The sequence below is a fragment of the Eschrichtius robustus genome, chromosome 5, assembly GCF_028021215.1.
Source record: "Eschrichtius robustus isolate mEscRob2 chromosome 5, mEscRob2.pri, whole genome shotgun sequence".
Taxonomy (NCBI): Eukaryota; Metazoa; Chordata; class Mammalia; order Artiodactyla; family Eschrichtiidae; genus Eschrichtius; species Eschrichtius robustus.
The window spans coordinates 45,076,859-45,505,146 of NC_090828.1; the positions used below are offsets into that span (position 1 = coordinate 45,076,859).

The 428,288-nt window shown below is 37.1% G+C and overlaps 3 protein-coding genes, 2 long non-coding RNA genes and 2 pseudogenes across 6 annotated transcripts; 3 read left to right on the forward strand and 4 right to left on the reverse strand.

The window, feature by feature from the left end:
* Positions 1 to 22,047: 22,047 nt before the first annotated feature.
* On the reverse strand, positions 22,048 to 24,917 carry LOC137764617 (mitotic-spindle organizing protein 1 pseudogene; annotated as a pseudogene).
* A 74-nt stretch (positions 24,918 to 24,991) lies between these two features.
* LOC137764618 (non-histone chromosomal protein HMG-14 pseudogene) lies at positions 24,992 to 26,922 on the forward strand (annotated as a pseudogene).
* A 24,160-nt stretch (positions 26,923 to 51,082) lies between these two features.
* SLC40A1 (solute carrier family 40 member 1) lies at positions 51,083 to 75,321 on the forward strand. The gene is made up of 8 exons (XM_068544800.1): positions 51,083 to 51,464; positions 51,953 to 52,020; positions 57,456 to 57,615; positions 59,846 to 59,961; positions 65,184 to 65,310; positions 72,042 to 72,284; positions 73,094 to 73,747; positions 74,912 to 75,321. The coding sequence occupies exons 1-8, from the start codon at positions 51,422 to 51,424 to the stop codon at positions 75,223 to 75,225; spliced, it is 1,725 nt and encodes a 574-aa protein (XP_068400901.1). The 5' UTR covers positions 51,083 to 51,421; the 3' UTR covers positions 75,226 to 75,321.
* A 16,306-nt stretch (positions 75,322 to 91,627) lies between these two features.
* On the reverse strand, positions 91,628 to 110,745 carry LOC137764818 (uncharacterized). The gene is made up of 3 exons (XR_011074070.1): positions 110,586 to 110,745; positions 101,276 to 101,338; positions 91,628 to 91,909 (listed from the first exon to the last, which is right to left on the reverse strand). It is a non-coding gene; the product is annotated as an uncharacterized lncRNA (long non-coding RNA).
* An 11,104-nt stretch (positions 110,746 to 121,849) lies between these two features.
* On the reverse strand, positions 121,850 to 122,952 carry LOC137764819 (nucleophosmin-like). 2 transcript variants are annotated; one of them, XM_068543857.1, is made up of 3 exons: positions 122,895 to 122,952; positions 122,387 to 122,600; positions 121,858 to 122,308 (listed from the first exon to the last, which is right to left on the reverse strand). In XM_068543857.1, exons 1-3 carry the CDS (start codon positions 122,950 to 122,952, stop codon positions 122,086 to 122,088), a joined length of 495 nt encoding a protein of 164 aa, XP_068399958.1. In that variant the 3' UTR covers positions 121,858 to 122,085. The 2 variants fall into 2 exon arrangements, with proteins under 2 accessions (XP_068399957.1, XP_068399958.1); XM_068543856.1 differs by having other exon boundaries at positions 121,850 to 122,308; positions 122,387 to 122,952.
* A 42,348-nt stretch (positions 122,953 to 165,300) lies between these two features.
* WDR75 (WD repeat domain 75) lies at positions 165,301 to 208,521 on the reverse strand. The gene is made up of 21 exons (XM_068544801.1): positions 208,395 to 208,521; positions 202,792 to 202,921; positions 197,017 to 197,082; positions 196,033 to 196,120; positions 191,827 to 191,951; positions 190,011 to 190,081; positions 188,957 to 189,076; positions 188,424 to 188,512; positions 185,599 to 185,757; positions 184,680 to 184,739; positions 184,472 to 184,587; positions 183,209 to 183,384; positions 182,020 to 182,177; positions 181,374 to 181,554; positions 180,472 to 180,566; positions 179,358 to 179,453; positions 178,584 to 178,753; positions 177,949 to 178,008; positions 175,190 to 175,339; positions 168,989 to 169,080; positions 165,301 to 168,591 (listed from the first exon to the last, which is right to left on the reverse strand). Exons 1-21 carry the CDS (start codon positions 208,478 to 208,480, stop codon positions 168,387 to 168,389), a joined length of 2,493 nt encoding a protein of 830 aa, XP_068400902.1. The 5' UTR covers positions 208,481 to 208,521; the 3' UTR covers positions 165,301 to 168,386.
* A 149-nt stretch (positions 208,522 to 208,670) lies between these two features.
* LOC137765253 (uncharacterized) lies at positions 208,671 to 407,175 on the forward strand. The gene is made up of 3 exons (XR_011074136.1): positions 208,671 to 208,969; positions 211,070 to 211,250; positions 406,993 to 407,175. It is a non-coding gene; the product is annotated as an uncharacterized lncRNA (long non-coding RNA).
* The last annotated feature ends 21,113 nt before the right edge of the window (positions 407,176 to 428,288 follow it).

Here is a 428,288-nt window from a genome sequence, read left to right on the forward strand (position 1 = left end):
TATAGGAATTTTAAAAAATTGAAGTATAATTGATTTACAGTGTTGTGTTAGTTTCAGGTATATAGCACAGTGATTCAGTGATATATATATATATTCTTTTTCAGGTTCTTTTCCCTTATAGGTTATTATAAAATATTGAGTAGAGTTCCCTGTGCTATACAGTAGGTCCTTGTTCGTTATCTATTTTATGTATAATAGTGTGTATATGTTAATCCCAACCTCCTAATTTATCCCTCCCCCTACCCTTTCACCTTCGGTAACTGTAAGTTTGTTTTCTATGTCTGTGGGTCTCTACTTTGAGGTATGGGTCATTAAGGACTTAATAAATCTCAGCACCAATTACACTAGTACAACTGAATTCTAAAAATTGGTAGAGTCAAGTATTTGTATATTGTTTCTTGGGAAATTCATCAGTATGTGCCCCGAGAGCTAAGTTATTTTTAAAACTATTCTATAATTAATGTCTTCTTACCAGAAGAAATACATTTTACTTAATTTAGTTTTTCTTTGCTCAGTGACTATTATTTCAACTTAAGATTTCCAAAGGAAGGAAGAAGAGGAAACTATCACATTTATTGAGCATATTGTGCCAGATATTATCATGTGCATTATGTCATTAGTCTCAGAATACTTCGGAAGGGTGTGTATTAGTACACCACTTTACAGATGATCAAAATGAGGCTCTGAAGGTTTAAGCAACTTGCTCAGACTTAAACAACCACTAAGTGGCTGAGCTGAATTGAGGCCCCATCTGATGTCAAATTTAGTCCAACTCTTTCCATTGAGTTTCAATAGATTTAAAGAGAGACCTGAGATAGTTTACTACAGTAGTTTATTCTCAGTTTACTACACGTATTAGAAGAGCAATTGGATTTGCTACTGCTAACCCCATAATTCAAACAAATCTTAACCAAGTAACTCGAGATTTTTCTCACTCAGACATACCCTAATTTTGCCTGAATAACTCTCAAATATGGAATTTATATAGAATTATTTAGCTATACCCTGTGTGACATTTTATGCCATATTATGGTCTTATATTATTAAAATGGCTCATGTGAAGCTATTTACTATATGAGGGACAATATTTGATTACGGGAAAGCAGACTCAAAGCAGTTATCTTTTGTGGTTAGACGAGTTCTTGATTAAATTATCATAGCTCGTCTATCTTATAAATACCTATACTTTTCTGTGCTTTGACATGCCACTTTCTCGTCTGTCTTGGATCTTTTCACTTGCTATTCTCAGTGCATGAAATCCTGCTTCATTGACTTAGCATATGGCTGGCTTCTTAAGCTTTCAGCTTAAATCTCACCTCCTTATAGAGGCATCTGTTGTTCTGCACCCAACATCCATCCATCCCTCTTTTGGTAAAAGAGTGACCCAATTTTCCTCTGGAGTTCCACCCTTACCCCACTTTTAAGCTTGTGGTTTAGGTGGGATGGACCCCATGTCCAGCTCCAGGTGTGGTCCCAATTGGCTTAAGTCAGTAAACATATTCCATTACCCTGGCCACAGTGATGGGTTTAAGAATGGGCCTGTAACCCACTCAGAGCCAAGGAGATGTGAGAAGACATTTATTAGGGTTTCTGAGAAAGAAAAGTTCCTTTTTATTGACTGAGAGCTTCTCGAAGAGACCTCCCTCTTTCCCTAGATTCTTGAACGGTAGTTATGCTCATGAATGGGGGCATATTTGTGTATTCGTGAGGGAGGGGGGTGCTGGGGTAAGGAGTGTAGAGCAACGACTGTGTGGAACCTCTGGATGACTTCATCAGTGAGGAAAGCATAGATGGGTGGCAGGCTGAAAATCTCCTGGAAGGACTTTGAGCTGCTAGACCAAACCCTGCAGGAAATTAGACCTTTTCCCAGACAAGTCATTACATTCTTTTTATTGTTTAAGCCAGTTTTTTGTGTTGTTTTGTTTTTTGGTTTGTTTGTTTGTTTTTGGAGTTGTTATTTAGAACACACAGAGTTCTGATCAATATAGCTGTCCAGAGAGGATTTTCCTGATGAACCTATCTAAAGTGGTTCCCTCTCCCTAGTACTACTTATCATGAACCCGTTTATTTCCTTCACGTTACTTACCACAATCTGTAATTATATTTTTGATTTATTTGTTTACTTGTTTATTGTCTGTCTCAGCTATGAGACTATAAAGTCTTCAGGGCTGGGAACTTGTGTGTATCTAGTTCACTAATTATCACCAGCACCTGGAACAGTGTCTAAGAAGATGGAAATAGCATTTATTGGATGAATGGATTAGGAACTTTTCTGTAGATCCAAAAATGTATTTTTTTCCAATTTCATGCTCTATGACCCCTTGCAAAAGCAAGAAAAGAGATAGTTACAATTATACTGCCTGAGCCCATCAGTATGAATTCTGACAGTGTTTTCCAAACAAAATGGAATCATTTTCCTGAAAGTCAGCTTTTAACATGAAATGTTATTATTTTACCTAACCGCAGTTAGATTTCCAGCAGTTTTATAGTTTGGTCTCAGGCAAACAACTTTTTTCACCATCTGCTTTTCATTTTGAAAGGGCTCTCCAAAAGACACACATTTGAAAACACATTGAAACAGAACTTAGATAGCTTTAGAAGAAGAGAATAATGTTTTCCCCAAAAACTGTGACCCAGAAGGTTGGAAATTAATTATTTACTGCTTTTTGGCAAAAAACCAACAAAACAGAAAAACAAAAAGCTTCATCATTTTGTGATAGTTGCAGATAATGATCAGAAGGAAATGAGATACGAACACAGCAAAAAATAATTTAGATGCTCCGAAAGATGCTGAAGAAACATCTTGGAGAAGATTACTATATAGACTTCTGATCTTATCAGTATTTTTAAAGTTAATTTATTTATTGAAGTATAGTTAGTTTACAATATTGTGTTAGTTTCTGGTGTATAGCAGAAACTAACACAATATTGTGTTAGTTTTTTCATGTTCTTTTCCATTATAGGTTATTACAAGATATTGAATATAGTTCCCCATGCTATACAGTAGGACCTTGCTGTTTATCTATTTTATTTTATTTTTTTCTTTTAAAAATTTTTATTGAAATATAGTTAATTTCAATGTTGTGTTAGTTTCAGATGTACAGCAAAGTGATTCAGTTACATACATATAGATAATATTTGAGTCGTTGCTTTACCTGTGATGTAGCAATTAATAGCAAAGGATTCTATTTTCTGTCTTTTCTTTTACATATTCTAAAATATAAACTATTCTTGAATGGGAGAAGATAATTTTTTTTTTAATTTTATTTACTTATTTATTTATTTATTTATTTATGGCTGTGTTGGATCTTCGTTTCTGTGCGAGGGCTTTCTCTAGTTGCGGCAAGTGGGGGCCACTCTTCATCGCGGTGCGCGGGCCTCTTATTATCGCGGGCCTCTTATTATCGCGGCCTCTCTTGCTGCGGAGCACAGACTCCAGATGCGCAGGCTCAGTAATTGTGGCTCACGGGCCTAGTCGCTCCGTGGCATGTGAGATCTTCCCAGACCAGGGCTCGAACCCGTGTCCCCTGCATTGGCAGGCAGATTCTCAACCACTGCGCCACCACGGAAGCCCAAAAGATAATTTTTTAAATGTGCAGTTTGTCGATATTCTCACAGAGTGATTTTCAATTTTTGATTTTCAATTATTGTGTTGGAGACCAACACAATAATTTTACTAATTTTTCTAATCAGAATCTCTACCTCTGGATATTTAACTTAACAATATTCATTGATTCACTTAAAAATAATTATTGAGCATCTGTGATATGCTAAGCACCATGTTAGACTTATATTAGCACAAGATGACAGGATCCCAGCTCTTAAGGTACCTGTAATTTAGTTGGCAAAGTATGGTGAATGTTCTTAGCACATATTTTATATTTTAAATGTGTTGATATCAGGAAATTTAAAAGATGAATTGTTAGAATCTGCCACAATGTATAGTTTTAGTAATCTGGCACTGAAATGTGTTATATGACTATTGGGAAATCTAGTAACTATAGAATCCTGGGACTGCAATAATATAAAGGGATACTAGAGGTCATCTAATCCATTCCCTGTGTCAGATAGTAGCAGAAGAAAGCAATTCTAGAAAATAAAAATCCATTCCATTTTGATGTCCTGAGAAATATGACTTCCTAAAAATGAAGACATTTCCATTCTAGGATAATAAACTTATAATGGTAGTTTTAAAACAGATATTGTTGGAATTCTGCTGCTTTGTCCTTCAGTTATAGGACTTAAAAGACAAAAGATTGATTTTTAGGAATTTCAGAAACTAAAGAGCTAAGAAAGAAAAATGCTTTCGACATCCAGAAAGGAACAGAAGCTTAAATAATTAATTAGTAGACAGTAAAAATTTGTGTAGCATCAGACAGACAACAAGGGTATTTAATCAAACAAAACATTTTAATAATACAATTATTCTAATATGTAATCCACACAAGCCTTGTGGTGGTCTTCTTTATTCATGCAGTACCCACCATGACTTGTCACCACTGTCAGTGTTAATTATGGTTTTTTTCTTCAAGAACACCTGACATGGGAACTCCTTGTGTAAAGCAAGGCCTCGCCTCTTATTCCCTGATGCTGGGCAGAGACCTCTTCTACCTGTGATACCCTTGCAGTCAGAGCACTTTCCTTGCCACTGAATTCTTGCTTTCCCTGCTGACATCCCCTTGTTTAAAAAAAAACTATCCAGGGCTTGGAAACAAAGCCAAGAGAGTGCAGCATGTCTCCTCCTCCAGCCCTTGTCCACATCAAGGATTCTTCAGTTATCTTTGAGGCATGCACCTGTATTTGAGGCTCACTATTCTATTGATTAAAGGCTCAGACTTTAGGAAGTTACATGATAATTTATAGATTTGTTTCCAGTAGAGATGCAAATGATTTTTGTCTGGTGTAAAAGGCAATCCAATGATTATGGTGATTATAATGTCATTTTTCAGTAAAATATTCACCAGTTTAATATTTAATGTAGAAATCATATTCTAATCCTCAAAGTGCTCTGTGTACCAGTTTTACCATTTTCCTGGTTCTCTCATTAATTAATGCATTGAATAAAACCTTTGAAACATATTTATTTTTTATTTGTATGAGTCAAGTTTCAACTTTTTGAAAACTTTATATCCCTTTGGAAGCATCTATTGCTATTTCCAATGAGGCACAGAATCCAGGCCCTGCCCACCCCTTTTTTGGGGTATTATTTCCTCGCTACATCAATATGGAATTAATATGGCTAGCCCCCAGGACCTTCAGATGGTCCATGTGCTCCTAAGCCTGTTTTCCTCCGTACTTACACAGGTTTGAAAGGGAAGGGCTTAGATTTTAAGGTCAGGCTTAAGAATCCTTGGGGAGCTTTGACTAAAGAATATTATTAATGTTTCTGGCACATTGTAAGTTAAACTGGCTTCCTTTGGGGGCTAGCCAGAGGACTTCATCACGCATATCTTGGTATCTGTTGCAAAATGTAGGCAGATGCCAACTAACCATTGTATAAAAGACTTTTGAATATAACCAGATGGTAAAATGATGGATATCCGTCCTCTTTGCCTGCCCAGCATGCATCTCTCCACCTGGTAACAGTACTCTGATTTTACTTACTTTCCCTTGGAGTCTTAATGGGAGTCTTAATTAGAATGTCCCATTGTTTCCTAGGCAGGGGATGGCACATGATCCCAACTGGGCCAATAGTTGCTCTAGAATCTGAATCTTAAACGAGTAACACACCCTCTGAAATAATGACTTGTGATTCATTCATCCCAAGGGCCCTGAAGAGACTGTCACCTGGTTCCCGGCACCTTAATCTCCATAACAGTGTGAGTCTGTCCTTCTTGAGACCTGGTTCTTCAACTTTCCTTCTATTTTGTGAGCTCTCCTGTGACTTCCAATTTGTTCCAAGTTCCAAAAAACTTCCTTTTGTTAGCCAGAGTAGATTTATAGTGTTTGTACCCAGAGAACACTGATAGATTTGGTGATTATATATGTCTCATTAAAATTGAAATAACAAATACTCTATTGTTTTTTCATTGCCTGTTAAAACTAAGCACAGTAATTGTACTAGCTAATAAATAACATTTACTAAGTCCCTGTCTTTGTTCTAGGCTAATAGATTAGCCTATTTAATCCTCACAGTAACCCTATGACATGAAGAAACTGAAGGTCAGAGGGGTAAAGTAACTCAATCTAGTTTACACACTATTAAGTCATGGTGCTGGGATTTGAACCCAGGCAGTTTGGCGCCAAGTTCCTTGTTGTTCATCAAATTTCTCCTTGGGACAATAGACACCCTGCTAATTGATGGAAAAAGCCACCCTGCAGGTGATTTCCTGCTGTTGAGTGCCTTTTATTCTGCGGATAATCTTTACATTTCACATCTAACACAATCCAACAGATGGTTTATAGTTATATGTTTATTAAAACATTGGCATGAAGAAGAACATTCTGTGCTTTCCAGACACTTAAGTGGCTCTGCAGTGAATTGAAGGAGGGATTTCAGTCCTCCAAGGTGACTCTCTGGGTTTCTGGAAGCACTTTCCCCCAGGTTTTCTATACTAGCTCTGTTTGAGGGATCGACATAGTCAGCAGCAAGTCTGGACTCCTTCCTTTGGTGTGCTGGGGGAATCTGAATCAATGTTTTGTATAGATAGGATTCTAGACTATGAATTTGGAGTTAATCTTCCGTTTTCTGCTCTTTTCTCAAATCTGGATTCTCTGCTTTCTTTATATCTCTATCCTACCCTCTCGAGCTCTGCTCTGTTGAAGACCCCATCCAATTGAACACAGAGCTGATTGCGGAGATGATTGCCTGAGACACCATGCTATGTCACCATTTCCTCTCCTTACCTGCCTGCTTATTATTGCCTCATTAGGGTTAACCTGTCTGAGCACCAGAATCACTGGGGAACCCTTTGCCATCATGCAGATTCCCGGGCCTATTCCAGACCTCTTAGAGGTGGGATCCAGGAATCTGATTCCGATATTATGTTTGGGACCCACTGGTACAGAGGAAAGAATTCTGAGAATACTAGGGTTCTTTGACGCTTACCATGGTCCTCAGTTTCTCTGGACATTGATTTCCCAATCTGTAGAATGGGGAAGCAAGGCCCACTCTGTCCACCTTACAGGCTGTTGTGAGGCTGATGAGAATGAAAGCATTTTGGTGAAATGCTTTACTGTTACTGTTTTCAAGAAAAGACAGTTTACAAAAGGTGTTTTTACTCTGCCAGGGAAATGGAGCTTGCAAAGTACCAGTGTCACAAAACACACACAATTCTCTCAAATGCAGATGGTATGAGACATGTTTATGTAGACTCATTGCCGTTGCTGGGCCTGGATCCACCTAAGCACAGCAGTCAGTCTGGAGAGAAGTATAGGGAGTTGTCTGCCCGCACCTCCACCACAATCCCAAACCTGGACAATGAGGCCTAAAGTTCTTTTAACAAAGAAAAGTCTTTTATTCCGTAATTAAATTAGATATGACTCTTCTTACCTTCAAAACACACTTCACGAGATTAACAACTTTACTCAAACTGACCCACTGGTGAAACACTGACTGAAACCTTCTTCCATGGTCCCTGCTTGAGTGTAGCTCTGGAGAGGGCTGGGTGGTGTGCAGGAAACTGGTGCATACCACGCAGCAGCTGGGCAGGGGGGAAGGGCTGCTATTAAGAGGGTGGAAATTGCAGACCGGAAACTCTAGGGAAATAAGCACACAAAATATGCACACTTCAAAATCTTTTCTAGGGCCAGCTCCTGGTTTAATACCTTATTTTATTTCTAAGTGGGCAGCAGCCTCATCTTTCTCACATCAGATTTGTCTGCCTTTTCTGGTGAAAGTTTAAACTATCCTTGAGATTTTGCTTGAAGTGATAAACATTTGTAAGTTTCTCATTTTATAATTGGCTCATATATTGGCTCATATTTTATTATTGGGGGAGAGGGGAAGGGAAGGTAGAAATCTAATTTCTAATTCAGCCTAGAAGTTGTGAACTTGATATCTGTCAGTTGGTTGGTTTAACTGGGTCTTATTCAAATTATAATTATCTGACTCCCCAGTAAAACGTAACATTTTTTGTTGAGTTGTTCTTTCAAGATAGCTCTGATTCCCTGGGAGGAAAAGACTGTATAAAAAAGTTTGCCATCAATGCTACCATTCCCCTTTTAGAAATCATGTATGTTCTGTTTAAGGTCATGGATATTTTGGGATTTGAGATAGCAAACAGTCTTGACAGTATTGGTCGGCACTTACAAAACAACAAAGAAGCACATTAGAAAAGAATTGCAGGAAGTGGAGCTGGCTGGTGGAGAGCAGAGAGGAGATCCCAGCCTTGCATGCTTCAGCCTTCTACAGGCTCGGGACTCTCACTATCTAACACCTCCAGTGACGTGTGCCAGATATCAGTCCTAAAGACTGCAGACTCACACTGGTCAAAAGCAAACACGCCCCGAACGGAAAACAACTCAGTCACTGACTGGAGTTCAGTATTTAGGGGAAAAAAACGTTTTGTCAGTTTCATCTTTCTTAACTAACTTAATAGCCAATACATGGGTGCTGGAAAACAAATTTATTGTTTGGGTCCCTGTTTGTTAAGAAGAAAGAAAGAAAGAAGGGAAGGAAGAAATGAGGGAAGGAGGGAAGGGAAGAAAGAAACCTATTAGCTATGCTTTTTTTTTGGTAAATTGCTCTGCCAGCGTTTAAAACAAGAGATGAAATGTCATATAGGACTGATTTACTGTTTATTCTTTTCCCTAGATAGAGGTCAAAGAATCATGTATAATCCAAACTCTTTTTTTCAGTTTAAATCATTTAGGGAGGTTTCCAGTATTAACGTGGGAATCAATGCAACTTGAAAGCACGATGGCCTCTGCAGGCCTATGTGAACCTTGGCACCAGTCCTTCTCTCCCACACACTTGCTTCCAATTCCCCTGCCCAAGTGGGCACATGAGAACAGCTGGCTCAGCTCTTAATAGTAAGAGGAAAAAAATAGACAGTTTGGATTTCGTTTTCTGCTGACACCATGAATTGAACCCGTATGTCTTGACATTTTAGATGGAAAAGACGTCCGAAGTCAGAAAGTCAATCCTTCGGTAATGCAGGGAAAGCAACTGAAAACATACTCTTGGGTGGCATGAACCACAGTTCCCCTTTTGCCATGAAAACCTCATGTCTCTACAGTTTCATGACCAGCTCTTTCCTTTAGGAAAAATGCAGTTTAGACTTTCCCCTACCTCCTTTTTTTTAAGTAATCACATGTATTTTTAGCATGTGCATTCACCCCTGCAGTTACCTGAGATGCAGGGTGAATCCTTCCTCCTGCAGTGCTGGTTCTCACTGTCTTCACAAGGCGGCAGTACTAGAAGCAGGTCAGTCTGGAGGACTGGGGAGGGGGCCGCTGAGTCCTTCCACACCACTGTCGGCCACCTCTCCCAACTACAGCAACTAAATATCCAATCTAGACACAGTGTGCTTGCTGTGTAGTTCCAAGACAATTTCATAAATTCCCCTATGTTGTGCCTCCCAAGGCCACATAGACAGATTCCAGAGGCCCCACTGCCCTGCGGTATTTGGTTGTCTAGGTGAAAGGGAGATTTTAGGATTGCGCAGTAATAGCTACCTCACACAGCTACTGAGGATTCAATGAGATAAGTAGGTAAAGCATCCAGCCTAGTCCCTGACCGGCCATAAGTTCGCATTAAAAATGTTAGTTCTGGGCTTCCCTGGTGGCGCAGTGGTTGAGAATCTGCCTGCCAATGCAGGGGACATGGGTTCGAGCCCTGGTCTGGGAAGATTCCACATGCCGCGAGCAGCTAGGCCCGTGAGCCACAATTACTGAGCCTGCGCGTCTGGAGCTTGTGCTCCGCAACAAGAGAGGCCGCGATAGTGAGAGGCCCGCGCACCGCGATGAAGAGTAGCCCCCACTTGCCGCAACTAGAGAAAGCCCTCGCACAGAAACGAAGACCCAACACAGCCATAAATAAATAAATTAATTTAAAAAAAAAAGTTAGTTCTGTAGGTTAGTTCACCTAGTTTCTCTGTAATTCAAATATCCACTAATAGATCAGGTCCTTGAATCCACTAGAATTAGTTGTGTTATCTAAAAGGGGAGCAAATGAAATCCCAAGTGGAAAAGGGTCCGGGGTTCCCAACTAGAAATAATTCTCCCTTTGTGATGTCTAATGGGATTTAACATCTAGGTAACATAGATCTTTTTAAAAAATTATATCTAGAAGAGAGATTCAAGAAGATGATAAAGTCTGAATTCCTAAGAAGGAGGCATTGATCTGGTGCTTCTTTTACACAATGTATTTTCCATCTATACTTGTAGATCTTTTGCTTTTAGCTGGAATATCTGTCTCTAGCAGTGCAAAGAGGGCTCGTATTGGAGCCCTGGAAGACTGCCAGATCACATCTTTGTTGAGGTGGTTGACGCAGTTTCTGGGATAAAGGAAATTCCTGCTTGAAGGGTCCCATTTGTTCTTTTTTTTTTTTTTTCCCGTTTGTTCTTAGACTTAGCTTGCATCATGTGTGTTGAACCCTGGAATTTGTATATGTAGTTGCTCTTGAAGGGTAGGATATATAGAGAGCCAGTTGTAACTGGTTTGTTCAAATTGAGCCTAGAGCAAGGCAGATCTGTGAAGGGAGGGGCAGAAAGGCCAGATCAACTTGGTAACAAGAGTCTCAGCCTGTTCAAAGCTGTTGAACATGCTCACGGGAGCAGGATACACCCTGGGGGAAACCAGGTCCAAAAATAATGGCCTTATACAGCATGAGGGTGTCATGACTTTGATCTTCTGAGGCTGACTCATTTTGACAAAGCTTTGCAAAGATGCAAGTATACATTGTAGAAGTTTGTATGCAAATTAGAAATCAGGAATATGGATTTTTATGTCTAGTGGCAGACTGTAAGCTTAAAAATTAGTTCTAATGATCAAACATTCTACTTATTATGATATAGAGCACTGTCCAGTCCTTTTATTGATACCTGAAATGATGAGAGTATGGTAGAAGAGTAATGTTTCTCAAGAATCTGTGGACACCTAGGGGTGTGAAGACATTATTTTCAGGTCCTTGTATTTTGAAGTGTGTGTTTTCAGTTCAATGGTGATATTTTAAATTATTGTTTACCCTTACATGAGTAAAAGGTTTTTTTTTTTAGTTACAATTTATAACCAAAAGATCCTTTAAAAACATATCTTGGATCAATATGTTTTAAACCAGGGACTTGGCATATTCTTGATGATTCTTATAAAAGGGGTCTATTCTTTACTCAAGCATGAGAAACACAGTAATCTCAGGTAGGTGAGTTAACCATGACCCTAATTTCTTGATCTATAAAATAGGATTTATAAGGACTCCTTCAGAAGGTTGCTGTGGATTAAATGAGGACAATGTTTGTAAAGCACTTGGGACTTAGTAGGTGCTCAGTAAATGTTAGTTCTCTTCTCTCTCTGGGCTCCTTTCCCTCATTCCCTGAGGTTACACAGAGGTACAAAAGATGTAAGGACCCCAATTACAAATAGTTATCTTCTCTTCCTCAAGTAAAGAAAGTAGACTGGTTTTAGCAAGTTGTCAGGCTTTTAGTAAGTTAACTTAGTCATGATGTAACTCCAGAGTCATTGAGAAGGAATCTAGTTGTGAGTAGAATGTTCTAGATAATCCAAGGGTAACTGGAGTGCCTTATATTTTCTGGCATTCTGCAATTGTCCTTTCTATTAATATCCAAATAAAAATTATGCGAACTCCCATTTGCTTCCTCACGTGAAACTCATTTCCCTTATGGGTATTTCTGAGAGTTCCTTGGAGTCTTGCCTGTTGTGTTGTCATTTGTCACTTTTTATTTAACTACTCTCTCAGTTCTTGATTGTCACTGGTCATCTGGTCACCATACTCCATGTCGAGCTTTCTCCCTGTTCTTCATAGGAGAGAGCCACTCCCTTCATGTTCTAAGCAACTGTTAGGCAGATACTACATAAAAAAAGAATGAAAATTTGCCATTTGCAACAACATGGATGGACTTAGAGAATATTATGCTGAGTGAAATAAGTCAGAGAAAGACAAATACAGTATGTTATCACTTATATGCGGAATCTACCAAATTTTAAAAAACCTAGTGAATATAACAAAATAGAAACACACTCACAGATATAGAGAACAAACTGGTGGTTACCAGTGGGGTGAGGGAAGGGGGGGCAAGATAGAGTAAGGGATTAAGAGGTAAAAACTACTGTATATAAAATAAATAAGCTACAAAGATATATTGTAGAGCACAGAGAATATAGCCAATATTTTATAACTATAAATGGAGTGCAATCTATAAAAATTTTGAATCCCTATGTTGTACACCTGAAACTAATATAATATTGTAAATCAACTATACTTCAGTTAAAAAAAGGGCAGATGTTAGATTACAGTTGTTAATAAGAAGAGTTAAAGGACTTGAAAGCTGTCTGTCAAAAATCCCTGCCCCTAGGTTCCCTGCCCATGTTTCATCAGGAGGTCTTCCAGTTGGCTCTCTCTCCTTGGGTGCCAGCTGCTGGGCTCAGCTTCCCTTCAGATTTGATACATTTTCCCCTGCTTTCTTTCCCCCAAGTCCCTGGGCCTCAGTCCCCCATTACTCTACCCAAAAATCTCAAACAAAATAGTTAGATCTCTATAAAGACTGTTGTAATAAAGCAAAACAAAAAATAAATAAACCCCCCAAAGACTGTTATAGTGTTCTTCTCTTTCCTTTAAAGCTGAAACATCCCCAAACTAAATATCAATGACACAAATCTGGGTCCCAATTCTGTTAATGCCAATTAGTTGACAGATTTTAGTCACTGATTATTTCTATACTGTAATTTCATTGAATTGGGGCTTGATTGGCAGGAATAGAGGTGAGGGTTGTAGGAGATGCAAGTATGTGTGGGGGAATATAAAATGATCTCCACTTATATAAGGAATCTAAAATAGTCAAAATCCTAGAAGCAGAGGGTAGAATGGTAGATGCCAGGGGCTGGGGGCAGGGGAAAACAGGGAGGTATTAGTCAAAAGGTACAAAGTTTCAGTTATAAAAGATCCATCTAGAGATTTACTGCACAACACAGTGCCTGTAGTTAACAATACCGTACTGAATACTTAAATTTTTGCTGAAAGGGTAGAGTTGAGAGCCAGGAGATAGTTAAGTGTTTTTTTTTATCATAATAAAGAAATAAATAGGGCAGTAGGAAACTTTTGGTGGTGCTGGATATGTTTATGGCATAGGTTATAATGATGGTTTCTTGGGTATACACTTAACTCCAAACTCATCGAATTGTATACATTAAATATGTACAACTTTTTGCATGCTGACCATACCTCAATAAAGTGGTTTTAAAAAATATACAAAATGATCTCCATGATTCCTGCAAGTTGAGATTCTATTTTATTCTAAAACCACCTTTTTGGTATTAAAAATCACATACATTACAATGAAATTATCTTCATGTACTTTTATGTAAGCTTAATAATAAAATTACTAAAAATTACAAAAATTTAAGTATAGCTACAGTAATTTCATCTCTAATTTTACATGGAAAGTTTGGCACATACCAATAAAATTAATTGTACTGTTTTCCCACTGTAGGAGATATTTTACTTCTGAAAAAAATTATTTTGGAAGGGGCAAGGAAGGGAGGTATATATGTTACTATAGTAAGTATATAAATTTCAGTACCATATTTGATGTAAAAATAACTGATTTGATTTCTAATACATTTGTAATGAGTTGATTTTAAATTAGATTTCCATGATATCTCCCCATCAAAAAAAAAAAAAAAAAAAAAGAAAAAGATCAGGTTGTCTTTGTTTGGGTGTGTGGATCATAATACTTTACCCAGAATTGATATTATGTAAGGTTTGAAGTTATAAGAAAGAATTTGAATAAAATACCTGGATCATAACCTAAGTCACCCTGTTGACACACCTGATGGGCCTTTTCACGTTTAAGTTATAAAGGAGAATTTAGTGGAGCACCAGGTCTCACCTCACACTCCAGGTGGGTCAGGGAGGTGCCCCAAACACAGATATTTCCCTCTAGCTCCAAGCTATGTAGCTTCTCCGAGCCAACAGGCACACTCTCTGGGTTTGGGATGGTGGGGTACATCCCACCCCAGTACTGTGTAGAGTGCATAAAGTATCGGGGAGAACTGTGGGGCGGAGGAAAGGCTGCATTGCCCCAAATATAGTAATGAGTGATTTTACTCGGATTCATTTATAAGTTTGATTATTGATTATGCAGATTGTGTTTATATGAGCAATTTTATTTGAAAAACCTCAGTTATTACTGGTCATAGGTAATGACTAAAATATCAGTTAGTATTTTATATATGTGTTTATACACACACACACACATTTTAAACATAACAGGCTTTAAAAACAAAGACACATCAAATCATCTCTTTAAATCCTGCATATTGTCCCCTCATCTTCCTCCAAGTATTGGTGATTCTCATCTCTTTTAAACCCCATCATTTAGAAAGAATTGTAAAGTTAATATTAATGTGTCCTGTATATTTCTTGCTTACAGTGGTGGGGACAGCAATCATGTCAGCCACAGAGGAGGAACAAATACATATATTCAAGACAAACCCTATAGTAACATCGCTCTCACCCTCTCGCAAGCCTTTCTGTGTCCTTGAGTGGGAGGAGGGGTGGAGCTGCTGCCTACCACTCTGGGCACGTCCAGGGGACCGTGAGGTGCATGGCAATGCCATCTTGTGCTTTAAGGTGAAAAAGTGCTTAAGAACCACTGCTTTAAAATAGAGGATTTTGAACTTTTAAAGCAACAGAATCTTTTTCTCAAAAGAAATTTTACAGGGCCCTGAAATAGGTAAAATAGGTAAAGCACAGGTGCTCTGGGCGAAATGGTGAGGGGTGGGAATGGGAAAGTTACAGAACCCCAATGGCTGGGTTTCCTTTTTGGGTTTCCTTACCCTGGAGAGCCCTGCAGCAGCAGGAAGAACATAGTCTGTATTGCTCTGTAGTTGTCTCTGTTGCAACATAATAACTGCATCACCAAAGAGGGTGCAAGGGCACATCAAATATTAGAGATTTCCTGGAGGAATAGCTGAGAGGTCACAGTTATCCTCAAACTCTGCGATAGCAGAAGGACGAGGGGATCGGTGGAAGAGGTTCTGTTCCCTTTCACCCCAACATCCCTACACATATGCAGGTACTCCTGTATCAGTTTACCCGGCTGGGTTTCACACATAAGATTTTTTTTTTTTTGAAGAAAAGATTCAATTTCTGAAAAATAAAAACAAAAGTTTTGTTTAATTTTCTTATTTTATAGGTGAGGAATCTGAGTACTGGAGAAGTTGTGATTCTTGTCTAGGTTGATTCAGTTAGTAAATAGCAGAGTCAAGACCACAACCAGGATCAGCTGAGCAACTCACCCCACGTTGGATGAGTGTGTGCTCTGTGGCCAGCACTGTCCCAGCCAGGAGTGACCTCATAAGCCCAGTCTTTCTTTGATACCAATGTTCTCCCTTTCCTATTTTGGCTCTACTTAGGTGACTACTAAGTTTCTTCCAGAATGACAACGGCATGGAGATGATTCTCCCACTCAGTATAAACACAGTGAGGAATTGCCACTAGGAGCCCTTGATCCACATCCATTTTTTTTTTGGCTGTGTTGGGTCTTTGTTGCCGCGTGCAGGCTTTTTCTAGTTGCGGCGAGCGGGGGCTACTCTTCACTGTGGTGCACGGGCTTCTCGTTGTAGTGGCTTCTCTTATTGCGGAGCACGGGGTCTAGGCACGCGGGCTTCAGTAGTTGTGGCTCATGGGCTCTAGAGCGCAGGCTCAGTAGCTGTGGCTCATGGGCTTAGTTGCTCCGCGGCATGTGGGATCTTCCCGGACCAGGGCTCGAACCCGTGTCCCCTGCATTGGCAGGCGGATTCTTAACCACTGCACCACCAGGGAAGTCCCCACATCCATTTTTGACCAACACTTTGGAGAATTAGACTAGTTTGGTGCCGGCTTATACATGGTGTGGTTTTCTATATATTATGACATAGGGGAAATACATATGGTTGTAGTTTAATAGAATTTAGATAATCTGGGTGTTTTTGAGGAGAGGTGGGCAGGGTAGTGTAGAGAGGAGAGAGACTGGAAGCCAGCATTTCTAACTGAATGTATGACAGGAGATCAAGGGGGTGGAGCAGGGCCAGGGCAGACCCTGTGTCACATCAGCCTTGCTCAACCCTGCTGTTATAGGTAGGAACAGGACACCACCTTTCCACAGAGCACTCAGAGGAATGGCGGTGGACAAGAGGAAGGTAGTCTGTTTTTGCCTTGCTATGTACGTGAGCCTGAGCCACCATCTTGTCTCCCACTAGCTGCCTCCTCGGGGCCATGTCAAAAGCTGGAAACACAGGCATGCCCCAGTGAGAGGCCCAGCCGGGCCTTCTGATCTGGGGTGACCTGCGGCTACTCATGTTGCACGGCTGCTGTCAGTCATGTAGTATTTGTGGATGTAAGAACTAAAGTGTTAAGTGTCAACAGCTAAAATAGGGGTGGATTTATGTGTGTCATATGGAGTTGTTTTATTTACATGGGTACTTTCTGTACTATTTCTCTAAGAACACTCCCCTGCATATTTAGGGATTCTCATTGTTCTCTAGACACATCAGGGGAATATTTGCTTGTTCATGCAGTCATTCTTTCTTTCTTCTTCCGTCCCTCCATCCCTCTCTTTTCTTTCTCTTTTTCTTTCTCTCTCCCTCCCTCCCTTTCTTCCTTCTCTCCTGGGGGGTAAATATATAAATTTGTACACTATTACTTATTTCTTGATCTCTTATGGCCAGATACTTAATGATTTTTATATCTGTGTAATTTAATTTCATATAGAAGTATCTTATATAATATAAATTTTATATAAATATATAATAAACACAGTAATATATAAATATAACAAATTTATATATGATACAAATATAAAACTATATTTGTATAAATTATACATGAATTTAATCCTCAAACCCAACTTTTACCCATATTTTTAGATAAACTAAGCCACAGAGACCTCTGCCCTCAAGGAGCTTATATAGATGTTGGAGTGTATGTCCCTGGTCTCTGTAGCCTATGACTAAAATAAGGTCACAATTCCCCCTTTATATCCAAATTATTATGACACAAACTTCCAGCCTATGTGACTGCCCCAAGTCCAACCTTCACCTGGTTTCTTTCTTCAGATACCACTGGGAGAGTCTCAAAGCACCACATCAAATGTGCCTGAGAGCAAGAACTCAGGTTCTCACACGTCAGCCTTTTGGTATCACAGTCTGTTGCTGCCTTGCCACCAGTGGCCTTTGTGAAGGTCACTGCTCCAGCAGCCTCAGATGTCCTTTGGAATCACTGCTCACACCATTGCTGTGGCCTTGGAAAGGAACACTACTGTCCCTTCCTTCAGCTCTTCTCTTAGAAACACAGTCAAGCTGTCAGGTCACTGATCTAAGCATGAACCCAAAGTTGATTAAATGACTGGATCTCAGATATGCTTCACAGAGCAGGGGCCTGTTCACCCTTGCCCCTTGGCATCTCCATGCCTTGGAATCCAGGCCCCAGAGAAAGATGAAGGAAATTTCTTCAGCTATGTGAGTAAAAGACTCTTGGGAGTGGTTCTTTTTGGACAAAAACAATTCTAGGTCTTCAATCTAGAAGGCGGAAATTGATTGAGAGTGTTACAATAGCACGTTCTAGAGCTTTCAAAATAATCTTAACACCCAGACACTTTGGGGCACATGATCACAGTGAATTCCTACAGTCTTAAATTAACCACATCATCACAGTGTGGTCCCCCACCTCCAGCGTTATCATTGTTGCCATAGCAACAGTGCTTGATGCCCTTATGAGAGAGCTGAGGCATTTTAATTTGATGAACACCTTTTAGAGTGTTCTAGAATCATTCCATGTGACAAATTCCATGTGATTTGTAAATGATCCTCTGGAAGAGAACATCTGTCTTGCACTTTCAGTTACCAATCTGTGAACACACAGGTAAAATGAACAAGAAGATGGAGGCTGTTATCTACTCACCTGATAGTGATTAAAGCACACACACTTCACATCACTTCTCACTGCCAACACAGGTCTTTCTGACCTGGTCAGTTCACATTTATGCCTTCTTGCCACATCCATCCCCTTCTCTTTCTTTCTCTGTTGTCTGAATTACATGGGAAAGTGTTATATTTGTAACTTTTCTTGCATTTTTCTCTCAGGCCTCATATACTTTGTTTTAGTTATTCATTAGCATGTGGATGGCAGACTGAAGCAGCCTGCAGGGAAGTGTGGTGTTCCCAACTTCAACGTCAACTCTGCCTGGGTGGTCTGTACACATTTTGAAGCCTTTCAAAATGAGGGCAAAGGCAGAGGAAGATGGTCATTGGAATGAATCAGAACTCCAATGGTGCGGTCATGAAACATTTGAAGATTGTGAAATAAAATATTTGCCTTTTTGTTTCTTATTTTAGAATTGCTTTCAAGGGCTTTTTTAAAAGCAAGTTTATTCTTTTTTTCCAAGGGGCATTATTTTTGCATTGTCTGCCAGATTTTGTAAGTCTTTTTGTGTCAGTTGCTCCTGTGTGTTTTTCAAATGTCCATTATTTATGTCAAACCACAGTGCTATCTTCAACTAGAAGGCCAAATTTGATAGTTTTATCTTTGAGGAACCTACCTTAGGCTGTCTTTATAACTGGTCTAACCTCGAGCAAATTAAGCATAAGCAAATTGAAGGTTAATTTCTTTAGGAGAGCATTTGTTTAATTCACATGGATACTAGGCAACCCATAAAAGCTAAAAAATGGGGCTTCCCTGGTGGCGCAGTGGTTAAGAATCTGCCTGCCAATGCAAGGGACACGGCTCCGAGCCCTGGCCCGGGAAGATCCCACATGCCGTGGAACAACTAAGCGCATGCGCCACAACTACTGAGCCTGAGCTCTAGAGCCCGCAAGCCACAACTACTGAAGTCTGTGCGCCGAGAGCCCATGCTCCGCAACAGAGTAGCCCCAGCTCACCGCAACTAGAGAAAGCCCGTGCGCAGCAACAAAGACCCAACACAGCCAAAAAAAAAAAAAAAATGATGAATTTCCTCTTAAGTAACTTTAACCTTTTACTATTGCTTTAATTAGAATATCATGCAATGTCTTAGTATGGACTACAAATGAGCTTAAATAGTACAATTTTATGAAAGGAAAGACAAAAATGACATGGCATGTGGAATCACTTTGAAGTGTTATGTATATAGGCCACATATCATTACTAGAAAATTAAGATTCCCAAAGCTTTCTAGAAAGCCATGTCTACGTCATCCAACTAGTTTGTTTTGGCCCTCAAATTGGTAAATCTTTTTTCTGTCTTAATACATTATTTCTGTGGACTAGATAAAAGAAAGTTTTCCTCTGTGCTGCCAGAATTCCAGACTGGGTAGCTGGAGTATAAGGAGCTTTTAGAATATGATACGGATAACTGAAACAACTACTAGTCCTTTGGCTCAGGTGTTTATTGTTGAGATGGTACCATATGACTAGGCTGAAAGACAAGTGTCAGCAACTGTAATAGGACTGTTAATGGAAAGACAGTGTGACTAATTTCTGAGGAACAGAATGAACCATCTTTGCTGTTGCTGTTATTGTTAATGTTACTGTTGTCATTGTTGGTCATTTTTCTTCCTTTCTACAGGTGCTGTAATTAGTTGGTCAGACTTTTTGCTCAATAACTCAACTCAGCAGCTACCCTTTTATAGAATCTTATAGATTGGTGGAACTCATAGATTTCAAAAAAAGTTTTAATATTCAAGAGGATCTTGGAAGTCATCTAGCTGAACTCTGTCTTTTTATAGATGAGGAAAATGAGGCTCGGGGCAAATACATGACATTCTAAATTGCTTTTTGTTGCTACAGAATCAGGTCTAGAATTCAGGTCTCCTGGCTCCTGGACCAGTGTTCTTTTCACCATATCATCCTTCCTCCTTTGTATATCAGTTGCTCACTAAAGATAGAAATGACTGATTTTAGGAGTTTCTCCTAAATGAGGAAGAGGTGTCTCTTCCTAATGCCTGGGTCATTGCCTCCTGTACGTCTTTTTTTTTTTTTTTTTAACCACCAAAATGGTTTTATTTTTGACACTGCCAACATGCACAACAATGCATTACTTTGGTTTCCTTAAACATTACTTAAGTACGCATTAGAAATATATGTTTACATTTAAGAAATGTAACACATTAAAAAAGTCCTCTATAAACATAACTCCTTTTCAATATATTTTCCTGCTTTATTTCACACATAAAAAACATAATCCACAAAGTCATAAATAAAACTATTAACTCTTATGACCTAAAAGTATACACAAATTTTGGAACTTGACAAGAATGTCCTTTTTCTGATTTTATATAAATAACAACATGCAGTATTTGCAATGTTTTTTAATTAAACGAATGACTTACAATCAAAACTTTTATTGTCTCCCAACCAGTTCTCCCTATAATAGACCTTCAGTGCATTTGGTAAAGATGTCATGTATTTAAAAAGTCAAAGTGGTCAAAAGACTAGATTTTTAAAATAGAACAGAAGGTTGCCATTAAATATTATTAAGCCTTATTAAAATCACTTCGGTTTGTCTGAAGAACAAAAAATGCTACCAAAGTGTATATGCTTGTGCTCTCATTTTTTTTTTTTTTAATTTTTGGCTGCACCCCACGGCACGTGGGATCTTAGTTCCCCGACCAGGGATCAAACCTGCACCCCCTACATTGGAAGGTGGAATCTTAACCATTGGACTGGATTTCCGGGGAAGTCCCTATACTATCATTTAAATGGAAGCTAACAAAGTCTTAAAAAACCAGATTAAATTTGTATTAGTCTTGGGAAAAATATTCCACTGAGATTCTGTTATAGGAACAGAATCCATGCTAAGTTTTCTAAAATTTATTTTGAACCATCACTTCGATTAGTTAAAACTTTCAGGGTAAAAATAATGACACATAAAAATGATCTTAGAAAGGCACATTTAGAATTCCTGATACAGAACACTTGATTATTTCGTTTTTGTTTAATGACTGGAAATCTTTATTCCTTCAGAAAATAATAACATTCTTTGTTGAGTGACACCATCTATTTAGTGATTTACTAGATAACCACTCAAGGTATATTAAGTTAGCACTCAAATTATTTTTATGTAACAAAAGTGAAAAAGACTTTTCATGTTGGAATTGTTTCATTATGCATTATTATTTTTAAGGCCGTGATTTACAGAGTATAAAAATTAGAAAGCAAAACATTCTCAATTAATATTCTCACTAAATTTAAATGATTCAAATGATAAATAATGGTAAGCTAAGCACTGTCATTACTTTTAAAATCTAAGTTTCTAAGTTTCATTCTTCAATCAATACAAATATGATCTGCTTCACACTATTAACTGCCAGTCAAACTTTATGTTTAAAAAAACTAAATATTCTTTGTTAAAGAGCAGTTTACAACAAATGTTTTTCCCTGCTCTTATAAAAAACAAGATTCTGATATGCATACTGAACCTAAGTCAAAATCCACAACTGGTAGCCGAAATTGTCAACTTCCAGCCTAATACAACATAAATCCAGTTATTTTGCATAAACAATTCAAAATTAAAGTTTATAATGGAAATGTCAACAAGTCATAACTACAACATTACTACCGATGGGTTTCACTATACTTCAACCAGGCACAGCAGATGTGCACATCTGATAGACAGACTGCTTAGAAAATTAAAGCTATCAGAGCTATAAATAAGGAATACATAAATATGAACACAGCAGTGCCAAAGCATTAGAACTGTTAAAAAAAAAAAGATGTGGTGTAAACACAACTGATAGTTTTCTCCGTAAGCCACTTTCCACTGATTTATAAAGCTATGGTTTTATCATTCTTTTAAAAAGGACAATGTTTCCACATTGCTACATGCAGTGATTTCATTGTACATTCTTAACTACAATGCAATCTTCAATCCTCCTGCAAAGCTTAACATATCTCATCAGGATTTCTTCAGAAAGTCAGCTCGTCATATTTTCAGCAGCCTTTAATGCTTCGGCGGCCTTGCGAAGTTCCTTAATAACTGATGATAAAGCTTCTGGGTTAATTCCTTGTTCACAGAGCCGTACACATATAGACAGAGTTTCCATATCTAATCCAGTATTCAAAATTCTTGAAATCTCAAGCAGAGATTTCTCCATGGTCTCCCTCACCGCATTCAGATTCGCCGCCGCCGCCCCGGCGCCGCTGCTACTCGCCCTGCCGGAGGCCGGAGGCTGGAGGCCGAGGGAGGAGGGCGAAGGGCCTGACCCGGAACTGGAGCGCCTTCCTTTCTCCTGGGCAGTCACACCGCGCGTCCCCCGCTCTCGCCGGGCAGGCTCCGCCCCTCGCGCTCGCCTCCTGTGCGTCGTGATCGAAAGCTTGTGAGTCCGTCACTCAAGATATCTATTTCCCAAGCACTCACCAGATATTTAGACTCAGTACAGGGGCTCCCTCATGGAAACAATTGCTATGGAATTGATAAAATAAGGTAATGGTCTTAAAAAAGCTGGGCAGGAACAGGTGGCAGTTACTGATAAACCTGTCATTGGTCCATGGCAAACTGAAAAAATTAAGGACAATATAGTAAATTTCCAGATAACCAATATTATTCAATTAATTTGAAAAATTTGAGTTTGGTTTTTCTATGTTTTCTTCATTCAGTATTTGTGATACTGGGCACTGTTGGAGATACAGTGACTTGTCCTCATGGACATTACATTCTAAGTGGAGGACACAAATTTTGAACAATAAAACACATATTTCACATACCAGTAACTTCTATGCAGAAAATAAATCAGAGTATCAGGACAGAGAATGCCTGGAATAGGGCAAGGGTTGGTTAACTCACGTAGAGTGGTTAGGGAGGTCTGTGAGGAAGCAGCATTTGAGTGAGGAATGGATGAAGAGAAGGAACCACCAAGTAAAGATCTAAGGGAAGAACATTTCTGTCAGGAGAAAGCATGCGCAAAGGTCCTGAGGTGGGAATGGGCTTGGTGGTAGCAGACGTGGAGTGAGAAAAGGTGGAGAACAGAAGAGGTTGAGATCACAGAAGTGGTCAGGGGCCAGGTCATGCAAGTAAGGCATTTGGATTTTATTCCACATATAACAGGAAGTCCATTGGAAGGTTTTAAGCTAATAGGGCAAGAGAGAGGGAGACAATTTAAGAGATTTTAGCAGTAATTTTTTTTTTTTTGGTTGTATCAAGGTAAGTGTGTGTGCACATGTCTCTGTGTGTATGTGTGAGTGCGCGTGCACACAAGCATGTAGCAGTAATGTTAATGACAGAAAATGATGATGTAGACTAGGGAGGCTGGGTTGGAAATGGAGGCAATGAAAAGTGGCACATTTGGAGTATGTCTTGAATGTTGAACTGACAGAATCTGCTGAAGAACAGAGTGTGGGAAAAAATACAAAAGTGTGGCTGACATACTTTAAGGTGGTCCCCCTGACCACTGCGTCCTGGTGTTCATGTGCTTGTTTAATCCCGTCTCTTTGAGTGTGGCTGGGACCTGTGACTAACTTTTAACCAATAGAATATGGCAAAGGTGATGGGATGTTACTTCTGTGATTACATCATATAAGACTCCATCTGGCTAGTAGGCTTTCTCTCTTTCTCCCTTGCTAGCTTTGAAAAAGCAAGCTGCCATGCTATCAGAGGGCCTCTGGAGAAAGTCCTTTGGCAAAGAACTGTAGCTGGCTTCTAGATACTGACAGTGGCCTCCAGCTGACATCCAGCTAGAAGTCAGGACCCTCAGTCCTGCCACCACAGGAACTGAATGTTGCCAACAACCTCATGAGCTTGGAAGCAGATCACCAGCTGAGCTTCCATATGAGAACTAAGCTTCTAGATGAGAATTGAGCCCCAGTCCATACCTAGACTGCAGCCCTGTACAGCCTTGCTAAGCCCTGACTCCTGACCCGTGGAAACTATGAGATATTAAATGTGTGCTGTTTTAAGCTGCTAAATTTGTGGTAGTTTGTTATGCAGCAATAGAAATGTAATACACATAGGACGTTTAAATCAACTTTTCTAGTCTTAGTATCATGAAGTGTTTAAACAATAAAAAAGCCATGATCCTCGAACACAGCTCACTTGATTTGTAGTTGGCGAAACAGGGCCACAGAGTAAGCAACACATCTGAGGCTATACAGCTCACTAGCAATTAGAATCCCACCTCCTGTTTCCGCAGCCACTGCTTTTCCTGCTGCACTATGCTGCTTTCTATTAAACGTTGTTTTTGTTTGTTTCTGTTAGTCTGTGTGAAGCACATCCTACAACTTTATTCTGGTTTATTGAGGCTTGTCAGAAAAAAAGATGTCTTTCTTTAGCTCATCCAGGAGGTCTTCCCATGTGTGGTTCATCAGAATTCTTAACATGCAACCTGTGGTAGCCTCCATCATGGAAATGAAGTGGCATTGGGTTAGGGAGAACCCTTTAGACTCTCCCAGACACAGCTTATTTTTAAACTTCCTACCCATTCAAGGCAATGCTCCTCTTTCCCCATAAATTTTTGGGAGCTCTTGCCCTGTTTATGTGGCCTGTCCTGGAAAACAGAACCACAGTAGGGGTCACTGAAGGGCCACTGGGTTGAAGTGATAGGAAACAAGAAAATAGAAAATATTTTTAAAATAGAAGGAAAGAAGGAAGGAAGGGAAGGAAGGGAGGAAGGGAGGGAGGGAGGAAGGGAGGGAGGAAGGAAACTACATGGGAGGAATGCAGCCTAAAATGCCAGTGACCCTTGGTGCTCACAATTGAACATATATGATTAAACATAGCAAACATCTCTCATTAGCTGTACAGCTGCTGTCAAACCTGGTGGATGCATCTTACACTGTTTTCTATGTCCATTGCCGGAGACAAGAGACAGGAACTGGAATTCTGGCTAATGCTGCTCTGGAAGTTGCTCTGTCTTTATATAGTTCATGAAGCACTGGAAGGGTTTAGCTAACAGCCTCATCATATCAGGAGACTTCAGTACTTTCTTGGCAATTCTCCTAATTCTCACATGTTTTCGGCCCTTTGTCTCTCGACCTGTTCCTTGCTTAGCCTAGTAAAGTTACTGTTTTCGTTCTTTTAATGCTAGGATGAGAAAATGGAATTCTTCTCTTTCGTATATGAGCCAAGGCATTGGGGTTGACAGGGTAAAATAGGCAACAGGGATAGAGTGAAAGATGACAGATCAACATCGACACACAGTGGACAACCAAATATTTTTCTGTAGATTACAGTAATTTGTGGGGGGTGAGGGGGTGACTCAGGATGAAATGAGGCTTGTAAATAATTATGGTTTAAGTTATGAAGCTGTAGGTCAGACTCTTGTTCAGCTATTTGATATAAGCAAATACTAGCAGTCACATTTTATGGGGAAATGTTTCACCTGACCTAAGTACATAGGAATATTTACTGCAATTCTGAAAATAATTTGAGATTACTAAGCTTCCCCTATCCTTTTCGCTGAGAAGACACCCACCCCTCGCCCGCCCTGTTCCCACACCATCCTGCAAAAATACTTTTTTCACTTCCCAGGATCCTGAAATTTAAGAATTAAATATTTTATTCTTTGCATATTGTTTACCTAAAATTTATATAACTCAGGAATGATAACAAGTGAAGCTTTGTCAGCTATTTATACATGAAAGTGAGTCTATCCCATCATTTCCTGGAGCAGGTTTAGGTGAGGGGTGGGAGGCTGGTTTGACAGTGAGGGAAGTTATACGGTGGGAGGCACTAGGGAGGCACATGGGGGGATACACCTAGGGAAGGTCAGGCAAAGGGAAGGGGGCTCTGAAAACCAACGCAAGCTACTTGACGATTTGCCCGGCCAAGCATCAGCCTAACATGATCTTGGTCTGGCTTCTTTCCTGATCCTTGTAAGAAATGGTAGATGTCTGAACAAGCTAAAAACCTAAATAACGATTGATGTGGCACTCAAGAGCCACACATTGTTACACACTGTTTAGTAACATAAATATTATTCTGTATAGTTCCATTTATTCAAAGCTTTTAAAAGCGCACTGTATTGTCAGGTTACTTAAACGGCCCGCATGGCATTACCTTCTTGTCTGATGAGGGTATATTAATGATATGCAAATTTTGCTGTATACAGGCAATGCATATAGTTACATTTTCTGAATTTCCATATTTCGAGCAAGTTTAATTTTCAGTCAGGGCACTTTACACTGTATTTAATAACACTGTTATGATTAAAATTGGTCGATTAGTTCAACCAAACAAATGATTAATTTAGTAGAATATTATTTCAATTTGGCTATTTTATTCTGTTGCTTAAAAAAATGTAAACAAAATTAGCCAAAACAAAACCAAAATCCCAAACAAATACTAAGCCTTCCAGTTAACTCTGTCAAAAAAATTTGAGGCATTAGAAAACAGATTATTGGGGCGGCGGGAGGAGCGGCAGCGGCCAAGCCCCCCAGCTTCGCGAAGGCTCTCGGCGCGCCGCGGCCCCCAGGCACCCGGCACGCGCCCAAGAGGAAGGTCAGCTGCGCCGAGGGGGCGGCGAAGGAGGAGCCCGAGAGGAGGTCGGCGCGGTTGTCAGCTAAACCGGCTCCTGCAAAAGTGGAAACGAAGCCAAAAAAGGCGGCAGGAAAGGATAAATCTTCCGACAAACAAGTGCAAACAAAAGGGAAAAGGGGAGCAAAGGGAAAACAGGCTGAAGTGGCTAACCAAGAGACTAAAGAAGACTTACCTGCAGAAAATGGAGAAACTAAAAATGAGGAGAGCCCAGCTTCTGATGAAGCAGGAGAGAAAGAAGCCAAGTCTAATTAATATCACACACCTGGTCCTATCAGGGGTCCCTGTTTCCCTTCTTGTACAATCCAGAGGAATATTTTTATCAACTGTTTTGTAAATGCAAGTTTTTTAGTAGCTCTAGAAACATTTTTTAAAAGGAGGGAATCCCACCTCATTCCATTTTTTTAAGTGTAAATGCTTTTTTTTAAGAGATGAAATCATTTGCTGGTTGTTTATTTTTTGGTACAACGAGAAAATAGTGGGATATTGAATATGGGAGGCTTTGATTGTCTTGGGTGTCAGCTTAACATTCCACAAATGGAGGGTAGCTTTTATATCCTATAATACAAAGCATACTAAATGGCAGTTTGGAGTCAGTTGTGCATTTAATGTCTTAAACACTTTAAATTACTTCTCTTCCAATGTTGTTTTTGGTAGAATTGTTTCCTAAAGCAAACCACTCACCCCTTGATTTTGGCTCTCCTGGGTAGAATTTTGTGCACTCTGTAACATCTTTGGTCGTGGTAGTCCAGTTCTTCTAGTAACTGTTAATGTGCTGTGCACGATTGACAATTTGAGTATGTAGTGTATATGACATTAAATTGTGAATTAGTGGGACTTATGATGTAACAGCATATCAATATTTGAAGATATTGGTACTTGATATCCTGTGAAGGAAAATTTGCCCCTAAATTTTAAGCTGGAAAGTCACTGGAATAACTGTTCAGAAAAGAATGACAACTACATGATTTTTTAGATTTTTGGTACGTATGTTGAGAATTGTGTACAAATTGAAATGTCTGTGTACTGATCCTCAAAACAACCCATAAAATCTCAATTATGAAAGAAAAAAAAAAAGAAAACAGGTTATTGGCAACAGCAATGTGAATTTTTGTGAATCCACCAAGAGTTGAAGCAATTTGATTATGATAACTTGGCTTTAAAAATTAGTTCTTAAAAAATATATATATTTATAAAAATTTCCCTCTGTAATGGAGAATAACTTGTACAGTTACTGAGGATTAAAATGTCATTATACATTTGTCCAAATCCATAGAATGTACAACACCGAGCGTGAACCCTAATATAAACTATGGACTTTAGGTGATAATGTATTAATGTAAGTTCATCAGTTATAACAAATGTACCACTGTGGTGGGGAATGTAGATAATGGGGACCACTATGCATGTGTGAGGGCAGGAGGTATATGGGAAATCTTAATACCTTCTGCTTAATTTTGCTGTGAACCTAAAACTGCTCTAAAAAATAAAGTCTACTGAAAAGAAAAGAAAGAGAAGAAGCCTGGACTTCAGAGTGTGGACTTTTCACCAGGGAGGCAGTGATAATGGAAATCTCCCCATGCCCGCCAAAAGTGATGGTATGTGAAAGATTAGCATCCTTAGTTTGAGAGAAATAAAACAGAAAAGTAATGTTTGCAGTTGATGAGGAAAGCTTAGAAATGTCTGGCTAAACTCTTTAGGTATCAAAATAGAATTCATTGATTTACTAGTTTGTCCCTCATTTATCAGTTTTACCTCATGGTCCAGATTACTAAAGATAGATGGCCACACAGAAAAGAGAGAGAGAGAGAGAGAGAGAGAGAGGGACATGCATAGATTGTGGATCTGCTCTGTCTGGCTCTGCCTGGCCTCCCCCATACCTGTCAGCCTGGAGTGGACAGAAAAACCACTGCTTCTTTCATAGGGACAGGATACTCTCTTGCTGCTGGCTGCCTTGTTGGGAGGTTTGCCAGTTTCACTCCAGAACATGGACCATTTGTTTTTGTTGGTAAAGAAATTTTGAAAGAAACAAACTATGATTCCTTGATTTTGTTAAAAATAGGATGCTTGTGGTGGTAGTTAAGTTTGGCAGTCAGGGAGGTTTGAGAACGATATGTATGTCCTGTATGTCTGGGCTAGAACCTTGCTCTCAGCTGTGCAGTGTTTGCTGAATAGGATTCAATATGTAACTGATACAAGCAAATACAGATAATCTTCAGAAACTTAAACATGTTTTTAAAGTAAAATAAGTTAGTCTTTGACCCTAGGATACTATTGAGAGTCAGATCCCAAGACCAATGTGTTTTAGCTGCAAATAGATCAGGTCTCTGAAGCTATGAATGGACAATAAAACCAATACATGCATACACACATACATATGTGCATACACGCATATATACACATCTGTATATGTTCCAGGATTAAGGATTTTAAAATAAATATGAATTAAAGTGACAAATACATAGCTATTTCCTTGTTTAAATTCTTTTATATTCCCATTAGTTAACATAGTAAAATTGAGCATCTTTCCAGCAGGTACCCTTTTAGTACTTTAAAATAAAAATAGTTTGATTTATTAAAAATAATTTCACATAACATTTTCAGCTTTACTCTGCACAGGGAGTTTACGTTAGCATGTTTAATGTCATCCCTGTTTTGAACTCTTCAGAATTTAAAAAATACATATCTGTCTTAGAGGCCATTATGCATCAGTTTATTTGTCTTATATAACTCATCTTAATATTTAACTTGTACTAAAATAACTTATTAAGATTATTTAATTTGCTTGGGAAGACTGATACACAACAGACTTTTTGGTCTTGATGTCTTGGCACAAAGCATCCATAGTTATTACTATTGCATAATTAAGCATACTTCCAGAAATATGACAATGTACAAATTGGAGTAATGCCAAAATTATGTATTTAGAGATTGTCTCAGAGAATAAAAACCAATCTTTCCCTCTAACACCAATTATCCAGTGTTCTTACACACTGAATAAATAACCAAATTGATCATCCTCAACCTTGAATTAAATTTGGAGAACTCTCATTTTTACAGGCTCATCGGGCTTTCATTTTCGTCTTTCAATGAATTTGCCTATGCTGAGCAGAGACATTTGAATCTAATAAACAATTTGTCAAGTGCATTCCCTTGCACTGGGATAGGATTTTTGTTGTTATTTAATTTTTTCTTTTAATCAGCAGCTTTGTCCTGCGTTGGTTAGGATCAGAGCTTTGACCTACTGGTTTGACCTGAAGCCTGCACAGTTTTTATAATTATGATGCGCGTATCTATGCAGAGGCAAGGAGCTCATTATTGTATTTATTTTTAGAATGTATATGTAATAATCAGGTTTATGAAGAATGCAATGATTCATTGGCTACTGATAGTTTCTTTTTGTAATAAATAATAATTTATCATGATTAAATGGGATTAGGATGTTGTTGTTTCCCTAGTTTATAAAAACACAGTAAAGAAAGAAAAACAAAATAAATGTAAAATAAACTTTAATAAGTATAAGTTACTCAAAAAGCATTTTAAATAGTTCATGTGGAGTTTAAAATTGCAAAATGCTTCATTATTTATACTTTTGGGGACATTTTTTCACCAAATTGCCAAAATAAATCAGTTATTTTTGTGATATTGCAAGTATTATTGAGAATGTGTTAATATTTGGCAGCATTAAATATATAAATCAGTCTTTAGCCTTAAATAAAACTAAGCAAAATGACCTTGTGAACAGATGGCTTAATAAAAGAAGAATAATTTTTACATTTTCCTCAAATCTTTTGCCCATAGCATAATTTTTACCTGAAATTCACCCTACTTTCATATCCCAGCCTCTTATGCTTTTAACAAGTGCCAAGTCTTTTTCAAGGCCTTTCCTATATCTTTCTACTTTATGTAATTTCCTTCTTTGAACCTCTAGTCGTTATTTGTGTACTTAAAAAATACTTTCATTAACTCTTTATCAGTTACAAAGGCTTTCAATTTTAAGCAACAGAGACTCTGATAGTGGCTTAAAAAGATAGGGTTTTCTCTCACATGACACAAAATCTGGGAGGAGGTTGCTGAGGGCAATATGTCAGCATCTCAGTGATGTCAGCACCAGCATCACTGTGATTCTCTTATTCTTTCCCATTTGATTCCAAGATGGCTGCCACAGCTCCAGGCATCACTTCAGCTTTCAGTGCAGGAAGGAGGGGAAGGGCAGCTGCTAGTCATATCTGGCTTTCCTTATATTAGAAAAGGAAAAATTTCCTAAACACACCCTACATACTCCTTACATTTCATTGGCCAGAACCATGTCACATGGCTACATCTCCTTGTAAGGGACTTTGGGAAAGTGAGTCTTTAGCTCTTTTTATCTTTGTTGTAAAGGATAAGAGGGTTGGGAACCAAGAATAACTGTCATGGATGGTAATCTGTGTTTAGTCACTCTTGTTACTTCTGTATTGCTGATATATCTCCTACCTATAGACGTCACTCCACTATTATTTATTGAGATAAATTATTTTTGTATAAGAACCATGTACTTTTCAAAAACACTTTAAAGTTTATTAATTTATTTGGGATAAGTTAATCGAAGTTTAGGAAAAATTCATAGTATGTTGATTGAAGGTATTTAATCAATATTAATTGAATATCTATAAAACAAAAAATAGTTCTGGCAATGTTCTAAGGAATCACAAGGAAGACATAGCTTCCTATGAACATTCATATAAATATTCATAAATGTGGTATTCATAAGCGATTTTGATGAAGTACAGGCTATTTTTGCATTTGATCTTGTTAAGTTTCATCCTTTATGTTTCCCTCCTTTGGAAGGCCAAGAAAGAAGAAGCAATAATTAGAGGGGGTAAAGCATTCATCTCTTTTTTTCCTAAATTAATGTATGTGTAACAAAATTTTAATCCAGCAAAGTGCGTTTTAATCAATAAACAATGAACAACATAACAAAACATGTATTCAGTATTTTATTTGTAAATACAAATTTACAAATAGTCTGTATTTTGAAATAATTTATACTTTTGGGGGAATTTATTAATTTTGATGTATGAGACAGAGAAGGAAAAGAGAGGTTGATTTTTGTTTTTGTCAATCATGCAATTTAAAATTTTTTTACAACAGTTATGAAGATCTATATTTAGTCCTTTTCAAATTTCCAACAAAAGTTCCTTTCAACCTTTTTCTTTTCCAACTAATGTCCTCATGTTATATGCTCTAAATATAGGTGCTTCATTTTCAAAATGATCATTGTTTTATGTTAAATACAGAGCTGGGAAGACAATACTAATATATTTACATGTAAAGGGCCTGTTAGACATAACCATTTTTTGAATCTGTTATTGGTTCCTGCTTTCTGCTTTTTTTGGTTTTCACTTAACATTTTTCCTCTTTTCAGCACTGAAGACAGGTAGATTTGCACCAGTTGTGAAACTGGACCTCAGTGTGCTATCGTAACAAATGACCCTCAGTGGGATGCCGGGAAATGGCTGAAGTACCGGTAGCCAAGACTGGCCTGTATTTGAGCAGCAGAAGTACAAGGGGTCCTTGAGTGTGTCCTGTTGATGGACCCCCCTAACTTCTCAGGTGCTAGAAGAACTGAATGAGTTCAGTGATTCCCGAGGACTTGGGTTTCTTTCATTGAGTGTGGATGTCCCCTGGTGATTCTGAGCCACCTAAGTACTAGAATTGACCTATGTCCCCAGGGCTAGTAATGGTCCAGAGATTGAGAATCTCTGGATGATGGCAAAAGGTTTCTTCAGATTTATCTGAATCTGGATACAATGAACAGAGTTAAAGTCTTATTGACCTTGAACGTAATAGTGAGTGTAAGGGCCTCCACATTATTCCTTTTTATCTAGAACCCCTTTTGATGAAAATATTTTATTAATTCTGAAAAAGGTAAGAGACCAGAGAAAGGCTTTAAAAATTATTACAGTGAAGCCATCTGGAACTGGGTAAAGTAATAATTCCAAATGAGAGCTATAGATATATTTTTAGTCCTTAAAATGTGTCAAGGTTTTAGAAAAATATTAGGAGTAATTTGCCATTATTGGAAGTGCTTGCAAGATTAAAAGCACTTTGGTAAGTACAAAGAATGAGTTCTTTAGTTAATAAAGAGTAATTTGGTACTTTTATATGAAGACGTCAATGCACATTAGATACATTAAACATTCCAACAGGCAGCCTCTTTCCTAGATGACTGAATGGACAGAAGTTGACTCATGAAAGTTCACAGAACAAGTTGCCAACATAATTTGAATTTCAGTCTGTGACTTATTCCCAATCCAGGTAGCTACCTATGATTGTTCACCTATAAGGTACACATTTATTAATTGATCAGCCAACACTGATCCAGTAGTGACTGTGTATCAAGCACTGTAGTAGGTGCTGAGTTTCTAAAGATGAGTAATATCTAGTTCTGCCTACAAGAAGTTCATAGACGTTCTGTGTTCACCTGATCATCTTGCAGCCACCCACATGGTTATCATGGAAGGGGCAGTGGCCTCCTTGGTTTTACCCTGGCCTTCAGCCTGGGAATTTGTCATGAAATACACCTGAGAAATATGTTTTAGAGCTAGACTTGCTTAGACTATTTGTGTATTGTACATAAAAATACAATTGTGCATGGATATTTGGGTGAGACCATGACTTTTTTTGATGTGAATATGTAGAAATGCCCTTTTGGAAGTTTTCAAATATTAAATTATTGGCAGATCAAATATACTATCACCTTTCTTTTAAACTTTCTTTTCTTCTTTTCATTGAAATACGAACGTTCCTCTGCTCTTGAGCCAGTTAGTTCTAAGCCAGTTGGTTCTTGCCACTGGTATGCTCCCCAGGTTGGCTTCCTCTCATAAATTTATTTTATGTTTGCTTCTGACTTTGAAGATCAAACGTTCTTAGAAAACTTCTTTTTGCTGTTCTGTGTAATAGGTAATCCAGTGATCACCTGTTAACTTCTTTGTCTTCAAGACACAGATTCCTAAATGTTAGAATGAAAGAGACCCTAGAAATGGAAACCTCTCAACTTTCATATTCCCTCAGACCCAAATTTATTCCTAAGGATGCATTATGTCTCTTTAGTTTCCATTAAAACTGGGCATAAACTTCTCAAAAGAATGAGAGAAACAGCAACAAGCAACAATCCCAAGGTAGTAATTCTTATTGCTCATCAACTTTTCATATTATATGTTGATACTATACTATATTCATAGCCCAATTAATATGGTTTTTAAAGAGATATCTGGAATAGATTGGTAGTTGCTAGAGGCAGGGGTGAAGGGAATCAAAATATACAAACTTCCAGTTATAAAATAAGTAAGTCATAATATACAGCGTGGTGGCTGTAGTTAATAATACTCTATTGCATATTTAAAAGTTCTGAAGAGAGTAGATCTTAAAAGTTATCACCTCAAGAAAAAAATTCTGTAAGTATATATGGTGATGGATGTTAAATAGATTTATTGTGATGATCATTTCACAATATATACAAATATTGAATCATTATGTTGTACACCTGAAACTGGTATAACGTATGTCAATTATACCTCAAACCCCATTAAATCCACAGAAAAGTAGTGTTCAAACAAAGATATTTGGGGTGATCTTTACCACTATGTTTCCTATTAGCAAGGATAATTAAGAGAGATGATTATATAGTTACACATGTCTCTGGAATGTGTTTTGAACTTATATTTTATTGTGAGTATTTCTTGCTGAAAATCTACAACAATTCAGATAAAATAATAAAGCTTTACCATGAAGCTATGACTCCTAAAATACAGAAATTGCCCACTTTTCATGACATGGGCTTTTGCTTATTTCCTTGCTTTCTACCTCATGTTCAGGATGACCAGCATCTTCACTTGTTCTAAAGAAACATCAGCCTAAGCAGAGATGATTTCCTCCACTCCCATCCAGATGACTTGCTGTTGGTTCCCCCTTCCATGTTTGTTAGGAAGGTTAATTAAAATTTTTACTCTAAATAGTGGTAATTAAAATTTTTTCCCTTAGTTTTTGGTAGGCTGTAAAGAAGACTACTGAGGAAGCAATTAAGCAGGAATATAGTATCATGAAGCTGTGGAAAGAAAAAATGTGTACTGCTATCAAAAATAGGAACAGTTAACATTTATTCATATTCTTTAATCACAAATTTATGCTATATTTGAGTATTCTTCATGTTTGAACAGAGGATTTTGCAACTATATTTCTTTTCCTCAGTATTGAATTTCTTCCATTGAAATGATCTAACCAGTCAACAAACTTTTCTCTATAGCGTGCCTGTCTAGACATGGCTCACTTATTCCAGTGAGAAGGCAAATACACTGGACAATTTCATTTGTTTTCACTAAGCAAATGAAATTCTTCCCCTTTACGTCTCTTCAAAGTGTATATCCTTTGAGTTCAGAAAGGAGAACAATCCCCATTGTTTATTTCTTAGATTCTCAACATCATTCATTTTGAAGATAAGGGTCAGCTAGCCACCCCTGGAATCTACGCTGTGATAACTGATGCTGCTCAGGTGAAGGACCTCTTGTGACTTCATGTTGTTCGTTTATAAGGAATTCTCACGGATGTAAGAAACTGAAGTGTTTGCTTAAAATAGCCCCTTGGACTAAGTTCTCCAAGTGTTTTCTTTATTTAGGCAATATCTAGGTATTGTTCCCTTTAAGAGGGAACGACAAACAGTGTCTTTTATACAGTTTCAGATTACTTCATGTCATACAATAAATATCAATAGTAAATAACGAAGCTATTTGACAGTTTTAAAAATTATGATTAATAATGCATTCATTCTAAGAGTATTTATTAAATGTCTTCCATGTGCCCAGACTGCCTCAGTTTGAAGATTCTAAGTATTTCTATGATCGTTAATTTCATAGACTACTGATTATAGGCCATAGTGTAGTCTTTTCTATTTAGGATCCAAAGGAGGCAGGAGATCAGGATTTTTCTGGACTGAGGGTACAGTCCAGAGCCTCATACGTAGTGTGTGCTCAGTAGATGTTAGTTCTCTATCTCTATCCACCCCTCCACACTTTTCTTCTCCGGAAGTATAAGGGATCAACATCCCAAACCCTGAGTTTGTCATAGTGGATGTAAGCTTCATAGGGGTATAGAGCTTGTCTATTCTATTCACTTCTGTACTTCGGAACCTGGAGAATGCCTGCCACCAAGTAGGAGCTGCCTAAGTGAGTGTCCACAGGCAGCAAGGATGGCCCTCCGCAGTGCTGCTCAGGACCTGTGGAAGCAGCTCTCCACTCCCCTCCGCCCCACCTCAGTGTAAGCACCAGGTCCTCTTCTTTCTTCTCCCAGGTTCTTTGGTTGCCTCAAGGTTTACGAGGTAAAAACTACTCTTTATAGTGAGATTGGCAAGCCATGCCTCACGTTTTTCCTCAGTTTACCTCTTGTTTCATTGCTCTCTGTTTTTTTTTTTTTTTAATTTTTATTTATTTATGGCTGTGTTGAGTCTTCGTTTCTGTGCGAGGGCACTCTCCAGTTGTGGCAAGCGGGGGCCACTCTTGATCGCGGTGCGCGGGCCTCTCACTATCGCGGCCTCTCTTCTTGCGGAGCACAGGCTCCAGACGCGCAGGCTCAGTAATTGTGGCTCACGGGCCCAGTTGCTCCGCGGCATGTGGGATCTTCCCAGACCAGAGCTCGAACCCGTGTCCCCTGCATTGGCAGGCAGACTCTCAACCACTGCGCCACCAGGGAAGCCCTGTCTCTGTTTTGATTAATTTATGTTTATTTCTTTAACATTGATAATATAATGGAATACTCGAGGCCCCATTCCATAGTCTTAGCTCCTAAAAAATCTTCTTCTGACTGGAGTAACAAAATTTAAATGTCTTGTTGCTCAAAGATAAAAGTTAACCATAGGGAATTGTTCTGTGCTTACACTTTGTTGGTGTTTATTTTCAGTTCATCTATTAAAGATCAGGAGGATTATAAAAGAGAAGCAGGCACCTCAAATTTAACTTTTAATCATACATTCTGTGGAATTACAGTGGTTCCAAGGGATGCATGAAAACTCTTATTACACTGTGTGGTGAGTTTTAATTACTTGAAATCCAAATATGTAGTACTTGCAAAAGAAATTCACCCTTACAAAGCTGATATCTTGGGTATAAAACACTGCTTCTAACCCAGTAATATAATAGTGTGAGCACAAAATTGCACACAATCTGTGCACCCTGAATAGTTAAGCTATTTCATACTATCTGTACTCTGTGGATGCTAGGTAGATGACAGCTTGGAGAATCACTCACCCATAGGTGATCTGAGAAGATATAATAGATTCTGTTTGCAATTCTTTTTTGCTATCTTAATTCTCAAGAGAGAACTGCACTGTGTACAGAGTTGCTGAGATTGTGCAGGTACTACCTGTGTAGTGATATGATAGGTGAGAATGTCTATTTCAAGCCAGGTATAAGTAGGTAGAGCATATTAGGGGATCATTACTGGTCAAGCGTTTAGTTTCTTAGCGCTCAGGTCTAGAAACGTAGTAAAATGCTCCCCAAGAGATCTAAACCTCAATTTCCTTGTCTGTAAGATGGGTATAATCATCATGCTTACTTCATGGTTTACTGTGAGAATTAAATGAATTAGTATATGTAAAGTATTTAGAGGAGTGTCAGGTACTTAGCAAGTGCTCAGTGTTACCTATTATTATTGTTTATTATTATAAGTAGGTTATATTTGCTAAACTCAAGAGATGCTGGTTTCTACCACTGTTTTAATTTGCAGAGAGGCATATCATTTCTAGGGAAAAGAATACTCCCTATTACTCCCTCTGTCCAGCACTATGTGATCTGTGATATTAAATTAGTAAATTCTAGATTATGTGGTGAGAATTAAGTGAAAGGAAAGTGAATTGGATGGCTTTAAAGGATTTTTTGAGTAAATGTGGCAAAGGCAAATGATTCTCATATCTACTATTGTGATCTTTCTCGGGCTACCAGTCAGGTAGTTCTCTTTTCCTTGGATGGTGCTGACAATCAATCTCTCTTTTCCCTCCTTCCTTCCTTCCTCCCTTCTTTCCTTCCTTCCTTCCTTCCTCCCCTGAGTAGGGGCAACTCCTTTCCAAGGAAGGTGTAATCTCCCTCAACAGCCTTTCCACCCCTAAGACAGCCTCAGATATTTCTAATTAATTATGATTAAGTATTGTATTAGCTTGCTAGGATTGCTGTAGCAAAATACCACAAACTGGGTAGCTTAGAACAGCAGAAATTTGTTTGTCTCACAGTTCTGGAGGTTAGAAGTCTGAAATCAAAATGTCAACAGGGTTGCGGCCTTCTGAAGGCTGTGAAGGAGATTCTGTTCCATGCCTCTGTCCCAGCTTCTGGTGGTTTGCTAGCAATCTTTGGTGTTCCTTGGTTTGTAGATCTCTGCCTTCATCTTCAGGTGGCATTCTTCTTCTTGTGTGTCTATGTCCAAATTTACCCTTTTTATAAGGATACCAGTTATATTGGATTAAGGGCCTGCTCTACTCCAGTATGACCTCATCTTAATTACATTTGCAATAACCCTATTCCAAAAAAGGTCACATTTTGAGGTACTGGTGATTAGGACTTCAACATAGGAATTTTGCAGGGGCAGGGGTGCAGGGGAGGACGACAATTCAACCCATAGCAATCATGATCCTCAGATCCCATTTTTAAATGCTCACATGCAATGGAACCTGTTCCTTGGGTTTGTGCCTTACTTAAAAATTATGTAAAGAAAAATTCACCAACCAAAAATGAATAAATGAACCCACCCACTGCCAGCCAGGGATTTTAAAGCTCAGTTGACAAGTTGATTGAGATAGGCTTCATTTCATAAGCACAGGTTCAGAAATGACATTCTCTTACATTCTTACAAGGATCTAACACCCAGTAAGTTGTAGTGTGAAAAATAAGTTCTAAAAAAAGAATGAGTAAACAGATAAAAGAGAAAAGAACCAAATTTGAAAATTTTCAGATTTTATATAATCTACTTGCTAGGAAACTATAAGAGTGCCACCCATCCTGTATTCTGTGGAATTGTTCCAATCTTACCACGAAAATCTTACATTCTGTAAACTTAACTTTCATATCTGAAAAGTTTCTGATAACTTTCATATCTTAACTTTCATATGTAGTACATGCTTAGTATGTACTAGAGTGGTAAAACAAGTTAGTGGTTGATGATGACTTACATTACTACCTCTTTTTTGCCTGGCACATAGTATAAAAAGTGTGGAAGGTCTACTGATGAATAACTGAAGATATTTTTAGTAGTTGCCTTTTACAGCATATAACATTTAAAAGTAAATAACCTTTAATTGGCTATTTTTTAAAAGGTAGAGATGAGATGAGTGTTTTGGTTCGATAGCCAGGCTTCCTCTGATATATGTATGTTTTTAATAAAATTTAAATACAGATACCTTTGGAAGCACAGTTATAATGGGAAATTAACAAATTAAGTTTTTTATCCTTTTATCCAATTTATAATCTTTAACACTCATTAAAAATTACTGGAAACAAGTGCTTTTTTTTCCTGAGGAGACGTCTTACTCTGAGACATCTTACTATATAACACAGGCAAGTTTTAGTATTTTTGATGTTTGATACCTATCACCTAAAACAGTATATCTGAAAACTATGCAACATTTTTCTCACTAGTAATAATAGTCTGGAGAATCTCACAAAGCAGTAAAACCCTATTAAGTCATAGCTCCTACATGGACTACTAATTTCTAAACCTCTGTACTTTTTGGTTTAAACTGAAAACAGTATTTTGAGACCAAGCTTGTATTTTCATAAACAGTTTAACTAAATTAAATTTCAAAAGGTTGGATTCCACTTTTTTGAGGGCTTCTATGATACTGTATACTAGATGTAGTATCTAAGGCTTCTACGATACTAGAAAACTTTGAATTTTTCACCGTTTGATTCATGATTTTATTCTTGTGGTCACTGATTAGTAGGGCAAACACAAACTCAAGATATTCTTATGCTCACAATAAAAGACAAGTTTTCAGAATCAGTTCAGATCTTAATTTATTTCTATTTGTTGGAATAGATTTCATTCCTTTTATGGAGGCAAAAAGCCATCGAAATACACTTCTTCAGAAATGCTAGCAACATCACAGGTACTGATGAAAAATCCGAAGGATTATTAGTCCTTTTCTTTGAATTATACACAGCATTTTAATTAAATTATGTAATTAACATTAACAAATTAATTAACATTGCCTTAATTTTCCATTCAGCTCTATCAGTGGTAACTAAAAGCACCAATTTTATGTCTAGTTATAGCCAAGGAATATCAACAAAACACTGAGTTTTAACAAGCCCTGAAAATGGTTCTGATACAACAGTAATTTTGAGGATAGCAAAAGCCATTTTCACCCTATTTCTTTTTCCTTGCTCACAGAATCCCTATTTAGATATCAGTTGGAGATCCAATGATCTCAGGGAAAGTGGTTCTAGTTTCTGGCCTAGGAATGAGCAGGAAACCCAGTTCTGACCAATGGAGTATAAGGGGCAATTCCCTAGGGGTCTCCTGTGGAATATTTTCCTCTCTGATAAGAGACAGGGTACTCAGAGAAGCTCTCTGCCCTGTACCACTAGCTTCATCTGTTCTTGAACATGGTCATGGGAGGACATGATGCTTGGGACTCCTCCAACAATCTTGCCAGCCAGAAAAGTCCAAGAGACTCTCAGAGACTCTAAACCTGACATCATAGGGCTGCTGAGCCAACATACCTGCAACAACCTTTCTCCAAACTGTAGGGGGGAAAAAACCTCATTTATTTAAGCCACTATTGGGTAGTATTCTGAGTATTTTGACTTGGCAGCTGAAAGCATTACTAACTGATATAACCAGGCATTTGTAACATATAGTACATTACCAAAGCATACACATGGGATTCTTAATGGCATCCATTTGCCCATTCATTCATTCATTCCATCAACAAACATTTCTTAAGCAGCTGCCATGTGATAATCACTGTGCTAGACACCAGAAACACAATGTTAAGCAAGACAGACACGTCTTCCTGTAGTTTGGGTGAAATGGCATGAGTTATTCAACTCAGTGGCTAACGTATAAACCCCCCTTCTCACCCCTGCTTTTAGGACAGGTTGTGTGTATGTGTTTTACACCCCACTTCCTGTTTGTGAAGTTATCCAGGAAGTTTGGCCAGACAGCACTACCCAATTCCTTAAAAGATCAGGAGGAAGCTTGGTCCAAAATTTTTCAACAATTTCTAACCCCTAAATTAGGACTTTAATATGTAAACATGAAGATTTAAAGGAGGAATGATTGAAGACAATGAAATTATAGAGGATGGAGATCAAGTGAGCATGAACTTAAGAACGTTTGGGGACTCTAATCAGGGTTCTTTTCTGAAAGTTTGAAAATGAACTTTTAAGGCAAATAAAATACTGAGTGTAAGCAAATGGAATATTTTTTCAGATAGGGAGTGATGATAAATTCATGTTACAAAATCAAAACACAGATTGAGGAAATGTGGAGATCAGTGAAGAGATGGCTCTAACAGGTTTCTAAGGTGTCTGTCTCTAGGTTCTGATGAAGTAATTGACATTTGAGGCTCACCATGTACCAGGCACTATGTCTGTTGCATCTCATTTATGCCCTACATTGACTATGGAAAGAGACATTACTGTCTCCATTTTACCAAAAAGGAAGCTGAGGTCCAGAGAGTTAGGTAACCTCATCACATAGTTAATAAGAAGTAGAGTTGATTGAACTCAGGTTTGTCTAGTGTGGAACAGTGTGTCCTCCTGCTATGCCTTACTACTTCCTTAAAGACAAAGAGGCAAGCCACTATCATCTTCTACAAAATATCCTTTTGTCCCAAAGTTGGAGACTGAATCTTGGATCCATGGACCATTAGGTTAATTCCATCTGGCATTTAGAGTCTTGTTCTTGGGAATAGTTTAAAAAAGTGTCTAACTTCTTAACAGCAGAGCCAGCAATTAAAATTTAAGTTCAAAGGATCTGGACTAAATATCAGAAGGATCTTCTTTCCTCTTTTAATTTCAAAATAAATGGATTTCAGTAGAGACGTTTCCTTTCCCTTGAGGAGGTGATAGTTATACAGGGATAATTTGAACAGTAGTTATACCCAGAGTTGACCTGGACATATATAGACAAAGGGAAATTTATCAGAGAGATGTTTTGACCAGTAATCCTTATAAACACCCCAGAAATGGTTACCCACTCTTTTGTTTGTTGAGCCATCAGTTTATATATAAGGCTAGACTTTCAGCTTTAGTTGTGTAAGCCTAACTCTCTTTTTACAGACATGAAAGTATTTTGAACTGGAAGTATCAAAACAACTATTTTGATCTTTTTCTACATGAAGATAATAGCTACTTAATTTGACCAAAAGGCATAGTTAGGGAACTTCTGGGACTTTTGTCCCATGGGGGTCTTTATATACTATTATGGTTTGCAAAGCAGTTTGGAACAAATAGCATTGATGAGCCAAGCAGTCTCTGAAATAGTGAACAGGAGAAATCAGGAGAGTTGTCATATATTGGGTGGGCCAAAAAGTGCCTTCGGTTTTTTAAAGTAAAATAAAAGACACATTTTTCATTTTCACCAAGAACTTTATTTAACAACGTATTCACCCTTTTGTTCCACTACCTTCTGCCATTTTTCAGGTAACTTCATAATTCCTTCTTCCCAAAACTTTTTATCTTTTTGAGCAAAGAACTGTTCCAGGTGCCTTTTGCAGTCTTCCAGGGAATTGAAATTTTTTCCATTAATAGAATTTTGTAAAGACCGAAATAAATGGAAATGCGAAGGTGCAATGTCTGGTGAATACGGCGGATGAATCAGAACTTCCCAGCCAAACTGTGACAGTTTTTGCCTGGTCATCAAAGAAACATGCGGTCTTGCGTTATCCTGATGGAAGATTATGTGTTTTCTGTTGACTAATTCTGGATGCTTTTCGTCGAATGCCACTTTCAGTTGGTCTAACTGGGAGCAGTACTTGTTGGAATTAAACGTTTCGTTTTCCTGAAGGAGCTCGTAATAGAGGACTCCCGTCCAATCCCACCATATACACAGCATCACCTTCTTTGGATGAAAACCGGCCTTTGGTGTGGTTGGTGGTGGTTCATTTTGCTTGCCCATGATCTCTTCCGTTCCACATTATTGTCCAGTATCCACTTTTCATCTCCCGTCACAATTTGTTTTTAAAATGGAATGTTTTCATTACGTTTAAGTAGAGAATCGCATGCGGAAATACGGTCAAGAAGTTTTTTCTCGCTTAACTTATGTGGAACCCAAACATCAAAGCGATTCACATAACCAGGCTGGTGCAAATGATTTTCAAAGCTTGATATGGATGTTTTGAGTATGTCAGCTGTCTCCCGTGTGGTATAACGTTGATCGTTCTCAATTATTGTTTCGTTTGATCGCTGTCAACTTCAACTGGTCTACCCGACTGTGGAGCATCGTCCAGCGAGAACTCTCCAGCACGAAACTTCACAGACCACTTTTGACACGTTCCATCAGTCACAGCACCTTCTCCATACACTGCACAAATCCTTTTTTGCATTTCAGTTGTGTTTTTATCTTTCTTGAAACAATAAAGCATGATATGCCAAAAATGTTGCTTTTTTTCTTCCATCTTCAATATTAAAATGGCTACACAAAAATTCACCAATTTTGATGTCTTTTTTTAAAATGCACGCTGATATGACAGCTGTCACATACAATCTAACAAAATTGTTTCGAATGAAATTAACGACAACTAAGCGCTACTTTATCCATCTTACGGAAAAAAACCGAATGAACCTTTTGGCCCACCCAATACTTTTACTGTAAAAAGTGTGAACAGTTTGAGAGAGAAAATATGCCAGATTTTCCCTGGGGCCATATAGCACAATCAAATAAAGATAAATACCAATGTAATATAATTCATGAGATTTCAGTGAGGAATTATTTCCTAAGTATTTACTCACCAGCTTAGTATAAACTCACAATAGGTAAATGAATACACTTAATTTGCTATGATTACAGTCTTGTTTGAGCGGGTCAACTGCTTAATGAGGCTTTTTTTTTCAGTAGACTGAAGAGATTCCTATGACACAAATATGAACCTTTCCTAAACCATTTTATCCTTATTGTTTGACCTTAGCGTAGATGGTCCACCCTCTGAAGAGCTGACACAATTAATCATCATTCTATGTCAGTCCACTTTACCTTAAAGGGCAATCGATTGCTCATACGAAGAAAAACAAATTAGGCATGTCTAAGTAATCGGTACTAAGAAGAAACAACTAAACTCATTTAATGATACCTAGATCCTCATAAACTGATAATTGTAGCCTAGGTGTTTTTCATTTGCAGTTTTAAATTAGTCAAAACATTAGTGTCTTCTAATGTGACTTCTTAGGGATGCATCTTAATGCTAAGAACACAAAGTAAATTACTAAAAGTACATACCTTGTGACCACAAGAAATGGGATGCTGAGCTTGCCACAGCACAGTAATTGGCCATTAATGTCTATCAGAAGGAAAGGGTGGGGATGGAAAAGGGAAGACTCACAGTCAGTGTTGATGGAGGTTCAGGTGAAACTAAGAAAACAATCCTTGAAGAAGCTGAAGTCAGCCTAAGCTGGACTTCCAAAATCAAATGAAAACTAAAAGTTCAAGGACACGTTCTTTGAGAGTGATAGCCTTGAAAATATTTTTGTCCACCAGTTCTAGCAGCATATTTTATGTATTTTTGAAAACCAGTCTTCACATGTAAATGCAATGTTCTTCAGGAAGCAGAACTTCAAATACCCATTGTTACATTTCAGATAGCTGATGGACTAAACAATTCAAAAAAAAAATTAATTAAGTGCAGAGCACCAAAAGAGTTACCAAACCAAGGTCTCTTACTTGGTGATACTATTTTCTAGCTTATGAATATTTGGGCCTCGTAGATAAATAAAGTAGTCTAAAAATAAACAAGGATCATATGTTCCTTTAATGAATACCTCAAAATTCCCCAGAGGTATAATAATGAAAGCAATTCAAGTGTAGTATCAAAGATAGAAAACTATCATCCACTTTCCTCTTAAAAAATAATACCATATATGTGGCAGAAAAATTTATTGAGGTTTATTTTAAACGCGTTATTGCAACTCGGATTTTTTAAAAGCTTAATTAATTAGTATTTTATGGATCATTGTCCTTGAAGATAATTTACAGTTAGTCCTGTTCAAAGGTTGAAGTGGCATAAACTGATAAAAGGAAACCTTCCTGTGGTTGAAGGAATTAAACCACAGAAAGTTTGATCTTTTTGTTTCTGGATATATAGGAAATACATGCTCATTATAAAAGTATGTAAGTAATTACATGCTCATTATATGGAGAATTATTGAGAGGAAAATAAAAATCACTAAAGCTAACTACTGTTATTGAATCGCAGACAATTTTGATGAATTTGATCTCAGAGATCAACTAAAGCACTCATTTACAAATAAGAAAACAGACCTTAGATAGAGGTAAAGTAAGTTGCCCAAGGACACAAGGCTGCTTATTAGCAAAGATGGAACTTTGTCTCCTGATGTCTAATCTGAACCTTGTTTCTGATATACCACGCTGCCCACTCTCTTCCTCCCTGCTCTTTTGTTCACTTTTATCTTCAGCCCCTTAAGTTCTCCTTAACCCAGTCCCCTTTCCAAACCCATAATATCCTTCATTACAAGCCCCCATCACTCAAAACTTTTCCTGCTTCCAGAGGGACATGTACAGTGTGTGTGTGTGTGTACATAGGCAATGGACTTCTGGGATTGACTTGATGTATGACCTCCATGATCAAAAACCTTCTGCAGTTATTAGAGGATTAAGTAAGAAAACATCAAAGCACATTGTAGACTAAAGAGACCTATGCAAATATTAGTTATTATTCTCCTAGGTAGAACATTTTATAAATATGAAAAATTATTCTCAAAAATACATTTCTTCTGCCACTATAGAAAAACCCCAATCTCCTATACCTGATACTGAATCTGTATCTATGTTGCTTTCCAAGTAGCTTAAAAATAACCTCTTTAATCATGTAAAATCTATACTGATTAAGACCCCTTTTAAAATTCTATTTCCCTTTACAGTTCCAAGAAATTCCTTTAGACTATTTTTGAGATAACATTTTTATCAAGCCCTGACTTTCAATACTGATTACAAAATTCAGCAGTATGCAGTCTAAAAATAAAAACGGAAACCCCCCCCAAATATTTTATTTTTATTTTAGTCTCCCCTTTTCATACCTAAAAGTATAAAACTGAGCTTTTCACCAACCTATTTAATGTTATTTTATCCATCTTATAGCCACACAGTGCTCTGAAAGGGGGGCTGTACTCTCAGCTGGACTTGGGCAGTGGGCACCATGCGAAAGGAATCCAACAGCTCCTGGTATTAGGCGGTTCACACCCCACCAAAGAGATGGAATTACCAATTACCCCCAATTCACGGCCCCCCCCGCCACAGTTTTACAGTGGCCTCCACCATCAATGCTTAGTTCTAAGTCCCTACGGGTGCCCGAGTCCCTGTCATCTCTAAGGGAGCCAACAGGAAGAAAAAGCCCTATTTATGCTTATTGGCATCACCTGCGTTGTCCCAAGCTTATTAGGTGGTGATGGGAAGAATAACAAAGTGGAAAGAGCAAGGGCTTTACAATCAGTCGAGTCTAGGCTTGAACCCTAGCTCTACCCCTAACTGAGTGACCTTAGGTGAGTTATTTAACCTCTCCGAGTCTCCAGTTTCTTTATGTGTACAATGGGAATAATAATAGTATTACTTCATAGGGGTGTTGTGAAGATGAGACAAGATAATATCTCATAAGCCCCTTGTTTAATATCTGCCACGGTGCTCCACATACATGGTGCCTTTTCTTATACATGCAGCTCAATGCAGGTAACAATGCAGTAAAACTTCTGGCAGACATCCTTGGGAGGACCTTCTTATTGTATTTTTAATTATCCTTAAATGATGAAATACTAACTCTAGTCAGTATTTTCTAATTGCATCAAAGAAGAGGGCTGTGTCCAGGGCACATGATAAAGGTCTTCTTTATCATATTAGGGTCTTCCTTATTACGGGGTCTGTGTGTGCACAAATTCAAGGGACCCAAGATGAGGGATACCATTAGTCAGGATTTTATGGCTGTGAGACACCATTATCTTTTACTATGCTGCACTCATAATTGACATATTGTAACAATTGGGCATCTTATGAAACTCTTAAGGAACAAATTAACAGTATGGAAGTAGTATTTACTGAAATAAAAAACAAAATAGAAGAGCAGAAAAAAAAAATAGAAGAGCAGGACAACGATCACATCAGTAAAAGATTGGAGTGAGGAGGGAGCTGGAAAACAGGGACTCTTGCACTGGACACATGGACTATGTCACAAAGGGAACATTAAGGAACTCTGAAATTTTTGCTAAGAGTCCAGAATGCAAGCTTCATGCATAAGTGTATGGCCAGCTTAGTGGGAATCATCTTCAAGGTGCTGCTTAGAAACAGGGATGCAGTGTGGAGTGTCTGAGACAGATGATTAAGGATATGAGCGTGTGTGACCTGGGAACTCTGCTCAGATGGGTGAGGCCCTCTGTTCTGTGAGGGGCTTGCAAGCAAATGGTGCAATTGAAACGGGCACCAAGAAGATCAATTAAAATAACTGAATACCAGAGAAATCCATCCCTGTTTTTTTAGCCTGAGGAAGGCAAGGCTGGGTAAGGCCAATCAAGGTTTGGAGAATGTGAAGGGAATATTGTGGTGATGCTAAGTGTCTGTCTTCTGTTTCTAAAGACAGCATACAAGAGAACGGGCCTTACATTGTAACATGAGAGAATTAGATTAGACAGCAAAAGAAACTACCTATGGCAAAAGTTGAGAGACTGAAACATTTACTAAATGAAATTTGTATGTTTTTTCTGGCTGCGCATGGAGAAACTAAACAGTAAATTTGGTGCCATGATTTTTGAGTTTTCAGTGAGTGTCATGGACAAGATATCTCTTTTCCTCTTTCCAAATTCTCTTTCTTTTTTTAAGATTTTCTATCTACATTTATCCCAATGACTACTACTACTGAAAAATGGCAAACTTTCCATATATGAATACATTTATTTTTTTAAGAAATTGAGGTAAACTTCACATAACATAAAATTCACCATTTGAAAGTATACATTTCAGTAATTTTTAGTACGTGCACAATGTTGTACAACCATCACCACTGTCTAGTTCCAGAACATTTTCATCACCCCAGAAGGAAACCCCACACCCATTAAGCAGTCTCTACCCATTCTCCTCTTCCCCAAACCCCAGCGCCTGACAACCACTCATATGCTTTCTGTCTCTATGGATTTGCCTTAGGAATATATTTCTTTTGGAATCTTCTGATTCTGCATTTAATTTTACAACTAGAGGCTGCAGACTACTGAGTATATCTCTGTGTGTGTATGAGAGAGACAGAGAGAGAGGGAAATGGAGAGAAAGGGAGAGAGATGAGAGGTCAGCATTCATGAGAACCTTTGCAAGGTCAAATCTATTTGAAATATTCAAACAAAATGCAAACGTAGAAGGATACTTATTTTTTAATTAGATGTCCATAACTTAAATTAGATGTCTGAAGGTAAATTTCTCAAGGATCCAGTCAATTACAGGTTGGAGAATTGTCAAACAGTTCTTGAGATATGCCTGCAGCATTGAGAAAGGCTTTTGAATGGCAACGTGGCTTTATCACTCCTATGTTAGGCTAAAAACTTTCAAACCCGACAGAAGCTCTGTCCTGGATCTGAGCTCTTCCTGTAATAGCTGATGATAACCCGATTATTTTTCTTTAGAGCAGTGTAGTGGTGACCATTGCTTAATCCGCATTTATTTGTCCTGGTGAGCACATCAGATACAGCAGAGGAAACTTAGGATGCCTGACAGGTAAGTGAAAAAGCAACTTAAAAATAAAATAATAAACCTCTTTTATTTTGCAACCATAAATACTTATTAATTTTAAATTAAAATGCACATTTTGTTCTGGCTGGAATTTTTTAAAAGTTAGTTAACCTATTTAACTTAAAAACTTGGAGAATGGACTAGAAAATGGTTTTTAGGACATCTGTTTTTTTTGTAAACTGATTTAAAACTTGCATGGCTTCCTTAGTTATGATTACATTGACAGGAAGGTTGTGTTGTCTGAGTTCTGGAAAAAATACATATGACTTTTGAAAGTAATCTTAATTTTCAGCCAGTCAAGTAATTCCTCAGAAGGAAGAATAGCCAGTTGGGTCTTGTGATTTAAGAGGTGCTTTGTAATTTAGACTGTCAAGGCCAGGAGATTACTGTCATTTTGCATTTTGCGTGTATTTTGAGGATTTTTTATTCCATTTTCATTTTCAATTCCTTTCCATTTTATAAGCCCCAACAAATATATCTTGACTTTTCCCATTAATAAGGACTTAGGATTCCCCTGCCAAAGCACAAACAGATTACTAGTTTTGGTGTTATGGATTGTGCTTGTTTTCTTTCCAAATTTTCTTTTCCACAAGCTTCACTATAGTCTCCCACCTGTTCTTTTTGCCACCATTCTCTCAGTTTTGGCTTCTGAGGACTCTTTGGTGACAATGGAAAACAGAGTCTCCACATTACATTTCGAGATATGCATGACTTAGCTACTATTCCCACAAACATTTCTCAGACAGTGTGGACCGGAAGTAATTTTTTTTTAACCAACTGAATCTCCTTTAAGCTACCTGGAAGTTGGGGGCAGCACAGCACTCCCCTTATGGCAAGTAAAAATTAATGTAAAGCACTTGGAGGTCCTTGTTGCTGAGATATTCTGTGGCAAATATCATTATCTTTTGTGCCTTGCTTGAGGACCTATCCACAAAATTCATCTCCAGTAAGCGATTGCCATAAGGTGGAGGAGTTTGATTCCTCTGTTCCCTCCTTCTGCAGGTGCCTCATATGAGTGTGCCTTGGTTTACTTCTCAAGGACATGTGGATACATGACCCTGTCCTCCAACTTCAGACAACAAACCAAATTTCTCCAGGAGAGAAGAGAAAGGACTTGAAAGTGCTGTGAAAGAAAGGAAAAAAAAGAAGGCTTGAAAAGGATAAAGGCAGTTAACAGCAGTACCTAAACTGTAAATCCCCTATCTCTGACCTCCAGACCACATCCCAACTGAATCCAGCTGCACCCCGCCCCTCGAACTCTGTGGCTCCTGATTGCCAGTCTAGATACAGGGCATATATTCCCGTGTGTCTCCTTTCACTACTGGGTGTCAGTCCGGCCTGTGCTCAGCGTGTGGAATCTCGTTGGAGTTTCAATGTGTAGGATCCAGTCCCCCGGTTTTGAGGAGATTGAGAAGGGTAAGGTAACCAGGGGGGCTATAGGGACTCCAGAGGTTCTGGCACAGAGGTGGTAGGGGTGGAGGTGGAAAAGTCAAGTAAGGTTCAAGTCTGGTCTTCTTCACAGTCGTTCACTCGCCCCTCCAGGAGGCCACCGAATGGCTTTATCTGGACAGGGACACAACTGGGATAACCGGTATTCCTGGTAACTGCCTGTGCAATACTAAGCCACTTGGGAGGAGAGGTGGGGAAGGGACGCGTGGGTGCGGGCGAGGGCCAGAGAGCGCTGAGAGAGAAGGATGGTTGGTAAAGGAAACGCTTGGGCTGCTTCCTCCTGGTTGCATCTTCAGGAAGGATTTGGAGACCCTAGCTCTGGGCTAGAGCTGGGTGCCCGAGTCGCTGCGGGACTTAACCTTTCCAAGGCTCCGTTTACTCCTCTGAAGAGGGCTGAACTCTGATCTTTGCGCCCCTTCCTGCCCTTTGATTACGGCTCTTTGAGGGAAGCCCCGCTATGCAGTCCTGGGAAGAAAAGACATTCTCTGCCGCAGGCGGGCCGGATGGGAAGGCCAGGAAAGCGGCCACTGTGACACGGATTATATTTATTTAGATACCTATATTAAAAATGATTTTCGTTAACAAAACAAAAAGGATGTTCCCCCACCCCCAAGCCCGGGCTGGCGCTTTGCACGACGACCGTCGGCGACCGCCCTCTCCCCGACTGGCCAGGCAGCTGGTGCGAAGAAGAGCGGCTCGGCCCCAGGCTTGCCGCTCGCCTCTCCCCGCCGCCCCGCCGGCTCGGCGCGCGGTCCTGCCCTTCCCGGCCGCCCGACCTCCCCGATCTCTAATCGCGGCCTCCCGGAGGGCGGAAAACCCGGCGAGCAGAGTTCATCCGGCGACTGTCCCCGCAGGCCCGCGGGTTGCTCGCGGCCAGTCGGACCCTTGCGCCGCGGGCGGGTGGCGACTCCTGGGAAGGGCGTGGAGGGCGGCAAGGCCCCTGACCTCGCGCTGCGGGGACGCCCAGATGGCCCAAAGAGGGAGGGGCGGCCCGAGCGGCGGCGGCCGGAGCTCCGCCCCAGGCCTCGTATAAGGGCCGGCCTGAGCCGGGCCCGAGGCGGCGGCGGCGGCGGCGGCGGCGGCGGCGGCGGCAGTAGTGGCGGCAGCACACACAGGACACCCGACGCGGCTCGGCCGGCCTGTTGAGCCTCCCACCCGCTTCCATAAGGCTTTGCCTTTCCAACTTCAGCTACAGTGTTAGCTAAGTTTGGAAAGAAGACCAAAAGAAGACCCCCGGGCCGTTTTCCTTTTGTTTTTTTGTGTTTTTTTGCTATAGTCGTCGTCGGGGGCTTTTTGCACAGAGCTGTTGCGTTTTCAGCGGTGCTCTCTTCAGTTCCTTGCCCTCCTCTTAACAAGCACCTCAGCAGGAGCGGCAGCCGTAGCAGCAGAAGAGCAAGCGGGGGGCGCCTGGTGTCATGACCAGGGCAAGAGAGCAAAACCGCCTGGGAGGATGCTGTGGTGAGTGGACCGAACGCATGTGGTAGAAACAGGTTGCGCAGTGGAGACCGGCACCTCCACGCAGGTTTTGGAGGAATGTGGCTCAGCTGTTAACCAGTGTGATTAGTAGCTCGTTCGACTCATTTTGGTGGGGGTTAAGGAAGAAAGGCATTTCAAGGTATGGGAAAAGGGGCGTGCACACAGGCAAGGATGGACAAGTAGACTGGGTAGTTTGGATTATCTTGTCAAAAATAAAATGGAGTTAAAGAATGTTGAATCAAGAGCTTTCTTGACTGTATGTGAAGTTACACAGTTATTGACCAAGAGGTCATGCTGAATTTTTCATCGACCCATCAATTTCTAGGTGACTTGATGAAATGTACATGGTTTGCCCCACAAAGTAGTTTTTAATAATTATGTTTAATAAGGACAAATGAGTAAGCATTCCAATCTCAGCTCACTCAAGTGACTAAATACGCTTTTTATCTACCTACTGTGTGTCTTTGCAGGATCCTTAGCAAACTACCTGATCTCTGCAAAATTCCTTCTCTACCTTGGTCATTCTCTATCTACATGGGTAAGTGAAAATCTACAGTAATTCTTACAACATAGTTGCACAATTTCTTGTTTCTCTCATTTGGGCCAGTTGTATTAAGCCATCTTGCAGTTTTGTCATGCAGCTAAAGAAATAAATCAACCAAACACACATGCTCTAACGAAAAAGTTATTTTCACCAAAGATATTTTCCCATAGGTGTTAGTAAATGCTGTTAATTATTGAGCTATCATACTTTATGTAGACTGGCAGCTATCCAAAAACAGGATTAACAAAGACAGGACTATTTGCATTGTTTGTAAATTGTATTTTGCATTACAAGGGTTAATAAATGGTAATATCTGCTACTAAGAATGGATGGATGTCTCATGGACCTTCTATTTTTTCACATTTTAAGATATTTCTCTGTTTTCTTCTTTTGTTAAAATTATAAGTTCCAGCCTACTGCGCTATGAAAATACAGTAGAATAGTGGAGTGACTGAGTTAGGCTAAAAATAGCATTCTAAGGTTAATTTAAATATAACTGACCCCAAGAACAAAAATCTGAGTGATGAAAATTCTGGTCTTTTAAAATGTTATCTGTAGCTAGACATGTGTGGGGCATCTCAGTCTATCTTAAAAACCATCATCCAACAAAAATCAGCAACTGACTCATAATTCTCCCTCTGACTTCTTCCATGGTCTTGGAAGAGTCCCAGTGTTTCTGTGGGCCTGGATTCCTCCATCAACACTCCTCAACCCAAAAGAATAATCCCCAAAGGATGCTAGATGTGTATTTAATTTAATGATGATTAGAATCTTTTAAATTAAACAATTGGTCTTATTGTTTAAAAGCAATAAACCTGCGTAAATTCTATTCATGCCTCGTGTATGATATTTAATTTAAAAGAACCATAAGTAAGGGGAAAGAATTTTGAGAGTAAATTTTGTGAATGTTATTTTCTTTTTAAACTGGAAACTTCTTTTGGATCGTTCTTAAGACATGAATGCAAACTATTGTATGAGGAAATCTGTACCCATGCCCTTGGGAAATTATTAAGCTAAGTTATCAGCTCTTTAAGAAATAGCAGTTCAAAGATGGCTTTTTTAGAAAGGCCAGCTTCTTTCTCCCCAGAGGCTTAGACAGGGATGACTCTGCAAATACATGTAAACAAGGTGGAGTGGGCATGAGTTTCATTTCCAATAACTGATGATTCTAAGTAGAAATTGAGTGAAACTACCCTTAATTAATTTAAATACAATTAAATTGTTCTTCCAATTTAATTCAGTAAGTATTAAGTATTTAAAAAAACCCAATAAGTGATGGAGATAGTACCTGAAATTCTCACCTTGTGGTCTGGACCTATCTCTTAGGGGAAGAAGGTGCCTAACTTCCAAACACTGATTAAGTTTAAGGTTTATGCGACCTTTCGTTATTAGGTTGGCAGGTCAGATTTGCCAAAGGAGTGGAACTGTGATTGTTCCAGGAGGATCTTTTTTGTCATGAGTGAAAAACACAAGAAAAGTGACAGATGCTTACTCCAGTCTTACAGTAAATTGAGCAAAAGGAGTTCTAGTGGGAAACTTGGATTAAAACAAAACAAAACAAAACATAGCAATTGTAGTCATGTAAGTTTTAGTGGATTTTCACTTATTGCAGAGGAGTGCAAAAGAGGAATGCTCTCTAATTCTATCTTTTGAGTTTTGTCTCCTGTTTGACACTTTGCCTGATTTTATTACAACAAAAGATGTCTGCTTATTTATTATATATGTATATACATACGTATACATGCCTATCTATGCATTACCCTACTGACTCTGCCGAATCATGATTTCCTATACACTGAGTATAGAGGTGTTAGGGTAGAAGGTTATATTGCATTAGGTTTGTGTGAGGTTGAATGCTTTTTATTTCTGACTTCATTTCTTTCTGCCAGTGGATCAATATATTTTACTCTATACCACTGGAATACAAAGTATGGTAAGAAGTGGATCCTGTCATCAAGGAGCTTATAATTCAGGTTGGGCTTTAAAAAAATATATCTAATTACAAAAAGATAACTAACAGTGTAAGGCAGTGAAAAAGGGTGGCCAGTGCTAAAATCTTATGCATTATGCTATGGACTGTCTCCATTTATATGCCATATGTCTGCGTGGTGCCAGATCTTACTTCCTTGGGTTTCTGCTCATAGGTCTTTAACTACTTCATGCAAAATGCCACCTTCCTGCCCCACCCTACTGCATTTTTCCTCATAGCATTTATACCACCTGACCTATTCTAGATTTGTTTTTGGTCTCTGTTCACTGGGATGCAAGCAGCATGAAAGCATGAATCTTGATTTTGGCGCAGTGCTGAATTTCTAGTGCCTGCAGTATTGTTGGGTACATAGTAGCCTCTCAAAAAGTATTCAGTGCATTAATGACTGTGATCATTCATTCACAGACATTCATTTGGCCTTTGGCTCTCAGTGCACTGGAGATAGATGAACATGTAAACAAATCTTCAAAGGATGATGAGAGCTTGTGGGAGGACAGGAAATGGACGTTAGGAAGGAATGGGTGGGTGGGCCTGAGATTGCACTTGGTCAACCTTTACAGAGAGTTTACCTGATTCTTGGGCTTTGTGAGTGTAGAGTCTGTTACTTCTTAAAGCCTAAACCCTTTGGAAATTGGGGCAAGTGGAGCAGTTTTTGTTTGTTTGCTTATTTGTTTGTTTTTTAATTAATTAATTAATTTTATTTTTGGCTGCATTGGGTCTTTGTTGCTGCGCGTGGGCTTTCTCTAGTTGCGGCGAGGGGGTGCTACTCTTTGTTGCGATGCTCAGGCTTCTCATTGCAGTGGCTTCTCTTGTTGCAGAACACAGGCTCTAGGTGCGCGGGCTTCAGTAGTTGTGGCGTGTGGGCTCAGTAGTAGTGGCTTGCGGTAGCACGGGCTTAGTTGCTCTGTGGCATGTGGGATCTTCCCAGACCAGGGCTCAAACCTCTGTCCCCTGCATTGGCAGGTGGATTCTTAACCACTGAGCCACCAGGGAAGTCCCAAGTGGAGCAGTTTTATTCCTGTCCATCAAGGAGGAGGCGTGCCATACAGGAACAAGCAAGAGAGAAAACTTTCATTTCATAGCACTTGTTTCAAGTCCTGCTTTAGAGCGAAAAAATAAAACAACAAAGAAAGAAAGAAGCACCTACTATATAGCACAGGGAACTATATTCAATATCCTGTGATAAACCATAATGGAAAAGAATATGGAAAAGAGCACATAACTGAATCACTTTGCTGTACACCAGAAACTAACACAACATTGTAAATCAACTATACTTCAATAAAAATAAATTTTTTAAAAAAAGGAAGAAGCAATAGTAGTGGAGTAATATTTCTTATTCTTTATGTTAAGAAAGAGGAAGTTCACTCATGGAGGCAACCTATCATTTGAGGCATTTATATGTTTTTGTCTTTTCAGAGGAATAGAGATTAGGATAAAGTACCTCCCCTCGCCTCATGCCATTTTATTCTAATCAAATCTAAATTTGTTTCTCATGTTAAAGATTAAGAAAATAGCTTAATTTGTTATTCTTATTGACATTTTTATCTTAATGTATAAACTTGTCTTTTTATTGGTTTCAAGCAAATTGTATGTGAATATATATTTTTAGTCATTTAGTACAATGGTATTTGAAATGTAATTCCAACTTAAATGGAAAAGATTTCTGTTTTCAAAGCAAACTTTAAAAAGCTGTCCCAGAAATATGAATTATGGTACTGATTAAGCGTCAAACTTCTTGAACATTCATGGAACAAATCTAATGTACCAGAACAATATAGTTCATAAATAAGTCTTACTCTATATTCATTTACAGCCGGGATCCACTGCATATCCACTCCTTTGTTGGTTCCGCAGTTATTTGTTGTGTTTCTACTCTGGGCTGTGCACTGTGCTGAGGGTTGAGAGTGCAGAAGGTTCTAGAGCTCACATTCCAGACCATCGAGTGAGAATCAGTCTTTCAAGCATGGTATTTCCACTGGCTTCCAGTGTCTGTTTTAACGTTTACTTGACCATGTTCACCCTATCCCTCAAGGCCCTAATCTTATGTTAATTTTAAATTGTGGTTCTAAGCAATGTTCATAATCCTCTACACCAAAGTTTCTGTACCTTGGCGCTATTGACATCTTGGGTTGGATAATTCTTTGTTGTGGGGGACTGTAGATGCCAGTAGTAAATCCACCCTTGCAGATGTGACAACCCAAAATAGCTCCAGACATTGCTTAGTGATCCCTAGAGGGTAAAATCACCCCCACTTGAGAAATACTGGTCTACATGAAGTTTATTGTAAATGATTGCTACAGAATATGTGCATCAATTTAACTTTGGATGCATAAGATTGTTGTCTTGCCTTTATTAAATGTTTAAAAGCATTTGCCATACTAGGATAATACTTTGCTCCTTATACATTAAATTTTTCAGGAGGATGTTAAGAGACATTGGAAAGAACTAGGAGTGTAGTACTACTTCCAATCTATAAGGAGGCTAGCCTGGGAATTTAGTTTCCTGTAGTGATTTCTTACAGAGATAGGTTATGATAGAACATTGTTGTCCTGTTTTAGGTTAACCTTACAAGTCAGGGGTGGAGCCTAAAAGCTCATAACAAGGTCCATTATAGATTTCTTACACATTAATTTGCCTGACTCATTTAAAAGCTTCTGTTATTCCACATTTTGCAGCAATGAATTCCAAAATTCCCTGTATACTCTGGAGTGAAGAAATATTTTTTTTCCCCTTTTAAAACTCGTCTGTGTCGAAAATAACTACTGTGTCGAAAATAACTAAATAACTACTTATGTATTTATTTCTGACATCTTCATTCATATGGTACCAGAATTTGCACATATTAACTTCATCTTTCTGATTGTTCTGCTGTTTTATGACTTTGAAATTTATTTGTGAAAATAGAACATAGATTTTAGAATGTTAGGGGTAAAAGAAACTTGAGAGGTCATATAGTCCATTCTTACCATTTTACAAATTGGGAAACTGGCTCTTTCTTGACATTCAAGGCATAACTGACATTTGTAAACTATACTTGTTTCATTCTGGTTCAGTAGCCAACTCCTTTATGCCTTTCAAATCAGGATAGGTAAATCCCAGGCCCGGCTAGAAACCTGATACAAAAAGGAACAGGTTTTATCTCGAAAAAACCTCCTTGGGCTTGGAAACTGTATTTTTTTCTAGAATGATAATGTTTGTTTCATTAACATCATGCTTTTTTCGGGTTTACTTAGTATCTGGGCAAGAATATTTTCCATTGTGCCAGGACAAACAGTTTTAACACCTGACTACATTCAACCCATAGAGGAATTGTTGACTTTGAGAATCTCATAATGTAGCTGGAAAGTGCCCTTTTGTTAAGGAAGCAACTTCTTGAGTATAATTGACTAGCAACCTACAACATTTTATCAGAACCTTTTATTTTCTCTTATTCAAGGGGGATCGGATGTGGCACTTTGCAGTGTCTGTGTTTCTGGTAGAGCTCTATGGAAACAGCCTTCTCTTGACTGCAGTCTACGGGCTGGTGGTGGCAGGGTCTGTTCTCATCCTAGGAGCCATCATTGGTGATTGGGTGGATAAGAATGCCAGACTTAAAGGTGAGTGGTGTTATAAAAGCCTTTGTGTTTGTGAGACGAGTGCCTGAGCTAGAGAGAAACCTCTGTGACTAACCCACTTTGCGTCTGCAGCTGCCACCTGAGTGATGGAGTGCTCAGTGGTAGCACCTCTGCATGGAGGGTCCTGGGGCTCCTGCCCAAAGTTGGGATGCCAGGATACTGAGTTTATAGATTTTTGTGGGGTATCTTTTTTGGCTGTTCATAAATTACAAATGTTAATGATTAACACCATGGCACTTTTCTGCGAACCATGTTAAACATTAAGAGTTTACTTAACTCTGGCATCCTTTAACCATGATTTGCACTGGAGTTCATTTAATGTGACGTTCCTGGGACAGCTTTAACATCTATCCTCTGGGTTACTGTGTTTTATATAGGCAGGTGTGTAGGGGAAGTGAAAACAATGGATTCAGAAAAGAATACCTGAGTCTGGATCACAGAGAGCTGAATTATACATTTTTGAAGAAAAAAGAAGAAATGATAATATATTGACATTTATTCTAGAGCATTAATACTGAAATCATTAAGTATTGTATAGGAAAGAGAGAAAGTGAATGAACAGTTTAATTATTCAGAATATAAGGGCAATTTGGATAATAATTCAGGGCAAAATTTTCCTGAGTTCCTCCGTTGATAATGCTAAGACCTGGCCATGTCTATCCTAGACACGGGGGAAAGATTGAGGTATCTGTGTCTTTCAGTGCAGGATAACTGCCCCCGGATAGAGAGCAACTGGATTATCAAATTCTAGGACTTGATGCTATTAGTAAAATGGCCAAGATGGACATTTTTCTATTTTGAGAATCGATAGACCAAAACACATATAGAAAAGGGTTTTGTATCCTGGAAAAAAAATTCCTACTTACTTACATCATTATACATAGGAACGTGGGAATGTTATACATAGAGACCTTTAACCTTATGACTGTTGAGCACTGAAATTGTAGTTTAGGATAGAATGTTGAGTTGGATGAAGAAGAGTGTGGTGGGATAGCAATCTTGCACTTATCCTAGGTAATCAACTCATATGACAACCTCCATGAAAATCTTCTTTGATGTCTCTAGGCTGAGTTAACCAGAGACACTTTTTTTTCCTGCACTCCCATGAAGCTTTGTTAATACCTCTGCTATTGCACTTATGCTCTTATAATTATCCTTTCACATGTCTACCTTTCCTCTGGTCTGTGCGGTCCTGAAAGCCAAGAACCTCATTCGGTTGATATTTAATAGCCTTGTGCAATGAATGAACGAATTATATGTTGGGATTTTATTTCAAATTAATTTCAGAAAGCAGTTTGTTTTGTCTCAAGGCTTTGATATAATCTTCCAAGCCAGAATGAGCTTTACTGTCCTTAAAGGCAAGAGCTGTAATTATACCTTACATATACAACCCTCTGTATTTTTCAAAGTGCTTTCATAAGTATTTTATTTGAGCATCAAAATGACCCCGTAAAGTAAGGAAGGCAGGTATGTATTATATCCTCACCTTATAGACACAGACATAAGACATATTAAGTATTCTGCCCTAGATCGTCTTCCCTCTTGAGTGGTAGAGAAAAGACTACAAGGTGTCCTTACGTGGTATCCTAACCTGTCCTTATGCCAGCCCTTTATCTACATGGGTGCCTCAGTCTCAGAAAGTTGGCATTTTCTGTAAGAAAAGGTGTAGTTTAGAATTTCATAACAATGCAAATAGCTTTAGTAAAAGGAACACACTGCTGCTTTATTCTTGGCAGTTTTTTATATGTCCTTCCTATTTATCCATACGATCTTACCAAGTTCAGCCTGCCATCTAGGAGGTTATGGATTCCATGACCTCTTACTTAACCTCCTCCATAACCTCCTACATGTTCTTATTTTTGCCTAAGCTACAAAGGCCTGAGAGGTGGATCTTGTTTATGTAGTTAATATAGTTCTGTTTATGACAGTAAACTAAAGAGTATAAACTAAATGAAAATGTGGTCATTATGAATGGCTTCAACTAACAGGAAAAATGAGGGGTAGTTCTTTATTCTGTCTGCAAGTTTTACTGGTCTGATGTGATATGCTGGGCCCTACTGGAAATAGTTGAGGCAGGATTTACTTCAGGAATATTCTTATTTCTTGTAGTAATTTGCATATGCATTAATACAGTAGAACAGTGATGTATGGATAAAAACATCTCCTTTGAGATGTTTCGGTGTATGAACACTTTGTTTCTCTCTCTGTATAGTGGCCCAGACTTCACTGCTGATCCAGAATGTTTCAGTCATCCTGTGTGGAATCATCCTGATGATGGTTTTCTTACATAAAAAAGAGCTTCTGACCATGTACCATGGATGGGTTCTTGTAAGTTCTCAACAAGACTCTTGATGGTAGAAAATTGAATGTCTGTTAGTGGTAGAAGGTGAAAACTCTTTGAGGGAGTGTCTTTTCACAAATAGGGCCTGTTAATTTTTTTTTTTTTTTAATAACTGTATATTTACAAATTTAAAGATACCAGAAATACATGGAAGTCAGAGAAAAAACCAGCATGGAAATTAGAACATGTTCAGAATGGAAAGATAATTTTTTAAATTTAAACATAGCATGTCAAAACCAGTAGGATACTTCTTTTTTTTTTTTTTTGTAATACTTGAGAATAATTTTATTAGTAGTATTACTAAAGAACAGTGATTATTTTCAGTCTATAGTCAAAGTATTTCCTTCCCCTTTGTTGAATGATTATTGTGTATAAGTTGTATTAGATGCATTTGAATGATAGAAAAATGATTCAAGTGTGCATCCTGTAGGGAGATTAGATGTGACACATAATATCTATGATACATGGTACCATGGTTAAGTGCCTTCGAGAAAAATGGAGTTCTGGGTTGGCCATTTAGGTGGGCCTTGAAAATGGGATGTTATTCTCCCAAGATTTCATTATGAAATATTTCAAACATTCAGCAAAGTTGGAAGAACTCTCCACTGAACACCCATATACCTACCACTTAGTTTCTACTTCTGCCATTTTATTATACTTGCTTTATCATATATTTATCCATTGGCACATCCATCTTCCCATCAATCCCTCTTAGTTTTTAAAATTTATTTTTGGAATGATGGACTGGCATTCATAAAGGCATGAAAATAGGGGAAGCACAGTTTCTCTGAGTGATGGATGTATGCAACACACAGAGAAGTTTTGAAAAGTGTAGGAAGGAGAGTTTCTATTGTCAGACTGAACTTGGACTTTATATACATTATTAAAATAATATTGTGTTATAGACCAAGTTTTTCTATGAGAGTATATGTTTGTTTTTATCATATAAGAAATTATGAAAATAGTATTACATTTTTCATTTTTTAAATGCAATTTCTCAGAAACATGTTCATGTGTAAGTATAGAGCATGGAATGCAGTGTAAAGACAATGTGCTGCGTTTGATTTAAAACTGATGTACAGAATTTGGTAACGCAGGGAACAGATTACGTAATTGACTTCATGCGACTAGTAGACATTTATAAGATGTTTAGACTTTTGCTTGGTGTGTTTTTTTTTTTTTTTCTAATAGCAGGTTCTTATTAGTTATCCATTTTATACATATTATTGTATACATGTCAATCCCAATCTCCCAATTCATCACACCACCACCACCCACCCGCCGCCACTGCTTTCCCCCCTTGGTGTCCACGTTTGTTCTCTACATCTGTGTCTCAATTTCCGCCCTGCAAACCGGTTCATCTGTACCATTTTCTAGGTTCCACATATCTGTGTTAATATACGATATTTGTTTTTCTCTTTCTGACTTACTTCAGTCTGTATGACAGTCTCTAGATTCATCCATGTCTCTACAAATGACCCAATTTCGTACCTTTTTATGGCTGAGTAATATTCCATTGTATATATGTACCACAACTTCTTTATCCATTCGTTTGTCGATGGGCATTTAGGTTGCTTCCATGACCCGGCTATTGTAAATAGTGCTGCAATGCACATTGGGGTGCATGTGTCTTTTTGAATTATGGTTTTCTCTGGGTATATGCCCAGTAGTGGGATTGCTGGGTCATATGGCAATTCTATTTTTAGTTTTTTAAGGAACCTCCATACTGTTCTCCATAGTGGCTGTATCAATATACATTCCCACCAACAGTGCAAGAGGGTTCCCTTTTCTCCACACCCTCTCCAACATTTGTTTGTAGGTTTTCTGATGATGCCCATTCTAACTGGTGTGAGGTGATACCTCACTGTAGTTTTGATTTGCATTTCTCTAATAATTAGTGATGTTGAACAGCTTTTCATGTGCTTCTTGGCCATCTGTATGTCTTCTTTGGAGAAATGTCTATTTAGGTCTTCGGCCCATTTTTGGATTGGGTTGTTTTTTTTTTAATATTGAGCTGCCTGAGCTGTTTATATATTTTAGAGATTAATCCTTTGTCCGTTGATTCGTTTGCAAATATTTTCTCCCATTCTGAGGGTTGTCTTTTTGTCTTGTTTGTAGTTTCCTTTGCTTTGCAAAAGCTTGTAAGTTTCATTAGGTCCCATTTGTTTATTTTTGTTTTTATTTCCATTACTCTGGGAGGTGGATCAAAAAAGATCTTGCTGTGATTTATGTCATAGAGTGTTCTTCCTAAGTTTTCCTCTAAGAGTTTTATAGTGTCCGGTCTTACATACAGGTCTGTAATCCATTTTGAGTTTATTTTTGTGTATGGTGTTAGGGAGTGTTCTAATTTCATTCTTTTACATGTAGCTGTCCAGTTTTCCCAGCACCACTTATTGAAGAGACTGTCTTTTCTCCATTGTATATCCTTGCCTCCTTTGTCATGGATTAGTTGACCATAGGTGCATGGGTTTATCTCTGGGCTTTCTATCCTGTTCCATTGATCTGTGTTTCTGTTTTTGTGCCAGTACCATATTGTTTTGATTACTGTAGCTTTGTAGTGTAGTCTGAAGTCAGGGAGTCTGATTCCTCCAGCTCCGTTTTTTTCCCTCAAGACCGCTTTGGCTATTCGGGGTCTTTTGTGTCTCCATACAAATTTTAAGATTTTTTGTTCTAGTTCTGTAAAAAATGCCATTGGTAATTTGATAGGGATTGCATTGAATCTGTAGATTGCTTTGGGTAGTATAGTCATTTTCACAGTATTGATTCTTCCAATCCGAGAACATGGAATATCTCTCCATCTGTTAGTATCATCTTGAATTTCTTTCATCAGTGTCTTATAGTTTTCTGCATACAGGTCTTTTGTCTCCCTAGGTAGGTTTATTCCTAGGTATTTAATTCTTTTTGTTGCAATGGTAAATGGGAGTGTTTCCTTAATTTCTCTTTCAGGTTTTTCATCATTAGTGTATAGGAATGCAAGAGATTTCTGTGCATTAATTTTGTATCCTGCTACTTTACCAAATTCATTGATTAGCTCTAGTAGTTTTCTGGTAGCATCTTTAGGATTCTCTATGTACAGTATCATGTCATCTGCAAACAGTGACAGTTTTACTTCTTTTCCAATTTGTATTCCTTTTATTTCTTTTTCTTCTCTGATTGCCATGGCTGGGACTTTCAAAACTATGTTGAATAATAGTGGTGAGGGTGGACATCCTTGTCTTGTTCCTGTTCTTAGAGGAAATGCTTTCAGTTTTTCACCATTGAGAATGATGTTTGCTGTGGGTTTGTCATATATGGCCTTTATTATGTTGAGGTAGGTTCCCTCTATGCCCACTTTCTGGAGAGTTTTTATCATAAATGGATGTTGAATGTTGTCAAAAGCTTTTGCTGCATCTATTGAGATGATCATATGAGTTTTCTTCTTCAATTTGTTAATATGGTGTATCACATTGATTGATTTGCATATATTGAAGAATCCTTGCATCCCTGGGATAAATCCCACTTGATCATGGTGTACGATCCTTTTAATGTGTTGTTGGATTCTGTTTGTTAGTGTTTTGTTGAGGAGTTTTGAATCTATATTCATCAGTGATATTGGTCTGTAATTTTCTTTTTTTGTAGTATCTTTGTCTGGTTTTGGTATCAGGGTGATAGTGGCTTCAGAGAATGAGTTTGGGAGTGTTCCTTCCTCTGCAAATTTTGGGAAGAGTTTGAGAAGGATAGGTGTTAGCTCTTCTCTAAATGTTTGATAGAATTCACCTGTGAAGCCATCTGGTCCTGGATTTTGTTTGTTGGAAGATTTTTAGTCACAGTTTCAATTTCATTACTTGTGATTGGTCTGTTCATATTTTCTATTTCTTCCTAGTTCAGTCTTGGAAGGTTATACCTTTCTAAGAATTAGGGCCTGTTAATTTTGATCTCTGTGTCTACTTTAATATCCCCTACCATTTTTGTCTTGTTTTGTTTTTTGGCCCTTAACAGGCGTTCATTAAGTATTGTTTGAATTTAAATTTTGTTCTATTGGTTGTTTTCCTGTTTGTTTTGTTTTATTTTATTATGTATTTTTGGCTGCATTGGGTCTTTGTTGCTGTGTGCGGGCTTTCTCTAGTTGTGGAGAGTGGGGACTACTCTTTGTTGTGGTGCATGGGCTTCTCATTGCGGTGGCTTCTCTTGTTGCAGAGCACAGGCTCTAGAGCACAGGCTCAGTAGTTGTGGCACATGGGCTCAGTAGTTGTGGCTCATGGGCTCTAGAGCGCAGGCTCAGTAGTTGTGGCACATGGGCTTAGTTGCTTCGCGGCATGTGGGATCTTCCCGGATCAGAGCTCGAACCCATGTCCCCTGCACTGGCAGGCAACTTCTTAACCACTGAGCCACCAGGGAAACCCCTTCCTGTTTATTTTCTAATGGCAGTTCTAAGAGTATTACATAATTCAGTTGCTAGTTTTAAGCTCCTTATTATTAACCTGTAATTTTTCACACCATTTAAGAAATGGTATCCATATATACATATATATAAATCAGTCATGATTGTGTTCTTCTAATAATAAGTGATACTTCTGTTTGAGGACATGGACTAGATAGCTTCCCACACTCTGATTTCATGATAGCTTGATGGAAAAGAGGAGAGAGATGGGTGTAGTGGAAAGCAGTGAATTTGATGTTCCTATTAAATCTTCTTAGGTATGTTTGGATTGATATTGTAGAGGTTCAAAGCCAGGTAGGACAAGAAATCTTCTAGTCTATTGCCTTCATTTTGTTGATGAAAAAAGTAAGACAAAGTGATGTTAGCTGATTGCCCATTGTCATGCAACTGGAAAGTGTCAGAACTCTTATTTAAATTCAGGTCTTCTCACTTCCCCTTCACTGTTTTTTCCAAAGGACATATTTGTGGGGGAAATTAAAAACCACCCCTATGTTAACACTTTATGATAACTATGTCACATAAATGTGCATATGACTATTAAAATTTTTTGTATTATGCGTACCACAGATGATACAGATTAGAAAGACATTATGCCCTTTAAGTTGACCGCTGGTGTTTATTGTTTCATGTGTACAAAGTAGAATGATTTCTTATGATTTTATGAAATGAAATTAAAATAAAAATTTTATTATTATGTTACCAAAGACCATTTTAAACTATATTGTACAGTGAGGTAGGTACAGTGTGGTAAAACTGACATTTTAATAATTTTTTCCTGTAATTCCTTAGACTTCATGCTATATCCTGATCATCACTATTGCAAATATTGCAAACCTGGCCAGTACTGCTACTGCAATCACAATCCAAAGGGATTGGATTGTTGTTGTTGCAGGAGACGACAGAAGCAAACTAGCAGGTAATTTGCTTTTCTCTTTCCACCAAATGGGTTTTATCAGGATTCACTTTAAATCAGTGGTAGTAAATGAGGCTTAAGCCTTTTTCTCCGAGTATTTTTTAAGAATAATAAATTGAAGTCATAGTCTTTTTCTTACAACATTATCTGTCTCAGTGCAAAGATTTACCTCACTGTTATGAAGCTAATTTATAGGATAGTGACCTTCTCTTTTAACCTGGCAAATAGAAGAACATTTCTTTTGAGCTCTTTCTTTCAAATTCTGTTAACTGTTTCTAAATGTTTACTTAATACTTAGAACAGTGAAAATCTGACTTGTGATTTTATCAGTCATACTGTGGATATTATTACCAGTACTTACTGGTTATACTATGGATATTGTTTTTATCCAAACAAATGGAAACAACTTAATTCTAGGAGAGACTCTAGAAGTGAATTCCTTCAACTTTAAAACCATAATTGGTAACTTTTATTATATTATGTATGGTGTAATGTAACTGCTATTATGATACTAAAGAAATACAGGATAGAACATAGGTTTTTAAAAAGCTTGCATCTTAGTTGTCCATTGGAAACATATACAAGGGGAGCAAAGAAAGTCTGAAGAATGCTTACAAAGCAACACGTCCATTACATCAAGATTACTTGGGCTCAGAATAACCTACCTCACTCGATATTCCCCACCTGTCCCCCAATATAGCACCCAGACACAAATTGGATTGAAATTACACAGAGTAAAGGAGGAAGGGTACTCCTATCTACCGATCTGGTCAGCTGAGTCAACTCTGCTGGTCATTGAGATAATGGGTGTCACAAACACATTTCCCAACCATCCTGACTGACAAGGAAACCATTCCTGATGACTTCAGTGGCTTATCAGGACACAGAGGCAAGATTGAGTACTGGGGTCAGCAAGCAACTTTGTTTGACTAGACATGTGGTTTAAAAAAAAAAAAAAAAAGGTAGAAAGGAGGTTGAGAGAAAGGGTACAAAATCTGTGGAAGGTCTAAATGAAGAAAATGAAGGATTTGCTTAAGTCATCACTTTGTGGTAGCAGTAATAATACTGCTCCAGATAGAAATACCACAGTGATTTTAGAGGATGGTGAGTGTGGAAGATGAATTTAACACATGTGAGTCTGGATTGCAGGAAATTCTCTCTGGAGCTAAAGTAGTGATTCTCACTGATTTTTCTTCCTGTGATCATTTACTAATAGGAAATAATTCCATCTCTCTTTTTTGTCACATGGAATTAAAAGATAAGACTTTGTCCTTTTTTTTTTTTTTTTAAAGTTATTTACTTTCTGTTATTTACTTTCTCTTTTAGTGTGCAATTTTAAGGATGTAATACATGTCCATGTTTTAAAATTCAAAGGGCACAAAAAGGATATATTTTGAAAACATCACATATATATCTGTTGAAATGTATTTGGGGAAAAAAGTGGCTTTTAAGATGATTTTCTTTCTCTTACCTGAATTTCTTAACCCATGTTGACTCTGTGAAGTCTGTAGAGTCTGTAATTGAAAAAAAAAAAGCCCTGAGTAAAGAGAAAGTTACACTGAAGCTTTAATTTGTGCTAAATATCCAAGTAAATAAATAACAAAAACAAAGATCCCACATAACTTTCTGGGATCTTTCTGACTACAAAGTGATATTCCAGAAAAATAACAAAAATATGACTGGCCATTTCTCAGCTGTCCTTCTTTATTTGAGGAATTATTGCAGAGTGGAAAAATCCAGGCTAACCAGTCTATTTCCTAACCTTCTGGAGTTTCTCAAATTTAAGAAAGGAAGTAAGCTGCCTGTTGAACTCTTGTCCACTGTGAATTAGCTCAGGAAGCGGTGCTGTTTCAGATCCAGCCCCTGGAACGGGTTAGTAGCCTAATGAAGGAAAACCTCCATGTTGTTTTTCCTCAGGTTTCGACCTCCATGTTTGTTTTAAAATTAATTAAAAACCATGCTTCAAAACAGGAAACAGAAACTTCTTCCATCCTGAGGGTCAGCAAGGCTCTAACCATGGGTTTTTGGTACCATTCCTGCTAGAAGGCAGAGTTATAGAACAGAAAAAAAGGAGGAGGGTAAAGGAAAAGTAGAAGAGAAATTTTTGAGGTTGCCAGCAAAGACTTAGAAACCAAGCAGGAGACGGGCAGGGCCGGCTGAACCGGTTGTGTGCGTTGTGAGGGGGGGGTGTGTGTGTGTGTGTGTGTGTGTGTGAGATGGGGGAGGGGTGTGCCCATAAAGAGGGAAGGTTGTGAGCTGGATGCTAATTGCTCCCATTTCCTCATCCCAATGTTTCTTGATTTCAGAGTAGTTTTTAAAATTGGAAGTTGTATCACCGAGGGTAAAGAACAAGAGAAATTTTCCCTGGAAGGTTGAAAAGTTTTATAACTCCAGTGGCATCAGGTCAAAATATAGCTGTTACCATGTAATTTAGACAGCTCCAGGAAAGATGCTCTTTTTCCACATAAATACTGTTAATTAATCTGTTAACTAATTTGTCTAGGTACTTGATTTAGTGTTTTATTAAAACATTCTTTTGAGCCATGACCCTTAACCTGTCAAACCTTTTTGAAACTCATTTCCTTTGCCTGAGTTTTTATTCCATCTGTTGTTTTATTTCCTTCTTCATTTCCTTTGTTAATCACTTTTTATTAATAGCTTCTGAGGTTTTACTTGTCCACCATTCTAAAGAAACATCTGCTGGTTGGCTTGATCAAGTACGACAGATAACTTTCTTGTTTGAACTCTATTGACTGAAAATTGATTTCATATTTGAGGTAGACAAACCTGCTAGCTACTATGTGCTCAGCAAATCTGTTTTTTATTATTATTCTATGAGCTGTAATATACCTTTTATAATAGTAAGTAGTTACTGAATGTCATGCTCTGTGCCACAGCTGTAGCTGAAAACAGTTAAATTGGAATTAAATGAGCACAGATTTGTGTGTTTGCGTAAGAATAAATACAAATCTGCAAAAGGAATATGTTTGCACATTCAGAGGACCAATTATTCTCTAGCCTGTGAACAGTAAAATGAGTAGGTCTTTTTCAAAATTATTATTTCATTCATTCTGCTTCAGAAAAATAAAATCTGTTTTCTGACACTACATTACATCTAAACATTATTAGCTTCCTGAGATAGAAATTTCTAAATTCTAAATAAAAGATAGAAATTGGTGGCATTAGGAAGCTTCATGAGCACTTGAAAATGGAGGTAGTGAAAGATTAACAAATCATTTTAACTAAATTTTGTTCTTGTTCTGGGGCCTTCAGGTCCAAGAGTATATTTTCATTAGTACTTGATTTTTGGATTCAGATTATTGAGTTATTTGGATCAATTCTACACTTCCCTGTTAGGAACTTATTAGTAGGGGCAGATGGAAGTTAATGAGGCCATGGCAAAAAATGGCTGTGTGTAAGATCAATGAAAACTGCCTTTGCCTCTCAAGTGAAAGGTGAAATATGTCAAAGTTCTCCTGTTATCATATAAGCATTCTGCACACATAGGACTAATTGGAAGGCAGTTGAGGACCAGGAAGAACTAGAGAAAGAATAATGGCAGTTTTCTATTAATGTACTTATTAGTCACGTACTGCTTTTCCCTTAAAGTGCCCCACATAATTGATGAGGACTTGTCTCAATAATTTTCACTCTACTCCATGAGATAGAGAATGAGAAAGTAGGTTATTTTCTTGACTTCCTCTCCTTTATTCATCTTGTCCTCTACTCTGACTCAGCTACATTCCCATGGTCACATCCTAGACCTTGGTATCACCACTAAACCCTCCCTTTTCATAATCTCAATCTCCAGCATCCAAGACTTGAACTATACCTCCTATCTTTGAGCTCACTCCTCCTGGTACCCCAGCCATGCGCCAACCTGGTTGGCACCTACAAGCCATTAATTCCACTACCTTTTTACTGCTCATGACCTTTCTTGTCTCTCCTCCTTACCCAGCTTAAATTCCAAGGTCAGTTGTTCCAACCATATGAATACCTCCTAGTGTATACCCTCAGCTCACTTGGCCTCCTCTCCTTTTGTCACTTTCCTTTCATAAGACTCTGCTTAAATCCAATTCTCCACAGTAGCACATGGCTGGTAAAAAACGTACAACTTTGCTCTCTCTCAAAGCTCATGACCACTGGGTTCAAGTTGGCCCTTTCATGCTGCCAGATAGATGATCATTACTATTTTCTTTGGTCCCTTCCTTCTCCCACTTTCCTAAAGGACTGTTTCTCACTTTCTCCTTTCTCCTCATACATTCAGTACCTCCTCTCCCATCCTCACTTTCACTGATGACCTTGCTTTGTATTCTACTGAGAAAATGGAAAAATGAGAAGAGAACTTCCGTGTGCTCCCACCTTCGCATCACTCTTCCTACCTGTACCTGAGGCCGTTTACGTGACCTACACTGTTGAATTGCTTGCGTTCCTAAGAACAACTCTGCCACTTGTGCAGTAGATTCAGATTCCATCCCTTCTCATCTACTGTATCATTTGCATCAGCATATAAACATGCTATAACTTTTCTCATGTTTTTTTAAAAAATAAATTTATTTATTTATTTATTTATTTTTGGCTGTGTTGGGTCCTTGTTTCTGTGCGAGGGCTTTCTCCAGTTGAGGCGAGCGGGGGCCACTCCTCATCGCAGTGCGCGGGCCTCTCACTGTTGCGGCCTCACGTTGCGGAGCACGGCTCCAGATGCACAGGCTCAGTAGTTGTGGCTCACGGGCCCAGTTGCTCCGCGGCATGTGGGATCCTCCCAGACCAGGGCTCACATTCGTGTCCCCTGCGTCGGCAGGCAGACTGTCAACCACTGCGCCACCAGGGAAGCCCAACTTTTCTCATCTTAAAAATCCCTGTCTCTGTCACCCCATTTCTTTGTTCTTCTTTTGAACAAAACTTAACAAAAAGAAATATCTGTGCTCACTCTTTCCAATTTCTTTCCTTGGTCAGGGCCTTGCTTTCCATAATGCCACGGGGGGCAACATTCACATTGTGAATCCAGGGTGTGCCACTCACTTAAAATATAATAGAAATGGTGTCCCCTGGAGTTGGCACCAATCTCTTAAACCAACTTCAATCAGGCATTTGCCCTTACTGCTCCACCAGAACTATTCTTTATGAGGTCCTCAATACCTTCCATGTGACCTGTCTAGAGCTGATTGTCAGTGCTCATCTTTCTTGACTTACCAGCATCACTTGCCAGTTGATTACTCCCCTCTCTTTGAAACACTGTTACCTCTTGGCTTCTAGGACACCCTGCTCTCCTGTTTTTTCTCCTCTTTTGCTGATTCCTCCTCATCTTCCTGACCTCTGAACATTGGCATGCCCAGGACTCAGTCCTCAGACCTTGTCTCTTCTCATCTACCCTCACTCCCCTGGTGATCTCATCCAGTGTCATTGCTTCAAAAATCAAGCTGCCGATGACTCCCAAATCTGGCACATGCTTCTTCCCTAGACCCCAGACCTATATGACTAACTGTCTGCTTGACGGGGTCTCTTGTATCAACATCTCTAGAACCAGATGCTTATTCTTTTGTCCAAAACCTGATTCTTCTAAAGTCTTGCCTTTCTCAGTAAGTGGAAACTCTGTCCTTCCAATAGTTGCTCAGGGTAAAAACTTTAATTCCTCTCTTTCTGTCACATAGCATATCTAATCTGTTTTCAAGCCTTCTTGATTCTACTTTAAAGTACATCCAGTATCTATTTCTCCACTTCCATTGCTACTGTCCTGCACCATGCCACATCATCTCCCGCCTGTCTCCCTGCCTCTGCACATGTCTGCACCCCTCCCCCCCACACACACTTAGTTTACACTGTTTTCTCATCACAGCAGCCAAAATAAACCTTTAAAAATATGTCCCGTGATACCACCTCTCTGTACTTTAACTTCCAAAGGCTTCCTGAGTCATTCAGTGTAAAAACTGAAGTTTGAGTAATAGACTAAGACCTTACATGATTAGGCCAATCTTCCCTCCTCTCTGACTGCATCTCTTCCTATCCTCTCCCTTCCTCATTATGCTCCAGCCTACTGGCCTCCTCGCTGTTCCTCTGGGCAAGCTCCTCCTGCCCCAGGACTTTTGCACTTCCCTTGGTCTGGAATTGTCTTTTCCCTGATATCTGCATGACTCACTCTTCTGCCTCCTGCTGCTTCACGCCTCTGCTGTGATGCTCTCTTTTTTTCAGTGAGTTCTTCCCTGACCTTGCCATATATAAAACTGAAATTTCCCCCTTCCCTTGAGCACTCTCTATGCCCTTTTTTTCTGCTTTATTTTTCACTACAATATTTCATGAACATCTGACATGCTCTATATTTATATGCTTGTTGATTTATTATTTTTGTTTTCCCTTGGGAGTGTAAACTTCATGAAGACAGGGAAGGATATTCTTCATTTTTTGTTATGGTGCCAGAATGGTGCCTAGCTCATAATAGGCATTTAATAAATGCTTGTTGAAATAAATGAATGTAGAGTTACTATTGAATTCATTTTTTAAAAGCTGATGTCAGGCTCATTTATATAATCCCAATGGAATCACGATTTTTGAGGCAAATTTAATATGACTTGATCCAAACAACAAATGATTTTCTAACAAAATGGTTTGCTTGCAGAATGCTTTTAGAAGTTTACATCTTAGGAGTCTACACTCTTAGTTGAGTTGTATTATGTAAGTGGGCAGTCTCTCTTTGATAGATTTGCACACTTACCTGCCTCTTTCGCCTACCTCTGTAGATATGAATGCTACAATACGAAGGATTGACCAGTTAACCAATATCTTGGCCCCCATGGCTGTAGGCCAGATTATGACATTTGGCTCCCCAGTCATTGGCTGTGGATTCATTTCGGGATGGAATTTGGTATCCATGTGTGTGGAATACTTTCTGCTCTGGAAGGTTTATCAGAAAACCCCTGCTCTAGCTGTGAAAGCTGCTCCTAAAGAGGAAACTGAGTTGAAACAGCTGAATGTATACAAAGGTAAACTCAACAAAATGTTTAATCCCTTTATTCTTATTTTCAGACCTTAAATATTGGTTAAGACGGAAATAATTTTGAATTTATATCAGGTTTAGTTACCACTGAAGGTCTGCATGAGGTTAAATATATCAATGTGGTAGTAAGTCAGAACCCAGGCTGTTGAGGGTCGGAGGAGCAACTCTGGGTTGAACCTCAAGGGGTTGGAATGGGACCCCTGACCCTTTTCTTTAACAGGAACAGCAGACACAGAGGGGCAATTCATTGAGGGAGGGCTGGGCAAAGTTGAGCCATAGGAATGGGAAAAACAGTGGGAGAAAGAGAACAAGAGAATTCCTAGGAGTCTATAAAGAAGGGAGTTACATGCCATTTGTAAGACAGTGGAAGGGAGTGAGGACATGAGGTGGACATTTTTCAAGAAGAGAAGAGGAAGTTGGGCTTCTGAACAAATGTAATCTTAAAAGGGTCCCAGAAAATAAGATTCTGTGTTTCCCCAGATAATTATTATACATTATCTGATCTGTTTTCCTGCTATTTACTTTGGTGGGATTATAATTTCTGAGAGAGAGGGGAAGAGAGGAGGGGAGAAGTATCAATAGTATTTTGTTTCTTTAACATAAGTACTTGGAGATTGTTCCTTGCCTGGAATTCTTAGATGAGTAAAAGAAAATACATTTTATATTGTAGTAGCCAAGGGTATCCATGGGTGATACCCTCCGTGGGTGAGGGAAAGGAGAGAAGAAAAAATACTAAGATAGTTGGCTTTTTCCCCCATGTCCCCTCCCTCAAATAATAATGTCTTTTATTAACAGAAACTGAGCCAAAACCCCTGGAGGGAACTCATCTAATGGGTGAGAAAGACCCTGACGTCCATGAACTTGAACATGAGCAAGAGCTAAGTTGTGCCTCCCAGATGGCTGAGCCCTTCCGCACCTTCCGAGATGGATGGGTCTCCTATTACAACCAGCCGGTGTTTCTGGCGGGCATGGGTCTTGCTTTCCTCTATATGACTGTCCTGGGCTTTGATTGCATCACTACAGGGTACGCCTACACTCAGGGGCTGAGCGGGTCCATCCTCAGTATTTTGATGGGAGCATCAGCCGTAACTGGAATAATGGGAACTGTGGCTTTTACGTGGCTACGTCGAAAATGTGGCCTGGTTCGGACTGGTCTGATCTCAGGATTTGCACAGCTTTCCTGTTTGATCTTGTGTATGATCTCCGTGTTCATGCCTGGAAGCCCCTTGGACTTGTCTGTTTCTCCTTTTGAAGATATCCGTTCTAGGTTCATTCAAACAGAACCACTTTCAATCACACCTACAAAAATATCTGAAATCATCTCTACAACTGATATACACATGTCAAACGGATCTGATCCTGCTAATATTGTCCCAGAGATGAGTCCTAAATCTGTGCCTATAATCTCTGTCAGTCTGCTGTTTGCAGGCGTCATTGCTGCTAGAATCGGTAAGAAATCTCTTTTTGTATATTAATGAACTAAAGTGTCTTTTTGCAATGTGGTTTCAGATAATTCAGCAGTAAGTGGTCTAAAATATTCCCTGAATGTTAATTTAAGCAAGATCCACTATTTATCCTTATGTATAATCCAGTCACTTATTATGAAATTTTTATTTTATAGTTTAAAAAATCTATATTTGTGTGTGTGTGTGTGTGTATGTATGTATACCTTCTTAAAACATGGTTAGGGCTTGAAAATTTTTACTAAATGGATATCTTACTCTTTTAATGTAGTTTACTTAATTTTTCAAAAGATATTATCAGTAATAATTATACTTTTAGTAATTTAGAGTCTTTATATTGCTATAACTTTACCAAAAGGACTGTAATTTAGCAAATATTTCAGTGGGACAAGGTAAAAAAAAGCGTTTGAGGTTTAAATCAAAAAAAAAAAAAATAAGACAGTAGTTAGAAAAAAAAAATCCTTGAAAGGTCTTCTCTAGCTGATATTTGTTTATTGTATACTTTGCCAAACAAATGGATTTTATAGCTCTGGAAGGAAACATAATGTAAAGACCTCTTACAAAGTAAAATTTAAGTAATCATTAATAGAGTACTGATGAATTATCTCTGCCTGAATTCATTCTTGAAATGAAACCATATTTATCCTGTGATACAAAGCAGTTCATTAATTTATCAAAGACATTAATATTTAAGCAAGACAGCTTTATCGTAGGGGCTTTAGAACCCAAACAGTAAATGTATTAATGGTTTAAAGTTTCTTTACACTTTAACGATAACAATATATTAGGTCTACTCATTTTAAACTTTAAAAATACTAGTAATTTTAATAGGATTTATTATATCTCTGATTTCAGAGTTTTGCTTTCATAGTATGAATAATCACAGAAAAACAGAATTAAGAAGTTTGTAGATTAGACTTATTTTTGTCTTGTGGCTGTAAAAACAATTTCTTGAAGCTACTAATAACTCAGTGTTTATTAATGAAAAATAATTCTCTAAGGCTAGGCTATGATAAATATACATATGGTGACTTTAAGGTAATAGGGTTAAGTATGTATTTTGCACATGTCAACAGATTTTTAATCTATAAATCTGAAATGTACAGCTATAAGTTAAAATTAAGTTTCTAAAAAATATCTTTTGTTATAGGTCTTTGGTCCTTTGATTTAACTGTGACACAGTTGCTGCAAGAAAATGTAGTTGAATCTGAGAGAGGCATTATAAATGGTGTACAGAACTCCATGAACTATCTTCTTGATCTTCTGCATTTCATCATGGTCATCCTGGCTCCAAATCCTGAAGCTTTTGGCTTGCTCGTATTGATTTCAGTCTCCTTTGTGGCAATGGGCCACATCATGTATTTCCGATTTGCCCAGAAAAGTCTGGGCTCCCAACTTTTTGTCTGTGGTCATGGTGATAAAGAAGTTACAGATGCAAATCAAACTAATACATCGGATGTGTAAGACAGTTTAACTGTTGCTATCCCTGTTACTAGGTTATGTAGAGCACATGTGCCTATTTTGTACTTCAAAATTCCAATAAATGGCTCGGTGTCTGTCTCTGGTTTTACCACAGCTATACCTTCAGGGCTAAAAGCTAGTTAGGAAACTTGAGCCAGCAGAAATGAGCTGGTTAATTTCCCTTATATTTAAGGGCGGAAAAAAAAATAGAGAAAGAAAAACTCAGTTTAAATATGGAGACTAAAATAGTAACACTGATTTTCCCTATTTCTCACGAGTAGGTAAAATTTACATAAAAGAGTGATTAGTCATGTGAATTAAGTTATTCTTTGGCAGATTTTTATTACCTGTACTAGAATTCAGATATGTCAGTTTTCCCTAACACTCTTGTTCAAGTCTAGCTAATTTACTTTTTAAAAAAATCTTATTCTCAGTTATGTTATAAAAACAAATTCTCTTCCAAGTTTGAAGATTAAAATTTGATAACCAGTATTATCCTTATTGATCCTATTGATGTTAAGGGACTTTACCTCTACGTGGAAAAATGAAATACTTAACTAGAGTTCTCTAATAGGGTTTATGGTTTAACTTTAGAGACCACCTTTGTATTTTTCTTATCAGCTAGGGCAAAATATTATATTAAGCATATGTAACACTTCATAAAATGGCTATTGTGTAAGCTGAAGATAGAAGCAAAGCTGTAGAGTAGATTTATAACACAGTGAATGCATGAGGACTTCAAACACGCCAGTGGTTTGGCCATAGAAACTAGAAGTTAAAAGTCACACGAAGGGCAAGATCTGGATTTAACTCACGTTGCTATCCTTAATGATCTCTGTCGTGGAATATGAGGGAATTAGCCTCCAGCCTGGCAAGTTAAATGTAGAAAGCAAGCCCAAACTTGGAAAGGTTTTGTTTTATAAATATTTGATTTACTTTTAACATGCTTGGTAGAGCATTTTTACTTTTACTGTTTTGTACCCAGGAGTTATTTTTACCTAGTTGTAGAGCAAGACTGTTGATAAATGTATCCCTTTCAAACATCTTTGAGAAAAATGGAGGGAAAATAACCCCTTTTATATATATATTTTACAAGTAAAAACTGTTTTACAAGTCATTTTGCAACATGCCAGTACCAATGGGGTACTTTGCCTTAACTGTTCGTGCACTTTCATGGAGACTGCAATACGTTGCTCTGAGCACTTTCTTTATCCTTGAGGTTTAATCTTTTTCTCCTTTCTATAGTATGACATAATGATTTGCTATGTTGTAAAATCTTTGTAAAATATTTCTGTATAAAAACATTTTAAAAAATCTTGATTTCTTTTTCCTTAATTGCATTCCCCAGTTGTTTAATCTTTTGTTACAGAACATCTGTTTTGGGTAACATCTGCTTCTCTCTAAAGGCCTACAGTTTCATAATAATTCACAATTTTAGATTTATCTCCCTGCTTATATGTCTAGTTTATGGTGGCTTGGATAAAAGTATAGTAAACACGAGGCCCAGGACTCATTCTTTGACTTTGAAGAAGTCACTTTAAGCTCTCTTGAGTTCTGTTTTCTCTTCTGTAAATTGGAGATGATATTATAAAACCAACCCTACCTACCTCCCAACTACCCTGATTGAGTCAAGTGAGATAATTCTTGTAGAAGCACTTTGTGGACTCTAAGACAAGGTTGTAGTATTACTAGAAGTTGGATCTAACTAATGACAGAGAGTTAAAGACAGGTTCCTCATGATCGGCCAGAGAGAGTAGAGCCACATTCTGTGTTCAGCAAATGTTTGCTGAACACTTGATCTGTGTCCCAAACTGATTGGTCTTGGGGATGCAGATTTGACTCAAACACGGTTCATCAGAGGCTCCTTTTCTTTCCCCCCAAATTGGGAGCCTGAAAACTTTTGGCATCACCCTGTAGCTACTGATCTGCTGCTGACTTTTGAGCAGACAGTAGATGCCTCTGTTAGGTCTGGCTGCTGTCTTGAACAGGTCATCCGCTTCCTCCCGCAGGGGTCGAGCTAGGGTTGGAGATCTGCCCTGAGTGTTCGCAGCTATAATTGAAGGCCTGTGACCTTGTAAAATGAGTAGAACCATCTTAGCAAAGGAAGGTCTCAGCTCTTAATGTGGATGTTTTGCCAAACTGGGGGGCTACTGAGAGAGGCCCTGTGTGGAAGGAAGGAAAATGGAGTTAGTTAACAGAAATTTTTACAGGTGCTCCCCTTATCTTTGCAAAGTGCAGTTCAGAGCAGGAAGAGGAGGGAGATGGGGGAAAATCACTGCTGGACTGGACAGCCTTTGCTGTGTACTGCCCCAGGGCATAGTAGGGCTGGGTAGATGATGTGTGTCTGTCTGGGTGTGTTTCTAAATGGGGAAACAAACTCAAATACCTACAGGGTCAATAGGTAAAACAAATGAGTGAAGTGAATAGATGTAGGAAAACAGTCTTTCATTTAACGTGTAATTGCATTTCACAAAAGTATCACTTATTTGTTCCCACTTAAAAACAAATTATTACATTTTTTCATGTTCTCTATTCCTGTGCAGGTTTCTTGTGGTTATTAAAGTTGATTCTTTCCACATAGACATCCTTTGTCTGCACAGGAAAAGCTGTATTCATTTTTTAAAAAAAATTAATTAATTAATTATTTTTGGCTGCGTTGGGTCTTCGTTGCTGCACGCGGGCTTTCTTTTTAGTTGCAGCGAGGGGGGCTACTCTTCATTGCGGTGCGCAGGCCTCTCATTAAGGTGGCTTCTCTTGTTGCGGAGCACGGGCTCTAGCCACGTGGGCTTCAGTAATTGTGGCACACAGGCTCAGCAGTTGTGGCTCGCGGGCTCTAGAGTGCAGCATCAGTGGTTGTGGCACACGGGCTTAGTTGCTCCGCGGCATGTGGGATCTTCCCGGACCAGGGCTCGAACCCGTGTGCCCTGCATTGGCAGGCGGATTCTTAACCACTGTGCCACCAGGGAAGCCCTAAAGCTGTGTTCATTTCCATAAAGAAATATGCCTTCTCCCATTTTTTTTTTCCTCTGGCTTCCTTGATATTCTGGCTTCCTTGATATTTCTTTCATTGCCCGCCCCCCAACTTAAAAAAATAAAAGAAAAAGAAGGGTATAAGTAAGAAATAATTTTCCTGTTCACCATAAGACAAAAAAACAATGCAAGAGGTGAGCCAAATCCCTGGACGTGCTGTTGGGGAGGTCACAGGGTATGCGAGCTGGAGAGCACACACCCAGGCCAAAGGAACAGTTAAGCAACTCGGAATGTGGGTCTCTCTTGTCATGTCTTTTATCTTTCAAGAGAAGCTGGGAATCTGGAATTTTGTGTGACAAAATTGGCGTCACACAAAACTGGCAACTAGTTTGAAAATGCTGAAAACATTTTTCTAGTCAAACCAAATATATCTGTGGTCTACCTATAAGCCACCCATGGGCTGCCATTTTTTAAAGTTTTTCTGTAAGAGGATGGTTTGTGAGCAAGAAAATGGTATTTGAGAAAGTGTAGATAAAAGGAGGTATATATACAAAAGTGATGGAGTACAGAGAACAAGAAAGAACTCAGCAAACATTTATGGTGAAAAACATTAGGCGATTAGGCATCTTTTATTGGAGATCATTTAAGATCAAATAACCTATGCATTTATTACCTGCCATATTGATGTCAGTGAGAATTCTGCCCCATAGTTCCTTATTCCATGTGTTGTTTATACAGTTGGGTTAAAGGATAATGACAATTTAATTAAAAACCACTCTTAAAGTTTGTCTGAGGTATAAACATAATGTGCTCCTATTTTAAAAAAGAAAAAGCACAGAATTTTAAATTGTTCAAGTCCCCTCTTCCTACCCCACTCCCCAAATCCTCAGTGCCCACTGTGAACAGTTTAGTGTATACTTCCGGATAATTCTTTAATGAAATTTTCAAAAATAACTTCTTATATCATCATTTGGTTTGTTCACCAAGATTATATCATTATCTGTCTATATCTGTTGATTGATCAATCAATGTATATTTTTCCCCCAAGTTCAGAGGGTTATATTAAAGTCATGTTTGCATTAAGGATGTTGACATAGTAATTAAAAACTTTAAAAAGAGTGACATAGGTATACAAATTACAGAGTCTAATTTTATTGTGATTGAGAAGTAAATTTATCTGATATTTCTTTCAGCCAAGACAAAAGCCCACTGAATTTTACCTTTTTCTCCCCAAATGACACTTACTTGAAACTCTTTATTAGTGCATTTAAACATTGCTTCTCCTTTTATAATGTCTCCTTTTTCTTCTCTTGATCCACCATTCAGAGTAATCTTTGCTACCAGAACATTTTTGTTTTACAAGATAGCAATTCAAGAATAGAGTTGAAACATTAGAAGAACCTTGTGACAACACATATACTTTTATCACAAACAAGTCTGAACTGGCTGCATTTAGGCACACTTTGAAAGTTAAACGACTTTTAACCCTTGTATGGATACTTGTTTACATTTTCCAAGTCCAAAAGGGAGCAAGTATTTTATCTAAAGAATGGGCAAATGAGAGATCAAAGTTCAAGTACTTTTTTCCAGTTTCTTCACCCTGAGCTCTATGTAAGTTATTACATATTCTCCTGTTTGAACATTTTCCTTATTGCATTTTATTGGGATAAAAGTGCACTGCAAAGTTCCTGAAGTAGTTATTTTCAAAATTGTCTTAGAGAGTGGTTGTCCTTAACTTATGTATGCAGTTGTAGTGATGATAATACAAAAGTAATCTAATTAAACAAATCGAAGATGCAAGAGGATAAATATGTTTCATAGTGACTAAAACACTTCAGGAGAAATATATGTTTTGAAGAACTATAGACCTTATGATAAATGATCCCTAATAAACAGGACATAGTCACATAGTAAATCATACATAAAGGAATATTTGAGCTTAATGTACATATATATTCTAGAAAGAAGGGTTGTCCTATGATAGATTTACTTTTTATTTAGTACTATGTATTGACCAAATATATACATATCTTCTTATTTATTAATTCTAAGGTATTTAAGTAAAAGACACTATGGTGAAAAGAAATAATATTTAAACATCTGTTATTTGTCAGCATTTTATTCATTTAATCCTCACCATAACTCAGTGAAGAAGATATTATTATCGGTTTTATAGATGAGGAAACTGAGTCTTAGGATGTGTCATGCACCTACATAGCTAGTAAGTGTCAGAATAGAATCTAGAACCACTTCTGTCTGTCTCCAAAGGCTGTCTTCTTTCCTCCATACCACACAACCCTAGCACAAGCTTTTTTTTTTTTTTTTTCCTAATGGAAAAGGTCAGAAAATCCTTAATATCCTTAAGGGGGTCTATTTGTTTATGGCAAACAGATTTTAACTTACATAGTGAAGTGGGTATAACTGTTAACTGACTCACTGAACATGAAAATTTCTGATTGTGTTTACAGACAGCTAAAGTTTTTCCAATATTCACAGCTGCCACACCTGTTTTAAATGTCTTGGTTGGTCCTTTGGCAGCGCTTACAATACTTTGGGGCTTTGGGGCTTTCCTAATACCTATATGAGGTGAAACAGGGAAAGGGGTGGGAATTGCAGTGAGACCTGGGTTCAAATTTTCGCCTTGCTAATTACTAGATTCTGTGCTCTGGGCAAGTTTTTAAACTTCCCTGAACTTCTGTTCTTCATTTGCGTCATGGGAATATTAATACCTATCTTACAGGGGATTAGCACTCTTAGCCCAGTACCTAATATATAGCCCCAAACAAAGTGTTTCTTAAATTCATATGAGGAATAATTAAGGATATTCTCTGTTTTGACATAATTTATTGTTACATGAATTATTCTTATACAAATGTGTCATGTTGGATGAACTATTTAGTAAAATATACCAATTAATTTTACCTGTTAATTTTTTCTTCAAATGTGACATATTCTCTTTGATAGTAGGAGTCTACAAAGAGACCTGTTTAAGAGAAAAAAACCACTGAATTAAGTTTAGTTTCAGTTCTTTGGAAAATAGCCGAAGTTTCTATTGTGGACATTATAAAGAACCTCTATGAAAAAAGAGAGGAAAATTCCCATCACTGCTTTTTATTTTTATTAAAGTATAGTTGATTTACAATATAATATTAGTTTCAGGTGTATAATATAGTGATTCAATTTTTTTTTATAGATTAAACTCCATTTAAAGTTGTTATAAGGTATTGGCTATATTCTCTGTGTTGTACAATACATCCTTATATCTTATTTATTTTATTCATAATGGTTTGTACCTCTTAATCCTCTACCCCATCTTGCCCCTCACCTCATCCCTGTCCTCACTGGTAACCACTAGTTTGTTTTCTATATCCGTGAGTCTGTTTCTGTTTTGTTATATTCATTTATTTATTTTATTTTTTAGATTCCACATGTAAGTGAAAACATACAGTATTTGCCTTTCTCTATCTGACTTATTTCACTAAGCATAGTACCCTCCAGGTCCATCTGCATTGTGGCAAATGGCAAAATTTCATTCTTTTTTATGACTAAGATTCCATTGTATAGATGTACCACATCTTCTTTATCCATTCGTCTGTTGATGGACCTTAAGTTGCTTCCCTATCTTGGCTATTGTAAATAATGCTGCTGTGAACATTGGGGTGCATGTATCTTTAAGAATTAGTGTTTTCTTTTCCTTCAGATAAATACCCAAGAGCATAAACAGCTCATACAACTCAATATCAATAAAACAAACAACCTGATTAAAAAATGAGCAGAAGACCTGAATAGACATTTTTCCAAAGAAGACATAAAGATGACCAAACAAGCACATGAAAAGATGCATAACATCGCTAATTATCAGGGAAATGCAAATCAAAACCACAATGAGATATCACCTCACACCTGTCAGAATGGTTATTGTCAAAAAGACAGCAAATAACAAGTGTTGGTGAGGATTTGGAGAAAAGGGAACCCTCATACACTGTTGGTGGGAATGTAAAGTGGTGCAGCCACTATGGAGAACAGTATGGAGGTTCCTCAAAAAACTAAAAATAGAACTACCATATGATCCAGCAATTCCACTCCTGGGTATATATCTTATCATTGTTTTAAATTCTAATATCATTTCCTAGACTTCTAGATACTTACCTGTAAAAGAAAAGGATACAGGAAAAGATGGACAGAAGGATGGAGAGAAGGAATGAAGGGTGTTGGGGAGAGTGGGGAAGGAATTCACAGCACAAGTTTTTAGTCAAAGATAGTAAACAGGATAGTACATATATTTATCCATTCTTCCTCCTCAAATACCACTGAAATGACAGGAAAAGAGCACCAAAACACTTCAGCTTGTTCTTTTGAAAACAGGCTAGGCTGGAATCATTAGCAGATCAAAGGTAAATTTCCAACATAAGGAAAGCAAATGAGAACATACTGACAGATAAACCCTAGCACAAAAGGCTGCAGCACAGGTGCAAGCCACCTTTCCTAGAAGAGCTTGGGTTCCCAGTGAGGGGAATGGGCAGGAGGATTGTATATAAAACAGCTGCTCCTTCCCACCAACGCCGAGCTTGTATGCAGTGCTAATTAGCCCTGGAGAGAGCTCCTAGTGAGGGTGTGGGCTCCAGAAAAAAACCTCCTGCTCTTACACTGGGAGTGAAACCCTGATTGCCTTTGTGTTCTTGCCCACGTATCTTAAAGAAGCCTACCCATCAACATGGCGCCCACTTACCCTGAAATCTTCAGTCAGTGATATCTTTTGAGGAAAAACAACCTACTAACAGTGAAGGAAATCCACATAGGCTCCTTGAATTCGTCAACCTAGACTTTCTTTTGTAAGTATGAACAGATAGCCAATGATGATACAAGGGGGAAAGCAACAGCACCAAAAAAATAGAACTATGATGAATAAAGAAAGTGATGGACCAAAAAAGAATTAAAGAAAGTGATAATTCAGGTAAGAAAATGATTTTTTTCAATTCTAATTAATATCCTCAGAGATATTCAAAAAAGGATGATATCTATTAAGAAAGTACAAGGTTGACTTTACAGAGGGAAAAACCCTGTCGCTCTATTATCCAAAGCTATTCAGCCAGAGAGTATCAGTTCTGGGATTCAAACCTAGGCAGTCTGGCCCAGACTCTCCACTTTCATCTGCTAGGCTTTGTTGTCAATTGCCTAGCCGGCACTAGGGCTACAGCAATGAACAAGGCAGACAGGTCTCTGACCTCATGGAGCTTTAATTCTGGTGGGTAGATGAAGAGTAAGAGCAAAATATAAAACAACGCAAAACAAGAACAAAACCCACATAATTACACAACTAACTAGTAACTCACAAGTCGTGTTAATTGCCATGAAGGAAACTGACAGAATGAAGAGCGTAAGGAAGTCAGAAAACTCACCTAGCTGAGCACAGCCCTGTTGGGGTGTGGTCAGTCCAAAAGCAGGGCGTTAGTCTGGCTTTGACCACTCCTGGGGACTTCTAATTTGGTGGGGGAGCCTGGCAGCAAGACTCTTAGGCGCAGAATATTGGGTCATGTTTAAAATCTGGGGAGAAGGTTGGTGGTGGGGAGAGGTGTGTGTGGGGGGGTGGTCTAGGTCCCCGAGAGAAGGACTTTGACATGTAATAGGGAAGAACAAATCTGACTCCATATTAGGTCTGTTTCTTTTACTTTAGCCTTTGCATTCTATTGCTTTTGCTTAGAGTTAAGAATGTTGCCTATGGCCTGAAATATACAGGATAGCCCATTCTCAAGGCTCTGACCTTTAAGGGTATAACACTTTTCTATAAAAAAAGAAAAAAAAAAAAAAGTACAAGGTTGTATGCAAAAAGAGAACAGGAGAAAATGATCGGAAATTTAAAATATTGCCCCCCTAAATTCAATAAAAAGATGAATTTAAAAGTAGAGCAATGAGACAAAAATATAGAATGAGAGAAAAACAGGTGACCTTAAGGATTAATCCAGGATGTCAAATATCTTTCTATCAAGAAATCAGGTAAGAAGTAGCAGAAAAATGGAAGAGATGAATGGGAGAGGAGAAGGGAGGAGAAGGAAAAGGAGCTAGATTACTTTAATAATATGATGAAGGGTTCATATGTTTCTTATCTAATAGAAAAAAAAGGCAACTAGAAACCTCAGAAAAAAAACTTGTGCAATAAAGTCATTTCCATATATGAAACAAAGTAAACTGTGCATGATTCCAATGAATTAATTTTACTTTGATTCTTCAATCATTTTCTTTGAATGGCAAAGTTTTCCTTACATAGGATTACATTTCTTTCTCCTGAGGTTCAAACACAGTACTTGATTCTGAAATGAATAATATTGACATAATAATAATGTTCTATTGGCTGTTGGTTTTTAGTTTTTAGAGTTAACCTCTAAACAAAGCTCAGAATCTTAAATACAAGTTATAAAACAAGAACAGGGTGGCTGTAAATGTAAATGCTCTAAATACTGATAATTTGAAAGCCCTGGTGTAGTTGGCAAAGCTGGGAGATGGGGGTAAAGAAGAGGTAAAGGATAGTGTAGTGTTCTTATTCCCCCATTATACAGAAAGAGAATTAAGATACTGTCTAAAATAATGGAACAATAAAGGGAATTTAAGCATATTATTTGAAATTATATGCATTATATTATTTGCAATTATATGAAATTACAAAATAATTCCTATTATATGAATTATGTAACCAATAAAAGAGCTAAGAAGTACAGAGTAACCAACAAAAGCTGGGAGAAGGCGTAGGGAAAAAGCAGGGAGTAATGTGAGGTGAATTACTTATCCATCATAGTGGGGCTTTGAGAGATAGTGTCTTAGGTTGCGAAATCGAGAAATAGAGATATATCACTATTGAGAATTAGATGTAGCTGGCTTACCATCAACCCCTCTAGCAGATCCTAGTAGTTACCTAAGTCTTTTATCCACACATTTATTAACAAGCGCATTCTTCTCAAATACAATTCCCAACGAGTCCGTTGTTTGAATTTTCGAGAGACTAATTCGTTGATTTGAACATACAAGTTTAGGAAGGCATGAGCAGACTTTTTCAAAAGTTTATTGTTGTGATGTGCTAACGCTCATTGACTTGACTGAATATGTAACAGATTGCCTTCTTTTGAAAGTGAAAAGTATATTTGTGTAAAGTGGAAGGAAAAGACTGTGTGACCTTAGAACTATATCTAAGTTAATTGTAGTATTTATACTATAAATATGTGCCATAATGTGCTATAAATTATCATCATATACAATTGTGTTGACTACGGCTTGTAGGTTGCTTGTATCTGGTACTCCTTTTTCACTCTTTTTCTTTTTTACATTCATTTTCAATTTTAAAAAAATTTTTTATTGAAGTATAGTTGCTTTACAATATTGTGTTAGTTTCTCCTGTACAGCAAAGTGAATTCCTTTTTCACTCTTCTTATTTCTAAACATCCTTTCTTTAACTTTTCCTCTCTCTTTCTTTTTCCTGGAAGTATATCATTCATATTCCCCAATGTTTTACATTTCTTAAAACTTTTGGACCATTGATTTTAAGTAAATAAATGCTTAGCAATGCATAAGTCTTATAAACTTTTCTGTAATATGTTAAGATTGGAATGATGACACGTGCATAACACGTTGTTGAAATTCCAAGCTTAATTTCCAAAAGATTAAGTAAACAAACACTAAGAAAGACCTTGACTCACCCCGCAGTGTCAAAATTTATAAAATAAGAGTCATAGTTTTCATGTGATCATTGAAAGCTGGCACTTTCATTGGCTGGAGGAGTGTGTGAAAATCACACCCACCTTAAACACAGGAAAACAAGCCCAATGATGAGGTAACTACCTGAACACCTAAGAATAATGTGAAATGATTGTCTCTAGTTGGTGTATTGAGGGCTAAAGCTGTAACTTTTTACTTACTTCCATTCTGTCCTGTCTGCTGCTTTTTAAAGCAGCAATAGCACCATCAGCACCAAAACTAACACTGTCCTCTAGAATATGTTCATGAATACAGTAACACTTCTGATATGGACTTTTTGAATCTCTGTTTTTAACTAATTTCAGTTAGAGGGCTCCTTTGGGGTATCTGATATGTTATCTACTCCCCTTTTCATGTATTTAAAATGTCATGTTAATATCTGATAATAGTTATTAGAGACTATGTCTACCTGCAATTCATATCTGTTACTATAGTTCAAAAGCACTAACCCCAGAATGTATTTGTAATCTGGCTAGAGGAAAACCTCACATGACGAAGTCAACAAGCTGATAAGAGGAGCTTATTGTGAAACTTTTTTGAGTGTTGCTCAGTGCCAAAACATTATTTTTCAATGTCAAAATAGCAACAGAGTTCACTGGAAAATTTGGAGCTGAAATAAAGCATGCCTAAAGCAGGGTCCTCGAGCAAACACTGTTAGCTGTTCCCCATCGCCACAGTCATTGGAGGTAGATGTCTGTTGCTGGGTGAATTATCCTCATTTCCAGTTTGCAGATGCAGAACGTGGGAGTTCCAGAAAAGTAGACAAGTTCCCAGTAGCAAATCGGTGGCAGGCATTGTCACAACTTAAACAGCAGTACTCACAAGAAGGGTTCTGAAGGATGTTGGTTAATTCATTGAGACCCTGTATCTTGCTCAAAGGTAGAGAGATCCATTAAAAAAGGGCATTACTTTGCATTTCTCCACAATCTATTTATCTCATAAAAACCAAAGTAAAAAACCATATCTTCATCTCATAAAATTCACAGTACGGTCCTGAACAATATATTACTTTACAAAATGTTTGTTTGAGTTCCCAAATAGTTGAGCAACAGGGTGCCTGCCCTTGCCAACCTCTGAGCTTAATACAGGAAGAACAGCATAAATAGGATATCAGGGATAGTCAAGAGCTGATGATTTAGTGGGGAGGGGTAACACATACCAATAAATATCTTTATATTGTAAAGTGGATTTTCTGTGGTTGAGATGTGCATTGGGTGCTATGAGAGGTCAGAGGACAACACTGAGACCAACCTGGGTTGAAGTCTTCCTGGGAAAAGTAGTGCTTTATTTGTGTCTCTTCCGTTTCTTTGATTAATGGTATTTATTTGCTTGTTTAAAAATTCCAAAAAAAAAAAAATCCAAATACTACATGAAAATATAGACTAGAGAGTAAAACTCACTTCAGATCTCTTCACTGTAAGATAATCACCATTGAAATTTTGGTGGGTATCCTTCTAGGCATATATGTGTGTGTGTGTATGTGTATGTGGTGTGTGGGTATGTGTGTTTATAGACATAATTTTATATAAATGTGGCCATATTCCACTTGTTAATCAGTATTTTTATTTGTTTTTCATTCAATAATATGCCCTGCATATTACTCCAGATCAATGAGTTTAAAATTACATCATAAATTTTCATGGCTATATAGTAGTATTCCATTATATTTTATTCCTTTATTTAGCTAGTTGCTTATCAAAGTACAGTTGTTTTCAACTTCTTGCTGTTTTAAATAATGCTGAACATAGCACCATTGTATATATAGCTTTGGTATTTGGGCAATGATCTCCACAGATAGGTCTCTGTGGAGAAATGCTCCACAGAGAATTGCTAGATCATAGGTTATACGCATTTGAAATTTTGATTCACAAATGCTGAACTCCTCTCCAGAAAAGTTGTACCAATTCAAATTCCATGTTTTCCTATGCTTTTGTCAACATTGAATTTTATCTCTTATGTCTCTGCCAATCTGATAAATTAAAAATTCTTTTTAATGTGCACCTATGTAATCATTAATAAGTTTAAACATCTTTTTACGTTTTTACCTATTTTTCTTATTTTGTGAATTACTTGTGTATGTTTTTCATTGGCACGTTTATCACCATCTAGTTGATTTGTAAAAGATCTTTGTATGCTAGGAATGTTAATGTTTGCCTGTCATGCATACTATGATTATTGTTTCACATCTTTTTTGTTTAACTTTAAGCTCCTCTTTCCCCCCCCACCCCTTAATTTTTTCCCAGTATATTAGAGTGTTAAGCATGTAGGTTCCAAAGTCATATATACATTTTATTCAATTCACATTCTTTTTTTCTCACCCTTTGTGGCTGGCATTATTATTATTATTTTTTTACCTTTGACCGCCTTAATTCAGTTCTTTGTTTGACTTTAATTATGGTTTTAAAATATTTGAGTCAGTTCTATCGATCTTTTCTATTTTGATTTTGACTTTTGTGTGGGCTGTAAAAAGACCTCTCCACATTGAGATTTATAAAAGCCCAAATTTTCCTCTGTTACTTTTATATTTTTATTTTAAAATATTTAAGCCATCTAGCCAATCAGCTATAAAGGGAGTTCTCTGGTCGCCTAGTGGTTAGGATTCTGGGCTTTCACTGCTGTGGCCTGGATTCAATCCCTGGTCGGGGAACTCTGAGATCCCACAAGCCTTGCGGCATGGCCAAAAACAAACAAACAAACAAACAAAAATATATAATTAGAATTAGCTGTAATATCAAAAGTAAAGTAGGGTTTCTGTTAGTTGCCTATGTTGAATGATCTTTTTCCCTTGTTGATTTAAAATACTGCATAGTATAGAGATTAGCAGAATAGGTCTTGGAGTTAGGCTGCCTGGGTCCAAATTCTGGCTTCACTGTTTACTTACTGCGTGAACCTGACTTCTCATATGTAAAATGAGTGTAATAATAGAACTTACCTCCTGGAGCTGTCAGAACTGCATATTAGTATATTAAAGGGTTTAGAAGAATACATAGCACATAATAAGAGCTCACTAAATAGTAGCTATTATTGGATACCAAATTCGCATGTTATGTGGGATTATTTCTAGACTATTCTGTTACACCCACTAGAGTCTAGAAATTCATGGGGCATTACCAATTCTAGCTTTACCTTATGTGTAGACAAGTTCTCTTATTCTTTTTCAGAATATTCCTGATTCTTCTAGCGTTTCTTTTTTTTCTAGATGAACTTGAGTCATATTGAGAATTCCTAACAAGCTTATTGAGATTTTGACTGTCATTATAGAGAATAGATCCAATTAGGAAAAATCGAGTTCTTCATAATTTTGAATTTTCCTTTCCATTAAATAGGTATATCATTCTATTTATTCAAGTGTTCTTTGTGTCATTTAATAAGGACTTATAGTTTTATTCACACAGGTCCTTTTCATTTTTTGATACTGAATATTCTGAGCTAAGTCTTGAAGGATGAATAGGAATAGCCAGACAGAAAAGGAGAAAAATTGTTTGGTACTCTTTTGCTGCCAGAAGTCATATTTATGCTTGGAACACTTCTAGTTTTAGAAATAATGTTCTTCAGTCAACCCACATAAGATACAAGCAATAAACCGAACTGGAAAAAAATGTGCTCTTTCCTGCAAAGAAGTGGAATGGGGCAGGCAGCCAACATAAATATTTATGCAGCTGTTGCCTGAGCTAATCCAAGAAACTTCTGCCGTCTGGCAACAACATACATGTTCAGCTTCTTCTGAACCTATTCACTCTTAAAAAAATCCAAAGTCTAATATGCTTTCAATCTGTGTGTATGAACCAAGGAGTTTGAATATGGATTGATGTGTTTGTGGGTATTTTGAACAGAGCAGGAACTAGGCAATTTTGTGAAGTGGTTCGTTTTCCTTCATTCGTCATTTAATCTCATGTTCAGCCCATCTCACCTCAACTTCAGAAGCATGGCCTTGGAATACCATCACTAGGGTTTAATTTTCTGCTCAGGTATTTACATTCTGTGCCCTGTTCAAGCTAACACTAAGCAGAGCCTTCTCCCTCAAATACCTAGTCATGAATAGTTGGTTTTATTTAATCTGCATTTAGCCAAGTGATGAAATAATCAACAATGTGCTCCTCTCCTAAATAATGTACCTGAAAGCACATTTTAATCCAGAGTTGTTCTTCAGAGCTCAGAATTTTAAAGAGATTTATGATCCCCCATCCTGTGACACTTTATTTCTCCTCTCTACACCACTGAGGGGTATAAAATTATATACTCCCTTTCTCTAAGCCCTCAACAATATCGTGTGTATTTGCGTAAGGGAACTCATTTCATTCTCAGGGCATGCGTCCAACCTACATGCCAACCTACAACCTAACTGTTGAACAAAATAATAGTTAGGCCATTGCTTTTCTCTGTCCTACCAGCCTAGCTGATCTTAGATCTCCCATGAGACAGCCAGGGACACAGACATCATCCAGCATTGTCCTCATGTTGATTAAATTTTTACAACTCTCCAACTTCAAAAATCCTAGCAGTTCCATTAATAAAATGGTTCCTTCTACTATTCAACCATAGCCTTACAGGGACTGTAGGAAGAATTCTAAAAAGGTAGTTAGAGTATAAAAATTAAAAAGAAAGAGACGTGCTAGCTTATTAGGCAAAAAACAAAAAATGTTCTAAAATCAGATTGTGGTAATGGTTGCATAAGTCTGTGAATATACTAAAAACCACTGAATTGTACACTTTAAATGGGTGAAATGTATCTGAATTATATCTCAGTAAAGCTGTTTTTAAAAAGCCAAAGAAGTCCAGATAACTTACAGCCTAAAAACAAAAACAAAAACAAAAAAACGAACCATAATTATCGGTTTAATTTGACAGTTACTGCTATGAATAATAAAAGCTAAAGCAGCTTCTTTAGAGAGGGCACTTTATATACAGTCTCACTTAATGCTCACAGTAAACTTATGAGGAAGGAAACACTATTACTATCCTTATTTCACACATGGGAATTTGATGCTTAAAGAGGTTAAATATCTTGGCTAAAGCTATGCAGTTAGTAGGGAATGGAGCTCAGCCTCTGAAACATTGAGCTAATCCAAGCACCCAGGACTGATCTGGTTTTGACTGTCCTTTGCTCTAAACTGCAGTTATCCTAAATGCTGGTATCAATCTCCGGAAGACTTAGACAAGTTCTTTTACCTAACCGGTTCTAGTTGTGGCTTGTAATCTTATGCAATAGGATCTATAAAACAGTTGTTTACATACAATAGCTTCTCAGTAATCTTTACTTAATAGACATTTCTGAAAAAAAGTGTCAGATTTTGCAACTTGAATTACATTTTAAAGTATCCAGGGCTATAGCAGCTTACTGTGGAAAGCTATGCCTATGCCTCTTATACAAATAAATTAAAATGGTGAATATTTTCCATATCTGTAAACTTGTATTTTTAGACTGCATTTCTTTCAAGCAAGGTATCTGAAAGCTGCCATTGTGTCAAATTTCTCTCCATTTTTAGAAATTCCAACATCATTACCACTGAATATCACACCAGCTCAGGGGAAACCAAGGATATCATGTTGGAGGAGAAAGCAAAGCCTCGCATTCCTCTGTAGATGAACTCAGCCACCAAGATAAGCAAAAAATAGACTTGGATGATTTACTGTGAGCCTGTGAGGAAATACAAGGGAGAACAACTTTTATTATTATTGAATGTTCAACTTAAGTAATTAGGAGACAAAAACCAAGCCTTGTTCTCTTGCAGGAAATCTTGTACTAAAGAGTAGCAGAAACAAACAAAAAAAAGAAAGAGTAGCAGAAACAGGTACAAGTGAAAATTTTGTCATGGGGACATTCTTGAGGTTAGGATTTAGAATCATTTCTTCTCCTTCACTTTCAACAGGACTCATGGGTGCATGAAGTTTCCTTCTGCTGTTCTTCATTCCTCTCCTCTAAGTCCTCAGCCATTAGAAGCCCATGGAAACTTCTTAAGAGTGTTGCACAAACCTGTATTTCAAAGATAAGGTTATATAATCTAGTAATCAATGTAAACTTAACAAAACAGATATTTAGGTCCAATAATAATTTCAAACTTCTGCTCATCTATTGGTTGGGAAGTTTATAACACAATTTCTTGGTATGTCAAGTTGATTTTCCAGTATCATTTATAGTTTAAATTAATAGTCTTTAATTAGTTGTCTAATTAAAGCCCAGAACAAGACATTGGAAGGGCATATGGGGCAAAGAGAGATGGATAAAACAAAATCCTCACTTTTCTTAACCTTGTAATCTAGTAGACAGGATAACACAAACATGCCCATAACTCTAAGGCAAGGCCTATTGGGAAAGAAAGTCAGTTAAAATGTTTGTCATATACCATGAGTCCATCCCTCTGTCAGGGCTGTGTTAAGTGGAACCATAGAGGTTCCAAATAAGATGCTAAGACCTCAGAGACCTTGTTGGATTATCAGAAAATGACTTCATGGAGAATATGGAATAAATAAGTTTTGGCCTTAAAGAATGCACTGTTTGGAAAAATCCACTTTTGTCAAATCCATTTTAATAAAAAGCAAGTAGTCTAGTTTGGCCAAAGAAGGGGGTACCTGTACAACATTGGCTGGAAATAAAGGAAACCAGAAGAGTATACCCATAGTAGAGTGGTCACAAATGCCAGTTTACAACTTTGGCCTCAGTTTAAGATTTATAGAGAATGGGGGAATCAATTACTTTTTTCAGCTGAACTTTTGCAAGTGGAAGCAGGGTATACTTTAGAAAGGAGCAGAGAGAGTCTGAGATAACAGGAAGCAATGTAAACCACTCAGGTGAAAAAGAATGAGGGCTTTGAACTAGGACAAGTCAGAGAAAGATCATTTACAAATCAGAGGTAGAGACAACAGGATTTCTAGAAAGACTGGATGTATGAGAATTGGAACAGACATATATGATGATCATAAAGTTCCAAGCCTGGTTGAGTAGAAGAATAATAAATTAACAGGAACAATGTGATGGAGAGGAGAAGATGGCTCAGGGCAGAGGATGATATGACGCTTTCAGTTTTAGTGGTATTGAGTTTCAGGTGTAAACAACTGGACATGTGAGTCTGTAGCAAGGTAGAGAAGTCAAGGTTAGAAATACCAGCTTCGGAATCAGGCACCTAAAATTGATCACTGGAGCCAAAGAGTAAATGCAGTCACAAGATAGAGCAGGGAAAGGGGACAGGATTGGAGTATAATGTGGAGAAAATTCTACACTTAGTGGCTGGAAAGACAAGTGTGATACCCTGAAGATGGCAAAGAGTGAGAATAAGGCAGGAAGAGAATCAAAACTGGAGAGCTAGGCAGGGGAGCCAAGGAGGTTTAAGGAGGAAGGCCAACAATGGCAAAGGTTACACCGTGGGGCGAAAGTCTCTCAGGTTTTTGTACCAAAAATCCACCCCCAAGCCAAGTTATCTCCATTTTAAGAAACAACATTAACTATCTTATCCAAAATGTTCTCATTCGTTTATTTTAGCTCTTAAAATAAAGCCTAATAATACTAATTTACCCATTTCCAGTTGTTGGAAATGAGTCTCTGATGAAATCTAATTACAACATCTAAATATTGAACAAAATTTTCTGTAGCTTTTACCCCAATGAAGGCCTCTTATTCATAAATATACATCCTTCCTCCAAATGCCAAGAACAGAGAGGATGGCTTATAAGAGAAAAGTGAGAGAAAAGCCTTAGTTTACAACTTCTTTTTCTGCTAGTATGATTTTCTAAAAGATTGGTCCAATTGATATAAAATATGGATTTGGTCCTGTTACAGGTTGAATTGTGTTCTCTCAAAATTCATGTTAAAATCCTAACCTGCAGTAGCTCAGAATGTGACTTTATTTGGAAATAGGGTTACTGCAGATGTAATTAGTTAGGATGAGATCATACTAGAGTAGGGTGATCCTGGATCCTGGATCCTGATCCAATATGCCTGGGGTCCTTATAAAAGGGGAGATTTGGACAAAAATACACACAGGAAGAATACCTGTAAAGATAAAGGCAGAGATCTGGGTGATGCAGCCAAACCCAAGGAATGATGGAAATTGCCAGCAAACCACCAGAAGTTAGGAAAGAAGCATGGGATGGATTCTCTTTCACAGCCCTCAGAAGGAACCAACCCTGCCAATGCCTTAAGCTCAGACTTCTAGGATATAGAACTGTGAGACAATAAATTTCTGTTGCTTAAGCCACCTAGTTTGTGGTACTTTGTTACAGCTGTTCTAATAAACTAATACAGGTCCATAAGCAAATAGGTCAACAGTGTGTTTCCTCAGGGCTTGTACTTTGAAATCTCATGTACCACAGAGAACAGAGTGACTTAGTTCACTCTGGAAAAAAAATGTATTCACATAAGCAATTTAAAACTGCTTCATTTTCCAAATCTGCTTCATATTCCAAATCTGCTTCATTTCCCAGAGACAGCAGTTCTTTGACCAGAGTTTACATTGAGAGGGAACAGCCAGTTTTGGAGAATAAATCTCTTCCACTGTTCCCACTATTCAGGACTGCAGACTCTTTTCAACCAACCTAATAATAAAACTGGCCGGTTCACAATCATTGGCCTTTCCATAGTTGAACCGTCAGAGGTGTTATAAAATGTTACAAAAACAAAGCCAGATGAAGTTACCCGTTCACAGGGAAGGCTCTGAATAGGTGTTTTTAACGGAGGAACTGATCTTGATTTCTGGAAAGGTACTGTTTGTGATGACTCTTGATATTCAGTGTTATTGCAAAAAAATTCCACTACTATTTTATAAAGTAGCCTTTTAAAAAATAACTTTAGACATTTAAAGCTCATCATGGTTGCACCAGGCTTGGCAAAATATTCTCCCTATACAGTGGAAACATTTTTTGGGAGTCAAGTTGTTGAGTGGGTGCTTCCAAGGCAGAGATACTTTGGGTACCCTTTTAGGTACATTCAGAATTATGCCTTTCTATTTACAAGACCTTTAGGAGTTGTTTGTGGCCAAAGCTTTTCTTCCCAGAGAAAACAAGCTAGGTTCTGGTTGACATCCACTGGATTTAAAATATGATTTTATAAAACATGATATCCGTCACTGGCCAAAAATTCTAAAATCTAATTTAGACTCCTTTTCTCTCAAACTAAACAAAGCCAGGGCTTTCAAGTGATCATAATCTGCAGAATCTTTATGTGTGTGTGCAATTACTACGAATCACCCATGACTAAAATTGTCAAAATAAGTCTGTCTGAACCCAAGAAGATATGGGGCCTCACTGGTGTTACCATGATGATCTGCTCCTCTTTCCAGCTTGCCTGTGGATACACATATCTCCTTTCCCTGGTTTGTTCCAATTCTCTGTACAGTGTTTTTCAGAGGTGAAGATAAAAGCAGTAGCCTTCCATTGGCAGGTTTTTAAACTTGGAATGGCTGTCCATTTAAGCGATTGTTCAAGTCAGTAAAAAGGTAGAGGAAGAACGGTGTGACCACAGTGATGCCTGAGCATTGATTGAAGCAGACCAGCCATCGCTCACGAAAGCGACCTGATGATGAAGATCCACAGCTGGCTCTTAGCCTCGGCATTTGGGAACACAGGGAAGGGAGGGATGATGGCGGACTATACACGCCATTCTCCTTCTAAAAGAGGCAGCTGCTCCTCAGCTGATTTCTGCCATGGAAAGTAGGCCAAGCGTAGACAGATTTCTTCATTTTCTAAGAAAGGCAAGAAGTATTTGTTTTAAATGTCAAAACTTCTGATTTTTAAATGTTGGAAACTGTATTAGCTTCCTATTGCTGCTGAAACAAATGACCACAAACTAAGTGGTGTAAACGATATGAGTTTATGATCTCCCAGTCCTGGAGATTGGAAGTGTGCGATTGGTTTCCGTGGGTTGAAATCAGGGTGTTGGCAGGCGGTGCTCCCTCCAGAAGTTCTAGATGAAAATCCATTTCCTCACCTTTTCTAGTTCCTAGAGGCTGCCTGCTTTCCTTTGCTTGTGGCCTCTTCTTCCACCTTCAAAGCCAGCAGCATAGCATCTTCTAATATCTCTCTGACTGATATTCTGCTTCCTTCATCACATCTCCCTTTCTGACTCTGACGCTTCTGCCTCCCTCTTTCCCTGGTATAGACCACTGTGATCGTATTGGGTCCATCTGAGTAATCCAGGATAACCTCCCTGTCTCAAGATCCTTAACTTAATCACATCTGCAAAGTCGCTTTTGCTTTGGAAAGTAACATATTCGCAGGTTCTGGGGATTAGGACGTGGACAACTTGGGGACAGTGGCTTATTCTGTCCACTCCAGAAACTGATTAATTTTTTTAATGTAAAGGCTTAAATAAAACATGTCTGTGGCCACTATTTTGTGATTTCTGTTTAAACTCTGGCTATACCATCTCTGAGAGTGAATGTTTGTCCTTTAGAGATGTGTGTATCTGAGCTAACAGCTATTTCCTGGATATCTGAAGGAAGGGGAGTGTCTGTAGCTCTCACTAATGGGAAATTTTCAGGGAGGACCTGGAGGTGACATGTCCACATCTACCCTGGATTGCTTTGCATGATGGAGACTTCCACATGCCACTCTGGACTGTCGAGCTGGGACACCTCAGGGATTTATTTTGGATGGAATGATTTGGGGGTAATGAACAGTGAGGGAAGGGTAAACACTGTGGTTAAGAGTGGGGTTTGCCAAAGGTGGCGATTTGCATGGTAGAGGTTATGTAAAGTGCAGAGATTACACCAGATAGGGGCAGGTTGGGCAACGGGTGAGGATTTGGGGAGCGTCCATCTAGGAATTGCTATAAGGGCTTAAAATTGCTGGGTGCTTTGCTCCTGGACTATTTCTCTTGAACTAGATTACTCCTTTCTTGGCCCAGTGCTTTTAGCTATGTAGGCAGTTTGGATAAGACTGATACATCATACCGCTTTGTGGGGCTGGGGCCGTGACACACACGTGGGCTGAGCAGAAACAAGATAGGCCTGTCTTGTCTGCTGGTCCCATGGGAAGGAGTGGCAGCCTCCCTCAAAGGGGACTCTGACTGAAAGTTCTAGACGATTCCCAGCTGCAAAATGAGTCATGCCAGATGCCAGGACTTGAAAGAGTAGGGAGGAGCAACTCCTGGGTATATAGTTCAGGAAAGATATAGGGGGACAGAGCCTGTTCCTGAATATACCAGAGGAGGGTGCCTCAGTGCAGAGAAGCAGGCAGGTGGAAGAGGTGGAGGGGTGAAGCTGACACAGGTCACAGTCATTTGTAAGGTTTTACGTGTCCTGCTGGCGTAACTCTCCACTAATCAGACCGCTATCTGTGCCTTTGGCCAATAGTTTGAAAGTTTTACATATTGATTTTCTGACAATATTTCAGTGGAATTTAGGGGACATCAGAGTGAATACTAGTTCATGTTACTATATTCCATTTTAGATATCAGCAGAAAAAAGAGTTTATTCACATCTAACTGGTATAAGTGGTTGTATGTGACTTCTTTCAGGTCATGGTTTCCTCTTAGCGACTGCAACTTCAAGAGTTGCCCTTACTTTTTCCTAGGGCGGAGCTTGAACACTGATGCAACCTGGCACAATGAATGTGACGCTAACTGCCCTCATAACAACAATCTGATAAATCAGGTTGCTGAAAAGCTGAAAAGCTTTCTTGGTAACTTGTATGGATCTGAACAAAGATAGAATTGGCACCGTGATTGAGCATCTTTTCACATGATTTATGATCTATCCAGGTCAAAGCCGAAGCAGGGCAGGTGGGCTGAATTGGAACCATGCCTGGCTGGAGTTTTCTTGTCTGCTGGTAAAAAGACTGCTTTCTAGCGCATTCCAGCAAGTGTTAGACATTTTACTGAGAATATGTGTACACACACTGCAAACACAGTGTGAAGAAAGACACTGTCTCACTCATTGTTGTAACCCTAGCACCTCACTTAGTATGGGCACCAGGTTTGTCCTCAGTAAAGGAATAATATATATAATAAATGGAGTTGGGTTTGGTCATATAGCATCTGTGTCACCTCAGGAAAGTTACTTGACTTGTTAAATAAGAGAATAATATCTATCTCACAAGAACCTCATAAGGACTAAATGAAGTAATGGATGTGAAGTTACTCTGTAATTCTAAGTGTCTCATGAATGTACTGGGTTGTTATTTGTGCAAATTGTATTAGATTTTATTTTTTCTTTGTACTGTGTTCCTTAGGAGAAAACACTAATAATCTCACTGATTATCTGGCCTAGGTACTTTCTAAATGATTATAATACTTATTTAGGGGCATCTCAGCTAACTTAGCTGCCTGGGGCCCAGACGCTATCTGGTTTTAAGAAATTATTTTTGAACTTTTTTCTTGGAGAAAAAAAAATCCCCCAAAGCAGAACAAACCAAAACATTCATATCAAGTAGAGTATGCCACACAAAGTAGGAAAAGCTCATAAATATCTGTTGGAGGCTCAGTCAGAGGATGGGCACTTAAGGTCCTATTATACACTGGTAATTTTATGGAAGAATTGATCTCATTAATCTCCTTAAAGAGATTCTGGGCAAACTTCTTCTTACTAAAACAGAGCTAATTGTTTTGAAGGAAACATGTTGATGAGATATTTTGGAGAGAGAAGCAGATTTGGTCATTGACAAAATATTTCCCATGCCCAAAGACACTGGTTTAGTGATTGCTAAAAATAACTGGAACACTTTAAGTTTCACCTCATTATGGATGAGAACATTGGAATTGTAGAAAACTCTGCCAGCTGATCATGTAGCTGGTGAACCATGGACTGCCTAAGTCATGGGCTCCCTCTGAATTTGGCAGAACTTAAGACCATTGTTTCTGAGCTCGATTTTGGCTTCTTTGTCAATTTTTCATGATTGAGATACATATTCTCTTCAGGTCACACATCTTTACCTGTTATTAAATTGGTCATTTGACTGATTAAACTGAATGACTTGTGTTTGCTCATCTTATTCTGTTGGTCCTCAGGAGGGAGTTAGCTTTGTATCTTCCTGCAAACAAAGAAAAGATAAGCCTCCTTGTTGACAGGTTGAACTTCACAGGACCCATAAACCGCCTGAAGCCCATTTTGCTGCTGGGAGAGGTGCGGCCTTCCTTATGGGGCCTCAGACTTGGTGGGGACAAAAGTTATTGCTGCAGTTCTGTCCCCAGCATTAGAGGAAGCTCAGTGGGTGAGCTAAGGAAGAGCATGAATTTTAGAGTCTAGAAAAATGGCCTCAAGTCCCAGTTTGCCATTTTTTCCTGGGTAAACTTTGTCACATTAATTTATGTCTTGATTATAATAGACCCTTGAAATACTCAAGGGATAATCTTGAGACGTGGAAGCCTTAAATGCAAGAAGACTACTGGAGCACTTCTGGAGAGCTACACAGATAGGAAAGAGATGCGAGAAAAGCAAACTCAAACTGAAATAGAGATGCTCGCCAATAATCCCATCTCACTCACTGGTTTATCATTTGCTCTGCAACCTAGCCTCCAAGGGGGCATCAGCTTCAAGTGAATCCTTTAGGAAAATGCCAAGTCCTAAACTTTTGGAGTTACTGGCAAATAGCCAAAACCTCCGATGTTAAATCTTCAAATGACAAGAGTCTGCTGTAATACCTATTTCCTTTTCATGGTTTCTTGTAACCATGAAAAAAATGTAATACAGGTAGAAGAGTTAGAACATGGTATGATCAATAAATATGAGACTCCTTTCTTCCAAACTAATGTTTGTTAGATGAAAGAATGCATTTGGTAAGAGAATTGCTTTTCTTCAGGTGGAAGTGTGATAAGTGTAGGTGATCTTTGGACCTCTTTTTCTGGAATTCTCCAGCCTCATCCCCTTTTGGAAAATATTGGCTGAGTCAATACGTTGGCTCTATGGCCACATAAGCAGGAAGTCAGGACACAGTGGCTCATTCGCCCCTCCTCCCTTCTCCTCTTATCCATTCCTCTCTGAGGTAGGATTTGTCCTCATCCATAGTGTGTGTGGGAGGAAAGGGGATATTCTTTTTTAAATGCGTTTTCTTATTTTTAAATGCATTTTGGTAAAAATAAAAAAAAAAAGATTTTAACGTGGCTTAAAAAGATGAATCACAGAATTAACATAAATCTCAGAGTTCAATTTAAAATAAGAAAGAAAAGTTAAGAGACTCAACAATCACATATTGACTATGTTATTGTTCACGTGGGCAGTCGCACTTAGAGCAGGAAAGGCAAAAAGAAGTTGCCTACAACAAATCATGTGTATTCTATAATCCCTTTCACATACACACAAATGAAATAAAACATTAAGAAATTACTTGTAACATTTCTGGTTTAAGATGACAAATGAGGTACACATTTTCATTTTAACATCTACTGAAATAAAAGTAGAAAAGCACAAAAAGAAATAAGCCACTAGCAATAAAGAAAATCAAGGTGGGGATGAACCAATTCAACAAGCAAATGATTTTTTTTTTTTTAATTTATTTTTGGCTGCGTTGGGTCTTTGTTGCTGTGCGCGGGCTTTCTCTAGTTGCAACAAGCGGGGGGCTACTTTTCGTTGCAGTGCGTGGGCTTCTCATTGCGGTGGCTTCTCTTGTTGCAGAGCACGGGCTCTAGGCACGTGGGCTTCAGTAGTTGTGGCTCGCGGGCTCTAGAGCACAGGCTCAGTAGTTGTGGCACACGGGCTTAGTTGCTCTGTGGCGTGTGGGATCTTCCCGGACCAGGGCTCGAACCCGTGTCCCCTGCATTGGCAGGTGGATTCTTAACCACTGTGCCACCAGGGAAGTTCCCAAGCAAATGATTTTAACAAATTTCTGGGAGACTGAAAATGAACAGGAATGTCTTGGTGAATGAAACAGGCTGGAAGAGCCTTAGTTTTATAGATGAGGAGCTATAAGGAGATAAGAGCTGATCTGCTCTTCAGAATCCCAGAGTCTCTGGCCTCAGGATCAACCACAAGCAAGCGAGAACTGTAGTTGAAACCAAGGGATTCACTTGAGGTCTGTGATGAAACCACAGCCACCAGTGGGTACTTCATTCGCCCTTCCCCAAACCAATACGTAGGCAGTTGGTGTGTAGGGGCCTCCTCACTAAATAAACTGAACAACGTTTGGGGAAAGCAAAGACAAGTAGCCCTAAGTCACTTATAGACAAAATGTAGAAGGCTTTGCTGTGTTTACAGGACAATATATAAATATTAATAATTTTACAGTGTAAAAAAGTAAGTGAGCTGATGGGAGGAAGGACGTGTAGAAGGAAAGGTAAGGATGCTAATACACTGATACCATTAGCGTAGTCATTTATTCATTCACTTGACAAATATTTACTGAGAACCTACTGGGTGTAGGTGTTGTTCTGGGCACTTGGGAAACAGAAAGAAAAACATCAGACAGAACTCCTTACCTTCCTGGAGCTTACATTACGTTATGCCATTAGGACATGTAGCTGCCACAGATACTGCCAAAGCTGTTGGAATAAAAAATAGAGTTGAACTATATTATTAAAGATGTAAAGATAACTAATAGAAAAACTATAAATAATGATAACATACATTGAGAGGAATAGAGATGAGTAAGTGACCTGAATTTTAAGCTCTCATATATGGGATTCACTAGATACTATGTCTAAAGTGGATGAATCAAAACAGAGATAAAATCATGATATCTAGAATTAGGGAAGCAACCACCAAAACTAGAAACCGAAACAACCGAAAGAGTTTGTCTCTAGGGTGTGTACTGAAGGTGAGAAGAGAAGGATGAGAATGCTATTTTTGCTTTCATCATGAGCCCTATTTGCTTTGTTATCACATGCATGTATTATATTGATTAATATATATATATATTTAAATTCAGTGACTTCTAAAAACAGTTACAATCAAAGAATGAGATTCATTTTTCATCTACCAAGCGTCATGGGATTAAACACAGAATCATTAGAAATAGATTTTCCTTTCTGGAGCTTTTAGCAAGTGTTTAAAAATAGATGCTGTTTCATTGTCTTCTCTTGGTTGTAATGAATGGTGGGATCCCCAAGATAGGTTTGTGAAGATAAGTGCTGAAAATGAAAGGTAGTAAGAAGCTTGTAGAGTGTATTATTAGAATAGCTTGGGTGCAGTGCAGTTCATTTGAACAAAATAAGGCTTTTACTTCCCTATTGTTTACCTTTGCTTAGCTAGCGGTGTTTAGGAAGGTGGAACTAACATTTATTAAATGCTTATTTTGTATAAAGCACTTTGCATATGGTGAGTCACTTCATGCACTCAAAAACCTTATGACACTGGCATTCGTTTTCACATTTGGTAGATGAGGAAATTGAAGATTAGACACATGGCAAAGCTTGCTAATGGCAACCCAGTGTGTAAGTAGGGAGCTAGATTTCCAGCCTAGCTCTGACTCCAAAAGCTGCACTCTTCCTTTTGGCTTTCCCAGTGCATACGTTCTAAGAAAAAGATCAGATTTCAGTAAAATTCCATTATAAGTTATATTTTCCATTAAAATTCAATATTTTCTACAATGTAAATTTCTGTAAGTACCGTATTTTTCTAGGTACCTAAGACATTTAGCTAGTGGTAACTATTTCAGCATTAAATTGATAATAAATGTACGTGTCTATGCTTTCCAACATTTGAACAAAAAGAAACTTTGTTAAGTTTGATTTTCACTCTCAACCAGTAATGTCCTTCCATCCCCTATGCTGTATTTGAAAATATTCCTCAATGGTAGTTTATTCTTGGACGACTCTTTTCATCCATCTTATGACCAACTTTGCACAAATATGATTTCTTATGTTGCTATTATCTGCTGGAATAAGACTATGATCCTCCCTTGAGCCCACTAAGTTATCAAAAAAAAGATATAACCTGGTAGTAAATTAGATGCACATAGATTTGGGGAAAATGGTAGTAATAATAATAACACAAAAGTAAACAAGCTTCTGTTTGTGTACATATTAGGTGCCAGGTGTTTTGCATGCATCACCTCACTTAATCTTCTCTATAGATCTGTGGGACAGATATTGTGATCAGTATATTATAAATGGAAACTATAACCCAGAGAGTTTCAGCAACTTGCTCAAACTTGTCACAAACAAAGGAACTGGGATTTAAGCACCAGGTTTAAGAGTATGCTTGTAATGTTTCTGAGGTTGCCTGACGCATAAATAATTTTACAAGTTCTCTCATGCTATCCTTGGGAGACATCATGGGCTGTTGAAGAGTTGGATGAACTTTGAACTGTTGCTGTGACTGATCTGACATGGATTTGCCTCTATTAGTGCCTCTCTGGAGGGAGGTCCCAAGTGGGGTACCAAAAACAACATTTACATTTTGTTTGGTTCCATGTGGTTATTAATGGATTAGAAACATTCATGCTGCTGCTGCTGCTACTGATTATCATTAGTAGTGCAGGATATACAAGGCTGAAAGAGGAGAGAGAAACCGAGAATGAGAATCTTAAAAAAACTATAACAGGTGACAGCAATAATCTGACTCTAACACAGTGAAATTAAGAGTAAGATTATAATTGTGCTTTTATCTGAAAAGTTATCTGTGTGCGTACAGAGGTGGAAAGATGTGGCTTAGTAGGAACTCATGCAAAAAATCAGCTGTCTCATCAATTTCAAGGCTTCATTACCATCTTTACAATGATAGTCCCCAAACACTGTTCTCCAGCCCAGATCTCTACATAGCTCCGGTGCTGTATGTCCAATAGCTCAACAAATTTCTCTTGGAGTTGGATGTCTGAAAGGCTCCTCACACTTAGCATGTCCAAGATGGAACTCTTAAACCATCCCCTTCAAGCCAGGTCCTCTTCTAGTACCCACCAATCAGCAAATATTACTACTCTCTCTTCTGTTAGTCAATTTAGGCATCATCATTGATACCTCTTTCTCCCGCCTCCCCATCTCTAACTCCTCTCCAGACTTTGTTCATTTTAACTCCTAGAATCTCAGAATTTGTCACTCATTCATCTCCACTACTACCTTATTAGTCTATAGGGCCATCATTTCTCACCCATACTATTACTATGGTCCATCTGGTCTCAGTGTTTCTACTCTGGCCCCCTTCACCCCATTTAACACAACAGCCTGAGTAAATATTTTCATAACACAAATATGATTGGGTCATATACACATCTACCCCCAGATTAAGTTCTTCTAATGTCTTTTTATTCCTCTCACATACAGATAAAAACCATGCCCCTGTATACCTGCCCAGCTTAGTCTTAGAAATATCCTCCTTGTTCTCTGTACCCCCAGGCATATGGGTTTTCTTTCAGTTCTTTGAACACACTGTGAAGTCTCCTGCTACAAAGCCTTTGCATAGGTTGTTCCTTCTGTCTGAAATGTTGTTTTCTCATCCTCATCTGGTTAATACCTACTCATCCTTCAGGTCTCCATTCGAGGGGTGTTTCCATAGGGAAGCCCTCCCTAACTCTCTAGGCTGAGATTCCTTTGTTACACATTACATAGTCCTTACAGTCCTGCCCTCTGGAGCTCTTATCTCAATTTATAATTCATTCATTTGTTTACATAACACATATTTGTTGAATATTTATTGTGTGCGAGGCTCTGTTCTAAGTGCTGAGGATATAGTGGTGAATAAAACAGTTCCTTCCTAAGGATCGTCATCTAGTGATGGAGGAGATATCAACAAGTAAAATATAAAGGATGTCCATTGGTGTTAAGCGTTATGGAGAAAAGTACATCAGAGAGAGAAGATAGGAAGTGCATGTGTGTGCACAAGTGCACGCTATTTTAAATAGTCAGGGAGGAACCGATGAGGCAACATTTGAACTAGAGGGTGAAGCTTGCATATACCTGAAGGCAGACTATGCCAGGTAGAGGGAAGAGTAAGGGCAAAAGCCCTGAGATAGAAGCGTGTTTGCTGTGTTTAAAGAGCAACCATAAGGCCGGCATGTTTGGAAGAGAGTAAATGGACATGCAAATAGCAGGAGATGAAGACAGAGAGGGATCAGGTGAAGTAGGACCTGAAAGGTCAATGTAAGAACTTTGGCTTTCAGTCTGAGTGGGTGGAGAATAATTACGCAATTTAAGCAAAGGACGTGATCTGGCACATTTCCAAAGGATTGCACTGGTTACTGTTTGGGCAATAAACACTCTGCGTGGATGGGGGTTGGAGAGTAGAGCAGAGATATCAGTTTTAAACTTGTCTGTGCTCATCCAGACAAGATATGATGGTGGTTTGGTCAAGGTAATAAAAGTAGAATTGAGGAAAGTGGTCAGATTCTGGATACATTTGAAGGAAAGCCAACAGAATATGTTGACAGATTGAAGATGAGTTACAGAAGAAAGAAAAAAATCAAGGATTACATTAAGGTTAATGGCATAAGTAACCAGGAGAATGGAGTCACCATTTACTGAGATGGGCAAGTCTATGAGAGAAGCAGATTTGAGAGGAAAGGTTAAGGGTCAGTCTGGACACGTCAACTTTAAGATGCCTAGTACATATCCAAGTGGAGTTAGAGAGTAGGTAGTTGGATTTATGAATCTACAGTTTGGGGGAGAAGTCTGGGTGGGGTGACCAGCCATCCTGGTTTGCCTGGGACTGAGGAGGTTCCTGGGACATGGGACATTTGGTGCTAAAACCAAGAAAGTCCTGGGAAAACTGGGATGAGTTGGTTACCCTAGGTCTGGACTATAGATATAAATGTGTGAGTCTTTGGCATGTAAACGTCACTTAAAGTCAAAAAATTAGATGATATCATCCAGAGAGCAAGTGAACTAGAGAAGAAATGTCCAAGGTGACCCGAGCATTTAGAATGAGGAAGTTGAGAAAGGATCAGCTGGAGACAGTAAGAAGGAGGGTCCAGTGAAGTAGAAGGAAAATCAGGATGTATAAGGTTCTGGAAGTCAAGTGATAGAAATGTTTCAAGAAAGTAGTGGTCAGCCTGTGCCAAATATTGAAGACAAGCAAAACAAAATGAAGACTATGACTGACCACTGCATTGAGCACTGCGGCAGTTATTGGTGATCTTGAAAAAGGCAGTTGCCATGGAGCGGTGGGGGCCAAAACTTTGATTGGACTAGGTCCAGGGAAGAGAACGGGGTGGGGTGAAGGTGTTGGAAGAATTTTAAAGGTGAGAAGAAAGAGGGGCAGGTGAGCCAAAGGCTCCTATAAGGAAAGTAATAGGTTGTATAGTCTGATGACACGAGTTTCAAAGCGGGAGCCTGGGGGGGGGGGGGGAGGGGGGAGGGGTTAGGAATGAGAGAAAGAAAAAGATTTAGAAGAGGAGCAAGGAGGACACATTTCCCCCCTCCAGGCCCAGGGAGATAGAAGAGCCACTACCAGAGACGACTGCAGGGAAAGCAGATTCCTCAAGGGAGCGGGAGATTTGAGGTGGAACACAAAGGTGATAGGAACATTCATGGAAATTTTGAGGACTTTGGGGATTTTATTTTTATTTATGTATTTATTGGGGGGATTTTAATTGATATTGGACTGGGTATTCTTCAGGGGAGAGCAGAAGAGTTTGAGGAGTAGGAGTCAGGGTGGGGCTGAAGTCAGAGCCTTAAGGAGTTAGGGGGTTTGGGTTTGTGGGATCTCCTGAGAGACCGGGACATTTTGTGCTAACTGTAGGAAACTGGGATAAAGTGTAGATAGTGGTAGAGGGATTATAAGCCTCTCTTGGGAGGGAGCTGTGGTGCACCCTCTTCTTTCGTGCCACTGGAGGGATTGAAGACAAGGGAAGGCAGTCTTACGGGGAGCATGAGTGGTCCTGGGCCCCCTCCTCCCTCACGTGTGATGGATGATGCTTTCATGAGTGTGATTATTGGCTCAGTGCCTGTCTCCCCCATTGGATGCTAAACTACATGAAGGCAGGGGACTGTGTTTGTTTTTACTCTCTTTAACATCCTCCAGTTCCTCTTGTATAGAGTCCTTGGTAGATGATAGACGTTCCATAAATGTATGTTTCATGAATAAATAAATAATAAAAGAATTGAGACAGCAAAGTCATAATGAGCAGTGCAATGAGGCTGCCAGCAAAAGGAGATGGTGTTCAGAGTGCAGAGGGTGATCATTTCTCTTGACTTCTTGGTGGACATTATGACCTATTTCACTCATTTCTGGCTGTCACACTAAAAGAAGTGTGTAGTTAACTGCTTAAAAAAGTTGGAGCGGGGGCCTCCCTGGTGGCGCAGTGGTTGAGAATCTGCCTGCCAATGCAGGGGACACGGGTTCGAGCCCTGGTCTGGGAAGATCCCACATGCCGCGGAGCGACTAGGCCCGTGAGCCACAGCTACTGAGCCTGCGCGTCTGGAGCCTGTGCTCCGCAACAAGAGAGGCCGCGATAGTGAGAGGCCCGCGCACCGCTATGAAGAGTGGCCCCCACTTGCCACAACTAGAGAAAGCCCTCGCACAGAAATGAAGATCCAACACAGCCATAAATAAATAAATAAATAAATAAATAAAATAAACCCAAAGTTTAAAAAAAAAAAAAGTAAGCTGAAATATTTAAAAAAAAAAAAAAAAAGTTGTTGTTTAAAAAAAAAAAACAAAAAAGTTGGAGCGGTATCTTATGCAGTTTTGGCTGCCAGAAAAAGAGAGAACAGTATGATCTCAGACTACCCCCAGGTACTGAGGGAGTTATTGTAAATATATTTGTAGAAATAATGTAATAGAAATTTCATGGAAAGAGGAATGCCCTGTAAGTGGTCCACATGGAGGTGAAACACTCTTGGGGACTGGGTTATTTTGTGGCTTCCTCAGTGTGAAATATTGAGCCCATCATCATGGTGACTCAGCTCCTTGTCGACTGCTTGTACTGCTCTTGCCACTACCGACCAACTATGTTACCTCTAACCCTAATATCTTTTTTTCTACTTCATACATGCCCAGAGTTTCTGCTTATTCATTGTTTCTGCTTTGTTACCCAGTAATGCCCTGAGCATCTTACGCTGATCTTCCTTATCTTCCCCCATCATACCCATCCAGATATTCTGTAACCACTGTGTACACTTCTCTAAATAGTTAAAGTTCCCCAATTGATTTTCAGTCTCTGTGACTTTAAGGAGATGCCTCTCAATAGTTTTCTGCCCTCTCAGAGCTGTTACAGGAGGACACAATTTCTGATCTGATAGCAGTCGACCCATCTTCTCCCTTTCTAAAACCCTCCGAAAGAGCAGTTAGACATGGAGCACCCTTTCTCATACTAGTCTCTCCTGGCGTATTAGCCTTCATTTAAATCTGTCAAGGTGTCCACTAGGATCTCAGTCTTTCGTCTTAGGAAATCTTTCTCATCCTCCAGGTTAATCAGCCTATCTTCCTCAAATTGTTTTCCTTCCAGTTTTATTGAGATATAATTGACATACAGTACTGTATTTTTAAGGTGTAGAGCATAATGATTTGGCTTATATACATCATGAAATGATTATCACAGTCAGCTTAGTGAATACTCATCGTCTCAAATAACTACAAAAGAAAAGAAAAAGAAAAAAATATTTCTCCTTGTGATGAGAACTCAGGATTTACACTCTTAACTTTCATGTATAACATACAGTGTCTTCCTCAATTTTGTTTCCAGTCTTCCTCTGTTCCTGTTTTGACAATAAAATGAAAACATGTTTCTTAAACTACTTTAGTTCCTACTTGATTTCCTAAGCAAATCTGACTTCTAGAGGCAGAGAATGTCATGTACAATTTTTTGGTTGCCTTCTTAACTTTATGATTTGTCTTGATTTTCTTCAGATATTTCTCTACTTCAGCTGAAGATTCATATGTATATCTAAGGACTTATTGGACAGCATCAGCTTAGTGTCCTGTGAGAAGTTCACAGTAGCTTATTTCCCTTAACATAATGTCCTCAATATTCATCCACATTGCCACATATAGCAGAATTTCTTTCTTTTTAAAGGCTGGATAAAATTCCATTGTATGTATATGCCACATTTTAAAAAATCTATTCATCTGTGGATAGACATTTAGGGTGTTTCCACATCTTGGCTATCGTGAATAGTGCTGCAGTGAACAGGGGAGTGCTAATACCTCTTTGAGATTCTAATTTCACAAACTGCATGATTCCACTTATGAAAGATCTAAAATAGTAAAATTCATAGACTGAAAGAGTGAAATGGTGGTTTCCAGGGACTAGAGAGAGGAGAAGATGGGGAATTACTATTCCACAAGCATAAAGTTTCATTTAAGCAAGATGATTTAAGTTCCAGAGATCTGCTGTACAGCATTGTACATATAGTGTCAACGATACTGTATTTTACACTGAAAAAAATTGTTAAGAGATGGATCTCATTCTAAGTGTTCTTAACACAATAAAAATATAAATAAATAAATAAATAAATAAATAATTTAAAAATAAATTCAAACAAATCTTCCCCTTAATGTCCTTCCATGTTTCTACTTCAGCTAATTTTACCACCACCTACCCAGGAGCCAAAGCCCCCAGTCCGGTGTTCATCTTCCATTACTTCTCCCTTGCCCTCATCTACACATTTAATTAGTTGGCTAATCTTAAATACTTCTCAAATATGCCTCCTCTCCTCCATTCCCATTGCCAGTCCTCTAGTTCTGGTTCCCATCATAACTCACATGAACCAACACAGTGACTTTCTCACTGGAAATCCTATCTCGACTCTCCACCCCATCCAATCCTGTCTCCACCTCCACCCTGCTGAGGATGACCTTTCTAGAGTTTAAATCTAGTTATTCACTCCCTGGATTAATACCTTTCAATGGGTATCTATGACCTTCTGGATAGAGTTAAAATGTTTCTATCATGGCATATAAAACCCTTCATAATTTAGCCTCTGCCCCCTTTTCTGGCCTCATTTCCCCAATCCTACTCCATTCTATTGTACCCTTATTCCATCAATAACAAACTTTTAGCAGATACTCAAATTTGGCAGGTCCTTTCATACCTCCCTGTGTTTATCGTGTTGTTACATCTGCCATTATGCCCTTTTCTCTGGCAAAGTCCTGTTCTTCCATCTTGACTCAACTCAAAATACTCTTTCATGAATGTTTTCTTGATCTGCCTTGAATGTTTTCTTGATGAGCCCCTTTAATCCCTTGCTTACCTCTTTCATTACATTTGTTACACTGTAGTACAATGAGTAGTATTCATGTGTCTCTGTACCAGGCTGAGAGTACCCGAGGGCAAGATCCATGTCTTATTATCTTTGTGTCTCCTGTACCTAGCAGAGCACCTGACCCACTGGAGGTACTCAGTGAATAGCTGAAAAGTGAATGAGACTCATCTCTATTTCCTAATTTCTTCTTATCAGAATTTCTTAAGCAGAAAAAGGGAGAGGAAGTTATAGAGAGATTCATTTTTGTCCTCCTCTAGCCTGTGATAGAAAGGTTTAGAAAACTGTAGACTGGGAAATGTGAAGAGAGTTGATATGTGGTGTGACTTTGGCAAATAAAATACTTGTGAGGCTCAAGATTAAGAGCATGGGGAGAGCTTAGTCTGCCTTTGTTTTTGCCTGGCTGTTTCCACAGGAAGTGTGTATGTTACCAAATGCCCCAAACAGAGAAGTCAGCTAGTTTCAGGGAAGGAAAGAAGCGGCAATGAAACATGGTTCAAATCCTCATGTACCCCCGGCCTAGGGCTCGTTCTCTGCTGTCTTCATCAGAGGGCTGGAGTGTACCCAGTCACGTGAATTTGATGGAACTAGTTCCATGGCTACTTTAAGCAAATCTTTTTTATTTATTTTTTTATTTATTTATTTACTTACTTACTTATTTATTTATGACTGTGTTGAGTCTTCGTTTCTGTGCGAGGGCTTTCTCCAGTTGCGGCGAGCGGGGGCCACTCTTCATCGCGGTGCGCGGGCCTCTCACTATCGCGGCTTCTCTTGTTGCGGAGCACAGGCTCCAGACGCGCAGGCTCAGTAATTGTGGCTCACGGGCCCAGCTGCTCCGCGGCATGTGGGATCTTCCCAGACCAGGGCTCGAACCCGTGTGCCCTGCATTGGCAGGCAGATTCTCAACCACTGCGCCACCAGGGAAGCCCTAAGCAAATCTTTATGCTTTCTTCCTTAAAGGTCATGCAGTTAAAGAAAAGTGCTTACTCGTCCTGTCTTACTATTTACATTGGAATGAACTCAAAATAATTTTCAGGCCATAGTTGTTAATAATTACAGAGAAAACATTTTATGGCCGCCCACACAGAGCATTTTTATGTTTGAGACCATGACGTGTTGGTTGACAACTTCTTTCTCTACTTCTCCCATTTTCATTTTCTTACCTTTAGTTGCATTTATTTCTATCGTAGACACCACACCTGTCCTACTAACCCATCACATGTCCCTTTCTTGTTAGCTAAAAGCTCCACCAAGTTAATTCAGACTCTGATCTTTGGTCTCTGAGCTGTTGACTAGTCTGTCATCAGCTGTTCAGGACTTAGTAGATCGGTCTGAAACCTAGAAGATAGAGAATAGTCTATAAAATAGTCTATCATCCACTTCCATATTCCCTGGGGGGTCTTGAGAATAAATTGTCTGCGTATATGTCATTAAATGGACTCATCTTGTACCTGTGGTGGTCTGCCCTGTATTTTTCTGAGAAGGAGTAAAGAAAACAAATATTCAGGTGCCTCCTTTGTGTGAGGCAATATATTAAGCATGTCCATATATACTAACTTATTCAAGAAATCAGTAAGGCATTATTTTCAGATTTTACAGATACAGAAAAGAGTTGACTCAAGTCACACAGCTAATAAATTGCAGAACAGGGATATGAACCTAGCCTGGCTTCTGTCAAAACCCATGCCTCTTGTGATATACGTAGCAAGCTGTGAGTTCATGGTGATTTGCACCAGGAAGGAAGAAAGTGACTAGCATATCCCAGCCTTGTCCCTGTCTTAATTCTCAACCTTCAGTTTGTTGCTCATCATCAGAAAATGTCACCTCTACTGACACTTTGGCGTTTGAAAACCTGTCCTCTGCCACCTCTTTCATTTTTTGGTTGCTTCAAACTTTTCTTTAACTCCTGGAAAAAAGGAATGCTCAATAGTGTCATAGTATCAGATAATAGAACTCAGATTTGCTGTAGGCTCTGCTGCTTCTTCAAAGCATGAGCTTGGATAAGTTATTCATCTCCTTGGGACTCAGTTTCCGTATATGTATAATAAGTAGATTGGCTGCTTCCTGCTCAGATAATTTTTAACCCTAATTGAGAGTTCATGAAATTTTCATATTAGGATGTAGGTACTATTTAAGCTCTCATTTAAGGAAATTAAAAATAAAAACTCTCATTGAGGAAATTGGGAGCTCTGGGAGCCTAAGGAAATAGTCCAAAGTCACAGGACTAATAGGTGATTGATCTTAAGTTTGAATCCAGGTGGTTACTAAAGTCAAATCTTCTTAACATGGCACACAAATTCTTCATGAGCTTGGCCTGTCTACCTCTCCAGACTTAACTCTCACACTCCGCTTTACATTCTAGTAGCTGACGTGCAGATGCTCTGAGCAAATCATGGACAGAGTGTACACAGAATTTAAATTGTGTTCCACCTCTCTGGGCCTTTGCTTATGTTCATACATTCCCTCCGTGGTGTATCTTTACTTACCACTCAGCTAATTCCTATTTGCTTCTCCACAGCTTAGTTCATGTGGCTTCTCTTCCAGAAAGTTTCTCAGATTTTCTGGTTGGGCTATATGCCCCTCTTCTTTGCTCTCATGGCACATCATGCATACTTTCATTTCAAACTTACTGCATTTTAAAAAATTTATGTGTTTTATTCTGTCTCCTCCATTAAATCATATGCTCTTGGCAAGAATGCACCTTGTCCTGTTCATCTCTGTGTCACAGGATCTATCATGTGCTCAATAAATATTATTTGAACTCAACTGAATTGAGTGATGCCAATCACAGGGCTTTGCCCTTGCATTTCTGAGTTATTTTCTGAATATGATTATAGTCACACCCTCATTTCACAAATGGAGAAATGCAGGCTACATAACCAAGAATAGAACCTCAAAATTTTGCCCATGATTAGGCTTCTGGAAAGGGTTATTGTATGCACATTTTCCTAATGCCTTCACTTCCCTTTCACAGCTCAGTTCTCTCCAATCTACCATGCCATCAAACTGTCCTGGCTAAGATCTCAGTGGTGGCCCCATTGCAAAATCCTCCTCTTACTTGACTTTCCTGTGTGATCACTTTCTCTGTTTGAAATTCTCTCTTTTCTTGGCTTCTGTAACACACAACTTAGTGTAACACACAATCTAGTGTTCTTTCTACCCCATCTGGCCAACCCTTTTCATTCACCTTTGGTAGAGCCTCCTCCTCTACTTAGCAATTAGAGTTTTTCAAAGACGAGTCTGGGACCCTGTTTCTTTCTTACCCTACATTCTTTTCCCATGAAATCTCCTTCACTTCCACAGCTTATAAAAAATACTGTGCATTCACCATGACTCAGAGATTGCTTTCACCATCACAGATTTCCCTTCTGAGCTACGAAACTGTACGTACAACATTTACTTGCTATCTCCTCTTGGTTACCTCTCATGGATTTTATCCCTCAAACCTACTTATCTCTCAAACCTAATCTTTATTTAATATTCTCAGTCTTCCCATCCCCCATCCTTCCAGTTGCTCATGACAGAAACGCTGATGTTACCCTTGACTATTATCTACTCGGTAAGCATCTTGCACCTTGCAGATGAATCTTGGATCTGGTCACATCTCCATGTGTCCACTGCTACTCCTGTGGCTCAACTGCCATCACCTTTTGCCTAAACTACAGCAGTAGCCTCCCAACTGGACCTTTACTTTCACCCACTCCTGCCATAATCGTGTTTTGCTCATCTCTTCTAATCATTTCTACTTTTAGACCCCTAGGGTATTCTTTTCAAAATGAAATTTTAATCAAGGTATATTCCTGCTTTAAACTTCACAATATTTACCATTTGTCTTAGGATAAAATAGAAAATCCTTAACACGGTATATAAGGCTCTGTACAATCTGGCTCGCACCTTTCCATTTCTCCAAAAAGTCCCATTTTTGCCCTAATCACAATCATAACTATATCATTATTTTTGTGCTCAGTTTTCATTTTTAGTTTTTAACTATTTCCCCCCACCCTAGAATGTAAATTCTGCCCAAGTCTGTGCTGTTGATCATTGAATCACAGAAACCTAGAACAATTCCTGGTGTGCTGATGATAGACAAAAAATATTTGCTGAATTAATGAAGAAATCAAATAACTAATGACAACTTTTTTGTGCACTAAAAATACGTCGTCCTTTAGCCCCCCGCCACTGCCCCAGGAAATTCTCCCAATTCAAGCATCCTTAAGAATTCTTATTTTTAAGATTTCGATATCATATCCCAAGATATTCAATTTTCCTTCCATCATTTTTTTATTCATATGTAAAATTCAACTATATGCCAAACACAGAGGTAATAGAGTAAAAGGACAGCAAGGTACAGTGAGGAGAAAAGACACATAAGGTTATATGAAACTATTTTTTAATGTGTAGAATAAATATTTACTCATTTGAGTATCAGTGTGCTGGGATATTTCTCTGAGATTTGAAAGATGATTGCTGTGGCCACTGCTATGATGAGGGTGGATGTACCCAACTTTTTCTGCTTTGTGTTCCATGATGTTTGGGCTATGATGTTTTTTTTAGTCTGCATGTGACGTAGGTGGCATTGATGACTCTGCTGAATGTTACTCCATTTTTATTGTGATGACTCAAAGAAGCTAGTCCAACCCTTTTGGGAAACTGTTTTCATGTTTGTCATTGTTTTCAGCTTTTTTTTTTTTTTTTTTAAATGATGTAAGCCCTGGTCTAATATTGCAAGGACTCTGACCTGTATTTTTGTTTCCTCATGCCTGAGGCAATGTAGGCTTATGGAACTCAGCTCAAGAATGGAGTGAAAGATAGGCCATATAAATAGTGGACTAAATTCTATATTGGTCATTATTTAGCCAATCATCATTGAGCTTTCTTCATTATGGGTAATCCTAAACAGGAGATTGCATGAATACCTCAGAGCATTGTGATTCAGCATTTTCAGTGAATGTATACTGTTGAGCTACTGAAAGAGAGTGAATGACCAAGGTGGTGATAATGGGTAGGATAAAATCAAGGCATACATATTTAACTAAAAATCTTTATGTCAAAAATGTTAGAACTGTCAGGAATTCACAGGATTTGGTTACTGTGTGTAGGCTGTAGTTTTCTTCTCCCCAGAGAGATATCCCAGTACAGGGGTACTCAAATTAACGCTGGGGAGCTAGCAAATGACAGATGTGAAAAAACATCTAGGGCCACGTGTTTACCCGTAAGTTCACTTATAATTACTAAATCTTTTGCACCCAGGAAATCAGCACAGTTTGCTCTTGTATATATGAAAATGTATAATTTTAGCACAGCATTAATATTTTATTGTACTGAGAATATCTAGTGAGAAGAAGTTGACTCTCCTGAGCTTCCATAAACGTTGTGGCTTTTCGTTGGTTGAACAAAATATGTAGCATTAAAGTACTGCAAATTCCCAGACTGAAATCTAAGGCAAAGGTCAAATCCCTTCCTCTTTTTTTCTTGGGAGACTCCGTGTGTTTCTATTCAACCACAATGCTGATCCTGCCCAGGACTCTCATTTAAATGCTTCTTTATTAAAATCTTTACTTAAATCTGATTTAACCCATTGGATGGTTTTCTGGGAGGAAAATTAAGACACCGTAACGTTATAACATATTTTAAACATTTTTCAGAATCACTATTTAGTATTGCTTAAACCAGAAAAAACCATGATAACTAAAATATTCAGTGACTGAGATAGTCTACATTTTAATTATATCTTCTAGATAAACTTCAAAGTATTACAGTTCTTTGAGCTTAAGCCTGCATTATTGAAATCTTTGTAAAATAAAAATTTCCCTTTTTCTATATTGGGTGGGTAGTTTAGGGTAGACACAGTAGAATCTTTATTTCATAGCTGAGCTCCTGAAGTCAGTCCTAACACTTCGGACCCATGTTCTATGGTTGTGTGCACGTGTGTAAATGGATACCTCAGGTGACGCACATCCCCACACTTTCTGCCTCGCTCAGGCTGACTTCAGAACTCCAGGTGCGCGAAACCACACTTCATGGAAGGAAAAACTTTTTTTTTTTTTCATTTCCCAGTGTCTATTTTGGCAACTTATCCACAGTGGGGGAAAGCACTGCTCCCAAGTTTGGCCCAGGAGTAACTGCCACACATCTTCTCTCTCCCTCCCTTCTGGGACACTTGTGCCAAAACAACTCAAGTTAAAAGGCATTTTCGGTATTTAGTGTATTTTTTACTTTTGGGGAAGGAATGGAAATTTAGAAGAGAGAAACCACTAAAGGAGACCATAACTGCTGAAGGTGCTGAGTGTGGGCAAAGGCAGCAAGAAAGGTTCTGAGGAGCAGGAGAAGGGTGTGTGACTGAAATGAAAGGGCAAAGCTGGGAGGACACGGCAGAGAGAGTTCCAAGTAGAAACTGAGTTCTCTCACACTGAGAACCTTCTCCAAGGTTGAGGAAAAGGAGGAGAGCTGGTCCAGGGAAGAGAAAGGGAATAACTGGAAATCTTTACCTGATACTCTGAGTCTTCCTTGGGAAGACATTCCCTGTGAGGGGACAGTCATCAGAAAGGAGGAATATGGCTGAGGAGAGAGCAAGGAACAGCTGAAAGTCAAAGGCTGAGTGTTGATGGAGAAGGAAGTTTAAAAGACAAAGAGGAGGATATTGATGGCCTTGCGGTGGGTAGCAGGATGCTATGACTTAGCAATAATAGCTCATAAGCAGGAGGGGCACCGCATTCCATATTTAAGAAAAAGAATATAAAGTTTCCAATACAGAGTATGTACGAAAATAAATATTCAGGATGAAGAAAAAAAGTCACAACAGATGATAACAACTTACTTTTGCTATTTGACAAAAACATACAACCATGGGAACCTACTGTCAGGGCTCCACTTAAGACTTGGAAAAAACCCTTGCAAGAGAAGTGATTAAAGCTTAAAGCTTCATTAGATTCATGGTAAATCCACCTCTGGTCATAAAGAATATAAATGCCTCTAGAGCGAATATCTGGCCAGCCCAGTATCAGACAGCATCTCAAAGGAGCTTTTGTGGAAGATGTTGGATACCTTTGTAATACTGGCCTCAAAATGTTCAGAATGTTCTCAGAACAGCTCTAACTTCTGATTTTTTACAAGACTTGAATAAAAAACATGTGTATGAAAGTACTTTAAAAACTGATAAAGTCCCCCCCCCAAATGTTAAGTAATTTTTCTTACTTTCTGTAAAACCCATTTTATCTCATTTATCAGGTTTAGCTAAGCCGTCAAAGAACCTGTTTATCTTTAACCTGTATAAGCTCCTTATAATTTTGTTTTATACTTACTATGCAGTATTATCTTTTATTTTTCCTAGAACATTGTTCTTTCAGCTTCTATGTTCCATATTTGAGAAAATAATATTATTTTAGTCACGATTTAAAAATGATTCACCGTCAGCTTTCATTTTTCTAGACTGAGTGTCTAATCTTTGCTTTCACCTTCTTTTGGTAACTTCTTAATTCCCTTGAAAATGTACAGTTCTCATCTTTGCACTTTTCCAAGATTGATTCTTGTGTTTCTTAAGGTACCTGTCCAGAACTGAAGCCAGTGTTGAATGGAAGAAAGTGTTACAGTTTTAGAAATTGTATGTGTGTGTGTGTGTGTGTGTGTGTGTGTCCAATTCCCTTGCTATATATGCCTAGCATTGGTTAGCTGTTGGAGAAAATAGGCAGATTTTTTTTCAGTTGGGTATGTCCTTTAGACTCCATTTAATAGTAGTTAGTTGGGATCATAGGAGAAATTTTATCAGGATAATCCAGGATGCAGAGGAAGTTTGGAATAGTGGGCAAAGGCATTCAAGGTACTAGGGAAAACTGATGCATAAAGCAGACAGAAATTGATAGAAAGAAGTGTTACTACAATCTGAAAGAAGCATTTGAGAGCTCATAGCTGGGCAATTCAGGTCACATAACAGGGAGCACTTGTTAATTGACAAGATAAGATGTTATGGTCCAGTGATGTCAGGACGATCAACTAGAAGGAACTTGTGAGGTAGAGATTAGAGTAGTTCCCAACCCTGTCTACATATTACAGTCACCTGCAGAGTTTAAAAATATGTCAATGCCCTGGTCCCACAGGCCAATTGAATCAGAATCTGGGAATGGATCTAGGCATTGGTAGACTTTGAAAATTTATAAGGTGATTCTTGCAAGCATTCAGAATTGAAAACTATGGACTGGAGCAGTGGTTCTAAACTGGAGAAGTTTTTATAATTCTGCTGGTCCAGGTGGTCTCACTCTTTCCCAATTAAATTGGAATATTTGGGGGTGAGATCTAGGCATCATCAATTTTTAAAATTCCCTAGGTGTTTCCAAAGTTTAGGAATCATTGGAATAGAGAGATTGTGTCCTGTGACCTACCATGCGTCACTAATATAGTGAAAGGATGTTTTGTGGTAGCCCTTGTGTATTAAAATCATACTTTCAGCCTTGAAGTTTAAGGCACAGAAAGGAATCCAGATACTGCTATTTGTATTGGTTCTGATGCTTCAGGGCATCCATTTAATTTAACAAAATTAGAATAAAACGATATTGAAAACTGGAGGAGACGTTACAGAAGAAGTAACCCAGCTCCCTCCTTTTACACATGAGAAATAAGAGGCCCAGAAAGGATAGAAGAACTGCTTGTGATCACTTGGTTAGTTAATGACAGAGTGGGGTCCTCTGACTCAAATCTTTTTCAATCTTCTTCCACAGTGCTGGCTATATTAAAACTCATAGTTATGAAATGACAAACACTAGAAGTGATATGATTTAATTTATAAAATCTACAAAGTACTTGGACAGGATCAATGTGAAGTTGTCCACAAAATGCTAGAACACTAGAAGCTACTCTTGAAGCATGAAAAAATTCATTTAAAAACAGGTAAATTAAATCATTAAAAAAAACCCTAATACCCAACATGGCATTTGTAAAGTTGCTGGCCATGAGAATCCTTCACGCCAAAGAGATAGCCCCTGGGCAGCCACTGTTTTATTTAGGAAGACTACAGTTGCAGGGGTGCTTTAGGCCTGGGAAAATACTTGGGTGTCCTGAGGTCACAGACTAAACTGTAAAAGGAAGTTTTGCAGTCAGTACCTAGACCTTCAATCATGTGGCTCTCATGTGTTTTCTTTCGTATCCTCTGAGTTGGTTAGTCTAATTCCTGAATTAACCCAACATAGAAGAAATCAGAACAAAAGCAGGTCTCCTGGGTGACAAACTTAACCGCATATGATTATATTCTGTTTGTTAAATGTGCACACTTCCTTGTGTATCACAGGAAGCCTCATGACTTGAAGGAGGGATAGTGAATTGATTAGATCACAGGACCAGTGTTCAGAAAGGTCTCCATGGGCTGAAATGAATGACCAAAATCTAAGCAGATGCAGTTCAGTGGGGAGAAAAGAACACAAGTCCCTTCTTGGACCTGGTGCACAGTACAGAGGGGAAGAGCGCTCGCCCCCATACAGCATTTGAAGGGTTATTATCGAAGAGGGTTTCTAAGCTTAAGGCCCACGGACCATTATATGCCTTAGGAGGTCTGCTTGTCAGCTTTTTTGCATGGCTACAGACTACATTTTTTCTGGGGGTAGGGCCTGTAATGTTTATTAAATTCTCAAAATAAAAACAAACAAACAGATTAGATCTAATAGTAATAACTGGAAAAAATAAAAGGAAGCTACAGACAGATTTTTTTTTCTCAACGTGAGGAAGACATTTCTCAGTGAAAGCCAGCCAGGATGGAATGTGCTACCATGGGAAGTTTCAAATTTCTGGACCACTTGGCCAGGGTATCATATAAGAGATTTAAGCAACAGATGGGTGGTTGAAATGTGTTTTTATGTTTCTACAAAACAAACAATGTTGTACATGGAGAGAATTCTTGATGACAACTAATGTGAATGCTGGTGGGATTGGGGGTGGGGGTCGAGGCCCTGAACCAGAGACTGTGGCAGGAATTGTAAGTGGGGTGCCTCCTCTCAGCAGAGCCTGGGTCACAGATTGTTAGACCAAAAGGCACCCTCGTGGTTTTGTTTTGCCTTTGAGTCTAGAGGGAGGACTTACTCTACGGTGAGTTCATTCATGGTGTCTGATAGACAAAATACCCACAAACTGTTACTTGGGGAAGTAGGTAGAGACATAAAGGGTGAAAAGTACAATGGTTAAGAGCGTGGACTATGAATTTCCCTCCTGCCTCCATCCATATGTACCAGCTGTGTGTGATACTGGAGCAGTTATGCAGCTACTCTGTGCTTGTTTCCTCACACGTAAAACGGTATATGCCAGTAGTACCTACATTATAGGTTGGAGAATCAAAGAAACACAAAAAGTCATGGAAAGAATTAAAAAACATGATAATAGAAAGTTGGCTATATGATTGTTGTCATTTCTAGTTACTGGTTGAAAATATTTGAATTCTATTACAAACTCATTTTTCCGCAGTGTAATATAAGGAAAATTCCTTACCTCTCTGACTTCATGTCTCCCAAGTATAAGATGGTGACCATATTTACATTAGACAAAGATAGTATCCCATTTAATACTGCCCTTAAGAACTAAGCAAGTCAAAGGACCCTGAAAGATCTTTCTTAGGAAGCAGAGTTCAACAATAATTTTACAAATTTAGGTTTGTCTTAGTGCATTAATTCTTAATTTTGAGGCAATACTCTAGATTAGGTTTTTAAATCAGCAGCAAGGTGTACTGATCCTCCCCACCATCAAGCTTTGCTGGAGCCTCACCTATGTTTTGAGTCTGCTGTCTCTAGAACTCTACCCAAAACTTTTTATTTTTTTATTTTTATATTTCCTCTAACTCATTGTTTAAGGGAGACTTTTTAAAACTTCAGTGTGAAAGAGGCCTTTTTGGATGTGAACTGTTTCTATTATTTCTGTGCTGGCATTCTCAATGATGTTGGGCCTTACTTGTTATTTAGATGTTAGGAGTGTCTGCCATTTTTATCTCTAAGGAAGATGTTCTTCTTTTCTTCTTCTTCTTTTTTTTTAAATAAATTTATTTATTTATTTATTTATTTTTGGCCGCGTTGGGTCTTCGTTGCTGCGCGCAGGCTTTTTCTAGTTGTGGCGAGCGGGGGCTACTCTTCATTGTGGTGCACGGGCTTCTCATTGTGGTGACCAAGGAAGCCCCCCCAAACTTTTAATACAAAATATCTGAGAGTTTTGTTTTTGTTTTTGTTTTTTTGGTATCTGTAGGTTTCAAGAGCTTCACAGTAATTCTTGATTTGGCCCCCAGCCAGAGCTGGGCTTCTCAGAGCTAGAGAGGAGCTCTGCCTCCCAAGCACTCAGATCCTTGGATGCCTCATAACAGATGACAGACTCCTCTGCTGGGGTGTTTTTGCAACAGGGAGCACCCTGCCAATTGGCTAGGGAGGTTCACCGTGCTTTGCAGTCTATTTATAACTGGGTTTTTTTTTTGTCTTAAAAAGAGGCCTTTGTGGGCTTCCCTAGTGGCCCAGTGGTTAAGAATCCACCTGCCAGTGCAGGGGACACGGGTTCGAGCCCCGGTCCGGGAAGATCCCACATGCCGCGCAGCAACTAAGCCCATGCACCACAACTCCTGAGGCTGCGCTCTAGGGTCCGTGTGGCACAACTGCTGAGCCCGTGTGCTACAACTACTGAAGCCCGTGTGCCTAGAGCCTGTGCTCTGCAACAAGAGAAGCCACCGCAATGAGAAACCCGCGCACTGCAACAGAGTAGCCCCCGCTAGCCGCAACTAAAGCCCGCGCACAGCAACGAAGACCCAACGCAGCCAAAATAAATAAATTAATTAATTTAAAAAAACGAGGCCTTTGTGTATATGTATTTAATGTGTAAGAATGCATAATCTTTTTTTAATACTGAGTTTATTTCACATGTATATTTTTGTCTCCCCACCATTTCCATTTGTCTGATCACCACTACTACTATGTCCTATCATAACATTCCATACATACTTAAAACCAAGCAAAGGGTGGAGTTCCATCTTTAAAAACTAAACAGACATTTTGGACAACACATTCTTGGCAATGGAACCTGGACAACATTTATCAGACACGGTAGGAGAAGTTCTCACTCTGCATTATAAAAAGGACAGCCAGATATCAACTGTTACAGAAATGAAATAAGATGGAAAATTTTAACAAACTGTTTAAACTATTTTCTTAAAGAGACTTACTCCACTGCCAGAGATCTTGAATAGCCTCCTGGTCAGTCATCTGGAAACAATTCTTCACATAATTGATGAATTTGGCTTCCGCTTTGGGAAGGGAACCACCTTTTTCTATACTTGCTTGCATTTTTGCTTTAATGTCTTCTACAGAGCTAGGTCCTTTTGGTGTTTTAGGAGTTTTTTCCTGTTTTTTGAAGGATTCTTGACCTTTTGATCTTGGTGTTGATGGTTTTGAGTCTTTTCAGTTCTGGTTTGATTTTTGTGCATTTTTGGCTGGAGCATCTCGTACAGACTTCTCTACTGGAGCTTTTTCTTCAGCTTCCTCATCATTAAAGTCATCATCATCATCGTCATCTTCATCATCATCATCTTCTTCATCAGCAGCAAGTTTTACTTTTTTCTGTGGAAACTTGCTACCACTTCCAGGGGCAGAGAGCTTTCTAGGTATACTTAGGAGTTTCACATCCTCCTTCTCTTCATCTTCTGACTCTGCATCTTCCTCCACAGCTACTAAGTGCTGTCTACTAATATGCACAGGCCCTGAACCACACTTCAACCATAAGACCACAGGTGGTGTTATTTCAAAGCCCCCAAGGGAAACCGTTGGCTGCACAGACATTTTCAAAGTTGCCAGTGTTACTTTAATTGGACCGCCTTCATAATTCATCTCCTCTGCTTCGACAATGTGCAATTCATCCTTTGCGCCAGCCCCTAAGCTGACCGTTCTTGAAGATAACTGGTGCTCATTTTCATCATTATCCACCTTACAGTGATAATCTTTGTCGGCCTTTAGTTCACAACTGAAAAGATAGTTCTGGGTCCTCAGGGGGCTCATGTCCATGTCCATCAAATCTTCCATGGGTTGGTGGCACACACTTAGGTGGGAGAGAAGGTGGATGGAGATAAAAGACTACTGTTCCAGGGAACAGTCGAGCAGGACAGAATCACACCAGGGAAAAGTAGAATGCATAATCTTTAATTAATAACTGACGGAGCCTCATATGAAGGGTAATAGATTTTTTGCTTTTAAATCTAGCTTCAAATGCTAAATTAACAGTGTGGGCTAACATGCATCAGGATAGCCTCATTGGTTTTGACTCTACTACTTTGAGGTTTGTGATAATTGGCTGGACCAGTGTGTGCATTTGCTAAGTCAGTCATCTTCTATATAACGTAAATTAATAGGATACTGAAACATTTAAGAGGCTTAAAAGAACTGCTTTTAAGTACCTTATAAACAACTACTAAAAAACTCCTTATAATTTACTCTTATCTATTCATCACATCTTTTCTTGAGAGGAATCAGAGACTTAAGAAGTTGACAAGGCTAATCTTCTAATCTGAGTTCTTGGCATTCTTTGAAAAGAATGGTTTTATCAGGTACTTATCTTCGGCCCAGCCTTCTGTTTTCCACCCAGTCCCCCATCTGCCATGTTCTGCTTGGCTGCTGTTTTAATTTGTTACTCATGTAAAGTATTTGAGAGCTAGTCTATGCTGATTTGCATAGATGTCCGATTTTCCTCAGGCTGTTTATCTTCTTCTGTAGTGTCTGGGGAATCTGCTTTCTATTTGTTGTGTTGGGTTAAAAGTGAAACAGTCAGGAAGGAGACAGCCTCTCATACGACTTTCCTTCATGACTAGGAAACACTTCTGGGACAGCCCTCCCCAGTCACTCCAGTCTGGAGCCATACAAGCAAGAACCCAGGGTCCTGAACCCCATCTCCTTCTCCCTCAATCCACAAGCTCGCTGAGCCTTGGCTTCCTCTGGTGCATAAACAACATTCCTCCTCAGAAGGACTCCATGGTTTACAGCTTTGCTCTTTGAACATTTCCTGTCCCAAAGTGAAAGACCTGGTTAGAGACCATTTCTAGAACAACTTGCATTCAAGAACAAGAGAACTGTGACTTCAGTCAAACTCTTAGATACAAACGTTTTTAAGGTTGAAGCAATTTGAATTTAGGACTAAAGTCTAATCTTCCGATCACTATAAAGTCAGGGAGAATGAGCCCCTCCTCTTCTCCTATGCACTTGAAAATCTAGCAATATAGACTCTCTAACATACCCCCATAGCTGTCAGCAGATCACGTTCCCAGGCCTTTGCCTGCACTGGCGCGCCTCCCTCGCACAAGTGAGTGATCTTCAAAGCCCTTTCCTTTAAGGCTCAGCCCAGCATCACCTCCCCTGTAAAACAGCCTGGTACACTGACCTCACCAGGTTGTGATAGGTGCTCCCCTCACCGTCGCATACTGCGTATTCCTTTTTTAAAGTTATCTTGCTTCACGCAGGTTCTCGTCCGTGACTGCATCCTTCACCCAGATGTCAGTTCCTCCAGAACAGAATGCCAATGTTGTGGATTATCACATCCAGCACAGCGCCTGGTTAGAGATAGCATGTCCTCAATATACATTTGCGGCATAAATAAGTTTGTAGAATGACTGAGAGAATTCTAAGCATCGGAACATTTTATCAGAGATGAACAGAATTAGTGCAGATTCCAGAAATTACAAATTTAGAGAGGTCATTGTTAGGCAATTACTCTGAAATAGACAGAAGAGAAAGTTAGGTTGTTTCAAATAAGTTCAACGTATAGTAAAATTCCATTAAACAATTATATATGTCAATAAATAACAGATACCCTGTCTTAATTAATGCAAAATGTAAATAATAAAGTTGTTTTTGTTGTTTTTTAAAGCCAATGTAGTTTCTTACTTTTAAGTACAGAAAATATCTCAGACTAGGCTTTAAAATTTTTGCCTGGTGGGGAGTCTTCATTTTAGCTCAGCTCTGTGGCATGAACTGTCACGGCTTTTGAGAACTGTTCCTTTTGAAACACTACCTCTGATCTGACATTAAAGAAGCATTATAGACTGACACTGGTGAAATAAATGTTTTATTTTGAGGAATTTCCTAGGAATAAAAATAACATATACTTTAAAAGGTAGAAGTAAAATAAACATAAGATTATATTGAAACACTAAGTAATTAGGATCAAGCCTGATTAGAATTAGTGTACTACTTAAATCAATAAAATATTTAAGTAGGAATGCAATTTTATTACATTGACGCTTGTACAACTTTGGGGTTGGGAGAGCCAAGCCTCTGAGCAGTTGAGAATCTAAGTATAAGGACTTCCCTGGTGGTGCAGTGGTTAGGAATCCGCTTGCCAATGCAGGGGACACGGGTTTGAGCCCTGGTCCGGGATGACCCCATGTGCCGCAGAGCAACTAAGCCCGTGCACCGCAACTACTGAGCCCACGTGCCACAACTACGGAAGCCCACGTGCCTAGAGCCCATGCTCCACAACAAGAGAAGCCACTGCAATGAGAAGCCTGTGCACCGCAACGAAGAGTAGCCCCCGCTCAGTGCAACTAGAGAAAGTCCGCACGCAGCAACGAAGACCCAATACAGCCAAAGATAAATAAATTTAAAAAAATAAAATAAAACAAAAAATTTAAAAATACCTTAAAAAAAAGAAAATCCAGGTATAACTTACAGTCGGTCTTCTGTATAGGCGGTTCATCCATATCAATGGTTTGGCATCTGTGGGTACTACCAACCACGGATCATGTAGTACTGTAGTGTTTACTGTTGAAAAAAATCTGCATATATGTAGACACTTGCAGTTCAAATTCTTGTTGCTCAAGGGTCAGCTGTACTATCAAATAGAGACAGGACCTGGATCTAGGTTAACATGCATTCTAGTAGAGGTCCTTTTTAACGAATACAGAAGAACGATCAGCAAACCTATAGTTAGACAATGTGACATTGATTTGCCTCACCATAGAAATGTTTCCATCAGCATATATTCACTCCAAATGTCAACATAATTTATATATTCAAGTAAAAATTACCCTTGAAATTGTGTTTATTTATTTGCTTCTTGAAAGATGTGCAAAAGGGAAACTTACAATTAACCCATTTCTAAATTACTGTAAATTTTCAGTATGAGAAAAGATTGAATTAATGAGAAATTGATCATTTAAAAAGTTGAATGTGTATGGTGGGGGGAGAGGTACTTGAAAACATAGTTTACCATTTCATTCATATATGGAAGTTGATTTTAAATGATTTTAAATCCATATAGAGAGAGATGGACATGTTAGGATATGGAATTTTAATTCCAAAAGAAAATGTCCAAAATTGTAAGTTATGATTAGTAACTCAGCAAATCACAAAGTCCTTCCACGTTGTCAGCATTTCTGTCACAGGATTCTTTGTTTTGCAGTTCTAGGGAATGATCTCTGAGACTTGTGACAAGCTTAAGAACCTGGCACATTGACCTGAGACAATGTGAAATAAAAACGAAATATTCTCTAATCATGGGATGTTTGGATTCAAAAATAACACATACGCATTTTTCAGTTTTGATTTTAATAGATGGCACAGTTTGGGTCGGGTTTGAGAAAAATAGGTGAGGAGAAAGAGAAGGAAAGTGAAGGATGTATATCTTCTGGGAGAAGTAGTGACTGGAGGGTGGAGAGGGTAAAGATAAAAAGAAGCCTTTACTTTGTCTCACAATTTGGTTTTGAAACTCTTGCTTTTTCCTGAGTGTAGTTTATTTCAGAGAATACAGTCCCCCAATCTGGCTAATCTGGTTTCCCGTCTTCAGCTTCATTTTACTGGAAAGAGTGGTTGTTTTTAAGAGCCATGGTGGGCAGGAAACTTGCTGACCTGAGTTCTGTTGGGAAAATTGAATTTATGGTGAGTCCACCCTCCCTCTGAGCACTTAGTGCTTCCAGATAGTTCTTTTCTTTCTTTCTTTTTTTAAAGTTGCCTTTCTTTTTCCTCACTGGGATGGTCCCAAATATTTTCAAATTTTCTGCAACTCTTTATCCTACTCATCTTCTCCTTCTAAGTGTATCACTTTATCTCTTAAGTCATGGATACAATAAAGCCCATTTATTCCCCTTTCCTATCCTTCCAGCATGAATAACTTCACCCACCACTCCCTCCTCTCATTCTGTCTCCCTAAGGGAATCCTTTCCCTCCCTTTTAGGACTTCGTTCAATCAGTTATTGGTGGCTTCACGTTCTACATGTTGTCTCCTCCCTCTTAAAAAGAGAGCCAAAAAGAATCTCCCCTTGATTCTGACTTTGCCTCAAACTATAGTCATCCCTTGGTATCTGCGGGGAGGTTGGTTCCAGGACCCCCTCAGACACCCAGATCCACAGATGCTCAAGTTCTTATGTAACGTATAACCTATGCACAGCCTCCTGTATACTTTAAATCACCTCTAGACTACTTATAATACCTAATACAATGTAAATGCTATGTAAATAGTCACTGTGTGTGGAAAGTTCAAAGTTTTACTTTTTGGAACTTTCTGGAAATTTTTTCCAATACATTCTATCCAAGTTTGGTTGAATCTACAGATGAGGAACTCGCAGATATGGAGGGCCAACTGTACTGCTTTATCTTCTTCCTTTTGACACCAAAATGTGTATAAGATTTGTCTATACTTGCTCTCTCTGTCTTCCTGATCTCTCTTTGCAAATTGACTTCTATCTCCACAACTCCTCAGAAAATATGCTGGTTAGAATTGCTAATAACTTTATAATTGACAAATCCAGAACCTGTTTTCAGTCCTCAACTTCCTTGACTTCTTTGTAGCAGCAACACTATTGGTCATTTTTTCTTCTTGATTTCTACAGTGTTACCGGTTCTTAGTTCTCTTCTCACCTATTTTACTGCTCCTTCTCAGTTTCTTTCACTTTCCTGTTTCTTCATCCTGACACTTAAATGTTCACCCAGGATTAATTTGGAATTGTTTATTCACATTCATGTTCTCTCTCTGAGATAGTCATTTCATGCATTCCCACCCTGTCAACAATTACCACTGTGCTATCAACTGCCAATATCAAATCTATTTCTCCTACATTGACCCCTCTTTTTAGTTCCATTTAGGTATTAGTGACAGTAGCTTTGACATTTATATGACTGTAGACAATTTATATAATCTACTGAACTTCCAGGCTTTTTTCATCAGTAAAATGTTTCTATAGGTTAAATAATATAACATTTCTTGTCATGTTCTAGGGATAATAAAGATCAATGAATATTATTTTTTATTACTAATAAATATTTTGTTGAACAAGGTGAAGGTGAAAGACACCTTGTGTATTATTAGTTATGTAGCTATCTTTTTAAGTTTCTTGAGGCAAGCATTTATGTCTTATAATAGTCTGCACCACAATGCATCTGTGCCTGGCACAGATGTTTTGTGGAGGAAGCTGGAATAGAAGATGTAAAACAGGGGAAGCACCACATTTTGCTTAGAGATGAACTAATATTGTGGAATAAATACAGAGTATGACTATGCCTGTGACAAACATGAGGATTAGCAAAGATGAGAAAGCAGAATTGGTCCCAAACTAAGCAATTAAAAATGCTGAGTATTGTTCCATTTAAATACCAGCACACTCCAAATGAGAAGATATTGCCTTGCATTTTCTGTTGGTGAATTAGTGTTTTCCTTAAACGTATGCATTTAGAAATATTAATCAAGTAACAAATTGTATATTGTCCATAATATAAGCAGTACAGATTGAACTATGTTGAAGACATGCTTTTCTCTGTGATTTGTTACATTGAACCTCAAGTATTATAAAAATCAGTTTATTCATTGATTTAACGAATCTTTTTTTGCATATTGCTCTGTGCCAGGCACAGATGCATGGTGGTGCAGACTATTATAAGACACAAATGCTTGCCTCAAGAAGCTTAAAAAAATAGCTACATAACTAGATAATACACATGATAGACATGTGCAACAGGTAAGAAAGGAGATCATTTTACTCAAAGCAATAAGCAGAACAACCCATGACTGGGGCTTGCCTTCCTTGGCCAAATTGCAGTCACAACTCAGGAAAGCTGATGAGGTACCTATCCCAGACATCATTCTCTGGGTTGATATCTTAAGATAGTCTGTGGCTTCTGTGGAAAGCGGTATGGAGATTCCTCAAAAAATTAAGAATAGAACTACCATATGATCCAGCTATTCCACTTCTGGGTATTTATCCAAAGAATACAAAAATGCTAATTTGAAAAGAGATATGCACCCTATGTTCATCACAGCATTCTTTTATAATAGCTGAGATATGGAAAAAACCTAAGTGCCCATCAATGGATGATAGGATAAAGAATAGTGGAATATATATCCAATGGAATACCAGTGGCCATAAAAAAAGAGAAATCTTGCCATTTGCAACAACATGGATGGACCTTGAAAATATTATGATAAATGAAATAAGTCAGAGAAAGACAAATATCATATGATTTCACTCATATGTGGAATATAACAAACAAACGAACAACAAAATAAATGAGAAAACCAAGCCAAAGAAACACATAGATACTGAGAACAGAGTAATGGTTACCAGAGGGGAAGGGGTAGGGGAGATGGCAAAAGGAGTAAAGGGGGTCAACTGTATGGTGATGGATGGAAACTAAATTTTTTGTGGTGAATATGCTGTAGTGTTTACAGAAGTAAAAATATAATGTTGTTCACTTGAAATTTATATAATGGTATAAACCAATGTTACCTCAGTTAAAAAAGAAATCTATGGCTCAACCCAAGACTAGAATCTGCCATGTTTTCTTCCTCCTTACCATCAACACTTCTCTTTTCTGTATCTTGTTCCCACAGGACTGATCTTGCTACTTTACCAAACCATCCCCCCACCCCACACCCCATTTCACTATACTGGCCCTTGAGGTAGGCATGTTCCAGGATCTTAGAACTGACCTGAGAGTTTTAGGATCTGTTTTGATCTCAGGTCTCAGGACAATCTTTGAATAGTTGAAGACGTTGACTAGGATTAAAGTATTTGCTTCGGCAGTTACCTTGATTAATGATAAAACTATTTGAAAGGTAACCTGGATTTTTGAAGTTAGAGGTTAAAATGATTATTATTTCTTTCATTCTTAAAAGGTTGAAGAATAAAATGGTATCTCTTCAAATGTTTGATTAGAGGAATCTATTAATTAGATGTAATAAACTCAAGAAAAAACTTTGAGAAAAATTTAGTATTTTACTCAACAGGTATTGTACCTTATGGAATGGTTGAAACTTATTCTCATATAAAAATCTGATTTAAAAAAAATGAGTCAGTGCTCCTTGTAGTTTGGTCAGGACTTACTCCTGGTACTTGTTCCTATGAACGAACCTCCTCTTGTGAAGGAAGGGCTAGTGTTTACTTCCTTTTCAAAGGAACTGATTACAGTGTTTCTATTTTAGTAAGATATATAAACACATTTCAGTGAGAGCAAAAAAGCAAAGCATAGCATGGTTGGTGATTTCAGCAAAAATGGGGATGTCTTTGGTCAGAGGAAAAACTATTCAGATCTTTTTAATAGTGCCATTTCCACTTACTCTCAAAAACTTTGCTTTTAAAGTTGCCTTAAGAAGAAAAATTAGTCTGTTTATGAAAATTCGGTCAATTTGAAGCTTATGGTAGAATCATAGCAAAAGTTACTGATAGGGAGGACATTTCCTGGGAATGAGATAATAATTCAGTATTTGGTCAGACATTGCCTTCCAGATAACATTCTCTGCCAACTTTGAGGTTTCTGTGTTTTGGACTACAAACTGTCATAGTCAACATTTTCATACATAAGAATAAAGAATGAAATGGCTTTTCAAGTACCTTTCATTGAACACTGCATGCTTAGTCTGTGAACATGGTGGTGTATCTGCTGTCTGAGCTTTTTTTTCTCATTTCAGGAAATTAATTTACTAATAAAACCAAGGCAGCCCCATTTTACTTCTCACTGTCGAAACAGCTAAAATCCAGCTGTAAGAGTGATGTAGGGAGATGGGGTCAGGCAACACCAGCAGGGTAGGATTTCCATGTTCACAAGAGCGTGACTATAACTAGTATAACCAATCTAAGTGGAAGTGAGACACTTCATTGAAGAGATTTATTGGAAAATTATAGTTTGATAGTTCATTCATTCAACAAATATGAATTGACCATCTACCATGTTGTCACAGCCTCTTACCTCACAAAGTGTGCAGTCTAATGGTAGAGACCATCAAGTAAACAGGTGTAACCAGGAAACACTTTGAAAAATGCTAAACAAATGTAATTTTAATTCCCATTAAATCATGATACTCTGCAGCTTGCCACCACGCATGCACACAGATAGACCATAGGATCCAAACTTGGGCTAAGGTGGTATTGTTCTAAGGATTAATAAAAGCTGGGGGTTAACTAGGGTCAGACAAAATCACAAATAAGTGTGAATCTCAGATCCCTGTAAGAGCATTCAAGGAACCGAAACAAGTTCAGCATGGCTGAAGTGAGAAAGGAAGTGGCAAAAGATGAGGATGGAGAAGTGAGCCTAAGCTAGATCATGTAAGGCCAAATAAGCCCTGTTACCATGTGTCTGCTGTATTTGAGGAATTGAAAGGAGAGCATTGTGACTGGAACCATCTAAGTGGAATAGTTAAAATTATCAGTATAAGAGGTGACCACTTTGAATAATAGAGTCCAATAAATTGATCCAGCTTGGGGAACTATGAAATAGCTAAGGATATTCCTGTGCTCCAATCTGGATGAGTGCCTTGGGTGAGCAAGAAAAATGAAAAGGAATTTGGGTGTTTGGTCAAGTTACCTTCATATCTGAATTGGACATAGGGAAGTGATGGACTCCACACAGCATCCCCTAGGTGGACATTCTCCAATATTCCGAGGACTCATTTGCAACAAGAGTGGGCTTAGGCTCTGGTTCCAAAAAGAGCAGGAGAAAGTCTATGAAGCAGCTCTGAGTATTGTCCTCCCTCCTTTACTAGGGGCAGTTTCCCTAGAGGAATAGGAATTAGCATTCATAAGAGACTTTGAATATAATCCCTGAAAGAACTGTAGGGCCGCATAATGGGGGTCAAAGGGAGAGTGAGGCAGGCCTGTAGGACACTACACAAGGTAGTTACTATTTAACCATAGGGGTCAGAGGCATCCAGAGAGCTAGTCTGTAGCATGTGTGTAAGAAAGAGTGCTATGGGCCAAAATCAGAAAAAAAAAAAACCAAACAAACCAGTTAATGGGTCCAAAAGTCAAGAAGGAATCTAAGAATCCAGGAACAAGACAAAGAGGAGCTAAAAGCACATGAGTGAAGGGGTCTAGGTCTGGAATTTTTGCAACGAGCAGAGTAATGTTGCTTGGGTTCTCTTTGCTGGGCACTGTATGTATTTGTATGAATAAGTCAGCCTCAGTTAAGACATAGGGTCATAGTAGACATGTACAAAAGTGAGGGACACTACTTTTAACAGGATGATCATCATTGATTGGAACTATCACCTGCAAGAGCAATCATCAAGGAAGGCTGTAGTAAACCAGAGAAGTGTCCATGATCAACCACCTGGAACTGCTGATCTTGGGAACTACTGTCAAAAGAAACCAAAGAAAACCACAGCTGAGAGCCCCAAGATGAAATGGCCCCTGGAAGGATCAGGCTGGGAGGCCACATGGCTCAGTGGTCTCTATCCAGCTTCCTCTGAAATTCCAGTAGAAGTCACTTTTGATATAAAAGAAAGGAATAGAGATGGAGGTAAATTGGGAAAAAGAGATTGCCAGCTTGGACCAGCTAGTACAAAATTATAACGTATCCTTGGACTCCTGATAGAGGGTAAGAGAAAAGATGGCTACATAAAGCCAAGGTATGTGTGATGTCCTTTGGCACCAGCTTTTGGTTTGCAAACTGGCAGATCAGAAATGAGATTCCTTCAATGGTGACTTTTGTATGCTAGTCAGTTTTTTACTAATATAATGACTTTTAGTGATCATAAGTTTTCCTCCTTTGTTGATTTTCCTTACACCTAAGCAGAAAATACATTTACATGAGTCATTTCTTTTATTTAGGACCAGAAACTATTAGGAGGAATCTCTGGCAGGGTGAACTTTTTTTCTTTTTTTTAAATGTCTACGATATGAGTTATCCTTGGCAATTTGAGTTTAGATACAAGCAATCAATTTTTCTTAGATCAAGAGAATCTACGAAGTTGTTAAAATAGGGAACTAAATATCCCTGAGTCTTAAGTTTTAAAATGAATGGAAACACAAACACATTAAGTAATCCTGCACGTGTCCTTTTGCTGGTTCTATTTCTTTCGAGTATATTGTTTATCTTTTTGTAAAAAGAATTAAAATAAATAATGCTTAAGGTAGTAGTATAATGATTTTATTATTAAATTGTTAGAATTAAATGAACTTAAGTTGGCAGAAATCTTTGATAAAATTTAAATAAGTACAACCTTTAAGACAAGTTATATTGAAGTAAATAGGTATGAGGAAGAGGAAAATATCTCTAGTTAGGTAAAAATAGTAAATGAGCACAAAACTTAGGTCTGAGTTTCTTGGTAGGGCAAAAATAAATCGCATTAGATTCTATATTTCTCGTGATCTAATCTCAGGAATTATACCTTTGTACCCAAAGGGACATTTTGTTTTCACCAATACTCTGAGAGAAATTTATTGCAAGAATTATTACATAGGAGACATTTAATAATATAGTAGACAGCACATTCAATTCATAGTTTGAGGAAATGCAGAAACAGTCTTAATGTGGCTATTTCTTATAATAACCTTTTCTAAAATAGAAAGTAAAATGTTAAGATAGGCTTGTGAAAGTATGTCTGTGTTAGAGTAACTTAGTAATGGATTTTTAAAAATGTGATCTGACGGCTACAGTGTTAAACTGATGAGAAGCTGGGGCGGTGAGCCACCCTCTCAGGATTCAGGTGTCCCAGATGAGCATGTGAGAAGAGGAGCAGGGAAGAGAATTCAAAACCAAACCTGCTCCTGAAATCACAAGATTCTGGGTTATAAATGGATAGGAGTTCCTCACCTAATTACTGTGTGGGTAAGAAGCAAAGTCAAAGTTTTGCTAGGCAAGTTGTAGAGCCTTTTGCAAACTCCTGCCCAGATGGAGATTCATACTTACATTTTCATAGAAGTGGGTTATGAAAAAAAAAGATTTGGGAAAAATTAATAGTTGTAGTTTTCATATAGTAAATTGGCTCCTGATGTTATTTGAAAAGACTATAAAGTACTCATTGACTGTCTGAATAAAAAACTGCTTGAACTATTTTTCCAGCTCATGTGGTAGGCTATCCTATTGACACAGCTGTCTTAACCTATATGTGGCAAAGCATGTGCTTACTAATGATCACTGCTCATCACCATTTTGCTTAGAAGAGTACCTCGCAAAGAAAAGAAATTCATGGTGATAAAGACTGTGGTAAGAAAATTTGCTTTGCTTTCTTTTTTTACTTGAAATTTTCAATTGAGAGAGTTATAGATGCACATGCTGTTTTAAGCAGTAATACAGAGGGATCCCAGTTTCTCTTTATGGTAACATTTTGCAAACTCTAGTGTATCATCATAACCATGATATGGACATTAATGCAATCCACTGATCTTACTGAGATGTCCCCAGTTTTACTTGTACTTATTTGTGTGGGTGCATGTGTGTGTTTAGCTCTATACAATGTTATCATGTGTAGGTTTTCCTGCATCTGTCACCACAGTCAAGATACTGAACAAGATACTGTTGCTCTTTTATACCATACCCACTTTTCTCCCTTCTACACCTCTCACCCCCATCCCTAACCCCTAGCAACTACGAATCCACTCTGCATTTCCGAAATTTTGTCATTTCAAAAATGTTATGTAAATGGACTCATATATGATGTAACTTTTAGGATTGACATTTTTCACTCAGAATAATTCTCTGAAGGTCCATCTAAGTTGTTGCAAGTATCAGTAGTTCAATTCTCTTTGTTGTTGAGTAGTGTCCCATGGTAGGGATGTACCACAGTTTGTGTAACTATTCATCTGTTGAAGGACATCTGGGCTGTTCCAACTTTTTGGTTATTACAAATAAAGCTGCAATGAAAATTCATGTACAACTTTGGTGTGGACATAAGTTTTAATTTCTTTGGGATAAATGCCCAAGAATGTAACTGCTGGGTTGAATAGTATTGCTTGTTTAGTTGTATAAGAAACTGCCAAGTTGTTTTCCAGGGCAGCTGTACCTTTTTGCTTCCTACCAGCAATGTACGTGTGATCTACTTTCTGCACATATTTACTGGCATTTGGTGTTGTCACTAACTTTATTTTTGCTGTTCTCATAGGTATATAGTGATAGTTCATTGTGATTTTAATCTGCATTTATCTGATAACTAATTATGTTTAATATCTTTTCATGTGCTTACTTACCATCCATATATCCTCATCAGCGAAACATCTGTTCATGTCTTCTGTCCTGCTTTGTATTTTTTTTTTCTGCTTTGTATTTTAAAGTGTACAACTTTCTAACTTCTGCTGTGGATTTTTTAAAATTTGAAACTACATTGATACCATGTACGAGTTATCTGTCATTGTTTCATTTCAAACAGAGATGCCAACACATTTCCCACAGACATAATCCTTATCTTTATGCTCAAGGGTCACCTGAGTGCTCAGCAAAAGGGAAATGGCTTTCAGAACACTCTCAAAAAATTTATTTTTAATTTTATAATGTATTGGTGATCCTTAGGGAGTCTAATTATTTGAGTTAATTGGTTAATAAATGAGGTCAGTAATGGAAAATAAATTTACTTTTTTAAAAAATAATTTGAGTTGTAGAATATACTACACTGCCCATCAACATCTAGGTTCAGCTAGAAGAAAACTTCCAAGAAGAGGCATCAGGATCTATAAGATGTTGTCTGGGAGCTGGGCTCAGCAGGACATGCAAGACAAGTGCCAATTGCCAACTGTGGTATGTGGTTTATTATCAGTGAGTGGCAGAGAGGAACTGACAGACTAGCAAGTGGGGCTGGAATCTCATCTCTATCAACCTCGGCACAGGCCAGCATAACACCAAAGCCTGGGTGCTCGGTGGAAGTCTGTCTACCATGAGAGGACAAGGAATGAGGAATGATGACTGGGATAGAGAAGGCAGTGGTATCCCCCAAACCCCTGGGGCCATACCTGTCTAGGGCCTAATATAGAAGGAGATGTTTCCAAGCCAGTGAAGACAGAGATGGATGAAATGGACCCATAAGAGATGTTAGGAGGGGACAGGACATGGCTTTAAATAATGGTTTGGGAAAAGAAGTCTTGGAAAGAGAGGGAAGCCCCACACTTATGTGGAGAAATATTACATCTTTGTTTTTCCTTTCTTTCCAGCACCATACCATTGAGAGTCGCTTTTAGAAATCATAAATCCTGGTGTGGAGCTTGCTGACAGTGGGTAGTGACGAAATGAATAACCTGTTTACTTATTTATTTTTTAAATTTTGGAGTCTATATATATATTAGTCTAATCTCCATCCTTCTCTTCAAATACTGTCTAAGGACCAACACCACCCCAAATTTAAGGGAGAAAGAAATTCTAGACTAATAGATTGAGTGACTGGCTCATGATTTGAGGGGTGGATAAAATGTCCCCCAATATTTCCCTATCGTTCCCCCTCAGCTACTACAATCTTTTACTTATAATTTTCATAACCATTTCTTCTCACTCTTTGACTGACATTTGTCCCCATCTCTCCTCCAATATAGTTCTTCCTAATGACTTAATGGCCTCCATGTCACTAAACCCAATGAGCATTTTTTCAGTCTTCATCTTACTTGACCACTCAGCAGCATTCCCCGCCGCCCCCCCGCCTCCCCGCAGCTCTTAACGTCCCTCTTACCTTCCTACCTCTTCTTTTTAGACTTATCCTTCTCTATTGAGGCCTTAAAAGTTGGAGCCCCTCAAGACTTATTCATCAGCATTTTCTCTTAATTTACATCCATAGGTATGGGATGGTGCCCAGACCTCTTTTGAAGCTAGCAAGTGCTCTCTGTTGAATCAAACTTTCCATGTTAATCAAACTTACTGTTTTTCACTTTCACCTCCCAGCCCACCAATTCACTCCACAGTACTATTTCAAAAAAGTAATCTTGTCACTTCTCTGCTCTTACATAAAGAATGGCTCCTGCTTGCGTCTTCTACTGCTGCCAGTCTCAGGCTCCTTCAACACATCCTCCTTTCAGTTCTTTTTGTCTCAATGTCTTTGCTAAAACAGTTCCCTCTCTACCATCCTCTCTACCCTGCCCCAACTTCATCTTGTTGCTGTCATGTTTTAGGCCAAATGTCACTTCCTCAGGAGAGCTTTCTGACAAAACTAAAATAGATCAAGCATATTTCATATGCTTCAGAGCCACCTGAACTCTTAAAGGCTTTACACTCTTTTTATGTATTTGGGTAATTACTTGACTAAGTTGTGTCTCTCTTATTAGACTCTAAGCTCCAGAAGAGCAGGTGCCTTGGCTATTAGTCTTCTCTGTATCTCCAGAGCCTAGTACAGAAAATAAGTGAAGAAACCAACTAGCCCTGGTCATTCAAGAGCCTGAAAAATTTCCCCTTGACTTCCAGGTCCACAGAGTAGGTCTTCCGCAGCCAGAGGGCATGGGGATCCTGGAGTAAGTACATTGGCCTGGAAAGTGTGTATGAATTGTGACTATCTCATACTTAATTATGCCAAGTTCAATTTCTGATACTCTTCTATTTAAATAATTCTCGAAGGCCCTGCTCAGCCAGGAAGTTGTCTCAGATATTACTTTTCAAATGTTTTAAATGTCTTAAAATGACATTTGCAGAGCATTTTATAATTTATGAAGTATATACATTTCCATTACGGCATTTGAATGCCCAAACACCCTGTGAAGTAACATGTTATTCTTAATTTGACAGATGTGGTAAAATGAAGCTTAGAGGGATTAAGTGACTAACCCAAGGGACTGGGCAGGGACTTCACCTCAGATTTTGCAATGCCAAGCTCCGTCTTTTCCCAGTGCTAGATAATTGCTCATGGCTTCTCTTCATTTGGTCAAGTCTGAATCTGGACTTCAATGGTTAACAATATCCCAAGAATGATGTAGCTTTCATCATAGCTACATATATAGCATATATAACATATATCACAGCATGCACACCTACACACACACATTTTATATATATATATGTGTGTGTGTGTGTATATATATATATATATATATATATATATATATATATATATATATATTCCTAATTTAGGGGAATATTTCCAGCTGTATCAGTCTTGCTTATATTGAAAGAGAGAACTTTGTTTATATAGTTGTCTTTGTCAAATGGCCACATATCTTTCTTTTTTTTTTAATGATAATGTTCAGGAAATTGTCGACCAGGTTTACAAAACAGTAGGACAAACCCTCAACTCTATGGAAAGATGGCTACTGTCTATTATTTCAATCATTACTTTTCCATTATACCATCAAACCATATTTATATTATTTCAGATAAAATCCAAAATATAAACCAATTATTAGATCAAGAAGCTTTTATAACTAAGGAAACTATCCTCTAGTCCTATAATGTTAATACTCTTTCCCTTTTTAGAGCACTCACCATCCATTACAACACCTGTCTCAACAGGGTTGATTTATTTTCTAGGGAAATTTTCTCTCTTAAATGACTACAGTTGATGATGGATTAATCCACTCACATGATCTGTGCTAATGTGGCTATTCTGGCAGGTAAGTAATCAGAAAGGCCTTTGGCTTCCCTCACATACCAGGTGCAGACCTTGCCTCTTGGACTGAGAAACTTTTTAGTGAGTCAGAGGAACAGGTAATTGCATTTAATCTTATGTAAACCAACTACCAGGAAACATTTGCTACTTATTCCATAATCATTCTCCCTATTTCCCCATCACCCTCCATATTCCACCCATACAGCAAAGCTCATCAAAGAGAGAAAACTCTGTGAACAGTGTTTACCTTCTGTTCAGCATGAGAACATTTGTCTTTGTGCAGTGAATATGTCCACTTATAAGCAAACAAACTAATATTCTGAAAAAAAGGTGTGTTAATGAACCACTGTCCACACAATAAATATTATTGTCTTTTCCTTACAAATAGGATGTGATTGACTCATTGACACTGGACCAGACACTGGAGTTTGTTTTCATTAGTGATGGTGGATTTTCACAGAGCTATCCACACTTACACGCCTCATTGCTGGTGACCTTATAAGCAATTTGAGAGGCAGCTGGCAGAGGGTTAGAAATGTAAGTGCGACCTGGAGTCTTTAATCTTGTCCAGGTATGTTCTCGCTTATGAGGTGATATAAACTGATAACACAGCAGCAACATCATTGTTGCTTTTAGGAAAACCTCCTATAATCATTTACAAATGAACCAGAACAAATCACATCCTAACCAGGCTGTAGGAACTGACCCTGCTTCTCACCAAAGGCACCCAGATAAACTTTCTATCTTTTCCATTTTTAATTTCTCCCCACACTCTTTTACTTCCATTTTGAGAAGTGGCAAGATTTAGAGAAGTCTTCTAGGTTTCTCTTTTGCTATTGCCCTAATGCTCCCTACATATCTGCTGTTAACTTTAAAGAAAAGGAAACAGTTGGGGTGGCTGTGTTTGCAGGCTGACTTACCTTGGCTCGCTCATTTAATTACTAAATGAAATACTGTCTGAACTAACTGCTCCCACTTGAATTTTGCCATGTTTTCATTCTTTCATTAGTTTGAGATCCACTACACACTATTTTTCAGAATAGATGTCTATTGAACACAAAACAAGAATATTCCTGAGGACCAGGGGTACTTCAAATACAGTGAGTGAACATTGAGACTGATGCCCAGCAATCCTTTTTGACTCTACAGCCAGTGGTCATGCTTCCTACTGAAGTTAAGAGAAATTTTTGTTGCTAACGTCCCACATCAGGAACACAACAGAATCTTCCAATGCATGCCTAGTCAATGCTTATTCAGTGGAATGGAGGTATAATTGATAAAGGGGCATCAACATCATGGTTCAGGTAAATTATAGATTAAATAGTTTTTGGTGGTCTAGCTTGGAAGCGCAACCATCATTTTCTAATTTGACACAGGAACGTATTTTCCCACTGAAACAAACAGCTTAACATAAAACCGAATGCTTTTCTAAGTTAGAAACTAACAGGAACACCAATGCACTACAGAGAGGCAAGGGAAGGTCAAAATAAAACCAATACATGAATAGACAAAATTTATACTGTGTGTAGGGATAAATTTACTCAGAGATCGGGAGTGAGGAAATGTACTTTTTGGGTTAGCAGAGTTGACCAGGATATAGAGAGTCTAGATGCACTTTGTGGGGAGAATAATAAGGAATGTCTTTTGAAGAGGTGACTGAGCAGTAATTCAGAAAAGCTGGACAAATAGGAAGAAAATAGGAAGGATCACTTTCCAATGCTGCAGTGTCCAAAGATCTGGTTTCAAACTTGAAAAAAGTCATTTTATTGCCTTTGAACGATTAGTTAAAATGCCATGGCATTACTGATACGATTCCCTGTTAAGAACCATGGACCTTCCATGGTTTCTTTCAGTTCTATAATCTGAATTTTCTTTGAAAAGATATTATTTTACGTACACAGCCAAGATTTAATAATTTCCTTTTTTTTTTTTTTTATCAGAAAATGTACTTCAGGAAGTGGGGTTGCAGTAGACAAACTATTCACCCATGGTCCTCTAATGGTGCAAAAACTATTCTAGGCAATTTTATCCCCAAATCCTGGCTACAGGAACCAACACGTTAGGACTGAACTACAGCACCCTCTAGCCTGCATGCCTGCATAGCCAGAGGCTGGGCTGTCTCCGACTGTAGGAAACCATTGGGCTTTGTTAGTGGGAGATATTCTTCACACAATATGTTTTCTTATCATTTGTTTATGTAATTTATAGACTTCAAAAGTGTTGCTCCCTCTTCAAGTTAAAGGAAACCGTTTTTCATTTTAGGAAAATGAATAACACCACACCCAAGACCTCCTCTACTCCACTTATCTGACATCCCTTGGCAGTTTTAATTTTTAAAAGCTGATTTTCAGACATTTTGTTCCCACTGAGGAGAGAAGTTGATAGCAAAACATCCTGATATATGTGAAAAAGTCACTGAATATATTATGGTCATATATTTGGAAAAGTAAATGGACGTGCATATCATATTAGGTGGAACCATATTACATTTCTTAAAACTTTAAACCATGTAAGATCTACAAAAATGGCTTTTTTAATGCTTCATCCTGATATCTAGAAGGACAGAGAAACTAGGGAGAAACCTAGGAACTGGGAGACATTTGAGAGGCAGACTTACTTTTCTCCACATATTCTGTGAAGTCCAAGGATATTTTTACCATATTCAACCAATTAATATAAACATTTTAAGAGGAGAAAAAAGTAACATACGTGGTCATAAACTTTCCTAGACTGACTTATTTTCTCCTCTCCCCACATTTCTCCCCATGCTCTTTTCTTCTGTGCCAGAGGTTGGGGTTGTTTTTTTTTTTTGAGTTTTTTAAAATTATTGTATGTTACAGGTGTACAAAATAGTGATTCCAAAATTTTAAAGGTTATACTCCATTTATAGTTATTATAAAATATTTGTTATATTCCTCTTGTTGTACAATATATCCCTGTAGCTTTTTTTATACCTACTAGTTTGTACCTCTTAATTCCCTGCTTCTATATTGCTCCTCCCCCTTCCCTTTCCCTGTTGGTAACAGACTCTACGAGTCTGTTTCTTTCTTATGATATTCACTAGTTTGTTGTAGTTTTTAGATTCCATGCATAAGTGATATTGTACAGTATTTGTTTACTAAGCTAGCTGATAATCTATTATTTTCAAACTTCTGGCAAATGATTTTTAGAAATATATCCTAAGGAAATTTACCATCTGATTCCACAAATATATATATATATGGGTTTTTATTGCTTTAGGATAGTGGAAATTTTAAACGATATAGATAGGAGAGTGTATAAACAAAATATGATGCATTCTTCTATTGGAATACTATGTAGGCATTGTTGTTGTTGTTTACTTTTAGTATGCTTCGTAATTTTTTTTTTGATAGCTACCCATGATGTACTGGGTAAAAGGAACTGCTGTATTGGCCTTTAGGAATGTGGTAATGAGGTATGCATTGGAGGGGAAGCATTCTATAGTCTTATGATTAGGTCTCAGTCTTTCAGTGAAGCTCTGCCTCTGGATTGTGAACTTCATAAGCGTGTCTCCATTTTTTTCTCCCCCCTTAGGTGGAACAGGATGGCTAGAGTGGGCTGCCGCTGGGTACTTCCCCTCCCCCATGCGGAAAAGGCTAGAGCTGACTGGAGTATTTCCCTTCCCGCCAGGTGAGTTAGGTTCTAATAATACTCCGGCAGGTTAGGCTCTTAGGCTCTGGTTAACTAGTTTCTCCTGAGGGCAGGCCTTGTTAAGAAGCACGCAGTGTTCTGGCGTATTTTCCCCTCCTCCTGCTGGAAGCAGGAGAGGATTTTTCTCCAACATTTACCGTGGGAACCTGCGCAAGCTCCTGGAAGCGAATCTCACGATATCGTGGGGGGGCCCCTATGACTGGGTCTCCTGGAGTTTTTAACTCTCAGAGTTGTCCGTACGGAGCCTCCAGCAATTCATCAATTACAGGTCCGGTTTTCCTACCCTGCCGCTGGTTCCTGAGTTCATTTCGGCTAAGTGCGTTTCTGCTCTGGTAAGTCATGACTCTGTATTCGCTGTCTGTCTCTCCAATCTTGGGGGCAGAAGTTTGCCATGTGTTCTCTCCCCTCTTTTGTGGATCCAAGAAGAGTTGTTGATTTTTCAGTATGTTTAGCTTTTTACTTGTTGTTAGGTTGGAGCAGCTACTGCCAAGCTCTTTAAATGCAGAGTGGGAAGTGGCTTGAAATCAGTTTCTCATTAAAGACACTGAGGTTCTTTCTAACAAACATTAAAGGATATTACAGCCATTGGCAACAACATGGATGGGCCTTGAGGGTATTATACTAAGTGAGGTAAGTCAGACAGAGAAAGACAAATACTGTATGATAGCACTTATGTGGAATCTAAAAAAATAAAACAAAACAAATTCGAACTGAGAGTAGTCTACCCTGTTCATCAGGACCTGAGGAGTGAGAGAAGTTTGTCAAAAGGTACAAACTTCCAGTCATAAGCCGAATAAGTTTTGGAGATCTAATGTACAGCATGATGATTATGGTTAACAATACTGTGTTATACACTTGAAAGTTGCTAAGAAAGTAGATCTTAAATGTTCTCACTACAGAAAAGAAATGGGAATTGTGTGACCTGATGTAGGTGTTAGCTAACACTATGGTGGTAATCATTTTGCAAGAGTATATCAAACCAGCATGTTGTACACCTTAAACAACATTGTATCTCAATGAAAAAAAGGAAAAGGAAAAAAAAAGATAGGTTCCTAGAAGCAGAATTACTGGGTTAAGGAGAGTGAACATTTAAAAGATTTTGATGTCTTGCCCAATCATCTTCCAGAAAGTTGAGCCAATTTGCAGTTCCTCAGCTGCTCTGAGTAATATCCACCCGCCTTTACTTTTGTCAACTGTTGCCAATTTGATAGGTGAAAATGGTATCTCATTGTTATTTTAAATGATAGAATTTATCTTTGATTACTAGTGAGACTGGATATTAAATTTTTTTCTAGTAAAATAAATTCTTGGAATCCTTAAGAAAAGGATATTACAAGAGAAATGGAAAAAGTCTATAGGACAAAAGGGGAGCATGGAAAGATGCTGGGGGTAGGAAAGGAAGGTAAAATACCAGGAGCCCCCAAATGGAAAAAGTGGTCCAAGAAAGAGCCCCTGTATAGAAGGTGTAAGGGCAGATAGTCTGAGGGAGAACTGCTGTGAGGCTCCGAAAGCCATGCTGGGTCAGACCTGGCCACCCAGGCTTCCTATGGAAGAGAACTTCATGTTGCCTGCATGCGGGGCTCTACACTCTGGGGGAACTGTCCTCTGTCTGTACCACGTTCTCACCAGCTGATTATGCTCGAGGGCCCTAAGCTGGAGCAGTGGGGAGTGAACTCCACTCTTCTGAATACATAGGAATAGGTCTGGAAGGAAGTATACCAAATTAGTATAGGACATTTTGACCTCTCTGACAGTTTCTTCCCAATATTTTTATAAAACATTGTTTTGGCTTCATTTCTAAATATCAGCATGTTAATAACTATTTATGGCCTTGATTGATTTTCACAGTCAAAATATACCGTTTTATTATTATTTTACTGAATCATTTTCTTTAGGGGACAGCTTTTCTGTATACATTTTATAATGAAGATTTTTATAGGTGATGGCACATAGCATTGGACCTTTATCTGGGTGCATTATTAGTACCAAATCTCATTTCCCCAGGTCAAGTTTGTAAATCTAACTTTTTCAAGGAGACTGAATTCTTCCATTAATTTTAGTCACATTTTTGTTTTGTATAGTTTTAGCAATTTTTCAGTTTTATTTGGGCTTATTATTTCTTCTAAGAAAGCCTAAATATTTCAGTCATCCTTCAGCTGGTGTCCTCTTATAATGAAGTGGGGTCCAGACCACACAGAGAGACAGAAGAAAGAAGGAAGGTACAGAAATGCAGGTAGATTTGGTGGTGGGAAGATGAGAGGACGTCTATCTAATAGCTCCTATTTTAGTGGAGGAGGTGAACACCATTTGTTTTTGGAGAGAGAAGAATGTGTGATGTAGTTATTTTGGAGAGAGGTGAAGTCATCATATTAGCGAAGTGTAACAGGATTGTTGGTTAGTGTTATGTGCTCTTTTGAGATTTGTAGTCATGGATTTTAAGTGAGACTAGCTGTGTATTTTTTCCTCCACTATGTTCAGCTGCTTGAGTTTGGGAGCATGGCAGACAGTTGAGTTTCACCTGAGCTGGAGTTTGGCAAGGTGTTCCTGGCTGAGGGAGAAAGCATTGCTCCCATAATTCTCTCTTTTCTCTCCTGCATCATCAAACTTTTATTCCTTGATTATTCCCTTCGGTGTAAAATATGTCCAGTACCTATCATCCTAAAATAACAACAACAAATATTAAACAGTATACAAAGAAACAAAACTTTCTTTACCCACTCCTCTTAAAAGAGCCAAGCTACCGCACCATTTATCTGTTCCCTTCAGTACTTAACTTCTTAAAAGAGTTTCCTACAGTCTGGGCTCCATTTCCTCACCTCACATTTTTCCTTAACCCCGTCCAATCAGGTTCCTCTCCCATCACTCCACAGAGATTGTGTTTATCACAGAAATACTGACCACCACTGTGCTGAATTAATAGTCAATTCTGAGTCCTCATCTTACTTAACCTCTCAGGGCTTGGCCGCTTGAAACACTTTCTTCTCTTGGATGCCTTGACACCACACATCCCTCTTTCCCACTTTACCCTCATTTCATTGGCTGCTCCTTTGGAGTCTCCTTTGCATAAGCTTTAAATGTTGCAGGTCACGTTTTTGGGAATCACTTTCTCTTTATCAAACTCATCTTTCTTAGGGAATCTTCTTTATTACCAAGGATTTAAATATTATTTAAACGTCAACGGCCTCCATAAATAGATTTTCCAGTGTTGGAAAATCCCTGCCTTTCTAAGTCCACCGTTGATTATGGTGTAGTGTTATTTCTTGTACATTGATGAGTGTAGTTTGTGAATGCTTTATTTTGGAGTTTTGCAACTGTATTTATCAATGAGGTTACCTATAACTTTTTTTTTTCATTTGAATTAAACTCAATATTTCAAAATAAGCCCTATTAAAAAAACTATCCTATATTGAAACTAAAACAATTTTAGTAGAACTTTTCTTTCTAGAAGCAATAATAATAAAAAGCGTTTTATAAAATGTGGTCCTGAACAAGTAACAGCAAATAAATAAATGCATACTTAACTTCCACTTCCTCCAAGCAGAGGCTGCTTTCCGTTCCTCAGCCTTGCAAACAAGGTAAAAAGCAATCCATAAGCAATTTTGGTCAGGGGGCTGCCAAAACAAAGCTTAAGCAGTTGACCGTGGACGCCTCTTAAAAGAACGTGGGGGAACCTGACCGAAGAATCCAAATTCTATTTTTAATAACTGATACAAAGGTCAAGTGGTTTCTCCCAAGAAGCAGTGCCTCCAGAATCTGGCCCACACTGTGCTCACCTATGTTAAGCTCCCAAGTAAATCCTGATGCTTTTACTCCAGAGGAGACGTTTTCTTTTTAGAGGTTCAGTGTCCGGGGAGCTCTTTATGTGAACGAGATGAACACAGACTCCACATGGGTATTTTAAATGTTGGAGTCAAAGTATTTTCCTAATACCAGCTAGGGAGAATCCAGCTGTCAAATGGCTCATTTCTGCTTTGTCCTAGTCTCCCACCATGCATTTGTAGACCTAGGACCATAGACCTTTGCTATGTCATTATAAGAACATCTGATGTCCATACTAACTTACGAGTCATATTCTGTGCCTGGAAACAGCCCCTGTATTTAACAGTAATACCTACACATAATCTACTGTTATAATGTACATGGTCACAAAACATTAATGATCTTCTGTACACCACGGAGATGCTTTTAACCATAGTCATCATGTGTCAGATTCACAACCAGAATCCCCAAGATCAAAAACAAAAAAAAAAAGAAAAAATGTTTGAACAAACAAACAATAACGTAAAAGACACATACACACGCTTCTTACACAACTGTGCATGGGGAAACTCCACTTGTGAAATGCTACTGAAGGTATATTTTGATAAGCTGTTGCTCCAGGTAGTTTTGTTTGGAAAATCTATCCCAGTAGCGCACAGCTGTTTATTGGATGAGCAGAAAAGAAAGAGATGCTTGTTGCAACCAGGAAGTTTTAAGGTCCTAAAATGGACCCGTAGAAACATTTAAGCGTTCTCAGGATGTAAAGCTGGAGTGAAATGTGATATCAAACCAGTTGCAAAAAGTATTATAGATAGCAGCCATCTCTTGATGTCAAGCTTGGCACCCAGATTCGCAAAAAGCTTCAGGACGCATAGTTTGTTGGCCTCTTCCTACCTCGTGGCATAATCTGATGATGTGTGAATTTCACAGACGATTCATACCATTCTGCTAGTTAGGTGCAGAGGATTTGCTCATACCCCTCCCAAATATGATCTTTCTGGCCTTTTAAGAGATGCTCACATATTATTCTAACTTGTTGGAGGGTAAAGGGGGACTGGTCGTTCTTCATCCAGGAGGAACCTGGAGAACTAGGTGCTGGGTGTGCCGCGGAGGGAGGACGACTTTCGGAAACGTAGGCTTTACTCTGATTAAGAACAACTTCGGAATGACTCCACTTCTGATAGTGACTATATTCTTGCTTTGTGTTCTCAAAAATTTGCTCTGGAGTTGGAAGGCGCCCTGGATGTCGTGCAGCGCCAGGCTGCTGCAGAGTGGGCGGTGGGGTCCCGTCCTCAGCGCCGAGTCGGGGGGCCAGGGGCCCGGGGCGTGGCGGGCAGAGCCGGGCAGCGCCGCTGCTTCAGGGAACCGCGCTCAGCAGCGCCGCCTGGGCGGCGGCAATGTCGCCCCGCAGTTGTGCCGCCGGGTGTCCGGCAACCGGGAGCCGACGTGGCTGGAACTGCCGCCCAACCTCTGGCTCTTGCGTGGAGCTGGCAGGCAAGCGGGCTCCAGTGGCACCTCCAGCACCCCCAAGCGAAGTGATTTTAATAATGTTATAATCATCGCCGGAATGTACCGCGATTAATTAGCAGTTGTAAAGCATTCTGTGAACATCAAACACAGATAAAATAGTGGAATAAATGAAATCCAGTCTCTGAGATTTAAGGAAAAAGAAATCACACATATTGTTTTATATTTTAATATCTTACCTCTTAGTTTATAATTTTGAAACACTTTAAAAATACCAGACCCACGATCTCAGGTTTTTCAAGTGTGAGGAACCCTTTTAAACATGAAATAGTTTACAGGCCTTTATGTGATAAGTTTATAACTAGTATCTTTTAATGAGAAAATACATCAGAAAAAGCTATACTGATTCATTACTATACTTGAAGAAACCTGTGTTTTATTAACCATGGGCTGCACGTGGCAGGTGTGGTGAAAGGTGAGCTCTAGAGTCAGATGGCTTGGTTTCTAATCCTGCTGCATCACTTTCCAGTGTATAACAAAGGTAACCTCTAGGGATCTCAGTTTCTTAATATTTAAAATGGGGAATAATAGTACCTGCTTCAAAGAGTTGGTATGATAGTTTATTGACGTATGGCATGATAAGCCTTCAGAAGTGTAACTGACATAAAGTATATTCATTTAAAAAATAACACACATATTTGTCTTGGGCTCATTGTTTTTAGTTGACATGTAATGTCTAGTGGGATGTACAGCTTAGAAACTTAAGATCTGAAGTCCTGGAGGGCAGGGGCTGTGTTGTTGGTCTGCATTCTCAGCTCAATGCCTGGCAAGTCGTGGATGCCTGAGTGAATGAAATCAGAGAGATCTGGGCTCTAATCATAGCTTCGCCATGTGTAAGCAGCTGCCTAAGTTATCTGACCTCTCAACTGCAAAGTGAGAGTAGCTTCATAGGTTTGTTGTGAGGATAAAATGAGCTAATGCATGTAAAGTACTTAGTGTAGTACCGGGCACATACTACACCAGAGATGTTTGCTATTCACAGGCATTCAGACTATGAAACTGAGAGTTCGAGTTATTAAACAGTCTATATCAGCCTATTCAACTGTCCAGCAGTGTTGTAGCTGGAAACCCCTGCCCAGGAAAGCAGTTTGTAACTCTACCATTTCCTTACTTCCTCCTCTTCTTCCTGCTAACTAAATCAGAAAAATAAGTTTCTAAGGCTTCTTTTGACTACTCTGGTGTCGACACAATTGGATGGCTACGCAACAGCCATTCCTTTCTTTCATTCCCCAGTTTGTTGGAATGAGGGGATAGATTGAATTTTTGTTCCAAGTCCTTCATTCCCTCTCTGTAATGGAATTATACAGCTACACCTTTTGGCACATGACTTTGTAGCACTTTCCGCTGGAATAGATAGCTGTGTTCATTGTGTCCTCATGTGATGGAAGGGAGTAATGGAGCTCTCTGGGGTCTCTTTTATAAGGGCACTAATCCCATTCATGAGGGTTCTGCCTTCAAACCTAAGTCCCCACTTCCAAATACCATCACAACTGGGGATTAGGTTTCAACATATGAATTTTGGGAGGACACAAACATTCAGTCTATACCAAGGACCAGTGAAATAATCACAGAAGCCATAGTAGGATACTTCTGGAATTGATTTGAAGATGTTCCAAATCTCCTGGAAAATTAAAAAGAATTAACAATGCTGATACTTAAGGAGTGGCTATCAGGGGGAAATTTTAGAGATATGATGCACTCCTGGTTTGATGATCCGATGGCCAGCACCCACTGCTTGAGTACACAGGGTGAGATGATAAATTGAATTTTGTCTCTAGGCTGCCAGACTACTTTATTTGACCGGACTGGGGTCCCAAGATTAATTATGGATTAATTACTCCAGAAGATCAAAAGTGTGGAGCAATGTCTTTACTGAGACATATCAGATGCAGCTAATGTCCTGGTCTATGTAGGAAATCCCAAAGGAGAGTGTGACCAAGAAGTCCTTAAAATTGTGCAAGATGGAAATTCTCATGAACTCACAATAAAGCAATTTATTGGAAGAAAAGAGAAGCCAGGAGCCCTCTGGCAAATATATGCTAATGAAGACACAAAGAAGATAACGTGGATTCCTAAAAAAGGCATCAGAAGAGCAAATTCAAGAAAACCCTGCAACCATGGTCCTATCAGTGATCAGAGCTGGTATTTAGACTGATCACTAAGAAAGCATCTTCATCAAGAGTATGGAGTTCAAGGCTGGGCTATTATACAGTTTCCCAGAGATGTGGCATTTATCCCAGCTGGAATTCCATATAAGGTTCATAACTTATATAGCCGTATCAAAGTGACTGAAGATTTTGTTTCTCCAGAGCATGTTAAACAATGCTTCTGGCTTACTCAGGAATTCTGGTATCTGTCACAAACACATACTAATCATGAAGATAAATTACAGGTGAAGAATGTTATTTACCACACAGTGAAAGATGCACTTGCTATACCGAAAGCCAGAAAATCCAGTTTGGACAAACCCTAAGGGTCCCAGAGTTAAGAATCTCGCACAGTGAAGATGAATTATTGGCAGCGGTTCAAACTCTTCAGGCAGGATTCTTGTGGACTTTGAAAAATCATGTTACTTCACCTTTTTTAAAACTGTACCCAACTTTTGAGGAATACATAGACCCTGTCTAACTTATATTTCTAGTGTTTACAGACGCTAAGTGTGTATGTGTAATAACTATTTAAAGAACATGCATCCTTAAACTGTGACAAAGCTTTTACTAAGCTGTGGAAACAAAGCCTCTTATCAACCCGGGAGCAATACCTGCATTTATCCCCTAGCTACTTGGTTAGAGAGCTTAGTCAAAATGTACTTATAACTAGCAGGAATCACTCTGCTCAGTTTATTTGGATTGTATTTTGTTTTGTGTCTGTTTGATTACCTCCCCCTCTGCCCTTTAGGATTCAGAAGAGCAGTGGAAAAAATGAACAGTGAATGATACAGTTCTTATTGTATTGCATAGGGTTGGCATTACGTAGCAGAAATGAAATACTGTACAATTCTTGCAGTTAATCATCTTTATTAAATAAAATTTTTTACTTAAGTTGAGCTTTGATAATTTTAAGTGTTAAGCATTTGCATTAAAATATTAATATAATTTTACAAAATTTACAAAATACCTTTGCTAAAAAAAGTGATATAGCATTAAAACATATAAGGCAAAAGCTAATGGAGTTACAAAGAGAAATAGATGATCCACTCTCATAATTGGAGACTTCAGTGCCCCTCTATCAGAATGAACAGATCCAGCAGGTGAAAAATCAGTAAGGACATAGCTGAACTCAACAACACCATCAATCAACTGGATATAATAACAGATCACTTCATCCAACAACCGTAAAACATATATTCTTCTCAAGCTCACATGGAACATTCACCAAGATGAACATTCGCCGAGACCACATTCTGCAATAAAACACACCTTAACAAATTTAAGAGAATGGAAATATTGAAATGTCTGCTCTTTGACTGCGATGGAATTAACTAGAAATCAAGACAAGGAAGATAATTGAAAGGTTCCAAAATATGCTGTGATTAAGCAACACACTTCTAAATAACATATTAGTCAAAGAATATATCTCAAGAGAATTTAAAAAATACTTTCAACTGAATGAAAATTAAAACACAACTTATCAAAATATGTGGGATACAGCAAAAGCAGTGTTTAGAGGAAATTTTATAGCATTGAATGCATACATTAGAAAAGAAAAAATTTCTACAATCAATAATCTAAGTTTCCACCTGAGGAAACTAGATAAAGAAGAGTGAATTAAATCCAAAGTAAGAAGAAGAAAAGAAATCATAAAAATGAGAGCAGAAATCGATGAAATTAAAAGCAGCCACTATGGAAAACAGTAGGGAGTTTCTCAAAATATTAAAAATAGAACTACCATATGATCCAGCAATTCCTCTCCTGGGTATTTATCTGAAGAAAACAAAAACACTAATTTGAAAAGATATATGCACTCCTCTGTTCATTGCAACATTATTTACAATAGCCAAGATATGGAAGCAACCATATATATATATATATATATATATATATATATATATATATATATATATATATATATATATATATATATATATAGTAATGGAATATTACTCAGCCATAAAATAGAATGAAATCTTACCATTTGCAACAAAACGGATGGACCCCAAAGCGTATTATATACTAAGTGAAATAAGTTGGACAAAGACAAATACTGTATGATTTCACTTATATGTGGAATCTAAAAAACAAAACAAACAAAAATGACAAAACATAAAGAGTCATAGGTACAGAGAACAAACAAGTGGTTGCCAGAGGGGAAGGGAGTGGGGAAATGAGAGAAATAGGTGAGGGAGATTAAGAGGCACAAACTTCCAGTTACAAAATAAATGAGTCATAGGTATGAAATGTACTGAGTGGGGAATATAGTCAATAATTATATCTTTGTATGATGACAGATGGTAACTAGACTTATTGTGGTGAACATTTTGAAATGTATAAAAATACTGAATCACTATACTGTATACCAGGAACTAACATAGTGTTGTCGTTTAGTTATTATTCAGAAATGAAGCAACTCCAATAAAATTAAAATTAAAAAAATTACAAACAAACTCATAGGAAGGGAGATCAGATTTGTGGTTACGGGAGGGTGGGAGGGAGAATTAGACGAAGGTGGTCAAAAGGTACGAACTTCTAGTTGTAAGATAAATAAGTACAAGGGATGTAATGTACAACATAATAAATAAAATAACACCGCTGTATGTTACATATGAAAGTTGTTTGAGAGGAAATCCTAAGAGTGCCCATCTCAAGGAAAAAACCTTTTTTTGATTTCTTTAGTTTTGTATCTATATGAGATGATGGATGTTTGCTAAACTTATTGTGATAATCGTTTCATGATGTGTGTCATTTCACGATGTATGTAAGTCGAATCATTATGCAGTACACCTTAAACTTATACAGTGCTGTGTATGTCAATTATATCTCAATAGAAGTAAAAAAAATTAGAGCAAAAATAAATGAAATTGAAAACAGGACATCGATAGAGAAAATCAGTAAAACCAAAAGCTGTTTCTTTGAAAATATGAATAAAATTGATAAGTGTCTAGCCAGGCTAAGAAAAAAAAGAGCACACAAATTACTAATATCAGAAATGAAAGAGGGGACATCACTATACATCCCATGGACATTAAAAGACAATCAAGGAATGCTGTGGACAACTCTATGCCCGTAAATTTGATAACCCAGATGAAAGGGACCAATTCTTATTTTTTAAAATTTATTTATTTATTTATTTATTTATTTATTTATTTAATCTTTGGCTGCGTTGGGTGTTTGTTGCTGTGCGCGGGCTTTCTCTAGTTGCAGCAAGTGGGGGCTACTCTTCGTTGTGGTGCGCAGGGTTCTCATTGTGGTGGCTTCTCTTGTTGCGGAGCATGGGCTCTAGGTTCACGGGCTTCAGTAGTTGTGGCACACAGGCTCAGTAGTTATGGCGCATGGGCTTAGTTGCTCCACAGCATGTGGGATCTTCCCGGACCAGGGCTCAAACCCGTGTCCCCTGCATTGGCAGGCGGATTCTTAACCACTGCGCCACCAGGGAAGCCCTGGGACCAATTCTTTGAAAGACACATTCTGCTAAAACTCACGCAAGAAGAAATACACAATCTGAATAGATCTATATCTGTTAAAGAAAGTGAATCAATAATTAACAGCCTTCCAAAATAGAAAGCACCAAGCTCAAATGAGTCAACTGGTGAATTCTACCAAATATTTAAGGAAGAAATTATACCAGTTCTTTACAATCTCTTTCAGAGGAGAGAAACAGAGGGAATACTTCCTAACTCATTCTGCGAGGTCAGGATCACCCCAATACCAAATCAGACAAAGACATTACAGGAAAAGAAAGCTACAGATTAATGTCTGTCATGAACATGGATGTACAAATCCTCAAAAAAAAAAAAAAAAAAAAAAGCAAATCAAATTCAATAACATACAGTTTTGCCACAGTATGAACCAGGGATTGGTTTCAGGACCCACTGCAGGTACCAAAATCGGTAGATACTCAAGTCCCTTATATAAAATTCTGTAGCATTTGCATATAACTTATGTGTATCTTTTTGTATACTTTAAATCATCTCTAGATTACTTATAATACCTAATACAATGTAAATACCATGTAAATAGTTGTAAATACAATGTAAATGCTAAGTAAATAGTTGCTGGTGCACAGAAAATTCAAGTTTTGCTTTTTGGAACTATCTGGAACTTTTTTTCAAATATTTTTGATCCCACGGTTGTTTGAATCCATAGATATGGAACCCATGGATACAGAGGCCCAACTATATAAAAAATGTTATAGACCACCACCAAGTGGAATTTGTCCCAGGTATGCAAGACTGGTTCAACATTTGCAAATCAACTAATATAATCCATCACATCAAGAGGCTAAAAGAGAACAATCTAGTGACCATAACAATAGATGGAAAACTATACTCATTCATGATAAAATCCAATATTCATTCATGATAAAAACACTCAGTAAACTATGAATAGGGAGACATTCCCCAACTTGATAAAGAATATCTACCAAACAACAACAACAACAAAACTACAGCTAACATCATACTTAATGGTGAGAAACTTGATGCTTTCCCACTAAGATCAGATACAAGGTAAGGCTGTCCCTTCTCATCACTCCTTTTCAGCATCATACTGGAAGTTCTAGTGGATGCAACAAGATAAGAAAAAGAAATAAAAGATATACAGATTGGGAAGGAAGAAATAAAACTGTGTTTGTTCACAGATGACATAATCATCTATGTAGAAAATCTGAGAGAATGAACAAAAAACTCTTGGAACTAATAAGTTATTATAGCAGGGTTGCAGGATCCAAGGTTAATATACAAAAGTCAGTCATTTTCCTATATACCAACAAGGAACAAGTGAAATTTGAAATTAAATTTCAAATATACATAATACCATTTATATTAGTATCAAAAAATGAAATACTTGGGTATAATGTAACAAAATATGTGCAAGATCCCTATGAAGAAAACTACAAAATTCTGATGAACAAAATCAAAGAACTAAATAAATGGAGAGATACTCCATGTTTAGGGATAGGAAGGCTCAATATTGTGATGATGTCAATTCTTCCCAACTTGATATTAGATTCAAAGCAATGCCAATCAGAATCCCAGTAAGTTATTTTGTGAATATTGGCATACACATTCTAAAGTTTGTATGGAGATGCAAAAGACCCAGAAGAGCCAACACAACGTTGAAGGAGAACAATGTTAGAGGACAGGCTCCACCTGACTTCAAGACTTACACAAAGCTACAGTAATCAAGACAGTGCATTGGCAAAACAACAGACAAATAGATCAGTGGAACAGAATAGAAAGCCAAGAAATAGACCTATATAAATATAGTCAACTGATCTTTGACAAAAGGGCAAAGGCAATACAATGGCACAAAGATAGTCTTTTCAACTAATGATTTTGGGACAACTGAATACCCATATGCAAAAAAATTGAATCCAAACATAGACCTAACACCCTTCACAAAAATTAACTGAAAAGGGATCACAGACCTAAATGTAAAATGCAAAACTACAAAACTCCTAAAAGATAATATGGGAGAAAATATAGGTGACCTTGGGTATAGCAATAACTTTTTACATACAACACCAAAGGCACGGGACTTCCCTGGCAGTCCAGTGGTTAAGACCCCGCTCTTCCACTGCAGGGGGCACGGGTTCAATCCCCGGTCAGGGAACTAAGATCCTGCACGCCGCGCATGTGGCATGGCCAGGAAAAATAAAATAAAATTTAAAAATACCAAAAAAACACCAAAGGCACAATCTATGAAAGAAAGAATTGATAAATTGTACGTCATTAAAATTAAAAACTCCTCTGGGAAAGACAGTGTTAAGAGAATGAGAAGACAACCACAGGCTGGGAGAGAATATTTATAAAAGACATCTGATAAAGGACCAAAATGTGAAAGAACTCTTAAAACTCAACAATAAGAAAATACTTTGACTGAAAAATGAGCCAAAGACCTCAACAGACACCTCACCGAGAAGATCTACAGATGGCAACTAAGCATAAGACAAGATGCTTCACACCATAAGTCATCAAGGAAATGTGATTAAAACAGTGAGATACCACTGCACTCCTATTAGAATGGCCAAAATCCAGAATACTGACAGCTTTAAATGTTGGCAAGGATGTGGAATTTACTGGTGGGAATGCAAAATGGTACAGACACTTTGGAAGTCAGTTTGGTGGTTTCTTACAGAACTAAAACACACTCTTACAATATAATCCAGCAATCACACTCCTTGGTATTTACTCACAAAAGCTGAAAACTCACACAGAAACCTGCACAGATGTTTACAGCAGCTTTATTCATAATTGCCAAATCTGGAAGCAACCAAGATGCCTTTAGTAGATGAATGGATAAATAAACTGTGGTATATCAAGACAGTAGCATATTATTCAGTGCTAAAAAGGAAGGAGCCATCAAGCCATGAAAATGCATGGAGGAACCTTAAATGCGTATTACTAAGTGGAAGAAGACAGTCAGAAAAGGCTATATACTGTGTGATTCCAACTCTATGACATTCTGGAAAAGTCAAAACTATGTAGACAGCAAAAAGATCAGTGGTTGACAGGAATTGCCAGTGGTGCGGCAAGAGGGATTTAAAAAAAAGTGATGTCATCTTAGATTATCACATACTCTATTAGTAAACTATGCTTACTGCTGCCGTTTCCCAGTATTTGATTTATGCTGTATGGTAACAAGTAGGACTTCAATGCATTCTTATACAGTTTCTTAAACTGGTCTCGTTTAAGAATTTTTAACATTTTCATGGTCCTCAGAACTTGAATGAGATATACAGCAACTATTGCAATAATTAACATTATAATATTATAAATATTGAGTGCTTACATAGAATTATATAGAATTCACTTAGTGAAAAGGATTCAGGTTTTGTAATCAAAGATCTGCATCAGAATTTGAGTTCTACTGTTTATTCATCATATGACTTTGGGCAAGTCACTTCTGGGCTATACTAATCACTCTTCTAATTTTTATGGAGATCAATTCTATGGGCATTTCACTTTGTGAACTTCAGAGGGGTCTGGATAGGTAAGTTTCTATTAATAGTACACATCTTCAGGACAGCTGTGTGCAGTGACAGTGAGGCAGCAATTTTCATGTGGTTGATCTGAGGCAAAACATCTGGTTAGAATCTTTTCTTGCTATTTAACAGTAAGCCTGCCTATATTGTGATGTTGGTGGGTCTGCTCTGACACTGTGTAAGCAGTAGTTTCAAGTCCCATTGGCCTATAACAAATTGACCACATGCACCATTGCAACTTAGGGACAGGAACTACATCTTACTCACCTTTCCACAAAGTATATATTCAAAAACGTATTGAATAAAGTCAGTTTTCTGGACACCAGAAATTTCTAGGCATTCCTTGGTTTTAGAACACTGTGGGTGTTTACAGGGAAATAAAATTTCCTTGGATTTCCTCGTGCTCTGGTAAAAAACCCAAGCCTCCCAACACTTTTTACATACCATGAGAATTAGATCTGTATCCACTTGTCTGGGTAATTGCTTTGATCTGAAGTGACAATACAATTTCTCTCATGTCCCTGAAAGAGCCAAATGGTTCCAACACAAACTAGGTCCCTAGGTTAAGCCCCAGGGTGCCAGGATGACCAATGGCAGTGCTATCTCCTTTGGTATGAAGCCCAGACCTTGGAGACATCTCTAGGTCATAAAAACTGAGGTACATGGGGTTATCTGGCTCCTGGAGTTGTTTTATTCTCATAAGGAGAAAGGACTCAGAGATATTTCTAAGGAGACTATTTCAGGAAGGGAGGGGGACAGTTGCTTCCCTTCCTCCTTATAAGCAGAGAAAAATCACTTTTTGTCATCACTCACCTATGGAGTATCCAGCTACTTGTGTAAGACACTTGACCTGGCTCTCATTGCAGTACCCTAGGGGGGCCAGTATGCTTCTTATTTACTGTAAGGTAATGAACACAAAATCTGTCTCTGATCCAGAATACCTCATGTGCATATTTAGGATAAAATTAATAAACAAATATAAAAATCTTCAATGGTTTTGCCATAATTGTAAACTTATCTGCCAAGTTTTAACCAAGGCCACTGATGGTCAAGATGCCGCCTGAACTGTAGATGCCTCTCCTAATTCTTCCTCTTTAAACACACGTACACGCGCACGCGCACGCGCACACACACACACACACACCCACACAGTTACTCATTTTGTTTAGGGAAAAACTTATGAGTACAGCGCAGGGCATAAGCAGAAGCTTACAGTGAGTAAGAAGTGAAAGGGTAGAGGGACTAAAGCACAGCCGGGACTCGGGGAGGGCCAGAAGTCCCCAGTCCCAGAGGGCACATTGTGACAGATTGTAGGGGACACAGGAACCAGAGGTCAGAAGTCTTGGAGGTGAGGCTTCTCTGGTAACTTATCTGCTGAAGTTCTAGGAGTCATCCTGGGTGGGGGTGGGGTGTCCCAGTGGTTGAGAGGACAGCGGGTGTGTGTCCCTTCAGGTCCAGGGAGGCTCCTCCCCCAACAGCAGCAGGTCCTCTCAGAGAGAGACTGTTTTGTCAGGAAGAGCCAGGACAGAAAGCAGCCTTTTATGGTAGGTCCACATCTCCAGCTTTACCTCCAAGGTGGGGATGTGACCAGGAGCTCCATTTCCAGGCCTTGGAGGAGGGATGACGATCCAGAAGCTTCAAAGCATCATTTCTGGCTCCATCATCCAAAGGTGAGAACACCAGCAGCAGAGTCCAGGGTAGGAGTCTGAGTCATTTTCTTGGTTCAATCATTCAATGGATTAAAAAAAAAAACCCAAAAACCCAGAGAAAACAAAACCCACCAAAAAGCAAGAAAATAAATATAAACCCAACCCCAAAGCTGACAAGCATCACTTCGATGACTCCAGTTTAAGAGGGGAAGACTCCATTGTTAAAAGAGCCTTCACTCTCCCATTCTCCTCAGAGATAATTCTTAGTGGGGATACTCAGAGGCTCCCAAAGAGGTACCAGATGAGGCAGAGGCAGAGCAAAGTACCATGTGAGGGCTGGAGCCCTGGACCCCTCAGAGCTGCACTTAGAGCACATCAGCCTCCCCACCTTCGTCTAGCCAGAGGCTGAGGCAGCCCAGCCTAGGTGCTTGTCAGGGTCGGGGGTGATGATGCGGGCTGTCCAGCAGATGCGGATTAGGGTCAGGACTGGGATGAAAAAGATAATCCCAGAGATTAGTACCAGGGGGACCGTGGACCCCTTGTCTACTACAGAGGTGTTATACCCAGCCCCTGTAATGTAGATAAGCAGGTTCAGCAGAGCTACAAGGAAGATGGTGATGCAAAGGGATGTGGGCAGCCTTGTACTGCCTCTGACTCCTGCTCTGTAGCACACAGGACATCCACAGCCCCTCTCACACCAGTTGGGTTGGCAATGATTCTGTTGCTGAGGCAGGTGGTCACTTTCCACAGGGGCAGGGTCCAGGCATTCACCCAGCTGAGCAACATTAGGACGATTGATGCCCAGGGTTTGCCAGTCAGCTGAGGCTATGGTGAGGTTGAGAAGAGGTAGGAAGGAGATAGAAGAGCCTCCAGTGGATGGGGATGGGGGCAGAAGTGGGGATCACTAGACCGCCACACAGTCAGTGAGGAGGGGCAGAGACCCCAGCCCCAACCCAGACTCATGGGAGGGAAGACACTCCAGGCTGGGGGTGCTAAATTTGCAGAAGGCCCTGGGGTTATGGTGAGGAAACTGCTCGCTGGCTTTGGGAACTGTAGTGGCTAAGGGAGCAGGTCCTAGAGCCAAATGGGCTTGAATATCCACTCTATTTGAATATCCACTTAACTACTGCTGTGACCTTGGGCAATTCACCTCACCTTCCTGGATCTTAGTGTCCTACTCTGAAAATTAGAGATAATAAGACTGCATTTTAACATGTAACTACATCCTAAGGTGTGGATTAAATGGAGCATGGTGAGCCCTAAATAAATGTTGGGCATTCCTGTTATTATTACATCTCTGGGGTCCCTAAGAGAGGTGGAATTATCTATGCGATAAGATGCTTTATGGTTGATTCTCCCTCTGCCATTCTGCATCCTGCCCCTCCCAACTCTGCCAACACACACATACACACACATCTGGACTAGAGCCCTGGGAGGGCAGGACCAGGGTCGGTGTCTCTCTGGCTTGTATGGAGGTGTGTTTGTTGACTCATGACTCCTTTTAATTGTATAGAGAATTCTGCACACCATTAGTCTATTGGTATATTCAGCAATGAATTATTGCTATCAGAGCATTACCATCTTAATTGCAAAAGATTGTGTAGCACTCTTGCAATCAGGGAGTCTCAGGGCTAGAAGTTACCTCAAAGATGACAGCCTCTTCCTGCCTCACTGATGAGGAAACATGTTCATGGCAGTTTAAGTGATTTTTTATCTGTCACTGCAAATTGTTTATTAAACACAAAGCCATGGACAGTGAAAAACATCTTGATTTTTTAAGTTTTTGGTGGGAATAGGATGGAGGCATTGAAGGTATAGGGACAGACGGAGACAGCAGAGCCACTGTGACTGAACTGAGGGTTGAGCTACACTTTCTTTGCCCTCGAAGAGCTACTTGGGGGAAGATTCTATAACATCTTGAATGGGAAATACAGGTCTATAGTGATGGGCATACAGCTTACTCCTGATAGAGATCTTTCAAAAGATGCAGGGATATTCAGGGTGGCTGAATTTCCCATTAAAAGTTGGAAGTGTTAGAGGACAAAGGCAAAATGTAAAATAGAAATTTATTGTCCTTGGTTCAAGATATTCCCAATTATTGGACATACCAATAAAGATGTGCTCTCTGGGTAGTTTAGTTTCAATAGCCAATCATATCCCCACGCCCCTTTATTTAAGTGATGTGAACATATCAGTATATTTTGTAGTGTTCAATATTTCCTTTAGGTTGGCTCATATAGTCAATAGGATATTTTCTATCCAGGTTACGCATTGAGGGGATGAGAGGAGTGTTACACAGTTTGGATACATCAGAGGGATAGAGTGGAATGGACTTAGGCATATCCAGTTAGCAGCAGGAGTTCCAAAGAAGTTATGGGACTGAAGATAGGGCAGAAATGCAGGACAGATTAAGTCACATAAGGAGAACAATTTGAGCAGGAGTGCTTAGTGCCCTTAATGCAGGAAAAATGGAAATGGTAAAGATCTCAAAACTCAACTTGGAGGATGACAACTGGTCCTAAGGCAATAGAATAGGAGAGCAAGATACATGCAAAGGAGGCCAAAGGAGCAGAGAGTAAGGTGAACAAGCAAAGGGTGGTGTTATCACAGCTGATGCTAGATAAATTGCTTAAGAGGAAATGGTGGGAAAGTTGAGGCTAGTAAAACTCCAGGAGGAAAGAATGAACTCATAAGGAGACTTATCAAATGAAGAATCTGAGTAGTTCTGGAGACAAGCTGAAGATAGCCGGATAGGGTTGCAAAGATTTGGTCCTGCAACAATAGAAATAGCAGAAGTAGAATTTTTATATAATTTTTTGATTTTTTTGTATTTTCATTTTGAAATCTTTCAGCTTATGGAAAGTTGGCAAGAAGAGTACATCGAGTATACATATATTCTTTACCTAGATTTGCCTCTATCTACCTATCACATACACACTTTTTTTTTTCCCCGAACCACTTATATTATCTGTGAATTTTAAATGTTTTGCATCACACTTCACGCCTAAATATTTCATCATCTATTTCCCAAGAACAAGGGCATGGCTACATGACTACAATTCACTTACCACTTTCAGGAAACGTAACATTGATATAATCCTATATCTAAAATTTGTGTATATTCAAATGTCCCCAGCTGTCCCAAAAATGTCCTTTATAGCCTTTTTTCCAATTCAGGATTCAACCAAGGAGCACATGTTGCATTTATTTATGTCTCTTTTAGTCTCCTTTAACCTGTAGTAGTTCCCTAGCTTATTTTCTTTAAAAGGCTGCTATTTTTGAGTCCTGGGTTCAGTTGTTCTGCAGAATCTCTCAATGTGGACTTGCCTGTTATCTCATGATTGGATTTAGGTTAAACGGTTTCTTGTAGGAGTACCACATAAGTGGCAATGTAGACAATAAGCTTTTCAGTAAGTCATAATGCACTGAAGTCCTATAAGCCTGCTGTGGTTCTGCTTTGCATCTTGAATATGTTTTATAAAGAATGAGTGGGATGGTCACTCAGTGAACTGGGGATGTGCTGACAGTTGAGCTACACCTCCATGACATAAATTGGATTCATCTCAAAATTCTACCTTACTCTGTACTACGTGTAGTTCAGGAATCAGAGGGCTGCTTTCTGTTACTGATAATCAGATCTTTTCATTCTAGAGCTTACACTTTGCACTTTTTTTTTCTTGAAGGAATAGATTTGGAAAACAGATACGTGTGGCAATATACACGTTAAGTGTTAACCTCATGTTAGATTTATTCTTGCTGTAATTCATCCTCCAAGCGAAACTGAAATCCTTTTGCCGTTCAAGGGGATACATTTTAGGTAGGGTGGCTAAATTTACCAACTGGTTTGCTTAACTTTTATACAAAAATGTATATTTCTATGAAGGGCTTTATCATACATAATTGTATTTAATGTTCTTAATAGCCCTGTGAGGTTGTGAGATGACTGAAGCCTCAGAGGGGAGACTGGGGTAGTCCGAGATCCAGGTCACACTCAGTGTCCTTTGCTTGTTGAGAGTGGTTTGCAGCCACACATACACTACCTTCCCGTCTGCCTGAGAAAGGTTGTTGTTTCAGAATTGGTCACTAGAAAGATCAGGCTACCAGAGATCAGATTAATTGAGATTCTTGGAACCCACAACAATTTTTGTAGAACGAGGGACAGTCTTAAAACAAAAATCTCACTTTTACTTGTTGTTCTAATTGCATGTTACCTAAGACATTCATTTGCTCACTGAGTTCTCACTTTCCTTTGGAACTGACTTTGCTAGATACAGGATGAAAGGTTGGCTCTGATACCTGTTAGAACATATGAATATGAATATTTGCATGCCCTTAGATTCAGGCCTGTTTCCAAAAGGATTTAAAGTAGCTTATAGAGATACATGTGATTTAGCAACAAAAGGAGGTAAATGCAAAAATGCCAAGTGGGGTGAAAGAAAGATAATGCCAACGTTGAGATTCATAATACAACGCAAAGCGTAAGCTGTGTGATTTTGTTTAAAGAGTTGACAATACCAAGTGTCAGCATGTTCCTACGTCAAGCAGAAAGGGGAAAGTGAAAATTAAAGATAGAAGAGTTGGAGGGGATGATTGCTGGAGCAGGTCCCAAGCGGACCAGAAAAAAATGGGATAAAAACCATGAGGGTGGGAATAAGAAACTCAAAGACGTACTCCTACACAAGGATGAAACAGCATCCTTGTGAAGTCAGTGTGGAACAGAAAGCCGACCTCGTCCTATCCTGGTGCTGAGGGACGTGGGGAGCGGAGAACGCCTCAAATATCTTGTGAAGCGCTATATTCTAAGACTGGGACATTCAATGTTCTTATGCTACTCTACCTCCTGACTAAAATTCATGGACTGTGCTGCCCATGTTGCAGAATATCTAACTCCTCAGTGGTTTCTGGGAGTACTTTGAGCCTGGGAAACAGATTTAATAGGGCATCTTTGGCTCTTTATTTCACCTTGATTTTGAATTTAAGTAAAAACCTGTAAGTGTAAACCTATTTCCTCTTACCTTCTTTATGGTTTCATTCAACAAATGTGAGTGCCTCTTGTGTGTCACACAGCCTGCTTGTTCCTTCATTCCATTTGGTTTTTTTTTTTTTTTTTTGCTTTTGTTTGTATTTTCTGGGGAAGGTGCTGATGAGGAGCTCTGATTCTAATCTGTTCTCTTGGGTAAAGTCTGCAGATTTAGGCCAAGGGCATCTCGAGACTGAGTACGTGCAGAACTCTTATTCAGAAATGAAATCTTTCTTCTTTTTATTTATTTATTTTTGGCAGCATTGGGTTTTCGTTGCTGGGCGCAGGCTTTCTCTAGTTGTGGCGAGTGGGGTCTACTCTTCATTGCAGTGCGCGGGCTTCTCATTGTGGTGGCTTCTCTTGTTGCAGAGCATGGGCCCTAGGCGCGTGGGCTTCAGTAGTTGCGGTGCATGGGCTCAGTAGCTGCGGCTCGCAGGCTCTAGAGTGCAAGCTCAGTAGTTGTGGCACACGGGCTTAGTTGCTCCGTGGCATGTGGAATCTTCCCAGACCAGGGATCGAACCCATGTCCCCTTCATTGGCAGGCGGATTCTTAACCACTGCACCCCCAGGGAAGTCCCTGGAAATGAAATCTTGTTAAACTACTGTTTCCTCTTCTCTCCAGCACCAGTGGAAGTTGTGATTAAGTAGCAAAGCCCCACATATATTTTTTGAGTAGGGCTAATAGAATTCTGGGCATTTTGGAAAATCACAATTTGAGAGTCAAGAATGGGCCTTGGAGGACCATCTAAGGAAACACAGCCCTCTTATTTTAGAGATAAAAAAATTAAGGCCTCAAATAAACTTAATACAAGCACAAACCTAGTAAGAGGCAGAGCTGCAATTCGTGGTCTTCTGGCTCCTAGACCAATGGTCTTTCTGGTATGAAACACTGCTCACCAAATAAAGCTGGGCTAAGGGACTCAAATTTTACAACTGCAGACAGGCATTTCTGAGGGAACAAGAAGTTTAAATTTGCCTTCCTATGTGATCTAGAATATAACATCAATATTTGCATTTAAAGTGCTTGTTTTCAGAGCACTTATATTCATCCTTCCGTTAAAATAGGCAACCACTGAACAACAAGGATTATCAGAACTCAACACAACAATGGGAGGAACTGGTGTGCTTTCATGTCTGGGTTTTTCTTTTGTGAACTAAGTGCTCTGATCTCCAAAGGAGTTTCCAAGCCAGAGATATGTCATGCCTGAAGATGGGAAACTAAGATAGATATATCTTTACATGTTTACATACAGGTACCACAAATTAGTACTTGCAAGACCAGATCCTTGGTGTTTCGGGGCATGAGGTGGGAGTGGGGGCTATAATACCCCAGTCTGGCATCCTGGTTTTGTGGTCGGAGTATCAGAGCGAGAAGAGATCATTCTAATTACGCAGCTTAGATGAACTGTAACTCAGACTGTGGTTTTGCTCATGCTTTTAGAAAAACAAAAGTAACTTCAACAATGTAATCATTGCATCTGCATCTCTCTGGTGGCTTGTATTCCATTCACATTCCCCCCTGCATGGTATACTATCAAATCCCAGTTACTTCCATTTCTGTTTCTCTTTAATCTCAATGATAAATAATCTTACTGGGATCATATATCCTTCCTGGGGCCCTGTCATTTCATTTAGGATTGTGTGGTGATACAGAACCTTCACTTTGATGTTGTAAGATAATTTTGCCATTTTCACGGCTATCAAGAAGCACACAAGAAGCTGACAGAGGAAAGCACAATTTCCAGTAGTTCAGATAAAGCAGCCTCACAGAAAAATCAGTGCCATTTATAAGACTTAAATAACTTTAACCAAATGGTTGTTTAACCTCATAGATTTCTTTTAAAGGCTCCATTATAGTCATAGTACAAAGACCTGAAATTATTTAAGACACATTACAACATATTCTATAATTTTATTTATTTATTTATTTATTTATTTATTTATTTATTTATTTATTTATTTATTTCCTTATGGCTGGGTCTTCGTTTCTGTGCGAGGGCTTTCTCTAGTTGCGGCAAGCGGGGGCCACTCTTCATCGCGGTGCGCGGGCCTCTCACTATCACGGCCTCTCTTGTTGCGGAGCACAGGCTCCAGACGCGCAGGCTCAGTAGTTGTGGCTCACGGGCCCAGCTGCTCCGCGGCATGTGGGATCTTCCCAGACCAGGGCTCGAACCCGTGTCCCCTGCATTGGCAGGCAGATTCTCAACCACTGCGCCACCAGGGAAGCCCTATAATTTCTATACTAAGTGCTAGTCTGTGATAAAGGAAAAAAACCAAAGAGGAATTGCTTCAGCACATTAACAATGAGCCTATTCTAATTAATTAATATGCAGCCATTTAATTAGCCTAGATTTTTCATTAAAATTCTGCATATAATCAAGTGTACAATATCATACATATCCAAATATCATACACTTTTCCTATTTTGGAACATAACAGTACTAGTCAGACAGTCAAAACCATTTACGTAAGGAGGGAGCACTTCATTTTACAGATGAGGGGGTGAAGCTCAGACTGATTATAGGACTTTAGCCAGGTCACAGAACTAGCTAGCTCTTGTCTGCAGCTGAGACCAGCTCTAAACCTGGGCTGTTCATTTTAAAAAAATTTTTTCTTTTTAATCACAATTCCTCCCCAGTTATAGATGCCTTCGTAATGCTAACTAGTTGTTTTAAGTGTCTGGGAGACAATGTGCTATTCTATAATGAGCACAGGATTTGGTATTTGATGGGAGAGGGAGGGGCTCCTGTCTTATAGCCCCACTTCTTGAGAACTCAGTGACTTAGATACCAATTACTCGCTCTCTATGGATCCAGTTTTCCTCATTTGTCAAACTGGGGTAAACATCTGACATGGATACGCAGACATGGTAGGTGGTTAACATGTGGTCCACCTGCAGTAAGGCTGAGATTGTCTGCGTCCAGAAGTACAGGCTGCACTTGTGAGAGCAAGTAGTGAGTCTGTGCCTTGACAGGTAAATCAGATAAACAAGGGAGGCTAGAAGGTGAATAATCTTTATGGGTTTGCTTACTATGATGGGACCAGTTTTCTGTGGGAAAGAAACTGAGGGACGGCAGTACAGATCTGCTGGACAGAAGTTCAGATTTGAAGGAACAGAGTGGCTATTACCCTTTTATCTGTATAGTTGTCTTTGGAAAACTTTTTATTTTTTTACTATTGGAGAAAAAAATTAGAATAATAACAAGGTTGTCATGTTTTAGTGTGAGAGATCAACTCCTTAGAAAAACCCACACTTACAAAGCAATGATTCAGATTATGGAATAATCATTTTAAAAAGCTCCAAATTTAAGTAATTTGATTTGAAAGTATGAAACCTTTCATACATAACTGCAAAAAATAAAATTGGCGGTACCATGTCAGTGTCTGAAGGCAGCAAAATAATTAACTTATGTCAGCCCCACTCCCCAGGCTGAGCATACTGGTCACCTGGCTGTCCTTGCCCCAGCTGGTTAGGGCAGAGGTTCCACGTCAGGAGATACAAAGACCAGAGGCTATTTTCTCCACTGTTTGTGAAGCAGAGGTGTCACTCTGACACTCTGAGAGGGTCCACTGTGCCTTATCCCCTCTAACCCCCCTTTTTGGAGCAGTGGGTGAGAGAGAGATTTTGCCCAGGGGCAAGAGACAGTCCATAAGAATAGAGAGTTCTGACATTATTTGAAATAGAGTGAAGTTCAAGCCTAAGGTATTCTTGAAAACAATGGCGATTTTGGTGGTGAGCAATTAAGGGGAAGCTAGTAGCTCCATGAGAGCAACAAGCTAATCCATCTGCCAGCTAATTTACCAAAAAGAACCAGGAAAAGAGACGGCTAAAGAGTCCTCCCAGGAACCTCAAACACTGGCCTCAAAAACTAACCCTGCAAAGGGACCTAAATTTAATGGATCAGACTGTGGAACAATTTATATCCCACATAATGTAAATAATATAAAATGGTGAAGCTGATGTGTAAAACAGTTTTGTGATTCTTCAAAAAGTTAAACACAGAGTTACCAAGTGACTCAGTAGTTCTGCTCCTAGGTATATAATCAGGTGAAATGAAAATAATAAAAATAAATGAAGCACTGATACATGCTGCAGAATGAATGCTAAGTGACAAGAAACCAGTCACAAAGCCCACATATTAATTATATGATACTATTTTTATGCAATATGCAGACTAGGCAAATTTATAGAGATAGAAATATTAGTGGTTGCCTATGGTGTGGGGTGGGGCAGGCTGGGAGTAATGGGGAGTGACTGGTAATGGGTTGAGTTTTGGGGTGATGAAAATGTTCTAAAATTGACTGTGGTGATGGTGTGCAACTCTGAATATACTAAAAACTGCTGACTTGTACACTTTAAATGGGTGAATTGTATAGTTTGTGAGTTATTTATATCTCAATCTAGCTATTTAAATGAAATGTATAGATCTTACTTGGATACTGACTCAGACATATGTAAAAAATACCACCATAATCAAATCATTTTTCTAAATTTCTCTATAAGAAATACTCTGAGAGGGATCAAACAAGACTACAGAGAACCTCATATCAGTTCAGGTCATATTTGGCCACCAAATGAATTCTGAACTTAATATCATCAACAAAACCTTCTGACCTTTTATATCTATCTATCTATCTATCTATCTATCTATCTATCTCCGAATTGCAGATAAGCGGACTTATGCTGTATAAATTCAAGTCCCAGCTCTGCTATATCACCTGTGAAGAAAATATCTAGCTACTCTATAGGGCTGAAAAGTGAAATGAGATGACGCATACAGCAACTAAAACATGATGCAAATATAGCTTCATATTACCAGTCATTTAAAAAGTAGAGCCTGTTAATATTTAACAGTTTATGAACAGAAATAACATTAAAATAGAATTTTGGAATATCAACATACAATAAAAACAAACAAACAAAAAAACAACCACAAAACAAAAAAACACAAAAAGTGTAAAACCCTCCCCTATTCTCCCAGGCTTAAAGAGCAGTTATCCAGCTGTAGTCTACTTTCCTAAATTTTCTCAGTTCCTTTTCTTCAGATTTTGACAACTGATGTATAATGTCTTTTCCCAAATCTGTGTTATTTGTATCCTGGACCTGTTCAGTGAAATTATTTTCTTCATCTGAATCAACACTTTCTTTTTCTTCTTCCATACTGACATCATCAGGAATTTCTTCAGCACTTTTAACAATAACAGAATAAAATACAACAATTACTATTAAAAAATATTTCTAAACAATAACTTTCCAATTTAAGGTATCTATGAAAAAACATAATCATGAACAAAATAAATGAAAATTCTTGTTATTGAATACACTTTAAAAATTATGATTATAAAAGAACAGGTAAATTTATAAAATATGAAATTTTGAAACCTTTAAAACATTATCACGAAAGATCTCTGATATTTAGTTTCAATAAATTTTATTTATTTGACTTAGTAATCCTATATCCTTTAACTATAGGTTAAAGCTGAAATAAAGAGAAACACAGGGAAAGAATATTCTAATCAAGGATAACACAAACCATCCTGTTTCTCAAAACAGAGTATCTAAACATATCTTATGAACTGCCTTACCTCTTAGTCCCCTTAGACAGCAGCAATGAATTTACAAACATGGAGCACAGGAAAGAAGCAGATGGCAGTACATGGGCTGGAGTGTGAAGAAGCTACAGTAAAACAGAAAAACAGGGTTTCATTTAAAAAGATGAAATGCCAAGGCTTTCATCAACAGAAGGCTCTCCCCACAGAAATACCAAACCAAAGAACTCCCTACTTTTGGGGCTTCCCTGGTGGTGCAGCGGTTAAGAATCTGCCTGCCAATGCAGGGGGACATGGGTTCGAGCCCTGGTCTGGGAAGATCCCACATGCCACAGAGCGACTAAGCCCGTGCACCACAACTACTGAGCCTGCGTGCCACAACTACTGAAGCCCGTGCACCTAGAGCCTGTGCTCTGAAACAAGAAAAGCCACCTCAACGAGAAGCCCGCATACTGCAACGAAGAGTGGCCGCCGCTCGCCGCAACTAGAGAAAGCACGCGCGCAACAACGAAGACCCAACGCAGCTGATAAATAAATAAATAAAATTAATAATTAAAAAATAGATTAAAAAAAGAACTCCCTACTTTTATGCAAATAACCCCTCCCCCAAACCCAGGTCAGGCTACAATAATCAGAAATTGTAAGTTTTAAGCCATTTAGTTTGGGAATTAAAGTTGCACAGTATAGGGATTGGTTCAAGATGGTGGAGTAGAAGGACGTGTGCTCACTCCCTCTTGTGAGAGCACCAGAATCACAACTAACTGCTGAACAATCATCGACAGGAAGACACTGGAACTCACCAAAAAAGATATCCCACATCCAAAGACAAAGGAGAAGCTGCAATGAGATGGTAGGAAGGGCACAATCACAATAAAATCAAATCCCGTAACTGCTGGGTGGGTGACTCATAGACTGGAGAACAATTATGCCACAGAAGTCCACCCACTGGAGTGAAGGTTCTGAGCCCCACGTCAGGCTTCCCAACCTGGGGGTCCAGCAACGGGAGGAGGAATTCCTAAAGAATCAGACTTTGAAGGCTAGTGGGATTTGATTGCAGAACTTGGACAGAACTGGGGGAAACAGAGACTCCACTCTTGGAGGGCACCCACAAAGTAGTGTGTGCATCAGGACCCAGGGGAAGGAGCAGTGACCCCATAGGAGACTGAACCAGGCCTATCTGCTAGTGTTGGAGGGTCTCCTACAGAGGCGGAGGGTGGCTGTGGCTCACGGTGGGGACAAGGAGACTGACAGCAGAAGTTCTGGGAAGTACTCCTTGGTGTGAGCCCTCCCAGAGTCTGTCAGTCATTAGCCCCACCAAAGAGCCTAGGTAGGCTCCACTGTTGAGTTGCCTCAGGCCAAACAACCAACAGGGAGGGAACCCAGCCCCACCCATCAACAGTCAAGTGGATTAAAGTTTTACTGAGCTCTTCTGCCCACCAGAGCAACACCCAGCTCCACCCACCACCATTCCCTCCCAGCAGGAAGCTTGCACAAGCCTCTTAGATAGCCTCATCCACCAGAGGGCAGACAGCAAAAGCAAGAAGAACTACAATCCTGCAGCCTGTGGGACAAAAACCACATTCACAGAAAGATAGACAAGATGAACAGGCAGAGGGCTATGTACCAGATGAAGGAACAAGATAAAACCCCAGAAAAACAACTAAATGAAGTGGAGATAGGCAACCTTCCAGAAAAAGAATTCAGAATAATGATAGTGAATATGATCCAGGACCTCGGAAAAAGAATGGAGGCAAAGATCGAAAAGATGCAAGAAATGTTTAGCAAAGACCTAGAAAAACTAAAGAGCAAACACCTAGAAGAATTAAAGAACAAACAAACAGAGATGAACAATACAATAATTGAAATGAAAAATACACTAGAAGGAATCAATAGCAGAATAGCAGAATTCCATGCAAATGGAAATCACAAGAAATGTGGAGTAGCAATACTCATTATCAGATAAAATAGACTTTTAAATAAAGAATGTTACAAGAGACAAAGAAGGACACTACATAATGATCAAGGGATCAATCCAAGAAGATATAACAATTATAAATATATATGCACGCAACATAGGAGCACCTTAATACAGAAGGCAACTGCTAACAGCTATAAAAGAGGAAATCAACAGTAACACAACAATAGTGGGGGATTTTAACACCTCACTTACACCAATGGACAGATCATCCAGACAGAAAATAAATAAGGAAACACAAGATTTAAATGACACAATAGATCAGAGAGATTTAATTGGTATTTATAGGACATTCCATCCTAAAACAGCAGATTACACTTTCTTCTCAAGTGTACACGGAACATTCTCCAGGATAGATTACATCTTGGGTCACAAATCAAGCTCCAGTAAATTTAAGAAAACTGAAATCATATCAAGCATCTTTTCCGACCACAATGCTATGAGATTAGAAATCAATTACAGGCAAAAAAACGTAAAAAATGCAAACACATGGAGGCTAAACAATATGTTACCAAGAGAACACTGAAGAAATCAAAGAGGAAATTAAAAAATACCTAGAGATAAATGACAATGAAAACACAATGATCCAAAACCTATGGGATGCAGTAAAAGCAGTTCTAAGAGGGAAGTTTATAGCAATACAAGCCTACCTCAAGAAACAAGAAGAATCTCAAATAAACAATCTAACCTTACACCTAAAGGAACTGGAGAAAGAAGAACAAACAAAACCCAAAGTTAGTAGAAGCTAATAAATCATAAAGATCAGAGCAGAAATAAATGAAATAGAAACAAAACAATAGCAGAGATCAATAAAACTAAGAGCTGGTTCTTCGAGAAGATAAAAAAAATTGATAAACCTTTAGCCAGACTCATCAAGAGGGAGTTTTTAAAAATATCAATTCATGGGTCCCACCCCAGGGATTCTGATTTGATTGGTCTAGAGTGCAGCCTAGGCTTTTTAAAAAAAAATTTTTTTTCTTATTTTTAAAAACTCCTTGCAAGATTCCAACATGCAGTCAAGTATGGCAGCACATGTTCTGAGGGCTGCTTATACTCGCATATACACACACGGCATCACTGTTGTCACAGGCCACAGTGACTGTCCTCTGCAGAATTTCTTGAACCACAAGCAAAGCTGACAAAAAAAAAAAAAAAAAAAAAAAGAAAAAGAAAAAGAGGGAGAGGACTCAAATCAATAAAATTAGACATGAAAAAGGAGAAGTTACAACGGACACCGCAGGAATACAAAGCATCATAAGAGACTACTACAAGCAAGTCTATGCCAATAAAATGGACAACCTGGAAGAAATGGACAAATTCTTAGAAAGGTATAACCTTTCAAGATTGAATCAGGAAGAAACAGAAAATATGAACAGACCCAATCACAAGTAATGAAATTGAAACTGTGATTAAAAATCTTCCAACAAACAAAAGTCCAGGACCAGATGGCTTCACAGGTGAATTCTATCAAACATTTAGAGAGGAGCTAACCCCCATCCTTCTCAAACTCTTCCAAAAAATTGCAGAGGAAGGAACACTCCCAAACTCATTCTAGGAGGCCACCATCACCCTGATACCAAAACCAGACAAAGACACTACAAAGACAGAAAATTACAGGCCAATATCACTGATGACTATGGATGCGAAAATCCTCAACAAAATACTAGCAAACAGAATCCAACAACACATTAAAAGGATCATACACCATGATCAAGTGGGATTTATCCCAGGGATGCAAGGATTCTTCAATATATGCAAGTCAACCAATGTGATACACCATATTAACAAATTGAAGAAAAACCATATGATCATCTCGATAGATGCAGAAAAAGCTTTTGACAAAATTCAACACCCATTTATGATTAAAAACTCTCCAGAAAGTGGGCATAGAGGGAACCTACCTCAACATAATAAAGGCCATATATGACAAACCCACAGCAAACATCATTCTCAAGGGTGAAAAACTGAAAGCATTTCCTTTAAGATCAAGGACAAGACAAGGATGTCTACTCTCACCACTATTATTCAACATAGTTTTGGAAGTCCTAGCCACGGCAATCAGAGAAGAAGAAATAAAAGGAATCGAAACAGGAAAAGAAGAAGTAAAACTGTCACTGTCTGTAGATGACATGATACTGTACATAGAGAATCCTAAAGATGCCACCAGAAAACTACTAGAGCTAATCAATGAATCTGGTAAAGCTGCAGGATACAAAATTAATGCACAGAAATCTCTTGTATTCCTTTACACCAACAACGAAAGATCAGAAAGAAATTAAGGAAACAATCCCATTCACCATTGCAACAAAACGCATAAAATACCTAGGAATAAACCTACCTAAGGAGGTAAAAGACCTGTACTCAGAAAACTATAAGACACTGATGAAAGAAATCAAAGATGACACAAACAGATGGAGAGATATACCATGTTCTTGGATTGGAAGAATCAGTATTGTGAAAATGACTATAGTACGCAAAGCAATCTACAGATTCAGTGCAATCCCTATCAAATTACCAGTGGCAGTTTTTACAGAACTAGAACAAAATATCTGAACATTTGTATGGAGACACAAAAGACCCCATACAGCCAAAGCTGTCTTGAGGGAAAAAATGCAGCTGGAGGAATCAGACTCCCTGACTTCAGACTACACTACAAAGCTACAGTCATGAAGACAATATGGTACTGGCACAAAAACAGAAATAGAGATCAATGGAACAGGAATAGAAAGCCCAGAGATAAACCCATGCACCCATGGTCAACTAATCTCTGACACAGGAGGCAAGGATGTACAATGGAGAAAAGACAGTCTCTTCAATAAGTGGTGCTGGGAAAACTGGACAGCTACATGTAAAAGAATGAAATTAGAACACTCCCTAACACCATACACAAAAATAAACTCAAAACGGATTAGAGACCTAAATGTAAGACTGGACACTATAAAACTCTTAGAGGACAACATAGGAAGAACACTCTTTGACATAAATCACAGCAAGATATTTTTTGATCCACCTCCTAGAGTAAGGGAAATAGAAACAAAAATAAACAAATGGGACCTAATGAAACTTCAAAGCTTTTGCAAAGCAAAGGAAACTACAAACAAGACAAAAAGACAACCCTCAGAATGGGAGAAAATATTTGCAAACGAATCAACGGACAAAGGATTAATCTCCAAAATATATAAACAGCTCATGCAGCTCAATATTAAAAAAAACAAACAACCGAATCCAAAAATGGGCAGAAGACCTAAAAAAACATTTCTCCAAAGAAGACACACAGAGGCCAAGAAGCACATGAAAAGCTGCTCACCATCACTAATTATTAGAGAAATGCAAATCAAAACTACAATGAGGTATCACCTCACACGAGTCAGAATGGGCATCATAAGAAAATCTACAGACAAATGCTGGAGAGGGTGTGGAGAAAAGGGAAGGGAACCCTCTTATACTGTTGGTGGGAATGTAAATTGATACAGCCACTATGGAGAACAGCATGGAGGTTCCTTCTAAAACTAAACATAGAACTACCATATGACCCAGCAATCCCACTACTGGGCGTATACCCAGAGAAAACCGTAATTCAAAAAGACACATGCACCCCAATGTTCATTGCAGCACTATTTACAAAAGCCAGGTCATGGAAGTAACCTAAATGCCCACCGACAGACGAAAGGATAAAGAAGATGTGGTACAAATATACAATGGAACATTACTCAGCCATAAAAAGAACAAAATTGGATCATTTGTAGAGACGTGGATGGACCTAGAGACTGTCATACAGAGTGAAGTAACTCAGAAAGAGAAAAACAAATATCGTATATTAACGCATATATGTGGAACCTAGAGGAATGGTACAGATGAACTGGTTTGCAGGGCAGAAATAGAGACCCAGGTGTAGAGAACAAAGGTACGGAAACCAACGGGGGAAAGTGGCGGGGGGTGGTGGTGGTGGTGGTGGTATGAATTGGGAGATTGGGATTGACATGTATACACTAATATGTATAAAATAGATAACTAATAAGAATCTGCTGTATAGAAAAATAAATAAAATTCAAAAGTTCAAAAAAAAAAGTTGCACAGTGTATAAATGATTATTTAAAAATTAGTTGTTACAGATTGTATAAATAAACTCTAACTTAAGGAACTTTATTGCGTTTAACCCATTTCACATTGGTATAAGCAATTAATTTACACTATTAGTTTTACTTATTAATATTATAATAAAAGTTATGTTTCACACTAATAAGTAATGAATAATTACTTACCTCACTAATTGCAGGTATGTTTTCTGTTAAGGGTAGTTGTACCAGTTCATCCTCCAAAGCTTCATTTAATTTGTCATCCTGCTGTTGCTGCCTGTGCTTTCCCAATATGAAATAAAATGGGGTTGTTGGAAGAGTTTCTTCGGCTAATAGCTGTAAGGATTTAAGACAAAGGGAAATAAATTACTTCACTAAAAAGGAGGAACTACCTTTGAGGCAATAAGAAGTATCACAGTCATAACATGTCGGATGGAGGGAACTATAGAAATTATCTAGTATGATTCTTTCATTTCAGAGGTAAAGCAACTGAGGGCAGTCAATTTACTATGCGAAAAGCTAACAGTAGATACTTCGATGAAAGAACAAAATGTGCATCCACCACTACTTAGTCCCCCAATCCTACAAAAACGGCAGCAAAGGGGTTTTCAAAAGAGCATAAATCCACAGTAATAAAGACACTGTGTGATGTGCAAAGTGGAAAGCAGTTTGAATGGTGGTAGCTAACTTAGTAGACCTGAGAAAGCAGGATTCTAAGCTGGTGGTGAAGAAAGCTAAAAGCATCCCAATTTATGCTGTAGAATCCTGCAAACACTCAAGAATTGGTACTAATAGTAACAGTACCTCCCCTGTAAAAGGCTTAAAAAAAAAAAAAAAAAGAAAGAAACCAGTTAGCCTGGTTGAAGGTCTATTTAGAGAGCGCTCAGGTTTCCAGATGTCCTCCTCAGCCCCTGCAGAGGGCTGGCAGAATGTTCCTCGAAGAGCGACATAAAGTGTGTCTTTCGAATGGATGGCTTGGTGTGTGGAGGGGCGGAGGTGGCCTCACAGCTGAAGGCAGTGAACACAGTTGCATAGAGGGTGCTTCTCAGAACACTGGCAGCCACGTTGACATCTTTTAGGCAAGAATTTGGAAGAATTTTATCTGGACAATTTGACCAACCTAAGAGAGAAAGTCCTAAAAATAATGACTTTGGAGATTTTCTCATAATAGCTCAGGCAGATAGTGGAGGCCAGAGGTCAAGTTCCACCTAGGTAGAAAACCTCCAAATGGCGATTTTGCTCACTTTTAAATAAGAGCAGACAGCTAAGAGTCATGAGACTTCGATGAAAATCTCCAAAACAGATTGGAAATAAAAACCTAATGGAAATGAACCATGTTAAGAGAGAGACAAACAACAGAGGATCAGATGAAAAGAGGAGGAAACCTCTCAGACAACAGGAAGAAAACAGGAGAAAAATTAAGAATATTAGAGAGCACCATTCTAGAAGGTCCAGCAGTAAATAATAGCAGTTCTAGAGAAAATGAAGGCAAAGAAAGAATTAATTCTTCTCCTTAGACAGTTTTTTGATTAAAACCCTCGAAGGGGGCTCTACATTTAACTCAGAGGAAAAGTCAAATTCTTTTCATTAAAGCCTGTTTTGACTGCTTTATTTAAAAAGGCAAACTGCACTCCACACTCCCTTTCCCGCCATTCCTCCTCCCATAATTCTTATTGCCTTCTAAAATACTATATATTTTACTTACTTGATGTTTGTCATCTGTGCCTAACTGTTAAGACTATAAACACCACTAGTTTAGAGACTTGACTCTTTTGCTCACTGATATATCCCAAATGTCTAGAACATGTAGTAATGATCAACAAAAAAATGTTAAATGAATTCAATGAATTTTCAGAGAAAAATACGTCAGGATACAGATAAAGTATAAGACAGTATCTTCAAAGTTCTAAGACAAAATGATTTTCAACCTAGAACTCTACCCAACCAACCAATCCAATGGGAGAGAATAAAAGCATGTCCAAACATGCAATGTCTTAAATTTACTTCCCATGCACCAGTAGGATGTGCTTTACCAAAGCAAGGGAGTGACCAAAGAAGGAGAAAAACTACAGGATCTATTACAGTGGATGTGAATAAATCCCCAGAATGGCGGCAAATGTAGATCCTAAGATGATTACTGTGCAGCAGGTTTACAGGGCAATCAGTTCAGAAAGAAGCAGGTCAGAGGCTCTTGAAAATGTTTCTTCAAGACTCGAAAGAATACCTAATATGTCTGAAAATAATGAGAGAGGACTTACAGGGTAGAGTTTAGGGGTGAATTAGGTGAGAAGTAAATAGGAAACTGAGCAAATGAAAAAAGAAGGCAATCATTAACTCCAGAGAAAAGAAGTTGGTCACAAAAGGAAAAACAACCTGTTTATTACTATGTGGCTCAGCTATGAATTGTGTTTACATGTTTAAGGATGAACAGTGACCTGACCAATTTAAGATTTATCTATACTGGAAAAATTAGGGGACAGAAAATATGCGGGGGTATGTTATGTATATGGCGGGAGTGGTGCGAAAGAAACTTCAACTTCAATAGATCAGAGTTAACAAATAATACCTAGATCTGAAAAATCCAGAATTAGCAATATAAACATGTTTCTTAGAGATACGGAGGTAAATAAAAACTTCAACTCAAAGAGTTGAGAGTATCTTTGTGGGTAATGGCAGTGGTGGTGATGTTCAAGTTTTCCCTAAGAAGTCCTGTAGAACTATTTGATTCTTTAAATCACAAGCACGTGTCACTGATATTACAAATTGAGACTACATTTTCAAAGAGCACTATGACATCAAACGAAGCAAGTAGTTTCTAAGTATGTAATTTTAATTCCACTTTAGGGCAGGTAAAACATTTTTCTCATAGCTGAGTTCTAAAAGATAACCTTATCTTTGCAGGGAGGCAATGTGCATGATCTGCACCACGAGTGACTAGAACATACCTGTTTGCTTGTTGGTGTGAGTTTCTCTTCTGGAGACTGTGTACTGAATGTCAATAAACTCTGAAAAGAGAGGTCAATTAATGATGCCAAATATAGAGTGCAAATCTCAATGTTAAAGTTAGAAAATGATGTCGACTTCTCATCTTGATATAAATATATCTGCTCACAGAAAAGTAATAAAAGATTTAAAACGTATTTAATAACTGCTGTGACAGTTGTAAGATTGTTCTCAAAGATCATTTTTAAGAATTGGTAATGAAATAAAATTCAACTGATGGGTCAAACTTAAGCCACTGATTTCTTTATGGTAAATCAAATACTAAAATTAAAAAAGAGCCATTCTAATAAATACAATTTAAAGTATTCTAATTATCTTCTAGGTCATATCTTTTTTGGTGTCACAGAGTGAATGAATGCAAGCAATACTTAGCCCCAAAGGTGTGGGCTAATATACTCCCACCAGTAATATGACTGTACAGAGCACATTAGACGATTTGGCAGGGGAGCGGGAGGGGAGAGAAGGAGTAATCCTCTAATAAAACTATTCCACTTGCCCTGGGCTATTACTCTCAAATATTAAAGCAAATGAAAATCACACATACGAAATGACGGCCTTTTCTGAGGTGGATGGTTACCTGTGATTTTGTTAGGAAGTAAAACTGCGATCTGTTCAGCCACTGGTAAGCTTCTGAGGTGAATGATTCAGGGACATCTCGTGGAACAAACACTCCCCACTGGACTTCCTCTCTGGAGATATTTTTTTGAATATACAATGGCCTTGGCTCGCTAGGTCTAAACACAAACACTAGAGAAAAAAAAAAAACCAAATAGACAACAACATTTTGCCTGCAAAGGTTAGTTTCAGCCTCAGATTGGCAGACCACACTCATCCTGGGACTTACCCCACTGAGTAAATTCATCAGGTCATGATTATTTTAGGCTTTGAGTCAACAAATATCTACTTGATGCTTCCTATGTGCCAAGCCGGTTAGGAATGAGGGCTTCGAAGATGAAAAACAGAAAGAAAAATTCCTGTTTCTGAGAGCAGTGTCAACTGCAGAAAACAGACACCAAAATACTATGGCAGTATTTTGTCTTAAGCACTAGAACAGAGATCTGTAGAAAGAGCTTCAAGATCATAGAGGACCGATAAAAGCTCCTTGGGGGATTTAGGAATGCTTCAAAGAGGCAAAATCTCTCTTGGATTTTGAAGGCTGAGTAGCAAATGACATGTTGAAAAATGAGGGATGTGCTGGAGCTGGAACTCAAGAAAGGAAGGGCAGTGGTCAGGCAAATGGCTTCAAATGGACATCTGATTTGAAGGTAAGTTTAACTCAAATTATATTAAAGGTGTTAAAAAGAAAATTTAGGTAATAGATTTCTTCTGTCAAAGAATGGTCTGTACTTACAGTCTGAACCCGTGGAAGACTGAGAGATTGCAGCAATATTCTCTGAATTGGGATCAGGTTCCAAAACTCTCATATTTAATTTTGCACTCCACTCCACTGGGGGAAAAAAAGTGATTCACTTCTAAGAAGAGATTTACCAAAAGCTTTCTTAAGCTTGTTATTTAAACTAGGTACTCAATATTTATTGGGACAATCAATTCTATTATTTTTAGGAAGAGGGATTTTACCATTCCAGATAATACATGGAGAACACACTGACATTATCTGTGGAAGTCTGCACTAAAACGAGGGGCAAGAAGCAGAAAAACAAAGTATTGATACTTCTTCCCCATGCTATGAAATGGTTATTACAGTGCAACTTCTGTCTGGTGCTTTTCCACTACTGCTAAATGTGGGCAAAATGTTAACCAGAATCACTGTAGAGAATATTAAAAAAAATGTTACCACACACATTCATTACAAAGTAACCACAATGTCTTCCAAACATATACTCGAATGAGTAAAATGCCACAAAGTTCACATTTGTTAGGAGGATTGTGATAGGCTACATTCAAATTTAATGCTGTCAGGGACACTGCAGGTTAATATGCATTATGAACTATCAGAAACTTTCCTCAAATTGCTATAAGGATGGATAAGATGGAGGGCAACAAAGTCATACACTGAAGACAGTGGAAAAAGGTGAGGATAATGGAAGATGATTTGCTGACAATTAGGCAGTTTATAAATACAGTTGACCCTTGAATAACATGGATTTGAACTGTGAGGGTCCACATACATGTGGACTTTAAAATAGCAAGTACTACAATAACTGCTCAATCCAAGGTTGGCTGACTCCACAGAGGGCTGACTCTCTAAGTTATAAGTGAATTTCTGACCGCGCAGAGGGTCGGTGACCCTAACGCCCGCATAGCTCAAGGGTCAACTGTAATCAAAGTCTATTATTACAGGCATAGCACTCCAAAGTTTGGTGGTACAATGTACCACGTAAAAAATTATATATTCTCTGGGTAAAGATACGAAGATATCATCCAGAAGTCCTAAAATGCCGAAGATTAGTTAATGTCCACTTCCTATATGCTTAGTCATCACTTTATAGCAAAAAATATCTTACATGCACAACTGAGCAGATTCCAACAGCACAGAATGCCATTTTCAGTGGCACCAAGAAGATACTTGGAACAAGTCAATCTCCCAAAGCAAAGGTGCCTAGATTAAAACAAGGAAGTTAACAACAGTCAGTTCTAGCACACGTAGTTACAAAGGACTGCAGACTTCCTGCACAGTACTAGCTTCGTGCAATGCAAATTTTTAGACAGACATGTATGTTTTTGTTCATAATTATTCTGCAGGAAAGGGGGTAAGGAGCACAACAGGAAAGCTTTATTTAGCTATTTTGTTTCTTTAGGAAAACAGATTTGATGACCAATTCTTTTCTCTAATATGCTGTATGGTACAATAATTGACACATATAGAGAAAATGTATGTGAAACGTACCAAGTTATTTAACAAAAACTCTTTTTTCTGCTTCTTTGCCTCAAGAGGGAAATCTGCAATATGAATTCTGAAGAAAGTTTTACAAAGTAAATTCAGAATTAGACATGTTGGGAATTAGAAACAGCCATTTCCCATTCTGTCCTCAAATGCCCAAGTTACCGGAAATAAAATGAAAGATACTGCTGTTACATTCCCTTGCCATTATTACAAACAATGAAGTTTGAGCATAACATCGCTTTTATGAAAATACAGAGAAAATTAACATTGTTTGGATCTACTGAGGCTTATATATAGCTTCTATTATTGTGTAGTACAACCATGAAAAGTAATGCACATCGTTCATACACCCAGTATTTTTTAGCTTCCCAGTATTTTGGTTAGCTGCTGGCACCACTGACCCACAGGATACCTCTGGAGAAAGCATAAATTAATTACTAAAGTTTATGTAGAAAGACTTGTTTGAATTAAAAAAAAAAGAAACAAACCCAGTACTTCATACTCCCCCAATTATTTACCTACCTTATTTTCCCTGCTCGTTGACAAAATGTACATTTAAGTTCCCATGTCTCCGAATCCCATATCGTAACTATTTCCTCAAAACTAACCGCTAGTAAAGAGCCATCTTCGGAGAAACAGCAGTTAGTTGCTTGGTATTTGTGATAACTACCCACAAAGTCACAGGTCCAGCCAACAGCTTTTTCTGTGAAAATACAGACCATAGAAATAGTACAAATGCTAGATAATATTTTAGGGAATTTATAAGAAATATGGATTAAGAAACAAGGAAACACAACAAAAAACCTCCTCTCCAAAATTTTAGTTACAAATCATTGACTGATTTGAAATTTGCGTCCCTTCCAAGAGACCTTGACCTCCCTCTAGCGGAACAGTAAAGGGACTACTGCAAAAGCCCTTTATACTGTACTCTCACAGACTGGAATAATTAGCACATGATTAATCAAGAACGTCATAAAAAAAGTAAAGATTTGGGAGAAAAGGCATGTAAAAATGTAATCTCTCAAATCTTTTGAAATTGGGCAATATCCTACAGAATTAAACAAAGTAGAAAATGTCCTCCCAGAATGGATACAATTCATGAGAGATAAATATATCAATTCTTAAAACTGTGCACTACATATAGACATACTATATTTAAGTAACTTACTGTATATATCAGAATCATCTGTTAATATCCACACTTTGAAGTGACCATCTTTACTTGTTGTAACCAAGGTGGGGTTTTCAGATTTTTGTGCATTACAGAAACAGAGAGCTGTGATGTGGTCTTCATGTGGCATGTTAACCTTTGTATTGAGAACAAACCTAGTAGGAAGGAAACCAATTTATTTTTATACCAGGGCAATATGATATACTATCATATGAGTATTAAGAATTCCTTACATATTGCACATTTTACAATAGCATCTGTAAGAATGAGCAACTGATATATTATCACCTAGCATGACAAACAATTGAGTGTTCTATCACTCATGGCCACAGGATGCAAAGAGTTCTAACACATTACCTCTGGCCTCGTGTAACGTACGTAACAGAGATGATTATAAATAGTGTCAGCTTACTGGTACAGAATGAGTATAAAATAGGGGTCATCAAAAAATGATACTTGAAAGGCTACTATACTAAACTGCAGGGAAACTGTGTAGAACACAGATACCTCACTCTTTTGAAAATAAGCAAAAAAGGAAATGGCTATGAAAGCCCTTGTTTTTGGCAAGACGGTACAGAAAGAACATTACCTATTTCACTGCCCTGGTCAATACTTAATATTTAAAGTCACCCAAACTACCTCTCAAAGCTTGTTTCTAGCTCGACAGGACACTGCTGTGAATGAAAGATTATCTTGTGAAGATTCACAAGACAATGGGCACGAAAGCACTAAGCCCAGTTCTTGACAAGCAAGAACTTGATAAATTGCTATTACAGCCACGGTATGAGAAACTAGTGGGCTCCTTATCTAATCAAGACTACACCACACCACACCTCTACCATCTACCACTGCCATTTTCCCAAAGAAGGTAATATAACATTAATAAAGAGCTAAGGAACTAAGACCTTTGCATTCTAATCCTGGATTTGCCTGAAGTAGGTATGTGTTCCTGGGGGTGTCACTTCTCCATGTTTCCTCATTTATGCAATGAGGTGACTCATAATTTGGAGGACACCAATGCTTTCTCAGAGCAGGAAGCATAAAGGCTTTATAAGAGGAATAGCACCTCCTTCATTTCTCTTAATATAAATTTATCAAAATGAAACATCGTAAAGACCAACAGTTGAAACTAGAAAGTCAAATAATTTTCTGCTCTCAAGTTAAATGTCTATATAGGTAGTATTACCCTTGTGTTTTCTTATTATATGTCCACAGTTTCATTTGCAATTCAAGCTCAGTTTCCTTTTCTTGACGTTGTTCCACCGTTGCAAGCCAATTACCATAGCAGCCAAATGCAGCCTTTGTTAGCTCAATTTGGATCAGACCATAATCATTGATATATTCTTGCTGTATAATATCTAACTGATGGGTTAAAAAAAAAAATCCAGAATTCTTATTAATGTAAATACATAAATGTTAAAGCATTCAAGGAATGGTAATTAACCACATCATAGATACCTTCTGGAATCTACAGTAACAGATTTTTAGGTAAAGAGAAAAATGAACTAATCATTACTTACGGACATCGAAATTGCCATTGAAAACATGGAGCATATTATATAATACCAATTTGGTGGTGATGATTCTTCAATGACCTTAAATTTTAGTAACGACTATGCTCCACTTATATGATACAGCAGAACTTTAGGTTACAGTAATGCTTTTCTTTTGTTTCTAAGAACAAATAGCTTTACATAAAATCTCAAGGCTAGATTCCACATCACTAGAAACAAGGAGAGCAAAAACGAAACCTACAATTTTTAAGAAGTGAAAAAAGCACATTGTAAATAGGCCAGCTTTTTCTTTATAATTTTTCTTTTATTGTTTCCTCATCTATTTACTAAAAATGTATTACGTGCCTACTATTTCCAGGCACTGTACTGGAAATGTACAAAGATCAATAAGTTTCCTTTCTTTGAGAGGTTTAAAGGTGTTGGAGAGAAAGCGATAAAGTGTTAGAGTGGCTGTGATAGAAATCTGTAAAGGGTACTGTGGGGCACTAAAGAAAAAGTGGAAAGTCTAGATTGCATTTACCAGGATTACAGGAAGTGTTCCTCTTTAATCTACACTGAAGATTTTATCTTCAGCATGTACATATGATACTGTTTCACCACAAAGCAGAGACAGGTTTGTATTGTTAATCCATATTCTCATTGCCTATCCTTACGACTCAAAGGCACAGATGTGTGCAACAGTTAATTTAGAGTGTAGTCTTAAACAGAATAAAATAGATAGAGCGCACACAACAGTGCCAACTGGCTTACGTGTAGACTTCATCTGCAACTGTGGCCTCATTAGAATCATGCTGTAAACAACTGATAATACTATGTTCAAATAACATAGGCACAGGATCTTGTTTTAGAAGCTATACAATAAGTTACTTGACCCCAGTGGTGCTATAAAGATATTTCATTAGTTTTAAGGCTAGTTAACAGATCAAAAATCTTACATTGTATAACTGTTTATCACTTTGGAGAGAATAAAACTGCAAGTGGCCAGGTTTCCCATTCAAAACCAAAGCTTTAGTTCTTGGGTCAATCATCAAACCAGTAACGATATTTCTGTCTGCAAAAGAAGTGATGAACAATAGCTGAAATCAGACAAATATTCACTTTTAAAAATGTACACAATTCCACATCCACTGAGGTCTGCGATACCTTTCACTAGGCCTTGAATTACTGCAGACGCCTCAAGGTTTCGGTGAATGATTATCATCTCTGTGGGTAAAATAAATAAATAAATAAACAAACAAACATCTAAACATAAATAGGTCAAACCTTCAAGGTTTTTTTTTTTTTTTTTAAAAAAATGAATTTATATCATTGTGAAATATACCAGAATACAAAACAATTGAGTATGTTCAATTTCTTGGAGTGTTACTGGAAAATTAGGAATATATTTTGTGATTTAACTGAAAGACTAGGGGTGGGGATGAGGGCTTTTTCTGTTGGAGTCTCTAAGTTTTCTGCTGTGACTATGAATACATTAGAAGTGTTAATTCAGAAACTTATATGCCCCAAAAGAGACGGCTGTTTATTTTGAAATGAGTCACTGCACTACTGGATTGCTCAGTTATGCTCTCTTTTGAAGGGAAAGGAGGCAATGGGCACGGGATTTACATCTAAGCTGAGGTGTAACAGGATGACCAAATGCTGGGGAGGAATCGGAAGACTGCTCCATTTCTGTCAGAATCCACAGGACTCCCACACCGAGACAATGGCTGTACCAAAGGAAAACCTCAGAGCATTCTTTCGAGACTGCCATTATATTGTGAAAACCTCCTTTATTCCCCCAATCATTCCACATGAAAAGATTTTTAAATATAAGAGGCACAACAATAACCAAATACACTTAGCCCTACACTTTCATAAAAACAACTCTGGAAATGTTGGATTCAGGTGGCATCTTGGGGCAAGAGGCGTGGAAGAAAGAGGAGAAATGGAAGAGAAAAAAATGCTCCTTAAATCCTATGCTACTCTTAGTTTGAGGTCTCTTATTTTCCATCCCCTACAGATGCTAGCTAATTTATGACATTACACAAACTGTATTTCCTCATGACAACAAATTGAGACTTACTGTTATCGGAGTGCGAAGTACAGAAGAGATCCCCTGCTGGAGACACTGAGATATGTTCAATAGTAGCTCCTAAACGGGGGAGGAACTCCTTATTCTTCTCTGCTGCCTCTCGCCACTCTACGAGGACAGACTCACGGCCACCACTCAGCAGACTGCTGCCTTCTCATCCACCCAAAGAAATGAAAAGGACAGTGTTTGGGGGAAAAAACAGGAAGATATAATCAATGTTTTGATTTTTCCTATGTTAGAGAAATAAACTATTTAAAAAAACACGCAAACAAGTGTCTTTATATCTTTTAATATACTTGCAAGACAAAAGATTTAAAGATCACTGGTTCAGGGATTATTCCTTTCCAGTACTATGTGACTACTTTGTTGCTGACAAATTCTTCTGCCAATAACTAGAAAAAGTGGATGAAACAAACATCCTCCAGGCCCAGCTGGCTTCACTAGTAAACTTTTCCAAACATTTAAGGGAGAAATAAACCAGTTTTACACTCTTCCAGGTAACAAAAAAGAAAGAACACTTCCCAATTTGTTTTGAAGACCAGCGTAATTCTGCACCAAAACTAGCACATCATTAAGAAAAGTACAAGCCAATTTCATAACAGATGAAAACTACCAAATGAAGTATCAGCAAGCTGAATCCAATGATATATTAAAAAGATAAGACATCACGGCAGGGTAAAATTTATTGTAAGCATGTGAGGTTATTTTAACATTTGAAAAATAAACCAATGTAATGAACTCTACTTACAGAAAAAAGGGAAATAGATCATCAGTATCTTAACAGATGCAGAAAAAGTAAATGATAGAATTCTAGACCCATAATAAAAACTCTCAGTAACCTAGGAATTGATGAGACCTTTAAAATTTCATCAAGAATACTTACAGATAATCTATAGCAAATATTTTAGTGGTAAAACACTGAAAACGTTCCCCCTGTGTTGGGAACACCAATACCACTTTTATCCAACATTAACTTGAGGTCCTAGAGCACTGAAATAAGAAAGGCTTAAGAATCAGAAAGAAGTAAATAATAAATTAGATGCTCACAGACAGCATGACTGCGTTCAAAGCAGAGCCAAAACAGTTTATACTGTTAACATTTGCCTTAACTTATAAACAGTTCTCAAAAACCCTATAATTTGTAGTTTGTTTACACAGACAACTAATTTTCTTTTCTTCTATTAACTCTCTCATACCTATACATTCACTGACAACCATGTACTATATTACTTCTCACAAATACTCACATGATTTAAAAAATAACATCAAGAATTGAACTCTCTAATAGCCAAGATGATCTGCAGTACTTTCTATATGAAAGCCATGGCTCACAGTAGAGGCACTTGGTATTCTCTTTTTTGAGTGCCAACTAATCTAACTATTCCTTCTTCCCCAAACCCCACCTGAGAAGGCCAATCCCGAATGTCCCAGGACTTAAGGCTAATAAGTAAGGCCATCACAGAAAGCTGTGACTAATAACTAGTGTGAGAGGAGGTGGAAAGATGCGTAAGGGCAACAAAACAGAGAAAAGTCACAGTGACAATATACATCAACGGGTCTTGGCCTTTGGGCAGGGGCCACAGCAGAGAAAAAGAAACTGATGAGGAAGGGCAGAAGAAACCACCTTAGTTAGGTCAGGAGAGAATAACAACACTGCCTGAAACATTACAGACATATGTACACACAATGCCACAAACATACTCATTTGTATTTTTGGTGGGGAGGAAGGTGAATATAAGAGTAGCCTATGTCTTTTATCCATAGGGTTAACACCCTCTTCATTCTTCTGTTCTTAGTTTCCATATATCACAGCTGTACTCCTGCTGTACTACTCTAAGTGTGTCAGGTTGGGTCCCACCCCTATATACCAGTCACTGATCCCCAAAATCAAAAGCACAAGTAGGCTGAAGATGCCTCCTGCTTCCTGAGGCTCCACTGAGTTAAACCCAAGTAAGCCTGTAGGAATCTAGAGCAAGTGGTACTAAGACTTGTCCTGCCAGTCTCTAGGAGGACCTACAGGAAGAAGAACCACCTTCTCCAGGCACGTAAACTTCTGGAGCATCTAGCACCTCCCCTCCCCCACCCCCTTAAGGACCAGTCAAAATGTATTGACATAATTTTCACCACATATGTGTGGGGATGCTAACGGTAACCAAAGACAAAATGTACTTCTCCAAATTTCTGTTGAAGGTCATCCTATTTCCAAGGAGGTATTTTTACGCATTATAGCCACTCTCATGCAGCTTGAATGGAACAAAGATCTGAATTAACTTAAAATAGTGAATGTGGCGATCTTACAGTTAAAAACAAACTTTCGAATTAGACCTAGGTCCAAATCCCACTTACGAGACACGTGACCTTAGGCAAGTTAGTTCTCAACTACAAATTTCACTTCCATCATCTGTAAAATGAGAATAATGATGCCTATTTTCAGAGTCAAGGATTAAATGAGATAATGGATGTAAAGCATCAGCACAGTCATTTGCTCCTGATAAACTGTAGCTATACTTATGGACAACAAGCACTTAGCTATGTGCACATACATTAGAAAAAGAAAAGGAATATAATTTAAATAGGTTTATATTAACAAGAGACTTTATGACAGGTGTACACTTTGATACTCTGAAGAGCTGTGAAAACTTAAGCATATGGCATTGCGCTGAGCAAAGCCCAAAACACAGGGGTGATATACAAGTGCTTAAAAAAATTCATTTGGCTCATGCAATTCTAAATCGTTCAAACTATAAGTACAGTGAATTAAAATACTTGGTTCACATACTTTAAAAGTTCAGTTTAAGTCTTAAACTTGTACTTACCTGTCACTGAAAAAGCCAAATCCATAACCAAATCGTGGTGCCAATGTAAACATGTGTATGTGTATTTCTTTTCATCATCAAAATTCCTCCTATTGGAGAAAACCAAAATTCTTAATTTGGCCAAAGGCGTACGTTTATCAAGTTTACTGGTCTTAATGTGCAAAAAGTACATTTTCTATTTCTAAACCAGTCACTTCTGCAAACAATAGGCCATCATAGTATTCTACTAGTTCAATATTCACTGTTACTCTCTCCTTTTTACTTAAAGGCTGACAAAAAGTTCTCTTCAATTAAATGATTAAGGACAAAATGGATTTACTCCTAGGGCCAAGGGTTGAAGTCCTAAAACAGTAAGTCTATGCAATGAAGAGTACAGTAATAAAATAAAGGGAGGATGCCAGCAAAGCATCATCTCTATTATCGGCTGTTGCTTTTCAGTTCCATCCTTTTCCCTGCACCCAGGTATACCCCTTTTCTGCAGGACTAATCTAAAATAAATAAATGATTGCCAAGTTCTTCAAGAGTTAACTGACCAAAGACGAATTTTGCCATCCCTGTGACCAGTTGCTATGCAATCTTCCTTCGGGTGACATGCTACACATGTAAAATTGTTCTTCGCATGTTTCTTATTTCTTGATGATGATAAAGTAAACCTAGAAGAAAAATATTTTCCCTTGATTATTAAAGGCTTGGTAAGTGATGTAGTTAGGCAAAATGGAGGTCTCACCCTTATCAACCCAAACTGGTGAGCGCTCAGAATTCACTGAACGTAAATGCACGATTTTTAAGAAAAATCATGACCAAGAATCAAGAATTTTGTTTTGTAAACATTTATTAATACACAATATAAATTTCACGTGAATAACATTCTACCATAATGACTTGTCTATGGAGGCCACTGAGAGTGAAATAGAGAACAGACAGTTGTTTTTATAGTTTTCTGCCTGGGCAAAGTTTGTTTGAATTTCTCGTTAAAGCTAAGTTTTTAGCATGAAGTATGGACAAGCCTGAGAAATTATATCTGAGACAACTGGCTAATGTGTCCAAAGATGTCAGGATCCTTATACTGCAAAGGAAAACAAATGTTAATCTTAGCAGGGTAAAAGGGGAGAGGGGACAGAGTCATTTGAAGAGTGACTACTCATGCTTAGCACTAGTTTCTTTAAATACGTTATCTCATTCACCCTTACAACTCTATTAGGTAGAAGTTATCGCCATTTACATGTTAATTTGAAGTGCAGTGAGGTTCAATGGACTAATCTGACTCATTTTAAACCCAGATATACCAAAGCCTATATTCATTCCTATAGCCATAAAATGACAATGTGGATCACCTAGGGAAAACTTTTCAAACCACATCCAATTTTGACACCAAGTATACACAGCAGAATCTAAGTGTGAAAGCGGTTTTGGGGGGAAAAGCTCCCTAGGATTTTGTGACCACTGTGGGTTAAAAACTCTACCTCATCTTGTGGTTTCACAATTACTTGTAACATGAAACAGCTTTGGGTCACAGGTATAAGGATGAATAAAATTATAATGAACTCTTGAGTAAATAAAATAAAGCTATCAAAAAGGAATTCTTACCTTGATGTTGTTTTCTTTTTGAAAAAATAAACAGACAAGTAAAAGTCCCGTACTGCAGCAACATACTCTCCCTGGTATTTCAAAGAGAAGATAACATTCACAAAAATAGTCAACACCCTTTAAGAAGAAATATTATCATAAAAGTTAACACGGGAACAATCAACTTTTTGCAGACTGAGAGTATATTAGTATGAAATGATGTATTGGGTTGGCCAAAGAGTTCATTTGGGTTTTTCCGTAAGATGTTACAGAAAAACCCAAATGAACTCTTTGGCTAACCCATATTACAGTTTAACTATGGAAAAGATACTCCTACATTTACAATAATCATAGAAAATTAAAAGATGAAAGTAGGTCCTAAATCCTAAAACTAGACTCTCTAAGTATAATGATTAAACTTTTTTCTATTAAGGCATAATTTATACACCACAGAATGCAACGTTTGACACATGTATAACCATGTAACTACCATCACAATCAAGATTTAGGACATTTTCTTCGCCTCAGGAATGCTCCATTGTTCCTCTTTCCAGTCACTCCCCAATGCCCCCACCCGTCAGCAACTACTGATTTCTATCACCGTAGCTTACTTCTCTGCCTTTTCCATAACAGAATACAACCAGAATGGTAAATACATTTCATGTCTGGACTGTAGCTCAACACCACCTTTTTGAGATTCACCCCCGCTCTTATGTGCACCATTAGTTCCTTTTTACTGTGACGCAGCATCCCAATGAACGCATATGTATCATAAATTGTTTACTCTCTTATTGATGAACACTTGGGTTATTTCCATTTTGGAGCTATTATGAGTATTAATTATTCTTGTGCATGTCGTTTTGTGGTCATGTTTTCATTTCTCTGCCTAGGAGCGGAACTGCTGGGTCACAGTAAAGGCATATGTTTAACTTTGCCCCATATCTTTCCACCACTCAGTACTGTCATTCTTTAATTTTATCTGTTCTAGTGGACCTGAAGTGGTATCTCACTGTGGTTTTAATTTGTATTTAACTGATGACTATGATGCTAAAGAAGAATGATGTTTATAATGTAAAAGTGTTTTCTCTACTCGAAGAAATTAAACCTTTTCAGAACAAAGCCAAAATAATGCTACAAAACTTAAGACTAAAGAAACATGCCACCACAATGATATAGAGGGGCTTTTGATGGTACTTGATTTTAATAAATTATGTGATTATTAACAACGGATGGCTAAATAAGTCATGGTACGAACATCATACAGTCACTATTTCTGATGAACATGTAAGTACACACTCATGCTGCAGTGTTAAGTGAAGAAAAAAAAGATAAAACCCTCAGACAATTATTCAATTTGAGAAAAGTTATTTTATACATTTAGGAAAAAGTCTAGAAAAAATTCCTCAAATATTACCACTGGTGAGATTTAATTTCTTCATTATATTTTTCTGTAATTTCAAAATTTTCTATAAGGGCATGTTATTTATAGACATGGAGGTCATATTTTCAAAAGACACATATCTATAATCAAAGCATTTAAGTGGCTTCTACATGGTACAGGCTAAGAAGTACAGTACAAATGCCAAAACATTGGTTTTTTTTTGGACAATTATAGAGTTTACAAGAGTAAAAAGACACAATCTACAAAATTAGGGTAGTCCTAAAAAAATCTATACTACAAACACATGCTAAAGTAGTAAGACAGATTTCTTAGTTACTAACAAAAATATTGTAACTCAAGGCAATATTAAATCACTATAACATAAAATTCTCAGAGGAAAGACTGCAGGAAAGAGATTTTACGTACAAAAAAGAAAACCAACAAAGCAAATTTTACCTCATTTCCAAAGGCAATGCACTTGGGTGACTGGTTTATATAATCCAAAACAAAGGAGAGCTCCTTAGCTTCTATTTCCTGACTTGATGATTTTGGTAGTTTCACTGAAACCAGCTGAAATACATCTAGCCAAAGGCAGCTATATTAATATAAAGCTTCTCTAGACAAAGTGAAGATGTGCATTTGTTCATATAAAACTGTTAATTAGTACTCCAAAGTTAATTTGATGCTAAGATCATAATTCTAGGCTGTCTGAACAAGTTGTACTCTTTATTTGAATATACAAGTTTTAACTGGAAGGCTAATTCCACAACTAATACACACACACACACACACACACGCTTCATATATGTAGAAATAGAAAACAATTTGTTTTACTGGTGCATACTGCTTTCCAAAGTACTGAGACGAAAAAAAAAAAAAAAAAACAAAAAAACCCAAAGTACTGAGATGAGCTTTAAGATGGAGATGGAATATGATACATTGGTGAACTGAGCAGCCAAAGGCAACAAACCATCTGAGAGCTTTCAGAAATGCTATGGGCTTGCCACACATTCATAGAATAAATCTCCTTTTCTGTAGAACTGGCATGCTCTTCTCTTTGCATTCCATTTAAAAAATTTCTCCTTAAGGGGAAATAGCTATATTTCACTATGCTATTTCCTTATCCTCCTAGACTTTATAATACACTGTAATACACTGATCTACCATTTTTTGTTTTCCAGCCTGATTATATGCTCTGAACTCAATTCTTCTCGCCTTTTCAGTCATCTCAAACTTTACATGCCTAAATTCTGAACTCTTATTTTCCCTTCTGAACTTAGTCTTCCCCCACATTGCCCACTGGAGGAAACGGCACCACCATTTACCTAGTTGCTCAGACTTAATCCTTGAGTCACCTTTGACTTCTCTCTCATGCCCCACACCAAACCAGCAGCAAACCCTGCTGGCTCTATCTTCAAAACACATCCAAGATGCAATAAATTCTCACCACCTCTGCCGCTACCACCTAGCCTAAAGCCATGATCCTGCTTCATATCCTAAGTGTTAGGAATAGTGATCTCTTAACAGCTCTTCCTACGTCCACCCTTGGTCCCCTTCAGTCTCTTCTCAACACAGAAGCCAGTGTTCTATTACTGCTAAGTCAGATCATGTCCCTCTTTTGCTCAAAAACCTTCAATGGCTTTTTGTCTATTCAGAGTAGAAGCCAGAGTCCTTCTAATCACGTACAATGCTCTACATTATCCATTCTACTTAGGCTCACTCCAATCCATCCGCCCTGCTATTCCTCAAACATGGCAGGAATGCTCTAGAATATGCTTCTCCAACACAGCTGCACAGCGTATTCTTCTTTCTCCCAGGACCTCGCCTGATCACTTATTTAATATGTATTCTTCCAGTGTTGCCTGTTCCCATTCCCTGCTTTATTTTTCTCTAGAACACCTGTCATCTTATTGTATTATATGACTGATCTAGTAAGCTTAATGTCTGTTTAGTTCTCTGCAACCAGAACAGTATTTGGTACATGGTAAATGTTTAATTAGCTGGTGAATAAATTAATTACAGAGTCAAGAAATGACACCATATAAGATAACGTGTAAATAAAAGGTTCATTTGTTTTTAAACTAGAGAAGCATATTTCAATATGATTTATACAAATTTCTATCAGAGACTCTGGTTTTGGACTGTGGAACAAAGATGAAACAAATAAAGAAGTATATGTTAATATATATTTTGAGATGCCAGTCACAGGGAATCTTTTTCAAGCCTTATTCACATTTTTATATAGTAACTAGATTTTCACAGGCTGAGTGCCCACGATGTGCCAAGTACTCAAGAGTAACACTAGATTCCACCATGAACAGAATTCAGATGACATTACAGCATTGGAAGTTTCCAGTTAGCTCCAAAAGGCTAATGACTTTAGATCTGAGTGAGACTTACTTTAGATCTACAGTTTTCTATACTGGCTTGCGCATTAGACCCGACTGGGGGAATACTTAAATAGACAGGCCCCACCACAGAGAATCTTACATTTTAAGTTCCTTGGAGTGACTGTAATGTGTAGTCAGTGTTAAGAATCACTTGTCCTACTGATATGGATAAAAACTTTCATTACTGCTATTGGCAACTACCCCTCCAACTGAGGAATCATGCAGTGAGTATGGGGAGTGGCTACCAAACTAGAGTGATGAGCAGAACCACCTGGGGAGACACAAAAAAATGCAGATTCCTAGACCAAATCTCAGACCTAGTGAATCAATTGTCAGGGAGTTTAGAAACATGAATTTTTAGTAAGCATTTAGACAGACATTAAGAATTCACAGGGCTTCCCTGGTGGTGCAGCGGTTAAGAATCCGCCTGCTAATGCAGGGGATGTGGGTTTGAGCCCTGGTCCAGGAAGATCCCACATGCTGCAGAGCAACTAAGCCCATGCACCACAACTACTGAGCCTGCGTTCTAGAGCCCTCAAGCCACAACTACTGAGCCCATGTGCCACAACTACTGAAGCCTACGTGCCTAGAGCCCATGCTCCACAACAAGACAAGCCATTGCAACGAGAAGCCCGCGCACTGCAACGAAGAGTAGCCCCCGCTCGCCGCAACTAGAGAAAAGCCGCACGCAGAAACAAAGACCCAACGCAGGGGCTTCCCTGGTGGTGCAGTGGTTAAGAATCCGCCTGCCAATGCAGGGGACACGGGTTCGAGCCCTGGTCCGGAGAGACCCCACATGCTGCGAAGCAACTAAGCCCATGCGCCACAACTACTGAGCCTGCGCTCTAGAGCCCGTGAGCCACAACTACTGAGCCTGCATGCCACAACTACTGAAGCCTGTGCGCCTAGAGCCCGTGCTCCACAACAAGAGAAGCCACCACAATGAGAAGCCTGCGCACCACAACAAAGAGTAGCCCCAGCTCGCCACAACCAGAGAAAGCCTGCGCTCAGCAACAAAGACCCAACACAGCCAAACATTAAAAAAAAAAAAAAAGACCCAATGCAGCCAAAAAGAAATAAATTTACAAAAAATAAAAAACTCCCTAAAAAAAAAAAAAAAGAATTCACATTTTCATATACAGAACAGAACCTAAATATTCAAAAGTGCTACTTTAAAATAGTCATCTGGTAAGGCAACTTAATTATTTTAAGAAATACACTGCCATTTCCAAAACATTTTTTGGCATGTCCCTTAGAGATGGTTTATGGGCCACATCAGAAAACTAAACTTACAGCTTTTATTCTTTCATGTCACATTTTTGATAGATAAAAATATTACTCATTAACAGAGTTGGCGCCAAACGACTTTTAGCTAAAAAAGATTTAGCTTCACAGTTTTGACTATTCTCAACTTACTTAAAACTCCATAACAATCTGTAAATTTGTTTTAACAAAACAAAAAAACAACAAAACTCCCTGAATCCCAAACAAAAAAACCACTACCAGAACAACAAAACAAAACAAAAACCAAGCCAATGCCCGCCCCCGCTCCCCCCGAAGGATTCACTTAGCTAATGAGCGTGAGCCAATTTAGCTGACTGCCCAGTAACCACTTTAAAGCTGGTCTGTACTTTGAATTCTGAATACAACTTTATTTTAAGGAGGACAACACGGGGGGACTGGCATTCTTGAAGTCCGAGATTAGAAAAATTCTTCGGATATATCCTTCTTGTCAATGTTAAATGTATTAAATTTACTGCTAAAGGACAATTATTTGTAACCACTGAAGATATTCTAGAAATCCTTAAATGCTCTGAAACATGGCAGTTTCAATGGAATAATGTTCCAATGATAATGAAAATATAATAATAATTTAGCCACACTATTAGTTCCTAATCACCTGTTTTCTATACCATTTCCTCCAGATTCAAGATCAACAAATGGGTGTTCAGTGATGGGTAAAGTAATAGTGATGCTTAAGAATGACAGATTTAAGGTCAGTAGGAAGACACATATAGCTCAAAACAGCTTTAAAATTGGAGTTATGCTGTCCACTATCACAGCCATTTATTAAGTAATCATTCCCTCATCAATATTTCAGAAATAATACAAAGCCTCCCCCAAATGAATGTAACAGTGATGAAACCAATTTAAAAGCCAGCTCCAAAAACTTAACTTCAGACTAAAACCAAAATGTTAAATTTGAGACACTGTAAAACGTAGAGAGCCACTCAATGCTACATATGTATAAAAAAAATTAATTATACTATACCTGGTTTTTCTTTATTTATTATAACAAAGACAGAATCCTCACAGGCAAGAGCAAAGAGGGCATGAAGTTTACATCCAACTATGAAAGTCTGAAAGATAAAAAGCACCATATTGTTCATTCTGTGCACCCCCCATAAGTTCCATAACAGGCAGGGATTTTTTTTTTATCCATTTTGCTCACTGCTATATTGCCAACATCAGAAGAAAACCCGGCCTATGGAGACACTCAATACATATTTGTTGAATAACCTTTTAAGTTAATACATATATAGATCTACCTGTTTCTTATCAATGGTTTTACAGTATTCTACTGAATGACTATCAAATTTTAACTGACCTCAAGATTATATTCAATTTTTTTTTTCTACCATGAACAATGTTTTAAGAACTACATATACCTGCCATTATTTCAACAAGAGATTCCTAAAGGTGAAATTGCTGGAGCAAAAGGTATTTATTCATTTTCAGTTTCATTCTCATTGACTGTGTACAAAAGTGTCTATTTCTCTATACTTTATCACTGTATTTTTTTCAATCTGCAATTTGGATAAAGTGACAGGGAAAAATGCTGTGCTATCTATTAATTTACATTTAATTATTAACAAGGTTAAGCATCTTTTCATGTTTATTGGCTACTTGTTATTTCTTTTCTGTGTATTACATATTCTTACTTTATACCAATTTTTTTCCCATTGGGTCATTAGTTTTTCCTTATCGGTTTTTGGTAACTTTTTGTGTATTAGGGATAACAGCTCTCATAAATATTTTCTCTCAGTTTCATTGCTCATTTTTTGGTTAAAAAAGTTTAAAATGTTATATAGTCAAATTTATCGTTTCTTTTATAGTGAGTGAATTTCATGATTTGTTTAGGAAGGCTATCTAAAAGATTGGGCCTTATGGAAGTATTCAATAAATAATATGTCTGTCATTAAATTATGTTGCCATTCTTCTTCACATAATGAAAATGGAAGCTCAATCCACGTACCTTTATCAAAATGCCATCTATATAGTCCCACAGTTTAATTGTGCCGTCAAAGGAACATGAATACAGCTAGAAGGGTAAAAATAGTACAAAACTGATTAAAAAAAAGAACTACATTAAGATATCAAGTAACTTAACTGCTGATACAGAAGGCATTGCCTGTTCATTAATTCATTATCAGCTTTAAAGAGGTGAAATCATTTATTTATATTGTTTTTGCAAAATAAAAAATCTTATCACAGCTCTTTGTAGAAAGCAGACCTATCAATTTCAACTTTTAATTAAAATAAAGAAAAAAGTCAACCCTCTGTCTTCAAGAGGGAGATGGTAAGGTACTGAGTTATGAAAAGCACTTGAGAGCTTGTTGCTATTTTCCCAGAGCCCAGTCCTTTATCAGCAGAACTGCTTTTATCTTACATTGGTATCAAAGGAGTGTCTCTCAAATGATCTGAGAATGTCCTTTTTTTAAAAAAAAAGTTTCCAACCCATCACGGACCAATATTTTTGTAAACTACAACTTAAGTTATTATGTACTTGGATGCTGTGGCAATGTCAAAGTGCCCTAAAGTTTTAGACACTCCATTTCTATACTTATCTCATTGCAGACCTGTAACCAACGGTTTGTGGCACTGGTCTGTGGGCCATACTTTGGTACCACCAGAATGCCTCTGTAGCATGTTTTTATTTTTGTCCCAGCAGACTGAGTTTTACTAAAGTCACACTGGATTTTTTCGTTGCTGTTAGTGTGAAAACACTTTACTTAAAATTTTGAGTTTTTTGAAAGAAAGATGGTAGAGTAGGAGGACGTGGAATTCACCTCCCACCACGAACACATCAAAAATACATCTACATGTGGAACAATTCTCACTGAAAACTAACTGGAAACTGTCAGAAAGAATCCTATACAACCAAGGCTGTAAGAAAGATCCACATGGAATGAGGTAGGCAGGGAAAAGAAGCAATCAGGTCGGGACCTGTTCCACTGGGAAGGAACACAGGGGACAAAGGAGATTACGTGGGCAGAGATCTGCCCTGCGGAGTGACTGAGCGGTTTGAGCCACATACTGGGTGCTCCAGTCCTAGGGTCTGACATAGGGAAGACATGTTCCCTTGGCTGAAGTGCCGCTGGGACTAACAGTAGGGCAGTGGGAAGCCTGGATTCCACTCAAGAGGAGAGCACACATGTGGGCTTGCTCCTGAGGAAGAGGGTAGATTGAAGACTGCCTTAGTGGCTGCCTGGTTTCCTGTGACCGCTCCAGTACATGCTCCAGCCCTGCTTACTTCATGACGCAGCTCCACATCGGAGAGAGGCCTGCCGTGACTGGGGAGAGAGCTTGGCTGTGGAACACAGAAGCATCCTAGCACCTCCATCTCTAGCCCCACCTCTAACCAAGGTGACAGCTGCCAGCACACCCCGAGGAAAGATGTGACTTGTAGTTCATGTCAAAGCCAGCTCTCTTACCAAAGGCACTGAGCACATGCAGACGGCATAGGGATGCCCCCACATAAGGATACCCCTTCAAGACTGGGATAAGTAACCAGTTCACCTAAATTCATAGAGACAGAGAAAGTTAAGCAAAATGAGAAGACAGAGGAACTGGTCTCAAAAGAAAACCCCTGAAAAAATTAATGAAACAGAAATATACACTCTACCAGATAAAGAATTCAAATCGTTAGTAATAAGAACGTTAACTGAATTAGGGAAAAGAATAGATGAGCACAGTGAGAATTTAAACAAGGAACTAGAGGAAACAGAACCACAAAAACACCCACTCAGAACTGAAGAATACAGTAACTGAAATGAAAAACATACTAGAAGGAATTACAGCAGACTAAGTGATACAGAATGCACAAGTAATCTGGAAGAGAGAATAATGGAAATCACCCAAACAGAAGAACAAAAAGAGAAAAGAAAGAAGGAAAGAAGGAAGGAAGGAAAGAAAGAAAAAGAAAGTAAGAACAGCTCAAAGATCTCTGGGATAACATCAAGAATACCAACATTCACAATATAAGGCACATTATAGAGGTCCCAGAAGGAGGAGAGAGAGAGAATGGGGTCTAAAATGTGTTTGATGAAATTATGGCTGAAAATGTCCCAATCCTGAAGAAGGAAACAGATATCCAGGTACAGGAAGCACAGAGGGTCCCAAACAAGATGAACCCAAACAGAAAACCCTAAAGTCTCCACTGAAAAACGATTAGAACTAATAAGTGAATTCAGTAAAGTTGCAGGATACAAGATTAATATACAGAAATCTGTTGCTTTTCTATACACTAATAATGAACTACCAGAAACAGAAGAAAAAACAATCCCATTTAAAATCACATCAAAAAGAATAAAATACCTACAAATAAACTTAACCAAGGAAGTGTAAGAGCTATACTCTGAAAACTATAAAACACTGAGAAGAAAACCGAAGATGATACAATGAAATGGAAAGATATCCCATGTTCCTGGATTGGAAGAATTAATATTGTTAAAATGTCCAAACTACTCAAAGCAATCTACAGATTAAATGCAATCCCTATCAAAATACCCATGACATTTTCAACAGAACTGGGACAAATAATCTCAAAATTTGTATGGAACCACAAAAGACCCCAAATTATTAAAGCAATCTTAAGAAAAAAGAACAAAGCTGGAGGTATCATGCGCCCTTGCTTCAGACTATACTACAAAGCTATAGTAATCAAAACAGGATTATACTGGCACAAAAACACAACACAGATCAGTGGAACAGAATAGAGAGCCCAGAAATAAATCCACATACTTATGGCCAATTAATATACAACAAAGGAGGCAAGACAGTCTCTTCCATAAGTGGTGCTGGAAAAACTGGACAGCTACATATATAAGATTAAGATTAGAACATTTCCTCACACCATATACAAAAATAAACTCAAAATGGATTAAAGATATAAATATCAGGGGCTTCCCTGGTGGCGCAGTGGTTGAGAATCTGCCTGCCAATGCAGGGGACACGGGTTCGAGCCCTGGTCTGGGAAGATCCCATATGCCGCGGAGCAACTAGGCCCGTGAGCCACAATTACTGAGCCTGCGTGTCTGGAGCCTGTGCTCCGCAACAAGAGAGGCTGCGATGGTGAGAGGCCCGCACACCGTGATGAAGAGTGGCCCCCACCTGCCGCAACTAGAGAAAGCCCTCACACAGAAACGAAGACCCAACACAGCCATAAAAAAAAAAAAAAAAAGATATAACAGTCAGACTGAAAACCATTAAAACTCCTAGAAGAGATGATAGGCACAACACCCTTTGACATCAATTGTAGCAATACATATTTTTTGATCTGTCTCCTAAGGCAAAAGAAATAAAAGCAAAAATAAACATACGGGGCCTAATTAAACTTAAAAGCTGTTGTACAGCTAGGAAACCATAGACGAAAGAAAGACAACATATTGAATGGAAGAAAATATTTGCAAACGGTATGACTGATAAGGGATTAATTTCTAAAATACATAAACAACCCATACAACTCGACATCAGAAAGATAAACAACCTAAAGAAAAAAAAAAGATAAACAACTTGATTAAAAAATAGGCAGGAGATCTGAACATTTTTCCAAAGAAGATATACAGACGGCTAACAGGCACATGAAAAGATGCTCAACATCGCTATTAGAGAAATGCAAATCAAAATCACAATTAGATATCACCTCACACCTGTCAGAAGGGTTATCATCAAAAAGTCTACAAATGACAAATGTTGGTGAGGATGTGGCGAAAAGGGAACCCTTCTACGCTGCTGGTGCACCCACTACTGGAAAACAGTATGGAGGTTCCTCAAAAAACTAAAAACAGAACTACAATGTGATCCAGCAATTCAACTCCTGTGTATATATCTGAAAAAATAAAAATAGTAATTTGAAAAGATACATGTACCTCAATGTTCACAGTAGCGTAATATTTACAACAGCCAAGACATGTAAGCAACCTAAGTGTCCACCAACAGATGAAGGGATAAAGAAGATGTGATGTGATATATATACTCAGCCATAAAAAAGAATAAAATTCTGTCATTTGCAACAGTATGGATGGGCCTAGGAGTATTATGCTTAGTGAAATAAGACAAAAAGAAAGACAAACAAATACTGCATGTTATAACTTATATGTGGAATCTAAAAAATAAAACAAATGAATATATATAACAAAACAGAAAGGCACTCACAGATACCGAAAACAAACTAGTGGATACCAGTGGGGAGAGAAAAGGGGGAGAGGTAAGATAGGGGTACAGGATTAAGAGATACAAACTACTATGTATAAAACAGATAAGCAACACGAATATATTGTACAGTGCATGTAAATATAGCCATTATTTTGTAATAACTTTAAATGGAGTTTTATCTTCACTACTGAAGAATCACTATATGTACACCTGAAACTAATATAATATTGTGAATCAACTCTACTTCAATTAAAAAAAAAAGTGGCAATTTTAAGATTTCTTCCAGGGAGGACATGGAATCACAGAATTGAAATAAAAAATGATGGATAAGAAGATATTACCTATTCAAGCAGAAGAATTATATTAGATAGAAAATATCCACCAGCATTACTATATATAACATGAATCATGAACACAGATCAGTAAAATATAACAAGGCAAACAGAATCACTGTAAGACAATGGTGATACACAAATACTGTGAGTTCAGAGTCCACAGAGTCTCTGGCACCCACCCCTTCACCTCAACCAAGCCTGTTGTTAAATTTGGTAATATAGACTTCATAAATTCCAATTTTAATTTTCTTTTCTGCTACAAAAAACATTCAAATGGTACACATAACCATAACCTCTTTTCTCAAGTCCTCAGAGGACAGCAAGGACAAAATGTGTGCTTGAACCCTGCAGAAAAGTTACTTAACTATGATTTTCCAGAGTAGCTCATTTAATTTTAGAAAGAAAAGATCAGTGTTAGTGTTACTCTATGCCCTACTTCTTTTATGACAACACAGTGAATGGCAATGCAAATCCATTCTTAAATCAAGCAGTAACTGTCAAGTTGGCTGAGACTAATCCAGAAAAGGGGAACTTGATCAAAAACTAGAGCAAGTATTTTTGAGATAACTCTCTAGCAGCTTTGCTGACACTTAAGAACAGAATTAAAATGACCATTTTATTGTTGATTTCTGAAAAGCAAGGGCTGTTTTGTGGGGAGAGTGGGAAGGTGCAGACTCCACTAGATCCCCAAGTTTGTCCTGAAATTAACTGGTTGATCCACTGAATAAAGAATCCCTTCTTCTTGTCTAGATACTGGCGCTAAGATTCGGTGACATCTGCATTAACACTAAAGAGCCTCGTCTCTAAAGAAATAGATCTACAACATCAATACCTCAAGGATGCATTCCAGAAACCAAAGAGTTCGGAGGTCAAATAAATTTGAGAAACACCCAAGACTACATACCCCTTCTGGATATTCACCACGCATATAAAGGACTTGAGAAGACCTATAATCAAGAAATTCATTTAACTGTGCCAAATCCTGAATTTCAGAAACTATACAAACAAGAACCCCTTCTTTCAAGTAACACCTATTAGCATCCTGTGAACAAATGGCTCACAGAATACACCATGAACGATGTAGTTCTAGGCTGTGACCCTATTTTAATAATTAAAAATAAGTGAAAACTATACTAAATCAGAAAATCAAAATAGATATTTCCCTGATCATCACCTAGAAAGCTTCCCAGCCAAATTCAATTCAAATTTTTCTGGCAACAATAAAGCCAATATTAAAATATTTGACTGTAAATTAACACCTGTAGATGGTTCCTGGGGTTGAGCTGGATTCCAGTCACCAGATTTCTGTGCCCTTGCAATATATGTACACATTCTTCTGTAGCTGTGCTATAAACTTTAATAAAGTCTCCAGAGACACAGAAGACATACCTGGAAATAAGAGAGGAAAATAAGAATCACATACTGTATAGACAGCATAATCTTTTTATTGTCCATGAAAAACAAAACAAAACAAAAAACAAAGCTATAACATGCAACAGAGATATATTTCAAAATAATAGTTTAAGACCTGTATTTCAAATTGTGCTGCTTAAGCCTATGGGGACACCTGAGGTCGTTTACTTCACGAATTCTGAAAGTAGATTAATGATGCCAAAGTCATACCTCTGACCTGTTCCAGGGGCAGAGGCTGTATGGAATCATCCTGCAAAAACAGCCAACCTAACCAAGCTGCCTGCTCACTAATGGATGCAGACACTGTGCTACGCCTTCACTATCAGCTATTATTCTGCGGTGGTTCTGCTAACAGCAGCGTCTTCCCCTGTCCTCCAACTCTCCATCATTCATTGCACAGACACCAGCTTACAAATACGAAGTCAAATATTCTCTCTAGTCAGTGAGGTCTCAGACTTTATGACAGTTCTTTTTCTTACTCCCAAAAAGCTGACTTCGCTTTTGTTTTTCTGGATTTGTGGCTTTCTTCCATATATCAGAGGCTACTAAATTATTAACTGTGGTTAACCTGGGGTAATATTTGTTTAACTTTTTTCATAATAGATATACCCATAAGACAAAGCTCAGAACTGCAAATCTTCTAGCATCAAATAAAAAACGTTTGCTCTGTGCCTATTACATCTGACAGCGTACGTGTCTAACATGGTGCTTTCTCATATATCATAGAAGGTACAAACCACAGAATTCTTAGGCTGGACCTCTTTGTGCTCCCAAAGTACCCAAGGCATAATTTGATCTGGGTACTTTCAAACTGTGTTGAAATTCCTCATTTATGTAAATATCCATCTCCCTTATCTGGCCATATGCTCCTATAGGGCAGAGGCCCTATTTATCTTTGATTTTCAATGTCCAATCCAGTTTGTCAAACAGAACATGCCTGATCTTCAAAGGTTTTATAAACTATTTAGATAAAATGAACCAGTAAAAAAATTATTACAAAATAATCAAAGGGTAAATCTTCTAATGCTGACTGGGGTTGCTACTATCCTATTTTATCATTTTTAAGACACTTGATTTTCACATGTTCACCTCTCTAAAATCAGGATGCATCTTAAAAGTGCTGTAACCAGGGGCCATGGTTGTGTTCAACTGTTTATAAGATCAACAAAGTACAAGCAACAAAGCAACCGAGGTATATGGATTCCCCTTTGGCTGGATCCTCCTCTCCATTCCCATGAGTACCCTAGTTCTTACCATCTCCTGTCTGGACCACTCTTAAGGGCTTCCTACAGTCCCCAGGTGTGGCCCTTTGATTCAACCTTTTGTACTCATACCAGACTAATTTTACAAACTTGACCATATTACTTCCTTAAATAAAGATAAAATTAAATTAAAATCCTTCAGTGTTTTCTCACTGCCTTCAGGATATGATCCAAATTCCTACGTTTGACTCCAGTCTGACTGGAAATACTTTTTCACTTGAACAGCAGGTTAAGTGGTTCAAAACTCCAACGACCCCCTCACTCTCCCCCGCTCCCCATTAGCATCAACAAGTCCTTTAGGCAGAGTTTCCTGGAGATGCTGGTGGGTGAGGGGGTACTGCTGTTTGCCAAGAAAACTCCCCCTAATTGATTCGATATTCTTCCCCAGTGGAAAGTAATTTCCTCTCTCCTTGCTCCTCAGCAGGGAATAATGACTTTAACTGTTTGAATGCAAACCTCTAGAGAAAACACTCTCCACACTTGCACATTCTGCTATCTACTGAGAACACTTTCTTTCTGACTACTACTTTAACATTCAGCTCAGGGGTCTTTCCACTGGAAGCCTTCCCTCATCTTATTCCAGATCAGCACCAGTCCTAACGTGCTTCTGCAGGGTGCGGGGCTTAACTCTATCCCAGCACTTTCTGCACAGTGTTATGAGAGAAGTTCCCCTCCTTGAGGGGAGGAACTGTGTGTTTACTTACTTCAAATAATAACAGAAACAGGGTGTGGTAGAAAAGGAGGCATTTTTAAGAAGTCAAACACAGATGGGTTCGAATGCCAGCTTTACTATGTACAAGGCTGAATGACGTTGAAGAATTTTACCTAACCTTTCTAAACCTCGCCGTTCTCCAGTCGCAGGGTTATTATAAGGATTAAATGAAACAATGCAGCAAGTGCAAGCTTGGCATATACAGCAAACACTCAATAAACGGTTCTGTAAAATGAGGATAACAATACCTAAACCATGCAGACAGGGATGCATGTAAAGCACCACCACAATGCCTGTCACACAGGACTCAAATCATCTTTGCTGATCAAGTGGTGAAGTAAGAAATTAGGGATGTTTTCAAGCAGGAATCAGGATTTAAATGAGGTTCTGAAGGATGCATGATTTAAGGGCTGGGAAAGAAAAAGAGCAACATAAAAAACAGTAGGCAAATAACAACATGGTACCTACGAGAGACAGGGAATGTACCTATGTAAGTAGCAAAGTGTGCATAATGGGCACTAGCAGGAAACACAACCCCATAAACAGAGTTGAGCTAGATCAGGGAAGGCCCTGAAAGCCAAACATAAGAGCTATAGTTAAGGAAGGCAACAGAACCCTATTACAGGGTTCTGAGCAAGACGAGGAATAAGAGTTACAGTAATGTAACAGCAGCAGTATCCAGAACGATCTGCAGGGAAAAATACTTAGTCAGGGACATCGATTCTGTGATAATTTAGAAATGTAAAAGGCAAGAATGACCCATTGTTTTAGTTTTCTATACCCTAGTAACCTACTGCTATGATACATAGCACCATATAACTGTGGGAGGCAATAGGGTGTGATGCAAACAGTGTCGGACTGGGAGTAATACTTGATAGGGGGATGCCAGGTTCTTTCATGTACACCTCACCTCCCTGCTTGCCTCTCATGATAACGCACTCAAGTAGGCAGAGCAGAGTTTTGTCCTAGTTCTAAGAGGACCTAGTGACCAAGAGAAAGATGTTAAAATTCCACGATTCTGTTGTTTCACTTACTATTTCAGCTTTTTTGATAAGCTCCTTGAGGTAAAATACAAAATTATTTTATTCCCCTTTGTATAAGTTAGCCAACCCCTGTGGCAGCTTTTAGATAATATTCAAGTCCTTGGTGAATTCATTATAACCCTGTTAATTTGCCAGAAAACTGGTTTAATTATTAGCTTCTATATATATGAAAAAAAATGTATCTCTAAATCTCGACCAAGTTCCTATCCTGAATTTCTGCCTAAACACCTGCTACACCCACCTGGCTGTTATAAAGGTACTTTAAACTCAACAGGCACATGTGAACCCTACATCTTCTCCTTGTTAATCCTAATTGCTAAATCACTCCAAAACTCTTTTCATCTTCATTATTATCTTAATTCTGGCCAAAATCATTTCTTGCTTGGATGCCTGCATTAGTCTTCTAATACCTGGTTTATAATGTTCTAGACTCTTCTCCCACCACTTCCCTTCAGCCTATGCTGCAAGTATACTGACCTTATGCACATGACACCCCTCCCCCGCCCCAATTTCAAGTTGCTCACTTTGCCTGGTTGCCCTCCCCCCCAGCATCACGGAAGGGGCAAACTCCTGTTAGTTTTGCAAGATCCTACTGCTGAAGGGAAACTTTCACTGTGTAACTCCTCCTTCTGTGCCATCACTGCACCTTGAATATGCTAGCCTAGCCGCCTCTCGTCTCTCCATCACATACTGTATAGTTTTATAGAGTTCTCAGATTAATATTCTTGAGGAAACACAATCATGTTATCCCGCCTCCCCCCTCCCCACCAACACCTTATCTGCAGAATAAAAAAATACACTCTCTTTGGACCAAACAACCAAGAACTGACTCTATGTTCCCTTTAGAACCTCATCTCCCACTAGCTCTCTTCATATACCATTCCTACAAGCTAACTGTACCACAGTCCTCATGCTTATACTGTGCCCCCTATCTGGAATGCCTTCCATCCATATCCCCTAGTCAAAATACCATCCATCCATCTACGTCTAGCCTATACATCACTTCCTCATCAACCTTCTCCATCCTTCCAGTTTGAAGTACTCTGTTTCTTATGGGATCCCAAAGTGCCACTGTATGAAACATCTGTTACTGATTATCTCCTTTTCCTCACTACACTGAAAGCTCTTGAAGGTAGTAGGATCAATCCTGGTATTATCTTAGTTTTTGTCATCGCAGCTTGTTATAAATACACAGCTGATAAATACTTAAAAATGAATTGTAGGACCAATCAATTTTCACTAATCAAGTGAAATACAATGGATCCCAGTACAATGAATGAGATATACAAACAGTACACTGGAGGAAGAAACTGGATATAAGTCCAAAGTGGCAGAACTCTGGCAATCTCTTGAAGCCTTAGTTTCTTCCTCTGATTCACAAGATGAGTATCGACAAAGCCCTCTTTATTGTAAAGACCAAGGATTTTTTTTTTTGCCTCTAAGGCAGTTTATGAAAGCTCCTTCAAGTCATGCATGCATTCAATAACTATCTGCCATACACCCATGAACAAGACATTGTGGGGCATACAAACTTTCATAAGATACGACTTCTACTTTTCTAAGCTAGAAAGGGTTTTTACTAAGTGTCTCTCTATCCCTGAGTGACTTGAAAACGTTTTTTTTACATTGTGTCACTTCTAGATTATGTTGACAATAGAGCAATGATGGTGACAGCTGACGTATATTGAGCCATTAAGTGCTAGGCATTGTTTGACTTGCTTTATTTGTATTGTATTAAGGCATTTAATCCTCTCAACAACCCTACGAGATGGATTACTAAATATTATTCCCTTTTCATAGATGAAGCAACTGAGGCAGAGATTAAGAACCTTGCGAAGGGCACACAATGGATGAACTGGGTTTAGTTAAGCTTTCCAGCTACACTGAGCTCCTGAGGAAGGGGACCAGGGCTTACGCGTGTTTTTATCCCACACAGAATCTAATGTCAGTTTTTACGCAGAGCTCCAAAAAGGTGGCCAAAATGCCTTTCTAGGGAGTAGTGTGGAGAAATCACAATCTTTAATCATACAGTAATTCCAAGTCACGATTCGGTCCGAAAAGGGGATACTCCTCGTGGTTTTGCAAGAGCAATGGCGTACAAATCCGTGCCCGGACCATTTTCCAGCCGCCCCAACGCCGAGCCGATTCTAGACACGTGGGTCCGCCCGGGGGCCCCTCAATCTACCTGCAGGTCCGGGGACGGGGGAAGCGCGCCCCAGCCTGAGGTGCTACGGAACTAAGGGGTTCTGAGTCCTCTTACAGCACACGGGCACCAGCTACCTCCCGCTAGCCCTGCGGTCTCCCGCACGCGCGTCCCCTCCCCGAGCCCAGAACCGCCTGCTGGTTTGTCCAGACGCGCCCGACAGTTCTTTCTCCCCAACCCCCGGGGACTCACGCCCCTCAGCTGGGCCGGCAATGCGTGGGCCTCTTACTTAGAATCCGCAGAGAACACCGCTCTCCTGAAGTTCAACTCGCTGCCGCCACAGCGAACCACGCGGAGACTCTCCTCCTCCACCATCTTCGCGCAAGCGCAAGGACTCGCTGTCACCGGCCCCGCCCCGAGCTTCCCCGACGGAAGCCGGTTGATAGGGCGTTTGCCCCTGCTCACAGACCCCCAACCTCGCAGGGCTCCTCTAGGCCTCAGTCTCCATGGTAGTTCTCAATGGTAAGACCCAGCGCCTGTGCGGCCATCTTTGGTTTGGGCATCGTCAAATTAGGACATGTGAAAAAAGGAAAAAGCGAAACATAGAATGCATTTATATTAGATCCCTCTAAACTTTTATTTAGAAAAGATAAATTTCTCTCCGGACTTGTTAATCTAACTCTAAAGTTTCTTACGCCGGAAGGGAAAGGTGGCCCGAAGTGTGTCAGATGACCACCAGTCCTTTCCCATACCCCGCCAGGCTTCGCCTTTCTCTTAAAACTTTGATTCGGGAGCTGCGAGATGACGCCAGCGTTTTGCGCCAACAGCATTCCTGGTCGCGCAATTGAGTTCTTGGTTGGAAAGGTAGCGTTCTCTTTTTTGCACAGCTGTTAGCTCTTCTCGTTAGCCGTCACTTTGTTCTGTTCCTCTGAGCAGAGCATACGTTCCTACAGAATCTTCACAGCTCCAAGAGGCTTGCTTTTTCCTTTGGACACCCGGCTCTTACTCCGGGATTCTGGTTCCTATTTCTCTCCCTGGTTCATTGGACCTTCTTGGCCGGTCTGACATTGCACTCTACCCTGGCCAAGTTCCAGGGCCGCTGCTCCCTGGTTTGCTACTGTTTTGTGCGTGTTGCCGTGGTTTTAGCTTCCGCAGTTAGTCGACCGAAGCCCTGAACTCTGAGAAAGTTTATGCCTCCATTTCCATTCCTTTTTATAAACTTATGTGTATCATTTTCGTGGCCCCAGTATATTAGAAGGTGCTTATCTTCCTTCCTCCCTTCCTCCCTTCCTTCCTTCCACCAATCCCCTCTGTGCTGGCTCTGTAACACTCCTAAGGGTAAAGAGCCAGTGACAGCTTAACTTTAACAAGAACAGGAGATCTGCCTTGATTGCGTAGAAAATTACCACATCCCTTCAGTGTTTCTGGAGGCAAATAATTATGGAGAGCGTTCTATATGTGAGACACAGTGCAAGACAGACGTGACCGCTGCCCTGTTACCTTATATGGGAGAGAGACAAAAATGTTTAACAATCGAGATGATCACAGATTGTGTGCCGAAGAAAATAAAACAATAATATAAGAGAGAATAGTTTTCTCTGAGGAGGTTTAGGCTTAACCTGATGAATATATATTTGTTAAGGTCGTGTAGGTTTAAAGATGATATTTTAACAATTCAATGTTAACACAAATTTGATATAAAATAATTCAATGCAGAAATAGAATGGTCTCGGTAGATCCTATACCCTATGAGTATCTCTCCACCATTAAAAGTTTGGTGTATATGCTTCCTGATATTTTTCTAGGCATACATACACCTTAACATTATTCTGCAGCGCAATGCAAGGCACCACGTATTCTTTTTTCCCCCTCTCTATATGCTTTCACTGCAATGTATACAGATTTTTATCTCCTTTTTGATAACTGCATAGTATTTCATAGAGTAAATGTGCCATAATTGATTAAGTCATACTCTCAAAGGTGGACATTTAGTCATTTCCATTTTTTAAAAAGTGGCACATAGTGCTACAGGACACATAAATTTGTGACAGTATTGCTGTAGGAGAGATTCCTAGAATAGGTATTGTGGGGTTAAAGGATATTTGCATTTTTTATTTTGAGGGTGTGTTTTGTGGAGATATGTGTTACTGGGAAAACCAAGAGGAATAACTAATGGCAGCCAAAAAAAGGGAACTATTTAAAGTTTTGGGAAAATCCATCAGAAGAGGGAGTATTGTAAGAGAGTATGATTTCTTAAGAAGAAATCAGGAGGGAAAAGGACTGATGAAGTGGTGTAAGGCAAATGAAGTTGCCTATAAATACTGCATCAATGAACAACAATTGAAAGGTAGCAAGGGTGGGGAGTTCACTGTTTAAAATTAAGAGTGTAATGTGGGGTCACTTTTTCAAGAATTGTTAAGTACAATGAATTCTGCTTCTCAAGTCTAATATTTCTTTTCATATACTGGCATTCATATATCATACAACAGTCTTTGTTGATTGGCCTGCAAACACTAAAATAAAAGCAAAATTTTCTAAAGTGTTTGGAGGGCTGGAAAGAAGTAATAGAATACTGAGGGTGATAGAGGTGGCTAGATGCTCTCTGTACGTGGTATCAGATACTTCCCTAGGCATTTCATACAAGAGAGCAAGGGAAGTTTGGTTCATTTGTTGAGTTGAGCATCTTTGACAGGTCTTCGGTTCTCTTCAGCTCTCCTCTTTTCTTTCTGCGTCCTCACCAGAATCATCTTTAAAAGTCCCTTCATGAAAGTACTGACTTTTCCTAGCACACACTTTAAAACTTTTCCAGCCTCTACCTTTATCCGGTTCCAAGGCTGCTTCCATATTTTTAGGTATTTGTTAGTTACAGCAGCACCCCTTTCTTGGGACCAAAATCTGTGTTAGTCATGGTTCTCCAGAAAAACATAACCAATAGAATTTATTTATTTGTTTGTTTATAAAAAGGAATTGGTGCACTCAATTATGGAGGCTGAAAAGTCCTACAATGTGCAGTCTGCAAGTTGGACATCCTGGAAAGCCGGTGGTGTAATTCAGTCTGAGTCTGAAGGCCTGAGAACCAGGGGAGCTGATGGTGTAAATCCAGTCTAAGTACAGGAGAAGAATGACGTACCAGCTGAGCAGTCAGGTAGAGAAGCAACTAATTCTCTATTCCTCTTCCTTTTGTTCTACTTAGGCTATTAATGGGCCCTGAATGATGCCCACCCACACTGGGGAGAGCAATTTGCTTTATTGAGTCCTTATTGAGTCCACAGATTCCAATGCTAATCTCATCCAAAAATACCTTTACAGACAAACCTAGAAATAATGGTTAGCCAAATATCTGGGCACCCTGTGACCCAGTTAAGTTGACATAAAATTAACTATCACACTGGGCAACCACTAATCTGTTCTCTGTCCCTGTAGTTTGCCTTTTCAAGAAAGTTGTATAAATGGTATTATATAGTATGTAACCTTTTGAATCTAGCTTCTTTCACTTAGCATAATGTATTTGAAATTCATGTTGTATAGATCAGTGGTTTTCTCGTTTTTATTGCTGGGTGGTATTCTATTATATGGCTATTCTGCAATTTGTTTATTTGTTGAAGGATGTTTAATTTTTTTCCCCAGTTTTGGAACTTATGAATAATACTGTTTAAACATTAATTTGTAGGTTTTTATGTGAACATAAGTTTTCATTTCTCTAGGATAAATACCAATAAATGGGATTGCTGGGTCAAATAATATGTTTAAATTTTTAAGAGACTGCCAGACTGTTTTTCCAGTTTTGTACCATTTTGCATTCTAATCAGTAAATTTTGAAAGTTTTAGTTGCTTCACATCCTTGTCAGCACTTGGTGTTGTCAGTGTTTTTAATTTTAGCCACTGTAATAAGTTTATAGTGGTATTTCATTGTTTTAATTTTTATTTCACTAATGACTAATGGTGTTGGGCATCTTTTCATGTGTTCATTTCCTATCTGTATATCTTCTTTGGTGCAATGTCTTCAAATATTTTATCCGTTGTTTTATTGGTTGGTTGTTTTCTTATTGTTGAGTTGGAGATTTCTTTATATATTTTGGACACAATTCCTTTGTCAGATATGTGAATTATAAATATTTCCTCCCAGATTGTGGCTTGTCTTTTCATTCTTCTAATAGTGTCTTTCACAGAACTGAAGTTTTAAATTTTGATGAAGTACAGTTATCACTTTTTTTCTTTTATGGATCGTGCTTTTGTTATTGTATCTAAAAACACTTTATGTATTCCAAGTTTATGAAAATATTCTCCTATGTTTTATATGAAGAGTTTTATACAGTTGACTCTTGAACAACACAGGTTTGAACTGTGGGTCCACTTATATGCAGTTGTTTTTCAATAAATATGTTGGAAAATTTTTTTGGAGGTTTTTGACAATTTGAAAAAACTCACAGATGCACTGAATTGCCTAAAAATATCGAAAAAATTAAGAGAAAGTTAGGTATGTCAGGAATGCATAACATGTATGTAGATATACATTTAACAAAAATATATGTTAATTGATTATTTTGTTATTGGTAAGGCTTCTGGTCAATGGTAAGCTAGGAAGGGAGAAGGAGGATGTTCGTGAAGACTGGAAACATGGATAGTATTATTTTATTTTGTACAGATTGAGGGTGTAATATAATTGGGAAGTAACACTGCAAAAGAGAACTTGCGGGGTTTTTTGGTGGTAATTTTTTTCTCAGATTATTAAAATGATATCTCAAAAATTAAAAATTGTTATTGAACGCTCAGATTTCAATCTGAGAGGCTAGGCAATAAGGAATAGCTTCATAAAGCTAAAAAAAGTTCCACAATTTAATGACAGCTGTGCAAAATAAGCCATTAAGTGGACTCGCAAGTCCTACCAACATAAAAATCAACTCATACAAAACACCATACTTTTAAGTACCTGGCCTTAATAAATATTTTATGCTAGTTATATCCCCAAGGATATTCTAGCTATTCATACCAACCTTTTACTAAATTCTCCTTAATATATATAAAGATGTAGTTAACTTTAGCTACCCATAGGAACCACCTGGTGTGCTTTAGAAAATAATGAAACCTGGTCCTGTCCTATCTTCAGAAATTCTGATGTAATTGGTCTGCAGTGTAACCTGGGCATCAGTTTTTTGTTTTTTTTTTTTAAGTTGTGGTGAAAAACACATAACACATTTTTTTATTAGTGACATTTAGTACATTCACAATGTTGTGCAACCACCACTCTATCTAGTTCCAGGACATTTTCATCACCCCAAAGGAAATCGTTTACCTTTAAGTATTTACTTCTCTCCCCATCTCCACAATTATTAGTGTATAGATATAAAACTGATCTTTGTGTGTTGATCTTGTATCCTGCAACTTTGCTGAATTCATTTACTAGCTCTAATAGTTTTCTGTTTTGTATTCTTTAGGATTTTTTATATGTCAAATCATGTCATCCGTGAATAGATACTACTTCTTCTTTTCCAATTTGGATGCCTTTTATTTCTTTCTTTTCTTTTTTTTTTACCTAATTGATCTGGGTAGAACTTCCAATACAATGGTGAATAGCAGTGGTAAAAGCAGGCATCCTCGTCTTATTCCTGATCTTGGGAGGAGAGTGTTCAATCTTTCACTATTAAGTATGATGTTAGCTGTGAATTTTTCATATGTCCCCTTTATCATGTTGAGGAAATTCCCTTCTCTTCCTAGTTTTCTGAGTGTTTTAATCGTGAAAGGATGTTGTATTTTGTCAAGTGACTTTTCTGTGTCAGTTGAGATGGTTGTATGGGATTTTTCATGTTGGCTGGACTGCAGTCACCTGAAGGCTTGACTTGACTGGACATCCAAAATGGCGCACTTATGGTTGGAAGTCGATGCTGACTGTTTGCTGCAAGCTTACCTGGGGTTATCAACCAGGGCACCTAAACCTGGCGTCTCTGACATAGCAGTCTCAGGGTAGTTGGAAGTTTTACGTGGTGGCTGACATTCCTCAGGGAGTGTCTTGTGGTCTAGTGTCAAAAGTCATCCAGGGTCCCTTCTGGTCTATCACAGTAGTCACAATTCTGGTCTAGCTTGTATGGAACTTGGAAATCATTACTCTCACACCCACAACAAGAAAAAAGAAAGAAAAAAACAACTGAAAATTAACAGTTCTTCTTAGATCCATCAAATAATTGAGGTCACAAGGAAAAGCACTGCCCCTGCTCCCCAAACTGGAGACAGGCAGATGGAATCACAGCATATCGGAGCAGATGCCCAAGAGCAGAAACTGCCATTGCTGGAGCAGTACTTGGGAAAGAAAACTTAAGCTATAATTGACAAATTATTGGAGGCTCAGTGTGGACAACTTTGATTGTTAAAAATTCCAAGGGGGCCTAGCTGCATGAGTATCCCCACACTTTCGTATGTTTTATCTCCAGGAACCCTGCCAGGTTCTCACAGTGTAGATGGGAAGATATTTACCAAGGATGAACCTACATTGCCACATCATAATCACGCAAGGTCCTAGCTTTCCTAAGGGTTTGCTCTTAGTGTTGTACATTCTATGGGCTTGAACAAACATATGATGACATATATCCAGCATTATAATATCATACAGAATATTTTCACTGCCCTAAAAATCCTCTGTGCTCTTCCTATTCATCTTTCCTCCTCAACTCCCACTCCTGGAAACCACTGATTTTCTTATTGTCTCCATCCCTAGTTTTGTCTTTTCTGGGATGTTATATAGTTGGAATCATACAATATGTAGCCTTTTCAGGTTGGCTTCTTTCACTTAGTGATATTCGTATAAGTTTCCTTCATGTCTTTTCATAGCATGATAGCTCATTTCTTTTTAGTGCTGAATAATAATATTCCATTATCTGGATATACCACCGTTTATTTATTCATTCACTTGATGAGGTTGTGACATCTTGTTTGCATTGAAGTTTTGGCTGTTATGAATAAAGCTGCTATTACATCCATGTATAGGTTTCTGTGTAGATGTTAAGTTTTCAACTGCTTTGGGTAAATACCAGGGAGTGCTATTACTGGATTGTATGGTAAGAGTATGTTTAGTTTTGTAAGAAACCTCCAAATTGTTTCGAAAGGGGCTGTACTAATTTGCAACCCTACCAGCAATGTATGAGAATTCCTGTTGCTCCACATCCTTGCCAGAATTTTTTGTTGTCAGTGTTCTGGATTTTGGCCATTCTGATAGGTGTGTAATTTTATCTTTTTAATAACACATTTTGCTTCCTAATTCAACAAACATTGAACAGTTAATATAAGACAATGTCCTGGTTCCTGGGGATATAAAGATGAGTTAAGACATGGTACATGGTACATAAGAGAGGATCTTATATTGAGGAATATGGACACAAAAGTGATCATTATGTTATGGTGTAATCAAGTGCAAATGTTAGGTATATACATGGTGATGTGGGTTTACAGAAGGCCCCATAACCTGGCCTGCATTTTTGAAGGAGGTGATGATTCACCTAATTCTCAAAGGATGAATAGAAGTAAGCCATGTAAAGAGATTCTGAAAAGGACATTCCAGGCAGAATGGACAGCATAAACAAAGACCCCAAGTTTTCCCCGTGATTTCTCACATGTGAAGATTCAGGAACCATTATTTGAATCTCCCCGCCTGGAGATCTTTTACTCTTCATGGTGCTCTGTAATTGCGTTTTAAAGAACAAATCAGTGTAGCATCCAATAATATATGACCCACAATAAATTTTCTATTTTTTTTTTTTTTGATTTTTACATCAACAATTTGAATCAAACTGACCCACTGCTGGAGTTTTAATTTTTACCTGGACATCTAAGTGTCACCTAGCAATTGTCCTAGTGCCACATTCCTTTACCTGCCTCTGCTCCTCCCCAATACACACTACATTACACTCTGCTTTGAAAGGGGCCTATGAGCCTAAATTTCTTCTCCTTTCTTCTTTGTTAAAGTTCTTTTCCTTCCCTGCAATGCACACCCATCCTCTCAGAACAGATCTCAGTAAAATATTAGGAAGAAGGTTTCACATCTCCTTGGGCCCAGTCATCCTCCTTTTTAATATTTATTTATTAATTTTTTCCCTCTGGGGTGATTTACTGGTTGACTTTGATTTCAGGGCTCTGTAACCTCAAATTACCTACTCAGAGTGAGGGATTAAAGGATCTGAGCTGTTAGATTATTCTCAATTTGGGAAATAAATTATTTTTGTATAAACTCATAGACGTTCACGTGGCAGAGGGATTATATCTACAGTGGGAAATAAAAGCATGATATTTTGAATCAATGATTCCCTATGACCTATAGGCTAAAATCTAGGTTTCTGGATCGGGCAATGAAGGACTGACACAAATTGTCCTAACTTTTTCTAATCTAGCTTATTTTTCTCGCCTCTGTGAACCTCACTGTGGGGTGGTGCTCCTAGCATTCCATGATGATTCTGGATCTTTACCTTTATTTAATGTTGCTTCTACCTGAAATGCCCTCTTATTTTCATTCTGAATATCTAAATCCTTTCCAAGAGGTTCAAACCTTCTCAATTCTCTTCCATGAACATTCTCATTTATCTTCCTAGTTTCCAGTCAGAGCACTTAAACTTTACTTTACCACTTATTGCGATTTAATTGTATAATAGCTTGAGTTGTCTCCTGTTAATACTTGATTTGTCTGTGTTTTCGTGTTTACAGATGTATGCTCTTTGAGGGCAAGATGGTATATTGGTCTTCTAGGTATCACAATGCAATGTTTCCTGCATTGTGGGTTCCTAATTACCATTTACTGGTTGATGATTTATTAGTATGTAAATTATCTGGGAACAGACCCTATATTCCTAAAGTATTTAATAGTATTTGCATGCCAGAGATCTGAGCTGATGATGATGACTTCAGAACTAGGTATGAAAACTATTATTTAAAAAAAACTACGACTGCAAAAATACAGATATACCACGTGGTGGCACCAAAGGTGCATCATTATTTTTGTAGGTTTTGTGTTATATTGTACTTCAGTCTACCAGAAATTATAATTATCGTATTAGCACATGGAAAAATATTTTTTAATATCTAACTAATAATTAAACTTAGTAGAGTGTTATAGAATGAGCATTTCTTAGTATAGAAACATTCAAAAAGATCTTTGCATCTTTACTTGTCTTTTTTTACAAAAGATGTCTTTAAGTTCTAGAACTCCTATATGTTGTTTTGGAATCAGATTCCTCTTCCTTCACTGTCTTATCCCTCTATACTCTAAAAATTTCATGAGCATTAGAAGCTGTTCTTTGACATTTGGGTTTTGAGATGGGGGTCATTGGTGGCTCACAGATTATTATGTTGTGTAGAATGTGGACCTAATCAAATTCCAGCTGTTGATGGTATGTGTAGTTCTTTTGCAGACAGCCTTCTTAGGCATGTTTAATTTCCATGTGTAAAGTCATACTTAAAGTATGTAAACTGAAACAGATGTTAGTACTCTGAGAATGCATTTGGTGCATGAAGGAACAGTTCCCTAGCCTCTTATTCCACCCCCACTTTATTTTGAAAGCCCTTTGAATAGAAAAGGGCCTCTGGAGAGCCATCTAGTATCTTTGACCCCATTAGTGAGTAGCAGTTTATTACTGGGAAACAGTTGCCCAAATAAATGTTGGATTTTGCTTTAAAATCCTTCCTTGATAACCATATGATTTTCTTTCCTTCCCTATAAGCTTTGTTTATTCTTTAATCAGGAAGCTATTCACTCTAATGATACAAGTTTTCTTAAAACCAAACTAAATCTCACTGATATTATCATTTAATAATAACTGAACTTTTATTTTCCTAAAGATTAGCAGTAATAAAGGCAGATTTTTGTGCAACGCCTATGTACTTTCTCAGGTATCAGATATTTAAATACTATATTTGAAAGTATTCTAATATCTGATTTATGTTGATGATAGTTTATAGAGTTCTAACCACACAGTTAGAATTTGTGCTTCTAACAGTTTTCCCAAAAAAGGTAGAGTTATTATTAGTTATTAACTACTTTCTTTTTTCTTTATATCTTCTTCTTCCCCTCCCCTCTTTTTCTCTTTTCAAAGATATTTGTTAAGGGCCTACCTCAGGTTCTGTGCTATGCTCAGAAAGGATTAAGAAAGATCCTCATCTTAAGGAACATTCAATGTAACTTAGGAAAGAAGCACAAATTAAAAATTTCTGACAGCGCAGGAGAGCCAACCCATAATCTAGGGGAACTAAAGAAAACTTTATAGAAGAGAAGTTATTGGAGGTAAGTGTTGAATGATAGAGGGGAATTTCTCTAGGCAGTGAAGGGAACAACAGGTTTTTGAGGCAGCAGAATGGAATGAGCACTAGTGTGATGGGTTTGTGAAACATAAGGACTCTAGTTTAGTTTTCTTACAGATACTTGGAAGGAGTAACGAGGTAGCGAGAAAGAATTGAAAGAAACGGAAATTCCCTGGCAGTCCAGTGATTAAGACTCCGTGCTTCCACTTCTGGGTGCCTGGGTTCAATCCCTGATCGGGGAACTAAGACCCCACAGGCTGCATGGCGTGGTCAAACAAAAAAACAAAAAAGAAAATGCCCAGCAAAAGTGCCCGCACTTGTGCTCCACCCCACCCCCCGCAAAAAAAAGAATTGAAAGAAAGGCTGAGACCAGATTTAGTTATGCCTAAAGGTTTGGAAATATAAATGCAAAATCTTTTCTTAATTAAAAATTAGAGATTATAGTTTTAAAGTTTTGATATATGTTTTGATTTATGAAAAAGTTTTGATTCATGTTATTTCAAGGTGATAATACATGACCTTTTTTCCTTCATAGTAAAAACTTAATAGGTATCATAACAGCTGATGTTCTTAAGTTAGTGAGTTACCTTCTACATGTATCAGTAAAATACATCAGTGACTAAAAATTTATGCAGTTCCATGTATATTCACATATTTTTGTCTTGTTAAATAAACATAAAAGTGTCCTTGAATTTGTCATTATATTTAATCATTCAAGGCCATAGGTATTTAGCTTCTAGATTAAGAAGCAAAGCTTTAGTGAAAAATGTGTATAATGCATTTGTATAATTACAATACATATGTATAAATATAATGCTGTGTTGGTAATTAATTGATAATTTGGCCTTTATTACTGGTCAACTTAGATGGCTAAATGATAGCTCTAGTATATATTAAATGTAACAGAAATAACTTAATTATCTGTAGTATTTTCCTCACAAAACCAAATTCAAAATGTATGTGGAGAAACTTGCATTCAAAAAATATATTCTATGTTATTTTGTCTAGCTAGCTTTTAGAATCATTGGTGGAAGTGTTTCAGGAGCTCTGTTTTTTCGATACATAATGCTATTTTTCTATATTATAAAAATAAATTTTCCTACTTCTGGTTTTAGTATTTGTTTTATTCTCATATATACATCTTTTGGTCTTGCCATTATAGTCTTAGTTACATGGAAAGAAATGATGTTATTTGTTGGAATATATGTTATTTGTTGGGATGTATGTGGATATTGGCAGTTTGCCCTGAAAGTATTTTATATATATTATTTTTCTATTGGATCAGAATAAAACATACTTCTAATTTAAGAGAGAAGCATTCATATTGCTCTCTTACATTTAATGACGGATATTGAACCCACTCTTTTTCTTAGCCTGAATTATAATTCTAAAATAAATAGATTTTAAGTGCTCTATTTTCCATTTTAAAGTTTCCATCAAACTGTGGTTAGGGACTGAATAGAAAACTATTATGACATTCTTTAGGTTTTCTAGTCTGTTTGAGAGGTCATAAATAATAGTAAAGCTTCAGTAATTTCACTTATGGAAGTCACTTGAAAAAATAATTGTCTAATAATTTAGTCATAAATAAATTGTCGTATAAAGGGGTGTTATAAAGATTGTATTTTTATTTTGACATTAAAACAATTCTATTTTTAGGGTGAAGTGAATAGTTTTTAAAGGAATTAAGTGGTAGTTTTAATCTGAATTTTTCCATTTACTTAATGTTTCCCACTCTGCCTCCAAATTAGAAGTAGAATCTAACTCTCGTTTACAGATCTTCTCAAACTATTAAGGATAAACTGAAGATAATTTCCTTGTTTCATTAACCCCTTACACAATATTATAAGATGAATAGTGCTAATTGAGCAATTAGACTTGCATTTCTGATTGACTAGGGCATATGTCTTGGCATTGAGTGGATATATAAAAAATCAATAAAATGTAGGGGTATTTCTATAATTCTGTGAGCAGAATCTATCCTGTGTCATTTTGTGAGTGTAATTTTCTGATGAAAAAGGAAATACTGGTGACTTTCAGAAAGAAGTTTCGCTAAACGAGAATAAATGCCATGAAGTGAAAATTTTATAAGCACAACTTCAAATAAGAGAATGGATTCATGCTGATTTTCAAGTGAAGGACTGTGGTCATAAAAATTAAACTTGTAAATACTTAGACCATGGACACCCTCAGTTATTTCACTTTCCTTTGACTGTTTCCAAGCTGGGCTTCTACAGCCAAAGTCAAGAGGACCAGTTGAATAAACAATCCAGTTCATTACATCAAAACATCTGACAGATTTACAGATATTCCTGGATAACTCAGGATAATGCGGTTAAATGATTGTGTCTGGATTTACATGGAGTGCCTTTCATCATTATATTCCACTGTGGGTCTACATGAGGTCAAGGGAATAGTAGAGGTGGTGATTGTGTCTTATATGGCTTCTATCCAGTGTTTAGAAAGATGATTTAAAGTAAGGCTAATGGTAAAAAGATAAATTAGTATATCTGAATCATAGTATTTTAATTTTTATTATATTCTATTATCTTTATTGATATAAAAATTCCTATTTATTTTTGAGATATAATTGACATATAACATTGTGTAAGTTTAAGATGTACAGTGTGATTGGATACATTTGTATTATATTCCAATTTAAAGAATGACTATTAAAAGTCACCATGGTCACTGAATTTTATACTCTGGGTTGCTTTCCTTTTTATGATTTATATCCTGTGTTCTTCAGACCAGTATTAAGAATTAATAGCCACAGAATTTTTTTTAAAAAACAGCTTCTTTGAGGTGTAATTGACAAAGTGTATCTATTTAAGGTGTACAACTTGATGTTTTGATAGTCACACATGTTTTTTAAGAGTCAGATTTGAATGAACTATGTCAAATCTATTTACATAGTAATGCTATGTACTTTCTTTTGACATCACACCATCTGAGAGGCAAAAAGCAAAACTGTGTACATGTCCAGGCACTATAGTTTATACAATGGGCAGCATGTGAATGTCTGTGAGATTGAATTAATTTTCCTTTAGCTTCAGCTTCAGCTATAGCCTCTTATTTCAGATAAGTATTATTATTACTTTTACTCAGATTTGTATTCACTTACCTTTGTCCTTCACTCAGAATATTGGCATTCTCACTTGAAATGAGTCCCTTGTGCTAAATAATTGGCTAAATAATATAGCACATTTTTTTACAATCCCAGACATTAGAGTGGATTTCATCTTGATCTGTAAATTGAGCACATGAATCTGGGTCAAGGGTGGCCAGGTAAGCAGAACCAGTCAACCCAATCTTGGTTTGAACAGCCTTAAGTAACGCACTCTACTTTCACCATCCAAAATACTGTGTCCATCCTCAGTGAAAGATCTTTAAGCTGCCATAACAAGATTGGGAATTTAAGTTGCTATTATTGGAAAGGCAACTATAATATTTTTCTTTTCCCAGAAAATGAAAAACAGAGAAATTCTCATTTCCTCACTATATGTCTTAAAGCAAAAGAAAATGGAGCCTGCCTTTGTTCAGTACAATAGTGTTAGTAAAGAAGTGTTGTCTTGCTGTAGTATTCCTGCAAGTTAATTTATTTGTTGCTTTAGAAAGAAATTCTGTTTCCATTAAAATTATGTCTCTGGGTAGGTGATTCATAAGCAGAGGACCTGGAAATGGAATCAGTCTCTTGAGCCTGTTTACATTCTTAATCATGCACAGCTGCTGAGTTGATGGAGGATTTTGGACTTTTCAAAGGTAGAAAAAATCTTATATTTTTCAGTTAAAATGTTAGATAATGGTCACATTTAACCAATATCAAGTAACATAATAGCTTAGAATACTAAGTTTTGGAGAAGGTGGATATCCCTTTCCATGTGTGGTGAACCTCTTTTTAGGTATTTTAAACTTGGCTTTTAGCACATTTCAAAAACCTTTCCTTTGATACAAAACAGCTGTAGCTATGTTTTGAGTGATATAAACATTCCCCTCCACCTCATCCTTATTCTTACACTTTCCAGGCTCAAGGCAAAGGATTTAAAAACTTTACAGTTTCTTCTTATCATGCATTTCCTAAAATTATTTGCATTTTTAACTAAATAAAACTTTATAAGAACCTTTTACAGAGATGGAGTTTGAATGCTTACTTGAAGCAAATAACCTAAAAATGATTGAAAAACTGTACCATTTTCTTGAAAATTTAGTGTAATCTTAAAACATCTTCCTATGGTATAGCCATTAACAAGCTTTCAAATGTGTTTTTTGCTGGGGAAGAACTTGCCCAGCACAGACAAGACAAATTAACACATGTTCAATAGATATTTGGGTTGAAACAGGCAAACGAATTATAATTCTTTTCTCTTTGAGTTTACAGGAAGTGATCCAGTTTCTTCAACCCCTATAAATTATAGCTCCATCTTTCTCACTTTTGTGATGATTTGTCTGTGGGCTCTTTGAATAATGTTAAGATCTTGCATTATCATTCGTGAATTTCCCACACTTTAGAAGCTGTATTCACAAATTAATAGCTTTTTCTTGGCATCTTGTATTGGAATAACATCATGTACGAGTGGCTTTTAATATATAAGTAATCCAGTCTAAACCAGTTTTCAAGCAGTTTTCCTAGTTACATGGCTAGAGGTCAGAGCTGGGTCAATCATGTTTCATTACAGAACTTTTTTTGTACTGAAGTTTTCTTCTAAGACCTCAAGGAGTGCATTTTCTTGTGGAGCTTAAGCAGGGGGACGAACTTGATTTTAGACTAAGGAGAAGTGCAAGGATAAGATTATAATTTGTGGCAGAAAATATGCACTAAAACTAATTTTTTAGATTTTAGCAATATATGCTTTTTTTTTTTTAATATATGCTTTTTTGATGGTCTTGGATATTTCTGAACATAGTCAGCTATTAGTAGTGTCTGAGATGGAATTATCCCAGTGATGGAGTCTACCACCTCTTCATTTTATTTGTGAAATACATAGTTATCAAAAAATACAGTACTTTAGAAGAAATATGTCTTAAAAAGCATTAAATCCATGTTTTTAGAAGCATAGCTTAAAAATTAAAATGAGATTGAAATTAAAATTGGCAATTTCCAACACATTTTGATAATGGGTTTTATTTATTACTTTGAACTTATTTCTTTAGTCATTCATTTATTAAAAGATATAATGTTAGCACTTGGAAATATGAAAATTGATTACTGTTTGTGAATAACTTTGGTCTTAGCTGAAATAAGTTATCTGCATATTTTCCTTTAATCATTGTATGATGTGGTTGCAAATACTCTAGAAAGAACTAAGCTACTCATATTCATTGCTTTGAAAATAAATTAAGAATTTCAAATGATGCAACAGATTAATTCATTAGTCCAAAAAATAGTTCCTAAAGGACCATAAATGTTGACTAAGTTTTGACAGTGGTTTTAAAAGTTATCAGAGAAACCTTGGGACAACAGAGATTTTTGACTGAAATGCACTATAATTCCATATTAGATTCATGCTTATGGGTACCCAGATGGTTTTACATGCATTTTCCACTGTGAGCATGAAATAAATTGTGTGCAAGAGTTTGTCTTTTTTAATTTAGCACAGTATTATGTTATATGCCTCTGCTTTATATTTTAACAAAGTTCTTTTGGGTCTCTGTTTCCTGCATGCCTCCCCAGTGGCCAATAAATGGAATGTTCTATACAATGCAGTAATCTTAAATTCTGTGACTCTAAGCTTTGTTAAAGGATAATTTAATTGCAAATGGATATCCTATGTCATTGTTTTTGTGCGTGTGTGCTTCTTTTTATTTATTTTCACTCAATTAATTTGAATATTTTCCAGTTAGTAATAAATATATTGATAAAAATGGCTAATATTTATAGAGAACCTCCTATATGCCAGCAAAGTACTTTTACTGGATTATCTGATTTATTTCTCACAGCTAACCTATAAAGTTAATAACCTATACAGTTATTATCATTGTGTAGACAAGAAAACTGAGACACACAGATATTAAATAATTCATCCAAAATGATATACTTAGCAAATGGCAGAACCAGTATTTGTATCCAGTCTGTCTCTAGAGCTCTTGCTTAGTCTCTTAATAGGAAAAAATTAGAAGGATGTACATATGTGATAATGAAATTAGTGTGAACCACCTGTCTTCTTATGTACAAAACATAAACAAGAAAAGCAAGTGTATTTGGCTTAAAATAAAATATTTTGTAAAAAGCAGAACACTCAAGTTCCACATTTTTTAAAAGAATTTCTTTTGAATAAAAAAGGCAGTATGTGCATATAAGTGAAAAACCAGACATTTAACAAAAGAAAAATACGAAGAATACCTATAGGCAATCTGACACTATTGACATAAATACTGTATCTCTTTAGATACCTTATATGTATACATTATGTATATTATTGATTTTTTACAAATATAGAACCTTGCCATGTATGTTTTATAATTTGCAGTATTTTCTCCAACAATTCATTACGTCAAAACACCTCAGACTCATATGTATGCTTGGAAAACTTAGGATAATGTGGTTAACTGATTGTGTTAAGTGGCTACATGCCACTGTGGTTCTGTTCTACATGAGATCAAGGGAATAGTACAGATGGTGATTGTATTTTATATGGCAGATAATTAGATGGATTTTTACTTCTAATATACCTCTATTGACTAATTAGGCTGTTTCAACTTTATTATAGCAAAAAGTGTGATTAATTACTAAAATGATATATATCTGAAAACATCTGAAAAAAGTTCAAAATATTATAATATATCTAAAGTGTTATAAAAAGTTATAACAAACGCATACACTATTTGGGGATATTTATTTTAGTCCAAAGAGTTCTTTTACCCCAATTATTGTGTCTACTAGCTTGCTTTCAATCTTGCTTTTGAAACTGTATGCTAATTATAGAGCTTGTATCCATTAGACATAGCTGTGGAGAAGGAGAAAAAAATGGATTATATTATCCATGAAGCCAATGATTCTCAACCTTGACTGCATACTGGTTTTACCTGGAGAGCTTTGAAAATGCTAATGACAGAGACTCTGATTTAATTATTCTGGGCTGTAGCCTGGACAACATGTTTTTAAAAGCTTTGCAGGTACTGACAATATTAAATATTGGTGAGATTGAGGAGCAACTGGAAATCTCATACAATGCAGGTGGGCAGGTATAATGGTACAACTGCTTTGGAAAGCAGTTTATTTCTTATAAAGTTAAACATATACCTGCCACATGACCCAGCAATTCCACTTGTAGGTGTTTATTTAGAGAAATGAAAATGTATGATTACACTAAGATTTGTACAGCCAAGGCTGAGGACCACTGATATAAGTGGATTAGAGTAAGAGCAAATTGTGTTGTGCAAAGTTTGGGCCTGGACACATGTGGAGAATTAGAAAACAGTGTCCTAATACCCTCTGGAATTAAATTTATCAAGTTTCACCTTTATCTTCATCTCCAAGTGTACTGATGTGGAGATTGAGATCCATGGGAGCCAAGTGTGTATGTTCAAACAATCATAATGATAGAACTAGGGCTAAAACGCTGAGAAAAGATAAGGCTTTTCTCTTGAATTGCCTTGGCTACTACCCTGGTGGCACTCTCTCTATTCTCCCTTTTGGTGGCTTTGCAAAAACTTGGCTTGTCAGGAGGAGCATGCCTGTTCAATGTAAGAACAAGGTCTCTTCCTGGCACCTGCTATTTTGCTAACAACTAATACCTTATCTGAGCTCCAGAGGCTCCCCTCTTCTTCAAACATTTCTTCAACCATGAAGCCCCCATTGTTACATAGTCCACTTAAAGTTTATCTTGACCCTATGCCACTTGACGATGAATACAAGGGCAGGGTTCCTTTCTTGGGTACGTTACACGATGAATCTAGCTGTGCCCACCCCAGGTACTCTACTCGGTGGGATTATATGCACTTTGGGTATCTTGTGCAATCTGCTGTTTTCTCCACTTGTAAGTTTTGTTTTTTATAAACCTCTCTTTATACTTATACGATATGTTTCTAGGGCTATTTTTCTGTTTCCCTTGAACAATAGTTGTTGTCCATGAAGGGAAACACATTACTATGATTTCTTTGCTAAAGGTGGGTTAGTTCAACTGGAAATATCTACCTTTCGGGTTGTTAAGTCACTAGCAGAGCTAGTAATTGGTAACTCTGGCCTCTGCCAGCCACCACTAAAAGACGAGTAACTCAGAATTCCCACAATAATGGATTTGCTAAGAAAGAAAAAGCTAGAGGAGATAATTTGGGGAGCTATCAACATTTCTGAATGTCCTAGGTACTGGAGCATTTTTGCTGGATCATGGTTTTATTCTTCCCTTCTTTTTCTTTCATGTTGCATTCTTGATATGGACTTTCTGAGCTATCTGAGCCTAGTATGGGTGCACCAATATTCTGGCTAGAAATGTTTTTTAAGATTTAAAACTTAAGTGACATAGTGTAGAAGGAAGAGAGTAGCCACAAGGTAAAGGATTAAAAAATGAAATTAAAAAGAGAATTTCCATTAATGACTAGGTTATTTAAAACCAATTTTTCTGTTAAGAATGATTATAAAATTTGGATAAAATATGAAGAAGAAAAGAGCATCTATATGAAGTCATCAGATGGCTACTAATTATTTTTAAGCCAAGAGCTGATAGAAGAGGGAAACTAGCAAAAATGAGCCCAGCATTTGGGCATACTCTCTCCCTCAAGGAAATTGTAGATTTCAAAAGTGAAAGCAGTGATTGGAAGATTGAGAAGCTGAAGAGAGCTGCTTTGTATTATAGAGATTGAAGAATAAAAATTGGAATTGAGGATTTGTCAAGGAGGTCAGTGCTTTGTAAATAGCCTATCTTCTCAGTTGGAACCATCAAGGGCTGCATCCTAGAGTAAGGGTAAACCAGAAATAGACTAGTCATGAAGACCAGGAACTGAAGGCCAGTTTCAAATTATCTTGATCTCTAATTAGATTAAAGCAATCTTTTCTTTAGCCCCAAATTCTCTGGAAGAAGGCAACACCACCCAGATTCTCAGATTATCTTTACAATGTTTTAAAATCTGCAGTGTTCATCACCCAATAAAAATCTAATTCATTCATACAGAGAGAAAAGAATTGACCCAAACTAAGGATGATAGAATATATTCTCAGGAGGTCCAGATGCTGCTGTTATCCAACATAGACTTTAAAATAACTGTGATTAATAGTCAAGGAGGAAGAATTTTGGCAGAGAACTTAAAAAATCAAATGGAAATTCTAGAACTCAAAATAAATATCTGAAATTTGGAACTCAATGGATAGCTTAACAGCACATTTGGTACAACTAAAGAGAGAATTAGTAATTTGGTATATAGAGAATAAGAAAATGTTAATTTAAGACAGCAGCACAGAAACAAATAAATAGAAAAAGTAGAAAAAGAATATAAGGGATATGTAAGACAAAGTGCAAAGGTCTGATATATGTGTAGTTGGAATTCCAGAAGAAGAAAGAAAATGGAACAAAAGGAGTATTTGAGGAGATAATGACCGAGAAATTTCTGAAACCGATTGAAGAAGTCAAGCCATGTATTCAAGAAATGCTATGGATTCTGAGCAGAGTAAATATGAAGGAAAAAAACATATCTAGACAAATTATAGTAAAACTGCTGAAAACCATAGCAAAAAGAGAGAAAATTATAAAATCAGACCAAGGGAATTATTATTGCCAATTGAGCCACAATGTCTTACAGCTGACTTTTTAACAGAAACAATGGAAAGCAGAAGGTACTGGAATGATGATAACTCAGTGCAAAACAAATATTATATGTAATTAATATGTATCAGCCATGAAATTCTATAAAATACATCCTTCAAAAAGGAGGATGATATAAAGATTTTAGGGTAAACAAAGACTGAAAGAATTTATACCCAGAAGATCTGTACTAAAAGAAATAGCAATGAAGTACTTCATGCAGAAAGAAAATAATTCTACCTGGAAGCATGAAAATGCAGAAATGAAAATTTATGGAAAGAATAAAGATATGGATATATCTAAATGATATTTATTGTATTAACCAATACTAATAATATGCTACTGGTTTAAGAACATATAACAAAAACAGCATAAAGTATGAGAGAGGAGAAAGAGAATTCAATTATTCTAAAGTCTTTAAATTGTCTAAGAAATGGTAAAAATACTGTATGACTTAAAAGAATTAAGGATACATATTATAATTATAGAGAAACTTTTAATAGAATAAAGAATGTGTAACTAAATAGCTAATATAGAAGAAAATGAAATAACAAAACTACATAACTCAAAATAATGCAAGAAAGGAAACATACTAATGTGGAAGTTAACCCAAATAGACCAATTATTACATTAAATTTAAACAGATAAAATATACCAATAAAAGACTGGATTGTATTTATTGTATTGTATTTATCCAACTGGATAAAAAAACAAATCTCAACCGTATTCTCCTCCAGTACTCACAGGTTAAGTGTAAGCATACAGAAATGTTGATTGAAAAAGAACTGAAGAAGATATATCATGCAATCAGCAACCAAAAGAAAGTTGGTGTAACTAAACTAACATAAGACAAATTAGACTACAAAGCAAGAAGCATTATAAATGATAAGGAGAGATAAGTTATAATGACGTGTCAATATTTTAGGAAGATATAATAATTTAAAACTGTGTATCATGAAAAAGCTTCAAACTATATAAAGCAAACATTGATTGTAATAAATGTAAACATGGACAAAAACAATTAAAGTGAGAGACTTTACAACAACTTCTCTGGGTAATGATAGATTGAGCATAGAAGAATATATAATATTTGAGTAATAACAGGCATCATCCAATATGTAAATATGTTTATACACATGTAAAACTGAACCCAGAAACTGCAGAATACTTATAAAAAATATTTGCCATGTGCTTGGCCATAAAGCAAGTCTCAACACATTTCATCAGATTGAACATCAAAATATATTCATTGAGCACAGCTGAATTATGCTAGAAATCAGTGACTAAATATCAACTAGAAAATTTCCAAGCATTTGGAAAAAGAAATGCCATTATGAATAACCCATGGGTTTAAAGAAAAATTGCCATGGAGATTAGAAAACATTTCAAACTGAATGCTAATGAAAATATGACATATTAAAATTTGTGGAATGCAGCTAAAGCCCTGCTTTGAGGTGAACTCATAGTCTTGAGGAAGTATAGAAGAAAGGCTAAAAATTAATGATTCATCTCAAACTCATTAAACAGCAAATTAAACTCAAAGAAAGAATAAAACACATAAAAAGGGTAAGAGCAGAAATTAATAAAATAGGAAAATATGCAATAGAGAAAATAAAAAAGGCAAAATTGGATTCTTATAAAAGACTAGTAACATTGATAAATCTTTGGTGTGATTAATTAAGGAAAAGAGAAAGAAGGCACAAATGTCCAAAATTGGAATGAAAAAGAGGACATCACCACAGATGCTACAGACGTTAAAACAATGATAAGGGAATATTATAAGCAAATTTATGCTAACACATTTGAAAATTTAGAGCAAATTTCTTAAAAACTCAACCTAACAAAACTGACATGAATGGAAGAGAAAATATGAATCCTCCCAGATATTAAAGAAATAGAATCAGTAATTGAAAGCCTTCCCACCTGGGATTATGTTTTACCTTCAAATCTCCAGTACCAAGTAGGTTGCCTTGTTCATAGTAGTGCTCATGTAATACTAGTTGAATGACTATATCTAGTCTCTAGTATTGAAATATTCTTACTGTATTGCTTATATTTGTTTATACATCTGTCTGTCCTATTCAACCATGATCTACTTGAATGGAGCGTGATATCTTAGCTATCTTTGTATCCCCAGCATCCCGGACTAGTACTTATAACTGGTCAATAAAAGTTTGTTGAATAATTGCATTAAAAAGGAAGAGAACTACTAATGTTTACTGAGTGCATTCTACACACCAGGATCTGTGCTAGGAACATGTACATAATTATCTTACTCTTTAGAAAGAGTAATTTTTAAAATTGTTTTTTCACAGTGTTTATTATTTTTTCTCTTTTTTGTTAAAATTTTTAAAAATTGAAGTATTTTTGATGTACAATATTATATGTTATAGGTGTACAATATAGTGATTTACAATTTTGAAACGTTATACTCCATTTATAGTTATTATAAAATATTGGCTATATTCCCTGTGTTGTACAATATATCTTTGTAGCTTATTTTATACATAATATCTTGTACCTCTTAATCCTCTTCCCCCCTTTTCTCTCCCCACTGATAACCATTAGCTTGTTTTCTTTATCTGTGTCTATTTCTTTTTTGTTATATTCACTAGTTTGTTGTTAATTTTTATATTCCACATATATGTGATTTCATACAGTATTTGTCTTTCTCTGTCTTATTTCACTTAGCATAATGCCCTCCAAGTCTATCCATGTTGCTGCAAATTGCAAAATTTCATTCTTTTTTATGGCTGAGTAGTATTCCATTGTATATAAATACCACATCTTCTTTATCCATTTATCTGTTGATGGACATCTAAGTTGCTTCCATATCTTGGCAATTGTTAATAATGTCGCTATGAACATTGAGGGGTATGTATCTTTTCGAATTGGTGTTTTTGTTGTTTTTGGATATATACATAGGAGTGGAATGGCTGGGTCATATGGTAGCTCTAATTTTAGTTTTTTGAGAAACCACCATACTGTTTTCCGCAGCTGCTGCACCAGTTTACATTCCCACCAACAGTGTACGAGGGTTCCATTTTCTCCGCATGCTCACCAATGTTTGTTATTTGTGCTCTCTTTGATGATGGCCATTCTGACAGGTGTGAGGTTATATCTTATTGTGGTTTTGATTTACATTTCCCTGATAATTAGCGAGCGTTGTTGAGTGTCTTTTCATATGCCTGTTAGCCATTTGCATTTCCTCTTTGGAAAAATGTCTATTCAGTTCCTCTGCCCATTTTGAAATCGGGTTCTTTGTTTTTTTGACGTTGAATGTATGAGCTGTTTATATATGTTTGATGTTAATCTCTTATTAGTCATGTCATTTGCAAATATTTTCTCCCATTCAGTAGGTTGTCTTTTTATTTTGTCTATGGTTTCCTTTGCTGTGCAAAAGCTTTTAAGTTTAATTAGGTCCCATTTGTTGTTGTTGTTATTTTTTCTCTTATTTCCTTTGCTTTAGGAGACAGATCCAAAAAATATTGCTATGATTTATGTCAAAGATAATGAGAGAGAAATTTTTGGTCCTATGAGAGGACTACATTAGCTAATTAATTTGCTCGTGCTCATAAGTGGCAGAGCCAGGTTTTGAATCTGAACTGTCTTCAAAGCCCATTTCTTTCCAGTATACTAGTGGTTTCCAAATTTACTGCATGTACCCTAGGGGGGTCAACCAAAGAAAGAAAATTTTAGAAAGGAGCAAACTGAGAATGAGAGAGGTTAAATAATTTGAGATCACACACTTCAGCTTTTTCATCTAGTACATTTACCATTAAGAAAATATTTATAAATTTCTTAAACTTTATAAATTTTAGTAAAGCTGATAACAGTAAGAAATTCGGACCAAATGGTAATAAAGTTTTCTATATCAGGATAAAATATCAAAAAGAGATATTTGAGTATATTTCTTACTCAAATATCCTGATTCCCATCTAGTAGATGCTTTATATATATTCTTTGTTAATAGTACATTCTAAATACCAACAGAATAGCAACAAAAATATGTAGCTACCACTTTTCATGCAAAGTTGTGAAATTAGCCAATAACCTCTTAAGAATGGCTTTCTATAGTACCTTTGCTCCAAATTTTACTTAGAAATGTGAACTATCAGCTATATTTTCCTAACACTGTTAATTAAAACAAATAATTTAGTAGAGATAAGAAATTTCAAGTTGCACCTGGCATCTCTAAGATAAAAACCAAAAGGAGAGCTTATGGAGCTTATTGATACTTTTTTGTGTGTGTGTGTGATGAATTACAAGTATGTGCCTAGAAGTGGTTTTTAAAAATAGAAGAGACTAAAGTTTGGTCTGCAAATTGTGATGTGAAATTGGAAACTATTAATTGATGAAAATTCTTTCATTGCTTTCCAGCTTATATCTACATTATGCTTTTCTTTATAAATTCGTTTCATTCTAATTCATAATGTAAAAATTATCCTCGTTCAAAGGACCATGAAAAGTGTGAAAAAATCTTAAATGATGTTAAAAAGTGTTCAAGAAGTATGATACAGAACTTGTCAACATCGTAGGCACTTTTGGATAGTTTCTCATCTTTTATTTAAAGTATTTTTGTAGTATGTGGAAATAATTTTATTGACTTTGAAAATTTTTTTAGATGATCATGCTTACAGTGTCTCAGAAATTTCTCTGGTATCTTTTTAATCTAAAGAGCTTTGTGGAAGCTTTGATAACAAGCATTGTACTCTAAGCAAATAAATTCTGGAGCTGCTATAAACCATCTCATGAAAAGACAAACCTAAAATGAGCGACTAAAATAAAGTGGGTAAATCAAGACTAGTTACTGTTCAGTCTAGTTTAGAGTAGGTTTAGTGTCATGAGCAAAAAAAATGTGACTATCTGGGACAGGAACCATTTTTAATTAGGTAGAATTAGCTTTCTGTGAGCTTCATCTCATTCTATTGCACATCTTTTTTTCCTACCATCTTGACTCTCAATCTTTGTGCCTTTATAAGCTTGCAGAGGAGGAGAATGTTTTATGAGTCTCTGACTTTGTGTAATTAGTTTGCTGAGTTAACCCATCTTAGTTTGGTTTGTTATAACAGAATACCTTAGACTGGGTGGCTTCAACAGCAAACATGTATTTCTCACAGTTCTGGAGGCTGAAGTTTGAGATCAGTGTACCAGCATGGTTGGGTTCTTTGTAAAGGCCCTCTTCCTGGTTTGCAGATGGCCATCTTCTCACTGTCTTCATGTGGCAGAGACCAAAGAGAGGAACCAAGTTCTCTTGTGTCTGTCGTTATAAGGGCACTAATCCCATCTTGTGGGTTTCACACTCATGACCTAATTATCTCCCAATGGCTCTATCTCTAAATAGCAACACGTTGGAGATTAGGATTTTCAACACATACGTTATGGGGGGACATGATCATTTCATCCATTGCATAACCTTTCCAAGTGTGTTTGTATTTTAAAAGGGAACATTTGTATGAAGAACCTTAAAGGAATTTTCTTTTTTTTTCAGAAGCTTCCTGATATTCCTTAATCTTGTCATGTAGATATCTCTTATAGTGCATCGCCTTCTGCACCTAGGTTAAGGTCAACATTGTCCAGGAACAACTTAACTTTTCTGCGAGAGGGATAAACCTTTGAAAACAAATACAATAATGACTAGTAAGCAATTATAGGGATTGGTTGCTACCGAAACTTGTTATTGAGAGGTGTGCCCAAGGGGAGGCCTAATATAATTTCTGATTAATATAGTTCAGCAGAGGGAAATTGCCTACTAAGGATGGGGAAGCATAAAAAATGTGGCTGAGAAGGAGTGAAAATTAAGTGGACAGAATGTCTTTTAATGCACTAACAGCAGGCCGGCAGCTGGGAGTTAGTGTGTGGTGAAGGCCCTGTTTGCCGTGAATAGCCAGACAGTATTTCTTGCCACTGTAACTGAGATATATTGAGGGAATTTTTGCATTAAGTAAAGGCACTGGCAAGTTCATTCCTTCTGGCATTCTAAGAATAGCATACTAAAGAGAAGGCACGTAAATAGAGGGGTAACAACTAGTTATTGAAGGATGCACTTATCAGTTTATGACTAATGTTTTTTGTAGATTTGGAGTTTGCATCACTGTTGTCCACGGGAATCCAACTTTAAATCTCCCTGTTATAAACAGCAGTCCTCACACCATGAACCCATCCTGTCAACCATCAGACATTATACAGATACTGCTTTGACAACGATTAACGTTCTCTTTCTGGGTAGAAATGAGAGTTTTGTAAAATTTAAGTAGAGATGTTAGACTGTAGAAAGACAGGTCTCTGTAGTTCTAGCCAGTATTCAAGCTGATAAAAATATTTAAAAAATGAATTAATGGGAATGTGTAAAAACCTTTAAAATAGGAAAATTTCCAATTACTATAAAATGGGGCATGGTCTAATCCTATTTAGTTATTAGTTTTCTTTCATTTTACAGTTAATGTTTTTTTTCCCCATCTTTATTGGAGTATAAAGGCATTACAATGTTGTGTTAGTTTCTACTGTACAACAAAGTGAATCAGCTATATGTATACATATATCCCCATATCCCCTCCCTCTTGAGCCTCCCTCCCACCCTCCCTATCCCACCCCTCTAGGTGGTTGCAAAGCACCGAGCTGATCTCCCTGTGCTATGCGGCTGCTTCCCACTAGCCATCCATTTTACACTTGGTAGTGTATATATGTCAATGCTACTCTCTCACTTCATGCCAGCTTCCCCTTCTCCTCCGTTCCCTCAAATCTGTTCTCTACATCTATGTCTTTATTCTTGCCCTGCCACAAGGTTCATCAGTACCACTTTTTAAAATTCCATATATATGTGTTAGCATACGGTATTTGTTTTTCTCTTTCTGACTTACTTCACTCTGCGTGACAGATTCTAGGTCCATCCACCTCACTACAAATAACTCAATTTCGTTTCTTTTTATGGCTGAGTAATATTCCATTGTATATATGTGCCACATCTTCTTTATCCTTTATGGACATTTAGGTTGCTTCCATGTCTTGGCTATTGTAAATAGTGCTGCAGTGAACACTGTGGTACCTGACTCTTTTTGAATTATGGTTTTCTCAGGGTATATGCCCAGTAGTGGGATTGCTGGGTCAGATGGTAGTTATATTTTTAGTTTTTTAAGGAGCCTCCATACTGTTCTCCATAGTGGCTGTATCAATTTACATTCCCACCAACAGTGCAGGAGGGTTCCCTTTTCTCCACACCCTCTCCAGCATTTATTGTTTGAAGATTTTTTGATGATGGCCATTCTAACCAGTGTGAGGTCATATCTCATTGTGGTTTTGATTTGCATTTCTCTAATGATTAGTGATGTTGAGCATCTTTTCATGTATTTGTTGACCATCTGTATCTCTTCTTTGGAGAAATGTCTATTTAGGTCTTCTGCCCATTTTTGGATTGGGTTGTTTGTTTTTTTGATATTGAGCTGCATGAGCTGCTTGTATATTTTGGAGATTAATCCTTTGTCAGTTGCTTTGTTTGCAAATATTTTCTCCCATTCTGAGGGTTGTCTTTTCAGCTTGTTTATGGTTTCCTTTGCTGTGCAAAAGCTTTTAAGTTTCATTAGGTCCCATTTGTTTATTTTTGTTTTTATTTCCCTTACTCTAGGAGGTGGATCAGAAAGGATCTTGCTGTGATTTATGTCATAGAGTGTTCTGCCTATGTTTTCCTTGAAGAGTTTTATAGTCTCCAGCCTAACAGTTAGGTCTTTAATCCATTTTGAGTTTATTTTTGTGTATGGTGTTAGGGTGTGTTCTAATTTCATTCTTTTACATGTAGCTGTCCGGTTTTCCCAGCACCACTTATTGAAGAGGCTGTCTTTTCTCCATTGTATATTCTTGCCTCCTTTATCAAAAATAAGGTGACCATATGTGCGTGGGTTTATCTCTGGGCTTTCTATTCTGTTCCATTGATCTATATTTCTGTTTTTGTGCCAGTACCATACTGTCTTGATTACTGTAGCTTTGTAATATAGTCTGAAGTCAAGGAGCCTGATTCCTCCAGCTCCGTTTTTCTTTCTCAATATTGCTTTGGCTAATCGGGGTCTTCTGTGTTTCCATACAAATTGTGAAAATTTTTGTTCTAGTTCTGTGAAAAATGCCATTGGTAGTTTGATAGGGATTGCATTGAATCTGTAGATTGCTTTGGGTTGTAGAGTCATTTTCACAATGTTGATTCTTCCAATCCAAGAACATGGTATATCTCTCCATGTGTTTGTATCATCATTAATTCCTTTCATCAGTGTCTTATAGTTTTCTGCATACAGGTCTTTTGTTTCCTTAGGTAGGTTTATTCCTAGGTATTTTATCCTTTTTGTTGCAGTGGTGAATGGGATTGTTTCCTTAATTTCTCTTTCAGATTTTTCATCATTAGTGTATAGGGATGCAAGAGATTTCTGTGCATTAATTTTGTATCCTTCTACCTTACGAAATTCATTGATTAGCTCTAGTAGTTTTCTGGTAGCATCTTTAGGATTCTCTATGCATAGTATCATGTCATCTGCAAACAGTGACAGCTTTACTTCTTCTTTTCCGATTTAGATTCCTTTTATTTCTTTTTCTTCTCTGATTGCTGTGGCTAAAATTTCCAAAACTATGTTGAATAATAGTGGTGAGAGTGGGCAGCGTTGTCTTGTTCCTGATGTTAGTGGAAATGGTTTCAGTTTTTCACCATTGAGAATGATGTTGGCTGTGGGTTTGTCATATATGGCCTTTATTGTGTTGAGGTAAGTTCCCTCTATGCCTACTTTCTGGAGGGTTTTTATCATAAATGAGTGTTGAATTTTGTCAAAAGCTTTTTCTGCATTTATTGAGATTGTCATATGATTTTTCTCCTTCAATTTGTTAGTATGGTTTATCACATTGATTTGCATATATTGAAGAATCCTTGCATTCCTGGGGTAAACCCCACTTGATCATGGTGTACGATCCTTTTAATATATTGTTGGATTCTGTTTGCTATTATTTTGTTGAGGATTTTTGCATCTATGTTCATCAGTGATATTGGCCTGTTGTTTTCTGTCTTTGTGACATCTTTGTCTGGTTTTGGTATCATGGTGATGGTGGCCTTGTAGAATGAGTTTGGGAGTGGTCCTCCCTCTGCAATTTTTTGGAAGAGTTTGAGAAGGATAGGTGTTAGCTCTTCTCTAAACGTTTGGTAGAATTTGCCTGTGAAGCCATCTGGTCCTGGACTTTGGTTTGTTGGAAGATTTTTAATTACATTTTCAACTTCATTACCTGTGATTGGTCTGTTTATGTTTTCTAATTCTTCCTGGTTCAATCTTGGAAGGTTGTGCTTTTCCAAGAATTTGTCCATTTCTTCCAGGTTGTCCATTTTATTGGCATATATTGCTTGTAGTAGTCTCTTGTGATCTTTTGTATTTCTGCGGTGTTAGTTGTAATCTCTCCTTTTTCATTTCTACTTTTATTGATTTGAGTCCTCTCCCTTTTTTTCTTGATGAGTCGGGCTAAAGGTTTGTCAATTTTGTTTATCTTCTCAAAGAACCAGCTTTTAGTTTTATTGATCTTTGCTGTTGTTTTCTTTGTTTCTATTTCATTTATTTCTGCTCTGATCTTTATGATTTATTTCCTTCTACTAACTTCGGGTTTTCTTTGTTATTCTTTTTCTAGTTGCTTTAGGTGTAACGTTAGATTGTTTATTTGAGATTTTTCTTGTTTCTCGAGGTGAGCTTGAATTGCTATGAACTTACGTCTTCAAACTGCTTTTGCTGCATCCCATAGGTTTTGGATCATCGTTTTTTCATTGTCATTTGTTTCTAGGTGTTTTTTGATTTCCTCTTTGATTTCTTCAGTGATCTCTTGATTGTTTAGTAGTGCACTGTTTAGCTGCCATGTATTTGTGATTTTTACTGTTTTTTTCCTGTATTTGATTTCTAATCTCATAACGTTGTGGTTGGAAAAGATGCTTGATATGATTTAAGTTTTCTTAAATTTTCCAAGGCTTGATTTGTGACCCAAGATGTGATCTGTTCTGGAGAACGTTCCGTGTGCATTTGAGAAGAAAAATGTATTCTGCTTTTAGGTGGAATGTCCTAAAAATATCAATTAAGTCTATCTGGTCTATTGTGTCATTTAAGGCTTGTGTTTCCTTATTTATTTTCTGTCTGGTTGATTTGTCTATTGGTGTAAGTGGGGTGTTAAAGTCACCCACTATTATTGTGTTACTGTCGATTTCTCCTTTTATGGCTGTTAGCATTTGCCTTATGTATTGAGGTGCTCCTATGCTGGGTGCATAAATATTTACAATTGTTATGTTTTCTTCCTGGATTGATCCCTTGATCATTATGTAGTGTCCTTCCTTATCTCTTGTAACTGTCTTTATTTTAAAGTCTATTTTATCTGATATGAGTATAGCTACTCCAGCTTTCTTTTGATTTCCATTTGCATGGAATATCTTTTTCCATCCCCTCACTTTCAGTCTGTATGTGTCCCTAGGTCTGAAGTGGGTTTTTGCAGACAGCATATATAAGGGTTTTGTTTTTGTATCCATTCAGCGAGCCTGTGTCTTTAGGTTGGAGCATTTAATCCATTTACATTCTCGGTGATTATTGATACGTATGTTCCTATTACCATTTTCTTAATTGATTTGGGTTTGTTTTTGCGGGTCTTTTTCTTCTCTTGTGTTTCCCGCTTAGAGAAGTTCCTTTAGCATTTGTTGTAAAGCTGGTTTGGTGGTGCTGAATTCTCATAGCTTTTGCTTGTCTGTAAAGCTTTTGATTTGTCCCATCGAATCTGAATGAGATCCATGCCAGGTAGAGTAATCTTGGTTGTAGGTTTTTCCCTTTCATCATTTTAAATATGTTCTGCCACTCCCTTCTGGCTTGCAGAGTTTCTGCTGAAAGATCAGCTGTTAACTTTATGGGGATTCCCTTGTATGTTATTTGTTGCTTTTCCCTTGCTGCTTTTAATATTTTTTCTTTGTATTTAATTTTGGTAGTTTGATTGATATGTGTCTCAGCGTGTTTCTCTTTGGTTTTATCCTGTATGGGACTCTCTGCCCTTCCTGGAATTGATTGACTATTTCCTTTTCCATGTTAGGGAAGTTTTCGACTGTAATCTCTTTAAATATTTTCTCAGACTCTTTCTTTTTCTCTTCTTCTTCTGGAACCCCTATAATTAGGATGTTGGTGAGTTTAAAGTTGTCCCAGAGGTCTCTGAGACTGTCCTCAATTATTTTCATTCTTTTCTCTTTATTCTGGTCTGTGCCAGTTATTTCCACTATTTTATCTTCCAGGTCACTTATCTGTTCTTCTGCCTCAGTTATTCTGCTATTGATTCCTTCTAGAGTATTTTTAATTTCAGTTATTGTGTTGTTCATCACTGTTTGTTTACTCTTTAGTTCTTGTAGATCCTTGTTCAATGTTTCTAGTGTTTTCTCCATTCTGTTTCTGAGATTTTTTTTTATTTTTTATATTTTATTTATTTTTGGCTGTGTTGGGACTTCGTTTCTGTGCGAGGGCTTTCTCTAGTTATGGCAAGCGGGGGCCACTCTTCATCGCGTGCGCGGGCCTCTCACTATCGTGGCCTCTCTTGTTGCGGAGCACAGGCTCCAGACGCGCAGGCTCAGTAGTTGTGGCTCACGGGCCTAGTTGCTCCGCGGCATGTGGGATCTTCCCAGACCAGGGCTCGAACCCGTGTCCCCTGCATTAGCAGGCAGATTCTCAACCACTGCACCACCAGGGAAGCCCCTGTTTCTGAGATTTTGAATCATCTTTATTATCATTACTCTGAATTCTTTTTCAGGTAGGTTGCCTATTTTGTGTTCATTTACTTGGTCTTTTAGGTTTTTACTTTGCTCCCTCGTCTGTAACATATTTTTGTGTCGTTTCATTTTTTTTTTTTTTTGATGGGTGGTGCTATATTCCTGTCTTACTGGTTGTTTGGCCTGAGGCGTCCAGCTGTGGAGTTTGCAGGCAGTTGGATACAGCTGGGTCTTGGTGCCAAGATGAGGACCTCTGGGAGGCCTCACTCTGATTAATATTCCCTGGAGTCTCATGTTCTCTGTTAGTCCAGTGGTTTGGACTTGGAACTCCCACCACAGGAGCTTAGGCCCGACCTCCAGCCTGGGAACCAAGATCCTGCAAGCCACGTGGTGAGGCAAAAGAAAAAAAAAAAAAAAAGAAAAAAGAAGCAGGACAATAACAAAGAATAAAAAACAAAATAAAATTAGAAAGATAAAAAATATATTAGGAAAAATAAAAATGTAATTGAAACAAGTGCAGTAAGGTAAAACAAAACCACAACAGAGAAAAGAAAAAAAAAAAAGGGGACCAAGCCAAAAGGAGCAGAACAATAACAAAGTATAAGGAATAAAATCAGAAAAATAAAAAATTTATTAGAAAAATCAAAAATATAAATGAATCAACAACAATGAATCAATGACAAGGTAAAACGGAATCCCAATCTAAAAGAGGAAAAAATAAAAAATAAAAAACAAAAAATCTTGGCTATGGGGGCGGAGTTTAGGCAGAGGTGGAACTTAGGCAGGGGCGGGATCTAGGCAGGGGTGGGGGGTTGTGGGGGTGAGCCTAGGCTCAGGACCCATGCAGCCAGAAAAGGCCTTGGGGGCAGGGCCTAGGCGGGCGATGTTCAAGTTTAGGGTGGGGCCTCTGCTTAGGACCCGCCCAGAAGCAGAGAGGCAGCATGTCCAAAGGGCTGACTCTGGAGTGTGGAGTTCTGGAGTTTGGAGATAATGCCCTGGGTGAGGGGTGTGTGGGTGGGGTTTAGGCCCAGTGCGGTTGGAGGGGGTCTCACAGTGGGTCTCTGAGTATAGAGGTGAGGCCCTGGGTGGGGTTGTAGGGGTGGGGCTTGGGCACTTGGGCAGCAGGAGGGAGGCTCCAAGGGCAGAGGATTAGGCCTGAGAGCCCAGCGGGCTCCCCGGTGCCTAAGTGGACAGGGGAAGCGCTGGCCACGTTCCCTTCCGCTCCTTCGTGTCCCCCCATGTCTCCCCTATAGTCTCCACCGTTGCTGCTGGACCCCTAACTGTGGGTGGGTCCTGCTGGGTGTAGGAACTCCTCTCCTCCCTCAGCCACCCCTCAGGGGTGCCAGTCTCATAGGTCCGGCCTTTACTTTTGCTCCCCCTTCCCTCCCTCCCACTCCCTCAGGATCCACCTGGGTGGAGGGGGCCTTGATGGGCAGAGGATCAGGCCCGGCATCTCAGCAGGCTCCTGGGGGCCCAAGTGGGCAGGGGAAACCTGGCCACACTCCCTTTTGATCCTCTGCCCTCCCAGTGGTCCCCCAATTTCCCCCTTTGGGCGTGGGATCCCTTCCCCTCCCCCAGCCGCCCCTCAGGGGTGCCAGTCCCGTCAAGCCTCCACTTCTCTTCCCCCCTCACTCCTCCCCATGCCCCGCATCCTACCGGGTTGCTGGGGGGTCCTCCCGTCCCCTTAGGTGTCCGTGGTCCCCCACCGGTGCCTGGTAGGTGCCCTAGTTGTGCGGAGACGCAAATTCCACATCCTCCTAGTCCGCCATCTTGACTCCTCTCACAGTTAATGTTTTTTAAGTGTTGGACTAAAGAATAAACATAGATGTTGCCAGACCCAAGACTGGAAAATCGTAGTATCTTTAGACATAGGGAGTGAAGTCACAGCTGGAACCAACTTCTTTTTGTATTTTTCTATAAAAAAGGTTAGAAGATTTCAAAAATGTATCCCCAAAGCGGGAGACTGTGAGCTCTAGGGGCACACATGTTACGCTAAATTGGCATTGCTAATTATGAGCAAATTGGCAAAGGACTTATTTTAATCAATTACTTCTTACAATTAAGTTTTTCACTTGTGGGTAGAGGTCTGTGCAGTAAACAGGAGTAATAAGACATGACTGCAAGGGCAACCTACATGTAACTATAGTATACAGCCTTTTTTTTTTTTTTTTAACAGAGAGGTGTGGCATATCTTAAATTAATTCCCCTTGCTTGGTGACAGTACTCTCATGGTAGGTACTTAAGCTGTTCAGGCGATCAGATAATTTATGACTAGACTAAATCCAAAGAGAGGATGCTAAACAAGGCTTGCAGGCAGGGCTAGAAAATAGTTGGTGCTTCATATGATTTCCAGCAGATTGGGCCATGTGAAAAGTGTGATTTATTGTTGCCTATGACTCCTACTAACACTGCAGTGAGTTCTTAGCCTGTCTTACCCCTTCCATCTCCCCACTCTGCTGCAGGGATGGGTCCAAGCTGTTTACAGTCTGGGAGTGATGGGGTAGAAGGGAACCACTCTACTGGTGATAAAGTAGGATGATTTGCTTCTTTAGATCAGGAAATGTGGAAGCACATTTGTCCTATAAAGTTGGAGGACTAAGGAAGGCACATTCTTTACCGTTAAAAGTAGGAAAATGTAAACTCTGATTTTGTTTTAAGAGTTAAGGAAAAGGGAGAGAGAATCATTTGATATGAATGTGAAAGTTTGGGACAACCAGGAGCACAGGAAGACAACAACTGGCCTGTAGAGGATATGGTCAAAGTCAGTACGACATTTTTGAGGAATTATTTCCTGAATTTTGTGCATATATTTCCAGTTCTTTTGAAATCCATGATCTATCAACAAAGTTGTAAATAAAGTCTGTCTTAGTACTGCATTGGTGGTTTTTCACATCCATAAATTTTTCTTTCCAGGTTTATGTGGAATTTTGAGTGGTTGAATTAAGCTCGATGTCTAAACTTTTAAGATATAACTTGATACATAAAAGTAAAAGGGGTTCTGTATATTTCAATATTATATTTTCTCAAATTATTTTATTTTTAAAATAGTGAGAATAAAGGAATATTATGTATTAACGTGGCAAAGAATGTTTTAATAAAGGTTAAACTAATATCTCAGCTGAACATTAATAACTTACATAGGTTAGTTACCTAATGGGAACACCATTTCAAGATGCCAAACTTAGTAATATTGAGATGTACAATTAATATGAGAAAAACATATCCATTTAAATGGAAAATATTAGTGGCCTATTAGCAAAAGCATGAACAACAAGTTATAGTTTTAGCAGGTAGAGTGAGCTAATGTGATCTAAGTCATTTTTTTAAATCGAAGTCATTTTCAAAGCAAGTTTTAATATTTCCCTTTTTATAGTCCAGAAATAAGAAGACACGTACTGAGTATACTTAAAAAGACCTTGTAAATTCATCTTTTCAGAACAAACAACTCTGTTCCTTATACTGGTGGATGCCCTCTGAGAACAGTATATTTACCTTTTCAGATAGTTAGTTTCTCTTCCTAAAAGGGAATCTGGAGTAAATTACACTTTGCACAAGTTACCTCTTTTGAGACTAGTTGCTATTTTGTTCATATATCACCTTGTTCACCCTCGTTCTGCTCTTTGTGACACCAATCAGCCTTTTTCTAAGGAGCTACCAAATTAATTTCTTTTATGTAATGAGAGCAGTGGGTTCTCATTTTAAGTTTGTCTGCATCAGTGGAACAATAGCCACAAGTCAGAGTTGTTCTCTAGAATTCTCACTGCCATATAGCCTAGGAGCTTCTTCAGCTTTTAAACTGAATTCCCCGTATAGCATGTCTGTCAGATGTTGTGTGTGGAACACAGGATTAGGAGGTGTCCTACCATCCTACCTCCATTTCAGATCTAAACCTCAATGCCATCTTAAAAGATACAGCCAAATTTGAGTCGCAGAGCATTTGTTACTTTTAAAGTAGTTGAAAAAAAAATCTTTGAAAATAGCAACCACCAATTTTCCTAATGACTCACCTTTTAAGCCAACTTTAATAAATTCACATTTAAATTAAACAGACCTGATGACCAAAAGGAAAACTTTATTATTTTAAGAAATTAGCTTCTATTATTATAGTTAGCATCTCACCCCAAGGTGACAATTTCAGAGCATGGAAATAGTTCAATTGTAATGAATTCCAAAATCAATTACCAATGCCTTATTAATTTGTTATAAATGGCTCAATTTGCTAAATAAATTCAGGAAATGGCTTCTCAGTACTGACTACCTAATCTTACTTTTATTTATTTATTTATTTATTTTTAATTTTTTTAAAAAAATTAATTAATTAATTTATTTATGGCTGTGTTGGGTCTTCGTTTCTGTGCGAGGGCTTTCTCTAGTTGCGGCAAGTGGGAGCCACTCTTCATCGCGGTGCACGGGCCTCTCACCATCGTGGCCTCTCTTGTTGCGGAGCACAGGCTCCAGACGCGCAGGCTCAGTAGTTGTGGTGCACAGGCCCAGCTGCTCCGTGGCATGTGGGATCTTCCCAGACCAGGGCTCGAACCCATGTCCCCTGCATTGGCAGGCAGACTCTCAACCACTGCGCCACCAGGGAAGCCCACCTAATCTTACTTTTGATTTTTTTATTTTCTTATATTCATTTAGACTGCAATGAAAAGACTGCAGTTGGGAACTGGTTATTAAGATCATTAAACAATCTTGGGATATAAGTGAGCATAGTCTGTACCACGTACTCTTGTGGCCTTCGAGAGCAGGGTAGCCACTGTATTTGGATAGCTTATTATCCCAACTTTTTGTGCCTGGTTTTTCTGTCTGCGGCCGTTACCTCATAACCTCATTTCCCTCCCTCTTCCATTCCAACCCTATGGCCATGCTTCGCTAGGCAGCAGCGGCCGGATTTGACTTCATTCACATTGATTCTAACTTGTTTTCTGTTCCCTTCTTTTGGGGCCTTTTCTCCGTTAGGACATATGGACAGTCAAATTTACATTTACTCTTTGATCCTGCAGAAATTTTGCTAAAATTTGGTAGTTTCAATCATCTTGGCTTTTTAATTAAAAACAAATATTTTATTTGTTAGACCTGTTTTTTTCCTTACTACAAACCTTTTTGGTGTCTCTTGAGTCATGCCACATAGTTACGTTCTGCTGTGACTATGCATGTCTTAGCTTGAAGGACCAAACCATCAGGGTATGTGCTGGTGAACTCTTGAGCCTGGGGTTGCTAAGGTGGTGAATCTGTACTTAAGCACAGAGTCATCCTCTGGGGACACATTTTACAACATTATGCTTTATTTAGGCAGTTTTAGGCTGGACTTTACAGATTTGGGACATGCCCTGGAGAACCAGGAGGTCCATAAGAGCTCGTATCTGTTCCAGGGCTCAGTCATCTTATTCATTAGAATGATAGACTAGTGTGCTTCCACTGCCTAATGTGTTTTCACAGTTCAAAATGCTTCACAGTATTTCCAGGTTTTATGAAATTTAATGAGAGACAAAATGTGTTGATGGAATCTAGCTTCTTAATGCAGTAATAGCTTCCTTCCAGTCTTCAGATATATTTAGATTTACTAAAAACTCATTAATGTTGGCAGGTCATTAGAAGTTAAGATTTCCCATTGCAGTGATCTTCAGTTTAGTTTGTAATAGTGTTTGTTTCCATTAATGATCCAGTTAATTATCACAATATATGTGGTTGAGGTGTGGAAGTTAGGAGCTCTAGCTGATCGTATTTTCTTCTCCTGAGGAGTAAGCAGTAATGTCACAGCCCCTTCACACATTTCAAGCAGATCATACATATGGTTATAAAGCCAAATTGCTTTTTGCCAACTTAAAATTTATAGTTATTCTATACTGAAGATTGGACTGACAGTATGGATTTGGGCATTCTAAAGACAGCAAATCAGATAAATTCTGTATGGGAGAAGGTAAAAGAGATCTTGGAAAAAATTCCTAGAATCTTTGCCATTTGTCCATGATGATTTCATTTAAAAGTTTTGGTTTTTTTTTTTAAGTATGAGGAATAAAATGTATCTGCATATTTGTGTTTCCATATTTCTCTCAGCATGTTACTTCCCAAAAGTAATTTCTTAAAAACTCCTTAAGAAAATAACGTAAAACTATCATAGAATCATAGAATATTAGAACCAGAAAATATCTGATTTACAATATTTGATCACAGCTATTCCATATAGCTTGAGATAGGATGTTAGGTATTTTTCAGTGGTTCTTCCATTAGTATTTCCTGGGATCAGGCTGCCTAAGGCACTGGGAATAATCTTATGCCCTGTCAATTAGTATCAGTGCCTAGAACATAAAAGGTACTTAGAAAGTGTTTGCAGAATGGATGAATGAGAGAATGAATGGGAGGTAGGAAATATATACCAGGTAGACTGAAGTGCTACTCTCTGCTCAGCATTATTATTACTTAATGATATGAAAACAAAGGGAGCATAATTACCTTTCAGTTTGTGAATGTACTAGGCTCCTAGTTCTATTTTTAGTTTTTTGAGAAACCACCATACTGTTCTCTATAGTGGCTGCACCAATTTACATTCCCACCAACAGTGTGTGAGGATTCCTTTTTCTCCACATCCTCACCAACATTTGTTTTTTGTGTTCTTTTTGATCATAGCCATTCTGACAGGTGTGAGGTGATATCTCATTGTGGTTTTAATTTTCATTTCTCTGATGATTAACGGTTGACCAATAGAAGGCACACACTTGATATATTTTCAAGATAATAAGTTTGAAAGTCAGGCTTTTGAAGAGTTAGGAATTCCTAACCCTTCAAGTCTATTTATTATTTTAATGTAAGACCGGAGTCTTAGGTGTATGTATTTCTTGTCACAGGGTTTACTGAAGGTTCCCCTAATCTCCTCTAAGCATTAACAGAGAGACTCAAGTCAGAAAGAAGTGAGGAATGAAGTTAAGCATATAACTTTGGCCTTGAGGGTTGGTAGACAGAAGGGATAGCAAGAGTGAGAACATGGGGCCAGTTAAATATGCAGCCTGATTTTCCCTCTCATGGCTTTAGCCTGGGTTGAGAGAGTTTGGGCAGTTGATGGGATATCAATGGCATGCGGCTCTTCCTTGCTCCCCTAATTGGGACTCACGGAGGAGACTGACAGAGAGATCCTGATCGCTGTAGAGAAGGGAGTAGGTTGGACACTAACGTGAGAGACAGTGAGGGTGAGTGACCCCAAAACAGGGATTGAGAAAAGACCTCTAGGCCAGGGGACTGTATGGAGGCAGTAGGGAGAACCACGAGTCTGAAGCCAATAAGAATTGTGGGAAAGCTGAGTTGGCAAGAGGAAGAAGCCAATTTCTTCCGGGAACAAAGTCCAAGCCAAAGGAATAGACCATAAATTTGCTGGCTGTAAATTGTAGCAACAGGGTCCAGGGCAGCAAACCGTAACTCGGAGGACAGGGGACCTCAGTTCAGACACCAGCATTACCAGTGCCAGGATTGGCTGGTGGCCACTTCATCCCAACACCAGGAGAATATAATACCTAAAATGGTTGTAACTTCACTGGGTGTTGGGCAAGAAGAGGCTCTTGTGATACAGAGTTTTTATCCAAATGGGAGAGTGAGCATTACTTGAAGGGACTGTTAAATGACCAGATTGGATCGGGGATCTCTCTATGTCTAGATCTCTATTATGTTTTTATCTAACCCAATAGGTATTATGTGGAGAAAAAGGAAACAGGACAGATTAGTTTTAGGCTAAGTAAGGAACTTAAGATTTTGCTGCACATCTGAGTTTTAATGTCTGTTACATTTTATGAACATGTTTTCCTTGCTTGGCTTCAAGAGGAAAATATTGGCCTAGAAACTCTCCAAGGTCCCTATAGCTTTAAATATTAAGGTTTCAGCCCATTTTCATTATTTATCAAACTCCTGCAGCAGCTTCCTTAGAGGTTTCCCTCTCCTCAATGATCTTTCCTTCAATACTCTGTCTCCTGGATTGGAACAAGAACAAACTCTCCTAAATGCCTCTTTATTCATGCGATTTCCCTGCTCTGAAGCACACTGTCTTGGAACAGATTAAAACTCCTTTTAGGGATCTTAACATTGTCTGTTGCCTATTTTGTTTGAGGCCCTTTGCAGGAACAAATGTATTTACCATATGTTGAAAACACTGGATTCTCCTGGTCTTGATTTTCTTTTCTAAAAGGTAGCTCTGTCCTCCTTAAAGTTTTTGAGGTTCATGCTCAGAACTTTTTCACACTGATGCAGCAGCTTTTGATTAGGCCCTCATTATAGTTTCCATTTCCTGGAAACAATACCTCAGTGATGTTAGACACACATTTTTATTTGCTGCAAAAAATACTGTAGGGGGTGATGTATGTAGTTCATTTTTCTGTAATTTTTCTTTAAATCCCTACACACATGTAATTTGCAGGAACATGTATGCAAATAGAGATTATCATACTAAGTGAAGTAAGTCAGAAAGAGAAAGCCTTGATTTTTATAATTTATTCTCCCTTTAAATATGTTCTGTGCAGTTCTGCCCTTGGGAAAAAACTCAGGCAGGCCCTATAACATTTCTGGAAACTGTCCTCTGGTTATTTCAAGTCAAAGATCATAGTTGTAGTTTAGTTGTTAAAATACCCAGTCTCTTGTACTTGTTAAAATTTCAATCTTGTTTTGTATTTGTGGCTCTCCTCCTCTCCTAGCATCAGCAGTACGCAGGCAGGTAGCTGGGGAGAAGATGGGGGTTATGGTCTGCCCCTTCCTTTTTCTTTTTTTTTTTTTTTTTTACTATTAGTTGTTTGTTTGTTTGTTTTTTTATACTGCAGCTTATTATTAGTCATCAATTTTACACACATCAGTGTATACATGTCAATCCCAATCGCCCAATTCAGCACACCACCATCCCCACCCCACTGCAGTTTTCCCCCATTGGTGTCCATATGTCTGTTCTCTACATCTGTGTCTCAACTTCTGCCCTGCAAACCGGCTCATCTGTACCATTTTTCTAGGTTCGACATGTGTTAATATATGATATTTGTTTTTCTCTTTCTGACTTACTTCACTCTGTATGACAGTCTCTAGATCCATCCACGTCTCAACAAATGACTCAGTTTCATTCCTTTTTATGGCTGAGTAATATTCCATTGTATATATGTACTACAACTTCTTTATCCATTCGTCTGTCGATGGGCATTTAGGTTGCTTCCATGACCTGGCTATTGTAAATAGTGCTGCAATGAACATTGGGGTGCATGTGTCTTTTTTTTTTTTTTTTTCAAAAGACTTATATCTTTATTTGAAGACACATTGATTTTACCCTTCTGTGAATTCATGTACATTCATTACCTATGGTATTCATTTGTCAGTATAAACAACCTTATATTCCTGTTTTTCTTATGAATGTCATTCTCATATTCTATCATAGTTTCTTTTTTTTTTTTTCACACACACACACTGTATTTTATTTTTACAAGAGATAAATAGACTGACACCAAGCATTGTACATGGATGACCACAACAAAAGCAACAATGATTGCAGTTACCAAACCTGAAACACACTCATACTATGTCATAATATTGACATTCAGTCCAGTAATCCTCCACTGTAACAGCTCCTTTACTTTGCAGTGAAAATTGATTTGTATATTCTTTGCCTCTGAGTCCTTGTGGGATTTTTTTTTTTAAATTCAGACAGAAAGTCACAAAAATTATACTCATCCTCATCAGTTCACTCAGTCCCATGTAATTAAAATTTTTTTTTTCATCTTGATCTTTTGTTAGCACTTTTTTGAGTTCATCAGTTTTTCATTAGAGTTCTGAAAATGCTTATTCATTCAGTTCAGCAGTACAGTCAGTTACCAGAAACCTGTACTTGTCAGAGTCTTTTCCATGAATTTCTTGAAGATGAAACCCTTTAATAGGAACATATTTGCAAAAGCATCAGAGTACACCCAGAACTGTCTGTAAATGAGAAAAGACTTAAAAATGACCACAGTTAAAGATTTGATGAAAGTTCATAATAATGCAGTTGACAAGAAAATTAGTTATTTCTGAGATATACATTTTAAAGTAATAACTAGGATTATTACTTATAACATTATACCAGAACATATAAGATTTTTAGAAATTTCATGTAATGTCTGAAACATTTATATTAACATATTTCCATACAAATACAAATATAAGATTTTTAGAAATTTCATGTAATGTCTGAAACATTTATATTAACATATTTCCATACAAATAATCCAATGAAAGTTTAGTATTAGTTGTTTTGTTTGTTTTTTTATACTGCAGGGTCTTATTAGGCATCAGTTTTATACACATCAGTGTATACATGTCCATCCCAATCGCCCAATTCAGCACACCACCATCCCCACCCCACCGCAGTTTTCCCCCCTTGGTGTCCATATGTCCATTCTCTACATCTGTGTCTCAACTTCTGCCCTGCAAACCGGCTCATCTGTACCATTTTTCTAGGTTCCACATACATGCATTAATATACGATATTTGTTTTTCTCTTTCTGACTTACTTCACTCTGTATGACAGTCTCTAGATCCATCCACTTCTCAACAAATGACTCAATTTCGTTCCTTTTTATGGCTGAGTAATATTCCATTGTATATATGTACTACAACTTCTTTATCCATTCGTCTGTTGATGGGCATTTAGGTTGCTTCCATGACCTGGCTATTGTAAATAGTGCTGCAATGAACATTCGGGTGCATGTGTCTTTTTGAATTATGGTTTTCTGTGGGTATATGCCCAGTAGTGGGATTGCTGGATCATATGGTCATTATATTTTTAGTTTTTTAAGGAACCTCCATACTGTTCTCTATAGTGGCTGTATCAGTTTACATTCCCACCAACAGTGCAAGAGGGTTCCCTTTTCTCCACACCCTCTCCAGCATTTGTTGTTTGTAGATTTTCTGATGATGCCCATTCTAACTGGTGTGAGGTGATACCTCATTGTAGTTTTGATTTGCATTTCTCTAATAATTAGTGATGTTGAGCATCTTTTCATGTGCTTCTTGGCCATCTGTATGTCTTCTTTGGAGAAATGTCTATTTAGGTCTTCTGCCCAATTTTGGATTGGCTTGTTTGTTTCTTTAATATTGAACTGCATGAGCTGTTTATATATTTTGGTGATTAATCCTTTGTCTGTTGATTGGTTTGCAAATATTTTCTCCCATTGTGAGGGTTGTCTTTTCGTCTTGTTTATGGTTTCCTTTGCTGTGCAAAAGCTTTGAAGTTTCATTAGGTCCCATTTGTTTATTTTTGTTTTTATTTCCATTACTCTAGGAGGTGGGTCAAAAAGGATCTTGCTATGATTTATGTCAAAGAGTGTTCTTCCTATGTTTTCCTCTAAGAGTTTTATAGTGTCCAGTCTTAAATTTAGGTCTCGAATCCATTTTGAGTTTCTTTTTGTGTATGGTGTTAGGGAGTGTTCTAATTTCATTCTTTTACATGTAGCTGTCCAGTTTTCCCAGCACCACTTACTGAAGAGACTGTCTTTTCTCCATTGTATATCTTTGCCTCCTTTGTCATAGATTAGTTGACCATAGGTGCGTGGGTTTATCTCTGGGTTTTCTATCTTGTTCCATTGATCTATGTTTCTGTTTTTCTGCCAGTACCATATTGTCTTGATGACTGTAGCTTTGTAGTATAGTCTGAAGTCAGGGAGTCTGATTCCTCCAGCTCCGTTTTTTTCCCTCGAGACTGCTTTGGCTATTCGGGGTCTTTTGTGTCTCCATACAAATTTTAAGATGATTTGTTCTAGTTCCGTAAAAAATGCCATTGGCAATTTGATAGGGATTGCATTGAATCTGTAGATTGCTTTGCATAGTATAGTCATTTTCACAATATTGATTCTTCCAATCCAAGAACATGGTATATCTCTCCATCTGTTGTTATCATCTTTAATTTCTTTCATCAATGTCATATAGTTTTCTGCATACAGGTCTTTTGTCTCCCTAGGTAGGTTTATTCCTAGGTATTTTATTCTTATTGTTGCAATGGTAAATGGGAGTGTTTCCATAATTTCTCTTTCAGATTTTTCATCATTAGTGTATAGGAATGCAAGAGATTTCTGTGCATTAATTTTGTATCCTGCAACTTTACCAGTTTCATTGATTAGCTCTAGTAGTTTTCTGGTGGCATTTTTAGGATTCTCTATGTATAGTATCATGTCATCTGCAAACAGTGACAGTTTTACTTCTTCTTTTCCAATTTGGATTCCTTTTATTTCTTTTTCTTCTCTGATTGCCATGGCTAGGACTTCCAAAACTATGTTGAATAATAGTGGTGAGAGTGGACATCCTTGTCTCGTTCCTGATCTTAAAGGAAATGCTCTCAGTTTTTCACCATTGAGAATGATGTTTGCTATGGGTTTGTCGTATATGGCCTTTATTATGTTGATGTAGGTTCCCTCTATGCCCACTTTCTGGAGAGTTTTTATCATAAGTAGGTGTTGAATTTTGTCAAAAGCTTTTTCTGCATCTATTGAGATGATCATATGGTTTTTCTTCTTCAATTTGTTAATATGGTGTATCACATTGATTGATTTGCGTATATTGAAGAATCCTGCATCTGTGGGATAAATCCCACTTGATCGTGGTGTATGATCCTTTTAATGTGTTGCTGGATTCTGTTTGCTAGTATTTTGTTGAGGATTTTTGCATCTATATTCATCAGTGATATTGGTCTGTAATTTTCTGTTATTGTACTATCTTTGTCTGGTTTTGGTATCATAGAGTGGCCTCATAGAATGAGTTTGGGAGTGTTCCTTCCTCTGCAATTTTTTGGAAGAGTTTGAGAAGGATGGGTGTTAGCTCTTCTCTAAATGTTTGATAGAATTCACCTGTGAAGCCATCTGGTCCTGGACTTTTGTTTGTTGGAAGATTTTTAATCACAGTTTCAATTTCATTACTTGTGATCGGTCTGTTCATATTTTCTGTTTCTTCCTGGTTCAGTCTTGGAAGTTTATACCTTTCTAAGAATTTGTCCATTTCTTCCAGGTTGTCCATTTTATTGGCATAGAGTTGCTTGTAGTAGTCTCTTAGGATGCTTTGTATTTCTGTGCTGTCTGTTGTAACTTCACCTTTTTCTTTTCTAATTTTATTGATTTGAGTCCTCTCCCTCTTTTTCTTGATGAGTCTGGCTAATGGTTTATCAATTTTGTTTATCTTCTCAAAGAACCAGCTTTTAGTTTTATTGATCTTTGCTATTGTTTTCTTTGTTTCTATTTCATTTATTTCTGCTCTGATCTTTATGATTTCTTTCCTTCTGCTAACTTTGGGTTTTGTTTGTTGGTCTTTCTCTAGTTGCTTTAGGTGTAATGCTAGATTGTTTACTTGAGATTTTTTTGTTTCTTGAGGTAGGCTTGTATAGCTATAAACTTCCCACTTAGAACTGCTTTTGCTGCATCCCATAGGTTTTGGATCATCGTGTTTTCATTGTCATTTTTCTCTAGGTATTTTTTGATTTCCTCTTTGATTTCTTTAGTGATCTCTTGGTTATTTAGTAACGTATTTTTTAGCCTCCATGTGTTTGTTTTTTTTACGTTTTTTTCCCTGTAATTCATTTCTAATCTCATAGCGTTGTGGTCAGAAAAGATGCTTGATATGATTTCAATTTTCTTAAATTTACTGAGGCTTGATTTGTGACCCAAGATGTGCTCTATCCTGGAGAATGTTCTGTGTGCACTTGAGAAGAAAGTGTAATCTGCTGTTTTTGGATGGAATGTCCTATAAATATCTATTAAATCTATCTGGTCTATTGTGTCATTTGAAGCTTGTGTTTCCTTAGTAATTTTCTGTTTGGATGGTCTGCCATTGGTGTACGTGAGGTGTTAACATCCCCCACTATTATTGTGTTACTGTCGATATCCTCTTTTATAGCTGTTAGCAGCTGCCTTATGTATTGAGGTCCTCCTATGTTGGGTGCATATATATTTATAATTGTTATACCTTCTTCTTGGATTGATCTCTTGATCATTATGTAGTGTCCTTCCTTGTCTCTTGTAACATTCTTTATTTTAAAGTCTATTTTGTCTGATATGAGTATAGCTACTCCAGCTTTCTTTTGATTTCCATTTGCATGGAATATCTTTTTCCATCCCCTCACTTTCAGTCTGTATGTGTCCCTAGGTCTGAAGTGGGTCTCTTGTAGACAGCATATATATGGGTCTTGTTTTTGTATCCATTCAGCAAGCCTGTGTCTTTTGGTTGGAGCATTTAATCCATTCACGTTTAAGGTAATTATCGATATGTATGTTCCTATGACCATTTTCGTAATTGTTTTGGGTTTGTTTTTGGAGGTCCTTTTCTTCTCTTGTGTTTCCCACTTAGAGAAGTTCCTTTAGCATTTGTTGGACAGCTGGTTTGGTGGTGCTGAATTCTCTTAGCTTTTGCTTGTCTTTAAAGCTTTTGATTTGTCCATCGAATCTGAATGAGATCCTTGCCAGATAGAGTAATCTTGGTTGTAGGTTCTTCCCTTTCATCACTTTAAGTATATCATGCCACTCCCTTCTGGCTTGTAGAGTTTCTGTTGAGAAATCAGCTGTTAACCTTATGGGAGTTCCCTTGTATGTTATTTGTCGTTTTTCCCTGCTGCTTTCAATAATTTTTCTTTGTCTTTAATTTTTGCCAATTTGATTACTATGTGTCTCGGCGTGTTTCTCCTTGGGTTTATCCTGTATGGGACTCTCTGCGCTTCCTGGACTTGGGTGGCTATTTCCTTTCTCATGTTAGGGAAGTTTTCGACTATAATCTCTTCAAATATTTTCTCTGGTCCTTTCTCTCTCTCTTCTCCTTCTGGGACACCTATAATGCGAATGTTTTTGCATTTAATGTTGTCTCAGAGGTCTCTTAGGCTGTCTTCATTTCTTTTCATTCTTTTCTTTTTATTCTGTTCCGTGGCAGTGTATTCCACCATTCTGTCTTCCAGGTCACTTATCAGTTCTTCTGCCTCAGTATTGTGCTATTGATTCCTTCTAGTGTAGTTTTCATTTCAGTTATTGTATTGTTCATCTCTGTTTGTTTGTTCTTTAATTCTTCTAGATCTTTTTTAAACATTTCTTGCATCTTCTCAATCTTTGCCTCCATTCTTATTCCGAGGTCCTGGATCATCTTCACTATCATTATTCTGAATTCTTTTTGTGGAAGGTTGCCTATCTCCACTTCATTTAGTTGTTTTTCTGGGGTTTTATCTTGTTCCTTCATCTGGTATATAGCCCTCTGCCTTTTCATCCTGTCTATCTTTCTGTGAATGTGGTTTTTGTTCCACAGGCTGCAGGATTGTAGTTCTTCTTGCTTCTGGTTGGTTTTTCCTTTTTCTACTCCTTCTTCCTATCTCACCAAGCACATTTTCTGTTTTTTTAATTCAGTTTTTTTTATTGAAGTATAGTTGATTTACAATGCTGTGCCAATCCCTGCTGTGCAGCAAAGTGAGTCAGTTTTACACATGTAGACATTCTTTTTTTTAATATTCTTTTCCATTATGGTTTATCACAGGATATTGAATACAGTTCCCTGTGCATTACAGTAGGACCTTGTTTTTTATCCATTCTGTATATAACAGTTTACATTTGCTAATCCCACACTCCCAGTCCTTCCCTCCCCTACCGCCCTCCCCCTCGGTAACCACAAGTCTGTTCTCTATGTCTGTGAGTCTGTTTCTGTTTCATAGATAAGTTCATTTGTGTCATATTTTAGATTCCACGTATAAGTGATATCATATGGTATTTGTCTTTCTCTTTCTGACTTACTTCACTTAGTATGATAATCTCTGTTTGCATCCATGTTGCTGCAAATGGCATTATTTCATTCTTTTTTTATATGACTGAGTAGTATTCCATTGTATATATGTACCACATCTTTATCCGTTCTTCCATCGATGGACATTTAGGTTGTTTCCATGACTTGGCTATTGAGAATAGTGCTGCTATGAACATAGGAGTGCATATCTTTTTGAATTATAGTTTTGTCCATGTATATGCCCAGGAGTGGGATTGCTGGGTCATATTGTAATTCTATTTTTAGTTTTCTGAGGAACCTCCACACAGTTTTCCATAATGGCTGTACCAACTTACATTCCCACCAACAGAGTAGGAGGGTTCCCTTTTCTCCACACCCTCTCCAGCATTTGTTGTTTGTAGACTTTTTAATGATGGCTATTCTGACTGGAGTGAGGTGGTAGCTCATTGTAGTTTTTGATTTGCATATCTCTAATAATTGGTGATGTTGAGCATCTTTTCATGTTCCTACTGGCCACCTGTATGTCTTTTTTGGAGAAATGTCTATTAAGGTCTCCTGCCTATTTTTCAATTGGGTTGTTTGTTTTTTTGTTGTTGAATTGTATGAGCTGTTTGTATATTTTGGAGATTAAGCCCTTGTCTGTCACATAATGTGCAAATATTTTCTCCCATTCCATAGATTGTCTTTTCTTTTTTTTTTTATGGTTTCCTTTGCTGTGCAAAAGCTTGTAAGTTTGATTAGGCCCCATTTGTTTATTTTTGTTTTTATTTCTATTGCCTTGTGGTACTGACCTAAGAAAACATTGGTATGATTTATGTCAGAGAATGTTTTGCCTATGCTCTCTTCTAGGAGTTTTATGGTGTCATTTTTTATGTTTAAGTCTGTAAGCCATTTTGAGTTTATTTTTGTGTGTGGTGTGAGGGTGTGTTCTAACTTTATTGATTTACATGCAGCTGTCCAACTTTCCCAGCACCACTTGCTGAAGAGACTGTCTTTTTCCCATTTTATATTCTTGCCTCCTTTGTTGAAGATTAATTGACCATAAGTGTGTGGCCAACCACATTTTCTGACCCCTCCAGCATGGGAACATTGGAAGGGAGAAGATGCATGGAGAACAGGAACATTCTTTTTAGTCTGCTCCTGGTATGATAACCCAGAATTGCTGGTCTCTGGATTTGGTAGATATTTGAAGAAGCCTCTTATTCACAAGGATTTTCTTTTCTTTTTGGTTTTTCTGTGTTTCCCACATTACTAGGGGTCTCTTACTTGCAGTTCTCTTAATGATGGCAAGTGCATCGTAATTCCAGCTGGTAGTTTACTACTTCATTAGCCCCTTAGATATCCTGAACAAACTCTGGCTTTTGTCTGATGAAGTCAACTTGCTCCTTTTGGTGGCCCACTTTGGACAGTACCTAAGAGACCTTATGCGCATGCTTTCTCTCTTGTGTGTGGTGTGCTCGTGCATGCTTTGTCCCAAGAAACTTGGGGATTTAGGGCTGCCCAACGTAGCTCATCTCCTTTCTCTTCTGTTTAAGTAGCTAACTAGAACGTCTTTTTATCCTTCAGATTCTCCAGGTGGGAGCAGTGTAGCAGGCCATCTTGTCCCTCAAACTACAAGAGACAAATAATAATTGATCTTCCCAATTATTTTGAACTGGAGGTAGAGAGGGAACCTTTCCCACTCTTTCGTACTGTGGATTAATAGGGCTCAGGGAACACCAATAATTCTTTCAATAATTCCTCCTTATTTTTTTATTCTAGACTTTTTTATACTTTCTATTTGGGCAAAAGGTTTAAGGTTGGTTTTCTTTCATCTCTCTTTTTGTAAATCCTAATGGTGGTCTGTCACCTCACTTAGGGATATGGTTTTTATTATCTTTGGGCCATTTAAACTCTTTCTTTCTTGCTTGCTTGCTTGCTTTTTTCATTTCCTTTCTTTTCTCTCTCTCTCTCTCTCTTTCTCCCCCCTTCTTTCCTTCCTTTCTATCTATCTATCCAACTCTATCCTTATTCTGTTTGTGCCACCATTTCCTCATTTTAAAAATGGGTATAATACTACTACGTACTTCATAAACATACTGTTAAGACAACATGTTAATAAAAGGAGAATCTTAGAACAATTTTTAGCACATAGTGTTATATAAGAGTTTGCTATTTTATTATTAACAACATTATTATCGCATATAGTTTATCTATATCTAGACATCATTGAACCACATCAACAGGTGCAACCCTTGATGTGCCCCAGGGATGGTGCTAGTGCTAGAGCTGTAACATTTAGTTAAATATGGTTTCTTCCTTTTAGTGGTTCAATGTATGCCTAATATTTTCTTACTAAATATTCATTTATTTATTAGAAAAACAATTGAGCATATATTTCCAGTGTACTGGTAATCAATACAATACAGTCCCTACTCTCATGTAAAGTTTAATTCATTCTCCATAGAATACAACATTCTCCGTATATTGGGATCTCAAAATGGTCTCTGGTGTGTGTGTGTGTGTGTGTATGAGTGTGTATAACATGTTTTCACATATAAATATATATATGTGTTTTCTTTTGCATAAACAGGTCCTGCCATGGACAGTGACATTTTTCTTTTGGAAATAAACTAATGTTTTATATTAAGGAAGTTACTTTCAAAATATAAGGATCATATAAAATATTTAAATCTCAGATAGTTGTACCATATCCTAGCTTAAATGAATAAAACACGAGTTTCTGCCCATTTAATTTTATACTGTGTCTTAATGGCAGAAATAAATGAGAACTCAGTGTTTCAATAGTCAGGATTTATTTAGGAAGGAACTTTCCATATATCTCCAACAAACCAGGCAGTTGAATACAATATTTAGTCATAGGTACAACTATTTTTTGCATCAATTTTTACTTACTTATTGTAAGCTCCTCACTTATATAGTAGGTATAGTACATTCAGTAAATTGTCATGACAATAGGCTTACCCCGCAGTGTGATTAGTGAGAGAGTAGAAGAGATAAAATGTTTCCATGTGATATAAGTGTGGCTCTGAATGATTCTAACATTGGTCCTCTAAGCCTCTCATTTGTAATAATACTATGTGTATTCAAATTATGGAATACCAAGCTTGGTGTCTGTTACTCATTTAGCCCTCTATAGCTTAGTAAATACTGACTTAATAGGGCATTTAATGTATACTTCTGCTTTCAAAGGATGTCATATTATATTTTTATTTTAAAATAAAATTAATGTTTAAATAGTTCTAAATTTTACAAAATGAGGACTTTCTACAGTATGCTATATTATTATATACAACTAAATATAAATAATACACATGGTGGGTTTTACTACTTTTCTTTAATTTCTCTTCCTAAAGAAACTGGAAAGAACCTTAATCACTGTATATGAGGAACTATGATTTCCAATATGGTGGCTACCAACCGCATGTAACTATTGAAATAGAAATTAAGTAAAATTAAAGTAAAATTAAGTAAAAGTAAAAATTAAGGTTCTCAGGTGAACTAACAGTTAAGTACCAATAGCCAAATGTGGCTAGTGACTATTATGTCAGATAGTCCAGATATAGACCATTTATATCATCACAGACAATTCTGTTGGACAACTTAGTCATAGATTCTGTTCTGTATGTCCCACAAAGGACTTGTTTCACCCACTTTGAGCTTGGATGCTTCAGCACCTTGATTGCTGAATTCTTAGTTTTTTCTTGTGCATTTTCTCAATGTTTTGTCTGTAAGGCTTTCTTTAAACCTAATATATTTCTTGCTTTTTATTAAATCAACCATATTGAGAAATAATTTACATATAATAAATACACCCATTTAAAATGTATACTTTCAAAGAAGTTTGGCTACCACAGTTAAAAGATAAAACATTTTCTTCACATGAGAAAGTTCCTTTAAGTCCATTTGAAATCAACCACCACCCCCAGTCCTGGCCCCAAACAATAACTGCTCCACTTTCTGGCGCTATACATTAGTTTAGTCTGTTCTAAAATTTCACACAAATGGCCTCATGTAGTTTATACTCTTTTGTGTCTGGCTTCCTTTTCTCAGTCTAATGTTTTTGAGTTTCTTCCATGCTGCTTGATTAATTTTTAAGTTACTGAGTAATATTACATTTTCTGAATGAAGCAGTTTGCTTTTCCATTCTTTCATTCATTATTTTTACCATGCATTCTTTTGGAAATGTTATAGGTTTAGCTTTTATGTTTAGGACTATGTGGATTTTAAATTATTTTTTGTGTATAGTCTTATGTAAGGAATAAGGTTCATTTTTTTCCATATACATATTCAACTATTCCAACACTTTTTGTAGAAGAGGCTTTCTTTTCTTTATTGGGACATTTTTTAATTGAGATTTTTGTCAAAAGTAAATGTACCATGAATGTAATCTGCATCAGTTACAATCCAACCTTGCTGTAAAATTACCGGTGTTATAATATGCTGAGAATAGCATCAATCTAGTCAGTAGAAGAAATTTTTAAAATGGACTTCTTTATAGGATAACTTTTTAAAACTTTTTTTTCCCATTGTAAACTGTGCTACTTAACATTTGCTAATTAACATCGTTAAGCATAAAATCTTAACCTGTTGGTGCTTTCTTCCTATGGGCTAGAGTCTCAGAAGTGGGATTGCTGAATCAAAGTTTATGTAAATTTTTAATTTTATTGGATGCAAAAATTCTAAATAAAATATTAGCAAACAGAATACTACATGCCTCCAAAGAATAATACATCATGACTATGTAAAACTCATCCCAGGAATACAAGCCTATTTTAATATTTACCAATTAAAAGAGAAAGGTGTATAATTATATAGTAGATACTGAAAAACCTTGAATGAAAGATAGAAGTTATTCATAAAACATCTAAGTACAATAAGAATAGCAGGGTATGCTTAAGTCAGATAAATGCTATTAGAAATAAATAGCAAACATTATTCTAAATAACAAAACATTATAGACATTTCTGTCTATAATGTCTAACAATTAGAAAAACGACAGGGATGACCAATATTTTATTAGTATTCAACATTGTTTTGGGAGTTCTCTAAAATGCAATAGGAAAAAAATGAAAAAACTAAAATAATGGAAGCAAAAACATAAAATGATTGTTTTCTCTTTCTTTTTTTGTCTATGATATCTTATTATACTTAGAAATTTCTGGAGACTAAATTATGTCCCCTCCTAAATTCATATGTTGAAGTCCTAACCCCCAACGTGACCTCTTTGGAGACAGAGCCTTTAAAGAGGTAATTAAGGTTAAAATAAGGTCATAAGAGTGAGACCCTAATCCAGTATAACTGGTATCCTTATAAGAAGAGGATATTAGGGCACAGACAACACAGATGACCCTGTGAAGACACAGCAAGAAAGCTTGGCTGTCTTCTGCAAGCCAAGGAGAGAGGCCTTAGGAGAAACCAACCCTTCTGACCCCTTGATCTTGGACTTCTAGCTTCTGGAACTGTGAGAAAATTAATTTCTGTAGCTTAATCCACCTGGTCTGTCATATTTTGTTTTGGCAGGCCTAGAAAACTAATACAGAAAACCATGACATGCTCATCCTAGTAAAAATCTACAAATTAAAATAAGGGAATTTGGTTAGATGGCTGGCTAGAAGGTAATTATAGTGAACCAAAATTTTTCTTTATGTTATATATAACCACTTCTAAATGGAAATTAGAAAAAATTTCATAAATATAATTAGCTATATGGTAAGGATAAGATTTTAATATCTTGATTTTTAACTACTGTGTAAACATTGGCTATCATTTCATTTGTTTATGACTGTCTTAAAGGGAAATTCTTTGGCTTCAACACAAAAACACTGACCTTTATACCACCTTCTTTTTATTGCTGGCCTGACAATATTAGGCATGTAGATAATTGTTTATTTAGCTTATTGAAAGGAAAAGTTTAAATTACTCAGAATATTAATTGTTGAATAGTTATTTATTCAAGTTATGTTTAATAAATGTGAAAAAATATTGAACATCAGCAGAAAATTCTTGCATAATACCATTTTCATTTCACTAAATTTCAACAAACATGGTTTCTAAAAAACAATCTGAAAGTAAATAATGTATATTATAGTCTAATTTAATTATCCAGTAGCACACGTAATAAGAGCTTATTTTTCAAATCAGTTTTACTAAAAATAAAAATCATATTATAGTACTCTTCTAGTTTTAATCTCAACTTTGAATTTTACTTAAAGGCTGTTTGAGGTAGGAAAGACACGTCATTTTACAAATTTATTCAAGTGATAGAAAGAATACAATTTTATTTCAAGTTTTCTCATTCAATCTTCTCTTCTGAAATTACTGCACCATCTTTTACATGTATAGAAGAATGTAGAAGATACCTTAACTATTTATTGTTTTTAAGATCATGTACTATTCCATCTTCTTTTATAATGCTTTCATGATTTTAAGTAAAATGTTATAGAATTATTACTTTATTGTTCACAGAATTGATAATACTATTTATAAACATTTAAGCAATCCAGAAATATACAAGAGGTAACTCATTTGATTTTCTGCCTGGAAGTGTGGATTCATTCAGAACTGAATTCCCGTATTTAATATGGAAAAATCATCAGATGTCATAAATATATATATATAAATTATAGCAAGATCTATATTAATTATTTGTGCTTTTATTATTTTAAAAATTAATTCTAGCTTTTAAAATGGAATATACCATTATGCTTTTCATTTAAAAATTAAGGCCAAAAAAGGGGCAAATTTCTCTTGTTTTTTAACATGATTTTTTCTAGTGTGTTGATCATTTATACTGTTAGGTTTCAATTCTGATTTGCTTTACTTTTTTTTTTTTTTTGCATTCTAACAACATCTGTTTATTTAATTGAAGTATAGTTGATTTACAGTGTTGTGTTAGTTTCTGGTGTACAGCAAAGTGATTCAGATTTTATATATATATATATATATATATATATTCTTTTCTATTGTGGTTTATTACAGGATATTGAATATAGTTCCCTGTGCTATACAGTAGGGCTTTGTTGTTTATCTATTTTATATATAGTAGTTTGTATCTGCTGATCCCAAACTCCTAATTTATCCCTTCCCCACCCCGTTTCCTCTCTGGTAACCATAAGTTTCCAACAACATTCTTGATTCTATGAAGCAGTAAGCATATGAAAGAACCAGTAAACATATGCCTAGTTTTTAATGCACTATATGATCAAGGCATTTTCCAAAACTCTGTTGCCAGGATTGTTCCCACCCCACTGATTCTAACACTGCATGATTTGCTTTAAATCTTTATAACTTTTAATCTTATTTTTACTGAGCTTATTTTTAAAATTTTGTATTATGAAGCTTAAAATAGTTTATTATTTTTATTTTTTAGCTAATGTAAAGGTAAGGAGGAAGAGTTTTGTGTGACAATTTTTAACTTAAGCACAGTGTACGTTCCAAGTAAGATCCCCTTTTTTACCCTAGTACGTTCTGGAACAGCTCATTTACCTTCCCAAGATCCCATTATCTCATTGCATTTATCATTGACATTCCTAGAATATTTCATGTGAACAATTCTGAAAACCCACAGGCCAAATTCCTTGCAATAATGACAATCACTGCTTATGTGAATAGCATTTTTAACTGCTGAGACTGTTTCTTTCACCATTTGTTATGGTTCCCTTTAAGAGGAGTGACATATTCTAAAAGCGATAAAGAACTAGTGAATATTGAACAAATCAGATTAAATAAATGACTACATAAATACTGAGGAAGTAGATTGGAGATTCCATTAAGGGAAGACTCTTAACATAATGCCAGAGATTTAATTTTGACAAAAACCTTGATCTTATTTACCTTTCCGAAGAGAGTTAGAATGTAGGGTCTCCCAACTCCTTACAGTATTAATGTGCAAATCAGAATAAGGATGATTGTCAATATGGTATGCTAGAAAGACCATATATAAGCTTGGATTTACCAACCTCAGATTGAATATTGGCTTTGCCACTTATTATGAAAACTTGGGCAAGTTATCTAACATCTCAGACCCTTGGTTTCTTCATGTTTATAATATGAACATGAATTTGTAAGAATTACATGAAATAATGTCTGTAAAGTACCAAAGACATGAAAAGCATTCAGTACCAGTTACCATTTCTTCAGCTGGAGTAAATCTCAAATATCTCTTTGAAGAAAAATTTGTTTTGCCTTAGGTACCTCTGTACCCTGCCTCTCTATAGCCTTTAATAACGAGATGCCAACTTTACATTTTGACAGTTCAGTTACCAGAGGCTAAGGATCCCCTTTCATCCAGCCATAAAAGATACCTGCAGAAAGTGAAAGTGACATTGCTTCAGCAGATAAATATACTGTTATTATAAGAAAAGTTATTATCATCAGAGGAAGGAATTTTGCCCTGAGGGTTTTCAGAGTCATTCAAATTAAATATTTTAGGAATTTCAGTGAAACTGCAGCCTTGAATCATTTACTCCTCATCTTTTATCAAAAGTAGTGTCTAAAATTGACACATATGAGAAATTATTTAAAGGCTGTGTAATCCATCTACACACTAGTCCTTGGGACCTATGGGTGGGCTTCAAGGGGTCAATGAACTCCTTGAAATTGTGTACAAAGGCGGGTGTGCATGTGCATTTTTGTGCTGAGAGTACTGTAGTATTCAACAGATTTGTAAAATGGTTCAAAGCTCAAATAGAATTAAGAACCACATTCCTAGATACTCTGACAACTGTCTTTGGAGAAATTGGGTTACAGGAAGATTATATTTTGGGCCATATTAACTTAGCCTGATGTATAATCATCTTTACTGAGTTTTGTTTTAATAATATGCCTGTAAAATATAATAAAATCAATAATAGTCATATATTTTTTTCTAGCACATACTATAAACATAATTGTTGATGGTAAAGTTTACTTTCCACTTAATATCTCATATTTCATATATGAAAATTTCAATGAGAACTTTCAGAGTTCAGTGACAGACAAATCTTTGCTTACTCTTAGTATCTATCATGTTAGTTTCTTTTCCTTTTTAAATAATAAGTAGATTACTCATTTTATCTTTCATTTTTACCTTACCTTTCAGGCAACCAAAAATTAGAATTTAAACTAAATGACAGCATCTACATTGCTTTATTCTGTAATGACGTATGATTCTTTTAAATAAAAAATCTCTCACTATGGTATTTGCCACTTCTAGGGATGAGGAGATAGTGGAGAGATTATGATAGGTAAATACAGAAGCTGCAAGGTTGTCACTTTTGAGTGAGCCTTGTAAAAATAGCACAATGAAGAATTTGGTAATGGAGCAGCGAGACTAGTGTGGACCCAAGAAAGGCTCTTGATTATAAACTGAGTTCATTTTAGGTTAGTGTATGATTTGTTCAAATGTTCATTTATTCATTCAGAATATATTTTTGGAGTTTCTACTTTGTGTAAGTACTATTCAAGGAATGAGACACAAACATGAAAATATCAGTGTTTCCTGTCTTCGAGGATTATATATGTAGTTTATGGCAGATTAGTAATAACATCATGACCCAGTGAATGCAACATAACTCTGTACAAAGTGCTCTAAGAACACTGGGGTGAGAATGATTGACATGCCCAAGTTCAGAGAAGGCTTTAGAGGAGCTAATTTTTGCCTGGTCTTGACAAGTAGGTAGGAATTGTAAAGTAAAGGAAGGAAGGGCATTGAGGGCAATAGGAATGACTTTCAAATATCTAGGAATGTAAAAAAACCATACTATGCTTGGGTACAGTCCAGCATGGCTGTTATGTAACATATGTTCTGGTGGGCACATGGTAGAAAGTAAGGGCAGATATGACTGAAGAGTTGGGAACAGACTGCAGAGGGTCTTGATCATTTTAAGGTGTTTGAACTTTGTTCTGTAAGATAAGATGAACCTCAGTCTCATAGTCACTCATACAATTAATTGATGAGGTGCATATGAAGTGTATTTCATAATTTTAACATAACATAATAATAGTAATAAGAACTACTTATTTTAAAAATCTAGCATCTTTTCTACCACTTCTCTAGTTACTGTGGTGGCACCTCGTACAACTTGTAAAGTGGGACAATATGCCCTTGTCTTGCCTTATGGATGACTGCTTGTTACTTTACGTATTTCAAATGGATATAAGTGCTTTGCCTGTTTTAGTGATTACCAAAGGAAAATGGAACATTTATTCCAATATTTAGTCCATTTAAACTGAGAACTCCTAACTTAGGATTTTCATAACTGCATAGATAATATAAATTCAGAATTATAATAGCCTTTTTATACCAGGGAATACAAATATGCTTATACATATTCCTGTGCCAATATTTACAGAGTAGTAGTGGTTGCTTGAAACATTGTTTTGAAATAGGTTCTGGGCTGCATATAGCTGCAGAGGGAAAGAGCACTATAATTGATTAGCAATATCTTCTATGTGCCAGAAAAGGGAAGTTTCAGCCAAATTTTTGCTATCCATGGTTATTGCACTTTGGAGGACAAGCTGAGATTCACTATTTATGGGGAGTCAGCCCAAGGTGGCAGAATAGGAAAACCCTGAACTCACCTCCTCCCATGGGCACACCAAAATTACAACTATTTACAGAGCAAGTATCTATGAGAAGACCTGAAGACAAGAAGAAAAGATTTTTTTTATAACTAAAGGTATCAAGAAGGAGCCACAGTGCAGCAGGTAGGAGGGGCAGAGGCATGGTATAGTCAGGACCCATGCTCACAGGTTGGTGACCCACAAACGAGAAGAATATCACAACTGTAGAGGTCTACCCCAAGGAGTTCCAAGGTCCACATTGGGCTCTCCAAGGAAGACAAGCCTCCAGAATGTTTGACTTTGAAAACCAGGCTTACAATTGGTGAAGCTGTAGGGATATAGGAAACAAACTCCACTCTTAAAGGGAGGGTACACCCAAATCTCATACGCTTTGAGTCCCAGCTCAGAGGCAGTAGTTTGAAAGGAGCATGAGGTCAGACCCACTTTCTGATCTTGGAGAGCCTCTCAAAGAGACAGGAGGCAACTGGGACTCCCCCTGAGGATGAAGATGCTGGTGGCAGCCATTTTTAGTAGCCCATTCTACCGTGATGACACTGGTGCTTGCAAGTGCCATATTGGATTCTCTCTCTAGCCTGTTAGTACTGGAGAACTTGCCCCACCCACCAGTGAGCCCATAGCAGCCATTTGCTATATGACCAACTGCACAAGGTACTGGCCCCATTCACCAGTGGGCTGGCAGCAGTTGTGTGCCTCTGGCCTTGTGACTAGCCATGCCCACCAGCATGTCTGAAGCAGCCGAGTGCCTCTGGGCCCTGTAGTTAGCTGTGTGGGGAGGTGACCAAGCCTACCAGTGGGCCTACAACAGCTGTATACCACCAGGTCATATGGCTGGCTGCTTGGGGACCCTATTGCACCCATTAGCAGGCTGGCAGCAGCTGTGTGCAAGTGGGCTGCACAGCCAACCTCACAAGAAGCCTACTCTTCCCTCCAGGGACCTCACAGACGTAGCATGAGGCAAGGCTTTGCAGCCAACCAGGCCAGGGACCAGCCCTGCCTACCAGTGTGCCCACAGTAGTCAGCCCCACCACAACAGAAGGGAACATTCAGCTCATATGGAGGCACCCCTAGAGCATGTAGCTTTGGTGACACTGCTGGACCCCATAGGATGTTTCCTACATAAGCCAGCGTTTCCAAGATTGAGAGATGGAACTGTCCTAACTAATACATGGAAATAAACACAGAGAATTAGGGAAAGTAAGAAGAGAGAGGAATATGTTCTAAACAAAGGAACAAGACAGAAAAAGAACTAAACAAGGTGGAGATAAGCAATCTACATGATAAAGAGTTCAAGATAATGATCAGGAAGTTGCTCACTTAACTTGGGAGAAGAAGGATGTGAGAATTTCAACAAAGAGTTAAAAAATAGAAAAAAGAACGAAACAGAGCTGAAGAATACAGACACCGAAATAAAAAATATACTAAAAGAAATCAAAAGTAGATTAGATGATACAGGGGAATGGATTAGTGATCTGGAAGACAGTAGTGAAAATCAAACAAGATGAGCAGAAACAATTCTTTTTTAAAAAGTGAGGATAGTTTAAGAGACCTCTGGGACAACATCCAGCATACTAACATTCACATTATAAGGATCCAGAAGGGGAAGAGAGAAAGAAAGGGACAGAGAACTTATTTGAAGAAATAGTAGCTGAAAACATCCCTAACCTGGAGAAGGAAACAGACATCCAATACCAGGAAGCACAGAGATTCTCAAACAAGATAGACCCAAAGAGGTCCACACCAAGACACATTATAATTAAAATGGCAAAAATTAAAGATAAAGAGAGAATCTTAAAAGCAGCAAGAGAAAAGCACCTGGTTGTGTACAAAGGTACTCCCGTAAGATAATCTGCTGACTTTTCAGCAGAAACTTTGTAGCTCAGAAAGGAGTGACACAATGTTTTCAAAGTGATGAAAGGAAAAACTAAACATTCAGATTTGAAGGCAAGATAAAGATGGTTTTTTTTTTTTTCAGACAAGCAAAAGCTAAAAGAGTTCACCACCAAACTGGCTTTACAAGAAATGTTAAAGGGACTTCTCTATGTGGAAAACAAAAAACCATAACTAGAAATAAGAAAATTATGAAAGAAAAAAAAATGTTGGTAAAGACTAACATACAGTAAAGGTAGTAGATTAACCACTTGTAAAGCTAGTAAGAAGGTTAAAAGACAAAAGTAGTAGTGAAATCATCTATATCCACAAAAAGTAGTTAAGGGATACAAAATAAAAGATGTAGGGAATTCCCTGGTGGTCCCATGGTTAGGGCTCCACATTCTCACTGCTGAGGGCCTGGGTTCGAACCCTCATCGGGGAACTAAAATCCCACCTGCTGTGCAGCGTGACCACACACACACACAAAGATGTAAAGTTATGTCAAAAACATAAAACATGGGTGGAGCAGGAGTAAAAATGCAGGCTTGTTAGAATGTGTTTGCACTTAAGAGATCATCAACTCAAAATATATAATAACATATATATTCATATATATATATTTATGTGTATATGTATATGAAATTCATATATATATATGAATTTCATGGAAATCACAAACCAAAAACTTATAATAGATACACACACACACACACACACACACAGGAATGCAAACATAACACTAAAGATAGTCATCAGATCACAAGGGAAGAGAGCAAAAGAAGAAGAAAGGAAACAAAAAGTAATACAGAAACAACAAGACAACCAACAAAATGGCAGTAAGTACATACCTATCAATAATTACTTTAAATGTAAAAGGGCTAAATGCTCCAATCAAAAGACATAGAGGGGCTGAATGGATTGAAAAAAAAGAAAAAACAGGACCTCCTATATATACTGCCTACAAGAGACTCACTTCAGATCTAAAAAGACACACAGACTGAAAGTGAGGGGATGGAAAAAGGTACTCCATGTAAAAGGAAACAAAAAGAAAGCTGCGGTAGCAATATTTATATTGGACAAAACAGACTTTTAAAGAAAGACTGTAACAGGAGAGAAAGAAGGACATTACATAATGATAAAGAGATCAATCCAACAAGAAGATATTACAATTGTAAATATCCATGCATTCAGCATAGGAGCACCTAAATACATAAAGCAAATATTAACCAATATAAAGGGAGAAATTGACAGTAATATAATAATAGTAGCGGTTTTAACTTCCCACCCATTTGCATCAATGGACAGATGATCCAGACAGAAAATCAATAAGGAAACACTGGCCTTAAATGACACATTAGACCAGATGAACGTAATAGTCATGTAAAGAATACTCCATCCAAAAGCAGCAGAATACACATTCATTTTAGGCACACATAGAACATTATCCAGAATAGATCACGTGCTAAGCCACAAAACAAGTCTCAATAAATTTAAGAAGATTGAAATCATATGAAGCATTTTTTCCCCCCAATTACACAGTATGAGAGTAGAAACCAATTATAGGGAAAAAAAACTGCAAAAAACACACAAACATGTGGAGTCCAAATAATATGCTACTATACAACCAAACGGTCATTGAAGAAATCAAAGAGGAAATAAAAAAATACCTGGAAACAAATGAAAGTGGAAAAATAATGATACAAAATTAATGGGATGCAGCAAAAGCAGTTCTAAGAGGGAAGTTTAAAGCAATACAAGCCTACCTCAAGAAATAAGAAAAATCTCAAGTGAAAAATCTAACCTAATACCTAAAGGAACTAGAAAAGGAAGAACAAACAAAATTCAAAGTTAGTAGAAAGAAGGAAATACCAAAGACGAGAGTAGAAATAAGTGAATTAGAGACTAAAAGAATAATAGAAAAGATGAACGTAACTAAAAGCTGGTTCTTTGAAAAGATAAACAAAATTGATAAACCTTTAGCCAGACTTAGCAAGAAAATAGAGAAAGGTCCCAATAAATTAATTCAGAAATGAAAAAGAAGTTAGAACTGATGCCACAGAAATACAAAGGATCATAAGAGAGTATTATGAAGAAGTATATGCCAATATTGGATAACGTAGAAGAAATGGATAAATTCCTAGAGATGTACCATCTCCCAAGAATGAATCAAGAAGAAATAGAAAATATGAATAGACTGATTATCAGTAGTGAAATTGTATCAGTAATAAAAAAGCCTCCAAACAAACCTAAGTCCAGGACCAGATGGTTTCATAGGTGGGCCATACCAAGAAATTAAAGAAAAGTTAATACCTATTCTACTTAAACTATTCCAAAAAATTGAAGAAGAAGGAATGCTTTGGATCTCATTCTATCAGGCCAGCAAACCTTGATACCAAAACCAGACAAAGACACCACACAAAATATTACAGGCCAATATCCCTGATGAACATAGATACAAAAATCTTCAACAAACTATTAGTAAACTGAATTCAATGATACATTAAAAGGATCATACACCATGATCAAATGGGATTTATTCCATGGATGCAAGGATGGTTCAAGATCTGCAAATCAATCAATGTGATACACCCCATTAACAAGTTGAAGATAAAAATCATGATTATCTCAATAGGTGCATAAGAAGCTTTTGACAAAATTTATCATTCATTTATGATAAGAACTGTCAACACAGTGGGTATAGAGGGAACACACCCCAATGTAATAAGGCCATATATGACAAACCTATAGCTAACATCATACTCAATGATGGAAAGCTGAAAGCATTTCCTCTAAGATCAGGAACAAGAAAAGGATGCCTTTTAATCAACAGATTACTTGAAGTCCTAACCACGGCAATCAGAAAAGAAAAAAAAATAGAAAGGAATCTAAATTGGAAAGGAAGAAATAAAACTGTCTTTGTTTGCTGATATGACACTATACATAGAATATCCTAATGATACCACCAAAAAACTACTAGAGCTCATCAATGAATTTGGTAAAGTTGCAGGATACGAAATTAATATACAGAAATCTGTTGTATTTCTATACACTAACAGTGAACTAACAGAAAGAGTAATTCAGGGAACAATTTCATTTACAGTTGCATCAAAAAGAATAAAATACCTAGGAAGAAATCTAACCAAGGAGGTAAAAGACTTGTATTCAGAAAACTATGAGACACTGATGAAAGACACTGAAGATGATATAAACAAATGAAAAACAATTTATATTGTGCTCATAAATTGGAAGAATTAATATTTTTAAAAGGACCCTACTACCCAAGGCAATCTATAGATTCAGTGGAAACTCTTATCAGAATACCAATGGCATTTTCATAGAACTAGAACAAATAATTCTAAAATTTGTATGGAAACACTAAAGAACTGAAGTAGCTAAAGCAATCTTGAGAAAAAAAAGAACAAAGCTAGAGGTATCACACTCCCTGATTTCAAACCATACTATAAAGCTATAGTAATGAAAGCAGTATGGTGCTGGCACCAAAATTGGCCCATAGATCACTGGAACAGAATAGAGAGCCAAGAAATAAACCCACACTAGTATGGTTAATTAATCTACAAGAAAGGAAGCAAGAATATATAATGGAGAAAAGACAGCCTCTTCAGTAAATGGTGTTGGGAAAGTTGGACAGCTACATGTAAAAGAATCTAACTGAACTACTTTCTATACCACATACAAAAATAAACTCAAACTGGATTAAAGACTTAAATGTAAGACCTGAAAACATAAAGCTCCTAGAAGAAAACATAGGCAGTACTATCTTAGCAACATTTTTTTTGGATTTGTATCATCAGGCAAGGGAAACAAAAGCAAAAATAAACAAGTGTGACCTAATAAAACTTAAAAGCTTTTTCACAGTGAAGGAAACCAGCAACAAAACAAAATGTAGCCTACTGAATGGGAGAAGATATTTGGAAACAATATATCCCATAAGGGATTAATATCCAAAATATGCAAAGAACACGTACAACTCAATATCAAAAAAAAACATACAACTCATTGAAAAACAGGTAGAAGATCTGAATAGACATTTTTCCAAAGAAGATATACGGGGTGGCTGACTGACACATGAAAATATCCTCAATATCACTAATCATCAGGGAAATGCAAATCAAAACTACGAGATAACAGCTCATATCTGTGAATGGCTATCATCAAAAAGACAACAAATAAGTATTGGCAAGGATATGGAGAAAAGGGAACCCTCATGCACTGTTGGTGGGACTGTAAATTGGTGCAGCCTCTATGCAAAACAGTGTGGTGGTTCCTCAAGAAATTAAAAGTAGAACTACCATATGATCCAGCAATTTCACATCTAGGTATTTATCTGAAGAAAATAAAAACTCTGAGTTGAAAAGATATATGCAGCCCAGTGTTCATTGTATCATTTTTTTACAATAACCAAGATATGGAAACAACCTAAGTGTCTTCCAATAGATGAATGAATTAAAAAGATATGGTATATAAATACAATGGAGTGTTACTCAGCCATAATAAAATGAAATCTTGCCATTTGTGACAAAAAGGATGGACCTAGAGGGTATCATAGTAAGTGAAGTAAGTCAGACAGAGAAAGAAAAATACACTATGATCTCACTTATATGTGGAAAAACTAAACAAACAAAACAAAGTGAAAATAGACTCATAGATACAGAGAACAAACAGCTAGTTGCCAGAGGGGGATGTAGGGTTGGGTGAAACAAGTGAAGGTGATGAAGAGAGATACTAACTTCCAGTTATAAAATAAATAATCCTTGAGGATATAATACACAGCATAAGGAATATGGTCAATAAATATTGTAATAACTGTGTATGGGAAAAATGCTTACTAGACTTATTGTGGTGATCATTTTGTAATATATGTCCATGTTAAATCAATATGTAGTACACTTGAAACTAACATAATAGTGTACATCAACTATTTCGTAATAAATTAATTTTAAAAGATTTATTATTTATGCCATAAATGTATTTTATTTTTAAAACATATCAAGAATATGGTAAAAAATCAGTCAACTGAAGTAACCTGGAGGCCTCATTGTAGGTCTTTTACTGGGTAAACTATGGAAGAAACAATGTATTTGGTGATAGAATAATTATATGCATTCTTCATTATTGATAGTGAGGCTAGAAAAGGATAAACAGATAAAGAGAAGCAGAATTTGAAATGTAAGATCTTAGATGGTGATCAAATACCAATACTAAGCAAAGTGCGAAATGCAAAGGTTATAAGCATAAAAATTTCAAGTATCAATAAAGGAGATCAAAGAATAAAAGAAATTATAATATTTTATTGATTCCATAAAGGCAGCCTTTGTTTACCCACATTGTGTAAAACTCTCCCTGTGTGCCAGAAAATTAGAAAAGAGCAAAGAGATCTTATTCTCCCTTTGGAGGACAAGAAGAGTTAGAGCCAATTTGAAGTTTGGGCTGAATTGAAAGCTTCCCCAGGGAAGGGTTGGAAGTTTCTTTCCACTGTCCTGACCTCTGCTAATCTTGGAACTTTGTTCACATGCTAGTAGAAAGGGTCATGCAATATAAAACTAATTTTTTCCTTTTTATTCACTGTCTACTGAATTCCAGATGTCTATGTAATTATTTTCAAATATCACAGTTTTATTAAGTTACGTTGTTTATTAACCACTGTACCTATTGGGTTGGCCAAAAAGTGCCTTCGGTTTTTAAGTAAAAATAAAAGACACATTTTTCATTTTCACCAAGAACTTATTGAACAACATATTCACCCTTTTGTTCCACTACCTTCTGCTAATTTTCAGGCAACTTCATAATTCCATCTTCCCAAAACTTTTTATCTTTTTGAGCAAAGAACTGTTCCAGGTGCCTTTTACAGTCTTCCAGGGAATTGAAATTTTTTCCATTGAATTTCCACTTCCATTACAAGTATTTTGTAAAGACTGAAATAAATGGAAATCCACAGGTGCAATGTCTGGTGAATACGGCAGATGACACCAAACTGCCCAGCCAACCTGTAACAGTTTTTGCCTGGTCATCAAAGAAACATGTGGTCTTGTGTTATCCTGATGGAAGATTATGCGTTTTCCAAAGTTGACTAATTCTGGACACTTTTTGTTGAGTGCTGCTTTCAGTTGGTCTAATTGGGTGCAGTACTTGTTGGAATTACTTGTTTGGTTTTCCAGAAGGAGCACATAGTAGAGGACTCCCTTCCAATCCCACCATAGACACAGCATCACCTTCTTTGGATGAAGACTGGCCTCTGGTGTGGTTGGTGATGGTTCATTTCACTTGCCTTACAACCTCTTCCGTTCCACATTATTGTACAGTATCCACTTTTCATCGCCTGTCACAATTTATTTTTAAAATGGAATGCTTTTATTACGTTTAAGCAGAGAATCTCACGAGGAAATATGATCAAGAAGGTTTTTTTCACTTAACTTATGTGGAAACCAGACATCAAATCTATTAACATAACCAAGCTGGGGCAAATGATTTTCAACACTTGATTTGGATATTTTGAGTAGGTTGGCTATCTCCTGCATGGTATAACGTTGATTGTTCTAAATTAATGTCTCGATTTGATCGCTATCAACTTCAACTGGTCTACCTGACTGTGGAGCATTGTCCAGTGAGAAATCTCCAGCAGGAAACTTGGCAAACCACTTTTGACACGTTCCATCAGTCACAGCACCTTCTCCATACACTGCACAAATCTTTTTTTGCATTTCAGTTGCGTTTTTACCTTTCTTGAAATAGTAAAGCATAATATGCTGAAAATGTTGCTTTTTTTCTTCCATCTTCAATATTAAAATGGCTACACAAAAATTCACCAATTTTGATACATTTTTTTTAAATGCACACTGATATGACAGCTATCACAGCTATCACAATACAATCTAACAAAATTGTTTCGAATGAAGTTAAAGACAACTAAGCACTACTAGAGCCATCTTATAGAAAAAAGCGAATGAACCTTTTAGCCAACCCAATATCTTGAGGCAAGAAATTGGACCAATTAGGTATGAGATCCCTTCCAGACCTCCTATGATAATAGATAGTACTGTCCTGGGCAAACTCCCCTATTATCCTAAAAGCCAGAGTACTTTGGGAAGGTAACATTCTCTCTATAAGAATTTAAACATTGATAAATAGTGTATAACGTATGCTAAAAACAAAACATAGATATCATATTAGTTGACAGAAGAAGCCATTGCCTCCATTTTATGTTAAACAAGCATGAAATCAATAAGTTATTTATAATCTATCCACATTATTGATCAGTATATTAAAATGGGACCTCCAAGCTATCTAGCAAAATATAGTTATGAAATAATGCTATTTGGTGAAGTGGATTGGGGTAGAAATAAATAGTTTATTCAATAACTCTCTTTTATCTCCATTTAAAGTAGCTCATTGATTACATTTTACACTTCAATTTATTTCTGTAGAACCATTCTTAAATACAGACCTCTTGATTGCTTGTTTCCACTTTCATTAGTTTCAGGTATGAATTTTCTCCATTTCATGTATTTCATATATGTGAATACACATGTATACTATATTTATATTTGGATACACCTGTATTTTGGTATATAATATTTTCTTTATATTTTGTTCTGAGCGTATTTGACAATTCAATTTACTAAGCAGTCAAATTTCCTGTTAACTTTATTGAAGATTAAGGTGCTTCATTTTCCTTTGTTTAGAAACTATTTTTAAAGAGCTTTATAGTGTGAAAGGACAATTTATAAATTATTATACACTGATGATTTATGCATTTATATTTGCCTATCATTCATGTCTTCCTTAGCTCACATCTCTCTTGACATGAATGCACACTTTCAGTGGAGAATATATCATACAATAAATACTGAATATTCATTTTAGAAGATTTGTTTGAGTGGAAATCCTCTTTCTTGTAATTCACAACACAAAAAATTCTTTGTAAAAATTCACTGAAGACTCCAGCTGTGCTTTCATTTTGTGCCTTCCCTATAATACTAAGGAAAAAGTAGATCTTTGATAGTTATTTTGAAGCAATGCATCCTTTAACAATACACGTTCTATAAATGTAGCTCTTGAGTTATTCCATAAAATTGGTCCTCTAGCAGTCATTTATTTAAAATATAAGTAAAATTTATTAAAGATTATTTTGAAATCATGATCGATTTCTTTCTAAGAATGATCGTAAAACTAAAAAAGGGTAAAATTGGACCACAGGGACTTCAACAACCATAGGAATCTGATCTTTCCCCCACAAAAAAAGAGATGTAAACTTTGAGATTGCCCTAGGAAAGAAAAAGATGTAAGAAAAAAAATAATTTAATATTTAGTGAAGTTTGTGCCCAATTCATGCCTTGTCACTCATGCATATGCAAGTGTCATTTCATTTTTCATATTACACTTTCTTTACAGTAAAGTACTCTTTTCTAATTCACAATTGTCCTTTGACCTGATACTTCTTTTATGGCTGCTTTCTCAGATAGGGTTTATGCAGGTTGGTTTCTGTTTCTTCATAGGACATTTTCTTGGAAAAAAAAAAATCAATTTCAAGGATAAGTTCTCTTCACTTGTGTGTTTTCACAGCAAAAGTCAACAACATATTGTCCCATTGCTTAAAAAAAAAAAAAAGAGCTCAAAATAGGTATCTGGAAGCCATGCCATGACCTTAATCATGTGGGGCATTAAAGGTATTTCCCGAGTTGGAGATATTTCTGCATGCAGGACATAGGAATTATAGAACTGATTTAGTTTTCATATTCTTTATCTCTCTCCTTCCCTTTTCTTTCTTTTCTATATCAGCTATGTTCTTTCTTGTTCTCTTAGAATTTAAGCTTCTCATATCAAATTTAGTTTCACATGAATCTGAGACTCTTGATATATGTCCCTGCCATATTTCTTCCCAGACACTTCTCATCATTGTCATTCACAAGGAATATTATTTTGAGTCGGATTATTCATATCTATATAGAAAGCCTGGCACAAAGAAAGGTATAAAGGGATTTTACCAAGTAGGAATTTATAATTGAATTATAATTACATTTAAATTAAAGAGTGTATACTTATTTTGAAAGGTAGAAATGAGAGAGGTTCCTGTCCTTTGTGGGTCCTTAGTCCTCAGTGATCACAGTGATCACACTGATATTCTCTTTAGATATCTGTTTTAGTTGATGAATATTTTGAACAGCAGAGAATACTTAGCTATCTTTGTAACTCTTGAGCTTAAGCCAGTTTGTGGTATATAAAATAATCAGTAAATATTTGTTAAACTGAACTAAACTGAAAAGAACCTTTTTTAGTTAGCAAGCATTAACTGTAACCAATACTGTAATGTTTGGGACTGAAAAGGCTATTATAAAAATTTAAAAATTCATGTTTTCCCTGTTGAGATATTAATGTCTGTTTAACTTGAATAGAAAAAAAGGCATCTTTTGGAGGAGAAAGTGAGGTAATACAGAAATTAATTTTGCCATGAAATGATCCAGAACAATCTGTGTCATTCTAAAGTTTGTGCCAAATATAGCATATGGAAAACTGTTTCTTAAAATATGTCAACTTTCCCAGAATGTGAAGTCATTGCCTTTGGTACTAACTGATTGGCTTGCAAAATTCACCCTCTAGAACAGTCCTAACATCAAATGTGGAGGTGTAAGTTCATGAAAAGCATTCAAAAAATAAAGCTTGTTTGTATAAATATAATGAAAGTCTACAGACAAAAGGTGAAGTAATGACCAAACAAGTCAACAAATCTTGCCTTTTGAAATGTAATTTTTAAATATACAAGCTTATGCAAAAATACTTCATCAGAAGAAAGAAGGGATAAATTCCATTTTATAATGACTGTATTTTTGGAAAAATCTGTATGTGTTTATTTGATGATTATGTGAGTAATATATGGTCTTTGTAAAACCCTTAAACTATTCAGAAGGACTTAAAATTAAAAATGAAAATCCTCCTGCTAATCTACTTGCACAAATGTTACCATTTTTAGTTTCTTATATATAATTAAAAACTTTATCATATGTATTAGCAAATAGTAAAAGATAGAATTTTATTCATTTTCAATGTTTTATTTATAAAGTATGCAAATTTGGATGATATTAAATAGTTTAAAAAAACTGGACATACATAAGCTTGAAATGTATCCATGAAATAATTCATTTTAACAATATTGATTCTTTAACAATATTGATATACAGAAATCTGTTGCATTTCTATACATTAATAATGAAATGTCAGAAAGAGAAATTAAGGAAACAATCCCATTTGCAATTATATCAAAAAGAATAAACTACCTAGGAATAAACCTACCTGAGGAGGCAAAAGACCTGTACTCTGGAAACTATAAGACACTGATGAAAAAAAATCAAAGATGACACAAACAGATGGAAAGATATACCGTGTTGTTAGATAGGAAGAATCAGTATTGTCAAAATGACTGTACTACCCAAGGCAATCTACACATTCAGTGCAATCCCTATCCTATTCCCAATGGTGTTTTTCATAGAACTAGAACAAAAAAATTTTTAATTTGTATGGAGACAAAAAAGACCCTGAATAGCCAAAGCAATCTTGAGGAAGAAGAAGGAGCTGAAGGAAGCAGGCTTCCTGACTTCAGACTATACTGCAAAGATGTAGTAATCAAACAGTGTGGTACTGGCACAGAAGAAGACAGATAGATCAGTTGAACAGGATAGAGACCCTAGAAATAAACCCATGCACTTATGGTCAATTTATCTATGATTAAGGAGGCAAGAATAGACAATGGAGAAAAGACAGTCTCTTCAGTAAGTGGTGCTGGGAAAACTGGACAGCTACATGTAAAAAAATGAAATTAGAACATTCTCTAACACCATACACAAAAATAAAATGAATTAAAGACCTAAATGTAAGACCTGATACTATAAAACCCTTAGAAGAAAGCATAGGCAGAACACTCCTTGCCATAAATTGCAGCAGTATCTTTTTGGATCCACCTCTTAAGAGTAATGGAAATAAAAACAAGAACAAACAAATGGGACTCAAACTTAAAAGCTTTTGCACAGCAAAGAAAACCATAAACAAAACAAAAAGACAACCTATGGAATGGGAGAAAATATTTGCAAATGATGCAACAAAGGATTGATTTCCAAAATATACAAACAGCTCATATGGCTCAGTATCAAAAAAAACAAACAACCCAATCAAATAATAGGCAGAATATCTAAATAGACATTTATCCAAAGAAGACATACAGAGGGCCAACAGGCACATGAAAAAATGCTTGACATTGCTAATTATTAGAGAAATGCGAATCAGAGCTACAATGAGGTATCACCTCACTCCAGTCAGAATGGCCATCATCAAAAAGTCTACAAATAATAAATGCTGGTGAGGGTGTGGAGAAAAAGGAACCCTCCTAAACAGTTGGTGGGAATGTAAATTGGTATAGCCACAATGGAAAACTGTATGGAGGTTCCTTAAAAAACTAAAAACAGAGTTACCATATGATCCTGCAATTCCACTCCTGGGCATATACCTGGAGAAAACCATAATTCGAAAAGACACATGCATCCCAATGTTCATAGCAGCACTATTTACAATAGCCAAGACATGGAAGCAACCTAAATGTCCACTGAGAGATGAATGGATAATGAATATGTATTATATATATATAAGAAGAAGAAGAAGAATAAGGATATATATTTTATGTATATATAATGGAATATTACTCAGCCATAAAAGAGAATGAAATAATGCTATTTGCCGTAACATGGATGGACCTATAGATTATCATACTAAGTGACGTAAGCCAGACAGTGAAGACAAATATCATATATTGCTCATATGTGGAATCTATAAAAAAAAAAAAAAAAAGATACAAATTTCTGTTTTATCAATATTTACAAGACAGAAATAGACCCACAGACATAGAAAATAAACTTATTGTTACCAAAGGGGAAAGTCGGGGGAGGGATAAATTAGGAGTTTGAAGTTAACATATACACATCACTATATTTAAAATAGTTAACCAACAAGGACCTACTCTATAGCACAGGGAACTATACTTATATTTTGCAATAACCTATAAGGGAAAAGAATCTGAAAAAGAATATATATATGTGTGTGTGTGTGTATATTCAGCAGTAGTGCTACCCAGATTACATCGAGTGGTGGGAGGAGCCCATGGTGTTGAGCCCGTGTAGAGGCTCCATTTCTTCACCACCACTACTCCATTCTTGGGCCCATTGAGAAAGTATTAGGGTGCCCAAGTAGAGAAGCTGGGAGACAGCTACTGGATAAGTAATCCTGTTTACCTGTTGTTTAGGATGTCTTCTGCAATTGATGCTCTATCAAGGGCATTTAGTATGTTTCAAGGATGCTCAACCTTTGTGCCCACTCCCTCAGGCTCATCTGAACACTTCTAAGACTTCCTTATCGCTTATCTTCCAATCTTGCTCTTTCCTGGCCTCTGACCAGACAAACCATTTTCCACTGTCCATGTGTTCATATATATTCTTACCTTTAGCCAGCTGTTTTGTTCAAATTGGATGACCAGATGCACTAACCCAAGTTTTGCTCATTGAGAGAATTTCTCCTCACTACTGTCTTTCAGGCCCACCCTTGAATTGCGCTGCAGTGCAGCAGCAGTCTATTTTTAATCTTGCCTCAACATATCTAGTAGACATCCATGAACCAGTTCTGGGTTTTTCCTCTGTTAGCTGGCTGTAAGAAACTGTTCCATTAGCCCATAGGTGTAAGAAAAGTGTGAGTCACTGGTACGTGGTAAACCTAATCATGAAGCTTACTTGGGTCTTCTAGACTTCCTTGGTTCTGTCCTAGGTATATGTGGATGAAGCTTCTCTTGAAAGATGTATTGTTGCTGGGCCAGTTGAATCTTATGACATCCTTAGTCTAATAGCATCTAGTTCATTATGGGCAGCTATGGTCAATGGTCACTTGCTATCCTGTGGTCTTACTCTTAGTTTTTACCATGACTCAATAACATGCTAGGAACTGATTTGTAAATAGGATACAGTTCTCCACTGTAAATAGCATGACTTCGATCCAGAACCCTAGAGATCTTTGCTGCAACTCTCCTATTGGGTCTTCCTAGAGACTCTACATAATGTTAATTATGTAGATTAACATAAATTCCTTTAGAACTATGGGTCTGATGGGCTCTGTGGCCCAAGTGGCAGGACTATTTGTACTTCGGCCTTGTTTTACTGCAAAGCCCTCATTTGAGTCACATAAGTGGGCTGAAACAGTATTTTAAAAGCCCTCCAAGTGCTATGCTTCTAAGTGGTAGGAAGTGCAAGGTGCAATAACTCATTCTTTATCTTGAAAATGATATTTTAGCATACTGCTGGACTTCTAAACAATTGACTGATAAATTGGGACCTTGAGTCTTTGTAGTATTTATCACCCATTTTTAGGAGCTCATGTATGTTACTAGAACATTCAGAGTACTTGCCACTTTCTGCTTATCAGTTCTGTTTATCATGTTGTTATCAGTATATCGGACCAATGAGATGTTCTTTGGAAGGTCCAGATGATCAAGATCTGTTAAGAATATACAGTGACAGAAGAGAGGTGATTCAACATACCCCTGGGCGATGCCATAAATGTATCATGTTATTTATCTCAGGTGAATGAGAACTGCTTTTGAGCCTCCTTCCTGATCGGTATTTACCAGATCAGTAGCTCCATACCACATATTCTAGTCCGTGTTACTCTGCCAAAAACACCACATTTAGCAAAAAAGCTGAAATTGGGACTAGTATTTAATTAAATTGTGGAGTCCACTGTCATCTGCCAAGGTCCATTTGATTTTTTATGGCCAGACTGGCGAATCAAATGGATTCTTAATGGGAAACACCTTCGCTGCATTTTTTTAAGCCTTTGAGGTTGGCACTAAGCTCTGTCCTTCTACTCGGAATGCAGTATTGTTCAGTATTGTTCTTGATTTCCTATCTTATCTGTGGTGGGGTATCTACTGTAGTCTTTGTTATTAGAGTCAGTTTAGATCCTGAATTTAGTAGACCTCAAAAGATCCTGGTTCCCCCCTCCTGCACTCTTGGAGGGAATGTAAATTGGTGCAGCCACTATGGAAAACAGTATGGAGGTTTCTTAAAAATCTAAAAATAGAGCTACTACAGGATCCAGCCACCCCACTCCTGGGCATATATCCAGAAAAGATGAACACTCTAATTCAAAAACATACATGCACCCTGATGTTCATAGCAGCACTATTTACAATAGCCAAGACATGGAAACAACCCAAGTGCCTATCAACAGACGACTGGTTTAAGAAGATGTGAGATAAATGTGTATAGTGGAATATTACTCAGCCATAAAAAAGGATGAAATATTGCCATTTTCAGCAACATGCATGGACGTAGAGAATGTCATACTAAATGAAGTAAGTCAGACAAAGAAAGGCAAATATTATATCACTTATATGTGGAATATAAGAATAATACAAATGAATCTATATACAAAACAGAAATAGATTCATAGACATAGAAAACAAACATGGTTACCAAAGGGGAAAGGGAGGGAGGGATAAATTAGGAGTGTGGGACTAGCAGATACAAACTACTATACATAAAATAGATAAGCAACAAGGATTTCTTATATAGCATAAGGAACTATATTCAATATCTTATAATAACCTATAATGGAAAATAATCTGAAAAAAATATATGTAACTGAAAAAAAAAGATCATGGTTATTTGATAAATGACCCTAGGTCACTGTGCGGAAAGACTGAGGGAATTACTACCCTCACTTACTGTGGTATTCTTGGGTCTTTCCTTACAGAGATCTGATCTCTCTTTTAATTGATGAGTTCTTGTCTAAGAGCTAGCTCAGGTATGAAATGTAGGTGAGAGATTGCAGCTTTTGATTAGTTCCATTGGGGCAGCTGATATCATTCTTCTGCTCATCCATTCTTTTTTTTTTTTTTTTAACATCTTTATTGGAGTATAACTGCTTTACAATGTTGTGTTAGTTTCTGCTGTATAACAAAGTGAATCAGCTATATGTATACATATATCCCCGTATCTCCTCCCTCTTGTGTCTCCCTCCCACCCTCCCTATGCTACCTCTAGGTGGTCACAAAGTACCGAGCTGATCTCCCTGTGCTATGTGGCTGCTTCCCACGAGCTAGCTATTTTACATTTGGTAGTGTATATATGTCCATGCCACTCTCTCACTTCGTCCCAGCTTACCCTTCCCTCTCCCCGTGTCCTCAAGTCCATTCTCTATGTCTGCATCTTTATCCATTCTTGATCTCTTTTGAATCTATCATGTATGTATGTATGTATGTATCATCTGAAGAAGCTCCCTGTTTACTGCTTATTTGTCTTGCTCTTTGGAACCATGGTCTATTAGTCATCATGATAGTTTACTGTTGGGTCAGGGTACCCTGGCTGCCATTTCAACCATGCTGCCAATTACAGTTATTACATGTACCTTGTCTCTGACAATTAAGTGCTGCCACCTGCCTCTGCTACTCTGGAATCTTGTCTTCCTTGTTGATACTGGGGAGCCAGGTTTCACAACAGTATGTCCTGCCATCAGCCTCAGCCTGCAGAGGACAGCCACTACTAAGCTTCTCAGTAATAATGGCGTCTCAGTTTCCAGTGCATTCCTCATCACCGCAGTTAATGAAATGTTCTCTGGCCCCTTCCAGGAAGAGTCAGCTGGAGGGTTCTCACATCAGAGGCAATAGATACATTTTACCATGTTCATTTCTCTGGGACATTTGCTTCCTTTCCTTAGCAGTCTTATCAGTTCTAGCATCTCAAATTTGTTTAATATAAGGCCATTATTTTTTTTTCAAGCTTCCAATATTCATCCCAGCAGCATATCAGAACTTGCCAGGGCATTAAATCCTGAGTCACAGAGCGTGCCCTAGTATCAACAAACCCTTCCTAATCCAGCTTTAAGTTCAGGTCCCCTCCTGGTTCAGGACTTTCAAGAGCCACTTCTAGGCATGCTGTCCTGGTTCCTACCAGTTCACATTAGGAAGGCCTTACAGCAATTTTGGTGAAAAAATCCCTTTTCTCAGTAGAGTTAACAATTCCCAAGTCAGGTTATGGCAACACAGCCCTAGACATTGGTCTAGTGGCCAGGAGAGGAGAAAAAAGGCATGTCTGAGGAGGCCAGCATTTTCTAGAAAGGCATCTGCTTCAGTTGAGGCTTCTGCATAGTCTCCAGGCCACTATTTAGAAATCAGTGTTAAAAGAGATGAACTTTTTTCCATCTGTCTCAAAGAGTATTATCTTGAGGAAGACCTATTTCCTCAAAGATTATACATAGTATAAGAACTTAATGTTTGTTTTCCTTTCTTAATGACTTAAAATTGATACTTAAAAATGTGATCTAAACATTATTTGGTGAGATTGAAAACATTCTCCAAAATGTTTGAAGTGAAAATGCACCTAAACCAGGCTTATAATGTTTAATTATTGACCTGTGTGTGAGTTTGGATTCTTAATTTCAAAATGTGGAGTATCTTCCTACTAATAATTAGCACTTTCTGCTGAATGTTTTCTCACCAAGTAGAAACCAGGCTTACTCAGAATAGGGAAGCTGATATGTTGAATAACATATTGTTCACATTTGGCAGTTAACTACAGAGATGTAAAGTTAATAATATGCTTGCCAGGAAAGTTATAAATCAAAATGAAAAAAATTCTGACGGTGAGGACACAACTGGAACATTTTGACTAAGACAAGTGGTTAATCATCCAACTGTGCTGTCAGGTAATAACTCATAGAATGTAAGAAGGAAACAAATGACCAATATTTCCCCATCATCATGGTTTTAGTGTACTGGGTTGACAGAATGCTGTTGGTAAAATGAGGAGACAAATTATGGGTAAAGGGAAAAATGTTCTATTTACTTAAGGCATAAGTTGGATACTTTTTTTTTTACTGGTAGGAAACATTTATAACACTCTTACACTCTTCTTCAATAGGCTGGTGACCTTATAAACCCATTATATGATTACCAAAAGATTCCATAGGTAAAATTCTTGCTTTTCAAGCTTTGTGAATTGTGGCAATTGATAGATTTGTAAAAAGACTTAAGAGGGTAAATTATTTTGTAATGTTAAAAATCACTGACTTCTCATTTTATGCATCCTAGCCTGTGTAAGAAAACAGACAAATGCCTTAAAAGTATGGTCTAATGTACTCTTATCCTGTCGTGATTTTATTATGTGATCACATGTATTTTCATTTCTCATCTAAATGTTACATTTATAGGTATAAAAATAAACTTTATTAATTAGCATTGTACTTTTCTGAGGGAGTTTTTTTCTGATTTATGAGATTTTATTATTATTTAAATTTTATGAATATTTTAATAGATTTTTTAAAATGCACTTAGGACCATTTAGAAATTGTGTCTTCAACTTCTGAGTCTAGCTCAGACTTTTATTTCATTATGAATTGATCAATCAACGAATTAATCACTCAATCATAAATATAGTGCTGGGTGTGATATTTCTCCGACAATAAATTTGGATGTGCAAAGTAGCTCTCTTTATTTTTTTGTAACTCAACCTAAGCTTCATTTTGAACTTCCACTCTATCTAGGGGCAGAAAGTTTAATCTAGTCATTCTGCAGTACACTCAGTGGACTTACTTTCTCTCTGCCTGGCCTCTTTCAAAAAGTGAAAAAGTTTTATTCACTCATTTAGTTCAAGGCTCTCCATACCTCTTGAACCCCTTAAGTCCTCCAAGTATGCATGAAACCATCTCTATTTTCTTACGCCAGTGCATCTTTGGAGCTGGTTAGCTTGCTCCTTCTCAAGGCTGCAGATGGGAAACAAAGAATAAGCTTTTAGTACTCAAATATACTAGAGATTCTATTTACACCTTCTTGGAGTGGGAATAAGGGAGCGCAGAGTCCCTTCTAAGAGACTCACGTAAGCATCTCACTGTATTATTCTTTTTAAAAGTTTCTTCCTAAATCGGAGAGCTAATTTCTTTCTTCTTCATCCTTCAGTTGTTTAAAGCACGTATTATTTTGTGCTCTAGATTGTAGACTTTCTGACTTTTTGCTGTCTCTGTGTGGGCTATAAAACTTTCTTTTGAAGGTCAAGAGCTGAGAATTGGTTCCATCTTGTATTTTTTTCTTTCCGCATCTCTGCTGGAACAACTCTACTTTGAGAGTAAGTATGGAATTCCTTTGCTACCTCCTGATTTGAGGAGGGATATCCGTTAGCACAGACTGTGTCTGTGTGCAAGTTGGGGGCAGGAGGAGTAAGCAGAAGAGCAGCCGCATTGGCAGGTAATTCACATGTTCATTCCACCACACAAATATTGATTTAGTGTTTATTACCTGTCAGATTCTTCTTTGGGTATAATGAAGGAAATGAGAAGATATGCTCCCTGTTTGCAGGGAGCATGCAATTAGTGGAGGGAGCAAAGAACAAAATGTGTGAAATAAAGTGCAATTCAAAAATACATAACACATAATTAAATATTAAATTAGGCAATTCATGCCCTACGGTGAAATTACTGTGCATAAGAAAGACTGGGTTGTGGTAGTGAATTTAGAGTTGGTCCTAAAAGTTGGTTGAAGTTTACTAAGAGGAGAAAACGGTTAAGGACATTTAAGATGAGAGAAACGATGTGAGTTAAAGCACAGAAGCAGGAATGAGTACTGTAAGCATGGAGGGAGCAGTGAAAGGACTGGTCTTTTTGGAAAAGAGATTGAGTGCTTGGAATCAGGTGAAAATAAGTTAGGTCAAAATAACTTAATAGGCAAATATTTCAAGTTGGCAGAAGAGTTTAAGCTTTCTGCCACAGATAGCAGAAGATTAGACAGAGGCATGATAAATGCTTTTGTAGAGGAGAATGTTGTGGAGGAGAATTCTCAAGGAGAATGTTGATGTAATCCAAGTGTGAGATGATAAGTGCCCAGAAAAGGGTGTTATGAAGTGGGAATGCAATGAGAATGAAAAAGGGAAAGAGAAGATAAGAGACAAATGATGGAAAGATCTGGGAAAAACAGAGTGGGCTAATATACTGATATAGTAACCTAGTTTTAAGCTTCACATTGTGTTTTTCCCTTTTCCTTTTCCTATTCAAGTAAGTATTTGGTTCTGGGATCATTGTCTCAGGGATGGGATGTGGCTGGTGGGAAGCAAAAAACTTGGCTTTTGTGTTAGAAGTCTAAACCTCATAATGGAGGAAGGCTTTGTGCAATTGGTAGAATAAAGTGAATGTGAACGCAAAGGAAAATGTGTTGGCTGGATTTGTGAAGGGAGAATTGCTTTGAGACTAGAAGGAAATAGATTGGGCAGGGAAGAGACAGCCTGGAAGGTTCATGGCATCCTAGAGATCTGACTGTACAGTTCTGCTTCCTGGCAATGCCCTTGAGAGGATGGGGTTTGGTAAACGCTATCAAGGAAGCAACAACATGAGGCTTTTAGCAGATGGAGAATGGGAGACTTTGTGGACAAATTCCTATGCTCCAAGAATGGTAAGGAAGCTGCACGAGAAAGACCATAATTCCATGGCAGGATGGACTTCTCAGTGGTAACCTTTATATGAGAAGTGACGTTAGGGCTGTATTAGTTTCCTATCTCCCCAGATTCTTAACCCTACAAAATCCTTTACTCTTCTTTAAACCTCAACAAAACCCTGGAGAACTGGGTTTCTTTAAAAGGATTCAAGTGGAAGCTTCAGCCTGCCTTACAGACTCATAATAACATTCAGTGGAGTAATGGGAAATACATTTGCATTTATTGCGTATCTGAATTTGTGGGCTTCATTTATCCCTGCTACGCTGGTGACAGATCCATTTTATTCCATGTGAATACAAACCATCACTTTCATTACAAAAGGATTAATTCACTAAATGTTAAAATCTGTTTTGGAAAATACTTCAGATCATGTATTTTCCTTTTTTAAAATATTCATTTTTTAACAAATAATTATGATAAGCTGCTAATGGGAGTCAGTCCCTAGCAAAGGAAAACAAATAACATACAGCACTAGCCTCAAAAAGCTTAGTCTAGTGAGAGAGGAAACATGTAAACAATGATTCTAACATAGGCTGTCTCAAATCCATTGTGGAATAATAATCCATTGTGGAATAGATTAGAAATAAATAAATCAATAATTCATAAATAAAATTCCTGTGTTCTATTATGCATACCAAATTATGAATTAAATCTGGTGGTTTTATGAGAAGGGAATGTGTTATTCATAAAAACATAATATTACATAAGAATTCATTGGGTAACAAGCTGGTTAGAACACTATTCTTGGCTGGAGGAAGGATGGAATGATGGGGTGCATACTAAGATAACTGTAAAAATCTTCCTAACTTTGAGGAATTTGACATTTTGTTTGGAAGGCAGTGCATGTACATATATAAAACATGAAAGCAGGAGAGATTGGGGAAGATTAAGTTCAGTGTTTAAATAGCAATTGTTGGAAATTCTCTGTAGGCAGTCAGGGAATGGGGTTGGAAGGCATTGAGAATGCAAAGGGAAAGGGAAGATGGGACAAATAACAAAAAGTAGGCAAATGTTGGAGATACAGTTTTATGAATCATCTACAAATAAGATGCCATCAATAGAGTATCTGAAGTACTGAGGACTAGTCCCTAAGCTCTGGGAAATGCTCACAACCAAAGCCTTGAAGGGAGATCTCAGGGAGGAGGGGGATGAAGAGTCACCTGAGAGCTGGGAGGAGTGACCGATGACCATGTCAAGAATCAGGGTGAGGAGACCTAATCAAACTTATAAGCTTTTGCACAGCAAAGGAAACCATAAACAAAATGAAAAGCCAGCCTACAGAATGGGAGAAAATATTTGCAAATGATGTGACTGACAAGGGCTTAATTCCAAAATATACAAACAGCTCATACAACTCAACAACAAAACAACCCAATCAAAAAATGTGCAGAAGACCTGTATGTCCAAAGAAGACATACAGATGGCCAACAGGCACATGAAAAAATTCTCAACATCACTAATTATTAGAGAAATGCAAATCAAAACTACAGTGAGTTACCACCTCACTCCAGTCAGAATGGCCATCATTAAAAAGTCTACAAATAACAAATGCTGGAAAGGGTGTGGAGAAAAGGGAACCCTCTTACATTGTTGGTGATAATGTAAGTTGGTACAGCCACTGTGGAAAACAGTATGGGGGTTCCTCAGAAAACTATAAATAGAATTACCATATGATCCAGCAATCCCACTCCTGGGCATATATTCAGACAAAACTATAATTCAAAAGATACAAGTACCCCTATGTTCATAGCAGCACTATTCACAGTAGCCAAGACACGGAAGCAGCCGAAATGTCCATCGACAGAAGAATGGATAAAGAAGATGTGGTACATGTATACAATGGAATACTACTCAGCCATAAAAAAAAACAAAAACAAAACAAACTAATGCTAGTTGCAGCAACATGGATGCAACTAGAGATTATTATATTAAGTGAAGTAAGTCAGAAAGAGAAAGACAAATACCATATGATATCACTTATATGTGGAATCTAAAATATGACACAAATGAACCTATCTACGAAACGGAAACAGATTCACAGACATAGAAAACAGACTTGTGGTTGCCAAGGGGGAGGGGGGTGGGGGAGGGATGGAGTGGGAGTCTGGGATTAGCAGATGTAAACTATTATATACAGAATGGATAAACAACAAGGTCCTACTGTATAGCACAGGGAACTATATTCAATATCCTGTGATAAACCATAATGGAAAAGAATATAAAAAAGAATGTATATGTATGTATAACTGAATCGCTTTGCTGTACAGCAGTAATTAACACAACATTGTAAATCAACTATACTTCAATTTAAAAAAAAAAAAAAAGTAGAATCAGGGTGAGGCAGTTCACGGAAGGGGAGAGTCTCCAGTGAAGTGTCAAATGCCACTCCTGAGCACTTGCAAAGAATCAGAACTGAGGTAGGCCAACCGTGTGACACGAGTTGGAAATTTTGCTGGTGAGAATAAAAGACAGACCCTTCCATGGTTTTGGAAGCTTGAAGTCTCACAATTTTCTTTCCCTTCTTTCTTCCCTCCTTCTACTATGTCCCTTTTCCGTTAGTTGTGTTTAGTTTCCTCAAGACCTCATTTTATCTTGATTTTACTTTATTTTCACCAAACTTATTTAATAAACAATGCTTGCACATGGCAACAAATTAAAATTCGAAAGCTACAAAAAGATACACAGTATATATTGTGTGTGTTTTTACACATACATATTGGCCTAGTTCTTCCCCTAACAATGATTATGGGGATTTCTCTTATTATATATATTGAGAACTGCCTAGGTATTTTAAGGGCTGCAAATTATTTCTTGTGTGGATGTAGCATAAAATATTCTACCAGTCCCCTGCTGATAGATGCTTAGGTTGTTTCCAAGTTCAATGTCTGACAAACCATGCTGCAATGAATATCCTTGTGTACGATTCCTTGTGAACATGTGTGCAAATCTCTGTAGGTAACTTTCTGGAAATGCAGTTGCTGGTTTGAGAGGTATGTGGCTTGATCATTTTTATTAACATTAAGGCCTTAATTTGAAGTAGCATTTATTTTAGATAATGCGGTAGCAGAGGACATGTAGTTACCTCCAGAATTAAGTGTTTTTCAATTTGTTAGCCAGATGGAAATCTCCAGAGGGAATGAGACTCCGGAGAGAGAATCTCCAGTAGTGAGTAGCAAGGCGGAAATCGCATCAATGTGGCAATGGCAGGAGTCCCAGGACTTTTATTCCGATATTAACCAGGATTTTAATTTTGTAAGTTTCCTGAGACTACAGAAAGTCCTTTGTTTAAAATATTTCAAAGTCAGGAAGAGAAAACCAACTTGTAGTTCAGAAGGTAGAGAAATTAGAAACATCTGGTAAATTCGGTTGCAGACACTGCTTGTGCTTACATGGAGATGTAATAACCAGGCGGTTGACTAGTCCAGTCTAATTCGGGTGAATAATATTTTCTCAGCAGTCTCCTGTCCACAGAATAGCAAAAAGCAATGGGAAGATGCTGTAAAGTGCCTTGATGCCCAGAACAATTACACTCTGGAAACATTCTCTTGGCTGGATGAATGTGACCCATGACCACGGCTCAGTTCATTCCACAAACAGAATTAGTCACAAAGGGTATGTAGAACAACACTCTTTGAAGGACTTTCTTGTGTTGACTTTCTTAGTGCATGATTCCATGTTGGGCCCTCATCCCTTGGAATGAAATTACCTTAAAATAGCAGGGATGAAAAATAATGTTAACACTTTGCTTTACATAATTATACAAGTACCATTTTCCCCATATGGTTATTGACTATGTTCTTTTCAGAGCTATCTTATAAGTGAGGCCAGTCTAAGAGTGCATGCCTTTGATCTTAATATTTTTTTACTATCTTAATATCATTTTAAAAACATGCAAATTATGGGTATCTTAAGAAACATATTGATCTTCAGTTCAGCCCTGTACTTAATGTGTCTTTCAGATCCTTCTCTGACCCCGTGAGAGAAAATTAATTACTTCACTTTCATGTAATACATATGTACCTCAAACATAATCCAGTTGGTTTACTTGTCATTTTGTATTTTAATTTATTTATGTACCTGTTTCCAATTAGATCTCTACTCCTCAAAGTTAGGACTATTTTATTTTATTATGTATTCCTGGTGACTATCAGAGTGCCTAGTTCATAGTAAGTGAAGAATAAATATTTTTAACATGAATAAATCAGCCAGCTAATCATAGGCCATGAGGTACCTTGATATGAAATCCAATTTGGCTATTAATAATCATTTTTCTCCTATGGGTACATTTTTGCATTTGGTTTCCTTAAAGTTTTTTTACTAATCCATATTTCTGAGTAATTTTCTAAAGGCAAGTATAAGTTTCTGAGTATGTACTCTGAAAGCATCAGTATGTAATTCTGTAATTAGTCAGGATAGACTAATTTCGTGATGCCATTTTCAAAGTTTCTGTTATATGATGGAAAGAGTCAGTTTGTTATAACAAAGTTAAAGTGTCTTGCTTTCTACTCTACCTGGACATTGTAACCCAAAGAATGTCCAAAGTGGTGCATCAAATTAAAGAAGCTTCAAAAATGTTTCTTACCAGGAATCTATTTTCTGAATTATTTGTAAACCATCATCATCAAAAAGTGTGTATCAAGCACTGACATCCTGAGTACTGTACCTGAGTACTTCCCTAAGTACTGTACCAATTAAGTTGCTGTTTCCTGTGTATCGATGCAACACACAATGTCCTGTTTTTACGGGAATCTTTTCAAGTCTGGATTTGCTATCCCTGTGATTTTATTTGTTTAGAATTCTATTTGCTTTAAAGTTGAACATGACTTTTAGTTATTGTCTATTCCTTTGTCACTTTTAATTTTTACCATACAATCCTTCCTGGTCTGTTTGCTGAAAAAAGCATTTTCTTGGACACTTTCTCCCTTAAGCTCTTACCTTTCCCTTTCATGTTTATGTGGGCTAGCCAAATTTCATGTCAAAACCTTCATCCTTTCTTTCTGTGGAAATATGGGTGTATTAAGGTATCATCAGATAAGACATAATGATATTATAGCTTTTATGTTGCAAGAGGGCTAGGGGATGTGATCTAAAGTACGAGAAGTTAAGATTTTATTCATAATAGAGATTGTTGGGATATTTTGTTAGTAATTGAGTCCAGCTATGTTGTGTGGCTTTGAGAAAATTATTTTATGTTTCTCCGTTTCCTTGTCCTTAAAATATGGTGAAGATTGGAAATAATATCTGTTGAGCATCTTGCATAGCTGAAACATAGTAGGCACTAAAAATGGTAGCTAATAGCAGAATTTATAGCTGCAAAAAAATGAAAGAAATAATTTTGTCTGAGCTTGGTATATATGTGACATGCACGCTGCCCTCCACGTTTGTATTGCTTACAGCAGACCCTGCTAATTGATCAGCACCTTTTCCATTGAGTCTGGATGCAGCTTTAGGATTACTTATAAGCGGCCATTGCCAGTTAACCAAAGAAGGAAAATGAGTTGAAACCCATTTTTCATCTCTCATGTAGTCCAGTCCTTTTGTATTGTGGAAGAGAAAACTGAGGCTCAGAGAGGTTATGTGATTTCCTCAGGGTGACACATTTAGTGAGTGGTCAGAACCTGTATTAGAAGAACTCTTAATTCAGTTCTCCTTCACTGCAAGGTCTGCCTTTCTTGTTCATCTTCTTTCATAATAACCAGAGTTGGGATTTGGTATCAGTTGCCATTCTTTTTCTTGAGCAAATAAATTAACTTATGATTTTCTTGAACGAATATTTCTTAGTTTACATAAATGAGCACCACTGACCACTTTACACTGGTGATTATATGTAGTTTTTAAAAGCCATGTTTGATTCAAACCTTCTGTTCTGTTGGCTTTCAGAAAAGAAAAAGCCTGAGGGTCAGCAGATGTTGAAGGAGGTATAATCAACCAAAACACTTAGATAACTAGGAAGGGGTTTCCTAAGCAAGAGTAACTCCAAATGTTTTCCACATACTCTCCTTTGATCATTTGACCTTTTTTTTTTTTTTTTTTCCTGGTCTGGATATTATGCTATAAATTTTGTGTTGGAATCCACTGAAGCTGGCAACAGTTAATCCTTCTTTTTACTGAGGATATGCTCATGCTTTCTGACAACTACAAAATAAGTTTGGACTTACTTAGCCAAAGGAAAAACAGGATGAGAAAAGACAATATGAAGTCTCTTTTTCTCATCACTTATGCCTCCACCCCACGGTTTGTTGTTTGTTTTAGTTACTTTTCCAATATTATCTCATTTTCCCATGTTCTGTGTTCGCTTAAGCAAAGCTTCTAATACCACAGATGACAAACAGGAGTTCCAGAAGTGCTGACTCATCACAGCAGAAGTCCAGTGGTTTGGCAGGAGATTTAACTTTTAAAATGTTGAGACTGGCCCTTTTCAAAGTAAATCCACAGCAGCAGATGTCACTGTTGGTCTATTTTAACTTTGGGGCACTTGGTGAGTAGTGTTTGCTCATGAGTACATGAGCCCAGTAATCCTAAATTTTAGGCACCATGGTCTTGTGGGACATTTCATGATAGTCTTTAACACTAATATAAGGGCCAATTTCTTACCCTTGGAACCTAATTTAATTACATGAACTTTTTTTTTTTTTGAAGTATAGTCGATTACATAGAACTTTAAATGTCATGATTATGCTATTCATACCAGTGTCATTTTCCTTTTTTAATAGAGATCTTTTCCACAAGGTCCAAATTTTCTTTGTTTCTTCCTTCTTTCTGCATGGCATTCCTTAAGGCTGGGATAGCTTTCGTTTTTCTGTTCAAATGTGCTTGTCTGCTCATGTATAAATCTCCATAATTCTTACATTCTCTAAGATACTTTCTTCAACATTAATTTTTGTGCTGTTAATTACAATGCAATTAACCTTCACTTTTCTGAGTAAATAAGTTGTGCCAGTTATTTATCTATTTATTGTCTCTCAGCTCTGTGTCCTCCTTTTTGACTCTACTCTGTGATGCTAGGGCTGTGACTCTGTAAACTTCATTCCTCAGATTTCTTTGCTGGATTCTTGAAGGCATTAGGGTGGGACTTGAAGGTACTGGAGGTGAGTAGTAGGAGAGGAGATAAGACTTTCTTCCTGTTTTTAAATTTGTACTGTTCTTCTTGGCCTCAATTCCAAGATGGCACTTCTCCTGAGCATCAGCTGGTGGCCACAGCTGGGGAAGTGACTCCAGCCCCCTGTTCCTTTTCACTCTTCCAGAGCCATCCGCATTGTGTTCCCTCAGAGGTACCAGCAGCAGCCAGCTCAAGCCCCTTCCTTAAAGCATCGAATCTGGGGGCTTATTCTTCTAGCTCCTAGGTTCTGGTTTCCCCCACCTTTTCCCTTTTGGTCCCCTAACCTCAGGCATTGTAGCTTCCTCCTGGGTTACCTCAGTGTTACCTTTTTGCTTGTTCAGCCCTCTAACACCTGTGAAGACAACTCCCTCCATTAAATCCCTTCTGCTGAAACTGTGGTTTCTTGACTTGCCTAATATATATATATATATATGTACACACACACACACATATATGTGTATATATACATATATGTATATATATGCACAGTCATGTATTTTATTTTATTTATTTAAAAAAAATTTTATTTATTTTTGGCTCTGTTGGGTCTTCGTTGCTGCGCATGGGCTTTCCCTAGTTGCGGCGAGTGGAGGCTACTCTTCTGTTGCGGTGAGCGGGCTTCTCATTGCGGTGGCTTCTCTTTTTGTGGACCATGCGCTCTAGGTGTGGGGGCTTCAGTAGTTGTGGCACGAAGGCTCAGTAGTTGTGGCTCATGGGCTCTAGAGCGCAGGCTAAGTAGTTGCGGCGCATGGGCTTTGTTGCTCCGTGGCATGTGGTGTCTTCCTGGACCAGGGATCGAACCTGTGTCCCCTACATTGGCAGATGAATTCTTAACTACTGTGCCACCAGGGAAGTCCCTAGTCATATATATTTTAAATTATATTTAATGTTAAAAATAGGAAAAATCAAGTAGAAAATTCATTGCATTGTGTTTTTGATTTATATTAAAAAAATTCTTTCCTGATTCGGGCCTTTAACATGTGATACGTATGTGATGATTTTTACTATGTGATACGGAATATGCCGTGTGAAATGTGTATGTATACCTCCACAATCAAAGCAAAAATGGGTGTTATCACTGATAGTAATTTCTCCTTGCAAAAATACTTAATCCTTGCCAGTGGGGTTCCAATTAGGTTTTACAATAACAGAAATCACTTGATGCCTATTTCTTATCCCTTATCCAGTTCATAGTCCATTATACAGAAAGCAAACAAGACCAGGAAAGATGAAAAGACTTGCTCAAGGTCACATAAGTGAGTGGTTAGAAACCTGGAGCAGAAGTGAATCTAATTTTCTTCCTTTTGCCTCAAGCTGCCTTAGCTGCTCATGATTTTACATGTATCCAGTGCAAGGATTTGTTAGCATTTGGCAAGAAATGAGCATAAATAAAGTAATCTAGGGTTTCTTTGAATTAATCATTATATTAAGGTATTATGCTGAGAACTTTAATTTGGAAGGGACAGTGTTAGAGAACTTGTTGCCTTTCTATGAAGTCAATTACTTCTTTTTTAAACTTTTTTTTTTTTAAGTTTTTTTTTCCCCGCAGTTGCATTTTTAATTAATTAATTAATTTATTTATTTATTTTTGGCTGTGTTGGGTCTTCGTTTCTGTGCGAGGGCTTTCTCCAGCTGCGGCGAGCGGGGGACACTCTTCATCGCGGTGCGCGGGCCCCTCACCATCGCGGCCTCCCCCGCTGCGGAGCACAAGCTCCAGACGCACAGGCTCAGCAGTTGTGGCTCACGGGCCTAGTTGCTCCGCGGCATGTGGGATCCTCCCAGACCAGGGCTCGAACCCGTGTCCCCCGCACTGGCAGGCAGACCCCCAACCACTGCGTCACCAGGGAAGCCCATCAATTACTTCTTTATACTGCGACTTTATTCATTCATATTCAGTCAACTAGCACTTATTAATATATAACAATGCAAGGTAATGGTGTGGGTCAATGCATTAGTATCATTTTTGACTGTCTTAGATCTGTCAACATTTTCTCCTATTCACAGCACTGCTTGCATAAATTAAGCTACATTAACTTACTCTACTTTCTCAACTCTTTGCTATTAAACCCCCTCTAATCTAGTTTCTGATCCCTTTCTATTGAAACAACCCTTGAATTTACCAAGGACCTCCATATTGCCAAATTCGACAAACACTTTTCTGCTTTTGTCTTGATCCATATTTCCTTCTACTGCTATTTCTCATGTCTCCTGTGCAGAATCTCGAATGCCGGTAATCTCCAGAGCTCTGTTCCTGGTGTTGTGCTCTCTCCACTGCATTTTCTCTCCCACACGACCCTATTGTAGCCTACATCTGGCCTTCTGCTGCTATTTATGTGCTGAAGACTCCCAAATCCATTATCTCTAGCCTAGACCTCTTCCAAAAGCTTCAGATCTTTATGTACAGCTGAGTGCTGGAAAGCCACTCCATCCACATATATCCTTGCTCTGCTCATAGCAAGGTACTTGCAGCTTCTGGCTCTCATTGTGCTCTGTACCTCTCTATTCCACAGCCTACCCCCATTTGGAATGCTTCATTTCTTGTTCACTTTCTTCATGTAGTTAATGCCTAACTAATTTCTAATGTCTAATTAAAAAAAACTTGTGTCAAATATCTCAGTTTAAATGTCTTAGTTGAAACAACTGTTTTAGTTCCATGTTTCTTTGAGAAACAGTTCTGCCTGATGCTCCTTTCTGTTGTTCATACTTCTCTTTTCATACCTTTATTTTATTCATACCACAATCCAAATGCTTGACTGTCATCATTGTTTTACTTTTCTCCCTTACTAGATTCTTTTGGTAGTCTCCAAAGATGGGTACCATCAATACCTCACCAGCCTGTACATGCATGCTACTCCTCACAAGAGATGGAGTTTACTTTCCCTCCTCTTGGATATGTGCTGTACTTTTGACTTGCTTTAAGTAATAGAATGTGGCAGAAGTGACATTCTGGGAGTTGGGAGTTTAGTCCAGGCCTTAAGGGCTTTTGTATCATCATTAAGGGGCTTGCAGTTTCCTTGTCCTTACTTTTTGGAGCCTAGTTGTTATGCTTTAAAGATTAGTGATTAGAGGCCATGTGGAGAGACACCCTGGAGGATGAGAGGCTATCGTGGATATTTAAGGTCTAGTTGAGCTTCAGTGACTGTAACTGTATGAATGACCTTATCATTGCTGGGCAGTGGCTCTCAAATCTAGTTACTCATCAGAACCGTTTGGGGATTATTCTCTTGGATAATTATATTAATACCAAAATTTTCAAAATTATTACCTCTTGGAGGCTTTCATTTGATAGATCTGTGTTGGAGCCTGAAATCTGTTTTTATAAAGTACTAAGCCATGAATGATCTAGAGGATGTCTTTCTGATAATATAAGGGGGTGTTCTGCATTGCTGAAAACACTTGTGAAGGTGGGTAGAAGATAGGCTTTTCCTATCTAAATAGGAGAAATATATATTCTCAGAGAGAGAGAAAAGAATCATAGACTGTTGGAGACATCAGATTACCTAATTCAGGGGTTCACAAACTTGTATGTACGTTACAACCATCTGGGAGCTTGCGAATTCCTATGTCAGCACCCACTGCAGACCAATCACGTGAGAAGCTCTGAGCGTTGGACACCAGCACCCACTGCAGACTAATCATATTATAATCTCTGTGGGTGAGGCATCCAGTGTTGCGGACCATTTGAACAGAGGTTGGCAAATATTTTCTGTAAAGGGCCGGATTGTAAATGTTTCTGGCCTTGGTAATATTTATAATATTTTTGGCCATATGATCTCTGCCACAGCTACTCAACTGTACCATTGTAGCACAAAAGTAGCCATAGATAAGACATAAACAAATGAACATGCTTGTGTTCAATAAACTTTATTTTTGGACACAAATTTGAAACTGTAGATTGCTGACCCCTGATCTCAAACAAATAGCTTCTCATTTAAAAAAAAAATCAGCTTTATTGAGGTATAATTGACATCTAAAATTGTAAGATATTTAAAGTGTACATTGTGGTGATTTGACATACATATACATTGTGAAAAGATTCCCCCATCTATGTAGTTAATTAGCGCATCTGTCACCTCACATATTTATCTTTTTTGTGAGAATATTTAGGTTCTACTCTCTTAGCAAATTTTAACCGTACGATACAGTGTTATCGGCCCTAGTCACCATGTTACACGTTAGATCCTCCGACCTTATTTATTTTATAGCTGAAAGTTTGTACTCTTTGACCAACCTCTGCCTATTTCCTCCAACCCCTAGCTCCTGGCCACCACTTTTCTATTCTCTGTATCTATGAGTATGACTTTTTATTTTAAAAGAGTCCACATATAAGTATTCCATGCAATGTTTGTCTTTCTCTGTCTGGCTTGTATCACTTAGCATAATGCCCTTAAGTTCCATCCATGTTGTTGCAAATGGCAGGATTCCCTTCTTTCTCATGGCTGAATAATATTCCACTCTATGTATGTATGTATCTATCTATCTATCTCACATCTTCTTATTTATCCTCTCATTCATTGATGAACACTTAGGTTATTTTCATATATTGGCTATTGTGAATAATGCTGCAATGAACATGAGAGTGCAGATATACCTTTGATATCCTGTGTTCATTCCCTTTGGAAATTTCCGCTTTTAGGCTTATTCTTCCAATGTTTAAATATTGGCAACTAACTGAAAAAAAAGTCTAAAACGCTGTGTAAGTCAAACTAAATGTGTGTTTGGGCTGAACCCAGCTTGCCACATCTGTGCAGAGTCTAATCCACAAAAGAATCAAGGGAGGGATGGGTGTGGAACCCGGGAGAGGAGCTGCCTTTTCAGAGATTGTGTGAGGGAAATGCCAGCAATAAAGGTGAGATGGAGGGTTGAGCTAGCGAGTAGAGCAGCGATGAGTCACTTAAGGAGTCGAGAGAGATCAGGCCTCCCTCCATTAGCATACCTATTAAATGAAGGAATAACATTTATTGGGATAATGCTAAAATATTTTATATTATGCCTTCTCTCATGTCCATATCTGTATAGTTATTGTCAGGAAACAAACCAACAAGACCATGTATAGATGATGAAAACTGTTAAGAACCAGGTGGTTTATTGTTTCGCACATTGGGAGAAAAACAAGGAAAGAATGGGGGAGTTGGCTAGGAGTAGAGAATAGGCCTTGGGGGTGAAGACTATTAAAATGTAAATAGAGTGAAGTACAGTTAGATGAGTTTGGGGAGAAAATACCTCAGGAGTGGTATTCAATACTTGGAAAGGGAGAACTGGGCTAGACAAAAGTGGAGAATAGCCAGGAATCAAGTCCTGGTGGGCTGGGAGGTGAGTTGGCAGTTTTGGTCAAAGTAGAAGCCAAGGTGAGATACTGAACTGGGTGGCCAAGATCAGAGCCAGAACTACTGAGTACAGAGCCAGGTTCTGGAGGCAGTTTGGAAGGGTATGCAAGGGGGGCTATGCCAAGAATATATAGCCCCTGGTGTGGGAGTTTTCAAATGGGAAAATTGCTGAGTTCATAATACATATTATGTAACTAGTAATTCTTCTTAGGCTATTCCTTAAGTTAACATTGAATTAGGGGTTAAACAAATTGAAAATCTGGAATTTTGTTTAAAAAAAATTAAAACAGCCAAACATATCTTTCCAACAAATGTTTTTTAAACAGATCTTTCAGCCAAGTTGCCTAAGAACAACAGTTGACTAGAGCTGCACGTCTTCAAACACTGTCTACTGCAGAATGGAAACAGGAACCTCTGGGAATACCTATGAGTCATAAAATGTTGTGAGGAACTTTCCAAAGACTTTTTTTTCTGCTAGGATGGAGAGTTCTAAACTCATATTGGCAAGCTTTCTTGGCAACAAGGTACATTGTTTACTTTGATTGCTTCTCAGCTGTCCTGCATGACCTTGGTTCATCAAGTTTTTGATATATTGGGGCAGAAGAGTGGCATAATATGACAAGATTGTAACCCCTTCTGTTCTTCTGTTCTCTTAAAGTAGATAAAAATCAGGATCCTAATCTATGCTTCCTTTGTATGTTTAATTCAGTTGTCTTTGAAGGAAGTAGTTCAGATTACTCCCACAATTTTGAAAGCTTATAATGCTGGTAATTGGAGACATATGTTTTCATTTCATTAAAAAAAAGGACGTCAAAAACACTTTATAATGCTGCCAGAAAGGAGTATTTCTAAGTGTGTGTGCATGTGTGTACGGGGGTTATTTAATCTAGTTTAAATATTGGTGTTTGAATTTGGAAAAATACAGACACACACGCATATGTTATAAACAAAATTATCAATGTTAAGAATGAACCAAAAAGTAGGCCAGAAAAAAGAGTACCTAATCCTTAGTTCATAAATTCAAAATTCTTCTGAATCTAAATTCAAAATTCTGAATCTAAATTCTTTCATATTTTATGGAGTCTGAATAATCTGTAAATTGATTTATCATTTAGTGATTTTTTTCTGTTTTTAATGATTAAAATAGAGGTATACTTTACTTAACATGTGAAAATCTTAAGTGTACAGTTCAAAATGTTTTCATCCCTGTGTAATCACCACCCAAATCAATATATAGAACATTTCCATCACCCAGAAAGCTTCCCTGTGCCCCTTTCTAGTCTTTTTCCTGCCTTCCTCCAAACACCAGAAACAGCATAGATTAGTTTTGCATGTTCTTGGACTTCATATAAATTGAATCATATAGTATGTACTCTTTTGGATTTGTTTCTTTGACCCAACATGTTTTTAAGATTCATCCATATTGTTGTGTCAGTTGTTCATTCCTTGTAGTTGCTGAGTAGTGTTCCATCGTATGAATATACCTCTATTTGTCTGTTTATTCCCTTGATGATAGATATTTGCATTATTTCCAATTTTGGTATTATAAATAAGGGGGCTAAAATATTCTTGTGAAAGTTGTTTTGTGGTTGTATGTTTTTATATCTCTTGGGTAAATATTTAGGAGCAGGAGCACTGCATAATAGGACTTCATAAGAAGTTGCCAAACAGTTTCTCAAAGTGATTGTATGATTTTACAATCTTACCAGCAATGCATGGAGGTTCATATGTTCCACATCCTTGCCGTCATTTGGTATTATTAGTCTTTTTGATTTTAACCACTCGAGTGGGATTGAAACATTATCACATTGTGGTTTTTATTTGCGTTTCTCGGATTACTAATGATGTGAGGAACTTTTTGTGTGTTTATTGGGCATTTTTATATCCTCCTTTATGAGGTGTCCCTTCAATTCTTTTACTCATTTTATAATTTTGTTCTCTCTCTCTTTCTCTCTCTGTGTGTGTGTATGTGTGTGTGTGTATAAATATATTTATTTTGGTTAAGAGTTATATTTATATTCTGTAAGTCCTTTGTCAGATGAATGTTTTCTGAACATTTTCTCCTAGTTTGTTTCTTATCTATTCATTTCCTTAATGGTTTCTTTTTATTTATTGAGAAATTATTCACATAGCATAAAATTCAGCCTTTTAAAGTGAATTATACTTTTTAGTATATTCACAAAGTTGTGCAACCATCAACACTATGTAATTCTAGAACATTTTCATAACCCCCCAAATAAACCCCATATCCATTATTATTCACTCCCCATTTCCCCCTCCTCCTCCAGGCCCTGGCATCTACTAATATACTTTCGGTCTCTATGGATTTGCCTCTTCTGGACAGCTGATATAAATGGAATCATACAATCTGTGGCCTTTTGTGTGTGGCTTCTATTTATCAGTTGATGGATATTTGTGTTGTTTCTACTTTTTGGCTGTTATGAATAATACTGCTATGAGTATCCATGTAAAAGTTTTTATGTTCAATATTTTCACTTCTCTTGAGTATATTCCTACTATGGACTGAATGTTTGTGTTCCCCTAACATTCATAGGTTGGAATCCTAATCCCCAATGTGATGACATTTAGAGATGGGGCCTTTGGAAGGTGATTGGTTCATAAGGGTGGAGCCCTTCTTATTAGGGATTAATGCCCTTAAAAAAAGAGACATGAGAGAGCTTGCTTCCTATCTCTCCTCCTGGTCATGAGAGGATACAGAAAAAAGGTGGCTGTTTTCAAGCCAGGAAGCAGGTCCTCATCAGACACTGGATCTGCTAGTGCCTTGATCCTGGACTTCCAACCAGAAGAACTGTAAGAAATAATGTTTGTTGTTTAAGCCAACCAATCTGTGGTATTTTTGTTATATCAGCCTGAACTGACTAAGATAATTACTTAGAATTGAATTACTGGGTAATTCCAAATGGCAACTCTATGTTTAACTTTTTGCAAAGTGCTAAACTGTTTTCCACACCAACTACATTATTTTACATTCCTGCCAGCATTGTATGAACGTTCTAATTTCTCCCCAGCCTTGCTAACCATTGTTATTGCCTGTTTTATAAAATTATAGTTACTACTATGATTTTGATTTTGATTTGCATTTTACTAATGACTAATGAGCATCTTTTCATGTGCTTATTGACCACTTACGTATTTTCTTTGGAGGAATATCTGTTCAGATCCTTTGCCTATTTAAAAGTTTTTTTTTAATTGTGGTATGAGAATTTTTTATATATTCTGGATACTAGACCCTTGTTAGATATATGGTTTGGGAATATTTTCTCTTATTCTTTGGGTTGTAGTTTCACTTTCTTAATAGTGTCCTTTGAGGCACAAAAGTTTCAGTTTTGGTAAAGCCTAATTTGTCTATTTTTTCTTTGGTTGCTTGTGTTTTAGGTATTATATCTAAGAAACCATTGCCTAATCCAAAGTCACAAAGGTTTGCATCTAGGTTTTCTTCTAAGTATTTCATAGTTTTTCTCTTAAATCTAGGTCTTTGATCCATTTTGACTTATTTTTTATTTATGGTATGAGGCACGGTTCCAGTTTCATTCTTTTGCATGTAGATATCCAGTTGTCCTAGCACCATTTATTGAAAAGATTACTCTTTCCTCATTGAATTGTCTTGGTTTCCTTGTTGAAATCAACTGCTCATAAATATATGAGTTTATTTCTGGACTCTCAATTTTATTCCACTGATATGTATGTCTATCTGTATGCCAGTGCCACACAACTTTGATTACTGTAGCTTTGTATTAATGGTTTCTTTTGATAGACATTTTTAATTTGATGAATTTTTTATTTTTGATGATTATGATGAAATTAGGATAAAATTTTAAGTTTTTCCTTTTCTTTTGTGACTAGTGTGTTATGTGTAAGTAATATTTGTCTCCCTAAGGTCATGAAAATATTCTCTTATTTCTTCTTCTATAAGTTTTATGCTCTAGCTTTTAGAGTTAGATCAATGATCCGTACTGAGTTAACTTTTAACATATAGTGTGAAGTAAATGTAAAGTCTTATTTATTTGTCCATATAGGTATCCAATGGTTGCAGCACAATTTATTGAATAGACTATAATTTCCTCTGTTACATTATCTTGACACCTTTTTTGAAAACCAGTTGACCGTATATGTATGTTCTATTTCTGAACTCTCTATTCTGTTCCATTAATAGATATGTCTGTCTTCATGTGAATACCACGTGATAGTTGTAGCCTTGAAATCAGGTATTGCAAGACCTTAAACTTTTTTTCTTCGCTTTAACATTGCTTAGACTCTTCTAGGTCCTTTGTCTTTCCATATAAATTTTAGAAATTCCTTGTCATTTTCTACAAAAACATCTACTGATAGTTAACTGGAATTTCACTAGACCTATCTATCAATTTGGGGATAAATGGAATCTAAAAATTTGAGGCTCCCAATTTTATGAACGTGGTATATCTTCATATTTACTTAGATTTTCTTTAATTAATTTCAGCAATAGATTTTATTTTTTAGTGTAAAGGTCTTGTGTTTCTTTTGTTAGATTTAGTCTCAGGTATGTGACAGTTTTTGATGCTATTGTTTTATTTTTTATTTATTTATTTTATTTATTTTATTTTTGGCTGCATTGGGTCTTTGTTGCTGTGCGCAGGCTTTCTCTAGTTGTGGCGAGTGGGGGCTACTCTTTGTTAAGATGTGCGGGCTTCTCATTGTGGTGGCTTCTCTTCAGTAGTTGCAGCACGTGGGCTCAGTAGTTGTGGCACGCAGGCCCTAGAGCATGTGGGCTTCAGTAGTTGCAACACGTGGGGTCAGTAGTAGCAGTGCATGGGCTCTAGGGCACACGGGCTTCAATAGTTGTGGCTCGTGGGCTCTAGAGTGCAGGCTCGGTAGTTATGGCACATGGGCTTTGTTGCTCCATGGCATATGGGATCTTCCCGGACCAGGGATCGAACCTGTGTCCCCTGCATTGGCAGGCAGATTCTTAACCACTGCACCACCAGGGAAGTCCCAATGGTATTGTTTTAAAATAATACTTTCTAATTGCTCATCATATTTAAATATAATTAGTTTTTGTATATTGATCTTGTATTCTGAGACCTTGGTAATTCACCTATTATTCCTAGTAGATTTTTGGAGGATCCCTAGGGTTTTCTTCATATGCCACAATGTTATCTGCAAATGTTGGTTGGTTTTACTTTCTTTCCTGTTCTGGCTATTTTGGTTTTTTGCCTTTTTGAACTGGTTAGGACTTCTAGTTTTGTGCTGTAAAGAAGTGGTGAGGCGAGATATCTTTACTATATTCCCAATTTTAGGGTGACAGCTTTCAGTGTTTCACTGTTAACGATAAATGTTAATTCTTTTCATAAATGCCTTTTATCAGATTTGGTGAATTCCTATCTCTTCCTAATTTGCTGAGAATTTTAAATTACAAAATTAATTTTAAATTAAATACTGTTAATTTTAAAAAATCTATTGAGATGAGTGCATTATTGCTTCATTTTTCTGGTGAATCGCAACTGATTGATTTTTAAATGTTAGACCATTTATGCTTTCCTTGGAAAAACCCAACTTGTTCATGGTGAATTATTCATTTTAAATATTGCTGGATTTGATTTGCTAAAATTATGTTGAGGTTTTTAGTACCATGTTCATGAGGCTACTGGTTTGTAATTTTCTTTTCTTATAACAACTGTGTTTAGTAGATTTGGTATAAGGGGTATGTTGGCTTAATAAAATTAATTCAGAATGTTTTGTCCTTCTTCATTTTCTAAACAATTTGTAATAGATTGGTATTATTTCTTCCTTGAATATTTGCTAGAATCCACTAGAGAAACCATCAAGTCTTGGGTTTTTGTTTGTTTGTTTGTTTTCCTTTTTATTGTGGAAAAGTTTTTCATTGTAAATTTCAATTCTTTGTTAGAAGTATGGTATATTAGTTTTTAGGATTGCCATAGCAAAGTACCACAGACTGGGTGGCTTAAACAATAGAAATGTATATTCTCACTTTTCTGGAGGCTAGAAATTCAAGATCAAGGTGTTGTTAGCAGGCTTGGTTTCTGAGGCCTCTCTCCTTGGCTTGTCTTATCCCTTTGTCTTCACATGGTCTTTTCTCTGTGTATATCTGTGTCTAAATTTCTTCTTATATGGACACCAATCAAATTGGATTAGGGCCCACCCTAATTACCTCATTTTAATTTGATTACTTCTTTAAAGACCCTAACTCCAAATACAGTCACCTTCGGAGGTACTGGGGGTTAAGACTTCAACATACGGTTTTGGTTTTTTAAAAAATTTTATTTTATTTATTTATTTTTTATACAGCAGGTTTTTATTAGTTATCTGTTTTATACATATTAGTGTATATATGTCAATCCCAATCTCCCAATTCATCCCACCATCACCACCCCCTCCCCCACTTTCCCCACTTGGTGTCCATACGTTTGTTCTCTACATCTGTGTCTCTATTTCTGCCTTGCAAACCAGTTCATCTGTACCATTTTTCTAGATTCCACATATATGCATTAATATACGATATTTATTTTTCTCTTTCTGACTTACTTCACTCTGTATGACAGTCTCTAGGTCCATCCACATCTCTACAAATGACCCAATTTTGTTCCTTTTTATGGCTGAGTAATATCCCATTGTATATATGTACTACATCTTCTTTATCCATTTGTCTGTCGATGGGCATTTAGGTTGCTTCCATGACCTGGCTCTTGTAAATAGTGCTGCAATGAACGTTGGGGTGCATGTGTCTTTTTGCATTACGGTTTTTTCTGGGTATATGCCCAGTAGTCGGATTGCTGGGTCATCAACGTAGGGTTTTTGAGATACACAACTCAGCCCATAACATATGGCTACTCAGATTTTCTGTTTTTTTCTTGTGTCAGTTTTAAATTGTGTTTTCCAAGGAATTTGCCTGTATTATTTCAGACACCAAGTTTATTGGCATAAAATTGTCCGTAATATTCCTTTCTGTCCTTTCAATATCTACAGGCTCTGAGGTCATGTCCCTCTTTCATTTATAATATTACCAATTTGCACTTTCTTTTTTTCCTTGGTTAGTCCTGCTAGCAATTTAGCAATTTTATTCATCTTTTAAAAAAAAATCCTGCTTTAAAATTTTTCTCTGTTGTTTGTGTTTTCTGCTTCCTTGATTTTTGCTTTTATCTTTAAAATTTCATTTTCCTGCATTCATTGCTTCAATTTGCTCTTCTTTTTTTAACTTCTGTGAGAATAAGATTAGATCATTGAATTTAAGTCCTTATTTTTCCCCAGTATACACATTTAGTACTATAAAAACTACCCTGTAAGCTATGCTTTAGGTGAAACATTGATATGCTGTATTTTCATTATCATTCCATTCAAAGTGTTTTCAATTTTCCTTTTGATTTCTTCTTTGATCTACAAATTATTGAGAACTATTGCTTAGTTTCCAGATATTTGGGTATTTTAAAGATAATTTTTTGATTTTTAATTTACTAATGTCTTAAAAATCATAACTGTATGGTTTCAATCTTTTGAAACATATGGAAATTTGTTTTACGTTTTAATATGTGGTCTATCATGGTGAATGTTCCATGCACCCTTGAAAAGAATGTGTATCCTGCACTTGTTAGTTATAGTGTTCTATTAATGCCAATTAGGTCAAGTTGGTTGATAGCACTCAAATTGTCCATATCCTTAATGATTTGTTTTTGACTACTTATACTATCAATTACTGACAAAAGGGTGTTAAAGTCCCCAATTATGTTTGTGATTTTGTCTATTTCTCCATTTAGTTCTGTCAGTCTTTGCTTCATGTGGTTATATTATTAGGTGCATACCTTATTATGCACCTAATTGGTATTGCTTATTGGTATTGCTACATCTTATTGGTATTGCTACATCTTCTGATGAATTGACACTTTATCATTATGAGATATTTCTCTTTATCTCTAGTCATAGTCTACTTTGTTTGGTATATATTAATATAACCTCACCAACTTTCTTATTTTTACTCTTTTAAAAAATTAGTTTATATATTTTCCATCATTTTATTTTTAGCATACATCTTCATATTTAAAGTATATTTCTTGCAAATGGCATATATTATAGTTTGGTCCTGCTTTTTTATCCAGGGACAATATCTAATTATTAAGTTGAGTGTTAAGTTCATTTACATTTAACATAATTTTTGATCTAGTTGGTTTGAAAATTGCCATCTGTTCTTCTTAATTAAATTTCCTTTTCTTCTTTTTTGAGGAGTTATTCAAGTATTTTTCATGTTAAATATTTTCTCTGCTATTGATGTCTCTGCTATACCTCTTAGAATTAAGTTTTAGTGATTATTCTACTGATTGCAGTGTGCCTCCTTAATTTATCATGATCTACCTCAAAATAGTATTATCCTATTTTATGAAAAATATAAAAACCTTACAGTGTGAATTCTGTAACATCAATCTTTAGTATTAGCCATTTATTTTACTTCCATGTGTTATATTCCTTACCCTACATTGTTATTATTTATGCTTTTAACAATAAATGAAAAAAATAAATTTAAGAATATTTATATATATAAATAGCAAAAATGTTTATCCACGTACGTATCTTTTCTGATGTTCTTCATTTGCGCTTCCATCTGGTATCATTTTCTTTTAGCCTGATAAACTGCCTTTGCATTTCTTATAGTGAAAGTTTGCTGTACGTGAATTTTCTCAGCCTTTGTCTTTCTGAAAATTTAATTATTTTTCAAGGATATTATTAATTTGGTATAAAATTTTGGATTGAGAAAAGTTTTCCCCCTCTTAACTTTAAAGATGCTATTTTATTATCTTCTAGCTTCCATTGCTTTTGATGAGAATTAAGCTGTCATTTTTTTTATTCCTCTGAAAGTAATGCATAATTTTTTTCTATGTGACTGTTTTTTTAAACGCTCTTTTTCTAAAGTTTTGGTTTTTAGCAGTTTGACTGTGATGCGCCTAGATGTAGTCCTCTTTGCGTTTATTCTACGTTGGGTTTGCTGTTCTTTTTGGATTTATGGCTTGATATCTGAGTTAGGCAGGGTTCTCCAGAAATAGGAGATATATATAGATATAGATAGATAGATAATCAGATAGATAAATATAGAGAGATGATAAGGAATTGGCTCATGTGATACGGAGGCTGAGAATCTCACAATCTGCCATCTGCAATTTGGACATCCAAGAAAGCTAGTGGTGTAATTCCAGTCCTAGTTCAAAGCCCTGAGAAACAGGGGAGATGATGGTGTAAATCGTACTCTGAGGGCAGGAGAAGATGAGTGTTCCAGCTCAGGCAATCAGGCAGAGAAAGAATGAATTCTGCCTTCCTTTTTTTGTTCTATTCAGGCCATCAAGTGATTAGATGGTGCCCACCCACACGGGGGAGGGCAATCTGCTTTACTAAGTCCACTGATTCAAATGTTAATCTCATCCAGAAACACCCTCATGGACATACCCACAAATAACATTTAGCCAAATATCTGTGCTCCCCATGACCCAGCCAAGTTGACACATAAGATTAACCATCACAGTGTCTTTCACGTGTTTTGGAATATTCTTAGCCATTATCATATAAAATAATTATTTCCTATTTTTTCTCCCCTCTCCTTCTGAGACTTCAAACTACACCTATTATATATGGTGTGTGCTGCTGGTCCACGTTTTGCTCCTTCTGTTTAGGTTTTAAAAATTCTTTTTCTCTTTTTGCTCAATTGGTTAATTCCTCCTGTCCTTAAGTTCACTGATTCTTCCCCTGTCATATAAATTCTGCTGTTACGGTCATCAAATGACTTCTTCATTTCTAATTTTGTATTTTTCAATTCTACAATTTTCATTTGGTTCTTTTATAGTTTCAACATTTTTGCTCAAATTCCCTACATTTTCATATAAATTGGGCCTTGATCCCTTAATATATTTATTATTTAAAAATCTTTATATGGTTCTGACATCTGTGTCTTCTGAAGGTTGGTTTCTGTTGACTGTTTTTCTTTTGATTCTGGGTCACATATTCCTGTTTTATACATGTCTCAAAATTTTTAATTGTATGCCAGACCTTGTGTCAAAGAGCAGTTGAAATTGAATTAGGTAATATTTTCCTCAAGAATTTGGCACACTGCTTTATTAAGCTGTAAGGAGGAGGACTTGAGTCAATGTAGTCTGTGACTGAGGTGAATCTTTGCTTCTTTGCAGCTTTTATGGGTAAGTGCCCTACTGGCTTCACATGTTTCAAAGGTAAAATCAGGAATTTCTCTTCAGTATGCCTTGGGATTTGAGCAGTGGTGAGACTCTGGAGATGCTTTTCACCCTAGTAAGTCAGCTTTTCTCAGCAGTAAGACATTTCTGTCTATTTTATAGTCCCACTGCCTACATTTTGGGTTGCTGAAGAATTTTCTTTTCCACACCTTAGATCCTACCATCCTGTTCCAGCCTTCTGAGTTTGGCAGCTTTGTGTTTGGTGAAGGCCCTGTGAACCTTGGGGAAATTTCTCTCAGTTCTCCTGTCTTGTCTCCAGCCTTTGATGGGCTGCTGCTATTTTACTACCCTATGAAACTTGGGCGGGGGGTGAGGGGGTGGGAAACTCTATGAGTTTTCCTTCCCTGTCTTTAGCCTTTGCTGTTCTTTTGCCAGTGTACCTCAGTGGAATTTTTCTCAGCTCTCTTCCTTCTTTTGGAATTACGAAGCAGCCTTTCACTTCGTCAAAGCCCAGTGCATTTCAGAGTTTCTTTCAGACCTCCTCCCCTGCCCCCAGCTTTTTGCTACACTACTGACATTTACTCAGTGAAGGCTTCATGGGACAAAACTGGTGTGTGGGTTGATTTCTTTTTCACTGGGGTACATTAGGATTCTAGTCGTTATGCCAGCCAACACAGGTTTATTAAAAATTCTTTAAAATTTTAACTTGTTTTTCCTCAATCCTATCAATTAAAGGTTTGTTCTTTCTCCTGCTAAGCTTCCATGAATGAAAGCAGCCATGGGTTTCTTCTCTCCTAGGAAGGGCTTGCCCTTTCTAGAACTCAGTGCATTTAGGTTTGTTTATTTTGCTGTCTTAGCTCTCATGAGTTTGAAGAAAACTTTATTATTTTGTCACTTTTCTGTTTTTGTTTCTGTTAAGATGAACAACAATATCTTCTGACTTTCCACATCCCAACTGGAAGTCTCATTATTTATAGATTTGAAATATTTTGTTCCAAAGCACATTTGATTTTTTTAAGCCATGTTCAAAAGGTGAAGCAAGTCAATACAGCAATGGAAAATACATTTCACACTCAGTTGAGACTAAGAATTTGAGTACTTTTTTGACATTCCCAAAGCTAATAAATGAGGTTTAAATGTAACTTTTCTATAAGATAAGAGTAGAATTAAGTCACCAACTACTACAAAATTTAGGTACTTATCACATACTAATCAAAGTTGAATTCTTGGGAAATGCACAAATAGAGACTACATAATGGATAAATCACCCTGAATTTTCTAGGGTTAATTTATGTAAAACACATTTCTTTAGGATTTAGTGAATTTTTTTGTTCACAAATATAACTACCTGTCTTTATGGATATTTCCCCACCCTCGGTGACACCAGAGTTGCCCATGTGACTTAGTTTGACTAGTTAAACATGAGCAGAAGTGGCAGAGAAGTGACCGGTGCCACTTACAGGTATAGGCTTTAAGTGCTGGTCTATGGTTGACCATGCTTTCTTTTTTTTTTTTTTTTTTAATTAATTAATTTATTTATTTTTGGCTGTGTTGGGTCTTCATTTCTGTGTGAGGGCTTCCTCTAGTTGTGGCAAGCGGGGGCCACTCTTCATCGTGGTGCGTGGGCCTCTCACTATCGCGGCCTCTCTTGTTGCGGAGCACAGGCTCCAGACGCGCAGGCTCAGTAGTTGTGGCTCATGGGTGTAGTTGCTCCGCGGCATGTGGGATCCTCCCAGGCCAGGGCTCGAACCCGTGTCCCCCGCATTAGCAGGCAGATTCTCAACCACTGCGCCACCAGGGAAGCCCGACCATGCTTTCTTGTGTCTCTTTGCCATGATGACCCGCAATCTGGTAATGGAATGGCTGGCTAACATGCTGTTGACTAGTGTTATAGTGATAGGGAAACAAGACCCTATTCTTATCCCACACAGATATAGGAGAGCTAACTGGTATCTCCAAAATGGTAGACTGCCCCCTGGCCCTAGGTTTCAAGAGGCCTATGGGGCCTCCATCATCATGTTGGATTGCCTGAGCCTGAGGGAGGCATTGTCTATAGGAATCTCAATATAGGATTTTGTAAAATGATTTAGCTCTCTGGCAATTGAACCTAAATATACTTGCTGCCAATATAAATGTCTGTTTTTTCAACTTTTGGACATGGAACTTTTGAATACAGTTTCAAAATACATTACGTAAAGAAGTAAGAGATTTAGTTAAGTATTTGACTCATTGAAGTAATATTTAGATATCAATCAGTCAGTGAATATGAATTTCTTGGCATACAAACTGAAACTCAATAAGTGGTCATGTATTTTTGGTTGGAATCTATTAAGAACTACAGAATGCCAGTTTTGCTGGGTAAGACACGGGAAGGAACTTAGTTAAAAGCATTTTTATATAATAGGGACAGAACAAATTTGGCTCTTCATGTGGACTTACAGGAATATCTGTGTCTGCACGTGCACCTGAATATCTCAGAGGATAAACATGCCATTAAATTCTGAAATTTTGAATCACATCAGAAGTAGTATAAATGGATTGTAAAATACATAATGGCTTGGAAAATAACAAGCTGTTTCTTGCTGTGAAAATTTGAAGCCCTAAATTGATTCAGCATGAACTCTGTCATGAAAATAAGCACTTGAACATCCCAGTTATATCATATCAGAATGTGGATGTGATCTATAAATTTCAAAGTCTGTAACTCCACGTTAGTTTAAACTTCTACCTGAAAAAAAATTTGATCATGTTTAGTTATATGTTGATTTGTGTCCAGAATAATTCCTTACATATGGATGGCCATCAGTAAATTTTATCAAATTATATGAAAATCTAGTTCAAGTATCTTTTAAGAATTCAATTTGAATTTCCATCAAGTTTGATTATTTCTTTTGAGATAATGTGTCACAAGGAAGCTGAAGGAAGAGTGTTTATTTGACTTTTACTTAGATGATTGGGAAATGAGCATTTTAATATATAACCACTAGACTTAAAAAATCTCATTATTGGGGCTTCCCTGGTGGCGCAGTGGTTGAGAGTCTGCCTGCCAATGCAGGGGACACGGGTTCGAGCCCTGGTCTGGGAGGATCCCACGTGCCGCGGAGCAACTAGGCCCGTGAGCCACAATAACTGAGCCTGCGCGTCTGGAGCTTGTGCTCCGCAACAAGAGAGGCCGCGATGGTGAGAGGCCTGCGCACCGTGATGAAGAGTGGCCCCCACTTGCCGCAACTAGAGAAAGCCCTCGCACAGAAACGAAGACCCAACACAGCCAAAAATAAATAAATAAATAAATTAAAAAAAAAAAATCTCATTATTGTAGAGCCAAATAAAATTCACAAATTAAAAACTTAAGAAAGCCCTTACAATTTTCCTAAGACAGGAAGAGTCAGAATCTGGTAACATATGAAGGCTGGGTAGTATTTAAACCAGTGTTTTTGTGTGTTTTTTTTTTTATTTTTTAAAGAGATGGGCTTATAATTTGCTCTTGATATGGGCAATCTGAATTTCTGAACTCTTGTTATTAATGAAATATTAATTAAGGCATTAAATTGATTTTATGTTATTTGCTTTTATATCCAGATAATATAGAATTTCCATTTATTTCTGTAGGTGTGTAGCTCTTTAGGAATTATGTTCAGACAGCCTTTCAACAATGCTAGAATTCTTTTTTATCATCATGCAGCTTTTGTTGGTATATTAAGGCACTGTTCATGACAGGTTATCAATACAATCTCTTGTTATTATTTAAAAGACACTAATTGGTACATAGTGATCTCAGAACTCTGAAATACAATCCCTGTTTAAGTTCCATTATCATAAGATCATCTGTTCACATATTGTATCAAGAACAATAGCATCACTAGGCCATTTTCAATAAGTTCTGTAACTATGAATAATGAAACAAAGACATATATTTGATTAATAACCAAAACAAGGTCTTTGAGAAATGATGTCAAATCAGTCATTCAGAATAAGTCCTAGGCTTGCACGTGTGCCTTAGGAATTCCCTGGTTTAGACATACCCACACCATAAAGGTCTGGGGCACTGATGTTCCCTTGCCCTAGGATCCTGAGATTGCTCTCTGTCGTCTTCTTTGTCTTTACTCTGGATATCAACCTTCTGATGATCAGTATGGAGACTTTTCTACCCAGCCTCTTTATTCCCACTTCTTTCTTTTTCTTCCTCAGAAAGTTCATACTCTTTTCATTATTTTTCAATTCCATCTTGACGGTGTATTTTTCACATATGTCTTCAACTGTACACCTCTCTCTCTTTTTCTAATTCTTCCCCAGTTATCTAAGGAGAGTTTTGCTTCTTTCTTCAGTCTGTTCTTTTGTATTTGTGGGCCCCCTTCTAAGTCTGCTTTTTTCTTCTTTTCTTTTGTCTTCTCTTCTTCCTTCTCTAACATTTCCTTTCCTCCCCATCCCCCCGTCCTTCTCCTTCTGGCTATTTGTGAAATAAATATGTCCATGTAAACATGGCACAAAAATGTAAGAGTTGTGTCTGGGGTGCACTAGTGTGGAGGAAAGAGAAAGCATAAGTTTTGAAGTGAGAATCAGCATAATTTAAATCTCCTGTAGTCAGATATATAGAGGCTGGAAGAAAACCTGAAAGAAAGTGAATATAATTTAGTTGATCTAGCTGGTAGGGTCATGACCTAACTTATCCCTCATTTTGATTTTTATGAATGTTGTTATACCTGTGGTGGGGGGAGTGGTAAATCCATCATTTTGTCCAAAGACCTTAGAAGTCACTTTTAGAATCTCTTTGAAATTTGCTTTCCAAATCTTTGCCTGTTGCGGTTGCTTTTTTCCTAGCCAACAAATTAAACTTTAAAAATAAATTATTAGTTTATTTGCTTGTTTTTTGTATTTTGCATAATCATCATCATTACAATATGCTGGTATATAAAACAAGCTAGTTTTGTTCAACATTTCATTGCAAACTATGTAGTGAATTAAATATTTTTTGTCATCTTATATACAATTCTTAACACCATTTCTAGCATTGTTTCTACCATAAATACATTTTGACTTACAAAATTTTGTAGGAATGTCCATTTACCAGCTAGGAACTCTCTGAATTATGTTCTTTGGTAACTTTAAAGTGCTAGAGTGAAAGCAGACATAATTTTTTTTTCTCCTTCAATGTATTAGTGGGAGAAACTTAAAACTCTCTCAAGTATATGCAAAAAATAAGAATAAACGACCTAAGAAAAATAACTGCAGATCACACACACATACCCATAATATATGAGTGATTAAATGCTGAGTAGGTGGAAAATGTGAAAGAAGGCATGTTTGTGTGCTGGAGAGGTATAGACTTGTTTATGACTGTGCTTTTCAAACATTTCTGTTGAAGGATCACTAAAGACAGAGGAGAAGGAACACGGATAGTTGAGAGTAAGCTAGGCGTGAATAGGAGCAGTCTCCTTCTTCAACATGTAACGATTTATTTTAAAAATATATTAAAATTTTCATTTTATCTCACACCATATCCATGTTTGTTTTAATATAAAAAACAGTAACACATAGAGTGCTTTTATTCTTAAATCTTCTGAAAATAGACACTTCAAGGAGCTATGTCATGGCTAGGTTTGCTTTTGACCATCTCTTGGCACAGTACATCATATCTTGGGGATTCACACACCTTTGAGAAGCACAGATGTATAATGATAACTTAACTAATCAGAGTCAAGTGCAGCTTGTGCGTTTGGAGGCAGCTGTTTTGATTCTGCAGAGGTTTATTTGCAGGTGGCTAAAGCAGCTGTGTCAGAACTCCAGCCTAATCAGAGACACACCAGCAGGCACTCTTGAACCTCACTCTATCTTTGCCCCCTGTTCTATGTCATCCGCCAGAGCTAGGGGAGGAGATGGAGTGATTTCACAAATTTGGATGGATTTGTTTCACAAATTAGTTAAAAATAAAAACTGGTAGGAAAAATTTAATGGTTTGATTTTTAGCTGCTTCAAAATGATGTCATGTCAAAATAGCTTTGTCAAAATATCATTTGCCTGTCAGGAACTATTAATTGGAGGAGTTCATGGAGAATGAAATCCTTTAGAAAGACATGCTATGGTGTAGAATAAATGGAAAGGGCTTCTTGTGGAGGCTATTTGAAAAGTCATGGCACTTAATTAACCCATGTTTTTTCTTTTTCTGAAAAATGGAGTTAAATAACTAGAAGAGGGAGGTGTGTAGAGTGAATCAACTAATGCAAGGCTGGCGTAGAAATCAAAGGCCAGAGTGAAGTGAGGGAAGTGGGGAATTTGGTAAAATGGGTGGTGAAGACAGGTGGAACTTCCTAAACTCCTTGACTGGGGCATAAATAATGTTATATAGGTTGACCCTGCGGGTGAGGAAAACTTAATTGGTATTTTTAATCCCCTTGTATAGTTTGCTAGGGCTGCTATAACAAAGTAGCACAAACTGGTGGCTTAAGTTACAGAAATGTATCAATATTGTCTCACTGTTCTGGAGGCTAAAAGTCCCAAGATCAAGGTGTTGGCAGGATTGATTCCTTCCCAGGGCAGTGAGGGAAGAATCAGTTCCTTTTTGTTTTATAGATGATCATCTGTATGTGTACGTAGCATCTCCCTGTCTGACTACCTCTGTGACGAAATTTACCCTTTTTATAAGGATACCAGCCACACTGGATTAGAGCCCACCCTAATGACTTCACTTTAACTTAATTACCTTTGTAAAGATCCAGTCTTCAAATAAGGTCACATTTTGAGATCCCTGTGGATTAGGACTTCAATGTATGAATTTGGGGGGGACAAAATTCAACCCTTAACACATCTCCTTATACTTTAGCTTAATTTCACAAGTTCTCTCTCACCAACTCTCCTTTAAGACACTGAAATGAGTTGAAATATTAATGCCGTTTGAATTCAGTTCTGGTTGGGACCACTCATATCAGAGGTTGCAGACACAGGTGTGCTACTGTGATCAGATATAAAGTCTAGAAAAAGCAACAACATGATGGTATTTCAGCTCTGTGTATTGTGCATCTCTCTAGAGAATTCAGGAGCTCTGAGGGTAAGAAAATTTCCTAAATTTAGAGCTAAAGAGAAAACATTGATTAGGGCAAGTCAGTGCTTATATTTTTATTTCATTAGAATTGCAATCACTGTTATTACTCCAATATCTTGGTCAATCTAATAATAATCTTGGATGCCAGCTAATCAGTTTTACAACTTGTAAATTTCAGTTTGAGTCACTTTGAATATTGACACACAGTTGCTTTAGTTACCTGCAAATAAGTTATACCTGTAATAAAATCCAACTGAATCTGCACTTCAAACATAGAAATGATTCTCATTACCTTTTGGATTACCTATGCTTTGGGATTATATATACCTTTCTCCATTCCATTGATGTGGATGAAAATGGATTCTTGGCTTTATAAGTAATAAAACTGGCCGATTGAATGGTTTGGAAAAATCTGATAATAGGTAGAAATAAATTATTCATAAATTTCATATATTCTTTCAAATCAAGAATATTTTTAAAGATTTTATTGAAGTATAGTTGATTTACAATGTTGTGTTTAATTTCTTCTGTACAGCAAAGTGACTCAGTTATACATATATATGTTCTTTTTATTATGGTTTATCACAGGATATTGAATACAGTTCCCTGTGCTATACAGTAGGACCTTGTTGTTTATCCATCCTGTATATAATAGTTTGTATCTGCTAATCTCAAACTCCCAATCTTTCCCTCCCCCTGCCAACCCTTGGCAACCACAAGTCTGTTCTCTATGTCTGTGAGTCTGTTTTTGTTTTGTAGATATGTTCATTTGTATCATATTTTAGATTCCACACATGATATCATATGGTATTTGTCTTTCTCTTTCTGACTTACTTTGCTTAGTATGCAAATCAAGAGTATTATTGAGTCATTGTAGTCATTAAGAATGTGGATTCTCGGATTAGACAGTCTTGGTTCAAATATCAGGACCTAACAGTACATGAAAAATATTTATAATATAACCTGGCATACAGGAAGCACTATAGATGTGTTAGCTCTTTTCGTTATCAGAGAAGAAAATATACTAAAAAACAATAACATGAAATAACACCAAAACCAAATGAGTATTTCTTATAATTTATATAGAGAAAATAATGCTAGAGTAACTCAAATTACTTGGAAATCTCATTTCTAATAAAATTCTAGATAAGAAAATTGATATTTGAAGCTTTATTAATATACACTATCCATAAAATAATGTGACTTGAACTTTATGACATTTAAAAGATTTTTTTATTGTGGTAAAAGTCACATAATACAAAACATACTATTTTAACCATATTTAACTGTACAGTTCAGTGGCACTGTACATTCACATTGTTGTGCAACTCTCACCATCATCCATCTCCCGAAGTTTTCACCTTCCTAAACTGAAACTCTGTCCCCTTTAAACACTAACTCCCCATTCCCCCTCCCCACCGCCCCATCCCCCGGCCCCTGGCATCTACCAGTGTACTTTCTGACTCTGTGAATTTGACTATTCCAGGTACCTCGTATAAGCGGAATCAAACAGTATTTGTCTGCACCTAATGTATATTGTAATGCATTTTTAAGGTTAACTTAGAACTTTATGACATTTTAATTACTAGAAAACACCGTGCTGATTATCATATCATTCTTCAGAAATGACTTCACAAGTGTGGTTTTTTAAAAAAATATACCTTGGGCTTTATATCAAGACAAACATATAATTATAAATAAGCTCTCTATATTTTCTGGGAAACCACTTGGTGGCCTTATCTATTATTGATGTTCCTTGTGTAAACACTCACTTGATAAATTTCTCTTTTAAAAAATGATTTATTTGTAAAATAATTCATTAATTTATTAATATAATGTCTTCCCATTGGAGACATACAAAGGTACATAGTACATAGTACACTATAAAGGTCCTTGACTCAATGTGTGTACTGTGTGTTGGAGAATGACAGCCCATTCTCAGAGAGTATTGCCCCTGAGCTGGTGCTTCACCTGTGTCTCCAGCAGGCCATTTCAATTCTCTGTTAACCTGGCAGCTTCTGAATGGAGTGGTGTATGATATGGCCAGTGGATACCCTGGTCTTGGACCCACTCCCACACCTCTTTTGCTATGAAGTGGATACACTGGTCTGATGCAATGTTGTGAGAGATCCCATGCTCATAGATGAAACACTTCTTAATCGAAAGGGTGCTAGCTGGGACCCTGAAGGGAGGTAAGGCAAACCTATACTCAGAATATGTGTCTAGTTTTAGCTGGTTGTTATTCTTAAGGAATAGTGCCATATTAAGAGTTTAGTGTTGATTTCTGCTCCTGGCAGATTAGACCTCTGCCAGCAGAAGGTAAAGAAGCCTTGGTAAGTGAGAGTCTTAGCTGTTGGTCCCACGCATAACCTCTGTCTTTCCTACCATAGCCACTCCATTCATGAGCCCATTTTCTAGCACTGGGGTGGTGGATGCATGAAGTTGGTTGATACGGAATGTCCAAAAATTATTTTATTTCTTGTATCAATCTGAAATATTATTCTTTATCTTTATACCTTTTATAGTTTCTGTTGTTAGTTTTGTTGTTAGATTTTCCTGATCTTTGATTTTGCCCATTCTGTTTGTTTCAAACTTCATGTATGTTTTTGTTTGCTTTTAGGTGAGTCTCATAAATAATCACTTCTCAGTCCCCATTTTCCTTGATTTATCAAAATTATTTGACAAAATTCATAAATCTCTTCTCAGTGAAACACTTTAGTTATCTACCAGAAGCGAGAAAGCATTTCTATTAAATTTAGGAAAAGCTAAGAATGACTGGTATCACCATTACTAATCAATATTGTATGCTGATCTTAGCCAATATAATAAGGTAAAGAAACAGGAGTTATGAATATTGGGAAAAAGGAAACAAAACCCTTATTATTTGCAGATATTATTTACCTGTAAAGTCCAAGAGAATTGATTATAAAACAATTAGAACTTAAAAAACAGTTCAACAAAGAACTTTTATATACCAGCAAAACTCAGAAATTTCTAGAAAATAATCTCATAGTTACAAATGCATACATAAAAGCTTTAAAATATAGCAAAATATAACTCTGAGATAAGGAAGACCTTCATAGGACATACAATATAAAACCATGATATTGCCAGGGTCTTTAGTTGCAGAGAACAGAATCTATGCTAGCTGGTTTAAGCAGGATTTATTATGTGATATTCATCAATTTATAGTCTCTTCAAATGGTTCTGTGGAACCAGCTCTAGGCTGAGCATTGAGGAATTCTGATAGGCAATAGGGTTTGTGGTGGCTGGAAAATTCACTGAAAAGAGAGAATGAGTGGAGACAGGCACTTCATAGCAAGTTATAGTTTACAAGGAACTTCTATAAAAAGAAACAATGTAAGATTAATATTATTAATCTTAATTATTATTAGTAGTATCTTAATTCTAAGATATTATTTTTTGAAATGCAATTTGGGTCAAGAGTTGTTGGGGAAGAGTGACCTATAAGAAAATAGCTAGAGGATGGGGAGAGGGATTAGAGAAAAAAGTGCTGCTTAATAATTTTTGAAGAAAATAGTATATTTTATGTGTTTCTTCAGGTGAGGTTGAGAGGGATATAGAGTAGAGTGGGGTGCTGGCTCCTGAAGCTTAGATTTTTGGTACCATAACATGTTGCTCATTATCCTAAAATGCTGCTAAGAAAATGGCTTCTTTTAAGTGCAGGGAAACTTTCAAGTTCTAAATATTATCATATAATATTTTGGGAGATTTTGTGGCAAAAGTTTAAACGGAGTCATGATTTATGGAGAAATCACTATGAAATTTCAACATTTAATCATTTGAATAGGCAAATACTTCTAGAAATACACTAATTTGGTTAATGGCACCAAATGACACAAATTAAAGTGAATTTTAGTGAACTCTAAGTTTAGGGTTTAGAGAAATGGGAAGTCCATTTATAAAATTACCAGATTAGGTGAAAAATTTAGTACCAAACTTTATTCAAATAAAATAATCTTCTTAATTACTGGAGACATACCATATACTTCAACTTCAGCTAGATCACACCATAAGTTTTGTCACATATGGAAGCAAAATATTATTTGTGTTTGGTTTCTGCTTTTTCTATTGAAGTATAGTTGCTTTACAATATTATATTAGTTTCAGGTGTACAGCATAGTGATTCAATATTTTTATGGATCAAACTTCATTTAAAGTTGTTACAAAATAATGCCTATATCTCCCTGTGCTGTACAATATATCCTTTTTGCTTATTGATTTTATACATAGTAGTTTGTATCTCTTAATCCCATACCCCTATCATGCCCCTCCTCCTTTCCCTTTCCCAATTAATATCCACTAGCTTGTGTTCTATATCTGTGAGTCTGTTTCTGTTTTGTTATATACATTTGTTTATTTTTTTAGATTCCACATATAAGTGATAACATGCAGTATTTGTCTTTCTCTGACTTACTTCACTAAGCTTAATACTCTTTAGGTCCATACTCATTGCTGCAAATGACAGAATTTCATTCTTTTTTATGGCTGAGCAATATTCCATTGTGTGTGTGTTTGTGTATGTGTGTATTATATATGTATATATATATATGTATCACATCTTATTTATCCATTCACCTGTTGATGGATACTTGCATTGCTTCCATATATAGACTTTTGTAAACAATGCTGCTATGAACATTGGGGTGCATGTATCTTTTCAAAATCAAAGAAACAAACAGCCCAATTAAAAAATGGCAGATCTGAATAGAAATTTTTCCAAAGAAGACATACAGATGGCTAACATGCACATGAAAAGATGCTCAACATCACTAATTATTAGAGAAATATAAATCAAAACCACAATGAGATATCACTTCATACCTGTCAGAATGGCTATTGTCAAAAAGTCTACAAATAACAAATGTTGGTGACGATGTGGAGAAAAGGGAACTCTTGTTGGAATGTAAATTGGTGTAGCCACTGTGGAAAATAGTTGCTGGTTCCTCAAAAAACTAAAAATAGAACTACCATATGATCCAGAAATTCCACTGATGGGTATATATCTGGATTCTACTTTTCTATGTTTTAGATATAGCACAAAACTATTTCCTTGGGGAATCTCTTTTCCATGTGTTTTTAACCTTCCTTTTGTTAACATCGTGTATCACATTCATTGATTTTTAAATATTGAACCATCCTTGCATCCTTGGAATAAATCCCACTTGATCATGATGTATGATCCTTTTTTTATATATTGTTGAATTCAATTTGTTAAAGTTTGTTGAGGATTTTTGCATCTATATCCATTAAAGATATTGGCCTGTAATTTTCTTTTTTTGCAGTGTGTTTGTCTGATTTTGGTATTAGAGTAATGGTGGCCTTGTAGAATGAATTTGGGAGTGTTCCCTACTCTTCAGTTTTTTGGGATAGTTTGAGAAGGATAGGTATTAGTTCTTCTTTATGTGTTTGGTAGAATTCCTCTGTGAATCTGTCTGGTCCTGGACTTTTGTTTGCTGGGATTTTTTTTTTTTTACAAACTAAATTTTGCTACTTATGATTGGTTTGTTCAAATTGTCTGTTTCTTCCTGATTCAGTCTTGGAAGGTTGCATATTTCTAGAAATTTGTCCTTTTCTTCTAGGTTGTCTAATCTGTTGGCATGTAGCTCTTCATAGTATTCTCTTATGATTTTTTGTGTCTCTGTAGTATCAGTTGTTATTTCTCCTCTCTCATTTCTTAAATATTTTGTTTATTTGCATTCTCTTTTCTTCTTGACGAGGCTGGCTAAAAGTTCATCAATTTTGTTTATCTTTTCAAAGATCCAGCTGTTGTTTTCATTGATTGTTTCTATTGCTTTTTTGGTTTCTATTTTATTTATTTCCTCTCTGATCTTTATTTCCTTCCTTCTGCTGACTTTGGGCTTTGTTCTTTTCTTTCTAATTCCTTTAGATGGAAGGTTAGGTTGTTTATTTGAGATCTTTCTTGTTTCCTGAGGTAGGCCTGTATCATATAAACTTCCCTCTTAGAACTTCTTTTGCTGCATCCCCTAGATAGAAAGTTGTGTTTCTATTTTCATTTTTCTTGAGGTATTTTCTGTTTTCCTCTTTGATTTCTTCATTGACTAATTGGTTTTTTAGTAGCATGTTGTTTAGTCTGCCTGTGTTTGTGCTTTTCCAATTTTTCTTCCTGTAATAGATTTCTAGTTTCATACTGTTGTGGTTGGAAAAAAATGCACGATGTAATTCCTTTTTTTTTTTTTTGGTCTTTTTTTTTTTTCTTCACCATTTTATTTTATTTTATTTTATTTTTCAGGGTTTATTTATTTATTTATTTGTAATCAGTCACCAATTTTATACACATCAGTGTATACATGTCAATCCCAATCACCCAATTCAGCACACCACCATCCCCACCCCACCGCAGTTTTCCCCCCTTGGTGTCCATACGTTTGTTCTTTACATCTGTGTCTCAACTTCTGCCCTGCAAACTGGTTCATCTGTACCATTTTTCTAGGTTCCACATATATGCGTTAATATATGATATTTGTTTTTCTGTTTCTGACTTACTTCACTCTGTATGACAGTCTCTAGATCCATCCACGTCTCAACAAATGACTCAATTTCGTTCCTTTTTATGGCTGAATAATATTCCATTGTATATATGTACCACAGTTTCTTTATCCATTCGTCTGTCAATGGGCATTTAGGTTGCTTCCATGACCTGGCTATTGTAAATAGTGCTGCAATGAACATTGGGGTGCATGTGTCTTTTTGAATTACGGTTTTCTCTGGGTATATGCCCAGTAGTGGGATTGCTGGATCATATGGTAATTCTATTTTTAGTTTTTTAAGGAACCTCCATATTGTTCTCCATAGTGGCTGTATCAATTTACATTCCCACCAACAGTGCAGGAGGGTTCCCTTTGCTCCATATCCTCTCCAGCATTTGTTGTTTGTAGATTTTCTGATGATGCCCATTCTAACTGGTGTGAGGTGATACCTCATTGTAGTTTTGATTTGCATTTCTCTAATAATTAGTGATGTTGAGCATCTTTTCATGTGCTTCTTGGCCATCTGTATGTCTTCTTTGGAGAAATGTCTATTTAGGTCTTCTGCCCATTTTTGGATTGGGGTGTTTGTTTCTTTAATATTGAGCTGCATGAGCTGTTTATATATTTTGGAGATTAATCCTTTGTCCATTGATTCGTTTGCAAATATTCGCTCCCATTCTGAGGGTTGTCCTTTCGTCTTGTTTATGGTTTCCTTTGCTGTGCAAAAGCTTTGAAGTTTCATTAGGTCCCATTTGTTTATTTTTGTTTTTATTTCCATTACTCTAGGAGGTGGATCAAAAAAGATCTTGCTGTGATTTATGTAAAAGAGTGTTCTTCCTATGTTTTCCTCTAAGAGTTTTATAGTGTCCGGTCTTACATTTAGGTCTCGAATCCATTTTGAGTTTATTTTTGTGTATGGTGTTAAGGAGTATTCTAATTTCATTCTTTTACATGTAGCTGTCCAGTTTTCCCAGCACCACTTATTGAAGTGACTGTCTTTTCTCCATTGTATAACTTTGCCTCCTTTGTCATATATTAGTTGACAATAGGTGCGTGGGTTGATATCTGGGCTTTCTATCTTGTTCCATTGATCTATATATCTGTTTTTGTGCCAGTACCATATTGTCTTGATTACTGTAGCTTTGTAGTACAGTCTGAAGTCAGGGAGTCTGATTCCTCCAGCTCCGTTTTTATCCCTCAAGACTGCTTTGGCTATTCGGGGTCTTTTGTGTCTCCACACAAATTTTAAGATGATTTGTTCTAGTTCCGTAAAAAATGCCATTGGTAATTTGATAGGGATTGCATTGAATCTGTAGATTGCTTTGGGTAGTATAGTCATTTTCACAATGTTGATTCTTCCAATCCAAGAACATGGTATATTTCTCCATCTGTTGGTATCATCTTTAATTTCTTTCATCAGTGTCTTATAGTTTTCTGCATACAGGTCTTTTGTCTCCCTAGGTAGGTTTATTCCTAGGTATTTTATTCTTTTTGTTGCAGTGGTAAATGGGAGTTTTTCCATAATTTCTCTTTCAGATTTTTCATCATTAGTGTATAGGAATGCAAGAGATTTCTGTGCATTAATTTTGTATCCTGCAACTTTACCAAATTCATTGATTAGCTCTAGTAGTTTTCTGGTGGCATTTTTAGGATTCTCTATGTATAGTATCATGTTGTCTGCAAACAGTGACAGTTTTACTTCTTCTTTTCCAATTTGTATTCCTTTTATTTCTTTTTCTTCTCTGATTGCCGTGGCTAGGACTTCCAAAACTATGTTGAATAATAGTGGTGAGAGTGGACATCCTTGTCTCTTTCCTGATCTTAGAGGAAATGCTTTCAGTTTTTCACCATTGAGAATGATGTTTGCTGTGGGTTTGTCATATATGTCCTTTATTATGTTGAGGTAGGTTCCCTCTATGCCCACTTTCTGGAGAGTTTTTATCATAATTGGGTGTTGAATTTTGTCAAAAGCTTTTTCTGCATATATTGAGATGATCATATGGTTTTTATTCTTCAGTTTGTTAATATGGTGTATCACACTGATTTGCGTATATTGAAGAATTCTTGCATCCCTGGGATAAATCCCACTTGATCGTGGTGTATGATCCTTTTAATGTGTTGTTGGATTCTGTTTGCTAGTATTTTGTTGAGGATTTTTGCATCTATATTCATCAGTGATATTGGTCTGTAATTTTCATTTTTTGTAGTATCTTTGTCTGGTTTTGGTATCAGGGTGATGGTGGCCTCATAGAGTGAGTTTGGGAGTGTTCCTTGCTCTGCAATTTTTTGGAAGAGTTTGAGAAGGATGGGTGTTAGCTCTTCTCTAAATGTTTGATAGAATTCACCTGTGAAGCCATCTGGTCCTGGACTTTGGTTTGTTGGAAGATTTTTAATCACAGTTTCAATTTCATTACTTGTGATTGATCTGTTCATATTTTCTGTTTCTTCCTGGTTCAGTCTTGGAAGGTTATACCTTTCTAAGAATTTGTCCATTTCTTCCAGGTTGTCCATTTTATTGGCATAGAGTTGCTTGTAGTAGTCTCTTAGGATGCTTTGTATTTCTGCGGTGTCTGTTGTAACTTCTCCTTTTTCATTTCTAATTTTATTGATTTGAGTCCTCTCCCTCTTTTTCTTGATGAGTCTGGCTAATGGCTTATCAATTTTGTTTATCTTCTCAAAGAACCAGCTTTTAGTTTTATTGATCTTTGCTCTTGTTTTCTTTGTTTCTATTTCATTTATTTCTGATCTGATCTTTATGATTTCTTTCCTTCTGCTAACTTTGGGTTTTGTTTGTTCTTCTTTCTCTAGTTCCTTTAGGTGTAAGGTTAGATTGTTTATTTGAGATTTTTCTTGTTTCTTGATGTAGGCTTGTATAGCTATAAACTTCCCTGTTAGAACTGCTTTTGCTGCATCCCATAGGTTTTGGATCGTCGTGTTTTCATTGTCATGTGTCTCTAGGTATTTTTTGATTTCCTCTTTGATTTCTTCAGTGATCTCTTGGTTATTTAGCAACATATTGTTTAGCCTCCATGTGTTTGTGCTTTTCACGTTTTTTTCCCTGTAATCCATTTCTAATCTCATAGCACTGTGGTCCGAAAAGATGCTTGATATGATTTCAATTTTCTTCAATTTACTGAGGCTTGATCTGTGACCCAAGATGTGATCTATCCTGGAGAATGTTCCATGCGCACTTGAGAAGAAAGTGTAATCTGCTGTTTTTGGATGGAATGTCCTATAAATATCAATTAAATCTATCTGGTCTATTGTGTCATTTAGAGCTTCTGTTTCCTTATTTATTTTCATTTTGGATGATCTGTCCATTGGTGTAAGTGAGGTGTTAAAGTCCCCCACTATTATTGTGTTACTGTCGATTTCCTCTTTTATAGCTGTTAGCAGCTGCCTTATGTATTGAGGTGCTCCTATGTTGGGTGCATATATATTTATAATTGCTATATCTTCTTCTTGGATTGATCCCTTGATCATTATGTAGTGTCCTTCCGTGTGTCTTGTAACATTCTTTATTTTAAAGTCTATTTTATCTGATATGAGTATAGCTACTCCAGCTTTCTTTTGATTTCCATTTGCATGGAATATCTTTTTCCATCCCCTCGCTTTCAGTCTGTATGTGTCCCTAGGTCTGAAGTGGGTCTGTTGTAGACAGCATATATATGGGTCTTGTTTCTGTATCCATTCAGCAAGTCTGTGTCTTTTGGTTGGAGCATTTAATCCATTCACGTTTAAGGTATTTATCGATATGTATGTTCCTATGACCATTTTTAAAATTGTTTTGGTTTGTTTTTGTAGGTCCTTTTCTTCTCTTGTGTTTCCCACTTAGAGAAGTTCCTTTAGCATTTGTTGGACAGCTGGTTTGGTGGTGCTGAATTCTCTTAGCTTTTGCTTGTCTGTAAAGCTTTTGATTTCTCCATCAAATCTGAATGAGATCCTTGCCGGGTAGAGTAATCTTGCTTGTAGGTTCTTCCCTTTCATCACTTTAAGTATATCATGCCACTTCCTTCTGGCTTGCAGAGTTTCTGCTGAGAAATCAGCTGTTAACCTTATGGGAGTTCCCTTGTATGTTATTTGTCGTTTTTCCCTGCTGCTTTCAATAATTTTTCTTTGTCTTTAATTTTTGCCAATTTGATTACTATGTGTCTCGGCGTGTTTCTCCTTGGGTTTATCCTGTATGGGACTCTCTGCGCTTCCTGGACTTGGGTGGCTATTTCCTTTCTCATGTTAGGGAAGTTTTCGACTATAATCTCTTCAAATATTTTCTCTGGTCCTTTCTCTCTTCTCCTTCTGGGACCCCTATAATGCGAATGTTGTTGCATTTAATGTTGTCCCAGAGGTCTCTTAGGCTGTCTTCATTTCTTTTCATTCTTTTTTCTTTAGTCTGTTCTGCAGCAGTGAACTCCACCATTCTGTCTTCCAGGTCACTTATCCGTTCTTCTGCCTCCGTTTTTCTGCTATTGATTCCTTCTAGTGTAGTTTTCATTTCAGTTATTGTATTGTTCATCTCTGTTTGTTTGTTCTTTAATTCTTCTAGGTCTTTGATAAACATTTCTTGCATCTTCTCTATCTTTGCCTCCATTCTAAAGGAGATTAATCCTTTGTCAGTTGCTTCATTTGCAAATATTTTCTCCCATTCTGAGGGTTGTCTTTTCATCTTGTTTATGGTCTCCTTTGCTGAGAAAGTTATATTTTCAGCATGTTATTGTTCCAGTGTAATTAACAGTGTCACATTTATATTTTCCTTTATTCCACGAGTATTTAATGTTCCAGACACTGAGATAGATGCTCTCGCAGATAATCTTTTTAGATCCTTACAAAAAATCCTTTGAGATGGTATACACATGGCCATTTTCCTGGAGAGGAAACAGAGTTAGAGAGAATATATGACTTCTGCAAAGTCACATTTCTAGTCTTTGGAACAGCATCAGAATGAAAACCCCAACATGTCTGACACCAGAATCCATGCCTATTTCAATAATAAATACTGCTTTGTGTGTTCTGGAACCATCTAGACATTCTATCATTAACCCGATTACTACTTAGTTCTCAGATGTACCCAGTCTGCAGGGCTGTCCCCTATGGCTCCTGCGGACATGTCTACTTCTCTTCCTGAGGAGGGTTATCACTTTATTCTTCAGGGTTCTTCTCCTCCCAAGCCTGACTGAAGAGTGTGATATAGTTTTAGTCTTCTTCCTTTCTTGCTGCCCCAAACACAGAGTTATTTTTATTTCTCTATGTTATCTGACAAGCGTGGAAGCTTTTAATTTTTCTACCTCTAAATACATGGAGAAAATATAGAAAGTCTGGGAACATTCAAAATTTCCTATTTTTAAGAAGTCTCTATTTGTGTAGTCTCAGGTGTAGTTTTTGACTCCCTTCTGAGAATCTAGATAGTAGAGTAAAAAAAAAATACAGCCACAGAAGAAAAGACAGAAACATGCAGAAAGATATTTCCACACAACTTTGCATGCAAGGACAAAAGACAAAATGTAATATATAGCATAACAAAGGGTATGAATTTTAAGTTGGAAGACTGTGTTATTATTAAATCTTCAGAACCTTGACCCTGCTTGGCTGAAGCAATATATAACAATACTTAAAGGGGTTGTGTCACTTGGAAATTTATGGGAAGGTTTGATGAGCAATGTTAATACAACAGTTTACCATGAGAACTGTTGTCAGTACATCCTTATTTATGATGAACTATAACAGCCATAGGGGACATCCTTGCTTAAGTCTCTGGTTCCCTCTTGTTTCTGGAGTTAGTCCTTAAAAAATATGGGTTTGGCTGTTTTTCTTTTCCCCAGGTGTCATGTGGTCTGATCTACACTAAGAAAGAACTTATTTAGGGCCAATTTTTATTAAGTTTTTGCTTAAGCAGGCACTTCAATATAATATGGAAGCAGCATGACTTACTTTGGAATTGAAACAAAACTGATTATTCCAGAAGCATTGCTATCTTTCAAAACACAAAGTTATTTGTCAGTGACAAGGATGCCTTCCCTATAACATGTAGGTATCATCAAGGATGCCTTCTCTATAACATGTAGGTATCATCAATATTTATCAGAGACCCATCATGTTTAATGGCTTAAAAAAACCATATTGTGCCATTTGTGGAATATACTCCTAAAAATATTGAAATATGTGTGTTCCCCAAGTTATAGGTAGGATGTAGATACCTAGTTTTGGTAGTTCTTCCATGCATGTTACATAGAATTGAGCCATGTATCAATGTGGGTTCATGGATTCAGGATGCAGAGATTGCCTAAACCTGATGATATCTCCACTTGACAAAAATGCAGGATGATTTTAAATGATTATCCTCAAGTAATCTAGACCTCAGTGAGTTAATGCAGTTTCTGAATTATTCTTTTTTTGGAAGCTAATGGAACTGCACATCTGAAAGTTTATATTAAAAAATAATTATTTTAGGATTTTAGCTTAAAGCTTTAGCTTAAACCTTAGTTTAAAGATATACCTTCCTGGGTAGTAATCTGCAAATTCAAATATTAGTTGTGTGTAAATAACCATGCGTTCAATACACTATTTTCCTGACTGCTTTTGGAAAACGTGTTTTAAAAACTGAAGAAAGTAGTGGCCAAAAGCTCTGGAGTAGAATTAAAAACATGAAAATTTGCTTCTGCAACAGGATATGTAGTGGGATTCAATGTTCAGTGTTTTGGATCAGAGCTTAAAAATACTGAGGTGCTAAGTATCCCACAATTTAAAGAGAACTGCCCTCAAAGAGGGAATTATTAGCACTCCCCTCAGAGTTAATAATAAGTGGCAGAACCAACCTTTCTGTATCAGCCACCCCCACCCACCCTCCGCTTTATAGAAAATGACTAGACTGGGGAGACAGGAATCACCATGGATGCAGCTATTGTGTTAGAGGCTTTGCCCTCCCCTCCCGTGGGGAGGAATAGAGATGCTTTCCTGTCTAAGGCCAAATTGGGAATAGGAGGGGCTCCAAGAGAATTTCTCATAAAGAATGGGGGCTCTTATCAGGAGAGACTGGTTGGCATTGTGTTTCTTTTTCTTTTTTTAAAAAAAAATTATTTATTTATTTATTTATTTTTGGCAACGTTGGGTCCTCATTGCTGCACACGGGCTTTCTCTAGTTGCGGCGAGCGGGTGGCTACTCTTCCTTGCAGTGCGCAGGCTTCTCACTGCGGTGGCTTCTCTTGTTGCGGAGCACGGGCTCTAGGCGCGTGGGCTTCAGCGGTTGTGGCTCGCGGGCTTTAGAGTGCAGGCTCAGTAGTTGTGGCGCACGGGCTTAGTTGTTCTCCGACATGTGGGATCTTCCCGGACCAGGGCTCAAACCCGTGTCCCCTGCCTTGGCAGGCGGATTCTTAACCACTGCGCTACCAGGAAGCCCGGCATTGTGTTTCTTGATTGGATATTTGCTTAGCCAGCAAATTTGCTAGTCTACCTCTTGGCCTATTTCAACAGAAGAGAACACAATGAGAGACTGTTGGCAGAGTGGAGAGAGCCTATACTTTTACCATCTGGTGTGGTAAAGATGAGCTCAGACATATATCAAGGAATGTAAGCAGGCTTAGGGCTGCTTGCCCACTGATATGGGCTGAATGTTTGTGTCCCTCCAAGATTCATATGTTGGTGATGGTATTTGACCTTTGGAATGAAATTAGGTTTAGACAAAGTCATGAGGGTAGAGGCCCCATAATGGGATTAATGTCCTTTTATAAAAAGAGTAAGAGACACGAGATCTCTCCCTCTGTCTCTCTCTCTCTCTGTGTTTGTGTGTGCATGTGTATACATACATCAAGGAAAGGTCATGTGAGGACATAAATAGGAAAAGGGACCTCACCAAGAACCCAACAAAGCTGGTACCCCGACCTCGGACTTCAAACTTCCAGTACTCTGAGAAGTAAATGTTTGTTGTTTAAGTCACTCAATCTATGGTTTGTTATAGCAGCCTGAGCTGACTGAAACACCCAATCTGTAAGGCTTCTTGCTTTATAGAGGCCCCAACAGGAAGAGGCAGTTGATGTATTGCCAGGGGAGGGAGTTGGGATTGGAGAATGAAGTCGACCTGGAGCTTAATCTACCGTAACATAGAACTGTGCCATGAGGGGACCCCTTAAGGCTTTCCCAAGAACTTGCATAGCTCTCATGAGACAGTCAGCATTTGGATGGCTGCCTTACATAGGACGTCAATATCAAACCAGAGAAGCAGAGAAAGCCAACAGAAAAAAGGGTGTAATAGCAGCAGTTATATAAAGAGGCATTTGTTCCTCTCTGTTTCCCTTCTCCCTACCCCCAACAACTGAAGGAGCTAGGCCTTGAAGAAAAAGGGTGGCCAAGGGACAAGAAGAATACAGATGCACAGACTTCACTTCAACCTCCACCTCATCACTACCCCTAGCAGTCTGTGTCTGCCATTATGCTTGGAGCTGATGAGATTTAGATTGAGTTTGAGACTGAAGTTTTATATTAGATTGAATTTTAATAATCAAAAATGACTGGAAAGTTGTGGAATCTACCAAATATGATACTAAGGGGTGGGAAAAATATTGGACAAAGCATTCCTGAAAGCAGTGATTGAAAAAATAACTGATAGGGCTTCCCTGGTGGCGCAGTGGTTGAGAATCTGCCTGCCAATGCAGGGGACACGGGTTCGAGCCCTGGTCTGGGAAGATCCCACGTGCCGCGGAGCGACTAGGCCCGTGAGCCACAACTGCTGAGCCTGCGCGTCTGGAGCCTGTGCTCCGCAACGGGAGAGGCCGCGATAGTGAGAGGCCCGCGCACCGCGATGAAGAGTGGCCCCCGCTTGCCGCAACTAGAGAAAGCCCTCACACAGAAACGAAGACCCAACACAGCCATAAATAAATAAATAAATAAATAAAATTAAAAAAAAAAAAAAAGAGGGGGGGCTCATGCAACCGGCTGCTCTTTGAACACTGGGCATGGCTCCAAGCTGGTCAGCTGCACTTTATTTAAAAAAAAAAAAAAAAAAAAAAAAAAAAAAAAAAAAAAAAAAAAAAAAAAAAAAAAGAAAAAATAACTGATTTCACGCTTATATTCCAACTGTTTGAGATTGCACTGGTATTCATTTTGATAAAATGTCTTTCATTGTTTTGGCAAATAGAGTGGAGAAATAATGGGAGAAATGTGCAGTGAGGGGGCCACTTCTTTTTCACTTCAGCTTCTGGAAAAAGTAAGAACTTCAAGACTTTGGGTATTAAGTTACAATCAGGAACATGAATGGCATTTTTGTAGTTATGATTTTATATGGGATTAGACTTCTATGTATGAACATTTAAAAGAAAATCTCACACGATATAAAAAGCATCTTGATATTTCTTCATCAGATAACAAATAAGTTGTCAATTGTTTGGGCACAAAGGTGAATCACTGTGAATCAGTTTTTGAAATGGACGCATCTGGGAGATGCCAGTTTGCATTAATGCTTCCAAAGGAGTACAAACAGATGGTAAAGCATCAAGCCTCTGCGAGAAACTAGAGCTGCCCAGAGAGCCCCCGACACCTGTGTTTTTAAGCAATGACATTTTACATTATCATTTAAGGAGTCCCCATTAATGCTAAAAATACAGATGTTTCTCATATGCTTCTAAGATACTTTTGATCACACAGAGTCACCTTACACTATAAAAATACATTGAACTTTTCTTCTCTTGATATTACCCTCATCTTATAAGAAATAAGAGGGAATACAAATCTTATCCCAACCTAATGAATATAAAAAATGAAGCTTGAAATACTTTCAGGCCAAAAGAATAACCTCTTCTCACCTCTACTCCCCAAATATACCTCCAAATAAAAATCAGGGACAGAAGCTACAGATGGACTCCTCACTGTCTGTCTGCCATTGCCGTACAGTCCTGTGGTCAGAGAAATCTCTAGGATGGGAACAAAGATTTTAGAGGTAAGGAAGAGCAAACAGGCGAGACATTGAACCTGGCCTACATTCCCCACCATGTGTCGGAGAGATCAGAACCAAAGGGCCCTGTCTCATACCTGTCCCATCTGGTCAATAATGGTTGCGACCTCACAGAAACGGAAGGGAGAAATCAGGGGAAGAGCAGACACTGCACTCACCCCTAAATTTCCCACAGTCCTCAGCAGGGCACAAGAGAACAGTCAGGTCTTTTCTGTGCTCATGAGAAGGGTAGAATGGGTAGAGCAATTCAGAAAATTCAAGTAACGTGAGGAAGTAGAGGGAGCTGTGAGAAGCTGACACCTGGGGCCATGCCAGGACTTGGATTCAGACGAGGCCCCTAGGACTATGGTGATGAAGGTCAAAGATATCTGGAAACAATTATGGGATGAATTATATATGCATTTCTGGAGATTAGCATCAGCCCCAGGAAAAGAGGAATGGGGACAAAGAGACTATGATTGCTTTTTAAACTGAGGTCTTCGAAAATCATTCAGTTGGACTAGTTTACTACATTTGGCAGCATGGGGCCTGAGAGTCAAAAAATTAAATTAAAGGAAACTAAAACAAGCTACGTTTTTGCAAAAATGCATTTTGGGGGATATCATAACTTTCTGAAGAATCTGAAATGTATACTTGCTGCACACCCCTTTTACAAATTCAGTGCGCTGGAGGCATTTCTTCACTATCTTTTCCCCACAAATGTTGCTCCTGCTTCCTCCTGCACAACATCTCTGGGATGTGATGTTTCCATCTTTGCTGCCAGTTAATTATCCAAATTCCAGTTATGTCTCACTTGCATTATTATAACATCTTTACGAATGTTACTGCCTTGTTTTGTTCTTATTTTGATGTTTTATGATCTTGTAACTCTTTTTTCTTACAGTAGCATGTACTGTCTTAATCCATTCTTTGATTAGGCCTCTCTAACTTTCCGTGTCATGCTATTCAGCGTGATATAAAAACCAAGGATATATTATACCCTAGTATAATTTATTTATGATTAACTTTCATTCTTCTAATCATTGAACCACTTGTTTCTTTTGCTTGGAATAATGTTTATGTCCTTAGCTTTATATTTTGAGACTTGCAGAACTTGATGAACTAAACTAATGCAGATCATCCTCAAAAAAACTAGATAAAATATTTAAAATAATTTAAAATGCAATAATATTTTCAATGAAAGAAAAGATAATCTATAAGTGACAGGAATTGAGAGAAACAAAAGGCAGAGTTTTAAATGGGAGCTGAGCCAGTCAGAGCTCACATAGGTTCTAGGATGGATACAGACTCTATGGATGAGAATTTTAAATGCACATAAGGATGAGAGCCATGTCATTTGATCCACAAGAGCTGGAGAGCTGGTACTGAGTAACCAGCTTAAAAAACAGTACTTTAAAGTAGTACTGTCCTTGCAAAAATGGGACTAGAAATAGCCTGCCCACAAGCCTTGGGAAGCAGCCTAAAAATCTGCTCTCTGTTTGGAGCTCTAAGTGGAAAAAAAAAGTACTAGTAAGAAACTGAAAGCCCAGGTTTGTGCCACATGGGGTCACAACTGCTATTTCCTGAATGATATGGGAAATACAAGCTGAGAAATTGGAATAAACGCTAGTCAAAGACCATTAAAATCTATTGTATTCTGTCAGAAAAAAGTACAAAATTGATCTGTCAGGATAATTTCACAACTCAGGGAATGTAGAACTCTTATGGAAAACACAAACCCATTGAAGATGAACTTACAATCAAAAATTACAAACTACCTTAGCAAATGAACCACTATGAGGGATAGTAAGAAGGAATAGCAAACAGGAGGATTAACACTCTCAAGAATAGAAAACAATAAACAATCTGAAAGTGATTATAAAATAAGTTTATTTAAATTGTTTAAAAAGATAAAGATGTAGCAGAAACCATAATGAAACAAGAAAATATGAGATAAAGTATAAGAAGATAAGTATAATATATGACATAGTTCAAGAGAGAAATTGTGGTTAATTTGAGGAAATCATCTCCACAAAATAAAGCTACGGCACAGAGAAATAAAGGTATGAAGAATAATAAAAAGCAGTTGACAGAGATAAAGGATGAATATGGAGGTTAAATGTATAAGTAATGGGAATCTTAGTGGTAAAAACAGAGAAAATGGAAAAATAACAATAGTAAAATAATTTATTTGTTGAGGATTTACCAGATGTAAAGAAGACAAACTACCAAATCAAAATAGCATAGAATAAAATCAAATTCCCACCTAAAAATATCAGAGTGAAATTATAGAATACAAAAGGCAAAGAAATGTTAAAAGCAACTAGAGAGAAGGACTAATTATGTACAAAGTGTGAGGGAACAAACTATCATTCAAATGTGAGGAAGAAAATTAAAAACATTTTCAGATAAATAAGGATTGGGAGTATACCAGTCACCATTGACTGAGAAAAGACTTATTAGAAGAAATTTAAACCTGGAAGGAAGAAAGGGAATGTGAGAAGCAAATGGAAACAAATAAGTTGGTGAAGATGTGGTTCAACCCAAATAATGAATTGACTATGTAAAAATTGATAAATTTTGGAGAGTTTAAAAATAAGGTAGAATTAAAATACCAGATAAAAATAACATGGAAGATGGGAGAAGAAGAGTTCAGAGTTAATTGTTTTTATGGTTCTTGTAGATAATGGTGGTGGATAAAGATGTTTTCTTATGTTAAATTTGTATGCTAAGATTTTTCAGTGTAACTACTAAAAGAATAGAAATAGATGTGTAACAAAAAATAGTAGAGGTGGAAAAAAATAAAGATTACCTGATTAATTTGATTAAGCCAATGATCGATAAAAGACAGAAAGGCTGAAAACAAAGAAAAAAATCAGAGAAACTTAAAAACACAAAATATAGTAGAAATAAGCTAAAATAGTTTACATCAAGTCAAAAATTATAGAGTAAAAATGCCCCACTTAAACAAAAACTCTCTATTAATATGTTGAGTGCCTCATGCCTGGAGTCAGAGCATACCAAATTGTCTTTGCTCTAGACTACAAAGAAAGTCCAAGCAAATCAACATCATAACATAATATTCTTTGACTATAATGTAATAAAATTAGAAATCAATAACAAAAAGATATTGCAGATGTGAAGTCTGGTTTCCAGTAACTGCAAGAGCTTGTATTGTACTAAATTTCTTATCAATGATAATTACAAACTTTGAACAAAAATATTTTAAAAGTCTCTGAAGCTACTGGAAATCAATCAAAAGCAGGCAAAACTGGAGGAGAATCCTCTCTTGAAAGATAGGAATGATCACAATTTAGATTCATGTGTATATCGCTTTTCCACTGAGGGCATTCTCAAGACCTGTGGGCACAGTGTACAGTAAGTCCCCTACATATGAATGAGTTCCGTTCTGAGTGCGTGTTCATAAGTCCAATCTGTTCATAAGTCCACAGAGTTAGTCTAGGTACCCAACTAACACAATCAGCTATATAGTACCGTACTGTAATAGGTTTATAATACTTTTCACACATATAATATGTACAAAAGCAAGCAAACAAAAAATAAAGAAAACATTTTTAATCTTACAGTACAGTGTCTTGAAAAGTACAGTAGTACAGTACAACAGCTGGCATGCAGGGGCTGGCACGCACGCTTGCATCTTTGAAAGTTCGCAACTTGAAGATTCGTATGTAGGGGACTTACTGTATAGGATTTGATCAGAAAATCAGTCTTATTGGCCTGAAGAGGCAGAGGATAGGGGCTGCCAGAGTTGCTGGAAATTAAATAGGGAATACAAGAATTGAGGAGGCCTCAGAGGGAAATCCTCAAAATCTGTATAAATCCTTCTTATAAATGACCTTTCTCAAATCTTTGGCTGTCCTTAAGCTGCACATATGTTAGGATCTCATCAAGTAGCTCAAGGAGAAAACAACAGCTGGAGAACTGAAAAGGATGAACAGATAGTTCAACAGCTGCTTCCCAGAGGAAGACAAAGTTTGGATGTCCAATCCCATTAGATTACTGAGTCTTGGTAAATATTTCAGGATTTTTACTGAAACCCAAGAAAGATTATGCCTTATGAATCTAGACTACATTCTAAGACTAAGGGATTCACCTTTGGACTAAGTCAAAACTATTCCACCAGTCATTTAGCTCCTTGCAAGAACAAAACTAACCATTCTCCAGAGGAACATAACAGAATAAAGTCACTCTACAATTTATTATAACGAGACATATGAAGAAACAGCAAAAGTGACCTACGGTTAAGAGAAAAATCAGTCACTAGAAACATATCAACAGACAATACAGATGTTGGAATTTGCAGAAGGACTGTAAAATGATCAGCAGGATAACTATGTAAAAGAAGCAATTTTAAAAGATGGGTATAATAGATGATGAGATAGGGAATTTCAGGAGAAGTTGGAAACTATCAAAAAGAATCAAATAGAAATCCTAGAAGAAAAAAGTATAGTATCTGAAATTGAAAGATCCTTCAGATGACATTAACAGCAGATTGGAAGCAATAGCAAAGATCTTGAGTGAACTTCAGAAACTGAAGCATAGAGAGAGAGAAAGAACTGAGCCTCAGTGACTTATAGGATAATGTCAGTCAGCCTTACATACATGTAATCAGAGCCTCAGAAAGAAAGGAGAATGAGAATGAGACAGATAAATGTTTTTATTTTTCTATTTTTATCAACTCTGATTTAAAAAATTCCTAGTAACCATTACTCTGGGAGATGGATCGAAAAAGATATTGCTGCAATTTATGTCAGAGTGTTCTGCCTATGTTTTCCTCTAAGAGTTTTATAGAATCAGGTCTTACATTTAGGGCTTTAATCCATTTTGAGTTTATTTTTGTGTATGGTGTTAAAGAATGTTCTAGTTTCATTTTTTTTTTACATGTAGCTGTCCAGTTTCCCAGAACCATTTATTATAGAGACTGTCTTTTCTCCATTGTATAGTCTTGCATCCTCTAGACTAATTGACCATAGGTGCGTGGGTTTATTTCCGGGCTTTCTATCCTGTTCCATTGATCTATATTTCTGGTTTTTTTTTGTGCCAGTACCATACTGTTTTGATGACCGTATGGAAATAAAAACAAAAATAAACAAATGGGACCTAATTAAACTCAAAAGCTTTTGCACAGCAAAGGAAACCACAAACAAAATGAAAAAACAACCCACAGAATAGGAGAAAATATTCACAAACGATGCAAACGACAAGGGATTAGTCTCCAAAGTTTACAAACAGCTCACGTGGCTCAATATCAAAAAACAAATAACCCAATCAAAAAATGGGAAGAAGACCTAAATAGACATTTTTCCAAAGAAGACATACAGATGGCGAAGAGGCACGTGAAAAAATGTTCAACATTGCTAATTATAAGAGAAATGCAAATCAAAACTACAATGAGGTATCACCTCACACCAGTCAGAATGGCCATCATCAAAAAGTCTACAAACAATAAATGCTGGAGAGGGTGTGGAGAAAAGGGAACCCTCCTACACTGTTGGTGGGAAGGTAAAGTGGTACGGCCACTATGGAGAACAGTATGGAGGTTCCTTAAAAGACTAAAAATAGAGCTATCATATGATCCAGCAATCCCACTCCTGGGTATATAGCTGGAGAAAAATATGGTTCGAAAGGATACATGCACCCCAATGTTCATAGCAGCACTATTTACAGTAGCCAAGACAGGGAAACAACCTAAATGTCTATTGACAGATGAATGGATAAAGGAGATGTGGTATATATATACAATGGAATATTACTCAGCCATTAAAAAGAATGAAATAATGCCATTTACAGTGGATGGACTTGGAGATTATCATACGAAGTGAAGTAAGTCAGACAGAGAAAGACAAATATATGATATCGCTTATATGCGGAATCTAAAAAAAATGATACAAGTGAACTTATTTACAAAACAGAAACAGAGTCAGACTTAGAGAATGAATTTATGGTTATTGGAGGGAAGGGCGGGGTGGGGAGGGATAGATTGGGAGTTTGGGATTGACATGTATCCACTGCTATATTTAAAATAGATAACTAACAAGGACCTACTGTAAAAAAAAAAAAAAAAATCCCAAGTAACCAGTAAATCCAGGACACTCAGAAGATCCCAAGAAGGATAAATGCAAATAAAACTATATCTATGAACATCACAGGTAAACTGCTGAAAATAAAAAAGTGATAATAAAAATATTCTGTCTTTGATTGAGGTGGGATTTTTCAAAACTCATGAAACTGTATACTTTAAACCTGTCTATTTTACTTATGTATACCTCAGTTAAAAAAATAATTTATAGCCCCAAAGTATAACACATGTGTCAACTACTTTTATTTTGTTAGAATTCTACCTAGTAAAATGTCTTATTGGTTTATTTCCATGAAATGGCTTACATTAAAGAGGAGAAAATTTTATAGTAATATGACTAGATTTTATTAGAATCATATTATTGTAAAGCTGAAAACAAATGTTTAAAATAGTCTAGTTAAGTCTTTTCATTGTACTGTTGAGGAAATTAAAACTCAGATTAAATGACTTGTTCAAAGTCACATATCTATTTAGTCACAGGGTGAAGACTAGAACTCAGTCACTCAGAGTAGTCAGAATAAAATTTAGCTGGAAACCAGAAAACATAGGGCTAATGCTGTCAGAGATTTAGGGTGTTTAGGATGTTTCTTAAGGCATTTTAGGCCCTTCGATAAAAATATAATAATAAAAAGAAGCATTATAGTGTACATTTTGTGTTATGGATTTATCTGAGAAAGAATTGAAATTGAAATGAAGATTAAATTCATCATTCTTTGAGTTACTACTAGTAACTTATTTTCTTTTATTGATCAGTATGTTTTCAAGTAACATTCTGGCAACATATCATCATTTAAAATAAATCTATCATCAATAGCATATCAAGAGTTTTTAACTTTTGACTAATTTTGACTTTAAGAATTGTGCCAATTATAATTTTTAAATATTCAAATAAATTTCTTTTTGAGAAAGAAATATTATACGTTTTTAAACGCTTTCTTCTTATTCTTTCTAATAATCTGTTTATTGTTGCCAAAATAATTTTATGTAACAAATTTTAACAATAGTTACCCAGTTTCGTTACTTAGGGGGGCATTTCCTAAAGTATGTTCCTCTGAATATTAAATATTGTTATCTCAAGATGCCCCACACAAAAGGATAGCATGGTCAAATAAACTTGAGAAACTATTTATCCCTTTGGAGATTCTGAGAGGTCATGAAGCAGAGAAGACCTAGTCTGACTGAATCAATTCAGCTATGTGGATATATAGAGCACATTACATTCAAAACACTTGGGTTCAAATCTGGTTCCACCATTTCTAGCAGTATGACTTTGGGTAAGTTAAGTTCCTTGAGCTTCAGTTTCTTTCCTTTCTCTGAAAAATGAGGACATTAATTGTAACTGCCCCATGAGTTTGTTGAAAGGATTAGTCTATTCATGCATAGAATTTTACCTCAGTGAATGTCATATGGGAAGCGTTATTTTTTTTTTAGCTATTATTATTCCCCAAATATTTGACTGCCTTTTTAATATTTCTCATAACTCTGAAGAAATATGGTGCAGTATTCCACGTTAGATGAACTACTGTATTTTCTGGCATGATTGTTCTTACACTTCATTTTTTTCTCTTTATTAGTGTTCTACTGTAAAAGTTGTGAAGAATTGAACTAAAAAATATTAAAAATTCAGAGATGGGGAAAAAACCCTAAAGATTTAGCATAGCTATGTCTCAAGGGCAATTTTAATTTTTAGCTCAAGAGTAATATATGAAATTTCTGTGACACTTTTTTTCCCTTGAAAGACAATATTCCTAGCAACATAGGAATATCAGGGAGTGGAATTAGTGTGTAATTTTAAGGAGTAAAGTTTCACTCAAAGTGTAAACTAGAACCTCATGCCATGCTTCATGGAGAATGTGGGAGAATTGTCTCCATTCACTTAAGGGTATCTGTGTAGAAATGAAAATGTAATTCCAATGTATTTTTAGCTTTTCTCTTGGAAGACATTTGATTTTCCAGTACATATTGAAGATATATTTGACTGTTGCTTTGAAATTTTCTAATGTGTTTGTATGAGTATATTCTACTTTAAAAATGTGTTAAAGGATATTGAATATATTGAGTGTTTTATTTTACTGACAAGAGTGATGTATTCCAAGAATCACAGGTTATTAGGAATATAATAAAGTCTCTGATCACTAGGAAGTGGTATCAGTTTTTCCTCCAAACATTAGATTGGAGTTGATTAAGGTAAATGTGAAATAACTGTTTCTGCCTCATTTTATATATGTATGTATATTTTCATAGAGCCAGCTGAAATACAGTTTTCAAAATTGGAGGAAGAAAAAAAAATTAAATAACCTCCATCTTATTTTATATTCCCCTAGTAGCACACCTGGGTACAAAGTTTTGAGTGCAAATAGTGATTTGAATGCTGTTTCCAGGAAACACTGGTAGAGGAGTTCAAAAGGAGGAGGGAAGGCAGGTAGACAGGCAATAGGTTGTATTACTATGCAAGTTACCACTTGCTCTATCCTGTTGGGTAATTTGGAGAGATAGACTTGAATACCTCAGACTTAGTTCCCAGCTGAGGAAAGAATTGTCTGGAATGCTTATGCCTCGACTCCCATCAATCAGTCATTGATTGAGAACTGCTCCCAGAGGGCACTGACTCCCAATCATTTCTGGTCTGACTCCTGCACAGTGCAAGCAGGCTCTGACCAGGTAAAGCCCTAAGGCCTTCTTTAGCATGCAGCAGAATGGTCAATGTCAATAGGTAAGAGGTTGAGACACTGACAGTGTTTTCCAGTTTCAATTTAGTTCCTAAATACAGTAATTTTTTACTTAAATGTTAATCACAGACCAGTTTTCCTAAGTAGATTTTTTTTCTCACCCTAAAAGTAAATGACCAACTAATGTAGGTAATTTTAAACATGATCTTCCATACAATATGTGTGGCCCTTGTCTACCCATGGAATATATAGCCAATTACATCAAATTGCGTTACCAAGTTCCCATGAACCAGACCACTTAGTGGAGTTTCTTGGGTTGAATAGACTACTGTTTTTCTTTCTAAAGAAATGCAAAAATTCCATTTCATAGGTCGTGGAGCTATTAAACTGATTTCCTTCTGGGGTGTTAATTACGATCATGTAATAAAAAGGGTGCATGGATTCCTTGAAGGCGAGCTCTCCATTTTTATAATATAGAGAAACTCCAAAAAAGTCTAGATAGATTTGTACAGAAGATATATCAAATGTACTAAATTAATATATTTTTAGTATAATCCAAGAGTTGGAACAAAACATTATAGAACATAGCAAGCTCTCTTTTTAAACCAAGAAGCTTAATTGCCCATAGGAAAAAACACCAGAAAAAATATCAATAATATAGAATGAGAAAACATTTTACCAAGACATAAAAATTCAAGGCATGCTGAAGAGAAATGATATTGTTCATTACAGTGAGTCATAATTTCCAAGTGAGTTTCTTTGAGTGTGGCTTACAAGTACATTATATGATAGGTCTAAGGTTCTTCTGGAATGAGAATCACACCTACTCTGAAAGAATTTATCCATCATTAAATTTAAATGAAAATATAATCCAATGTAATAATAAAGTTATGGGAAAGAAACGCCAAGAGTGAAATAATCGATTTCACATATAAGGGACTAAAACTGAGAAAATGAAAATGTCTCAAAATTTTATGAATTTTGTCATTTTGTTCTGAAGCAGTTGTAGGAATTAATGAATGTTTGAAATATCTTGTGTGACAAAATCAGGAAAACTGGTCTTCTGTTTCCTGCCAGATGTAGTTAAGATTATAGAGCTAATACTCTGATCCAGAAACCAGCAGCAAAGCAAACCTTTCAATCTTCTGTTGTGAGCGAATAGAAAGATAACTACTAGGACACTTGCATTTCTTTAAACCTTTTAGAGAGAAGAGTATCTTTACCTAAAGTACATGAAACAAAAATGTTTATTGAGATTTATGGAATTAATCCATGGAATTTAGATAAGAGTCGCTATGATTTCATTAAATGGGAGTTCTTAAATGCCTTAATTAAATGTTATGAAAATTTAATTGGATGTTTCTTTGACATGTTGTGTCATGACTTATCAATATAAAAGAAGAACAGCATATAACATTTTAAGTCACCCTTTATTTATTAAAACATTCATATTTTCCAGAATAAGGCCCAGGACCTTAGAATCTACAACAAAGCCATTATCTATACATTTGTACATTTCTGATGGCCTCCCTAATTCAACCAAAGGTCCTTTCATTCATGCAAAGATATTTTCCCTGGCTTTGAGGTTTAATTCTTTATATAAATGTGTGTGTGTGTGTGTGTGTGTGTGTGTGTGTGTGTATATATATATATATATATATATACACACAACCTATATATATATATAAAATCTATATAATAATGTGTGTGTGTGTGTGTGTGTGTATATATATATATGCAACCTATATATATATATAAAATCTATATAATAATGTGTGTGTGTGTGTGTGTGTGTATATATATATATGCAACCTATATATATATATAAAATCTATATAATAATGTGTGTGTGTATGTGTGTGTGTATGGTTTCAATTACTATATATATGGTGGAATATCAGATTTATCCAGTCCAAATCTTTCCTTTGGGCAGTAGACCCTAGATCGCCAAGTATCCAAACAGGATGTTGGTAAATTCTCAGAGATAAACTGATACAGTTCAACCAGCCCAAATCTAAAGACTACACACCTATATTATTACATCATTGTATATTATTTTAAAATAAAAATCTGTTGCACATTCTTTCTTACTATAATGCAAAAAGCCAAAAGGAATTACCTTCTAGCTGTCTCCAGTTCCTCAATTACAGAATCCATTTCTTTAGCAATTTTTATTTCTTTAGTGTTATAAATGTGATTAAAAAGCAATGTTAAAAAAAACAAAGTAATGTTAAAACTAGTAAAAGAATATGAATTACATTATAGAAGTATTTTGAGGTACTTATTTTTGATCGTGTATTTTTTTCTGGATTAATAAGGACAAAAACATACCTCTTTACTGTATTTTGCAAATGTGCAGCATTGTAAATAAAGCTGATACATGAAATAAGAATTTATACGTAATACATTTTAATATTTAAATGTTTTCTTTACAAAAGGATTGTTTATTTTGCAAATAACTCATAATAATCTAACTGCATATGAAAGTTTTCTAATATGTTAAAAATGCTTTTGATTTGATTATATTATTTAAAGTAGGCACCATAGAAAATTCTTATAAATAAGAAAATAAAAATCACCTGTATTCCACCCAGGGACTCTGTTAACAATTTTTGTTTATATTTTTCCAATTTTCCTCAATGAGATTACACACAGACCACATACACACACAAACACACACATATTTTGTATACTGTTTTTTCTCTCAACTTTTAGAATTTTCTCAGACCTCTACATATTCTTTATATGTGTTTTTAGCTTTTGCAAATTGTTGCATAATATAGAAATAATCTTAATTTATTTGATAGTTCCATTTTTATGAAACTTTTTTTATTGTTTTTATTTCTTATTTGATAATGGTGCAGTGAGTGTTTTTGTGTATAAATTTTTGTGTTTTTAAATGATATCTTCCAAATAGATTCTTAAAATTGAAATTATTGTGTCAAAGGACGAAAATATAATTGAGGTTATTGATAGAGATTTTTAATTATTTTTTTGTAGGAAATTTAGTCAGTATATAATCCTGCTATGTATGCATACATATATATGTATACCAATTATTATGGACTGAATGTTTGGTCTTTTCCCCTACCTCCAGTTCAAGTGTTGAAATCTAATCCCCAAATGTCAGAGTATTTGGAGGTGAAGCCTTTGGGAGGTAATTAGATCATGAGGATAGAGCCCTCATGAATGGGTTTAGTGCCCTTAGAAGAGACCAGAGAGCTAGCTCACTCTGTTTCCACTATGTGAGGATATAAGAAGTTGGCAGTCTGCAACCTGGAAGAGGGCTCTCACCAGAACCCAACCATGCTGGCACCCAGAACTATAAGAAAGAAATTGCTGTTGTTTATAAGCTACCCAGTCTATGGCACTTATTTATAGCAGCCCAAATTGACTAAGACATTGTTAACATTATTATATATTTTAATTTTTGCTCTTTTTATGGCTTAAAGGTTATATTCATTGCTTTAATATTTATTTCTTTGCCTACTAGTGAAGTAGACAAGTTTTCATAGGGTTAATTATGCATATTTCTTGTTTTCTGAAGTATAAGTTTATGTCATTTACCAATTTTCTTTTACATTTTTGTTTTCACGAATTGATATCTCAGAATTATTTCTACCTACTCCTTGTTAAACTTAAAGCAAATATTTTTCTTGAAATGTTTGCTTTTCGATTTTGTTATAAAATTTGATTTAGGTAAAAGGGTATTTTTTTATCTGGTTCTTTTAAGTAGTCACATCTAACAACATTTTCATTGTTATTTTTCTGTTGTTTTCATGTTAAGAAAACCTTCCCAATTCAGGAAATCATATTTGCTTATAAATATTTTATTTTTAATAGCTTAATTTCTTAGACTTAATTCTTTATCCATCCATAATTATTTTGATATACAATCTGAATGGAAGTTCTAAAATTTAATTTTTCTAAGTCATTATTCAATTATACTATTATTTACTGAATGATTTATCTGCCTAACTTTATACTTGTACTATACTGTTTTAATTATCATAGCTTTGTATATTTTTATATATGGTATATCAAATTGCCATCCCTGAAATTACTCTTCTTTTCTTCCCTAAAGTTAGCTCTTTTTTTCTTTTTTTTCCACATGTGTATTTTTCTAAAGTTCTTAATGATTAAAATTCTTAACTGACTCTTCAGAAACCACTTTGGAATTTTGATTAGATTCCATTTACCTACAACTTAATTTTAGGTGGGTCAGTATTTGTTGTGTGTCTTCTTAAAATATGTTTCTTCCCTATTTCATTCCCATCAGACCTTTCTCTTCATTTGGGAACCATATGGTTTCAGGGAAGCTATGCCAACTAAGCCAATCAGTACATTCCTTCTCCCTTGTGACAGAGATGGTGGGCTAGTGACCTAAGTAGATCCAATTACAGGGGATCTCAGTGTTCACTGGGGATGCTGGGAAAAGAAGCTTTAGGCAGATAATTGAGATAGAAAGAATTCAGGTATTTTGTGTCATTGTTGTACCACTGGATCAGACTTCATTTGAAATATCTGAATTTTTTAGTTATGAGATCCAACAAATTCTTTTCATGTTTTAAAGGCAGCTTGAATTAGATTTATTGTTACTGTCAGGGAGGAAGAAATTTTTCTCTGCCTTTCTAGATTTTTCTGGCTGGTTTAAGAATTAAATGATATGAAACAGATTAATAGGAAAAAAATCAAACAAAGGTTTAATACCATGTATACATTGGAGAGACACAGGAAAACTGAGTAACTCTCCAAAATGACTGAATCCCTCACCTTAAATACCATCTTCAACAGACAAAAGAGGACGCTGGGGTAGGGGTTTGGGACTTCAAAGGGGAGGAAGGCAATTCACATGGAGATGGAAAAGCAAATTTTTGGTAAACAAGCGTTTGCTGAGCCATGCAGAGACAATGAGACACAGAATGGACTCTGATTTCCAGGTCCTGCCAAGTTTCCCCAACTAAACCTACCCCGTATTCTTTGCAGATATCTCTGGTGATAGCTCTATTCCAGAAACAGGCCCTCTGTGTAAATTCTTTTAGGCAGTTAGGGGAATAGTCAAAGTTTCTTCATGAGTCTTTTGGGCCTTGATTGTTTTCAGCTTGAAATAATCCACATGGCAAAGAGATATTTTGGGGTGGCAAGTTTTGCCCCCCCTACATTATTTTCAAATAAAACCACTTATATTGATGTTAAATCATTATAATATTCCTGTTTTCATGTTCATAAACATGGTGTGATAATTTCCTTAAGACTTTTTTTGTATGTGTCAGCAAAGTTGTGTTATTTTCTTCCCATAGATACATATTTCTTGATTATTTCTGGGTGCCCTAGTACATTTAAAATTATTGCAGTCTAAAAACCTTGTCTCGCATAAAGCATTGTAGCAATACATAATAGACTAAAGTGAAGAAATAAATAGTAGTAATAACAAATGATATTGATGCTGGTAAATTCTTGTGTAGTAATTATTATGTTCCAGACGCAATTCTTTCTATATGTTGTCATCTGTAATCTCATGAGGCAGCTATAAATATGATTCCAATTTTATGGATGAGAGAAGGGAGGCACAGACATTGAGTAACTATCCCAAGCAGTCAGTGGTGCATCTGGGATTTGAAATCAGGCAGTCTGGGCCTAGGGTCTGTGCTCATAACCACTATCTTATACTGGTCCTTCATTATAACTGTACCCCGAATAAATAAGAGAGTGTATCAAAAATGGCTGTGAATGATTAATGTCAAAAATATTTGTTAGTTTTTAGAATTATATGAAATAAATATGCCAATAGGCAGTTTCTAAGTGCTAGAGTTCCTGTCAACTCACTAAGGTTCTTAAGTGTGATTTACCTTGGTTTCTGGTTGGGACTCAAGGCAGAAGAAATGGTGATGATTCACATGATTCCTTTTGTTTTACCACCTCGAAGTCATGTCTTGGACTGTCTGATATTGCATGTAGAGCTTTTTAATAACTATACAATCATACCTAGGAAAACACATAAACCTTTCTCTTCATGTACTTAAAAATTTAAACAGGAGATCAGCACAAGTAGATAGTTAAACCACCTACCACCTCTATATTGTGCAGGGGAGAGAGACAAGGACTAGACTTGTTTGCAATAACTTTAGGTACATATGCAGGGTCATAAACTTGTTATAACATGCTGGAATCAAGATCTAGGAAATTAAAGAGATGCAACTCAGAACTTTTTTTCAGCTGCAATCATGTTCAGAAGCATTCATTCCATAAACAGCAGGGGGCATACTTTCTTTTCTTTTTCAGCAGAGCTCTTGACATCTGCTGATTTACATTGCTGTTGCTCTTTGCCTCTTGCACACGTACAATGCACAATTTTGAGAATTCATGAATAGTTTAGGCTCATAAGGGTGAAATAAATCATAATTTTATATCTTTGAAATGTTTTGAGAAATTATTAAATTTTACATTTAAAATTCAGACAGATGAAACCCAAATTAGAGGATGTCCAGTTTAATTTAGAAAGCACAAGTAAACTAGATATCTAAAGTAAAGTGATGGAAAGCAGTTGGCATTTTACATTTTTTGTAGAGATTGGTAGAATATGGCATTTTGAGATATATTAAGAAGAGTAATCATAATGATTTCCCTTTTCAGCTGGCTCTGCATGTGTATGGCTCTAAATCTTGTAATTTAACATGATTTGTTAGTAAGAACCCATTGTATAACCCTTATGGTACCACTCATTTTAGTATCTAATCATAAATTTCTTTGTCCCATGTGCACAAGTTTTGTCTTATCATGAGGAGTAGCTCTTGAAGGCAGGGATAGAGCATCTTTTAGATGACTGGGGCCATAGTGGGAGCCTGTTAATACTTGTCAAGCTGAATGAAATAGGTGCCTGAAAGTGGGACTTTTCCACATACATGCCATTACATCTCCCTTGCACTCTCCTTATCTCTCTCCAAGTCACTAGTCCTGTGTTTAGTGTGCTTGTGCCACATCTATGCCAAATCTCAGTGGTCAGTAACAAAACTGGAGAAGCAAATGACATTATTTATTCAGATCTCCTTTAGCTTTTTGTGGAATAAATTTTTGAAACTTTAATTATAGTAACAACGACCATTTATTATGTGCTAAGTACTTTGCAGATGTTATTTACTTAAATTCGCAATAACTCTATGCAGTCAAATGCTCTACCCCTGAGCTATACCCGTTTTCCAACAACTTTATGAATTAGGTACTATTATTTTCTCATTTTACAGAAGACACTGAAACTTTAAGTGACAGAGCCAGCATTGCACTGTATTCCTAATTACTGCTGGTCATGGTCTCTCCGGGTGCAATTAACACTTCGAGACTTTAGGCAGATTGTATCCAAAGCAAAAATCATCTTTTTTTCCAGGAAGTAGGTAATGGATATTATGATATTAACTCTAAATTAATATCCACAAGATAAATATTTCTTTTTAGGTTCGTTCTTCGTTTTGCTCCCGTTGTTTGAAAAAAAAAATAGATGACAATTTCTTCCTAAAAAAATGTGAATCTAAAATTAGTTCCTATCTTAGAATATTTTTCTCCTTTGGTAGAAATAGACATTCAAAGATTTAAAATTTTAGACAAAACTAATTCTGTTGTATTCATGAACCCAAAAGTAAACTAAAAACGATTTTAGAAACTACATTTGTTCATTTAGAACAATATTTTGAAGGATTTGGTTCACTTTTGAAATAGTGCCATAAAGTGTCTTAAAATCATTTAAGACTGGAAATCTCGTCTGTGTTGTGGAGTGTCTTCAAGCTGTGCCAGTATCTCACCACTCTCAAGATATGCCTTTTCTGGCTGTAGTCAAGAGTGACCACCTCCTGTTTTTCCCTCCAAGTGCCTCCCATGGAAATTCTTGAAAAATAAAGCAACGTTTCAACCCACACTTTAATGAGTGGACTGGAATCCCTATCCCTTTAGATATCTCAGTAGTGACTCATAGAATTGTCTAGCCCTCACTTTCCTAACATTTTCCATTCACTGTAAGTTATTTCTTCATCTTCTTTGGCTGCTCAAAAGTGCTTTTCATGTGTGCCAGCTGAAAAACTAGAAATAAATGAGACCTATAGTCTCAAATTTGAATGTGCTATTTGAGCTTTCTAACACAGCCCTAGTAATCTGATGTTTGGCAGAAGTACCATCTGAAAATGGACAGTTAAGATGTGACTAAGAGCTGCTTGACTATAATTTACTAAATGAAACGCCAAACTGTGAAATCTGACCTGCCTGTGCCATTTAATGCTCTCTTCCGTCTTCAGTCATTTGTTTTACCACGTGTGAGCTTCTGTGGAGTCACCCTTAGGCCACCCAAAGAATCCAGGCACTGAATTTCAAAGTACTATTAAATAAATGGCTGCCCGGTGAAATAACGTAGTGTCAGAAACATATAGCAAAAGGGATGTTAGGATACTGATATAAAATGGGTTCATTTGGAACACTTGAGGAGATAGGAAACATTCTACTTAATTGATATGTTCAACCAGAAATGTTAAGGCCTCAGCTGGTCACTCATTTGCTTCATGGAAAGATTCTCTAGTTATAGTTTAATAAGATAAAAATAAGGAAAACTAGTAGTGAGAGAAATTAATCTCTAAGGACATTACATTTTATCAAAGGAATTTTCCCAGGGATACACATCTTTAAGAATCATTTCCCTTTCACTTCAAAGGGCCACTTTACCAGTTACTCTGAAATTATGTCTTTGACACTGTGCCTGGTCAAAATCAGTGTCACTGGTAGGAAGATGTTAAGTTAGGTGACCTAGTATCATTCTAGTCCCACCTTGGCAGTTGTGATATCTGACCTTCTGGAAATCAGTTATTTTATCTCAACTTCAGTTTTTATTTATATAAAATGAAGATAATGTTTCTTGTTTTGCCTAAATTATAGTATTTTTGTGAGCACCAGATGAAATGATACTAATGAGAAATTGCATTACGAATGTAGGTTAGAACTCAGGGGACCTTTTCAAATTGCCTTAACTATCTCCAGAGGTGCAGGACCTGGAATTACAAGCAACGTTTAGGTGTTGATGGGTCCAGGACTTTATATGTAAAGTAGAGTTGTGATTTTTCAGGCCTTGGAGAAGTTTTGACATATGGTCTGGCATTAGGGGGACAGTGCCAATTTTTGTCATGGTGGCCTATCTCAGAAGACAGATGCTCACGTTCAGGGATAGCAGCCAGCAGAGAGGTTCACCGTCTTGCTCTGCGTTTTATTTTTCTCCCTCCTTAAAAGATATAACCTCAAGAGAATGTTTTCCTAGTCTCTCTCTTTCATACACATACACACATACACATACATAAATGCTTACACAGTAGTACACTGGAGGCTAACTCAGAGGTGTCCATATTGGTATCATAGAGGAAAGGGCTTCATAAAAGAAACAAGCAAACAAAATCAACAAGAACAACTCCATCTCCAAATAATAAAACATCCCAGCAAAATGCTTGTTATCCAAGCATGCCTTATATTTTGCTCAATCCTTGGGTTTTGCAAGGACTGACTATATATGGCTGCTGTATTAAACAAAAAAGTGGTCATTGACTAGGAATATTCAACTATTAAAAAATGGAAGCAAAAGACTTTTGTATTCCAGTGCAAACTACTACATTTAGAATGGATAGACAACAAGGTCCTGCTGTATAGCACAGGGAACTATATCCACTCTCCTGGAATAAACCATAATGGAAAAGAATATTATAAAAAGAATGTCTATATGTGTAGAACTGAGTCACTTTGCTGCACAGCAGAGATTGGCACAGCGTTGTAAATCAACTCTGCTTCAATAAAAAAAAAAAGACTTTTGTATTCCAAATAAGTGATTACTAATTCTACTTTGAAAAGTACTATGAACATCAAATGAGGTTTGATAAGATCCTTGGGACAGAGAAATCTGTAGCGCAGCATGATTCAGTAAGCGCTTCCTTCTTTTACAGTGCTTAAAAAATTCTGCTATTTTTATATAACACATCTAATACTTCAATATCTCTTGTATTTGAAATAGGCATTCTTAGCATTTTTAGCTATCCTATTAACAGAACCAGGCCTGTATAAAAGTCTGTTTCAACATGGCATATTAATTTGAATTACAGGCTAAAATAGCCTTGTTATTAATGTTGAGAACTGAAGTATATTAGGCAGGACAGGCTAGGTTATGCTTATCAAATCTCAGTGGCTTTGAATCCAAGGAGTTTACTTCTTACTGTGTGTTCATCGTGAGTCAACATTACAGCCTTGCTCACTGATGTCACTCAGGCACCGAGGGTGACAGCCATCTGCCTGAACATGCGTGGTCCGGTCCCTTGCCAGAGGGGAGGACTTATGCAGGATTTCATATTGGTTTGGAAGTGACATGCATCATTTTGTTCACAGTCTTTTGCCCAGAATGTCACATGCCCTACCCAACCAGAAGAGAACCAGAAAGTGCAATTTGCAATGTGCCTAGAATGGAAGTGGGTAGACCCAGAAATATTTGGCAAATAACTCTAATGACTACCACAGCAAGGACAACTTTTAAAGAAATTAAAAATCTGGCTAATATTTTTTGAGCGCTAACTATGTGTCAAGTCCTGTGCTAAATGATTTCCATGCATTCTATCATGTAAATTACACAATGAACCTATGGGATGAGTTCTTTTATGTCTGTTTTTTTGTTTGTTTGTTTGTTTTTATTATTTATTTTTGGCTGTGTTGGGTCTTCGTTGCTGTGCGTGGGCTTTCGCTAGTTGCGGAGAACGGGGACTACTCTTTGTTGCGGTGCACGGCTCCTCATTGCGGTGGCTTCTCTTGTTGCGGAGCACAGGCTCTAGGCGCGCGGGCTTCAGTAGTTGTGGCACACGGGCTTAGTTGCTTCATGGCATGTGGGATCTTCCCGACCAGGGCTCGAACCCATGTCCCCTGCATTGGCAGGCAGATTCTTAACCACTGCGCCACCAGGGAAGCCCTGAGAATGTTTTTAAAACTGGGAAAAGAGATGAGCCAGTTTGAGTTGCTCATCCAAGAGAACAGAGTCAGTCAGTGGTCACGTCAGATCTGCCTGATCCTAGAGGTAGCAACTGTTACCATGCTTCACTCTTCAAAAACGTCCACAACTGTCAGTGATCAGATTTACTGTGATAGACATCACTATTGAGATCTATATATTTCCTGTGTTACCCATGACAGCATTTCACTCTTTCATTTCTAAAAAGAGGAGCCTAATGAAGAAAGGCCAACCCATTGGCTGAAGATGTATATCCCGAGGCAACTGGAAGCATGCCATCTATTCTTGAAATTCTTGTTCCAACTACTTAGACTAAGCAGCATTATTCTTTGTAACATGTAATTTTAGCACATTTTCCCAGATTAATGATGAATGTGGTTCAGATTGGAGACCAACTTTTGATTCATGCGGTAGTTTTTGAAATTGCTAGAGTGAGTTTTAGGCCCATTTTTTTTTTTTTTTTAAACATCTTTATTGAAGTATAATTGCCTTACAATGGTGTGTTAACTTCTGCTTTATAACAAAGTGAATCAGTTATACATATACAATATGTTCCCATTTCTCTTCCCTCTTGCATCTCCCTCCCTCCCACCCTCCCCATCCCACCCCTCTAGGTGGTCACAAAGCACCGAGCTGATCTCCCTGTGCTATGCGGCTGCTTCCCACTAGCTATCTATTTTACATTTGGTAGTGTATATATGTCCATGACACTCTCTTACCCTGTCACATCTCACCCCACCCCCTCCCCATATCCTCAAGTCCATTCTCTAGTAGGTCTGTGTCTTTATTCCCGTCTTGCCACTAGGTTCTTCATGGCCTTTTTTTTTTTCCTTAGATTCCGTATATATGTGTTAGCATACTGTATTTGTTTTTCTCTTTCTGACTTACTTCACTCTGTATGACAGACTCTAACTCCATCCACCTCATTACAAATACCTCCATTTCATTTCTTTTTATGGCTGAGTAATATTCCATTGTATATATGTGCCACATCTTCTTTATCCATTCATCTGTCGATGGACATTTAGGTTGCTTCCATATCCTGGCTATTGTAAATAGAGCTGCAATGAACATTTTGGTACATGACTCTTTTTGACCTATGGTTTTCTCAGGGTATATGCCCAGTAGTGGGATTGCTGGGTCGTATGGTAGTTCTATTTGTAGTTTTTTCAGGAACCTCCATACTGTTCTCCATAGTGGCTGTATCAATTTACATTCCCACCAACAGTGCAAGAGTGTTCCCTTTCCTCCACACCCTCTCCAGCATTTATTGTTTCTAGATTTTTTGATGATGGCCATTCTGACCGGTGTGAGATGATATCTCATTGTAGTTTTGATTTGCATTTCTCTAATGATTAATGATGTTGAGCATTCTTTCATGTGTCTGTAGGCCATCTGTATATCTTCTTTGGAGAAATGTCTATTTAGGTCTTCTGCCCATTTTTGGATTGGGTTGTTCGTTTTTTTGTTATTGAGGTGCATGAGCTGCTTGTAAATCTTGGAGATTAATCCTTTGTCAGTTGCTTCATTTGCAAATATTTTCTCCCATTCTGATGGTTGTCTTTTGGTCTTGTTTATGGTTTCCTTTTCTGTGCAAAAGCTTTTAAGTTTCATTAGGTCCCATTTGTTTATTTGTGTTCTTATTTCCATTTCTCTGGGAGCTGGGTCAAAAAGAATCTTGCTGTGATGTATGTCATAGAGTGTTCTGCCTGTTTTCCTCTAAGATTTTGATAGTGTCTGCCCTTACACTTAGGTCTTTAATCCATTTTGAGTTTATTTTTGTGCATGGTGTCAGGGAGTGTTCTAATTTCATACTTTTACATGTACCTGTCCAATTTTCCCAGCACCACTTATTGAAGAGGCTGTCTTTTCTCCACTGTATATGCTTGCCTCCTTTATCAAAGATAAGGTGACCATATGTGTGTGGGTTTATCTCTGGGCTTTCTATCCTGTTCCATTGATCTATATTTCTGTTTTTGTGCCAGTACCAAACTGTCTTGATTACTGAAGCTTTGTAATATAGTCTGAAGTCAGGGAGCCTGATTCCCCCAGCTCCATTTTTCATTCTCAAGATTGCTTTGGCTATTTGGGGTCTTTTGTGTCTCCATACAAATTGTGAAATTTTTTGTTCTAGTTCTGTGAAAAATGCCAGTGGTAGTTTGATAGGGATTGCATTGAATCTGTAGATTGCTTTGGGTAGTAGAGTCATTTTCACAATGTTGATTCTTCCAATCCAGGAACATGGTATATCTCTCCATCTATTTGTATCATCTTTAATTTCTTTCATCAGTGTCTTATAATTTTCTGCATACAGGTCTTTTGTCTCCTTAGGTAGGTTTATTCCTAGATATTTTATTCTTTTTGTTGCAATGGTAAACGGGAGTGTTTTCTTAATTTCACTTTCAGATTTTTCGTCATTAGTGTATAGGAATGCAAGAGATTTCTGTGCATTAATTTTGTATCCTGCTACTTTACCAAATTCATTGATTAGCTCTAGGAGTTTTCTGGTAGCATCTTTAGGATTCTCTATGTATAGTATCATGTCATCTGCAAATAGTGACAGCTTTACTTCTTCTTTTCCGATTTGGATTCCTTTTATTTCTTTGTCTTCTCTGATTGCTGTGGCTAACACTTCCAAAACTATGTTGAATAATAGTGGTGAGAGTGGGCAACCTTGTCTTGTTCCTGATCTTAGTGGAAATGGTTTCAGTTTTTCACCATTGAGGACAATGTTGGCTGTGGGTTTGTCATATATGGCCTTTATTATGTTGAGGAAAGTTCCCTCTATGCCTACTTTCTGCAGGGCTTTTATCATAAATGGGTGTCGAATTTTGTCGAAAGCTTTCTCTGCATCTATTGAGATGATCATATGGTTTTTCTCCTTCAATTTGTTAATATGGTGTATCACATTGATTGATTTGCGTATGTTGAAGAATCCTTGCATTCCTGGGATAAACCCCACTCGATCGTGGTGTATGATCCTTTTAATGTGCTGTTGGATTCTGTTTGCTAGTATTTTGTTGAGGATTTTTGCATCTATGTTCATCAGTGATATTGGCCTGTAGTTTTCTTTCTTTGTGACATCTTTGTCTGGTTTTGGTATCAGGGTGATGGTGGCCTCGTAGAATGAGTTTGGGAGTGTTCCTCCCTCTGCAATATTTTGGAAGAGTTTGAGAAGGATGGGTGTTAGCTCTTCTCTAAATGTTTGATAGAATTCGCCAGTGAAGCCATCTGGTCCTGGGCTTTTGTTTGTTGGAAGGTTTTTAATCACAGTTTCAATTTCAGTGCTTGTGATTGGTCTGTTCATATTTTCTATTTCTTCCTGGTTCAGTCTCGGCAGTTTGTGCATTTCTAAGAATCTGTCCATTTCTTCCAGGTTGTCCATTTTATTGGCATAGAGTTGCTTGTAGTAATCTCTCATGATCTTTTGTATTTCTGCAGTGTCAGTGGTTACTTCTCCTTTTTCATTTCTAATTCTATTGATTTGAGTCTTCTCCCTTTTTCTCTTGATGAGTCTGGCTAATGGTTTATCAATTTTGTTTATCTTCTCAAAGAACCAGCTTTTAGTTTCATTGATTTTTGCTATTGTTTCCTTCATTTCTTTTTCATTTATTTCTGACCTAATCTTTATGATTTCTTTCCTTCTGCTGGCTTTGGGGTTTTTTTGTTCTTCTTTCTCTAATTGCTTTAGGTGCAAGGTTAGGTTGTTTATTCGAGATGTTTCCTGTTTCTTGAGGTAGGCTTGTATTGCTATAAACTTCCCTCCTAGCACTGCTTTTGCTGCATCCCATAGGGTTTGGGTCGTCGTATCTCCATTGTCATTTGTTTCTAGGTATTTTTTGATTTCCCCTTTGATTTCTTCAGTGATCAGTTCGTTATTAAGTAGTGTATTGCGTAGCCTCCATGTGTTTGTATTTTTTACAGATCTTTTCCTGTAATTGATATCTAGTCTCATAGCGTTGTGGTCGGAAAAGATACTTGATACGATTTCAATTTTCTTAAATTTACCAAGGCTTGATCTGTGACCCAAGATATGATCTATCCTGGAGAATGTTCCATGAGCACTTGAGAAAAATGTGTATTCTGTTGTTTTTGGGTGGAATGTCCTATAAATATCAATTAAGTCCATCTTGTTTAATGTATCATTTAAAGCTTGTGTTTCCTTATTTATTTTCATTTTGGATGATCTGTCCATTGGTGAAAGTGGGGTGTTAAAGTCCCCTACTATGATTGTGTTGCTGTCGATTTCCCCTTTTATGGCTGTTAGTATTTGCCTTATGTATTGAGGTGCTCCTATGTTGGGTGCATAAATATTTACAATTGTTATACCTTCCTCTTGGATCTATCCCTTGATCATTATATAGTGTCCTTCTTTGTCTCTTGTAATAGTCTTTATTTTAAAGTCTATTTTGTCTGATATGAGAATTGCTACTCCAGCTTTCTTTTGATTTCCATTTGCATGGAATATCTTTTTCCATCCCCTCACTTTCAGTCTGTATGTGTCTCTAGGTCTGAAGTGGGTCTCTTGTAGACAGCATATATATGGGTCTTGTTTTTGTATCCATTCAGCCAGCCTGTGTCTTTTGGTGGGAGCATTTAATCCATTTACATTCAAGGTAATTATCGATATGTATGTTCCTATTCCCATTTTCTTAAATGTTTTGGGTTTGTTATTGTAGGTGTTTTCCTTCTCTTGTGTTTCTTGCCTAGAGAAGTTCCTTTAGCATTTGTTGTAAAGCTGGTTTGGTGGTGCTGAACTCTCTCAGCTTTTGCTTGTCTGTAAAGGTTTTAATTTCTCCATCGAATCTGAATGAGATCCTTGCTGGGTAGAGTAATCTTGTTTGTAGGTTTTTCTCCTTCATCACTTTAAGTATATCCTGCCACTCCCTTCTGGCTTGCAGAGTTTCTGCTGAAAGATCAGATGTTAACCTTATGGGGATTCCCTTGTGTGTTATTTGTTGTTTTTCCCTTGCTGCCTTTAATATGTTTTCCTTATATTTAATTTTTGACAGTTTGATTAATATGTGTCTTGGCGTGTTTCTCCTTGGGTTTATCCTGTATGGGACTCTCTGTGCTTCCAGGACTTGATTAACTATTTCCTTTCCCATATTAGGGAAGTTTTCAACTATAATCTCTTCAAATATTTTCTCAGTCCCTTTCTTTTTCTCTTCTTCTTCTGGGACCCCTATAATTCGAATGTTGGTGCGTTTAATGTTGTCCCAGAGGTCTCTGAGACTGTCCTCAGTTCTTTTCATTCTTTTTTCTTTATCCTGCTCTGCAGTAGTTATTTCCACCATTTTATCTTCCAGGTCACTTATCCTTTCTTCTGCCTCAGTTATTCTGCTATTGATCCCATCTAGAGTATTTTTAATTTCATTTATTGTGTTTTTCATCGTTGCTTGGTTCCTCTTTAGTTCTTCTACGTCCTTGTTAAATGTTTCTTGCATTTTGTCTATTCTATTTCCCAGATTTTGGATCATCCTTACTATCATTATTCTGAATTCTTTTTCAGGTAGACTACCTATTTCCTCTTCATTTGTTAGGTCTGGTGTGTTTTGACCCTGCTCCTTCATCTGCTGTGTGTTTTTCTGTCGTTTCATTTTGCTTATCTTACTGTGTTTGGGGTCTCCTTTTCACAGGCTGCAGGTTCGTAGTTCCCGTTGTTTTTGGTATCTGTCCCCAGTGGCTAAGGTTGGTTCAGTGGGTTGTGTAGGCTTCCTGGTGGAGGGAACTAGTGCCTGAGTTCTGGTGGATGAGGCTGGATCTTGTCTTTCTGGTGGGCACGTCCACGTCTGGTGGTGTATTTTGGGGTGTCTGTGGCCTTATTATGATTTTAGGCAGCCTCTCTGCTAATGGATGGGGCTGTGTTCCTGTCTTGCTAGTTGTTTGGCATAGGGTGTTCAGCACTGTAGCTTGCTGGTCATTGAGTGATGCTGGGTCTTGATGTTGAGATGGAGATCTCTGAGAGATTTTTGCCGTTTGGTATTACGTGGAGCTGGGAGGTCTCTTGTGGACCAGTGTCCTGAAGTTGGCTCTCCCACCTCAGAGGTACGGCCCTGATGCCTGGCTGGAGCACCAAGAGCCTTTCGTCCACACGGCTCAGAGTAAAAGGGAGAAAAAATAGAAAGAAAGAAAGAAAGAGGCTATAATATAGTGAAGTAAAATAAAGCTATTATAAAGCAAAGCTATACAGACAAAATCTCACCCAGAAGCATATACATATACACTCACAAAAAAAGGAAAAGGGGAAAAATTAATATATCCTGCTCCCAAAGTCCACCTCCTGAATTTGGGATGATTCGTTGTCTATTCAGGTATTCAACAGATGCATCACATGAAGTTGTTTGTGGAGTTTTAATCCGCTGCTTCTGAGGCTGCTGGGAGAGATTTCCCCTTCTCTTCTCTGTTCGCACAGCTCCCGGGGTTCAGCTTTGGATTTGGACCCGCCTCTGCATGTAGGTCGCCTGAGGGTGTCTGTTCCCCGCCCAGACAGGACGGGGTTAAAGGAGCTGCTGCTTCAGGGGCTCTGGCTCACCCAGGCCGTGGGGAGGGAGGGGTACAGAGGAGGCGGGGCGAGCCTGCAGCGTCAGAGGCCGGCGTGACGTTGCACCAGCCTGAGGCGCGCCGTGCGTTCTCCCGGGGAAGTTGTCCCTGGGTCTCGGGACCCTGGCAGTGGCGGGCGGCACAGGCTCCCAGGAGGGGCGGTGTGGAGAGTGACTTGTGCTTGCACACAGGATTTTTGGAGGCGGCAGCAGCAGCCCCAGCGTCTCACACCCGTCTCTGGGGTCCGCGCTGATAGCCGCGGCTCGCGCCAGTCTCTGGAGTTCGTTTAGGCAGCGCTCTGGATCCCCTCTCCTTGCGCGCCGTGAAACAAAGAGGCAAAAAAAAGTCTCTTGCCTCTTCGGCAGCTGCAGACTTTTTCCCGGTCTCCCTCCCAGCCAGCTGTGGTGCGCCAACCCCTTCAGGCTGTGTTCACGCCACCAACCCCAGTCCTCTCCCTGCGATCTGACCAAAGCCCAAGCCTCGGCTCCCAGCCCCGCCTGCCCCGGCGGCTGAGCAGACAAGCCTCTCGGACTGGTGAGTGCTGCTCGGCGCCGATCCTCTGTGCGGGAATCTCTCCACTTTTTCCTCTGCGCCCCTGTTGCTGTGGGGTCCGCGCTGATAGCCGCGGCTCGCGCCCGTCTCTGAAGTTCGTTTAGACGGCGCTCTGAATCCCCTCTCCTCGCGCACCAGGAAACAAAGAGGGAAGAAAAAGTCTCTTGCCTCTTCGGCAGCTGCAGACTTTTTCCCGGACTCCCTCCCGGCTAGCTGTGGTGCACTAACCCCTTCAGGCTGTGTTCATGCCGCCAACCCCAGTCCTCTCCCTGGGATCCGACCGAAGCCCGAGCCTCAGCTCCCAGCCCTGCCTGCCCCGGTGGCTGAGCAGACAAGCCTCTCGGGCTGGTGAGTGCTGCTCGGCACGGATCCTCCGTGCGGGAATCTCTCCGCTTTGCCCTCCGCACCCCTGTGGCTGCGCTCTCCTCCGTGGCTCCGAAGCTTCCCCCCTCTGCCACCCGCAGTCACTGCCCACGAAGGGGCTTCCTAGTGCGTGGAAATCTTTCCTCCTTCACACCTCCCTCCCACTGGTGCAGGTGCCGTCCCTATTCTTTTGTCTCTGTTATTTCTTTTTTCTTTTGCCCTACCCAAGTATGGGGGGAGTTTCTTGCCTTTTTGGAGGTCTGACGTTTTCTGCCAGCGTTCAGTGGGTGTTCTGTAGGAGCAGTTCCACGTGTAGATGTATTTCTACTGTATTTGTGGGAAGGAAGGTGATCTCCACGTCTTACTCTTCCGCCATCTTCTCTCCTCCCCCCCATATTTTTTAAAATAAACTTTTAACTTTAGAATAATTCTATTTATTTATAGAAAAGTTGTGAAGGTAGTACAGAGAGTTTCCATATACCTCACGCCTAATTTCCTGTATTGTTAGTATCTTATCGTAGTATGGCACATTTGTCACAATTAATGAATCAGTATTGATAGATTATTATTAAATAAAGTCCATATTTTATTCAGATTTCCTTAGTTTTTGCTTAATATCCTTTTTCTGTTCCAGGATCTCATTTAGGACATTACATGTAGTTGTCGTGTCTCCTTAGGTTCCTCTTGGCTGTGATGATTCCTCACATTTTCCATGTTTCTGATGGTCATGACAGTTTTGAGGAGCACTGGGCAGGTATTTTGTAGAATACTTCAATTGGTATTTGTATAATGTTTGTCTTATGATTAATCTGGAGTTATGGGTACTTTGGAAGAAGAGCACTTTGCTCTTTGAAAAATTTCATGGGCTAATTTTTTTTCTTTTTTAAAAATTTTCTCTGCTTTGCATTGCTTTCCCTTATCTTTCTTTCCTTTTCTGGTTCTCTTTCAATTTTCTTCTCACTGTCTTTCCTATTTTTTCTCCCTCCCACCTTTCTCCTTCCTTTCCTTCTTCATTTCCAAACAAGTCAACAACATTTACTAGTATTTAAATACTAGTAATGTATTTTTCTTGCATATGAAGATTTCATAGCTCTTAACTCACCTACATTTAACTAAAAATCTTTAACTCTGTGGTTTTGTTAACACAGGAGGCAAATTTATACATTTGTTAAGTTGAATAGGCAGCCCTTGAATTGTTTCTCAGAAAAAACTCTTATGAAGAGGAACCAGATGATGGCTATGAAAACACAATTATTAAAATAATGAATTAAATTGAACTAAATAGAAAAGATACAGCTTCAGAACTAATTAATGGTTTGAAATACTATTATTTCAATGAAATTAGGTCATTAGGTCAATGAACTCTCTTAGGAGCATTAGAATCAGATAAAGTGATAGAAAGACTGAGAAAATAGTTGAGATATGAAGAAAAAAAGAAGTGTCAGTATCTAATAGTAGTCCCAGAAAAAGATTAAAAATTTAAACAGAAAAATATTTCGTAAAGTAATTACATAGCATTTTCAAGAACTAAAAAATGGAAACTACAGTTTGAAAAAGCTCAGGGTGTTCCAAATATTTAGAATATAAGAAAAATCCAACATCAAACCCTCTCTAATGAATATCAAGAGTGAAGGCAAGGAAAAAATTCTAAAAGCTATTTGAAAGTAGGGCTCATGCCTTCTAATGTTTTATTTTCTACTTCTTCCCAGAAGTGTGCTTTGCAGATTGTTGATATGCAGTAAATTTTCTTGACTGACTGAATGTTCCCCTTAATTATTAACCAAGCAAGAAGGTAACACTATCCTCCAGCAAAATTTCCTGAATAAAAACCAAGATGGAAAACTATACTGTCACTGAGAAATGACTACATTAATTAATTTTCCAGAAATTGTATAAAAAAAGATTCTCCATGGGAAGTTAAATATTTTTTTCTAAATCTAGCTATTCCTGCCCCAATGTCTGGCCAGTAATAGAATATCTAGTTCAGCTTACAAAGAAGAAGAATATAATAAAGACACTATCAAATTGTGATTTAAAAGAAATGTGGCAGAAAATATTTCCTAAAATTGTAAAAATTGTAAAATTTCTTATTTACTCAGCAGAATTTTATACACATCAGTGTATACTTGTCAATTCCAATCGCCCAATTCATCACACCACCATCCCTATCCCCCCACGGCTTTCCCACCTTGGTGTCCATACATTTGTTCTCTACATCTGTGTCTCAATTTCTGCCCTGCAAACCGGTTCATCTGTACCATTTTTCTAGGCTCCACATATATGCGTTAATATACGATATTTCTTTTTCTCTTTCTGACTTACTTCACTCTGTATGACAGTCTCTAGGTCCATCCACATCTCTACAAATGACCCAGTTTCGTTCCTTTTTATGGCTGAGTAATATTCCATTGTATATATGTACCACATCTTCTTTATCCATTCCCCTGTCAATGGGCATTGAGGTTGCTTCCATGACCTGGCTATCGTAAATAGTGCTGCAGTGAACATTGGGGTGCATGTGTCTTTTTGAATTATGGTTTTCTCTGGATATATGCCCACTAGTGGGATTGCTGAGCCATATGGTAATTCTATTTTTGGCTTTGTAAGGGATCGCCATACTGTTCTCTGTAGTGACTGTATCAATTTACATTCCCAACAACAGTGCAAGAGGGTTCCCTTTGCTATTCGAGGTCTTTTGTGTGTCCATACAAATTTTAAGATTTTTTGTCCCAGTTCTGTAAAAAATGTTATTGGTAATTTGATAGGGATTGTTGAATCTGTAGATTGCTTTGGGTAGTATAGTCATTTTCACAATATTGATTCTTCCAATCACGAACATGGTATATCTCTCCATCTGTTTGTGGCATCTTTGATTTCTTTCATCAGTGTCTTATAGTTTTCTGAGTACAGGTCTTTTACCTCCTTAGGTAGGTTTATTCCTAGGTATTTTATTCTTTCTGTTGCAGTGGTGAATGGGATTGTTTGATTAATTTCTCTTTCTGATCTTTCATTGTTAGTGTATAGGAATACAAGAGATTTCTGTGCATTAATTTTGTATCCTGCTACTTTACCAAATTCATTGATTAGCTCTAGTAGTTTTCTGGTGGCATCTTTAGGATTATCTATGTATAATATCATGTCATCTTCAAACAGTCACAGTTTTACTTCTCTTCCAATTTGTATTACTTTTATTTCTTTTTCTTCTCTGATTGCCGTGGCTAGGACTTCCAAAACTATGTTGAATAATAGTAGCAAGATTGGACATCCTTGTCTTGTTCCTGATCTTAGAGGAAATACTTTCAGTTTTTCACCATTGAGAATGATGTTTGCTGTGGGTTTGTCATATATGGTCTTTACTATGTTGAGGTAGGTTCCATCTATGCCCACTTTCTGGAGAGTTTTTATCATAAATGGGTGTTGAATTTTGTCAAAAGCTTTTTCTGCATCTATTGAGAGGATCATATGGTTTTTCTTCTTCAATTTGTTAATATGGTGTATCACATTGATTGATTTGCATATATTGAAGAATCCTTGCATCCCTGGGATAAATCCCACTTGATCGTGGTGTATGATCCTTTTAATGTGCTGTTGGATTCTGTTTGCTAGTATTTTGTTGAGGATTTTTGCATCTATATTCATCAGTTATATTGGTCTGTAGTTTTCTTTTTTTGTAGTATCTTTGTCTGGTTTTGGTATCAGGGTGATGGTGGCCTCATAGAATGAGTTTGGGAGTGTTCCTTCCTCTGCAATATTTTGGAAGAGTTTAAGAAGGATGGGTCTTAGCTCATCTCTAAATGTTTGATAGAATTCACCTGTGAAGCCATCTGGTCCTGGACTTTGGTTTGTTGGAAGATTTTTAATCACAGTTTCAATTTCATTACTTGTGATTGGTCTGTTCATATTTTCTGTTTCTTCCTGGTTCAGTCTTGGAAGGTTATACCTTTCTAAGAATTTGTCCATTTCTTCCAGGTTGTCCATTTTATTGGCACAGAGTTGCTTGTAGTAGTCTCTTATGATGTTTTGTATTTCTACAGTGTCTGTTGTAACTTCTCCTTTTTCATTTCTAATTTTATTGGTTTGAGTCCTCTCCCTCTTTTTCTTGATGAGTCTGGGCAAAGGTTTATCAATTTTGTTTATCTTCTCAAAGAACCAGCTTTTAGTTTTTTTGAACTTTGCTATTGTTTTCTTTGTTTCTATTTCATTTATTTCTGCTCTCATCTTTATGATTTCTTTCCTTCTACTAACTTTGGGTTTTGTTTATTCTTCTTTCTCTAGTTCCTTGAGGTGTAAGATTAGATTGCTTATTTGAGATTTTTCTTGTTTCTTGAGGTGGGATTGTATTGCTATAAACTTCTCTCAGAATTGCTTTTGCTGCATCCCATAGGTTTTGGATCGTTGTGTTTTCATTGTCATTTGTCTCTAGGTATTTTTTAATTTCCTCTTTGATTTCTTCAGTGTTCTCTTGGTAACGTATTGTTTAGCCTCCATGTGTTTGCGTTTTTTACGTTTTTTTGCCTGTAATTGATTTCTAATCTCATAGCCTTGTGGTCAGAAAAGAAGCTTGATATGATTTCAGTTTTCTTAAATTTACTGAGGCTTGATTTGTGACCCAAGATGTAATCTATCCTGGAGAATGTTTCGTGTGCACTTGAGAAGAAAGTGTAATCTGCTGTTCTTGGATGGAATGTCCTATAAATATCAATTAAATCTATCTGGCCTATTTTGTCATTTAAAGCTTGTGTTTCTTTATTAATTTTCTGTCTGGATGATCTGTCCATTGGTGTAAGTGAGGTGATAAATTCCCCCACTATTATTGTGTTGCTGTTGATTTCCTCTTTCATAGCTGTTAGCATTTGCCTTATGTATTGAGGTGCTCCTATGTTGGGTGCATATATATTTATAATTATTATATCTTCTTCTTAGATTGATCCCTTGATCATTATGTAGTGTCCTTCTTTGTCTGTTATAGTCTTTATTTTAAAGTCTATTTTGTCAGATATGAGAATTGCTTCTCCAGCTTTCTTTTGATTTCCATTTGCATGGAATATCTTTTTCCATCCCCTCACTTTCAGTCTGTATGTGTCCCTAGGTCTGAAGTGGGTCTCTTGTAGATAGCATATGTAAGGGTCTTGTTTTTGTATCCATTCAGCCAGTCTATGTCTTTTGGTTGGAGCATTTAATCCATTTACATTTATGGAGTTATTGATATGTATGTTCCTATTTCCATTTTCTTAATTGTTTTGTGTCTGTTATTGTAAGTCTTTTTCTTCTCTTGTGTTTCCTGCCTTGAGAAGTTCCTTTAGCATTTGTTGTAGAGCTGGTTTGGTGGTGCTGAATTCTCTTAGCTTTTGCTTGTCTGTAAAGCCTTTGATTTCTCCATAGAATCTGAATGAGATCCTTGCTGGGTAGAGTAATCTTGGTTGTAGGTTCTTCCCTTTCATCACTTTAAATATATCATGCCACTCCCTTCTGACTTGTAGAGTTCCTGCTGAGAAATCAGCTGTTAACCTTATGGGAGTTCCCTTGTATGTTATTTGTCATTTTTCCCTTGTTGCTTTTAATAATTTTTCTTTGTCTTTAATTTTTGTCAGTTTGATTACTATGTGTCTCGGCATGTTTATCCTTGGGTTTATCCTGCCTGGGACTCTCTGTGATTCCTGGACTTTGGTGGCTATTTCCTTTCCCATGTTAGGGAAGTTTTTGACTATAATCTCTTCAAATATTTTCTCAGGTCCTTTCTCTCTCTCTTCTTCTTCTGGGACCCCTATAATGCTAATGTTGGTGCGTTTAATGTTGTCCCCGAGGTCTCTCAGGCTGTCTTCATTTCTTTTCTTTGTTTTTTCTTTATTCTGGTCTGCGGCAGTGAATTCCACCATTCTGTCTTCCAGGTCGCTTATGTGTTCTTCTGCCTCAGTTATTCTGCTATTGATTCCTTCTAGTGTATTTTTCATTTCAGTTATTGTATTGTTCATCTTGTTTGTTTTTTCTTTAATTTTTCTAGGTCTTTGTTCTTTAATTCTTCTAGGTCTTTGTGAAACATTTCTTGCATCTTCTGGATCTTTGCCTCCATTCTTTTTCTGAGGTCCTGGATCATCTTCACTATCATTATTCTGAATTCTTTTTCTGGAAGGTTGCCTATCTCCACTTCATTTAGTTGTTTTTCTGGGGTTTTATCTTGTTCCTTCATCTGGTACATAGTCCTCTGGCTTTTCATTTCATCTGTCTTTCTGTGAATGTGGTTTTTGTTTCACAGGCTGCAGAACTGTAGTTCTTCTTGCTTCTGCTGTCTGCCCTCTGGTGGATGAGGCTATCTAAGAGGCTAGTGCAAGCTTCCTGATGGGAGGGACTGCTGGTGGGTAGAGCTGGGTGTTGCTCTGGTGGGCAGAGCTCAGTAACCTTTACATTTATCTTAAAATGAGTTTCCTTCCTAGGAATTTATATCTATCTAGGCATGTTTGTCTAGAGTCAACGTCCTAATTCACTTTCTGGTCATCCCTTGCTCTTCTGACTCATTTGACACTAGTCAACATTTTCAAACCAAAACTTATCAGTTGGCTTCAGGGTCTCTCAGAGGCCTCCACTTTGCTTCAAGTAAGCAGTCTACTTTGATTCAAGTATAATTTTAGACCCATATTTTGTTTGCTACACTACATTGTTGATGCTGATGCACTGGCCCTGGAGTGCTTAAATTCCCTTCTGTTGCCAGGGCTGCTCTGATCAGTACAGCTTCGTCTCCAGCAAGGACCATACCCTGTCTATTCTGGCTTTATTTATGGTCAGTGTTGACCACAGCACAGTGCATCTCTGATTTCCTGGTCTTGTACGAACATGTCTCAGGTGTCTCCTGTTAGCATTCTGGAAGTTGAGGTTATTTATTTTCCTAGAGGAAATTCCTTATTTTTAGTTGTAAAAGTAAGGTTTCTGGAAATGCTCTTTGACCTCCTGGGACCCACCCACTTTGGAAACCTAAACAGATTCCTATTTTTCCAAAAAGGGAAAGAAAGTTCCTGACAGCCAAACCCATATTCAAATACTGCCATTGGGGGCTAGCAGACCACTATTGTTTTGTCCATTGTATTTGGTCAAAGAATAAATAAGTGGAAATACTGACAAGTGGCTTATCTTTTAGAATAGCTTAGTATTCTAAGAGATTGTGATAAAGAAGATACTGGATTTATGACTAACTGTATGCAACAATATGGAGCAATCTACATTAGTTTTATTTTAAAATATATGTTTCATAGAATTTGTGGATACCCTGTGGTTAGAAACAAGGCTTTTCTTGTTTCTGTAGCTTAATGTCTTCCCAAACTATGGCCTGTAAAGGACGTCCCCCTTGAGCTTCTTAAGTCTAGGAAAAATGGTTAGGGTAGGCCTTTGTAATGTCCATGATGTTTTGCTATTAAGGGGTATAGAGAGGGGCAAGGATTTATGGTGATTGACTTAAACTCAAGGTAATACTTAACCCACCCCTTGTGTTTTCAGTCTGTTATTTAGCTAAATAAGCCAGATTTGTTCTTTCTTACTTTATTTACCTTAATTCTGTGATGCACTTCAGTGAATCATGGGGCCACGTTAAGAACATTTTGATTGACTCATTCACATATGTAGATATAGCTCTTATATAATGAAAAGCTTTACGGTTAGAAAGCTTCTTGTTTTGGTTTATTTGGTAAATAATGTTAATAACTAGTACCTTTATTCACTTAATATAGGTCAGTCATTAAATTATGTGGTTTATGTTTTTTACCCAGTTTAATTTCTACATATAATTTTTATTATCATTATCTCATACATGAGAAAACAGAGTTAGGAAGGTAAAATAATGTCCCCAAAGTTTCATAGCTGGTACATGGCCGAGTGGATATTCAAATACAGATATGTTTTACTCCAAAAATCAACTTAAGCTATAATAATAAGCATTCATGAAATATACCTTCAAAATATACCTTTTTACATTAGAAAAATAAAATTAAAATGCTAATGAGTCAAGAATTTAATTTTTAGACACGATTTATGACAATTGAACAGGAAGTTCAGAGTAACAGATGTAATGGAAATGAGATGAGAACTACAAAATTTAGAAAACTACAAGAAAGTATGAAATAAGCCAATACATTATTGCATAGGAGAAAATAAATCTTATTTTTTAATATATCAAATTTATGATGCTATTTCCTAGAAATAGTATAGAAATATGCCAACTTTTGTTTAAATATCTTTTTGAAGTAATTTTCTAAATGCTACAGCCTTGAGTCAAACCCATATAATATGAGTCATAACTGAGCAAATTCCTAAGGGAAATTAGTGTGGCAATAAGACAATAATTGTATGCAATATGGTAAGCATGCACTTTCAAACTCTAGTACATATTTAGCAGTCTCTGGAAATCTGATGTCATTGGTTAAACCAGAAAAAAATCCCCAGATTTTTCTATGTCCTTAACCTCAAAGGAGACAATTTACCGTAAATTAGTAATAGGGAGTAAGGCATCTCACCACACATGCAATCCAGCGAATATATGACATTAAATAACAACATGTGGTGGTCATTATACACAGTGAATAAAGGTCATAATGCTCAACCAACTCCAGCTCTGCCCCCAGAGTACAGACTGCCTAATTTGGAGAAAAGAAATATAAAAGTTGGTTTATGGCTGAGATAAAAATTTGAAATCATAAGCAGTCCGTGTGGTGCGTATGACAGATTCCCACAGTTTCCTATTGGCTCTGTGTAGCTGATAGAAAGGAATATGTGTCAACATTTTTCTTTTGGGATGGAAATATAATTAGTTTGAACCATAAAAAGTGCTGATATTCAGCCATTTTTGATCTAAAAAGTGGCAATTTCGTAAGGTAAAAATACTAAATCAATTGATCTAAAATGTTGGCTTATTACAAAAAATGAAAAAGAATATTTTTATTTAGAATTAAAAAAGCTTTCTGTATTTTTACATATCTGCAGTTAATGTATTGGTGGTGTTTGAGGGAAAGGAGCATTAATTTGAAGAGACTGGAATTTTAGAAGTATTCTTTTATTTGAAAAGTAATATAATTAAAGGGATATTCCATGCTTTGACTATTATATATATATTAATTTACTATTTAAATAATGATATTTTGAAAAAAAAAGTTTAAAATGGCAAATTAGAAAAATGTGCTACAGATATTTAGAAGACAATGCTTTTTCTTTAAGGAGACTAATTTAATGCTAATAAAAACACTTCGTTCATAGAATTACTATGTGATCCAGCAATTCAACTTCTGGGAATATATCCAAAAGAAATGAAAACACTAACTTGAAAAGATACCTACACCCCCATGTTCAAAGCAGCATTATTTACTATAGCCAAGACATGGAGACAACCTGAGTGTCCCTGGATGGATGAATAGATAAAGAAGTTTTCACACACACACAGACACACACACACACACGAATATTATTCAGCCATAAAAAGGAGGAAATCCTACCATTTGTGACAACATGGATGGACCTTGAAGGCATTATGCTAAGTGAAGTAAATCAGACAGGTAAAGACACATACTGTAAGATCTCACTTAAATGTGGAATCTAACGGCAAAAAAACCCCACAAACCACTAAATCCATAGAAAAAGAGGTCAGATTTGTGGTTACCAGAGGTGGGAAGTGGGAGGAGGGGAAATTGGATGCTGGTGGTCAAAAGGTACAAACTTTCAGTTATAAGATAAAAAAGTACTAGGGATGTAATGTACAACATGATGACTATAGATATCACTGCTGTGTGATACACAGGAAAGTTGTTAAAAGAGACGATCCTAAGAATTCTCATCACAAGAAGAAATTTTTTTCATTATATCTATATGAGATGATGGATATTAACTAAACCTATTGTGGTAATCATTACATAATATATGTAAATCAAACCATCATGCTATACTCTTTAAAACTAAAAAAGTACTTTGCTAACATTTACAATTATGAGGTTTGGGAACCAAATGTCACACAATTTAATTAATAACTTCTAGTAAACTTCCAGTAAAATTCAGTGTTATGTGGTTAAGGCTTGATTTACTATAGCCAAAATAATTAAAATCATAGAAGTGCTTCCCCAGTCAAGAGCCATTATACAAGTAATTAATTCACTTAGCAGAGCAAAAACAAGAATACCATAAGTAGAAAAATAAAATGGGTTAGGTAATGGTAAAAATAATTATACACAAGCTTAAATAGTGTCTATTCAACCATTACCCACAGGTTTTGCTTTGAAGAGTATCAATGCATCTGGTTTTGATTTTTATTGCTGGGATGGTTGACCATGGACACTAGAAATATTTGATACTACACTTGTAAAGCATAAAACAGAAGTATTTTTCAGATTAAAATAGTTACCATGATTCAGTATTTATTATTTTTAGTTTTTGGCATGACATAATAACTCCCTTTAGTGCAATTTCCCACAGGGATGAATGACAGAAGGTAATGTTCATCAAGCACCTTGTCAAGGAAGCGCTTTGCTTTCGTAGTAGGAAAAACAGGTACCTATGATTCTCCAGTGCCTTCTGTAATTTACTGAGCACTTTGTTGGGAAAAGTTCTATGTTTTCAGTGCAGAACCTGGGGCTGGACCAAGTTTTTCATGTAACAGAGAATGGGCAATGAAGGTTGTGAGGATGATGCAAGAGGAAGGAGACCAGCACCTGTAAGGCTGAACTCGAGGTTAAGCCGAAGACAGACCTTGTGGTCAAAATCTTGGGAAAGATTGTAGAGAACTATGAGTGAAGTGTATGTGCAACCCCCTGAGACCTTGTAAATCTTCAGTAAAAATACCCCAATCATGATATGCTTGCTATAAATGGATTTCCTATTGATGTTTATGAAGGATTCTAATTGTGTGTCAGCGTTATGCCAGAGTTAGCCTGAGTGGATGAGAGGGTAATGTACATCTGGGTTATAGCTTAATTATCTTATTCAAATTATCTTACAACGATCCTAGGAGGTACATATTATTATTCTCAATTGCATATTCATAATTGAGGAAGCTAAGGCCCAGAGAAATTAAATAATAGCCTATGGAAGGGCATGGGCTATCAAGTGGCAGTAAGTAATACAGTTTTGAATCAGATCTCACATTCAAAGCTTTCTATACTTTCTCTTATCGTAAATGCCTTCTTCCATCATAACAATTTAATTTTATCTGAGACTTAATGAACAAAAGCCCAACTTACGTCCACATTGTTATTGTAAGAGATCAGAAAATAGCCAGTGTTTTGATCCACCTAATTTGAATTCCGTCTTCCCTTGGAATACTATAAAGAAAAGCTATTTGTACCTTCTAGTTTGTGGATGATAGAGGAGAACCACCCAGTCATTTACACTGGCAGTCTTGGCAAAGAGAAAGCTATAATCATTTCACAGAATTGGTGATCGTGATCTACAAGGAGTAAAGGTTTTCTGAGTTCCTGAAATATCTATGCTACTTGTCCGTGTCCATAAACTGGTAGAGAGTTACACTCAGCTCTTTTCTGATCCTCCATGAATTTTGTTGTCTGTATTTGAGACCCACAGCTAAAATCTAGAAAACTTGGAGTAGAATCACAGGAAAGCCACAACATGATTAAATAGTTGGAAGTTGAGATTTTTAAGGAAAGTTTGGGACTATTCAGCCTGGATAAGAAAATGTAAGGTGTGATTTATTAGCTCTATTCAAGTATGGAATTAATTTTTTCCATACAAGGGAAAGTAATCATCTGTTTTCTAACCATATTATAGAAAGAATTATTGGAAGGGCTTAAGATTTAGGCTAGCCCAGAAGAATTTCCTGATTGTGAAAATGGTTAAGCATTGGAGTTGGTAGCCGACCAAATGTTTGGAATCTCATTTAATTCCATTAAAACAAGGCTAGACTTTGGTTTCAGTGAATTACAGAGTCTTGGGGACACAAGTGATCATCTTATTTAATATTCTTCCTTTACAAAGGCTCTGAGAGTTTAAGCAACTGCTGAGTAGTTGCTAACACTCAAATTTGATTTATGTAAAATTGTCTTCTTGACCAAAAGCTATACAATTTTTCTGTCTTCTCTAATGTGTAGCTCTATGTAAAGGGATATTGTTTTAATGAAGAATTAAATTTATACAAAATAGCCACTAATAGTGGCATTTTTTTCTCTAAATTTTGTTAAAAAGAGATGATTCATTTTTGGTCAAATGATAAAGTGTTATGTGTTCTTTAAAGTTTAGTCTCAGAAAAAGCATATTATTTTCTATATGTTCACTCACAGTTGAGAAATTTCTTTTAAACATTTATTATCAGTAAATGTACGCTTGTCAAACATAAGGATTTTCTTTGAACCTCAGACACATTAATTCTCATTGCTTCTTACTCCTTGGAGGTAGAGAGTTTGTCTGAAAAATTGTTTCTAAGAGAAGTGTATGCTGAATAGAATTTGCTCAGATGACTCATATAAAAATAGCATGAGATCTGGAAACAATTTAAACTTCTGCCACATATTCAGTAAGCCAGAGAAATGGTGCTGGAACTACTAACAATTTTAGGCAACAAAATGAAGTTTTATTTAAAAAGAAGAGAATGTTATACCTTAGAAATGAAATGATAACTTTGTTTCTTACGGAAACAATGCCAGTTTTCCTAGAATTTTTAGTTTGAATTGTAAGACTGACTAAAGGAAGAGGCCATGGTAATGAAGAACTTCTGTTTGAAAATTATAAAAAGACTCTGTGACCCAAAGGGTGTGGGAAAAAGTAAACCGGAACTCTATCTATTAACTGAATAAAAAAAATAGTGGATAATATAAGATTTTAATTCCAGTTTGGGGGGAGGGAGATATATGAAACCTAAATATGTATAGCTATGTCTTTGTACTAAATAGTCAATAACAGACAATATAGAAGGGATCATAATATACAAAAATATAAAAAAAGAACAAATGGATTGCTAAACACTGAACTAGGTAGGAATCAACTAAAATATATGATACAATGGCAAGACTCTTGTGGTGGTGAGTTTGGTTGGCCTACTTGCTTTGCTAGAGTAATTTTCATAGTTGGCCAAATGACTTTTAGTAAACCACTTATTCTTGACCCTAAAAGCATTTCTGTAAACATAAATATAATGTAAGACATCATCTGTATCTACCGCTAGTCTGTTAAGTGGAGTCAGCCTGCCCTGTGAATCATGTGGAGCAAATAGAAGCCCAGACTTAGGCATGAACCCCTGTTCTTCTCTGCCTTTGGTATCTTGGCTTCTCAATTCCCTGGCATTCTTATTTTATTGTTTTTAAAATGATAGGGAATTAATTAATTTCCTTTTATTCCTATTTACATTGCTCCTATTTTCTTCCTCTCCTCTTAGGCAATCAATTAAATGTATTTAACATGCATCTTTTCATTTGTATGTGTTTTTGCAAAAATGAATATGTTTGTGCATGAATTTTTAATAAATGAATATATGCATATATTTTTTTGCCAAGCATCCTATTGTTGATGTTCATCCACATAAAAACTTTGAAATATGTGTATCTAATTTGTTTTTTTGAATGGTTGCCTAATACTACACAGTGTGCATCTACCATATTTTACCTACACACTTTTCTAGTGATGGACATGCAGGTTGCCTCCAACTTCCCAGCACTACGTATTACACTATAATAGATATTTTTCAGAGATGTTATTATGTAACTGTCCAAGAATTTTTGGAGATATATATATCTATATATATATACATGTACACACACACACACTCACACACACACCTAGGAGTAGAATGGCTGGGCCATGGATTACCTGTGTACTTCATTTGACTAACTAGTGACAGAAAGCTGCTTTAAAACAATATTTTAAAGAATCTTTCTTTTTGTAACATTTTTATTGAGGTATAAGTTATATACCATAAATCCACTCTTTTAAAATTTACAATTCAGTGTTTTACAGTATATCCATGAAGTGCAAGCAGCACCACTATTTAATTTTAGAACATTTTCATCACCCCAAAAGGAAACCTTGTACCCATCCCACCCCATCCCCGCCTCTCCTCCACCTCTGGCAACTATGCCTCTATTTTCTGTCTCTATGTATTTACCTATTCTGGACATTTCATTTTATGGAATCATACAACGTATGGACTTTTGTGTCTGGTTTCTTTCATTTAGCATTAAGTATTCAAGGTTTATCCATGTGGTAGCATATATAAGTACTTCATTTCTTTTTATGGCTGAATAATATTCCATTTCTGGGTTTATCATGTGAATGTTTATCTATTCATCAACTGACGGGCATGGGTTGTTTTCACGTTTTGGCTATTATTAACAGTGGGGGTGTGAATACTGGTGTACGAGTTTTCACGTGGACGTATGTTTTCTTTTTTTTTTTTTTTTTTATGGCTGTGTTGGGTCTTCGTTTCTGTGCGAGGGCTTTCTCCATTTGCGGCAAGTGGGGGCCACTCTTCATCGCAGTGTGCGGGCCTCTTACTATCGCGGCCTCTCTTGTTGCGGAGCACAGGCTCCAGACGCGCAGACTCAGCAATTGTGGCTCACGGGCCTAGTCACTCCGCGGCATGTGGGATCTTCCCAGACCAGGGCTCGAACCCGTGTCCCCTGCATTAACAGGCAGAGTCTCAACCACTGTGCCACTGGGGAAGCCCGGACATATGTTTTCAATTCTCCTGGGTATATACCTAGGAGTGGAATTTCTAGGTCATATGGTAACTCTATGTTTAAGCTTTTGAGGAACTGCCAAACTGTTTTCCAAAGTGGCAACACCGTTTTACGTTCTAATTAGTAGTATGAAGGTTCCAATTTCTCCACTTCATCACCAACACCTGTTAGTGTTTGCCTTTTGATTTTACCCATACTGGTGGATGTGAAGTGGTATCCCATTGCGGTTTTGATTTGCATTTCCCTTATGGCTAATGTTGAGGATCTTTTCTTATGCTTATTGGCCATTCGTATATCTTCTTTCGAGAAATGTCTATTCAGGTCTGCTGTGGGTCAAATTATGTCTCCTAAAAAGATTTGTTGAAATCCTGACTCACCGGTACCTTTGAATGTGACCTCATTTGGAAATAGAGTCTATTTTTTCTTTGGTTGATTGTTCTTTTTATGTCATATAAGAAACTATTGCCTTATTCAAGGTTACTAAGATTTACCCCTATGTTTTCTTCTAAGAGTTTTATAGTTTTGTTCTTACACTTAAGTCTATGATTCATTTTGAATTAGTTTTTGTATATGGTCTTTGTCTCCCAGGAAGTTTTGAAATACCATTTGGCCTTTTCCAACCGTTCTGAATAATCTACCTATTTGTTTGCTCCCTAACCATGTTCAAGCAACTGGTACCAATCTAGTATGTTCCTCTGTACCACTATGATTGCTTAATAGAAGATCAGTTTTCTATTACCTCTATGTATGCAGTTTTTCTTTTACTCTTCAAATTGTGTGATAATTTAGCTAAGTAGAGAATTCTTTTTGGACAGTACTTTTCCTCAGAACTTTGAAGATGTTATCTTGTAAGGAATGTTCTTTGTAGGTCATCTCTCTTTTCATTTTGATTTCTTCCAAGATCTTTGTCTTCTCAGTTTTACTCTGAGGCATTTAGTCAGAATTCCAATTTTATTGTTGTTTTTCTTGAGTCTGAGGATTCAGGTCTTTTGCCTATTTCTTACTGTGCTGTGTATATATATTCATCATATTGAAGCCCTTCAGATGGCTATTTCTGATTATAACCCATTCCCTCTAGACTTAACCTCTATTCTGAGTTTTACTGTATATATCTCTTTACTTTTCTTATAGTTTTACCACCTCCTTATGTATCACTAAACAATACAGTTTAGTTTTTCCTGTTTCTGAACTTATAATCATACAGTAAAATATGCTTTTTCTTCTGCCTTCTTTCTATTAACATTGTATTTTTTAAGATTTATCTGTTCTGATGCAAATAGTTGTAGTTTGTTCATTTTCATCACTGCATAGTATTCCATTGTGTATATATATATATATATATATATAGATATATATATATATATCTATATATATATATCACTATTTATCCTTTTTTTTTTTTTTTACTATTAATGGGCATTTGAGTTGTTTCTGAATTGAGGCTATTAAAGTTTTGCTGCTTTGGAACATTTTTGTTCATATATCCTGGTGTACACATTATAGCGTATACAAACCCTTTTCAGTTACATGCTTTTCAAATGTATTCTCCTAGTGTGGCTTGTCTTTTAATTTTTTTTAGTAATTTTCCTGATAATTAATTTTATGATTTATATTTTTGTGCTTGATTTTTAAAAAGTGAAGTCACATATATGTTATTTTTTCTAGAATTAAAAAATGCTTTTCTCATTTAACTTCTCAATTCATAGGAAATAAGCCATCTTTTCCTCACTGCTTTTCCATGCTCCCTATTTTATATATAAAGTCTTTGTATGTGCATAAATTTGTTATTGGGTTTTTCATTCTGTTCCATTGCATCATTTATATTTCCCTGAATGAATACCAAATCTTATTATTTTTTATGAATTTTAGAGTTATTAATTTATACAGAAAATACTCCCATGAGATTTTCTGGGAAGATTTATATATATGAAGATTTATATATGTATATATAAATAAATATATAAAGATTTATATATTTATAAATATATAGATTTATATATTATACTAAAATATATTTATATATTTATAAAATATATATTTATAAAGATATATAAATAGACATATATTCCATGGTCATGGGTAGGATATATACAAATTCTAAGATATGTGTAGTGGTATCTCATTTATCAGATATGTCTTTTGCAAATATTTTCTCCCAGTCTGTGGATTATATTTTCATTCTCTTGACAGTGTATTTCACAGAGCAAAAATCTTTAATTTTAATGAAATCTAGCTTTCAATTATTCCTTTCATGGATCATACCTTTGGTGTTGTATCTAAAAAGTCATTGCCAAACCCAAGGTCATCTAGACTTTCTACTATGTTATCTTCTAGAAGTTCTATAATTTTGAATTTTACATTTAAACTTGTGATCCATATTGTGTTAATTGTTGTCAAGGATGTAAGGTCTGTCTCAATTAATTTTTTTTTGCATGTGGATTTCCAGTTGTTCTAGCACCATTTGTTGAAAACGCTACCTTTTTTTCATTGTATTGCCCTGTTCCATTGCCAAATATCAGTTGACTTTGTTTATGTGGGTCGTCTATTTCTGCGTTCTCTATTCTGTTCCATTGATCTGTCTTTTCTTTCACCAATACCACACTGTCTTAATTACTGTAATCTTATAGTAAATCTTGAAGTCAAGTAGTATTAGTACTCTAACTTTGTTCTTCTCTTTCAATATTGTGTTGGCTAGTATTAGTCTTTTTCCTCTCTATGTAAACATTAAAAGCAGTTTCTTGATAGCCACAAAATAACTTGCTGGGGTTTTGATTGGGATTTAATCAAACCTATAGAGCAAGTTGGGAAGAATTTATATCTTGACAATATTGAGTCTTCCTATCCATGACCATGGAATATATGTCCGTTTATTAAGTTCTTTGATTTCATTATCAGAGTTTTCAATTTTCCTCATATAGCTCTTATACATATTTTGTTATGTTTCTACCTAAGTATTTTAATTTTGGGGGTGCTAACCTAAATTGTATTGTGTTTTTAATTTCATCCACTTGATCACTGCTGGTACATAGGAAGGCAGTTGAGTTTTATATATTAACTTTGTATCTTGCAAACTTCCTGTCATTACTTATTAGTTTCAGGAATTTTTTGTTGATTATTTTCGATTTTCTACAATGATGATCATGTCATCTGTGAACAAAGACAGTTTTATTTCTTCCTTCCCAATCTGTATAAGTTTTGTTTCCTTTTCTTGTCTTATTGCATTAACCAAGGCTTCCTGTACAATGTTGAAAAACAGTGGTGAGAGAGGACATTCTTGCCTTGTTCCTGATCTTAGTGGGAAAGCTTAGAGCTTCTCACCATTAAGTATGATGTTAGCTCTAGACTTTCTTATAGATGTTCTTCAGTAAGTTGAGGAAGATTTCTCTCCATTCCATGAATGGGTGTTAGATTTTGTGAATTGCTTTTTCTGCAACTACTGATATGATCTTCTTCAGCCTGTTGTTGTGTCAGATTACATTAGTTGAACCAGCCTTGCTTACTTGGGATAAATCCCACTTGATCATGGTGTACAATTTTTTTATACAGTGTTTGATTCAATTTAATAATATTTTGTTGAGGATTTTTTTATGTCTGTATTCATGGGAGATATTGGTCTGTAGTTTTCTTGTAATGTCTTTATCTGGTTTTGGTATTAAGGTAATGCTGGCTTCATAGAATGAGTTACAAACTATTACCTCATCTTCTATATTCTGAAAGAGATTGTAAAAAATTCGTATAATTCCTTCCTTAAATGTTTGGTAGAATTCACCAGTGAACCTCTCTGGGCCTGGTGCTTTCTGTTGTGGAAGTTTATTAATTATTGATTCAATTTCTTTAATAGATATAGGCCTATTTGGGTTATCTATTTCTTCTTGTGTGAGTTTTGGCAGATTGTATCTTTAAAGGAACTTGTCCATTTCATCTAGGTTATCAAATTTGTGGGCATAAAGTTGTTCTTAGTATTCCTTGATCATTCTTTTAATGTCCATGAGATCTGTAGTGATATACCCTCTTTCATTTCTGATATTAGTAATTTGTGTCTTCTCATTTTTTTCCTTAGTTAACCTGGCTAGAAGCTTATCAATTTTATGGACCTTTTCAAAAGACTGGCTTTTGGTTTCAGTGATTTTCTCTTTTGATTTCTTATTTTCAATTTTATTGATTTATGCTACATTTTAATTTCTTTTCTAATACATACTTAGGATTTAATTTTCTCTTCTTTTTCTAGTTTCCTAAGGTGGAAGCTTAGATGATTGATTTTAGATCTTTTTTCCTAATAATGTGCATGTAATGCTATAAAATTTCCTCTAAGCATTGCTTTTGCTGCATCCCACAAATCCTGGTAAATTGTGTTTTCATTTTCATTTAATTGAACACATTTTTAAATTTCCCTTGAAATTTCTTCTTTGGCCCATGTGTTATTTAGAGGTGTGTTGTTTAACCTCCAAGTATTTTGGTATTTTCCATCTGTCTTTCTGTTACTGATTTTTAATCTAATTCCATTGTGTGAAAGCAGACACTGTATGTTTTCTATTTTTAAAAATTTTGTTAAGGTGTGTTTTATGGCCCAGAATGTGGTCTGTCTTGCTGAATGTTCATATGAGCTTGGGAAGAATATGTATTGTGTTGTTGTTGGATGAAGTGGTCTATAGATGTCCATTATATCTGATTGATTGATGGTGTTGTTGCATTTAACTGTGTCCTTACTCATTTTTTTTTTTTAAACATCTTTATTGAAGTATAATTGCCTTACAATGGTGTGTTAAATTCTGCTTTATAACAAAGTGAATCAGTTATACATATACAATATGTTCCCATTTCTCTTCCCTCTTGCATCTCCCTCCCTCCCACCCTCCCCATCCCACCCCTCTAGGTGGTCACAAAGCACCGAGCTGATCTCCCTGTGCTATGCGGCTGCTTCCCACTAGTTATCTATTTTACATTTGGTAGTGTATATATGTCCATGACTTGAGGATATGGGGAGGGGGTGGGGGGGGAGGGGTGGGGTGAGATGTGACAGGGTAAGAGAGTGTCATGGACATATATACACTACCAAATGTAAAATAGATAACTAGTGGGAAGCAGCCGCTTACTCATTTTTTATCTGCTGGATTTGTTCATTCTGAGAGAAGGGTATTGAAGTCTACAGCTGTAATAGTGGATCCATGTTTCTCCTTGCAGTTCTACCAGTTTTTGCCTTATGCATTTTGATGCTCTATTTTTACTCTTACATGTTAAGGACTGTTATGTCTTCTTGGAAAATTGACCCTTTTATCATTATATCATGTCCGTCTTTATCCCTGATGACTTCCTTGGCTCTGAAGTCTGCTATTTTCAAAATTAATATAGCTACTCCTGCTTTCTTCTGATTAGTGGTAGCATGGTATGTCTTTCTTCATCTACTTACTTTTAATCTATAGCTGTGTTCGTATTTAAAATGGGTTTCTTGTAGAAAACATACAGTTGGGTTTTGATTTTTGATCCATTTTGACAATATCTGTCTTTTAATTGGTGCATTTATACCATGACATTCTAAGTGATTATTGATATGGTTGGAAGAATATATATCTTTTTTTTTTTACTGTTTTCTATTTGTTGCCCTTGTTCTTTGTTCCTATTTTTGTTTTTCACTCTGTTTTGTGCTTTGAGGTTTTAATTGAACATTTTATATGATTCAATTTTCTCTCCTCTCTCAGCATATCAGTTATAATTGAAAAGAACTTTAAAAAATGGTTGCCCTAGAATTTGCAATATACATTTACAGCTAATCCAAGTTGACTTTCAAATAACACTATACTGCTTCATGGATAGTGCAAGTACTTTATAATAACAGCATAAGGCTAATTCCTTATACTGTCCCTTGTGTCATTGCTGTCATTCATTTGGCTTTTACTGGCATACATCGTTTTATCGTGATTCACTTTACCATACTTCACAGATATTGTGTTTTTTATAAATTGAAGGTTTGTGGCAATACTGAGTCAAGCAAGTCTATTGGCACCATTTTTCCAATAGCATTTGCTCACTTTGTGTCTCTGTGTCACATTTTGTTAATTCTTGCAATGCTCCAAACTTTTTCATTATTATTATATTTGTTATGGTGATCTGCAATCAGTGATCTTTGGTGTTACTATTTGTGAAAAAGATTTGTGAAAAAATTCCCATAATTTCCTGACTGCTCAGATGATAGCATTTTTTAGCAATAAAGTACTTTTAATTAAGATATGTACATTGTCTTTTAAGACATAATGCTATTACACACTTAATAGACTACAGTATAGTGTAAACATAACTTTTATATGCATTGGGAAACCAAAAAATTCATGTAACTTGTCTTATTGCAAGATTTGCTTTATTGTGGTGGTCTGTAACTGAATGTGCAATATATCCGAGGTATGCCTGTACATAAGCATACATGATTGCTATTATTTTGAACAAACTTTTATCTGTTACATCAATTTAGAATAAGCAAAATCAAAGTTTTTCTTTGACCTTTGCTTATTCCTTCTCTGATGCTCTTCCTGTCTTTATGTGGACCAAAGTTTCTGAACTATGTAATTTTCCTTCTCACTAAAGCACTTCTTTTCACATTTCTTGCAAGGCAGGTCCACTAGCAACCAACTCTCTCAATTTTTGCTTGTCTAGAAAAGTCTTTATTTCTTTCACTTTTGAAAGATAAATTTGCAAGGCACAGAATTCTAGGTTGGTGACTTTTTTCTCTCAATGATATAAATATTTCATTTCATTCTCTTCTTGCTTGCATGGTTTTTGAAGAGAAGTCAGGTGTAATTCTCATCTTTGCACCTCTATGTGTAAAGTATTTTATTGCTGTGTCTTTTCTCAGGATTTTTTCTTTATCTTTGATTTTCTTTAGTTTGAAAATGAATGCCTAGGTGTAGTTTTTTGTACATTTATTCTACCCAGGCTTTCTGAGCTTCCTGGATCTATGACTTGGAGTCTGACATTAATTTGGGGGAAATTCTTAGTCAATACTTTTACAAATATTTCTTCTGTCCTTTTCTTTCTTCTCCTTCTGGTATTTCCATTTGTGTGTGTTACATGTATATTACATTCTGTGTATGTGTTTATAGTTGTACCCTAGTTCTTGGATATCCTTTTCTGGTGTTTGTTTTTTCCAGCCATTTTTTTCTGTTTGCTTTTCAGCTTTGAAGGTTTCTACTGAGATATTCTCAAGCTTAGAGAGTCTTTCCTCAGCCATGTCCAGTCTACTAATAAGCCGATTGAAGGCATTATTTATTTCTACTACAGTGTTTTTTTATGTTTAGCATTTCATTTTGGTTCTTTCTTAGAATTTCTTTCTGTTTACATTGCCCATCTGTTTTTGTATGTTGTCTTCTTTATCTGTTAGAGCTCTTAGCATAATAATCACAATTGTTTTAAGTTCCTGGTCTGGTAATTCCAACATTTCTGCCATGTCTGGTCCTGATGCTTGTTCTGTCTCTTCAAACTATGTTTTTTCCATTTGGTATGTCTTGTCATTTTTTCTTAATAGCAAGACGTGTGAGGTACTGGTTAAAAGAAATTGTTATAAATAGACCTTTAGTAATGCAGTAATAAGGTGTGGCAGAGGAAGGGGAAGTGTTCTATGGTCTTATGGCTAGGTCTCAGTTTTTTATTGTGCCCTTCCTCTGAACTGTAAACCTTATATATGTATTTCAATATTTTCCCCCATTAGGTAGGACAAGATAACTAGTGTGGGCTGGAGTTGGGTGTTTCCCTTCCTCTGGCCCAACGTTTCAGACTCTGGTTAAGCAGTTTCTCCTGAGGGCACACCTTGTTATGAAGAACAGAATGCTCTGCTATATTTCAAAATGGTTCCTTTTTCACCCTCCCCCTACCAGAAGCACCAGGGCCTTTCCCCCCAGTATTCTCTGTGAGAACCTGGTAGAGCTTCAGAAGATAAAGCTTAGCAAAACTTGTGAACACCCTTTCCTGCCCCCCTCCCCCCATTTCCCACACTCCCACCAATGACTGGGTCCCCTTTGAGATGTTATTTCTCAGACTTGCCCACACTGAGACTCCAGCAATTTGTCAATTATAGGTCAGGGGTTTATAGCCCTGGCACTAGTTCCTGCAGAGGTTTCTGCTCTGGTGTATTGTGATTCTCTGTATTCCTCTCTTTGTCTCTAATTTGTGGGGTAGTGGTTTGCCCTGTGCCTCCACCTCTCTGATAGATAAAAGAAGAGTTGTCGATTTTTCAGTTTGTTCAGATTTTTACTTGTTAGTTTGGAGTGGTCTGGCTAGAAACTGGAAATTCTTGTGAGATTTTGATTGAAATAATATTAAATATGTATGTCACTTGAGGAGAATAGACATGGTTATATTACCAAGTTCTACTTTTAAGGAGTGTAGTAAAACTCTCCAGTTATTTAGGTTTTCTTTAATGAATTTCACTAAAATTTTATAATATGCTTCATAGTGCTTTTTGAACATATTTTGTTATTTTTCCTTTGGTCCTTTGTATTTCTTTTTGCTATTATAAATTTTATCTTATAAACATAGTTTTTAACCATTTGTAGCTGTATGCAGGAATGCAATTAATTTTTGCATATATAATTAAACATTTATCTTATTTATTAATTTATAACATTTTCCTTATAATCAGAAATCATAGTCTTCATGATTCCAATTCTTTGACCTGAAAAATATCTGTAATGGCACACATAAGTTTTATTATAATCTTCCCAGAGGAGCCACTCCATCTCTTTCCATAAATCCAAGATGGATCTAAGGTGTCTAGGTGTCTCCACTTAGCCCTGTAGTTCTCAAGATTGAGGTGGGGGTGAGGTGCTGCTCTCTAGGAGAATTTAGGATATTTGTAAGAGGATTTTTTATGGTGGAAGCTGGGGATACTACATTTCCTGGTATGCAGGGAAAAACCGTCCTACATCTTGCCTGACTGACGGTCTTACCAGTCATTCATGTAAATGAAAAATCCATTTGTAATTATTTGAGCCTGGAAACAACTTCATTATATATGCAAACACAAAATACTTTCTGTAAAGTTAATGCATTTCTCTGGAATGCAGCTACCAAGTATATGACTGTAATTATTTAGCCTTTATATCTAGATGTTGAGTATAAATAGTACTGTAATAATCAGATGAACATTGTCTTACTTGTATTATATCCATATTGGTTGATTATGAGTAGGTACAAGGATCTTATTTCGTATATCATCTAGTGTAGTCATGGTTGAGCACTTACATATTGAAATACATATTATTTTATTTCCCTTTTAATTTCTTGTTTGCATTGCAGTTAGGACATTATATTAATTTGTTAAAATTAAGTATACTTAGAAGTTATATATTCTAAGAACTTCATTCTATGATAGTACAAAACGGTTAAAAAATATTTGTTATAAAAGAAGACTCTGAGTCAGTGTTTAGAATCACTGGTCTAAATAGAGAATCAGTTGGTGAACCAAAAATGGTAATTCTCTTTGTAAACAGTTTTAAAGTTTCACCCAACTCCACAAACACAGCCATCTAAGAGTGGCAATAATCTTATGCTATTATACAAAAGGATTTTTTAAAAATTGATTTTTGTCTTGATAAAATTATAGGAAGGTGTGTGTGTGTGTGAGAGAGAAAGAGAGTTTATAATGGAAGGATTAAGAAAACTAAAAGCTTTCAGAGAAATAAACTGAAGGAAGTAGAGTTTGGACAGGTGGTGTCATTTTTTCCTTTGTGGCTTACATTTGGTGCTGCTAACATTTTCCTTTTCAACTGGAAGGCTAGCAGGAAACAGCTCTAAAGGAATGGAGTAATTTCACATTGTTTGTATATAACCTTATTTACGAAGTCAGCATTTGGATATTTTGGATTAGAATTCTTATTTTGAAACTATGTATTCTTTGAATTTGTACTTCATTAGAAATTGAGGTTAAACCATTTAAAAAATTCTTAGATGGTAATATTGGTAAAACAATTATAGAAAATAATTATATTTTTAACATAAAGAATATCATTAACTCTGATGTGGATTCTGAGTTTTTATGCCTTGGAGTTACGTTTGAAAATTCTTAAAGTACTTTCATACCTCCGTGTATTTGGAATTGCTTACCTCTTCCTCTAACTCTGCCTTTTAGATTGTCTGTTTAGTCTGTTGCTATAGCAGTCACTACTGTGCTTCCTAATAGTTGGCTAAATGTCAAACTTCCGTTGTAGGTGATAGACGTGGCAATTGTGTTTCAACAGTTGGCCAAAATAAAGGATGGTGTGAATGGGTGGGAGGATAGTGACACTGTATCCCAAATTCTGTGTGAGCGTGAGCTACGTATATTACAAGTTGAAAAAACAGGAACTCTAAGCTTGGTCATGAAGTAGTCGTATAAAGTAGTTAGTGACTCTTAGAATTGAGACCGAGAACTAGCTAGCAGACATCTGATTCATACGCATTATATGATGGAGGAGATAGACTTTTAGGATTCACATTTTCTCCTGACCAACTGTCAACTCTCTTTTCTGACTGACCAAATGTCAAATACCTTTTGGGGTATTTTCTGCTGTTTCTAGTCAATCTGTAAATCTCATTACTTTTCTAACAGTCTTTTCAGAACTTTTTTTGTATTTACTTTTCCATTACTTTCTACATAGTTTTCCAGAGTGTACTTTACTTAAGATATTATTTTCAACATGTATATGTAGATATGAGTCATTTTACTTAAAAACTATAATTTCACATTATAATTGGACTGCTACATCTTGATGTTTTCACTTAATTCTTATTAATACATATTAATAAAAATTAATAGGAATACTGATGATGAATGGGTTCTGTGAATATGTTGATTATGAATTATATTAAGCATATTTTTATTCTCAATAATTTTGTATAGAAAAGTTTGGGTGAACTGTCAGATTAGAGGAATTCAATGGATTTGAAGACTAATTATAAAAACTATTATAATTAAATAAACGTCAAATACAGATATGCCAGTCTTTCAAGGAATTTGAATATGTCCATATATACCTGACCTGATCTCTTGTTTCTGACAACCTTATATTCAAATCCCTGAAAACACACAAACGTCTGTTCTGTTTTCAACTATTACATGGAAGGAGAATAACAATGTCCCTCAGTAAGTAGTTCTCATGCTTTACAAAGTTCATTGGATGCAAAATTTTCCTTTTATATAACCTAAATTCCTGCTATTGTAATGTAATTTCCCTTTTACAGATTCCAAATGGAGAACATCTGGTCACCATCTTTCTTTCTTTCTTTTACCTTTTGCCAAAGCCATCAGCAGAACCCTCTCCTCTGACCTTTACTATTCAAGTCTGACCCTTAAAATCCCACTTTATATTTGTCTGTGGTGTTTGGGCATGGTGCACAGGCAGCAGATTCTTTGATTGCCTCAGCCTTATTGGATGCCTTATTTTTTGACCTTTGCTAGACTCAGCTCCTGAGAGCTGGGCCCACTGATTTTCATACCACAAGTCATCCCTGCTCCACTTTCTAGACCAAACAGGACACACAGATGATGGTAATAAACAGCCTCAGCTTCCCACAGAGGCTGACTATTAATTATCCTTCCAATTCTAGAAACTGGGGCCTCCCCACTGGTCAGTGGGATATCCAGATAATCTTAGCTGCTAACTGGATTTGACATGTGCTGGCCACTACCCTTCTAGATCACCCTGCAAAGTCAAATCTCTCTTTGCTAAAGATTTTGAATTGAAGTCTGTGGCTAACTTTCTAGGAAGCTGTGAATCCCCTGAAATTGCCCATAAGGCATTGTGCATGTATGTATTTTTTTTTTCCTGACTCTGTAGTTTTTAGCACTTTCTCAAAGAAGAATATAATACAAGTTTAAAAACAACTTATATTTTAGAGATGTATACTGAAGGATTTAAGAGTGCAATATTATGTTACCTACAGCCAATACAAAATAAAATTAAAAAAATAAACATTTCCCCTGCTTCCATATATCCTTGTGCCCAGCATTGGATCTGATGACCCTCCTTGCCCTTTTCTGTCTCTTTTCTGTGTGGATTCCTAGTACTAACTGGGACCTCAGCCCAGTTACCAAGATTTCGGGACCCTTGTCTTTTCTGCCCAGAAGACAACTGCCGGTCTGTCCAGCTTCCTACACTTATTGGCTTCTTTCCCCTCATAAGGACCCTAATATATCCACTTGGAAATGCTATTAACAGTAGAGCAATCCTGACTTTGCTTCACAGGAATCCCAAATTCTGTGTGGTCAGTTACTGTAGCTAAATATCTCCCACTGTATGTGTCTACTCAATGGGTAAATCTTATGTCGGGGTCCAAAGTTTTCCATCACCACATCAGCTTGTGAAACTATTAGCCAAGTACAAAGATGTGAAATATAAAAATCTGGGTATCTCCTTAGTCTACTCATCTCATATCAGGTTTGTTATTGTAATCAGAGAAGAGAGACACAGACAGAGAATAATTAAGTATATGGGCAATCATATCTCCTAAACTTAAAAAAAGAGATAAAGTTTAAAACTTGGTCTAAATTTGGGACAAAACAATTGGAACTGAGGCTGCCTTGGAAGGCTGGTGACATGGTTACCATAGTGAAGTAGAATAATCATACTGTGTGAGGTTAAAAATAACATTGGAAAATTAGACTTGAATAAATATTACTGTAAGAATCTGTAAATGGAAAACCTTAGAATGGCTTACAACATTGTTACTTTTTTCACATTTGAGAAGGAAATTAATACACATTTCTTGCTTGCATAATTATCTCCTAGCACACTGTTTTCTTTGACTAATAACTATTCTGCCCTTGGGCTAAAATGGACCAAGGGTTCATTACAGATTACTTGCCTGAAGTGGGTAAAGGAGTGAACAGAGGAGTTTCACTTCTCTGTTGTGCTCTGTTTGGGACAGTGGAAATCAGAGTGGATAAGGATGGATAAGGTTGGAATTATCATAGCATAGACTAGAATATTGGACCAGGAAGGGATCTTGGAGACCATCTGGTTAAATTTTTCAACTGAGGAAACAGGTCAAGGATTGGCAGGTGATTTGCCTTGGCTCATTCGGCCAAGTTGAGGCTGACACCCATTCTCCTGGCTCCTGGATGCCTGTTCTTCCTGTACCACCATATTGCTCCCTGGCCACTTGGCTATCTCCTGGGCTTCGACAGCTCCCTGTCCTTCCTCTTTCAGGTGAAAGGAATAAAATCCCAATATGAATGAAAAAGAATCCTAACATTAAGTCTCCCTTTTTACCACAAAAACTCAACCAAATATCACCTTCCTTACAATCATTCATTTTGAGGGTAGGATTTGATTAAGAAACTGCATATTGCTCTTTTAGCAGTCCTGGGACCAGAATTACTATGTTAAGCAAAGATAGGACACTTTTATATTTTATTTAATTAGTTATCTCCTGTTCCCAATAAGATGATCAGGTGTAATTAGCTAAGATGTCTGTTCAGAAAAGAATGGTAATATAAAATTATAGAGAAAAAGCAGCAATGTAAATGAATTATTTTGGATACACAATTATACATCATAGGTTAATTATCAGCCCAAGTATTTTAGCTTTTATAGACCAGTAGAAGAAAATATGAGGTAGGTGATCACTCTGCCAAAGTTTTTAGTATTATCTATTTAATTGTCTGGAGTTATACTCTTGCATTGACAGAAATTAACTTCACAACAGAAATAACAGTAATTAACCCAACAAAACTTACTTTTACAATAAACTTAAATATATTTATTTTATAACAAAAGGGATTAGGCATATTTCTTTTTTTTTTAAATTGAAGTATAGTTGATTTACAATGCTAGATTTGCTTTGGTTATACAACATAGTGATTCAATATTTTTATAGATTATACTCCATTTAAAGTTATTATAAAATATTGGTTATATGCTCTGTGCTATACATAACATCCTTGTATTTTATTTATTTTATACTTAGTAGTTTGTATCTCTTAGTCCCCTTCCCCTGTCTTGCCTCTCCTCCAACCTGTCTCCCCACTGGTAACCACTAGTTTGTTCTCTGTATCTATGAGTCTGTTTCTGTTTTTTTATATTCATTCATTTGTTTTATTTTTTAGATTCCACATATAAATAAAAATTTATCTTTCTCTGTCTTATTTCACTAAGCATAAAACCCTCCAGGTCCATCTACATTATTGCAAATAGCAAAATTTTTTTAAACAATTTTATTTTGTTATTGTAAAAATTTTATTTATTTATTTTTGGCTGCATTGGGTCTTCATTGCTGCACGTGGGTTTCTCTAGTTGTGGCTATCGGGGCCTACTCGTCGTTGCGGTGCGTGGGCTTCTCATTGTGGTGGCTTTTCTTGTTGTGGAGCACGGGCTCTAGGTACACAGGCTTCAGTAGTTGTGGCATGCGGGTTCAGTAGTTGTGGCTCGCGGGCTCTAGAGCACAGGCTAAGTAGTTGTGACGCATAGGCTTAGTTGCTCCGCAGCATGTGGGATCTTCCCGGACCAGGGCTCGGACCCGTGTCGCCTGCATTGGCAGGCAGATTCTTAACCACTGCGCCACCAGGGAAGTCCCACAAATGCAAAATTTTGTTCTTTTTTATGACTAATAGTCCACTGTGCGTGTGTGTATGTGTGTGTGTGTGTGTGTATGTATATAATCTCACATCTTCTTTATCCATTCATCTGTTGATGGACACTCAGTTTGCTTCCATATCTTGGCTATTGTAAATAATGCTGCTATGAACATTGGGGTGCATATATCTTTTTGAATTAGTGTTCTCATTTTCTTCAGATATTTACGCAGGCATGGAATTGCTGGATCAGTTGTTAGTTCTATTTTTAATTTTTTGAGGAATCGCCATACTGTTTTTCACAGTGGCTGGCTGTACCAGTTTTTATTCCCACCAACAGTGAACTAGGGTTCCCTTTTTTCCACTTCCTCACCAACATTTATTATTTGTTGTCTTTTTGACAATAGCCAGTCTAACAGGTATGAGGTGATATCTCATTGTGGTTTTGATTTACATTTCCCTGATGCTTAGCAATGTTAAGAGTCTTTTCATGTTTCTGTTGGCCATCTGTATGTCTTCTCTGGAAAAATGTCTACTCAGGTCTTCTGGCCATCATTTAATCAGCTGTTTGTTTTTTTGATATTGGGTTTTATGAGCTCTTTATATATTTTGGATATTAACCCCTTGTCAAACATATCATTTGCAAATATCTTCTCCCATTCAGTAGGTTGTCTTTTCATTTTGGTGTATTTTAATAAGAGATAGTATGGTATAGCTAAAATGACTTTTCATAGAATAAGATAAAATATACACATCTCTATTTGGGGTTATATTATACTCGGAAGATTTACTTTTAAAATATATTGTGTGATAGCTATTAATGAATGGTAATTTGCTTTGAGGCAGGGACAACCATTATTTTAATTTTCATTTTATTCCCAAGATCTGGTTCATTTCTATGCATGTCATGTTTAATTGACAATGATGATATTTATTACTGTATCTGCGGTAATAAACATTACATCTAAGTATGATATAGATATTTTTATGTTTCAGATTTCAATCCAGAAAGGTAAAATATATTTTACAACCATGTTAGAATTAAATTCAATTATATTGAGGCTCAGATCATGTTTTCTATATACGATGACATAAATGACATCTTATAATAAAACATTAAAATCAAATAATTGAGGGAATTCACATACCTTGATGTTTGCATAACTTTTATATTCAGAACCTCATGGATTATTTAAGCTGAGAAACATCATATAATAATAAGCATAAAAATTTTCACAATGCCACGACTAGAAAATGATCTATAAATGACATCTAAAAATTGAGAAACTCTGCATAAAAATCTAAACACTGTGTTGGCAGCAAGGTGGGAGCAAATTGGCCCTGTCATATGTGGCTGTACATAAATTAGTACAACTCTTACGAAGGACAATTTAACAATATCTACTAAAATTATGAATGTATATAGTCTTTGATTCTGAGTACTTATCATAAAGATAAATTCATTCATATGTGTGTGAAGTGAGAAATATACACATCACTAAATGCAATATTGTTTTAGAATGGTAATTTTAGTATTTTAATAGAATTTTTGTATTATAACAGGAAAGTTTGCAAGTAACTTAAATTCCAACAGTAGTAGATAGGTTAAATAATTATGGTACATTCAAAAAGGAAATACTATGCAGGTGTAAAAAATATTGAAAACACTCTTTGTTAATTTGGAAGGCTCTCCACATTTTCCTAATGATAAACTCCTGAATTAGCCAGCCTTACCTGCCCAGTTGGAGTCAACTATGGACAACTTGGAGCCTAGAGAAGCTCAGGGCAACATAAGCTCTTTCAGGTCACGTGTTCTCCAAAGAGCACAGGAAGAAGGATGCGCAGGGCTCCACATGCCTGGTTTCTCCTTTGAAATTCATGAATCTGTTAAGTCATTTTCTTCCTCAGGGTGAGAAGAGAAGCCATGAGTAATACTGCTAGTGGCCCTCATTTTACCAGGAAGGAAACAGCAGAGGAGGGAAAAAGTGTCCTTCCAGACATACCCATGTTCCCATTTCATTTTCATTTTTGTAGCTTCAGTCTATTTAACATGTTACCAAATAGCAGTGCTCTCAAAACACAGGCTCTTTTATTCCATCTGTTTCCACAAAGACCTTCAGAAGCTTCTTGTTGCCTACAAAAATGAAATTAAAAATTCTTAAATTTGCCTTCTAGACTTTCTAGACAGGAAGACATGGACTGAATTTAATCCCCATTGAATCTTCAGTATGAGTGGTCTGCTTGAGATATAACAGGCATGCAATAGCTACATCTGAGTATATAGTAAATAAATAACAAATAAATGCTGAAGGTTATAATCATCTTTAAAGGCCCTGCTCCTACTCCAACCCTCCATATACTCTGGCCATTCCACACTATTTGTCCCTCCTCCTTGTACTTTTAAGGCATGACGTTTCAGAGAGAAGAATATTCTTCCATCTCTTTTCTGTCACAATTTATTCATGTTTCAAGATACTTGAGTGCTACTTCCTTTATGACACGTTACCTGATTCCCCTCAACAAGATGAATAATTCTCCCCACTCTACTCTTACAACATGTTTGCAGTCGACATTAGTGCTTACATTGTTCTACTTTACGTTATAGTTAGATATTTTCATGTCTATTTTACCTGTTAGAGTATTAACTCCTCAAGGGAGCTTATTTTATTGTATATGGTGGCTAGCACTGGCACCAACCTCTAATAAGAATTAATAAATGTTTATCAAATTGAATCATGTCAAAATTTTTTAAAAACATAAAATATTTGTATGGCAGTGACTTTTTAAAAAATTAATTTAATTTATTTTATTAATTTTTTTGGCTGCGTTGGGTCTTCATTGATGCACATGGGCTTTCCTCTAGTTGCGGTGAGTGGGGGCTACTCTTCATTGCGGTGCGCAGGCTTCTCTTTCAGGCGGCTTCTCTTGTTGCAGAGCACGGGCTCTAGGCACTCAGGCTTCAGAAGTTGTGGCACGCGGGCTCAGTAGTTGTGGCTCACAGGCTCTAGAGCTCAGGCTCAGTAGTTGTGGCGCACGGGCTTAGTTGCTCCGCCGCATGTGAGATCCTCCCAGACCAGGGCTCGAACCCGTGAGCCCTGCATTGGCAGGCAGATTCTTAACCACTGTGCCACTGGGGAAGCCCGGCAGTGACACTTTTGATGTACAAATAATTATATCACAGGCAATATAAATTTAGTTTGTTTTGTGAAAATATGGGCATTTTTCAAACATTTATCCAAATAATAGTGGGTTTCAGAACAGAATTCCAACGTCAAAGAGATTTTGGGATTGAAGTTGGGGAAAAGAAGGTGTCCATTTAGATGGAGAAAAGTAAAATTACAGATGGCATTAAAATTATCCTATAAATTTTATTGCACACTGGAAAGAATGTTAAATGACTACACAAATTTGACTGTTTTAATAATTAATTGGGGAATGCAAATTTTTGACTTGCATGAAATATGTATTTGAACTAGACTTTTAATGTTTGGATTTTAACTGTTTAACTTCATTGCATATTCTCTTAATCAACATTTGGAATTTATGTTTTGATTCTTTGACTCCTACCAACCAAAGTGTTTGGATCAGAAGCATATGCTTCTAATACATGGGAAAGAACCTGGCTAGCTTGTTTTCTGATTGGTGGAAGTGGGAGTGATGCCTCACTTTTGTCCTTTACAATCTTAGGGCTATCCCTTGGGAAAAGACGTAGGATGCAGTATGCAGATACTTTCTTTTTGCATTTGATGAATAAGCATAACAACTATTGGCAGGTAGCAGCATAAAGTCTGTAAGATACAGAGTTATTATGGTGTCTTTGGAACGAAAGGAGTGTGTACTGATGCTTTCAAATGATAGGGGTTTTGTTGCTAGGTTGAGCAAGAATCTGTGAGGTGGTTTACTTCCCAAATTGGCTCCAGTTTCACATTTTTCATGGCATCCCTCAGCAGCATTTGGTTCGAATGCAGTAGAATACTGTCTCTTGGCTTCTGGTGACAAACAGAGGCAGCCTGATTCTGGTGTAATGTCAGGGGTAGTTCTGTGCCGCAGGGCCTGGAGTGGCAGCAGGCAGTGTGGGAGTGCTCCCAAGGCCCCAGGTGAGAGCACAACACCAGAGGACAGGAGAAGTGGCCTGGGTATAGCATGCTCAGGCAGATTTCCTTTTTCTCATATCCCCAGACTAGAAAATGTGGATGGCACATGTGTTTGGCTGGCTGCCTTCTCAAGACATTTGAAAGCCCTGCCCAAGATCTTTTAGTGGAGCAGTGATGCTGGTTTAGATCACTGGTCATAGCAGCCTTGAGTTTCTAAACTAAGTATAAACCAACCAATATTTATACCCCTTATAACTGCTGTTTGTGAAACATTCAGATGCCTGCCCACACAATGAAATGTAATGTGACCCAAGCTGGACAAACAACAATCATTTCTGTTAAATTATAGCAGAGCATGTGCCTAAAAGTTAAAATTATCTTAATTGAGAAGACTTGAGTTTTACTTTTTGGAAAGATTTTGTGAGAATCATGAAATACCCAAGGGCGGTCAACAGAAGATCAAATCTTGTGAACTCAAGATTACTTAATGAGCACCTTCTAGTACTTCTCCAGCAACAGGTTCCAAGATAATGAAACATTAAATGTAAGTATTGACTACAAAGACAGTCAGTTTATGGCAATAATGAGTTTATAATCTAGTTGGTGGCTTCCTTGGAATTATTTGTCATTGAGTGAATGAGAAAATCACTAAATAGTTATGCATTGGACTAAGACACCAATCTGATCATGTGTAGAGCCCTAGAAAAGTTGGAGTGGGGAAATGACTCATGGAGCAATGAGGGGAGATTAGTTACTTACATCAAGTCCTCAAATGCAAGACTGTGTGTGGTAAGAGTCAAGGATGATATAAAGTACTATGAAAGTTCAGGGGCTGGAAAAATCATGTTGGGAGAGGTTTTCAGAGAACTTTGAACAAATTTAATTCCAGCCTAATTAACCTAAGTGCTGGGAATTCAAAAATGATTAAACCATAGACTCTGGCATTAAGTTGGATTTTGGTAGATGGAAACCAGAGTGAAAGAGATGGCATGAAGAATGATCCAATAGAGGTAAAAATGCATTATGTAGCGAATATAAGGAAAATTTAATAAATTTGAAGACAGAAAGCTGAGAGGGGGACCTAAAGGCTGAATGATGCATTGCTACATTCTAGGGATACAATTTATTGAGCCCTTAATAAGCCAGGTATGGTGCCAAGAACTTGGTGTGAATTATTGACTTTAATTTTCACAGCATCTGTGGAGATAGCTACTTTGGTTATCTCTACCTTACAGATGAGAAAAATGAATCTCAGGGTTAACTTGACCTAAGTCATGTATCTAGGAAGTGTGGAAGACAGGGTTCAGACAAGGGCAGTCTGACTCCAGAGCCACATAACCATTAAATCATTCTGCCAACTTACCCCTGACCTCACTGATAATAACTCTGAAATGTTTCTTTTATCCTTCACTCCATCAGCTCCACTGTATAATTTAGCTAACACCATCTCTCATTATTATTGCAATACTCTTAGCTGCCTTCCATGCCACTAGACATCTCCTCTTCAAATTTACTCTACCACAGCCTCCAGAATTACCTTTGGAAAACACAGATCTGATCATGTCACTCCTTTGTTAAAACAGTGTCCAGTTGCCTTTAAGAACAAACCCAAACTTCTTAGTGTGGCATACAATGTCCTTTATAATCTGGCTCTAGTCCAGTTTTCTTTCACAGCCCCATCATCTGCAACTCCACCCTCTCCTCAAGTCTCTTAGATGTCCCAGCTACACTCAAATATGCTTCAATTTCGAAACTCTAGAGTCCCTTTAAAATCTTATTTTTATGCCTCCTGAGAGTACATGTAGGGGAAAAGCTGAAATAGTAAGAAATAGATTGGAGTTTAAAAAAAGACATTGAAAGACAGGCTAAGCGGCTTGGAATTTATTAAGTAGACAATGAAGTTCTGCTGAAGACTTTTAAACAATGAAATAACGCAGTGGTTCTTTAGAAGGATTAATTTGTTGGAGTAGACAAAAGCAGACGTAGAGAGACTCTCTTTGCTTAGTTTATTGATGAATCCCAGGTGTCAAGAACCCTGCCTGGAACATAGTAGGTGCTCTGTAAATATTTGCTGAATGAATGAATTCCAAAGCACCTTCTGGGGATTAGTGCTTACGCAATCTTGTTCATTCTTTCTCCATTTTGACCTCTGTCTCTCTCCCTCACATACAAGTGCTCTCTCCTTTTTATCCATTCTGATCTCATTCCTTGTTTTTTAATATAAAATAATTTTCACTTAATTATTACTTATAATTCTTATTCAACAAATATTTCCTAATTATTTATTGTGTTCCAAGATGAGTTTGAGGGGTTTTCTCACAGTTGGTCACATGTAATTCTCCCAAGAGCATAATGGGGGTAGGTATCATTGTCCATATTTTGCAGATGACTGATGTCCAGAATTCACACCATTAAGCAGAGTAGATTTCTGGCTCCAAGTCTTGATCTCTTTATATCAAAGCAGTTGAACAATTTGTATTGTGATATCTTTTTGGTCTCTGACTAAATCATGGTGACTAATTTGGCCCTGCTTTAGCCACCTTTCCTTAGTTAAAATAAAAATTGCATGAGGTAAAGGAGTGAAGATGGGATAATGCTCTAGAGGGGTTGAGGGAAGATTTATTTTGTCAAAGGAAGTAGAGATGTGAATATGTTATAGTCTTGAGTGGAGGAAAAAATGCTGTGCAGCAGTGTGAGGGCAGTTATGCGTCATGGTCTTTAAAAGGGTAGGGTTTTACCCCTAAAAATGTAGGGGATGGAATTAAGTGCTAAAGTGGAACCTTTAGTTAGTCTTGGAAAGTAAGAGGGATATTTATTCTTTCAATGAAGGAGAAAAGTAGAGAAAATAGGAGTGCTCTACAAGTAGGGGAGGGAAGAAGTTTGCAGGAAATCATATCCGCAAGTTTAGCCACTCTATTGAAGCTTCTAGCTAAAGTGACTCTAAATTGTTTGGACAAAAACTTTGGGGCAGTTGGCTAAAATATCAATCTCTAAAACTGCAGAATAGCCTGGTTAAGCTTCGTCAACTTGGTTTGGAGTGTGGGTTATGAAGTCAAATTGTCTGGATTTTAATCACAGCTCCTCCTTTTACCAACTGCATGATCTTAGCATGTTACTTAATCTCTCTTCATTTTAGTCCTCATTTGTAAAATGGGGTAATATAGTACCAACTTCATAGGTTTGCTGTGTGAATTATATGAGTTAACCTGGCCAAAACTCTAGGAAATGTACTCTGCACACAGTGAAATCTCCCTATATGTAAGTGGGGGCTGCTGCTGCTATGTGTTCCTGTTCCCTAGCACCCTAAGTATCTTGAATATTGTTCATTCTTTTCATATAGTATATATTTTCATTGGAAGATGTGGCTTGGCTGCAGGCCAGAAGTGAAACATGCTGTTCTTTCCTCTACTTTTACAACCATACTCATGTACATGATGATACAGAGGTAGCTACAATGGCCTTAATCCAGCTGACAGCTAGTGATTGAGTGATGTCTTTGTTATTTGAATTGTTTTATTTTTAATTAAATAATTAAGCAGGAGTATTCAATCAGCGGGATCACAGATAAAAGGACTACTTCTAAACCTAAATTTGGAATGCTGGGGTAAAGACAAAGATAATTTATTTGTACTTCAAGTATGCTAAAATTGTCTAATGAGTTCTGGATTATTTCTGAATAAAGAAATTTTGGATTTTGAATTACCATGGGAAACTGTAACCAGTCTACTGCTTATTCATAAATTAGTCAGTTGCTGGAGTTTGGCCACATCATACACAACGTTAAACTTCAAGGCCAACTGGAAAAGAATTTAAGCTTTGCATTAATGACAGGTTCATTAATTGAACTTTAAAATTGCTACCTTCTTTTGATATGAAATGTAGACAATCTGAATTTTGGCTATTTTGGTAAATGATTGCAACTAGTGATAAAAGGATATCAATTTCAGCAGCCATCTTAGAGAATTTTAGCAAAAGGAAAAATAATCTGGGATAGTATATGCTTATCCTATATATTGCTAGCTTCATTCCCAGAAAGTTTGTTTTAATAAAATTGTTCTTCACATGCCAAAGAAAACTACAGAGTTGGCTATCCCTGGGACAAATGGTTAAGAAAAAATTCATTAAAAAACTTTGAGTTAAGCCAACTAATGCTTTTTTGCCCCAAATTCTTTGAAATATTATAACAACCTTCTTTGTAGTGGAATCATCTTTTAGTCTATCCACTAAAATAGCATTAAAGATAGTTTAAAGCTATTTAGTGATGTAGAAACATAGCTTGATGACCAAGAGTAAAATGAACATATTACACAAAATGACCAGATATGCCCAGAAGCTTGAGTTATTACTCGACCACAAGAATCTTTCAGAAATTAATGTAGAGCAATATTGGATTAGTCTATTTTTTGAGCAAGGATTAGTTTAAAAGCTATAGTAGAAATTAAAAGGTAGGAAGGAAGGGTAAAATCATCAGGGCTAATTAAAAAAAAACTCACAGGTTGTAATAAGCAGAAGGAACTTGAAAAATTTTAAATATATTATAGTTATGAGTATATATGTGGAGTTTTATAGAGACTCAAAATCATGAAATATAATACTAAAAGCTGTTTTCCATATTAATAAATGTTTATATAATACACATCAATAATTCTCCTTTGTCTCTTTTAAAATTATTTTTCTTTCAAGAAAAGTACATGCAAAATAAACTGGCCATTTATACAGAGTTATTCTTCTACTAATGCTCCAGCACTTGCTGCCAAATATTTTTGAAATAGTTTAGAATATATTTCACCATTCAACATCTGTTTCTTCTCCAATTTTTTAAAACGTGGAAATAGCTGTAGATAAGGGAAACTTCTCTGAAATGTCAGACTTTGTTGTACAAACATAAATTATGGCATACACCGCTATATCTTGAGAATGAAAACTACTAATTTGTGACATTGATAAAACCAAAACTTAAAAATGCTATTAGGTTAGAAATTGTGACATTTCGTAGATTGAATACATACATTCCCTTTTTCTGATATTTTGGAGCTCTAATAGTAAGACTAGCTAAAAAATGATGTTTTTAAAAGTGCAGCTTAAACAATTTTGGGAGTAAAATATTTCCAAGTGAATTATAACAATTATTTTTACTCCTAGAAAAATTAGAATATGTATTGATTTTAAAGGTTTTGAATATTCATCAAATATATTTTCAGAACCTATCATTGTTCCATGCATTGGGTTACTTGCATTTTAAAACTTAAAAATTTCAAACTAGGATTCCTTAACTGATATGTCATGTAATCCTCAGTGTGACCGTAAGTATGTTGCAAAAAAAGCATCTTTTGGGCAGATAAATTGTACTGTGGAATTTTCTAACTCTAATATGTATTGTGAATCTTGAAGAGGGGTTATAGGTGCTTGTTTCACAATCCTATTTAACCACAGAGCTTCTTTTGGGGAGAGAGGATGGGGTACATAGCTCCTATTAACACATTCATATATTAATATGCAAAAATACCCACTGGTTTGTGGACACTAAATAAGACTGTTAGGTAAAGAGCCACCAGCTGCTAAATATTTTTTCTCTTTTTTTTTTTTGGCTGTCTGGGATTTCTCAGAGAAGGTTCATTTCTTATCTCTTCTTTAATTCATTCCACAGTCCTGCACCTCTACTTTTGTACCTGCCATCTCTCTGGACTGTTGTCCATCACTCTGCTCTTCACTTTGATGCTTCTTTCACCATCTGTGATGCTGTCAGCATTCCTTGGCCCATTTGCACAGGAGCCACAACCTGCATAGGTCTCTTGTTAGGGTGCAAAGACTGCTTCTCTACTACTGTGCTTGGATCTCCTCACTATTCTACCTGTCTTGGATTGAGGTTGATCTTTTATCCAACTGGCAGAGGAACATTTCCTCCATCTCAGTCTTGCTTTTTTGTTTTGTTTGGAAGTGGAGGAGAAGTTATTACTCCTCAGAAGAATTGATTTGATGAAGTGCTTTCTTCTTCAGTTAAGAAGCAATTGAGAGACTTCCCTCGTGGTACAGTGGTTAAGAATCCACCTGCCAATGCAGGGGACACAGGTTCGAGCCCTGGTCCGGGAAGATTCCACATGCCACGGAGCAACTAAGCCCGTGAGCCACAACTACTGAGCCTGTGCTCCAGAGCCCACGAGCCACAACTACTGAGCCTGAGTGCCACAACTGCTGAAGCCTGCACGCCTAGAGCCTGTGCTCTGCAACAGGAAAAGCCACCGCAGTGAGAATCCCTCATACCACAACGAAGAGTAGCCCCTGCTCTCTGCATCTAGAGAAAGCCTGTGCGCAGCAATGAAGATCCAACACAGGCAAAAAAAAAAAAAGAATAAAGGTGTGTTCAGACATTCAAGAGCTCAAAAAAAAAAAAAAAAAAGGAAGAAGCAATTGAGTTGTTTTAGGTTTGCGCCATAGTTTTCTCTTTCTCAAGGACCACAGGCAGCCCTCTCCAGTCCAGAAGGCTGGATCTGTTGCATTCAAACATTGCTTAAGGCTGTTGCATTCAAACATTACTTAAGACTTTATCTTCAGCCGTCAGTCTCTCTCACCAAGGAGATGTTTTGCTAAATCTGGTACATTGTACAAAATTATTTACCATTTATGCTGATTTTTCTCTAAGACTAGCCTTGTTCTCCATCGGCCTGTTATTTGGCTTTGATTACATTTTACCACATCCCATACTGCAGTCTATCACGTGTCTGTATATAACTAAAGCCCAAATGTGGACAGGTTCAGTTTCCTTTCTATGTGGTTCCTTAGCTTCTTGTAGCCAAAGCATGTAGCTAAGTGCTATCTGGGATATCACCTGCTTCCATTTGCTACAGTTTCCAGTCTCAGCTCTGACATAGCTGGGACAGCTCTTTCAATAAATTATTACATGAATCAAAGATACCAAACTAGAACTAATGTGTAATTAGCTAACATGTGACCTGGTATGATTTGGATTATATTTCTGGATTAGAAATGGGTTTTTCAGGTATTTATGAATGATTGGAAAGTTTCATATGATATGCTTTTTGTTTAGAAAGATTAAAAATTTCTTTCAGAAATAAAATGACGTATTCTGTTTAAAATAACCAAATATATTATCATAAGTATTTGCAATGATCCATAAGTAAAATCAGCAGTATCAACAGAATTCTACTCATTGAAGTCTAATTTGTTTTCATCGTTAAGCTAAGTGCTTTTGTGGTTTCCACAATATTAGCTATGAAATAGTTCAGTAGTACATGGCATACGTTTCTCCAGCCAAAGGAAATATACTAAACATAAGTTGTAATGTCATCAATGGGGAAAATACAGTTTCAACTTTGACTCTATCATATGGTGAACTATTCTTCCTAGCAAAATTGTTTCTAAAAATATTCCTTTACCATATTACAGTTAAGATATGAAAGATTAAAACATAGCCAATGGAAGGAAGGAAAGAATAATCAGAGAAAAAGAATACATCTCTAGAGAAATTGGGAAAAAGGCATAAATCTTTGGGACATTAGATTTTTTTTTAATACAATTTTTATTTATTTATTTATTTATTTATTTATTTATTTATTTATTTATTTATTTATGGCTGTGTTGGGTCTTCATTTCTGTGCGAGGGCTTTCTCTAGTTGTGGCAAGCGGGGGCCACTCTTCATCGCGGTGCGCGGGCCTCTCACTATCGCGGCCTCTCTTGTTGCGGAGCACAGGCTCCAGACGCGCAGGCTCAATAATTGTGACTCACGGGCCCAGTTGCTCCGCGGCATGTGGGATCTTCCCAGACCAGGGCTCGAACCCGTGTCCCCTGCATTGGCAGGCAGATTCTCAACCACTGCGCCACCAGGGAAGCCCAGGACATTAGATTTTTAGAGAAAGCTAATATTGAAATAGATCAACTCATAAAGATTTAAGATTGAGAAATGTCTTAAAGAATGTCTGAGACTAAAAACTCTAGTCCAGTGGCAGAGTTGACATTCCACAAGGCCCATATTGCAATAGACAGAGTGGTGCACACAGAGGAGCTTCTTGGGAAGCCCAGGAAGAGGCATTCTCCTTAGATGTCCTAAGAGAAAACTCTACCTTGGCTAGGAGTTGAACCTGTCTTAATTGGTGAGGAGAAAGAAAAAGTTCATATTGATTCCCAACTATACATTATTTAGTTTTTAAAAAAATTTAAGCATTCCTAAATTAACCTTAGAATAAAACACATATAGTAAGCATACCATAGTTTGAGCTTCATCATCTTAAATAATCCATCTGAGTTTTGACTTAAAGCACCTCTTCCAGGTATAGATTTTATCTAACTGTCACAATGAAGTTTCTGTGTATGGAGTGGGTAATAGCAAGGAAGTAACACCCTTTATAAAATATTGCTTCTTTGTGGCTCTGTTGTGGTCTGTTGAATTATTTGAATAGAGAAAAAAAGCATGAACACAGCTCTCAAGAAACCTGGAATTCTTGTAAGTTATGAGAAACAGTATTGTCATGAATCCTACAGTTCAATGTTAGAACATATGAAAAATTGCAAGATAAATACCTTCTTATGCCTCCCCCCTCCCCTCTCCCCACTTCCTTCCTTCCTTCACCTTTGTTTTGTTTTCCTTCCCTCTCTTTCCTTTTTATCTTCCTTACCCGCCTTTCTTTTTTTCTCCCTCCAAACCAATGAAGATATATCTGGCCCTTCAGAAAAGGCTGTGTTGATTCTCTGACGTATCCACCTCTCTTTCTTCTCCTTCCTCTAAACTTCTAGTATTCTTCTGCCCTCTATTCCTCTTACCAAATAGAAAAGGATTGATTACCACTCACTTGGCTGCAGCATTCCTATGCTGCTTTTTTCTTTACCTTTCTCTCCCTGAGTGGTGACATTTTGCTGATCCATTCAGGGGCTCACTGTGTTTCTATTATCTGCCCTTCTAACCAACCCATCAAAATACGTAAGGCAAGCTCTCATATTATTCACTTTTTTTCCTTGGCTGATCTATTCTGGTGTCTCCATTTGGCACTCTGTCTCCATGTATAAGATTGGAGGACTTGGACTGGTCAGGCTGCTCCATCCTACTTCCTCTGGAAGCTGCTGGGAACTGAGACATCTGTGTCCCACTTTCCCAGAATCTCCAGGATCAACTGATAGGTTCCTCTCTGCAGCCCCCTTCCCTTATCCATTGTCCCTTCCTCTCATCATCAAGTTCAACCTGTTCCATTGAGCCATCAAATTTTCCACTTTGTATTTTATGTTTGAAAGCATATTTTAAAGTTAATATTATATTGCAGTTTAACATTTTTCAGCATTATAGTAATGATGTTTCTCACAAAAAATATGTATCTTTGAAAGAAAGGCAGCAAAGTTTGAGTTGGACCATAAAGGATGGGTGAAATTTGAACAGATGGGTTTTCAGTCAAGAATGAACACAGTGAAGTAGGACCCCATAGGGCATGTTTGTTTGTGAGGCATATTATATACAGTGAAAAGAAGGAGGTCTTGGTGTTGGCTAGAGCTTTATTTGAATCCTGGATCTACTGATTACTAGCTGTTTAACCTTGGGCAAGACAACGCACCTCTCTAAGCTTCAGTTTCAAAAGCTGTGTTGTATTTCAGAGAATAATGAGGATATATGGTGAGGAAAGTTGATGATTATATTTGATGTGGAAGAAAAGAGGGCACCATTGAACACTGTAGAAAACTGAAGAATGAAAATGCAAATTCTACAAAACATTAATATTAGTAACATACAATGGGGGATTAATGGATCTTCTTATCTCAGTGGCAAGCTGTTTGATTTTAATGATAAAACTGTATGATTTGAAGTCCAATTTGAGGGAACAAATACCAATGGATAGAAAAGGCAAAATGTTATGAACGTTGTTCTGTTCATGATGTGTACTTCTGAGTATAGTTTTATGGCTTAGATTTTCCCTCCACAGATTTATTGACTGATTAATTGATCCATTAATTTTCTATTACATGTTAATAATATTAATGTGTTATATCATATATTGACTGCTTTTGAGAGTTACCTCAAGTAGCTTCCTCTGAGAACTGGGAAATAAATTAAGATATCCTCTGAGAGTCATATTATGGAAACAACACAGAATGTTTCAGAAAATAGATCTAGAAAGCTATCTTAAAGGCACTGGATGACTACTGGATGACTACAAGACTGGAGTAAAACCCAGATAAGCCAATCACAAGAGGCACTGATTGGCTACAGTAGCTCAGAAAGAAGAAGGGTAATGACATAAAACAATGACAGTATGCACCCCTGCACTGTACAGGCAAGAGTTCATCTTAAATTAGTGAATACTTTAAAGATTACTATCCTGTTGGAAGTGTAAGGACTCCAGTTTTGTTCTTTTTCAACGTTGTTTTGGCTATTGGGGTCCTTCGTGGCTCCCCATAAATTTTAGGGTTATTTTTTCTGTTTTTGCAATAAAAAATCATTGTGTTTTTGAAAGAGATTACATTGAACCTGTAGATCACTTTGAGTAATATGGACATTTAAACAATATTAAGTCTTCCAATCTATGAACACAGATGTGTTTCCATTTATTTGCATCTTGCTGATTTACTTCAGCAAAGTTTTATAGTTTTCATTGTACAAGCTTTTGCTTCCTTGGTTTATTTCTAAGTATTTTATTCTTGTGGATGCTATTGTAAATGGGTTTATTTTCTTAATTTCCTTTTCAGATTATTAGTTGTTAATGCAGAGAAATGCAGATGATTTTTGTATGTTGATTTTGTATCCTGCTTCTTTGTTGAATTTGTTTATTAGTTCTAACAGTTTTTTAATGGAATCTTTAGTGTTTTCTACTTATCATCTGTGTACAGAGACAGTTTAAATCTTTCTTTCCAATTTGGATGCCTTTTCTTTTTCTTTCGTAATTTCTCTGGCTAGGACTTCCAGTATTTTGTTGAATGCAACTGGCAAGAGTAGACATCCTTGATTTGTTCCTGATCATAGAGGAAAAGCTTTCAGTATTCCACCACTGAGTATGATGTTAGCTGTGGGCTTTTCATATTTGGTCTTTTTTATGTTGAAGTAATTTCCTTCTATTCCTAGTTTATGGAGTGTTTTTACCTGAAATGGTGTTGAATTTTGTCAGATGCTTTTTCTGCATCTATTAGATGATCATGTGATTTTTACCCTGTGCTCTGTTAATATGGTGTACCATAGCAATTGATAATGTATAAAAATATATACCGAACCATCCTGGCATTCCTAGGATAAATTCTACTTAATCATAGTGAATGATTCTTTTCATGTGCTATTGAATTTGGTTGGCTAGTATTTTGTGGAGGAGTTATGTATCTATACATCAGGAATACTGGATTGTAGTTTTCTATTATAGTGTCATCCATAGTATGCTGGGTCCTGTCAGAGCCCTGAGTTGGGCTATGCAGAAACCAGTGCCTTGGGCGGCTCTCAAAAAGCTGGAAAATTGATCACATGCTCCACTCTTCCCTTTCTCCAGAGGGAGAGGCTGCTGAGCTGTATTAGCCTCTGTCTGCTGTACTGTGGGTCCTCTGGAGCATCAATGTGCCACCCAGCTTTTTTGTTCCCAGTGGCCCCCCTAGAGTAGCTGGGGTTCCATTAACACTCCACGACAGGTGAGGCAGAAGCCAATCCCATGGAAGCCCCTCTGAAAAGTCAGAATGTTAGATGTGCGGTCTAGTCTTCTCTTTTCCTTCCCAGGGAAAAGCCAGGAGATTGTAGTTTCCTCCCAATTGTGTGGTGCTGTGCCAGGGAGAGGGATTATGGAAAGAGAGTGCCATGACTTTTCTTACTGGCTTCAGTGTGGCCGATTTTGTGCTCACCTGGGGTACAGGAGCCTCTTAACTGTGTCTGGATTTCTCATAAAGGGAATTGGTCCGTGTGTTACTGAATCAGTGTTTCTGTGGGAGGGAGAAGGGTCTGGGGCATCCTATTCCACCATCTCGCTGACATCGCTCCTCTATCGTTTCTCTGTTTAGTACTAGTTCTTGTTACTTACATATGCTTTTCTGGTTTGAGTTCTTGGAAATGTTATCACCAACATATCATGCTCTATGCTTTTTATCTGTTATAGTGGAAACAGCTAAGAGATATAAATGTAATGACAGACATTATGTAGCACTTTTACTGCCTCAATAATTATCCTTAGTGTTTATGCAACGATATTTAATTTTCACAAAACATTGCAGATATGTTACTATTATTTTCCTAATTTTACAGAGGAGGAAATGGATGCATAGAGAAAATATTTAAATTGCCCGAAGTTACGCAGCTTATTAGCAGAAGAGCTGGGAATTGAACCCAGGCAGTTTAAGTACAGAACCTGTGCCCTGCAGTCAGAGACAGTGCACAGTAACTGTCATACTTATGTAGCTTAACTCAGTGGTTGCTCTAAAAGTAAAACACAATAGGAAAAAACAAAACAACACAACAACATAGAATTCTAGTTGAAAAAACCCAGAATATCCCCAAAACTCAGTGTCTAACTTGGAACATATATGTGAAGGATTCTTTTTGCTTGTTTTTGTTGTTGTTGCTTTGGTTTTGTTTTTAAACAGTTAATTCTTTTTATTTTTCATAGTTGAAAAGTATCTTTTTCGTTTAAAAAATTATTTTTAAAACACTGATCATATTCTCTTTGTTGTAAATAGGAGAAAAGGCCCACAGCAGCTTTATTCTTTAGGAAAATGGTGCAAAGGGAACACAACTAGTGTTTTGCCAAATTTGAGTACAGATTTCCTTGAGAGTCTGACTGTGATAATTAAGATGTGGTAAGAGAGATACTTAGGTTAAAATAACATTAGAGACTATTTTCAAGATAGGAGAAGTTTTTGTCATTTTGCTGCTGGTCCTTTTGGGTCCGTTTGTCATGAATATTTTTCTTCATTTTTAGCCTCCTCATGGACCAGCTCCTGATGTATCAAAAGTCCCGAAAAGCCCAGCCACCTGCTTCCTCATTGGTGTTATACCCAAGAACAGCCCAACAAGCTTCTGGATCCTAGAGTCGCTGTCATCACTGTTCATACATAACCACCTCTTCCTGATTCTCTTTGAAGATTGCTGAGGGTCAAGCTTGAACTTGGTATGTACAGTATACAGTGTTTTGATTCAGTTTGATTGACTGTCCTCCAAGATGGTTTTAATATTTATATCTCCATCATATCTCTGCATTGTACCAACACTGGTTATTAACATTTATAAAAGCCCCTGCCAATTTTATAATTGCAAAAGGCTATAATTATTTTGATATGCATTGAGAATGATTCATTTTTCATTTACTTGTATTCTTTTGTGACATGCCTGATTGTGTCCTTTGTCTATTTTTCTGTTAAAACATTTTTATTGGTTTGTGAGTATTCTTGGCAAATTACGTGTATTGACTCTTTGCCTTTCAAATAAGTTGCAGATATTTCCCCAAATTTCTTAAAATTTTTCTTACTTCCAGTTATGGTTTTGGGTATATAGATGTTTTTGATTTTTCAAGTTGAAAAAATTATGATATTATGCTTAGAGTAACTCATGCTTCAAAGTTGTATTTTCTCCCTTAAAAAAATTGATTCCCCTTTTATATTTTATCTTTCTCCTTCTTTATACTTTATCTATCTCATCTAAATTGAAAGGACAACTGATTTCTGGAGAGATTCCATGGTATGAGCTAGGCAGCTCACTCTTTTTTTTAATTCATCAGTCAAGGAAGACAATGCCATTTATTTTTCTTGGTTGCATTTGATTTTTGACATGTGTTTTCTTATTAAGGGAGAAACTGGCTTGGGGGTTTTTGGAGACTTGATCTTTGGTGTTCTCAAAGCATTTTGGTTTAGGTTTTATCCTCAGTTCCCATACCTTCCCCCTTAAGAAGCCTGGCAGTCACTTTCTGAGAAATTTCTTCAATCTTATTCATTTTTTCTTCTAGCTTTCCCTGGTACAACCCTTCCCTGCCCTTACCTCTCATCTCCTTTAGTCCACTTTCATGTTATTTTCCTCAGAGGTTCCACAACATGATAGGATTTTTTTAATGAACATTTTATTGAAGTATAATATGCATATAGAAAACTGTTATATCTTTTATGTACAATACACACAATAAATTTTCTCAGAGTGAACAGACCCATGTAGTCAGGAGCCAGATAAGTAAATGAAACCATTTAACAACCCAGAAAGCCCCTCTGTGCCAACATCCAATCCATCTCTTTTCTCCTCCTCCCTCAAATTAACCATTATTTTGATTTAGAACACTATAGATTAATTTTCCCTGAGTTTGAACTTTATAGAAATACAGAGTATGTACCAACAACATAATATTGACTTCTTTTCACTCAACATTATGTTTGTAAGGTTTTCACTTAACTGCATATAATTATAGATCATTGATTCTCATTGCTATATAATTATAACCATAAATTTATTTATCCATTCTGTTGTTGATACACATTTGGGTGGCTACTGGTTTTTGGCTATTAGGAATAAGTTCTGGTATGGCTGTTTTCATACATGTCTTTTGGTGAACACACACACACATACATTCAGTACAACCTTATTAGCTTTTTCTGGATTTCTGGGCTTATTTCTGACCTTCTGATTGCCTAGCTTGGTCTAGTATTCACAGAGACCCCACGAGTGAAGAGAATAATCTGAATTTGGAAAAACAGGAAGGGACTATAGATTAGGCAAGTGTAGTCCAGACTGGTTTTATATGTAAAATATTGTTTGAACATACAGTTTTGTTGCATTCAATCTTGTGTGTGAAAGAGTCTGGATGAAGAAAAGACTTTAAATTTGGATGAGAAAGATGCCTTTTTAAAGATGGCTTTGTTTAGAAGTTCTTTTGGTGAAGGTTTCTTGTGTGCTAAGAACTTTATTTTCTAATGAACACAAGATAGTAAGATATTATAGTACAGAACTGTCTTATACAGGAGCACATTTTCACCTGGGATGACTTGGAAAAAACCCAGATATTTGTCCTTTTTGATTGAAATCTAGAACTTATTTATTATAGTCCTTGAATGTTACCCATGAACTATTCTGACATACATCCTGGGAATACTTGTGCTGGGTGAGTGAGGATTTCTCAGGGCAGGAGACTAGAGCAACCTCATGTAAAGTAGCTCTCAGGACCAATGCTGACTTACTCTGGTCCTGAGATCCGTTTTTAATATGCTCAGTGATGTTCTGCATTCGGCCTGAAGCAGAACTGTACTTTTGGTATTCTGGGAGGCTTTCTGCTGGGCATCAGTGATTTCCTTTCCTAAACTACAAACACAACTGCCTCTTCTGAGGAGGAAAGCAGACAGGTTTGCCTTGGCCAAAGTCCAGTGGCCCAGAGTCAAGCCCTTAAGTGCTTTTTCAAGTGCCCTGTCTAGGTTCTCTGAGGATTAGTCTGCTTGGTAGACTAAGAAGGAAATTACCCAATCATTTTTGTTCTGGCATTTATTAGTACGCAGATGTTTCTTTTGAGTTTGTAGGAGAACAACCTTGAATTGGCACTTTTCCTGGTTAGGAGGATACAACTGGTAGAAGATATGAAATATTCTTCATTGACCTAGAAGTATTAGAGGATATATTATGAAAAGTCATACTTAATAATATTTTTATCCATTAACTGTTCCTTATCTTTGCTATATAATAGTGTTTCTAACACTATTTCTAACTCTAGCAAAAGCTTGGAATTCACAGGTGTTTGTTCCAATGTTTCTTAGTATGTGGACCACACCTCCAGTCCTATTATTTACGAATCTCTGGGGAAGGGGCCTAAGAATTTCCATTTTTATCAGTCATCTCAGATGATTCTGATGTACACTAATGTTTGTGGACATCTGGCTCAAACCCTAAAGCATACTCAGTTGAATTTATTCTACTAGTTAGAATCCATTTGAGAGTAAGAGGAAATTTAAATGGCAACAAAATGAAGGTAATTTACATGGATCAACTGAAATAGTTAAGCATTATTTATGCTCAATTCTAGTAATACTCTAGGAATTCTTTTTCATAGCCTCAAGGCCATAACTCAGAATGTACTGAGTGTGGTGTAAGTGTCTCCTGAACATGTTCATATTTCAAAACTAAATGTCCTTTGATTTGAGTCTTGAATAAATCCACATTATAGAAAATTTTATTCTATAAACAATGAAGTTATAGTGGGCTTCCAGCATTATTAGTTTGCCAAATTGCCATACACTATTTTTCACCCTTGCTGCCATAGAGGAGCAGATGGGGAGAGAAGAAGATGAAAAAAGTAAATGAATTTTTCTTAAGAATGTGATCTATTAGAACGGGAAGCCTCTGTTTACAAGAGTCAAGAGCTGCTCCTGTCTAACTTTCATGTGCCTTCTTTTTTTCTTTACCTAATTGTAAGCTTATCTAATTACATTTTTTAAAAATCAATCAATTAATTATTTATTTATTTTTGCCTGTGTTGGGTCTTCGTTTCTGTGCGAGGGCTTTCTCCAGTTGCGGCAAGTGGGGGCCACTCTTCATCGCGGTGCGCGGGCCTCTCACTATCGCGGCCTCTCTTGTTGAGGAGCACAAGCTCCAGATGCGCAGGCTCAATAATTGTGGCTCAGGGGCCCAGTTGCTCCGCGGCATGTGGGACCTTCCCAGACCAGGGCTCGAACCCGTGTCCCCTGCATTGACAGGCAGATTCTCAACCACTGCGCCACCAGGGAAGCCCTAATTACATTTCTTGAATAAATACCTTTTGATAAAGAGGTTGTAATGTTTGGATATAAGCTTCATACCAAATATGTACTTTCAGTGTTAATGTTAGCCTGACTATATCTTTTTCTCTTCAGCATTTCTTTCTTCACTCTCCCCCCTCTTCCACCCCCAAGGATTCCGGAACCTATGTCTTATCTTTATAAGATCTTAATCATATTCTGATCAGCAAAACAGAAACAAAGTTTTATTACTAGCACATGATACTATTCTCTAGGTTTTACTCTATTTAAAAAAAAAAAAGAATCAATAACTTCTCCATACTTTGCTCAGATATTTAAAATACACTTTAGATTGCAACAAAAACATGATCCTGAGTAGAGTTAAATCATTCACAAACAAGCTGAACTTCAAACGGGTATATGCTGTAATTTTCATTATGTGGGGTGTTTAAGGGTATGAGTATTACGTTATCATCTCCATTTTAATTTTTGTTAAGCTATAGTATAACGGCACTTGGCCTTTGCTAATTATGCAAATGTGAATTTAGGGACTTTATATTTTTAGTCACAATTCTATAAATTTCTATGGACTTAATCATTCATTCATTCAACAACTTATTTTAGAACACCTCTTGTCGATTAGCCACTCTTCTTTATACTGGGGATACAATAGTGACCAAAACTGACAGAAAGCACTGACCTCATAGAGCTTATGTTGTAGAGGGAGGAGACAGGCAATGAAAATAACAAATGTGAATAGTAAGTTAGAAAGAAAGAAGTGCTATGGAGAAAGTGAGCAGGGTAAGAGAAGTGGGGAGGGCTGGGTGATGGTCCTCATGATCATGATTGCGCTTACCTACCCCAGAGCATCAGAAATGACATTGGTATGCCAAAATATTGTTTGCGTTGGGTCTTTCACTTTATATACGATAGCTGCCAGTGGTTTATTTCCTAATTTATAACCAAGATTACTGGTTTGTTTCTAGAATGCCCTAAATTCAAGATCTTCCTAAAATATGTCCTTCTCTGAGAGTCCATTTGGAATGTGAGTGAAATTTGACTTAAAAAGACAAATTGTCTCTTTGTACTGGCTACTGTGGGAGTGATTGGCATATTAAAACCCCTGTAGAAAATTAGTCCTTGTCTTTTTTCTTGAATGCACGGAATTAATGTTAAAGTTGTAAAGTTAAAGTACAGTTAAAATAATTTTGAAAGAATAATTTTCAAACAAATTTGAGTTCTCTCGCTAAGAAACTTTCTCACTAAGAAATTAAGTGACTTTGGAAAATGACTTAGCCTCTGGGAATCTTTACATACTTACAATGAGGAAGGAGAAAATTGGGCAACTAAAGTTATCTTTAAAGTCTTGTGATAAGATCTTAACACAACATGGAGTAAATGGCTCCAGAGGTGGTCACAGGGGTGATACCCCGATCTCCCTCGGGAAGTCTCGTTGCCCAGCTGTCCCCGTCTTCGGGTTGGGTCTCAGCTGCAGAGAGTCTCCTCACCTTAGGTCATGTCCTTCTTGAGGCAGCCCACGACTAGTGACATCTAGGCAGAGTAAAGGTTTACCATTTCAGCCCTATGGGGGCCATTGTAACGGGCCACACTTGTTCTGCACAGAACTGGCCACATAATTTGCGGGGCCCAGCGCAAAAGGAAAATGTGGACCACTTTTTTCAAAATTTACTAAGAATTTCAAGAAGATGACGGCAGACTAACGAACCAAGTGCGGGATACTTCTGCGAGTGGGGCCATCTGCACACGTGCAGAACGCAGGCTTTCCCCTGCCCCCAAGTCGGCCCTGTCTCCACAGCCCGGCGTGTTCCAGGCCCAGGAACATGGGACTTACGTTGCAGTTCAACCTGGATTCCAAACCCATTCTTGTGCCTGCTAGTTGTGTAACCAAGCAAGTTGCTTACTTTTTCTAAATCTCAAATACTTTATAATAAAAACTTTAAACTACGTACTTTTCAGATTCACTTATAGCTCTAAATACCATGACATGAGCAACTCTGCTGTCATTCAGTTTTATCTAAGTTATATCCAAATGTTTTACAGTAATTTCCACTTTCCTACCTAAGTCATCATGAATGTGATTATTCATCCATTTCGTTTTTGTCCTTACACGGGGGTACTTTCAGATTCTGTGGGTCCTGAAACTTATTCAATTTGAGAGGTCTTCTATAAGAAAAAGACTATGAAATCAAAAATACAAATTTGGTATGCGTGTTAGTATTTACTTAGAGTGAAAGAAGTAATAAATTTAAATATAAAAACCTGACAAATGCCATAAATATAGAAATTTTTTTAACCCAGTTTTAACCAATCTTTTTAATGTTTTTGGCTTCTACTAGCATACTTTTTTCATGTTATATTTGAATTTTGGTATGATCAATAATTATGAAAAATATACAAAACTAACCTAAAATTAAGGCATAAAGAAGAGCAATTTAAGTGGATTTTTAAATGGCTGCACTTTCATATTGAGCTTTGCATTTGTACTTTATATGCTGACTGATGCATATGTGCACAGTAGTTTTGTTATTGGAATACTAGCTTTTTCAAGCAATTTTGCTGCATTGGTGGAATCTTGCATTTTGTTTGCTCTGAAAGCACCAGACTGTCAGAATAAGATAAAACAGATGTGCTAAAATAGAATGCAATACATTGATATGCATAAAGCAAGCATTTTCACACCCTGAAGTACTTCCTGTTTTTACTACTGTTACAAATTGTATTCTATAAGTAGAGGTAACTGACAATTCTATTTAATGTGCTTCCCACCGAAAAACAAAAAGAATGTATTGTGTATTTACAATTGTGTGCACTGTCTCATCAAACATTGCTGACAGAAGAGAACTTCTATCAATATATATTTTGACTAGGCATCAGTGAGAACCTAATGCTCCCATTCAGTTGCACACAGCTGATGACTGGAAGAATTTTCCACAGACTAGTTTATGGTTTCATACATTTCAAATCTTGTATTTTCTCCACTACCTATATAGTTTCATTACAAGGCACACTGGACACGTTCATGTTAATAAATAAATTTTAGTCTTGAACCTTTGTGTTATGATGCTGGATCAAGTCAGTACTCTGGGTAGGTGTATTTCTGGAAGCTATCCCTACACTAGGCCTGCTAGCAGTATCGTAACTATATGTGGAATGGACTGTGAACCACATAAATATACCACAGCAAATCAAAAATAAATGTATCCCCAACTCAGCTTCTTAGTTGGATCCCCAAAATGCCTGTGGCTTCTCCAACACTACTGGACCATGAGGGAAAGTGTGACAAAGAAGAAGTCAGATGGAAAGTGACCTTAACTGATTACAGTTAAAATAGCTTATCTTTGTAGATTTTACAAAAATATGATTATGTGCACAAATTGCTAGGGCACATCCTAGAGTTCAGGAGGGTAAATCTACTCAGCTCTTACACTGATTACCAACATGGTCCTCTTTAAGGAATTCCTGATTTCCGGTATTGGTGTATTTCTGGGACAACAGGATGCTGATGCCATTCTTATTTCAGGAAGTAAATAAATGCAAAGACTGTATGGAGCTGTTCAATATCATTTGTAATTAATGAATCTTCATTCTTAAATAACAAGTGTTAATTTTTTTTTAAGAATTATTTTATTAAATCAAGCAGGTCCAATGCAGTATTGTCACATAGATGCTCGCTGTCAGTTTCCCCCTCTCTTCTTTTTTACACTCTTTCAGGGTAAATTTCATCAATTTCTTCATGTTGGTCCTCATTGATCTGTGAAATATCCATGTGTCTGCCCATGCCTTTCCCTCCAGCTAATTTAGATTTCATTAGATCCATTCAATAGTAATAAAAATGTACATTTTCCAGTATACACAATGTATCAGAGACAATGCTAAGGTCCCAGAGTATTATTGAATTTATTTAATCCTTAATAACACTCTGAAGTATTATTACTGTTTTCCCTCTTTGAAGAAATGGAGACAGAGAAAGCCTAGATAATTTACCCAAGTTTACACAGCTAGTAAGTGTTCAGAATTAGAATTTAGAGCTGCATGACTCCAGATTTGTGATCTTAACATATTATACCATATTATAGTATATTATTTGTTTAGAATCTAACTATCTGCTCTTTAATGTGACTACTTTTAATCTGATTAATTTATCCTAGTGACATGTACAGTATAATCTTTACTGTAGCAAAGTGTAACTATAATCACATTATAGCTTTTTGTTGTGTTGTTTACATACTAGATCTTGAGATCCCAAGGCAGCAGGTATTTAGTTTTCTCATCTTTGAATTCTCATCCCCTAGCTCCTAGAGAAAACAATACTGAATGAATGAATGAGTTAGTTAATTGTTGAATGAATCTAACAGTAGCCAGTAGAGATTAGTGGCTTGACCCAAAAGGGTCACATTGTCTATAGAGAATTTTACAAAATGAGCTACTGAAACTTGGTCGGCTTTATATTATCAGCCTCCACTGGCAATTCTAAACAATGTCAATGACAAAATAATCCTCTCCACCTGGAGGGATCACTCTCACTGTGCCACCTCCTCCTCTAAGCAGTTGATCTCAAATCGGGTTACTGGAGTTTTCAGTGATTACTTGCTGGCAGTTGTTTGGGGATTGTCTTGTTGGTCAAGTCCTCTTGGCCTCCCTTGATTTTCTCTTGCACAGCTTCCCATCTCTTGCAGGTTTGAGGCTGTTGGTGGTTTGTTCCCACACATTTGTATATTGCCATCTAGTTTTGTTGTAGATGTTGTCCATGGGTTTTTGGTTTTACTCTCTAACTCTTCTGTCCATTCTTATATAGGTTTTCTGGAATATCCAGAAACTCTGCTGTCTCTACTTCTGTCATCTTCCCCGAATCCCCCTGGGTATTTTCATTTTTAATCTTTGTTGATATGAAATGTGAGAATGGTGCCTCATTGTTTTTAACTTTTTATTACTTGATTTTTAGTAAGCCTGATAATTATTTTATTATGTATGTATTTATTATTGGCCATTTGTATTTTTTCTTTTGTATATGGACTGTTTGTAGTTTTGCCTATTTTTCTATTGGAGTCTTTGCCTTTTTCTTAATATGTAAGAACTCTTTTTAAGATATAAATCTTAATTCTTGTCTATCACATAACAATAATAATAATAATTTTTAACAGTGTGGCATTTATCATCTAAATTTATTTTTACATAATATAGTTTTAAGTGAATAAATTTCTCAATTTTTTTCTATGTTGTTTTTGGTTATATTTAGAGAGACCCATTAACACAACATTGTAAATTAACTATACTTCAATAAAAAAAAAAAAAACTGGAGAGACCCACCTACTGGTTGGTAAAGAGCTTGGTAAGTTTTACTGATGAACAATATTTAATTAATGTCAATTCAGGGTGAAGAACAATGAAATCTTAGAAAGCAGCATATTTTCTTAATGGGAAATGGCCCCAAACAGTGTTATTCCTATTCGTAGATGATTTCTACATGTTCTGATCTATTAAACAAAAAATAACTAAGGTTTTTGCAGTGACTCATTATTTAAAGACTTGTTTCACTTATATAATTTGAGCCTCACAATAATTCACATTCTTAGAAAAATAACTGCCTAAAGTCAGCAACAATGGATTTCTTTTCCAAGTGAATTCTGCCTAATTATAAATCTCTCTTGTTGTTAAGGGATCTGAAGGTCAGTATTAGCAACTAGAGTAAAAAAAGAGTCAAGGACAAATTAGTTAGCAGACATTTGCCAGGAAATGGATTGTTTGCAGATTACTTGGCATAAATCCCTGTAAAGAAGCAAATCTGCCCCCACCCCTTTACTCTGATTTTCCTGCTTGCTCTGTTCCAAAGAAGCAAATGTTTAGACACATTTGAACCATCAAAACTAGCAGTTTCTACTAATCTGAACAAAATAAGTTATAAAGACCAGATGATATTTAAATATTACCCATTTTTTCTATAGCTAACAAAATCTTTATATTTTAAAAGTATTAAAGAAGATCACCCTTTTATAGGGTTTTTTCTGTTGGTATTAAGTTAAAAGTTTAAGAAAACTGTAAAGCACTTTTATGCGATTTGGAGAGTTATTTCTTGAATAGAAGTTTTTTTTTTTTTTTTTTAAATGTCTCTAAGTCAAAGTTCCTATGATGCTGCAATTCTGGTGAGTCAGAAACAAACCATATTTGGACTTTCAATTTTCTCCTTTCATCATGGCTTCCTCTATCTTTTTTTTTCAAGCTCAACAAATGTAAAATATTTTAATCAAGTGAAAACAGACGAAATGTGACTCATTCTACTTCATTCTACTCGGCTAGGGATTGGCTTGCTGATGTCATCCCATTCTCTGCTGCCAAATCATTCTAAGGCAAAAAATCAACCTAGGGGATCCTGCATTTCAGTGTAGGAACTAGAGCATTCTGTTTTAAACTCTCTTTATCTCCCCTTTTCCTCTTTTTTTGTTTCCTTTTAAAAAACCTCTTGAATAATTTCATACTTTGCTTATGTGTCATACCACATACATTTCCTTTCATCCCCTGTGTCTCCATTCCACTGCTTAATATATATTTCTTCTGAAAACTGTTTGCTATGCTTTATGTAGGAAAAAGAGCCATAAGATTTATACTTAGCAGATTGAAAACTCTGCTCACTCTCTTTCTATAGCTTCCTTTTCAGGGCTGGCATTACTCTCTGCTTTTATGACTTTATCTAACATCTTTATTCTAAGAGCTCTGAAAGCTTTACCTTTTTACGAACCATTTTAAAGGACCTGACTCAAATTCAGCTTTCAGCTGACAGCACTCTTCAGATGTCCCACAAACATCTTTAATTCAAAACATTCAGAATATTCAAAACTGAATTAATTATTCCTACTGGGTACCCAAACCTGATTTTTAAAATAATTTTTCATTGTTAATATTAATAGCTTCATCATTCACCCAGTCACCAAAACTATGTCCCTGAAGTATTTTTTAAACTCTTCCCTCTCCATGATCCTTCCTATTGAATAAGTGTTCAAATACTATTGCTTCTTTCTTAGAAATAACTCAAGAATCCAGTCCCTTTTTAATTGTTAAAAGGAAGGACTTTGGAACCAGGTTTAAATCCTGTCTCCACCACTACTATCTGTGTGACCTAGCCTGTTAGTTAAAACCTCTCTGGGCCCCAGTCTTCTTGTCTATGAAAAGGAAATAAGTGTAGTACCTATATCATAGGGATTATGGATTTAGAACTGTACTTGGTATATTGTAAAGTACTCCATAAATATTAGTTATTATTATTTTCATCATTATCATCTTCACAGCTTTACTCACTTTTATCTCTTGTCTAGAGTATTGAAATGGTCTTTTTAAAAAATTAATTAATTAATTTATTTATTTTTGGCTGTATTGGGTCTTTGTTGCTGAGCACGGGCTTTCTCTGGTTGCAGTGAGCGGGGGCTACTCTTTGTTGAGGTGCGCGGGCTTCTCATTGCGGTGGCTTCTCTTGTTGCGGAGCACGGGCTCTAGGTGCACGGGCTTCAGTAATTGTGGCTCACAGGCTCAGTAGTTGTGCCCATGTCCCCTGCATTGGCAGGCGAATTCTTAACCACTGTGCTACCAGGAAAGTCCTGAAATGGTCTTTTAAGTAGGCTTCTAACTCCAGTTCTTACCACTCAATTTCCTAATCTGAGTAAAGTGTTTATGTAGGTGAGGGTCCAGTTACAACAACAGAAGTTATACTAAGTGTGTCAACATAGAGAATTGAAAAGGTATTGAATAATATTTATTAGAGGACTAAAAAAAAAAAAAAAGAAGTAACCAGAGGAATAACCGCAGAAGCTGCTACCACTCCTAAGGCTGAGGGAAGAGAGGCATGAGGCTGGGGTTTTCAGAAACTGGATGAATAAAGGAAAGGCCCTGTGAAAGGGACTCAGACTTGGAGGAAAGGGCACTACCTGGAAGGTACTGGTACTGCCAAGGGGCCTCATGAGGAAGGTTTGGGAGAGCCAAAAGAAGCCCGAGTGCCATGGTAGAGTGACTGACAAAACCATGAAGCAACCAGAAAGGAGACAGTCCCTTGTCCCTTTTCCCAGTCTTCTAGTTTCCCTCTACAGTCCCTGTTGACAGAATCTAACAGAATCAGCTGGCAAAAGAGAGTTATTTGCATAATTCCATCACTAGCATCCCAGGAGAGAGTATAGAAGGATGCATTGGAGATGAGAGTCAATAACTTAATAACCAATACCGTATGCTTTCTAAAATACAATCCCTCCTCCTCAATTTGAAAACATTCGGTGGCTCCTCGTTGCCTAGAGTTTTAGACTCCTCACTCTCTGGTCAAAATCTACTTTTTCAGCTCTTTTTTCAGTCCTCCCTTTCTTCCCTTATTACTATCCCCACCCCACCTCCTAACTTCCAGCCGCATCTTCACCATGCCCTTTACTGGGCAGTCCTTGATTCATTCTCCTGAAGCGTTTAATACTTCCATTGTCTTAGTCTATTGCCTCATCTGACTTTTTTTATATTTTGACATAATTGTGTCCATCCTTTAAGAGTCAACTCTTCCATTAAACTGAGTTCCAGACAAAATTATTGACCCATTCCTTGGTACTTCCATAGATTATCTGTTCATTCATTCAAATCAAGTGTGTATTGACTCCATATCATGTTATAGACATTGTGCAAAGCATCATACATACAATGATGAACCAAATGCCCTTGGTCTTTGCTACATGGAGTTTCCTGAGGAAATGATTTTTGAACTGGGATTGGAGGGAACTGGGATTGAGACATCTAAGAGAATTGAGAGGACTGTTGTGTAACTGAGTGTGGAGGGTAGAAGTAAGGGCTAACTGGAAAAGTACATTGACACTCTATAGCATACACTTTCTAATCACAGTCCTAGGAAGAGAGGAGAGGAAAGAGAAAAAGACAATGGCTAAGTTTTTAATAACTTCAACACTTAAAGGCTAAGTCAAGCGGAATGAGTAATCAGAGAGGCAGGATTAAAAACAGAAACGGTGAGAAAAACATTTCAAAAAGATGGAGTAGCTACAGTGTTGAATGCTGCTGAGGTTTAGTAAGATGAGCATGCAGACTTTTGCACTGGACTTAATGACCTCATAGTGATCATAGGAGATCTTTTTCAGTGGAGCAATGGCACCAGCACATAGAATAGAGTGAAGAATGAGGGAATGAAAATGGAGATAGCTAACGTAAAAAACTTGTTAAGAGGAATTTGACTTGAAGAAGAAGGACCCAGGGTACGCACTTTGTTGTATTAGAGTTATTTTCCAGCTTTTCTAACCAGATACAGTGTGCACTTCCTGCAGGCAACTTCTATAAACTTAGCACTTAGACCAGAAACTGGCATCTACTAGATGCTTGTTAAGGAGTTGTATGACTGATGAAGATTATTAAAGGGGATTAATTAAACTGTAGAATAACAGAGTGTCTTAGTCTGTTTGGGCTGTTATTACAAAATACCGCAGACTAGGAGCTTATAAACAACAGAAATTTATTTCTCACAGTTTTGGAGGCTGGAAGTCTGAGATCAGTTTGCCTGCATGGTCACGGTTTGGTGAAGGCCCCCTGCTGGGTCACAGACTTCTTGTTGTATCCTCACAAGGTAGAAAGGGGCTAGGGATCTCACTGGGGCCTCTTATAAGGGACTAATTTCATTCATGAGGGTTCCACCCTCATTACTTAAGCACCTCCTGAAAGCCCCACCTACAAATACCATCACATTTAGGGGTTAGGATTTCAACATATGAATTTGGGGTGGTTATGCACATTCAGATCATAGCACAGAGCAAGCTTTTTGTGGCTTAGGTTTAATAGAATAGAAGCTAAAATGTTTGTTAATTTTTTTCCCTGAGTTATTTTTGGCCTAATTTTGAAGATATGTTTCAATGATTCAAAAACATCTTGCATATTAAAAGGTAAAAATAGAAGTTAGAGGACTTGATTAGAAAATAAAGCCAATTTTTTGAATATAGCACAGTGCAATAAACTTCACAACTCTAATCCACATTCCTGTTAAGTTTGAAAAGTCATAGGTGTACCCTAGTTTAATTCCAACTTAACATATGCAAGAAGAAAACTAAGCTTTGTTTGATCTGCAGTGGTATTACTAGTTTCTTTCAACATATATTCTCCAATGTTATAGGAGCAAGTATCTCAATTTTTGTCTTTAATTTGCCTAAAATCCAAGATTATGTTTACAAAATCACTTTTGCTATTTTTAAAAGTGTAAATTTGAATTATGTGTAAAAAATATCTGCAATATTACAAGTCAAGGGATTTTAATTTAGGCTTCCAAGTTTAATATTCCTAGATGCTCTTATTGAATTGCTGCTCACAATACAATTGAAAACAAATTATCAGAGGACTTTGGGCCCAATTCTACACAAAATTGTCAAATATGTGATATTGTTATTAAAACCTTTCAGTATCACCTTTCATAGCCTTGTCGTCCCCTGTGGCTCTTCTTCCATTTTCTGCTTCCCAATCTTAAACAACTTCCACAAAATTGCTGTCAGAGTGACTTGGTTGGTCAAATACTTTTTCAAGTGAGTTATAAATGACAAATAAAGATTGGTGGTCTTTCCTCCCTTCCCAGTGGTTACTCAGGCTTGGTTCTAACCCTTAATGTTTTTAACAGAGAACCACCCCTTAGCTCAAAGGACTTTTATTCATCACAGGGTGTATTTTGGAAAAGAAACTTCTTATTTCCTCTCCAATCACAACATACAGGCAGCTACTGTTTCTGCCTCTGCTTGCAGCTGGCCTGGAGGGCATGTACATCCAAGATGAAACCATATGTGCCCTCTGTCTGACCAAACTGGGTGTAGTGCCTTCAGGAGTCTAAAGGTGCTGTAACAGATAAGGACAGAGGAATTTGGTCTGGGCCTCTGTGCTTGTACTCCTTTGTTGAACTAACTCCCCTGAAGCTCCTTTCAGAGTTTGGTTCAAGATTGGGTACTCTTGCTCTTGCCATCTGCTTGTCTTGTTATAATCACGTCCCTGGCCTTGACCTATTTCTACTACTTGCCCTTCTTATGGAGTCCACCAATGAGCCTGAATTCACTCGAACCAGTTCTTTCTCTATTAATTTCCTATTATTGGTGTCATGTCAGGGACTCATTATCTCTACACACCTCCTGTTATCCCTCCTCCGTGCCCTACTCAGTTCCTTTACTCCCAGGCTGTGATGTGACATACACACCTAGTAATCACTGGAAAAGTTTATTGTAGACTTAAGAGCTGCTACGAGCAGTTTGTTTGGGGGAGAAGGAGAGTAATTGCTCTTTAAACAATTCATTTTGGGCAACTAGAATTTTGGTGGGATAAGATGAAATTGGTGCTATATTATTACTTAAAATCTCCACCAATTTTCTAGTAAAAGTGATATCCTGATTCTAGCGTATTACACAAACTTGTAATTCACCAAACAATGTTTATTACTTTTGCTAGCTAATGAATTATAGATCCCTTTTTAAACCTAGAGATCTTCTAGGAATTGTAAGAAATTAAAATATGAGTATAGACAACCAACAATTATTGACATCTACTATTGGCCAGATGTCTTACATGCAGTTATTTTACTAATCTTCATAATTATTTCACTATTTAGGGAGCATAATCTCCATATTATACACAGGGGAAGAGTGCCTCTTTGAGACACAGGTAGCAAATACGGCATGAACACAGGAATCTAAGCCAAGGTCAAATGCAAACTGTGCTGTTCCTGAACATTAACATTCAGTTCAATTATTTTAGTAGGATCTAAATGTGGTCCATTGTCTCATTTAGAGATGTAGTTTCCCATTGTAATTAAGAACACGGCATTTGGAATGAGATTTCCCAGGTTCTATCCCTTTTCTTCTACTCACCAGCACTGAGGCTCTGAGTACATCACTTAACATACCCAAGACTCAATTTTGTTATCTCTAGGTTAGGGATGGTAATGGTGAAAATGATAATAGTTCCTTTCTTCCAGGATTGTCTGTGCTAAATGAGATAATCCATGTAAAGCAGTTAGCATGGTGACTGGTGTAGAGTAAACGTAAAGTAATAGTTCTTTTCTTAATTCGGACATTTTGGCTTTTTTTTAAAAAAACAATAGCTTTCTTCCCATTTGACTAATAAAATAGGAAGCAAAAAAAAACTATGTGTTTGAGGCAGGAGTTTCCATTTTCCTTTGAGAAGGAATTGTGTTTCTTGGCTTCTTTATGGTTGCCACAACCTGGAGGTGGGAGGTAGAGGTGACCATCGGTAAAATCCTTAAATGAAGCAAAGGTGATGTGTCATGGTGGTTAGGACAACAGTGTTATGATTCTGTTTCCTCTTTCAGGATATGAAAAACTACAGAGAATGGAGAATTCTGCAGTAAGATGTGTAGTGGCTTTAACTAGTTTAGAATTCTATGAAGTTAGACTAAGATCTACCAGTAGATAAATACCAAGACCTGGGGTTCTAAATAAATGGTAACTATTTCACCACTTTTCATCCCACTATTTTAAACCCATAGCAGACGTAATTAATCTAACACAATATTCTTTCCTGTTTAATGCATAGATTTGTTCTCAAGCTCTTCCCAGTAAAATGATGCAGGCAGTCATTATAAATCCATCAGGAGTCAGCCCACAGGATGAAACCTATCTGTAGTCTTTGCGGAATGTTCACTTTTTAAATAGTATTGGGACAAGGAATCTAGAGGGAAAATGAATTAAAGTAGGGAACCATCCTAGTGTGGTGAGATTAAAGTTTTAAGATAAAATGAATTTGATAATTTGAAAGTAAGTCTAAGTCAGTTCAATAACAATTACCGAAACACAAACTGGTCTAAAACTCTAAATGAGTAGGGAGTTAGACACACATGAACACGTAATTTAGAAACAAGGTAGGTTGTAGTAGGTGGTGATTAATTAGTCCAGAAAGAAGTCCTAAATATTTTCAACAGTGGGAAAAGTAAGGCACTAAGGGGACATTCAGTCATTATTCATTCAGCAAACATCTTTGGACAAAGCCCTACTTGGTAAATAAAAAGGTGCTTCTTTTTCATTTTTATTTTTGAAATTCTAAAGAGACCTAGACTTCTCCATAAAATAGCATAATTCACTAAATTGGAGACTTAAAAGTGTGTTGTGAAAATGCCTCATTTTTTAGACAGGGATAGTCATGGACCAAGTTCTCCAATATTATTCTCAGTATTTCAGTATTGCTTTTCAGAATTTCAATGTGAAGTATTTCAGTTGTATTGAAATTTTCATACATATGTAACTAATTATATATTCAATTAAGTCTCTTTTAGGCGAATGGGTCACTAGCTCCTCTGGAGTTTGCCTGTGTTACATTTGAGGAAAATAGTAAAATATCTAAATTGGAACAAGAATTGTAGCCATGTACGTAAGATATGACCCTCAATATTGAAGATGGAAGTACTATGTTACAACTGACATGGTGACAAAAATGCTTAATACAGGTCACTTATTCTATAAAAATTTAAAAAATACTGTTCTCTAAACTTGCTGATACATTACAACTTTGGATCTGGTTTTATGTCTGATTCAGCAGTTTTAGAAACAGTAAAAACTCGGCATACAGATGTGTTCCTATTTGCACAGACTTCAAATCTGCCAAAGCAAATACTGGTCTGCTCCCTGTAATTCTAACACGCCAGCACAGTTTCTCCTGTATTTATGGGATGGGTGTGTTGATTGTAAGTTAAAGCTCTGGTGTTTGGTTCTTGACTACATTGTACTTAAGTTCATTCTATGTTTTTTTGGTTGGAACTTGAAAGCAATGACACTTTTAGATTTGGAAGAGTGCAAAGAAATAAGGCAGGGCAATTATATTATGGTCATGATATATCCTCATTATATATCCTTGACTTGTACACATGTTTGAAGAACTCATATTTTCTCTCGTTTCCAAAATATAACTTTAAAAACTCCATTTCAGATTTATACTTTATCTGTACTAGTGGGAAGTTACTGAAATTGAATTTTATTTTTAACATTTCCATGCTACTAGAGGAAAAAATATTTAGCAGGGAAGAGGCTTGAAATCTATCAGTAATAATATTGTTCTAGAAATAATTGAGCTGTTAAGCAAAACTCTTTTGAGGAATAAAGAATTTCATTTAAATATTGGTAAATTTAAATGTAACAAGTAATGAAACATGAATGATTGAAATTGGTCTTGAGAAAAGTTTAATAAATGAGCTTTATGTCTCTGATCCCTCTTTCCCTTCCCCTCATCCTCATTTCTACTTTCTGGCTGAATCTTCCACCAAAGATAATGATTTTTATGAGGATTCTCAAATTCATCATGCCCACTGTGAATGTATCATTTTCCTTAGAGTGAGTTATGGAATCTCATATTTTAATCTATCTCCTTAAATTTACCTTACATGCTTATTTATATACTGCTCTTGTCATTTCTTTCTTTTGCTCAGTAGCTCTCACTTTTCTACATTAATTTTAAACCTGTAGAAATTAATTTCTACTGCTTCTGAATATGAAACCTCTGCTTGTTCACTTATTGCAACTTGAATAAATAAATGTTATTCCATCCTCTACCTTTCCCTGCACTTGTTCTCCTCACCTCTCTCTTCCACTCGTTCTAAATCCAGCTTTTTCTCAAGACCCCGTCTCACAATCTGTGGCTTTTTAACGGTATAATTCAGTTGATTTACATTTCCTATGTCTTAAGTTTTAACATTGCATCTCATTCTTTTGATTTTATCCTATTTTTCTGTTTTTTCCTTTTTTATTTTTTCAGAGAGGGGGTTAGTGGTTTTGGTTTTGGTTTACATTCTACTCCCCCTCACCCAACTAGATTGTATTCTATGTGTTTAATTTCTATTTTTAAAATTATCTTCCTAGTTTTTTACACATATATTAAAATTAACAGTCTAAAGAAGTTAATATCTTTAATCTCTTACCAACTAAAACAGCAGCTTAAAATGCTATACTCCCCAAACCCTATGTGTATGTGCATATACATTATATTTATAATGTTTATATATATATTTATATAATACATAAAATACAGTACAGCATATATAATGTATATGTATTATGTTATCTAATACATGGACTATGTATTATATATATTGTATAATACATAGAGTGTATATATTTATCATGTTATATTATACATTGCATACAATATAACTATATTATATATGACAATATGAAATGATTATATAATTTTAGTTTTATATTGTATTTATTAATCCATTGGAATTTTTAGAAATTGTTTTATATGGTCAGTGATTATTTAGATTTACCCATATGTATACTGTTTTTCTTTGCTTGCATCTCAGATATCTTTTCTGAGATAACTTTTGTTTTCTTCCTACAGTATATCCCTAAAGTGAGTTACACTGGTTTCTATTTTTGCTGTTGAGAAATTAGCTCTTAGCTTATTTGTTGTTTTTTTCACAATAATTTGCCTTTTTCTCATGCTGCTCTTATAATATTATGTCTTTGGTGTGCTGCAGTTTCAATACAATGCACTTATTTGTGAGTTTCTTTTTATTTATCCTGTTTAGGTTTTTAAAATTTCTAACTTTGAGGATCAGAGTAATTTTCAATTTTGAAAAAATTATTGGCCATTATCTTTTTGAATATTGACTCTCTTCCATTCTCTTGAGTTTCTCCTTCTGGGATTCTAATTAGTTGTATGTTAGAACTTTCTTATTCTAACCTCTATATCTCTTAATGTCCCTTTCATATTTCTCATTGTATTGTTTTTGTTAATATTCCATACTGGATATTTTCTTAAATTCTAATTTCCAATTTATTAATTTTCTCTTTAGCTGTGTCTAGTATGTCTGCTTTTGGATTAACTGAGTATTTTGTATGATTTCATTTTATCTCCATTATGGACTTTTTATTAATACCCATTTTTAATATTTTGTTAGTGGTTGCTCTAAGGTTTATAATATACATTTTTAAATCAAGGTCAACCTTCACATGTAGTATTAAACTTTACAACAGTACATTTTCAATTCTTCTTTCTCATCTTTTATGCTATTTTGATATTATAGCTTACTTTTCCATGTGCTATAATTGTTATTATTGTTGATTTAGGTATTCAGTTATATTTTAGGGTAAAAATGATAAAATAACATCTTTTATATTTACCATAATTTTAACCATTCCCAGATATCTTCATTTCTTTGTGTAGACCCAAGTTTCTGTCATATTCCTTTTGCCTAAATAATTTTGTAGTGCAGTACTTCCAGTAATGAATTACCTCTGTTATTGTTTGTCTTAAAAAAGTCTATATTTCTTTTTTGTTTTAAAAGATATTTTTGCTGGGTAAATAATTTTTGGTTGGCATTGTTTTTTCTTTCCTTACTTTAAAAGTGTTACTCCACTTTCTTCTGTCTTGCAATGTTTCTGATGGGAAATCTGGTGTAATTCTTTGTTCCCCTTTATATATTATGTCATCTAAGCCTGGCTGCCTTGAAGATTTTGTTTTCTGTCTTTGATTTTCAGAAGTTTAAAGATGATGTGCTTGTTTGTTTTTCCTTTTTGGTATTTGTCTTGTTTGGTGTTCTCTGAGCTGCTTGAATCAGAGCCTTGTATATATTTTATTACTTAGATGAAGCTCTCAACCATTATCTCTCCAAATATTTCTTCTGTCCCATTCTCTTTCTCTTCTTCAGTTTGTTTTGCAACCCTATCTTCTTTTCATATTATTGGAATCCAAGCTGCTTGGCTCCCTTGTAACCTCATCTTTTTTCGGGTTAAGGAAAAATTATGATTTTGAAGATTCTCTGGGTTTTACTTATTATCAGGATGGGAACGATGCACTTATTAGCTTTCTACTTACTAGTTAGAAGCAAGAGGCCCTCTAGTTATATATTTCATTTTGAGATATATTTAATGGCTTTGAGCAATGAAAGATGTGAAAATTAATACATTTCATCTTCTTTCTACCTTCTTTCTTTTCCAACTCCTTAATTTGGATTAGTTTGTTACTTCATTTATTTGTTTGTTTGTTGTTTATACCATCAAACTTAACTTTTTTTTTTTCCTTTAGCTAAATGTTTTCAGTTTTTAGCACAATTTTTTCACATTGTACCTCCATTTCATCAGCCACCTCTTGATTGGCTGTTTTCATTATTGCAGATTTTTGTTTTAAAAGTATTATTTTGCCACTTTTTCTTCCCCTCAGTATTTTGTAGACATCAATTCATTTTGTTCTGGTGCTGAATATTACTGTGGAAAATTTTCAAGCCAACTTGATTTTCCTCCTTTGTATTGGACTTTTTCTTTAAACTACCTCAATATTCAGATCATTTTTTATTTACCATGGAAATTCAGTAAGTCCGCTAAGATATGACCTTGTGTTGATTGTCCAGTAACAACTTTTGTTATGATATATATCTTCTTTTTATATGTGTATTAAAGATGTTCTCTTTATTAAAAATGTTTTTTCTCTCATATACTCTGTATATGTTTTCTGTTCCATTAGTTCTTTATTTTTTAATTGATTAATTTTTTTTCTTTTTTTAGAAATTTTATTTATTTATTTA

What these genes read in the sequence shown, in the direction of transcription:
- SLC40A1 (XM_068544800.1), top strand. Translation starts at nt 51,422, where the DNA reads ATGACCAGGGCAAGAGAGCAAAACCGCCTGGGAGGATGCTGTG. An exon ending in TGTACCATGGATGGGTTCTT is followed by an intron (nt 59,962 to 65,183) that starts GTAAGTTCTCAA and finishes GTAATTCCTTAG; the next exon opens with ACTTCATGCTATATCCTGAT. An exon ending in CGTCATTGCTGCTAGAATCG is followed by an intron (nt 73,748 to 74,911) that starts GTAAGAAATCTC and finishes CTTTTGTTATAG; the next exon opens with GTCTTTGGTCCTTTGATTTA.
- LOC137764819 (XM_068543856.1), bottom strand. Translation starts at nt 122,952, where the DNA reads ATGGAAGATTTGATGGACATGGACATGAGCCCCCTGAGGACCCAGAAC. An exon ending in GAAAAAGCTCCAGTAGAGAA is followed by an intron (nt 122,309 to 122,386) that starts GTCTGTACGAGA and finishes ATCAACACCAAG; the next exon opens with ATCAAAAGGTCAAGAATCCT.
- WDR75 (XM_068544801.1), bottom strand. Translation starts at nt 208,480, where the DNA reads ATGGTGGAGGAGGAGAGTCTCCGCGTGGTTCGCTGTGGCGGCAGCGAG. An exon ending in GTGTTCTCTGCGGATTCTAA is followed by an intron (nt 202,922 to 208,394) that starts GTAAGAGGCCCA and finishes TCTTATTTCCAG; the next exon opens with GTATGTCTTCTGTGTCTCTG. An exon ending in TACTTCGCACTCCGATAACA is followed by an intron (nt 184,740 to 185,598) that starts GTAAGTCTCAAT and finishes TTTTACCCACAG; the next exon opens with AGATGATAATCATTCACCGA.